Source organism: Copidosoma floridanum, unplaced genomic scaffold, assembly GCF_036245765.1.
Source record: "Copidosoma floridanum isolate Cflo_tuat_1 unplaced genomic scaffold, Cflo_Japanese_pri ptg000004l, whole genome shotgun sequence".
Taxonomy (NCBI): domain Eukaryota; kingdom Metazoa; phylum Arthropoda; class Insecta; order Hymenoptera; family Encyrtidae; genus Copidosoma; species Copidosoma floridanum.
Genome location: NW_028321881.1, coordinates 25,198,687 through 25,775,402, shown reverse-complemented (window position 1 = coordinate 25,775,402; position 576,716 = coordinate 25,198,687). Strand labels below are relative to the sequence as shown.

The 576,716-nt window shown below is 33.9% G+C and overlaps 1 protein-coding gene, 1 long non-coding RNA gene and 1 pseudogene across 2 annotated transcripts; 2 read left to right on the top strand and 1 right to left on the bottom strand.

Annotated features, from left to right (window-relative positions):
- Positions 1 to 99,942: 99,942 nt before the first annotated feature.
- LOC149375786 (protein unc-80 homolog) lies at positions 99,943 to 350,960 on the top strand. The gene is made up of 3 exons (XM_089596504.1): positions 99,943 to 100,070; positions 208,511 to 208,634; positions 350,769 to 350,960. Exons 1-3 carry the CDS (start codon positions 99,976 to 99,978, stop codon positions 350,958 to 350,960), a joined length of 411 nt encoding a protein of 136 aa, XP_089452630.1. The 5' UTR covers positions 99,943 to 99,975.
- Positions 242,361 to 243,632, bottom strand: LOC149375787 (uncharacterized; annotated as a pseudogene).
- A 311-nt stretch (positions 350,961 to 351,271) lies between the features above and the next one.
- Positions 351,272 to 465,353, top strand: LOC106642097 (uncharacterized). Its single transcript, XR_016293314.1, has 3 exons — positions 351,272 to 351,602; positions 351,722 to 352,169; positions 465,246 to 465,353. It is a non-coding gene; the product is annotated as an uncharacterized LOC106642097 (long non-coding RNA).
- Positions 465,354 to 576,716: the final 111,363 nt, after the last annotated feature.

The following is a 576,716-nucleotide window of genomic DNA, read 5'->3' as shown; positions in this document are numbered from 1 at the left end:
GGAACAGCTATAAAAGTAACAGATAGTCTTCGATACTTCTTCATCATACCATTGAAGCATCGTACACAAAAGCAGTGGCAAGCTGTTTTAATATTATAGATCAAAGTGTTTAATAAGTATTTTTTAAATTTATAGTAACTTATAAAGTGTTGTAAAAAGAGATTTATCCAGAAAATACTTATATTTATTTTTGGTGCTCATTGATATCTTCTTTGTTGTCACCATTACCATCGTCTTTGAATCAATTTCTATACATTGATTATTTCACCGTACCAGGCTACAAGGCAGCAACAGCAAGTTAGCTTATAACAACTTGCTTGGGCACTTCATAACAGAACCTGAACTTAGAAGAAGTAAAATCAGCTTGTCATCCAATTTCTAGTCTGAAAGAATTACAAGTCACATAAACACCCGCTTACTTTGCACGAATAAAAAAACTATTCTCAAACACTTCTCAATTATTTGATGTAATTACCTTTCAGTTGCATTATTTCAATTCACCTGCACACCTTGTATCTTCCCAAACTTTTTTTGGTTATTTTATGTAAAGATGCAGATGATGATGATGATGATGATGATGATGATGATGATGATGATGATGATGATGATGATGATGATGATGATGATGATGATGATGATGATGATGATGATGATGATGATGATGAAATAGAAATAGAAATAGAATATGTCGTCGTTTCAGGCTAAGGCAGCGATAATAAGCTACCTTATTATGAGCTTTCTGAAACATTTAATAAATATGTTTTCTGATACAAATTCAGTTCTGATAAAAATTGATTTTGGCATATTACTGAGCACTTTAATTAAACTCACAGATTGTAAACAAATACCCTTGTTGCTTTCACTTGGCATAGATCATTCTGACTTAGAAAGCTAGTTGATTGTCTGCACGCATGGTAACGTTTATTTTACCATTTGGACATCGAATTACTTACCATACTAGGCAATGTTGCCATTTTCGTCAAGTACGGGGAACGAATAAACGACCCTAGGGTGTACTAATGGTATTATTTAACGTTTTAATGTTTAAAACTTAGTTTTTCGGAGTAAATAATTCAATAAAGGAATTTTTTTTTTTTATTGAAGATGTATAAAAAAACAAAACCAGATACGTCAAAATAGCACTTTCGTATATTAATAATCTGTCCTTTTTTTTTTTTTTAATAAAAGTAAGGTAAAAGTACTAATTATGAAACAAATTATTTTTTTTTCTGTATTGTCTTAAAAAAAGTGGACATTCTTTTGTTCTGATGATTTTGGTTTCCCTTAAATCGCTTTAACTTTAGTAATTTATTATAATTTTTTAATATTATTTTTCTGCAAAATAGACTGTTTTTTTCTAATAAAATTAAAACATCTTATATGTCCCTATTATGAAAAAACACCAAAAGGCTTGTCCCATTGTTTCATAGTTCATGTCCCAATTATGGAACATCCTTTATTAAGTAATTTGTGGGTACTTATTTTAAGTTACTTGGAGTACGTTGCTCAAATGACACGATTTTCTTTTGAAACAATTTCATTTCATGCCAATTAGTTAGTTGTAATGATATTAAATTTCATTTTAAAAGTTCGTCAAATTTGTACGTAAAAGGGAAAGGAAAGGCATGAGCAAGTAAAGCTTCTTGCCTTTCTTTAGCGCAAAGAAGAAAGTGCACCGAATGTATGAAGTGCCCATTCCTGAGTGGCTAAACAAGAGTAGTTCTAGCCAATGGGATTTTCGTCTATTATCATTTTTGCAAGATTCCCTTCTGGCAAGCTCTCCTGCGTTGTTATCGAACCAGCGCGTGACCGAGATCCGCTATTCCTTATGAAACGGCCTGGAGGCCCCGCAAAAGGCAGTTAATTTTTTTTTTCACTCTTGAACGGTTGACTAAATAGTTAGAGTCCACCTTTACTATTACTCAGTTCACCACGAGCGCGTAAAATTTTAAAAACCTTACTCACCTTGGCTGGCACTGATTCGCCGTGTACTTCTGTTTTATTTTCAAATAAAAGTAAGTGTTATAGTTTACATGACAAATTTTTCGTACTTCCTCTTTTCCCGTTTTTGCTCTTTTTCGGCCGGGTCAATTACTAAGTTTGTTTAACGCGCAAACCATTATCCGATAGGGTATTGGTACCCATGAATCATTGGAAATTACTAAGTTTATTTTACGCGCACACCATTATTTGTCACAGTATTGGTACCCATGGATCATCCAGAATTATTAAGTTTGTTTTACACGCACACCATTGTCCAATACGGTATTGGTACCCATGGATCATCGGAAGTTATTATGTTTATTTTATGCAAACACCATTATCCGCAACAGTATTGGTACCCGTGGATCATCAGAAACTATTGAGTTTCTTTTACGCGCACACCATTATCCACCACGGTAGTGGTACCATCGGAGCAACAACTAATCGGATTAAAGCGAAAATCAGTACTCGCGACTGTATTAGTACATCTGAGTCAGGTCACGAGTCAAATTATCATTTACCCCATTTACCCCCACGCAATCTCTAGAAACGATACTTGTTTCCGTAATGGTGCCGGTATCTTCTAGATCGCGAACGGGATATCCTTTGGTACGCTGCTTCAGGTAAAGTCAACCAACCTTAGACGAGCTGCGAGCAAGTGCATCAGAATATTGCACAGCAGTCAGTTCTAGTCAGGTGAAACAGTCGTAGCCCCTTTGCAAATATCTTGTCGTTAGTTGAAACTACCCCTTTAGCCCTATGTCCCATTTACGTGCCCAGCGTGTGTCCCAAGTTATTAACCGAAACTCGAATAGAACGTAGCGCTCATGTAATACTACCTTCAAATAGTGTCAGAAGTTTTTTTCAAACAATGTGTTTTGTTTTCAAATTATTATCTCGTTCCATTGGAATTTAAATTTTATTCTTGTTTTTGCATCTTGATAACATGAGGTATAATTGACTATGCGAAAACAATGGTTTTCATTAATATAAAAAAATATTACCAAAACTTAAACCTTGAAATTCATTTATAGTCATGAAAAAATGCTTGTACTCATAAAACTGATTTTTGTATGAAATAAGAGGTAATGATGATGAATTAGAAAATGTTCTAAAACTTTTTGATGTTAAGCGTGTTAAGCGTACTCCATTATGTTAAATCAAGCTCAAATAAAAACATTCGTTGGCCGATAAATCCAGTGTAAAATTTGACGTAAATTGGCAGTAACCGTTAAGATAAGGTTCACAATCCATGTGTTTTCCTTCATTGAGAAAGTAAATACCGGTACCCGAAAACATGGTATGATGATTATCAATAATTGATTGATAAATAGTTGAGTAAAATCAAGAAAAAGACTTTTATGGAAACAAGGTTTGAGTATTATAACAAGGTGTGGATATAATCAGGTATTGTTTCTATTGATTTATTAAGTCAACCAGTGTTTCCTGTTCCAAACAAGTTATAGCCAATACATTAATAGCAGGATATGTTGCTACTGTAGTTTTGAGCTTGGGACTTCTGAAAAATTTTAATTTATTTCTATACTCTAAAAAATTTCCAGAAAACTCTCTTTAGAAAATATTTCTTAAGAAAACCCTTTTATTTTATTAATGAGGTGGTATGTGAATTACTTTTTTCTTTAGATTGTTATTTAATGAGGCAAAGGTAAGATTGAAAATAGAAAACTTATTTTATTTCAATATTATGGATAGAGAGTTTCTCACATATTGTATAACGAAAATTTTAGTTTACTATGATATGTGGGAAAGATTGACTTAACAATTATTTATATATTGTTCTATTGTGATCAAATACATCTGTTTCAATGATGTAGGATATGATTAGGAAGGCATTTAAATTTTATCTCTCTAAAAGTTGATCTATGCAATTGCTTATAGACCATTTGATGTTCCTTAAAATTTTCAAATGAAGGAAAAAAAATAAAAATCCCTCCATACTTTCATCTAAATCTATGGGACGTTTGGAAGGACGTAGAAAAAAGTTTTAACGATAAATATTCATCCCTTGTTTACAGCTTTTTTGCAAGTTATTTTAACTTAAGAGTGAAAAAAGGTGAAAATTGATAAGCTTTAAGTTCACGTCCATATTTTCGATTTAACAAGTTATTAACTAATAATTTGGTTTTATACCTGATTGGCTATTTTTATAGTTTTATGTTTTTTTTTTGTTCCTCCGTACTCTAACTTAAATTATTCTGCTTACCTAAATTTTTAATATAAAATTTTAGTATAGTCAGATTCTTTAAACATTTGTCAGTATCTAAGTTTACTCGTACTTTCATTTAAATTTGTATGTTGCACGCAGCTTTAAAATAAATCTTAGCTTCTGGTAGAGTTTAGATATAAAATTAGTGCTTTAACAGCCTGTATTTTTGGCCTCTACTTTCATAATAATTTTCTACAACCTGACAGAGTTCGGTAACACATCCTTACATATTAGATTTTTATGCAAAACAATGTTAATTCTTGTCTATTAATGTGGGTACTAACACAGTTAAGCCTTTTTCTATTAAAACTTTTAATGTCTTTTAAAGCGCAATCTTGAACAAATTCGTAATTATCAATAACATAACTTTAACTAACATAACGTCCATAAGGATCAATAATAACTTTTTTGGTACAGATGCTTTAAAAACACATGGTCTTAACTTAATAAATCTGGCTACTGTGCAATACTTTTGTCAACGAACTATTTTGTACATTAACTCAGTGACAAGAGCTTCAACTGCACATCATCTCTTTACTTGCTCAAGGTCCCGCTGTCTACCATGCTAGCTAATCTACTGAGACGCATAAAACTCTTTTAATTTGCGCACGCGCACACACACCCATACTCCCATACACTTACACACACACTTCAACATCTTACTGCATTGAACGATCAGCCTATCACTGACTGTCATAATTCACACAACGTTAGAACTACTATGTCCTACCCTCACAGACAGCTAGCCCTTACTGATTGACGAGACTCAAATAATACTACTCCTCAAACACACATACACACGACTACTGTGTCCTACTTCAACAGACAGCAAGCCCCCTATCAACTGCTGAGACTCAGACAACACTACTCTTACTACACTCATGATACCTCCAAACGTACAGTGTTACAGCTGCCAACCATTCCAAATCCATCTGCCCACCCGCAATCTCAGTGAGCACGTCTGCCAAGCTCTTACCTTTGAGACAAACGTCTTCCTTTTGGACACTTTGATCCGCGCTGTCATGTACGTTTCTCTCTCTCTTTCTCTTGATTCCACTTCATACATTCTTTCTCTCTCTTTCGACTACACTCCTTAGCATGAAGTAAGTAAATAAGGTGTGTGATAGCGCAAATTTCCGATGAGTCCAAGTCTCTCCAGTAGCGTGCCTCATCCGCACATCGTCCATATTGGGATTTGAGCCAATCCGAATGTAGCGGTATTTCAAAAATATGTGATTGTCAATGGTTTCAAAAAGTTTTAAGCTTACATTACAATGTTAAAAGTTATGCTTAGAAATTGTTGCTGAAAATGAGAAAACATCATTTAACAGTTATTTCGAATAGTGATGAGTCAATAAAAATTAATTATTGCCGGATTTAAGAAAGACATTCTTTGAAGTAAGTCATGTACGTATTTATGGTAAACAAATCATCAATAAGTCTATTACAATTTTTTTTAAATTATATTTATGAATGAATTTTGGTTAACTGTGATTGTTCTCATCTGGTTATAAAAATATAAACAGCTTACAATGCAATAACAAAAATAAATAAAAATTTTAAAATTGATAAAAAATTAACTCTACTATTAGATAATATTTTTAAAGGGATCTTTCCTTATGTTCAACAATAGTTAAGAAGTCACAGAGCTGTCAATGTAAGTTGCACATCTGAGATTACTACATGAGATTAAATTATTTCCTAGATAAATAAAGATCATGTAAAAAAATACAGTGTCTCCTGTGCGTATACGGAATCTAATTTTATTGTTGGAACAGCTGATTTGGATAAAACAACTATACTTGTATCACTACGGACGATTAAGTGTTCTGGCTTTTTCTCGTAGCTATTTTCTCATACCCTACTTACGATAGAAAAATGTTCGACTTTTTATTCATTTGTGTAAAAATATTTAAATATAAGTGACCACGATGGCATATTGTAAATATTTATTTATTTCAACACTCAAGTTCTCAAGTAAGTGTTATGAGTGCATGTATATATTAAAGTTAACAAAGCAGACTACAGGATTCCAACATGGCGAAATTACGAATGTGCGCAGGAACAGTCTCAATTTAAATTGGTTGGGTCACACACCTTATTTACTTACATCATGAGACTGTGAAGTTGGCACCCGTAAATATTAAATATTAATATTTTGCACTCATTCAGGGCTTAAACGATTTCTCCTTACTTGCGAATTTATCCTCCACTTGAATTTTTATTTGCGGATCAATAGTTTGCGAGATATTTGCAAAATAAAAAGTCTAAATTGGGCGTGGCACTGAAGTAAAAAAACTTTGTTTTGAGTGCTAAAGTGGGTTAAAATCCAATTTTAAATGTACGATTCGATTCCTCCTCATTTGCGGATTACGGAGGTATGTAAATTAATGTAATTAAATGTCACAAAGTTTGTCAATAATGAATTTACTTACTGAGTGAGAGAACCTAGTAACTTTCGTCGAGTGACTTTCGGTCCAGTGCTCCGTTCCTATTGTTCGGTACACGTCGTTTCCTCCATACAGCGGGTTCTACAAAATATTTATCAGAATAGAAAACTTTAGTAGGTGGTAATCTATTAATAATTAGTTATAAGTTATTCAGCTTTTGGGTCAATACACACACACATACATACATTACATACTTTAAGCTCAAGGAAAAATTTATTTGTCAATAGGTACCGATTTTTCATCTTAAGAATCTAATATCTTGAATCTATTGTGGCAAACACTGTTGACTGATATTTATTCATTACGCGCGAAATTTCAATATTTGTTGTTATTCAAGAAACAAATAACAACACAACTAAAAAGTAGCAGTACAGCTATAATCATTACAAGACACAGCTAAGCACACAAGTAATAATTTTGTTTGAACAAGTTTTAGAAAACAGCTCAAGCATTTAAATTTCGCGCGTTAACGATTAATCAGGCGAATTGAAGATCAAGTTACCGACCAGTGGAAACGGATAATAGTGACACAGGCTGTGTTTGCCTGAGGCTCTGTTTCTTATTAAGTCTGTTAAGGTCACGTGATCATTTATCATAAGTGCGAGGAAGACAGCATGATGTCACCATCTCAGTGTCTCACTCGCACTTTTGATAAATGATCACGTGAGCTTAACAGACTACAAACGGAGCCTATGCAAACAAAGCGCCAGTAATACATTGACAAGTACTTAATTTTAAAAAAATGTTTATTAAATGGGTTTACACTAGATTGCATAGTCATCGAAAAATATGTGTGTGTGTGTGTGTGTGTATTGACCCGAAGGCTGAATAACTTATAACTAATAATTAATAGAATAATAAAACAACATGTACCAAACAACAGGAACGGAGCACTGGACCAAAATTCACTAGATAAAAGTTACTAGATTCTCTTACTCAATAATTAAATTCATTATTTACAAACTTTGTAACATTTAATTATATTAATTTATATATCTCCGTAGTCCGCAAATGAGGAGGAATCGAATCATATAGGTAGAATTGGATTTTAACCCACTTTAGCACTTAAAACAAAGTTTTTTTTACTTTAGCGCCGCGCCCATTTTCGACATTTTATTTTGCAAATATCTCGCAAACTATAGATCCGCAAATGAAAATTCAAGAGGAGGATGAATCTGCAAGTAAGGAGAAATCGTTCAAGCCCTGAATCAGTGAAAAATATTAATATTTAATATTTACGGGCGCCAACTTCACAAGTCTAACATCATGCTTCTTAGTCTCTCTCTCTCTTTCTCTCTCTCTCTCTCTCTCTTTCTTGCACAAGAGTGATATAGTTTCAGAATTTTCACAGGCCTTTTACCTGAACGGTTACATATGAGCGGTTATTTACACTTAATGCATTTAAGTCTCAGAATAAACTTCCAGGAACTATTACAGATTCTGATATGACTGGATCATTTAAGACTACATTTTATATCCACTTGCATGCTACTGATAAAAAACTTATCTATGTGGCAGTATCTTTTGGTTTTATCTTTAATTATGGTTAGTTATATGTAGTCATAAAGTTTACATCCAGACATAGAAGTTAGTTTTTTTTCTCAAAATACTAAATTAATACTTCGTTTGATTGGCATTGTTATAATAGTTACAAATGGTGACATGAAATGTTTTATAAAATACGTTAGTTGGAAAAAATGTTACTATTACAAATATTATTATTACAAATTCATGACAAACTATGTTTTTATAACAAATTCTTATAAATAAGCTGTATTTATGTTATTATATAATTTTGTAATGCTGTCATAGAGGGTTGTATAGCTTGTGCCTAAAAGTTCGAGTTAGTAGTATGCTTTGTTTCTTTGGCATTGTTATTATAGTGCAATAGTTACATGAAATTTTTGGTAAAATTTGTTTGTTATCTGGAATGTTGTCACTATGTTTTTTGTTTTAAATTTTGAAAAATGCCATGTAATTATGTATCATTACCATACCATCTCAGAATAGTAGCATAAATAAAAAATTTTGAATTCCAATTTTTTTTCTTTGCTTCTTTCTTTGATCTCGTCATACATTCATGCTGATCAGTTTTTCTCAACATCAGAAAGCTTTATAGCATAGTACAATCACACATACATACACACACACGCACTGTCGTCTATACGTTTACTTTTAGCTCAAAGAAGTATATGTAGCTCCAAGTTCTGTCGTCAATTTTGTAAAGATATATAGGGGTCTTATAATCGAGTCTTAACTAGAGTTATAGTTGACACCAACCACTGCAAATTCTTTATTAAAAAAAAAAAAAAAAAAAGCATTCTTATCATGAAGTACTTAAATGTCTGCGATAAAATTACCTTTACCCATGGTTTATTGCTAGCATCCATGTCTACTCTTATAGATGGTACGTAGCGTACTGATCCTTTAACAAAAGACTGGAGACTACGGGATAAGGCAAAAAGGTGCCTCAAAATATTTCTCTATTCTGACGGAACCATTTGCTACTTAATTCTAATGACCTAAAAAATGCGCTGAAACTTTTAGTGTAAGATTGAATGCAAAAAGACAACACCATTTTGGGTAATCTTTTCTGTGAATAATGTTTCTCTTATTCATTGAATGATTTCCGAAGCCTATAAATAACGTATGATAGGCTTAAACGTACGTAGATCTTTTTTTTGTAAAAGTTGGTTATCCTGGTTTACTTGAAATTCGTACCCTACTAACATGTAATGACAAAAAGTTAAAAGAGTTGTTTTGGAAATTTAGGGGATTATGTTATTTATCTTTATTGAAACCATTTTTGTTGACAAATCCTATTATTATTTTTTGGTAGGTATCTTAACATCAAGTTTCCTAAGCAGTTGTCTGTAATACTGCTGTGCATAGTTAATTATTAAACTTCCACATTGATGATTGAATATTTTTTAGTCGTGCTTGGTAAAGTCTTTGCCTATTAAAGCAGTGGAACTTACTATTATTCGTCATAAGAGTAGTAATGCTTTGCCAACAATACCTGAATAGTTTTTTGTTGATGCATTAAAGCATTAGTTTAAGAGCTTATGACACACTCTATGACTGGACCTTTGTCGATTAGTGACGAAATAGGTTAATAATAAACATATTTTCTAATCTCAAATGCTGTTCTTGAAGGATAAGAAGAAAATTAATGTTACTATGTCTTGAGACAAAAACCAGCGTGGCTATATAAAGAAAAAACTAGTTATTTTACTTTAAAATGTAATTTACTGTAGATCTTTTAACCTGAATTTTTTTTCTTTCTGTAGGTAAAGCATTTACCTTTATCATATTTGAAACATGTACATTGGTAAATGTTTTGTAATCCAAATTTTAACTACTTTCTACTTTGTTCTCGTTGTATTTTTTTCTCGATAAGTGGATTTGTAATCTGTTTTTTAATTGATACACCTAGTGCAATAAATATTAGTAAAAAGAATTATATCAAATAATACATTGCTCCATGATTCTAATCATTGTACAAATTTTAACAATCTATGTAACTTAAGTATGTTTATTCATGAATTTCTTAATCCATACAAACGATGCTATACCACACTAGTACTTAAAGAGATTATTTAAACAGACAATAGTGCTGTCAATTTAGAGTCTAATTTGGAGTTAACTGACAGGGATAAGTCTGACCTTTTTTTTAAATTTCCAGTAAGATAGCGGCAAACCTAGGGAAAGTAAGAAAAAAGTCCTTACTGTTCTATTGTTGACTGTGCTTGTAGCATTTTTTTGCCATCCCAATGGCAGTAATGTTTGTTCTTGCTCTAGGTAGTCAAATGCTGTAGTATAATCCAGATATTTTTATCTAGATGTTCACACTCTAATTAAAATTTAATAAGAAATCATTTAAATATATTTACTAAAAAATTATATTACTTATCATTAAATCTTAGTTAAATGAGACATACTAGTAGGTGAAATGTCAAGATAGCTAGTGCACTCTCCTATTTTTTTCTCACCATTGCATTTTTCTTAAATCACTAAGGTAAAATGCTGACTCTGTGGGCATGTGAACTAGAGTGAATCTTTTAGGTAGGTAGTGAGTCAGTAGATTGGTTGATCTTTAGGGCAGTATAAGTTGAAGCTATCCCAAGACATCGAGAAATTGTCACGGCTAGAAGTATTAAAAGATAGTTAACTCGTTTGCTTATATTTACTTACACGTGTATTAAGAAAATAAAATATTTATCTCTAGTTTTACCCGAGACGTCATGTGCTACTTGTTAGGGGTAGTGCAAACTTGCCTGTGTACTTACAGACTCTTAATAAAGTATTTTGGGCTACAGGTGAAAAAAAATTGATAATCTACCTTCGTACCACCAAGCTTCTTTTTGACTCTTGATTCTTCAAAAGTTTTCTCTATACTAGAATTTTATGAGTATAAAATATCTTTTTTCTGAATTCTTAACAGAAATTAGGTAATAATTAATTCTCTGACCCTCACGATGTACCTTTTTTATTTTTGATAGCATAAGATCATCAACTAGTTTTGTCTTGTTTTCAATAATTTTACATCCATAAAGCTGCGTTTATAGAGTGCCACAACAGTTTCTGTATTCCTGCAATATCATCTTTCTTACTACGTTCTGTTCTGCTACTATTTAAAACATTTTACTACCACTTTCTAGTAGAGCTTGATAATACATTTTTCTAAGGTACATGAGGCAAAATTAAACACTTTCGTTTTCCTTAGAAAATTGATAAGTTATGGCTTTCAGTGATATTTTAATGTGCATACAGATGCTTTCTTTATTCTTGAGGAATAATAAACATGTTTTTTATGTCCTTATAAGCGTGACTATTTCAAAATTTCAAACAATTTGCTTCAGACATAGCACCGTGATGCATTATTCATCTACAGGCTTACTCATAATATTATTAAATACTCTGACCTGCTTGCCCTATTCTTTGTCAGAAATACTTAACATTACCCAAGGATTGCCCGATACATCACAGAACACACCTATACTACTAACTACCTTTTTCACTCTCCCATACTTCGCCTCAGACGTTTATCCAACACCATTATTCAAAATATTTTTGATACTGATACTATACATGTTTTTAAGCATGATCTTTGTAAAATCTTACTGTCAAATTCATAGCTTGTTTCGTCTTACACCGTGACTCTCCAGCCTTCTCAACTATTTTTTTGCTGGCACTGATATTATGATATTTTACTATATTTTTATTTATCATCTTCTTTATTAATATTTTTGTTATCTAGTTAGCTCACATAACTAAGGTTATACTACTTAATATTAAGAATCTTTTATTTAATATTATTTACAGGTACTTGATGTTAATACTGTGTGCAACTGTTCATTACTAATCATGTACACACATTGTATGGTTATTTAAGTGATTTCGTTACATACAATTCCTTACAACTAACAACTTAGTCATTTTTCAAACTCTTTTTATGTAACTACACTATTCCAAACTCATTGTGTGCTGCACTCGGCAACACACTTTGTTATTTGATCGTAATTGGATCCTCAGCCCGTATGTTTTATAAGTAAATATTACTAAAACATGTTTCCTTTACAAATAACCTATGAATCTATCCAGACCGCACTTTTTTTACACTGCATAATTTCATTCTAGCTTGCTTAGTCCATAATTGAGGTTGTATATCGATCTGTATTCACTTAGCTCGCACCTCTGAAAATCTACTTTATCGTGTGCATATTCTAACTGTGGTCCAAGAGTTCACAAGCTATGTAAGAGAAGGTCCCGATTACTGTATAAGAGATTAATGCAACAATTAAATCTAAGGCAATTTTTTAATATTTTCATGACGATAGCATATATATCTAGGGTAACACAGCAATGCAAAGCTCATTCGGCATAATTTTTAGAAATGGCTGTAAGATACGTAAAATAAAGAAATAAGAAGTTTTCCAATAAGAAGATTTGATATTAATACCATCTCCACAATAAAATCACTTGCATCCGTTTGCAGGATAAATAATCTGAAATAATATGGCCTCAATAAGACAAGTACTTCAGTCAGGGTTTGCTTAAAGCTCTTACAAGCAGACTGCTGTTAATGGTCCATTACCACTTCACATTTTAGGAAATTAGCTTCGTTAGGGGCTTTTTCTTTTCAGCAATATCAAGGATTAATCTGGGATGTATTCAAATTATTTCTATAAATCTTTTTAGTTGCTTAGGGTAGTGAGCGTGAGATATTCAGAAAATTGGCTTAATATTTTTTAAGATCTTGACCTACCCTGTAGGTCGTATACCCAACACTGCATTTAAAAAGCAGTGATAAGTTCACCTATGAAACACCAGTGGTATTTCTCTTGTTGGAACCAATAATTAATTTCTATGTCAAACCATGCGTTTAGTTGCTTTAAGAAATTCTCTGGGTCATCTTTGGCAAGTCCTCAAAATTTGACATTTCAGCCAGCCAAAAGATTTAGCGTGTGCTTTTCACACTAAATCTATAATTTGCGTTCGTGTGTTGACATTTTTGTACATGCTACTATTAATCCTTGTTATCTGTGCATAGCGTCAGAGTAGGAAATATTTCCATTAGCTCTTCATCCTCTTCCCAAATGGCTATTCAGGATAAAAGAGTCATGATGTTGAAGCTCTGGAATGAGCTGTTGTTTCTGTGCTGGAAAATTCTGTGAGCCATGGTTATATATCTTTACACAAGGTTGGCAAACTCTGTTGGTCGTCGGTAGCTACATAACTACTAAATTAATAAGTGAGTGCAAGTGTGCATTGTTCGCTTGGAATGTATATATTCCTTAAATCTGTCAGGATATGGTGCCTATCTTGTAAAAATAAATCATAGAGTGTGCTTGAAGTGTACTTAGGATATAATAGGTTGTCAGAGGCATTTAAGATTACCACAGAATTACTATTAATTTCTTTACATCACTGTAAATGACCATCCACCTGATGTATTGTTTCACGGTATCCTGGCTGTGTATTGTACTGGAGCATATCAGGTGCCAAGACTTTTTGGCAATGATCAGTGGGGTTTCTGTCTAACCTTGTTTGACAACGTCCATTTATAGCAGTAAGAGTTGTTAACTATCAAGAGTACTAAATAACCAAATACTAGATAATAACATAAGAGATTGTCTAATTAACTTAAAGTTAACATATTATTTTTATGTCAGTAAACATATTATTGATAACAAAAGTACTTTACAAAAAAAAAGTTTTTCAGTATTTTCTTCACAGTTTCTTTAAAATACTTGAACAAAAAAAGCACAAACAGGAATAATACTTTTCTAACTTTTTTTTCTAGTTTAATAAAAAAAATCCTTTTTAGTTATAATAATACAAAATTTTATAATTAAAACATATTTTCTTAGCGTCAAGAGTATAAAAGAATATATCTCCACGCTTACACTACCACGGCGTCGAAGCAATTCATTACCCTTCTCAGGAAAAGACGTCTTTGTACCTGAAAGTCCAGGAAGTAAAAAAACTAAAATCAACGTACAAAAAGAGGGTTTGTATAAAAAGATCATCAATGTGTTACGATAAACATTAGAATAATATGCTTTTTATATTTTATAAATGCCTATTCTATATCTTTTATAGATGCATCATTAGATCACATACTTTTACATAAGTCTTATCAAGCGAAAATAAGTAATGTAAAAGGTGACTACCGAAGATCTGAGGAAACAAGAATAACAAATATTGTTGACCTTAAAGCATTAAAAAAAGCAAAACTTCTTTCTAAATCTGAGAGAAGTTTAGAGAAAATATACCATGAAGATCTTGAATTTTTCTTTGAGCAGGTGAGTCAGAGATATAATATTATCGTCTTAGAATGATAATAGATTTAAAAAAAAATTATTTTAGAGATTAAACTATCCAACTCTAGTTGCTAATAAGATCTCAGTACCTTATCAATTTTGTATTTTATACTGTGGTTAGTATGAGAACATTAGAAAATTTGAACTATTATTGTATTTCTTAAAAGAAAAAAATATGGTTCAATATTAACAACTTTGAAGAAAAAAGTCCGTTAAAAAATGCTCTGTACGATGTTTGAAAGTGTTTTGAATCCTGTACAATACACTTATAACAATAACAAAAATTGTTTCTTTTCCTATATTATGTTTTCTACTTTTTTTTAAGTTAAATAACTTGCAACATCCTTCAACTTACTATTTACCTCAGCGTTAATAGTGCACTAGTATCAAAACATTTTTTTTTCGCTTGGTAAATATTATATAGTACGATATGTGGTAAGTATGCTGCACTCAATAAATAACTTCTCAGTTTGGTTTCTTAGAAAAAGACATTTTCTTAATAGATCTTGTTTCGAAGTGCTTTTGATTCCTACATTTATCTAGGCTTTTCTATATGAAGACTTATATTTTAATAGTAATTTAAGAATTTTAATTCAATACAGTTCAAACTTCAAAAACTCTTAAACTTAGTGCTGCACTTTGCTACCTCTTCTATAGCTACCTAGAAGCCCTGACGTACTGACAATTATTTTTTTTATTATTGATATTTATAAAACCTTATATTAAAAACATTTAACAGTTATTTTTTACGTTTTTTGAGATATTAATAACTAATCGTAACCAAGAAGCATTATAATACAGATATAGTCATTTGCAATGTACAAGACTTTATATAAATATAGTTTAACATTTGAAAATAATAGATTAACTAACTTTGGTTATAGATATGTAATAAATAATAATTTAACAAGTATTGCTTATAAAATGTGTGAGTTATAATTTTACACCATGCGTCCAGCTCAAAGTCTACATACAGAAAATTCACTCGCATGTTGATACTTTAGAAGAGCTTTACACATTAGATTACTGGATGGATTATTCGTTATTTGTCGTCAAACAGAGAATCATAAATTTTCTTTTAATGTGCTAAAACGAAGACTATTAAAGGTATCCTCAGGTTATTACAACAATTTTTATTTTCTGTAACTAATTTTAAGTAGCTATGAGCAGTGATTCAATGTTTGTGATTCTCTGAACTGTTAATTTGACAAAAAATATACGTAAAGGAAAAATTGAGCTTACTAAACTAATAATTATTTATTTATGTATGTTAAAGTCTAGTTCAAAATTCTATGTTAATACAAAAGTTTTTGAAACAGGGGCATGAGATGTCTCAAGCCCTTCTAACTGATTATCTGCCAATCCTAATTAACCAACTTTTGATAAAAGTCTTACATTCATATTAGGCTATCATTTTGCTCTCATAGTTTAATTAATCAGATGTATAGTAACATAGTTTATGCTTTTATGTTATTGAAAAAAGAGAACATTACTATGCTTTAACCTCAGTTCTTTATCATAACAATTCCAAATCTAAATGTAGGTATACGTTATTGCCTGTTTTTTTCAGGGATTAAGATTATGCATGTTTTGAATATTTTGAATGGTTAACAGGCAAACTATAAATTTTAGGTGAAGGGATATAGAACAACAATAAAAAGAATTACAAGAACTGATTGTATTTATTTGCACATGTACAGAAGACGATAAGTGGCTTTCCTCTTAAGTTGTTTAAAATCTGAGAAGCTCACATATAATACTTACATTTCTTAAAGATGTCTTGTAAAAAAAATTAGAAATACAATTTTTATTCATAGAGGTTTGTCATTTTCTTATAAAGGTATGGACCTTTCCATTATTTATCCCATAAGAAAACTTGTTACAATGGTGAGTTTTCAGGGGTAATTTTCTGAAAAAAAGGGTGATCCTAGTATTTTTTTTATCGCGAATTAGTTTGGCTTATTTTCTTTACGTAGTTTTTAAATTCTCGGGATTTTTATGATTTCATTAAGAACTGCCCAAGCCACCTTAAATACTTAAATTCTCTTACACTATCCTTGTCTCATTTTAAACTAAACACTTCTTCTTAAATAATAATAACACTTAATCATTGTCGTTCGAGTCTTATGTTTAAAATCATGACTTGCTTATACAAGAACTGATTTGCAAGGTTAATGCAATAGTAAATACCAATGATTGATTAATGCAAAATAATCCCAATGAATTTAAATAAAATATGATGGCCTAAGTTATATGGTTTTTTGAATTATTACATTTAGAAAGTTATGCAGGATTTTCTTTAAGTTCTAAACTTAAAGACTAAGTTAGCATATAGTAAATACTTTAAACACATGATTACTTATGATCTCGTATGACGTACAGAAGCATAGGCCAGACTCTGCGCCCCCTCTCTTTAAATCTCGTAAAAAATAGCCCCTGGGCCAAGCAAAGAGAGCCTATCGGAAGAGTACACGACGAGCCTGAAAGGGAAGACACATGAGACTTTGCTTTATAAATGTGGTATTTTTAATAAAGGTCCTTAAAGTAACAAGTGTTCATCATATTCACAACGCACCTTCATACCAATCTCTTACTTACAAAATAAAGTTACAGTGGGGTCATTTTACCCCCTACCGTTTCAAAGTGACATCTTAGAGGACCTAGCGTCAGCACGTCACATCGTGGTAGTATACCTTAAATCGGGATTTTTCAAGGTGGAAATACACAAAAATGATGCACATAAGACGGAATTTTCGTACCCCGATGGGCATTATCAATGCAAAAGGATGAAAATGGCGTGCAAACACTCGCCAAACACATTTCTAAAGGCAATTGCATTAGCACTCGCAGGGTAACAAGGCCATAAAATAGAAGTGTATCTTGACAACGTAATGGTCTTTGCCCCAGATCTTGAGAAAGACGTAAGATGATTCATGAAACAGATAGAACAGCTCGCAGCTGCTAATCTCGCAATAAAACACAAAAAATGTCAGTTTTTGAAGAAAAAAGGGAAAATGCTGAGTCACACTGTAGGCAATGAGTAAATTATGACCAACCAAAAAAAACTTGAAGTGGCCAGAAAGTACTCTTGACCAGCAAACATGACGATAATAAAATAGTTTCTAGGTTGCGTAGGATACTATAGTCGATTTATAAAAAATTATGCACAAATTGCCCAACCTCTATCAAGGCTCTGGAAAGCGGGCACTGCGTTTAAATGGGTTGACCAAGAAAAGCAGGCGTTCAAAACCCTCGTGCATACAATGTGCAGTGGATATGTGCTTATTGACTTAGATTTCGAAAAACCCTTTATCGTGATGACAGATGCATCAGACTATACGCTGGGAGCAATCCTTAGCCAGGGTGAAATGAGGAAAGACAGACCATGTCAATGCGTGTCACGTTGTTTAAAAGGAAACGAGCTTTGTTATCCTACGTATAATAAGAATCTTCTCGCAATTTTTTGCACTAAGGAGCCATTCAGACCTTATTCATACAAGCAGTTTTTACCATCAATCGCTGCATAGTTATTGCACCACGACTGTGCTATTGTCAATCTTAAGTAATCATATTAGGCTTTGATTAAACTTTTTATCCTCAACCTGACGTGCCCTTCTAATAAACAAAAACATGACAACCCCTTACACTTAACAACATTTGTTTTTTTTCATAATATGCCCTTAAGTAACTAAAAAAGATAGAAGAATAAGTTAGGTTACGTCTTTAAAGCAAATAAAAGACTCAGATTGGTGACAAAGCTATGTAAAAAAAACTTTAAGCAGACCAGTCTAATGTAGACTTGCCTAAAAACTAAATTAAAGCAGAACAAAAAAGGAACGTGCATCGCCTCAGATTTAAACGTTAATAGCAGCAGCCTAATCATCTACATTGCCACGAGTACTCTTACGTAGGATTAAAAGCATTGTTGCGGTCAACCATGTAAGATCTTGTGACTGCTCGTATTTAGTCTGTAGTTTATCAATTATCGTAGAACTAAGTTATATTCAGAAAAGCTATAAAATGTTATAATTTTGTAAATGCGAAGGCAAAAATTTATAATTCATACTTATTGAAAAAATTTATTACTTCCAGCTAAAGCAAATTCACTCAATCTTGTTTTTTATGTGCCTAATATTTTAAAATTCACAATTTCAATGGATAAAAACAAAAATTTTGGCTTTGAAAAATAAATTGAATACCAAGAAAATAAAAAAATAATACACGACACGTTCACTTTCAAGGACGTGAGATAAAGAGACGAATAAAGTACACTACGACTGCATTAGATTTGATAAAAATTCAAACAGTTGGTCAACGTCAGCTTGACAAACGACACAATAAAACAATTTTACACGTTTCTCTCTGTAAAATCTAATACTTCAACGGGAAGTCAATGGTTTTAGAAGAAATGTATACTGTTAACAAGACAAATAATTTTTTTGGGACAACAACTAACTTTTAATAAATGTAAATAAAATTTTTTCGTTTCAAAAATGAACTTATTCATTCCACTTTTCATTTATAAGTTAAGACGTAATAAACTGGCATCACTTATGAAAACCTAAGCCCTTTTTTTAGATTAGTATGCTCAAATTGAATCAGCATTTATATTGTTCCTTGGATTACTTTTTTTAATTTTTATTTTGTTTTTTTTTTTAACTTCCTTTCCTATTTTCATAAACTTTTTTTAAGAGATCATACATTTAAGGATATTAACAAGATAGCAAATAAAGCTAACAGCATGCAGTTACTGGAACATTACCACACAGCAAGTAAACCCCAAAAAATTATCACGATTTCTTCAATAATTACGTTAGATAGCCCTCAATAATCTAGCTCTACGTATCAATAAATTTGCCCCGCACATATTTATTTATAGTGCTCAAACTATACTATTTAAAGATTTCTTACAAGATATGAAAAAATGATAGGTGCCTTATGTGAAATATGGAAAAATCCATGTTCTTAATAACAGTAATTTCAATGCTTAAGGGTAAAGTAATAAGTTGTACAGATAAAATAACATTAAATGCATTAGGCGATCTTATAAACTATTTAAAAGCACACTTTGCTATCTTTGAGACTTACGTTTACACCATTTGAATTTGCATGTGTACCTTGCTCAGCAGTTACACCGCAAATCAAGACAAAATTTCTTAGTACACTGATAAGGAAGACAAGTCTATTATTTATATTTTCAGCTCAATGAAAACAGTACACAACATATTTAGTCACAATAGTATATCTTATAATTACAATTCTCGTGACGCAAAAGTTCTTCCTACGTCGTTTAATAAGGATGGAAAAATAGTATTACACTCGGTTCTTCAGTATTTAAGCAATGACTTCACTGATTTAACTGTCAAATTCTTATAAAAAATGAATAAAATGTGATATAATGAAGCTTTGAACGACTTGTGGGAAAATCATGCAAATTTAAGGTCTCACACAACCAATGTAACAACAATAAATTAGCCTTTTGAAATTGCTTTTTCATACAAACTTACTCCAGTGTGTATTTGGCAACTTAATTAACGTCTATCGACAAGCTACCTTGTATAATTATCCAAGTATCAGTTGCAAGAAACATTGGCAATGACCCAACAGTAAATCTGAAAATGTTTTGACTGAATAAAAGTGAAGACTGATTTATTATTGATACAGGAGCTGACATTAATGCCATAAGAATATTTTTATTACTATCAACTGTTATTTTTAATGTACGTGTAAATACAAACATTTTCATCGCTGGATAACCTCTTAAAAAATTACGAATTTTCTTATCTTTCACTCCTCTAACCTTAAAAAAAGAATCTCTTTTTGTGGTTGGGGTGATTTCAATGACTACGACTTCAGCTTTCTGAAATTTGACCTCATCTCATGAGGATCTCAGTAAAGATCTACCCTTTTTCAACCTTAAACATAATATTTTTCTAATTTATTTAGCATGATCTTATTTGCTGCCACTTTTACTGCCATTAGCAGTAATTTTAGAAATAAACTTCTGATTTTCTCTGGCATTTTTTCCTTTTTTAGGAATTCAGCTAGGGGCCCCCTTCACTGCTCTGAGATTTTCTCTTTTATACCTTTTTTTATTAGCATCGTACTTTTTTATCTGCTTAGCGATGGGCTACGTTGTTATCCTGCTGATAAATTCAAGATCTATCCTTGTGTTGTTGCTGAAGAAGCTAATAGCACTGATGTCACTCACTCTACTTAGAGTGCTAAGCAGCCTGTCACGTCTGTGGCTGGACAATAATGTGGAGCCCTTTCGTAAGTATTTGGATCACCACTACCTCAGTGCAGTTGTATGATAAAGTCACCTATTTTACCGCTTGCACATTCACTAAGACAGAAGGTTGTGATATCCCTTTCACGAAACTTCTGCATATGATTTCTCTATACATTCGATCTTTATAACCTTAAGTGTTTTGTGCAGCCAAGTAAACAACAGCACTGTTCTTTTTTTCTGACAAAAAACTGGATGGTGTGTAAACTAGTACAGCAGTCTCCCTGTTGCAAAGAAAGTTGCAGTTTACTTGGGCTGGCGCTCGCTTGCCACTCTTTCTTGAATCTACCTCAGAAGACTGCCCAGGCATTGTGTAAGAAAGTGTTTCCAAGATGGTACATATGTAGTTCATGTTCATAGTACTCAAAGGTTACCACCAGACATGCAATCATCCAGACGGCCTCTGACTCTAGCAGTCCCAGCTGGCGCACTACCCGGTTACTTCCCCAGTGGTAGTAGTTCAGTATTACTTAGCCTACTGCATCTCTTTATAAACGAGATGTGAAAACCTATTGAATGCAGTACCTGTTATTACCCAGTCCTTATTAATTAGTTTTGCCGTTTAATCAAAACCCTTGTGTCCCAAGGAGCGAGACAAATGGCTGAGACAAGAGGACCGCCCGTAAGTGAGCGTATATCAGTAAAGTAAACGAGTAGTAAGTGATCTGAAGCAAAGGTCGCAACTGTCACTAACCCTTACAGAACGGGATATGCCTCTGAGTTTAAAGCTCTATAAGTGATTCAAGCTGTAAGCCACGCCATCATTGTCAGTAAGTTTTGCTCTATAATGTAGTCTTATTGCTCTAAATGTCTAAAATTGTTTCACGATAACTAAAAAATCCTTTTGCACTAACTTTTTTAATGAACATTTTACAACAAAAAGCCTTACTTCACTGATAAAGAGCTTTCAAACGGATCACTGTGCAAGGCCTGTAAAAAACAGTTTAATCATGCCTAGCTTGGCCACTGAGAATACTGCTCACTTTGATTTAATTGAGTAATTCTGAAAAATTCTTTAAGAATATTTAATTTAAAAAAGCCACTCTTAATACTAGAATTGATCGTAGTGCACTTATTAAACAAAATTATTAGATAACTTATATTTACATGCACTTAAAATTTTTACTCATTTGGATTTGACAGAAATAAATAAAATGTGGTAGTATTTCAATAAGATGCATTCTATTGTGTTGATTTTAACTCTTTTAAAAGTGTTTCAAAGTTTTTTTTTAATTGATTTGTATTGAAATATTTAAGGAAACTGTGAATATTTAATTAATCAGACAGAGTTTTTTAAAATAAATATTTTTTGACGCTCTTATCGAATATGTGATACGACTTTTTCAAACTCTTTAACACAACAAGGAACTTTGAGTAACTACTTTTAACCCTAACATGAAAGTTCAAGTTACGTTTACATCTTTAGCCATCTAAGTAATGTTTTATCTTGAAACCTAGTTACGATCAATAACCTCCATAATAAATTTTGAGTTAAATAACAATTCAACTGAAGTTACGAATAAACATTATTTTGTACGTACAAATTTTTTTTTCCATTAAACAAGAAACGTTAAACACTTTCATAAGGTAATAGTTAAATTTTTCTTTATCATTCTCTATCATATCATCTTTTCTTTTTCATTATCTTCAGTAATAGTAACTCTGAATTACTTAAAACAAAAATGACTTAACTGAAAACGTTAATCTATTAAGTTTTGTAAGGGCCACTCTTTTTTAGTAATGTAAGGTGTAAAAATACAGTGTTTAGTATTTAATATGACATAATCTTGTTACGAAATAAATCTTACATAAATATTTGTAATGCTCTATTACATGAAAACAATTTAAAATATCAATATGGAATGCTTATTGATGACGTTTACTTTTCTAAAGTAGTTAAATATAGGTATAATTATTTAAAATATGTGTTGTAGCAATTTATTAAAACATAACTTCTTATTGTTTTTTCTTTGTAAGTGTATACCTAGACTTATTAGGGAGGACCAATGTGTTAAAGAGTCTAATATTTTTGCCATGGCAGAAAGTACAACCGTTCATAAATCATTTTTATTGATGTACAACAAATTTTAAGCTAAAGATGATTGAAGTAATCACTAGGTGTATTGTACAAATAAAAAAAAGATCATCATTATTATTTAGACAAGAATAATTTAGTATTAACATGGTATTATTATGCAATGATGGACACTATGTCATGTAAGATTAATAAATAGTTAATTATATATTAACACAACTACCAAAATTATATGGCTGAAATAAATTCTCCTATGCTATGTATTTAATAACAATTACTTTAAACATCCAGCTCCACACTGGAAATATTGAAATAAAGTACTCAGCAACTTCGAAATATCACATTATGTATTTGCTCTTGTAATCACGCTGTACATACCTTACTTTAATTCAAAAAGCTTGCTCTTTTTAAAAGTTAAACATGTAAGGAAATAAAGCTTTAAACGATCTTCTAAGACACTTATCCAATAACAATATCAATTCGCCCTTGTACACCTAATACTAGTATTCTACACAGATTGACATAAGCTTGTATCACAGTGTAAAATCTAAGTGATCGAGCACTCAAACCACTCTTTATTGTGAAATATATTTTACTGCGATTGTACTTGAGTCGATTGAAGATAAAAAGGTTAATTTTAAACTAGTCATCTAGATTCTTAACCTGACTGTCCTACTTTAAAGAAAGGCTATTAAAAGTTCTTGTCAATACGAACTAACGCTTTACATTACATTAGCGAATTACACTTTTATCAAAAGCTTTGAAGTGACTATAAAAAGTGGAAAGTAAGCTTATTGGTGTCATTAAAGCATATACAGGATTTGATTCAGTGATTTGAACTGCGTATAAAAGTCTGCATTCGAAGTTAATGTAATACTTAGCTGGGTGACTAAGCTGTGTGGAAAGAGCCTAAGCAACTGATATCTGAAAGACAGTTAACTTGTTATATCTTATAAAAGCCATACTGATACTATAGTAGTCCAACCAATTAAAAAAAATTTCTAACATTATGAGAGTAAGAAATAAATAGATGTCTTACATAAATAAGTTCTTCTCTTTACCCTATGGTGATTGTTATTTTTATTATTATTATTATTATAATTATGATTATTATTATTGTTGTAACTCTAAATTTTTTTATTATTATTATATTGATTGCCATACATAGAGTTGACGATTACTTTACTAAACGAACTTTTTTGAACTATTGGAGCTTTTCTACCTGCATATATATGAATAACCATAAAAAATATTGTCCGATTTAATAAGCAAAAGTATTAGGTATTGCTTTTTTAAGGTTATCATGAATTTTAAAATCATTATAATGAGAATTCTATTAATTGTATAGCGAATCAAAAAAATTTTTACTTATATGCCTAAAGATTTCTTAAGAATGAGTATTTTAATTAGAATATAATTTTAAAAGTCCTTGACATCCATTTATTATATTATCTTAACTAAAGGGGGTTGCTCGAAATACAAAGAGGATAAAGTCCAACTACTATATATTTAGACACCACTTTTTAACGGCGGTTTTTACATTGAACAGATGTTTTAATTGCAATTAAATTTTTGGAATGCAACAGTCTAAAGTTTGCGATTAAATCTTAATGAATTGTACACTAAAGCAATCAACTATGATTGCATCATATATTTTGACGATGAAATATGATTGCATAAAAAATATCTTACGTTTACATTAATCGCAAGTATAATAATTGATACTTGCATTTAGGAATTATTTTCTATGAAACTAATTTTATTTGTGATATGTTAATATTCATGTTAGAAAAAGAAGCAGGTCGTATCAATATCACTATAAATCATATAATTATAAAATACAGTTACACAAACATTGTTTTCAAAGCAAATAGTACAACGATTCCATGTGTTTTAGTTACCATGTTTCTCACGTTAGTTATTAGTACTTAACATAATAAAATATTTAAAACATAAGTTTTTCTTTACATAGTTAAGACTTTTTCTGTCAAAAACCGTAAGAAACTAGGCTAGAAAATTTGTCAGGCCTAGTAATTTAGCAGAATGTTGACATGTTTTGCTTTTACAATAAAATTAGAATATTAACCTTAACTAATTATTATTAAGGCCTATAATTTTTCGTGATAATCTATTTACCGTGATTAAGTATTAAAATAATTGTAATGATTACATTTTGACAATTTGTAATGAACCTCAGAATTTTTTAAACCTTTAATTTTATTTCACTAAATTTATAATGCACTGATACACTTAAGTAAGAGTATTTATCATACCAATAAATTATTATAACTTTTTTATGTATCGCCAAACTTGAGAATTTTGAATTAATCTTTTTTCTTAAAAAAAAAAAGAAATCTTCCGCTTTATCTTGCTCCAACTTTTAGCAAAAAAAAGATACATTTTTGTTGGGTTGAGTATCTTTAGTTGATTAATTTATGACGTGTAGCCATTCATTAGTGGCCTTTTTAGACATTTCGAAGAACCACCAAGTACACAAATTAAACAATAACTTGTAAAAAAAAGAGGAAAAAGCAACGCAATACAAAATTAACTAATTTTAGTAAAGACGCATTGCCTATTTAAGGCATAGTAAAAAAAAATTAAAACTTTTACACTGTAGGAGGTACAAGTATCTACTAAAAAAGCTAAGCCGTACTAACAGACTGTATGTAAATATTCTGATGTTTTTAGTACAAAAATCACTATTTATCAAAGTGATGATGTTTATTCAAAGGATCCAACCTACTTGCATAGATATCACAACACAAAAAGAAAAAAGTATATTGCATAAATTAAAATCATGCAGATCTTATAACGTAAGTTTGATTTAGCCATACCATAAGGCGCACATGGATGTACAGTTATTAAAAAATTAAGATATCATAATAAACTTGTGTTATAAGTTTAGATTATGTATGAATCCTTGGACATGGAAATATTCAATACAAACTTTAAAAAAAAACGTGAATCTAAGTTTAAATCAACCATTTAAAAACGATGGATGTTATTGATTAAAAAAAATGTAGACAGAATTTTAGGTACAGAAATAACTTTTCTTACATATTTTGTTATAAATTCAAAAAATGTTTTAAAATCCAAGAATTCTGTGCTAAAGTCATTCTCACCTCTTGCTTAAACAAAATCCTTATTGAATTTGTAGGAATGGAGACAATACATGGAATGTCTACCACAGAAAAAATTTTTTTTGTTTGTAACATCTCTTTCATGCTCATGTTTTTTTTTTTTAAAGACCGTAACGTTTGGCCCCCGTAAACCTTGCCACAAGGGTAAGAAGTCTTACTATGCCTCTATGCCTGATGTTTAACTTCCATGTAATTGATCTTTTTCTTATTTCAAAATTGATATTAGCTTATTACTATTAAAAAACAAGTATTGAAACCCAATATTAGAAAAAGTGAGTTTGAGGATTAAAAACATGCGAGTTTAGAAGATCGCAAGGAATAATCCTATTCTAACAAACTTAATAAATATGTATTATAAACTATAGAGTGTTAAAACATGAAGGCCGTCACTACTTGAGATTTTGTAATTTCAAGATCAATTAATGTTCTATGTAAACTTGACTGGTGTAAGAGAATTTTGGCTTCTTATAACTAAAATTCTGATAGGTCTAATAAATCTTTTAGGTTTCATATAGATAATTAGAACGAAGCTAAAGTGTATGTTTTAATAAAAGTATGCAAGTAGGGGTTTTTAGCTAGTTTAACTCTTCCTCTATAAAATCTTTCTTACAAATGTTTAATTAATAATTATAAATGATTACTTTTTTTTTTTTAAATGCAATTTCACCGTCTTAGTTCCCCCTCAGAATAGTTGTTTAGAACTTAAGGCTACATTAAAGGATTTAATGATCCATGAAAATTTTATACTTATATCTTTCAATGTAGTTTTTTTCAACTCATCTTCTATTAGATAATTAAAGGAATATCTGATAAATGCAAATATCTTGATGAATATATATTACCATCAGTAAAATAGATTCTTTTAATGCCATACACTTTGTGTTTAATTTAACCTTTTTTGAATTTAATGATTAATATAACCGTCAATGTATTGGTTACTTCATAGAGGTTCATTGTAGTGCTTTCTTTGGTAAAATGGTGCTCAAGCAGTTGGAGATTTAAATGCTCAACCCTTGGCCTCTGTGCTATACTATAAAAGATATGTGAAAGATTTTCTCTTGGTTTTGAGAGTTAAAATACAGAAGTTGTAATATCCTGTTCAAACAATTACAGTGAACATATTTTATTTGCTGTAAATTATTAAAACAATAATGCACTCTTCTTTTTGGATATTATGATTTACAAGTCAATGACTCATCCGTACAACTTTGATTAATTTAAGGAAAGTATGGCTTTTAAAAGAAAATTAACTTTTTTTTTCTGAAATTCAACATTAACAAAAGGACTATCTTTATTAACCCGATGGACAAATGTTTTTACCAAAGTGATTATAAGTTCCGTACAGAAAATCTCAATAATATCAGAAGATTTTTGTCTGGTAATAGATACCTTATTCTATTAGTCTCAAAATTTTTTTAGATCTATATTGCCATTCATTATTAGTAAAATAGAAACAAAAGGATTGCTTATACAACAGCAATTTGCTTAAACTTTCAGACCTTTAGTCGTTTTTCTTTATTATAAATAATGTTTTTTTTTTAACTAAACATACTTTTCCTATTGTCATTTTTTACTGCGTATTTTTTTTTTGTAATGAATTCATATTAATTATCTAATGGAAAAAAAGTAAATGACCAGAAAGTTTATTATAAGGTATAGTATATTAAATTTTCTGCCCTTGTGGCAAGGTATATGTAGGTCAGACGTCATGTTTGTTTGACTATTCTACGTTATTAAGTTTGTAATCGTAATTATTTGGGATGTATTCAAAATACAAGAAACTCTCCTATTCTTTTACTGTATATTAAAGTTGATCTTTTTAATAAGTATTTAAGTTGTTCTTTGTAAATTTTGTAAGAGTGTCAGAGAACCTTTTATGTAACAATGGAATATAAAAATTTAAGCAATAGTTAACTTTAATTTCTTTTTACCCTTTTTCTTATCAACGTATAGAAAAATGATTTGTTGTCTTATTGATTCAAAGCAACAAAAATAAGAAGAAGTATTATATTTTTGTAATGCCTTTGTTATGTTGTATAGTGGTGAAGCACTTTATTAATAACTTAAAATTTTTAACCTTTTATGTTTTGTTTACAAGACGGTATTACGTTTCTTCTTAAAATTTTTTATTTCTATAAAATCTGTTATAGCTTATTCTAAATAACATATATTGTCAACTAACTACAGTTGTAATCATTGGTAAATCAACTTTCTCCATTTTTTAAACAGTTCTTTCACAGTAAAATACATACTATATGACTAGACATACCACAATGGTGTTCTTTCTCGTCTCTTAATGTCACATTACAATTTATATACATTTGCGTATCATGAGCTTTAATATTTCCAGTTATGTTTATATCTCTTATGATCTGATAGTTCATTAAAAGTATTTCAATTCTGACGATATTCTGCACGCAGTCTATTGTTTATAAGAATAGCTTAAATACTCACAGTTGAAGCTGAGGTATCGAAATTAATTAGATGCAAACCTTGTAACTCAGTAACTCTTGTAGCTACAACGTAAGTTTGACTATTAGTAACTACGGTACTTCCCAATTTCACAATAGCATTTTAAAGGCCTAATCTGTAACTTTTTTCTTTCATCTGTTTATTACAATTCAAACCAATTAACAGTTCGTAACATTCGGCTTTGTCAACTCACTTTTTTAGAGTCTTACATCATTAATCTAAGCCATACAAGCACAAAATATACAATTCTTCTAATCTATTAGAACCAGGATTATATGTAAAGAAATCTTAACATGTATCTAGAGAATTTTTTTGTAAGCCCTTTATTTTATTAAATGGTCTAAGTTTTTTACCTCTTACAATATTAACTGTTATCCGTTCAATAATTGCTGTAAAATCTGTTCTATGCAAATAATGGCCTTATAAAATATCAGCTGCTGCTATCATTTCACATTCTCTACATCATAAGGCACGTACAGCTAAAGACTAAGCTGATTAAACAAAGATTTTTAAAGTGAAGCTTCTTTTGTTGGGCCGTGAACAGCCGCGTGAGGGGAAATGCGTTACGAAAAAACGTAGCCACCCACCCTGCGGCCCAAGCCCTGTCAATAATTTTCTCTCTTATACACTTCCTTCTATTGCTCCGTCTCTCTCTTTTGCAGCGTGCGCCACTCTACTACCTAAGGTGTGATATGATATACTACTGAGGTAAAGGTAGGGAGAAAAGACGAAAGAGAAAAATAACGGCTGTACCTATATACTAGAGGCAAAGTATTTGTATTTTGTATACACATATACGTGTTGCACATCCTGGTCATAACACACATGTTTATACGTATACATGTATGTAAGAAAACGCGCATAAATTTATATTTAAGTACTGAATGGGTATAATACGACAATCTTATCTTTGAAAACAAGAAAATAGCTACATGTCTATTGTTTTCCTTAATCTCAATTAGATAGAGTAAATTATTTTACTTTTATGATAGCCAAAATTGAAATAAATTTGTTGGATACAATAATTCCAACAACAATTAATTGTACACATATGGTATCATTTCAAATGCACGAATAACAAACTTTAAATAAAAAGAATTTTTGTCCCGTGTTACTGGACCAAAGTATTTTTCTTTGGGGTACTACGGAAAAAAAGTTTTTGTTTCGTTCTGCATTACATGACAAACAATTCGTACATATACTCATACGTAATATATCATAGCAAACATGAAAATTCTTCGAATTCACGGATAAAGTGTAACATAAGTATATGTATTTTATGCATGCGTGTACTCAAATACGTAATAATAATAGAGTATTCACTATTTTAATATGGGATTCTTAAAGATCTATTGAAATTAGGTATACTCTAATTTTTTCAGTTTTTATTATACCGAGTTTAATAACACTTGAATTAGAAGTTTTACTTCTGCCGGGGGTCCCGAGACCCACATCTGATTTTTTTTATTAAAGATCAGAATAATCAGCATTTCTCTTTTTAACTTTTATTCCATATTTTTCTAACATATTTTGTAAGTGAGTAGGACGGTCCTTTAATACATAAGGCATCGTTGTATCCTTTCCAAATAAGTGAAAAAACAGGCTCTGTAATCAGTAACATTAAGTTAATCTTTTGTCCAAAGTCAATTGTAAAATCAAGATGTGGTTTTTAATTTAAATCAATTTACCATGGCAACAAATAAGTCCCACAAAACTATTATATCAGCTACAGAACGTAAAAATTCAATATAGCAATGACTGTAAAATCCAGTTTTCACTTTTTTTTATGTATGCAATAATTATTCTGCTTGTGTTGTTAATACAATGGAATGTGGTGATAAAGTTATGTTAAAATATTTTTTTTTAGATATAATGACTAACGTGTTTAAAAATAAGCCGTTAAACTTGATCATTTTAATCTGTACCATAAATCAGAACATCTATTATCTAAAGACATCAATGGTAATAAGGCAATCCTTCACCTTAGTACTCGGAAACCCAGTAGTAATGTATTATTTTTTAAATGGAATGTGACGGTGGTATAATGTAAGCTATGGTGGCCTTAAATCGACTGTAGGAAAATCTCACTAACACCAGAGCATTCGCTAATAGTTAACTTATAGAATGATAATATTGGTCAAAGTATCATCTTTTTTAATGTATTACCCTCAGTTCAACCTCATTCACTATCCAGAACTTAAATAGACTATCTAGTTTATCTTCACGTGTCATGCAACCTAATTTATTGCGAACTTTTTTCCAGTATGATTCTGTACCACGTAAATAAGAAAAATATCTAGATTTTAATGCAGTTTCATATTATTTAACAGTTGCAAAGAATCTTTAACCATATCTTTGAATCTTGGATTTGTGATAATAAACATTTTAAATATCTCAGCGTCTCTTTTCTTTTATTTTGATATAAAATAAGAAATTAGTTAAAGCATTATTTTATCCAAGTTGTAAGTATTCAGGTCAAAGTTACAATCTCTTTAGTTTTAGAGTCTCTGTCCTTCTCTCTCTGTCTCTCTCTCTCTCTCTCTCTCTCTCTCTCTCTCTCTCTCTCCATTTCGCTCTCTCTATATTTCTCTTTCTCGCTCTTTCTACTTGTTACTTACATTTCCCTTAAAAAACTAAATCAGGGAAGCCCGTAAGATCTAAATTTTATCCCTCTGCTACGTAAAGCCGTAGATTATTTATCTTAGTGTCTTATGAAATAAGAAAGAAGAAAGATATTGCAAGTTTTATCTTATTTTTGAGTGCTGACGTCAATGTTCAAATCTTGTCACTTAGAACCTCTCTTTCTCTCTCTATCTCTTTATATCTCCCTCTTTATATATATGTATCTTTCTATACTATAGAGTCGTAAGAATTAGAGCAAGTTTTTGCTCCCCCCCGCTTCCCCCAAACATGGTAGTTTTTCTTTCATTTTCTTGCATTTTTTGAGTAATCCTACTTTTTTTTTAGCTCTTCCCCACTCCCCCATATATAGAATGTGAATAAATTTGTAAAGCCTTATATATTAACTGTTACAAATGTTCTAATTTTCACATATAGTTTTATTTAAACAAAACAGAAAATTTTATTACAATTAACTTACTTACAATATTTATTTTGATTACATACTCGAATATGTCTTTTTAGGTGCTCTGCTCTTACATAACCTCTCCCACAATTTGACAAATACTTTTTGGATTTTTTATTTCATGAGTTTTCAAATGTCTCTATAAGTGATTATATCTTTTGAAACATGTCCTGCACTCAATACAGTTGAAATTTTTCTCAATGTTTTGTCATTCCTTTGTGTGACGCAAATAGTTTTTCTTCTCTAATATTATAATGCTATGAAGATCACATACAAAAAATTTTTTTTTGTGAATTTTTTCGTGCGATGATATACACTCTTAATTTAATTTGAAAATTTAAAGTTACATTTGTAACACTGATAAAGTTCTAAATTAAATAAAAAAATATCAATGGGCCAAAATTTTAGTTATAGAAAATTAAAAAAAAAATAACAATCAACGATACTGTTAAAACAAAATCAATTTGTGACTCTAACAATATTATAATATTTTATTTTTTGACGAAATTTGATATCTTTTAATACGTTGTCAATTTTTTTTATATAATTTCAAATATATAAGAATTAGGCATTAGTCAGGGAAAATAAAAAATAATTGTTAAAAATTCATGTTATTAATTATGATCCATATACGTTTATTATATATATTAATTTTAAGTAACAATATAATACGTGTTTTTTTCCATACTTCACAAATCTATGTTTGCAACTACGGGGGTTGGTGCGTAGAGCGCGCAGGAGGCAGAGATAGTTATAAGAGTTAAGAACGAGGTCTTAGAAATATCTATTGACACATACTGGATAGACAGCTCATTTTAAAAAGAGGGCCACTAGAAGAAATAATTAAGCTCACCAAAAATAAAATTAAGGGCACATCTCTCTTTTTTATATAAACTTTACCACTTTTATTTAAAATTAGCAGCTTGTTCTTCATATTTCCTTAAAAGCAGCCCAGTAATCTATCCCCAGCGTATAACATGTATTCCCGAGTATTTTCGAAAAATGCCATAGTCTTCTGAATTCTGTCAAATATACTTTAACATTTTTTTTTTTTGTACCAACTATTATTTTTATTATTTTTTAAGGCTTAATAAGATAATAATGTAAAGCTTGTTTTGAAAAAATTAGACTTATAACACAACAAGAGTGAGGAGGTTGGCACGTGGAGCGCGCAGGGGGGCGGATATGTGTGTGTGTGTGTGTGTTGCCCACATTCTTTCTAAGAAGGCAAATCAGGGAAGCATTTAAGATTTAAGTTTTCCCCTCTATCTAAAACAGCAGCAGAAACTTGTAACATCTAATACAAAGCATTTACTGTTTCATTTTTTTATAAGAAGGCCAAACTGTATAATATTTCCAATTTGGATCAGATTATGATTTTTTTAGATAATAGAAGATGTGTCTGAAGTGCATTTTTTTATTCAGCTGACATAAGGAAGATCCTTATCTTATGCCTTATCATATTCTACTTTAGACTGTAACAGCATTTGTAGTTTATCTATTTTTATTTTGGGATTGGATGAAAGGTTAATTTGTTCATGCAATTTTTATTAATAATATAATATTTAAATTGATCTATGCTTATACTGGATGGCTCTGAATTAAAAAAAAAGTTTGTGATCTATATTTACAGAATTAGCTTTCAAATATTGTTTTTTCTAAAGACTCTTTCTAGTTATGAGGATAAATGAAACGATTTTTTTCTTAAATTTTTTCAACATGATGAATAAGGTATTTTGTTATGACGGAGCCCATTTTTAATCAAGTTTAAAAAGCCTTAGCTTTTTGATTTAAAATTTTTTTCACATTCTAAGGACTTCGGATTCACTCTGGAACTTCTTTGACTAAAAGCTTATTTAAAACGGATTATAAGATACCATAATATTTTTTTTCAAATTTGTTAAACGAAGTCAGCAAATAACACTTCCTGTTAGAATTACAGTAACATGTAATTGTTAAATGTTTCGCAAAAGACTGTATTGTATACTAAGTAATATCAAAGCAATAATACTATTACAACCCGCATCAAAACAAAAAGCGTCTCTCACAGAACATACTATTTATCACACGAAATGCAAGGCAATTTAAGTGGATATTCGACATGATTTGTACAATTTTTAATACCATTGGAACATTTGTATTTAAGTTCTGATTGAATGAGATTTTGATCGGTTTTAATTGATGTACCTTTTATTTTTAATTTTTTAATAACAACTTTTAGTTATTCTGTATTTACATTATTCAAAGCATTTTCCATTTTTAAAATAATTTTGAATGAGTATTATAGCTCAAAAATTAGTTTTTCTACTGTTTTTAAAATGGGATAGTAAAAAGACAACACTTGTGATTGTAAAAATTTTAGAGGACGCAATAGTACTTGATTGTAGCCAATACTCGTATGGCCTAGTTTATCAATATCGTGAAATTTAACTGAGTGTTTATCGGTAGATAAAAGAAACATGTCAGCACTTCAAAATTTTTCTTTAACAATATCTAAGAAGAACGTTTGTAGTTTTAACATATTAATACATCAATGTCAATCGTTCTACAAAATCCATTACTCTCTGATGACTTGATTTTGGATTTTTTTTTCTTTTTTTTATATGTTGTACAATCTTTAGAGACTGTCTCGTTATTTAGAATATCTTCAAACTCAATAAATAAACTATACTGAAAATCATGTATGGCATCTCAAAAATATGGTTCTAAAAAAGAGGTATGATTAGGTATACCACATAAGAAGCAACGCATAATATGTTTTTTTAATAACTTAAATATTACATAATTAACTTAAATGTAATTTAATTTTTTTTTTAACTTTGTAACGCCTTTCTTGCTTTAATCTTAGTTTCTGAATAGAAGTCGATACAATATTCTCACCTGCCATCCTCCGTTGCGAGGACGAAAGTAGATCCAACGTTACCATAATGTTCTGAACAAATGTGTTAATATTTTTTAATCAACTAAATAGCACTATCATGTACTAACAATTATTACGGTATATTTTTTTTAAATCTTGTATGTTACTAATACTTATGAATTTAAAGTATTAGAATTCGTAGAAAAAAAAGTTTTCAACGATTTTAACTTTTGTAGAATAATTTTCTATGATACTAGTACATTAACTATGTTACTAGTACTAGTACTAAGTAATATAGGATATTTTTAGTAGTATAAACATTTTCATTGTAATTTTTTGTAAAACAAATTTTTTGATGCCACTTTTTTGTGCTCCTGTAACATTTTCTTTGTTTTTTAATAATATTCTCTTTTCTTTACGCTTTCACTACTTACAAAAGATTTTTTTTTTATTGTCATTAAAAATTTCATTTGCCATGCAATAACTTCAGCGTTTCCAATTTTTTATAACGTTTTTTTTTTTTAATTTATCATTGTGGTTACTGTTTCACTTACGCGATGATAAAATTGGTAATAATTGATAGAAAACATTTATGGTAAGCATGGAAAACCTTTTAATGATCTTCTCTAGTACGTTATCAACAAATCTTGACGCATGATATTTTTATTATAATACGTAGATTTTGGCTTATGGCCTCATAAAAGTGTTACTGCAAGGGCTATAGATAACACACCACAATTTAGACGATTTTTATGATATTGAAGTTATGAAAATAAGTAATTTTTTGATTGTTACAATAATAACCGTAGTATATTCCTGAAATATTAATAAAACCATTATTTAATACTATTTTGTTAAGGGAATCATAAATCAATAAACTATTATATCGTTATATGTACAAATACAATGCCCTATTTGAAAATCACATTTAAACAAAATTTAGATATCCTTATTATGTTTATTAGTACATTAAATCATGTTAAATTATTATAATTGTCGTGTTAAATGAGGTTCAAATGTAAAAATTCTTAAAGTCTTTTGTAAAAATAATTAATGTGGACATCTTAAAAATGTTGATTCTTAGTAATAGTAATTTATCCAATAAATATTTGGATTGTATTGTTGTAGAAAAAGAATAAATCTAACGTAGAAACAATTCTGTAAACTGATGGACGAGCAATTTTAATAAGTGTGCACTCATAAGGCCACTAGTATACCAAAAAAGACAAGGTTTTGTTCCACACAATGCAGTTACCTCCCAACAGTTTATCTGTAACATGATTTCTTCCAGATTCAGAGAAATTTTATAAATTTTTTTTAAACATTCGACATAGTTTTAAAATTCTTAAAATACATTAAAAATACTTCTAAAAAAGCTAACTAATGTTGTTTGAATAATGAATCGAAAATATAAATAGCTATATAATTTGTATTCAGATGGTGCTTGGCTGATAACAATTGTGACTTGTGGCTAGAACTAAGGCTATAAAAAATTAAACTAAGTTATTTATTGCTGTGTGGCATAAACTTTATAGTTATTTGTAGGTAACGTTTGGCTATTTGCGATTTAAATCTTAACTGCAGGTAGTGTACAGAAATCAACTAAGCTGTTCATGACTTGGGCTTTGGATGTTAAGACTCTGGCTATAAGTGAATGCTATGGCTTTGGTTAGCTGTAGTTAACGTTGTGCTTGTTTGTGATAAATGCTTTGCAAGTGGTTAAGTTTACAGTTGTGTAAGGTAAAGACTTTGGCTGTTCATAGCTTATGCTTTAGCTTATGTAATGAAGGCTTTCACTATTCAAAATAAAGTATTATTTTCAATTTAAGTAAAAGATGAAAATTAAGGCTTTTATTTTTATTCTTAAAAAGTTTCTCGTTACAATAGCTTTCTCAATTAAAAAATTTTGCTACAGCGATAATTTTAAAATAAAAAAATCTAAAATTACAAATTCGCAAGCAAGCGTGAAGCTTTCTAAAAAATTTACATAACAGGAAACAAAATATAATTATTTATAGTATTCTACAGTGATTAAAAATTTCTTTGTTTTAATTTTTATGTTATTCAGGCAACGTGATTGACTGTATACTTCTCGGTGCTCCTCTCTGGCCTGCCGTTATAGCAGCATACTGATTGGAAAGAGAATGACAACATCTGAAGCATTAGAGCTAGTTGTAAAGTTGTTTCTCAGTGTCTCTTGGTGTTACTCCAGAGATATGGTATCTGAAGTACTATTTTTTTGCAGAGCTGAGTCATTTAAGTGATTTAAGGTGGGTAGATTGGTTTGTGATGCTTTCCTATTAGAGACTGCCCAGCTTTTTTAAGATTATTTCTTCTTAATATTTTCTCTGTTAAGTTTGACTAGCACAGACCTCAGAGACGATTAATAATTTCTCGATAAATGCTCAGAATTGAGAGGATAATACACAATTATTAATAGTCAGGGTTTCTATCCTTGCGGTGGTAAAACCCTGCTCATGACATTTTCCAGTGAATGACTGACTTGATGTTATAGTGGCTGGCTTTATATGAACTATTATTTGACGAATCGTTGCTGCAAATAATAGTAAAAATGTATTTTTAGTAAGGTAGCTAATCGCTAGATGTCTCTAAAAAAACCGATGAGATTGACGGTTTATAAGGAAACGTTAATACTTACAATAACCCTAAAAAAGGCCAGTGGTGATACTTCTAGCCATTTCTTATTATTGTCCTTGATAATAGAGAGCCAACTGAAGGTTGCTGAACTCCTACTCTTGGAGTCTCTGAAAACGAAGACAACGCTGAGGGGAGGTACACTGGTAGCCAAAGAATGTTTCGTCTTCGGTCACTCCCTGGAAAAGCAGCTGCTCATCATTAGTCAAGAAAGTAGGCCTAGAGATTACCTTCTCTGTGAGGATGTCATTGGGACGAGTCACTGTGGGGGAGGCCGTTATGGTTGCCCACACTCCTAAGGGGTTATTTTTCCTGGTTTGCTGTTATACCAAAATCTACTCTAGTCATAACAGGTTGGGTAAAAGAACTGATAGAAAAGAACAGTATCGTTGATAGCCGAGATACCCAGCTGCACGACTCTCAGCTTTATGCTTTATGCAATGCTGGTGAACGACTGTGATATCCGGTAATTTTCTCGGGGATGTTATATCCAGACTTACCTAACTCTATTGCAGGCCACTTTAACCTCACTTCTACGCTATCGAGCACATCCTAATAAAATCAGGTGAAAAGTAAGCATTTGTTTGCGAAACTTTAAGTTTATTTATTGCTGTTGTTATTTCTTTTTCAAGATAATAACTGTACCTAAGCCATCTAAGAAGTGCCAATAATCAGTATGTAAGATTTTAGGAAGATCGGCTGAGCAGTTTTTATAGTTAGCTGTTACAACGGTTTTTGTGGCTTTGCTTTTTAAATAAGTAAGAAATAAAGTTTCTTCTACATCATCTACGCTCAGAAACGATTAAAATTACATAAGATATAGAATTCCATGAGATGTGTTTTCACTTAACATTGACTATGTGCCAATGTGCATGTCACACGTTACTGAAGCCAACCACGAACTTTTATTTATCAAAGTAACTTCATAATATCGATTGTGAAAATGGCTCAGTCAATGTTGGATAGCATTAAAAACATAACTCCTCGCCCTCCAGAGGTCGAAAGTTAAGACTCTGTTTCAGAACTGTTTTGCAGTAAGTTTTTATAAGTAGTATATAATCATTTCTATTAAGGATACTGTTAATTTTAATAGCCTATGACCCATGAAAAGTTAAAATTAAACTTCTGTCAAAATTTGATATTAATTACTTTAGCAGTTTTTGAAAGTTTTGCGAACACACAAACAAACGCTGTCTCTTCATATAACAGTGAGATAATAGTGCTGCGTTACAAACAAATTCTTCTGAAGTTGAACACTACTGTGTATGAAATATATTTGATACGAACATACAATACGAACATATACGAACGAAATTATATGTTGCGAAAATTTTTCCTACCTAACACCGTACATTTTATCATGTGTAATCAAGAATAGCAGATATTGAAGCATGCAAGACTTTGTGGTTTCCTTTGGCAAAAGCAATTATGTTTTGTATCCATTTTGAACCATGGATCAATTAAAATAAGAAATAAAAAAGTTAATGCCATACAACAATTTATGTAAAAAATAGTGAAAAACTTTATTTTCACCAATTTCAACTTTCAAAAGCAGTCATATAATTCTGCATAGCATCTATTCTGTAAAATAAAAAAAAAAAAACTTATCAATTAAAAATCTCATGCCAAATAAAAATCATCGTGCAAAAAATGAGAAAATCTTTTATATTTTCGCCAATTACACCCTGCAAAAACGATTACCTATTTGTATACGGCACCCATTTTATATAAAAGAAAATCGAACTCATAAATCAAAAACCTGATACTAAATAAAAGTACTTTTGCAAAAAGTTATTTCAAAAATTTTTATTTTTACCAATTACACCCCCTTTTTACGGTCATGTGATTCTGCACGGTATTGTTTCCATATGACATGGTGATGAAAATAATTAATAATTAACCTAATGCCATGCAAAAATATTTGTGCATTGGTATATTATATATAATTTTCCAAATGTTGTGGCATGCTAAAATATTGTTTTATCTAACGTCAAATGATGGTGTATGGCAAAAGAGTTTTTAACATCATTTCATTAAATACTATTATCATACAATGTTTTCATACACTAAAAATACAATGAAACAATAATATGAACAAATTGAATATATCATTGCTATCTGATGCAGATAAATGCTGCCACAATACAACAAAGTACATGTCGTACGAAGATAATAAAACAGATAGTCAAGGAGATTGCTAAATTATACCAAATTATCGAACAAAAAGTAATCATCCAAAATTTTATGGCATACGTCTCAATAAGTGAATTGAATTATAAAAAAATCACAAAAATATCTCCGTACACATGAAATTATGCCATAACTCTGAAGAATTTTTTAGTTTCGGAAACCTACTGATATACAAGTATATCATTTTTCTGATAAAAAAATATTTAAAAGGCATCTGAAAATGTACTACTTGGGCTTGAACAAATAATGAAATATGTATAATACATTTTTAAAATATTGTCATATAAAAACAGTGTGCAGATATCTGAGGATAATTACTCATTTTCTAATATTCTCGCACTCGAAAATACTCATCTAATGCATAAAATAAGATTGATTCATGAATTATGTATGTATAAATAAGTAAGAAAATTAATAATAATGTAATTAGTAGTATTTTGCAAAAATAACAAAGCATTTTATCGAGTATGATATATTTAGATATTTAAAATTTTAAAGTCTTTGATAGAGGTAGTAACGTGTAATCTGTAAAGTTAAGGTTACTTTTTTTTTGGTTATAACTTTACCTTCTTTAAAAAAATATGAAAATAGTGGGACTTAAGGTTCTTACATTTATAATTAATCTGTCGTCAGAATCGCACTCCAAACTATGAATCTCTGCATGAGAGTCGAACTGAAATCTGGTGCAATCAGGTTCAGTGCTTTTATCTCGTGTTGTAGCTGGAAAATTTCTTTTACATTACTACATTATGATTCATGCATTGACAATGCGAGATAAAATCTGTTTTTATTTTTTTTTTAGCGCATTTTTCATCTGAGGCTTCTTTACATGTCTTCTCTATTTAGTCGTCTATCAGATAGCCCTACACTGTTCATTATGTCTATAAGCTTTTCTGGATACTTTTCTTTGTTGAACCAGTAAAATTCGAACTTGTTCTCGCTACTGACTTTCCAAACGTTATCAGCTGGATTTAGCTGTGTTACATCTCATAGATAAGAATTTGACTACATTGAAGAAACAAACATGGCCCTTTTTCATTGTTGGTTCAAGTCTCTGCAGCGTGGTGGAAAAATTAAGGCTTCCCATGTGGGTGTTACTTTTTTTAATTTTCTTCTCCTATTTTTGGCTTGTAAGTTCTGTCGAATAATACCAATCTTGCCAGATTGACAGTTTTTACAGATATTACGTTGCATGATATACAAACATATTACTTTAACTTATGAAATAGTTGTAGAAAATGTGTGGCTCCATAGCTTAACTTATTCCCGTTTTTGTGGAAGAGTTTTGAAAGTTTACTGATTTTTTAAGAATTTTAAAAAGATGAGTCTTACTGTTCCTAAAAAATAAAGAGTTTTAATCATAACCAGTGAATGCATGAACGCCCGCTTCAGACATACGAAGCCTTATGTCAATGTTATGAAATAAGGCGCATTTACCTATAATTTTTATATTTGTTCCGGTGCCAAGTGCCATCTGGATTTGTCTATCAATATAATGGTATTTTTGTCAGATTCTTTTAAAATATGTTTCATATTAGACAACATAATAATTGATATGTTATGTCCAAACATTGTATTAGTGCATTGCTAGCTTTACATAATATACGAACATGAAACACAATCTTCGTACCAGATTCTTTATGCTTAGCAGATGTGAAATCATCTTATATTTTACTGACAGTATGGCATATGTTGTAATTAAAAATAGTGTTCTACTTTGTCTTTATCAATGATGTACTGCTAAGCGTTGCCCAGTCATTATTGTCAATTTATTTTCTATTCTTAAAGCTTAATAATATTTAATAAAAACAACTCCGCTTCTTCGTCAACAGACTTTTTATTACAAATATGATATAATGATTTTGGTTTTAACTTACTTACAAATAAACTGTATCGGTTGTTTATACATAGTCTTAGTTGCACGATTTGTGCAGCACTTTTCTTCATACGGTTTTTTCGTAGATCATTAGTAACTTCATCACAAGGTTCCAACAAAGTCTCATACATAATATGAGAAATTATAACAGTTCATAAGGAATGCGTTTTGCTTACCTTGCATGACCAGACGCCAAATTTCTTGAACACCTTATGAACTTTGCAGCATTAAGATTCATACTTGTTTTTAAAGTGTAATCAACAGGCTGCTATGAAAAAGGTTTTTGGGTTCTTTTATCTCTAAAAGTTATTTCTAATCCTTAACATATAAGGTAAACATTTTGTAAATTAACCAAACATAGCACAAAATATTGTGCATAACAGTGGTGATAAGAGGCCCAATATAAGTTTGGTTATTTTTATAGAGTTAATACGAACAGTTGGCAATCAACTCTTCAGACACTCTTGTCTACTAATAGGTAGTTAAAGGATGTCATTTTTAAGGTTGATCGTATAAAAGAACAAAGTAAATTAATAAGTATCGTACTTGTATAAAATAAATTTGCAAAATAAATTTAAAATCAACGAAAATTAAAAAATATACATTTTTTGTACGACATTATCTTCAGTAAATTAAATCACTTTCTCTTTGGCGAATTGACGATACTCTTACCTTTTGTTCCAGTCTATATTTTATTTATGTTTTTTGATACAATTTAGAAAGTTTTGTCTGTTATATATATAGTATGGGTTTGGTAGAAATAATAGATCATCGTGATTAGTTCTATACAACAATGCTCCATCTTGTAGTTGAGTTGCTGTATTCAATGATATCTCAAAAGACTCGTAATCATTATTGATTCTCGCAAAAGCTGTTACTTTAATGGACTAAAAAAGATGTGTTGTTACTCGAGTGGTTGAATCATACTTATGTGTACCTTCTTTTGCAAGATTTTAATTAATGGTGCTTTCGTAGCTATTTTAAACAGTTTTTTTTTTTTTAATTAACGTAGGGCTAAGCGCATTTTTTGATAAAAAATTCATGGGCAGTTCGCTTGAAGCTTTAGTTGAAAATGTATAGTCTTTTTTTTCTTGTCTAAAATACACATGTCTGGCCTTTTTATTCTTGTTTAACAATACTTTCATACTTGGGCTCTTAATCCACTTTTACGTCATTTTCCTACGAGCTGTGTTTTTATCCACTGCTGTGAGTATTTTTTTTTTGCCATGGTTGAGCTAAAATTTGCTGACAATTGGATTTGTCGCTTCGACTGCAAGTTCACTTTGTTATTTTGGCAATTTGAAGCTAATGATAGAGTTTTTTAAGACTTCACTGCAAGTTTTTCTACTCTCAGAATATTTTAACTTTATTTATAAAACAAATATACTATTTTCTTGAGTAACATATTTTCCACATAGGTACGTATGTATGTGTACATATATGTTACCGTTTGGAATACTTTAAGTCTTATTAGTAAAAAACGATTTTTCTTTTACCAATCGAAGAAATTGTTAGTTGTCAATTACTATACCGTTTAATACTATGATCAGTTACGCGATTATAACTTTTTTCCGTGATTACCAGACAAACGATTCCTTAAGGTAAGCAATAATGCGTTTATTTTTGCCGTTGATTTTATTGGTAGGTAAGGAGTATAAAAATCTTCATAAAATAAGTAATTAATTAAACCTGAGTGACCAATTAATGAAAAACTCCAATTTTTAGTGTATGACCGTGATTATGTAGTGATGCATACAAGCAGCTGTTTGTCGTTGGCTGTTTAGTGTACTAATACGAGTATGTAAAACTGTAATGCTTCTTAATTAAACCCTATTGACTACTACAAGGTGTGTTTACTGATTTTCTACGATCCACAAAATTATCCTCAAACTAAAAAGTTGTAGCAGCTCAGTGGTTTAATGTGGTATAAGTGTAAATATTACACTAGAAAATAGAGATAAACTTCTTGTAAAACTGAACGGTTATTCTTCACGTGTTTTGTTAAAGTTATTAAATTTAAGATATTATGCGCAAGTGATGACGAATAAAAAAAATGGTTATTAAACACTAAGAAGTTTAACAGAAGTTTTTGTCAATGTTATGAAGCACATACTGGTGTTAGAGGACTATACTACTACAGGGAACAAATATACTGAGTAAGAAGGGACTATACTAGGATCTGAAAGAAGAATCAAAAAATCCAGAAGGTTCGGGAACTGATACAAGTGATATCAGGATGGTGGAAATTTTAATATCTGTATTTGATGGCTAAGACTATGCACACTGAAAAAAGGATGACTATGTTTTTGAAATTAAAGAAATTTACAATAGTGATAGAAAAAGAGAGAATATCGATGGACAAGAAAGATAAATGCACTGAAATGGATTTGAAAGCCATTAACCATAGACACAGTGCTATTTCAAATAAGCAGCTAAAATTTGTTGGTGATTTAGACACGGCACTTAAGATAATTGAAAAGTTTGATGAAATGTACATAAAGAAATCGACAGCACTTAAGATAATATAACGAAGAATATTGGAAGGAATCAGATTTAAAAACTATTAGGAGTCATCAGCATTTATAAGTAAATTTGAAAAAGCAGTGAACGAGTAAATAGCTGGTGGCACTACAGTATCAGAAGAAAAAGATAAATTATGTATTGAGAACATTCCTAAAATAGCACATTTATGTTGGTGATTTAATTGACACTTAAAAAAAAAAAATTAGATTGTTGGTTACATGATTGATAAAACATAAATGTTTGAAATTAAAAATATAAGTACAAGTGTAAAATAAAATGCTTTCGTGTCAAAATCAAAATGTTACGAGAGACAAGAAAAAGCCTGTTGCGGCTGTGGTTAAGTTAAACATTTTTAAAAGAACTGTCCAAACGTAAAGAATGCCAGCTACAGTGGTCAAGCACAAAGGGGCAAGTGCCAACAATATTGTGGAAACGGTGCGAGTCAAGATGCTTCGAGAAGCAAAGACAGAGGTTTGAGTGGATACCAAGGCACATGCCGTACGTTACAACAAGTTACTTTACAACAAGAAAACAGCTTGCTTACAGCGTTTTCAGTGAAGGTTGTGGAGCATACTGCAATGCATAGTGAAATTAAAGGTAAACATATAGATTGTCTCTTAGATAGCAGTTGTGCAAATCATGTAGTAAATCTTGAGAATACTTCTGTTAAATCTAGTGATTCGAAAGAACTAGTAAATGTAAACGTAAATGATAGTAGAAGCTTGAAACTGACACAAATAGAACAAGTTTCAAGTAATTTTAAAGTTTTTTAATAGATTAGTTAGAATAGATACGTCAAATGTATTTTACGTAAAAGATATGACTGCAAATTTAGTTAGTCTGGCTAATGTAACGGATAAAAATAAAATTGATGCGCAAAATAATACGGCAAAAGTTGGTAATATTGTTATAAAGGTGCACTCTTAGCAACATTGTATAAAAATAGATAAATTACATACAATGGAAAGTTGAATTTGATATGATGTTAAGACTACCGTTGAATTGACAAGTACCAAGAAAAGATTTTTTAACTTTAAAAGACAAATAGCACCGTATTTTGGAACAGATAAATTTTAAGTACTTAAATACGTTACGAAATAAAAAGTTTGCTGAAGCATTGCTTAAAAGAATTTGAAATAATTATTCCAAATTTGTCGTTTGTATTAAAAATAAGATGCATAATTTACCATTTGAGAAAAACAGACAAAGAACAAAAGATATTTTAGAAATGGTTTACATATATTTAAGTGTTCCTTATAATACAACTACGCTCAATATAGAAAATACTTTTAACCATCGTTAATGATTACAGTAAAGATGCACAAGTATCTTCGAATTAATCAAAAGATTAGATTTATATTTGTTACGTTCCATGTATGAATGAAGTTAAAAATTAAACGTGAAAAAGAACTTACAAATGATGATGTCACAATGAAAAATAGCATTGAAATAAAAGAATTTTTGATTTGGTGAAAGAAAAAGCAATGAGTCTAGATGCATCGCAACCGAGTGTGCATAAATCAAATGGTACTGCTAAGAGGTATGATAAAAGTTTAATAAAAATTGCTAGATGCTTATAAGGTGACACTAGAATAAATAGAAGATTCTTGCGGAAAGTTGCAAGTACGGGAGCCTATTTTAAAATTCGAAAAATGGCTCAATGTCATGAGATCGCTGCTTCCTTTGTTGTCCTCTGTCATTCCACCTGCCCCTTTGTCTACCCCGTTGTTAAAGATATATTTCTGCAGAAGGACTGATCATTTGGGAAGAGGAGCTTTGTACAATTATGATAGATTCTCACTTACAGGTGAGTTCGTTTAGTTTTCTTATTGTACTGCGCACCTCATCTCTAATGGTGATACGTTGTTATTTAAAGTAAATATTACGGAGTTTTTTGTGAGCAGTGTAAACGTAGTATGCAGAATAGGGCGTAATTATTATAAAATTTTTTTATTATAAACACTTATTCTTACACTAAAATATAGTTTTATAATTGCTCTTACAAATGCGTTCTTTTCCGATTTTAAATTTTAATTATAAAACTTTACAAAGGTGTTGGAGCTACTAGTCCAGCTCACTGTTTTTTTGCAAAGTATCTATATAGATGCACTTTTTTTCAGCGTCAGAGGTTGACGCATGTCATGTTGAATGGGCCGTATAAATATGTGTCTTTTTCACCTAGATGCATAGCATCCTTTACCCAACGTTATAATAATTGCATGGAAACAACTTTGAACGGTTTTTTGCATGTTATAAAAAATGTTTGAATGTATCCTCTAAACGATTCTTTGACATTTAACTAAGCTAACAGTGCTAAAGCTGCAAAGATTTTTGTATCTTTTTTATAAATTGGTAGTGTTAAAAAAATTGATTTTCATTACGCCCTGACGTTTTTTACTCTATCTGGTGTTTTTATTTTGATGTTGTCTCTTTCTATTGCTACATACTTCATTTTTATGAAAGGAAAGGCTCGCATGCGAGGTCCCTTGGTTAGAGTCAGCAGCGTTATTAGTTTTTGGGCTGGTTTCTGAACATTAATTTTTTTATTCATCTCTTTAGAACTAAGGGTCCTATGTCATGTCATATTTAGTCTTTGCCAGTCAGATATTGGATACTTCCTTAAAAAATCTTTTGATGCAATCGTCTTCAACAATTTTTGGACCAATTAGTAGGCTTATCGCTAATATGTAAACTCCTATCAAGCTTGATGGAGCTCCTCCTTTGAAAATTTTTGTTTATAAATTTAAAAACAATAGTTTGAGAAACAAAAAAAAAAACAAAATACGACCTTGAAATCCACACCGACACATTAATCTTAGGCTGGGGAGCTTACTGTGAGGGGAACAAAGCTTATAGACACTAGAGAAAAGAGAAAATAAGTTTTTCAATTAACCTATGAGAATTTATAGTGGTATTCTTCAGCTTGCAAACGTTTGCCAGTGAAAACGAGAATTTTGAAATCCTCTTACATGTCGATAAAACTACAGCTATTTTGTACATAATATGTGTCGGGGGGAGTCCAACACACAAAACTAAACAAGATTGCCAGAGACATTTAAAAATGATGCGAAAAAAAAAAATATGGATTTTCGCCAAATCAAATGACAATCAAGAGGTAGACGGGAAATCGTGTAGATTGAAGGACAACACTAAAATCAAATTAAGCAGAAAAGCATAAAAAATGATAAGGCATGCCTTTGGCTAAATAGAAACGGACTTATTTGCAAGTCGCAAGAACAGAAAATTTAACGAATGTGTCTTTTGAACAGCAGATCAAAAATCTCTTACAAAAGACGCATTAACAATCTTACAAGACAATTTGTTCTTTTATGCATTCCTCCCTTTTTCAATTATTTTAAAAACATGAGGAAAATAAAAAGCGATCATGCATGGGACATCGTAGTCGTACCAGATTGGCTGGCACAGCCAGTACCCTTTATTCTATTCAATCATAGACTTACAAAAATTATGAATCAGAACTATAAACAGTTTCATCCTTTCTAGCACTCAAGCAGCTTCAATATGGGAAATGACTACCCTGGCGGCCATAATCTCATTAGCACAGCATTCGAGTCGGAATAAGTGCTTCAAGAGTCATTAGAAATTTTTCTATCCTCCTTGTCAGAATTATCCTTAAAACAGTAGCACCGTTGCTTCAAGAAATAGTCATCTTTTTGCTGCGAGGAAAACATCGACCCATTCAGAGCATCGGTCCCATCAATTCTAAATTTTTTAACAAAAATTTTGAAAGGAGGAGCTCCATCAAGATTGATAGGAGTTTACATATCAGCGAGAAGCCTACTAATCGGTCTAGAAATTGTTGAAGACGATTGCATCAAGAGATTTTTTAAGGGGGTATCCAATATCTGACTGGCAAAGACTTAATATCACATCACATAGGACCCTTGTATTGCTTTAGATTTTCAGAATTCTAGAGAGATAAATAAGAAACTAAATATTCAGGAACCAGATCAAAAATTAATAACGCTGCTGACTCAAACCAAGGGACACCGCATGCAAACCTTTGCATCAATATTTTTGGTTTCTAATTTTAATCAGTACCATTTCTTTACACATGACTTTGATAATAAACGTCATTGTTACGAAAATTATAATTTTTATTATGATCACTGATATCCTTATCTTTATGATTAACATATAATTATCATTATCATCATTATCACAATTATCATCACTATACAAATCATGATGATCCATTTCATCATCGAAATTATTATTTTCATTTTTATCATTACCATTATTATGATTATCATTGTTATTTATGTCATTATTGTTGTGTATGTTATTATTGTAACAATAACTCTTACCATGATTATTATAGTCATAATCGACATTATTGTCAACAATAAAATTAAAATTATCATCGTCATTATTATCCTTGTTTAAGTTAAAGTGTAGCCATAACTTTTGTTATCAATTCTATTATCACCATCATCATCATTATCTGTATCATTATTATCATCATTATTATCATTATCATCATAATCATTATTATTATCATTATCATCATCATTATAACTTTTTTTTTTTTTTTGTTATTTTTAGTTCTATTTAAATAATGATTATAACCACTGCTTTCAAAACTCTGAGTTTTGTCGTAATTATTACAAATGTGATTACCGATACCTTTAGACATAAAACTGTTAAAGATAAAATTATTATCATCATCATTATTATTATTATTTTTGCTACTTTTATATTACCAGAACTATCATCATTACCATTAAAAAATTTTATACTATCTTTTAATATCATTTTAAGAATCAATAACGTTTATTATTTTAACTATCTCCATCAATACCATTATTATTACTATCAATATCACCATCATTATCATCTTTATCATTATCATAATAATCATCATCATTGTCACTACCATAAGAATCATCATAAGATTTATAATTATCACCTTTATTCTCATAATCATTGAGAACATTACCATCGTCATTATTTTTACCATCAACATTAATATTGTTATTATTATCAGCATCATTATCATTATCATTATCATTATGATTATTATAATGATTCTTATTATGATCGTTATAAACATTCTTGTCATTCTCATCGTCTTGCATATTATCACTTTTATTATAATTATCCTCATAATTATAATAATGGTGATTATTATCGTTATTATTATTAATATAAGGACTTCAATTCTTATCATCATCATTATCATTATTATTATTACTTTTATCATAATTAACATTTTCGCTATTATTAACATTATAATCATTATCGTTATTATCCTTATTTTAAATATCACAATTATTGTTACTGTCGTTATAATTATAATAATTACTACTAATAGTATAGGTAATTCCATTATTTTTGTTGTTATCATAATTATTTTTATTATTACTTTTTTTCTGCTTTTCAAAGGTCGTTTATACACGATATAAGGGTGTACGAACCCTTTCCTGTGTATAATTTATTATAATTATACCCACCAAACTGGCAAGACATTTTTCCTGGGATACCTGGCTTGAAATCTGCTCTCACATTTACACTTCAAGCCGGGGCGGCGAAGGCTTAGCCCCTACTTTAGGCTTCCTTCAGTGTTTCGTCAACAACGCGTGCTGTACCTTTTCGGTCCTCTAGGGTATTTTATCGTTTCCATCATGCATTCGAGCTGCTCTTTTCTGGTTACATGGAGGGAAAGAGCATAATAATAAAAAGATGCTCCCCAGCGTGAGCTTAAACCCAGCCACCCCCAACAAAGGTGCAAGGAGCTAACCCGCCGTAGAGCCCTACGGGCAGAAACCTAGGCCACTGAGGTAGAGCTACTCCCAGTGCCACCACTGCCCCCCCCCTAACATCCTAAGTGCAGCAGCAAAAACACCACCCCATGCCCCCATGATGGCACTGGATCCACGCTCGCACCACCTTCTCTCAGTCATCCAACAAACCGTCCTCCTTTTTAACTTGGAGAACTGTATGTATGTATTGGGCTACTGTAGTCCATCTTTCTTCGTTAAGTAACATTTTATCTATGACATTGTCGAGATTTAAAGTTCTGATCCTTTCTTGCAGCTTGTTCCGTTTGGCTTGCCACTTTGTGCAGTCAAAGAATGAATGTTCTGCGTCATCTTTGTCATAGCCGCAGTACTTGCAAGCAGCCATCTGTATTTTCCACATTTTGTCGAGGTACGAGCAAAAATTCTCGTTATTTAAAAAGAATTGAGTAAGGTAGTAATCTACTTCCTTGTGTTTTTATTCAGTCCATTCCTTGACATCTTTTATCAGGCCTGCCGTCCATCTACCTCTAGCTTTCTCTTGCCATCTATGTTGCTAGCGTTCCCAGGTGATTTCCCGGGCGATTTTCTTGGCTTTCATTCTCTTTAGATCCTGCTCCGCAAGGTGCTTTAATCTTCTTTCCCTCGCAATAAGGTCGATGGGGATTACGCCCACTATCACCATTATCGCAGACTGCAAGACTGTGCGATAGGCGTAGGCTATCCTCAAGGCTCCTATTCTTTAAACTTAAGTGATTTTTACTTTTTTTTTTCAACTTCCATCTCATCTCTCCGTATCTCAGCCCCATAAAAAATAATAGACTGGGCCGTACACATGAGGACTTCTTACTACTTCTTCTACTGCTCCTATGGTAGACCTTCCTTTCCTGAATCCGTACTGCCTGTTAGATAAGTCACCTGCGTTCTGTATGGCCTGTAGAAGACGGGCCTTAAGCAGCTTTTTGTATAACTTCCCGGAGATGTCCAGCATGCATAACGGCCTAATTGATAACGGAAATTTAGTATCCCCCTTGGTTTTATCGATCAGTACAAGCCGTGCATTTTTCCAGAAGATTGAAAACAAACCCTTCCGCAAACATGCATTGTATAGGTTTAAGAGCAGTTGTAGATGTTTTGCCACCACTGTCTCCATGACTTCTGCCAGTATGCCATCTGGTCCAGGAGCATTTTTGTTTTCCAGCGATCTGGCTGCTAGCTCCAGTTCCTTCTGGGTAAATGATGGTTCATCTTCTATGAGCTTTAGGTCTGCTTAATCCTCGAGTTCTGGATGCGTCAGAAATAGGGTATCCACGATATGCCTCATGGTATCCTCGTCTTTGTTTGCAGTTGGTGCTAGACTTTCCAGTTTTCCTATCACTATTTGGTATGCTTTTTCTCATGGGTCGTTATTTACTTCCCAGTACAGAGTCTGCCAGCACTGCTTTTTGCTGTTCTTAATAGCAGCTCGCATCGTCTTTCTTGTAAGCTGGTACTCAAAGTACCTTTGTCCATGCTCTGGTCTATTTCTAGTCCTTTGATAGAGGCGTCTGTGTTTGAGACATTGGTGCCTTAATTCCACAATTCCCTCATTTTATCAGTAAGTTGAGCGTTTGCCATCTTTTTTTTTCTTGGCATGGAAGCCTCGCATGCGGTTTTTAAGAGTCGCATGGTTTCCTTGGTGAGCTTCTGTACTTCTTTTACTGCATTAACACTTCGTTCATTGCTTTGAATAGAAGCGATGCCATTCTCAACTTTTTTCGCTAGTCGTTCTGTGTCCAGCTTCTTAACATTACATCCTGCTTTGCGTGCAATGCTTCTTCTGTCAATTGTATCAGTGATTTTGAAGACGATATATTGGTAATTACTACCATTTTTTTCCTTAATTACCTGTCATTCCTTCCGTCTCAGCGCAAAGCCAGTGTAATGTTTGGTATCGATCTGCCAAATCTCGGCCATCGGAAAGTCGTGGTCCTTTCTTCGTTTACAACGACCAGTCATAGCCTTGCCGCCATATCTAGGACTGCCTGGCCCTTAGAATTTGTTGTAGGCATTCTCGATTCTACTGCTCTTGCATTTAAGTCTCTAGCAACTATAAGATTGCCTTCCATGCCATCCCTGATGATTTCTTTGAGATAATGCTTTCTTCTTCTGTATTTCTCGATACTAGTGTTTGGTTAAAAGTAGCAGCTGACATACGTTATGCCTCAACTTTTTAACCAGACAAAATGTCTTTATAATCCACTTGCGGTCTTTGCGAATTTTGTCTGGTCTATCTATTATTATTCTGGTCAGATCTAGGCATATGATTCGTGCTTTCTCCTCCATCTGCAGATTTACTGCATAAGACACATCTTGGTTTGGCCTAGCAGTCCTTAGCTCTGTGCTTGTCCTTCCCGCATCTCCAGCAGAGGCCTGCACAGTCCGGGCCTCTAAGGTCGTATCTTGTGCGCCCATATCCCAGGCACCTGTAGCATCGCTGGACGATGATTCTGCCCCTTAGTTGGCACTTGATCCATCCTACTGCTATCGTCCCTTTACTCAAAAGGAATAAAGTGCCAGCCTCATCCATTTTGCCAGCGCTATTCTCTCCTGCCATCGATTTGGCAGTAGCATATCCACTTTGATTTCGTCTGGGTCTTCTGCGATTTTGGCAGCCTCTTGTATAGCTGCTATAACTTTCTCTTAATTAGTGACTGCCTCTAAGGGCCGTACCTTCAAGGTTACTCTAGATTTCCTTGATTGTATCTTTTTTGCGGCTCTGACTGCCAGTGAGATGGCTTGCGTCAACTTTTTCTTGTCTTTTGTGCTTTTAGTAAGCTCCATCAGAATAAAACCAGCCCTTGTGCTGCATATTCTGGTAACTTCCGCACCACAGTCTCTCGGATTGACAACGTTACGGACTGGTCCCAGTACTTCCGCGTATGATTTTCCTTTCTGTTGGTCTAACGAGGATGCCCTCGTTTCTTCTCTTTGACTTTTCCCGCTTTTTAATTTTTTTCCTAACTTATTTTTGTTTGGAGTTAGTGTGTTACCTACCGGCTTCTTTATGGCAGCCACTTGCTCCTTGCAGTTTGCAAGTTCCTGATTTCTTTAGTTTACGACTTCCCTCCACAGTTCGTCGTCATCGTCGTTCTTATTTTTTTTCGATGCACTCCAATTCTCGGTAGCACCCCCGTCTCTACCTCCCTTTTTCGGAAGCTGTCTAATCACATGTACTAGCAAAGATGTCCTCAATACTAACACATCTTCCACAGTCTTTTGGCAGTGTCCTTTAAGGTCCTTTGAGAGCCCACAGATTTCTTCCAGGTGAACTCTGGCTTCTTTGACTGTTTTGACTGTACTGCTGACGTTTAGCTGCCTGTCAATTGCTTTTTTAATACTTTATACAATGTCTGTCATCCTTCCTAGTACTTTTTCCTCCTCCTTTTCTGTGTCACTTAAGGTTTTCTGTAGGTGATTGTGTACCGTTGATTCAGCAAGTGCCAGCTAATGTTCATTCTGGCTATTCTGGTGTATATCTAGTGATATTTTGGTCCAATCGATTGACCAACCTCCAGTTGTCATTTTCTTTCGAATGTTAAAAATCAGAGCACTTTTATGCTGGACGCCTTTGTGGCCTCCCCCAGAATCCGTGAGGCCATTACCAGTCACTGGGGCTTTTATCAGGTTACAACTCGCAGCAGATTACCTCTGAGAAGTTACTGTCTGGAGTACGTTGTCTTCATTAGCCTTACGCACGTTTTGTTTTATTTGGGAACCAGCCCTAACTTTTTTTTACAAGGCTTTCTTCTGAGCGTTTTGGTCGATGGTAACTATTTTATTTCGTTCCAACCTTCCACGGGTACAAGCTCTGACCACCACAGCGCTCCAAAACCATACACCCGTGGAAAGCATGCCTCTATTTGCCACCCGAAGAGCATGCGCGTCATAAGCTGACTGCCTTAGCCCGGGGATCACTATAATTGTTACTATTTCTATTATTATTATCATCATCAAGACAATTATTAATGTAAGTATTATTTTTTTTTTGTATAATTATTATCATAACCATTCTTATCACTATAACTGATATGATTTTCACCATTATTACCAGTAGAATTATTTTCATAGTATAAATTATAATTACTTCATAATTATGATCAATATAGACATGATTATTATCACTTTATCTTCATTATCGTTATTTTCATTATTATCATCATTATCATTAAAATTATCATTTTTATTATTGTTATCCTTATCATTATCATTACTAGTATTATTATCAGTGTTATTATTACTATCATAATCAGTATGATTATTATCATCATCATTATTATCATCATCATCATCATTAGTGTCATTATCATCATTATTATTGTCATTATCATCGTTCGTTATTACTATCATCATTATGATTACTATCATCATCGTGATTATTATTTTTATCATTTTACTATTTACATTACTATTATCTTTACTGTATTATCACTCATATTATTGGTATTATTAGTTTTATTAGAAGTATCATTTTTATCAGAAGTAATTTTGCTGTTATAAGTATTTAATTTTTAATAACTGTCACTTACATTATTATCTTATTTTTATCATCGGTCTATTATCTTTATTTTATCATTATTATCATCGGTTTTATTATTATTAATATAATTATTATTATTAATTTTATTCTTATTTTCTTTAACAGTATTATAATCATTTTGCTTGTGATTTTTTTTAAAAGCGTCCACATGGTTATAAGACTTGTGACTATAATTCAAATAACTTGTATCTTATTATTATCTTTATGATTATAAGCATAATATTTTTAGTATGGCCATAGTAATCATAGCCATTATATGTAATTTGAATGTTATTTTTGTGATTTTTTAGTATTATAACTATCCCTTTTTTATTTCACATTTTTATTATAAATGTTGTAACAATTTTTTTTTAAAGCGCTCTGTACTACGTATTGTACTATACATTTCTAGTTCAACGCCAGCACTTTTTTGATTTTTTTCATCAAGATTCTATAATACATTTTTTTGTTACTTTAAAGGTTATTGTCACACTTATTCAACCTAAGACAACTTCGTTGCCAAAAGTTAACAATTATTTTCTCATTATTATCATTATCACTACTATTTTTATCAGTCCTTTTATCTTTATTATTTTCTATATCTTAAAAGTAATTTTTTTAAAATTATTATTCTTGTAATTAGTATAAGTATCATTTACATCATTATTATTATGAGAATGTCAACATTATCGACATTATTATCATTATTATTATTATCCTAATCATCATCTTTAATATAACAATTGTTACCATCATTATTATGATCATTGGTAGAATCATTTATATCATTATTATTATCATTATTTTTATCACTATTTGTATTACTCTCAATAACCTTATTATTATTTTGGACAGAATTGATTTTTTTTTTATTATTACTGTTATTTTTATTTCAATTGAAAGTTATATTTAACTATTATCTTCGTCATAAGACTTATCATAAATATTATTCTTAATGTTATTTTTCTTATTTTTTAGTATTGTAACTATCTATTTTTTTTATTATTTTTATTATAAAAGTTATTACAATAATTATTGCTTATTAAATGATAATATTATGACATTTATGATTTTATAGTCGTTGCCAGCATTATTATAATTTTTTTTTCTATCGTTACCATTATCTTTAGCATCAACCGTATTTTTATTATTATCATCTTTAACATTGTCATCATCTTGATTTGATTATTATTGATTTTATTATCTTTATCTTTTTTTTTTTGTATCAGTACTATATTTTTTCTATTGCAATGTTTGCATGCGTACGTACGTACGTTTATATGTGAGAGCATACTACGCTTCTATTGTTCGGCACCAGTCGGCAACTACTTCTTTTTTTACAACAAATAGCGTTGACGTCCTTACTTAGTGGAGCTGACCTGTGGTGCATACTCATTTTTTTCTACTTGTGGATTTTACGTACTGTCATTTATTTTAAAGCACATCGATTTGCTTGTTGCAATATTCATCTTTAGTTTCTCACAAGCGCTGCTTTGTGTTTTTTTATCCAGCTTATTTTGTATTTTTTTTTGTATATTAATTAATAATTGTCTTAGTTATTGCATTAAACTTTACTTTATTGACAAACCTCAACAGCTTACGGGCCCAACAGCTTACTGCTTAAGTGATAACACGTTGGTAGTTTAAAATCAAGAACAAGGAGAAATAGCAAAAAAAATTCAAACGAGGCTTTTTGACAAGTTCAATGGTGCAAACTTCTGCATGTGGAAGTTACAGCGAGAGAACATTTTTGTTAGTTTTAAAATTCAAATTATTTGATCTTCGGTAAAAGAACAAAACCAGATCACCCTACAACAGTGGAAGGCAAGGCATGTATCAAAGACGACACTAAGGCCAAGTTTCTTATGTCATTGACAATGGAGACTGACCAGATCAGCCATGCTTTGATTTGCACTTTATTAAAAAAAAATGTGGGACCGTCTCATTACCACACACGAACAAAGCTCGACAACACATAAGTTACTGCTGCCACACCAATTCCATGAGTATAGGATGAACTTAGCGGACTCGGTAGCTATACACATCGCAAAAATACTCAACATGGTCTGGCATCTTTTGGATTTTGGAGAAAATATCACTGATCTCGTGAGAGAAGCGAGAATCTTAGCTGGTTTATGGCAAAAATTAAAAAGTTTTCGTAGTACTTAGAATAGCATGGAGCCTCAAGGTGTGACAGTTGAGTAGCTGCAACAAATGCTTCTCAAGAAAAAGTCTTTCTTAGAAACTGACTGTGACCAAGAAAAGAATGAGCATTTTGCAACTATTAAGAAGAGTGGTAGAGGCAGCAATAAAAGTTAAAGAAAGTAGCAAAATAAGAGAAACATCGAATGCTACAAATACAAGAGCTGAAGGGTATTACGTACACGAGTATCCCGAAAAAAAAACAAGGTGTCGAGTGCAAATTCTCAGGATTCATAGCAAGAAAGCTTGAGCAACTTGGTGCTTATTGCTGTAAACGGAGGCAAGAACAAGTTCAGTCTGGGCAAGGTATCTTCAAAAGTAGACCAGGCACAGCGCCTGCTTTATGCCAGCTTAGTGGACGTTTGGCTAACTAACTGTGGATTCTCAGATCACGTGACGTTTTGACGTGAGTGGTTCACCAACTTTCACTTGAAGAAGAACAGAAGCACTCTCTCATTAGGTGGCGATGGTGTGTGCGAAGTCGTTAGTGAAGGAACTGTTCGCATCAAGAGGCTATTGAACGGCAAGTGGTGTGAGGGCCGGATTGAAAACGTTCCACACGTTTCCAGAATTATAAAAAATCTTTTTTTTGTTGAAGCTTTCTCGCTAAAAGTTCTTACTGTGCTGTTCGAGTAAAGAGCCTGGCGTACATACGCCTAAGACAAGATGTGTGCAGTCAGTGTAAAACAGGACAACAACATCTATAAAATGCTGGTCGAGATTATAAAGGAACCTGCAAGAGCCTAATGGAATGTAGCAGCAACAAATTTGGCGTGCTGGCATGAGCGACTTAGCCATCTCAATGCATGATCGCTTAAACAGCTGATGGAGGATGAATAGGTGTTTGGAGTTAAACATAGTGACACTACAAGTTTGTACTATGAGTTGTGCCAGATCAGAAAAGCACATAGACTGTCATTTGCAAAAGCAAGTACTGAGACGAAGAGAAGAACCAGCCTGGTGAACTCACATACATTGATGTATGTGGGTCTATGAGCCCAACGTCATTAGGTAGCACTTGCCGTTTTGTCACATATATTGATGACACTACTGGATATTGTCATGTTTTCTTTATTAGTCACAAAGGAGATGTATTCAAGAAATTGAAAGAATACATGAGAATAGTGGAAAATCAGCTCAGTCGTCTAATCAGTTTTTTTTGTTGTGATAAAGGTCATAAATTTATCGATGCTTACATGCTGAAACACATAAAAAAGCGAGAGATAAATTTTAAACTGTCCACTACTTATAATACGCTCAAGCAGGGTGGCAAGGCAGAAAGAAGCAATCGCATAGTCGTCAAGTGTTCAAAGACCATGCTACTCGCATCAGGCCTACCGCACTCTTTCTGGGCTGAAGCTATAAATACAGCTGTCTACTTGCTTAACCCTATGATGAAATTTAGTGACTTTTGTAGCGTAATGGTATACGAAGCGTGGACTAGCCTGAAGTCTAATTTCCAACACGTAAAGGTGCTTGAAGTTAAAGGATTTATAAATCTTTTTAAAGCTTAAACTACGAAATTTGACTTTAGTACTTAAAAAGTGGTGCTCGTTGGTTATAAAAATGACTTCAGGAACTTCAGAGCTTACGGCGATGCCACCAAAAAAATAACGGTGTCAAGAGACATCGCTTTCTCTCAAAAGTATTCAGCAAAACAATTATAGACATACGAGTGTGACGAGCTCTTAATTAGGAGTGAGGACCTCGCTAAGCTGTCTCCAGCAGACAGGAGCGAGCAAGCTTCTTTGGACAACGTACAGCTGGAAGTCAAGGACGAGAAGTACATGTAGCCACCTGGCTAGCATGAACACAATAAACAAGATGTAGTGTAGACTGTTCAGCAAACTCCTTCGCTAAAGCCTCAGTTGATGACTGCTCAACAATCAACCTCCCAAGAAGTACGAGGGTAGGTAGCTAAGATTTGCGTGCCTGGTACTTATGACGAAGCCGTAAATAAACAAAACGTAGATGACTCATCCAAGGAAATCAAGGAGGAACTAAATGCTTACGAACGTAGCCAGACGTGGATGCTAGTTCCAAAAATTTTAGGAAAAGTTCTCATCAAAAGCGAGTAGAGATTCCAAGTGATCAAAAATATTTATGACAATTTGTGTCAGTTTCAGGCTGGACTGTGTGCCAAGGTATTTCTCCAGAAAAAAGAGTAGACCACACTGAAACATTTTTCCTGGTTATGTGCTACAACTCTCTCCAAGCGCTGCTGGCAATAGCTACAGGAGGGGATTTTGGAGGGGGTCACAACTTTTGACATACGCCTTCCAGTATGGGGATTTTGCAGATGAGATTTAAATAGAGCTGCCCAAAGGCATTAAACCTAGCCCAACACTCACTAGAATCAATACTGAAGCAAGTTGTGTTAGTGAAAGTGTTAGTGGGTGTAATAAAATTAAGTGACACTTGAGTAAATCATTATATAGTTTAAAGCAAGCATCAAAGTGCTGGAACCGTCAATTTATAGAATTTGTTTCAAAGCTCAATACTGTTTGGGGTAACGCTGATAAATGTGTGCTCATACGTAGACTAAACGGCAAATTAATTAATCTAGTACTTTTTGTTGACAACGATTGTCTGACAAGTAAATCCATCACAACTATTAACATGTTGACTGATATTTTGTTGGACAAATTTGAAACTACTGCCGGTGGTGGTAGTCACTTTGTCGGCTTGCAGATATGTAGGGATAGGCTATCAAAAAGTTTGTATATTTCCAAAAGCATGTATGTAAAACAAATAGTTAAGAAGCTTAAAATAGAAGACGCAAGTACTAAGTGTGTGTCTACAGATCAGAATTGTACTCTTTGTCCTATTAAAAATTATGACGAGTGTTTGCATGATGTTTCATGTCGCAAAACAGTAAGACATCTAATGTATTTGGCCATTGTATCGAGTCCTGACGTAGCATTTGCCACGAGCAATATTTCAAGTTCTAAAATAAGCATTACTTAGCTTATTAGCAAGCAGTTAAAAGGATATTAGCATATGTTATTAATAAAATAGACTACTTTCTAAAATACAGTTACAACGGAATTGTTTAACGTTTTGCCGATTTTTCTGATGCAGACTACACAAATGACTGTATGACCAGGAATTTTTTCTCCAAATTTGTAGTTATTACGGCATAACAGAAGATCACATGATATTTTCACTGACAAAAACTAGTTACACTTAGCTCAACAGAGTCCAAGTATATCGCAGCCGCAATGGCTACACGAAAAGCTATTTAAATTAGACAACTGATCAGTTACATCAAGCATCCATGTCAATCTGTAACAAATTTGTTTGTTGATAATCAGAATACGATTAAACTAGCCAATAATGCCGATGATCATGAACAAACAAAACACACGGACATTCGTTATCACTTCTTACAACGAAAATATCAGAATGACAAGATTTTGATCAAATATGTGCCTCCCGAGTCATAACATGCTGACAACCTCACCAAATGTCTTTCCAAAGATCAATTTCATGGTATAAGTGATAGCATTAGTTTGAGAAAATGTAACATTAAACTTTTGTACATTTAATACAAAACAACGTTTGTACATTTAATACAACATGTTGTTGAAAAAAAAGGGAAAGCGTCACAATACGTTTTTACTTATGCTGCTATCTATATGTTTGTGTCAGTGCACGTATGTGTAAAAGCGCGCTTGGCTCTTTTGTTGGCGCAATTAGCAGATGCTTTTTCTGTCTCCCTCTATCTCTCTAAAAAAAGTGTCAATATCTTTGCTTAGAGAAGCTGACCAGTGATACAGACTTGATCTCTTGGTTCCAGAGAATAGAACGTACGGTTAATTTTTAAAAGCGCTCTGTACCACGTATTGTACTATACATTTCTAGTTCAACGCCAGCACTTTTTGATTTTTTTCATCAAGATTCTGTGATAAACTTTTTTGTTACTTTAAAGGTTATTGTATTACTTATTTAACCTAAGTCAATTTCGTTTCCAAACGTTAACAATTATTTCCACATCATTATTTTTATTGCTATTGCTTTTATCAGTACTTTTATCTTTATTATCTTCTCTATCTTAATAGTAGTTTTTTTTTATTATTATTGTTATAATTAGTATAAGTAACATTAACATCATTATTATTACGAAAATGTCATTATCTTCATCATTACTATCATTATCATCATTATCCTAATCATCATCTTTAATACAACAATTGTTATCATCATTATTATAAGCAGTGGTAGAATCATTTATATCATTATTATTTATCACTATTTTTATTACTTTCAATAACCTCATAATTATTTTTGACAGTATTGATGTCTTTTTTATTATTACTATTATTTTTATTTTTATTAGAAGTTATATTTTGTTACTATTTTCGTCACAACTCTTATCATAAATATAATTATTAGTCTCTTTATCTTTATGAATATAATTATTTTCAACAACATCATGATCATTAAACTAACAAGTTTTTGTAAACGCGTCTGCATAAGTATACAAATTTTAACCATTAATTGTATAATTAAATACCCATTATTCAAATTATATTTATTTTAATTATTGCTATGACAATTATTACCATTAAAATAATCTTTACTATTGTCGTCATTATTTTTAGCCTTGTAATTAACACGATTATCATTCCAATAAAAGTCGAATTGGTTGTGATTATAATTATTATTTATCATGTAATATCATTATTATGATCGTTATCCCTATGCTTTTTAAAGTATAATCATGGTCCTCTTTACTATTATTAGTATAATCATTTGCATAGACACAAATATTATTGTTATTACCAACATTGTCATCGTACTAGTGGCACTATTAATATTTTAAACATTATTATTATCATTGCCGTTGTCTGAATTTCTTTAAAAATATTATTGTCATGGTTGTTATTAACAGTATCAATATTAATATTCTTTTCATTATTTCTATCCTAATAATGATTTTTTTTAAATAATTTATTTTAAAATTGTTTGAATAATTATTAACATTATTATAATTTTCATTTATAGCTTTATCATTATCATCAACATTATTACTTAAACATTGTCATCGTTGTCACCACAAATATTATTGTTATTAATAAAATTATGATTGCTACCATTGTTACTATTATCAATAATATTATCATTATCAACAGTGTCATAAAAGAAGAACTCTTATATTAATTATTCTTATTACTATTACAACTACCTTATTATAATTATCATTTTTATGATTATCATAAATAATTATTATCATTACTGTTCTGAATAATATGACTGTTATACTTAACAAAACAAATGTTAAAATTAGTATAGTTTTTATCATCACCACTATTAGTGTTTTTAGTGCTATTATAATAATGACTTTCACTACGATTATTTTTATTATTTATATTATAATATATTATCATTTTCATCAGTATTTCTAGTAACGTCACTTGATATAGCGATGTTTATCTTACTAATATATAAAGCAAAGTCACTAAGACCGTTGTAATTGCTAACTGCGAAAACTACTGAACCAAATTTGCTGGAATTTTGCACATTGATTCATGACACTTCCTAGATGGTTTTAGTACAGTTTTTATGTTAAAAAATTCAATAACAATAGCAATAAATGAGCTCAAAGTTTTGCAAAAATAAGCCAGCTTTTGACTTTAGTTCAGTAGAATCCACTAGGTAGCGTCGACATAAAATCGAGGCCACCTGCAACAGAATTAAATAAGTATGGTTATAATATGCCGGAGCGTGTCGAAAACTAATGCAATCGTCTCTTGGCAGTTCAACCAGCTGCATAGAGAATGAAAATGATAGTCTTGCAGCTGGATATCCCGGTTACGGACGACAATTTTCTCTAAGAGGGAAGAGACCTAGATCTCCATTCACCCTGAATCTCGACGAGTGCGATCCAAAACCAAATCACTCAACACGACGACGTCTCTGGCATAATACCAGGAGACATAAGATCTAGCCAGAGCACAATCTGCTCCAACTTTTCCGAGTTGTGTGGCAGTCCCACCATCCCACCTGGTGCAGTGAGAGAATTTTTGGCTACAAATGTAAGCCAGGGAAAACCGCTGAGGGGCACGGGTAGCCACAACGGCTACCTTCTGAGTCATCGCATCCCTAACGCGCTAACCCACATGTTTCCGTCTAACAATTAGCGGTTGGTTATCCAGGGAACGACCTGAAGTCAATATTCTTTGGTCAGTGGCGTACCTCCCTTGATCACAGTCTCCGTACATAGAGACTTCCAGGGTAAGAATCAAGCTACCCGTAGCCAGCTCTTCACAATCAGGAATAATAATGAAGAATAGTTGGATGTTTCCCACTGGCACTTTTTAGGGCCATTATAAGTATTTACATTTCCTACTTAACCATCAGTCTCATTGGTTCTTTTTAAGGGCCACCTAAGTGTTAACTATATTACCAACAAATACATTTTTACTACCATTTCCGGAAGCGATTCATCAACTAAAAGACTATATTAACTAAAGACGAGCACTATTAAACCAAGTCAGCCATCCACTGGCAGACGTCATGAGTGGAGTCGTTCTTCGCAAGGCTGGAAAACCCAGTGACCGTCGACCCTGTATTACCCTCTCGACTCTAAGCATTCAACCAAGAATCACCGATCCTCTCCAAGGTCTGCGCTGGGCAAATCTATAACAGCTATGAAGAAAAAAAAACTTGAGCCAACGGGACAGTCTCCACTGGGCAAGAATCACTAACCAATCTCCCCATCCAAGATTCCCAAAACAACTGAATCTGCAAATAAAAAAGGTGCTGTAGACACTAACGTCTTTGACGTCATACCAGGAGACGTTGAGAAAGATCTTTACAACTAGCTCCAAAGCTTCGGACTTTGTGATTTTTCTCCCCATCAGTCTGGGGCTTTAACAGCAGGCCAGAGAAGATCATCCTGAGGTATCCAGGCAGTCACAATTGCTGTTAACTGAAGTCAAGAAAGAGTTTAATTTATAAGTTCACTGGTCTTTTTTAGGGCCATTGGACGTCGAACTACCTTGCCTACAAACATATTAGAACTTAACAAAGTTGACAGAAAACAGCTTTTAGGGGTCACAAAAATTTTAAGCATGCCAAAAGTCGCAAAAGGGTGAATTGGAAGAAAAACTTAAAGTCTATCTAATAAATCAAATTTGAGGTGTCATGAAACTGACGCATAAAATTTATTGAGATTGGAACAGCAGCGTCAAAATCGACCAATAAAGAATCCATTGCGTGAGAGATTAGCTTTTTATTGTACCCTTACAGTAATGTCTTAAATCTTTAAAGACCTAAGTTAAAGTTTTTAAATAAAAGGAAATATATTTGTATTTTTGTGTCAATAAAAAATGTAGACATTAAGCTCCAGGACTTCGTTGCTCTAGTAATAAAGTTGTGAGATAAGAGAAAAAAATTTTTTTTTAATATATGTTTATTGGGAGCTTAAAATCTAAACAGCTTTAAAAAAAAGCTCTTTCCGTGAATTATACGGGAGAAACTGCAAATCAACGGGTCCTCATGGCCACTGATTATTTTATGGCATAACGAACGCACGGTACGTTTTAGCATGATTATATTTTTTCAATTTTTACACCTTATTATTTGATCAAATAAACTATATGAATTCCAAAAAAATATGTTTTCTATAGGAAGATTTTTGTTCTGAGATATGTCAGGAATATGTGTTAAATTTCTTACTAAAAACGTTTTACATTACATGTCAACACACTACGGTGTTTTATTTAGTAAGTCTCGGGCGAAGCCGAGACGTGGGGTCGCAAGTAACTTATAAGGCTAATTTATTATACTGTCAATGTAGAAAAATTTCTTTAGATGTTATAATTAATCATCTCTTTAAAGCAAAATATTATTCAAGATTGTTCTCCTTACAATCAAGATAACGGTAAATAAGAGTGAGTTAAAGGCTGTTGCAAGTGCCTGTTGTATCCCGAGTTGACACGAATTATATTTCAACTAAAAGTTATCCATCTGTCAAGACTTACTATGAATATAAAGCAAGCTTATAAGACAAGAGGAGCTCAAACGTCATTTATATACATGTCTGTACTAGCTTTCAGGTAAATGTTTAATTAATATCATAGTAGGCATGAACAAACTTGAAGTTTTGCGGTAACAACTTGAGCCTAAGGCTTTAGTTCAGTAAGATCTCTATGGGATCTTCAGAGTAAAATTGAAGCTACTGAATAATAAATTCCAAAACTCTTGTTTTAGTGTTTCCAAACTAAAACTTAATGTCGATAGTCATTCACGGGCAGTTCGTGAGTAATACATATTCAAATTATACAACTTAGTGTTTCAGCTACCAACGACACTCTCATAGTTAGCAAGGGGCTGGTGAAATACACTGTTCTCTGACCTAGTTTGTGAAAATGACCAAGTACCATAAAAACAAAGGTGTTGTTAATATTGATGTTCCTGGCCTAACACTAGGAGATGTCTGGCTACAATATAACTTGCTATAATGCACAAGGGCGTCATGACCGTTTTTTAAAAGTTATTTGGTGTTGGCAAATGACTTTGGGCATTCACAACAGGCTAAGAAGGATAACCTTAAGATGTTTTGGTAGTCAAACTTGCTAAAAATATTAAATGCCATTGACTTAAAGTATCATCACTGGTCTTTTTCTGAACGGTCATGAATCTCAATATTTACCGTACCACGACCAATCTCATTGATTCTTTTTAAGGCTACCTAACGTTAATATATGCAGCCAAAGAATTTTTCTGACAAATTTTTCTGGAAAATATTTTAAAATACATTTGAACAACGACTCACTTGCTAGTAGATTATATTAGGTCAGCCATTTTTAAACTAAATTACCTATTTACTGGCATTTGTCAGGAGCGAAGTTTTCTGCTACTAGGCAGGGTAATCTGACCACAGTGACCCTGCATAACCTTTCGGCCTCTAAGTAATAATCTAGGTATTACTAACCTTTTTTGAAGTATGTAGTAGGCAAACCTAATAATAAAGCTAGAAAAGACTAATAAACTTAAGTAAACAAAACAGCATTCAACAGGCAAGTAAAACAAGCCAATCTGCAATTTTCAATGTAAGCAATTTTAGGCATCAAAAAACTGACTCAGGAGATTTATTGAGATTAGATAACCAGCTTTAAAATCGATAAAACAATATATTATTGAGTGAAAGATAAGATTTTTATAACAACCCTGGCATTTATTACATAAATCTTTTAACTATTTGAATGAGTGAGTAAAATATTTAAGTATTTGGTGTGGTTTTAATAAATAAAGAGATGAAGCTAGCACTTTGTTATTTGGGTACAAAAGTTTTAAAGTTATAATTTATTAGTATTGAATCCTTACAGCTCTAATAAATATCTTATTATGTACATTATATTGTATGAAAGTGCAACGGTTCTTTTTACGGCAAATAACTGTTTCAGGGTGTTAATTATACTTTATAATTTTCAGCTTATTATTTTTTCTCCTCTTTAAAGATTATTTATCTGTCAGGAAATAGATACGAAATGTGATACAAAGCTTTTTACAATCTATTATCGCAACTTACAAAGATTTTTGACAAGATTTTTGACAAGATTTTTACTTATCACGTGCACTGTGCATACTTTGACACGAGTAAGATTTTGCTACAAATATAAAATTTGTACTTAACGCTTATAAAAAAAGGTGAATATAAAGAAAAACTTAAAGAAGAAAAACAAACAAACTCATTCTGTTCTCAATCACTACTTTAAAGAGGCTGGGGAGAAAACTTAAAAATGGAGAAACTAGCCAAAAAATGTATTTTACATTTTAGCATAGTAGAGGTACACTTAAAGTTTTTTTAATTTTTTACCATGGGAGATTTTCGAGAGAAAAATTATGAAATATTGGTAGTTTAACACGGTCTCTTGTAAGATAGTAAGGTTAGGTTTGCCTTTTAATTAAAACTAAGATATTTTCTACATGTGTTGGAAAAAAAAAACAAAGTTTTCATAGATACCTTGGTACAGAAAAAAGATGCTCGACATAGAAAATCAAGCCTTCCTTGGCATTTTCCAAAAATATAAGGAGATTCAGTCGTACAATTTTAAGTTTGTGAAGTGCAAGAGGAGGTGCCTGGTGAAGGAGATCCAGCTGCGTAATCAGCGGGGACCCCCCGTTTCTCACTTATCTGAATGATACTTCCGAACCTCCTTAACTTTTCAGTACGGCAGGCTAGGGATCTTAGCCATAGATGAGCACGCCCTAGTGAAATATATCTTCGATTATAATTATAATTTTCTTTTAATTTTTATTATCTTTATCTATTATTGTACCCTGCTGAACCTCCCTCAAATTTTCAGGCTCTGTGGAACCCCAGTACTTTGTTACTGTAGAATATAGAAATTTATATGTGTGTGTTACTTTATTTATGAAAAATTCGTAAATCTTATTGTATTAAACTAATTGTACATTTAACAACATCAGGCAGTTATAAAGGCAGTATTTACCACAATTCTCGTTACTTCACGCTGCAACTATTACATTTTTCGTCAGCGTTTTATTTTATAGACTATCAACAAGAAATATGCACTAAATTGTAAAATTTAATAACAGAAGCCTTTTCTGGTATCATTTTATTCCCCACCTCTTACATATTTCGAGATACTATACTAATCTTTCCATCTCATAAGAGGAATAAAAATCAGCAAGTTCTTTGACCACGGTAACTGGTGTATACAGCAACATATCTGAAATATGAATCCTCAAAAAAATAATTGTTTTAACGATTAATTTTAAAATAATGCCCATTAAAAGATTGTTGGACTCAGGGCAGTTTAAAAGAATTCATAAGTAGCGTGTGCTGACACTAACTGTGATTTAAAGTGAATATGCAACTGCATAGCAATGAGCTATTTATCGGTAAGTGGTGCAGCAATACGTTTCTAGCGACCAAGAGTTGGTGCGCTAATGTTGTTGCAGAGCGTCAAACCTTAATTATGTAATAATGAAACACATAACCGTTTAACTAACATTATAATTACTTTGTTTTAAATAACAAGTGATTACTACTAATGAACACGATACAAAAACGCTAATGTTTGATGATAATGAAATCAGAGCTACTAAAGATTTTCGTCATTATTTACTTATAAAACAATTGGATACAACTTAAGTAAGCTTTATGCTTATAGTCAGTGGCGTGGATAAAAAAAGACTTAAAATTATATAAAAATACTTAATGGCTACTTAACAGGTACATTATGGGTACTTTGCGGGTACTTGAGGAACGATTGATGGATGAATGATGAGCACTTAGTGGTCACTTGGCTGGTACTTGAAGATCGATTGATAAGAACTTGATCGGTACTTTTTAGGTACTGCATGGATGCTTAGCAGGTACTTGACAGGCACTTGTCAGTTACTTGATGGGCACTTAGTGGATACATGGTAGGCACTTATTGGGTGATTGGTAGGTACCTGACTGGTACTTTACAAATATTTGGTGGGCACTTAGCAAGTACTTGATAAGTAATCGCCTGTTATATGACAAAAGTGTGGTGGATTCTTGACAGGCAGTTAGGGGATACTAAATAGGAACTTTAAACTTACTAGATAGGTACGTAGCAGGTACTTGATGAGTATTTGATAGTTAATTGACAGATACATGACAGAAACTTGACAGGTACTTGAGTGGCACTGGACAAAAATTTGACAGGTACTTGAAAGGTACTTGTTGGATACTTCAAAGATTTTTGACATGTACTTGGCAGGTACAAGGTAGAAGCTGAAGTCAAGGATGTACCACCCAGTGCCCACAAAGTGTTTGACAAGTCTTCATCAAGTTTTACCCAGCACTTGTCACGTGCCCGTAAGGTACCCATTAAAAACCTGCCTAATGGCTTTTAAGCGCCTGTCTTGTACCCATCAAGTTCTCGTTAAGTGTCTGACAAGTACCAGCCAAGTACCTGTTAAATCTTACCAAGTGCTTATGAGGTCCCAAAAGGTTACCACTGAGCCATTCAACAAAGCACCTACCAAAGCTAGTCAAGTTCTTCCAACTGCTCATCAAGTGCTATCCAAGTACCCGTCATGTGCTTATCAAGTATCCACTAAGTGCCCGTCAAGTTCCTGTCAAGTACGTATGAAATGCCCACCAAGCCCTTAAGTGCCTATGAGGTTCTAAAAAGTACCAGCCAAGTGCTTTTCAAGTCTCACCAACTTTTTGTCAGGTGACTGCTAAGTAGGAGACTAGTACCCATCAAATACTACTAAGTACCAATAAGGTTCCTGCCAAATACTTGTCTAGAACTAGCCTAGTACCCATCAAATCCCTCAAGAGCTAGTGAGGTCCTCACAAAGTACTAACTAGCTGCTTGTCCAGTGCCTGTTAAGGATGCATCAAGTACCTGCTAATAACCTACTAAGTGCCAGTCAAGTCCCATAAAGTACCTACCAAGTACCAGTTAAGTCCCACGAAGTACTATTGAGGTAGCAGCCAAATGCTTGTTGTGTACCAGCCCAGTTTCTGACACGTGGACATGAAGTGCCTGTGAAGTGCTTGCCAAGATTTTACTAATTAAAGGCCTGCTGAATACTTGTCATGATATAGTTTGGTATGTTACGGTATTTTATTTCTATGAATTTTTTTGCCTTTACTATATCAGAGACCTTTTTTCTTTCACTTTTTTTGCCCTTACCACATGGTCTGTGAGTGTTTAATGCAGACCCCTTGCAAAGTTTTCCTCAGATGGTTCAGTGATCCATCCTATACCGTGTACTATTTACAGAGTGTAGCAATTGTCTTAAGTACACTACAGCTGCTATTTAATTTGAAAAAAGGATCTTTTCCAACAAGCCATATAACTCGTTGTAGTAAATTTTTTCAAACCAACAGTAACTTTACCCAATGAACTGGTCAGGTGTTGACTCTTCTTAGAGAAAAAAGCCCCTAAGGATAAAGCATAACCAGAAAAAATCACTTGTTGAATTAATATTTAAATAAGTGATTTTCCTGCACCTCAGGTACTGAGACTTATCTTATTAAAAACGAGAAAACTCATGACCTTTTAAGTAGTTCCAGCTAGTAGATGAGCATGCTAATCAGTAAGCCATCAAAACTCTGAAAAATTGGTTTTGTGGTGGTTCTATAGTGTTGTGCTCTTTTTTATTAAGGCCCATATTAAACTTAAGTTAAGTTTTAGCAAAGTACAGATATAGATTGATTCTATTAAAGTTCATTCTATTATCTCCACCACTATTTAAAAGCATACAACTTATTAAAGTTGTGTCAAGTTGTGTTGTAAATTAGTAACTATGGGAATCTTTAGTAGTTCTATGTGCATAGTTTTAAAAAACGTTTTTTAACTTGTTGTCTATCGGTATTCGATACTTATTCAACAAAAAAATACTAAAATGTTAATTGTCTGGTATATTATATATAATACCTATAATAGAAGAAAGTAATAATGACCTAACGCTTTGCAACAACTGAAGTTAGACTGCTGAACTACTTACCAATAAACATCTTGTTTTGTATGCAGTTGCTCGCTTACACCATTATGCCTCGCACTCAGTCAGACAACGTAACTAAAAACTTGTTTTAAATGGACTAAAATTCAATAATTTTATAGCAGGCGTGAATAAAAACAAATAAAAAAAAAAATTTTCTGACTCATTTAGATTTTCGATACGTTGCTGTACAAGCCAGTTACTACTGTCAAAGTATTCATATATATCTCTGTCTATTATGCGATGGCTAGACTAATGCAGCGTACTAAGACAAATAACATGTTTTGAATAAAATGACATACAAGTTGCACCTTGTATTATAAAATTTATTGTTATTGTTGTCTGTTGATGGATGATAATCTATTAAGTGTAACATAGCTAGAAAGTACCATATTTGTAGGAAAAAACTATAAATTATGGAGAATCACACCTGAATTTTTATGGAATGTTGTAAGATGAATGATTATCAAACTTTAATAAGATACATAAATCCCTTTATAATTCATTCAAGCACATGTAAATTTTGATATTATATAGTAACAAGATGTGCAAGTCAAATTCTTCTAGTTGTAAAAAAGCTTAAATTTAAATTTTATCGTAAAAAAGTTTATTAGGTATCTAAGTATTTAAGAGGCAGAACATAGACTAAGCCAACAAATTGATAAGAATTTTTTATCAATACTGTTAAATTGTAAAAATATAAACTATGATCTTTTGAAGTACTGGAAAAATTAAAAACACAAATATTTTACAATTTTCGTTATTTTTAACGCTTCTACCATTAATAGTGTTATATGAAGGGTCCATAATCAATAACTATTTTTTTCAATATTTAAATTCTATAGAATATGACATGAAATGCTGTTATCTACCACATCATAGATTACGTAATTCACAAGGGAGTAGATAAAACGGATGACAACATTTACATTAACTTTCCAATTGAATCTTATAATAATGTAAAAGGATGTATTCTTATACACGAACTGCATTTAAAAATTAACTCTATCATTACGTTAACAAATCATTTAAGAAGAGATGATGATCTTTGCACTGGTGCATGCTTATAAATAACTAACATTTTTAAGTACAGTATCAAAGCAAAAGTTATAAATGATAAGAAATAAAGAAACAGACTTGATATCATCTGAGTCATATTGAATGTAGGCAACTCATATTATTACTTTGGATTCTTTACAGAAAACAATTTCTATCAAATGAAGCTTTCCGTATGACTATTTACTAACCTTAAGGTCGAAGTCTTAGTTCTGTAGAATAATACTTTTAAAAATTATTATAGTCTGATAAGCAAAAGCATATTGCTTTACCTTGACGTAAGAATCTCGAAATGTCGTTATTCTAATATGTAAAAATAGTTCAACACAAAAACTATTAAAATAAGAAAAAAAAAAAATTAACATAAATACTGGATTCATAAGAATTGTACTTTTTTTACTGTTTTTTCATATCCGCAGGTTTAAGTTTATTTTTATCATGATAATTGGATAAACTTTTAATAATATTGCAAAAGTAAGTAACAAAAGAGACTTTAAACTTCAAATTTTAATAACAATTGAAATTTCTTATGGCAATTAAAACATACATTTTTCAGCAATCCAGTACCTTTTTTCACTTACTCTCTATTGAAACTATACGTAAAAACTTACTTTCATAATAACATATTAACGTTGTCAAGTAAAAACTTAGTCCATTACATTTTGCAAAAGTTTTTACTATTAAAAAAATTATTTTACAAATTGTTAACAAATAAAATAATTACTACTTATGATTTCTGATTCTTTTTCATGAATTTAATTTTAAAATATTGCGCACAGTTCAAATTTAAATGTTCATGCCTGATAGTACGGCTTTCTGCTTACAAGGTGGCAATTACAAGTTTGTGAAAAACATCACAAGTATTAAACCAACTCTTTATATATCAGAGGGATTGCACCATGACTCAAAATAATCGACCTGGATCACCCGGTCCTAAGCCTATACTAGATCTTCGCTCGCTTGACAAAATCCACACCATAGCATTGGCAAAAGTGTTACATATAATATACGAATAACATTGTTGTCTAACACAACTCAAAGTCTTAGTGTGTTGACTCACACAACAAGTCATTGCAAAATCATCGACCAACCACCTACCATAGGTACCAGCTACAGTATTGTCATCGGAATTAAGCAGAACCACTGCTTTATCATGGCACAGGGTGCTAACCGTTGCTTAATCTTGACATCCCATTTAACACTCTCAACGGCAACTTATGCTGATCTCAGCTCTTCCTCACTGTTCAAAGCTGCCAATCCCAACTGGCAAGTTTTAACAATTATTTTTAACAACAAAGTTATATTCTGAATGTTAAACGATTTTTTTAGTGATATTGGAAATACAAGATAAATGAAAACTCAACGTGCAAAGCAGTATTTAATATGTAGTGTCAAAATCTGTCATCATAAAAAATGTTTTTTAAACAAGAAGCTCAATAACATAATTTTATTCATGACCATCAAAATTTTTAATACATCCTTTTCTTCGGAATAAAAAAAAATGATTTCTAGATCTATAGAACTATCTTACAACTTTACTGAAGGAGAATTAAAATTTACTGAGAAACCTTTGTTTTAGCATAGTTTAAACGTACACATGAAAAAGTTGTTGTTAGCTAAGACTTGTAACTTTTGAAAAACCTTATTAACACAAGCAAGAACATAAAAACTAGTTGTGTACATGTTATATTTTTAAAGTTATCGTTTTAAAATACTAAAATTTTTCCTAATTAGAAAAACATAGTTAGAGTTAAAGATCTACAATTACAAGTAAAATAAAATTTTAGTAGAAGTTTAACAACAGTTAAACATTATTTTGTGTATGCAAACATTTTTAAATATCATAATATATCATGAAGGTACACAGACAACACAGAATACAACGTAGTAAGAACATTCATGGTACTAATATTTTGTCTACATATTACATTTACTCAGCTTAGTTATAAAAACAGTCATATTCCTCAAATTCAGTTGTCTAATAATTAGAGCAGTTAAAAAAAATTTTTTCTCAAAAAGTTATACAAGGATGACACACATATGTAAGAAGTAAAAAGTGAGTTAAGATCGTTACACATACCAAATATACATCAGACGGGACAGTGATCATTGTAGAAAACCCTATACCTAGGATGTAGAAGATGAATTTTGAATTCTATTTAAACAGCTTTATATTAAATATAAGATTTTTTTAAAATAACGTCCAATGGTAGTACTGTCAAATTTTGTATTGATTAAAAAACAAAACGACGTTTCGTCCGTTTAGACAATGTCCTGACCCTCATCAGGTACAAAAATATATGAGTAATAAAAATTCTTTACGATACAAATTTTGATAAATACAATAAGCACAAATGAAGTTAAGTGTATAATATACCTCTGACTCTTACGAAGGGGATGTAACATCGTCATGTAGTCAGAGTTCTAAGTTTTATTGCTTTTATACCCTGCACATATACTAATGACACAATATACGCACACAATACAATCAAATAAGAATCGCAAGCAGTTCCTTGTAAGACATACGTAAACAGATCATATTTTCCTAATACTACAAATGAAAGGGGCCCTCAAATCATGTACATCGAGTTAGCCTATTTTTTTAATTAACTTAATAAGCGACTTGTAACAACTTTAAAATTTTTTTGTATTTTGTTGCCTATTAATATTATTATTGAAATGATGTGAATGGGGAAAACAGGCGCTTTTTATAATTTTGTTTATGTACTAAATGTATCAAAAATTTTTATTTCATCAAAATTGAAGTTATGTGTGAATTTAATCCTATGTTGTAATAGTACAAATGTACCCTTTTATTTCTCTTTGTCTACTTATATGTTCTGCCATTAATAATTTTTAAGTTCTCGATGTTTGACCAACATAACAGCAGTTGCAATTCGCACATGGTATGTGGTAAACGACATTATTTTTATCGAGTGGCTCAGTTACATCTTTTCCAAGTGAAAAGATCGAATTTAATTTATTATTTAACCTTTTACAAGATAGATACAGAAGGTTTGAGGGCCCCTTTCATTTGTGGTATTAAGAAAACATGATCTGCTTATATATGTCTTACAAGGAAGTGCTTGTGATTCTTATTTGATTGTATTGTGTGCGTATATTGTGTAATTTGTATATATGCAGGGTATAAAAGCAACAAAACTTTAATCTCTGACTACATTACGATGTAAGATCCCGTTCGTAAGAGTCAGAGGTATATTATACACTTAGTTAATTTGCGTTTAGTGTAATTATCAAAATTTGTACTGTAAAGAATTTTTATTAATCATAGATTTTTGTACCTGATGAGGGCCGGGGTATTGTCCAAACGGTCGAAATGTCGTTTTGTTTTTTAATAAATACAAAATTTGACAGTACCATCATTGGACTTTACTCTAATTAGTAATCAACTGTTATTGGACGTTCAATATTATAAGATTTTTTTGTTGTTTCAATTATAAGAAGGTACTACTGAAACTTCCAACTTGATTTTCATCTTATTTTTTACATGCAGATTCGCAAATTGTGTCTAAATATTTTACAACGTTACATAGTAAAAAATTATAGAACTCCCTATTTTGATAATACAATATGAATAATATGGATTACACTAAGAACTTTTTAAAAGACCACACTGAACTCTTAGTTACTAAGGCAGGCAAAGGAGGTGCCACTAATGTTTCGTAGAAAGAGAATAAAAAAACAGTGATAGCAAAGGAGTTCTTTGCCAATTGATTTAGCAGACAAGGGCATGTTCAACGGAGTACAGATTTCAGAGCCGAATATTTCCAATTTAAATCGAAGTCATTCGTCTAGGGCCTCATGCCTCATTAAGGCCCATAAAGATGGTATTACGGCAAGATTAAAGGTCTTTTTAATTAATTTCCCCATTGTTTAACTTCCAAGTTTTTAACCAATCTTAACATTTTGTAAGCAATTCTTTGGAAGTTAGAGAAAAAATTATAAAATTAGCAGTTCCAGATAGTTATTATCTTGCTTCTTTTGTCATAGTATCATTATATATAAATCTTTATTTCTCTTTAATCAAAAGATGTATATCACGAAAACATAACAACTTTATCAGCCTGTTAGGTACAGACAGAACTTAGTTTTTGAATGATACTGGCCTTTTCATTAATTCAAATAGCTTTTTTTTATGGTTAAGTATATAAGCAATCTTGCGGAACTCTAATGTGAGATTAATGTTAACCTTGGTTCATGAAAGTCACATTGAAATTTTAAGAGAGCTTAATACTGTATGGTTGCCATGATTCTACTTTGCTGTATTTAACATATGTTGATGATTGCCCATGAGTAATAAAGACTAGTTAAATGAACTATCTTTTAAACTTTGGTCTCGTTGATCTATGCCAGAAGACATGTAGTCTGTGGCCTTTTGCATTTATGTGTTCAACTCTTATAATTGTATTTTCGTACGTGCACTCATGTTTTATTGATATTATGCAATAGTTTATTTTCTTCATTGCTGTTCATTTATTGTTTAAGTTATGTAAATATTAAGTAGCGCTCTTTTTTCTATTTGACATCTTATTTTGTTAGCTGCACATGTAACCTTTTTTGTTTATTGTAATATTTAAACCATTCTTGTTTTAATTATACATTTTTTTATAGTGTCCTGAAGACGTGTTCAGAATAAAAACGAAATATTGACGATATGTACTAAATAAAGTCATGCTCTATATCACAAGTATATTACGTGTAATTTATTTTACAGATACAGAAAAGGTAGACAAAGTTGTCTTAACAAAGAGAGAAAAGATTTTTATAAATCTTGCCTGAAAAATCTTCAAGAATGCATTATTAATACTGGGAACGCGATACACGAGTTGTTTCTCATTCCTCGAATCTGTTAGTCTAAAGCAGAAATGTGTTCCTTGCCGTTTCATATCTCTGACCTATGGAGATAACTCTCCGTAAGGCCCTGTCTTAATACGCCAAACGTGTTGTTTACACAAGTTCTCTGACTTTAATTGATCTTTTCAAGTTGAGACAAGACTTAATAAATAAGTTAGGCATGAGTGGCATTGTCTTTAAGATCGCATATAGGCACGGTCTGTATGACATGAGCTAAAGTAAAAGACACTTATGCGTGTGTTTACAAAAAAAAAGTACAAATGCTCAACAAAAAACAGGGACTCAAGGTCAGTCCTGTATTCTCATTCTGCACACTGTCTGCAGGGCTTCGAATTCGAGAGGACAGTGATCGTAGATCGACAGCCTAATACACATGTGAATTTTTCTGAAATGATTTTTATAATTTTATTTGATGATAATATAAATTAATAATTTAATATTCAAAAACTTACAATTCTTACAAAAATTTTTCATATCTCATAAAAAATAAAATAAAAAATTAAACCATAGGTTTCAGTTGTACATTTTTAAACTTCAAAAAAATCAAAAAATCTTGGATTTAGCGAAAGCTGTTTATATACAACTCAAAATTTATCTTCTACATCCTTGGGATAGTCTCCCACAATTGTTACTATTTTTTATCATGTATATTGAGTATGTTCACCAATATTAACTTACTTTTCACTTCTTACATGTCTGTGTCATCCTTGTATGACTTTTTAAGGAAAGATTTTTTTTCCATTTTTCTGATTATTTTACAACTAAATTTTAAGAACACATGACTGTTATTGCAACTTAGTTAAGTAAGTGTTATATGTGGACGAGAATATAGGCACCATTAATGTCCTTATTATATGTTGTCTCGGCATGTGCATGGAGTACTATTATATTTAAGAATATTTGTGTATTCAAAATGATGTCTTCCTTTTGTTAGACTTTTACGGAAATTTTTATTCGATTATAATTGTAAATCTCTAATCCTGAGGAAGTATGTAATTGATTGTGCAAATAAATAGTCATACTTCTTAATATTAAGTTATGGTTTTGGATATTATTTATGATGGCAAAGGAGCAAGTGAAAGGAGTGCATAGATAATTTTTGTTTCGATTATAATTGTAAATCTCTAATCCTGAGGAAGTATGTAATTGATTGTGCAAATAAATAGTCATACTTCTTAATATTAAGTTATGGTTTTGAATATTATTTATGATGGCAAAGGAGCAAGTGAAAGGAGTGCATAGATAATTATAATATTGCACTCTATTAAGCTACCACGTATAGCCATGTATGCTTGGCTGCTTGGGTTCCAGATTCTATGCACTTAACTGTAGTTTGATGCTGTGCAGACTCAATTCACTCAATTTTGCTAAGTGCCTGTACTAATAGTTAATAGTAGACACCTCTCTCTCTCTCTTCCCCTCTCATTCATCTTGCCTTGTGAGTGCTACAACATGGCACTACTAATTACATGTATAGACTGCAGTATATATCTGACAAATGCTACACATACATAGACATTTGCGTTGAGTCAACTTACTGGTTACATGGTACGGACAAGTCAGATCTCAGACCCACTACTTGCTGTGTGTAAGCCTTTGAGTAAAAAAAGTGATCCAAGAGCCCATAGTGAAAGGAAAATGCAAAATTGCAGGACTTCTGAGGACTCATAACAGTGTTAGTTGCGCATAATAAGTTTTTCAACATTTCAAATCACTGAAGCTAAATATAATTATTAGAACGAAGTTCTTTATGTCGCGTACTCGGGGGGCTGGAATTTTAAAACCGACAGATTTTTTTTTTTAAACGGAAGTGGTTTACCCGAAGTCTCTTCCTCTTAAGTCTCCCCCTTACCCCGTCCCCCTCACCAACTGTTCTCTACACACTTCCTTTGAAAAAAAAAAAAAAAAAAAAAAAAAAAAAAAAAAAAAAAAAACACTTTCCAATAAAGAGATTTTAACCCTCGACCTCCAGCATATGTGTACAGTACCTTACTCACTCTGCTACGAGCGCTGCTGACTATAGAAACTCAGTTTCTTGTACTTATCGTGGGGTTCGTAACTATAATATTCCATTTTCATCTGCATTCAGTGATAATACATTCAATTTATGGTAAATTATGTATTTTTTTTCTAAATAATACATCAAAAAAAAAAATGTAGGAAATACAAAAGAATGAAAATAAATAGAAAAATAAAAAAAAAAGAACTAAAAGAAATACAAAAGAATGAAAAAAAAAGTAATTAAATTAAATGTAAAAAAAAAAAATGATATATTAAAAAAAAAGAAATAAAAAAAAGAAAATTAAATGAAATATAATTAAACAAGAAATGAAAACAAAAAATTAAATAAATTAATAAAATATAAAGGTAATTGAAACAATGAATCAGGGTGGATAAATAGGTCATGGGATCCACGGTAAGAACGAAGTTCTTTAAACATGACATGAGTATAAAAACACAATTTCTCAGGTAACAAGGGGGTCGCCAGACCCGTAGAAAGAACGAAGCTCTATCAACGTTAGTACTGCATTCATGTAGTTTACTAAACAAGAACGTAATGCATATATATATATATATATATATGTATACGTATATCTTCCTGCTTAACATAACTAAGTATGTTAAGGATTTTACGTTATTCACCCACTTCCTACAAGTATCCTCCTCTCGTAATAAGAAGAGGATTTGCCTTGCTTTCTCGTTATTTCAAACTAATGAATAAAAGGTGAAGCCTACTAATGCACCCAATTAACAATTTTCTTTAAAATTAACTATACATACTACCTTTTGTCATACTACTACTTTAGGAAGCATTCGTACATAGTTGTTAAAAAAAATTTGGAGAATAAGAACCACTACGTGTGCTACATAAGAGAGCATACTTGTGGTAAACTATATGATGTTTCATCTGTAACCTTAAACTTAGAAAAGCAATACACTTACGATAACATTTACAAATTCATAATTCAGAGTACAATGAAACTTGTAAACATTGTAGGAATAAATTTTACAAAAAAACAGCTGACCTGCCTAAAACTCAATGTATGAATTAATAATTTTGTGCGACGCTCTTTATTGTGTGATTTCTTTTTAACGCTAAAGACCTGTTTTAGCAATTTTTGCAATTTTTTTTTAGGGGCCTTGACTGAAACTCACGTATGTACAACTCCGCATACATTTTTTACCATGTATTTTAATACTACCATATTTTTTCAAACATTGTTCTATTGTAATTATCAGTATTACAAATATCATAAATACAACTCTGGTTTTAATGATTCCTTTAACTACTTCTAGAACTATTATTATTATTAGTATTATGGTAATTATGATTTATTTAGATGTATATGTTATTAACATTACATTTTAGTTATTAAATAAGCTCGGGTTCCATAACACTATTAAGAAATGAAAAAGAGGTCGTTAGTATGAGAAAATACAGAAATTGTATCACAAATTGTATTCCTCAGGATATTGCACACCAGAGCCTTAAAAAATTCATACAAGTCAATAGTACGGTATTAGTTTCTAAAAAAAAAGCTTCTTGTAAGATAAAGGTATTTAAAATTTAACGAGTAAAATCAAAAATACTTATATTTTTTCTTGAGAAATAAGTAAATACCAATGAAAGCTTAAGTTTCTTATCTTTAACGTAACTTTTTAAGCTATTGTTATAACCAGACTTATTTAAAGAACAGTCTTCACTGTTTTAATTAAGTATTATTCGTGGATCTCTGAGGGTTCAGCTAATGGCTTTAATTGTATTTTCAGTTGAATAAAAATTTCTATTAAAATTGTATGGATGATTTCATTTAATAAATCTTCTTACAAAAAACATTCCAAAAAATTTTATTTTTTTAAATTACAAATTACTTGCGTCACTTAAACAAGATTTGATATGAATCATATTACTACTAAATAACTAACATTCATAACTTATTGATGTAACTGTCACTTTGGAGCTCTTTAGTGCTTTCTGCAGTTATTTTCTGTGGTCCCTTAAACTACACAAATGAGTTCGTGGCTGGGAAGATGTTGTGGTTCCTGCTTTCTCCGTTATCAGCAAAGCCACTTTCTGTGGGCCTCCTTTGCTATACATCGCTTCTTTGCATAGTCTAATACTATTGATGTTTTTAAAATGCACCTAAGTTGTCTTATCTAACCTTATTTATTATTTATATACATATTTAAATGTATATTTCTATATTTTATAGTCGTTAGAGTTAGAGCAAGGTTTGACTCCCTTTCACTCTATGCTATAGGTGCTCTGCTCTTACGTAACTTTTCTCACAATTATGACAAATATTTTTTAATCGTTTTTTTCATGACCTTTCAAATGTCTGTGTAAAAAATAATATCTTTTAAATTATTTCCTACATTCAACACACTTGAAATTTTTCTCAATGTTTTGGCATTTCATTGTGTAACACAAATAGTTTTTCGTCTCTTATGTAATGCTAAATAGATCACATATAAAAATTTTTTTTTGTGAACTTTATGGTGCGATGATGAACACTCTTGATTTGAAAATTTTGAGTTACATTTGTCACACTGATTAAATTTTGCATGGTGTATCTCAAAACATATTACATAAAACGGATTGTTTATGATTTCATAAATGTGGGTACTAGACGGTAATAATATTTGCTTTTTTGATAAAAGAAAAAAATTTGCAAGAAAGTATGAAAATAGTGATGAACTATAGAATAGTTTTTTTGTTACTCTAAAATTTCATTTCAAACAACATTTTTAATTTCAAATTTGTTTTCTGATTTATTTTAGATAAAATTTTTTTTTGGGTTTCTGCATTTAGACAATGCAACATATAACTGCCCATGAAAAAATAATGGTTTTTTAAGGTAAAATCCTGAAGCATTAAAACTTTGACCTTAAGATTTATTGATAGTCATAGAAAAAGCTGAGGTGAATAAAAACTTTTTTTTTACAATGTAAATAGTACCAAAAAAAAATGTTTGTATTTAGTAATATTCTTGGAATACAAACTTTATTTTTTTTTACCTGTGATTATTTCAGCTTCAATTTTGTGTGTAAATATGTTTGTAATTCGTAATCTTGTACCATTGCAAAGACCTTCAGATATTTTTAAGTTTAGTATTAACATAACAATAGCATTATTTTTCAAATTCAATTCGTGTGGAGAAAAACCTTCTTGAATACTATTTAAATATTTTGTAGGCAAATAAATATAAATGTTATCGTCTGATTTATATACTCCTTTGTGAGTAGCTTTATCAGTACTATAATATGTTACTAATATTTCTACCATAGTATTTAAAGTTTTTTTGTTCAAGAAATGTGTGTTTTTCTTGTGAGATGATAATACACCTTTACTTATAAAAGAATCATTATTATTATTAAAAATGTTAGAACATATATTATTTGTTTTCCATGTCTACGGAATTCTACAAGTTTTGATTTGGCCTTCTCCTATATCTAGTAGCAATGAAAAAAATTTTTGATTAATTGAGCGTGTGATATTTTTTAAATAAAAAATAATTAACAAAGGCCAAAAATTGAAAATTTTTATGGTTTCTTGACAATAGTAATTTTTCTTCTGTTTCTAAATACTGGGAGAGTTTGACGAAAGTTTTCACCAAAACTGATTATTTTATTTCCAAAAGGTTTATTACTACTAGATAAATCTATCAAAGTCCTATCAACGATTTGTAATGCTTTTTTCGGTATCATAGAAGCTTTATTTTAAATAATTACTTATACATTACGTAATTTACGTTTATTTGGCTCAAAATAAAAGAGAGCACTTTCTTTAATGCTTAAGTCTAAAGGACGTCTGAAAGTTCTGTGAGTGGTAATTCCTTTTAGCAGCAGAATGAAAGCAATACCTGTCGAAGCCACTGTAAGAGTTTTTCTTTTAATTTATATGAAATAATAAATTAATGTTTTGTATAGAAATCATCCTTCAGGTCCACCACGAGCATTGATCAACAAAATTTTTTTTAAATTTTATTTTTTTTTTGAAAATAAGTAGTAATAGTAAAAATTTTTTTTTATAGATCCATCGCTCACTTTAAATTAAGACTTTAAGTTCTCTGCAGATGTAAAAGGACGAAATTTTTTTGTTCCAATTTGGGAGTCTAATTCACTGTCACATTTTCGTTCAGTTATTTTGTAACTTTTTAAAATAAATTTAACGAAGTAAAAGTAAACAAAGAAAGAAATACCAATTGGCCAAAATTTGAGTTATTAAAAATTAAAAGAAAAAAAAAACAATTAATTAACAATACTGTTAAAACAAAATTAACTTGTTGTTTTAACAATACCATAATTTTTTTATTTTTGACGATATTTGAAATCTTTTAATACGTTGTCGTTTTAAATATATAAAAATTAGGCATTAGTCAGGAAAAATTAAAAATGATTGTGAAAAATTTTTGTAATTAATTATGATCAAAATTCATTTATTATATGTATATCAGTTTTTAAGTAACAATCAATACAAGTAAAATTTTCTTCCATACTTCGTATTTGCAATTACGGATGTTGGTGCGCAAAGCTCGCCAACCCCCATAATATGTATATATATATTTATATACATATAATCGTGGGGCTCTACCCCCTGTGCACTCCGCGCGCCAACGCCTACTTGTTGTGCTATAAGTCTGGTTTTTTCAAAATAAGCTTTGCAGTAATATTTTATAACGCTTTAAAATGGGAATATATATATTAATTTTTTATTGTTGCTTTTCCTTTTGCACAGAGTGCTCTATGTTTGTACATAACATAGCGTTAAAGATTTATTTTTGAAAATCAAAGCTAATTGTATGGCCGTCAGCATTTACAAAAATTCGCACACAACATAGCATTTTGAAATAAATTTTACTGAAAAAAAGTTACTTTTTGATTTAAAATGCATGTAATATGTAAGAATGTATAATAAATATATCTTTAAAATTTGCTGACTTAAAAAAACTTTACAAAATAAATAATACTTAAGGAAAACCGCATTAATCACTTACTAAGTATAAGCATAATAGGAGAAAAAGATCTTTTTGGTACTTGTACTCTTTAATAGGTACATTTAAACTTGGAAAAAGGTTCTATACCCTTTATCATTATTCTTTAAAGTCTGCGAGTTCTTGTTAGTTGGTATTTATATCATTTTTTTCTTAAAAAAGTGCATTGGTAAATTGCTGCACGAAGCTAGTGGTCATTTTTGCAAAACACATTATAGTACTGAAATAAGAGAAACTGTCTTTTTTGATAGTTAAGGGAACGTTATCTCTGATTATTTATCTGTTTTGTTCCTAACTTTTCAAAAACGTAATGTTTTCTTATTGAAAAATATAAGTCAATTTGTATTGGCATTTCAAGTGTAACAAAATTGTAGTATGTAAAAAAACATGTTGACCTGTTGGTCAAAATACATTTTATTTTTCATAATTTTACGACAGAAAATTACTTTAAATCTTGAAACACACCTTTTACCAAAGTTCTTTGAAGTTGTACTTCTACAGGCACGTTATGCAAATTAACAAATCAACGATTAAAAATTTTTTGCTCTTGCAAATATTTTTTAATAATCTATTTTTTTCTTTAATTTTAATTTCAATGGTCAGCCAGTGCTCAGTTGATAAATTTGTTGCTAAAAAGATTTAGTTAAGCGCATTACTAAGCCATACATTGGACTAAAAAAAATTTTTTTTAATTTTTGTAATAGCGTTTTTTTGTTTTAAACATCTGAAAGTATACATAAATTCAAAGTAAATAAAAATTTTTTTTTTTTAATTGTATCGTTTTTTTCGGATTCAAAAAAAATTTCATAACGCTTTTATATTTCTTTCATTGCTAGTTTGCTTGTACGTAGTTTCATAAGAAAAAAAATTTAATTTCTAAAGCTCATTGACTTTCGAAAATTTTTCTACTTTTAAGTGATATGATTTTTTGGGTAAAGCTGCATTTACTGCCATACACTTTATTTAAAAAAATTTTAGATAAAGCTTAACTGCAAAATACTTCGTTTAGGGCTTACATAAACAATTAACCACCACTTGGTCTTTCTTGAGCAAAATTTTTTATTTATACACTTGTCAATGTTTCGTCTCATCATGGAGACCTTTTGAAGACTCTTACTTTTTTACGCAAAAACCTTTCGCACTATAGACCAACAGTTTTAAAACACTTTTTTAAATCAATCTTCGAGATATGAATATATCAATCGATTACTACGTATGCAACTAGAAACGGGTATATTAAGAGATCTTATTTCAATTTGCACTTACCTTTAAAAAATAAAAAATAAATTTGTTTTTATAAAGCATAAAATAAAGACACACCTTTAAAGTAAATTTCTTCTTGTTCTATGTACCCTCAAGAAGAATATTTAAATGGTTTACCATAACTGTAAGATTTGTGACACGGATTTTTATTGGACAGAAGATTATAAGATTTAATTGTTGAAAAATACGGGGTAAGCAAGGATTCGTTATGCCCTATCAAGCCAGCTTCGTGTTTTAATGCTGCCAATCATAAAATTGTTTTTGGTAGGTAATTCGTCCTGACAGTCATAAAAAAATCTATTACACAATAGGATCTTACTATCAGAAAGCTAATGCTTATAATATTTAACTGGATAATATGCAGATAACTGTAGTTTATTCAAGTTCTAATACAATCTTACGATCAAATTTTCTGTTAATAGCACCTTTCCTTACAGTAAATAATTTATAAAATTTATGAAAAGTATCCTAAATATTATAATTGATGAGTAAAGGTTACAAACTTTGCTTGAAGAAAATGTCACAGTTATTCTCTTACTGTCTCAACAAAAAGAAAGAAAGTAAGGTGATCAGGCTGAGATTAAAGAAAAAAAAAGTATTTGAAGTACTTCCATTTCTTCGTTTTACTGTGCAACGTTTTGCTGACCATTTATGTCAATCTTATCAGGTTGAAAAAAAATGTTAATACAGTAACATACGCACTGCACTACAATATTAAATACAATATAACAAAACGACACAATTACCTTAGGTACGCAAAAATACCTGAAAGTCACGACTTACTTCTCACAGGTTAAAGGGAAGGGTAAGCTACATGATTAAGTTTTGCAGTGCTTATGTAGCTAGCACGATAAAGGTAGATAGTCTAGGAAATTAAGCTTGAGCAGGATCTTTTAACTTTCGCAATAATTGTAGGTATGATGAAGTAAAGTATTGTATATCTTCTTTCTTGTTAACGTTATTGCTGTTCAGTTATATTAAAAGAATTCCGGAAATAGTCGGCTTGTTTTAGTTAACTTTTTTATCATCCATTTCTACATTATTTCAATTAAATTTATGAGATATTCTAACATAATTTTAGGAAATACGTGGTGTAATTATTTTACGTGTAGAATGGCCAATTGCAGTGGTTTTACTATGTCTGATGTATTTTTGTCTTTTAATCTCACTATAATGTTTTCATTAATAAGTTGCAAAGCAAATTTTGTTATTTATTAAAATGTTCTTCACTTCTGCAATATTAACAATGTGACATCTCTTGCAAGCGAGTAAAATTGCTCTATTACTTATGTTGATTACAAAATTTTTCTTATAACTAATTAGATGGTTTGAAAAATAATTTAAAATACGTTTTAAAGAAATAAGATTTTTGAAATATTCTCGGACACCTTTTTTTATCATTCTAGCTATGCAAGCACTACATAGCTTAATCATGTAGCATAATTTTTCGTTTAACCTGTGTGCATTGAGTTGTAATACTCTCGTATTTTTGTGTACTTAAGGTAATGATGTCACTTTGTTAAATTGTATTGTACTTTATAGCAAAGTGTGTATGTTACTATATTAAAATTTCTTTTAGCCTAATAGGCTGACACAAAAAGTGAGTAAATTGTGGCTGTATTAAACAAAAAAATGAAAAGACTCCAGGTGTTATTATTTTTCAAACTTTGCCCTCAACGTATTATCAATCACCTTACTTCTTAATTTATTGGAGGGCACTGATATCACTGCGAAAGTATCATTATTAGTCTTGGATCGGAGGGAGACTTAAACATCCTTCTGCAATTCTACCAAGGCATCTGAGAGGATTACATATCACCTACATAGTAAGACAGCTAAAAGATGTACCAATACTACCATTAACAAGCATATAACAGCAAAGATTTCTACTTATATGCAGGTACCCACGTGTATTTCCAAATCACATCAAACACTTTGATAGCAAGTGTGTAATTCTCGTGTTTCATAATAAATTGGTATAAGTCAAGTTTAACAAACAGGTATTGTACAATTGCAACAAAACTATTGACTTTTAAAATCATTGACATAAATCTAAACATTAGGTTGTAAAATCCTATAATGCGGTTAAATTTCAATATCACCTGTTTAAAACTTTTCCAGCACATCTTTTAAGGTTACAATAACTTCATTCAAAATAATCAAAACATTATCCACAAAAGATTAAATTCTATGTTACATGAGGAATTCAAAAAATGAATTCACCCCCTATGAACATTGTATCAATAAATAACAATTCAATATGTTATCTAACGAATCTAGTCATTCCTAAAAAAGTCTCAGAAATTGTGTCTCTCGGACCAAAATTTAATGTACCCGAAGGTTTTTAGAAATGTGATTTATTTTGTGTCGTAAGAAACCTCGAAGTTAGTCTTTCACATTTCATTACTGATAAACGGAAAAAAACGGTAATTCGTGAAAACATCTCCTATAATCATTTTAATTAAGTCGAGCATTAACTAGTTAGTTTTAGTAGAAACCATAAATATGAAAAGAAAAGAAAAAATACGAAACTTTTTTTACTTAAAGATCGAGGTATTTTTTTTCACTTCTGCTGATAACGGCAATGTAATTCTATTCCTTAATAAAAGTGTTTATTTCGCAACGATGTACCAATTTTTGCCTGTCACATCGATCTACACAATTATTTAAAAAATCACTTAGTTTTTTCACAAAAACAAAACTCATTGATTCTAAATAAGCTAAATAGTAATGGTTTTCTTCCTAGAACATACCATCCTAATATTTTGGGTCTCAGTGATACTACTCTAGCTGAGTGTTATGGTCTGCCAATGATTCATAAGGTCGATGCCCCTTTGCATTCTATCGTATCTTTTGCTATTCTGTTAAAACTGTATTATAACGTACTGGAAAATTCAAGCCATGAACCAAAGTCCCACATTCACAATAGTTTTAAATTTAAAATTCAAATTTAAAATATACAAACTCGCCCAAACCACACACTACCTTCCTTAGACGTAAGATCTCAGCTCACTCATATTCCTTTAGACTTACTATTAAGGAGCATCAACTGGCATCCATCGAGTATAATGAGTAAATACCAAGTTCTCATTTACAAAATTTGACAGTGCACAGAATTTTTATTTAATAACACTTATTTTACGTTTGACAATAAGATTATCCAACAAATTTTTGTTACGTCAATGAGATCTCCCATTTCACAACTTTTTACTAATCTTGCAATAAATAACCAAGACAACTATTCTCTGTCTAATTTTAATAATATTCTTAACATCAATCTAGTCTTGTACTTTCATCACGTTGATAATATTTTGCTTTTTAATAATAAAGACAATGTTAACTAAATTTACAATATTTTCTTATCATATCATTCTAACCTACAGTTCACACACAAAATCGAGATTAATCATAACCGTAATTTTTAGATCTGACGATAATAAGAATATCTTGATATTTTACGTTTAACTGGTTTTAAAAACCAACTTTCTTAAAACGTATTTAGAATTTTTTCCAGATCGTCTAGTTTCTTACATAAGGAGTATTGTATTGAACTTGATTAGTAGAGCGATTTTACGTGCTTTTCAAACATGTTTGAGTGTGGTTGTTGTGAAAGTGAAAAGCTTTTTATAAAACCATAATTATCCTTCTTAACTTCTTCATGAAAACATCAAAAAAAGATTGAAAGGACAAAAGAACATCAGATATAGCAAAACCACTTCAAATGGCCATCCTACAGGTAAAATCAGTATACCATAAACTGGTAGCAATTATTATATAATGTGTAACACATTAAAACCTCCTATTGCTTGCACATTGTCTTTTATTTATAATAAGCTCAATGGAATTTTTTTGTTAGTATAAGATAAAACTGTACAATCTCAAAGAAACTAACATTGTTGACAAAGGACCCCGCAGCAACCCAATAGACTTTTGGTTCCAAGTGAAATTGGCTGAAATTAATAAATATTGTAGATTATGATTTTCTAAGCAGATGTTTTTACAGGTGCAAGTCGTGAAAATGTATAGTTTTCAAGTAAATAATCTGTAAAGTCACTGATGCTGCAAAGGTTAGTTTGATACGTAACGCTGTACATAGATGTAGCCTGTACAATGTACAAAGATATGACTAAAAAGAGTTATGTCAAGTGCATCCGATGATATTTACTTTTATGAAGTGCTTTATAAAATTGTTCTTGTTAAATTAATAGAAGCATAGCTCATTTGCATGCTTCTATGGAAGATCGATGGCTTCCAGTACGAGAAAGTGCTTATCGTTTCATGAACCGATAAGAAACTAGTTTTATTATTTTCTTATTATAAACACCAGCCAAAAGAACTTAATAAGATTTATTATCTTTAGATGTCATAATCATTTTCATATAAATGGATAAGCTGATCCTATTTTTGACGAGACGCCACTGTAATTGTTTTTTGTGTCGATAATTAACAAAACATCAATAAAACTCGTTTAAAGTCCCCACCATATAAAAGAGTAGCTATTGAAAAAATCGATAAATAATTTGTTTCTTTTTCAAATCAAAAGTCAGAAAAGCCTGCACAATGTGGAAACTATGAGTTTTCCACCTGTTATAGTATACATTTTGAAAAATATGTAGATTTAATAATTTATAAAAAATTATATAATCAAAGACGATGCTGGAACTCAGACTTTAAATTTTGTCATTTGTTTTCTTCATAAACGAGTTATGGTTACAGTAAAACTGTACATTATGAAAGCAGTTATTTAACATCACTAAGAAAATTTTGCCCTGCTAATGAACAAAAGTTTTTAGGTACTATTAGTTGTGTATTGTGAATGTTAAATGAACTTTAAACATGTAACGTTAACTGTCAAAGTTAGTCTTTTTTTTCTCACCGGTTTACCACTTAAGCCTACTGACATCACCAGGGCCACCTAGTCATTATCTATGCGTACGGGTATATTGGCGCCCCCATTTGTAAACTTTCTATGAATAAATTACCTAATCATATCATGAGCACAGTGTGAGTATTTTCGTTGAAACATCTTGCCGGTTAAACTAATACTCTCTGCACTAATAATGCATCGGATCTACTTGCCACTGTGTAGCCTTTTCTCATAGAAGACGCCGTATTTCAGGACGTCCACTTCTCCTCAGTTAATACTGTGCTCTTTGCCAAAGCATTGCATCCAGGCTAATAAGCATCTTCAAAGAAGCCTCATGTTCCAGAGACCACACCTCAATGATAAGACCGACGATCCCTGCCTGGCATCGGATTTCAAAATCCCTACCTATAGCCCTAATACTATTTCACATTTATCCAGGCCCCAAGACCTATTGGGAAAGAAAAAAACTTTGAAATTACTCTGAAGGAAAATTGCACTTAAAAACTCACCCCTAAATAGTCAGGGTTGCAAAGGAACTCTTTTCATTGATAACAGTATCTTTAAAAAATCTGATCTTACCAGGAATCAAACGCACGACCTCTACAGCGCTGTTTATGGTTATATCGCTGACTCGTTTTGAGTGAACTATTAAGTGCTCAAGCATATGAAAAGAACGAAGTAACTCTTGCTGGTAATCATTCCACGTCCATTCAAGTGTAGCGTGTTGAATGTCCCAGCGTAATTAACATCACACTTGTCAAATGAAAGTGAGAGGGGATACTCTCACTGCGGGTAGTGGAGCCATCTCTTGGTTCAATTGGCGAGCATAAAATCTCTCGCAGATAACGTAGTATTTCAGATGTGAGTACACTAGAACGCGGCTATCGATGATCCAGGCACGCTGTATAGCGTACGCCTATGTGAGATCTTGCAGCTACATGCAGCACACCAAGTCATCGTGATAGGGCTGGGGATGACTAAGAGAGCTTGCTTGGTTGCCTGACTCGCCGGTTTTGACACACGAGATCTCAATGCCAATGTCTGTGGCCTGACAGAGTTACACGCATATGCAAAAAGCAAAGTTGTACTGAGCTGGGATTAGTAATTAAATAAATTTGCTTACATTATGTAAGTTTCTAAATTAAGAAACTACTTTTCTTACTCATTAAATATAAGGCAATCTGCATTCTCATTTCTTACCTTTGTTCATTAAAGGTTCAAATAATATCACCAAATGTATGCTTAGTTAATTATTGGAAATAAAAAAGAATAAGTAGCAGTGCTCGATTTTGTAATAAAAAAGCCATAATCCAGATTAACTAGCTGATTAACAAATATGTCATTGTTTGCGCAAGAGATTTTAACTATCTATAAATTACCCATAACAACTTGTTTATGCTTCATAAAAAAAGGCTTGCATCACATGGGACTCACCACAGAAGTAAGAACTTCGAAAATAATCAAAATTCGTATAAATTACCAGAGAGATTCACCAGTATTGTGCTAAGTGCATCAACATAATGCTTATTAGAAATAAAACTGCTTATTAGAGATGTTAATCAACTAGTAGCGCTGCCTGCTAAACGAGAAACGTCCTTGACATGGATGCAGAGGTAGCGTTCAAACATGTACTAAATACTCAAATTTCTTAACAAAGTCCTATTGTAAAAAGAATGTAGTGATTAGCATTAAATTAAACGTTTGGTTTTATAAAACTTAACCTAAGATTTTATTAAATATACTGAAGTAAGCCGTAAGATAAGTGTTAAGTATAGGGTACGGTGAGTCGGTTCTCCTGATCTGTGAGAACCCGTATTGTGACGACACCAACGATGCTGCAGTTGCAGCTAATGGCTTAAAAAGTGCATGTATTTAAAACTTTACTACTATGAGGGCTCTCTTTCGCCACTGTCGTGCTGATTCTAGTACTTTACAGGTGTGCGCCCGTTCGAGTTGCATCTCTAAATTTGTGTTTTTTCATTTTATATTGTTCTTTTACCAAGTGTAGTTTCTTCAGTTGTTTGATCTCAATTAAAATAAGAAGACTAAAAAGCTAGCAAGCTAAAAAATATCTGATTGTAAGTATTAATGTTCAATAGGTAAAATGAAAGGGCTAAAATAAAACAGAGAAAAGTTTTTTCTATTCATCCCCAAACCCTGCGCCTGACCTTGAAGCAAAAATGAATAAATTAAAATCTTTAATAGGTTATGGGGCCAGCACACTTTCACTGTACCCATACAAGTCGTTAGTGAGAGAATGTTGCGCGTCTTGAAATGTACGCTTGCCTCTGTGTATCTGGGAGTCAGCCTGATTTATGGTTTCTTTTACATGAGAAGTGAAAGTTGGAGACATACGAAGATTGGAAAAAAGCTCAACTGTGTGAGAGCTGGAAAAAGGGCCAAGTTTAAGAGCAATCAGGGGTTAAAGACTGAAAGAGAGAGATAGCTGAACGATAGGTGCTAATAATGGCAACCACCATTTTGTCCACAAAACTTGCGTACCAGCCAAGAACACGAGGTATATTATTTTAATGATATCATTAAAAAGGTGCGTGTTTTTGCAATGCAGAAAAGTGTAGAGTATGTGCATTATTGTTCCTTTTTCTCGTGTCAGCCCATGTTTTGTAACATAAGTTAGACCTGTGTATTGTAAAACTAATACGAGTGTTACACAAAGGCTAGAGCTTTCTGGGAAGCAACCACCATCACGACATAAACATTGAAGACGTGCACGCTCACATTAAAAAAATTGAATTATCAGTACTTTTCTCGTTCGAAACATTGGCCTTAATATACAAGTAAATAGGTATGCGCACTGTCTCTCTTATCTTTATGCGACGTAAGATAGTGATAATTGTTTTTTTAGGTAAATAAAAGGTAAATAAAAGGTAAATCATCCAAATGATAAATTAAACAGAACCTTTCTGAGTCAAATGATTCGTGGAGAACTATCAAAATGAAATTTGAGTAAAACTGAGTTGCAAAATAAAATTCGAATAGAAGACTCGTAACGCTACTTGTAGGCAAGGTTCAAAATTGACTCCAAAATTAGGTACAAGCTCGTTCATTGATTATTCAAATTTTAAATTGTTAGTTAGAAATTCACTACATATAATTAATACGCAATTTTAATCTAGTAAAAAGTTAGATTGAAAAATGCCAAAAAAATATAAGGTTAATGTAAGAGGTACAATAATAATGAGAATGGATTTGGACCATCATTTAGATGTAGCACCTATTCGTGGAGCAAAAGGACTAATTAATATTATCAAGGAATTTAAGAATAGTGAAGACCTACTGTCCTCCTCAGGTTTCGAAAAAAAATTGTATACTATTAAATATATACCTAATAAAAAGACAATGTTGGCGTTTTGAGATAAGTACAATAAAATAGTTAGAACATACAAAAATATACCCAGTATAACTAAATCTTCTGAGATCGAAGTTAGAGACACGTTCTTTCAAGCTATAGTTGCAAACTTATCGAGCATCAGAGATATTTAGTTTATAAATAAAAACTGAATGGGTGAAGATCTAGCACTCAATTAAAAAAGAACATACATTGTCTAGCAGGAGGTAGCAAGAAGCAAAACAGTCAAAAATATTGAAGCTCATGGTCAGCAGCCAGTGGCATTTAACGTAACAGCCAGAAACAATACAGTCCACCACAAGTGTAAAAACAAAAATCACCAGAAAGATCAATGCACCCAGACTGAACCAATATGTTACAGATGCAAAAGGTATGAAGGACTTATTAGTTCAAGTTGTCTCTGTATTGACAACTTTAGAGGTCGTGGTTAAGGTCAAGGTTCTTTTTAAAATCACGCTAAAAAATCCCGAAATATAAATCAGAAAGATAACATGAACAATGAGTGAGACACCTTTACTGTTAGTAAATGTTAGTTAAAGACGTTTTATCCAAGTGACAAACTTAAAAAAATGCCAAATGGCACCAATTATTAGTTAATAAGATTTCTGGCTGGTTCGGGCGCTACAGAGCACATGAATCATTCTCGATTAATTTTTAAAATGTTAGACAAAGGTGAACTCTTTAATGTAAACTGTACTAATAAAACTGAAGAGGCAACAATAAGATCGGAGGAAGTAGGACAGACTAGTGGAGTATCAAACAGTGATAAACTACTTAACCTAGGTAATGTAATTTATGCTTGTTTGCTATCCAAAATTTCTTGTCCTTATAGAAATTTCAAGAAAAAGATTTAAGTGTTTACTTGGATGGAAAAATGATAAATATTTTTGATCCTATCTCTAACGAAACCTTTATCTCAAGAATCTATAAATCTTTGTATTAGATTATTGAATGACAGTAAGATAATTTAAAAAAATAGGTATAATACTAAACTCAAACAGAGTAGTCACTTACATAGCCATCGAAGAGCATAAACATGTAACGAAAAGTGCAACTGCAAATAAGTTACTAAATGTAATTCATAGAGGAACAGTGTATAGTGACAAAGAAAGTAGTTCTAACCCTTAGACAAAGCCTGACAAGCCTGGCTCTACGGACATTGATCTTTGTAAAACATTATTTGATACAAAAATCCGTACCATAGATAATGTAGAGTGTAGAGACCTAGAACAAGAGACTGACACTATCAATTGAATTACCCTTAGCTATAATAAGAAATCTATGCTTTGGCATGTTAGATGAGCTTATGCATCATTAAATTACGTGAAAGAATTTCAGGAGAAATTTTCTACAGTCAAAGATATACAAGAGGCTTAGTTTGATTAATCAGTCATGGGCTGCGAACCTTGCATTGTTTCGAAGTTCGATGAATGACCATTCAAACAAGTAATCCATAGAGCAATTGGACCACTCCAAATAATACAGACACAATGGGGTCCACAAGTTCAGCAAGTCAGTAAAAGGGCTATAGATTTATTTCGGTCTTCATAGATGTCTACTCACTAGTTGTGATAACATACTTAATGAGAGATTAGTTAGAAACAGGATACTGTTTTATATCATTTATTGAGAGTATTAAAAAATTGATAGGTCAAGATAATAAGATATGCTATTCGATATGTGATCAGGGTACAGAGTCTATCAGGGGATACACATTAAAAGTTTTGAAAAAGCTAGAAGCTGCATAACAGCTAGAAAGTTCAGATACAACACAATGAGAGAGCTAAAAGATTGAACCAAACTATTCAGAAGAAATTCATTTAAATAAAACGTCCAATGACAGTTGGTAAATAATTAAAAACAACGTCCAATGGCGGTACTGTCATATTTTGAATTTATTAAAAAACAAAACGACAATTCGGCCGTTTAGACAACGTCCCGGCCCTCATCAGGTACAAAAATCTATGAGTAACGAAATTCTTTGCAGTACAAATTTAAGTCAAATATAATAAACGCAAATTAAGTTACACGTATAACATACCTCTGAATCTTACGAAAGGGATGTAAAATCGTAATGTAGTCAGAGTTTCAAGCTAAGTTGCTTGTATACCCTGCACATACACAAATGACATAGTACACGCACGTAATACAATCGAATAAGAATCGCAAGCAGTTCCTTGAGACGCACATAAACAGTTCATGTTTTTCTAATACTATGAATGGAAGGGGTCCTCGAATCATGTATATAAAGTTAGTCACCTTTCTTAATTGACACAACGAGAGACCCATAACAATCTTTCAATTTTTCTTTATCTTGTTATCTATTAATATTATTATTAAAGTTATGTATATTTAACATTTCGGAAAAAAGGCGGTTTTTGTAATTTTATTCTATGTCTAAAATTTTAATATTATCAAAATAAAAATTTTGTGTAAATTGAATGCTATGTTGTGATAGTACCGATGTATTCTTTTTTTTCTCGATGTCTCTTTTGTGTTCTGTCATTCTTAACTTTACAGCTCTTGATGTTTGACCAAGATAACAGCAGTTGCAATTCGCACATGGTATGTGGTTAACAACATTTTTTTTATCGAGTGGCTCAGTTACATCTTTTCCAAGTGAAAAGATCAATTTTAATTTATTGTTTAAACTGTATATAAGACCAATGTGAAGCTCCTTACAATAATATTAAATATGACTATGCAAGTGGGGAATATACGGTAATGATAAGATCAATTTATAATTATTTTTATTTCTGTTGCTTTTGTCGATCATTTTCATGTTTTTCAAGGTATTTAATCTTTTATTCACAAATTTGTTAATAAATCTTTGAGGATAGTTGTGAGCTAAAAAAAATTTATTAATCAATTTTAAATCATAATTATGAAATTCTGTGTCTGCTAATTTAATAGAAAAGTCTACTAGTGTGTAAATAATACCTATTTTATGTTGTATTGGATGGTGGGAAAGAAAATTCAAGTATCGGCCTGAGTGTGTGGGTTTTTGGTACCAATTAGTTAGTACTGTGTTATTTTTTTTAATAATAATCTCCAAATCTAAGAAACTGATGCTGTTGTTATTATTACATGTCTCTACAGTGAATTGTAATTCAGGACAATAGCTACTAAAAATGTTTTTGGTATAGTTGATATATTTAGTAGGCACGCATATAAGGATATCATCCACATACCGTACGTACAATGGAACATCAAAACATAACTTATCTAAACATGAAATTTCAAGTAATTGCATTACGAGATCATACATTACTGGACTACAGGGACTGCCCATTGGAGAGCCGAAAACTTGTTTGTAAAATTTTTTGTTAAATTAAAAAAAAGTTGAATTCAAAACCAATGACTTTCCTGCGCAAAAATCATTTAAAGAAACATTGATCTTATTATTCAAGAATTTCCAAAAATGTTTTATTGCATTTGTGATTAAGGTTTCACTAGTATAAGTGAATAAACTAACTACATCTAGACTAATAAGAGTGTAACCAGGTGGAATGATAACTTTTTTTAATTTATTTTTTAATTCATAGCTATTTTTTATGTGTGATTTTTCCAGTGGAATATTCTTAATCAAAAAATCAGAAAGAAATTTAGAAAATCTATACGTGGGTGAATTCAATGTTGAGACAATGATACGGATAGGAAAGACTTTTTTGTGTATTTTTATCAGTCCATATCATTTAGATAAGTCTTTTTTATAAATATCTTTATCAAATTTACTTAATTCTTTAAATTCATCAAAAACACCGTATTTATCCCACTTGCTTACAAAATTCTTAGTATCTTTTATTAATTGGTAGAAAGGATTTTTTTCTATTTGTAAATAATATTTATCATCACTTAACAATTCTTCTACTTTATAAATGTAAGTTTTTTTTTTAATGACAACAGTGGCATGACCTTTGTCTGCTTAAGTTAAGAATGACAGAACACAAAAGAGACATCGAGAAAAAAGAGAATACATCGGTACTCTCACAACATAGCATTAAATTTACACATTATTTTATTTTAATAATATTAAAATTTTAGACATAGAACAAAATTACAAAAAGCGCCTTTTTTCCGAAATGTTAAATATACATAACTTTAATAATAATATTAATAGACAACAAGATACAGAAAAATTGAAAGATTGTCATAGGTCTCTCGTTATGTCAATTAAGAAAGGTGACTTACTTTATATACATGATTCGAGGACCCCTTTCATTCATAGTATTAGAAAAACATGAACTGTTTATGTGCGTCTCAATGAACTGCTTGCGATTCTTATTCGATTGTATTACGTGCATGTACTATGTCATTAGGGTATGTGCAGGGTATAAAAGCAACTTAGCTTGAAACTCTGACTACATTACGATTTTACATCCCTTTCGTAAGAGTCAGAGGTATGTTGTACATGTAACTTAATTTGCGTTTATTATATTTCACTTAAATTTGTACTGCAAAGAATTTCATTACTCATAGATTTTTGTACCTGATGAGGGCCGGGACGTTGTCCAAACGGCCGAAACGTCGTTTTGTTTTTTAATAAATTCAAAATATGACAGTACCAGCATTGGACAATGTTTTTAATTATTTAGAAGAAAGTTTGATCACTTACGTATGATACCAAACTGCCTGAAACTATGTAGGATCTTGCATTAAGCACCGCATTGCACTGAATACCTTACAGTTTAAATGAGATGACACCTCCCTTTCTTAAGTTTAAACCAAATTTTGAACTCAATAGAGATAGAATAACACGTTTTGGCTGCTTAGCCTACATCAAAGTTCAGAGGAAGACAGGACCTTAATTAAACTCTCCAGTAAAAGACGTAATTTTAGTTGAATGTAGATTAACAGGCTACTTATTTTAAACCTAGAAAGTGGTAAACTTTCCGAAAGTAGAAACGAGAGATTCAATGAAAAACTAGTTAAGGAAGATAATAAAACAAAATTAGTACGAAAGACTGGGAAAACTTACTGACCAAAATTGTCAGACAACCGTATTTTCTTAATTCCAAAAAAAAAAAATAAACAGCCCATGTTAGAAACGACACGAGAAAAACAAAAAAGAGGAGGGCTCAGAAAGTTAGAGACAAATTCTCAAACGTTAAAAAAGATAGATTGAAGTAATAAAAGCCAGCTAGAAACACATAATCAAACAGCACTCTTGACAGATGTTCATACAAATCTACAAACTTTCCAAGAAGGTATGAAGTCAAAAAAAATGATTTGATGGAAGAAAGTCATACAAGACGAGTTAGACTTAAAAAAGAAAAACAAAGTGTGAATATGAGTCAACTGACCAAAAGCAGTTGGAAGAGATAGATCAAATATTATTAATTAAAAATGAGTGTTTAAAAAAAAATTTAAAAATGCTGGTGAAGTTAGATTCAAAGCTTGTCTCGTGATACGAGGATTTAAAGATAGAAGTGAATACTGACTCCGTGAAACCTACTCACCTGTCTGGCCTGAATATTAAGGAGTCTGTAAGTGTAATGTATGTGCAATTGTGAATATTATATAGTGGAACGCACATATTACGCATATGCCAATATGTACGTATGTATGTGTGTGTGTTAAGTAGTAGTAGTAGTAGTAGTAGTAGTAGTAGTAGTAGTAGTAGTAGTAGTAGTAGTAGTAGTAGTAGTAGTAGTAGTAGTAGGAGTAGTAGTAGTGGCTTAGATTCGGTATCTTATAGCTTGAGACTCGATCCTTACACACTTGACTCATACCTTTGAGAAACCAGTTGTTTCTTTGCACACTTCTCACTTTTGGAAATTATTTGAAAACCAGGTAAATTAAGGTTTACATTGCTGTGTAAGTAATTGATTGAAATCTGAGGTAGTTCCTTAATTCACCAATGACGATAGCATATACATGGAAAGTAACACAGTATGGCAAAGCAGTAAGAGCTGTAAGATATTGTATATATACATGTAGTGGAATCTAAACACACTACTTAGTTGCAGTATAATACTAAAGAAATTCTGATTTCAAAAGTCAGACACTTCCTACTGTTTATACTTGTTTACTATCTACGAAGATTATAGAACTGATTAAAGTAACTTTTACTATTAATAAATATAATAAATAATTATGTTATGTAATTTCTGGTATTCAATTGACTTATTTACAACCTCAAGCTTAATACTGACCTTAAGGTCTAACGCTTAAAACGCACGAAAAATAGGGTTATAAGAATAAATTAAATGAACTTAAGGTTTCATGTGGTAGAAGCTTCTTTGCATGTTTTTCGTGAGGGAATCATAAAAATTGGTTGTTGTTTGGAAACGTATCTATTTAGTCTGACTAGAACATACATTGATAAAATATGTAGTGTGGGAAGTACTGGAGGTACCTGCACTATCAGGGCTATAAAATAACTAGAGGAGGCCTCCTTGAATGAAAGAATGTTGACGATTTTAATCAAAATAAAAAAACTTTTTGTATAGCATTTCGATTTTTTTCTTGATTGTGTTTGACAAACTTGATTTTTATAAATATTTTAATTTGTCACTGAGCAGACATTTACTTTAGCAACGTTGCCAACAGTCTGCTCTAAGCAGTGTGAGCTAATAGAGAATACCTGTAGCCGATATCGTGGTATCGGTAGCATTGCTTAGTTTTGAGAAGATGAAAAGAAGTATGACAATTACGTATGAAAGGTAAAGTGACTACTAGAAGTATAACTGATGATAGCTCTTGTCTTAAAACAAGTAGTTGTAGGCTTGTACTATAAGGGTTTCAACTTAATAGTTCTGATAAGTGATTTTTTTCTCGAAAGATTTGTAAAGCACGCTTGTGGTGTTATATCTTTTAAGGTAATTGTTGCGTGGCTTAATTAAAGCATTAAAAGTAAAGATTTAAGAATAAGATCAATTTATGGTATTTCAGCATCGTGATTCATTTAAAAATGCGTCATAAATCTGCTCATTTCAGAATTCATGTATATTAATTTGAGTTTCAACGTCTTGTAAAAAATACTTTTTTCATGCTGTTACTAGGAATAATACATAAAGTTTCTAAATATATATAATAACAGTCATGAGTATCCGTAATAAAATGATTTTTCATATTACAAGTGGATTATGCTAATGACAACTATATTTAATGAATTTTATGCATTATTATGCCACTGTAGGGAATAATAGTTAGATCGTAGAAGTAAAAAGTTGTAACGTTATGGTATCAGAAGAGAGGCAAGAAGATGTTGTAAGAATCTGTATTATTACCAATTTGTTAGCATCTGCAGATTTTATTAGGAAAAATATCACATAGTGAGATACTTGGAAAAAAGTTAAAGTAAAATTATGTGTATTAATACATATTAATCAAAGAAGTGATGCAAATTTACTTTTGGCGATGTGTTGCGCACCTTCTAAGGGTCAGGTGTTTTTGACCTATATTCTGCGTGAGATATGTTGGACAAATATACCCAAACCTGTTAAAAATTTGGGCCTAAAATGGCAGAAAGTCTGCATCGTGATACATATACTACTTTTGAAGCAACACAAAGACTTTTTTATTTTGAAAACACGGCCTTAACCAACACAAATTTCATTAATGTAAATACTGCTTGGATCAGGCTATGCGTAAGCTATTTTTTTTAAACACGCAAGAACTAATAAATTAAAATTGTCTTAAAGCAGAGAACGTGGTCTCAGTTCTTTCTATACATGTGTACTTATCCATTATTATTTTTTTTTTCAAAAAAAGCATTACTGTTTAAAATATTGCTACGTGAATATTTATGTTATAACTAAGCATCCAAAATATACATGATTGCACTGAGAACTTTAAGCAATCTAATAAGAATTTATAAAAGTAACGAAGATGATTTATATGAATGTTTTGAAATTTTATTTAGCAACGGTTTGTAATTGTAACGTCAACATTCCTTTCAGAAAAATCGTAACAGTTCAAGAACTGACCAAAAATTATTATCAAGACAAATGTCCATGGATTTAAAGTCATTTGTGACAAATGGTTTTGATTGTCAACAATTGACTTCACATCTTGTAAAGGGAAAAAGTATGCCAAGTTTGAGGTATGTACAAGCATTTAAAAAAAAAATATGTTACTAAGTTACGTAAATTGTGCTTAATTCTTTCCTGCTCTTGATAACTGATTTTTTGTTTAGAATTAAATGCCAGCAAAAAAACTAAAGTTGATTAAATGTTTTTCAATAAGCAAGTTATAAGGGCTACACAAAATGTACGTGTCCATTTAAAAGTCATTAAGTAATATACAAAATTTGACCGTTAAAAAAAATAAGTTTAAGTTGAATCTCAAAAGTATAAGTTACAATCTGTAAGGTTCTTTATCAGCTTTAATGTATAAGAAGGTAGTGGCTCCTAATGTAGAAATTATGTTTTGACTAGTTTTTAATTTAATTTAATAAACAGATGTTTACTTTATCTAGCAGCCTAGTTCTATGCAATTCAACCACAAAAGTCTTAGAAGTTGATTGCAAAAAGAATTAGACTGATAATATTATTAAAAATAGGTATACTGGACATGTTTAGGCTTACCCTTCTTCTCCCCTCTGGAATAGTCCAGGTTTACAAAAAAATTTTTTTTATTAACGTATGATATTTTTACATCTTACGTTGCTTACATCATAACTATACATGTCCACGAAATGCGAAATCTTATTTGCTTAGTTGTTTTTAAATATTTCTTACGATTGTTTTCCTTAAAATAATAAATACACACTTATATTAAATAAAACCAACAATTCACTATAAGACCACCTTTTGTAGTAGGCGTTTGTATGCTACCTATAATTCAACTTTTAACACACTTATACTTATCAGACCGAGTAATTTTTTTCTCCTGTAATTAATTATTTTTTTCATAGAACATGCACAACATTTACAAGAGTTTTCTTGAAATCCTTGAAAGTCTTTATCTTCTTTATCTTCGTGCAGTGCGTAGGCATTTAAAAAATTTGTTTCACCCACTGAAATATAGCTATTTTCTTTATCTTGATTTTGTATTTTTCTGTAGGTATTATTTATACAAATGCATTTTTCTTTATTTATTGTTCTTTCCATACCAAGAGTAGACTTTCATTTCTAGTATCACAACTGTCATATCGCGATCTCAATCACTAGTAACAATCTCCCTATTGGAACTGCAATTGTTAGTTGTGCGCAGCTCGTCTTTCACACCCGTTTTCTCCTCGTCCTCCCTTTCATCATCAGATAAACAATAGCGGGTACCACCAACTGCGTGCTTGAACACGGATAACTGAGTTTCTCATTACATTAAAATTGTCTCAACAAGAAAAAAAGCTAGCAAGATAAAGTTACCAAACGTCATAATACCTGCTTGCATCTTATACTAACGATAATCACATTAATTATAATCAGTGTGCCTGTTCTTCAGTATTTTGTCTCTCGTGAGTGGTTTTAATTAACTATAAGCAGAGTCAACTAAATAAGTGGAATTCGAACATTAGTTTTTCGAGCCAAATCAAGGTTAGTCAACGGAGGTAGCTATTCCCAGACATGTTAGTAAAACATGATTCCCGAGATTCTCTGCATTTCAAACGCATTGAGACATTGGGCTTTTTTGTCTAAATGCATTACGTGTACTTTTCTGTCTAAATGCATCTGGTGCACGTGAATTTAGACAGAGTCATGCCATGGAAAATCAAGGTAACGTTAACCTCTGCATGATAAGGGGGGCAAGAAATGCTAAAAAATCCACTACAACTGCCGTATAGTCAGCGTCATGGAACTCGCGAGTGATTGCGATCACGCAGCTATTATGAAGTGAATGTTTTGTAAGTCATACGCTGCCTCACGCTAAGACTTTAGTCGGTCACCAGGTCCACGTCAGCCCAACGGATCGTGTTGACTGACTGGTTCGCGCCCTTTTTACGCCCTCTCTTCTCTCTTAGATTTCAAGCTCTTCATAGCGCGTATGAAATTTGAATGGATCGTGGGTGAAAAGACTTCGTTTGAAATGGCAAACGTTGAGCTAATTGTGTATTAAATTCGCAGGGTTCATTAAGGCTAGTCTGACCTGCTTACGATGCAGCATGCTCTCCTTGCAGTCTAAGATCAATTTACTCAATTAGCTAGGGGCATCAAAGTCTGGAACATGGGGCTTGTTGATGCGAGGGTAGAGTTGCTCAAAAGCTACTGGAACAATTTTCAAGCTAATCATCACAAGTTAATTTCGGGTGCACCTAATAATAAAGTTGCCTCTCTTAGAGTCCTGTACGCATATGGAGAGGGATACTATCATCTGCGCCAAAGCGTGCCTTTACAACGCCAAGAGTGAGCTGGTACCTCTTCTGGGATCTGGCACACCATCTCCATTCTTAGGCTACATGCTATTCCTCGTCTGACAAGCATTAACATCTCACTTTTCTCCAGTCATCGCGAATACTGATAGTTATTTTGCAACCTGTTTCAAGCGCTTATCCACTAAGATGCTGATTTTATCGATATCAAGAGACTTTATTATTCAAAGTCACATGTACAAGGTGAGGCAAAGGCTGTGTTGGATACATTGCAGCTCGTCGGCTCCAACTTTTCAACCACCTGGAGTCTCCTCACTTCATCGTTCGAGCATCACCATATCTTCGTGCCGGATCATACAATGGTGCTGAGAACGCTACAAATCTAATGCGAAGAGTCTTCTGTTGGTCTGCAGGGCCTGTTCAATATCTTGAAGAAACACCACGAATAGTTAAAAGCGCTGATATAGCCAGCGAAGCAGTGAGACGTATGGATAATCTCCTCCACCTTGACCGCAATGGACCCATCGATTCGGAGAGCCTGGGAAGACGAACGTGAGAAGATAGATGCCTGCTTCAATGCCTGGAGATGTAGCCATATTCGCCAATCACCAACCACAGTCGCAGCCTGCACTTAACAAGCGATTTATCCAACTCACGTTCAACGAATGACTGACCGCTGGGACAGCACCACTCAGCTGCAACCACAGAACTCTTACCACACAGGTAGTCGAAGCCGACTTCCCTGCTTACTGTGGGCCTTACTACTCTGGTCACTGCAATCACTTTCTCATGCTAGATGGGCCATAACGTTAGGCTCTTGTTGCTCAATCATAACTGTGCAGTGCAAGATGTCACATAATAAGTTCCAAGGAAGTCATAGACCTGGCAGTCATCTCACAGTTTTGACTAGACGTTCTTCCAACGACCAAGGTCAAGCTAAAGGTATCCCAAGAGTGGGTGGATACAATTAGGTTGCTGATCACCACCTGCTTGGAAATCACGATCACATCAACGGGACTTAATTGAAATCTTGGCACTAGACTCGATCTGGACTTGGAGGTGCCACGAACATCTGGGGCGGTGGAGTCAGGATCACACACTTACTAGTGACCGCACAATCACAGGTGCAAACCCAGAACTACGTATGGTCGTTGCAGCTGAGTGCACATAGCCTGCCTTGACTAGGACTCCACACTCCTTTGGCGCCGCTGCCTTCGGCTATCGTGAAGATATGTTATCATCTACCAGATCTCTCGGACCCAACCTTTAAAACCCTGGAAAATGTTAACACTACTCCTCAGCACCAACGTGTGATCTTACCTGCTGCGTCTAGGGCTCCTGCTAATGTCATCGAGCAGCTTACTGTCATAGGCTGGACTTTAACTGGTTGAAACTTATGCTAATCTGTCCTCCCCTGGCTGCCACTTGCTTTATGACGCAAAATACCAGTACCCTACCTTGGCATGATCAGTGGGTATCGTTGATGTAGCGGTTTTGGGACGTTAAAGATGTAGCACGAGTAGTCCACCAGTCCCCCAATGATGCCGAGTGCGAGGCCATATTCACTTATCATCACTGAGCAACTGCCAGACGCTACATGTTCCGCCTTCCACTGAAGTGCAGTGGGACCAAGCTACTCGGAGGAAGCTTGTCAAGCGTGAAGGCATCCCTCCAATCGCTACAGCGCAGACTACAACGTGACCGTGAAATGGCTGCCAAGTACATCTTCTTCATGGACGAGTATCCTTTCTGAAAGGACATATGGATGCTAGCCGACGCCAAGCTGCATGCGTCACTCGGGCCAGTGCACTACATCTTGCATCATGGCATCTGGCAAGTTGGCGAGTGACAAACAAGACTGCGCCTCGTCTTCAACGCATCATGACCATTTTCAACGGGCTACAGTCCCAATGACGTACTGTATGCCAGACTGAAGCTTCGAACCTGTCTGCCAAGCGTCTTATTGCAATAGAAAAGGCACTAAGTTGCTTTTTGCGATAATATCCTGATGATATTTCAGCAAATACTTGTCAATGAGCAAGACGTGGATATTTAACGGATTCTATAGAGCGTGGACGAGTCAAGCTAACCAAAGTAAATTCAGCTGCTCACCATGACCAACGGAGAGCCAAACGATCGTTATATACATCTCCCTCTTTCTCTCTCTCTCTCTCTCTCTCTCTCTCTCTCTGTGTGTACACGATTCTACAGCAGTGCAAAGACGAAGGTCACACGTGGCTCGATGTTGTGTCAATCGTCAAGAACGGTCGCTTTGTTGACGATATTCTTCCAGGTGCTGATGACGTCCAAATAGCGTGATTTAGCCGCAATCAGCTGATTGACCTGCTGCGAGCCAGCGGGTTTTCTCTCAAGAACTAGGTCACAACGAGCCAGAGCTCCTGCGTAATCTCTCCGTAGACTCCTACTTAAGGCTGACTTGGTGACCGCTTAGCGCAGACAACCCTTTTGGTCAGGGCAATTGCTTTCACCTCACACAACCTACCGTTCAGTCACAGCAGACCAAGCACACCATGCTGGCAGCCATTACCCGCCCTTCCGATCTCTGTGAATGGATCGCGCTTGTCATCCTCATTGCCAAGCTGATCATGCAAGACCACTGGCACGCATGACTGGATCGGGATGAGGCTATGCAAGCATCCAAAACTTAATGATTCCACACGCTTGTAGGCCAGCTGCGGAACGTCTTGAAACTTACCATTCCTCAGTGGATCAGCTGTTTCACTAATGCCAGTCGTCCGGCGATGGCAGCCATCATTTACTCGCATGTCAATGATCCGCCCAAATGCATCTGAGTGTGTTACATCCCGAGTTAATACAGATGAATCATACTATAACTAAAAAAGCTTTTTGTTCGTCAAGTTTGGACAAGATATGTTGTAAATATACAGCAGGCCTATATGACAAGAGGAAGTTATACGTTACTTATACGCGTGTGTGTAATAGCTTTAAGATAAATATTTCACAATATAGTGACATACAATACAGCCAGCCTCTTTGTTAGAATGCACGTATGTCTTAAAATTATACGTTATATGCATAAATACATAAATCGTAATGTATTTATTAATGAACAATTTACTTGCACACTGATTGTCTACTTCTAATAACGTATACCAATTTTCAAATTCGTAGTTAGCACATTATATTATTACACTCAAATTTAATTGTAAAATCCCCAAAAGAAATGATCACTAAATTTGTAAACTTATTTGTCACACTTAAACTTGTATTTGGCGTTCTTTTGTTGCTAATACAAGCTTTCATCATCAGTGATTCAAAAAACTTGATCGCACTTGTCAGAACATGCGATTGGTACAGTTGCATTGTTATTTCCTAATACATAAAGCATAATATGTAACATTATCGTGCAAGCCTACTGTTTTGCTGTCAACGCATTCTGTCAAAATTGATCATTGGTTGACCTAATTCAACCAAAGCCTTTTTACAGTTATACTTCTATAGGCACGTTATGCGCAGGGGTAAGTCAACGATTTCAGATTTTGACCCGAGAAAAAGTGTGACGAAAGTGGATTTTGCTTGATTTTCCTCCTTCGCCCCACCCCTTGTGACGAACTTCTGGCTTCCTCTACACTACATGATGCCACACCACATTACCATGCCAGACATTTTCAATTTCTTAAATTTTATTTCTTTTTCTTTTGATCAGTTCTTAAATAAAAAGTTAAAAATAAAAAAAAAACAGTTTCGAAAGAGATTTAAACCCTCAACCTCCTTCTTCCTGGCCACAAACCTTACCTTCTCTACTATGAGCAGGTCCAACATAGAGAAATCAATGACTTGATCTTATCTTACAGTTTGCAACTTATTTTTTCCAGAAAGTTTTATTAAATATACATTAATTTGTTTGGTTTGGTTATAAATTAAATAAATAAACAATTTTCTTAATAAAAAAATTTGGTTTTTAATGTTTTCTTAAAACCTAGACAATAAATACGTTTCAGCGAAGCATCCTTTTAATTAATAGTTTGACATTTATTCCTACGTACTTAATTTGTTACTTTTACAATAAATAATTAATATTTTATACAATTCTTTCGTATTTTTTCAAAATTTTTCAAAATCATAAACTGCTTGTTTGTATTGTTTGAATACAATACATAATTTCTTATTGTATTTTATTCATTAAAAATTTTTCATTCGATTTCCAAGTGGTTTTTTGATTTAAGGACGTTCTTCACAAAGTTTGCGGGATAAAATTTAGAGAATTACAGGAATGCTGATGTGTAGCGTAAAGCTAGCAATTCTTTTTCTTATGTGCATGTACTTATATACATGCTTTCACGCACACCTTATCCCTCTTTACAGAATTTATTTAAAATTCAATTTGTGGGTATATTTAAAAATTCGATAGGTTTTTCTAAAAGTAATCTGTTGCACCTAAAAAAGAAGAAGATTCCTACAAATCACATAAATGACATTTGATGTAACTTTTTTATATAGTTACATGTTAAATAGCCATTTTTTAAAAGTATTGTATATAAAACAATGGGACAGTAAAACGAGCTGCAATGTTTGTGGGTATTTCTTATGCTATTTCAATATACGTTTGACGTTTGAATAATAGCTGTCAAAAAATACTATGTGTAATGAACGTCTTAAAGGGACATCCACTGGCATGGAATACTATACAACGGGATGATTTTTCACAATTTTCTGTATACAATTTTATTTCGGGTACTATATATGGACGAGAAATAAGTGTGGGATCGTGCCTGATAGATGTGAGCGTGACGTTACAGATATAATCAGCGTAGGCAGTAAAATGTTGTTCTTGAATCACCGGAATATTCGATGAAAGTGCACAGTCTTGGACTGGCCAGCCTATATATTGTTTTTTTTTGTATTATGCCGTAATGTATTGTTTATAATCATGAAGTCATTACATATTAGTTAAAATCGATCGCAATCAACGTAGGTATAATCATTCCCACAATAGTTGCACCACCTTCGTACACAATATGGTTTCATAGACGGTATTATTATACTCAAAATTATATTGTTTGCCATAAAATTTAATTGAAGTATACCTCCACACTTGGGTATCTAAGCTCCCACTGTCCTCTGGTTTTACTCGCTCTGATGCTATAAAAACTCACCATCAAGAGGAAAAACCGATCTTTATACGTATGTCACCAGCCTTCTAAGGTTTTAGTCTTCTATTGAATCTCGTGACTCACGAGTATCTTATACGCATTAGGCATAACCTGTTGACTGAGGCACCTGCGGTGCAGTTCGAGAGTATTGATAATATTAGACTTCGCTAAGAAGCGAGGTTCAACGAAGGAGGCCCACTGAAAGTAGTTCCAGCGATAGCAGAGAAAGCAGAAACCGCAACATCTTTTAGGCCATGAACTTATCCGTGTGGTTTAATTAATCACTGGAATTTAACTGCACGAAGACTTAGTGAACACCAAAGCAACAGTAACAGCAATCAGTAATAGATGTAGGTTATTTATGAGTAATATAATCAACATCAAAATTTTGTTAAAGTGATCTGAATGGACTGTATGCATTAGAATAACTGTTTAAAATTGTTTTACTGAAAAATTAGGAAATTAAACATTAATTAAAATTTATCACGTTATCTAAACAATTATTGTTACTTAATTAAAAATACAACTAAAGCTTACGAGCTTAATCCTTAAGGACCCACAAGTAACACTAAAATAAAACGGTTAGGACCATACTTTGAACAACAACGGTCATAACAAATGGGCATCCCTTGCGTGTTCTTCAAATCTTAGTTTAATTAAAAATTTCATTTTCTTCTATGACGGATACTCAACTCCCTTAAACAACTTTTTACAAAATTTGAAAATTGGACGAACTCTAATGACAACCGTTCAAGAACCTATGTACCTTCACACAGTTATTTCTAGACTTAATGGCAAAGCTCGAGAGAGCTTAATTAATTATACTTTTTCATCAATTAATCAGTTAAAAAAACATCTAAGACAAAAATTTTCACCAACCAAATCGTATTATGAATACATAGCAGAACTTTTAAATACTACACTAAAAAACAACGAAACAGTTCCAAATTTTTTATCATAGAATAATGTCTCTTACAAAAACTACTTTAAACAGCTCTCTGGACTTAAATAAATAATGAGAAACTCAAGACAACACAAAAACCACAACTTAACAAACAAGCACTACAAACCTTGATTAATGGTTTGTCTGACTTGTAGCAATTAATTATAGCACTTTCAAAACCTAAAGATATCGACGGCATTTTGAAAGCAGCATTAATTACTGAATGCACTCGCCCACCAGTATACAACCAGGCCAAGTACGTTTACAAGGCAGCATCCATGACCTCTACTTCTATGACTTCTGAATCTTCGGAACCAAACGTTACTAAAATTCCTGTTTCTGTCGTTACTCAGTTCGACCACAAAAGAAAGTCAGTTTTAACGACCCATCAACCCTTAATACAAATTTTTTGCAATAGTGCACGGAAAATAGGTGTTTCCCGCACTGATATTAGTGTGAAAAATCATTTTTCTACACTTATATCAGTGCGGAAAACAAGTATTTTCCTCAAACTTATTGCGAAAAAACTTGTACGCAACTCGTGCGGGACGACTTCCCGCACTTGTTACGTGAATAACTATTTCCCGCATACTTACGATAAACATAATGGCAAGATGACTTCACCAAAATTTAATGAGTATAGTAAAAAATTATACATCCCACACTTAACCACGCACCTTAACGTCAATCAAGCAGTTCGCCATTAAACCGTATACCACCACCACCCTAAAATAATTAACCTAATCACTATTTTAACCCTCCAAATTTCCAAGGATTTTCATATTTTTAATCATCACCCTTTTATCCACATTACTACCCACAAAAGTATTATCCCCAGCTTAATACTTAAGACAATACATACGATTAACAAGCCCCATTTCAACTCTACAACCAAAGACAGTATCAAAAGTATAATCAAGAACGAAACTAAGACTGTTGCCCTAACTCTCCAAAAACGAGAACGAGACTCATAGTTTGCGCGCGACTGCGAGTTTAAATCTGATCGCGTGTTCAAAATCAATAATTAATAATGGCTATGAAATCTACGAAATCTTCCGAGCAAGAACACTAGAAAATTTACCAGCAGTTAAGTTACGTTGCGAAACATTTCTGAAAGATTCGGAAGTTTTTATATTAGATTCAGGTGCAGAAGTAAATAATATCAGTTATAGCACGTTTTATAACGGCACAAAAATTTATTGTGATAATACAATTGAATTGAACGGAAAAGCTTCACAGTCAATAAGCACTGTAGGTACCATAATGGTAAATTTATTCGATACAGATCACGAATTTCACGTTATCAGTCCAGAATCGCCAATAAATAATGTAAATACTTTAGAAGATCCGTTCTTCACACAATGAAACGCTAGAATCAATTATGCATTAAACGCATTGATTGTAGAAAGCAGACCAATTAAACCTATACCGAGATAATGAAATAAACTTAATAAAATTAATTGAAAAACAAAAAGCCCCTTGAGAATAAAAACTAAAGAAAATTTTGAATCAACGTTTAAAAAATTTGATTTTCCATTTATGACAAAGACAAAATACCCACACCCTTACGTGACACCATTTATTGTAACTATCAATAATTTGAAGTTAAAAAAAAAGTATGTTATAATTTACTAGCTTAAACAAAAAAAGTATCTATTAAATTACTGACTGGAAGCAAGATTACTGGTCATGCTTATCTTCGTAGAATTATAACTGTACCCAGAGTATATAAAGGCGAGGCGGTTATAGATTGCAAAGAAAGTCACTGTTATACAATAGCTATAAACACAAAAGATTAGCCAACTTGAACCTTTTGATATCATGGAATCTGAAGACGTTTTCGACACTGACCTCGAAAAAAATGATTCAAACGATATAAAACATTGCATTGAATTTATAATGGATAAGCTAAAAAGATCTCATCACTCAAAAGTTAGACTATCAAAAATAAAAAATATTGTAGAAAAACACACTTGCTTATTTTACATTCCGGGCAACCCAGCTCCTCATACTTGTATTATGACACATAAAATACCTACGACAGGTGATCCTCATATATATGTCAAACAATACCGCTCCCCCTTATCATTAAAACAAGACATTGAAACTCAAATAGAAAAATTAGTAGCAGACGGTATAATCATAAACTCAAACAGCCCTTACAGTAGTCCGCTCTGGATAGTACCTAAGAAACAAGGACCTGATGGAACAAAAAGATACGGATTAGTAATAGATTACTATAAACTAAAAGAAAAAACCATCCCTGATGCTTATCCGCTACCAAACATAACTGAAATATAAGAGCAAATCAGAGGCTCACATTATTTCTTCGTTTTCCTTCCAGCTAGTGGATTTTATAAAATAGAAGTTGATCCTGCAGATGGACACAAAACTGCTTTTAGCACACCTAGTGGTCATTATGAATATGAAGAAATGCCATTTGGACTATGCAATGCACCTGCAACATGTCAACTATTAATGGACGTAATTTCATCAAGTCTGCAAGGAATTAAGTTATTTCTATGTATTTATGACATAATTGTATGTTTACAAACTTTTAAAAGTTGCATTACTAAAATTACTTGTTTAATTAAAAAACTTTCAAAATTAAATTTAACATTAGAACTTGAAAAACATGGATTATTTATGCCCAAAGTAACTTATTAAGGACATTAAAAAGGAAGTTACAGAGTCAAACTAGATTTAAAAAAATTAGAAGCTGTTTAAAAATTTTTGAATTAAAAAACTCAAAGGAATGTCAGACAATTTTTAAGATAAGCGAACTATAACCATCATTTTATCAAAAAATTTTCTTGAATTGCAAAGCCTTAAACGTCCTTGTTAAGAAAATAAGGGAAGCTTAAGTGGACAGATACTCACCAAAAAACCTTTGAAGAGATAAGGAAAATATTATGCAAAGCACCTGTGCTAGCTTGCGTCAATTTGAATAAGACATTCAAATTAACAACAGACGCATCCAATATAGCTATTGGGACCGTGTAAGGCCGAGGAAAACCATGAAAATGCTGCCTAATTGGATATATGTCAAAAAAATTTAAAAAGCTGATTGAAATTATTTAACAACAGAAAAAGAGTGCTTAGCAGTAGTTGTAGCAGTCTTATCTTTTTGGCATTACTTATACGGCAGACAATTTATGGTTAACGGAGATCATGGACCAGTATCTTAGATTAAGTCTATCCAAGATCCTATAAGTAGTTTTAATAGTTAGAGAGCAAGACAACGAGGTTATTTCTATACTTATAAATACAAGCTTAGTAGACTACATGCAATTGCCGGCGCTTCAACAAGAAATCCTATAGAATGGAATGAAGACAAAAGTTATAAAGATGATTCTTCGGACGAAGAAGTATTATTTAAATCTTGTTTGCTACTTATAAAACCTAAATAACGTAGAACTTCAATAGTTCACCAAAATATGTCAAGAACCAATTAATCTCATTCTGATACAATTGAAAGCACACAATCAGCACTTAGAGTACAGAAAAATGAACTCTAAAATACACTATTAAAAGAATCTTAGGAAATGGAAGGCGAAGAAGATGAATTAAATGCACATACAATAGCGGAAAAATTGAAAGCCAGACAAAGAAAAAATGCACCAAGAGCTCTAAAAAAACACTTGTCATCCAAACCCAACACCGTGCATAATTCACAGTTTATTGATCCACAATCTGACACACTGATACTATTATAAGAACGACCATATATGCCACGCTCAATAAATGCACTTCTAGAAGAGACCCCTTAGAATATAATAGGAAACTCAAGTGATGGAAATTTGGAAATAACTAAAATTAAAGAAATGGTTGAAAAAAATGTATATTTTTCAGCAAGACGAACTAATATTTCAATCAAACCCAGTACATCCTAAGTCAATGACCTTGGTCAAAAATCTGGACCATTATAACAAAATAAAGACTCTCCTACTTCCGACAAAGAAACTTTAAATTTAACTACAGTTAAAACAAAATTATAATCTACTTTTAAACGCCTTGCATAAGATGAGGTGAACTATGAAAATAAAAATAAAGAGCAGTTATCGGATTGTAGAACTAATACCTACAGTAATTGAGATTGCGACAGAGTAAGAGTTTTTAAAAAATGGAATCAAAACTTATTACGGTGAGATGGTTACGATAAGAAAAATGAAATACTAAGTAACAGCAATCTTGAGAAAATACAGTTCTTACCTACATTTCCTACCGAACGTTATGACGGCAGTTACTAAAATCAACAACAAATGAATTCACTTTCATCGTAACCTCAAAACTAAATCTTTTTTACTGTAGTAAATGAGTGGATGGATAAAACAATGATCGAATGAAGTGCAAACGGTAATTCTATAAGAGCAAAATATCTGATTAAATCACACAGAAATAGTCCTACTGAAACAAATTACAAAACTCAATGATGAACTATGTATAGGAAAAACTTATCACCTATAAAATAAAATATTGATAAAGAAAAAGACCACAACTAATCTTATTTCAAAAACCACAACTAATCTTATTTCAAAGTATTTTACTGCAAGCAAGCCATACATCTGCGTTCGAACCCATACAGCAAAATTGGAACTTGGTGTGTAGCGAAAAAGTAACAAGAAATATCATTCCTTTTTAAAATCTATATAATACAACTTGAAAAACAAATAAAGTAACATTTTCATGTACTCGTGAAAGTATAAATTACATCAAGGATAGTTACATCCACTTTATTTCTGAAACTATGGATTTAAAATCAATAACTAATAAGCTACTATCAGATATGGAAGCTATATTAAAAGATGATCTATGACATGTTCAACTGAAATTGGGAGACGTTATTACTATGAAAAACCAAAGTTGCTACATATTTTCACTAGTCGTAAATAAAAATTTTACTGATAAAATAAAACCTAGCATTTTACGACTCTGCTTGAAAAATCTTGCGTATGCTATATCATTAAAGAAAGTTAACACCGCTTATATTTCTAGGGATGGTAACTCCTAGATAATCTTTCTGGAGGAGTAATGTCATCAATTTTATACGAAGAATTCCATCACCTTCCCCTTACAGTAAAAATTCGTTTTGGCACATATTCTTATTTAACCCTAGAAAATAGTAAGGAAAAGTTAGTTAAATGTCATACTTGTTTACTCGGAGGTCATAGAGAAAGAGAAAAAACTTATGAACGAATGATACAATAATGTTGTTCGAAAGAAATGTGCAATGACATTGCTGAATACTTACAAAAATCTAAAATTTGGCAGGAACAAAAATTAGTCCACAAAAAAACCAGAGAACCTATGGTCATTACAGATATACTTTCAGAAGTATTTTATAAAGTTGCACTAGATGCAGTAGGCCCTTTTTCAGAAAATACATCTGGAAATAAGCACATTTTGATAATGCAATGCTTACTTACAAAATTTGTTATCGCAGTTCCCGTTCCTAATTTACAGTCAATAGCTATGACTACTGTTCTGTCAAGATATTTTATTTTAACTTTCGACATTCTGAGAACTATTCTCAGTGACAGATCAAGAAGTTTTATTAATTAAGTATTGACAGAAGTATCCAAAATTGATGGATTCCGTTTAGCTCTGACTAGTGCAAATCACCCACAGTCAAATGATTCGTTAGAAAAAAGTCACGCTATGTATAGCGATTTTTTGAGAACTAACGCTAAAAACAAAAACGACTGGAATACAATGCTTCCTTTTACAATGCATAAGTGTTACACCTTTTGAATTTATCTTTGCTATAAAGTAGCGTTCCCCCAATCCACTTCCAGACGAATTCAAACTAGATTCATACAGCTCATATGCTAGTGACCTTGCCCACTGTTTACATACAATGTAAGAAATAGCTCGTGACAGACTTAAAATATCAAAACAAAAATACGTTATGACAATAAGTCAAAGCCACAGAACTTAGAAGTTGGAATGACAGCTTTTTTCCAAAACCCTAGAAAAAAAATTAGATAAATTTTATAACGGAATCTTAAGAGTTGAAAAAAAAAACATATAAATAATAACGTCATGATAGAATCAGGCAATAACAGAGTAATAAACAAACGTATTGACAAAGACAAACAAAGCTATAAATAAAAAAAATAAACAAATAAATAAGAAAAACTAACTATTTTGTTGTTGCAGATTGATCCGATCAAAATATTAAGTAAAAACATTACCTTTCTGCTCCTGCTAATGCTAAGATCTAATATTATGAGAAGAAAGGAAGAGATACTTGCAAGATTAACGACAGCATGCTTTTGGTAAATAATTCAGGTATATATTATAAATACACTAACGAAGTCAGAATAATTTATACCAAATGGCACGTTACTATAACATTAGATTTTCGCAGCATTAAAAACCAAACTTCAATATACTATGAACATCTAGATGCTGTATTTAAATAGTGTACTTGAGTACTTGAAAATCGAGAGTACAAGTATTTAATACCAAGGTACACGATAAATAGTATGATTTGTTTAACATAATCAACATGCGAAAATTTAAAACTATTTTTTGTGCCCTAAATACAAATACATGGTAAAAAAACAAACCCCAAAAATATAGTAAACGTTATTCATAGCCACATGAGAATGACACGAGCACCATTACTGTTCAGTTTTGTACCTGAATATTTGCCGACAAACCTTTTCTAAATTCAAATTGCGTCACGTTTGTTATTCTTAAATTAAAGTTGAAGTAATTTTCTGATCATACGCCTTTATCATCGCGTACATTTGCAATGCCCAAGAGACCGTTTTACCTTTACTCTTGTACCTTTATTTATCAATGTACCTGAATTTCTACTCTAACTTTTGTCTCTATAAATATTGCTCTGCGAGCATAGTATGTTAGTTAGCGCGCCGCGGCGGCAGAGAAAGCTTCGCTCCGCTTGCCTTTACTTTAGCACATTTTCATAATTTAAGCACTGTAAATATATTGTATATATTTTATTGCACATTTGCGTTACATTTATTTTCCGCCGTAAACCACTTCCACCTCTACACGACTGAACTGGATTGGGAGCAGCATAAAACCCCTTCCCTCGTGAACATTTTTGGTAGCAGAGCGTGGTTCCAGGGACCGACGGTCAGTGCAGGAGTGGATATGTGCTAGTGCTCAGTGAAGCCTTGAATTTTGCCTTGACCATTTGATGCCGTGTAGGTGAACACGCTCTCGCGAAGCTGCAGTAGTGAGTCATTCGAGGAATCAGAGTGTGTGCATGCTCTTCGTGCTTGAATTTGCCAAGGCGGGCGGTCGTTAGCTGCCAATACTCAGCCCTATTATCAAGCGCTTCATCGCGACATCGACTGCGTCATGGCAGACGTCAAGGAACTCAAAATTTTATTTAAGCGTCAACAGGAGTTGTACAAAAGCATTAGCAATGCTTACGAAAACCTCAAGAAGCGCGGCAAGGATAAGTTCGCTCGTGCAATCATCGAGAGCCGTATACAGCAACTACAAATAAATTGGGATGACTTCAAGGACACTCATCTCAGGATTCTCAACATTGCTCCAGACGATACTAAGGACATTGGCTATTTCAATGAAAACAGCTACGAAATCGCCGAAGAAGCTTACCTCGATTCGGCAGCTAATTTGGCTGAACAGCTCAGAAAACTTCCTGCATCGCCCGCATCAGACCCAGCTCCTGTTCCACCAGCTAACTCTCGCAACCTGCCGTCCATTGCTTTGCCCACATTTTCCGGACATTTCAACGACTGGCTCGAGTTTAAGGATCTGTTCTCTGCGATCATAGTCAACGATTCTCGACTTTCCAACGTCGAGAAGCTTCAGAACCTCAAGACGCATGTGCAAGGCGAGGCGGCTGAATTGTTGAGGACGATCCAGGTAATCGACGCCAACTTCGAGGCTGCATGGAAAAGGTTGGAGGATCATTGTGCAAACAAGCGGCGCTTGGTTGCCGCGCTAACTCGCGATTTGCTAGCCGCGCTGGCTGTAAGCAACGAATCGCCGCTCGAACTCAAGGCATTGCTCAGTGGCACTGTAAATGCCTTGGCTGCACTTAAACAGCTTAAGCGTACGACGGACCAGTGGGATGACTTGGTGGTCGCTGTTACAGCTCGGAAACTCGACGCTCGAACTTTCCGAGAATGGGAGTCATCGCTCAGCAGTACCCACGAGCCTCCTGCACTTGAAACGCTCGTGCGTTTCATTGAACAACGCATCTCGATGCTCGAGATCGTCACGTCTTCTACAGAGAAGGCAACACGGAAGAAGGACAAGACGGCGTCTTCTACTTCGCACGCATATGCCGCCTTTACGGAGAAATTCCGCTTTTGCCAAGGTGAGCATTTCATACTACGCTGTGCCGATTTCAAAGCAAAATCGCCACATGAACGCAAACAGTTTGTTGAGGCCAAGAACATGTGCTATAATTGCCTTGGTGCTCACAAACTCGCAAGCTGCAAATCAAGCAAACGATGCCTAACTTGCAACGGGCATCACCATACGCTGCTGCACGAGAATCCTGCCACTACAGTGCATCTTGCATCTTCTGCATGGCCTGCTACACTAACGAAAGGGAGTCACGTATCCTGTCATTAAATGGCATCGCCAGACTCTTCAAACACTACGCTGTTGCCTACTGCGCTCGTCCGAATTCAAGGCCCGGACGGACGCACACTCATCGCTCGTGCCATGCTCGACAACTGCTCTCAGCGATCCTTTGTTGCAAAGAGCCTGCTAAGTAAACTTCGCCAAAAATATGAAGAGGCCAGCATGGAGGTCAATGGTATCGGTGGCATCAAGACTCCGCGAGTTCATGGAAAAACTTACCTTACTCTCGCCTCCATGGTTAGCGACGGGAAGCTCACGTGCGAAGCTCTAGTGCTCTCGCTCATATCCAGCTACAGGTCAGGAAACTTCAAGCTTCCAGGCGACTGGAAGTATCTACAGGGTTTGGAGCTTGCAGACTACTTTCGAGCCGATCTGACAGAAGTCGAGTTGCTGCTAGGAGCTGATGTGCTTCCACGAGTTCTTCAAGAGGGCTTACGCATCGGACAATCTGGGACACCCATGGCCCAGCGCACCATATTCGGCTGGACGCGTTCCGGTCCATTACATTATTGACATTTCAAAATACAGACTCTAAGTTTGTTTTACATAAGTGCAGTGCTAATTGTTAATACTCCGTTTACCCCGAACCGTAGTATGGCGGGCGGTATGTTCAGTTTTGTACCTGAATATTTGCCGACAAACCTTTTCTAAATTCAAATTGCGTCACGTTTGTTATTCTTATATTAAAGTTGAAGTAATTTTCCGATCATACGCCTTTATCATCGCGTACATTTGCAATGCCCAAGAGACCGTTTTATCTTTACTCTTGTACCTTTATTTATCAATGTACTAGAATTTCTACTTTAACTTTTGTCTCTATAAATATTGCTCTGCGAGCATAGTATGTTAGTTAGCGCGCCACGGCGGCAGAGAAAGCTTCTCGCTTGCCTTTACTTGAGCACATTTTCATAATTTAAGCACTGTAAATATGTTGTATATATTTTATTGCACATTTGCGTTACACTTATTTTCCGCCGTAAACCACTTCCACCTCTACACGACTGAACTCAATTGGGAGCAGCATAAAACCCCTTCCCTCGTGAACATTTACAATTCGTGTGGTTGATTTAAAAAAAATTATTCAAATCTATGGATGCAGATGATCGCGATAAAATAAACACGGATATAAATAATCTTTCCAACTCTACACAAGCAATATCATATGTAGGAGCAAAACAAACTTATATTGTAAGCTCAAAATTCGAAAAAATACATATAGAATTAGAAAAAAATGGAAGACATAATTAAGAGAGTGAAAGAAAATTTATAAACTTGTACCAAAGAAGCATGCCAATTAGATAATGATAATAAAAAAATTAAGTATAAAATAGATTTACTTGAATGATTTAACTCTTTAAAAAAATCCCTATTTCTCATACTAAATTCCTACGAAACGCTTATCAGTGCAGTGGGAAGCACGTCACAAGGATACCTATATCCACTACGGATACAAAATGAACAACTATTATAAATTTGTAATGAAATTAATTCATACAAAAAAGAGCATATGCAACCATGAGACACTTCAATAGTAACACTTGAACGCCTACACGCACTACCCACAACAAACGCAGTAATCATAAAAGGTAGGTTAGGCTGTGTTCACAGTAGCGAAACTTACTATAAATTAAGGGGGTTAGCATCTAGCGTGTTTGCATGAACTAATTGTTTTTGTTGTGCATTATGGCAAATTAGAGGCTCTATACCTCTGTCAGAGTTAGCCCGTGGTGATTGCTCTGGAGGCTGATTGCATGTGTTAGTCTTAAAATTTTCACAGCTTTTCAAGCTAAAGTTCTAATAGCTCAGCTCGCATGAGACTCCTGCAGAGAGCGTCAGGGGGTACCAGCTGGAAGTTAGTTCTCTTCCCGGCCGCAGACTTTGGCTCGGATGACGATTACGATGATGCGGCGTCGCGCTAGCGCTACTCTCCTTTACCCCAGCTCTCACACCACATGAAAGAGCATGCATTATAACCTCGAGGTGCAAGTGCATTCATGAACGAGCTGTATACCCACGATATTTTTTTTCGGAACGCCTCTATAAGCTACCACTGTTACCGCAGCCACAAAGGCGTTCTTCGTGAGATCAAGATTATAGCAGATGCTGATACCCACAGTCCAGTTGCATGTGGTGCACTCTAGCTGTCGAAATTTTCATCTACGTTCAACAGCCTGTCCACAATCGTGATTGGTCCTTGGCCGTGATTATGGTGTAAGATATACAGGTGGTCCCATGTCCCAAGTAGAAATTGAAAGTGGGCGAAAACTAGGCCCAAGTTTGGCTGTCACGCCATCCACCTTGGCCGCAGCTTGGCACCTGACTTGGCCTCCAGTGGGTTTGTAATATGGCGCTGACTTGGGCGCAGCTTGGTCTAACTCTCGCCCAGTAATCACCAACTTTTGTCTGCAGATCAGTATAATACAGAAACGTCCATATATAAGTATACAAGTAGTATGACATACGCGTGCGCAGACACACGCATAAGTATGTATAAATACAAACTTGCATGCTTATACATAACTCATATCAGTGCACAAGAAAGTGGGCGTTACTGGGTTAAAGTCATGCCAAGTCAGGCCAAGCTGCGCCAAAGTCAGCGCCGTATTATAAACCCACCTGCGGCCATGCTTGGTGGCTTGATTTGGACCATGCGTATTAGCTGGGGGCTGCCCACTTTTAATTTCAACTCGGGGTAGGCATTATTTTTGTAAAGTATTTGTGATATTTAATTCAAAACCCAGCATATGGCGAATAAGAGTGGAATACCATGTATAGCTATACTACCAGTATTGGAGAACACTGCCATATATAGTTATACTACCAGTGTTAGCGATGATACTAGCGAAAGTAAAAGTGTGTCGTTTGCTTGAAAAAAAATTTATTTACGTCACAAGTCACTTAAACAACCTTGCTCCATGATATACACAGACTTTTGTCCTTTTTTGATGCACTAAATAATGTTGAGCCACGTTTATAGTCTTTTACACAAAACTTTTTGAATATTTTAATTAATTTATATTCAAATCAATCAGTACGAATTTAAATATAACTTAACAATTACATTTATTAATTCTTTCCCCTTCCAAAATTTTAACTGGCTCTTGAGTCAAGGTGCTAGTCTGCTCAGTGTTTTTTTCCTATGCAACATCTGGTGCGAGAAAGGGAAAATGACACAAAATGTTTACAAAAATTAACTATTGGTAATAAAGACAATAGGACCACACAAAATGTATATCTTACACCGTGGTCTGTATTGTTTTGTTAAGCACCTAGAAGGTGGCAAATTTTTTGCACGGTGGCTTAAATGGTGGCAGACTTGTGTAGGATGAGTTGTCAAGACTGGTGATAATGACAGGTATAAGCGTAGACGCAGGTCACGACGACAGCATTTAAGCATGTCCTCTAATGTACATCCCGACTATCCAAACATGTAGAGGCTCTCAAGATGTTAGCCGAGGCTCGAGACCAAGAAATACAGATATAAGAATAAAGTGCGCTTAACCCCCCACAACCCTGTACTAAGCTGTGTCCCGTGGTGTGAGAGAGAACGCTGTAAACATTTCTTGTGTGTCTCTTTCTAACTCCTGTGATTGGAAAGAGACACACCGACAATCTTAGTACCGGTCTCTCTCGCACTAATGAAAAACTTTGACAGACAGGGTTATGTGGGTTTAGCGCTCTTTGTCCTTAAATCTCTATGGACCAAGCCCAAGTTGAATGAACTATAATATTCGATCTTCTAATTGACCCTATACTATGTTTGCCTATAGGGCCTATAAGCAAACACCTCGCGCCCTCTCGCGCTGCTAAGTACTACCTCGCAATTCGCTGCGACTTGCGTGCTCATCCAAGTCATCCAGTCATCCCTCTCGCACTCGCGTATGTCTCGAGATACGCCGCAACTCGCGCGCTTAATTCGTGTGCACTCGCACATGCTAGGCAGTTCCCTCGTATCTGCTCGAGCACTCGCGCACACCTGGCGATTCCTTTGTGCATTCTAGGATTTAAGCGGACTTGGCAATATATCGTGCTGTACCTCGTACTGCCCCGTGCTACCTCACGTTGCCTCGTACGGCCTCATGCTTACTCGCGATACTCAGTGATACCGCAGCTTGTCTCACACTACTTTTTGCTGCCTTTTCTGTGCTAGAAACGTACATACGTGTACATTTGATTGAGCTTTCGAGAAGTTTTTATTGTCAGTTTTGGAAGGGTTAGCGTCTTTTGAAAAAACCATTTAAGTCACTTTGCCCTGCTGACCGTACGTCGCTGCTGTATTGCTGTTATCTGCGAACGCACTTTACCAGCTCTGCTTTTTTTGTCCGTCCTGTGGCTTTTGACGTTTGTCTGCTTGTATTAGATATGATGCTGTCGCTGGCTCTATTAGTTTTGTTGACGTTGTTGTCTGCGCTGCGTCACCAGCTCTGCTGACTTCAACCGTTGTTCTCCTCCTGCTCTACCATGTCGGGTATGGACGTTTCTTAAGAAATCGACTTAGTAAACATTTTTGTGATGCCTGTTTGCAGAACTAGTTTGCCAATCTGATTGATCCGAGCACTATTTTGCATTCTACAGGAGTGGGCTTTGGGCGAGCTTCGTTTGTCATAAGTGAGATAGATATTTAGCATAGACATTTTTTGTAATATTTGAAAATAATATCGTTTAATGGGTCACTTATTATTATTTGTCTAATATTCTATGTTAAACAGTTATATATTTTAAAAATCATACATGGATCTTCCAAATAATGCTTAATTATTGGCACTTCAGAAAGTTCATGAAATTAATCAAGGTAGAAGAGATTTCGGAGAGTACCATCACTTATTTCCTCTTTTAAAAAAGCATGGGGGTCGATTTTTTGATTATTTGCGAATGTCAAAAAGCTGTTTCAATTACATCCGATTAAGCATAGAAAAAGAATGCTCACGTAACTAGTGTAATTTTGACACTCAGCCTATTTTACCAGGAGAAAAACTTGTTGTAACATTACGGTAAAGCAATTAATTTACGTTCTATTGAGATAAACACGCAGATTAAATCCCAAAAATATACATGATTTTTAAAAAGTTTTTGATAACAGGAGCCTCTTACAAGTCACTGTCTTTAGCAGCTGCAATATTGTCCGAGAAACAATGGACAGCATTTGGAATGTCTTCTGTCCAATCCACATGCCAATACCAACAAAAACACAGTGTATTAAAATTGCCAAGACTTGTGAAGTTGGCGCCCGTAAATATTAAATATTAATATTTTGCACTCATTCAGGGCTTAAACAATTTCTCCTTACTTGCGGATTTGTCCTCCACTTGAATTTTTATTTGCAGATCAATAGTTTTTGAGATGTTTTCAATATAAAAAGTCAAAATTGGGCGCGGCGCTGAAGTAAAAAAACTTTGTTTTGAGTGCTAAATTGGGTTAAAATCCAATTCTAAATGTACAATTCAATTCCTCCTCATTTGCGGATAACGGAGGTATGTAAATTAATGTAATTAAATGTCACAAAGTTTGTAAATAATGAATTTACTTACTGAGTGAGAGAACCTAGTAACTTTTGTCTAGTGACTTTTGGTCCAGTGCTCCGTTCCTATTGTTCGGTACACGTCGTTTCCTGCATACAGCGGGTTCTACATAATATTTATCAGAATAGAAAACTTTAGTAGGTATTAATCTATTAATTATTAGTTATAAGTTATTCAGCTTTTGGGTCAATACACACACACACACATACATTACATACTTTAAGCTCAAGGAAAAATTTATTTGTCAATAGGTACTGATTTTTCATCTTAAGAATCTAATATCTCGAATCTATTGTGGCAAATACTGTTGACTGATATTTATTCATTACGTGCAAAATTTAAATATTTGTTGTTATTCAAGAAACAAATAACAACACAACTAAAAAGTAGCAGTACAGCTATAATCATTACAAGACACAGCTAAGCACACAAGTAATAATTTTGTTGAAACAAGTTTTAGAAAACAGCTCAAGCATTTAAATTTCGCGCGTAAACGATTAATCAGGTGAATTGAAGATCAAGTTACCGACCAGTGGAAACGGATAAAAGTGACACAGGCTGTGTTCGCCTGAGGCTCTGTTTGTTATTAAGTCTGTTAAGGTCACGTGATCATTTATCATAAGTGCGAGGAAGACAGCATGATGTCACCATCTCAGTGTCTCACTCGCACTTTTGATAAATGATCACGTGACCTTAACAGACTACAAACGGAGCCTTTGCAAACAAAGCGCCAGTAATACATTGACAAGTACTTAATTTAAAAAAATGTTTGTTAAATGGGTTTACACTAGATTCCATAGTCATCGAAAAATGTGTGTGTGTGTGTGTGTATTAATCTAAAGGCTGAATAACTTATAATTAATAATTAATAGAATAATGAAACGACATGTACCAAACAACAGGAACGGAGCACTGGACCAAAATTCACTAGACAAAAGTTACTAGATTCTCTCACTCAGTAAGTAAATTCATTATTTACAAACTTTGTAACATTTAATTACATTAATTTATATATCTCCGTAATCCAAAAATAAGGAGGAATCGAATCATATAGGTAGAATTAGATTTTAACCCACTTTAGCACTTGAAACAAAGTTTTTTATACTTTAGCGCCACGCCAATTTTTGACATTTTATTTTGCAAATATCTCGCAAACTATTGATCCGCAAATAAAAATTTTAGTGGAGGATAAATCCGCAAGTAAGGAGGAATCGTTCAAGCTCTGAATGGGTGCAAAAAATTGATATTTAATATTTACGGGCGTCAACTTTACAAGTCTAAATTGCTGAACAGTTTTATTAAGAACGAAGTTTTTCACACTGTTTCGGAGCACTGTACGCAAAGCACATCTAAATAAAATGTCCACCACATTCTGGTTCTGTATATTACAACTACAAGAAGTTTTACTCAGTCGTCCTGCAAGCCGTAGTTGACGTGGATTACAAATTCATAATTATAGATGTTGGAGGCTATAGACAGCAGCATGACAGTTCCACTTTTAGAGCATCTCGCCTGTACAAGGGATTGAAATCTAAAAAGTTAAAAATATCCAAAGATACAGAGCTACCTGGATCGACAGTTGTTTTGCCATTCATGTTCATCGCTGATGGTGCATACCCACTGATGAAACATATAATCAAGCTTTACCCTGGTCATAATTTACCAAGAGAAAAAATAATTTTTCATAAGAAACTATCTGCTGCAAGAATGGTTGTAGAGTGTGCCTTCGGTCAATTGCCCAAGAAATTCTCCATTTTCAACAAAACTATAGAGCAATCGCCTAAATTTGTAAATAATATCGTTAAATGCGCGTGTTTGTTGCATAATATAATCATAGAAAAATGTAATATAATCGAATCTGAAAGAGAAGAGCCTTCATCAGCATCCAAAACTGATAATATAAAAGAAAATAATGAGGCCATTGAAGCTCTAGGTAGTAATGTACGACAAGAATTTATGCAGTATTTTGTACATAAAATTTTTATATATGCAACTTTTTATAAGTAAAGTACGTATTTCAACAAACATTTGGTAGTTATAATGTTTGCTGATTTAACGATTTGCTCACAACTTGTGTTACTAAATATAGTCACCTTAACATTGAGTTTTATTCTATCAGAAAGATGTAATTAAAATTTATCGTTAAACACTTGGCAGTCAAGGTCAACTCAGACCACAAATTTGATACTTTGTAGATTTATAGTATACACGTAAATGATTGAGTCAAATATCATTTTGTAGTGATTCAACCGAGTATCACGTTTCTTTACATGTTAAATGAATAATATTTCTCCAACGATGGTAAGAATTGAGAAACTATTCGTCGAGAAACAGCAATTCACCATAGCATCAAGTTATTGATCATTCGAAGGCTCATATTCACCTTCCTGACATTTTTCATTTTAGGTAATTACGTTTATATAGGAATTTTGGTAATATTAAGTATAAACGAATATATTGCAATAAAAAACTATCTATTTATTATTAAACTGTGTATTTATAGTATGACTTATCTTTAAGTATTAAGCATAATTTTTAGATTGTGGCCACCCTCAGTAACTTAAGATAAATTAGGATTCCACGCGAGTTGATGAGACGAACCATTATAATATTCTTGTAAATGCAAATTCCCTTCTGTTTTATTTTAGTTAGGAAAATGATTTTTTTTTTTCAACGAGGCATCAATTTACCATTTCTGGTCAGATATTTAATAAATTAATAGTGACTTTGTATCAGCAAGTGATCATCTGTTGTTCTGTCAGGAATTGGTGGTGCTGTATTTTTCATATATTTAACAACTGAATACCTACACTGCTTTACGATAATAGAAGGAGTGTAAATCATTGATCAACAGATGATCACTTGCTGATACGAAGTCACTATTAATTTATTAAATATCTGACCAGAAATGGTAAATTAATGCCTCGTTGAAAAAAAAAAATTAATAAAAATATGTGAAACATATACCAGTATTATTAACCGAAAGACACTGACCGTGCCAACTGAGTGGGTTGCTTGAGTTTTCTAATCAAGTAACATTTTTTTTCTTCTCGGTGAAAAAACTACTGCTGGGACAAAAAGTGAGAGCTACGCAAAAGAAGCTTAATTCCAGACCCAGACGTATAAATATAAAATAACAATAATAAACTGGAACAGGTCTTTTTACATTTTTTTTACAAACTTTATTAAAAATCAATATTACATTCTAATAAACATGTTATGGATCCATTATCCTATACACGTAAATAAAATAATAAAAAAACTTTTTTTCCCTCCCGTATTAAAATTTTAAGTCGCCTGAGTGGAATTTAAAACGGCGATATCCGTTAGTATAAAAAGATCACAATCCATACTGTCCATCAGTATGAAAGACAGGACGGCTTAGAAAACAAATCTTAAGCTTACCAAAGAATTATATGTATATATATATATATATATCTTACTACACAAGCACCTCGCACCATTTTTAAAAATAAAATTAAAAGCAAAGTAACGACACTTCAACAAGCAAATAATTACTGTGGTACAAAAAATCCTTCCTAGTAGAAAAAGGAAAAAAAATTTTTTTAAATCAATAAAAATAAAAAAAATAAATAAAATGCTATAAAAACAATCGTTAAAAAAATATGAGACTTCAGTAATTAGCCTACAAGAATACTGAAGTAACGAAAACTTATCTTCGTTTGACTTAGGTGAGAAGAAATGATGTAGTGGAAAAATTCATATTTATAAAAAAAAAAAAAAAAATATGTCACTCACGAATTAATATAACTGTCTATTATTCATACTTTATTTAATTTTCAGAAATACTATAAGCGTTTGGTCTTAAACCAAGTAAGTCTACAAGAAAATCAGCAATGAAAAATTTAATCTCATCACTCCTCTTCTCTTCTTTTAGCTTCTCTTTGGTATTACATGAACCACAATCCTGCAGTATTAGCAATCCTTAGTATCGCTATGTTTACTGCACGTTACTCAAAAAGACTCTAACAACACCATTAGTTAAGAACTTTAATTATTAAACCAACAACTATATATACATATATACATATGAATATATATATATATATATATATATATATATATATATATATATATATATATATATATATATATACGTAAAACGTACGACGAAAATTAACGTACGTATCTTTAACAACTAAATACCTACACTGCTTTACGATGATAAAAGGAGTGTAAATAATTGGTCAATTATTTTCCTAACTAAAATAAAACAGAAGGGAATTTGCATTTACAAGAATATTGTAATAGTTCGTCTAATCAACTTGCGTGGAATCCTAATCAATCTTAAGTTACTGAGGGTGGCCACAATCTAAAAAGGGGGGTGTTACTTCTCGAGTTGGTACAGACGAATCATATTATAACTAAAAACGCTAGTTGTCTGCCAAATTTAGACAAGACGTGTTGTGAATATACAGCAAGCAACTACCATTGCCTAGTATTTAACGTACGAGCTTTTTAAAACATAATTTGTATTAAAAGTATTGTTAGAATGGATACTCGCTGGCAATGCCCGTGGACAAGAACTGTTTTGCGATCCAACTGGCTGTGGAAGAACGGTTTTTATTAAAAGACTTGTAAATAATATGGAACAAATGTTGAACATTACGTTCAACTATATTTTATTTTATCATGCAGATTGGCTGTATGGTTAAAAAAGTGAAAATTTTTAAAAAAATGTACAGCACATAGAATTTTATGAAGAGTCAACTAGACCATCGAATCATTTAAACAATCTTCATTTAAAAAAACTTTTTGTCAATGAAGATTGTATGCGTGAGTCCTTAAATCTGGTGATAGTAGATCTTTTAAAAAAAAGGTGTCACCATCAAAATATTAGAGTAATTTTAATTAGACAAACATTTTTAAAATCCCTGCGATCGCGCGCAAATATTACATTAAACGAGACAAATATTTAAAAAATCCAAAATTTGTGCGAAATGCCCATCAAGAAGCAAGGGCTAGGAGTCATGGTTATCTTATGATTGATAGCAACCAAGACACTTCGCATGAGTTGAGATTCCGTACAAGTATAGTTTTGGACGGCAAGTGTCAGTCCTTTTATTTGCTCAAATATGTTACAAAGTGCATTTGAGCATCTGGCTTGAATTTAAATATAAAATAGTTAGCAGTAACGCTCTGTTTTCAGTTTTCTTTTGACTATAAAGCCACCAACATCGAAAAAAGGACGTTTTAGACAAGCTGCTCATCACATAGACGAGTCTCGCGAAACTCCGTTCAAGAAAAGGTAAATAACAATTTCGGAAGGTCGCACTCATCTTAACAGAAACAGAGAATTGCATTGTTAAAAAAAGAAGACAAATAATTATTCGACTACTTGTACAAGTGTGTTTTGAATATTTTTAACGATGTTGCTTCTTTAAAGAACAGTGAAGAAAAGATTTTTCAAAGTTAAATAGTATATTACTCACCTAGGGAGAAAAAACAAAGAATGTCTCAGATTGCAGGCAATTGACGCCCGAGGTGAAGCCAAGGGCAATAAGCATGCGATCTGAGGGATTCTTCGTTTCTTCCCGTGGGTTGTATACGATTTTTCGTCAATCCTGCTCCGAGAGAAGGGATTTTCGTTCCTACTTCCTGCGCAGTATGATGAATAAGTATTTCAAGACAGTTAATTGCGAGAAGTAAAGGTAAAATTTTTTGGAAAGAACTGGAAAAATTGAAGTTCAATAAGGTACGATTGTTATCCATTAATATAACAACCTATTTTTACTGAAATATTATTAAGAAAATTGTCAGAAGTATAAAAATAAAAAGAGGCAAAAAAAAACGATTTTACTCTTTAAAGAGGAGCTTGAAGGAATAAAGCGAGAAAGTACTACTATGGGCACCAACCCCAGTCCTTGCGCCTCTACAGCCGTGAACAATATTTTTTCTTAACTTGTTCTGCAAATCATGCAGACAGTCAGAGGTAAGTTAAGTAGGTTTGACAACTTGCTAAAGAAAATTATAGATTAAAATTTGTATGGTACTGAATGCAATAAAGTAAGGGAATACTTAAGAGTTTCACACAGATTTTCATACTTTGTTAGTGAAAAGCGTAAACTAATACATATTGTAAGCAACAAGAGCAAAAAAATATCTACTATAGATGAATATGGAATGAGTAATAAAACGATTGCTAGTACTGTATCTGAACTGTTGTAACAAAAATCAACTTTGCTTTCAGAACACTTACAAAAATTCAAAAATAATTTTTTGTGGGATGGTAAAGGTACAGTAATTTATGACGGTAAAAAATCTAAAGCGTCAAATATTATTAACTTAATTACTGACAATGCGAGGTAAAGGATAGTTCACAAAATTTAATTATTGGACTCGTTACAATAATACCTCTCACTCTACAACTAAAATAGCACTAGGTGGTGTAGCAATATACAACGCACATGTAGCTAGAAAAATTTATTAAATTCAAGACAACCTCGAACAAAACAGCGTTACAATCAAAGTAAAGGTTTATATAAAGTAGGTGATTACATTCGCAGAACCCAGAATAATAAGGAGTTTAAAAAAGGTGCAATTAAAACATGGAGAAAAGAGATGTTTAAAATTACTCGAATTTTGAGAAAACAAGATTAAATGTGTTTGAAATCAATTATTAGGATATTGAAAAAATTGAGGATTTTTTTTACTTTTGAGAGCTTCACCCTATTTAGAAAGAGCATGTCAGTAAGTAAGAGCATAGAATTGACAAGATCTGAAGAACTAGAGATCAAAGAAAAAAACAAACAACTTTTTTTTAGTTGCGTAGGATACACTGAAAAATTAAGCTCGTTAGTAATTTCAAGAGATTTAGGAAACAATGCATCATAACGAGCTCATGGTAACTTTACTCCGCAGTAGTAATATAAAGTTTTTTCCAAACACACAACAACATATTTTTCTACTTCATTAATGAAGGAAATCAAGCCAAGCAGTAACTATAAGGTTCAAATCGCCGAGATTCACGTACCATGTACTATTTTGCGTGTTCGACGAGAAGAGGCAGTAATAAGTGAACCATGCAAAGAAAGAGAGTGTTGTATTCACTACGATACCTCTGACTCTGTATGTAGTTTATGATAGAAAAAAACTATAAAATGGTTAGGATATTGACATGAAGATAAGAAATTTTAACAGCTTATTTTTAATCAATAGAAAAAATTGGTATTTATTTGTTTTCCAACAACAGGACCAGGACATACAAAAACATGTGGAAAAACTTGAACTATATTAACTACAGAAAAGTGTATTATTGTGTTTGAGAAATAATTAACCAAGGGTAAGCATGGCTATGCCAAAATAAAAGAAGCTTACATTCTATTGTTTCACGTGAACAAACCAGTAAGCTGATCAGGAGTTGTACCCGGTCAGCTTTTTTATCTATTTAAATATATGTCAATTAAGTATATTTAGTGATACACTTACACTCTTGCTAAATATAATAAATTTAGATGCTTAGGAAATTTATTTCGGTAGCACAAATGTCAAGAGGTATACTTCGCTAGTCTACGTACCCTTCCTTCGTAATAGATTTCATACGACTAATTTAGATATAAGGGATCTGTTTCATACACTAATATTATTTAAGTTAGAGACACTGTCCGTGGTGTTACATTTTAAAAAGTTTTTTTCTTAATGAGCCGTTACAAAATGGTTTTTTACGACGGGTATCATACACAGCACAATGGAGGGAAAGGGATCAAGCATATGTTTGCAGGGTTGTATAGACAGAAAAGGCATGAATTGGGTTCATTTCTTACTAGACTTTAACGAAGTGTTATATCTTCTATAATCAGAGGGAAAATAAGCTTTACGAGTGAAAGTAAATATAACTGACAATGTTGGGTAGAGTAATATTACGTTTAAGGACGCATTCAAGAATCGAATAAATTTAGTGAAAATTTTAAACGTTAAACTACCGAAAAAATTGTGTATCTAATGGCAGGAACAGGATCCAATGTAAAAGAAGAGCACAATCTTGGCATAGAAGTAGTGGTGTAAACATCTTGTTAAAAAACGTAAAAAAAGGTGATTGTGATTAGCCAAGCAAGAAGTAGCTGCACATAAAAAAAAAATTTAAAATTACAAGAAGAAAAAACAAAACAGAAAAGTAAAAAAAAGTTGATTGTATAACAAATAAGATTTTTGGATAATCATATCTTCATACATAGTTATACGAACCCGTGCCTGAAGAGCAAGTTGGACTAATTTTTCCCGCCTTTCATGCAGACAACATTAAAAACTAACCAATGGGTGTATTACAAACCTGTTTTATCGTTAAGTGACGAGAGTCTCATATAATTCATTTTCAGCTTTCAAAATGAGGATTACATCGACTTGATACATACAATGCTCAGAGTGAATGTCAAATTGACGTTTCATGACAAAAATGGGGACGTGCTTGTAGCTACGGTGAACATTTTTTTACACTTGATATTCAACTAGGTTGACGAATATTTTAATTATAAACTGGTAACTTCTCTAAATAACGCTTACCTATACAGAGTATATGTTAACATTCCTTTAAATAATGGCCCTGCTGCAAGATCACCACATTTGTTTACAAAACTGTGGGGAACAAATGTAGCTGGTAAAATAGATGAATTACCTGGCCCGAAAAAAATTGAGTTCTTACTAAGCGTCAAGAATATTAAAAAGGACCGAAAGACCATAAATATAATGAGTTTCTTACAATATGACGTATTCAATCAGGATCAATTATTATTAAATGGCGTCGAAGTCATCTTGACGATCAAAGATGACATCTTGTACGCTCAAAAGAGTTTTCTTTTTCTGACACTAGAGGTCACAAACTTTTGTGAGTCTTTAATTATTACGTGAGAACCATAAGACTTGAATAAGTTCTAGACTTTTGTTGACTGTAATATAGATATGGGTACAAGGCATATATGTAACGAACCAAACTTTATTGAAAAGTTTCATCTTGGGGGTTCACAATCACATGAAAAATACCGTTACGATGACAACAAGTCCATTATTACCATAACGATCTGTCTTATTTTCTTAAAAACTGTATTTAAATTAACATAGATTTGCTATGAACGATATAAGAGTCATGCTTAAAAATTTCTATCTTGTTTTAACATTATATAACTTGGAAAGAAGTAATTACAAAATTACAAGCATTTAATTTAAAAAATTCTAACTAGGGAGTAAAAATATCGTAGTTTATGTGCAATAACCAATACGTGGATGTGTGTGGGTATAGTTTAAAAATGTTTAACTAATATACAATAGCTCTTAATCAGGTTTATCAGACTAGAGTAACGGAGTTGGTAAAAATCTGCGGGGCTACTAATATTGTCTGAGTTTTTTCTTTTAACGCAAAAAAAATGCTTTAGTTTTTTAATATGTGTCTTTAAAATTAAATATGTGTCTTCATAGGGCTCTGTAGGTAACATCCCTATTTTTGGTTTTTTATTTTTCTCCTTTCTTGTATTATATATTTGTACTTTTCCTTTCTCTTTCTTAGGTTACGGTTAATTATCGGAACTTTTCAGTTTTTTAACTTTGTATAACCGTTGCAACAGGTTGGGTAACCAGCCTAAGCTTCTTTCTTACTAGTGGCGTGGTATAGGTACCGTGGACGGGTTGATTCATGGATAATCCACTGTGTACCCGGCAGAATGTTAACTGTAATTTTTTAAGATGAGCTACGGTCAGATCACGTGAATGCCTCTGCACACGTACTGTTAAATTACTGCTCTATTCTAAAAGCAAAAGTGTCATACTTCATGGCACTCAGTTGTGCTTTTCACAGTGCATTCTTAGTTATTGTAATCAATTTCATGACGGATGGCTATGACAATTATCTCTTCGAGCATCGTTCTCAAATTTGGGTGGCAATTGTTTATGTATTAATTTTTTTTTTATTGTGTTCTATTCATTTACATTCACTGACAATATAACTTATTCATATCATCGTACGTTACTTATTTCGTACTTTTCTCTAATACTAACTTGCCCTGGCCTTGAAAGATCGTTAATGATAGTGTAATTGAAGTGCTTTGAACAGGCCGTCTTTTCTTCACGAGACGCAATAGCTCAAGATTTTCCCTATAACTTCTTTAGAGTTTTTTCCCGATGATTTTTGTTAGTAGCATTGTACTCTCTGGTAGCCTTAGGGTTGCGAAAAATTTTTATTTTTTTCAGCCTGCCAAGACTATTTAGGTGACAATCTTTTGTTAGATAAAGAGACAAAGATACTTTATAAAGAAAAAAAAGGGTAATCTAGTTTTAGAAAAAAAAGGAAAGCTATCAGATATCAGTATCAGTATTAACCACTATTAGTAATTGAAGTAAATTTGTAACTATCGTTCAATTCTAGTTTAGATTAATTAAATTGAAATAATTGAGCCCTTTTATATACGTATGTATGTAGTAAGGCTTTAACCTTAAAATACTCTATTTCAAAATAATAGTTGTGTAATTAAACATAACTACTTTATTTGCAGCCTTAACTTATAAGTGGTGTTATATAATACTTGAAAAGGGGACATATATTGTATCCAAAAATTTTTATGAAAAGAAGTAAAGTTCTTGAACGAGAAGTTAAGTTACAATATTTTGTGAAAATTTATTGAATGGTTGTAAAAACAAAATATAAAAATTTTAATTTTACTCAGATTGGAAATAATTCAAGTGATTCAAATTTTAAACTTTTGTTCTGGTAATCATGACAGTGGGCATTACGACTTATAACAACATAACTGTATAACATCAAAACGTTAAGTCTCCCGAGATACTGCTATTGAAATAATATTTTCATGTGTCAGAAAGCAATGTAAGCGACCAATAGCGTGTCTCTACGTTCCTGCGCGGTCACTACTCACTGCACCTAGCATATTATAGCGCTTGGCATGAACTGTGCATTACCATCGTTGTCAGTCCACACCGATTGCTCAAGCTGAAAAGAAGCTGATCTGCAACATGAGCTCTGTGCCTTTAAAAAAGATGGATAGTCGTTCTTCACGACACATTATATACTCTTTAATAGTAATTTCTGCACAACTCAAAACTAAGTTCAAGCAATTCTTTTACTTATGAAACATACCTCATTTATTCAAGCACCAAAATTATAGCGAATACCCTTTGTTTAACTAATTTTTCTTATTCTCATTTTGCGTGTGTTCAAATGAAAAGTCTGTCTTCGTTCTGTTAAAAGTAAAAGTGTTTCTTGTGTATTGATAAAGTCTTGGCTACGTTACAACTCCTACTTTACATATGGCAGAATCAAGATTCTGCAATCCATATTTTTTGTCAATCTCAAACAATAATAATCTTTAAGTTCAGAAAAATCTAAAGAAAGTTAGGAACAGCAAACATTATAATTTAGAAAAAAAAGTTGCATAGTAATTTAAAAAACACAATTTTAAATAATAACCTTATAACTGATAATTTTACAAGTAGTAAAATAAGTTTAAAAAAGGAGTTCCAGAAAAAAAATGCATCAACTAATGAAACAGATGCAAGTAAAAATGTTAAATACAAAAGACAAAAATCAATAAAAATAAGCAATTCAGGTAAATGTTTTTCTACATACGTAAAGTCATTATATACATAGATAATTGACCTTAAAAAAAAGTTATAACATTGTTTATAAGAGATTAGGATGTCATGAAACAAACTTCGCTTAAATTTTTGAATAACTAATAGCTTTTTTCTTCACTTACGACATTATCTCTAAGAAAACCAAAAAAAACATGATTGTGATAACTAATAAATTACCTTAAGGACGTTTATCACACATAGCGTTTTCTGAAGGATCTTCCTGATATTTTTATAGGATGCTCGTAACTATGATAGAAAGTCAGATGTAGAATCTGAGATCATTTTACAACACTGTTTTTTAGATATTAAATGTTGATAATACTTAAATTTAACACGTAACCTTATGGAGGAGTGACATAAAAATAGAATTTATAACGAAAACGGTCTAAAGAATTCGTCTAATTCTTTTTGCATGACACAATACCATAAAACTGACCCAATACTAAATTTTCAGTGGGATCGACAGGTTATTTTTGCCATAAAATGAAAAAAAAAACAGAATCAGACACCTAATTAAAGGTATACAAATGCGTTTACAACAATTGCTGGCGTTGCTGCATGCTTGCTCCCCCCTCACTGCTCTTGAGTTCTGCCTCGTTGACTGTGATGATCATCCTTAAATTATCATCGTTTTAAAAAGGCTCCATCGCCTATTGCAAGAGTCAAATCAGTGACGATCAATATGATGTCACTAGACGAAAACTTCCTTATATGCTAGTAGTATGTTGATAATGAAGTTTGTTTTATTTTCAACTAAATCCACCTGCTATTGTATATAGTATACTATTTGTTTCTACAGTCAGCTGTCAAATAATATAATTTTAACAATTGCTGTTATTAACTGCGTTATTACGCAAAAAAGAAATTGATTTGAAAAACCATTTGAAAAGTTTTCATGTTATTTTACAAATTCAAATTTTTTTCATTGTGCGCGCTCCCTAGACCAATATGGCCAGCAGTGTTTGTCACTGCCCTCCAGTGTTGGGATATAGTTCCAGCCGGACTTGGAAATTCTCAAGGTTCCAACTCTCTGATGTGGGAAATCACTAGATCAAAAAAAAGTGCCCAACGTGAGGTGCGAAATTCAAATGAGGTCCAATAACACAAGCACCGATCACCCAAAGACCCGGGGCGCTTACTGGCCACTCCAAATAAGAAATAACACAAGTGCCTATCACCCAAAGAGCTGGGGCGTTTACTGGCCACTGCAATAAATGAATAGTTATTGATAAATGACATAAGGGCCTATCACCCAATGATCTGAGGCACCTACTGGCCACTCTGTTACTTAATAAATTAATAATAGCACAAGCGCCTATCACCCGATGACCCAGGGTGCTTACTGGCCAATCTGTTAAATGATAATATATAGTAACACAAGCACCTATCACCCAATGACCTGGGGCGCTTACTGGACACTCTAATAAATAAATAATTATAAATCAATAACACAAGCACCTATCACCTGATCACCCAGGGCGCTTACTGGCCACTCTGTGAAATAAGTTATTACTGATAACACAAGCACTTATCACCAAAAGACCTGTGGCGCTCACTGTAAACTCCAATAAATATATAGTTAATAATAAATAACACAAGCGCCTATCACCCAATGCCCCCTGGAGCTCACTGGCCACTCTGTTAAATAAATGATAATTTATAAATAACATAAGCACCTATCACTTAATGACCCAGGCACTTACTGGCTACTAATAAATAATAAATTATCCATTAATAATAAGAGCACCAATTAAAAAGATCGTTGTCTGCTAGACAATCAATCAAAACTGTGAATTGTTCACATACATTATCAATAAATTTCTTTATTCAAAATTGTGGCCGATAAGTATCCTGGATCCTTAGAAAGTAGGTGCTTTACTTATTTATTGGTAATTACTTATTTACTAGATTAGCAATCAGCACTCAAGGTTATGAGGTGATAGGCAATTGTGTTTTTAATAATTATTTATTTAACAGAGTGGCCAGTAAGCACCCTGGGTCATCGAGTGATAGGTGCTTGTGTTATTTATTAATTATTATTTATTCAACAAAGTGGCCAGTAAGTGCCCCGGGTCATTAGGTGATAGGTGCTTATGTTGTTTACTAATAATCATATATTTATTGGAGTGTCTAGTAAGCACTCTATGTCAGTAGGTGATAGGCGCTTGTGTTACTAATTATTATTTATTTAACAGAGGGGCCAGTAAGCACCCCGAGTCATCAGGTGATAGATGCTTATGTTGTTTATCAATAATTATTTATTAGAGTGGCCAGTAAGTGCCCTAGGTCATTGGGTGATAGGCGCTTGTGTTATTAATTATTATTTATTTAACAGATTGGCCAGTTAGCACCCTGGGTAATCGGGTGATACGCACTTGTGCTATTAATAATTTATTGTTCAACAGAGTGTCCAGTAAGCACCCCCGGTCATCGGGTAATAGGTGCTTGTGTTGTTTATTAATAACTATATTTTTGTTGGAGTGGCCAGTAAGCGCCCTGGGTCATTGGATGAAAGTCACTTGTATTATTAATAATTTATTATTCAACAGAGTTGCCAATAAGCACCCCAGGTTAGAGAACGTAACTGCAAACCAAAATAGTATTTTAGCTATTTTATCAATGTTTTCATCGCCAACGCCTATAAAGTTACCCGATTCTTTAAAGATGAGAGTGTCAGGGTTACAGTATGATTTTTATCTTGTACATTTCTTCTTAGTCGTTTACTTGATCGCTAATTATCTCTGGATTTTGGTCGCCAACTCATAAAACTAAGGATACCATTAGATTAAGTGCAACCTGAGCTTTAATCATATATCATTTAAAGTTCTTGTATATTCTGTGCTGGAGCCTTCTTAACAGTTGCACTGATTTATTATAATACAGACATAAAGCCTGTAAGAATATTTTTTTACATTTCCAGCAACAAAATGTTAGTCTGTTACTTTGCAAGAATATTGCACAGAAAAATTCGTTATGTTTATTTTTTAGAATACTACCGTTTTAATTCAGTAACGAAAGCTAAGGTAAAAAAAAAGAAAATTAAAAATAATTTTACAGTAGGTTGACTTAACATAGTATCTCCTAAGGATTCTAAGAGTCTTTTCAATTAACTAATTTTGAATCGCAATAATGGAAAAAAATTTTTAGAAGAGTTAAGACCAGTTATTAGAATACTTCATAGTACATCTGAAGATGCAGCTATTGCCTTAGGTTTGGTAAAACACAATTTTCGAGTTCATAATATTTTTAAAGAAGATTATAATGCTATGATGCCGTGATAATTAAAAAAACATTTTGTGTGACTTTTAATGTCCAAATACATTCGAGGCAAAATCTCACAGAATTAATTTAAACAACCTTTTATTTTAGATTTAAAAAAAAAAAAAAAAAGAAAAAATGTAGTATTAGAAATATATTAAGCTCTGAAATTTCAAGACAACTGTAAAAAATTTTTTTTTAAACTTTAGTGATACTGGAAAGAACATAACGCGGTTATTACGATACAAATAACTTTTTTATGATAGATGGATTGTTTTGAAATAAGATTTTAGACAAATTCTTTCAGATTTAAAAATAAAAATAAAAGCATGGTTATACAAGAAAGTATTTAATAAGTGATAAATACTTACCCTTTTGTATTTTATTGCTCAACATCAATTTTAATTTAACTGACAATACATTTTGTATGTTATGATGACATATTAGAAAAATAACTAAATAACTACAAATGCCAAACAATTGCTATCTTGAAACTACTAGCACCGTCACAAGTAGAGACAAAAGGGGCTGATTGTATGTGAATTCACAACCCATTCAGAATCCACCAGTACCACCACAAGTATTGTGTTTATTTTACCAATGGTATTCATTCTAGTTTTTACGCACAATTTAAAGATTATTAAGTTTCCATAGGCCCTTATGTACCATTTCTGTTGCTAGTAAAAGTGAGCACGTTTGTTTACTTACATCTCGGCATTTCGTAGGTATCACTACTGTAGCGAGGAATGGTGTGCGCGTTAGAGTTTATGCCCATGCCAGAAGGAAGAAGGGGAAACAAGCTCAAAATTTTACAAATCGTAAACACTTACTTTTATTTAGAACCAAAACTCATAAACACGGTGAACCAGTGCAAGTGACATCTGTATTAAAGTATGAATCGTCCTTGTAAAAAACAAAGTGATAGCAGAGGCAGACTCTAGCTATCCAGTCAACCGTTTTAGGGTAAAAACAAAAACAAACTAATTTTTTCAGAGCATCCAGGCCTTTTTATAAGGGGAACAGACCTCTGTCACGCGCTGGTTTGATAACAAAGCAGGAAAACTTGCTGGGGGAAAATCTTGCAGAAATGACAATAGCCTGAAATCCAATTGGCTAGAACTGTTCTAGTTTAGCTACTCAGAGGTTGGTATTTCCCAGATCCAGCTCACCCTCCTCCTTGCGTTAAGAAAAGGGAAGGTCATTTACTTACTGATGGCTTTCCTTCCCCTTTTACATCCCAATTGTACAGAATTTTAATACAACTTAACATTAACATTAGGATAGAGTATTCTGAATTTTTACTTATGCTAAACACCGTTTAATTGTTTAACTTAAATTGTTGCAGAAAAAGCAGTGAAAATCGCTAAACAGTTTAATTAATTCTCCAGTAAATAAAGAATCAGTGTGTTACGATACATCAATCAACACTAATACGTAAACAGCGGTATCGGTGATCGTTGCCATAATGACTTATAATTATAATTTTAGTGGTAGTAGTATTGATAATAATAATATTATTAATAATGATAACAGCAATGATAGTAATGAATAATAATATCTGTACTGGTAAGGATGATGATAAAAATAATAGTACTTTGTCTGTCGTCAGTTAACATAACTATATTTACATTCGTTTTAGATGTGTTACAAAACTAATACAAAATTTTAGTAGACTTTAAGTCAACATGTATTTCGCTGCTGGCCATTGAAGAGGGAGTCAGCTCGTGGTGCCCTGAGAACTCAGAAATTGTGATACCTCTGTTGAAGGCAGAATTACAGACTCTCTCTCGATATCTCTGAGTCGGTAAAAGGGAAACGGTTGACTTTCCCGTTATTCCTTACATTTGGAAAAGTAATAGAACTTAACTTAATTACAGACTAGACTATGGCAGTATGCTTATAACGTTGTTGATGTAATACAAAAATGTTAATCACCAAACCATGAGCCTGCAAACATGAATGGTAAAGATCGGATAATTCCTCGAAAGTGAATAAGGTTACTACACGAAGCTTACCGTCAATAGTATGTCATGTTATTGCTCACTAACAGTGTACTGTGTACGGATTTTTTTAAACTGTATGTGAAAACTCTAGGATTCACTATTATTTTCGCTTAACTATATGTATTGACTCTAAAAAACTATATCGTTTAATCCTTATCTGAAATTATATTCGCATTTAATATTACACCTCAGTTTAACTGTTCCCACTTAAGATTTTTCATTAACGATTATTTTGTTCTTGTGCATCAAAACATATTTTATTTGTTTTTCATTTCCAGTCAGCATAGGCCAGTTTGGATGAATATGAATCATCGTTGTGCTACAGGTACGATCAACTTGCAGGTGATTCACCTTTTTAAAACGAAGTTTTTTCAAGTCGCGTGCTTGGGGGACTGGAATTTCAAAAACAATAGATTCACATGGAACGAAAGTGGCTTACTGAAAGTCTCTTCCTCCTTATTTATTTATTTTCCCCCTTACCCCGCCACTCTTACCACCAGTCCCCTACACACTTCCCCTTACACTGTCCCTTCCAACCATGTTGCACTAGTCTCCTGCACACCTCCTCTTATCACTCCCCGTTTTGTCTCGCCCCTCCATTCCTATTCACTCTACACCATTAAAGCACACAGACCAAGCAATTAATATTTCATTGAATAAGAATTTTTTTCTCCCATAATGATTTTTATTTAACTTTCAATTTTTTCTTCTGAAATTCTGAAAAAAAAAAAAAATTGTTTCCAAAGAAATTTGAACTCCCATTCTTCTGCACGCTGATCAAGGCCCTTACTTACTCTGCTGTGAAAGTGCCTGAGTGAAGAATCTTGTTTACTTTATAATGTCATACAACTTATTGCTTACTTTTAATGAAATTTTTTATTCACTGTGTGTTCATTTATTTAGTTTGATTAAACATTAAATTAATAGATAATTCATATTATGTAACTCACTTTTTAGGTACATGTTTTTAAAATTTTTAAATTAGTATATATAAGTAAAGCAGCTTTCATATTATGTAATTACCTTATAAAAACCCCTTGTTACCTGAGAAATTGTATTTTTTGATACTTTTCTCATGTTTAAAAAACCTCGATCTTACCGTAGATCTCATCACCCATTTATAACCCCTGGTTCGTTTCTTTCAATTCAATCTTGTTTTTTTTTACTCCCTTTTTAATTCATTTTTTTTAATTCTATTGTATTTTTTCATGTCTTGTTTGACTTCATTTTAATAATTTTTTTCATTTTTTATTTTATTACTTTTTTTGCTTTATTTTTTTTTTTCATTATTTTTGCGTTTTCTAATTTCGTTTATTATATTATTTTTTTAATTATATTTTTTTTTTTTTTTTTTGTTTATCATTTTGTTTCATTTTTTATTGTCTTTTCTGATTTCATTTCCTTTTTTTTAATTCATTTTTTAAGTATTTTTTATATTATTTTCCATTCTGTTTTTCGAATCATTTTATATTTATTATTTGTTTAACTTTAATTTAATTTTTTTATTATGATTGTATGCAATACTTTTTATTTTCAATTTTAATTGCTTATTATCAAGAAAAAAAGGGTCAAGTATTTGTAAAAGCGCATATATAGGTATATCCTTATGAAAACAAGTAAAAAGTTATACTTTTTTAAGATTATATGGCAGATTATATTATTATAAATGAAAACTTATCTTCTATGAAACGATATTGCGTACAAAAATGGTGCAATTACCGTTGAAAAAAGTATACCTACGGTAGTTAGGTGTGGTTTAAATAAATATTTTAATATTTAATGAGTTAACGACTACAAACTATGTACTATGGCACAATACAATAAAAATAATTTATCGGCTGGCCAGTAGAAGACTGTGCACTTTTTTCAAGTGTTCCAGTAATTTCAAAACAACTTTCTATTGCCTACGCTGATTACATCTGTAAAGTCACGGTCACATCTATCACATACGATCAGACACTTACTCCTCGTCTTCATTTATTACCCAAAAAATAATTGTCTACAAAAAATAAAGAAAAATTACCCTATAGAATAGCTTTCTTCGATAGAGTAGTAGAACATGGCAGTAAATGTCTTTTTAGGACTTTCATTACACATGGATTTTTTGACAGACATTATTTAAACGGCAAACGTATATTAAAATAGCATACAAAATACCCACAAAAATTGCAGTTCGTTTGACTGTGCCATTTTTTTATATATATTTTACATTAAAACAAATCGATATTCAATGTCACCTTGCAAAAAAATAATGTTAAATGGCATTTATATGATTTGTAGGAAGGTCCCAATTTTTAGGTACAAATAGTGCAACGTAAAAGTAACAATGATTCAAAAAGGAGTAATATAAAAAATAATACGTATTAAGTATGCAACAAAATAGACGCTATTACGTTTGACTGAAAATAGTCATATGATGCGAAGTTTTACATATTCTTTATTAATTTTCAAGGATATAAATTAGTTTCTGAGACTCATAGTATTTCTAACAATAAAAAAAAAATAACTTTTACCATGTCCATACAAATAAAAAGCCAGGGATGAAAATCTGCCAATTTCATTAAATTATTTAAATGCTCGAACGGCTTGTCCTATAGATATTTAAGTCAATGCCTTTAAAAATTAGATATAAAACGAAGAAATAATATAAAGTCATGACAATTTGAGGCATGCAGTAATTTGTTTGATGTTAATCTCAAAATTTAACTCTCTATGTACACAAAAGACACTTTAATAAATTATTGTAATACAAATAAGATAAAGTTTGTAGCAGACTAAGATGCTTAAGTATTTAACTGAATCTTAATTAAAAAGATTATAAAAGCTGAGTGCCGAGCCAGTCACTGAAAATTTACCATTGCTTCAGAAGATTGTTGACAGAAGCATGAGAGTAGACTGAGACAACACAAAGAGAGATAAATTTATTTTGCTGTTAAACAAAACGTTATTGTCCGATAACTATAAAAGTCTGGCGTATGGTATAGCTCTCTCTCTACAATCTTTGTTATAAAAACTCTTTATCTAATTATTTATTTTTTAGTTATGAACGTTTAAACGCAAGTACTTTTTCATGTATTGTCCTGTTAAATGAGCATTTTACTCGTGATTTTTCGAAATTGCTTGCACCCTACGAAATTAACCATTTTCAGAGCTTGTGTGTTATTATAAGAGTTTAAGTCATTCTCACTTTAATGGGTGAGTTAAGTTATCTTATTGGTTTTATGGTTATGTCAGGTCCTAAAACATTTTCTGCATTTACTGACTTGTATTATTATGACTTTCTGTAATCTAATACTGTTTAATACTATTACAAAGTGAAACGTTCCAAATAATACCTATATAAAACTGTGGTGAGCTGTTATTTTTTCCGAAATTTGTACCATTTTAGATTCATATTTTTTAAAGTAAAAACCTATAAAACAGCATTTTACAGATAACTTCATGATAACACTGGTATTTTTATCAATAAAAGGCTAAAGTAGTTTATACTTATATTAATTTAACTATATTTTTCTCTCTAGGTTTCAATGCCTTCCATATATGCCACCTCTTTTTTGACCCGTGTTCCTCTCATGTTTAACTATCCCACTTACATAAGGAGCAACCATGTTTTACGATACCAATTCATCGTCCCAGTAAACCCGAGAAAAATAAAAACAGTTTTTATGTTATCATACTCTCTTTATTGACAATTCCGATATTTAAGACTTCTTGGACGTAACTCCATATTGGGATAATTTTCTTTTAGAAATATATAATAAGCAACTAATAAAGATTAAGAAGGTCCTTCGTTGTATAAGACTATAGCTTTTAAGCTATTTTTACTGGAATCCATACAAGTTCTTTAATTATTACAACTATAAACTATCTCAAATTTCTTTCCATAGCATAACGTATTTCCTTCATGTTTTTGTGATTCCCAAAGCTTTTTTTCAATAAATCAAGGTTTAGCATGAGATTGTTAAAAGATATTTATTCTAATAAATAAATAAAACTACATTTTTCATGTATAATGTTTCTGACTCTAGTTAGTTATCAGAATCTACTTTTTTAACAGTTATATCTTCAGTATCTGGATACTCAAGTAAGTAAATAATTGGTAATGAATCTACTAGAATAGCTCGAATAACCGGATTGACACTATCAAGATGAAAATATTATATTTAATGCTTGTTATTTGCATTATAGCCTGAAACTTTGCATAAAAAAAATACTCTTCATGACTGAAAAGTTCTAACCAAAAAGATAAAGAAGTGTACCAAATCTGTATTAGTTTTTTCTTGCACCATAATCTTAGTAACTTTCGACGTGTTGTACATACTGCATTTAGAGCCCATAAACGCATTGGACTAGGAATAGAAATCTCAAGGTAACGTGAGATCACTGTTTTTACAGAATCGCTTACGTTTCGTATTTGCTTTGTTATAACAAACTGTCTACAAATGTAACAAAATAAATCTGGATCGTTTGTGTACCTTCCAAGAAACCTTGTTTTGTAATAACAACAGACATTGTAAACATATATTCGTAGCAATTATTTCCTAAAAATATCCTCAACGTATATGATTTCCAAAATTGAATTAGTTGTCTCACATATTTTCACTCCAAAACAAATGTACTCACGAATCCTAGAAAATAAGTTTAGAATATACGTGCCACGCATAACACGCTAATCACTGGACAATGCGGAGTGTAAGGCCAGCTTTGCCAATTATCGTCAAGCAGCTGACGGCCGCTACATCATTTACCTCGTTGTCATCATGAAAGTCCTCGTTGAATTCCAGAACTAGAGCAAGATGTTCATAATACAATTAATAACAAGAAATGCAAAAAAATTTTGGACTGTTCAAAGAAAGAAAATGCCACTGCAACAACACAAAGTAAGAGCCTACATGTATAACTTTAATTTCAGAAATAACATGTCAAATTAACCCGTGGATGCTGCAGTGTACGCCTAGAACCGTACACTATACCAGCCCAACAAAATCATAGCCCTTTTGTAAAGTTTGATTCTAATCTAATAATTTGTATAACTAAAAAAATTTAATGTTATAACAGTTGGTGAGGGGGACGGGGTAAGGAGGGAAACTTAAAAGAAAGAGATTTCGGGTAAAACCACTTTCGTTTACATTAAAAAAAAATTTGTCGGTTTTAAAATTCCAGCTCCCCAAGTAACGCGACATTAAGAACTTCGTTCTAAAAATACCAGAGAACAGAAAATTCAATGAAACTCGGGACGTAAGATATCACGAAACACTTGTTTATAGAAATGTATGGTAAAAAAAATAGATTGAAAGCTGGAATTATCATGAAGAACGTGGTAAACAAAATAAATGGCTTATTCTCTTTAATAAACAAAGTTATTAAAAGTTATAAGAAACAAAGAAAGGACAAAAGGAAAAAAGAGTGAAAACGAGCAAGGAAAAACAGAAAGCATATTTTATAAGACTTTAGAGATTCCGCTGCTTTTCATGACACGAGTATTACAACAGTCATTGACAAAAGCCAGTTCAATGGGCTGCTTTAGTCTTAATTTGATTTAAACTATTTAATCATAGAGTTTAAAGATTAAATGACGCAAGCCCTAATTTCTGGATTAAATAAGGATTTCATGAACTACAATGAAGCTGTTGCAGCTTCAGATCTATATCAATGGCTTAGAGACGAAGAACTAGAGCCAATGCAGAAGAATCAAGTATGAAGAATTGTGGATGGACTAGAACTAAATGGTAACAGACACATGTCAAACCTTTATGAGTTTAAAAAGATTTTTAAGAGAAATTAAAACAAAGATAAATAAAAATGGATACAAGAGTAAAAAGTACATCAGTCATTTGATACGCACATTTACATTCGTGTTGTTTAATTCTCAGCTTTAGTTTTGTTTCTTTCAGTTTTTTTTTTTCTCTTAAATGACTCCACATAGAAAAAATATACGTTTTTTACGTTGAATAGTTGACTGATACCATTTAACCTTTCATTTGCATATACATACAACTACAAAAAATATGCTTACTCTTATATAATAACTCATTATGACTGAAAATATAATAATTACTCTTATATAGTAACATAATAAGGCAAATAAATTCTAAAATATTTAAAATCCTTTATGTCATTAACCTTTTTAAATGTACGGTCAAAGATTTTCTTGCAATCGTCAAATGATACTAAAATTATTTGTCATATAGATACAATCTGTACTTGTTCACTTGGGACTAGGTCATACTAAAACAAAGTTCCCAATTTATTGATTCGTATGGCTTGTTAATATGGTCCATCTTTTTCTAGAGACTTTAAGTCTTGCTAAGTAAATGTTGTCTGGCCTAGACTCATACATAAAAAAGCGAGTGTTTGGGTTAATAATTAATAATGAAGTCAATTTAAAACTCATTTACCCATTCTGACTGCTATATTCTCCCCTAATTAAGTTAAGGCGTAGTTAGCTAATATACTAGCAACGTATGATTATATTAGAAAAGTTACCTATTATGACGGATCAAGAATACCAAAACAGCGGATGACCTTATCACCAGTGTTTGTTTTAGAAAGAAATACTACAATTCATCGTACATATTTAAACGAAGAAGGGCAAAAGTGCATTAAAGTACTTATATTTAATACTTAACACGCATCACGTTATGTACTAAATAAACATATTTCGCCAGAATTTAATGAACGTGTTTTAACATATCAACAACACGAGAATTCTTATTAATACTTAACCTGGATTGAAATCGTTATCTTTAGAGTCTAACTAGTGGTAAGGTCAATACTTTGACAGTGTCTACTGGGTCATAAATAAATCCATGTATACCCCAGTAGTTGAGTTTTTCTTTAATACATGAGTACACTGATATAGGGTGAATTAAATTTGATAGAGTCATCCTAGGCAGTACTTATGAACCCACAAGAATCTAAATAAGTAACATGTACCAAGAAATAACTTAAATTATTTTTACCTCCTGCTGTCCAGCTGTTTATTATCATCAAAGTCCTCTTTTATGATGTCACGGGAATTTAAATTTAAAATTTTAAAGTTCATTAATTTAAAAAACAACTGATATAAAATTATTTTAGAGTTTAGTATTGATTTAAGCGAATTACTTTAATTTCTACATTGTTGCCTCTTGCATAAATATAATAAATAGATTCAGATTTTAGGTGCGGTAACTTTAAAAAAACCTTACCCTTTTTAGCAGAGTGCGAGTTTTTGGAAGGATTTATAAGGATTTTAGATTATTTTAAAAAAAGTTGTTGATAAATTAATTAAGGTGTATTAACTAATGTGATTATGAGAAGATATTTGTTCTAGATAATGACTAATAATTTAAACTTAGTTAATATAACGGTTTTATCATACTTTTGCAGTGAATAACTTTTTTAACAAAACAATAATCTAAAGCACTCGCTGTTTAAATCACGCAGATTATAAGATTATTTATAAAAGTAAATGAATCAATCTTTCATTTTTATATTATCAGTTAGATCAGCAATTCAACTTAATTAACTTTTCACTGACTTAGGAAATTTACCCAACGATAGGTAGTTACCTTTAACCCCTGTGTTTTTGACCTTGATGTCCGGACTTTTACGAAAGTAAATTTTTGTGAGCCATCTTCTCTACTCCCCAATCATACCAAGAGCAAAGGTGATTACACGGTATAACTACACAGACCTCCAAGATTATAGTAACTACATGTGAACAGCTGTTTTCATGTAAATTTAGGGCGCTGACACTAAATCTGTTGTGAGAATTTGCCTATCACGTCAAAGTTTTGTGTTATGCTAACCTAAATGTTAAAAAATTGCTATTTTAACGTGTTTTTGAGGTTATGCCGTATCTCATATTTAACTAGTTTGGTACAAACCTCTGTATCAGGATATTTGCTCTGTAGTCATATTTCTTTTTTAGATAGATTAAAAAAGAATTTCAAATGTTACGAATCTTTTACATTTTGTTAGAGTTAGTATTGCAATTAATAAGTCTTCTTTTCGTCAGCTTTCCTTTCAAACTTTTCTTGATACAAATTATCCAATAAAAATATTTACTCTCTTAATTACTGTTTTTTCTATAGACTGGTTTTGTTGACGTTAATTCTCTTTTCAAATTCCATTATTTTTATTGACCTTTTTGAAATATTTAAAATATAATTTTAAACAAACATTTTAAGATCTTGAGCACTGTTCAGTGTTCTTTTTTCAAATGATACCTTTATCATAGACATGCAATCACTAGTTATGTTAACGTAATATATTTATACAATAACCCTTAGATATTTCACCGTGTTAAAGCAATCAATTAGTAAGTCGTTACTCTTTTTAATTAATGTTTACTTCACACATTGGTGTGGCATTATTTTAATGTTAGTTATTTCAACGAAACCTGTATTACTCTCTAGATCAAAAGTTAATTATCCACTTTCGATAGTATTACTAATCATTAAATATTTTTTCATAATTTTTTTAAATATTACTCCATTACTTTAGTTATATTTTATTTTCTTCTAGTTTTCCTTACTGTTATCTGTTATTCAGTTTAATTAAAAGCTTTAAAAATTTGGCAGCAGCAATGGAGTTGCAACATAATCAGATGTAGTATTAAGGTGTTATTCATCACTACGAGAATATTTAATAGTTACTTTCTGTCAGTCTTTGATATAAGTATTTCGTGTTATAATAAAATAAATTACATAGACTTAAAAAAAGTCAGTGGTGACTGGTTAAGAACTGATCGTGTATTGTTTATCAGAAAACACTCTTTAAGATCATATGTTAAAACCAGTACAGTCCATGTGTGTATGGAAATTCAGTTCAACAATTTTTGTTTTAGGATTTTAGAAAAGAAGTTTTTTAACAGATATAGAGTAGGGTGAGCTTTGTATACAATAATTATTATAATTATATTGATCGTAATGACAAAGCGAATAGTGATGATGATTATAGTAAAATAATGATAGTATGTTATTGTGGTAATTATTACGATGGTTATTTAAATTATTATAGCTATAATAAAGCTAATTATAATAATTATGGTGATAGTAATTACGGGCAAAGTAATAATAATTATAACGATGATATTAAAGAAATTAATTATATCAAAGTTATTTATTTTGAAATAATTTTTTATACTTGCAAATACAGTAACTATTATCCTTACAAGATACAATATATAATTTAAATTGTTTTTTTGATTTTTGTTGACATTGAATAAATAATAAAATACTTTAAACAAGTATTCCTTCTTATTTAATCTACTTTTTTTATCATTTTCGAACATTTGATGCTTAAAAAGTGCATATGGTACTGTGTTTTTCTATTTAATTGAAAAAAAAATTATCTCAAACTACTGACAATTATTTGTAAAAGACAATTTGGTCCAAGAATAAATCGTATTTTACTGTATGCTTTTGTATATTATAGAAAAATTTTGATGATTTAATATTAGTGAGCTTTTTTGTCATGTAAAGTATAGTTATATATTTTAAATTTTACGACACTTGATCTTTAAGTTATTTCACAGTATAAATAATGTAATAAAGCTGATGTCAACATGACTCTCGTTTGACAAATGAAGATTTACAGTATTTACTACAAAAATAATCAGATACTTATCAATTTTTTCTACTACTTGAACCAGCTGGAATTTCGGAAAAGTGCTAGAGTTATCAGTTAGTCATGAAAGTGCTAAAATAAAATTTCTTTATTTAAAAAAAGTCGTGTTTGGAATAACATCGCTCATTCGATGCATAATATAGGTAGATATGTATTGGTGACCCCTCCGTTAGTAGCATATTTTATGTCTATGGTATTTGCTACATCAAACTCAAACTGAATATTTTAATTAGGTAAGGTTTTGTAAAAAGTATTAAAGTATTGCAAATAAATTCTTAAACTTATAAGTCAATAAGTTAACATGATTTAAATAAGGAACATGGTCAAAGTGTAAATTCTCCACTGTATCCTAATTTTGAGTTCCGTATCTAAAAGCTCCTACCTTAAGAAAAAGATTTTTGGCTACATCCTTGCACATGTATTGTCAAGTAAGGACGTTATAGGTCACGTTTATGTTATAATAAAGTCAAATTTTACAGCTATAAACAAAAGTTCTTATCAAACACTTAAAGTTTCAAGATTAAAATATGTATTAGTCAAAGGGTTTAAGATTTTTAACCGCTTTATCACCATGATTTTTATTGTCATTACTATTAACATAATTATTCATTACTTTTACTATGCATGTGAAACGATTATGACTTTAATTTAACTCTACCTTTAATATAAAATTAAAGGTTGTGAAATGTAGTCTCATGCTTCTTCACAAGTCGTGGGACCAGCAAAAAGTCTAACTACATACCAGTTTACAGAAAAAAGACATTTTTACAGAGCCTTGGTAAAAAGTGCAACGAGGCGGGGGTTTTCTTGCTGTAAATTTTACACAAAGTAATGCAATTTATAAGTTAATTAAAAATTTACAGTAAAAAAACCCCTGCCTCGTTGCACTTTTTTCAAGGCTCTGTAAAAATTTATTAACAAATTATATGGATAATATAGTTGTTACAGTAGTCATAAAAAAAGGCTTCAGAGCGCAGGAACAAATACTAATGGGCTAAGGGAATACAAGGGAGTTACGGTGAGTTTTTTGAAAAGTGTAAGGATAGCTGAGAGGGAAAGATGCAAAAAGTTATTTAACAAAAAATGGAGTAATAATTTCCACAAAAAAAGTGACTCATAATAAAAAATACGACTCTTTACAATGATACTGTCACAAACTAAACATTTTTACACTAAATTCAACACCTTTAAACCATAAAAATGCTTGTCAATTACATTTAAACACCTGTTTGTTATATCACTTTACATGTAAGACATAAAACTCTCGTGGATTCCACACTAAAACATATGCTCAAATAATCTAAAAATCAACAAACTTGACAAATTTTAATTACGTACCTCATTCATTTGTAAGTCTCTAATTTTAATTAGTAAATCTGCTTTTTACTTAAAAATTGTAATAAGAATATCTTTTTGTTTTTAAATTATTTGTTAACAATACCAACTATTTAATTTTTCTATAACCGTGGCATTTTTTAAGTTATATTACTACTTTTGATAACCGACAATTGATTAAATGCCTTGGAATCTGTAGCATTATAAATGTTGTACATGTTAAAATTGAAGCACTTGATCTTATTGTAAGATCCACTATAGATTTATTTACTTAAGTACAAACCTCTGTATAAGGATATTTGTTGTGTAGTCATAATTCTTTCTTAGATGGATTGTAAAAGAATCTTCAATGTTATACTAAAAGAAGTATAATACTAAAGGGTTGTGCGGAGTAAAAGTGCTAAAATAATGAAAGTTCAATTCACATTTAGCCTAGAGTAACATGTCAATCAGTGACAGAAAAAACAAAGACCCAAGAGAACAAAATTACGATAAATATATTATAATATACCCACCTCACAAACGTCACATCTTCTCTCTCTTTTTTCGGTAAACTGGTATGTAGTTAGACTTTTTGCTGGTCCCACAACTTGTAAAGAAGCATGAGACTACATTTCACAACCTTTAATTTTATATTGAAGGTAGAGTTAAATTAAAGTCATAATCGTTTCACATGCATAGTAAAAGTAATGAATAATTATGTTAATAGTAATGACAATAAAAATCATGGTGATAAAGCTGTTAAAAATCTTGAACCCTTTGACGAATACATATTTTAATCTTGAAACTTTAAGTATTTGATAATAACTTTTGTTTATAGCTGTAAAATTTGACTTTATTATAACATGAACGTGACCTATAACGTCCTTACTTGACAATACATGTGCAAGGATGTAGCCAAAAATCTTTTTCTTAAGGTAGGAGCTTTTAGATATGGAACTCAAAATTAGGATACAGTGGAGAATTTACACTTTGACCATGTTTCTTATTTAAATCATGTTTACTTATTGACTTATTAGTTTAAGAATTTATTTGCGAAACTTTAATACTTTTTACAAAACCTTACCTGATTAAAATATTCAGTTTGAGTTTGATGTAGCAAATACCATAGACATAAAATATGCTACTTACGGCAGGGTCACCAATACATATCTACCTATATTATGCATCGAATGAGCGATGTTATTCCAAACACGACTTTTTTTAATAAAAAAATTTTATTTTAGCACTTTCATAACTAACTGATAACTCTAGCACTTTTCCAAAATTCCAGCTGGTTCAAGTAGTAGAAAAAATTAATAAGTATCTGATTATTTTTGTAGTAAATACTGTAAATCTTCATTTGTCAAACGAGAGTCATGTTGACATCAGCTTTATTACATAATTTATACTGTGAAATAACTTAAAGATCTAGTGTCGTAAAATTTAAAATATATAACTATACTTTACATGACAAAAATGCTCACTAATATTAAATCATCAAAATTTTTCTATAATATACAAAAGCATACAGTAAAATACGATTTATTCTTGGACCAAATTGTCTTTTACAAATAATTGTCAGTAGTTTGAGATAGATTTTTTTTCAATTAAATAGAAAAACACAGTACCATATGCACTTTTTAAGCATCAAATGTTCGAAAATGATAAAAAAAGTAGATTAAATGAGAAGGAATACTTGTTTAAAGTATTTTATTATTCATTCAATGTCAACAAAAATCAAAAAAACAATTTAAATTATATCTTGTATCTTGTAAGGATAATAGTTACTGTATTTGCAAGTATAAAAAATTATTTCAAAATAAATAACTTTGATATAATTATTTTCTTTAATATCATCGTTATAATTATTATTACTTTGCCCATAATTACTATCACCATAATTATTATAATTAGCTTTGTCATTACGATCAATATAATTATAATAATTATTGTATACAAAGCTCACCCTACTCTATATCTGTTAAAAAACTTCTTTTCTAAAATCCTAAAACAAAAATTGTTAAACTGAATTTCCATACACACATGGACTGTACTGGTTTTAACATATGATCTTAAAGAGTGTTTTCTGATAAACAATACACGATCAGTTCTTAACCAGTCACCACTGACTTTTTTTAAGTCTATGTAATTTATTTTATTATAACACGAAATACTTATATCAAAGACTGACAGAAAGTAACTATTAAATATTCTCGTAGTGATGAATAACACATTAATACTACATCTGATTATGTTGCAACTCCATTGCTGCTGCCAAATTTTTAAAGCTTTTAATTAAACTGAATAACAGATAACAGTAAGGATAACTAGAAGAAAATGAAATGTAACTAAAGTAATGGAGTAATATTTGAAAAAATTATGAGAAAATATTTAATGATTAGTAATACTATCGAAAGTAGATAATTAACTTTTGATCTAGAGAGTAATACAGGTTTCGTTAAAATAACTAACATTAAAATAATGCCACACCAATGTGTGAAGTAAACATCAATTGAAAAGAGTAACGACTTACTAATTAATTGCTTTAACACGGTAAAATATCTAAGGGTAATTGTATAAATATATTACGTTAACATAACTAGTGATTGCATGTCTATGATAAAGGTATCATTTAAAAAAAGAACACTGAAAAGTGCTTAAGATCTTAAAATGTTTGTTTAAAATTAAATTTTAAATATTTCAAAAAGGTCAATAAAAATAATGGAATTTGAAAAGAGCATTAACGTCAACAAAACCAGTCTATAGAAAAAACAGTAATTAAGAGAGTAAATATTTTTATTGGATAATTTGTATCAAGAAAAGTTTGAGAAGAAAGCTGACGAAAATAAGACTTATTAATTGCAATACTAACTCTAAAAAAATGTAAAAGATTCGTAACATTTGAAATTCTTTTTTAATCTATCTAAGAAAGAATCATGACTTCAGAACAAATATCCTGATACAGAGGTTTGTACCAAACTAGTTAAATGTGAGATACGGCATAACCTCAAAAACACGTTAAAATGGCAATTTTTAACATTTAGGTTAGCATAACACAAAACTTTAACGTGATAGGCAAATTCTGACAACAGATTTAGTGTCAGCGCCCTAAATTTACATGAAAACAGCTGTTCACATGTAGTTACTATAATCTTGGAGGTCTGTGTAGTTATACCGTGTAATCATCTTTTCCTCTTGGTATAATTGGGGAGTAGAGGCGATGGCTCACAAAAATTTACTTTCGTAAAAGTCCAGACATCAAGGTCAAAAACACAGGGGTTAAAGGTAACTACCTATCGTTGGGTAAATTTCCTAAGTCAGTGAAAAGTTAATTAAGTTGAATTGCTGATCTAACTAATAATAGAAAAATGAAAGATTGATTCATTTACTTTTATAAATAATCTTATAATCTGCGTGATTTATACAGCGAGTGCTTTAGATTATTGTTTGGTTAAAAAAGTTAATCACTGCGAAAGTATGATAAAACCGATATATTAACTTAGTTTAAATTATTAGTCATTATCTAGAACAAATATCTTCTCATAATCACATTAGTTAATACACCTTAATTCATTTATCAACAACTTTTTTTAAAATAATCTAAAATCCTTATAAATCCTTCCAAAAACTCGCACTCTGCTAAAGAGGGTAAGGTTTTTTTAAAGTTACCGCACCTAAAATCTGAATCTATTTATTATATTTATGCAAGAAGCAACAATGTAGGAATTAAAATAATTCGCTTGAATTAATACTAAACTCTTAAATAATTTTATATCAGTTGTTTTTTAAATTAATGAACTCTAAAATTTTAAATTTAAATTTCCGTGACATCATAAAAGAGGACTTTAATGATAATAAACAGCTGGACAGCAGGAGGTAAAAATAATTTAAGTTATTTCTTGGTACATGTTACTTATTTAGATTCTTGTGGGTTCATAAGTACTGCCTAGGATGACTCTATCAAATTTAATTCACCCTATATCAGTGTACTCATGTATTAAAGAAAAACTCAACTACTGGGGTATACATGTATTTATTTATGACCCAGTAGACACTGTCAAAGTAATGACCTTACCACTAGTTAGACTCTAAAGATAACGATTTCAATCCAGGTTAAGTATTAATAAGAATTCTCGTGTTGTTGATATGTTTAAACACGTTCATTAAATTCTGGCGAAATATATTTATTCAGTACATAACGTGATGCGTGTTAAGTATTAAATATAAGTACTTAAATGCACTTTTGCACTTCTTCGTTTAAATATGTACGATGAATTGTAGTATTTCTTTCTAAAACAAACACTGGTGATAAGGTCATCCGCTGTTTTAATATTCTTGATCCGTCATAATAGGTAACTTTTCTAATATAATCATACGATGCTAGTATATTAGCTAACTACGCCTTAACATAATTAGAAGAGAATATAGCAGTCAGCGTGGGTAAATGAGTTTTAAATTGACTTCATTATTAATTATTAACCCAAACACTCACTTTTTTATGTATGAGCCTAGGCCAGACAACATTTACTTAGCAAGACTTAAAGTCTCTAGAAAAAGATGGACCATATTAACAAGCCATACGAATCAATGAATTAGGAACTTTGCTTTAGTATGACCTAGTCCCAAGTGAACAAGTACAGATTGTATCTATATGACAAATAATTTTAGTATCATTTGACGATTGCAAGAAAATTTTTGACCGTACATTTAAAAAGGTTAATGACATAAAGGATTTCAAATATTTTAGAATTTATTTGCCTTATTATGTTACTATATAAGAGTAATTATTATATTTTCAGTCATAATGAGTTATTATATAAGAGTTAGCATATTTTTTGTAGTTGTGTGTATATGCAAATGAAAGGTCAAATGAGATCAGTCAACTATTCAATATAAAAAACGTATATTCTTTTTATGTGGAGTCTTTTAAGAAAAAAAAAAAAAAATTAAAAGAAGCAAAACTAAAGCTGAGATTTAAACAAAACGAATGTAAACGTGCGTATCAAATGACTGATGTATTTTTCACTCTTGTATCCATTTTTATTTATCTTTGTTTTTATTTCTCTTTAAAATATATTTAAACTCATAAAGGTTTAACATGTGTCTGTTACCATTTAGTTCTAGTCCATCCACAATTCTTCTTACTTGATTCTTCTGCATTGGCTCTAGTTCTTCGTCTCTAAGCCATTGATATAGATCTGAAGCTGCAACAGCTTTATTGTAGTTCATGAAATCCTTATTTTATCCAGAAATTAGGGCTTGCGTCATTTAATCTTTAAACTCTGTGAATAAATAGTTTAAATCAAGTTAAGACTAAAGCAGCTCATTGAACTGGCTTTTGTCAATGACTGTTGTAAGACTCGTTTCATGAAAAGCAGCGGAATCTCTAAAGTCTTATAAAATATGCTTTCTGTTTCTCCTTGCTCGTTTTTACTCTTTTTTCCTTTTGTCCTTTCTTTGTTTCTTATAAGTCTTAAGAACTTTGTTTATTAAAGAGAATAAGCCATTTATTTTGTTTACCACGTTCTTCATGATAATTCCAGCTTTTAATCTATTTTTTTTACCATACATTTCCGTAAACAAGTGTTTTGTGATATCTTACGTCTCGAATTTCATTGAATTTTCTGTTCTCTGATATTTTCAGAACGAAGTTCTTCATGTCACGTTACTCGGGGAGCTGGAATTTTAAAACCGACAAATTTTTTTTTATTGTAAACGAAAGTGGTTTTACCCGAAGTCTCTTTCTTTTAAGATTCCCTCCTTACCCCGTCCCCCTCACCAACTGTTATTACATTAAATTTTTTTAATTATACAAATTATTAGATTAGAATCAACTTTTACAAAAGGGCTATGATTTTGTTGGACTGGTATAAAGTACGGTTCTAGGCGTACACTGCAGCATCCACGGGTTAATTTGACATGTTATTTCTGAAATCAAAGTTATACATGTAGGCTCTTACTTTGTGTTGTTGCAGTGGCATTTTCTTTCTTTGAACAGTCCAAAATTTTTTTGCATTTCTTGTTATTAATTGCATTATGAACATCTTGCTCTAGTTTTAGAATTTAACGAGGACTTTTATGATGAAAACGAGGTGAATGATGTAGCGGCCGTCAGCTGCTTGACGATAATTGGCGAAGCTGGCCTTACACTCCGCATCGTCCAGTGATTAGCGTGTTATGCGTGGCACGTATATTCTAAACTTATTTTCTAGGATTTGTGAGTACATTTGTATTGGAGTGAAAATATGTGAGACAGCTAATTTAATTTTGGAAATCATATACGTTGAGGATATTTTTAGGAAATAATTGCTACGAATACATGTTTACAATGTCTGTCGTTATTAGAAAACAAGGTTTTTTGGAAGGTTTACAAACGATCCAGATTTATTTTGTTACATTTGTAGACAGTATGTTATAACAAAGCAAATATGAAACGTAAGCGATTTTGTAAAAACAGTGATCTCACGTTACCTTGAGATTTCTATTCCTAGTCCAATGCGTTTATGGGCTCTAATTGCAGTATGTACAACACGTCGAAAGTTACTAAGATTATGGTGCAAGAAAAAACTAATACAGATTTGGTACACTTCTTTAACTTTTTGGTTAGAACTTTTCAGTTATAAAGAGTAGTTTTTTTATGCAAAGTTTCAGGCTATAATGCAAATAACAAGCATTAAATATAATATTTTCATCTTGATAGTGTCAATCCGGTTATTCAAGCTATTCTAGTAAATTCATTACCAATTATTTACTGACTTGAGTATCCAGATACTGAAGATTTCATTGTTGATAAAGTAGATTCTGATAATGAACTAGAGCCAGAAACATTATACATAAAAAATGTAGTTTTATTTATTTATTAGAACAAATATCTTTTAACAATCTCGTGCTGAACCTTGATTCATTGAAAAAAAGCTTTGGGGATCACAAAAACATGAAGGAAATACGTTATGCTCTGGTAAGAAATTTGAGAAAGTTTATAGTTGTAATAATCAAAGAACTTGTATGGATTCCAGTAAAAATAGCTTAAAAGCTGTAGTTTTATACAACGAAGGACCTTATTAATCTTTATTAGTTGCTTATTATATTTCTAAAAGAAAATTATCCCAATATGAAGTTACGTCCAAGGAGTCTTAAATATCGGAATTGTCAATAATGAGACTGTGGAAACCTAAAAACTGTATTTATTTTACTCGGGTTAACTCGGACAATGCACTGGTATTGTAAAATACGGTTGCTTATTATGTGAGTGAAATAGTTAAACATAAGAGGAACACGGGTCAAAAAAAAAGTGGCCTATATGGAAGGCATTAAAACCTAGGGAGAAAGATATAGTAAAATCATCATAAGTATAAACTACTTTAGCTTTATATTGATAAAAATACCAGTGTTATCATGAAGTCATCTGTAAAATGCTGTTTTATAGGTTTTTACTTTAAAAAATATCAATCTAAAATAGTACAAAATTTAGAAAAAATAACAGCTTACCACAGTTTTATATAGGTATTATTGGGAAGGTTACACTTTGTTATAGTAATAAACAGTATTATATTACAGAAAGTCATAATAATACGAGTCAGTGAATGTAAAAAATGTTTTAGGACCTGACATAACCTCAAAACCAATAAGATAACTTAACTCACCCATTAAAGTGAGAATGACTCAAACTCTTATAATAACACAAGTTCTAGAAATGGTCAATTTCGTAGGGTGCAAGCAATCTCGAAAAATCACGAGTAAAATGCTCATTTAACAGGACAATACATAAAAAAGTACTTGCGTTTAAACGTTTATAACTAAAAAATAAATAATTAGATAGAGAGTTTTTATAACAAAGATTGTAAAGGGAGAGCCATACTAAACGCCAGACTTTTCTAGTTTTTGGACATTAAGGTCTTGTTTAACAGCAAATTAATTTTATCTATCTTTGTGTTGTCTTAGTCTACTTTCATGCTTGTGTCAACAATCTTCTGAAGCAATGGTAAATTTTCAGTGAGTGGCTCGGCACTCAACTTTTATAATCTTCACAATTGAGATTTAGTAAAATACTTTAGCATCTTAGTCTGCTACAAACTTTATCTTATTTTTGTTACAATAATTTTTTAGAGTGTCTTTTGTGTACATAAAAAGCTAAATTTTAGGATCAACATCAAACAAATTACTGCATGCCTCAAATTGTCATGACTTTATATTATTTCTGCGTTTAATATCTTATTCTCAAAGGCATTTACATAAATATTCATAGGACAAGCTGTTCTCGCATTTAAATAATTTATTAATATTGGCAGATTTTTATCCCTGGCTTTTCATTGGTATAGGCATGGTAAAAGCTATCTCTTTTTTATTTTCAGAAATACTATGAGTCTTAGAAACACATTTATATCTTCGAAAATTATTAGAGAATATGTAAAACTTCGCATCATATGACTATTTTCAGTCAAACGTAATAGCGTCTATTTTGTTGCATTCTCAATACGTATTACCTCTTATCCTACTTCTTATTACATCATTGTTACTTCTACGTTGCACTATTACTGTAGGATTGCTAATATGACATACTTTATTTAGGAATCTAGAGAAAATTTTTCAAGTATTTACAAATAAAGTGTACTCTCGATCTTTAGTTTAGGGGTCCTATTTAGAGTTATTAACGTGCGCTCAACGTAATATAGAATAACGCTTTTTAAAATCTATGAGAAATTTTAGCGCTTATGGTTTAAACCTTACATGCGAAACCCAAAAAAAATGTTACCTTTTCATTAAAAAATTGAAAGCATAATACAGAGATTAGGATTAAGTGTTATTATCTTACTTCTTCATTTATTTTTTAGTCATAAAATGTATATTATACTGAAAAAATAATGAAATAAAGCCAACTTAGTTATTTTATATTACATAACAGTTTTGCTATATTTTAACGAATCTAAATTAAGAGCTTCATTTTCAAAACATTTTAAACTTCTGTAACATTTTTCATATTTTAAATATTAAATAACAATAAAAAATAAGAATTAAATTATATCGACTAGTCAACAAAGCAATACTGTTAAGAAATATTCCTGTAACGGTAAAAAATTTTTTAACTATGGTTCCAATTACACGTACAATGTTTACAATAACATATAAATTTTTTTTTCTACTTGCGATTTGTCATCGAACTTTAATTATTAATAATAATTTTTTTTTCTTATGTTAAATCAGTTTAATAGCTACCATTTTCATGTTTTATTTACTTCCTACTGTAAAGCCAAAATGCCGTCCCATACCTTTATCAAAAATTTATTTTTTTCTTTTGATTCTTCAATATTCTTTTTCTAAGCTCATTTTGCTTTTGTAATAATTAATTAAGATTTATTATAAGGTCCATTACTTCAAGTGAATTAGTATCGGAAACATTAAATAAATAATTGTTAAGGCTTACTTTTGTTAAAAAATACAATAATTACATCATTTGAAAAAAACCACTTTTTTAACATTGAGGATTAACTACAGCCTAAAATTTAAATGTATATGATACTCTCATAAAATTTGTTCGTTATTTTTATATTATTTTTTTAAGCTTTACATAGTTTTTAAGAAAAATTATTTGATATTTTGAATCTCAATATATATAGGTGATTGTGATGTAATTTGCTTAGATCGTGTCCAGTACTTATACTCACGTGCTGAAATGAAATCCATAACCTTAAAAACATCAAATTGGGTTAATTATTGTCAATCATACTTGATGTATTATTTTATACCAATATATTGATCTGTTCATTGAGATAATCGATCGTTTAGAGTCAAATTTTCCATTCCGACCTACGTCCTTAACTTAATTACACTCATGGAAGCTCTCACTGGTGAACAATAATGGTTCACTTGGGTGTGTCAGCATTATGTACTCTTGCTATTGGTGATAAGATTTGTACCTTAGTCCCACCAGAATTGAAAATTGAAAATTGAGTCTAGTAAATAAATTATGAGTGGACAAGTCATTGTAATATGTCTATGAGTCGCACGAGCACTACAGGCTTTGGAAATTTCATTCTGAACTTATTCGTTCTGACCCATCCTCACCACAGAGTGCCGTTTTTTTACGTTTTAGCCCATTTACGATTTGGCCCATTTTCGCTACATAAATGCAAAACGGAGGTGCTGCATTCAACGTTGGTAACCAAGTGGTGCATTTTATTACAAGGCTTTATCTGAGACTAAATGAAAGCAAAAACAAAGTCTTAATAATTAAAATAAGAATCTTTGAATGTTGTGCCCAAAATAAAAAGTTGTAGTGATTTTATGAAGAATACTGAGCTTAAGTCAAAATCACCTTATTTGTAATGTTTACGGTCTTATTGAAACAGCTGTAACTTTTGAATGGAGGCAAAAAATCTAACAAAATTTTATTTTTTAATTAATATGTTTTGATCCCAGCTCTTATTTCAGCTACGTCAAAAGTGTCAAACTGTTAAAGAAGCTTAGCTACACATGCTAGAAAGTGATACAATTTTTCGAAAATCGCCGAAAACTGACTTTTATAAAATTTCGTATAACTTTTGACCAGAAAATGTTATAGTTTTATAACTTTAGATATTAGTTACTTATAAAGCGTTTAGTATAAGTACCATAAAAAAAATTTTCCGTAAACAAAATTTTTTTTTTAAACCTTTTAAGTTGATCTGAGCAAGTTACGGCAAAATCGCCCATACATCAGTTGTGATGTATATACATATATAAGTTTTTCTCGATTAAATAACTATTTAAATCTTGTTACTATTATTATAATTATAATTATTATTATGATTATTCATATTATTACTATAATTTTCATTAATGTTAGTATTATTGATAATGTTAAGAGGAAAAGACAAACAATTTCTCAATTCCTTTTTGAATTTTTTTGGCAGAAGAAGGGGCTATTTCTTTAATTTTTGATCCACTTTGTTTAATGAGCTTGCTTTTGAATGGTAGAATAGCTTGTGATTCCAATTTACGATTCAAATTAAAATAAGCATTCTTTAAAACATCTAAAATAAAAATTTTCAATCATTTTAATGTTTTATTTACGACAATTCTTTTTTTTTTTTTTTCAACAGACATACCTTTAAATTTTCTCTTTGTTATTTTTTTTATCAAGTTTAAAGCCACTGTCACTGTTAATTACGCTTGGAAGATCGATTACTCGAGTTACGTTGTTTGATGTGCTGGAACTTTCCTCGCAATTTAAGACAGGTACGTACTGTTCAAATGATGCCATGATACTTAAAAATAGCCCACTGACAGACTTTGTTTCAGTAAAAGATGGTTCTTTCCTTAGACTAAACCTTTTTTTTCTAAAGCTTTACTGGCTTTTGACGACATCAAAAAATCAGTCATCTCAATTATACGTAAGACCCGTTATGTTCCGTCATTCAGCGATTGAGTTTCAGGGTCACTTCGTAAGGCTTCTAGCTGTTGTTTTAATCTTCTTTTTAGTTTATTCCATGACTACAAAAAACATAGTAAATTTAACAACTTATGTCTTATTTTTGTTATGAATAATAATAATAATTACATGGTGAGTAATTTAAATTAATAATCATAAACTTAATTCTTTAAATTTTACGCACCGTTCCAACTCCCAACTTTTCTGACAACTTCACCCTTAATTTTAGCGTAGCTAACAGGTTTTTTCTCATCGTCGTCATCAAAGAAGCGTCGAGCTTTTCAGCAGCAAAGAAGTAATTATATTATCCTTTACATTTTGAAGCAAGTGCTCTTTTTGTTGAGTAGAGTTGTCGTTAACTACTACTGCAATTTTTTAATATTGCAAAATTATTCAACATTAAGTGTCATGATACTTTTTTAACGTTAATAACAAATTTCATTATATTTATTCTATTTCTACACTTATAATGTTTTAATACTAATTTTGAAAACTTATTTATAAATAATTACATTTTTTTATCTGTCAGCACGTCTTAGATACGCATGTTAGTAAAAGTTGCACAAATGGGAATTATCAAATAACTGACGATTGATTAGACATAGTTTACGTTAAGAGAGCACTAGCTTGGATAGTCATAGTACATAGAAACGTACAAAAAAAAGTAATTTAAATGAGTTTTTGCTCAAATTTCTTACAAAGCTTATATATTTTCTCGTGCACTGAATGTATTAAGGTATATACAATCAACAATAAAATAACGAGCTTCCATTAACGCATGCATTTACTCAAGTAACTTCAGCTCATGTGGCATTTCAATATCTTTTCTGAGAGTAATACCAGCTTCTGGTTTGATTTTTAATCGCAACCCAAAGTTTCCGTATATATTTAACACACGATTGTAAAGTTCATGCAAGCTAAATTTAATATTATTATTGCCAGTTTTTTGCTGAAAATTTAATTAATTTAAATTTTGCTTTAACGTTTTTTTTACGTATCTTGTTCCAAGATTATAAGATATTTAAAAATTGAAAAAAATAAAGAAAAAAGATGAAAGAATAAATTTTTATAGCTATTTTTAATGTCTGTAAAAATATTTAAATATTACTGTTAATATAAGAATATGTTAACATCAGTTCTTATGTAGAAGAAAATATTGAATTTTAATTTTCTGAAATAACAAAATTTCCTGTTACCAAACTTTGATGTGAGATTTTTTTGGCCTTCTTTTATTTAATCTACCTCTCAAATGCAACCCCAATTTCTCAGACACTTAATTCCCTCGTGGTTCTAAAAAAGAACGTTGTTCACGAGCAAATAAAGGATTGCTCTCAATGAAATCAACTAACACTTGCTCTTGACACTTATTTATGCTTTTTTTTTCTAAGATATTAAATTTTGCTTAACTATTACCTTTAAAAAAATTTAAAGCTCTTTTATTATGTTAGATATTCTTTTCACGGCACTTACCTAGTCATTTTGATTATTATTACAAAATTTTTTTCGATTTAACTTTTAGTACTTAGGCTGATAATGACTGAATATTAAAACTTACTTATAAGTCTTTGCGTGCTAATGAAGATACGTATTCCTGACAATTTTTTTTCTCCCTCTTTTTCTTACTCTCTTTTTCTCTCTCTTCTTTCTTTTTTCTCTTTCTCTCTTTTTACTTCTTTCTCTCTCTCTCTCTCTTTTTATTTTCTTCTCTCTTTCCCTTTTTTTCTTTTTTTTTTCTTCTTTCTCCCTCTCTCTCTCTATTGTTTTTCTTATTGCTTTTACCTTTTACCTACGTGGTTACATATTATGTTACCTGTTATAACCCATTATCTTTAAACGATATATGTTTATATACACCTTCTTCTGACAACTAACTTTATCTATGCCAACATAAGATAACATTATTTTACTAAATAATTTAAAATTTAATTGTACTTGTAAAGAAAACGTTAGTTTTCTCAATGTTAACTGTAGACAGTTTAAAATATTTCGTTTCTTATTGCGAATAACAGTATTTAGTGATGTTATATCAACTATTTATGATATTTTGTTGTTCTTTATTGCCTCCATTGTAATTTCCTTTGAAATGGTTATCATGATGAATATTAATCATTCTGATGTCCAGATCAGGACTTATTGTAAAGAAAATGTATCTCTTATTATAGTATGGCTATAAAAAAAATAATTTATCTATGATTAAATTCAAAGTTTATAAGCCTATTCATTAGGCGAAAATTATGTAATATGGAGCATGCAGTATTGAGTTTTGCTACTTTTACTGGGTCATTATTTAATTTTGGGGCTTAGTTTATACACAACGATGTGTTACCTAGAATTTTGATTTGTTTGCTCTACTTTCAAACAACACGATGTGTGTCTGTTTTTATATCTGACTTCTGGTGAGCGTTCAACCGCATTGATGATTATCGTCAATAATATTTGATAGGGTGTATAACGTTTGTCAGCTACAAATACTATTTGATTGGAAGTTGTATTCATTTTTAAGACGTCAATAAAGAAAAAACAATCACTTGAATGTGGTTCAGACGTGACTTCAAACTTTTAAAAATACTCTCGATAAGAACCAATATTACGATAGCGAATTAAAAAAGCTTTTTTATCGATTCTTTTTAAGGAGCTTATATTGTAAACAAGTTTTTAAGCAGTTCCTCAGAGTTTGTTGCTATGTGCAGTGATGAGTGAGAGACAACTGGCGTTGACACAGATTTCTCTTTTTTCATGTGAAATTTTTTGATTACTTGATTGGCGTAGTTCTTCTGGTAAATCAAAATTGAACCGTCATTGTTTTTTATGATGCTTATGCCAAGAAAGCAGTCAGGATCACCGACGGTTAGTTCGAAGTTCTCCTTCAGCTCGTTTTCAAGCTTGTTTACGGCGATTGCTGACCTGCCTATGATAAGCCCGTCGTCAACATACAGAGCTACGGTTCAATTTGAACTAAAAATAGTTCAACTGTAAACGCATTTGTCTGTGTAGCTGCTCAATTTCGAGTATGGTCATAATGCTATAAGACTTTTGGTTCCAGCTGCGAGGGGATTGTGGTATCTGCCTGGTGGTCAAGCGCTACGAAAATGAAGCACTGAGTCCCACACTAGCCACGCTGAGGGTCGGCAACATAGTCAGGACCTTTGAGCCCAGCCGGTACGACGAGTGCTTGGCGATGCACCTCCTAGCTGCCAGGTCTAGGCTCATGGTCATGCTGACCTTCATAAAGCGCGCCCTCACCAGTCGCAGCCCACCGACAATCAACTTGGTCATTTTCAACAGGGACGAGGATAATGTGTTTTAAGCGTGGGAGCTTGAGAGGATCACTGGGAGAGACACCATGTTTCCCCATGTTTTGTTTTTGTCTAGAGCACACAGTTCTTTCTGAATAGCCGCTTTCCATTTATAGGCGTCAGAGTCGCTGATTGCCTCAGTGTACTTACATGGGACGTCAAAGTTGACGACGTTCGCTTCAAACCTGACAGGTGGCTTGAGCTCGTTACGTGGTCGCAGGCGTCGCGGCAAGCCAGCAATGGCCTTTGCTGCGTTGGCACAGCACGAAGCCTGCTTCACCGATGCAAACGACGTCTGGATCATGGACAGTGGAGCGTCAATGCACATCACGCATCGACTTGATTTCTTGCAGGATTTCGTTGCAACAGTTGACAGTGATACTGTGTTTCTAGGCAATAACATAAAACTTGTTATTAAGGGAAAAGGTACGGTGGAGGTCAGGAGCTGCGTGAATGGCATTTAGGGAACGTGCATAATAAAAAATGTTTACTACATTCCATCGATGACCAAGAATCTGTCGTCGGAAGGTGAAGTCACTTGCAAAGGTCTAAAAGTCACCAAAGAAAGTGACCGTGCAGAAGTCACATCAGATGGTAAAGTAGTTGCAGCCGTTAAGTGACTGAGCAACAATCTATGTCGAATGAGTTTCGAAATCGTTATGCCGTATAGTGCCAATGTAACCACGAAGCAAGACGACCTAAAAGCGTGGCATGAAAGACTCGGGCATTTTAACCTGAAATACCTGCGCAATGCAGCTTTAAACAACACCATTAAAAATGTGCAACTAAACGACGAACCTGATTTATTTTCTGATGAAGCGATCGTGTACAAAAAGCAGCAAAAGATTCCGATACAGCTGAAGCACCGTGGAGAGGCTAAGCTTAGAGAATGTACACACAGCGACCTGTGCGACCCAGTGAAGGTACTGCGTGTGAACAACGGGCACAAGTACATCAACAAAACATTCAGAAACTATTTTGAGCAAAAGGGCATCAATTTGCAGACGACGGCACCACTTATGCTAGAGCAAAACGGCAAAAGCAAATAAACCAATCGCACAATCGTAGAAAGTGCAAGATCTATGCTATACGCAAACGATGCGCCTTTAAATCTGTGGGCTGAGGCTGTCAACATAGCTAACTATATTTTCAATCGTTTGCCCTCGAAGCAATCTCCTGACACCACACCTTACGAGCTTTGGACTGGAAAGAAGGTGAGACTGTCGCACGCAAGAAAGTTCGGATGTGCTGCTTACATGCTTATACCCGATTAGCTAAGAAAAAAACTCAATGCTAAAAGCAAAAAAATGGTATTTGTCGGCTACGAAAAGAACTAAAATAACTACAGGCTCTTTGACATAAATAGCAAGCAAGTAAAGGTGTCACGTAATGTAATTCTTGTTGAAAATAGTAATTCCTGTATAATACTACGCAATATACCAAAAATCAAGTAAGACCTGTTTGAACGCATCAAACAATGGTCGGAACGAGATGGAAAAGCAGCGGAAGCAGAAAATGGTGCAGCAGCAGTGAGAAATCAGCCGGACGACGATGAAAATTCAGCACCAGAAGATGATCCAGAAATGATCCAGATGATCTACAATAGCACGCATAGACTTATAAGTAAGTTTAAACATTTAGTCATTATCGGCCTAAGTACTAAAAGTTATATAAAAAAAAATTTTGTAATAGTAATCAAAATGACTGGGTTAGTCCCGTGAGAAAAATATCCAACATAAAAAAAGAACTCTAAACTTTGTAAAAGGTAATAGTAAAGCAAATTTTAATATCTTAGGGAAAAAAAGCACGAATAAGTGCCAAGAGCAAGTGTTAGTTGATTTCATTAAGAGCAATCCTTTATTTGCTCGCAAACAACGTACTTCTTTGGAACCACGAGGGAATTAAGTGTATGAGAAATTAATGATTTAAATCACCCAATGATCCAATCATCAATGAGTCGATGTATTGAGCAAGTTTTAGATGACATTTTTTTAGTACAAAGAGAATACATACATTTTCCAAGTAAAAGACAAGAAGAAGAAGAAGCATTAAATGAAAAAAAGTAGACAATTATCATATTTATAAAAAAAAATTTTCCGTAAACTTGTGTACAATATAATTAATATCATTTTTTTTTAGTTTCACAAGATTCGTTAAAATTCCATATATCTAAGGCCTCATTGATTGCTTCATTATAACGTGAATTTGACCTCAAGAGAACAAGAAAGCTTTTGTGAATTATCGTCACGGCTCATCTGTCATCGTACAGATAGTAATAATGGTCACAAGTTAACTATATACTACATTACTAACGAAAAAAATGCCAATAATGTCTTCGATCACAGTCATTCGATACCAAAAGTGAGGCCGAAGATTGTGATCTGAGGCTTCCTCCCTGTATTCCCGTTAATTTTATATAATTTTTCGCGAATACTGCACTGAGAGTAGAAAATTTCTTCTCACAAAGTAAGAGAAAAATTTCTACTTTCGATGCAGTATAAGATCACCATTGCACGTACTTACTTGAATAATGTTGAACTAATTTTAGAGTTACTATAAAGTTTAATTCATCTAGTTAAGCAGGGTTATTGACATAATTATACGTACATATAGTTATATTTCAAAATTGTATTTAAGAAACTTCATTTTTTCAAATTTTTTGTAGATTCTGGATTCTAAGTATGTCATGTGGAACATTCGAATTTGTCCTCGTCGAAATAATAATAAATTTGTTTAGAATTTCAGGGTCGTTAAAGAACACATTCAATATCAAAGAATTAATAATGATGTACTTGCTTAAGAGAGTCAAAACTATTTAGTAGGTGAAGTACAAGATATTTTTTTTAGAAGTTTGGTGTGGTTTCAACTAAAAGTTATTACAAGACAAACAAAACAAATAATTAATATACCCTTACGTAAAGCTTTCTCTGGCAGCTGAACTGCAGCAGTGGAACTGAAAAATATGTCATTCTACTTTACCTACTCTGAAAAAAAGTCAGTTACCACTTTATTTCCGAAAATTCCGAAGGTACTAAATTTATTTCTAAGGCTACATAAAAAAGAATTTTGTGTGTTGCTGTTTTACTGGGCAACTTCAAACCCCTGCACATTCCATTTGCTAACCCCGAAATTTTATCAAAATGAACTTGTTTGAAGTCAATTATGTGCTTTCAACTCTAACCAATCACATCATAAATACATGGCATTATTTAAAAAATAAAAAGTATTTTTTAAATAAATTAAGGTACATTTAACCGTCTCTTGAATTTCAATGTAAGCTCTTTGAAAAGAATCGATAAAAAAGCTTTTTTAATTTGCTATCGTAATATTGGTTCTTATCGAGAGTATTTTTAAAAGTTTGAAGTCACGTCTAAACCACATTAAAGTGATTATTTTTTCTTTATTGATGTCTTAAAAACAAATACAACTCCCAATAAAATAATATTTGTAGCTGACAAATGTTATACACCCTATCCAATATTATTGACGCCAATCATCAGTGAGGTTGAAGGCTCACCAGAAGCCGGATATAAAAACAAACACACATCGTGTTGTTAAAAAGTAAAGCAAACAATGAGAATTCTAGGTAACACATCGTTGTGTATAAACAAAGCCCCAAAATTATATAATGACCCAGTAAAAGTAGCAAAACTCAATACTGCATGCTCCATATTACATAATTTTCGCCTAATAAATAGGCTTATAAACTTTGAATTTAATCATAGATAAATTTTTTTTTTTATAACCATACTCTAATGAGAGATACATTTTCTTTACAAAAAGTCCTGATCTGGACATCAGAATGATTAATATTTATCATAATAAGCATTTCAAAAGAAATTTCAATGAAGGCAATAAAGAACAACGAAATATCATAAATAGTTAATATAATATCACTAAATACTGTTATTCGCAATAAGAAACGAAATATTTTAAACTGTTTACAGTTAACAATGAAAAAATTAACGTTTTCTTCACAAATACAATTAAATTTCAAATTATTTAGCAAAATAATGTAATCTTATGTTGGCAGAATGAAAGCTAGTAGTCAAAAGTAGGTGTATATATACATATATCGTTTAAAGATAATGGGTTATAACAGGTAACATAATATGTAACTACGTAGGAAAAAGGTAAAAGCAATAAAAAAAACAATAGAGAGAGAGAGGGAGAAAAAAGGAAAAAGAGGGAGAAAAAGAGGGTAAGAGAAAGAGGGAGGAAAAAAACTGTCAGGAATACCTATCTACATTAGCACGCATAGACTTATGAGTAAGTTTTAATATTCAGTCATTATCGGCATAAGTACTAAAAGTTATATCAAAAAAAATTTTGTAATAATAATTAAAATGACTAGGTAAGAGCCGTGAGAAGAATATCTAACAGAAAAAAAGAGCTCTAAATTTTTTTAAAGGTAATAGTTAAGCAAATTTTAATATTTTAAGAAAAAAAAGCATGAATAAGTGTCAAGAGCAAGTGTTAGTTGATTTCATTGAGAGCAATCCTTTATTTGCTCGCCAACAACGTTCTTTTTTGGAACCACGAGAAAATTAAGTGTCTGAGAAATTGGGGTTGCATTTGAGAGGTAGATTAAATAAAAGAAGGCCAAAAAAATCTTACATCAAAGTTTGGTAACAGGAAATTTTGTTATTTCAGAAAATTAAAATTCAATATCTTCTTCTACATAAGAACTGATGTTAACATATTCTTATATTAACAGTAAGATTTGAATATTCTTACAGACATTAAAATAAGCTATAAAAATTTGTACTTTCATCTTTTTTCTTTACTTTTCTAATTTTTCAATATCTCACAATCTTGAAACAAGATACGTAAAAAAAACGTTAAAGCAAAATTTAAATTAATTAAATTTTTAGCAAAAAACTGGCAATAATAATATTAAATTTAGCTTGCATGAACTTTACAATCGTGTGTTAAATATATACGGAAACTTTGGGTTGCGATTAAAAATCAAACCAGAAGCTGGTATTACTCTCAGAAAAGATATTGAAATGCCACATGAGCTGAAGTTACTTAAGTAAATGCATGCGTTAATGGAAGCTCGTTATTTTAATGTTAATTGTATATACCTTAATACATTTAGTGCACGAGAAAATTTTTAAGCTTTGTAAGAAATTTGAGCAAAGATTCATTTAAATTACTTTTTTTTGTACGTTTCTATGTACTATGACTATCCAAGCTAGTGCTCTCCCAACGTGAACTATGTCTAATCAATCGTCAGTTATCTGATAATTCTCATTTGTGCAACTTTAACTATCACGCGTATCTAAGACGTGCTGACAGATAAAAAAATGTAATCATTTATGAATAAGTTTTTAAAATTAGTGTTGAAACATTATAAGTGTAGAAATAGAATAAATATAATCAAATTTGTTATTAACGTTAAAAAAGTATCATGACACTTAATGTTGAATAATTTTGCAATATTAAAAAATTGCAGTAGTAGTTAACGACAACTCTACTCAACAAAAAGAGCACTTGCTTCAAAATGTAAAGGATAATATAATTACTTCTTTGCTGCTGAAAAGCTCGACGCTTCTTTGATGACGACGATGAGAAAAAACCTGTTAGCTACGCTAAAATTAAGGGTGAAGTTGTCAGAAAAGTTGGGAGTTGGAACGGTGCGTAAAATTTAAAGAATTAAGTTTATGATTATTAATTTAAATTACTCACCATGTAATTATTATTATTATTCATAACAAAAATAAGACATAAGTTGTTAAATTTACTATGTTTTTTGTAGTCATGGAATAAACTAAAAAGAAGATTAAAACAACAGCTAGAAGCCTTACGAAGTGACCCTGAAACTCAATCGCTGAATGACGGAACATAACGGGTCTTACGTATAATTGAGATGACTGATTTTTTGATGTCGTCAAAAGCCAGTAAAGCTTTAGAAAAAAAAGGTTTAGTCTAAGGAAAGAACCATCTTTTACTGAAACAAAGTCTGTCAGTGGGCTATTTTTAAGTATCATGGCATCATTTGAACAGTACGTACCTGTCTTAAATTGCGAGGAAAGTTCCAGCACATCAAACAACGTAACTCGAGTAATCGATCTTCCAAGCGTAATTAACAGTGACAGTGGCTTTAAACTTGATAAAAAAAATAACAAAGAGAAAATTTAAAGGTATATCTATTGAAAAAATATTTAGTTTATTAAGCTTATTAAACTTATTATGCTTATTTTGATTTCAACCGTAAATTGGAATCACAAGCTATTCTACCATCCAACAGCAAGCTTATTAAACTAAGTGAATTAAAAATTAAAGAAATAGCCCCTTCTTCTGCCAAAAAAATTTTAAAAGGAATTAAAAATTTTTTTGTATTTCCCTCTTAACATTATCAATAATTCTAACATTAATAAAAATTATAGTAATAATATAAATAATCATAATAATAGTCATAATTATAATAATAGTAACAACATTCAAATAGTTATATAACCGAGAAAAACTTATATATGTATTTACATCACAACTGATGTATGGGCGATTCTGCCATAACTTGCTCAGATTGACTTTAAAGTTTAAAGAAAAAAATTGGTTTAAGAAAAATTACAATGACTTGTCCACTCATAATTTATTTACTAGACTCAAATGCAATAAGAAACTGTAGTTTGTGTACCTGCACACGCACACCGAGTGGTTATTTCATGGGGGTAGAAAGGAAATCCAATGTTTGTCTGCGCGAAATACGCAAAAAAAGGAGCTTGGCTATTCTAGAGGTAACAACTTGAGGTACTTTTGTCATAAGAATTTGTTTATTTTAGTCCTATACTTTGAAAAGTGACCATGGGTTATCTTTTTTAATCAAAACAGTTACTAGTTTGAACTGATTTTCGTTAAAACAGCGATTTTGGTGCAAATATGCTGACAAAATGTATGCAGTCAAAACTCACTCGTCTTTGTCAATTTTGGTGGGACTAAGGTACAAATCTTATCACCAAAAGCTGGAGGACATAATTCTAATACACCCAAGTAAACCATTATTGTTTACCAGTGAGAGCTTCCATGAGTGTAATTAAGTTAAGGACGTAGGTTGGAATGGAAAATTTGACTCTAAACGATCGATTATCTCAATGAACAGATCAATTTATTGGTATAAAATAATACATCAAGTAAGATCGACAACATTGAACACAATTTGACGTTCTTAAAGTGATGGATTTCATTCCAGCACGTGAGTATGAGTACTGGACACGATATAAGCAAGTTACAGCACAATCACCTATATATATTGAAATTCAAAAAATTAAATAATTTTTCTCAAAAACTTAGTAAAGTATAAAAAAATAATATAAAAATAACGAAAAAATTTTATGGGAGTATCATATACTTTCAAATTTAAGGCTGCAGTAAATCCTCAATGTTAAAACAGTGGTTTTTTTCAAATGATTTAATTATACTATTTTTTAACAAAAATAAGCCTTAACAATAATTATTCATTTAATGTTTAAGATACTAATTAACGTGTAGTAATGGACCTTACGATAAAGCTCAATTAATTATTTTAAAAGCAAAATAAGCTTGAAAAAATATAGTGAAGAATCAAAAGAAAAAAATAAATTTTTTTTAAAGGTATGGGGCGGCATTTTGGCTTTACAGTAGAAAGTGAATGAAACATTAAAATGGGAGCTATTGAACTGATTTAACGTAAGAAAAAAAAAATTATTAATTATTAAAGTTTTATGACAAATCGCAAGTAAAAAAAAGATATATATGTTATTGATAACATTGTACGTGTATTTGAAACCATAGTTCAAAAATTTTTTACCGTTATAGAAATATTTTTTAACAGTATTGCTTTGTTAACGAGTTGATATAATTTAATTCTCATTTTTTACTGTTATTCAATATTTAAAATAAGAAAAATGTTACAGAAGTTTAAAATTTTTTGAAAATGTAGCTCTTAATTTAGATTCGTTAAAATATCGCAAAACTGTTATGTAATATAAAATAACTAAGTTAGCTTTATTTCATTATTTTTTCAGTATAATATACATTTTATGACTAAAAAATAAATGAAGAAGTAAGTTAATTACACTTATTAACAATCTCTGTATTATGCTTCCAATTTTTTGATGTAAAGGTAACATTTTTTTTGGGTTTCGCATGTAATGTTTAAATCATAAGCGCTAAAATTTTTCATCGATTTTAAGAAGCGTTATTCTACATTACATAAGCTCACGTTGTTAACTCTAAATAGGGCCCCTGAACTAAAGATCATGAGTACACTTTATTTGTAAATACTAGATAAATTTTTTCTAGATTCCTAAATAAAGTATGCCATATTAGCGATCCTACAAAAATAGTGCAACGTAAATGTAACCATGGTAAAATAAGAAGTAAAATAAGAGTTAATACGTATTAAGAATGCAACAAAATAGACGCTATAACGTTTGACTGAAAATAGTCATATGATGCGAAGTTTTACATATTCTTTAATAATTTTCAAGGATATAAATGAGTTTCTGAGACTCATAGTATTTCTTAAAATGAAAAAGAGATAGCTTTTACCATGTTCATACCAATGAAAAGCCAAGGATAAGAATCTGCCAATTTTAATAAATTATTTGATTGCGAGAACAGCTTGTCCTATGAATATTTATGTAAATGCCTTTGAGAATAAGATATTAAACGCAGAAATAATATAAAGTCATGACAATTTGAGGCATGCAGTAATTTGTTTGATGTTGATCCTAAAATTTAGCTCTTTATGTACACAAAAGACACTTTAAAAAATTATTGTAATAAAAATAAGATAAAGTTTGTAGCAGACTAAGATGCTAAAGTATTTTACTAAATCTAAATTATAAAGATTATAAAAGTTGAGTGCCTAGCCACTCACTGAAAATTTACCATTGCATCAGAAGATTGTTGACAAAAGCATTAGAGTAGACTAAGATAACACAAAGATAGATAAATTTAATTTGCTGTTAAACAAAACCTTAATGTCCAATAACTAGAAAAGTCTGGCGTATAGTATGGCTCTCCTTCTACAATCTTTTTTATAAAAACTCTCTATCTAATTATTTATTTTTTACTTATGAACGTTTAAACGCAAGCACTTTTTTATGTATTGTCCTGTAAAATGAGCATTTTAGTCGTCATTTTTTGAGATTGCTTGCACCCTACTAAATTTACCATACAAGATAATATTTTTTCAGGACTTGTGTGTAATTGTAAGAGTTTAAGTCATTCTCACTTTAATGGGTGAGTTAATTTATCTTATGGGTTTTGAGGTTATGTCATGTCCTAAAACATTTTTTGCATTTACTGACTTGTATTATTATGACTTTCTGTAATATAATACTGTTTATAACTATAACATAGTGTAACGTTCTCAACAATTTCTATATAAAACTGTGGGAAGCTGTTACTTTTTCTGAATTTCGTACCATTTTAGATTCATATTTTTTAAATAAAAAACCTATAAACTAGCATTTTACTGATGGTTTTATGATAACACTGGTATTTCCATCGATACGAGGCCATAGTAGTTTGTACTTATTCCGATTTAACTATATTTTTCTTTCTAGGTTTCAATGCCTTCCATATAGGCCAACCCTTGTTTGACCCGTGTTCCTCTTATGTTTAACTATCCCACTTTTATAAGAAGCAACCGTATTTTACGATACCAGTTCCTTGTCCGAGTAAGCCCGAGTAAAATTTATACGGTTTTTAGGTTTCCACAGTCTCTTCATTGACAATTCCGATATCTAAGACTCCTTGGACTTAACTCTATATTGGGATAATTTTCTTTTAGAAATATATAATGAGCAACTAATAAAGATTAATAAGGTACTCCGTTGTATAAGACTACAGCTTTTGAGCTATTTTTACTGGAATCCATACAAGTTCTTTAATCATTACAACTATAAACTATTTCACATTTCTTACCAGAGCATAACGTATTACTTGTGATTCACAAAGCTTTTTTTCGATGAATCAAGGCCTAGTGCGAGATTCTTAAATGATATTTGTTTAAGTAAATAAATAAAACTACATTTTTTATGTATAATATTTCTGGCTCTAGTTCATTATCAGAATCTACTTTATCAACAATGATATCTTCAGTATCTGGATACTCAAGTAAGTAAATAATTGGTAATGGATCTACTAGAATAGCTCGAATTACCGGATTGACACTATCAAAATGAAAATATTATATTTAATGCTTGTGGTTTGCATTATAGCCTGAAACTTGGCATAAAAAAAATACTCTTTATGACTGAAAAGTTCTAACCAAAAAGTTAAAGAAGTGTACCAAATCTGTATTAGTTTTTTCTTGCACCATAATCTTAGTAACTTTCGACGTGTTGTACATACTGCATTTAGAGCCCATAAACGCATTGGACTAGGAATAGAAATCTTAAGGTAACGTAAGATCACTGTTTTTACAAAATCGCTTACGTTTCGTATTTGCTTTGTTATATCATACTGTCTTCAAATGTAACAAAATAAATCTGGATCGTTGGTGTACCTTCCAAAAAACCTTGTTTTATAATAACGACAGACATTGTAAACATATATTCGTAGCAATTATTTTCTAAAAATATCCTCAACGTATATGATTCCCAAAATTAAATTAGCTGTCTCACATATTTTCACTCCAATACAAATGTACTCACGAATCCTAGAAAATAAGTTTAGAATATACGTGCCACGCATAACACGCTAATCACTGGACGATGCGGAGTGTAAGGCCAGCTTTGCCAATTATCGTCAAGCAGCTGACGGCCGCTACATCATTCACCTCGTTGTCATCATAAAAGTCCTCGTTGAATTCCAGAACTAGAGCAAGATGTTCATAATACAATTATTAACAAGAAATGCAAAACAATTTTGGACTGTTCAAAGAAAGAAAATGCTACTGCAACAATACAAAGTAAGAGCCAACATGTATAACTTTGATTTCAGAAATAACATGTCAAATTAAACCGTGGATGCTGCAGTGTACGCCTAGAACCGTACTCTATACCAGTCCAACAAAATCATAGCCCTTTAGTGAAGTTTGATTCTAATCTAATAATTTGTATAACTAAAAAAATTTAATGTAATAACAGTTGGTGAGGGGGACGGGGTAAGGAGGGAAACTTAAAAGAAAGAGACTTCAGGTAAAACCACTTTCGTTTACAATAAAAAAAAATTTGTCGGTTTTAAAATTCCAGCTCCCCGAGTAACGTGACATAAAGAACTTCGTTCTAAAAATATCAGAGAACAGAAAATTCAATGAAACTTGGGACGTAAGATATCACGAAACACTTGTTTACGGAAATGTATGGTAAAAAAAATAGATTGAAAGCTGGAATTATCATGAAGAACGTGGTAAACAAAATAAATGGCTTATTCTCTTTAATATACAAAGTTCTTAAGAGTTATAAGATACAAAGAAAGGACAAAAGGAAAAAAGAGTAAAAACGAGCAAGGAGAAACAGAAAGCATATTTTATAAGACTTTAGAGATTCCGCTGCTTTTCATGACACGAGTCTTACAACAGTCATTGACAAAAGCCAGTTCAATGAGCTGCTTTAGTCTTAATTTGATTTAAACTATTTAATCATAGAGTTTAAAGATTAAATGACGCAAGCCCTAATTTCTGGATTAAATAAGGATTTCATGAACTACAATGAAGCTGTTGCAGCTTCAGATCTATATCAATGGCTTAGAGACGAAGAACTAGAGCCAATGCAGAAGAATCAAGTATGAAGAATTGTGGATGGACTAGAACTAAATGGTAACAGACACATGTCAAACCTTTATGAGTTTAAATAGATTTTAAAGAGAAATTAAAACAAAGATAAATAAAAATGGATACAAGAGTAAAAAGTACATCAGTCATTTGATACGCACATTTACATTCGTGTTGTTTAATTCTCAGCTTTAGTTTTGTTTCTTTCAGTTTTTTTTTTTCTCTTAAATGACTCCACATAGAAAAAATATACGTTTTTTACGTTGAATAGTTGACTGATACCATTTAACCTTTCATTTGCATATACATACAACTACAAAAAATATGCTAACTCTTATATAATAACTCATCATGACTGAAAATATAATAATTACTCTTATATAATAACATAACAAGACAAATAAATGCCTAAATATTTGAAATCCCTTATGTCATTAACCTTTTCAAATGTACGGTCAAAGATTTTCTTGCAATTGTCAAATGATACTAAAATTATTTGTCATATACATACAATTTGTACTTGTTTACTTGGGACTAGGCGTAGAATACAGTGGCGGAGAATACATAAGGATGCAGGAGTTGATGAATCTCTCTATGCTCACTTCACTAGTCATGCTTCTACCTCAAAGGCTGGTGCCAAGGGGTTAGCATTGAGATTATAAAACAGACTGCTGGCTGGTCGGACAGTTTAAATACCAGTAATAGATTTTATAACAGACCTTAAGATTTAACAAGAGGAGTTTTTGCTACGTCGGTTTTATACAATCACACTAGAACTCGATCTACTTAAGAATGTATTCCTTTTTTTTTTACGTTTGCTTTTTAAGGCTTTATCTAGACTTTAAATACTTCAATATGAATTAAATTTCACCAAAGTCTAGAACTTAGAGATTCATAGTCGTTACATAACTATACTAAAGTTTGTTGTGAAAGATTGACCACAAAGTGGTTTCTGTTATTACTAAATAAAAATATATTTTTATAACTAAATATTGTGTTTTTTGGTTTACGTACTCTAAACATCTACACATTTTATATTCTAGAACAGGACAATGAAGTATAATGGATGATTAAACGAACTTCACTGTAGTTCGAGAATATATTCCCACCCTCAAGCTTCTTTTGCTTTCCTTCCTTTTCCCTTACCCACCCTCTTATACATCTTATCAAAACGAAATGAAGTGAATAGGGGCGGGGAGAGCGCCGAGGGCTGCCCAGGCAGTCCGCTCGATTTTTGCACTCTACTATTTCTGAACGGTGGCGTCATCGGGCGATGAGGAGGGGTACTACAATTTAATCACAGAGTCTTAAGATTAAATGACGCAAGCCCTTATTTGTGGTTTAAATGAGGATTTCCTGAACTACAATGGAGCTGCAAAAAAATTTTGGACTGTTCAATGAAAGAAAATGCCGACGGCCGCTACATCATTCACCTCCTGCTTAAGCGCAATGGGAACTTCTTTTAAGACCAATGGGACCAACATCCAGTAGTTACAGCCTCAACGATGCCTTGAACGCTGGACCAAAGCTCTAACTCTAGTATCCTACTTCGTTGGAGTAGACGTCGGATTCCGTTTTGTGCGGATATTGAAATAATGTTTCACCAGATCTAGATCGAAAAACATGACGTCAATTTGCAGAGGACTTTGTGGATCACTGCACAGTGTGGCGAAACAAACTTTTTTGTACATAAATAAAATAGCACCGGCTGCTGTACACCGATCGACATTATTATTTACGTAAATTGTAGGTGATTGCACAAGGAATACCAGAAAAATGGTCCCGACCCGAAAAAGGTCTGGAGGGGGTTAAAACTACCCTTGAAAATTAAAAAAAAAAATAGAAATAACACATAGTTTTGTCTATCTTATTTAATTAAGACGTAACAATAATCAAATACAGACATTTTTACATAAAATAGCAAGATTTTAACAAATTTCAATGAAATGGGTTATTATAGGTCTTATGGGGGTTGAAATAATACAAAACTACCCCTTAAATTTGAATTTTCATACTATTAAAAAAAATTAATAACAATTCTGCAATTGAGTCTAAAATTTATTTCATATTTTATGAACTTACAAGTTATGTTGTAAGCAAGTGTTGGAAAAAGTACCAGTAAGCGTTACAAGAGTAAAAAATTTTCAAACTTACCCCTAAATTAAAGTTTTTAGTGATATTTGTGTCAAATAAATAATACTTTCCCGACTTTGTAAGAAATCATTCTTGACTTTACAGAGAAGAAATAAGCCACAAATTCGGTACAATAAGAAATTATTGGGCAATATTATGGTGTAAAAGGTACAAGATGTAACAAAACAACCCCTACAAGAGTTAATTCACGTGTTTTTAAGGTCATGTAAGTTATGTTTCTTAAATTTTGCAATATATTACTTCTAAAAACTAATTGACCTATTCTTTGTAACGAAAAGTGCAATAACACCACTGCAAGGATACACAGAAGTTGAATTAACCAAAAACTTCCTCCACAATTGAAGAGCCGGATGCAATGACATGCTTAGCGCTTGAAACAGATTATAAATTCACGACCTAGAGGATGATCTTCCTAAGTCTATGAATCGGTGAAAAAAAATACGAGCCACTTAAAAATGCAATCCACATCTTTTTTGAATTTACAGTTTCCAATAACAAGTCATATTTTTTGAGATAAAAAATGAAAACCATTTTTTCAAACACCTAGATTCAATAGTTTTTTTAAACATTAATCGCCGTTTTTCAGTTATTTATGCTCGAAATCATTCGAAATTTAGCATGAATACGTAGAATACTCTAGCGCTTACTACTGAAATGATCAGAGTCTGGGAAACAAATCACAATCAATAAATGTTAAATAGAAAATAGGCAGTGCACTCTATACCTAACTTGCAAAATTCAACGAAAGAAAGTGTGTGGGAGAGTTTTAGCTTGGCAAAACATTTAGCGACAAAATTGTTTCTCTAGGTTAAAAGAAGTTTTGTACAAATTTTCAGATCAATCCGTTCAGAATTAGTCAAGATATGTATTAAACGTAGTAAGAATTTATCATTATTATTGCAATGGTGTAGATATAAACATATGTCGACAGTTTACTTGCAGCGTTTTTCAAGTTGGATGACAGAGTAGATTCCTTGAAAAATAAAATTGTTAACATTGCAGGATTACATGATACTCAAGGGAAACACGGAAATCAACTAGTAAAATTAAATAATGATGTAAAAATTTCGATACGAGAGCATTGTCATTGTATTCTATATTCTAAATTACATTATTTACGAGAAGATTCAAAATTGAATTACGTTGTTAATAAATCGTTGAATTTTGCACATTCTGTATAGTTTATTTTTCGACTACTACTTGTTTGTTACAGGCACTTCTACTGCCCCTATAAATAAGTTAACATATTCAAAATATATTAATCGTAATATAAATTTTATTTTTAATTTTCCGAGAACTAATGTTTGCGACCGGTGTTATAGTTATGAAACTAGTGGTAGTCTAAAAAAAAATATATATGACATACACAAATTTGATGTGAAAAATTATAAAATAATAAAAAATACAATGTTCTCTACTGAAAACGTGCTTCGTTGCAAATTTGATTTTGGCCAAAACCTGCCGTTACGCAAGCTTCCAGTAAATGCTCAACTTTTTCTTCATCTTTTGTGGTTGTATATATTTAACGTTCATGTTTATGGAAATAATCATAGTGAAGAGGTGTGAGTAAAGGGGGTACGCGAAATAATAGAACGATTATTACAAGTTAGACAAAAAGTTTATTTAATAAAACTGCCGACCGACGTAGAACACAACAGATACCATTTACAGACTTTACAGACTTACAACTGACTTATCAGACAAAGACAATAAAGCTAGAACCGACGAGAGGTGTAGAAGGCACGGTGGCTTACACTGTACTAACCACAGGGCCCGCAAGTATCACCTTGCCTGTGGCGCTGTCTTACACACTATATATACAGCCTATTAAAAAGTCGTACATGCCAAAACTTCCTCCCGACTCAAGATAGCTAAGTATATTAGACAAAAATTATAATTTAAAATAGATAAATAGATAAATAAATGTGTGTTCTTGACTCGGCTCCACGGCTCTGGGAATGCACCCAGGCAGTCCATGAGTCGGTCTATGGCTCCTTTATCGCCTATCTAAAACAGAGACAACTTATTAGTTACCAGTCAGAGTCGCAAAAGCTGTTTGCGATTCTGCTAGCAAATTATTTATGAAGCTCGATCGGTAGAGGTTTTGTGACTATATCGGCCATCTGTTCTTTAGTATTCAGACATCTGACGTTTACTCTACCATAATTTACACATTCTTTAACATAATGCTCATGGATTTCTGTCATATGTCTTAATTTACCACTGCCTATAATTTTAGCATTTTGCTCAGCTGCCTTATTGTCGCACCATAGATCTGCCGGACACAAAGTATTATTCAGTATGATTTTAATCGAATTATCAACTGCCATCAGTTCTCTACGTGCTTAACTCAGTGACACATACTCTGCCTGACATGTTGACAAAGACACATACGTTTGTTTGTGAGTTCTCTATGCCACTGAGTCTCCAAAGATTTTAATTACGTAACCACTTGTGGTCAGAGACCCTTTACAGTCGCCAAAACTGGCATCGGAGAATGCTTCCAGCCCTTGCTGCCTTCCACAATATCTTAGACCATAAGATTTGGTCCCTGCCAGATACCGAAACACTCTTTTAACCATATTCCAGTCTTCGTTAGTCGGACTTATTTGATGCCTGCTCAGCACATTCACTGCATAGCTTATATCTGGACGTACAGTATTGGCAGCATATAATAAGCTCCCAACAGACTTTCGGTAGGGAACGCTTTCAGTCAATCTGGAGTCATTCAAGTCAATCTGCCTTTTTCATTGCTCTCTTTGTTTTCTTTGTTGATTTAACACGTGACCTGTGACCATAAGAGTTTTCACTGGCTTAGAATCATCAAACCCAAACTTTTTAAGTATCTTATTTATGTAATTGGTCTGGGTTAAAGTTAGAACTTGGTTTTCTCTGTCTCGTCTGACTTCAATGCTTAAAAACGATTTAACTTCTCCTAGGTCAGTCATTTCAAACTCACTTTGCAGTCTTTCCTTCACAGACTTCTATTTGCCAAAATCGTTACTTGCTATAAGCATGTCATCAACATAGAGAACCAATATCATGATTTTATCTGCCTCATGCCAAGTAAACAGGCAAGGTTCCAAGATATGAGATCTCAGACCTATTTTCGTTGCTGCCTCAGAGAATCTTTCATGCCATTTTTTCGGACTGACTTTAAGGCCGTAGAGGGATCTCTGAAGCTTGCATACCTTGCTTTGTTTTTCCAGATCGGAACAGACCAAACCTTCTGGTAACTCCACATATATCTCGTCATCAAGAGTACCATTTAAAAATGCCGTTTTAACGTCAAGCTGACATGTATCTAAATTTAATTTATTGGTTACAGCCAAAGCAGTCCTTATTAAAGTCAGTCTTAACACCGGGGCGTAAGTCTCCGTAAGATCATCCTCACTTTTATTTTTAAAACCCCGTATTACAAGCCGTGCTTTGTGTTTCTCACATCCTTGAGCATCAACCTTTTTCTAAAGAACCCATCGGGAATCGATGATATTCGGACGTTTACCATTTACCAGTCCTGCAGGTCTGTTAACCAACTTCCAGACTTGATTCTTTGCCATTGAGTCAAGTTCTTCTTAGATGGCTTGATTCCAGCCTTCTTTATCCACATACTTCATTGCTTCTTTATATGAAGCTGGATCTTCATTTATTTCTGCCAGCAAAGAGTGGTAAACTAGATCTTCCGCATAAATGGCATTATTTCCTGACGTTTTGGTATCACCGTTTTTAAAAATTAGGTCTTTTGTTAATTCTTTCCCGAGAGCTAAGCCCGCAAAGCTGACGTCCTTCACACGACTTTCTTGGACCAAGTTGGCCTCCATTGTTTCTATCAGCCTTTTCGGCCTTCCTCTTTTCCGTTGTACCACTGGGGGTGCTTCCTCCGATGACACTGTCTTTTCTTTTTTCTTTTTAAATTTTAAAAACCACTCATCTAATTTAATATCTACAGTCACATTTTCCCAGTTTTTAATTGAATTTTTACCAAAAACGTCTCTATACACAAAATGCTCGTTAAATCTGACGTCCCGACTTTCATAAAACTTTCCTTCGTCCAGACAAAGCAGACGATACCCTGTCGGCGTGTATCCTACCATAACTGCTCGTTTGCCTTTTGCATGGAATTTAGTTTCAGTGTTTCTCTAAACTCTCAAATACGCGATGCAGCCGAATCTTTTCATCTGACTTAGGTCTGTCCTTTTATTCGGAGCCAGCTTCATTAAAGGGATTTCCATGTTATTTGAGCGATGCGGAGTACGATTGTACGCAAATACAGCTGCGTTTAGTGCCAAGTCCCACATGTTTTCCGGGAGTCCCGGATCACATATTAGAGCTCGGACTTTCATTTGAATTGTTTTGTTCAGCCTTTCTGACGTGCCATTATGTTCAGGGGTATCCGGACAACTTAGTTGGAGTTCAGCTCTAAGGTCATTTAATATTTTTCGCATGGAGCCTCCCGTGTACTCGGTACCCTGATCAGACCTCAGATAACACACTTTAGCTTCAAACCCAAGAAGATTTCTACAGCCTTTTACAAAATTATCTGAACATTTACCCGTATCACTTTTGTTTTTCATCAGGTAAGCGATTGCAAATTTGGAATAATCATCAATAAATACCGAAATAAATCTGTATCTTTTTTAGTAAGAGGGTGGACTAATAATTCCTATTGTATCTGAATGAATTATTTGCAGAGGTTGAGATGCTCGTTCGCGTACCAAAGGGAAAGGCAGTTTTTGGGATTTTGTTCTTAAACACACATCACAAGTCTTAATCACATCATCAAATACGGCTTCTTTCAGACTTTTTACTTCCAGTTAGTTTTTCTGCAGTTCCCTTAGATACCCCAACGAAGCATGGCCCAGTCTGACATGCCACAGCATGGCCCCGTTGTTATTTTTGAATTTTTTATAATTTTCGCTAAACGGACTTTGAATGTCTTTTATTTTTTTGGTCAGGAGTTTTCCGACTTCATGAAATTTTCTGTCATTTATTAAAAATACATCTTCAAAACTGTCATTATTTAACTTACCGACCGAGCTCTCTAAATTTTCCGACTTATTATTTAACTTTATATCTGTAGTTGAATTTTCAGGAATAGTGTGTGCTTTTGACTCAGCCGTCAAGACTTTAATTCTTTTGTAGTCCGACTTAACAAATTCAACCATCCAATAGGGTTTTTCATATATTCCCGATCAAGTCGCAAGCACACACCACTTTCTTCAACTTAACGTCGTTATTGCAATTTTTAAGCAGCAAATTTCCCACTCCCTCCGTTTTCAAGTCTGCGGATGAGTCTGAGTTTGCACATTTTATTTTACCAATTTTGTTTCTGTCAATATTTGTAAATAATTTTTCTGACTTTGCAAAATGATCAGTAGCTCCCGAATCAGCGACAAATTTAATTTTATCTTCTCCATCCGATTCTGAATTATTTACTTAACCTGCAGAGTTTGAAAACAGAGTATTGGGGGGCTCGATCAACGTCAGAGACTCACCTTTATTTGACACTGAAGCATCTCGTTTTCCCTTTGTCTCCCGGCCCTAGTCAGAGACTTTCTGCCTTTTGGGATTTTTTTCTTCCCTGACGTTGCTAGAGTCCCTTTTCTGCCCAAAGTTTCGGGAACTGGAGCGGCCTCGGCCACTGCCACGGCTACCGCCGCGGCCACCTTGATTCCCTCGACTTCCAGGGCCCTGCCTTTAAAAATCCCATGAATCAGACTTATTTTGCTCACCACATCTCGTAATGCATCTTTTGTCAGCTGGGATGTCATACACGAACGTGCCACACGTGAAACACTTCTTGAGCCCGGTACCTGCCTTTGGACACTTGTCAGCCATATGGTCCCAGTCATCACAGTTGAAGCAGCGGAGACGGTGCTGGGGCCAAGAGGCAGTTAAAGCTGCCCTCGTGGGGCGATCTCTAGTGGCTTGTGCTAGGCCTTCTGACTCGACCTTTAACATGTACGACATGAGGTTTTCATATGTCATACCCTTTCCATCTCTGCTTTGCATTTTAAGCGTGAAGTCTGTCACCTGCACGCTAGGTACTGCTCTGATTACGGCAGTATAAAAGGCATCTCGCTTTTCTTCTTCAGAAAAGGGACCAGACGTACTTATAGTCTTATAATTTCAGAACAGTTCCTTAAATTTTTCTATTAATTTGGCAACCGATTCTTTCCCTTTTGTAAAATTTAATTTCATGCAATCTTATTTTTTTTTTTTTTTTTTTTTTTACGAATCGCGGCCGTTGTAAGAGGCGTCTCCCTCTTCTTAATTTCTTTCAACCTCCTGCCTTTCTTCTTCTGCCTTTCTTGCCCATTCTTTCTCTGCCTTCCTTGCCTCCTCGTTTGCTTTCTCCTGCCTTTTGATCATCTGACTCATCGCGGCCATCATCGAGTCAAACCTAGCCAGGATGATGTTTTCTGAAAAATTTTCATTTTTCTGTTAATCTGCCATATGCAACTTCGTTTTGCTGACGTTTATCTATTTATATTTGTTTTCAATGGTTTGCACTTTCTTTACTTTAAGTTAGGTATTTTCCGGTGTGCGCGACGGGGAAGAGGGGGCTGCTTCGTGAACAGACTCATTTTCGCCTAATTTCTGCCAAAGATTTTAACTGTCTACATTTATCTCATCAAAGTTTCGGACTTCTGACATTTCGAACTTTTTCTCATCTGACTTTTAAACACTTTGACCGACTTTTCAAATAACCCCGGTTTATCACGAGCAGATTCCTCGCTTTCCTCGTCTTCCCTGAATAGATTTCCTAGCAACGTCACTTTGCCTTTCTTTTTACAAATAAATTTATTAATGTATTTGTAATCGTCACCGATCAGGTAATCTAAAACAAAAGACGGACATTGTTTTCAGGGAGTCAACTAGAAATCAACCGAACGCAAGCCGAATCTAGTCAACGTGGCCTGAAGCGTGTTCTCGTGCTCGAACACAAAGCACGATTGCACGCTGGGCACTCACACAGCCGCGCGCGACCGAACACAAGTCTAACGTGACTGTGCGAGTCACACAGAAAATAATTTCGTCTACACACTTTTGGCGGGAATATCCCTTTGCCCGACACATGCCATTATTCCCCTTTTATCCACCAACAAGATGGCATCTTGTTGTCACCCCTCTGACTTGTCTTGGGATCAAATTCCCTGACATATTCTCGACAGAGCATCGATAGTTTGCTAGTCTAAAAGAAAAAGTAAATATTTCAAAATATCAGCCTTTTCTGACTTAATCTGAAAACCACCTTGAATATTTATTGCCTAGAGTTCAATTGATTAAAAGCACCGGGAAAGGACATATATAATTTTTTGCCAACACACGTTCAAACTTTCCCAGTTCAGACATTTATATTGTGTTTCGTTCGACGATATACTGTCGGTCGGCCCCCCCTTCTGATCGTCTCGGCGCTTCATTACGCCGCTGCCGCTGGCATCGACGGCCTGTGCCGGGACCAGCGCAGTTCGTCTCCTGATACACAGGTTCACGCATCAGCTGGCCAGCTACAAGCCTCTACCAGCCAAGCCACACCAGCAGCAGCCAGCAAGCCGCTCGAGACAGCTAGTCCACCAAAAATATCAGTAGAGCATCGTACGTTGAAAGCACGCTATTCATTGTCGCCGGGTCCGCTTCCCTTGTACTCAACAAATAAAGAGTTTCTTAAACATTGGTCCTTCGAGCCGGATTCAGCAACAAGGAGAGAAAAGCTGGCACGATGTAAGTACGCATTAAGTCCTGCGTCTTGTGTTAATGCGCGTGTCTTGCACGTCCACGCGCGTTAATTAATGTAGCCGGAGGTTATGGCCGCCACGCTGCCCATGGTACGGATTGCGTGGCAGCCGTGGTTCTCGTTTGTCAGCCACCGCGGCCTTCATTTCGCAGGCATCGCCGACTGGCGCTCGCGAGTGCACGCGCGCTTGGGACCGCCATATTGGCTGCTCGCTGTGCGAGCGTTAGCCACTGCCGCCGCCATATTGCAGGCGTCGCCGACTGAAGCTCGCGCGCTCTGGACCACCACGGCCGCCATGATGCCCGTGTCGTGGATTTGAGGTTTGGCTGCTCGCCGTGCGAGCGTTAGCCCCCGCGACCACCATGTTGCCCGCATCGCATGACTGCTGCTCACAAGTGCACGCGCACTCGAGACCACCACGGTCGCCATGAGGCCCGTGTCGTGGATTTCATACAGCCAACTGAGCGTCTGGCGCCTTGCTGCCTCGCTCGCAGAGTAGTCATCCTTTCCGAGCGCCTGGCGCCGTGTCGCCTCGCTTACGAAACAGTTGGCTCAGCAGAGCGACTTATAGCTGATTAAGAAGCGTCCGCCTCAAGTTCCGTTGATGATTCAACGTCGAACTCATTATATTCATGATTTTCAGGGAAACCAGACAGGCGTCAGCCCTGTTTGCCACCCAACAACGGCTTGGCGACGTCATCGCTTGGTTCACGGCCGCTGTAAAGGCCACCGAGACAAGCCACTGGACCACAGGCTTCGTCACGGCTCGGCTTAAGCTCTTGGACGCCTACTGGAATGACTTCCAGGTCAACCACGTGGGTTTGTTGACCGCAGAAACCACCGAACATGGCGACGCCGCGGACAACATATACGCCGCCGCAGAGGCCTACTTCGTCGATGCCCGGTCACACCTGTATGACGCTCGGCTCGCACTAGCCCCACCCGGGGCCCACAAGGAAATCCGCCCAGCCGGAGAACCGGCACCACATCGTGGGCCCAAGTTGCCTACGATCACCATCCCGCCCTTCTCGGGACGACGAGAGGGCTGGGAATCCTTCAGGGACCTGTTCCGAGCCCTCATACACGACGAGAATCAGCTAACGGACGTTGAGAGACTCTATTATTTAAAGTCACTCACTCAAGGCGATGCCAAGGCCGTCTTGGACTCCATGCAGATCGTTAAGTCCAACTACCCGACAGCCTGGAGCCTACTCGAGGCCCGCTATGAGCATCGGCGGCTCCTCATGCAGGACCACGTTGCGGCGCTCCGCAGCATCAAGCCTCTGGGGGAAGAGTCAGCCGGAGGTCTCTAAGCGCTGTTCGACACGCTTGAATGTCATCGCGATCAGCTTAGTGCTCTCGGCCGCCCTGTCGCCTCCTGGGATGATTGGTTCATCGCGTTTGCAGCAACGGGCATGGACGCCACCACAAGACGTGCTTGGGAAGACGAGCTGGAGAAGCTGGAGATTTCCAGCGACGGGCCCGGTGATTCCTGGGCCACCTTTACCATGCTGGCTGCGTTTCTGCGGCGCAGATGCCACACTCTCAGCTCCGTAGAGGCTTCTCATCTAGCGCGCTCAGCTGGCTCCACCGGCTTACGAGGGCCCTCCTCGATACACGCAGGGCGCAATTTCCGCTCCCTCACGACCCAGGAGGCTCCAGCGAACTGTCCGGTTTGTCACGAACCCCACTATCTCGGGCATTGCGGTCAGTTCCGGGATCTGAATCCAGCCGCCAAGATGCACATCGTATTCCAGGAGAAGTTATGCTTCAACTGCCTGAAGCCAGGGCACTCCCTGCATGACTGCCCCTCCAAGTCGGTCTGCCAGCGCTGCCGGGCGGCGCACCACAGTTTGCTGCACGACAGCCACAAGCGCCAGTCCGAAGCTCCAGGATCTTTGGACCCACCCAAGCATGCGAAGCCAACCAGCTCCGATCTCCTCAAGACTCCTGATGAGTCCCGGCAATGACTCGCGGTGCTTCCGACCGCGCTCGTCCAACTCAGCGGCGGCCGGGGGCCCATCGTCACCATGAGAGCCCTCCTTGACCCGTGCTCTGAGATCTCGAACATCTCTCTCAAGCTCGCTCGCCGCCTGAAGGCCCCTTTGGAGGATTCTAGAACCAGCGTATCGGGCATCGGCGGTGAACACGCCGTAAGGTCGACACTCCGCGCCAGCCTGCGCCTGATGCCAGGAGATGGCACCCCCAGTTTGCATCTGAAGGCGCTGTGCATACCCCACCTCGGTCTTTCAACTCCTGCGGCCCCGCTTGACCCCAGCATCCTGCGAGTCTGGGCCAGCCTGCAGGACCTCGCCGACCCCGACTTCGGCCTTCCTCGTGCGGTCGATATTCTCATCGGCGCTGAGGTCTACAGCCGTCTGCTGCGCCCTGGGTAATATCAGCGTGGAGAGATTGTCGGTCAGCATACAGCACTCGGCTGGACTCTAGTCGGGTGTGCTCCTGGGCGCCCCTTGGACAGCGCCGTCACGTGTCCGACATTGCACGATGAGCTGGCTCCACCCTGGCATCGCGAGCTCGTCATGCTACTCCAGCGCTTTTGGGAACTTGAAGAGGTGCCCTCCGTCTGCCGCCGCGCGCCCGATGACATCGACTGTGAGCGGATTTTCGCCAACTACCAGCGCGACGCGGACGGCCGTTATATCGTGCGTTTGCCTATGAAGCCCAATGCTGCACCGCTCCTCGGCGATAGCCTGGCTAGCGCCCTGGCCTCACTGCGATCTCTACACCGTCGCCTCCAGCGGGACTCAAAGATGGCGACCGAGTATAACCGCTTCATGAGCGAGTACCTCGCCCTCGGTCATATGAAGCAGCTCTCCAGCCGAGAGCTCTCCGAACCGAGCAGCACGGTCTGCTACGTCCCGCACCACGGCATCTGGCAACACGGGAACCTTGGACCAAAGTTGCGCGTCGTGTTTAACGCCTCGCACCCAACCTCGAGTGGCTACAGCCTAAACGACATCTTGCACTCCGGGCCGAGACTCCAGACCGCACTACCGACAGTCCTGCTGCGATGGCGAAGACATCGCGTCGCCTTCTGCAGCGATGTCCAGATGATGTTCCGCCAAATCTGGGTCGACCCGCGAGACGCAGACCTTCAGCGCATCGTCTGGAGTCCCGATCCAAGTCAGCCGCCTGTACACTATCAACTGCGCACCGTTACTTATGGCGTGACTTGCTCGCCCTACTTGTCACTGCGTGTGATTCAACAACTCTGCCATGACGAAGGACACTTGTGGCCGGACGCCGTACCTGTCGTCATGAACGATCAGTACGTGGATGACATCCTCTCGGGTGCCGATGACCTCGAAACGGCCCGCCAGCTTCGGGATCAAGTAATTGGTCTGCTGCGCTCAGGCGGATTTCCACTCCGGAAATGGGTCGCCAATGACGCCGAACTTCTGGCTGACCTCACCCAGGAAGCTTGCCTGCGCCCTACGTGGCGTGAACTCAGCGACGCCGGCCTCGTCAGCGAGCTTGGCATCAGCTGGGACCCAGCCTCGGATACTTTTTGGCTCACACCCCCGGCAGCTCGAGAACAGGACACCAAGCGGAGCATCCTTGCTAAACTCGCGAGCCTCTTCGATCCTTGCGGTTGGCTCGCGCCGACCATACTCCAAGCCAAGCTCCTTGTGCAGGATCTCTGGCGCGCCCGGTTAGATTGGGATGAGGTCGTGCCTGCATCAATGGCTCTTCGATGGTCAGCTTTCACCACTGAGCTGAAATCAATCCAAGGCTTCTCTATTCCACGTTGGATTGGATCTTCGGCTCCGTCGAAGATTCACCTCCACGCCTTTTCAGACGCCAGCCGCCGCGCGATGGGCGCGGTGGTGTACTCCCAGCTGCAGGACTCCTCAGGGCAAGTCCGCTGCCACATTCTGCTGGCCAAGACGAAACTTGCGCCCATCCGAAGCCCCAAGCCGTCAGCCACGCCCCAGGCTTGCATGACGATCCCTCGCCTTGAGCTGCGGGCCGCGCTGCTTGCTGCGAAACTACTGCGCTTGGTCGTCAGCGAGTGGAATATCCCTATTAAGCAATGCTACGCTTGGTGCGACTCCCAAGTCATTCTACGCTGGCTCCGCTCTGTCGAGCCGACCAACCACGCTCTCGTCGACAACTACGTCACCCACATCCAGGAGGTACTGCCACCGCACATCTGGCGCTACGTGCCTACTCATGACAATCCTGCCGATGTGGCGTCTCGAGGCACCGATGCCCAGACTCTACACCGCCAGCAGACATGGTGGACTGGCCCTTCCTGGCTGTCCAAAGGCCCTGATCGTTGGCCCCAGGAGCCCTCCGAGCCGCCAAAGCCCTCACCTCCTTGCCTCTGCAACGTCACGCAAAAGGTCGAGTTCGACCCTCTCCGACTGTTCTACGATCTGGGCGTCCTCCTGCGCACCCTCACCCACCTGCGTCGGTGGGCGAGACTCCATCTCGGTCGAGCCCCTACACGACCGATGCTCTTAGCACCGACGGCTACCGAGTTGACCGATGCCTACCTCGCTTGCGTGCGCTTGAGCCAGCAGCGTGCCTTCTCTGATGAACTTGCACTGCTTCGCACGGGCCACGCCCTTCTCAAGCGGCACTCACTGACATCGCTCGCAGCCTTTGTCCATACAGACGGCGTTCTGCATGTGGGCGGTCGCCTCCAGCACGCCGAGATGTCCTTCGCAGAGCGACACCCACCCATCCTTGACGGCGCTTGCCCTCTCGCCACGCTTACGATCGCGTGGGCCCATCACCGAGCGCTCCACAGGGGCTTTCGCACCACCAGCGCGTACACCGTCAAGCGTGCTTGGATCATCGGTGGCTCCCGGAAAGTCAAGGCTTTCCTACGCAGTTGCGTTACTTGTGCTCGCCTCCAAGCCCGATCAGCTGTCTAATTGATGGCTCCTCTCCCACGGTCACAAGTTACTCCCTTCCGCACCTTCGGTCGCACTGGAATCGATTACGCTGGGCCGTTCCACGTCCTCGCAGCTAAGGGCCGAGGCGTTCGCACCACGAAGGGTAACATCGCTATATTTGTCTGTCTCACCACGAAGGCACTACATCTGGAGCTCGTAGGCGATCTATCAACCGTCTCCTTTCTTGCGGCTCTCACCCGCTTCTCTGGGCGCCGGGGAAAACCGTCTGAACTCTGGAGCGACAACGCGACATGCTTCCATCGAGCTGACACCGAGTTGCGCGACGCGCTCCGTCTTGCTGAGCACCGGTGGGGCCTCATCGCGGGTGCCCTAGCGGATCAAGGTATCGAGTGGCATTTTATTCCACCCGGGGCCCCTTACTTTGGAGGTCTCTGGGAGGCCGCGGTCAAGTCCGTCAAAGGTCATCTCCGACGAGTCATGGGCTCACGGCACCTGACATACGGGGAGTTCTCAACCGTTTTGGTCAGGATCGAAGCTGTCCTCAACAACCGACCCCTCACTCCACCGTCGGGCGACACAGACGACCTGGGCGTGCTGACCCCCGGTCACTTCCTCATTGGAGCACCCCTCAATTCAATCATCGAGGCCACGCCACCCGATCAGGATCTTGACCATCTGGCTCACTGGGAGCTTGTCCGGGGCATCAGAGCACAATTCTGGGCCCGATGGAGTCGGGAGTATCTTAATACTCTTCAACAGCGATCGAAGTGGATCACCCCTCATCGGAACCTGACCTTGTATGATATCGTCGCCATCCTTGACTCATCTCTACTCTCGACCAACGGCCGCTGGCCTCTCGGCCGTGTAACTGGTGTTCACCCTGGCCCAGACGGCCTCATACGCGCTGTGACCGTCCGAACGGTGACGGGAAAGTACACCAGGCCAATCACGAAAGTCACGCTGCTTCCTGTGATAACCCGGACGGCCTCTCAGCCTGCATCGCTTGGAGGCGAAACCGCTCTGGATACGGCGGGCGAGACTTGAAGTTTCGTTCCTGGAACGAGGCGGGCCGGATGTTTCGTTCGACGATATACTGTCGGTCGGCCCCCCCTCCTGATCGTCTCGGCGCTTCATTACGCCGCTGCCGCTGGCATCGACGGCCTGTGCCGGGACCAGCTCAGTTCGTCTCCTGATACACAGGTTCACGCATTAGCTGGCCAGCTACAAGTCTCTACCAGCCAAGCCACACCAGCAGCAGCCAGCAAGCCGCTCGAGACAGCTAGTCCACCAAAAATATCAGTAGAGCATCGTACGTTGAAAGCACGCTATTCATTGTCGCCGGGTCCGCTTCCCTTGTACTCAACAAATAAAGAGTTTCTTAAACATATTGTAACGCGCACGCAACAGTCGAGGCGACAAGAACAAAAGACGCGAGAATACATGAAAACAAAACATAAACAGCCTCGTAATATATTTTCAGTCAAAAAGCCTCGCGTCATCACGAGAGGGAGAGAGAGAGACCGAACTCTCTCCTCAGCCACAATCTGTTGTCCCCCTCTCGATCCACCCTGCTCTTGCATGTGCGTGTTACGCTACCGACGCCACATGTTTTTTGGAATCCCACGCATTTCTCAGAATGCACAAGAAATCCCCTTTTTACCTGACGTCGTAGCGTCCAACCTAGGCATCACTCGAAAAAAACAAAGTGTTGACCTACCGCTGATCTCGGTTCCGGCGTCCAAAGTTGCTCCCCTATCCTCGACCGGCGTCGACAACGCCTGGTCGACAACCGACTCGGCCTGGTCACCAGGGGTCACGCTCTCGGCCGCTTCCTCGATTGGACTCTCTTGTCCATCCTTTGCTGTTTCAGCCCTTTCCGCCATCCTCCCTTTTGTCACACTCACCCACACAAAAAATAAAGAAGAGATCACGCGCGGTGATGCGAGTCTGGGGCCCATAACCTGAAGAGGTGTGAGTAAAGGGGGTGCGCGAAATAATAAAACGAATATTACAAGTTAGACAAAAAGTTTTTTTAACAAAACTGCCGACCGACGTAGAACACAACAGATACAATTTACAGACCTTACAGACTTACAACCGACTTATCAGACAAAGACAATAAAGCTAGAACCGACGAGAGGTGTAGAAGGCACGGTGGCTTACACTGTACTAACCACAGGGCCCGCAAGTATCACCTTGCCTGTGGCGCTGTCTTACACACTATGTATACAGCCTATTAAAAAGTCGTACATGCCAACACATAGTAATATGTTTTATTTTGTGAAAGGCAGTGTGAAAAAAGAAGCTAAAATGTATTATTTAAAATTTAATAAATTACGCGTTAAAAAAAGAGCTAGAAGAAAATTACTACGATAGTATATTTTTATATTCAGATGCAGCTAGAGGTCAGAATCGTAATTATCTAACAATGCGATTCTTTTCATTTTATCTGTGCAATTACAATTATAAATTCAACATTTATTTCCTGTTAGAGGTCACTCTTATTGTCAGATTTTGGTATTTACGGTACTAAAAAAAAAATGGGTCGTGGGACCCACGATAGAAGTGAAACTTTAAGTATCAAATATTGAACTGATTTTATACAGAAAATTATATGAGAAGCAATCATATATGTTATTGCTACGAGTAAATTGAGTAAATTCCTTTCAATAACATTAATCAAGAAAAAAAATTTCGTATTTAAAATGGCTGGAAATCATGTTTTCATCAAACCAAATTGTACGCTTCGATTGTTTTTTCCCCTTGAGTAAATCCAGAAAAATTGGTGTTTTCGACTTATGTTGCTTCTCCTTTAAGATATGGTGTTTTTTCTAATTTTTTGAGGTTACGTTGTCATAAAAACACTTTAAATTTCTTCGCACACATCTGCATTTATGTTTAAAGTATACTGCAATTTTTTCGTAATTTATAACTCCATTTTCATAAAGATAGACCGCAAATACGAATTTGAGTTTATGTTATCATAACAAATAACACCTCAATTTTTTCGTCTCAATATTTTATTTCCCCTTTAGGATACCTGTAAGAAATTAGTATTTTCGGCCTATTTTGTTTCTCCGTAGAGATATGACGATTTTTCTTATTTTATGAGGTTATATCGATATAAAAACACTTTAAATTAATTTGTGGACATCTCTATCAATTTTCAAGGTATACTCTAATTTTTTTGCAATTTATAACTCATATGTCAGAAAAGTACTACTAAAATACGAATTTGTAGCTTATGAAATACCTCATTACACACACACCCACACACACATACACATACACAAACACACGCATATTTAAATATATATATGTACGTAAAAATTTGAGCATGTAGTAGCTAGGGGAGCGAGGCAGAGAGAAAGGCCTTCCCTTGTCCCACTCTACGCGTATATGCACTGCTCTGGTGGCAAGGGGAACGAGGCAGAGAGAGAGAGAGAAAGAGAGCGGCTGGAGTTGGAGTAGTAGGGATGCCTGTTAGTATAGCATGTGGTGGCAAGGGGAACGCGGCAGAGAGAGAGAGAGAGCGGCTGGAGTGGTAGGGATGCACTGCTAGTATAGCATGTGGTGGCAAGGGGGACGCGGAGAAAGAGAGAGAGTGGCTAGAGTGGTGGGGAGTTTAGAAATTTCGTGTCGCTCGAAAAAAATTCACAACGTGCCATAAGAAGTTTCACTTCAAAAAAATTTAGAAAAAGCATTGAGACAATAAGAGAATATATTGAACTAATTAAGTCATCACAAGATCTTCCATTTATGATGGTGGATGCTAAAACCTGTGAAGTAAAAAACTATGAGAGTTCTTTGGTGGCTGAAAAAGAATTAAGAAATGTAAAAATTAGTAAAGTCGTAAAAATTGATTATTTCCGTAACCGATATGTAAACATATACTATTCATGCACGGAAAATCCGACAAAAATTTAAATATATAAATCTTTTGAGTTTGAAATTTTTTCAAAAGTGACAATAGCAAAAGAAGTAAAAGTAACCAAAGAAAAGTTAATAGATTATCAAAATGTGTTGAAATATTATACTCCGAAAAAACAAGATCTTAAAAAAGAATTTTGAAACCCTACATCTGTTAAAAATAATATATATAAAAAAGAAAAATCAAGTATAAATTCAAATAACAAAGAATTACATCAACAATGTATAACAAGAAAAAAAATTTATCGAAAACCTTATAAATACGTATTAACTAACTCAAAGATAAATTGCAATTACACAAATTTATTGATCCTTTTCAGTTCTGGAGAAAATTTGTGATATTACGAAGCCTGTATAGCTTAATATAAATATTCCACAATGTATTAAACATTGACTTAACTGATTTATTGATCTTAAATAATCATAAGAACAATTATAAACGAACTTGCACGAATATCAAGTGCCACGTACTTTATGAGGAAATATTACTGACAGGAGTATTTTTTTATCATATTAACCCATGTGTAGCCTTATAAAAGCTTTCATAAGATTTTTTTCACGAAGAACGAGTTAAATTGTTTTTAATCGGAACATAAAAATGGTTAGAATAACAATATTTATGTTACCTGTGTAATAGGTGAAATAGCCTATTTATGGATTATTTTACGACATTTTTCCCTCGTACAGCAAAGAAGTACAATTTCGCTTTTCATTACACCTAATTCCTGGCTAATTTCTTATAAGTGTAATCTCTTAAAAACAAATACTGATCAAGAAAGAAAAACAAAAGTAATACGCTCAAATGCATCCCAACAATATTAAAGATAGAAAAAAATTTGTATTATTTTAACCAATTTACAGCTTAACAATTATCTTATGATTAACTGCACGAAAATTGAACAAATAAATTAGTTTTTAGTTACCTTACAACTAATTAATGATGATCTTAGCGGAAGTATAATCGTTCGAAAAAAAAAATTGCATGTATATCAATTGTAAGGCAAGTATTTGGTTAATTTAACCCCTTTGTATCTTTGCAGTGGTGTTATCGCACTTTTCGTTACAAAGAATAGGTCAATTAGTTATTAGAAGTAATATATTGCAATCTTTAAGAAACATACCTCACTTGACCTTTAAAACACGTGAATTAACTTTTGTTGGGGTTGTTTTGTTAAATTTTTTATCCTTTACACCCTAATATTACTTAATTATTTTTTATTGTTCCGAAATTGTGGTTTATTTTTTCATTCCAAAGTCTATAATAATTCCTAAAAAAGTTAGAAAAATACTATTTATTTGACACAAATATCACTAAAAATTGCAATTTTGGGATGAGTTTCAAAATTTTTCAACTCTTGACACGCTAAGCGGTACTTTTTTCAGTACTTGCTTACAGCATAATTTTCAAATTAATATGAAATATTACATTAATAAAAATTACAAATACATTACTTATTTATTTTTGACAGTACAAAAATTTTAATTTTAGTGGTAGTTTTGTACTAATTTAACCCCTATGAGACCTATAATAACCTATTTTAATGTAATTTTTTTAAATTTTTGCTATTTTATGTGAAAATGTTTATATTTTACTTTTGGTAAGTCTTAATTGAATGAGTAAGACAGAACTATGTGTCGTTTTCACCTTTTTTTTAATTTTTAAGGGTAGTTTTAACCCGTTTCCCACTTTTTTTCCGAGTCGGGACCATTTTTCTGGTATTACTTGTGCAATCACCTACAATTTAAAGAACAAATCATGTTAATCAGTTCACAGCAACTGGCGCTGTTTTATTTATGCACAAAAAAGTCTGTTTCGCCACACTGTGCGCCGTTGAATCTGTCCCACCACAGCACTTCCAGCTGCTGACTGTAACTTACGGCAAGGCTAGTGCTCCCTATCTCTGTCTGTAGATGATTTTGCAATTATGCGATGACGAAAGCGAATTGTGGCCTGAAGCTGTACCAATCGTTTGAGGAGATCTCTATTCTAACGACATCCTGTCTGGCACTGACGATGTAGAGACAGCCGACGTTGCCACAATCAACTGATTGGCTTGCTGTGGGTGGGAAGCTTCTCACTGAGAAAATAGGACCTCCATGAAAGAGTTACAGCTGGATGCTGCACATCTGGCACAAATGACCATTCCTTGGCTGGAGCTGTGAGCTGCTCTTCATACTGCAAAATGGCTGCGCATAGTTGCTGGGAAATATTCAGCCCTCCCTGAGGACTTTTATGCCTGGAGCGACTCTCAGATCGTGCTTTCTTGGCTCCAATCGTCAGAGCCCACCGACAACTCGCTCATCGACAATTACGTAGCTCATACGCAAGAGCTGCTGCCCTCTTGCTCGTGGAGACACCTCCTGACGGACTTGAATCCTGTGGACGTAGCGTCCTGGGAAACGGACCTGTCCATACTAAATCACATCCGCATCTGGTGGGACGGTCTACCATGGCTCTGGGGTCCTACAAACTCGTGGCTGGCTGAAGTTACCGGGCCTTCCAGCCTCTCCAGTTTGGACCGCTAGAAGGCTACCCACAGCTGTTGGGGGGAGGTCCCGAAATAGCGATAGTTTATTTCAATTTTGCAGTTAATCTATGAATGTTCAATTTAGTGGCATGTACTTCGACGACAACGATAGCTTAGTGCAGTAACTGTTTATTATTTCGACAGCCAATCACAAGGCAGTTTACTTTGACTTTCTTCTTATACTGCTTCGTAATTGGCTATCGAAATAATAAACAGTTGCTATACTACTTACTTTGTGTGCGTCCATCTCAGCCAACAGTGGTCCTTCTTTTCCAAGATCGAAACTTTGCAGCGGAGGGGCCATTTTCCTGCAAAACATCCACTGCAGACTCTTAATCCGTTCCTCTCTGGCGACGTTCTCCGAGTTGGCGATTAGCTCAGGCACTCGGACTTGAGCTTTGACGATCAACACCCTCCAATCCTCAACGGTCGATGTCATCTAGCTCGATTGGTTATTCGCTGGATCTACGCACGAGCACTACACGGGGGCCTCCGTCTCACCAGTGCCTACACTGTTTGCAAGACATGAATTATTGGTGGAAGGTGGCGTTCAAAGAGTTTTTTGAAAGGGTGCGTCGTCTGCGCGCGGCTCGAGGCATGGACCGCCATACAACACATGGCACCTTTGTTGGCTGCGTGAATCACACCCGCTCGGGCCTTCTCTCGTACTGGTGTTGATTAAGCGGGCCCGTTTTATATCTTGTTGGCAAAGGGCCGAGGTATCCACACGAGCAACGGATACATCACGGTTTTTGTGTGTTTGCCCATCAAGGCTGTGCACCTCGAGTTAGTTGGTGACTTGTTGACTGAGTCGTTCTTGGAGGCCCTCAAAAGACTGTGCACGAGACGAAGCCGACTGGCAGAGATTTGGAGCGACGACGCCACCTGCTTTTACGCGGCCGCCACTGATCGAGAACTTCGCAAAGCTCTACAGGACGCTGAGTTGCAGTAGGAGCGCGTTGCTAGCGCTTTCGCTGACCAAGGAATCAAGTGGCAGTTTTTCCTCCCCTGGTCCCCACATTTTGGCGGATTGTGGGAGGCTTGCGTGAAATCTACGAAACGTCATCTGCGTCGTGTCATCAGTCTATGGCACCTCACCTAAGAGGAGCTTTCCACAGTTCTGACCAGCATCAAGATGGTTCTCAACAGCCGCCCCCTCACTCCATTGACTGGCGGTGTTGATGACATCGACATCCTAACTCCTGGGCATTTCCTTGTCACCGGTCCACTAAGCTCCATCATCGATGCTGCTCCTCCACCTGAAGAGCTGGATCGATGAACTCACTGGAGTCTTGTTCGTGGCATTCGAGATCAGTTCTGGAACTGTTGGAGTTGTGAACACCTAAACACGCTCCAGCAATGATCAAAGTGGAGAACTTCACGCCAAAATTTTCAGGTTGATGACATCGTAGCTATGGTAGACGCCACTCTTCTCCAGTCGATCGGCTCCTGGCTGCTGGATCACATAGTTTCTGTCCATCCTTGTCCTGATGAGCTTGTTTGAACAGCCACCGTTCAGACGTCCACAGGGGAATATCTTCGTGCTGTCAGCAAGCTTTCCCTATTGCCAGCTCGTCATTCCAACCGCGATGACGCCAACCCCACGGACACCAGGGCTAAATCTCCGTCCAGTCCGGTGGGCGGAAGCGGAAATCTTTTACGAAACGAAGCGAATAGGTTGTTGATTTGTATTTCACGCCTGTTACCGTCCCACCCCTTGGTACACTTTCCAGAGGCACGGCATGCTGCCACGGCTGCTAATTAACAGTCAGGCTCAAGAGTGAAAAAAGAACCCCAAGTAAGTTAGACACAATTACTTTTATATCTTCGACTTGACAGCATTTAAGTCCTCGTGCATTTATTCTGTCTATTGTAAGCTTGGCTGAAATTAGCAACCACACATCAGCGTCCTGTATCAATCGTTCGTTCCTTTCAATAAGTAATCAGTAAATCAAACAACATGTTATTACTATTTTTAGAAATAAGTCATCAAGTTCTAAAACAGATCTGCTGCATAGTATAGCATTTCCTTGTGTATCAAGCATATGCTTACTTTGTGATTTGGCCTTTTATAAGGTTATACTAGCTTGACGGCAGTTTTGGTACGTGGTCGTTAGTAAAAGAAATTTGCCTCTTCTTTACTTTTTTTTATGCTTAATAATATCTCTTCATCAATAAAAATTTAAGTATTGATAAAAAAAAAATAAATATGACCTTATATTAAGCACAAAACAAAAGAAAAGAGAAAAGTACTATGTACTAACAACCAAGTATCTTAACTACCACCATGCTAATGAAATCATAACAGACACAGGATTTGAAAATCAGCAAATTTTTGTGACGCAAGTCTGTGCTATAATATTTAGTTCTTATTTATTACTTTAAAAAAAAACAACTAGCCACACTAAAAATCTACTAAAAATTCTAATTTTTTAAGGTTCAAAAAAAACAATCACAGAATACACCTAACTATTTTCTTTCAAAATTTTAGGATAGAAGAAATGAGTAATATTCTAATTGTAAAATAAGTATAGATTTTTAATCAGTGACCGGAAATCTGTAAGATCGGGCTTGCATTATAATTTTTAAAAGTCTAAAACTATTTTAAATCAAGTATAATAGTTACATTAAGGTGCTTTTAACTATCTGCAGCTACTTTATTGGTCCACCATTCTGAACTTGAGAAAAAAATCCGATGTCAATGGTAGCGTATTAACTAAGCTTTAGTTTGTACCTATAAAATATTTATTTTTAATCGTAAAATTTTGAACACAACTATTAATCAGTTAAGAGGTAAGTACATAAATAGGGACTTGCGTTGAAACTTTTATAACTTAGACGTAAGTAACCTTATCCAGAATGTTAAAGACGGAAAATGTGAAGAAAAAGCTATACTATGGGATGGTATTATTCGAGAAACGACAAGAAACATTCGAGGTGCGGCATAACCTTAAAAACACGTAAAAATGTATACTTTGGAACATTGAGGTTAAGATAACCCAAGATCTTGAAGTGATAGACTAACTCTGATGATGAATTTGGTTTCAACGCACCAAATTGCTTTGAATACAGGTATTTACATGCAATTATAAAAAAAAAGATTTTTTTGTAGGTCTGTGCTGTTTAATAAAGTCATGGGATGAGTCTGAATAATGTCATTGTTAAATCAGAATAAGCATATTTACTGATGTCCAAACTTCTGTTGCAGCTTTAAGAATAACTACGTTTCAAGGTTTGCGTCTTAATAACTGTGTTAATCTTTCTTGCACTACAAATTATGATGCTTTTCTTGGGTATAATACACTGCTAGCAAATCATCATCTGGATTTGAGAAGTTTTAATATCTCGTTAGATTGTAGGAAACATTAAGGTTTGAAATTGCATAAAACTCGATGGTGCATCAATTAAAATTTAGTATGAACTAACATACGAAGTGAGTAAAATTACATTCCTAGCCGTACCTGAGATATTCATTGCTTACTAAACGATGATTTACTTATATCTCATGCTTATTATTGTATACAAAGTTTCTCCTATTCTATGTCTATTAAAAAACTTTTTTTTAACATCCTAACACAAAAACTGTCAAATTAATTTTTCATCCATACATGGGTTACACTTTTTTTAACAAATGATTGTTACGAATATTTTCTAAAGAATATTACGCAATAAGTAATCAGCCAAGCACTGCTGATTTTTTCTTAATTCCATGTAATGAATTTACTATCATAAGAAAAGGTTTAAAAACTAACAAAGTGTAACTATCGGATGTCCTGGTTGTGAAAAACGACGCCATTATTTTACGTCTTTTTTTATTGGACCTCTTTCGTTGCAGCTTAATTTTTAAAGCTATAAGCTTAACTCAATTACAAATAACAATATTAAGAATAAGCAAAAAATAAGAAGTTATTAGAGAAACGAATTAGGATAGAATAAAATTGTTTAAAAAATCTAATGATCAGTAATACTGGAAAAAGTAAAGTTTTAACTTTTGATATAAAAGTTCTTACAGGTTTTATTAAAATTATTAACTTAAAAATAATGCTACATTAACGTGTAAGGTAAAAATAAATAAGAAAGAGTAATTTATAATAAGTAAAGATAAATGGTTAAAAGAGTGACATGTGATCTATTAACGGCCATGCCTAATAGTTGTATTATGTCCTATACTGACGATACTGTAATTATCTCTGTTGGAGACTCTTGGAGTAAAGTTGAAAGTAATAAGAAAGAATATTTGGCACTGACAGCCAATTTGCTGGCTCTAAATAAACTTTTACCTTATACAGATCAAACAGTATTTATGACATTTGAAGACTACTGTGGTATTGTACCACGGGCATTCAATATTACAATTAGGGATAAAAAAGGGTTAATTATTGTTAGTCTCTTCGGTTAATCTTAAGTTTCAATTTTAAATGGATCAAACACATGGGAAAGATTATCAAAAAACTAAGAACTTAGTATTTGTTTTTTATGAAATCTCTAAATGCATAAACTGTGAGCACTAAAAGAAATATACTATTCTTTCTTTGACAATATAACAATCTGTCGTGTAAGTGCTTAAGATGATGCATATAGTACCCATGATAATTTTCTATGGAAAATGTAAAACAGACTTGTAAAAATTGGAGATGAAAATAGGCATATAATGGACAAACCTTTATCTCCAAAACAACTCTTTGATTCTGAATTTATTCAGCCCTATTAAAATGAATTAAAAAAACAATATGAGACTTTAAGTAGTATAACAAAAAATAAACTAATACAATTACGAAAAATAACAAAAACAGTTATAAAAAATAGTAACATATGTGCTGAAAAACTATGGAATAAATTAACAAATGATCTTAAGCAATTTGGGATTACAAAGAAACAAAAACCTGGATGGAATAAAAAAATTCATTTGCACTAATGAGCTTTTCTAAGTATTCTAATTTTACCCTAAACAGTTATGTTATCACAAATAGAAATGTATGAAATTTTGTTAAACTCTTACAAAGAGCATTACATAATTTTGTGGCTTTGATGTTAGCCAAATCCGCACTTAAGTTTATAATTATGAGGTTATAAGATTTTTATTATTATTTTGTTTTTTTGTATACATTGTACTAAAAACTAAGGTAAACCAGCCTAAAAACTGATGTATGCATATACACCTGCAGGGTTGCAAGGAAACTGATATGTTTTAATTGCTCTGTATGTTTTGTATACTATGGTTATGAGTAAATAAAATGAATAAAATAAACAGTATCCAAATGGTGTGCTTTAACACGGTAGTATATCAAAAGGTCATCGTACCAATAAATGACATCAACAAAATCAGTAGTTGCATGTCAATGATCAAGGTATCTTTGAAAAAACTGCCAAAAATTGTGGATGATCTTTAAATGTTAGTTTTAAGGCAAATTTCAAGTATTTTTTTAAGGAGTTCAATGAAAATGAAAGAAATAAATTTGGGAAAAAAATCAACGTAAATTAAACTAGCCTATTAGAAGGAGTAGCATTCATAAATTAAATAAATTTTAGTACATAATTTTTAATCAAAAGAAGTGGATTTAAGCAATCTACAAAAAAAGACTTCCTAATAAAAATACTAACTCTGACGTAGAGTAAAAGTTTAATCATGTTTTAGGTTGTTCTTAAATGTATAAAAAAACAAATCATGACTAGAGAATAGATATTCTAATACAGGAGTTTAAACTAAAGTTGGTATTGTAAGAGCAAACTCTACAACAATTGTAAGTGCTTAAACTTAAATATGGATTATATTTGTAACGTCACATATGTCAAAGCATTCAACGAAATGACAGATTTTGAAAGGAGTAAGATTACAAAAAAAAAAACGTTTGTTGCAACATCAAATTGTTATTATCGTTTAAAAAAAGCTTATTAAATATGTAAATGACAATTTTTTTTTTTTATATAGTCAAAAAAGTGTTTAGTCTAATACAAAGTACAGTTACTAAGTGTCACATGCTTTATTTACAGTAAATTTTTTTTGTAATGAGATAATTTTCTAAAAAGGATTAATTTTATTAGTATAAGCTGTTTTTATTGGCTTTATTTTAGTGCTAAAATCCAGGAATGTATTGTAGTCAAGAGAATCACGTAAGAAAAAACATAGGGATAAGAAATAGATAACCCTAGAAAATGCTCCAACAAAAAGACAGTGAGAGGCTCAGCCACAGTTACAACAGAGCCGCTAATAGTGTAATTCTTGTTACTGGCTGCTACACGACCTCATGCACTAAACTGTGTTTCTGTATCCTTGCCTTTTTAAAACCTGCTAAGCAGCCGAGTGTTCATGCACGCCACAACCTAGCAGTCTCGATTCTCCTTAGCAGTAGTGTGTTTGCCCACGTTGTCTCTTGTCTTTCTGAATCTGCCAACTGACGGTACATTCGCATGTAGTGTAACATTTTCACCTTTGCCTTTTTAGGCTGCAGTATGTTCGCAGATACCGTCTCCTTAAGCTCCTGGACCTGACAAGTAGCAGTGCGTTTGATTACGCAATCTTCTTATCCCCTTTAGCCTACTGAGTGTCAGTGTATTTGCACACGCTGTAATCTTGTCATCTTGGTCTTTATAGATAGTACATTTTTATATGCCATAATTATGGCATCTTACACCCGCCAAGCGTCTTTATGTTTCTGGTTTTTTCAGCGATTTCGCATTTGTGCATGCTGCATTCTTCTGTTTCTATATAAAACACATCTGTGGCTGCTTTCATGTAGTACACCACATGTTATCTGTCCTTATTTCACAGAAGTAAAATGATGGAACAAGCATGCAAGTTACATTATTACTCGGCTATATGAAAAAGTAATGTTATGTTTTACATTTTCTACGTCCTCAAGTGACAAGCAGTAAGATATATACTTTCTACTTATGTATTTGTGCGTAAAATTCTGTTATACCTATTAACACCTCAAAAATTGATAATAGAATATAAGTTAGTGATGATAATGTTATCTTGAGAAAAAGCATAAAATTTTATTCTCAAACAAGTATCACCAAATAAATATAAACATGAAAACAAAAGTGTTGATTAAAATAAGTCACCAGTAAGCATTGAGCCTGAATAAAATTTTCTTTTGAACATGACAATCTCATCAGTCGTGTCACTGACTAAAGATTTATTACAAATGGTAATGACTTTGCTTTACATACTGTACACGATAAAATTAACATACATAATAAAAACAATGTCCATTTGTAATTTTTGCTACACATGACAAATTTGGTCTTTGTAAATCTATGTAAGAGTTTTGAGTTCTTCAAAGTTTCTAAGAGCAAAAGTAAATGCAAAAAACTAGAAAGTGAATTGAATTTTTCCTATTAATTGTTTACTTAATAGTAAAAGCAGATAATATAAGGACTTCAACGTTGTTATAAGGAGCATGACTGTTTATTGATAATTGATTTACGTCAATCAATATTTTGCTGCCATTCTGACAGCCTCTTCAAGATTAAAAATCAACAATTGCAACAAAATTTTAATAAAATAAAAGCATTCAATTTATGTACATAAATAATTATAAAAACAACAATACTATACCATAAAGGTGCTACAATATTACGCATCATAAACACCTATAGAACCTATAATTTTGTCCACATATTGCTAATCTCTACTTAGTTTTAATAAAACTCATGTTTTTCAGAATTTAATTATATCATAAATACACAAATTTTGTCTTCTAAGAAGTATTATTAGGATAGCACTGAAATGTAAAAAGAAGGAGCCAGTTAAGATAGGAACACATACTAAATATACGTCATAGAGAACAATGAGCATTGAAAGAGGCACTATTTTGAGAATCAAGAAAAGCTATGCGGAATCGTTCACAAACAGCTTGAACTAAATATAAGACTGTTACATGTTTTTATTATGAAAATTGACTTTTAAGAACTCTATTAATAATCATTGCTCTCTCGCATTCAAAGCCCTGTCGACAATTAACAGAGAGGCAGAACAGAAACGACCATTTGGCCCTGTTTTTTATGTAACGTTCGTGTTTTCACAACGGCACACGACGGTGTCTCTTACTTTGGCTAATATAACACATCTAACACCTATATTCTATTTCAAAGAGGATACCATTAATGTTTAACTTGTTGAGTCCTTTTCTAATTTAATGATATGAGTTAAATTCCCTGAAACTGCATAGACAACCAGTATGTTGTATTTAGACAGATCCTGACAGAGAATTGTCTCCATAGGTCAGAAATAAGGAATTTTAAGGAACACATTCCTGCTTCAACCAGATGGATTCGAGCACCAAGAACCCTCTTTTGTATTACATTCCTGAAGATTTTGAATACGAGTTCCCTGTAATCTTTTTCGTCTATTAGGAAAACTGATTGTAGCCTTTACGTATCTATTTATAAAAGTTGGAGAGTATGCATTATTAATAAGAGTTTTGCAAGCTACTGTAGTATTCTTGGATCGAAACGAAGAGTCAGCGAGCTTGAAGGCTTCTGCAATGATAGAGATTACTATGGTTAACTTTTGAGATTGTGGGTTGTGTGAAATTTGATGGGATTTATTATACGACTAACGTAAATATCTAGAAAAAAGATTGAATGGTTAACTTTGTATCTGACTGTGAACTTTATAGAAGTATAGAAATTGTAAAAAAGGCTTAGGACATAATTTATTAAATGAGTTTTTATTACTCATAAGAAATCATCAACATATTTGAAACATAGCACGATAGAATTATCACAACGATATAGTACTGAACTTTCTTAGGATTATCATATGATTTCTGTGAACCAAGGTGAGCAACAACCTTTTATGTAAGTTCTACAAGATTTTTTATTAACATCACCGTTGAATGAGAAACAATTAGAATTAATGAGAAAGTCAATGCGATCATAAAACTCAGTTTTGTCTATACCTAAAATGTTGTTGAAATTGCTAATTTTTCACAAAATACATCTTTTTAGTGGAAAAAATTGAGATTTGTATATAGTGACACTACGTCAAAGAAAACCAAAGAATAATAATCTGGACTTACTTATTCTTGAGTTTTTCAGTAATTTTTTAAAGCTTACAGGAATCTCGTATTCAAAATCTTCAGGAATGTAATACAATAGACAGTTCTTGGTACTTGAATCCGTCTTGTTTAAACAGGAATGTGTTCCTTACGGTTCCTCATTTCTGGCCTATGGAGACAATTCTCTGTCAGGATCTGTCTAAATACAACATACTGGTTGTCTATGCAGCTTCTGGGAATTTAACTTATATTATCAAATTAGGAAAGGACTCAATAAGTTAAACATAAGTGGTATCGTCTATAAGATAGCAGGTAGGTGTTAGATGTGTTATATTAGCCAAGGTAAGAGACACCGTCGTGTGCCATTGTAAAAGCACGAACGTTACATAAAAAACAGGGCCAAAAGGTCGGTCCTGTTCTGTATCTCTGTGAATTGTCTACAGGGCTTTAAATGCAAGAGAGCAATGATTATTGATAGAGAATCTCAAAGGTACAGATGCGAATTCTCTAAATGACTTTTATACAATTAGTTAATAACAAGATAAGTGGACGATTATATACAACAGTACTTGACAATTCTCATCTAAATGTTTTATTTTAAATAAAAAGTAGTATGAAAACTAAAGTATAGAATTCAAAACTAAATTTTAATAATGAAAGCATGTAACAGTTTTATACTTAGTTTAAACGATTTACAAACGATTCCGTATAGCTTTGCTTGATTCTCAGTATAGTCCCTCTTTCAATGCTCATTGTTCTCTATGATGTATATTTAGTATGTGTTTCGATCTCAACTGGCTTTTACTTTATACATTTCAGTGCCACTTTAATACGTCAGTTTGGAAAAAAAAATTTTTATATTTATGATAAAATTAAATTCTTAAAAACATAAGTTTGATAGGAACGAGGTAGAGTCTGCCAATATGTGGACAAAATTATAGGTGCCATAGGTTTTTACGATGCGTGTTATCTTTATACCTACATACTAAAATATTGCTGTATTTATAAATATTTATAAATAGAAATCGACTGTTTAAGTTTTATCAAACTTACTCTAAGTATTATTTTGTTATGATTGTTGATTTTCATTTTGAAAGAGGTTGTCAGCAAGAGAGTGAAATATTGATTAATGTAAATAAATTATATAAAGTTATCATGCCTTCCATTATCATGTTTAAGTCTCAACATTATTTGACGACAAAGGAGCAATTGGAAGGAGTCTAAAGATATCCATAAAAAAAGCAGATATCCAAGTAGTTTCAATTTATTTTTTTTAAATTCTTAGTGAAATCTGATCAAACTTAAATTTTTTCAAAATGTTTCCGATTTTTTAAGCTCAGTTATGACTCAGATATCGAAGTATATCGCATTAAGTTTAAAGTAATAAACACTTTAGGGTTAAATTTCTATCTAGCTTATTAAAAGAATTATAAAAATATAAAATAGAGAACTTAGTTAACAGCGTAGTTAACAGTAAACTTCCAAATTAAACTGGTCACAGCTGTAAAAATATTTTAAATTATTATTTACACTTTTTCTATTTATATTGATATTGTACATAAAATCATTTTCTTATACAACTGTGTGTGTTTCAGATATGTTGCTGATACAACAACGAATCAAGTCTATCAGTACAGTCAGTCATTTAGCCCTCCCAACCCCATTATAACAATAACAGAGCATACACCCAATCCCTCACCAGATTTTTTTAAATGCCAGGTAAGTAAAAATTTGGGATATGCATGTAAAAATACAATCTTACTTTAGATTTATTATATCTAAATACTAACTTTATTATGACTTTTAATTGCAACGTACAAGTGTCTTGCACAATTTCTTAAACTATTGAATTAATGGCAAGCGGGTTCTTGGGTACACAAGCATAAAGTAATACTTTTGTGAAAATGTATAGCAGACAAGTATAATTATTAGCGTAAATAAACGTTGTACAAAGTGGTATAGCGTACGAAGCTGGTACAATTATCATTCGAAAGAGAATACCTACCTTATTTGGGTTTAATTCAAATTAAAATTCTGATACTTAGAAAATGAGCGATAATAAATAATATATTATGACATAACACAACCTAAGAAACATGTAGGCTGGACAGTACATGATTGTGCACTTTTAGCCAATCTTCCTATGATTTCGAAAAAACTTCCTACCACCCACGCTTATTACATCTCTAAAGTTACGCTCATATCTGTCACATACGTTTACACACTTATTTCTTGTTTATATTTAATAGTAAAAATTTATTTTTATTTCAAAGGTTAAAAAAACCATCCTGTTGTACCCTTTTCTTTAATAGGGTAGTATTACATGCCAGTGAATATCTCTTCAGGGCGTTCATCCTACACAGGTGTTCTTTAGAAATATCATTTATGCATTAAATGTACATTTAAAAAAGCAAAAAAAATATGTACAAAGAACTGCAGCTCAATTTACTGTACCATTTTAAAAAATCTTAAATTTAAACGAATCATTATGAAAAAGTCACGCCAACACTGCATCTATATAATATGTAGAAAGGGAGTTAAATTTTAATACAATCTTATAAATTTACCTTACACTTATTACGTTACACTTAATTATAAATCTGCGTTAGATTTAGTTTCAGATAACTTTCTCATCGAAATTAGCTTATGGATATATCGAATTAAAATATTTTTTCGAGTTTTCATCTTTACAACTTGATCAAGAGACTATATATGTTTTTAAGCTTTTATTACTGTGCCTAGTGGCCAGTAACAGGGTAAAGTTAGCTTATTTGCAATAAGTAAGTGTAGTAAGTACTGCAGTAAGACTATTTTTATCTAGTCTATTGCCCGAAGACAGAAAATACGATTTAATCTTATATTTTCCGGTAAAGAAGAAGTTGGCCACTCCTTGACAGAATTTTGCCAGGAATAAGGAAAAAATAGTTTTCTCCAAACTCATAGTCGATTTTATTTATTTATCTAACAATTCATGGGAAAATACTAATTTTTTATTTAGAACCAGAATTTGCTTAAACATTTAAATAATATCTGGTATACAGATAAACTTAGAAAATTGGCACTAAGTGAATACTTAATGCATGGCAGCTTAAGGTTAGGATCCCAGCAGCAGCTTATTTTTCAAGAAAAAAACCCTTGGAACCTCGCTGTAACGTGTTGAATACAATACTTACTCTACTGAAATTCTGAGGCCAAATTACAGCATGATGCTAGAGGTAACAACTTAAATGATTATGTTGTTCTGTAGAAACTAGATATATGTGTTGCGTGTCCTTGAATTCCCGTCTAGAATTGTAGTTAGGTTGTACAAGCTGTGGATTTCTAGACAAAGGCTTTTCTAAATGCAATGAAAAACAGCTATCTCTCGAGTAGTTACAAAGTTAGGATCGCTACTCAGTCACTCGTAAGACTGTATGACCTATACGAGCCCTGTTAGCATTCACCCCTCCTTTTTTTAAGAGATTTATGTGATGTTATTGCCAGAATTCGCAGTTAATAATGATTTTAAGTAGGATTGATCTTATTGATCAGATTTTTTGTGATTTAAATCATAATGCAACTCAAAATGATGCTTGCTCTGACAGTAAAATCATCGATTAGGTGAATGGCGTTTATCAGCAAAATGAGAAAAAACTAAAACAAAGTTCTTTTTCTTGCAAAAATCAATCCATTGGTTTAGTGACGTTCCTCAGAATGTCATACAGTAACTCGATGGTTTCTCACTGTAATCTACAGACTAAGTAGAGTAAGCGGAAACGTGTTTCACTTCATTTTGCAGAGCTTAAGCAGTAACTAGCTTACCTCGCAAACTTATTGATCTACACTTAGTGTCAGCTTGCTTCCACACGTAAACATGATGTTTTATTAAATGCGTAAGATCAGTATGCGTAAAAAACCTTTTAGTCGTCCCATAAGAAATTTCCTAGGATTCTCGTGAGTTTAAATAAAGGTTTTTAATCATACAACTAATTACAAAACAGTAAGGTTGATGGATTAGATATCCCAGGTTTTGAAAAGCGCAAGCTGCCTCCTCAAAACAATCTATTATATCACTTAAATCATTCATGTAACGAACTTTTACAGTCAATCATTAAAGAAGATTTTCAATACTGTAGACGACTTATATCTCTAAATTATCATCCCGAGGAATTAACATGCTCAAGGCAATTTCAAAATTCACATCGGTAATCTTGTTAGCTTTTTAATAATAAGTGGCTTGACCTTGCAAAGCGCTTATTAGGTGCTAAAACTTCACATCATTTAAAATATTTGCCTTATCGTTAGTAAAAAAGAAAAAATGTTGCTTGAAGCTTTTCCACTCCTCTTGCTTGACAAAATAAGTAAGAAGCTGTAATGAAGGAGGCGCTGCTTAAACTTTAACTGATGGATTCTCAGCAGTTAAAGGAGTGGGGGGCAGCTGTCCCTTAAATGCCACGATTCTATTCACTTACTATTACATATATAACTTTCAAACATAATATTTTATCTTTAGCATAAGCGTCTTCTTTAAAGTATATTTTTTCGATAAAATCATCCTCACACTCAAGAAAATCATGGTGGCGATTAGTAAAGAGTTTTGAATAGACATTTGATATCTGTAATCATGTTAAAAAATAACTAATTGCCTTACATTTTACTTTGAATTTTTTAGTTCAATTTGCGTTAATTAAGTTACGCTAGATTAAAGTTTAAACTTAACTTTAAGCATATTTTCCATTTTGAAAGTATTAAGACCGAAAATAGGCCTAAAATACATTTTAATTCTGAAGAAATTATACACAGTAATAAACAGTCTGAAAATTAACAAATTAAAAAAGCATAAGTTCATTAGTGGTAGCTAAAAGTTTGAGGCAGATAATGATAAGTATAGATTTATTGATACCAACGTTTAATAAATTGTGTAACAACACAAAAACAAAACATGAAATCAAGAGGTTCTTACTTTAAAATAACAAAACATACGCAGTAACAAATTTATGATAATATCTTAGAAAATTAGTTTGACAACTCCCAATAAGACGATTTCAAATTATCATAAGTAAGATTTTTCAATCAGACTTCATTGAAAAATCAATCATGCTCAATTAAAAATCAAACAGCACAGCATTTAAATATTTAAAAGTGTTCTATAATCTCATAGATCCAGGGATCTTCTTTCGTAATTTTAATGCTTTCAAAACAAAAAACCGGATAAAAAGACCAGCCATGACAGCTCTTGTAGATCTCCCTAATCCCTTAGTCTCCAAAAAAGTGATGCTAAATACTTTGGTTCTTTAAATGTAAGCAACCCTCTCCCCCCCTCTAAAGAGACCTTACAACAGCATTGAAGAGTCTGTGTAACTTGAGTTAAAGGTACTTTGAAAAATCGAGGTAGGCCAGCGATGCGTAATCTAAATGGGGAAGTATGAGCGCAGCCAAGAGCATCTTCTTTCTTGGCCACGACGATGAGCTCCCCTAAACCGAATCTTATGTAATGTTTTGTAGACGGATAAAAAAATTCTGAAAAACTGAGCGTTCCAGCTGACATTGTCAGTGAAAATAAGATCCAAGTCCTTAACCAAAGTAACAAAAGGCACCTTTGCCACAATATCATAAGCAATTATTAGTGGTACAGTTTAGTGCCCAAGCGTTCAATGCAATAAAAGCCTTGACAAAATATATGCTTGATCTTGAAAAAATCAAAACAAAGTCCATGATATTTAGTCTAATAATCTACAGCACTAATATTTGTATTAAATTAAAAGTAGATAGAGGCAAGCAAGAACCTAACATAGGCTTAAATCGCATGATTCAGGAGAATGATTTAAAGAAGTCGGGCAGCCCTTTTCATATACTATAAACTTTTTTCTTACTTGCAATGTTTAACATAAACTAGTAGTTGCCATCTAGTAAGAGGTAGGTGGTGCTATCAAGCGCCCAGTTTGAAATTGGAGCTGCGCGCGACATTAAAAAATTAAATTTATGTTAAACGATTGAGTTAAATAAATAGTAGTAATTTGAATAAAAAATTATTATTAAAATAATACCCTAAACAGTAACTTGTAATGTATGTGTCTTGGTGCAGACTAAGGCTCGTGATGCTCGCAGCAGAAAAAGAGTGTATCTTCTGTACAAGGTGCTTGGACAATACCCACGCAGACACACGTGTAGAGGATAACTGTTAGTGGTATATAGTCCCTTGTTTGCTGCACGCAAACAAGCAGTAATTTGAGCATGTACATGTCCCCCTGCTCCTGGTGTCCGTCTAAGACACAAGCTTAGGCTCCTCTCCAGAGCACTATGGGTCAAGCTGGTTTTTTTTGTTTAAAACCTAATATCTTGAGAAGAAAGAGAGATAAATTGAAAATTCTTTTTGGTGCTTCAAGGTAAGATAATAAGCAATAGAGAAAAACTATAGGAACAGTAACGTCATTGAGACCTAACCTCAAAATTAATAAGAAAACTGGAAAAAACAGTATATTTAGCCAACATATTAGTCAAATTACTGTATAACAACATTGACACTCTTATTCGCTAAAAAACTTTAACTCTTATCACTAAAATTTGAGTCTTATACCTCCAAGGTAACCTCAAAATTTAAGATTACAGGTAACAGTGTAAGAAACCTAATATTATTATAAAAACAAAGAAAAACTTTGATAATCTTAGTTAGAGCTTAAAAATTGAGTAATAAAGAATAGAGAAATAGTATGAAAAATATCATATTGCTGAATTCTAACCTCTGAATTCATTGAAAAACAAAAAAAAAAGTTGAGCCAAAAAATCTTTAAAATGACTTAATCTTAACTTCATAAGATTATTATTTTGAATAATCGTAACTACTATCACTAGAATTTATTTCTTGTTCTCTTAACATATCTTTCATATTGGAAAGTACAGGCTTGTCGTATCAGAACTCTGATTTTATAGGAAGAAGAAGGATTTTTAAGCTCCAAGATTTTTGTTTTTGCTAAAAAATTTATTAAATGACTCGATCAATTTTTTATGGTTTGTTTGTCAAAGATTAATAGCTATTACAATATAATATTTTACTAAATTCTTCTAGCATTGAGCTTCAGAAACCTTATATCTTAAGAAGAAAAATAAATAATTCCAAAATACATAATATGCTTTAAGCTAAGATGATGAAGAATGGAGGAAAACTGTGTCGAAAATTCAATTGGGATATCTAACTTTCAGACTGTATGTAAAACGTAGAAAGAAGTTGCTGTTATTATTATGTTAACAAGATATTGACTTGAGGCTGATGAAAAGAGGAAAAAAAATAATATTGAAAAAAATAAACTGTCTAAATTTCTTCAAATACTAGTAACGAATCAATCAAGCTTTTTTGATAGTCTATGGTCCAACTTAGTTTGTTTCACTTATGTTGAACAAGAAATAGATACTTAGCAAACTGCAAAGTGATTAACTATGGCTTTATTGTGCAATAAATAATAAGTGTAAGTGAATATATTCATATTTACATAATGTTTATAACAAGTAACTGATTTCTCTGAAATTTTGTAATTAAAATATGTTACAGCAAGTGTGTTTAGCTCAAAAACTTAATGAAAATGTTTGAAAAGCAACATACAAATTCTATGGGAACATGAACGTAAACACAGATGACTCTTGTTCGACAAATTAATGGAAAAGGGTTTGTCTAAAAGAGTAAAGACTTTCTCTCAAAAACTATTTTGTCACTATTGCTCATCACTACCACTAATCTCAGTTTCTGTCAACTCTTTGAAAATAAATAAAATCATTTTAATCGTTAAATAACACATGAATTCAAGAAAGTAACATTTTTTTACCACCCGGGCTGTAAAAAGCGTTTAATTTCTGAAGTAGTTTTTCTTTTTCTGTGAATCGCCATTCTTATATCTAAATAGACGAGTAATAGTACTGGATCAGACATATATACCGCTCTATTGTAAGTATTTAAGATAGTGTTTTCACGATTGTTTCTCCTTGAATGCTCTCAATTAGTTTCTCTGTAAATTTTGTGGAAGCTTTCTAGAGCATTTTCAGCATAGTAAGCGATAGGATTGGGTAATTGTCGTACTATAGCAGGACCGTGCTTTAAAAGTTTGTGCATTAAAGAATTTATACGTTCTTATGTTCCAATTGCATTGAACTGTTTAACTGTGATTGTTAAAACCATGATAAGTTTATCAATTTAAGACAATCAAAGGCATATGCATGGATACTTTATTTGAAGGGAGATCACTGTATAAGATTAAAGTTTATATACTAAGGGCACATGAGCATTAAGGTAAGCTCATGAAAAATAGCTTGTGTAAAGAAATAAAACTTTATTTTAATGCCTCTACCAGGGATGGCAATGCACGTAGCAACGGTGTACTACATTATCACCCTATAGAAAAGTGTACTCCATAGGCACCTTGCCCTAAAGATGTATTGCAGTGAATACTTATGATTATCACTCAAGTAGCTCAACAACATGACCCTATACTCTTACTTTAGTAGAAAAAATTCATTATTATGATAACAGTATTATTAATAAGACAAACAAATTAAACGAGTTGTGGCCTTAGACAAGAGCATACATGAAAAAAAATTGTTAAACATTGATGATTTTAATCTGTTGTATCCAGTCTGGGAGTTAGATACTCAAATTGACCTTACAACACAGCTTTCCTCCATTCTCCATCATCCTAGCTTAAAGCAATTTATTTATTTTGGAATTATTTATTTTTCTTCTGAAGATATAAAGTTTCTAGAACTTGAGACCCAAAATCTTATACTAATGTTTGCGAAAGAAACCAAAAAAAGTTGATCAATAAATTAAAAAATTTCTTAGCAAAAACGTTATTTCAACTTTTTGGGAGGTTAGTACATAACGATCTTAAATTTTAAATAATTTTCCTTTATTCTCTATCATCTTGTCTTAGAGCTCAGAAATCCTTCTCCTTCTCATTACATCAGAGTTCTGATATTACAAGCCTGTACTTTTCAAGATGAAAGATATGTTAAAAGAACAAGAATTAAATTCTAGTGATAGTAGTTACGATCATTCAAAATAATGATCTCATAAAGTTAAAATTAAGTCATTTTTAAGATTTTTTGGCTCAGAACTTTTTTTTTTGTTTTTCAATGAATTCAGAGGTTAAAATTCAGCAATTTAATATTTTTTATACTATTTCTCTATTCTCAATTACCTAATTTTAAAGCTTTAAATAAGATTTTTAATTTTTTCTTATTCTTATTATAATATTAGGTTTCTGACACTGTAACCTGTAATCTTGAATTTTAAGGTTACGTTGAAGGTATAGGACTCCAATTTAAGTGATAAGAGTTAAAATTCTCAAGAGAATAAGAGTGTCAGTAATGTTATAAAGAAATTTGACTGATATTTCAGCTAAAATACTGTTTTTATTAAGTTTTCTTATTAATTTTGAGGTTAAGTCCCAACGACGTAAAAATTCCTATAGTTTTTCTATACTACCTATTATCTCAGCTTGAAGCTCCAAAAAAAAATTTTTGACTTATTTATTTAAGGCACTGAGTGACTTCTTGAAATCAATCTCCTGAATCACCCGATTTAAGCCTATGCCAGGTTCTTGCTCAACGGTACCTGCAATTTGTTAGTTTCTAGAGCGACAGTTAATTGTAATAAACACCAATGCTCAATAACACGTAGGAGTCAGTGTGTTGACTCTTGTCCAACCCACTCATGCCATTATTGTCTGCATAACGTGGCATTGGTATCCAACCACTGCGGGGACTAGACAAATGCACTGGCAACGAAATCTCTTTGACTGCTGTAAATCACTGCCAAACCAACCACCATCGGCACCAGCTCTAGCGGTGGCTTCGTAATTTAGCAGAATCTCCGCCTCACCATGCCTAGAGTCTGCATTCCATTGTTCTTACCATTGATTCATCTTTATGGCCAACTTAACATCCTCAGAGAGGACTCTCGACCTCCACGACTTCCTTTCGCTGTTCAAAGCCGCCTACCCCAATAAGCTGCTCATAACTGTTTGGCGCTTGATGTAGAACCATCTTTAAAGAAATCTCCGCTGCTGCAGAGAGGTATCCACGAGCCTTAGAGTCAATCATCACCACCGACTGACGTACGCCTAATTAGCAACTACCAAAACTTCTTCTAGGTGGGGAAAAACACCTAGTGGCACTCGACACACCGAACCTACAAAACTTTACAACAAGCACAAAAAGGATTTGGATCTATAGAACCAACCTCCAAAACTCGTGATAAATAAGCTCACCCACTTAAAGGAGACTGATCGCCAACCTTAGTCAAATATCCTCTTCGATACAATGGCATCGATACATTGCATCACACTAATGCTCCTCATCCGAAATTATGCTCCAACTTCACGTTAGATGCCCGAACAAAGAAGACTGATGGCCATCTACGCTGAAACACCCGCTTCGACACTCTAGTATTAGTGCTTTACATTAGGCTGATGCTCCTCTTCGGGACTCACACTCTAACTTCACGTTGTACGTTATACTACCGAAGTTTGACTGCCCAGAGGAGACTGGTCATCGTCAATGCTCGAATGCCAGCTTTAAAACACCGGCATTAGTACTTTGCATTACGCCGATGATCCTCTTCAGGACTCACGCCCCAACTCTTCGTTGGACGATGTATTAATTCAAACTTGTAAGAAGGTCACCCTTCAGAACCGCTAGAGAGACAGAAGATCTTAAAAGGTGGTTATTTATAGTCAGAACCTACCTCTAAAATACTGAAATCTGTTTTTTTAATGGAAAATGATTTCTCGTCCGTAGAATCTGTTGACAGAGTCAGCTGTGCAAGGTAGGCAGAGAAGAATTCCTTGGTTCGGCTGTTGGGTGAATCCTCGAAGAAGATGTCATGTCCCGCTTTGTCCGATAGTTAGTACTCGTTGGTCATAGATGGATCCAGCTTGCTGGAAAGTGACTGGACGGTACTATCCTTCCTCCTTAACAACGGGCAAGATAAGTTTGATGAACTTAACGGTGATGGGATTGTGATATCAAAGATAATTCGGTGCTCCAGAGGAAGTTTGGCCAGTCTCATAGGTTTTCAAATTGTAGGCTCGTCACGGAGAAGAGCCTGGAAAACTCGTTGGATATCAGCAAATTTTTGTCTATCGAATTTTTGCACGGTCTTTTCCAAACCTTGAAAGCCTCTGATGTTGGTCTGGCTGCTTACCTTAGCACGTGTAACTGTACTGGTATTCGTCTGGATTCCTCGATCTCCCCACCAAGATGGTGGTTTAAGTCCTGTTTAATTTTCCATTGAACTCTTGGAGGACTATTAAAGGTAAGTGGGAGTGATAATGGCAGCATATACCTTAGTGAGAAGCAGCCCAATGTCATCGCTGATGAACAGCCCTAGGCCTCCCCCATCTTCCTCGATGTCACTGGTAAAGTCCATGACAAAGGTTGTTCCAGTACCTTGGAAGGGAGACTAGCTGCTTGGCATGATTGTCCCTGACGATGGTTGTTTGTCAAGGTGATTGCTTGTTTAAGAATATTGGTTATTTAGATGGCTTATTAGGATTTATGATGCTTCTGACCGCTTACTACCCACTATCAAGTGCATAGTTTGAAATTAGAGCTGTGGGCAACATTTAAAAATCAAATTCTTGTAAAATGATTCGATTGAATGAATAGTAGTTATTTTAATAATTAATATTTAATAAAATAATACGTGAAATGGTAATAATTTTAAAATAACTGATTTATTGATGTGGAAAAATGCATTCTTTCTTGTTAAAACTAGTATTCCTTTTAGATAGATATATACATTTTTTTAAATGTCGATTAAATATCTCTATTTCAGGGCTTTGAAAATATGATATCAAAATATTATCATATAGTTCAATATAATTAACAATTATTCAGTTCTTTAAAAGGTGAGATGTACTTTTTTTTTTCAGAATGGTCTTGTACCGGCTTATTGCAAAATATTTCTACACTACTCTCGTTTTCAGAACTTCGTGTTTGTTGGAGTCACTCTTAAAAAGTAAAAAATGTTAATTTATCCTTTTAATGTTCGTCACAGTGTAAAGAGCTAAGCATCACCTCACTTGCATAATTGGTAAGGCTAAGCTGACATTCAAAATATGATCTTTGCTGTACGCCAGAGTCAAGGTCTCTCTCAATTCCAGGCTCCTGTGCTTCTTGAGCAAAGAGGTGAAGATAGACTTTACATTTTCTTTCGTGAACTCTCTTGTTAGATCTGCTTTGCTGTACTATTCCAAGCCATGTGATGAGATCTAGCAACCAACTTGACTGACCAGTTGCTAGAAATTTCTTACTTATCTGTACAACTCTTTTTAGGCTGGTTAGTAGAAGGAGTTACTCCAGTAGCATTTGAGGCCCAGCAAGTGGCTTAGTCCTCTGCCTAACATCGTTTAGAGGAATTTCGTAATACCAAAGAAAAAGCTTACTCAACTTGCTAAGTAATTAAGGTTATGCACTCACACTTACCAAGGCGATATCAAGCTTGTGCAAATAAAAATAAAATTGGCAACACATCCTTTCATCGTTCTGTTACCCAATTGATCAAAAATTACTTGATAAGCAAAAACTTGATAGGTGCGTATAATCTAAGAGTAATTTTTTAGCTTATAAACGCATTTTTAAACTTGTTAATGTTATTGATTAGTAACAATTAATGTAAGTATTGCCATTAAAAAAAAAATTTAGCTTTTATGAGTAAACAAGCTGACTTCGCTAACTTCGCGTTGCTCTCTGCTTATATTGATAGAATTGTCTTATTATTTTATATTATGAAATACTACTTGTGCAAGAACAGCATCTTTGCACGGCTGCCTTAGAGAAAAAGTCAGTTTTTTATTTATAGCCTCATACTGCATTATCTTCTTAAATTGGCGTAGCCATCTTATCTTACCTTTTCCCAGTATTTCTAGAGTTTCTTACGTCACTCATAGCACTTTCTCAATCAGTTATGAGTATCATCTCAATAAATTTCATTTATCGGATCACAAGCCTATCCATTAAGTCAAGTGGTATTATTATGTCTGTAAAAATTCGCTTACTTTATTTTCGTTACAGATTGCTTCATTATTCTGCTTTCAGTCAATTAAATTTTTGTTCAATCAATGTTTTTTCTCATAACTGTGGCTTAATTGATTCTTTAATCGACTTATTAAATATATTTCTTTGTTTCATTGTTTCAAATTATATTTGAGATGCTTTATTTTGTACTTATTTCTCTCAATCAGTTTTTGAGAATTAAATTTTATTTTAATTTTTTGAGACGTTGAGTTACAACAAATGATATTTTGTGTTCAATTTCCGCATGTTATTTAAGGCTCAGTTTGTTCTTCATCCATTTTAATCGAGGTAATCACAGCAAAGAACATAGATGTACTATTTTTCTTATGATTTATAGCGTATCAAGTTCTTAGCTGTCGAGGATTTTTTTGTTGTTTCGACATTTAATTGGATGCCTTATATAATGCACTTACCCTAGTGTCTTATTCTTTTAAAAGCCTTACTCATGAACTACTAAAATAGCTAACCAAAGAAGAAATGGAAGTAACAAAAAAATTAAGAAAGAAAACACAGAAACTTCAATGAACTGTATCGATGGTACTTATTTCAAAGTTGATCGTCCAGCATTAAATCAACGAAGTTATTGCAGGTTTTGTCTCAATACAAATTCATCTGTTTTTACATTAGTAAATTTATCCTGTCACTTAATTTTTCCCTTGTGTCTTCTGTGCTGATCTTTTTCTGTAGAACTTAAAAAAAAGAAAGTTTTCTTATTAGTAAATTTTTTGGATCTTTTTTAACCGGTTACAATCGATGGCAACTGTTACGTAGAGAAGTATTTGAAACGCTATAACGTACTTTCTTTATGTCATCGTTACTATGAGCTATATTTTCTGATAGATTTTCTTCAGTGTTTAAATCAAATTTTATAGTTATTTAATTCAAGTTATTGGTTTTCGTAAGGTAATTGTGTCCTAGACCAATCAAGTAGCTAGAATTCAGAATATGTTTGATTGAATGGATTTGACACAGCTCTCTGTAATGTATTACACAAAAACATACATTGTTACATGCATTTATATAAATACGTGTAATGAACTGAAAAAACCTTCGTAAAAGTTTAAAGCGTCCAATTTTTCTCTCAGACTTAGTTACTACCAAATTTTTGTTTTTTTTTCAAGAATGTCTTAGAGCTTTCATATGAGCAGCAATTTGATATGATGATACTGTTAGTCTATGAATAAACATACTATCAGTTATATTTTTGTAGACTTGTTATATTTTTTTAGACTTGTTTTTGGATTAGTGATAAGTTTTTAACTTAAACTTAATGTTTCCTGTTTGGACTTATAAAAAGTGAAGAAATTTGTTTTTGTTTTTTAAAGCTTGATTCAAATATGATATTTTGGCTCTTGATGAGTTAAGAGCCTTTAAAAAAGGATGAAAGGATTATGAATCTTATGGATAGTGTCTCGAAAGACCTCTTTTACTTACTGCATAAGTAGATACACCATAATAATACTTTAAAAAAGATGAGGCTGCACCTTCTATATTCTGATTTAGAGGTGTCACAGCACTTTTAAATAAAGATGATGTATAAGTTGTACGTTGTTTTTTATAGTTTGAAACGAAGTATTGTGTTATCTTACTTTTCCGTAGTATAAGATATTTTAAACTGTAACTACGAACAAGCTACTAACTACTTAAAGGCTTATATACGTAGTTATTATCTATTTTAGCTCTATTTGAGTTGGCAAAGCAAGAGGATACCAAAGAAATTGTTTGCTACTTGATTTTTGCACTCGACAAATTTTGAATGCAAATTTTTGAGATTCATGATCTGTTAAAAGAAAAATTACACAGTATCACTTATAACTGCCTTATTTACAAGACAAACTTTTTTGCAACTAAATACCTTTCATTTTTTTCGTTAAAGATAAAGTTTTTTAGTGCAAGCGTAATCTTACTTTTTTAATTGTTATTGGATTTTACAATTTAAAAAAAAAAGTATCAACGTCTACTGTGTGTCAAAAGAAAAGTTTTTCACTTTTGTGTATACACAGTTATATGTAGTGAATATAGTATGGGCTACAGACAGATTAGAGGCCTTTAAAGACCCCGACAAGGAACGCGTGTTTAGTTGTAAGTCCCTTGAAGGCTTTCGAGCTCTCGGCGCACCCTAAGGTTAATAAATGAGCAAACCCAATAGCAGTAGACGATCAAGCAGCCCCTGAAAAGAGGCCAGCAGCCAAGAGTGGTGTTATTGTCTGCAATAACTAAAGCAGGTAAGTGAGCAGCTCTTGGAAAGTGGTGTGCAGCAGCAGGGAGCAGCGTCAATGTCAGCGCAAATGGCCATGGGAAAGTGAGCAGCGCATGTAAAGACGTCTACAGCAACAGGCAGCATTGTCGGCGTTAGCAACAACGGTCATAGAAAAGTAAGTGGTCCATGGATAGAGGCCTGCAGCAGCAGGCACCGTTAACACCATCGGTAAAAATGGCCGCAGAAAAGGGAAAAAATAGTCTCCTAAGGTTAGGTAGTGGCTTAAAGAGTTCAATGTTACGTATACGTGGCATACCCAAGCGCACACATAGATACAAAACTCTGACCTAATCTCTAGTTTTAAAAGTAAGACTTGGTTTTGTGCCACGCAGGCTTTGGGGGTACTGATTACAAATCTAGTGTGAAAAAAAATTTTCAAACTAATGGGCATGAAAAGTTAGAATTTTTATATATATCTCAAAAAAATACGTGTAAAGGTAACAAGGATTGCTAATCACTTATCTGGTGTGAAAATGTTAAAATTAAAAATGACGTATTTAAATTGGGAACATTTGAAATGAGAAATATTTATTTGTTTTGTCAATCAAAATAAAAATTATCAACCCAAACACTTTTTGTTCATATAATTTTTAAAAACAGTATCTACATTTTATGTGATGATCTTTTTATTTGCTGCTTTGAATTTTCAATGTAAAAAAAGTCTTAGTCACAAAGATGTTAATGTACTTTCAGGTCTCATCACGTCTCCTCTTAAGATTGGTAAGTTGGGTCAATACTGTGGGGGTGGGTCAAACGAAGCTTGTGTGTGTGCAAAAGTTGTTGTGATTAAGTCTGCTATACAACCTCATCTAAAAACGTCTACTCTCTTGATTATGAAAGTTTTATTTATGTTTAACTTTACAGTACTCAAGAGGGTATAAATAATTAAGTTCAAACAAATTACAAAATGGTCTTTAATATTGCTAGAATATAAGTGTGGCATAAGCACTATGAGTACAAAAAGATGTATAAAAATTTTGTAACGGAATTCAGTAACAAAAAGGTGGAATACGGCCATCGCTTTCTACACACGCTCTCATAGAGTCACTTTCAGCATCAAGAGGAGGGATTTTGAAATCTCAAGCTATTCTTATTTCAGTTATTAAATATATTTTTGGGAGTGCTAATAAGGGTTGCATTACTCTTTGAGTACCTCGTAGTTAGTATATTTAATAGAGTATCATAGCGTGTTTTATTAGTTTTCAATTTTCACGTGTTCCTCTGGAGGGGATGAACTTTGTTATAAAGCACGCGCATGGAATAAGTAAAAAATTAGAAAGTTAAATTCAAACAGTAACAATACAAAGAAAAATTTTGAAGGAAGTTATAATTATTATTTTTTTATTGGAAAGATCTACTTTGAAAGACAAAGAAAAGCTCATTTGAGTAGCAAAAATTGGAGATGACGTAAAAATTCTGGTGTTGATGGAAAATTTTTTGAGTATTGGGAAATGAGAATTGTGATGAGTCTTTAAATGAAGAAGGGTAACGTAATAGTAAGTTGAGCCAGGATCACCGTAAAAAGAGAATAGTTAATTAAAAAAAACCTTTAGGTAATCAATGTTATACACAGTAAGATTTTAAAAATTCATTTATATTTCGTAAAGGATAAAGAAGCAGCAGATTTATTGTTTTGACATCGTTTGAATTATTTAGTTGAAATAATTGTAAACAAGGTTCATTTATACTATCTTATTTTCAATTTGTATAGTCAAATTAAAATTTATACATACATCTCTAGTTTGTTAATTTGATAGTTTGGATTAAATTGAATAGAGAATAACTCATATGAACCAGTGCTAAAATTATTGATGAAAATTTTATTATTAAGATCAATAGTTAAATTTTATAACATTATTTATACATTTAGATAAATAGTGGCTCAATCAACAATAGTTTATAATTATTTTTTTTGTAGATAGTAAGCCCAGTTTTGGTTAGTCTGTCTAGGCATACTAGTTGTGTGCAGTTTTGTTTAGTATTTGATTTTATAATTATTGCTCGCTCCTTAAATCATAGTAGTATGTTGTCTATAAGTGATAGACAATTATAGTACCTTAAGTTTGATATTTATTTGCTCATTGGAGTATGGATTTACTCTAGGGTCTTTGACATTTAAATTAATTGTGACTCATTGGTATAATAGTTAGATCAGATCTATTAGTTTGGAAGAGTTCGTATTATAGTGATAGATTGTTACCCTCAAAATGGATGACTTGGTACATGTACAAAAGGTCAATTATAATAAGATAAAAAATTCATTTTTCAATTTTAAAAAATTAGGTCTGCAGAGAATGACCATAGGGGAAGCTGAGGCTAGGCTTATGCAATTGACCAATACATTTGAGAATTTAAAGACTACTCATCAAGACATTTTAGACTTGACTAAAAGGGATTTTCAGCAATTTTACTGTACATCAAGTCTCTTCGAGCTTTGCGAGAATGACTATACTACTAATTTAGGAGATTTTAAAGACTTTATAGCTAGACTTACTCCTGCTGGACCAACTCCTAATCCCCCTTCTGATCCTGCTAGCAACCCAGTGCTAGCTTCGTCTAGTATTATCTCATCACCACATGTTGAGATACCTATATTTTCTGGAAATTATGAAGAGTGGGAAAATTTTAGGGACATATATAGAGCATTTGTCCATCAAAAGGCAGAGTTACCGCCTGTGCTTAAACATCATTGCTTAAGATCCCATTTCAAAGGTGATGCTGCTGATTTGATTAAAAACGTTAATTTAACGGGTGAACAGTATAATCAAGCTTAGGACACATTGTTAAATTATATTAACAATAATCGTCGTTTGGTCTATAGCCATGTCAATTGTGTATCAAATTCGAAACCAATGAGCAATAGTTCTGCAGCAGAACTTGAAAGGTTAAATAAAGAAACAATAGGTCAGTTAGATTCTATGACAGCTCTAGGTAGAGAGTTAGGTCAAAATGATTTATTCATAGCAACTGTGGTTAACAAGTTTAATTTTTACACCAGTAAAGACTGGCATAAACATCTTGGTAGTAGTTCAGACCCACCCACCCTACAACAGCTAAGAGACTTTATCAACGCCCAGCTCTTGACACTAGAAGCGTATACTCAAAAGGCACCACCTAAGCCTAATCCAGTCAGTAAGGTAGCTAGTAAGTTTCTGGCTCATCGAGAGAAGCAAAGTTCCTTTGTACATCAGACTTCCCCCACTACATCAACACCTATTTGCTTCTGCTGTCAAGGCGAGCACAGTCTTAGGAGATGTGATCAGTTTAAAGTAAAATCTTGGGATGATAAGAGGGATTTAGTTTACAAGAATAAGCTGTGCCTAAGCTGTTTAGGTAAATATTTTGTAAAGAAATGCACGTTAAAATTTAAGTGTTCTGTATGTAGTCAAAAACACCATACTCTTTTCCATCAAGAAGGTAAATCGATAGGGTTGCAGGTAAAAAGGAAGGTCAGTAGTTCAAATGTTATAACTTCGGTCAATGCCAACTGTCAAGAAGCAGGGAAAAGTTCAGTTCAGACTACTCAGATTAGTTCTAATTCGCAGGCTGTTCTTCTAGCTATGGCAAGAGTTTATGTTACTTCGCTTAGTGTCTGACAAATATTAGTTAGGGCGTTAATCGATCCTTGCTCGCAATCTTCTCTGTTTTCAAAATCATTGGTCGATTTATTGAAGCTACAAATGAGTAAAGTTAATGTCTCTCTGACAGGTGTAGGAGAAGAGGTAATCACTGTGGCCAAACGAGCTACGGAATGAAAAGTCCAGCCTCATTTCGAATCAGGTTTCTCTTATTCAGTGCAGGCTCTCGTAGTTCCAAAAGTGTCATCTTACACTCCCCCTGTTGTTACTAACTTTTCCGAAATCAAGGTCTGGTAAAACGATGGCCTTTCGTTCTTTACTAGGTTGGTTAATATCAGGTCTAGTTCTTTCGCCCAGTTTCGCCTCACAAAACAACGATAGATTGGTTAGCTTGCATTGCATTAAAGAACTTTCAATTTCGGAACTTTTTCAAAAATTCTGGGAAGTTGAAGAAATTCCAAACCGAGAAAATCACTTTTCTGCTGATGAAAAGATTTGCGAGGAATTGTTTGTTAAGACACATTGTAGGAACCCACAAGCTAGATTTATAGTTAGGTTGCCGTTTAGACGTTCGCCTTAAGTTTTGTTAGATTATAAGAATGAGTCCTTTTGTAAAGCAAAAGGTGTATTTCTCAGATCTGAAAGTCGTTTTAGTTCTCATGAGAAGATGCATAAGAAACACAAGGACTTTTTAGCCGATTATGTGAATTTAGGTCATATGAGTTTGGTTCCCTGTCCAGGTACTTCCGGTGCTTGGACTTTGCCATATCATGGCATTCTCAAGGAATCCAAATCCACTTCAAAGTTTAGGATAGTTTTTGATGGTTCCTCATCGGTTAGAAGTGGATTGTCTCGTAATTCATGTCTCTACACGGGCCCAAACTTGTTGACGAATCTTTTTGACCTCATTATACGTTGGAAAAAATATAAATATGTGTTTTCTTCTGATGCTGAGAAAATGTTTCGACAAATTGTAGTAGCAGAGGCTGACCGACCCTTTCAGACTATTTTATGGCGTGAAGATAAATCACAGCCTATCCAGACGTATCACCTCAATACGGTAACTTATGGTTTAGCTTGCTCACGTTATCTGGCATCAAGAGTGCTTAAACAATTAGCGGAGACTTATCAGGAAGACTATTCGCTGGGTTGTGAGGTCTTAAGAAAAGAGGTCTACATGGACGACTTCTTATCAGGTGGTCATACATTAACTGAAATTATATTGAAAATTGAGCAACTGAATAAAGTAACGAGCCTAGGTTGTATTCCTCAGCGCAAATGGTGTAGTAATAATGATGATCTTCTCTTTTTGCTGCCTGAATCCATTAGATCGAACAAAACGGTAAACTTAGTAGAAAGTGAAGATATAGTTTCAATATTACGATTGTCATGGAGTCCTAGTTTAGACAAATTTAGATTCACGATAGATATTTCTTATTCTTTATCTCATTAGACTAAACGCAAAATATTATCAAAGTAGTCCAAATTCTATGATCCATTGGATTGGTTGTCTCCTACACTAATAAAAGCAAAAATAATAATGCAAGAACTATGGCTGCTAAATTCTTCTTGGGATGACCCTCTTCCATCACATATAAATAAAGAATGGTTGAAATGGCTGAATGAGATACATTGTTTAAATCAGGTTAGAATTCCTCGCTGGAATATATTTACCCCTCATGTCGTTCAACTTGAGGTCCACGGGTTCGCAGATGCTTCCAAGTTAGCATATGCAGCTGTAGCTTACGTGAGAATTAAGAGGGGAGAAAATATGTATGTTTCATCACAGAGGGCCAAAACGAAGGTAGCCCCAATAAAGACTATTAGTATACCACGACTAGAGTTATGTACGGCTCAACTACTTTCTAGGTTAGTAGAACATTATTTGAAAACAGCCAAATTCCCTAGTCCCAAGGTGCATTTGTAGACAGACTCTAAAAACGTTCTTTACTGGCTTTAGTCTTTACTGTCTAAATGGCCTACTTTTATTGCTAATAGATGCGCTAGTATTAAAGCTTTAACTCGTTCAGCTCAGTGTCATCATGTTAGGTCTAAAGACAACCCTGCAGATTTAGCCTCCAGAGGGATATGCCCATCCCAACTTTCTGACCGGAATATTTGGTTTGAGGGACCTGGGTTTCTGCACGAAGTAGATCCTGTGTACTCAAAATTAAAAGTGACTGTTGCTGAGGAAGTTGCATTTAAAGATGGTCCAAAACCGTTAGTCCCAGTTTTAGTTAATACTTTGCTCTTACCATGGGAATTATATAATTAATATTCAAATTGGAGTAAATTACTTTGTGTCAGGGCCTATGTCATGAGATTCATTTATCGTTGCCTCAATAAATGTGCAGTTGGTTTAACCAAGATAATTTGACAAGTTAAAAATAATGAAGTAAAAACTTAGAGTTGTCTAACCTCCAATAATTTTCCCTTTCTGGATCTAGCTATAGTAATAAACGTCACCTCGAAACATTTGCATTTGTCTGAGTTAGCAAATTCGCAGTTATACTGGGTTAATACTCATCAGAGAATTCATTTTCCGTCTGAATTATCAATACTTACGCGTAACGAAGAATTAGTAGATAACAAAAACAATGTAAATAGTTCAAGTAGTTTGATTAAATTAAACCCGTTTCTTTAATGTAGACTTATTAGAGTAGAAGGTCGCATTAGTGCAGCTTGGGTCGACCATGATCAGAAACACCCTTTGATTTTACACCCAGAGGATCACATTGCCAGATTGATAATGGATCATTATCACATCGATACTCTTCACGGAGGCCCACAGTTAGTTCTCACAGTGATCAGAAAGACATTCGGGTTATTACGTGGACGACAAGTGGTTAGGGGACAGATTTCAAGGTGCATCACATGCAGGAGGTATTCTGGTGAGGCTCAAGGGCAGATAATGGGCAAATTGCCTCATTTTAGGCCAAAACCTGCTCCTCCATTTCTCAAGACAGGCGTAGATTTTGCAGGGCCATTCCTTGTTAGATTGTCTAAAGTAAGAGAACGACGCACCCAGAAGGGTTACGTAGTAGTTCTCACCTGCATGATTACAAGAGCTGTGCACTTGGCGATAGTCAAGGACTATTTAACCACGGCCTTTCTTGCCACATTTCATCGATTTACCGCTCGTCGTGGTTGCTGCGCAGAATCGTATAGTGATCAAGGCACAAATTTTATAGGTGCAGCCAAGGAATTGAAGAAAATGTTCAAAGATTTTGAGGAATCTAGACAGCTGAACGCTAAACTCTTAGAGAAGTCGGTACCAATTAGAATTTCAATCCTCCGTCAGCGCCTCATTTTGGTGGCTTGTGGGTAGCAGCTGTTAAATCTGTAAAGTTCCATCTCAGAAGAGTTATAGGCGAGCAGGTTTTAACGTTTAAAGAGTATGCTACACTACTCTCTTATATTAAGGCTTGTCTCGATTCCCGTCCATTGATGCCATTAAATGACGACCCACAAGATTTACAACCTTTCACTCCAGCGCACTTTCTGATGGCAAACACGTCGTTTATAGTTCCAGAATCGAAAACTGAATTCAGCGAAGTGACTGCCTTACAGCGTTGGAAGTTATTGTCATGTAGTTTGCAGCATTTTTGGCATAGATGGTCTTCAGAGTATCTCAACTCTTTACAGTCCAGACAAAAATGGCTCACTATACAACGGTCAATTAAGATGGATGACCTAGTTTTCGTTATGAATGCAAATTATCCTCCAGGAAAATGGCCTTTAGGCAGAGTGATGGAGGTTTTCTCAGGGCAGGATGCTTTAGATAGGGTAGCTAGGGTACTTACAGCTGTTAATGTCCTGGACAGACCCATACATAAACTGGTGATTTTAATTTAGTCAGATGTGAAAAAATACTCATATGCTTAATTTTGTTGGGCTATTTTAATATGGTATGATTTAATACATTATTGTGAAAGGAGCAGCGGCTTCTTCATTTTCATATCTCGTTTATTAACTGTTTGTTTACAGATTATTTTATTATTAATGTAACAAATGAGATTAATATTTAGCTTGATCTTCATGCGTAAACAGCTAACATTGTTGATACAGTATTTACAATTGAATATCAGAGTCAGCTTGATTCTTAGTTAAATCGCGATTGGGTTCATACAATATTTGTGCTTATTTTTTAATGATACTCGCTTTCCGCTCGTTACATCAACCCGAGGGGAAAGCTTTCTTTGAATCTTATTATTCCGAATTGGTTGAACTAACATTTTATTTTGTTTGATGCCTTTTTTGTTTAATGATCTTACTTGTTTGATGCTACTTAGTCCCTCGTTGCATCCACCCAGGAGTATGTATAGTATTCATATTATAATTTAAAATTGCCGCGTATCGTGTCCACTGCCGCGCCATAGTAGTTAGCTACATGTGTTAGCAAGCTCGTTGACTGGCTGCATGACTGTAGCAGTCTGTCTGCGCTGAGCTCTAGTAGGTATAGGCGGAGTGAGCAGCTCCCGTGCTCTGCAATGCGTTCGTTATCCATTGCGTGCAAGTATTAATATTACGATTTCTTGCTTCTCATTCAAGTTTGAAATGTATCATTTGTGCATTTATTATTTTCCATTCAACATGATAATCAATTTATAAGTTATTGTGCCTTTATTTCTAGTGATTAACACAATGTGCGTTAGTTTGTCAATGTGCATCTCGATATATAATTCCCTGTGTGTGCCTGCCTGCCATCCTGTCCTCCATCCCGACTATCCGGCTGTCTCAAAATCATACAGACCACAGATTCTGCACAATTATTGTTATTATTGTTGTAGTATTAAATCATTTTTCTTACTATGTTAACTCAGTTAAAAGGAATGAGAACGAAAGGTGATAAAAATGAGATGTTAATATGGTAATAAATATATAAATAAAGACATAAGTAATTTTGCTAGCAAGAGAGGTCTCCATTTAACTTATCAAACTGTATCTACCTAATGTGTTTGAAATACAACGAGTGTCAGAGTAGTATGGCAGGGATATTATGATTATGTCTAATTAATTACTAAAAAAAGTGAGGGTACATAATACATGTTGGCCAGAACAAGTTAAAATGGCAGCTAATTTAAAAAACAGGATTATTACCATTACTATTCACAGAAGTAAGACACCCTTTCGTTTTATTATGATGACTTTTTTAAGACTCTAACCTTTTTACGCAAAAACTTCTATTGCCTGTTTGTTCGTCAGTGTGAACAGTCTACCTACAGTTTATAGTTAAAAAATTGTCTCCTTTAATCATAAGATACTTTGTGTGTAAAACTAAACTGTTGGTCTATAGTGCATGAGGTTTTTGCGTAAAAAACTGAAAGTCTTGAAAAGGTCTTCTTATGATGAGACAAAATATTGACAAATATATAAATAAAAGGTTGTTGCTAAAGAAAAATGAAGTGGTGTTTTATTGTTCATGTAAGCCCTAAACAATATTTAAGTTATCAAAAAACGAGCAAGTGGAAGTTCCGACGGAGTTACTATTTCTAAAAAATTATATTGGTTTGATAAGAATAAAAATTGAATTGCTGCAAATAAATAAAAGAAAAGAAAGCTTTATATTTGAAATGGACTTCTACAAAAAAAGGCTAATGATGCTTTACAAGCAAGGTTTGTGCTAAAAGTGTACCAGCAATAAGATATAACTGATATTATCAGTTCATAAGTACCTAAAATGAGAATTTTGAAAATCTAACACTTCTTTTGTAGCTAAAAAAATTCGATCGTAGAGCAAATAGATTTTGAGACAGCCTTTTTAAATGGTAAAATTAAATCTAAAGTTTATGTTTGAAAGACAGAAGGCTATTGAGAGCAGTTTCAACAAGAATTTTAAATCAGATAAAGCGTTGTATGGATTAAAAAAAGACCTAAAAGCGTGGTATAAATGTTTTGATACATTTCTTTAAGAACTAGAATTCGTAAAAGGTAAAAATGATATTTGCCTTTTTATATTATCCCATGTAAGTTAAACTGCATGTTTAACTTTTTTTTTGTAAATTTCTGATTCATTTACTGTAAGAAAAAAAGAAAATTGAATTTTGTTAAAAGATTAATGTCCAAAAGGTTATGAGTAAAAGATTAAGGTTTAATCAGCACTTTTTTAGAAAATCTACATTGAAACATTACCAAGAAAGTTCTATGAAACAAAATTTAAAATTAGAACTTGTGGAATCAGTGTGTAATGAGATTAAGTTAGAAAGCTTAGTAAGAGCACTTCTGCATGTAAATTTGGGTACTAGACCTGACATTAGGTTCAGTGTTAATTATAAAAGTAAATTTTAAAATATAGTTCTGGTGAAGTACATTAATAATTTACTGCGAGAAATTAAAAATGTTTATTTTAAGAAGAGATTTACAACTGCTGAATAAAAAAAAAGTTAAACATGTTATAGATTGCTTTTTTCATGCTGACTGAGCTGATGACATAGTTATGAGGCAATCAACAATAGGCTATGCCGTAAAAATGTACGGATATGTTATTTATCGAAAATCTGGAATACAAAACAGTGTTACAAAGTTATCAACAGAAGCTAAGTTTGTAGTATTATCAAAGTTTGTAACTAAATTAAAAGTCATGGAAAAATTGTTGCTTCATTTTAATATTAAAGTTTTTTAACCAATTAAATGTATAACTCTGTTGCGAAAAATATAGCAAGGCTTAAAAATTTTACTAAATAGCGATAATACGTTGAAACTGATCAACACTTTATAAATGAAAGGTTTGCAAAATATAAAGTTGATATTGTAGAAGTTAACTAAGAAAAAAAATAGTGGACATTTTTGTTAAGCCCTTAGGACAAATAAAATTCAAATATTTTAACAGTGTGATAAGCCCCATGAAAATAACTTCGAATAAAACTTTATTTTCTGTTAGTTATGTTGACTTTTGACTAGTACTTCATGCAAATCTTATATAAAATACAATACTGTCATACAATAATGCCATGCTCTGCCAAAGATATAAAAATGATAGGGCAAAAGTCAATACTACATAGTTTCATTTTGATAAAATGCAAGTACTAAACGGTATTATAATACAAGTGTCATACAAAAGATATAATACGCTAAAAAATCAGTGGACAGTGGATGCTTAAGTACCCAAGTAAAAAGTTATACTTATCAAAAGTGTACTAAAAATACAATGAGAAATATTCAAAAAAAATTGCAGATTATTCAACTGCACCCCCTTTCACATGTTTAATTTAAAAAATTTTGAATTCAACATGTAACCTTATGAAAAAATTACTTAAAATTGTATTTTTGAGATCTGTATAAGCCCCCCCATTGTTGTTTGCGTGAAAGATTTCTTTTAAATGAACCTGCTTCATATTCAAATAGAATTATACATTTTTTTTTTTTTTCTAACAACACAAGAAAGAAGGGGTCAAGTATGCATAAAAACGTATATATAAGATTTTAAAATAAGTTCATGATTATATTTACAATAATATACTTATTTTAAAAGCAACAAATTGATGACAAGAAAATAAATGTTTAGTAATAGATATAGTAGTAGTTTAGTAATATATACTTATTTTCAAATTTAAAAAAAAACACTTACCAAAAAATATATTTTATTAGGTGAATTACTCATTTTTAGTATAATTGAACCGTATGTGAATAAAAATTTACGTAAAAAATAGGTTGCAAACTGTAAGATAATATGAATTAAACAGTTTTTCTTTTTCAGGCCTGCACATAGCAAAGTGGGTAAGGGGCTCGCGCAGTATGCAAGAAGTTGGGGGCTCAAATCGGTTTAGAAATTGTTTTTTTTTCGGAAGTAGCTCAAGTGGGGTAGAGCAAAGGGGGAGAATTAAGAAAAATCCACTCTTGTTACATTTTTTGTTGATCTACTTGAAATGTTTGTTATATAAATATACTCCGTAGGGCAGAACGGGCCTATATAACTTTAAAAACTTTACCGTTTTTAATTCTTATTTCTGAACTTTCAAAGGTTATAGATTTATCAGGACGAATCCTATTCATTGCCACAGTATAAAAGCTTCAGAAATTTTTTAAGAAAATATGAACTGAACACATCAAACTCACCTTACATTTAAGTTTCATTATACGCAATTTTTATAGGGCTTATCACAACTTTTCAAGAAAATACTATTTTTGAAAAATTATTTTCAAAAACTTGATACCGTTTGTAATCACTCATATTAGAAAGTAGTGGGTAAGATCAAAGTCTGTACAACATAGCTATGATAATAAAAAATGGGCCCACTAAATTTCTACTAAAATTGCTCCTATAAAAGTGTTTTGAGAATACAAATGTGTGAATAGGTTAATTTATAAAAATGTTTCAGAAATTAATCAAATGAACTAAGTTTTCTATAAAAGATTAGTTTCAGGAGTTTTGTATATAATGCTTTCTTATTAATTTTTTTTTAAAGAAACTACTTGATTGTATTATTTTTAGCAATTTTTTCTAAAGCTTATTACATGAATTAGATTACTTTTTCTCACAAAATTCTTAAAAAAAATATTTAGTTATTATACGCATAAGAAATCTTACATTTGTCATTTATTTAAATAGCTCCTATTATTCTGTTTTTTGATGAACTTATGAAATTCAAACATTTAAAATGACAATTATTTGATAAAAAGAGTTCACACGATAATTAAGTAAACATTACGAAATTATGTGCAGAAATCGTAAAAGCGATGAACGAGTGACTTGAACAAATGCTTTTATTAGATAGTTTCTTATTTACTTCTTCTTAAAAAATTTATGAATAGTGCATGACTTTTTACCTCTCTAATCCCTGAGTTACATAAGACTTAAGTTTCCAGTTTGTTATTCAGGGCACTCCGAAAAATAATAAGAGTTTTTTATCTTATCTATAAGATTATGTTGATACTATTACAGCTGTGTCACACAGTTCATTATTAATAGCTTAAGCACTAAAAAAATAATACAACATATTGCTGGTTATTAATTTTTTTATTAGAAATTATAATCAGAATACTAATTTTAAGGTGATGACGTTTGAGGCACACAAAATTTAGAGTTGTGATAGAAGGACATTAACGCATTCTGGGTGTTTAAGTTTCCATTTATTTCTAAAATTGGCCACCAAGTAGGTATCCTAGCAAGATGACGTCTTGTCTCTTGTTGTTAAAATGCGTGGTATATAGATACATACATTTCAAAAATATAGAAGTGTGAGACCTCAATCCTTGTGTCAGTAAATACACTCCATGAGATCCAAGTGTACTATAACGTTTGACAACATCTCAATCAATATTAAAAATGCAGTAGTTCAATAATTCTAGCAGAGCTTTGCTTCCAAGTTAGAAGTTAGGTATGACCAGCTTGGATTGCTCAGTGAAGCTTTGCTTAGGATTGCTCCCACCATAGAGCTTAAAGAGATCTACTACTTTGCACGAAGTGTACCTCAGTATTTAAAGAATTGTAAGAATTTTGTACTTGTTTGTTTAATAAATCACTTCAACACTACGTTGTATTATTATTTTTTTACATTAAAGTAAAACAACTTTGGCATGCAATCCACTAAAAAAGATAAATTTTAGGCTTTTGATATTATATATGTACTAGTAGGGCTAACTCTCCTGCACGCTCAGCACACTAACCCTTAATTTTAAGTTAACTATATAAAAGGATTTAAACGTAACATATTTTAATGTACCATTGACACGTTTCACCTCATCAACTACCTTTGTTTAAAAAGTTCTTATTTATAATAGAATTTATCTTTATTTATACAGAAACTTATTAAAGAGAAGAAGTACAAATTATGGTTATTGTGCCGTGGGGGTGAGACGTCAGGAAATTCAAAAATAACAGGTCACTAAAAAAAGTCTTATTTTATTACGAATGTGGTTGGTAAATAAGCTCCCCTTGTTTCTATCATAAATTAATCTCAGAAAAAATTATAAGTTAACTTAGGAGGAATGAAAGGGCTGTGGCAGTAATTATTTTATAATAACTCTAAAATAAAGTATCCTTATAATACAATTAGAGTTTTTGTAGGAAAATGTGGAGGAGGGCTGTGGGTTGTGTACGCTGTACGATATGTACTCATTTAAAAAAAATTTTTTTAAACAGCATTATCATAACATTTTTTCAAAATATTCTAGTAAACTGTGTAGAGGCAGTAGGTGGGAGTAGGGGGGCTACTAAATTTATGTGGAATGGCTGTAGAGGATCATTGGGGGTAAGGGGGTTTACTTCAATTTTTTGGGTTAAATTCACAGAGAAATAAAAATAATTTTTTCTTGTATTGTGGGAAGTTAACAGAGGCTTCAGTATTCGAACGCTCTAAGCTCGATGTTAGGAGCTGAGAGCTCCAAACATTCATTTGCTCCACTCCCACTGTGGAACTGATAGGGTTTATTATTGTTAGATCACTTGACGCTCCAAGTTAATCATATCCAACTCTTAACTTGGAAGCGAAGCATTGCCCAAAATCATTAAATTACTATGTTTTTAATATTAACCGAGGTAAAGTCAAATGTAGTAGTCAGAGAGTTCAATAGTTATCGTAATATGAGAGAACCACAAGTTTGGAGTCTCAAACTTTTAATTTTTTTTAGTGTACACACAAATACGAGTTTGATTCGTTACATATATGTATTTTATTATACTTTTATTAATTATTTATACCATTTTACAACAAAAAAATCCTTTACCCACCCCTTTCTTCAAAGATATATCATTTTTCTTTATTATTATCTGCAAATCTGCTTACCTTGGTAAAAGGTATAATACTAGTTTCCTACTTTAATAATATTGAAATAGTAAGATTATGTAGAAAATACCACAGTATTACTTGGGACGAAGTGATGGAACCAAGTCTTAAATCGAAGCCATCTGGATGGAAAGAAAGCACCCTACCATCTTAGCCACTGAAAATGTCTAACACCACGTGCTTTTGACTGTAAAATTAGAAAGTACTTGTAGCTGACCTTAGACTGTTCGCAGCTTTGCTTGATCTTTGAAACACGCCTATCCCAATAATACACAGGAAAAATAAAGCTTGCAGCTAATTTAACGATAACATCGTTTCTCAAACATTCAGCCATAAAAAAATCTTGTTTGAAGCATTTTCAGATACACATTCCTTGTTTTTATTGTTATAATGACTTTCTGACCTATATTTTTTGGTAAAGCTGTAGACTAGATTAAAAAAGGCTAAATTTAACAGAAATACATAAGGCATACCAGCAAAAATACTTTTCTTCGATATTAAAAAATTTTACCATGCAAATCTAAAGTAAACAGTATCGCAGTCACCAAAGCTTCGTCTATTTTCTAAAAATGACCATATTATGCTCCCGTGCAACTTAATGTTATATAAATTTGAGGAGACATGTTACATAATGAGTAAATTGATATAAGTTGTTTTACTAACGATATCTACTCTGCAGCGTTAAGAATACAAGTATAGGAGGGCAGATGTATGTACTTTGTACAGTGATTCACTTATAGAGAGATAGAGTATGTCCGTTCCCAAGTACGTACGCTCTCATAAAGTCTCTCTCAACATTAGGAAAAAAAATTTTGTAAGCTCAGGTTATTTTTATTTTAGTCATTAAATATATTGATAAAAGTAATCATTGTTGCCTTTTTTAATTAACTACCAAATAATCAGTATATTCAACAAAATATTCATGTTTTTTAAGTATAATTTGAATAGTATAAGTACTTTTTATTTATAAGATACAAAATAAGGTGTAAGCGTCATAGTTAATTAGAGTATAATTGAGATTCTTATAATATAAGATTACAATTATATAGCATTAAATTAAAATGTCCCAGAAAAAACCTTGTTTTAGATTATGTTTCTGGTATAACAGCTTTTAGAAGTGGTTTTGGAAAAAGTTACGGTCCACATAAAAAGTCGAGCTGATGAAAAATAGTTTACTCTATGTGTCCAAATGGAATGGATAAAGGTATATATAACACGAGACAGAGAAAAATTTTCTTACGTTTGGGCAAACGCACATGAAATTACAGACACGATTTTGTGAAAACTTTGCTCGTGTATCAATCAAGTTATTATTTATACCATATTTCTTTCTCAAAACTCTCATTGCTACGTAATGCATAATAAATATTTCCTTAAACAATTTTGTTAACTTTTATTTAAAACAACATTAAACACAACAAAAATGACAGCTTCATAAATTTTCTTCTTGAAATCTGTAACGCAATTTTGACCAAATTCATGTACATAATTGACGTAGCGATTTTTTAAAATAAAAATGTTTTAAAAACTTTTTTATAAATTTTATAGAAAATACCCTTAAAAATTACCGTGCAGAACGGTAAACGAGGGACTTGGTCGTCACTGTGAACTTTTTACCTAACCTTAATAATTTTTGCCGTTACGCCCAGTAAAAATCATCGGGCACTAAACTAAAATTTCCCTCACGTCTCACGAGCAAATGTTTACGGTAAGTAAAACAGAGACCGTCGTTGAATCGCATTGTATAGAAAGCAATATAATTATTATAGTGTTATACATTATTTATTATAGTATATACATTCTTTTAAAATATTATGTATATCGGACAGTCCGCTCGCAATGTCAAATCAGCTTAGTTTACAAATCTTTAAATAAATGTAACTGATACATTTAAATTATTGTAAGAAAATGGTACAACGGCCAACTTATTACATTAATAAAAAAAAAAAAAAAAAAAAAAAAAAATGAGTACAGTAATAGCGTACTATAGTCGAGTAGTTACAAAAACATATTTTTTGTTGCATCTTGTCCTGACAAAAAATATGTTAACTGTGGTCTCTATTTTTTCTTCAGTGAACTTAGGCTATTGAGTCGGGAGGAGAATTTTTGTTAGGCACCCGATGATTTTTACTGGGCGTAATGGTAAAAATTGTTAAGGTCAGGTAAAAAGTCCGGATTGACGGCCTAGTCCCACGTTTACCGTTTCACACAGTAATTTGTATGGGCGTTTAAGATAAAATTTACAAAAAATTTTTCTAAATGCAAGATTATCAAAAAATTTTAAGGTGTTTAAAGACTAAGTAACAGCATCAATATTTAAATTTTTAGTGATCTCCTACTACCTAAAACTAATTTTATTTAGAAGAGTTAAATTATGTACTAATTGTACAAAGCAAATAATTTTAAGTCGTTTAGTACCAGAGAGGAATAGATTCCTTAAATCTTACATTTATGCATTGAGAAGTAAAGTAATAGGCATAACTGTTAGTTAATGGTCATAATCAAATTTTCTGTCAATGCATTTTAACACATTGCTCCTATTATATTGTGATAGCTTTCTCCAAGATTCAATATGATCCCAATCTTGTGTAAAATCGAGCAATGGGAATAAAAATTGAAATACATACTGGGATGTGACAGTTTTTTGTAATAATCATTCCTCAAATCGTTATTATTTTTTTGCAAAGGCATTGAGGTGTAAAAAAAAGTTATAGTGTATTTGTCGGTAATTTAATCTTAGAACTAAGTCCACTAGAAACCACCACCTTTAACTTGAGAACCAAGTCCACCAAAATTGGGCTTATACGGTTCATCACTTTTTTTTTTCTATAAGTATAATAAATGCTGTATTATTTTACTTTTTTTTTGCCCTAGCATATAATGTCACACAGGATAGTGTAAAATAATACCTGCTTGAGACCCCGTTTTGAAAACTCACAGATACTTCAGGAAAAAAAATATTTCTATGTAGATTAAATCCAGACTTTTAAATATCCGTCTTGAGGAAAAGCTAAATTTTTCTGAAACGTTGTTTGAAAAATTCGTTAAGTAAAAAATATTGTTTTTTTTTTTAAGTGTCATAAAAAGTATATACTGTACGAAAAATTGATCTGCATGTAAAACATAGCTCTTTAAAAGATATACAGAACAAAAAAAATTGATTGCAGTAGGCTTCGTTTTTACGCAAAGTCAAAAAAACCACTGAAACTAGCATATTATGTGATTGTTGATAACAAATAACCCCTTTAATAAGACACTTTCAAAACATATAAAAGTTGTGTGTCGTAATAGCATTAATCAACGCTTATAACTCCAAATCAATGTAATTATTAGTTATTGTGAAAAGTCATGTGTTTATAACAAAGATGTTTTCGAAAAATCGGTGTTATTTTTTATTTTTACATGTTACACTAATAGCTTTAGTTGCATTCTCTTTCTAAAAAGTTACTTAATTAAGTACGATTCTTTTTTTGTTAATTATTGGAAATAAAATTATCTAAAACAGTCTTCAAAAAACAGGTAGATTTCAACGTTATGAATGAATAAAATAACGTTTATGTTTTTAGTCTTACAGCGTTAAGAGTAGATGCATATTGTAGGTAATATTTTTCTACAAATTTGAAAAAAAAGTAGCTCTAACTTACTTAGGAGCTAAGATAATTTTTTTTTTTTTAGTTTGATTGTATCTCTTTCATAAATAAATATTTTTCTTTGAGATTTTTACTGTGTTTACATCGATTGCTTATCTTCCTAATAAATAAATTTTATATAAAAGTTGCTGGCCGTTATTGCATAATGGCATGAGGAATAGTGAAGATTTTCCCATTTATAATGGAGGACTTGCAAGTGAAGACGTCACTGCTGCTCTACAGTTGCGCGCAGATATCTTTCAGTCCGCATCAGAAACGAATCAGCCGTGAAAAAAAAATATCATTTCGGGAACCATAGGTCGTTCGGTGACACTTTTCTTTTTAATTTGGGGTAGCTAGTAAAAATAATGCCACTTACCACAATTCTAACTGTCAAAAAATAAGTGCAAAATCTTTATCTAACAATTAATATTTTTAAATAAATACAGACATTTCTTTTCTCGCTTGAATCTGATCTAACTATAACAATTATTTTAAAAAAAACGCTTTTTGCTTTGTATAATATCATTAATTATCATTCTAATAAGGAGCATTTAAAATTTAGTGTACTGTGAAACTTATTTTTATTAAATGTTATGTAGGGCGTGCAAAATATATATATATATATATATATATATATATATATATATGCAACTTAAGTAAGTGATAAATACATTGCTGTTATTTATTGTAAGAAAGTGTTGTCTTATAAATAATAAATTATCTCTTCTTTCTTACTCTTCCTCAATATTCATAGCTATTTTCAATTGATCTTCTGATTCTTTCATTTCAGCTACACTACTTGCAATGACTTTCGGCTTCGGAGTAGAAGTAAAAGTAAACACTTAATCGTTCGATGCTTGTTTATTCAAGTGTGTGGAGCTGTGAAAAAAGTGTACTGAAATGCACTTTCCTGTGTTCGGGCTGTCATGGAGAATCATGCACAAACGAGGAAAAAGCTACAGCAGAGGTTGAAAATGATTTCATGTATTACGATGAAACCATCGACGAAATACTCGCAAAATGTAGAGCTACAATGAAAGAATCAGAAGACCAACTGGAAATAGCTAAAGATACCGAGAGAAAGTGAGAAATAGATGATCAAGTATTTTTAAAACAACACTTTTTTACAATTAATAACAGCAATGTATACATTAGCCTGGGACTTAATTATTATTATTCTTTTTTTTTTCGATAGTGCTAGGTAAAAATTACTTCTATATACTTTAAAAATGATGCACATACAACTTCAAAAAGCTTAAAATATATTCTTCACGTGCCTCAAAGCTACTTAAGTTTTTAATGGGTTATACATGTATAAAATACGTTAAAATTCTTTTTTTTCATAAAATCAATGAAAATCATGGGATTTTTTATCAAAAAACACGTATTATATTGTATTTTGGGTCGCTAAATTGACTGGAATAATCGGTTCTTACCAAATCGGTCGAAAAAAAAAGTTATGGACGAAAATTGTCGTATAATCCGAAAAATCACGAAAATAAAGAAAAATAAATGGCCCATGATGAGAAAAATTATGAATTTTTTTCTGCAAACCACATAATTTGATGTATTTTGAGCCACTTAATTGATAAAAATTATTTAATTCCGTCAATTCATCCAAATAAAAAAAGTTACCGGCATAGATTGGAAAATAATCAAAGGAATCACGGAAAAAACGATAAGCCTATTGCTTGATACCTTCATTTGGATAAAAATCTGAATGATTTTCCAGTTGATTTGTAAACGTCAATAGATCTTGATTCCCCCAAATTATCTAAAATTATTATTATTCAATTTAAAAAACCATGAAAAATAATATTGAAGTGATAATAATAAAAAATAAAATTAAAAAAAAGTGCTTAAAAATCAAAAAAGAAACATTAAAACTACAACGTTTAGAATTTTTCAAGTGAAAATAATATTGAGTGTTATATGTTTCTATGTGATTGAAACTGTAGGATGAAATTTTTTTTTTTTTTAGTAAAAAATATAAGAAGTGGAATTATTTCGATGGTTTGGAATGCTGTTGAAAAAGTGTCAGCGTTAATTATATTTTCAAGGTTCAAAATGTTATCAATCAATTTTTAGTTTTATAATATGTTTTCTCATCTTTTTTGGTAGTTTGATAAAAACGGTATCAGAAATTATATTTGAAATGTAGAGGGCAATTAAATAAAATTTACATATAAGTTTTTAGTATAAACAATTTATTTATAGGATTTTGTCAAAATTTCTTTGTTGCTATTTGGAAAGCAACTTCATTATTCTTTCACTACTGATAGTATATACTGTGTTTGTTAATCATCTTTCTCACGAAGGTTGTTGAACTCAGTAATTAATTTCACTTTTTTTCAGCTGCGTCGTTCACAATTTTAAGATTTTCGACAACTTTTAAGCCGTCAAGGTAACTTTTATCTTTTCCCCATTGCGATGGATCCTTTGATAAAAAGTACAGTCGATTTTGAAATGTTTGAAGAAATTATGAGATTCCTTGCAAATGGAATCACTCAAACTTGATTGGATGATTAGAGATGGACTTTTTTTGTTAGCAATAATCCGTTTCTTATAAGCAAAAGTGCTACAATCTAATTTTAAAGCATCACACATAATTTGTTTGTCTTCATTTGATACCATATGATCGAAAAATGCCAAAGCTGCCAATTCTAGGATTAAATACCATAAATGGTTCATGAATTTGATTACTGTCATTTCAGATAAATCTTCATCGTTACTTTTGTAATCGTATAATTGCTTGAGAAACTTTAAATCTTGGTTCGGTGCTTGGGCAGCAGACGTTGCACAAAAACAAGCTTGAACGTAAACTTTAATAATAAATATACAAACGTCTCTGTACTTTATTTCATCTACTTTGTTATCCTTTAAAAATTGATTTCTGAAAAGGAAAATTTTCAAGCAATAAATGGTTTTTGCCATCCATCTGGCATGATGCACAGGACCAGGTGGTCGAAAAAGAACATTTTAAGGTATTTTTCCCCCAAGAAAAATAACTACTAATTCTAAAAATTCTTTATAATCTTTTCTAATTTGATTTTTTCTCAAGTTTTTCAAGCAAAAATCTAAAATTGAATCTTTTACATTTTGTAAAGATTCATTCACGTAGCTATCGTTAATACCTATTTCACAGCATTTTTGATCGGCAGTTTTCCAGAAATCTTCAAATTTTTTGAATAATAGTACCTCAGGTCCGGTAGTTTTGCCAAATTTTACTTAAAAACACACCTTAAAACCAATTGATACATTTGGTGTCTGCACATTAAATACAAAAGATATTTACCAATCAATTGCTCAAGTTTCACACAAGCACCATTCATCGAACCAGTATTGCTTGAAGTTGAATCACAACAAAGAGCTTCAAAATTTTCAAACAAAGACCAATCTATCAACGTCTCGTATACAGCTTTAGCTTGATTTCTTCCTGTACTTGAATCTATTATTGGTACAACCAAAAGTTGTTCCATTCCTTCACTCGTAATGGTTATAGCTAATCTTTCATTCTTTTGGCCTCGAGATAATCCGGGAAGTAACTTTCCATCCTAATGAATCGTAGTTGATAAATAAGTAAAAGGAGATGGAGCAAGTTTTTTGATGGCTTCAAATCTTTCTTAGCGAAAAATTTTACGAGCTACGTGAATGGATTTAGTGTTTAATATCAAGTTGCAAGTGTCAACTTGAAACGCTTGGGCAGCTGCCATCAACAAATGCATCGCATCATTTTTGCTAATTTGACATTTATCCAATACAGAAGCCAGTTTCAGAGTAATGACTCCTTCGGTAGCCCTTCTTTTTTTAGGAGGCGTTTGTTGAGATGGTTGAGATTAGCTTTCTGGTCCAAGCAGCAAAATTAGTTCTTCTGAAAGTAAAGAGTAAATATAAGAGGAAAGGAAAGAAAAAAATATAGAGTAAAACCAAATGGAGTATAATTAATTGATAAAAAAAGTTGATGTCAAAATATTAATTTTTAGTTTAACTTTTTTTAAACCAACCCGTGTAAAAAAATAGAACTTAAGTCACGGCATGTCGAAAAGAATATTTTCGTTTAAGGATATGAAGCAAATATATTTATCAAAAAACATTAAATTCAAATTTTTCTGTTCGGTTTGAATACAAAAACATCACTTGATGAATCGTTTGAATGAATTTAGTGAAAAATAATAAGTTTATAAATTTTACAATACCTACAATATTTACATTAAGCTTTCTATAGCTTTGTTCATTGTGATTTGAATTCGAATACGGACTTTTTCTTGCTACTTCAGGAGGATCACCTGTATGCAGTCTTTTTGAATTGCTTGGAGTAAAAAGGTCTCTTTCTTCATTATTGAAATTTTCACTATCTACTTCCATTGGTTGTGGTTTTTCTAATAATGAATGAGATACAGAGGTAGTACAACCAAGAACTTGATTTTTTGACAAATCTAAAAAAATGTTTTTTTGTTTATAAATTTTACTTGTTTGTAATTTTACTTGTTTGTCAGTTGTGGCTCTGTTACATCTTTTCGAATTAAAGGGATCGAATTCAATTTATTGTTTTAACCATGTACAAGACCAATGTGAAGCTTCTTAAAAAAATTTTGAATAGGACCGTGCAAGTGGGAAATATTCGGTAATGATAAGATGACTTAGTAATAATTATTGTTTCTATTGCAAATATCAATCATGATTATGTTTTTAAGGTTTTTATTCTTTTGCTTATTTATTTATAAATTTATTGATAAATTTTTAATGATAGTTGTTAGCTTATAAAAATTTATTGATTAATTTTAAATTATCGTTATGAAATTGAGTGTCTGCTTACTTAATGAAAAAGTCAACTAATGTGTAAATAAAACCTATTTCATGTTGTATTGGATGGTGGGAAAGAAAATTCAAGTATCGGCCTGAATGTGTGGGTTTTTGGTACCAATTAGTTAGCACTGTGCGATTTCGTTGAATCATAATCATCAAATCTAAGAAACTAATACTGTTGTTGTTGCATGTCTCAACACTGAATTCTAATTCCGGACAATAGCTATTAAAAATGTTTTTAGTATAGTTAATATATTTAGTAGGCACACATATGAGAATACCATTCACATACCGCACATACAGTGGAACATCAAAATAAAACTTCTCTAAGCATGAAATTTCAAGTAAACGCATTACAAGATCACACAGTACTGGACTACAGAGACTGCTCATTGGAAAAGCAAAAACTTGTTTATAAAATTTCTTGTTGAAATGGAAAAAAGTTGAATTCAAAATCAAAGATACACCTGTGCAAAATTCTTGAGAGAAACATTGATCTTACCATTCAAGAATTTCAAAAAATATCTCATTGTATTTATGATTAAGGTTTAACTAGTATAAGTAAAAAAATTGACAACATCTAGACTAATAAGATTGTAACCAGGTAAAATGATAATATCTTGTCTTTTTTGTGTATTTTTATTAGTCCATACCATTTAGATAAGTATTTTTTATGAATATCTTTATTAAACTTACTTAATTCATCAAAAATACCGTGTTAATCCCACTTGCTTCCGAAATTTTTGTATCTTGAATTAATTGCTCTCAAGGATTATTTTCTAACTGTCTATAATATTATAGATATTGATGTTATTAATTGATGGGTAAGTATGATGTCAAATTATTATACATTGACCTCTTTCCATCCAAATTGCGCTATGTAAGCGTCGCGCTTATTTTTAGAGTGAAACTCGCTGGAGTGCGAAAAAACTTTGTCAATTAAAAATTAAAAAGCAATGAAAAAAGTTATCCGCTTCGGCCAGGAGTCGAACCTGGACCTCCTTCTTGCCGGGAAGGTTAGTTAACCAACTTCGCCACCGAAGCCCCGGCGGACACCCCTCTCCACTGCTCTGCTTATGCGTATATTTAGGTCGAACGCCGATTTTATAGACATTGATGTTATTAATTAATAGGTAAGTATTATGTCAAATTATGATACATTGACCTCTTTCCATGCAAATTGCACTCCACCGAGTTTCACTCTAAAAATAAGTGCGACGTTTACATAGCGCAGTTCTGCTTTAGTAATTAAAATGTGTTTATTATTTTTAAGAAATAATCGCGCTCACTTTGAATTGTCTTGGAAAGTTCCATCATTTAAAGAAAGACGAGTAGATACATTATGTCTATTATTACCAATAATGTTAAATAGGCTTTTTCTGACAGTCTCAAATTCTCTCAAATATTTTGATAAATGTTTGACATTCTTTAAAAGTTGAAAATAATCACAATCATTTTTATTAGAACCAAAATTATATTTATCGCCCAGTTCTAATTTGCTTGAGACACAATCCTGTAGCTTTGTGTTAGAAAGGTTGCATAGCCAGTTTTATTTTATTTCACTTATGCAACTGCTGTTATGTCAGTCAAATCAAGAGCTTTAAAATTAAGAATGGCAGAATGTAAAAGAGACGTAGAGAAAAAAAAGAATACATCTGTACTATCACAACATAGCATTGAATTTACACACAACTTCAATTTTGATAAAAAAAAAATTTTAGACACAGAACAAAATTATATAAGTCTCTTCTTAAATCAATTAAGAACGGAGGCTAACTCGATGTACATGATTTAAGGGCCCCTTTCATTTATGGTATTAGAAAAACATGATCTGTTTACGTATGTCTTACAAAGAACCGTTTGCGATTCTTATTTAATTGTATTGTGTGCGTATATTATGTCATTTGTATATGTGTAGGATATAAAAGCAACAAAACTTGAAACTCTGACAACATTATGATTTTCATCCCCTCATAAGAGTCAGTGGTATTTTTTACACTTTACTTAATTTGCATTTACTGTATTTATGAAAATTTGTATTGTAAAGAATTCTTATTACTCATAGATTTTTGTACCTGATGAGGGCCGGGACATTGTCCGAACTAACTGATTTTTATTTCGTTTTCTTCTTTCACATTTCTTCCTTAATGATTAAGGCAATTTTTTGACTGCGAATTTTTTGAGTGCTGATTCTAGCTGTACCTGATTTTTTCTATGCCATGTTAAGATAGTTGCGAGAAGCCATGACGATGTTGCAGCCGTGATACTCAGCCTTGGTGATGACTCGACGAACAAGACCCACATTTTCGATTATTGGAGGTGTTGCCAAGGCTTTCTGAAGGCCCGGTCGAAGTGGAGAGATTTTGCCTGGTTTATCCGCATTATACGTGCACCCCATAATTGGCCATAGTAGTTGTAGTTCGCTAGTTTTGTAATGCTGCTCAGATGTGTAAAAATTATTGGTGTTAAATTATTGTTATAGCCTAGACCTCTTTGAATGTAATCTTATTATTTTGTCTTATGCACGCGTAACTAATTGTTGTGGTTACTTTGTTAAGGCCATTAATTAAGAGTTAAAACATTGTTTTTTTAATATTATTAAAAATTAACTAACAGCAAAGCTATTGTAAATAATAAAACAACATTAATAGTCTCTAGATTATTTATTGTCCTCATATACAGCATAGTTTATACTTTAATAAGTGATGACTCTTTCTTCAATCAATTTTTAAGTCTTATTATTTAACAAAAATATATATATTTATTAAATATTGTTAAAAATACGCTATTTAATTTTAAATTGGTTGTCTACATAATATTGTAATACATAAATTATTTAGTATTATTTGTTAAACATTATCTTGAAACCATAAATAACAAACAAATTATATTTCCTACCTTTAGTAATAATTCTCAAAATGTTGAGTCGTAAGAATGAAAGTTTTAACATTATCTCCATATTTTCACTACTTATCAAGCATGGAAAGGTCGACTTCATACGATAGATATCAAGCTCTAAGGAACTTTGGTTGTCATATAATTCTTCTAATGTTGTTTCTATAAAAATATTTCCGTCTGTTTCTTATAATTGGTTGGTTAAAAACTTTATAACTTCTACGTTTTCTTCAAAAATTTTGATTTCTCCATGCACCATCTATGAAACCTGACTATCTGCCATAAATGTACTTGTAATTTCATGATAAATATCTTAGCTTATATTCTCTTCTTGTACTTTACAGTCATCTCTATCTCTTTCTTAACCAGTACAATTAAAAATGTATTTTGAATTATGCCTGGATGAAAAGCAGTTCATATAATTATGTACGATAATATACGATTTGTTAAGTTATTAAATACTATTTTATAAGTCATGCTACGAGGGTTAGCATAGGAGATGCATAGGACTGTGATGTTAGGTGGAAAAGGTCAAGAAATCAATAGAAAGACAGAGAAAAATTTTAATAATGCCAAAAAGTATGCATGAAGTATTTTGCACATGCATCAAGTTATGTAATAAGAGCCATAAATAATCAAGGGAGGGCGTCCTTACGACTCACGTTGCCAATAACAACATATAAACATACCCTTGTAGGGCTAAATCCTCTGCACGTATTACGCGTCAACCCCAAATTTTCAAATATTAGTTTAATACTTAATTCTTGTAGTCTGCTTTTTCAAGTTAAAAAAATACAAAGAACAGAGGTACTGTAAATTTAATCAATACTTTTTTATAAATTTATAAGACAGTTTTTGATGTAGTTTCTTGCCTCAGAGATAATCCAAGCATTTTTTTAAAATCCAATGAAATTAAAAAAAAATCTTTAATCAATGCATGAATTCTAAACTGTTTCTTAAATAAAGGCTTAAAATAATTTTTTTTCTATAATCTATCGTCTGAGTGTGAGCTTCTAATTAGCTTTAATTTAAAATACAGATGAAAATATTGAAACCAGTCATTGAAATCATGAAAATGTAGTTGCTCTGTCAAACTATTAAGTACGTGAGATAGCAAATGCACAAACGTCGTCAAAATTGAAACCAGCTGTAAATCTTGCCAGAATTTAGGAACCTTATAATTTGCAAAAGTACAAAATATTTCTTTTACATTATATTCTTGTAAAAATATATGTATTGTTATAGTACTATTTAATTAATTTTACGTACCAGCCACAACTTAATATATCAGATGAGAAATGAAAATTAAAGAGTAGATTAAAATTTGCACCAATATTAAAATTAATCCTCAACTCAAAAATAACTTTTAATTAAATGTATCCATACAAAACAGCAGTAGTATTGTGCCATGGGATTCCATGGCTTTGGGGTGTGCACGAGGTAAAAAGTCAAGGAACTAGTATTAACTTCTTTATTCGTCCAAAAATGAGAGAAGACCACGTCACGTGTGTAAGACCTTCGTCCTTACCGGTTTTAACAAGAAAGTGCTCCCTTCAGCATCCTATCAATTTCTCTCTCTACTCTTTCCCACTACAATCATCTCAAACAGGCCCAAAGAAGAGGGCTTATGTACATGTAGCAATGATACCGTATGTGACACGTCCGAGGACATGCAGCTATCGTCCTCGATGGCATTACGGTTATATTACTATTAAGTTTGTTTTTGTTAAAGTATCGTGATTATATTATGTTATTTGTGTTATCTGTGAGAAGATAAGATCTGATGTAACCCGGGACCCTGACATAGAACTAAAAAGGTGGAGAGAAAGAAAGTTCTACCCTTGATCCTCCTTTTTATAAATTTGCTGAATAGTTTTATTTTGTGTGTAAACATTTATTGTTCTTTTTGATGCATTTCTCTCTTTACAATGAAGTGCAGTATTGCAAAATTCTTATTTAAAAAGTTTTTAGAGGCTTATAATCATAAAATAATTTCGAATAGTTATGTAGCATTATTCAACATAAAACACATGGTCGTAATCAATTATTGTATTCATTCTTTCAATCTTGTTTATCGTATTGTTGCATATAACAAAATCCTCTTAAGGACGTTCGGTAGTGTTAGCGGGGGGAAACATTTGCGCGGTGAGGGGAAACCAGCGATGAATGAAGATTTGGCAACGTCGTACGGGTCTTAAATGTGTGAGTGTTCATGTACACGCATCAGGTGTCTCTGCACACTCTACACTGTCTGCTCGTCTGCTGCGTGCTGCGTCGGTTACGACAGCGTTCGTGTATCAATGTTTTTGTGATAAAGCTGTAAGTATTTGTTACTGATTTATTATAAAAGTGTAGTGAAAATGAATAAATGAGTAATTAGAAAGACTTGTAACAATTGTATTTCTATTTGTAGATTTCATTCGTAAGAATGCCCAAAGCCTAAGATGAGTGATTCAAACTATGAGCATGTGATTTTATAATGTGCAAAAAAATTGTATCTTAAGAAGAAATAATAAATTTGAAATTAAAAAAAAAAAATAAATAGCGTGTTATTAACATTTATTGTTTTTTATGGGAAGGGGTGGGCGTTCTGTACATACACTCACGCACACACGTAAGCTTGTATTTTATGCGTGAATGCATAAATATCTACAATAATATTGAGATATTTACTGATCAACATCCTGGAACATTTTGAATTTCCCGCCACTTGCGACGTTGCCGTTGCGTTTCGGTCGAGCTTTTATTTAATTTTTTATTTATAAACGAATCAGACGATCGTCGCAAAACTTGGTATACATCAAATTAATAACATTATCTGTAACATATAAAAAAATTGGCCAAATTCACTGGCCCAATTTGCTTAAAACTGTGATTTAGTCAGTTCTCCCATAAGCGACAGTGTTAAAATGACTTAACTTTGAAATTCAATATCTCGAAAACGAAACAGAGGAACCTCTTTAAATTTTGACTGGTTTATTGTAACAACAATAAAAACGTCTGGTCAAAATTTCAGAAAAATTCGTTGGAAAATTCAATCACTACTGAACGTCCTTAACTGAACAGTTAAGAGTTATTACTTAGTCCTAATGTTTATTACAACTACTTAATTCTACTCAAGTTAGTTAAAAGTCTTTTTTGTATAATATGTTGTTACAGTATGCTATAATGTGTTGCATGATTTTGCTTATTCTCTTACTGTTAATCCAATCAATATTTTAATGCTTTTTATTAGTGTTGTATTGGCCTTACAATTGGCTGCGCTACAAGTCTCTTAGATGTTGTGCTACATAATGTGCCTTTTTTAATCGTTGATATAGTAATTAACTTATAATAAGCAAACGTAACAGAGATTTATATATATCTTCCTATATTATATAGTCGTAAGAGTAAGAGCGAGGTTTTTCTCCCCCACTCCTCCCTATCTCCCCTCACTCCACCACTGTTCTCCCCAAGTAAGGTAATTTTTCTTTCATTTTCTTGCATCTTTCGAGTAACCCTACTTTTGTGCTAGCTCCTCCCCACTATACCCCATCACCCTTCTTCTACCCTCCAGCTCTCCCCCGTACTCTCCTCCAGCTCCCCCCAGCTTCCCCATGTATAATGTAAATAAATTTGTAAAGCCTTGTATAACAAATGGTCTAATTTTCACATGCAATTTTTTTTTACCATAACAAAAAATTTTGTTACAATTAATTTCCTTTCGATGTTTATTTTGATTACATACTCTAAAATGTATTTTTAGGTGCTCTGCTTTTAGATAACCTTTCCAACAATTTTGACAAATACTTTTTTTGAACGTTTTTTTTTAAGACTTCTTAAATGTCTTTGTAAGTGATTATTTCTTTTGAGACATTTCCCGCATTTAATACACTTAAAATTATTCTCAATGTTTTGGCATTCCCTTGTGTAACGCAAATAGTTTTTCTTCTCTAATGTTATAATGCTACGTAGATCACATACAAAAAATTTTTTTTCTATATTGTTTAGTCGTAAGAGTTAGAGCAAGGTTTTGCCCCCCCCCTCACTCTTCCCCACCTCCCTTTCCTGCTCCCCCGCCGCTCCAACCCAACTTCCCTCTAAAATAAGGCAGTTTTTCTTTCATTGTCTTGCATTTTTCGAGTAATCCTACTTTTTCAATAGCTCCCCCTCACTCCCCCGACCGCATCTCTGCTTTCCTCCAGCTCTCTCTGATATTCCCCCAGCTCCCCAAGCTCGTTTTTTGTACAATATAAACGGTAGCAAAGAAAAATTTTTTGTATTTAGTGGTGTTCTTGGAATAAAGACTCTATTCTCTTTTTTTTCCCTGTGATTATTTCAGCTTCGATGTTGTACTTAAATAATTTCGTAATTCGTTATCTTGCACCATTGCAAAGTCCTTCAGATATGTGTAAGTTTTGTATTAACATAACAATAGCGTTAATTTTAAAACTCAATTTATGTGGAGAAAGGCCTTCTTTAATACTATTTTAATATTATGTAGGAAAATTAATATAAATATCATCGTCTGAAATATCTACTCCTTTGTGAGTTGCTTTATTAATACTATAATACGTTACTCATGTTCCTACCATATTATTTAAAATATTTTTGTTACAAAAATGTGTGTATTTATTGTGAGATGTTAATATAGCCTTAATTATAAAAGAATCATTATTATTATTAAAAATTTTAGAACATGTATTATTTGTCTTATCATGTCTGAGGAATTCTGAAAGTTTTAATTGTGCCTTCTTCTAAATCTAGTAGCAACGAAGAAAAGTTTTTATCCATCAAACGTATATTATTTTTTAAATGAAAAATATGAAACAAAGGCTAAAAAATGGAAAATTTTATGGTTCCTTGAACAATAGTAATTTTGCTTCCATTTCTTACTACTCGGAGAATTTTACGGAAGTCTCCACCTAAAATTATTATTTTATTTCCAAAATGTTTATTTCTACGAGATAAATCTTTTAAAGTCATATCAACGATTTCTAATGCTTTTTTCGGTATTTTAAAAGACTAATTTCAAATAATTACTTCTACATTACGTGATTTTTGTTTATTTGGCTCAAACTGGAAGAACGCACTTTCTATAGTGCTTAAGTCTAAAAGAAATCCGAAAGTTCTGTGAGCGGTCATTCCTTTTGGAAACAAAATATAAGCAATACTTGTACAAGCCATTGTCAGAAAGTTCTCTGTAGATGTAAAAGAAAGAATTTTTTTTTGTTGCAATTTGGGAGTCTAATTCACTGTTTTATTTTTGTTAAGACATTTTGTAACTTTTTTAAACGAATTAAACGAAGTAAAAGTAAACAAAGAAAAAACACAAATGAGCCAAAATTTCTGTTATGAAAAATTAAAAGAAAAAACCAATCAACAAACGATACTGTTAAAACAAAATCAATTTGTAATTCTGACAATATCGTAATTTTTTGATTTTTGACGATATTCAATATCTTTCAATACATTGTCGTTTTAAATATATAAAAATAAGGCATTAGTCAGAGAAAATAAAAGATAACTGTTGAAAATTCGTGTTATTAGTTATGATCAATATACATTTATTACATATATTAATCTTAAGTAACAATCAATATAATCCGTGCTTTTTTCCATATTTCGTAAATCTATATTTGCAATTACAGGGGTTGGTGCGCAGAGTGCGCAGGGGGCAGATATAGTTATTAGAGCTTAAAGCGAGGTTTTAAAAATATTTATTGACAGATACAGGCTAGACAACTTGTTTAGAAAAGGGGGCCACTAGAAAGAATAATAAAGCCCACCAAAAAAAACAGTCAAGGGCACTTTTTTTTTTATACAAACTTTACTACTTTTACTCAAAATAAGCAGCTTGTTCTTCATATTTTCTTAAAAGCAGCCCAGTAACCATTCCCCAGCGTAGAACATGTATTCCCGAGTATTTTAAGAAAATGCCATAGTCTTCAGAATTCTGTCAAATATACTTTAAAATATTTTGTTTCATACTAACAATTAATTTTATTATTTTTCAAGGCTTTATAAGATCTTAATGCAAAGTTTTTTTAAAAAAAATTATACTTATAATACACTCAAGGGGGAGGGGGGGTTGGCGTGCAGAGTGCGCAGGAAGTAGGATCCCCACTAGTATATATATATTTGAACACTATTTTTTTCATTGATATGGTGATTGCTTTTTTATATTCTTCTGTTATGCATGACGCATATTGTGAGTTGCCGATGGTACGCTTCTGATCGCTACGGGCATTTGGTTTCGCGATGTGACTGATCTACCTGGTCTTTGTATGCTCTGTAAAATTATTGGTTGCATTGCCACTGCACTTGATGCTGTACCTTTGCTTCTAGAACTGTTTCTTCTTTCTGCAAGCACTATGGTCACATTTAGTGGTGAGGGGCCCCCCCAGCTTTAAAATCCGCATGAGCTTGCCACCACGCTTACAGCTATGTCTGTTGCAATTTATTCGTTCTCTTCCAAGTTGACAGCTTTTCTTTTATCTGCGCTACCTCGTGTTCGTATGTTTAATAGTTTTCCTCTATTTCCTTGAATATATTTTTGTTTTCGACACCTTGTGAAAAGCGCAGTAGAGAGTGAAGGGCGAGAAAAAGAAGCAGCCGGCCATGTGACTATGCTTTGTTCTTATTAAAATTTTATCTACGTTTTTGATTTTCTATATTTACTATAATACCCATGGATGTACCTGGGAGGTAGTTTACTCAAATATGATGTGACCAAATGCATTATACCATTTAAAAACTGTGTGTTTATTTTTAGCTGTGAGTGTGACACTTTTTTTACAGATGTTTATTTCCACCTTATGTCGCAGCATACGATATGTAATGTAATTGCTTTAGGGAATAACAGTGTCTAGTGATACTGACAATAACTTTCAGTTACCTATAATGTGATCGATTTTTTTGTAGACATTCCTTTGCCTCTCAATGTATTTTTTTTTTCGTTTGTTTTACCTGCATGTTCCATGCTTACACCCTAACTCTTGTCATGTTTATATGTGTTTTATAATTTCTTATTGATTGTAGTGCCCCGATTTTATTTTGGTAACGCTACCTGAATATTATAGAATTGTTAGTGTTATTTTATTACTGTTACATAATTTTAACAATTATCATTTTCATTATAAATTTACTTTGTTACATTTTTTATAAAAGAATGCCACATGTGCATCTTGTATGCTTTATGTTTTGTTTCCATATCGTTCGTATGTTCTTGTTATAATTTCTCACATTTACCAGTGTACAAAAATGTACTTCTGGTTTTCTTTGGTTCGAAAGTTATTGTTTAACTACCTGCTTCTGTCAAAGTATATTTTCTCTCGTTGCACGTCCAAGAGCCGTGACAGTAAGAGAAAAAAAATTTTTGTACGTATTTTATCAATACTTTTTCTTCGTAATGAGGTGAGTTAATTGTCTGAATGTCTGTTGGTTATGCTGTTATCAGTTATCTTATTTTTTCTCATTATATAATTCGTTTTTTACTTGGCTCGTCCGAATGCCGCTGATAAATGAAAAATAACGAGTCTCCTTGTATATTTATATACATATGTTTCTGTGTATCCTGTCGTTCTGTAGAATACTATATTGGTGTATCAGCTTTATTATTCTTATATTCTGTACTGCTTCTGTCATTACCATTATTTATATTATTATCATTATATTTATTACTATAATAATAATAATAATAATAATAAAAAAATAATAATTATAGTTACTATTAATATTAATATTAATATTATTTCTGTACTTATAAGTATAACTATAACTATTTTCATCGTATTGTTATTAGTTAAGGGCTTGCAGTCACTTTAAGGTTCTGGTGGTGGTGGTGCTTTAGATGAGGGGCCTTTTGCACTTTCCATTAGCCTTTTCCCGCTTACGTTGGTCTATTCTTTTGTCTAGCTGTGGGTCACTCGTGCGTTCTCTACACCTTACACTGCAACTGCTGTCATCGTTACGTAAATCACTTTTCGATTTGGTGTTAGAATATTGTATTAGTGGCATGTAATGGGCATTTATGCCGCTACTTTCTAGATGTAAATGGCTGACTTTTTTTTGTCTCTTGCAATCTAGTGCGCATCAATGTGATTCCCCCGTTTCAATTTAAGGTCTACACATACTTTTTTTCTCATTCTTGCAAAAATATGTGTATACATTTTCCATTTCCATATTCTGTAAGCGTCTTTAGTGTATTTTCTGTTTCTCCTGGCTTTTTACAATTTTAAAGGTATACTAAATTTTTTTCTATCATATTCAGCTCGTTAGTCGAGAGGATAAGATTAAATAAAAATATTACACTATGAAATATGCTGTTATTTGCCAAGTTGTATCGTAATCCTGGCACTTTAGAAAGTATCTTTTAAGGTTGAACAAATTCATTCCTTTTTCTTCGTGTATTATCGTCAAAATACTCTAGCCACTTGTTTGTCGGCTCATTTGTATCTAATGCTATGTTGGGCTCCTTTACTGTTTGATTTCCCAGTGGTTAAAACTGGACTCTCTTATTTATTGTATGCCACGTTAAGTCTACGTTTTTCCTTTTCTTCTGTGACGCTTTTCCTTCTGGTATACTTTCGTTGGGCTCCAACATGTTAATCCTCATTCCAGGCGTTTCCTCTATATCTCCCTTCTTACGACGATTATGACTTCAGCTTATATATTATAGTTCATCTTATCTTACCTCCAACAAATTGTGTACATCCAGTTCCTTGTCCACCTTTGTTGTTGGAGCAAAGTTTGTGTATGTGTTCCCCGAGAGCTTTGCTGACCTACGTTCTTTTTCTTCTACTTTTCGTACCGTTGCATTATTTGACGTTTGTGGCATTTCACAGTTAGCTATTTCTATTAACTTCAGAGGGCTTGTTATTTTCAGCGTAATTAAAAGATTCAGCTTTTATCTGTTCAATGTTTCCAACTATCTGTTGCGTAACTTTCGCTTTCTTTTTTAACCAGTATTGCTGCTAGCGTACTCATTATTTTTACTCTTCTATGACATCTTGGTTATTTCATAATATAATCTCATTTTTTTTTTCCATCATTTCTTAGAAAATAGAATCATCCCCAGCAACAGTAATCGGTCTTGCAATTTTTTTTCGCCATTTTTTTGCTTCATCGTCTGATGTATCTGAACCTGTGCATCCTACGTTCATGTCACCCTTATTTTCATTCTGTAACTCAAATAATTATGTAACTCGTTGCACTCTTTTATTTTATTCATAAGTGCCATCAGTGAGTGGCTTGTTCGCTGTATGCTCTTACAATGGTGGATCTCCTTTACTCTCTCTTTTATTCGATATCTCTCGTGCTTGATCGGCTCTCTCCCTAAATATGCTGTTTACGGGTTGCTCGTTCTTTGAAAATGCGCTCTGGAGGCCCATCGCTATTGGCTAGTCCTTCTTTCTTCTGTTCATCTACCAGCTGATACAGTTCTTGGTGTGGTGGATCAGTGTTTATTTCACCCTATTCTATTGATGGATTTCAAGAGAGTGCGTTAGGTACTTTGTTCAAAATGCTTGACCAATATACCACGTCAAACTTGTAGCCTCGTAGTTCCACTCCTAGCCTATTAAATCTTATGTTGGGCTTCTTTGACGTATGATGATGTGTCAGTGATTTATGATCTGTGATCACTGTACATTTTCGCCCAACTAGGTACGGCTGAAACTGTTCTTTTGCAAACACCATGGCCAACAGTTCCTTATCATACGTCGGGTAGTGTAATTCACTCCCTTGAAGGCATTGTGGGTCATATTCACACGGTCTTTTTTTTCCCAGTTCACCTTGGCTTACTACCTCCCCTATTGCGTAATTTGATGCGTCCGTTGTCACTTAAAAGGGTATATCCAGATAAGGTGCAATGAGTACCAGCTTACTACAGAATGCTTTGACAAGTGTCTCAAAGGCTTGGTCCTGCTGCTCTTCCCATTGAAACTGTTGTTTTTTGTAAGAGTGGACTTGGAGAGTGGCTAAGTAAATTTTGCATAATTCAGAATGAATCATCTGTAGTAGCTGACAAATTCAATAAACTGCTTAATTCTATTAGTAGATCTTGGATATTTACTTGCTGCCTAGATTTTCTTTGGGTTTGTTTTTATTTGTCAACTCCTGGCAATATGCTCTAACACTTTCATTTTCCGTTTCACAAATTAGCACTTTCTAGGTTCGATGGTCAAGTTAGCCTCTACAAAGCGATTTAAAAGTCTAATAAAATGTTTTCTGTGTTTTTAAAGGTTCTCGACAAACACCATTATATTATCTAGGTACACCTTTATTTCGTGCCCATATAGACCGGCCAAAGCGAGTGACATTGATCTTAGAAATGTATTGTGCGAGTCCATACATCCCATTCATTCTATTGACGTGCACGCTTGTACTCAGTGGTCCCCGTACATAATACAAGGCTCACTTACAAGTTCTCTTGTGGGCTGTGTTTAACTTGATGTACTGTTATTGAGCTCCTATGTCTCTACTTGCCATGTATATGCACCTTCATACGTCTCATTGTCTTTACGTGAGCCTGCTGCTTCTCTACCACTGAACGCGTTTATCACCATTTTTCCTATTGCTGAACGTTCAACGTTTGGGGAGCGCATTAAGTATCGTTAAAGCTTAAATTCCCTGCCCAAAGTTGACTTATCCATACGTCTTGTGACTCCTTTTTGAGATGCGTGGCCTCATTTTCTCGTTGTGGGCCCTGGTTATTATAATCCGTTCAGTATTAATACTGCCTCCCATAAAAATTACCCCCATTTGTTCTATCATTTCTGTTTCTATCATCAAACATTTCATTGGTTCCGTTTGGTCTATTTTAATTATCTGCATTACCTTTCTGTGGCTGCTAGCTGATGTGGGGACGGTTACTATTGTTGTTATTATAGTTATTATTAAAATTGTCATTAATGTTATAGAAGTTATTATGAAGGTATCTATTACTACCATGCCCTTATTTTTTTTAATTTTAAAATAATTATTATTACCATTAAAGATGGGATCATTTTTCCATGTAACATAGAATATGTTATTATACGCAGAACTATTTTTGTTCTTCTCTTCATCAAATACTTAATATGGTTTGTCAGATAGTTTGTCGGGGTTTTGTTATTTTTTAGTAAGTGCATCTTTATACAGCTTTTTGCATTACCTGGTATATTGCTGATTGTGTCCTTTACAATATAAATACCATATATCGTCTTTGCTAAACCCACCCCTTTTGTACTCTGTGTCTCTGTATTTTATTGATGCATAATTGGTTTTTAATGCACCTATTTTTGAATACCTGTTGTCTCTGTGGTAACTTTCCTGTATTTCATAGTAAACGTATGGTCCTTGTCCCGTGTTACGCAAGCCCATCTCGTTGACTACGCTTGTGGTGGCTTCTATAGTATTGTACATGAACTGTTTCGAAGCTTTTCTATCTGAATTGCTTATGAGTACTATCTTCTCAATTTATCCTAGGTGTCGATTTTAACCATGGGTCATCATGATTTTATTACATAATCTTTGCGATTGACTGCAGTATTTTGCAATCAATTTACTTGGGTATTGCATTAACATTTTCAACTCTGCTCACAGAGTCTCTACTTCCCCCATGCTTCTCAACTGTTATGAGAGTACAAGTTAAAATGTATCAACCGTATTAACTGGTGAAAGCCACATACGAAACTGGTCTGCAGCTATATTCTTAATTTCACCCCTTAATCTTCCAATAAAATATTTTTCGTGTGGCCACGGAGTTCTTGTCTTTGCTATCTGTACCATCTCTTTGAAAAGCAGGAGGTAATTTGGGTCTTCATTAAATATTGGAATGTTTTCTAATGCGCTATTGACCTGAGCTCGTATAACGTGTTCTAAGGGCTGCATGTATTTGGCTTGCTAGTGTACTATGGGGCTGGTGTGTACCACGCCTAGTTGGACCAGATGTTGTTTATGTAGAAGACTCCCCATTTATGTTATTTCTCCACAGAGAAAACTTAAATAACAGTGCCCTTTTTGTATCCTACACTTTAGTTTTGTACCCTGTCAGTTCGTTGACACGTCCTTAAATACCTTATTGCTCGGTACGTGCAAATCCCCTGTATCCTTGTGCCATAAACTCTTCGGAAACTTCCGGAGTATTTTGTTGTGTTTTTTGTTGTATGTTAAAATTTCTAAGTATGTTTTTTATGCGTACTGTCCTGTCCCTTGTCTAAACGTTCATTACCTTTCTGACCTCATATTCTGCGTCTTTCAAAAATGACTCACCTCCTTTAGTGTCACCCATACAAGAATTCACAGAACTCGGCCCTGCTGCTTGTACAGAAGTTAGGGCAACTTTTTCCTTCCTAATACTTGGCTTAATCTTTTTGTTTAATTTCAGCATTAAAAGGTGCTATTTTTTGTTTATCGTTTTTGGAATTTCAGGCTATGTTCCAAAAATAAGGTTAGTGTTTCTGACTCTGCCTCATTTTCCAGATACGAGAGAATTTCGGGCTCCTTAACACTCATTGCGTCTTTTTGGGCTTCGTCAAAACTTTCTATTGTAGGTACGAATGATTTTCTATAACTCTCTTCTATTTTTCTTCATTTCCTGCCTGTATAGAAGAGCTGAAACACTCATGAATTTCTGTACGATTCTTTACATTTCTATTTCACGATAGTAAACCCGTTCTATTTTAACTGTTACCGCTTGTCTAATCTTATTATTATTATTATTATTAATTCATTTATTACTTCCTCGCTTTGAACCTGATCAGTTTTCTTAACGATTCAAAATCTTTTTGACGCACGATGTATTGCCTAAGTTACGTGCCAACGATTTTATGAGGAGAATATTGAGCGCCCAATAAATATAAGAACGAAAATAAAATTGTATCACACTAAAAGTTTCAACAGAACCCCTTGGACAGTAAAAATATATTCATTTATTTTTAATCATAAGTACTTACCATATACTTCCAGCTAGAATAATGGTGACCAAAATCTTTAACATTTTTGTTTACTCGACCTCCTATTGTAGTCCAGGATATTATTTCACCTTAGTCCTTAATTTAGAGTTCCTTTCCTTTGTACTTGCGCAACTCTTTGTTTTGCCGATCTCTCTTGTAGCAGTTCCTTATACGCTTCGGGGCACAACACTATGCTTGCTTCCCAAAAATCGCGAGAGTCGATACTTTACCGTTGACAAAGATGAAAAAAAATTTACTTTTATTTATTTAATCTCGATGACCATTCTACTTTTGACACCAGAACTGTTACGTGGAATTCTAAGGCTTTGGGATGCGCACGAAGTAAATAGTCGAGGAACTAGTATCAACTTTTTTACTCATCCAAAACGAGAGAAGAGCGCTTCGCATGGATCAGATTTTCGTCCTCGTCGGTTCTAACCAGAGAGCTCTATTAAGCATGCTATATACTTATTGCTCTGCTTTCTTTCCACTACAATGATCTTTAGTATGTACAATTATCTTTAGTATATAGAATGGATGGGCATAGAATCAATTTTACGGTCAAAAAGAATTACCAGTCATAGAACATTTTTTTAACCGTTCAAATAGAATATGATAAGAAGTTATTTCTAGAATTTGAATGTTAAAAAAAATAAAGAGAAGTAAATTTGATTATGTAGACCGAGGCTTTTATGATCTTAAATGCCTTAGTAATAGCAATAATAACGTTACATAATTTAAGTGATTTAAATATTTGTTTAAGAAATAAGTTAATTGTTTTAGAAGTTAGTGTTAGACAGATCTTTCCAGTTTTAAGGAAATATTAATAAAAGTACGATTATACAAAAAATTATTAATTTATTAAATCTTCTGTTATTGTACTGTATTCTAAAACTTAATATCAATATTCGTTAAGTTTCTAATGCATTTGAAAAATGGTAATAGATTGCAAGGGGGCACTTCTATTACCTAGAATTTATAATACACGCTTTGAATTTATATTTATATTCTTTTATTTATTATATTTTCTTGTAATAAAAAATCCGTCTAATATACAATTCAATAGTACACATTTTTTCTATATACACATATATTTCATTTTATAAAAAATTCCTATTTGAAAATTCAAATTTGAACGCCGCGCGCGGGGAATGTGCGTCTAGTACGTTAAGAAAACGCTAGAGCGCGTTCACCCAAAGAAGGGAAAACCTGCTACTCAAAAGGAAATAACGTTAGCATAAAAGGCACCATTGCGCAATGAAAAGAGTTCATCTTCCAGCGAGCCTGGGACGCGGTATATCCGTTGCTCACCCAGACCTGGAACTTTCCCGTGCACCGGTACAATACCGCGACGAGCACGAAGGGAGAAAAAGAGACGAAATACGAAGGCTGATAGCTGAAAAGTGTGTACACTACCAGCAAGGTAACACTTTCACTAACCGGTACCTACTTGGAATTTCGGTGCTCGACCGCTTTAAGCGTGGAGACGACGCATCCCCAAGTAGTCGAGGCACTAGGGTTAGCGACCACGTTCTTAGGCGAAGTTCCTGGGTTGACGACTTGAGCAGTGCTCAAGACACCCAAGGGCCCTGAGAACGACCTAACCTTACGTGACTTGGTCGGATAGGTACCTAACACTAACTTTCCGCGGTTGTAATAAAATTTCGCATTAGTCTAACCTAACGTGTTCAAGCAGAGATACTAAAGAGGGAAAATTTAAATTGTCATTTTTGTAAAATTTTCTATTAAAAAGGCAGATAAATTTTAAGTGAATTGTCAAGTATATTATTTATTGTTTTTTATTAACGTAAAAAATTGCGATCACTCAACTACAATTAATACATGTAAAAATTTAAGATATAATTTCCTTAAAATCATATGATTGAATAAATATAAGATAATTAAAAATAAATTGATTTTACTTATTTAAGCAAACCTTCCCCTCCACATAAGATTGCGAGTTCCTTTTTATAGTTCAAGATAAAAACTAGAAAAATAGCTGTTAAGATTTGAAATCGTTTAATAAACTGAGAATATTATCTGGACCCCAAAAAGGGACAGGAATAAAATAAAAAAAGATATTAGATTAGAAAAATATTGAATAAGTTGAAAAAGATATTAAATTATTAAATTAATTAAATTAAGGAAATATTCAGGAGAACTCAATAAAGTAATAATCAATAAACAATTGCTGTTATGGTGCAGGAATTAATTGATTATTCAACAGATAAATTTTGAAACTTGATAATAAATATTTTTAAGTATTGTATATAATCGGCAATTTGAGCAATTTCGCTCTTTTACACAGGGCCACGAACCCGCCCTCCGACATATAAACACAATCATTGTTTGTATGTTGGTTCCTAATCTTAGAGTTTCCTCGGTACAGATAATATTTTTAGCCGATTGTTACCACCACAAATTAACCGGGGTTATACTCGAAAAAAGAGAAGTCGTAAGATAGAAGAGAAAGAGAAGTTACCCGAACAGAAATTATACGTAGGCGATCAGTAGGGCTTACTTAGGCTGCCTCTCTAGCCAACTAAGGTCCTATGTTGGCAGCGTTAGGGGGTGTTTGGTAAGCTCTAAGTAGGTTGCCTCCATTGACGTAACATAACCACCTTTTAATCGATAAGTATATATATGTACATATGAGAATACACATTTTATTATAACCAAACTAAAGTCATGTTTCATTTTAAACGAATCACATTTAATTTCTTGATGAAAATTTTTTTATCGTGACATTGTTGATCACGTATAGTTACAGAAATATATTTCTAAGGTAAATTAAATTTTTATACAACTGAAGATATAAATGGAACCTTAAAAGTTGCTTTATTTAACAATTGATATCAAGGTAAAAATATAAACATATGATTTATATATTAACTCTGAGGCACTATTATTAAATAATAACCCTGTTATAAATACAAAAAATTACTCACACTGCAGTTTAATTTTTTTCAGACAAAAACATATTGAGTCATTTGAATAACAGATGAACTTAACTTGATGGCAAACATCTAAATGACAGTGTACAAACTTTTGGTCGTTAAAATTTTATAATCTAAGTCTGATTTTCAAATAGTTTTTATTGAAATTCTTTGAAGCAACAACTGTTGTTTCTAATTCAGTACTATGAAAAACTTTGTTTAGTTGACAACGAATTTAATGTCGATTGATTTTGACTGTCTCATAGTATAAAAATACTTATTGATTATTGAAACAGGACTCAATGGAAAACACTTGTCACTTGTGTATCTATGTATAATTTAACGCTACAGTTTTTACTGCAACTGTAGATAATACATCTGTGTATGCGATTCGAGAGGTGAGACGAAGGTTGGTTGTGTAGGCTGCCTAATGAGTACCTCACGCACGCCTCCTGATGCGCCTACGTGCAGAAGGCTGCCTAAGTTGGGCCTCACGAACTAGAGAGGTAACCAACTTTTATTTCTGTTCCGGTAAGTTATTTCAAGTGTCAAATGTGAAGAATACTTATATTTTTTCAATATTTATGGTATGAATATCAACTTTTTAACTAATTACGTTAAATTTTCTTCTTATAAGAAATATACTTACCATTCAAAGAACAAAGTTTTTAATTTTGTCAAAACAAAGATAGAAAGGTATGACAGCTTTAAATATGCTACTTCTATGAGGAATAGAAAACTAAATAGTGATGATAACATTAATTGTTTATCTAAATTTCTAAAAAATATTTGTAAAGGCTCTCTTCCATGTGAGCCTTATTTAAACGAAAAAAGCAATTGTTATTTTTATATAAAATTAAAGAATAGTGAATGGCTTATGTAATGGTAAAAATTTACGAAATACACATTTACTCCAATACAATACTAAAAAAAATATTATTACTAGCGAAAAAATTAGAAAAACAGTTTGTATACCAAAAATAACTCTTAATACAAAAAATCTGTCATCATTGACTTTTATGTCCTCCAAAAGACCATTTTCATCAGTCTTTCCCATTTTATATGATTTTAGATGAATCTCAATCTCAAAGTTTTAATAACATAGGTTTATGTTTGAAAAATCAGTTTTTTTGCATGGTAAAGTAGAAACCACGTTATCAAGATACGAAAATGAAAACGAAATTTATCTTTAATGAGAGCTTGACAAAAAAAAAAAACGTTGACTAAACAGGAATTTTTAATGTTTATTTATCGAAAGTAGACAAAAATCAAGATTTCACTATATTGTTATACAAACAAATTTTTTTGTGATAATTTTAAAGTTATTTAAAATATTTTTATAAAAAAAATAAATTTTTTAAATACTCATTAATTAAAAAAAGTTTAATTTTCGATATTAAAACAATGAATCAGATCTAAAAAACATATGCATTGAAATAGTCCGTACAAGTTAAAGAATTATATTTAGTTTCTTATTGCACATAAATTTATTTTCTATTTTGCGTTTCACATTATGTAGATTGCAAACAAAAGGTAAACCTTATTGAAATATTCGACATACTGTCATAAAAAGGGGGGAAAAACTTTGGTCTTTTCATGGTAAATAGGGCTATGATTAAGGACAGCAGTTTATTCTTCCTCCTTCAACGTTGTATTTCAGATTTGGTAATTCCTAATACATCACCGTTACATAAACCATACAATATACTTAAATTTATATTTAGCATTTCTTCTGTACCTATTAAGTTATATTGTGTTAAGCCCTGACGCTAACTATTAACCATTTTCATTAAACAATTGATATTACTACTGTGGTCTGACTCATTAACCTCTTTATACGTTGCATCATTTATGCTGTACTACAGCTTAGTTTCTCTATTTAACTTTCAACGAATTTTTGTTATGTGAGAAAACGGTAAACTTAGAATATTACATAAATATAACAATTTTAACTCAACACTTTTAATACAAACGAATACTGGTTTGGAAATCGAAAGTTCTTAATACCCGTTCAAGTGACATCTCTGTAGTTTCTCAAATAATTATTATGAAATCACTTTTTTTATGAATAGAAATATTTAGCTAATAACTTTATTTTAAGACAACGAATGTACTTTTAAGAATTCATTGCCATATTACAAAAATCTCCTAAACTTCTTGTAACTATTTCTGTTACTTTTTTTAGAATCATTAAAGCTTTATCCTGAGAAATCAAGTCATCTTCACGTAACTTTTTGTTACACGCTTTAAACATTTTCTTACTAAAAAATGTTATTTTTACCTTAAGATTTTTAATATCTTTCATTTGTTTTGGTATACGTAGAATAAAACATTCATATAATTTATCTGCTTATTATAAAATCTAGTTCATATATATCATATATATAATGAAGCGTGATTATCTCTATTATAAACGTAATCTTCCATCGTATTTTTTTAGTAATTATTTTGTACTTCATTACCTTTTTTTTTAGAATTAACAATCAGGCAAAAAAGTATCCTCATTAGTTAGGATACCTTAGAATAATTGCTTCTTTGAAAGTACTCTCAATTTGAGAATCATAATCAATTATACCCATTGTGGTTGCAACATCTCTAAGCGCTTGGTGTTTAATTTCTTGAAATCTTTTTGTGCCTTCGAAAGATGTTGCACCGTTTATTATATTTTAATAAGTTTGAGCTTATTTTTTTGAAATACTAAGATTACTTAACTTTTTTCAATGACTTTCATTACATATTTTTTTGTTTTCCCACTTAATTGTCAGTTTTTTACTAAAAATATAATATTCAGAAATGTTTTCATACTTCTATAATTTTACAAAATAACTATTTGATTTAATTTTTTTGTTTCTTTGTTTTTTTATTAGATTAAGCATTTTAAATAACGTTGAGAAATCTGACTTAAACTTTTTTTCCTGGGACCTCTAGTACGCTTTGTCACAACCTCTTTAAATTTAGTCACAAATCAATTTTTTACTACAAACTAATGCACAACATTTAATGGAAAATAATATTTACACATTATGAACACGAATTTATTATAAGGAACAACCATTCAATTATTTATTAAAATTACAAGTTTCATGAATATGTTTATCACGTATGTGATTTGTTTGGTAATATAGCAGGTAACCGTTTGTTTAGAATGTTTTTTGAAATGTAATACATATGCACGCAGTGCCAAAAAAAAATTAATGTTAAAATACATGTATTAGTTTGTTTGGGCGTAATACTTGTAAAACAGTATTTTGAGTTAGTGAGCTGTGTGCAGACGGTAGACCAAGTTCCAGACATTTAATTGTATGGACACATGGCAACACATTTCTTGAAATATTATTTTTAATGTCATCTGAAATCAGTAGTTATTTAAAATAAAACATTTTAAGTGTTATATTTAGAATATCGTTTGGTGTCGCGTTTTTAGAAACAAAGATAAAATTTACTTGAATTCTCTTCTATTTATAATAACATGTTTTTATTATAAATATTTGTGGTTCACTTTACTTTCTCATTTAAACTATGTTATCCTGATATTACTACTGTTTTTATTATGAATATCTGATAAATTTAGATAACAGTGTAAAAAAATTTTAATTTTGTTTCTTTATATTATTATTTTTTGATATGTTAGATGCTCTCAAAGTAATTGCATCTAAGAACCCTAAATAAGATAAAGTTTTTAGATTTTTTCGTTCGTAGTCAAAACGTGATAAGTGTTCAATTTTTCGTTTAAGTTATTTTCAATATCAACAGTACTCTTTTAATTTCCTTCACTTAACCAGTAGTACAACTTTTAAACTTGATTTTCATAAAAAAAATTACAGCAGTTCAAGTATAAAGGGCCGTATCTAAGTATTAAGGTTAAGACATAGACTTGACTTGCCATAATGGCTGATCGTCGGGTTTGGGCCAAAGCGTTGATGCAGGGTGCTACTATTGGACTGCTGCCAAGGCACCAAGCTCTCGCTTATGCGCTGATCAAGGTTCTCCCAGCTTGACGGAGGCACTCAGTGAGGAGCAGAAGAAGAACAGGCACCTAATGCAATTACTGGAGGAAGATCAAGAAATGACGATCAAACATTTTGCCACTTCGTTTCTGGAATAATTTTGTAGGCCCACCCGCCCTGTGGCGATTTCCTGAGACTGGTACAGAAGGTGAAGTAAGAGGCTTGTCTGAGAACTCAATCAGCATGAGTGCTAGCTTTGTGATAGGCTGGGTGTACATCCTAGTAGTGGTCTTTACATCGACAGTCTGTACAAAGCCATCTGTACCGAGATACACTTGAATTATCTTGCCAAGTGGCCAACATCCATGGGTTAAGAGCAAGGTAAAGTCGACGATTGCAACAATATCACCAAGCACGAAGCGGCACACGGCATCGAAGCTCAGTCCAGTTTGGGTGACGCTGTTGGGTATTAAGGTACTTGCGTTCTTAGTGAGTTAAGATTAGGCGCGAATAGCTTTTACAAGGCCGTAATGCGAGAGACAATCCAGGTTCTTGTCGGGACAGGGAGCTTCGACGATCGCGTTAAAAGGTCCACTGATGAGAAAGTGGCCAGGCATGTGAACTTCATTGTCGTTAATCCCGCTTGTTAGCGGTTTTAAGGTCCTGCTGTTGAGGACCATCTCAATTGCTGGTGAGGACTGTAGAGAACTCTTCATAGGTGAGACAACGAAAGCCCATGACGCACTGGGGATGGCTCTTCACAGATTTTAGACTGGCTTCCCAAAGACCATCTGAATGAGAAGTGGCTGGAAGAGGGAGGAGTAAACCACCACAAAATGTCTAGTTCAAAAAGAGCTCTTGGTATGATATCCCTTTGAAGCTTGACGTGCTGCAGAGTTTTTCGCAGCTCTACATTGGCTTGACTAAAGCAGGTTAAGTGATTGCTCCACAGCTCAGTTAACCATGTTGGCAACTAAATCGTATAAGCGCTGCCAGGAATAATGCTACCAAAAGGTCGCCAACCCATTTTAGATGCATGTCCCTGGTAGGCAGACAAATGAAGAGGGCTACATAGCGCTTAGAAATCCATATTTCTCGTCTCTTGAAAGCCAAGACATTAAAAGGGTCCGCATATTTAACGCCAGTGGGGCTAAAATAACAGAAAGGTGTAACCCATGCTCGTGAAATGAGTACCATCAGCTAAGTTGCCGCTCGCACTTACAGAAGTGTACAGAAAAGGCACTTGCAGAAGAAAACTTTGGTTTTGCGCTGACCACCAACGATTCAGGCACGCTAAACTACGTACGTGCTGGTGACCTAAGACTTTTTATGAATGGCTCCAAAGAAAGCGTATGAGATAATTAGCTGAGGAAGGGCACAGCTGCCGTTGTTGATATTGCTTACTGTAGAATAAAGCAGAGAGACAGAGATACCCGCCTTTTTTCTTTTAATTTTTTCTTTTTATTACAACTTAACCAGGTCACTTTATTGAGGTTTATTGTTTATTTTAATACTGATAAGCAACTTATATCTATAACTACTTGTTCTTACTGCTTCTTCACAGTTCCCTAACGCTTCGTGCGGTAAGCTTCAGTAATTCCTTAAACTACACGAATGAGTTCGTGGCCAGTAGTATGTTGCGATTTTTGCTTTCTCTGCTATCGCCAGAACCATATTCGGCAGGCCTTCTTTGCTGTACCTCGCTCCTTACCATAGTCCAATACTATTAATGTTTTCAACACACACTTAAGTTGCCTCAACCAACACGTTATGCCTTACGTGTATACGGTACTCACGAGTCATGAGAGGCAAGATTTGACTGAAACTTTAAAAGACAGTTGACAGACGTAAAGAGAGAAATTTTTCCTCTTAATGGTGAGTTTTTATTGCGTCCGAGCAAGTAAAAGAGGCCTTTGGTTGAATTAGATCAATCAACGAGTAATACTTTTGCAGATTGCATTGAAAACAGTAAGCTTGCACGATGATGTTATATGTTATGATTTTATATATTGAGAATTAACAATACAACAGTACCAATCGCATTTTTCTGACAAGTGCGATTGAGTTTTTTAGGTCAGTGATAATGAAAACTTGCATCAGCAATATTAAAACGCCAAATACAAACTCAACTGTGACAATAAGGTTACAACATTTAAAATTAATCCATCTGCAAATTTTAAATTAGTATACATTATTAGAATTGAACAGTTAATAAGCAAGTAATTATTTATTAATACGTACAATACGATTTATTCATTTATACATACGTGCATTCTTATATGAGGCTGGCCGTATTCTATGTCAGCATATTATGAAGCATTCATCTTAAAGCTAATACACACGTGCGCACACATAAGTTATGTACGAGCTTCTTCTGTCTTATTAGCTTGCTTTATATCCACAATATGTCTTATCTGAATTTTATGGATAGCTTTAAGTTATAATATAATTCGTATCAATTTGGGATGTTATAGTATATCTCTTACGTTAGTGCCTTGAGATACTACATTAGCGAGATTTAGGAGAATTAGCACATACCGCAAGATGCGATGTACTTCCTGGATAAGGGCCTACTGTATTTATTGCAACTTTCTAAAATACTTCTAATAGTGTGTCTGTAATTATCATAGGTTCTGTAGTTTTTGTGTGGACTAATTTTTGTTCCTGGCAAATATAACATTTTTGTATGCATTTAGCAATGTCGTAGCGCATTTTTTTTTTAAACCATTTTCCTTTCATTTGTCTATAAGTTTTTACTACTCGTCTATGACCTCCAAATAAGCTAGTATGACATTACACTAATTTTTTCTTTCTATCATCTAGAGTTGGATAAGAACATGTCCTAAAACAAATTTTCACTGTAAGGGAAAGGTGACATCATTCTTTGTATAAAATTGATGACATTTCTCCTCTAGAAAAATTATCAGTGAGTTCACCTTTCCTAGAAATACAAGCAGTGTTAACTTCCTTTACTGATATTGCATATGCAAGATTTTTTAAGCAGGTTCGTTAAATGCTAGGTTTTGTTTCATTAGTAAAGGTTTTGTTCACGACTAGTAAAAATATGTAGCGATTTTGGTTTTTCGTAGTAATAAATCGTATATCTTACAGTAGTTCATTGTTTATTGATTTTAAATCAACAGTTTCAGAAATGTAATGGATGTAGTTATTTATTGGGTAAGTTAGATTTCTACGAGTACTTGAAAATGTTAATTTATTCGTTAGATAAGTTATATTAGAGGATTTTAAACGGTACTAATATTTCTTGTTACTTTTTTGCTATGAGCTGAGTTACAATTTTGCTGTATGGATTCTAACGCTGCTGTATGGCTTGCCCGCAGTCGATTATTTTGATAAGAAGTATTCTTGGTATCGTGATCAGTTTTATTTTCAACAATTTCCGATGAAGAATGGTTGTCACCTCTCTCTTTATTACTATTTTGTTCTACAGGGGATAAGCTTCTTCTGTACAGTTCATCATTAGAGTTTTGTAATTTATTTTTGGTAGGACTATTTCTGTGAGATTTATTTAGAGATTTGGCTTTTATGAGATTTCAGTTTGCAATAAGCTCGTTCATTGTTTTTTCGATCCATTCATTTACTTTAGTTGGAGAAATTGAATTTTGATGTGACTATTGAAGTGAAATTATTTGTTTTTGATTAAAGTAACTGCCATCATGACGTTCGGTAGGGATTGTAGATAAAGATTGTATTTCTCTAAAAATGCTATTGCTTGATATTTTATTCTTCTTATCGTAACTATTACACCATAATGAGTTTTGATTCCATTCTTCAATATATCTTTTTCTGTCGCAATCTTTATTACTGTACGTGTTATTTCTTGAATAAAATAACTGCTTTTTATTTTTATTTGTATTGTTTACTTGGTCTTGTACAGAGCATCAAAAAGGAGATTGAAATTTGGGTTTTATTGTAGTTAAATTTGAAGTTTCTTTATCAGAAGAAGTAGAGTCGTTATCTTGTTGAAAAATTACAGATTTTGAATTAATGTCATTGGCTTGGGACGTACTGGGTTTGATTAAAATATTGGTTCGTCTTGGTAAAAAACCGACATTTTGTTCGATTATTTCTCCAATTTCACTGATTTCCGAATTTTGGTCAGTTAAGTTTCTGATTTTAATCTGAGGGATCTCTTCTTTAAGTGCATTTATTAAGCTTGGCATAAATGATTGGTTTTGTAATGTTATTGGTGCATCGAATTGTGGTCACTAAACTGTAAAATAGATGCAGTGTCGGGTTTGGATGACGAGTCTTGTATTTGAGATCTTGGTGTTTCTTTTCTTCGTTTCGCTTCTCGGTTTTAATCTTTTCGCTATTGTAGATATATTTCATTTATTCTGTCCGCTTTTCATACCCCAAGGTATTTTTGATAGTGTATCTCTAGGTTTATTATTTCTTACCTTAGGTGCTGATTCTATGCTTTCAATATTATTGGAATGAAATTGATTGGTTTTTGACATATTTTGGCAAGCTATCGAAGTTTTAGTTTATTTAGCCTTTATAAGTAGCAAACAAGCTTTTAATGAGACTTCTTCGTCCGAAGAATTAACTTCATCACTTTCATCTTCATTCAATTTTATTGAATTTCTTGATAAGGCGTCCGCGTTCCTATTTAGTCTATCAGGTTTGTACTCGTTAGTATAGCTATAACCTCTTAGTCTTGCTCTCCATGTATTTAGCTTACTCATAGGATCTTTAATAGACTTAATCCAGGATAGTGGTTTATGATCTTTGTAAGCCGTCAATTTTCTGCTGTGTAAGTAATGTCAAAAATATTGGACTGCTACAACTACTGCTAGGCCTTCTATTCCCGTTGTAGAGTAATTTTTTTTCAGCCTAATGTAGAGTTTTTGACATATACTTAGTTGGGCGGTCTTTTTCTGGTTCTTCTTTTCTTAATACGCTCCAATAGCTATATTAAATGCATCTGTTGTTAATATAAATGGCGTATTTGAATCGATACAAGCTAACACAGGTGCTTTGGATAATATTTTTCTTAACTTTCCAAAGCTTTTTTGCTGAGTATCTGTTCAACAAATTTTTTTTCCTTTTTTTAAAAGGGACGTTAAAGACTCTGCAATTTCTGCAAAATTTTTGACAAAATGACAGTAATATTTTGCTGATTCTAAAAATTGTTTAACATTCGTTTGATTTTTTTTTGTTTTGGATACTTCTCAACAGCTTGTAGTATATTTTTAAATCTGGTTTGACTCCGTAGCTTCTTATGTTATGTCCTAAATAAGTGACTTTGGGCATTAATAATTTACATTTGTAAGGTTGTAATTTTGATTTCGATTTTAAAAGTTTCTTAGATAAATGAGTAATTTTTGTCACATGATCTTTTAAAGTTTTTGAACATACAATTATGTCATCAAAAATATAAATAACTCAATGCCTTTTAGTCCTATTAAAATTACGTCCATTAGTCAATGAAATGTTGCAGGTGCATCGCATAGTCCAAATGGCATTTCTACATATTCACAATGACCTTAAGGTGTGCTAAAAGCAGTTTTATGTATCTGCAGGGTCAACTTCTATTTAATAGAATCCATTGACTAGATCAAAAACGGAGAAATAATTTGAGCCTCCAAATTGCTCTTATATTTCAGTCATGTTTGGTAGTGGATAAGCATCAGGGATGGTTTTTTCATTTAGTTTACGGTAATCCATTACTAATCTGTATCTTTCTGTTTCATCAGGTCCTTGTTTCTCGAAAACTATCTAGAAAAGACTGCTCAAAGGGTTGTTTGATTTCATGATTGTACCGTCTGCAAATAATTTTTCTATTTGAGTTTTGATTTCTTGGTGTAATGATAAGGGGTAGCGGTATTGTTTGACATATACAGGATGGTAATCTGTCATATTTATTTTATGTGTTTTAATAGAAGTACAAGGCCAGGTCACCTAAAATGTAAAATAAGTTAGCGTATTTTTCTAAAATTTTTTTATTTCTGATAGACTAGCTTTTAAGTGATAAGGTCTTTTTAGCTCATTCATTATAAGTTGAATGCAATATTTTATATCGTTTGAATCGTTTTCCTTAAGGTCAGTTTTGAAAACGTCTTCAGATTCCATGACATCAAAATGCTTAAGTTTTTGTGCAGGTATTTCTATTTTTGTCGGCTCAAAACTTGTGTTTATAGCTATTGTATAACAGTTACTTTCTTTGCAATCTATAACCGCCTCGCCTATATACACTCTGGGTAAGGTAGTAATTCTACGAAGATAAGCATCACCAGTAATCTTTTTTCAAGTTCGTAATTTAATAGCTACTCTTGGTCTGGCTGGTAAAGTATAACTTGTGTTTTTATTTACTTTAAATTTTTAATAACTACGATGAATAGTATCACGTGGGGGTGTGTGTACTTTATTTTTATTTTGAAATAGAAGAATAAATTTTTTAAAAGTTAATTTGAAATTTTGTTTAGTTTTCATTTGTCAAGAGTTTATCCTGTTTTTTAAAATAATTTTATTTAGTTGATTCAATTATCTTGATACAGAAAAGATATAGGTTCAGTTAATCTGCTTTCAACTATTAATGCATTTAATCCGTGATTAATTCTAGCACTTCCTTGCGTGAAGAGCAGATCTTCTAAAATACAAACACTATTTATTGGCAATTCTGGACTCATAACGTGAAATTCGTGATCTGTATCGAATAAATTTACAGTTACCGTACCTAGAGTGTATACTTGCTGTGAAGCTATTCCTTCTAATTCAATTATACTATTACAATTGATTTCTGTATTCTTCCTTAATGCGTTATAACTGATGTTATTTACTTCTGCACCTGAATCTTAAATAAAAATTTTCGAATCTTTTCAAAATGTTTCGCAACGTAACTCAACTGCTGGTGAATTTTCTATTGTTCTTGTTCAGAAGGCTCTGTAAATTTGATTGCCATTATTGATTCCGGATGCGTCATTAGATTTAAACTTGCACTTGCATCTGAAATTCAGCTTGTTTATGGTAACCATAGCCTTGAGTAAGGGGACAGGGAGTATATATTTGTGGGTAGTAAGGTGGACAAAAGGGTGATTGTTAAAAATATGAATATTCTTGGAAATTCAGAGGGTAATAATAGTGATTAGGTTTATCATTTCAGGGTGGTGGTGGAGTATGGCTTGGTAGCAGAGTACTTAATCGTCGTTAAGGTACGTAGCTAAGTGCGGGGTGTACAATTTTGCGACTATGCTCGTCGAATTTGGTTGAGTCATCTTGACATCATTTTTATTGTAGGTATGCGGAAAAAAATATCTATTGTGGTTCAATGGGCCATTAAAACTGACATATTTTTTTTTGTAATCGAACTGAGTAGAAACAGGAACAGGAATTTTGGTAACATGCGGTACCGAAGATTCAGGAGTCACAGAAGTAGAGATCGTGGGTACGGCCTTGTTAACTTACTTGGCCTGATTGTATACTGGTGGGCAAGTGCGCTCAGTAAGTAAAGCGGCTTCTAAAGCTTTATGGATATCTCTTAGTGTTTCGAAAGTGTTATACTTAATTTTTATGAGTCAGGTAAACTATTAATTAACGTTCTTAGCGCTAATTTTTTAAGTTGTGGTTTTTGTATTGTCTTGAGTTTCTCATTATTCAATTCGGTCAAAAGGGCTGTTAAGGTAGTTTTTGTAAGAAAAATAATTCTATGATAAAAATTTTCAACTGTTTCGTTTTGTTTCATTGTGGAAGTGAAAAGTTCTGCCATGTATTCATGATACGATTTGGTTGGTAAAGATCCTTGTTTTTTTTCACTGATCAATTAATGCAAAAGTAGAACCTACGAAACACATTCAAGCTTTGACTTTGAGTCTAGAAATAACTGTGGAAAAGTACATAGGTTTTTAGTGGCTGTCATTAGAGTTCGTCCATTTTCTACATCTTGTAAAAAGTTTTTCTAGGGAGTTGAGTAACCGTCTTAAAAAGATATGTAATAAGAAGCTTGATTCATGCCCATTAATGAATTAGTTGTACATAATCCTTTTGAATTATTTGGAAACTATTGTATGAAAAAGTCATCCACTGACAAGTTTTCTCGACTACGTTCGGGCATTTAAATTTATATACTTATTTGTTTTGCTTATTTATTGACGTATAATTCACTTCATTAAAAATAGTTGAATTTTTTTTTTTTTTTTCAACAAAACAAAGGTTTCAAAAATACACAAGGAATGTCAATTTGTTATGACCAGACTTGTTTAGAGTATAGTCTCAACTGTTTTATTCAAGTGCCATTCAAGGGTCTTTTAGATTTCAGCTCATAAGATTTATTTGTTTTTCTTAACTGAATGAAAATCTTTATTTAAGTAATATGGGTAATTTTAATTAATGTTTTTCTCTATCAAAGCAACTAAATGACAACTTTTTCTTTTAATTTCAATTTAATCAGGTCACTTTATTGAGGTTTATTGTTCATTTTATTACTGATAAGTAACTTACATCTATAACTAATTGTTCTTACTGCTTCTTCACAGTTCCCTAACGCTTCATGCAGTCACCTTCAGTAATTTCTTTAATTACATGAATGAGTTCATGGCCAGTAGGATGTTGCGATTTTTGTTTTCTTTGCTATCGCCAGAACCACTTTTGGCAGGCCTCCTTTGCTGTACCTCGCTCATTAGCGTAGTCCAATACTATTGATGTTTTCGATACACACTTAAGTTGCCTTAGCCAATATGTTATGTCTTACGTGTATACGGTACTTAAGAGTCACGAGAGTCAAGAGTTGACTCAAACCTTAGAGGACAGGTAACAGACGTAAAGAGAGCTAGTTTTCCTCTCGATGGTGCATTTTTATAGCATTAGAGTAAGTAAAAAAGGCCTTTGGTTAAATTAGTCCAACCAATGAACGATGATATCAATACAGCAGTACCAATCGCATTTTTCTGACAAGTGCGATTGAGTTTCTTTTGGGTCTATAATATAATGAAGTAATGTGTGAATTAAAAATTTCAAATTAGTATACATCATCAGATTTGAACAAATAGTAAGCAAGTAACTATTTATTAAAACGTACAATACGATGTTTTCATTTATACATACATGCATGTTTACAATGAGGCTGGCCGTAATCTATGTCAGCATATTATGAAGTATTCATCTCAAAGCTAATTCACACGCGCACACACATAAGAGATGTACGAACTCCTCTTGTCATATTGGCCTGCTTTATATCTACAATACGTCTTATCTGAATTTGAGAGACGGATAGGTTTTAGTTATAATATAATTCGTATCAAATTGGGATGTTATAATAGATCTTTTACGTTAGTGCCTTGAGATACTACATCAGCTAGATTTAAGAGCATCGGCACATACCGCAAGATGCTAGATGGCATTAGCTCCTGGATGTGGGTGATGTCGTTGTTAATAAGGAAATTTTTCGTGGGAGTTTTTAAGCGGAAGCACTGCACAACGATTTGACAACTGCTCCAAACATAGCAGATTTTCGCAGGGATGCGTTACTTAGCCGAAGTCCAGTTTAAAAGCTTTACAGCGATCGATTTGGCTCTGAGCTCCAGACGAGGTGTTATCATACGTGTCTGTAGTGCTGTGGTTGACTTGAAGCTGTGGGTTGGCACGATTTTTGTTTTGGTTATCAGGATGTGGCAATGAGTTTTACCCTGGGAATTCGGAAGCCAGAAGTAAAAAATGGCAGCCATGACACGGTAGCTGGCATCAGAGAATCCGTGGAGGTGCAAATCTAATTTTAAAGATGAGCCAATCTAGCATGGGATTGATACTTCACCGAGCGCTTAAAATTCAGTGATAAAATATGTCTTTAGGCGAGCCACGGAGATAAGTACGATTTCATCTTATTCCAGACCAGCATTTTAGAGATCTTGTAGCAGAAGCTTGGCATTTAGGATTATGGATAAAACACTCCATAGAGATCGAATTGGTGAGCAATTGCTGAGATTATGGTCTGTTTAGTATCCAGGACTTCAGAAGGGAAGGGGAGGTACGCTAAAAACTATCCGAGCCAGATTTCAGCTAACTTCGAGTTGGCTCACGAGCCTGTCTGCATTAAGTTGGTGCCAGGGTGGGTGAAGGCAAGCCTATGGAGGAGGATCTGTCAAAAACTTAGTAGAGTTGGTCACCTACTTTTAAAGCAGAAACTCACCAGTCTGCATGAAGGAGATGAGCTGGTCGTGAAACTGACGTTCTAAGTGAAGGTCGTGTGGAGTCAGTGATGAGTTGGTTGTAAATAGGTGGTATATTTGGATCGGAGCCCCAAATAATGTGCTTTATAATAGAGCTCGCAACTATTATATTCAAGCCACCTAATCAAAACCACCAACGCTGCTTCTCTGGAGGGTATAAAAAGCCCATGCCAGCCCATGTTAATTACTTTTGCCATCAGCAACGAGTTTGGTGCTTTGACTAGGGAGCTCTGCTCTTCAAAGTGCTATTGTCATTTCACATGTCGCAATAAAAAGCGAAATTATATTTATATATTCGATTACTATCTTTTATGATATCTATTTAAATTATACACAACTCTGGCTAAACGGGGGAAAAGAGGCTAACACAGTCTTCTAGTTTTCCCCGTCCACCAGAGACACCCCTCTTGTGTTTCTCGAGTAAAGAGATGATCTTTAGAGCAGTACGAACTGGAGATATTCTCTAGATAAGAAAGCTAGTGAGCTAGACAATTTCCAGGGCAGTACAAACTGGAGTGATCCTAGGGCATTGGTGACTCACTGCTCCCAACAGAAGCACAAGAGAGTTGATAAATACATATTCATTAATATCATAATACCTTGGGATGTTGTGTATCACAAGTTAGGGGCATTGAGAATCTGACTACGTTCCTATCTAAGTCCCACTGAAGTCTCTCCTAACACGGGTTGGGGGCAGTACGAACTAAACTTCGTACCTATGAGTCTCCATTATCTTATATCCCTCTTAAACGTGAATCCATAAATACTAACTATACATGAATATATGACGTCACGCAGAAGAACTCAATTGTAATAGTATACCTTAATATATAATAAATATATCTACATGTGATAATGACCCTCACAAACTAATAACAGCATATGCACAGTATGCATGCAGCCAGCTCAGCGACAATTAAAATTTCCTTAAATTTATCGAGGCAGATCGCAAGACGGTCGTTCTTGATGTCAACATAGTCACAGTATGCACGGCAGCCAGCTCAGTGATAATAGCAGTCGCTTTGTGTTCGCCAATGGGTGACATGGTGACATGGTGGACGTGATGCCTTCCTACACAACTCGGTACACAGATCACATGTGTCATGGTAGTGTTACGTCGGCGCGACGTATTATTCGAGTCTAAGCTTGTGCTTAATAACTCGGGATGTGCACTAGGCACGTACGTTGGACGTGAGGTTAAGAGGTAGCTGAATTCCTTGACCAGGCGTTTAGAAGGGGGGGGGGGCGACTGTTCTGATCGAATTGAAGTGGTTGCCAAGCAGTAGTGCGAAGCACTTATTCGCAACACACCTCTGATTTGTCAAGAATACCCGGCACGACGTGTCAAAATAGTATCCCATTCGTGATCTAGAGGTTACCAATACCGTAACGAGTAAAGGTAGTTACGTTTCAAAGGTTACGCAAAGGGCAAAATAGTCTAAATTCGCGACTGGTCTAGGGCCCACCAACACCATCCCGGGTAAAGGTAATTGCCCTAGAGCTTACGTTAAACACAACTTGACTATTTATTTCCGTTGCCTAAGGTTTATCAAATACCGTTTTAAGTAAATGATGTTAGCTCTAGGAGCACGTTCGCGGTGGAAAGAAGAGAAAAGAAAAAAAACAAAATTAACCCCTTGGTTACTTTTGTGTAACTGACTTAAATTGTTAAACACTTTACTTTTACTTTTAACGAAATTTTACACGCAAGGACCCAGCGCGAGGTGTTTGATGTAGAAGGTTAAAACCCCACTCGTGGAGGACCGTATGGTAGCAGAGGTGGACTATAACTAACCAGTCAACCGTTCAAGGGTACAATTTTAACTGTACTGCACTTTGCAGGAGACTGGGTTGTAGCAGAGGTGGACTCTTACTACTCAGTTTACCTTGAAGGGCTGTCATGGAGTGTTTCTTGGGGCCTCCGGTTTTTTTTATAAGGAGTACGGGACCTCTACGACGCACTGGTTTGAGACGACGCAGGAAAATTAACTGGAAAAATTTTGAAGTAGATGAGCGATAACCAAAGATCTAATTGCCTAGAGATGCTCTATTTCAGCCATTCCAAAAATTGGTACATCCCACATCTAGCTCATTCTCCTCTGTGCAATTGACTTACTAGTGCCCTTACTTTCTCTTTAACATCAAAATTTTACGAAACTCTTATTTGACTTATAAATGATGTTAAGACAGAATATCGTTAATATTTACTGATGCTGGACACTGTTCCCTTATTCAACTAAACTTGTTGCAGAAAAAACAGAGATAATTGCTTAGTATTTAAATTAATGCTTGGATAGATGAACGATCGGTGTGCTACGGTACATTAACTAATACTTCAACATAATTAACATTAGCCATTGTTATAACAACTTATAATAATAACATTCGCGTAATAGCATTATAAAAATAACAATAATGATAATAATAATAGTAGTTATACTAATAGTTATAATTATAAAAGTAAGGGTAGTGGTAACAATTTGAGTACCTTGCCTTTCGCAAGTTAATATAATTAAACTTACGGGTAGTTTTGACTGATTATAATATTGCAAAGATAATTCAGAATTTTGGTAGAGTTTTAGTTTATGTATTTTTTGCTTCTAGTCATTAGAGAGACAGAGTTGGTGCGTGGTGCTTTGGGGACTGAAGACTCTGTTACTTATATTAGAGTAGCCGCACGGACTTTTTCCCGATATATATGAGTCAAGGAAAGGGAAAAGAGCTATTGTTAATGATGAGCTCGGTTTTCTCGTTTTCTCTTACATGGTAAAGGAGTTAAAAAATTTAGGCTCTTGCCGATAGTATATAAGAAAATTCGAGAATGAAATAGAGAAAAGAGTAGCTCGACGAGTTATGCATCTATAAAAACTAAATAAAAAGTTGATGATGTTTTAGTATGTATTATTATTTTTCTGTACGTATTAACTCTACGTTATTCTTATTTCAAACATCGTATCAAGTTGTGCCAGCATTTAGTATTGCACCCCTTTTTAGCTGTTACCAGTTGTACTTTTTCCTCCATTAGTTTTTCAAGTGATTTCATTTCTCTGTATTAAAATTTTATTGTCTTATGTGCTTTTTGTTTGTGGTCAGCATGGACCAACGTGCGTTTGCATGAATCATAGTTGGTTGATGTGCAGCAGCTTCGAATAGAGTTTGCAATTGATTTATCTCTTTTCAGATGCACGTTGGTCCCTGCGCGAAAGTACTTTTAAATCAACATGGAACATTCTGAAGAAACAATAAGGGAAAAATATTATTAGTAATTTTAGTTTACCGACCTTACAGCAGCAACAAACTCTTATTTGTTACAAGTATCATACGGAAAATGCTACTCAGCTTCACGATAGTATGAGTTTTAGATCTGTCTGCAACAAATAAAGTGTCTGCCTAGACACACAATTTTTACTTACATAATTTCTCCTGATGTTAAAACCGTAAAAAACTGACTTTGGATGCACTATCCAGCTCAAAGGAGCAAACGTTTTAACTTGCTTTACCAAACTAACCGTTCAACTTTTAAACTCACTTTTAACTAACTAAATAACAGCAGTCTAAGTAAAAAGGATTAGATCTTTGTATTTCGGTAAAGATACAAGCACGACTAAACGTGATGGGTAATTAAAAGCTTAGTGCCAAAGTGTAGCTGCAGACTGCTAATGTCAGGATTCCACAGAGGTCTTACTCATGTATCAACGGAGGCCCTTTCAGCTTGACAGAAGCTCTGTGTAGAGTGGGAAAAGAACGGGTGCCTGATTCGGTTATCGGTGGAGGATCGTGGCGTGATAATTGAACAAGTAGTTGATTTAAAGTCGTCTATAGAAAAAAAGTAATTTAATTACCATAATATAATTAAAATAAAATAAGTTTCTTGAAAATATCTCCTGAGGGCAGTTATTTAATAACTTTTAGGGTAAGAACATAAATTACAATTTTTAGAAAGTCCCGAGTTTAAAACTATATAAGCATTGCATCCCAGTGTTAATGGTTTATTATATGTTTGTTCTTGTGACCATGTTTTTGAAAAAAAAAAATTTCTTATGACTCAATACTTTTGTTGAGTTACGTTATTTAATGCAAATATTGGTACTTTTTAGCTTTTCAATTTTTTTTTAAATTTTCGATACTCTTTTCAACAACAAAATTTTTTTTTTTAAATCAAACTGCCCAATGTATCTTATATTGGGGCTGTGTTGTCTGTTGCGAAATTTGAATGGTATGCCTTATAAAAAAAACCATTAATTAAAGGTTTATACACATACAAATATTCATACAAGCCTATTTCATATTTGTAGGTCTTCGCCCCCCTGCATGCTTCACGCTTCAACCCCTTAATGCTGTATCCTTAAAAAAAAAGTTGTGTGTTAAGTCTAAAATAATAAGTCATACAATTTTATACTCTAGAACTGACGTGTTCTGCATATTAGTATTTTGTATAACAATATACTATAGAAAGCATTAGATTTACTGTTCAAATATTGGCAAAACAAAAGACAAAAAATTGATTTTTGTGAACATGGAAAATATTTTTAAGTGCATTAGGTGTGTATGATAACAATTTAATGCTATTATTGCTAAAAGGTAATAATTTTACATAGTTATTTTAATAATCTTATATTTTTTCTCATTTGCATCCTTAAGCGCAAATCTCATATGTAAAACTAAAGCTTTTAACGGTTTAACTAGTCAAAGTCAAGTTCTTCACGAGACACCTAAATCTATTGTCAACAATTCTGATGATCATTCTTACAGTCAAATAAAATTTTAATGATGACTTTACTTTCGTAGAAGAACTTTTAAGGTCAAACCCAGTGTCATCCAAGTAACGTATTAAAATACTTATGCAAATAATAAAATAAAATCCATAGACATAAAATACAAACATTTTAATCGAATTTAAAATAACAAACGTCTTCAAAGCTATAAAATTGACTTTTTTAAAAACATAACAAGGGAAACTATCAGTACAATAAACTTATAATACAAGAATGTGGAGCTACAATTGTTTTAAAATCAAAAAATTTTAAAATCATTATTCATAAGTATATCTTAATAATATACTAAATACTGTACTAAGTCACTCATCTATTGTATAAACTACTGCAGGACACCGATCAAATGGTTATTCCTTCATTTTTTTTATCGGAAGACGTAGAATTTAGCACTGGCTATTGGCAAAAAATTCTATAGAAGCAAAATTTCTCACGTTTTTAACATATTTGTATAGAACTCCTTATCGACTGAGCACTAAGATTTCTAGCTGTATACCTTATGCTAACAGATTAACGCAACAAAATTTTTGCATGCGTATACTATTATAGAAAAAAGAAAGGATTTACTTTTTTTATAATGATTAAAAAATACTGAGGATTAAATGTTGCCAGGGTCTTATAGATTATATAATGCATTGTCAATGAAGTAATATGAAAATTAAAAAAAAATTTGGTAGGAAACATTTTCAATTACCTTTTGTTATTCTTTAATGGTGTAAGGTATATGCAGAAACGTTACCAGGATGCACTAGCAATAATACAAAAATTTGGAAAGCCAGATTTGCTTATTACTGTTACTTATTAACCAAAATAAAAGGAAAAAGAAAAAAATTTTTTTTAATTTTCCTAAGCATACCACTCCTAATGATGTACTAAATATAACTCTTAGATTACAGACTAAGAAATTAAAACAAATATTAGATAATATAACCAAACAAAATGTTTAAGGAAAAGTTATTTAAGAAGCAAGCACAATTAAATTTTAGAAAGGAACAGGCTCATATTATTATTTCTTGCATGCTAACAATAAACTTTACTGTGTACTGTCTTGGTATTTTCATAATGTACTCATGAATTATGATAAAGAATTCTGATTTAACAAGTACCATAAAGGATATTAGAGGGTATCTAGAGAGAAAGGGCTAGAGTGAGGGACTTTAAATGTTAGGGGTGCCTGAGGTGGGCCAGAGGGATGAGGTGGGGTCTTTACTAAAGTAGAATAATTATTATTGAGCTAATTTTGGTGAAAAATTCTGCTTCTATTGCTTATTTCAGAAAGGGCTCAAGAAAACATCTCAAATTTTGAGAAGGGTCAAGGGTGGTGAGGAACGGCAAAGTAAGTTGATGACTGAATTAGGTCTCACAACTATACAATATAAGAAATATGTACATACATATTTCTATATTAAAAGGTTGCTTGTATTAGACGTTTCACATGATAACACTATAGCCCCAACAAAGTTTATTCTGTCGTCCTTTTTACATTCCCCACAAAATTCTTACATAATGAAACTTGTACAGACTTTATGCATGTAAAGATACATTTATCAACATTGGAGAATGAAACTGACTGTTAGCACACGTGAACTATTGTTCTTAGAATACTACTTACTATTTTTATTTATCTGCGTTAGTTATCGGTTCCGTGCATACATATGTATATAAGGTATGTTAAAAACGTATCGGAAACTTAAAATATCTATGGACTACAAGTATTTGGCTTTCGATACCTTTATAATGTTATGTTTTTAGTAATATCTGTTTGCTATCTATAAGCTATTAAAAAAAGAACAACTTCTATTGGTTGTATGAAACGTTTTTAAACAGCCGAGAATATGTCAACTACAAAGATTTTTCAGGACGCATGAGCATATCAAGAATCTGAGAAAAAATTGATAGAGTAGAGAGAATAGTCTTACGCGATTCCTGAGAACCTTATAATATTTATTTATTTGTTTCATTCAATTGAAACTTATTTTTCGAGCATTGGAAAGAGAAGGTAAACAATGGCGGTTCTGGCACCCCTCCCAGCTCCCCCCCTAAGGTAGTGGTGGGAAAAGGGGCTCTAGCTAAAGCTGTGGGTGAAGAAGAGGCGGTGAAGGAGAGGCGGTGGTGGGGGGAGAGGCTGATCGGGCGGTAGAGGAGAGGCGGTGGTGGGGGAGAGGCTAATCCGGCGGTGGGAGGAGGGGCACGGGTGGTATAGGTAGTAGGGGTGGTGGGTGGTGCGGACTACTCATATGGTAACTTCAGGGGAAGGGGGCCTCTCCCGGATGCTGTGACGTCAGATGTTACTGACGGCTCCCTTCCTTTCCGACCGCGAATCAAGCTCCGTCGTCATCAGGATGGGTCCAAAAGGTGTCGGTGACAAGCCCAACGTACAGCATGAGAGGAAGATGATCAACATGAACGTGTATTTCTTATCAGTGGATGTAGTGAATCGCTTATCCCGTTTAGCTGCAACCAACGTTGGCTTACTCGACGCAATACCTTGCCAAGGAATTCAGCCAGTTTATGAATTAAAGTTCGAGATTTTTAGGATTGTACGCAAATGAGTTTCAATAATAACAAAACTTTAAATTTAATACACATATATTTTTGGTAGCTTCAAAAAAAAAAGAACACAAGAATTTCATGGTTATTGATTTTTTTTTTTCAATACATCATATCCATCTTAATTTGGATAAGAGCGAATATTTTCGGAATAATAATTTCCCTTCACTTTTAGTTGAGATGTCTCAACGTGCTTTTCTAAAAAAGGTTTTCGGCTATTTTTATCTTCCTCCTCCTCCTCCTTACTGAGGCTCTTGTATTTTGGTTTGCTAAAGATCAGACCCATGTTGTTGATGTTGCCTAATCAATCATCACAGGATAACTGAAGCAATATACAACTTCTTATCAGCTTATAAAATGGCGCTAATTTCTTTTTACTACCACACGGCAAGATGTACTTTAATTTTTTGATCTCTAATTTTATGCTTACTTTACTCTTTTTTTTTTTTTTTGCCTACACACAGTCATCGTTTTTGACACCAACATTAGTATCAGTTTCAGAGTCACTATCAGTATTAGTATCAGTATCATTAGTATTAATTCCATTAACAGTATCTTAACTGGGAAGCGTTTTAGAAAATTTCTTCTTATAACTGTTAAACGCGTCTAAAAAACATTCTGAGTCGGGTTCAATGCTACTTTCCACCAAAGAGCAAAGCCACAATTTTATTTGATGAGCTTTACTAAGTGCGCAATATTGCTTTCTACGTATGTTTTTTCATACATCATGAAAACCACACATTAACGCCTTTGTTTAATATCCCATATGAAGAATGTGACACGATGGCACCATGTACTGTTGAATGTTAATCACAGTACACCCTATGGTCGATTCCAAATAAGTGGCTGTATTATCTTCATGAACGTAAATTTAATATGCACTTTTTGCTACAGTGTACAAATGTTGCTGTAACTTTCTAATGGAACAATCACCCTTGAACCAGCGAAGTTCATGCACTCGCTTCGACTGAAAGTCATTGTTTTGGCGCACATCCATAGGTAAGGTGAAAAATTGCATGGGGGCCGCACAATCCAATGACTGATCGCTGGTCTCATAAGCGACACGACAACCACTTCTTTTGGTAAAAACTGTCGAGAAGCGGCCAGAAAACCTTTAATCTCAATAACATAATCCTCGTAAGACTCCATTTTTATTCATCAGCTCAAGAGCGTCGTACTAACTGCGATATAAACGCGTATCTGTCGCATTTGATGCTGCATGATGAACTAAGCAGCACTCTGCACTGAAATTAGTTTAAAAACACGTCAGTGTAGGCACTGCGCAAGTATGTGTTTCATTAGAATCAATCATCGGTCCTTAATATTTTAATCTTATGCTAGTTTTAAGGGAAAGGCTACATAAATATAAACAACAATATAAATTAATACATTTATTTATGACGTAATTTCAAAAAAAATACAGTTTCAGGGAGTTTTTTTACTATACATCTTATTTAAAATCAGTAACATCTTCCCATTCCATATGAAAGTAGAATTTTTTAATTTGTTTGCCATTGTGGGTGGTACACATAGATCTATACGCACCATTATGGTGAGGATATGCAGTAGCTAATGTTGGAAGCTCAAACTCTGGATAATCAACCATATCATTAACTTGAAAATTAAACCTTTCAAGCCACCTTTTCTTTACTTCTCCAATCAAAAAAGTCTTTTTAGCATCTTTGAGATTCTCTCAAAAAACATTACTAATTTCTGTGTATTTGATAACACCTGATTGCCAATCTAATCCACGATAGGATAGCTCAAGCTATAAATTTTCACGTTTGTATTCATGATTTAGTTGGCGCCAAGGAAATGGCGGCTTGAAGAGAAAAACTTGAGGCTCTTCATCTCTATGGAGTGAAAGAATCGCCAACTCTTTAAGCACATAATCGTTGCCTTCTTAAAGCCCTGCATATCCACCATGTACTCCATCGTGATAAAAACTGACTTTACTGCTAGTATTATTTTTTTTTAATTTTATGTACGTGCTTAAACAAGTTTTCTAACGTCATCACTAATGGGATTGTACTCTACTATGCGATCGTGTATAATGAGACAGTAAGCAGATAAATTTTCCGGGAAATTCTCTCGTGCTTCAAACTCCAAGCGCACGTCTATTGGCGCGCTTTTTAAAGCTTTATTCAACTTAGAGCAGTTAATTACAATAAGAGGCATGTGTGTGATAAAATCTTTTTACTCAGCATAGGTTCTGGTTCTTTTCCGTAGTCGGCGGTTTGAAAATTCTTATACATATCATATAATGTTAAAAAATGATTTTTAATAATATCAAGATAAAGATTTCCATAAGGATAGTACTGTGAGTTTGAGAAAAGTTTTACATTGCTGATATTACAGTGATCAAAGAGACTGGCATTAAAAGCAGGATTATTTTTCCGCTTATTCTGAAAGCCCAAAATAACAAAACGAGGCTTTTCTAAATGATTGGAAGTTTTAACAGTCCACACATGCCTAGAAGTTTTTGGCAAAAGAGGATACTCATACAACTCCCAATTGCGGAAACTCAAAGAAGTAGGCTTGTCTTTTGCAATAACATCAAGCAAACGAATTTTTCGTCTGTCTGATGCAGTAATGTCAGGCACAAGCCACTCAATCTAAGTCAATTTAAGCTTATACTTTTCGAAAATTTGATTTTCAGGTACTTGTATAACGACACTACCATCATCTCTTGATCTTGTGAGAACTAATTCATGTTTCGCATTAACTACAAATTTGCGATAGTCCTCAGCGAAACCAAATATCATACTTAAAGGTATTGACACTTTAAAATAAGAATAATCATTGATATTAGATTTTTTCTCTTCAATATCTATCCAACCAGCATTTTCAAGCACTAAACTCTGACTGGGAGAGAAAGATATCCCCCCTTTCATTAAAGTTGTCAATCCAACATTCTTACACCTATGAATTTCTATACCATTTAGTTCATATCGTATTTCTCCAAACAGATGGCAGATGGCGTTATTAACTAGTTTTGTTTTCTCAAGATATTTATCATCTCCAGTTGTTATACGTCCAGAAATACGTAGGGGAACTTTGAGAAGGTAAAAGACATAAATCTTGATGTTGAATTAAGATGCAAATTTCATCACTGCCATTGAATGCTGATGCAATGTGGGGTCAATGTGCATAAATTTCGTAGTGTGCAACCAACTCATCAAACACGACACCTGACTAAATCCCAACAATCTCTTCCATCACAACTTTTTCTCGTTCGCAGGCAGCAAAAAAAAGCACAAGTTATTTGCCATCAAGAGCTCTTACTTTTAGGCCTAGGTTTTAAAGAACTGCACGTTGAGATGTGTTAATGCTTTGAGCGTTCGTCAACGACTGATCCGTCTCATCCATTTTGGTTTATTCTTACAGCTTCGTCCAATTTTGTTGTCTCGTGGATGGCTTTTCGTCCTCATCCTCGTTTATTTGTTTTCATAGCCTCATCCAACTTTACTAATATTGTACACTATGCCCATTTCAGTTGAGTTGTTTCAAGTGTAGTCTTATATTTATAAATTCTCCACAAAAATTAATCAAGTTACCTGAAGATGATCTATAATTTTAACGGCAACGGGTAAATAAATGATTTGCGATGAAACTTCAACAATCTTGTTTCCTGGTGGTACAGCAGGGAAAAACTCGTGGATGGTATGAACTTTTTTTCCGTTTATATAGACTCCACTAGTGATATTACACTCAACTCTCAATGTGTTAACCTTGATAATAGCAACAGGTAAATATGAGATGTGAGTACTGGTATGTCTAAGAATTCGTTTAGTAAAGCCTAAAAGACGGCCTATAGAATCTTTTGGCCTGAAGTCAATAGCATGACTACACGTTATCACACTGCTAAGAGTATTATTATTTGGTTTGATGCTGATAGCTATATCGTCGGGTTGTAACACGTCGATCAGAAATGACTCAATATCTTGAATTTTGTAGCTGCCAGTTGGAAAAACAACCACTTGATTGCCTACGTTAAATTTATTATTACCTTCGTCAATATTTAGAACTAAATTGAAAGTTAGGAGTTCTACTAGACTAATAACGTAGTTATGTGCTGGTGACAACTTGATAGGTGAAAAATATTGTGCTTCAAGAATAGATAATGTTCCTGATAAACTTAATGTCAATGATTCTTCCATGACGGTTTGTCAATGACTAATGTTACTTGAGTATTAGGATACATTTATATTCGCTGATAATGGAGTTTTTTACAAAGAAAGCTTAAGCAAAGATGGCCGCAGTTGTATGTACCAAAATCTTGGAACCTTTCATAATTATATTCGACACATCTAACACTAAGATATAGCAGTAGATCAATCAGTGGCTGTAGGTCACTAAAACTGTCGAAATACGTCACGTTATTGCCTCGCTTTCTATAGGTAACCCAGTGAATACCAGGACCATCCTTATCATCGAGATTGACTGTTGCTGATTCGGAAAAACGTGGACCATCAGCTGGCAAAGCATTTCTCATGAAAACTTCACGGAAATGCGGTATTTTCAAAATTTTTGCATACTTGACGAGGTTATAGTCTGTAAGAGATCGGTAAGGCAATTTTACGTAGAAAATTTTTTTTTCCATCTTTTAAGCCTTTTCCAAGCCTTGAATGTAAACCTGAGCCATTCTTATGTGGTTTTAAAAACAGCCCTTTTCCAAGTGAGAGTGCTTCCATTTCTTCATTATGCCTCTCACTCTCCTCTAGCTGTTTTCGAGCAACATTAGCATCATTAATAGCCTTAACAACTCCAGTTACACTATTAGTGATAGGGCCTTAGGACACTATTAGTGATATAGCACTTAGGCCAGCAAATGCAGGATTAAGGAATGGTAGTAACCCTACAGTTTTCTGTGGGATAGGCAACACTCGAGGTATTACAATATTTTTCCTACCACCAGCTTTTTTCACAGCATCCTTCGAATCAAGCTTTTCAAAGTAGTTTTCTTCAGCTTCATTTTGTTTTTACTCACTTTACTGGAATTCGTACTGAGTAATGCTTCTATGTCAAGTTTGGATTTTAATTTCATGGCAGTAGTAATAGTAAAAGCAGCAGCTTTTTCCCCTAAACTAGTGTCTGTGGCTTTAAATCTTTGCCACGCCTTTTTAGCGAGAATTTTGTCAGCGGTGTTTCTTGCTGTAACATTTTTTCGATCCTGAGTATAGGCTATATCGTGTTGCTTGCACGCCTGATCCAATGGATTGATACCCGGATCTCCGCGAGCTAATCTCTTGGGTAGTTTAGTGCCTGGTCCACAATATTAATATCCTGGTACGTGCAACTCCATAGGCCGTTTATTGATAAGTGTGTTAACAATTCCACAGCCTTTGTGATGATGAATAATCATTACTTTTCAAGTGCTCAACGATGAATAAGCTCGAAAATATATGTAAAGCACTATTTATAGTTTTATATTTCAGCATGCAGTCACCACGAGCTCCGGGGAACAGAATATTTAACTTCCTGTCATAAATTTCAACAAACTGATTAGCAAGGTTAGGAAATTCGATGATAGATCAGTTTCAAAATATATAGGCAAACCATTTACAGTATCATGTTTCAGTCTCAGTTGAGTCAGCATACAGTAAACATGAGCTTTGTAGATCATGATATAAAACTTCCTGTCGTGAATTTTGACGAAATCGTTAAGCAAGATAAGAAAATTCAACGCCATGGTGGTTTGCTACCCGATACGATAAAAGCTTTTCTTTGTGATCCGTTAAACTGTCGAAAAACAAACAGCTTGCTGGCCTTAATTACTCACCCCAACGAATTAAGATTTAAAAATGTTTATCTATACTCGAAGTCGCTGAATCAGCCAAAGTATAAGTTTCTAGAACAACTGTTGAAGCCCATAGATATACAGCGATTATGAATCAGTCATATCTCTGGATAAGGCACTACCCAACTCCATAATGATATTTGATGACATTGCCTGTGAAAAATAAGATAATGTGAAAGCCTTTTTCTGCATGGGACATCACAAAAGTGTTGATTGCTTTGATCTATGACAATTCGATGCTAAAGTTCCAAAGCACTTAGTCAGAGATAATTTAAACCTTTTAGTAGTATTTCGACAAGATGACATAAATTTGAAGCATATCTATACTAATCATGTTAATACTAATATGACGTACAATAAATTCAAAAAATTATGTGTAAACTGTTGGAGAGTTGGAAAACATGGATTTGTCGTAATAGACAAGGAAAGAGATGTTGATAATGGTAGATATGGGAGAGGATTTGATTTTTTTGCTATAAATATTACTCATACTTATTGAGTGCGTATTAGTGTCTTGTTAACCATCAAGCGATCACCACGGACACTTTTCATGAGGAAAAAGACGTTCTTCGGCAAGTTGAAAAAGCTAGAGAAGCTGTTCGACGTAAGCATTGATTGTTAAAGTCAGGAAGAGAAAATTTTAAAAAGCAGATTGGAGAGACTTTCAAGCCTATTACTGATCTACTTCTTAAAGTTATCGATGACACAAAGAAAGACGAAAAAGTACCACTTAGCTCTGAATCTTTACTTAAAAAACGCTTCAAGCCTTTTAAGTCAAAAATTAATAATACCGACGCATCAATGTTCCATTCAGCTAATAGTAACAGTGATGATGGAGAAGATACTTTTTCGTCGAATGATACTATCAAAGACTATGATACCGTTGTTAAAAAAAGTGACGATAATGATTCAGCGCATGACATCGATAAAAATGAACCTATGAATTTATACTTACAAAAACTTGACACAATGGAGTCAAAACTAGATTGAATTTATGGGATAAGAAACAAAAAAACGGACAACATATACTTGGTGATTCGCCTGTATATTTTAAAAATAATCAAATTCAAATAAAAGATCTAAGATATCCAATGACTGATGAATTAATGGAGTTACTTATAAAAATGCATTCTGATAAAAAGCACATGACACCAAATAATTTAGTTAAATACAAACAAATCTCAGAAACGTCAAGTGAGCATAAAAGAAAATTTGACAAAAATGAGACGATTTGTGCATCCAATAGTAATGAATTCAATCAATTTATTGCCCCATTACTTAATCTCACTCAAATTAAGAAGACAGACGGGTATATACCTTTATTTAAAATTGCTAGGCTGAACATGCAAATGGACTACGTTTACTGGGACGATCCTAACGAGCTGGTCAATCGGCTACGATTACTAGTGGCAGAAAAATCAGCCGGTAATCCTAGTCACACAAATAAAATGAATCTAATCGTTGAGGAGCATCGTAAAGCTAATATTATATATTGAGCATCGTTATTAATTCTACTTCAGTGTAAAAATAAGCATCGACGTGTTCGGACGTGAATCAGCTAAGTTGAAAGGTGGAAGTTGAGGTCCTCGAGGAATTGGATATAATCTTACCACGGGTGGTCAATTTGACTTGGAAAATAAAAGGTTGTGCAATGTTGCACCAGCTATTCAACCTCACGATGCTGTAAATCTCACTACTTTACAGAAAGGAAAAAGTTTTATTTTGGATGAACAAGAGAAAATAAATCTACCATTGAGCAATTTAAGTAATGTTTTCTCAAAAACAATACTAAATTTGCAGCATGAAATAAATACACTTAAGGAGATTGTAGCACATATATCTAGTATAACTCCAGAAGACAGTTGAGAGAGATGGAAGCAGTAGTGGAAGAGCTTCATAAACCTGCGAGACGCAACTACCTTCGCCGAAAGTTTGAGATTCGAGGCTTGGATGAAACATGGCAAGCTGATTTTGTGGAGATGATTTTTTATACTCATGAAAATAAAGGTTATAGGTATTTGCTTACAGTTATAGATGTATTCTCCAAGTATGCATGGGCTGTGCCCGTAAAAAATAAAACTGGTAAGGATGTGACTGCAGCTATGAAGTCGATATTATCAGAGGAAAGAGCTCCAACTAATTTGCAAACAGATCATGGCAAAGAGTTTCATAATGTGAATTTTTAAAGTCTGATCCAAAAGAACAAAATTAACTTGTACTCGACTCATAGTAACCTGGAAGCGTCTATATGTGAGCGATTAAATCATACACTAAAGTATGACATGTGGAAAAATTTCAGCTTGCATGGCAGATATAAGTAGATTGACATCTTACCTAAGTTCCTGACGGCCTACAATAATCAAAAACATCGGACAATAGCTATGAAACTGAAGGATGTGTCAGCTGCTACTGAAAATGAAATTTTGAAAAAAATTCCATCAAGAACAATAAGGATGAGAAAACAACCAAAATTTAAAGTGGGAGATAAAGTGCGAATAAGTAATGCTTAGCAAGTATTTGAAAAAGGATACACACCTAACTGGTCGACTGAGGTATTTACTATAACACGAGTAGCTCCAACCAATTCACCAACTTACCATTTGGAAGATTATCAAAATCAGCTAATTTCTGGAGGCTTCTACGAGCAGAAACTGCAGAAAACCAAGTATCCTGATACTTATCTTGTTGAAAAAATTCTTCGTCGACGAGGAAATCAAATATTCGTCAAGTGGTTGGGCTTTGACAATACCCATAACAGTTGGATTGATAATAATAAAGAACAAAAGTGATCTGTACATTAAAAAATCATTTAAATTCAGAAGTTGTAAAAAAATTTGTATAAAACTTGTTGTGGTCTTTTAATGTTATCAATTATGTGTGCAAATAAAATTTGTTTACCATACATGCTAATGTTATATCTTATATAAGATTCATTAAGATAAATAAAAACTCTAAGCATGTCATAGACTGTATCATTTATTTTTTCTCACGTCAAACTAGTTTCACAACAATAACTTTCTTTTTCTTGTATTTGTGTGATTAAACATTTATTGGTTAAAAAGTTTAACACTATCACCATTATAGCGAACTGACAGCTTCTTTCTATCAATAGATTCCAACAAACTATTAAAAGATAGTTCGTTACTTACAGGATACTCAGATACTTAATTAGGTAAAAATATTTGGAAGTGATCGTCTAGTTCAGCGATAGCTTTCGTGCCGAATTTACTGTTAGCTTTTCTCAGCTTCGACACTACATGACTTTGCCCCTTGACTATTTTGGTGATTTATTTTGTTGTAAGGAATCTTCCACAGGCCAGCCGATTAAGTGCTGCTAAATCAGCCATCTGAAACACAAGAAAATTATATGAGTTTTATAAATAGTAAGAAAAAAAAAATATGAATAAGAAAACACGTGACAAACCTTTATTTCTGAGCTTTGCTGTTCCAAACAGATCTGCTTATCTCTGTAGAAATTTTTTAACTCCAAACCTGTTCTTTTGAAAGCTTGTTGTTGACCTGAGCTGCTTGCGTTGGATGATAAAGCAGTCGATACTTTTATCTGCTCACTACAGCTCTGACTGAGCTCTGCTGGTTGATGCTGCCGATGATATAGGGACTCTCCCACTACTGGAGGAGTCTCCCCCTCTACGTTGGCTGCTTTTTTATTGGCTGCTGGTCTGCTATAATTTTCTACACACCCTCCAGCTCTTTGTTCTTCTATTATTTTAATCCTATACTGGCCCCAAGGCAGCGTATCTGTAGTGTTTGATAAAATATATCGTTTATCATCTCGGAAACTAAGAGCAATTTAATTTTGCCTCTCAGTGTAGAGCTTATGATGAAGTGATCTTATATTAAATTGCTCTCAATTAATGTTCATAATTTGGTCACGCAGGCACTCAGTATAGTCATTGAAATCGATAGTTGCTTTTGTGACGTTACTCTTAACACCCTTTGCTTTTTAAATCACATTTTCATTTTCAAGAAGAATACTATACATCTTATTTCTGAGCCCAACAAATTTCAATATAATATTTCCATTGCACTCATCTGTTATGAGTCCAACAATTTTTTTTTTTTTTTAACGGCATCATAAATTTATTATTTTCTGGAAAATCTGATGTGTCAAATTCATTATCATACAATTTCATGATTTTATAAGCATCATGGTTTGTTACCTCATATATCAGACTGTCTGTATCAGTGTATAAGAGCTTACAATCATTTTTGAGTTTGGAGAGCATATAATCGTAGTGAAAACGATACACAAGTGTCTTTGATAAATCAAAGACACTAAGCCCAATGTAAATTGGCTTTTTCATCATCATTTCTGCACGTTGTAGCTGTATAACTACAAAATTCTCATCAAAAATATCACAGCCGGAAAAAATTTTGCTTTGCAATGTACGATGCTGCACCATAGCGTCCATTCCAATGGTTAAGAAGTTTGACATCAATACGCTTTTCCTCATTTTTTATTGTTTTTCCACAAATAGTATTATTGAATAGTTTGAAAAGCACATTTTCAATCTTTTTCTTTTTTCTTTAGCCTTTAAGCCTTTTTCTCTCAATGCCATTAAGATCAATATATTCTTAAAGCTATGCACTTTGCCAGAGTTTTAAGGCTTGATATATTTTTGTCAGTCGTAATCCATGATTTGTGGCTTGCTTGATGACTTCATAATAAAAAACATATTTATGCTTGTTACTTAATGTTGTCATTAATTTAGGCTGCTCCGAACCTGGTGCTGAAATATGTTTAGAACAAAATGGCAAATCTTTATAAGAATCGTGGAGCTCCTCTGGATACTCCAAATCCACTTCTAAAATATATTCATAAGCACTTTTAATTCCAATATTATAAAAATCATGAGGCTGTTGCTCAACATTTTTGACCCCCTGAAATCCACCATAAGAAAGTTTTTTAGTCATTGCCCAACTATACAAATTATTTACGTCAAAATATGCTATATATCTTCCAGTTTTTTTTTTTTTTATAATTTTCCATAAAGTGGTTATTAGCTTCTGCATATCTGTTACAGCACTGGCTTATTTCACCTCGTATGCCTTTTTCAATGAACATAAACATACCTATATCAGTAATGAGTTATAGTGAAATCTGAAAAAAATCCTTAATTAATAACTTAAGTACAATTGACATTATAAAATTATACATAATACTTACTGTATTTTTTAACATAGCATCCCAAGTGAAGCCTAGAGTATTAAAATAGTGAGCAGGATCTAATTGATAAACCTTGAGGCAATTATTTCTAAAGTTTTCAAATACTTCTGTTAACAGAAGTACATTAGTTTTGAGGTAAAGATCTGAATACTGTCCAAGAGTTTTAATATCAAAAGTTTTCCACACTGTTTCAGCATGCATATAATCTTCACTACTTATATGTGCATTATACAGTTAACTATAAAAATCATCTTTAGATGGGAGCCCGATTTCTTCAAGTTTTTCGAATGATGCTACATAATCGTATGGAAATACACCCTTCTTCTTCAGCATATTGATTTGCTCGAAAGAGTATTTATCATTTTGACTTAAAACGTTTTCTAGAGTATCATACTGCTCTAAGTAAGATCCCAACTTATCAAGCGACGACGGCAAAAACCTATACAAGTCAACGAAGTGTAAGTTTATGCGTGTCCCTTTAACGTACTTCGTAAAAGAAATGTATTTTTCTTTAGTTTAAAGGATAACTTGTACTCTTACGGGAAAGCAAGTTACAAGTTCTTGTATAAATAAGTGGGCATCATAATTGCTGAGATTATGGAAAACTATTGGTACTGCTCGTGAGTCCTGATACGTGAGATTACATACATTGTGAGCTGGGCCTCAATATCTGAGTAAAAAAAAGCGAATTTTAGTTTAAGAGAAAAATTTTTTCAACTACAAACTCATAAATATAATACTTACTCTCTAGTAAAATGGCAATGATCGTAAAATTTTTCATCAATTTTAATAGACTTCCTACATATGTGACATATATCAGCATTGAAAAAAGCAAAGTCCTCTTCTTCAGTTAATGATCTCATTGGAACTAGATTGTTGTACATTCTATGTTAATCTAAGTCAAGATCTTGCATTCCTTTTATAAACCAGGTTGCTGGATTCTCACTGCTTTCAGTTTTTTTTCTGTAGAAAATGTATCGTGATTTCGCGTTATCAAAACTGCACTTTACATAATGTCCAACACTTAATACTTTATGATGTTGTACTGCTCGCTCCTGAAACTCTTCTATATCTGTAGAAATAGGCTTTTGAACATTTGTTTTAAACCATTCATGTAGGTCTGTCGTATAAAAAATGGAACCAGATTGAGTATTAAAATATTTAACTTCAACAGTCTCTGTACCATTTTTTACTGTCAAAAACTCTGCTACTAATACTGTATTAATTTTTAAAGCATTTTGCTCGTCGAGAATTTCTCGCACTTTTAAAATGAATATTTTTTCTGCAGACTTAAGAAATTTTATTATAAATGCCTACTATTTGTTGTTAAAACAGCCGTTCTTATGCGATTTTTGGAAGCACTATTAAGATCTTTCCATATTACAAAATTATAATCATCTTGATTGTCTAATTTTTCATCGAGCCCTGACTCTTGCACTTCTAGAATTTTATAAAATGCTGCTAAAAACGTTGATAAAAGATACTTAATATTCAACAACTTATCTTCCACTGGCGATGATAATTTTACAGACAGCTTATAGTCGGAAATACTTTTAAGCACTATTTCACTATTATCAATAAAATCTTGTATCTCGGTCATATTATCACTATGCAGCAAGCGTTGATATTCAAATTGCCTATTTTACAGAAAATCACGTAACGCTCCACGGCATTAACGTTAGCAAAATTTCCGCGGAGTTGCTCCATTATACTTACAGCTCGCGTTAACGTACTCAAATAAATGACAAGCTGCTTGAACTTTTCTTTTATACTGATTTGCCTCTGCAAAAGCGATACGAGTGATAACTAGCGGTGACTAGCAGTTGTATATAAAAAGATGACACATCGATAGAGGGGTTATTTAACTAATAATCGTCACAACGTTAAGATGACGAAGTACTTGGTTGATGTTCAAGGCTTTAAAACCATGCACAACGAATTTATTTTTAAAAAGGTCGCTATTGTACCTCTACAAGAAAATGCTGCACCGTCAGTTTTTGTCTTTAAGCCCTGATATTCTTGGGCACAGCTCTTACCTAAGAACAAATGTGAAAATTAATGGTTGGAGTTTAATTACCACGGTCTTCGTTGGAGCTCAGAAGAAGTTCCCTACGAGGATCTTGCTACAACCTTTCGAGCCATTATTAAAGAAGATGATGTTATTCTCGTAAAAGGTCTTGAAAAAATCAAATGGTTTCGCTGTGTGCTATTTAATAGGTACATTACTCATAGCATGATTATACGCTTTACTAAATATTTGCATAATATAATTATTTTAATAGGTACACTTATGATATTAAGCAATGTCCAGCTTTAAAAAAAATTAGTATGGATGGTATCGAATGCATGAATCACGAATTTAATTCAGCTTATTGTGCTGTAAAGAATGCTACAGCTTTGAAAGAATGGATTTTAAAAGAGTAGCAACGACAAAACAATATTTTTTAATCAATGTACACCTGATACACAATACTTATGCAATAAATTAGTTTTTCATGAATCTATGTTGATTTTTTTCATTCACGCCTCCTTATCTGCACCGATAAACTGACTCTATTCGTTGGCGAGGTACTGCGATGAAGAGGAGTAAGCCAAGCAATGTTGGGTTACGCTTTCGGTTATGAAATGGTATACATGTTCTCTGGCAACACGCATCACTCGATACGCCCGCTTTTGAGAAAAAAATATGATGCTGGTACATTATACGCCTAAATAAGAAGCGAAGAGTTATCGGCCACGGCTTACACATACGTGTATCCTAGCATGACTCGTTGCACCCACTCTTGCTAAGAAAAAAATATTACACTGGTACATAATACGCCTAAATAAGAAGCAAAAAGTCATCGGCCACGGCTAACACATCCGTATGGATAAGAAATAATAGCTTCATTACTTGGCAAGGTACTGCGTCGAGTAAGCCAACGTTGGTCGCAGCTAAGTGAGGTATGCGATCTGCTACATCCACTGATAAGAAATACACGTTCACGCTTGATCATCTTTCCCCCACGCTGTACGTTGGGCTTGTCACCTTCACCTTTCGGACGCATCCTGATGACGTTGGAGCTCGATTCGCGGTTGGAAAGGAAGGGAGCTGTCAGTACCATCCAACGTCACAGCATCCGGGAGAGGCCCCTTTCCCATGACGTTACCATCCGAGTAGTCCGCACCACTCACTGCCCCTACTACCTATACCGCCCGTGCCTCTCCTCCAACCGCCCGATCAGCCTCTCCCCCACCACCGCCTTTCCTCTACCGCCCGATCAGCCTCACCCCCCACCACCGCCTCTCCTCCACCGCCTCTTCTTCACCCACAGCTTTAGCTAGAGCCCCTTTCCCCACCACTACCTTAAGGGGGGAGCTGGGAGGGGTGCCAGAACCACCATGGTTTACCTACTGGAAAGGTTTCTGTGAAAATAGTACTAAAATTTATTCCTGTTGCTTAATACTAGGAAACCTACTTATATTGTTTATATGATGTTGAACTTGATCAACGATGACCAAGCTTTTCTACAAAGTGTCATAACTTGTGGTTAATCATCAGTTTATAATTGTATAGCTCAAACCAAAGCTCAATAATCCTAGCTTATGCTGCCAAATAAGTTACTACTTAACAAGTGCGCCAAATTTATTGAACTAAAAAGGTCTCAGAACACAGCTTTTCTATTGGAGGAGTGCGATGAATTATAAGTTTTAGTCACAGAGTAGTATGGTCAGTAAGAAATACTACCTGCTACTTATTTATTATTTGCGCATAGTGATCCACAGGAAAGGCCTGGATTTGTGAAAAAACAAAAACTGGTTCTTGCACCTCGATAACGTGCCTACTTCCACACTGTTGCTCGTGCTCGAGTTATCAATCTAAAATAATGTAGTAATGCTGTTACAGTACTGTTTTTCAGGGATCTTCACCATTGTAACTTTTTACTTTTTTTTTTTTGACATCAGAGGTCCATGAAAAATGCTACGCGATGATAAATAAAATCAAGATGTCCTTGGACGAGTTGCTAAACAAAACTGCTCAAATAGACTTTTCAATTTTTATAAATCGGAAAAGAATTTTGGTATAAGTAAATTGTACTCAGAAAAAAATACTTCTGAAAAAGTATTTTGAATATTCGTAAGCAAACAAATAATTTTTTAAGAGATACTAAATTCAAAATACATTTTCGATAAGCCCTGTATATAAATCAACGGCTTGTATGCAATGGTGGCATTTTCAGAGAACAGCGTGTAGAGCATTTTATTCTGAAGCAAACCCCATTGGAACTTTATTTAAAGGGCTAAAAGCTTTAAAATAGAAGGACTGAAAATACGTTTTAAACTACCCCTAGAGTTGGAATACTATGGTGCGGCTAAACGAACGCGCAAGGTTATCACATTGTCATTGTGCTGAGTCAGTGAGCAGTGAGGTACTGTCAGTATAACTGTGTACAAGTGTCCGTCAAGTGCCCTAGAAGTACCTGCCAAGTGCCCGACAAGTACCCCCTAAGTGCCCGTCAAGTACCCGGCAAGTACCCACCAAGAGCCCAGCAACTACCAGCCAAGTGCCTGTCACAAGCCTGGCAAGTACCTGGCATGAGCCTGGCAAGTGCCTGTCAAGTGCCCGACAAGTGACCAGCAAGTACATGCCAAGTGCCTGGCGAGTACCCGCTAAGTACCCGTCAAGGGCTAAGCAAGTACCTGCCAAGTGCCCGGCAGCTACCTGCCAAGTGCCCATCAAGTGCCCGCCAAGTGCCCGTCAAGAGTCCGACAAGTGCCTCTCAAGTACCCTCCAAGTTCCCACCAAGTGCCCGTCAAGTACTCGTGATAAAGAAAATATGAAGAAATTGTATGGATCTTATCAAATTTAGATAGTTTTAAATTCTGTAAGATTTGCGGCAGTAATTTTATTTTTAAACACACTTCGGTTTGAGCTCTTCGTCCAACGTACTCTCTTTCAGCCTATCAGTAACTGTAAGATCTCCTAGCTTCAGATTCTATGAGGATAAGTATTAATGATGATATTTTAATATAAGCTTGAGTTCTCAACTTTATTAATATTTTTTGAAACCTGTAGGTCCAAGATTTCATTGAAAATAAAATGAATCAAAAAAACTTTCTATTCAACAATGGCTCTTGTGTACATTTTTTTATAAGATCTTATTACTTGTTAATTATTATTTACACTAGATCTTGCAAAGTATTTATAAATTCTATGTTAACTGCATGCAAAATGTGTCCCTAACATAAAATACATCCTTAGTCATTGAAATATTTATAAAGCCCAGTATACACAATCAAACTTTACATACTAACCATTGAAGGTATCGTCTACCAAGGACAGTAGAGATAAAATCACTTTAGAGCAATGACAAAAGAAGTTCTAACCACGCTATTTATTTCACAAGTCCTTATGACTTTATACTTTACTATTATGTTAAAATTTGTCAACTTTCATATTTTAATAATATTACAATAATTAATAGATCCGTTGAACTTGAACACTGATATTAAAAGAATCATTTTTAATGCTACCTATAATATATTATATATAATATATATATAATCTAACTCATAGGTTGCAAGAAAAGCAGTTGAAAAACCGAAAGCTTGAACACCGACAAAATAGGGCATAAAACTTGTTTCGCTAATATCTTGTATACGGTAAGAGGCCAGATGAAATTAAAAACACCATCGTATAGAGTGGAAAGTTTCCACCTGATTTGATATTTTACTTTCATTTGCAGTAAAAATACATTTTTAGATAAAAATGTAATGAAGGAGATTGGCCAGATGTGTGAGTAAACGAGACAAAGAGTGCATCGAAAAACTGTTGTGTATGCCAGTATAAGTATGCTACTAACGGTGTTGTCATCTGGGAATATGTACAGGTATAGATCTACTTGATGAAATGAGTAGTACCGTTATTGATTTACATCTTAAAAATATGTGCTAGTCTCAATAAGATATGCTCATAAAACTTGATGCTGTAGATAAAAAATGTATAAACGAGTTGTGATTCTACTCATCTAAGGAAGGGTACCACTTTCCAATTAACTACTACATATAAAGACTACTATTAATGTTGTAATTATTTTTTTGTAGGTATAAGCCTTTTCTAATAACACTCTTGCTGTTGCATAATTTAGTAGCTATTTGCTATATAATATTCATGAAAATACTTCGGAATCCAATGATCAGATGGCTTTGAAATATGACAGCATAAGAAGCAGAGAATATTAACCTAATAGCATTAATATTTAACCTCTACATTACAGACAGCTGCCACAGCAGTACAATAGCAGACGCTCTTGGATATACCCACGTATACAGCTATAATAACGGTACGTCACTACTTACCAACTCAGGACAGTGACAGTGTGGCAATGCTGTGCGTCTATACAGCCGCGCCACAGCATTCCAACCTCATTTAGGGGTAGTTTGAAACGTATTTGTAATTGCTTACCATTTGAAAGCTATTAGCCCTAAAAACATAATTCCAACGGAGTTCACTTCATGAAAAATTGATTTACACGCTGTTCTGGAAGAACGCCACCGTTGCATATCATCCTGTATGTTACATACCAAGCCAGAAATCATACAAATTGCGATGTGTATAGCAATTTTCACACTAAGCCTGGTCTAAATAGCCAATTTAATAGTGAACTGTATATTTTGAGCTTGGTACATACTTTTTTTGTACTAAGCCAGGTCATTAAAGTAACTCTTGTAATAAGCTGACTGAAACTAAGAATTATGAATCTGTGAGTTCAAGAATCTAGATTTTAGTATTTTATTTGTCGTTTTATTTTCTTAAATGTACGGAATAGCTTGAAGATACAAAACAAAATTTTCTCACTATAAGCTATTTATCACTGCAATCAAGCGAGTTGTGACATTCACTACTAAGGGTAAACGGTACACTTGTTGACTCCCCGATAGTGATTGACCGCCACATGCATTATTAAATGGAGCCTTTATATATAGATATACAAATTATACAGGGGTCAATCACTACCTTAAGGTGTCAATAACTGTACCGTTTACCCCTACATAACATATTCTTTCGCCCACACGTACTTTTTTTGTTGCACACTTAGCAGTATCCTGGATGAGTTTTTTTCATTAATTGAATGACACCATACTGTTTGCTGATTGTACAAATATTATGAGTGTGTATATGTCATGGACTTTTAAAAAGACTATTTAAGTGCAATTTGATGTCTGCTAAGCCGATGTTCTATGATGTAATTTTTTTCCAACTTAATAATAACTTTTTTTTTAAATCTGTTTATAATAACTCTTGTAAGAAAGGGGGCAAAATTAAGAACTGGAAACTGATTTGAATATAGAAGTGATGTCATTTAAAAAAAACAGGCACTGACTAGAGTACTGATTAAAGAAAGCATTTTATGAGAATTAAAATATTTTATCGTTGTCCACAAAACATTTTTTTTCACGAGTTTCACTAGACAGAGCAACCAATTCTTTTTTCTTAACAACTGTTAATATATCAAGAGAAAAAAAAGTTTGTTTTAATGATGTTATTAATATACTTTTGGCCATACTTCAAAATTTCTATACTTTTTCAAAAAATAACATTAATACAAATTTTTTCTTACTTATGTGGTGGTAGAAATAAAAAAAAATTATCCTATGGAGGCTGTTTATTGTAGTAGATCAACGAAAAGATTTTCATAAAATAAAAAAATGAGCTTCTTCATTTATGTCTTGAATTATATAGACAATATTAGACGAATATACAAATTAAGTTTCATTGCGGAAGTCAGCCTGTATTTCACGTAACCTTTCAACGCATACGTATGGAATGAAGCCGTTTGAATTTTTTTTTCATAATAAATATAGTATTTTTACATTAATTTCTAAACATAAAATAAACTTCATAAGTAAAAATTACAAGAGAAGTCATTGTCAAACTGTATACATTCACTTGAAGAAGAAATCTTTGGTAATACGTGTAAAACAATTGCATAATGTCTGTTAAAGGTTTACATGACTATTTATTTTATGAAACAAATGAAAAGTTTTGGATTAAAATATTATTTATTATTATTTTAATACATTTCTAGACTAGGCCAATCCAAACAAACTATACCCAAAAAAATGTAACTTATCAAAACATTATTATTTTTAAGATGCTTGCTTCAAAAGTGCCGTATTGAGCACGGGAACGTTTAGAACTTTCTTGCCATTAAAGATTTATAATAGAAATTATAATTACTATGCAGTAGATGCTTAGTATCATTTTCTGTTCATTTTTCCTAAGCAAAGGTACGTGCAAAAAAAAGTACATAAGAAAAATTTGCTTCCCTTTCATTTACCTATCAATTAAAATAAATATACGAATCAATTGAACAAATGTTGTATTTTTTTGCCAATCACCCCTTAACTTTCTGGATTTTGTTATAATGTAAGTACTTTTAATTTTTCTCTTAAGTTTTTTTACATTTGGTAAGGAAATAATCATAAAAAAGGTACAGTCTCTGGAACAAAATTAAAAAAGCCTGAAAAGCCCTATGTTAACAATTCTTGTTCAAAATATATTTATATTTATCACGGGAAACAAAGTGTCGTTGTATTATAACTGTAGATTAAGTAAGTATTATTTTTCTTTGTACTTAAGCCCTAAAGTAATGGGTTGAATAGATTTAAAAGTAGTAATTACCCTTCTTAGAAGGCCAGATTATTATGAATAACGAAATATAACAAAGCATAATTTTTGAACGTCTGTTAAGGTTGTATGTATAATCTTTTTAACTTTTTTTAATTAAATCAAACTTCTAAAGTTCTTACTCAAAAAAACAGCATACCTAGCAATAAGATTGAAATACTTACTTTTTGTATTAATATGCAAAAAAGCTCCTCTTTCGTTTGAGTAAGCTGAGTGCTTTCATTTATTACATTTTTTTTTTTTAAACAAATCGTTATTTTGTTTACGAGTTTTTTTTTTGGGCATTACAAAATGAAAGTTTGCAATTATTTAAGTATTTAGAAAAACTTGTTACAGAGTCAGTAATAATAACGTGAAAGAAATTTGAAGTTCATCTCAAACCATTGAAATTTGCTCATAAATCAACGTTTTATTTTTATATTGTCATCTGGGGGTTGGTGGGCAAAGAACGTATGGGTTAGGGCCTCAAGTGTGTGTGTCTGCATGTGTGTTTTTATGTGTAAAAATACCTAAAGCAGACTCTACGTTATTTTGAGATACAAACTTTAAATGTTAAGAACTAATGTAGATAGTGCACAAAAGATAGAACAAGTCTGAATAAATAAGCTTTTCGTTTGAAAAGTGTTAGCATATGTCAAAACTACCGTATATGCATGTATATCTTTTTATACGATATAGGTTTGGAGACAAAAGTAAGTCTCAACCTCCTTCCACTGTCCTTCATTTTCTTCGTATTTGAGCAAGCTTTTTTAATATTTTCTCAGAGCCCAACGCTCTCTGACAGCTTGCCGTTTACCTCCTTCTCTACCTTCCATCATTAAGAAAATTAATTTCTTATCTATCTCTAGTATCGCTAAAAATAAAATTTTTTAATTATTGAGAACTAAACAAAATATTAGAAATTAACTTTATCAGTTGACCAAAACAATAAAGCTGTAGGAATAACAAATGTATGTATATACATTTATATTAACATTTAATATATTGTGAATAAGGGGGGGGGGTCATTTTAAACATTTTTATTTGTTGTTGTTGTTTTTCAAGAGCAGGAAAAATTTTTTAGTGCGTTATAAACTAATTTGTAGATTTGGTATATTTGTAAGATTGTAGCTAAAATTTGTTTGGGGAATAAAGTGAATTAATAAATATTTTTCAATGTAAGTATGAAATATTCCGATCTTCGTTTGTCAAACGGGACTTATATTTAAATGAGCTCTATCTCAATATTTCAATGGCTCATCAATCAAAAGATAAGGGGAAGTGAAATAAACTATGTTTAAAAGCATTTAGGATTAAAAAAAAAAGTAAATACTTGAAAAAAAAAAAATTTTACAGCACACAAAAAATGTGTTAATCAACTTAATTTTTTAAGACAATGATCCATTGATTCCAGCAAGTTGTTCATTCAAAACAAACGTTGATAATCCACGACAATTTTTTGAATAGTCTCTCTATTTATTAGTTTTAAAATGTTTGATGATAAATAAGAGTAATTATTTGTTAAAAATTTACATTAAAATACAATGTCACAAATGCATGTCCATGACTGATAAAAAATAAAAAGAAAACTAAACAATATTTCCATGAAGAGCGATATTATTCGTTAACTATAACAAAATAGCAAAACACATTTGAATTATTATTATGCATCCCATAGCAATGATAGTTACTGTATTTATTAGAACAGAAGATGTTTTAATAACAAATTATCTTAACACTACTATCGTTATCAATAGTATAACAGTTATGATTGCTAATAAATTCGTAATAATTATTACTATCAAAATTTTGGCTTAAACAAATTTAACTTTCTAATGCCATGATGGAGAGAAGCATGCTTCTTGGAGATACGAAGCCGAAACACTTGAACAACTAACTCATTATTATATAAAATATAGAGTGTTAAAAACTCACTGCTTAAAACACTTTGAATACTTTACATTATTTTTATATCAATATTTTCTAGCTGATTCAATAAGAACTAAGGCTAATAATTGAAATAAACTGTAATAATTGAAATGCTTAAATAGGATACGATCAAGTTGACATGCAGCCTGAGGAGAAATAAACAAGTAGTAAGGAGACACCGTTTGGCCACTTTTCTGTTCTTTCTCCAGCTTATTGGTTGCTGAATATGCTGCTGCTACCATAGAGCACTGGTAGTGCAGGCGAACTCAGCGATACTCAACAGCTTCTTTCTTAGAAGTCTGCTCAATGTTATATTACATTTAATGTTAGGTAATATAAAGTCTATATTACCGTTTACAAATGCCACTTTTAGATCTAGCAGGCAAACTTTCAAATCGAACATGTTTGTGCTGGTCAGTGCAAATCTTATGATTTGTATGCATAAAACAGATGAGTACCTTTTACTAAGCTTATATTTATTTTTCTAGCTCTCATAAGATTTACCTTTCTCTTGCTTCAAGAATTCGCAGCCTGATAGTCCATATCCAATTTGTATTAAGAGTTTTGTTAATAGATTGAATTTGGGTCTTGCTTTTCGCTTAACTTTGATGTTTACTAAATAGTGACTTTAATCCATCCATGTGAAGTTTAAACTCTGGTTCCGGTTTGGAAAGTAAGTTGTTACGTTAATAAAATTGTGTAGTGTTCTGTTATACACATAGATAGCTGCTATAAATGCAAAATTGTACATGGTTTCTGGCCGATGAGTAACATATACAAGGGCTCTCCCTTTTTTCTAAATAATTTAGTTCCATGTATTGGCTTGACAATTGTATTTTCGTGTGTCAGGACCACTTATTTTTAGTTCAGCTTTAAAGTTTTTTAAAACTACTAGCATGCATCCTCTGGTAAACTCTGTACCCTAATTATATCTTAGTCAACGTTATTTCTTATTACTTTCTAGGCTTTTTGAAAATCACTCTCAACGATAGCCTGTTGCCATCTCATTTTATGGAAATACGCCGTAACAACTTGTACATAATAAAATAAAATTACTGATATTTATACCTTACCAGTAGGATGGCTTGCTGAACTCATAATTTCCATTGGATCTGCACGTATAATTTAAAATGATATAATTGCTCTTTGTCTAACATAATTAAATAGTAATTTATTTAATTTCAAGACTATCGAAACCTTACAGTGCATTACTAGTCTATTGAATTGAGTGTCTCGTAAATCTTAAATTAGTAAAAATCTTTCATAAAACATATTAAAATTATTTAATGGCGCATGAATTAACCTTCTATGCTAAAACATTGATTTATCGTTATGATGAAGTTAATTGAGAATAACTCAATCAAATTTTTCATCTGTATTCTTATAACAAACGTACTTTATATCATAAATTTTTGCATTTTGCAATACTTAACAAAATTCAGTGTATCAAGAGCTGAGCTCTTTGACTCTAATTAAAAGTTTGCGTTACTCTTATCTTTTGTTAACATCGGCTTTTCTTTCTTTGATACACTTAATGGGGTTTCTGTTATTACCTCTTACCATATACTTTTTTTATTTTTTATTTAAACTGCAACGGCTTTTCTAGTTCTATAAATATGTCCTGTTGTAATTGCACACATTAACTTTATCTGATTTACATTGTTTTTCTAACTTTTTACGAAATGTTTTGTTTTTTATCTTGACAATTTTATTTAAAGACTAATATAAATCTGGTAGTAAAATTTTACTGGAGACAAGGTCCACTATATTAAAGTATATTCCATGTAAATGAAAACCTAGACCATCTACACCAAATTTATGAAAAGATAATAAGTTACCTACCAGTTATCTAGCTATCACATTATTTTATTAAAGATGTTTATTATTTGCTGTGGATCCATTAGTTTTTCCCACTACCTTTGATCCTAATATTACCTTATGATTATCATTCGCACAATTTATAAAAAAGGTTATCTTATTTAACGTTTTTAAAATAAGTCTAACATTATTTATGTGGTCTGTAGCAACTGAGTCAACTCTTAATTTTATTTAGTCACTTTTTTCATCATAAGTAAGTAATTCTAGCTTGTGATTTTTTTGAAGAATTATTGACTTACATTTGATCGTCTGGCTAATCATTCTGCTTCTCTTCAGTCAACTTATCCTAATTCTGGTTGTAAGGGTTCTTACTTTGAGCACAACCTTGATTATTCTCTATACATCTTCTTTCACCATTTTTTAACTATGTTATTGTCTAGTTTTGGTCTGCTTGATTTGGATGAGACCTAGAAGTTTCGATTGGTTCTGATAATACCTCCTTTACGTCTTCCCCTTTTAAAATTGTAATGAGACTTACTTGTATTACAATTTTTTACAACATTCATTTTTCTTAGTTGAGTATCTAAGTTTAAGCAGTTTGAGCAATGTGCCTGTCATATCTTCTGCATTGGTAGCACAAAAGAATATTCCTATGGGGACTTTGATCCCATTTGTCAACGACTCGACCAGCAAAAGCTGAGGATGCTTAGGGAGAACTTGAAGCGTTTTTAATTCTTCGTCTGGTTGTCTTCTATCGTTACATATATGTTGGAAGTTGGCCTTGAGTCAAATTTATTTCAATGAGGTGTTTGTTTAAAAAATTTACATCTGTTCTTTTCGGTAAATTCATAACATCAATTTTGAAAAAGGTATCTTTAATGTTAATCTCAAAAAGATTGGTACTTTTTTGCATATTGATACGTATTTTGACTATTTTGACTACAACGTAACAGCTTTATCTTTATAAGGGCAGTATAACAATATTGTGCAGTTTCGTTCTAAGTCCAGCTGATGATTGCCTTCTTTAACTTTCTTTATGTTTTTTAATCTTACTATTTTTTTTTTCATCACGAGTACAAGTTCCTTTTCAATAATGCATGGAATTTATTTTATTATTAGTTAAATCCCTTAATCCAATTTTAGCTTTCTTTAATTTTTATTCATCTAACTATTTAAATATCACCTTGATCGTTTGACCAAGCATCTCTGTGTACACGGTACTGTTATAACAAGATTACGCTCTCACTGTCATTTTTTTATCATAAGAACTGCTTCCTTTTACTTTGTTTCGGATCTGTTCTTTTACCTGCCTTTTGTACACGTTACATTTATGCTTACTCTCAAGAAACCTTTCCTTTATTGCGTTGGTATTTGTTATTTAGGTATCTACACATATTTGTAACTTTTTCCAACTTTCATTATTTTTATGTTGCATGTCATCTTTGGAGGAGCATTGTTTTAACTTCTTATTGTGTTTATTTACACTTTCTTTTAATTTTTTAGTTGAATTCATTTTTAAATCTATAAATATCAATTTTTTCCATTTTCTCCTTTGTCATCATAAATCGTATTAAGAATTAAGTTGTGATTCTTAATATGATTAGTTTTTGATGGTGTGTTATTGATCGATTAAAAATTTCTCAAATCCTATTTTACTTTTTTTATTTTAGTCTTGAATAAACTACCACGTTTTGTTCTAATTGGATTTCTGTTTAGCTTTTTTCGAAGAGTTTTTTTCTCTACCAAAAGACTTATTAAAACGTTTTCTTCATTGTTTTTTTGCCACAGGATCTCTCAATAATTATGCTGTTTCTTCTGTCAATGATTGTATATTTTCAATATGTTAGGTCAATTCAGTGTATAGTGCAAGATGCAATTCTGGGCGAACAACAACTGTAATTTAAATGTTCTTAAGTCTTATTAAGTATTTTTTTTCAGTAGATTACAATCAAGGAGGTATTGCCTGATAAATTTTATTTGCTATTTATTTTAAATAACAACTAATATGTACTTTTTTACCAAGGAGATCTATGAATATTTGAAATTTAAAATATCTTATGAACTACAACAAAAATTTCATTAATATCTACTACGTATTTAAAGCTACCAGTCATCACAAAAATAATTCTCTTCCCTCAGACTAGAAAAAAATGAGTTCTTTCAAATATCTTTTAGTTATAACAAATACTTCATTCTGTGTTAGTAGAAAAATCTGTAGCATTTTTCCATCTACCCAAAGAAAAAATTCTGACCACAATTATCTAGTAAAAATTAATCAAAAAACTACTAATGCTTAACTATTTATTTGTGGCAATGCGTACTTGTTTACTATACTTAACTTTTTTTTTTAATTAATGCCGGATCAAACTAAGGACATAAAGTAGACAGTCTTAAAATATGGCTAACATCACCACGCATCTAACTGTCTCGTTTACGTATGTACGTGAAGAAGAGAGAGACAAAAGACCACAGTCATTTAAGATGGCCAATCTTACCACTAGCCAAAATTTTTAGCTTACTTAGGCACGTGATGTGTTTCCTGCAGTACCAAATTCACTTTCAAAATGCACCTCTAACCTTACTTTCTAAATGCTGCTATATATACGCTTATTTACATCTACATGTTGCATGTTGGCACCTTTAATACTATTTTTCAGTGAAGTGGGTCATGGTGTTAAGAAGTTTTATTGTCATTGGTGTTATTTTCATTCTCCGTTACAATATTGGTATGAGTGTAGCCCGTATCTTCTATGACCAAGTTTATTGGCTGCTGAGTTATATAATACTATTGTGCATCGTGTAGGTTCCACCCACTCAGTATTTTGATATATTATGTAACATGTTTCTGCTTCTTTTTATTTGGTTGAGAAATAGATATACGTCATCGAGTATTTGTGTTTATAAAACTAAACAATATAATTGACACTATAAGATATTTTTATAAGAATGTTTGTCTTAGTTTTTGTATGGTTTACTGTCTCAAATCGTAATATCGGAACTGTCCCATCGTCTTTGCTATCTTCAGGTGTTTTTTGCATAACATGCATTGCAAATCTTGTTAGTGTTGCTTAATTGATCACGTTATCAAGTGTTTGAATTCGTAAGTCAATTAGTACCTGTTAGAATGGTGCTAATTTCGAGCTGTTAGCCACAGTTTCGGCCTCCATCGGTAAACTGAACAACACCTTATAACTCAATTAACCCATAGCATAGGACTTCTTTCCTATAGACTAGACTGCTTCAAAGGTTCTTAAAATTTCTTTCAGCATAGTTGGCTGTAACTTTCTTGCAATATTATGCAAAAAAAAGCGTTTATCAGTTATTGTTTCAATGGTTTTTTGGTCTTGACTGTCCGTAAAAAATGTGTTTCTGTAAGTTAAATGGATAACTATTTGATGTATTCACCATGTAAGTGTGTATGTGTTACATCCCGAGTTGATACAGACAAATTATATTACAACTAAAAGCTATCCGTCCGTCAAATTCAGATAAAACCTATTGGTAGTGTATAGGAAGCTCATATGACACGAGGAGCTTATACCTCACTTATATGGGTGTTTGGTATAGCTTTAAGGTGAATGTTCCATAATATTCTGACATATAGTACAGCTAGCCTCTGTGTACAAACGCACGTATGGATTAAAATTGTCATATACGTATGAATAAATAAATTGTATTGTATGCATAAATAAATAATTAACTTGCACATTGATTGTCCGCTTTTTATAACACCAAATTTCAAATTTGTAATTAACGGACTATTTCATTACATTCAAAATTAATTGTAAAATCCCTGAAAGGTACAATTTCGAAATTTGTAAGCTTACTGTCACGTAATATCTTGTATTTGGCGCTCTTTTATTGGTAATGCGAGCTTCCATTATCACTGACCCAAAAAACTCAATCGCACTTGTCGGAAAAGTGCGATTGGTACTATTGTATTGTTATTTCCTAATATATGAAATTGTTACATGTAACATCATCGTGCAAGCCTACCATTTTGCTGTCAACGCAATCTGCAAAAACATCGCTCATTAATAGACTAAATTGAACCAAACGCCTTTGTCACTTGCTCGGATTCTATAAGAACTCATTATCAAGAAGAAAAATCGTTGTTTTTACGTTTGTCATCTGTCTTCTACGGTTTCAGTCAACTCTTGAGTCTCGTGACTCGTGAGTACCTTATACACGTAAGGCATAACGTATTGGCTCAGGTAACTTGACTGCGTATCGAGAACATCAATAGTATTGGACTAAACTAATAAGTGAGGTACAGCAAAGGAGACCCACCAAAAGTGGTTCTGGCGATAGCAGAGAAAGCGGAAACCGCAACATCTTACAGACCACGAACTCATTTGTGTGGTTTAAGTAGTCACTAGAAATTCACTGCACAAAGAATTAGGGAACTCTGAAGCAACGGTAACAGCAATCAGTGGTAGATGTAAGTGATTTATCAGTAATATAACTAACATTAAAATCTTGTTCAAGCAATCTGAATGGACTGTATCTGAGAGAATAACTGCTTAGAAATGTTTTCATAAAAGAATTAAGAATTTAACATTGATTAAAATCATCCATATCATTTAAATAATAATCTTTACTTGACTAAAAAGAACAAATAATGCTCACGAACTTAATCCTAAGAGACCCACAAATAACTATAAAAAAAAAGGTCAAGACCACACTTTAAACAAGTCTGGTCATAACATATGTACAAGTATGAAGTGCAAGGTCATGCCATTAAAGTTTTTTCTATAGATTTTTGTTACAAAGTAGAAGCCATGCTTGGGCTCGAATGTAGAGGTATGTATCTTTCTTTCTATAAATAATTTTCCTTTAATCTTCTATGTACATTACGTAAGCTTTGTTTATCCAGGCAAGTATTACAATTTATTGCAATAAGATTAATGCTTCAAGATACCATTGATCTAGATATGTCATATTAGATAACCCTCCTTTTTTTAAAATTTTGTTATGCTAATAACTGTACTGAATATTAATTTACTTATCAATTTCTTCTAAAGTTAAAGATTTAGTCTTCAACCTCAGTAATGTACTCTTTTAACGTAGGATGTAGCTTGTTAACTATTTTGTTACAAATTTAATCATTTGGTTTTATTTTCTCCTGCGGCTAATATTTTGTCATTAATCCATGATTTTGTCCAAAGTCTACCCTGATTTCACAATTTATATACATCGTTGTCTTCTGAATGTACTGAGATGTCCTTGATATTTTAATAATTCAGATTTTTGTTGATGAAAAAAGTGAGCTTATTTCGTGTCTATTCTATGTTTTGCGTTTCTTCTAATAGTTTTAGCATACTCAATGCAATATTCTAATTTATGGCGCAGCAATGCTCAAACAGCACTTTCAGCATTTATACGTTTTACATATCCATAGAATACTTTTCTTTATTGGTTCCTAACAGTATAACAATACTCTTTGATTTCAAATTGTGAAAAATGGTAAAAATAGTCGTTACCTTTTTTCTTTTCTACTATACTTTATCGTAAAAGACACATAAGTAAGTCTTATTGGATCAATTTTGGGTACATTATTTTTTTTAGTACTTAGTTATGTCAAAAAATGAGTCTTCTTTGTTTGACCAATGGTAAATGTCCTCTTAAAAGAAGGAGGTGTCTAAATTTATTTCCCTTTATTTAGTGTTTTGTTACACTTCTGAAGAAACGAGTTGTTAGCGTAATTAATGGTAATAGTTCATTACTGTATGTATAACTGTATGGATTTGGAAGAATGCACATATCTTTGTTGTTTTTCTCATTTTTTAATTGTTCAATATCCTTATGTTAACGATAATCTACGTTGACTTAAGTCTTCATTTTTAGTGGAATGTCAGACTCTGTCATAAAGCCTGAGATGCAAAAAGTATCAAGTTACTTTTAATCTATAAGTATTTTTTCTACTTTTATAGTATATGGTATAGGAGAATCAAACTTCGTTAACTCGTTATGGGTGGAGTCTTGTATGATTTGGACTTCTTAGGTTTTTCTTCAATTTCGACATAAAGTTTCATTAGTTTGTACTCTTTTGGTTGCATTTTATAAACTATTTCAAGACAGTACATTTAATAGTCTTCTTAAAATAATTTCTTGCTTTGTTTGTAACTATTGTTTTTATATTAACACTAAAAATAGCTTTAATGGCGTTAAAATAATTTTAATTATTACATTCATTCTGTTCAGTCTCTTATCTGCTTATGCTCGTCCACTAAAATAAGGTTCTTGAATTAACTGAGTAGTGTTATAAAAGGCATTAGTACCCTTTCAGAGTTCATGTTATAGAATAAAGTTTAAGTTGATTTCTACTGGATAAGTTTGTTGTATCTGAGTAATGATCTCTTGTTTACTGTTCAAGGTTAATTTAATGATCTCATAGCTAAGCATATACGACAATAAACTGTTTTATTCCAATAATTGAACCTCACTACGTTTAATCATAAATTTAAGTTATGGTTTGCTAGTACTGCTAAATAAGGGTACGATGGTTCCATGTAGACAGGTCTATTTTATCTATATTGAGGTATTATGAATGCATATAGTTTTTAACAACCATAAAGGGTTCGATTTACTAGTAAAAAATGTATTATAACTCTAATTGTGTTATCTTGATGCACAACATCTCGTTTGCTTAAAGTTCTTATTTTGTCAGTATAGAGATGCTCTATTTGGGCAACAAATTCTAGGTTCTCTGCTAGATTTTTTACATTCAGAGCTATGGTTCTTGATATTTTTAAAGAAAATTATTTTGTATACGATTGACCTATTTGTAGATTATGCAAAATGTCGATCAAATATTTATGAAATCAAGTGACATGATGTCAGATAGCCTCAGTACTTCTAAGATAAGTAAATACATACATTAGGTATCTGTAGAGAGTAAGATCTTGTCCTGAAGTCCATATGTTAGTAAATTCTTGGAAAATATACTCATGATGTTTCTTAGTGTTGTATTGTTATTTAAACGCAGTTGTGAAAACTTGCCTAGTTTTTTTAAAGAATTTGATGAGTTTATTTGATCACTATGAAAACTGTTAATATTAGTGCTCACACCATTAGTTTCATCTTCTGTCACTGAGCTGGAAATTCCTTAAACAATACTTGTAATTATTTTTAAAAAAGTTAATCTTTTTGCTTTTATTCTAAGAGGTACAATAACGTTATTCCTTGCATAAATTTCCATAGTATTTATTATTTTTTATACTGTTGTTTGAATTTTTTAATCGTATTATCTTCGAATTCAAGAGATCCATTTGTGCGCAACTCATACCATTCGGATAACTAAATTCCATAGTATCATATTAAAAATCTTTTATTTTATCAGTTAATAGATATGTGTTTCAATATAAAAACATATTAATTTTAAGCCACAGTGCTATCTTTCAATCAGCTGTTTTAATTCTTGTAAAACCAACTCACTTAAAGTATACTCTAAGTTCTTTTTCTAGTAGTTGTGTACTATAGTTGCCATGGTTAGCATAGTTAACATCTACGCAATCAGGCAATGTTGTAATTGAAATGACTTATATTATCTTTACACTGTTTTTGGCTCTGGAAGACATATAGAATATGATTTTTACGAAAATGCTACTGTTGGAAAACTAGTTTGAATGTATATGTGTGCTCACATATAGTTCAACCATTGTCTTGTTAAAGTGAGATATTTTTTTTTTTTGAAACTGTTCTTACTTTTAAGGGTTCCTGAAAGTAACTATAAAGTATACGAGAACGCTGTTATTTCTTAACCCACATGCAGTCTCCTGTTTTAGCATTTAAAGGCTTTATTTTTTATCACGTTTTTTTTGTGTTTTCATTTTTATTTGATTGATTTCTGCTGCAATTTGTGTTTCTTGAAGTCATTGAGTAGGATCTTGCAAACATAATAGATATCTTTGAAAACTTTTATCTTGAGGTATCTTTAAAGGAAATATTGCTACTTTTCCAAAGTAGTTCACAGGGCGTAAAATTTGTTCCTGCATGTATATTTGTAGTGTAAGTAAAAGCTGCAAATTTTTTTTAAATTATGTCAGTCATCATAAGTTTCAGAGAAAGGTCTTATAAAGTCAGCTAAGGCAGCATGACTTTGCTTAAGTGCTCCATTTGATTCAGAATGATGTGCTAATGTAGTTAGGTGATCAGCTTCTTAGGGTTCTTATGAGTTATTCCAGTAAATAAGACATAAATAAAGCATGTCTGTATAATAGATTTTGCATGAGTGAATTAGAAAGCGTGCTTGGTCGTTAATCTGGTGCAAGGACAATTTTAATTTATTCAGTCAAATGACACTTGCTCGAAAGTAGATTACCATTTGGTGTTATTCTCAGTTAACTGACAGTATCAACGGAAACCTCATCAAAAGCTTTCATAGGAGTATCCGTAAGTCGTTTAGCTTTTTTTCTTTTGGTATCTGGCTCAATTTTTTACTGACTAACAATATGCCAGAGGAATACTACTTTACTTCAAAAAATATACTTCATTAGGTTGGAAAACTATATTTGCTTATCTTACTCAGTCAAAAAGTATCCTAACTTTATGGTTGTCATCTACTAGATATTTTGTGTTGATAACTATATTATCTAAATTGGTTAACATTTACACCTTTTTATGTAACCACTTAATTTAAGAACCATTTGTTGGAACGTAGCATATTTGCCAAATTAAAAACTAAAAAACGTACGGATCCTTCTAACTAGCCCATAATATCTGCCATGTGAGGCAATAGATAAGTACGACCAATGTCTTATTTATTTAGTTCTTACTTATCAACTAGTACCCTTTATCTTCAATTTTCGTGACTATCAGATTTCTTTACAACAGTTCAGAGAGGTTAATTACACAGCAGGGACGTAGGCTCATATGCTCCGTCTTTAAGTTTCTTGCTACGTGTTCTTCTGAAAGTTTTCTATGAACTGGTGGGTGACGATACTCTTGAGTATTGATATTTTTGGTGTGTTTGCCACTTTTATCAGTTGTTATGTCAGTGGATAACATAAAATTGTCATCTCTCTTTAATAATATCAATTTGTTATATTTAACTGGGAAATGCATGTTAGCTAATATGTCTCTGAATTATTTACATTTTTGTCTATCTGACTTCTGGGGTCAGCCTACGATGTATTTATCATAAAATTTTTATTGATCATTTTTATTATTCCAACATTCTTTTTCTTTGCTAGTGTGGAGGGTCGTAGCTTAAGTTAAATTTTCCTGCCCATGTTTTTAAGTTTTATTGCTATCCATGTTTCTCAATTTCTTAGCACCTGCTGTATTACTGAACGTGGTTTTAAAAAGCAAGTGGTAGTCATTACGTCATTATCAAATACTATAGCGTCATGATAATACTATAATGTGACTCGCTGTATATTACAAAAGTTTTGACCTAACAAACTGCTACCTTTATAAAAATGTCATAAAAGCATAATATTTTGAATACATTAAACGCAACTATCAGCTTTGATTAAATAAAGCAAACATGATTATTTTTTATAATAAATAAAGTATATAAGCACTGTATGGTACATTAAATCATCAATAACAAACTAGTAACTTGGGGAAACAAAGCGTGTGGGACTCGGAGTCCCAGGGTAAAAATGAGGTTATTGCACGTATGTAGAAATCTCATGTATTCTATAAAATACAAGGTTCGCTAATACATGTGAGCTTAATCTGTAATTTTTAGTGGGTTACGGCGGTATATGTCATCTCTGTACATTCGTTATGTACCAAAGGTTAGAGAACCCGTCAGCCAGAAAGCATTTATTTTTATTTTCTTAACCAAATTATAAATACAACTCGACATCTATTAAGTATATTGTTTACCAAGATCAGTTCCTTGGTAATACTTGCTTCTCTACCAGTGAGTGTGCAGATATTTTTGTGCATTGCGTAATGATATTAACGCATTAAAGTGAGGGTGCTAACATACATACACACATTTAGTCTTCTTAAACAACTTTTTGTAGGTTACTTGGTATGCGCATACACGCGTATTCAATAATCGCTCTCCATTAATTTTTTTAACTTCAAAATAAAAATTGGTCACCAATTTCCTATCGGTTTTGTGATTGTGGCATCTGAGCTTAGATGTGTATGACAGGCGTGTGTATGCCTATCGAACAAAAAAGTGCTCCTATTTATTCAAAGAAGATCGTTTTGCAAAAATTTCTATTGCATTTGATTTATTATCTAATTCTCTTCAATTGAATATTTTTTTATTTTTTGGCCAGTGAAAATAGGACGGCAAGCTTTTTTCTTACGCTTTTTACAGATCTCTGAGCTGGATGGCTCTCTCTTTCTCTCTATGTCGCCACTACTAAAGTTAATGTCCCAATTTGTGGAATATGCCCGTATTTATGGAGTACGAAAATTCATATATTTGTCATACAACTGACTTGATAAAAAAATTCTGGTAGTCGTATATTTTATGTATCTTTATGAATTTACAAGTAATGATTCATTTTACATACAATAAACGACCAATTTTTGAAATAATTCCACAAATAGGGACAAAGTAGTACATAACCTATCTTTGAAACTGTACGTATTAGGGCACCAGACTTCAACAAGGAATTTTCACACTTCTAGTAAACAAATAAGCGATATTATTATTTTTATTAAACAAGATAGTGTTATAAAAGTAAAAAAAACTTTGAATTTCTTAAAATATTATACTGAATCTGCGTTCTTAAAAAAGTTTCAGAAATAGGGACATAATATGGAACAATAGGTACAACGTTTCATAATTATGTTCATGTTGATCTTATAATCTTTTTATAAAATAAAGTATTTTAACAATCAAGAGCAATACTCAACAATTAAAATAATAATGGTAAATTTTTAGGGCACCAGCTAATACAAAAATTTCTGTTGTTAAGGCTCACAGTTAAGAAAACGAAATCAAAGAAGCAAGTATGATGAAATTTATGGTTATAATAGGGACATTTACCTTACTCTGTGCTCCTCCTTCTTTCAGATGTACGCTTTCCTTACACTTTTTGGCTGATATATCCCTGCGCTAACTGGCTCTCTCTTTCCTTCTCTGTGTCGATACTGCTACTTTGTGCTCTCCCCTACCATCTAGTGCACGCTTTTTTTCTTTTAATTTCTGGCTGAAGGGTCTCCATTCTTAACCCTCCCTGTACACAGGAAATACACGAAAAACATATATTTTATCGTAACCCACAATAAAGAACTTCATTTTAAGGAAGAAACCACTGTGGGAATTATTGCAAGTAGTGGATTAAACAAAGTATGTCCAAGAAATTATAAACGAATTTTCAAATTTCTTTAAAACAGAACTAATGGTGCAACATCATTCAAAGAAATAAAAATATTCTAAGAAATAAAATACCAGACGTTTAAAAATACTGCAAGCACAATGGGTTTAGTGGATCATTATTCTTCAATCAATAATACTTTTTAAAAAGTAATAACTTTTAGGTTACCTAATCAATTAAGTTAGGTAGTTGCGTGGTTTTTAATTCAAAAAAATATTGAAGGTTACACGGTACAGAACAAATGTAAGAAAATACTTTAAAAAACTTTGTTTACAATTAAAACTATGTTGCTCTTTTATATATTTACTAAATTTTTGAATTAAATCAGTAATCATGTAAATGTTTCTATCTACATATACAAAATAAGTTAAACATACACAAAGTTTCATAAATAGAGAAACATTTTTTAGTAAAAAAACGTTTTTCTCATTTATAAGAGATTGAAGTAAAAGTGTTTCAATAAAATATTACACGCAATTTGCGAAAAAAGTGATAAAATTATGAGATAGATTGTTCTGAAAATGAGAAAAAAAATCATTCATGTAAAGGATTCGGTAATTTTTTTTCTTAAGATAAAAGAAATTTGTCAGTGGATTGGACTGGTGAGGCATCAGTATTACTTTTAAAAGATCTGACAACTCTAGACTTTGGTAAGACTGAAACAATACAGAAAGCGTATTCTTAGAATTTAAAAAAGATAACAAGAAATCACGAGTACAGTACATAGTTATGTAGGATGAAGCTCTAATGATTTAAGAAGTGCCTTATAAATAGTTGATAGAAATTGTAAGTATACATGTATAACGTAAAAATATTTTGGAAATAAATTAATTATTTGACGAAAGTACCGTTCTCCAATTCTTTTATTTATGAAAAACGGTTGTAGAAATTTTATCATCAAAGAAACTGTAAGAGTGTTATTTTTATAGATATGTTAAATTTAAAGATTTAGTATTAGTTCTTATAATCAACAATAGATATCGAATAATGTATTCTCTGAAATATTTAATAACTAAAATAGTTATTTGGTTATTGTGGTTTTACTAACATGACGTCATAAATGTACTAGTTTCGTAAGTAAAAGAAAACTTTAAAGTTAACTGGAGAAACTAAAATTTAATACAGTAAAGGTAATACAGAAAGAGGTCTATAAGTCACACAATTATATTTATGTCAATTTTTCAATGAATATTTTAAATAAAATTTATAAAGATTAATTATTAAAGGACTTGAGTTGAAAATAAGTAAAACAGTGATGCTAATTAGGAGTTTGAGTAAGGGAGACGATTAATGGACACGTACTTGATTAGGAATAACTTTATTATTAAAATAGAATTCGGAAAAATCAATATGAATTTGAGAAAAAATTAAACATTAAGTTCGTAAAACAAGAATATTTTTAAACATGTAAATTACCTCTACACTATTTTTTATTTCATATTATAAGCCATTCATAGCAGCTGCAGCATTTGCTATGGCTATTGAGAAATCTTACGGTCAAAGTAAATAATTTTGCATTATATTTAAAAAACAAGTTTTTTCTTATGGTTAACTAACCGTAGCTTTATCAAGTTATTAAAATAAAAATGATATTCTTCTCAAGGGGAAACAAATTGTTTGTAATTAAAGAATATTGTTAAAAAAAAATTTAAGAATGAACTTTCTCTAAGAATTCTAATACATACTAACAGATGTAAGCTCTTACGCTTACTTTAGAGTTTACGTCGTAATTATCATTCTATTATTTTATTAAAATAAAAAACATAATGTACTTTTATTCTGTAAGGTAACTTTTTGTCAACAAAATTTTATTTTTAATTATTGTAAAACATTTTTAACTACTTCAATTTTTCGAACGATATTAAGTGCTTACATATTTCTGGGAATATAATATAAAATAGTTTTTAAGAAACTTTAATAAAACAATCTTTTAATGCTGTTCTATTGTTAAAAAAATCCTAATATTAAAAATAAAAAAAGGTAAGAAGCTGAATTGGATTTTACTGTTAATTTTTTAAATGTAATTAGTTTGTCGAACCAACATGTTAAAGGATCCGATAACGTAAGAATCATTTACTTCATAGATTCTTAAAAGAACAATTTCTTTCTATAAAATAAAAATGTTAATTTTTTTAATAATTTGTGAGTTGGCTTAATACATAACGAACTGTTCCATAAATATGCATTCAAACTGAAGAGAGGGTATGAACCACACTAGAGCAAGAGAAAAGTATTATTTTATAGTAGGAGTCACTTGTAGCAGAGTAAATAGGGTTCTCAGATAGTAGACAGATAATTACTTATTGGATTTTTGAGAAAAGAATTTTTATTTCGTTCTTAAGAAGTAGGTGTAAGATAAAAATAAAATTTAATTTTGATTTTTTGGCATATGCACTTTGGTGGTGTGGCATAGCGATGTTAAGTCACTGAGATTAAACAAAAAATTCTCTCCAGTTACACATTTTCCTGAAGTTATTATTCTAAAATTTTCAGTTTCAAAAAAGTTAGGATTCTGATTGTATATATGTATCCATTTTATTTATTTAATACAAAAACACTTTATTTAAGTCAGGGTACTAGGGGCTTTGTGTGCGCAGTGCACAAGGAGCAGAGCCCCGTTACTTGATATGCGTCTCTATTGTAAATCTTTTTTTCAAACATCCGTGTGCAATGAGTTTACAATATATTTTGTAGAAGTACGCCTGCTGATAAAACGACAAGTGTACTATGTATTGTGTCCAGAAACTAAAGTGACAGAGCGCAATCAAAAGTATATATATGGTACTCTCTGCTTCAAGCTAAGGAGAATGTATATTGTGCGGCGATTTCTTTTATAGTATGTGCAGTTATATAGTTAAATGGCTAGATGAACATCATCTAGAGTGATGCGTATGACTGAAGGCTCTTTCTGCACAGAGAGAGAGAGAGAGAGAGATTAGCTGGAGTATATTTTAACACTTTTTTCTCCTAAGAATAGGGGGAATCATTATAGTCTACACTCTCGTACTGCAATATTAATAAATGTTTATATGTTTATGTATATGTGTGATCTTCTGCTTGTGTGTTTATACATTGTTGACAGCCTTTAAGAAATCCTTTTTCCAATAAAGCAACTAATTAATTTAATCATGCATTTAGTGAGATTTTTTAATCATTGCGTTTCAGATAAACATCGATTTCTAAAGTGTAAGAATTATTTTTTTGAAGTGCTCATTCTGTTTCTGTTTAAAATTCATCATTTTTTAATAAATTAATACTTGGTTTATAGAAGTAACAGTACTGTTGAGATAGTTTATTAATAGCAATTAATTTTTTTTCCAGCAATTATCTCTGAGCCAATAGTTTCCATTTGTGAAGTTTTCTACTACTTCTATTGTTTTTTTGTACCCTATCCACGTTGGAGAATTTATGTGCTAGTGAAACTTGTATTTAAATTTTTTATAAACATTTTTTAAACTTATTTACTGTATTAGTCTGTTTTTATAAATAAAAAAAAAATCGGTATGTCAAGTAGATCTTGGATTCTAAATGTCAGCTTTTGAAGCAACACTAAGAAAAGAAACAGCTTTAATAAGCAGATTTAAGGTAGAAGTCGATAGATTACCTTTGTTAGGAGATCTGAAGTTGAGGTGTATGTTAAGTGTAAGAAATTATTATTTCTTATTTTTCTACTATTATTTAATTCATAATGTTATTTAATTTTTTTCTTCTATTCTTATGATAGTAAGTTTTTCTTGCTAATTTAGTTTTGCTCTCTATAAGGGTACAACATACATACATCTGAGCACAATGCACTACATGGGGATTTACGTCAGTTATTTACGTGCTTCTCTAAATTGTGTTTATTGTTTCTTAAAAAATAATTATAAGAAAATGTAAAATAAACGAACAAATAAATATAAACTAGAATCACGCTTTTTGACCATTTTTTGTAAGACAATTGTAAATAACATTTGACAATCTCTTCAATTCAGAATTGTAGATGATGGAATTTAGCCTCACACTTCTTTACATGGTGCGTGAGCAGCATATAGCCAAAATATTTATTTGTTGTATGAAAGAAAAGAGGGAAAGCTTTATAAAATATGTGAGTGAACGAATTTTTTCTTTCTAGCAGCTTTCTAGCAAATTACTTATACAGAAAGATAAAGAAACAAAAGAACAGCAAGTTACTATTTAGCAAATTTCTTGCGTATTTAGGTACTACACTTAATAAGTGACAGTGGGCTACTGATTAAAACCCTTCGCGAAAAAAAATGCACCTTGCATGAAAATTGATTCATCTTGACTTGACTTCGATTGACTTAGTCTAAATTGATTTATCTTATAAACTGCAGGGCTGGTACTTGCGAAGATTATGGGTTATGCTTATTGTCAGCATAAGTTCTTGACAATACAAGTTTATATACAGAAAGCACGTTTATCAAAGTCAGTTTTTAACAGCTCCCTATTCTTTTTTGTAGCCCTCATTACCTGACCATCACCCCCTCTGCCTTTCTTACGAATTCAAGAATGATTTCGTATTTTCCTGCCTTAATTCTACAAGACTATTAAATAAAAATTCGTAGTTCCCAGAGTGATAATGCATGGAACAAGCAGGTTTCTTATTATTTTTATAAACAAACTTAATCTGTTTACGTAAAAAGTCAGAGAACCGATGTCTACTCTGATCAACATAGCCAATACTTAAATCTTTGCAATTAATTTTGTAAACAGCATGAGACTCAACTTTCTCTTTTTTCATAATATTTTTCTCTAGTGTAATCAAATAAGTGAGCTTGTTTGAGGGTCTAAAAACAACTTTAAGTCTGAATCTCCAATAGATTTACCTAACCTGTGATTCCAGTTTAAAAAAATAAGGAAGCATAATCATTAGTGTGAAAAAAGAATTGAAACCAAGTCTACCCTGATTTTTGAATGATTTTTTTTGTTATTATTTAAATTACTAACTAGTTCTGGCTTTAGAATATTTTTTAGTAAAAATAAAAAATACAAAAAAATGAAGCAACATAAATAATAAATAATTTTAAAAAGGTTTAAGCGAATCTTACTTACTTTTGCCTTAAAAGTATGCTGAGTATTTCTGTTGTTACTATTGCAAATCTTAATTATTTGGTTAATGAGGCCTTTTTTATTATTAAAAAGAATCTTTCACATACTGACAAAATTAAAGAAAAGCACCGTCGCATGTAAAAAATACATAATCCTTAGGAACTTCTAGCATTATTTCGGCTAACTAACGTTAACAACATCCATCTACCAAAGAACCATAACACTGTCTATATATAATGAAATTGAAAACATTAACATTCGAATAAAAGAGAGATCTTAGGCCATTAATATGCTCATTTTCTTAAAGCCAAAAGTTTAAAGAACACTTTTTAATTTTTCTTTTTTTTCTCAAGAATTAAATTACGTGGTAAATTTATGTGTGATGAAGTAACATTAAAGGATATAGAAGAATGGTTTGTGGGCATAAGTATTTAAGACATACTTCTATTAAGTTTAAGCGAATTTTGGAAGGATAATTTTAATTTAATTAACAACCTATTCAAAATTAAGCAGAAAACGCTAAGTTAAACAAACAAGTAAGAAAAAAGATAAATTTAAGTCAATTTGATAATGTGTGTGCTATGAAACTAGATTTAGCATAACTAAACTATTTGAATATAACATTGAAGCACAAGTAGTTAGGGAAGAAGAATCAGGCAATAAAGTTTCTGTACCAAAAATCATATACAATACTCGCAAGAATTTATCTCTACCATTTTTATCATACAAATGACAATTTCCTTCCATTCTAGCTTTTTCTATGACAACATCATATAACAGTGCCAAGGTTTCCAAAAGTTAGGATTTTATCGTAAAAGACTTTTGTTTTTTTACGGTTAACATCATGTTGTACTTTCAAGATGTCACAATCCTAAAGATATGTTCATACCCAACGACTCTGAATATAAATCAATTATTAAGAATATACTACAGAAAAAAGTTTTTTATACTTAAAAATTAAAAAATGTTTTTTTTTTTGAACAGCCACACATAACTCTCATACTAACGAAATTGCTTTTCATTCATAGTTAACTAAAACATTTTCCTTTTCTTTTTGTTACATCACTCTTTCTAGAATATTTTGTATAGCAAGTATATCAATTACAAATTGTACTTTTGTATGAAATATGTCATTATTCACAAAAATAGTAAGATCACTATTCACAATAATGTAGATTTTTAAAATAATAATAAATGTATTACGTTAAGAATGTAACAACTTAAACAGTAATTTGACAGTGAACGGTAGGTATTTTCATTACGTTATCAGAAGTTATGATTAGTTATTTAACGTAAATAATGACCATGCAGGATATTTGAGGACAGCTGAAAAAAAGCCACATAAATTGTGAACAAGGCCTAAAAATATAGCAAGGGGATCCGTATTGTCGTAGGATATTTTTTATTTGGTTAGTATAACAGAAAAATAATACGTTTTTTCTCCTTATTTTAAAAATGGTCTTAAGAAAAAACTCGGAATCTTAAAGGCAAGGGAAAAAGATAGATGATTAAATTCGGGTTTGAGAACTTATTATACGAAACATACATTGACTAGAGTGGATTCACCCCTTGTGAGCTTCCCGTATTAATACTTTAACACTATGTCTCAAAATGAGGGTTGTATGACCTTATATAACTACTTTATTTGTAGTCTCATATTGTAAGTTATGTGATTTCATAGTTTAAAAAGTAACGTCTACTGCTAATAAATATTTTAATGAAAAAGGAAAAGCATTTTCATAACAGAAGTTACGTTAATAAGTTTTCTTAAAATTTATGATAATCTTCTTACGACTTAATATAAAATTTGATCTCTACTTGTAGTATAAACAACAATTAGAGTAATTAAATCCTCACACACTTTCTACTTATAATGACAGCAGGAATCATGACTTATTACAACGCAATAATGTCAGAACTAAGGAAAAACTATAGGAAATTATAAACGAAAGTTATAATAGCTTTAAAGAGGAAGAGTCTTAAGATAACGAAAGCGTTTTAGTTTCTATTAGAAAAAAAAAACTTGTAGTGTCACGAATAGTAAAAAAGAGTCAAAAAATAGTTTGGGAGAATACTAAGTCAACAAAAAGAACTGATACCAACAAAAATGTAATACAAAAAAAAAAAAATTTCTTAAAACACCGGCGTACAGTTGTTAACAGAAATAACGTCATCATATACAAATAATTTACAGTAAAACAAAATACTCAGAATTGCTTACATAAGCTTTCAGTGTTATGTAACAAACTTGACCTTAAATTTTTTAACTATAAACCCTTTTTTTTCCTCACTATACTGGCACTTAATACTGCAAAAGAGGTAAAATTATTGTAATATCAAATAAAATATCTAAAATCATCATCATTTCAAGGGTTTCTATAATTTATAATCATGCAGACTTATAGAAGGTAGTTCTTAAAAATTGTGATGAAGGCTCATTGGGTTATCTAGTTATAGAATTATATAACTGTGAGGGTTGCTGGGCTAACGAAGGGGGCAAAAAAAAATTGACCCTGATGAAAATAAGGTATAAACTGATAGAATTCTATTTTTTTTAGGATGACTGAGAGGGGTAGCAGGGGAGTTGTTTAGAATGACTTTTCATAATCGGTATATGTTGGAAATAAGAGCAACCGACAGTAGGCCCGGCTTTTGTGTACATTGTGTACACTTGTAGTCTCTGTCGGCTCAACGCTCTGTGCGTGTGCGCTTGGTCGACTTGGCGCGCTGCAGGTGTGTGTGTGTGCTCATTCACGCGGCAAGCTTTGTATACTGTAAGCGCCAGATTATACTCAGCTCTCGTCGAAGAAAGACTCTCTTAATTTATGTTGCCAAACTCTAACATTCAAAGGTGCATACATCACCTTAAATGCTAGTGTAAATCTTCTGATTAACTCTCGTAATACAGTGGACAAAACTCAGTTGTGCAGTGCAGTGCACTTAGTGCTTTGTTTAAGTTGCTCATTGCATAATTTGCAGACCAGCTCAAATAGTTAATCTCATTGAACTGCCAGTGATTATCAACAGCAAGACTCAGTGAAACTCGTGTGTATTTCCACAGACAGTAATTGTGCATTTTTTAACAGACAGTGGTTTACAGTTAATCAATATTTAAATCAGTTATACTCTATCAGTGCTTCCATTTTCACATTTATTACGTGCAACTTTCAAACTCTCTTGCAAGCTCAAGGCCAGTGCGTGTTTACATATTGTGTTATTCAACCTGACTCTTTTCTTTCTACATTCTTCACCTTTATATATTTCAATAATTCGTTGCTTTAAAACTATAGACAGTATTTATTTTCTCCGGTATAAGTTTGACCTTCACAATTTTTGTGAATATTAACTCTGTTTTCTTGGCCTGTGAGTGACATTAAAAGTTGTTTTTTTTATGCTGTTTAATTTTGTTGTGTTTTATTGTGTCTTCCCAATCACCCTATCCGAGCCTAGTGTGTGCTAACGCATACGCCTCGTACAGTATACAATATAGGAAGATCTAAATATACATATATATATATATATATATATATATATATATATATATATATATATATATATATATATATATATATATATATATATATATATATATAAAGGGCATTCTCTGTCAACTTGTCCACCCCCTCTGTCCCAAAGTCGGAGTAACGCAGAAAATATTATTTGGACTTTCTCCAAAGCTTTTAAATTCTAGATTCTTTGAAGTACTGGTCTTTTCAAAAGAATTATGCTAGTGGATAAATATGGCCGTCAACAATGAGCTGCCTTACTATTAGAAAATGCTTTTTGGGATACTGTATGTAAGAAACTGAATAATTAATCAAATACAAATTATTTTGCTACATATCTGTACTAAATAAAAACAAATAAATATTAACTTTTCACATAAAAGTGTTTTTATCGTTACTAATCTCAAAAGAAATTTAAAAATAAAGATTTTTGAGCCCAAAAATCACTGATAAAATCTAAAATTATTTAAAGAATGATATTTCGATCTATTTTTACTCGCTTAAAACTAATATAGATTAACTTCTTACGAAAATTAATTTTTGTTTCTCCTTACTTCAGAAAATTTCTGAAAATGTGACTTTCGAGTGTTTTGATTACTCAAATTATCGTAAATTTATGCCAAAATACTAATTTTGATGCAGTTTCACTTGCCTCATATCAACATCAGCCCAATTTTTCTGAAACTTTTCTTGTGTTCTCCCTAACAAAAAAAATTGTATTAAATAACGGATTCTAAGGTATAATTTCCTCCCAAGTTACCTAAAAATAATGAGGATTCTTTAATTTCACTCGCTCTTTTTGCCTCGAAACAAATACTACTATTATATTTACCACAGACTTTATATATCAACTCTTTTTATCAGAAACTTTATTGGTGCTTTTTGTGAAATTCTGTAATGATGGTGCCTGGATTCATTTTAACCTATTTTGTACCAAACGAAGATAACTTTTCGTTAAAGACTCTACCAGTTCTTCCGTACTTAAGAAATCCTCCTAATAATAATGATTTAAAATTTATGAATAACTTCGCTGCTTGTGAAATAATGTACAAATAAACATCGACATATTTTTAAATTATATTCAAAGCCCTGATTTATATTTCAAAATATTTTTAAAAAATTTTTTTAAGATTGTTTTTTATTTCTAAAGATTTTTATTAAAAAATTTTCAAATGGCATATCAAACAACTTGAAATTACTGATTTTCAGTGTAATCGATGATGTACGATATTTTGAAGTTTTGAAGACTGGAGAAGCATATTATGGTCGTTTGCAGTGATTAGCATCATGTCGAACATAAGTATAAGTACTGATTTTCAGCTTCATTAATTACAGAAGGTTCTCAGAAATACATTTAAGTAATTTATTGTAATACGCATCTTCATTTTTTTATATTTACTAGTAATAATGTGTTTTTATTTTCAATTCTAGTTTTTTGATTGTAAGCTCCTTATATAAATTTAAATGTTATTTGTTGGTCAAAACTCTTTGCATAAGATTTTTTTAGTAAAAAAAAGGTTTTTATTTTACCACTAAGCGTGTACCTAAACTGATATCACACTACTTAGAAAATTCTTTTTGTAATAATAATTATACACAATTTAACCTTAGCAGGTTGTTGCGTGGCTACAATATCAACTGTCCGACTACGTAAATTGGTAATTTTTGTTTTGCTAACATAATGGCTTACAACAATTTTCATTATTGATTGCTTACAATAGGTAACAGTAACCTTATTTATTTGTTGTTTAGTTATGCGTTGAATTTATATCGTTTCATAATGGAGATTAAAAAGAACTTAATGTAGTTCATCTGATCGTACTTAGTTATTTACTGTAACTTTTCCGCTTATACTTACAAACTATTATAATTATGTTTTTTATAATTATTCCATTGTAAATTATTTTCACACAAGTTTCCCACAGAAGTAACCAATAGTAATGGAATAAGAAAGTTATCTTTATTTTAGAGAAAGACAAATGTACATCTTCGTATAGGAATTTTGTGTCAATGCAGTATCTTGTATGGCACGTATTAATTTTATGAAAACTTTCTGATTATGTCTCACAAACTTTACAATAATAGGTGCATAAATTCTTATGCAGGAAGTGGTATGCCAAATCACGAAGGATCAAGTCTTAGAAAAGTATCAAAGTTAATCCTACAAGAACCAGACTCATCTGAAAAACAGTGAAAAACAGTAACAATATTTAAAACTGATGGATATACACAATTCCTGTAACAACAATGACTCAAACTATTGACTGTACAAAAAAGGGAGCTCCATTCGAGTGATTGGTGGAGTGAGAGAAACTATGGGCAGTTTTAAAAAATAAAGTCAAGGAGTTGCAAAGTAATTATCCTATGAGAATTTTAACTTTAACTGTAACTCATGGTGTATAAAAAAAGTATCAGAAGAGTTTGACGTGTGGAGACATGCAGCAAAAAGATCAAAAGATTCATGATTATATAAATGAATGTTGGCTGATGTCACGGCAAAAAATAGTAAAATTTTACCCGAAGACCTTAGAACGAGAAAAATTGTTTTCTATAACCATTACACGAGCAGCAGGCTTGCGCCAGGGATAAAAAATTTACTTTCAATCATAGTTGATGGTAAACCATTACGTGTACAAAAAAGGGTCTTATTATTTGATCTCAGTGAATTGCATCCTACTGGAAAAATTCACGTGATTTCTCACGTAGTTGTCTCCCGGGATTTGTCACATGATATTTCACGTTAAATTCTCACGTAATTTATCGAATTAATTTTGTTTTGGTAATGTCATACAGATGGTAACAACGATTATTATCAACAAATTTGGGTTGAATTATATTTCAGACAATTATTTTTCAAAATAAAATTTTTTCGATGAATCATGTAAAAATTAGACATGAGATCTGATGTAAAGAGTTGCGTAAGACAATCACGTGAGAAATCACGTTTTTTTTTTAAGTAGGGTACATACTATTTACAAAGATGTATACAGATATGAGTATTGGATTTAGTAGTTCTTGTAAGCTACGTCAGCTGAATTGTACATTAGCTGGAGCAAGAGAAGCATAAACAGTTCTTCTTTGTACTATACATTAGAACTGTAAACTTATGCTGAATGCTGTAATACAAAAATGTATTTAATGATTGTCATAACTGTTTGAAGTTACTCACGAGCAAAATACCATTATGAGATTATTACTTTTATCTGTGTTCCAAGTGTTCTGGTATCTCGGCTCTTTAAAATTAATTATAAAAATTCTGGATAGCAAGTATATTAATAAAGTGTAGAACAGCATTGGTACTAGAACTGGTTGATCTACGTCAAAAACTGTAACAGTTAAAACATCAGACTTCATATATATGTTTTGAGAGAAAGTTCAAGTTTTAAAACAACATTCCCTTACAGAAAAATAAGAATCAGAATTTATATTGACAGAAGAACTGGAATTAAAAAATCGAGAAATTTTTGTAAAAATTGATTTTTTCTTTTCTTATCATTCTAATGTATTTTAAAACGCTTCATAAGATTTTATTTTAATTCTCAACACTAAACAGTCTTTCCACTTATTTGTTACTGCAAAGCCAAATTAGAACTAAAATATAACAGCTGTATTTTTTAATGTGACAGTTTAAAGCAAAATAGGTCTGCAGTATATACTATTCAGAAGTAAGTTATCCACTATGACGATTGTTTTAAAAAGGTAACTACTTGAAAAAATCTTCAATTAAGTAGCTTTGATGAGCCTAAATAGAATTATCTATGTTTCTCTAAATTTTAGCCAAAGAGGTTTGCCAAGTTGACAGTGAATGCTAAATATATAAATACACACACACACACATATATATATATATATATTTACATCATACACATGGGGAAAAACTCATGCATATTTCTCATGGTACATGTGCAAGCAATCCATGATAAGAGGACACTGGCCTTGAAGATATCAAGCTGTATTCTTTCATGTTAATGTAATCTATGCTCCGTTCTAATGGACTGTAACCCTAGATTGCGGTCATAAAACTGTTGGTACGTTCTTACGTTAGCTATAGCCCATATTTATAGTGTACCGTGTCCTGAACACACAGACTGTAGCTGAGGATAAAGCGCACAAACTGACATGGTACACGCACTTATAATAGACAGCTTTAGTACATAGAAAATTATACTCTCAACGAATGAGCTACAGCCACGGAGGTTGAGGCATTGGTTCTTTTTTCCATAACGCTCTTGCATTTTGTCGCTGCTCTTCCTTTGGCTGTATATATACACATATATATATATCCCTATATTATATAGTTGTATTGACGAAAGTTAGTCTCAGCCCCCCGCTCCCCCAGCACCCCCTCAGCTCCCCCTCGATTACCGTAGTTATTTGCTTGTTTTAACGTCATTTTTAATCAAATTATATTTGAGTGAGCTCCCCCTTTACCCCCCTTCCCTTAGCTCCCCCTCGCTCTCCCTCCACCTCCCCCCCAAAAACTACTTATTTATAGAATGTTTTACCATCATAAATGTTAAAAAATATAAGTGATTTAATACCCAAGTCATACCTCGTTTTTAGGGATTTTTAAGTCACTGATCATAGAATCTCCCTCTGTCAATTCGTTTCCTTTTACTCACTATATGTCTCTGAAGTACCATTATCTGTTTAATTTGATTGAACTTTTCCATTTCAAATCTCTTTCTAGTCCATGTTTACTTTACCCAAATATGAAATTCTTGAATACCTGAGGACTTTAATAACAAAAAGACAGAATTCAGGAGGAGGTATAATTAAATAATAAAATAGACAAACACAATTAAACATTTAAAACAATAATTTATTCTGTTAGCTTAATGTTGTGACGTTTCATGAGTCATTTTAACCCATATGTTCTTTTAAAACCCTTTCCACATTTGTCACATATTTGTATTTCATGGTTTTTGTGAATTAACACACGTCTGCTTAAATGTGACGATCTTTAAAGTTACATATTTCTGAATTACTGAAAAATTTCTTGCTGAGCAATAATTTTTATTTTGGATTTATTCTTGAATTCAATTTGAATAAAAATTCTTTTCGGAATCTAACATCTTAATAAAGCAACGTATAATTGTCCGTAAGAGAATAAAGGTTTTTCAATATACAACCCTAAGGAATCAGAACTCTGTTTTTCTGATTTATTGATAAACGTAGAACATGCTAATACAAAATAAAACTGTTTTCTATAGGAGACAAAAGGTAATGCTGATGAGCTGCCAGTCTTCAATGTTATCCTAGGAATATAAACATGGCTTTCTTTTTTTTCTCCTGTTATTATTTCTGCTTTTATATTACACTTAAATGATCTTGTTATTTTTAAGCTTGTGCCTCTACAGAGACCGTCTGATATACTTAAAGTTCTTTTTAACACTACTATAGCATTCACTTTTAATCCCAATTCATGTGGTGGAAGACTCTCTTTAATATTATTTAAAAATTCTACTGGAAAATTAATATTTATGTTATCATATGTTTTATCAACGCCCTTGTGAGTCACGTATTCTGCTGTTGTTAACTAATTATTAGCGTCTATGGATGAATACAGGAGTAATGTCGTTATTTTGTCTACTCAATCTGTTAGTGGGGGGTATGCGTGCGGAGCGCACAGAGAGCGTTAGTCCCACTAGTATATACATGTGTATATATATATATATATATATATATATATATGTACGACCGATAATGCCACAATTTATGGCTCAAACGACGTTCCCAACCCTGATGTACGTACTGAGCTTAAATGTAATAATGTAAATGTCATTATTTATGTAACAAGTTACGTTCTTTTTGTTTAAATCGTTGAAAAAAATATTCATCGTTGTTTTGGTAGTTGAATTCGCAAAAAAATGTTAAAAATAGTCTTTGCATGTGCAGTCATTTTTTGATTTTTTCAGTTTGATCGATAACAAAATTCGTACTAAACGTCAAAGTAATTATAACCTGACCTTACAATACGATTGTTAGTTTTAACCTTCAAGTCAGTACTTATTCTCGGATAACCATTCTCTGTTAAAAGTACTTTTGTACTTGAAATACCACATAATTGCCCCAAATTTGGCATGATTGAAGAAATTTCCATTTGTGTAGAAGATATATTTAATTTTTAGCTAGAAAGCTACAATACTGTTATTAATTATGTACATACATTTAATAATTAACAGCTTTTTTTCTTATTTTCCTAAGCTAAGTATGGGCGAAAACACTTCTTATGCATGTACTGTAGGTGCAAAACGTTTATTTAGCACTTTGAATATCTGAAAATTTTTTATATCACTATACTTACTTTTTGCATGCATGTCAAAAAATCAAAAAGTGTCTAAGCATTTCCAACTCTTTTTTGCAAATTTGACTACCAAAACGACTATAAACGTTGTTTTTATGATTTTAACACAAGAAATGTAAATAGTTACGTAAATAATGACCTATACATTAATACAATTAACCTTAGTACGGGCATCAGGGCTGGGAACGTCATTTGGATCATAAGTTGCAGTATTATTAGTCATATATATATATATATATATATATATATATATATATATATATATATATATATATATATATATATATATGTATATATACACATACAGACGCAATTACAAAAGGCAAGAAGGCGATGGAAGGAAACCAATGCCTTCATAGGATTTCTCCACGGCTGCAGTTCATGCATTAAGAGCACCGACTGCTACGTACAAAGGCTGTAAGTATATTTTATGTGACTGCACCATGCCAGCTCGTGACTTTCATCCTTGGCTACAGTCCATATGTTCGTGACACGGCATACTATGGACATGGGCTGTAGGTAACTTGAGAATATACCATCAGTTTCATGACCATAATCGACGGTTACAGTCCATGCAAACGGAGCCTACATTGCATTGACATAAAAGCTCGATGCTTTCAACGCTAGTATCCTCTTACCGTGGATTATTAACACATGCGTTATGAGCAATATACATGACTTTTCCCTCCGTGTAGACTTTTTTACTCTACCCTAAGATTTGCTTCCCCACCCTGCTCCTGGCTGCCCCACTCTTCTCAACGCTTCCTTACACCTTTTTTACCCCTTTCCCATACTGCTTAATACTTTCTCTCTTGCCCAATAATAAACAATGTCATTAGGAAATAAAATAGTAAATAAACCAATGAGTTTGTAAGGAATATGTGTATATTCACATTTTTAACCAGTTTAATGTTTTTTTTTTGAAGGAACTCATTTAGTTGACTAAGTCTATTGCTTGAAAATCACTAATTAGATTTCTCTTAAATTCAACTGTCTTTACAGAGAATCTTTTCTGAAAAATCCTCTTTCATACTGTTGACGAATATTTTTGTTGATGACTTTTCCGTGCATTAAGTGGTACCATTTTGTGTGATATACTCTTTTGTAACTGTTATTACTGATGTCACATATACAGATTTTTTTAAATTCGTACTCTTTTTAGTGCTTCGATAAATTCTTTTTGTGTTTTATTATTTTTCTGAAAAAGCGACATTTATAATTTTTTTTGTATGAATTTTTATATGCTCTGTAACTACAGAGTAATCTCCAAATCTTAACATGCAATACTAACATTTAAAATTCAAATAACTTAAAAAAATAGCTTTGAAAATCTTAAGGCTGTAATACATCATATAATACATATTTTTATGTTGATAATACTTTTTTAAATGCGTTGACGTTTGATAAAATATCATGACGACGTTAATTTAATCATCAATGTTGTTAGATCTTAAAAATTTCCTACCAGACAATAGTTCTTATTTTTTGTTTATCTTTAGAACTATTTAGAATAGAAGCACTATTTAAATTTTTGCATCAGGATGGGGTTACATATAATTAGCAATGGCAAAATTAAATTTTTCTTAAATACACTCCTACAAAATCAGAACATTAACTCTGCGATCAAGTTATTGTCACATACAAAGCCGAAATCAATGGAAATTATTTTTCATGCAGAACAAGTGGTAAACAAAAATAATTCTTGGTATTTAAAGTGATTCTTTGAGGAATACAATTTGTCTTTGATTCTTATCTGTATTAGCTTGAATGTTATACCCAAATAGTTTTGTTATGCGTTAACGGGTTCAATTACATAATTTATCTATTATACTTGAATTCCTTATCATTGTTACTACTTAATTTATTTTTAATTTCATTTTATAAGATGGTGAGCCTCTATTGTTTGCATTTTTAACTATTATTTAAAGTACCGACTTTATATTTTCATCAAATTTATCTGTTTCTTGTATTGTTGCAGAATCAACACTGTAATTGGATGGAACAGTTCCTTTCATACTGTTTAATATTTTATCATTTAATAATAAAGTGTGTTTGTTATGTAATGAGAAAATAACTTATCTTATTAAAATAATATTTATTAATGTATTTACATATATATGTCTTCCTTAATAGATAGTAATTTTAGAGAGTCATTTCACACAACCTCTCTCCTCTCCCTCCACCACTACTCGGTCCCCCCTTTGCCCCCTCAGCCTCTCATCTGAGTAAGGTAATATTCTTATAGTTTTTCCGTAATTCTTATCGAGTTAAATAATTAGTTAAGCACCCCTAAACCTCTTCTCTTAATAAGGTGAAACTCTCTTAGCTTTAACAATATTTTTGTTAAGTTGCATTCTTGTTTCGACTAAAAAAATTGTTTTCTGTATAAAACAAACGGTAATAATAAATAGCTCACTGTATTGTAAGTTATTTTTGGTTTAGAAATTTTATTTTTATTTTTTCTCCAGTTATTATTAATGCTTCAATATTGTATTTAAGTACTTTTGTGATTTGTAATCTTTTACTGTTACATAAGTCATCAGCTTTACTTCAGCTATATATCATCATATGAATTGCTCGAAATTTTTAAATCAAGCTCATGCGGTAGTCAGCCTACACAAACATTAGTATAAAATTTTTTGAAAAATTTATATAAATATCATAATCATATTCATCAACACTCATAAGTAGCATAATCTAGGCTGTAAAATGTATTTACTTTTCCTTTTACATGATTTAGAATTTTATGTATAAGAATATTAGTAAATTTGTGATGGACGAGTAGTTATATTTATTAAGAAATAAATATCTTTACCAAAAATATTTGAACAAACATCAGTTGTTTTTTATTTATTTAGTACTTTCAATAATGTAACTTTTTCTTTATTAATGTCTAATAATAGTTTTGAAAATGTTTTGTCAATCGAATGAACATCAATGATATTAAGTCTTAAAATACAAAACAATGACCAAAGATATGATAATTTAATAATTTGTTGTGTGATTATGCTTCTATTGCTACTTTTTAGAACAAGAAAAATCTGTCTGAAATTGCCTTCTAAAACACTTAATTTATTACCAAAATGGATATATTCATCTTATGAGTCACGTAATGTTCTTTCAACTATTTTTAAGGCTTTTCTGGTTTTATAGAAGCCTCGTCTCATATAATTCAATCTACTATTTTCAATTTTATTTTTTTAGATTTAAATTCCAAGAAAGAACTTCCTACATTGTTATAGTCCAATGGTACAAGAAATGTTCTGAGACTGGTCATTCCTTTTCAAAGTAATCTTCATGCTATACCAATCCATACCGTGGATAACAATTTTTTTAGATGATCAAAAAAAGTCAACGTTTTATAAGGAAATGTTTTTTCTGAACCTCCTGGATCTTGAATAAAAAAAGTTATATCCGTTCGTTCACATATAATGCTGAAAGTCTCGATTTACGATCAGGGAAATTCATTACAGCCAGAGAGTATAACCACCTTTTTTTATTTTTATTACTTCTTTAAATATTTATAACGATACTCAATATAAGGCCTAGTTAAAATCTTATATTAGGATGTTACAGTAAAGTTAAAATAACCTATAAGAGCTTTTGTTCTAAGAACTCTATAGAATTAATTAAATACTTAAAACTTTTTTTTTTTAATTTTCTCCCCTTGGATATTTTCTGTGATTAGAAACGACGGAAAAAGTTGTCTTAGAAACTGATAAAAAGGTATTTATAAAATTTACACTACCTTTCTTTAGACTCATAAAGTGCCTGACAAAGATTTTCGAAATTCTCTTAACTTGAAAAGTAAACTGCAAAACGAAGTATTTGACTGATTATAAAATTAAGGGGTTGACGCATGGACTGCGCAAAAGGGCAGAATCCCATATATATATATGTATATCTGCTCAGGATTTTCAGACTGATACAAATACGTTAAATTGACCAAAAGAAAACAAACGTATTTTGTAGTAAAATCTTGTTTCATCTAAATTTTAACCTTGCGATTTATGGATTATCATGGAAAAAGCTAGAACTATAAAAACTGTTTGATGTGTATAATAAACGGTAAAGATAAACTATTGCTGGTATTCAAGGTAATTTTTGAGATAAGAACTTCATAATTGGACTGTAACCATTATTATTTCTGCTTCTAAAATATGTTTGAATGATTTTGTAATACGTTGTCTAGAGCCATTTCACAACCCATCAAATATAGTCAAGTTTCTTATTAACATAACAATAGCATCTACTTTTAGATTTATAACATGGGGCGGTAATCTGTTGTGTATATTTTGAGAGTTTCTATAGAAAAACTTATGCTTACATTCTTATAAGTGCGATTACTGCCTGTGTATTTTAATAACCTATGCTGTAATAAGTATGTTTCTTTGCTTTATTATCATTTTAAATTCTATTATCATATAAAATTAACGAAAATTTGTTATGAGTTCTTAAAATTACTTTGTTTAGGTAGCTATGTATACCATCCCCATAAATTTGTTAAGAAACATTATCAGTTTTCCATCCACGTGAAATTTTGAACGACTTTATTCTTTTATTTCAATGTCCATTAACAATCATAAAAATTTAAAATCTGTACACTGCATATAACTTTTAAATTTCATGATTTTAGAGTTTTTCTGTAAAAAATGAGTACTTCGTAGTTCCACTAATTATAGAACTTTTACATTGATTCTTTATTACTAGAAAAATTTGTTTAAAGTTGGCTTTTAAAATGCATAATTCCCCACCAACTGAAATATTATTTTAACATAAATCTTTTAAAGTTTTATGTATTTTTCTTAAGCTTTTTTGAGAGTTTATTAAAGCTTTTTCTCAAATAGTTGCATTAACTTCTCGTAATTATTCTTTATTATCCTCATATTCTAAAAAACAAATTTTCGATGTTATTTAAATCTAATGATTATCAAAATGTTCTAGGACTTGTTATTTCCTTAGGTAATAGAATTAAAGCAATTCGTGTCTAAGCTATAGATAGAACCTTTATCTTTTCAAACAAAAAATTAAGAATTAATGTTTTGTATGTAAATGTTTCTACAGTATCTTCTAGACCATTATTAATGTATAGTTTTGTATCACTGTTGATAATTTCATTAAAAATTTTTTTTCGATTGCAATTTAGGTTAACAGATTGAATTGATTTTAAATGAAGGACTGTATATGAGCCCGAAAGATCTGGAAATAATTATTTTTGGGACACTCTACCTTGAGGAAGGAATGAAACTGAAAAGGGTGAATCACTTAGCCCTTTGGAAATGATACGGGCTTTCTGAAAAGACTTGATTTCACACAGCACTTTTAATTATTAATCAACAAAAAATAAAGATTTATTTCCTTCGTAAAGATACACTTGATACTATCGAAAAATCGAGAAATATAGATATAGTCTTAAATACTTAAGTTAATTGACGATAAATCGCTCGTTAATGAGACTAAATCGTTAATGGTTACAACGTCGTTTAATTAGCTGAACAAATTGATTGAACTTAAGTTTAACAATTCGTAATATTACGACAAAAGAAAAGTTCAATAGTAAAAGAAGGCAACGAGACTGGTAAGTAGAGTACGACCAGCTCGTTGCGAGAGTTGAAAGAGAACTAGCTATAGCAGCTCACTACACACGAGACACGCATGTATAGTCGCGCGCCAGCGACTCCTATAACACAAAAAGCTAACTGCACAAGCATACATACATACCATCTCTTTTTCTCCTGCATTCGCCTACTTATGTATAACGTCAAATACATAAGGATGCATACTGATACGTAAGCTATAGTATACTACTTGTTCAGAATACATATATTTTAAGTACATTAAAAATAAATACATTTTAGTATTCAGTAAACTCAAAACTGAACACAGATGAATCCTCAAAATTTAAAGATTTTATTCAAATGTATCAAAGTATCGTTCTGTTTATAGTCTTTTAAATCTTCAATAAAAGATTTGTTGCAGTGATTTCCAAATAGACTTACCACAAACGTCTTTAAATATTAAAAAGCATACACAAATTTTCTCAGTTGGTATGGCACCATAACGTTACAGACTTCTTTAAATATAATATACATTCGAAAGTCATGTTCAACTGGACCAAAAGCAAAAGCAGTATCTCTAAACGTACTAAAATGTATGTTATAAGCTGTTTTCAAACTTTCAAAAGACTCAGCTCCACTTGCCCGATTTAAAATTAATTTCAGAATCCTTTGGTGGCACTATCCTTAGTCACCCTATTGTTAAATTACGTCTAATTCTTTCTTTTTTAACCCAAGTTCTCACCGTCAAATTGAAAGAGTTATATTGTAAAATATTCACGTATCGATTTTTTTTGCGAAACCATCCATTTTGTTCCATTTAAACCAAGCCGTTAATGCTGTTTCGAATTTTTCGATAGCTTTAAGCATATAATTTTTTAAAAAAACTTAATTTTGTTTCTTTTAATAATACTGGTAAATTAAGAACAAAATGACTACGTCCACACAAAGCAAACTCTTGTAATCCTCATGCTGCTTTCATGGGGCCATAGCGACCATCTACAAAGTCTGATATTTTATAAGAAATTTCTACATCGTCTTTTTTTTCACTCGTATCTGTTCTTGTTATTTTTATTGATGCTTTATTTTCTACTTTATGAATATAATTAGAAATATTCTTTATACTTTGAATAGATGCACAATACTTAACATTAATGTGGCAATTATGTTTGGTTAACAAAAAATAGATTGTATAAAACTACTGTGAAATTATCAATTACAACTTTTTTATTACTTTTTATAATTCTATACATGTGATTATCATATCTATTGTTACTTATTTTGTAATTAGGGTATCCATTTTCGTAGAAACAGTATGATTACTGAATTTTTTAAGAAACTTCTTTGTACAAATTTTTTCATGGCGGTTAATACATGGACAATCTTTACCATAAGGTCCACGAAGCATGTGTTTGATAATGAATTTTTGTACTTGTACATCAAGTTAAATTTCTGCTAGAATGTATCGATCTATGTTTATAGTAGTCAAATACACATTGTTTGTATGCAATTAAAAACATACGTGCTCAGAGAAAAAGATGTATTGTTACGCATTTGAGACAACTTTTTCCAGCCTTAATGAGTACACTTTTTCTGAAAAATTTTTAATTTCTTACTTTCACGACAATTTTGATAACCAGCCAAAAAAAAAAGTTTGTTCTTAGCTCAACCTACACAAGGTGTACTACTTAATGTTTATTGCGCAATAAGATGTTATTCGAATAGTAAAGAATTTTGCCTATCAAATAATCTATAAACTTACTGCCCTGGGCTTTTTAAGCTTCTTAGTTGGAGAAGATCATGTTCTTTTATAGGACTTATATGAAAGAACGACCTGTTACGTGGTAGAATGGAGTATAGAAATTTAAAAAATAATGTAAGCCCTTACTGTCTGAAAGCAACATTTGGTTAGGGCATCCACTTTTATTACCAGGGAAAAATAGTGGCAGTCAAAACTTAATGGGAGTTTCAAAGGGGATGAGATTAAGGTAGTCCAAAAAACTATTTGATACTTACTAAATAAACTTAAGTGAAGTTTTCTCGTTGCAAGATGCACTTTTTAAAAAAATTAGCAGTCACCACTTACTGGCCGTACAACGGTAACTTAAAATCAAGCGTAAATGAGCTCCTGAAAGCTGCTGTTAAATTGCACCAAATAAGTAAGAGCTAAGAAAATCTTTGACGCTTAGAAAATTCATATCATAACGGCTGAAACAACTTTGGTACTAGTCTGGTCCTAAGGTCACTAAATAACTTACCGGGCAGAAATACATTTCATTTTATATGCATCGTAATATGACAAATTAGTCTGTAAGTTGCCTCTACTGCGAACAGTCTAATGTGTTATTGTACATAGTGAATAGTCCAGGTTGATTAATTTCTCCTGATGACAGATTCTGCCACATGTAATTTTTTAACCTCGTTAATCTTGTAAGGAATCTTCTTATCTTCTCACTATCATCGATTTTTTTTGCGGGGGAGGGAAAAGGTGGCAGAAACTGTTCTTTTCAGAGACATCCTAACTTCTACTGCTCTTTGGGCTTGTCAGGAAACTTGGATTGCTTACTTTGGTATTCCAAGGTTCATTACTTTTGCACAAGGTGCACAGTTTAAATCTGCCTTCTCATTGGCGTAGTTACGTCCAAACTTTTATAAGTAAAGGGTGGAGCTAGTAAATTTGTTTTACAAACAAATAAATTTAATTTCCGTTCAATAGTAACCAGCTACCGGCCGAAAGGCCTTATTTTCTCTTACTTACAATATTCTTTTCTTTTAAACCGTTGACTCGGCGTTTTGGTGTTAGGTTTCACAGAGCGATATATGTGTAGTAGTGTTAGTGTATCATACGCAATCTGGCACTGACGTACTGTTTAAATTTATATCTTATGTAATGCAATAATAGCGTATCTTATTCGTCTTTCCATCTCATGCCCTTGTAAAAATTTCTGTCATACGTTGTCTGTTTAAATTTTTCTTAATTTTTAATTAATTTATCAAAGTAAGGATTGTAGGTCTATAATTAGAAATTTTTATCGTAGACTATTTCATACATTTAAGTCATTGAAATGTATTTAAATTTAGAAAGTGAATTTAATAGACATCCAACTTATGTCTTATCTAACAATTTAATCAATTTAAAAAAGCCCGAAATAGTTGACTTTTCAACTAATATAAATTATAAAATTTCTGATTCGCATTTACAATGTTTATGCAATTGATAGTTTTTTAAACTTAACTTACTTTTATGATTGTTGGTGAGCCACTTCTCAAATGGATGCACTCGCAACATCTTACAAGGTCGACCACAACGATGATTCTAATCTTACATAAGAGTACTTGTGGAGATGACAATAATTAGGCTACTGCATTTATCGTTGGTACCCAAGACGACGGTCCCTTCTTTCTTCTTTCTTCGTAATTCTCTTTTTAGGCAAATTTACAGTGGTCTGATTTGCTTGAGCTTTTCTCACAGATTCGTCACCACAATAAGTCTTTCATCGGCTTGAAACGCGTTGTTCAAGTTTTTTGACGGTAGCTTGTTTCAAAAGAAGTAAGTTACATGCCACGTGATTGCAGAAACAGGTGTACGGCTCGATCGTTTGAGATCACTGAGCTTTTGCTATTTACAATTAAAAAACGAAACTCTGTGATTCCAAATTATAAATATTGAGTATATGACTTGAAATATCACACGCCCCTCCTTACCTGATTGCTGCTGGCAATCAGTAGGGCAAAAACAATCAAACTCATGTCGAATACTTAAAATACAAGTATTCTCATAGTATATGTACATTCAACTAATGTGGAAAACATTTCAGTTTTGGAAACCAATTATAGTAAATGTATCTATACACACTTTAACTACTGAAGTTCTTCCCTTACAAAATTGCTATCAAGGTTGTAATTGTTTGATCTTATCATCGATTTTTTTTTCAATCAGCCATATGCTACAAACTTACGAACAATTATAAATTTTTAACGAAGATGACATTGTGGTAACAAATATTAGTTAATTGTATTGGTGAAACTTGGCTAGTAAAAGATCACATGAAAATAACTCTTTATACAGTAAATTTTAACGGTAAAAGGGGAAAAATTTTCATTCTTTTTTTATGTTTTATGCGCACTCAAATTGGGGTAAGTCTGGTTAGGGCAGTCTTATTTGCAACAGCGCTTGACATTGTCCTTACGTTTGATAAATAATTATTCAATTATAACTCTCTGCTTTCAGGGTTATTTTATTATTCTATTCGTTAATATTGGTAATTTTAATAATTTCGTTGTAACATTTATTTAATTTTCCCATCTGATGTTATTTTACTGTTATTTCTACATTCTTGTTTTCCATTGCTTTTGCTAAATCTGCTAAATATAAGTGAAAATCTTAAAAAAATATTTTACTGTTTGTTCTTTTCATAACAACCAAACAGAATACTTACTAATTTTTACAAGGGTTTGTTTTTACATCACCTACTTGTAGTTGTACTTTACTTTATTTGTATTTCGAAATATAATTTGAATGTAATAATAATTTTGCTGTTAGCAGAATTAAGAGTCAAGTCAGCCGAAATAAACGTTGCAATATTATGTTTTCTATATGTTAAAGACTTTCGTGTGCTTTATATTTCAAAGTAATCAATTTCTGTTCTCATCAAAGGTCTATTTATAGTGCTTTGTTCTAACGTTTTAAACGTGGCTATAGGACAAAAAGACAGTGTCAAGTTACTTTGCGTTGGGGCGTAATGCTGTTTTATAACTATGTCTCACTGTTTAGCCCTTGAATAAAAAGGTGTATTGGGTAAACTTCTTTGCATTTTTTTTCCTCTCTGGCTTTTTTATCATCTTCTTGTTCAATAGCAGAAGCATTAGGATCTTGCTATACAAAATCGATATCGTCTCCTATTACCGTAGATGCAGAATGATCTTATTTGTGCCCTAAATATATCTCTTTAGGAGTTAAAAATTCTCATTTACCTAGACGTAATTTTTAATCAGCATTTGATGGTCTACTAAATGAGCTTATTACTTATATTTCATATTCTTCTAAGGTTTTGGGACATATCATAGTATCATCTAATAATATAAATCGTTCTGTGCTTTGTAATCCCAATAATACAAAATCCATAAGCCTTTTAAATGTAGCTGGTGCATTTTAGTATTAAAATAGCGTACCTGTGTATTCGTAATTTTAATATGGGGTTCTAAAAGCTGTTTTGTAGCGATCTTCTGGAGTCACTTTAATTCAATAAAATCTGATAGCTAGATTAAGTACAAAAAAAACTTTGACCCACCAATTCGCTTTATTATCTTTGTAATACGAGGCAACGGATAAGCATCAGGAATAATTCAAGTGTTTAATTTTCTTTAACCTATAACGAAACAGTGTACTTTTTCTCCGTTGGGTCCTGGCTTTTTAAGGACAATTTACAGCGGACAATTGTATTGGCTAACAGAATAGCTAGTTATTCCTTTTTGTAACAATTTATTAATCTGATTTCTATTTTTCTCGTGTAGAGCAGGAGAATTTCTGTATTCTTTAGTCAAAACAGACTTATCAACAGTTGTAGGTATATTATGTTAAACATCCTATGTGCGTAGATAGTGAGATCGAATTAAGTTTTCGGCAATGAAAATTTAGACTAGTTTGAAAAAATACGTTATAGTAAGTTAAACAACGCCAATCGATTGTAATAAAATGAAACAAAAAATATTTGCCTTTAAGGATTAAAAAAACGAAATGGCAAAAATGGTAAAACACGGTTTTTAGCATAGGAAATCTACAATAAGCATTAAAAAAAAAAAAAAAAAAAAAAAAAACAGTTAAGGCGTATGCACAGCTAAACGACAAATAAAATAAGCTCTGGTCGATACCAATTGGTTAAGTAGTTTCCCCGCTAAATGCAAGAAACCTTGTTTTTTGAACCAATACTATAAAATTGATAACTTTTTTTCACATTAACATTAGGAGCTAATATTTAAAAAAGTTGTAGCTTTAATAGTCTTCAACAACCACAAAAAATTTTAGCAAGATCAGATCAATAGTTTTCGCAAAGTGCAGCTAAATGAAAAAGAAAGTACTTTGGCAAAAAAAGTCCCAAAAAAAGTTGAGTACAACGTTGAATGCAATTTTTTTACGTGACCGTATTATTTAATACTGAATCTATAAATTACCAAAGTATCAAATTTTTATTCTATGTGAACTTGTTTAAAAAAATAATGAATCTAGTGGGTATTTTTTGCGTATGGCAGTACGGCGCTTGAGGAGCAATGAGCTGCGTAGCTGCCGATGCAGAAACAACGCTCGCTTTCTGAAGCTCGACTGCAGTGTTATCGACTGAGTACGGTCAAACTTAAAGTGCTCATAAAAATAATGATATTTTTAGAACGAATTACCAACTTTCACACTGTAAAAAAATTTGATACTTTAACAAGTTGTAGAGTAAGTATTAAAGAATATGATCCTGCAAAAAAGTTGTATCTTACGTTGTACACAACTTTTTTTAAGCCGTTTTGCCAAAGCACCTTTTTTTGTATTAAGCTGTGGTTTGTAAAAAATATTGATTTGATCCTGCTGAAACTTGGTGTTGTTCTTAAGGAATACTAAAGCTACAACTTTCTCAAATCTCTGTTCTTAATGTTTATGTGAAAGAGTATTATGAATTTCTTTATATTGATTCAAAAAACAAGGTTTTTGCATTTAGTGGGAAGATCACTTGACCAATTGCGATTGAGCAGAGCTGATTTTGTTTGTCGTTTTGCCACGCATACGCTTTCATTTTTTTAATTTTTTATTTTAAGGCTAACTGTTTGTTTCTGACGCTAAAATCCGTGTTTTGCCATTTTTGCTACTTTTTTTTAAGCCTTAGCTAAAGATATTTTTTGTTTGATTTTATTACAATCGATTAGCATTGTCTCATTTTCTGAAAAATATTGTTTTGTGTGCTAGTCTGGATTTCGTGGAAAATTACAGACATTTCAGCTAATTTGATCCCAGAAAGAGTAGCATCACCTTTCATATAAAAAAGATAACAATACTCTGTCACTATTTGGCAAAGTTGCTTATAACTTGTCTTATCATGATGACACCAGCAAAATCTTTATGTAAGATATTTAATTATTTCTCTGTTGTTATGTTGGGAACATCATCACTTTCATCTGAGTCGAAAAAGTGTTCTAAATCACCTAAATCGAAAAATAGGAGATTTTTTTGAGGGATCCTGATATTTACTGGCTAATCTCTAAGACTTACAGACATCGTAAGAAAGCAAGCTTTACCTTATGTTACTGCTGCTTCGCCTACAAATATACCAGTAGTTTTAATGTAGTGCAGGTATGCTTGCCCATGGCCGTTAGCTTCTGTTACAAGAATTTCTATGGAAACTTTCTTTCTAGCTGGTATTTTATATACACGGCTTTGACAAAAGGTTTCTGCTGCAGGTTTAAAATGTTGAGAAGTTGGCCGAAATTTCGTGTTTTTTCTAGTTATGCTAAAATTATCTATAATTTGGTGAAAATTATTGTGTTTACTTATACATTCTGTCTCTGTATCAAGCCGTTTAAGCTCACGTTCCGTTGCTTGCAATAACAATTCGTCCTATGAATAAACGAGACTTATGGGTCTTTTTTTAGTATCAAGGCTCTGATGTCGTTACAAAGCCAAGCTTGTTCTTGAGCTACAAGTAAATCTTCTGATATTCCTGCCTCACTGAAAGATGTTTCTTGTGATAAGACGTGGAAAACGTGACTTTTCAAAATACATTTAACGTTAGTATTTCTTATGAAATGATATTTTGAGAAGTTAATCCAATAAAAGAAATATTTGTATTAGTATTTATTATTACGTTTGGTAATAATAAAGACATTTTAATAGCATTGACTCCAACTCCTGTGTCTATAATAAAAGTCTCTTAACTTTCATTTGATTGATGATTTGAATGATTTAATAAATTTAGAAAAGCCAGAAATAGTTGATCTTACAAATAATATAGATTATAAAATTTGAGATTTGCATTTACAATGTTTATAGATTTCATAGATTTCTTAGCTTAATTTACTTTAATGATTATTAGTTAACCACTGCTTGCGCTTACGCAGCGAGCAAAATCTTATATTGTTGACCACAACAATGATCCTAATCCTACATGAGAGTACTCATAACGATATCAATAAATAGGCTACTGCTTTTAATGTTGGACCCCAAGTCGACAGTCCTTTCCTTCTTGTCTTTCCTTGATTCAATTTTTAGGTGAGTTTACAGTGGCCTGGTTTGCTTGAGCTTTTCTCACACAGCTTAGTCACTAAAGTCTTACATTTGCTTGAAATTCACGCTTCTAACACGTAGTTTAATTACCAAGCTGAGTCTTACATCTACTTAAAAGACGCAATAGAACTCACTCTACAACCTTTATAGTTATTTTGAAGCACTTGATAAAAGAGAAAAGGCAAGTATTGTTGTGTGCAAGAAGTATTTAGACTCTTGCACTTAGAAAGGACGCGTCAGGTTTGGAATCTGAACAACTAATCAGAGATCAACCTAACTACTCTTGGTTAACATGAGCACAGTTGTGGTGCAATGATTACAGCGTCTTATCTTTTATAAGCTGCCATAGAAAAAAACCGGCAACTCTTTATTTAGCAGCTGATGTATTCATTGAGTATTGTGAGGACATGAGAAAAACATATCTTAAGTATAAAAATAATTGTTGTTAAATGTAATTCTTAAAAACAGCTCTCTTAGATCTCTTCACTGCCGTTTATAGCAGCACTAGAGCTTTTGTTAACTAATGTTATGGATTAAATTATCTAGCACGTTTCCGGTAAGATCTTTATTTTTAAAATTTCTCTGCTTCAATTTTAAATAAAGACCCCCGTCTACACACAAAAAAACTTAAGTGGAATAATACTGATCTAAACATCATATTTTTTCCTTTAAAGTTTTTGCATATAAACAGACGTACTTCATCACGCTTTTTTAACAAAGTCTCTTGAAAGACTTACTGTTTCTCGAAGGTGTTAAAGCAAATTTTTGATCCTTACTATATGGTCTACATTTATAGTGCCTCAAAATTATAACAACTAAACAGATAAAGCCACCTTATTTCGTACTAGAGAATTTTGTAACTTTAATCCATTATCTAAATGCTTCATGCATTTAATCTTTTTAGCCTACTTTGATTGTCATGACTTATTAAGGTTACAACTAAGATATTAGAAAACTTATGACCATTACACATAAACATGAGTTTCTTTAATTTAAAAGTTTCCTTACTTAACGTTACCCGTTTGTAATCTATTAAGCTGAATCATCATTTTATGGCTAATATTCATGATTAACCGTAAACGATCGTTAAACTACTTGTAAACCACAAACATTTTTTGCTAACAATGATCACAAAATAACTGTAAAAACAAGCGTTTTGTTGCAAGACTGTAGAATCTTTTTTCTTACTCTTTATAAAAACTATCTAACATTATTTCATCAGAAAACCATTGTCTTAGTATTATTGTTTTGTATGTCTACTCTCCGTACTTGTCTACTACAATTTTTGTGAGCTTTCAGGTTTTTATGTTTCAAATTAGGCTGCGAAAAATGTTAATTTATATTTTTATACCTTATTTATTTTTATTTACTTTTAGCCATAAAATAACTCATCTACCTTAAACCTTTAGCTTCGTAAAGCTTGTACAATCTTTGTCATAATAGTAAAGGTTAAAAGAATTTTCACTGTATCTTACCTCTAAAAACTACCTCTTTGTTTTGGACGAGAATTTGTATGCATCTTTTACGTATCCTTGCTTGCATTAGCAAGCTGCACAGCTAAGATTTTTTGTCCATTGATTGCGACTTTACTAAAAGCTATAAATTTAGAGTGTGTCAGATGTCATATTGTTATTTTGAATATAAAATCTGTTTACAGAAAAAGAATTTTCTGAAATCCTGTCTTCAATCAGTGCCAGTCTTTTCTGATTGAACATAGCATATGTGGGACTGCAAAGCACCCTGATGGCTAGCTGTCACCTTTTAATATTACCATAAGCTTATTCTTTTTTAAAGATAACAAGAAGATAACACTAAATTCTTAATAGAATCAGGCGATCATCAAAATCAGAGGCTCGATAACTCGTTTCCCTGTTGTTTAATACATTGTCTTATTCTCATAATGTTATTGACTTTTGATATAGTTTTTCAACAACAAGTAATTGCTTGGAATGAGACAAAAATATGTGACACTTGCCAGTAGAAGTAAAAAACGTTCTTATTTTTAAAGGAATAACCAATGATCTTTTTTTTTTTTTTTCATTAGAATGAATTACAATCAATGTAACCAGGTAAATAATAATTAGATCTTTTATCACCAATAGAGACCTTAAGACTTCTAGTAAATAAAGAAACTGTTTAAATTTAATGAACAAAATTATACTGTCTACTTTTAATATGACATAATCTCATTATTCTTTTCTTAGGGTGTGCGTATAATAATATTTCTTGTTTGATTTTATGGCATTAAGGATCCGATAAATAATGACTTAATAAATGATGGTCAGAAACATCAACCAATTAAAAGATATCCAACACTCTTAAGATCTGCGACGGACTCAAATATTACATACTCAGATCATAAAATATACGAAGCTCCTGGATCTGGATGCTATATAACAAAGAATGGTGAAATTAATTATTCAGTAATTATAAAGGTATAATGATCGATACAAACGAGTGTATATTATTTAATAACGCATAACAATAATAATTAATATTCGTTTTGCAATAGGCCATTCATTCTGTAACATTGAAAGATAGTGTCAACTGTACCTTACGAGTATGTGAATTAATTCTAAAATTTATAGGACTTTTACTTGAAATTGGTATTTTGAAACAATGCAAGTACGGAGAAAAAGGCAAAAAAACAGGTACGTATTAAAAAAAATTTTAAACTTAAAAATAAATGACTACATTTTAAACGATGTGCTTATTTCTCATAGAACCAAGTGACTCACGTGATAGGATAAATCAGAAGTTTGACTCAACTAGTAAATATCTGCAAAATGAAAATTATAAGATAAGTTTATATACTCTTCTTATGGATTGTGTTGTTAAAATAACGTCTCACTTGGGATGTTCTTACTGTTCTGGTTGCTTAGAAAGTATTCGAGGACCACAAGCTGATTTTTGCCGATCTCAAATCCAAATAATTTTAAGTAAACTTCAAAAAGTAAGCTCTAAACAATTTTCGAATTTCTTTCGTCAGATGGTCAGAGAGGGATCTGTAACGAGTTGGGTTGACTTTTTTCATTGTTATGTTGGATTTTGTAGAGATTCATGTTATCTACTATCACCTTTAAGTAAGTATACAACGCATATTAGTATCTAAATTAAGAGAATGTTGAGTGAGTGTTGTTAACTTTTATTTTTTTTAATTGTTTCATCGATCTTGTATGATAATTTGTTTCCAACTGTATAGACCAAAAGCGAGGTTCAAGTAAATTCTCTGATGCAACAACCCAAAGCTATTACGCTACTAACTTTGGACTTGGACTTATTGGAAGTATAGCTCATACAAATAATCCAGCAATAGGAAGAACAAGTCACTGTAGTACTAACTCAGCCTGTCAGGAAACAAATACAGTAATCAGTCATGTCACTACCACAAATGAAAGACATAATAACGTTGAATCACAAATAATTGAATGTATATTTAAGACGATAGTCACTCGTTGTGCAGAAATGTCTACGAATTTAAAGTCTCAAAATACTGTATCTGTATATTGCGATTTAAGACAGTTTATAAACTATGTAAAAGAGGCTCATGGTAGTATCTTTCGAAGAGTAGCACTTAGTTGTTTGCTGGACTCTGCAACTAAGCCTAACTCTAAATCAGCCTATGAAATTCGATCAACTAGAATAATAAGGTATTTGCTATCGTAAATAATAAAAAGTATTAAAAATTGAATTAGTTGGTAAGAAGCTTTATAATTTATTGGCCATTTTGTGTTTTTTTTTTTTTTTTTTTGTCTTAAAATCTATGCAGTCTTTTGAAACAATTATTAACAAATAAAAGGGCCAATCATCCTTATCATTAAAATAATTTCATACATAACAGTTGTTTCTATCAGCAAATTGAAAAGAGGCGTATTTTCTACTTATATTCTTAGTGACCTCATACAACATTAACTTTTTTAGTTATGTACCCTGTCTTACCCTAAAAAGTTTTAAAAACGAGGTTCATTTAATTTACGATTGCTTATGATGTTAGGCAATGAAACTGTTTACAACATGAGTTATATTTAAGACTACTAAAGTTAATTATAAGAAATCTGTAAATTTACCTTACAATAAGTGATCTTTTGAGAAGCTTGGACAAAGCTTTTTTAGAGACAAAACTATAAAAATCTCAAGGAATTACATAATTAAGCATGGACTCCTAATTTTTTTCATATGCTGAATCTAAATGCAGTGTCTAAAATACTCGCATTATGGCCAAATTTGCACTTTACTTTAGAAGCATTGATAAACGAACTTGAAAGGCATCTAGTACTAACATTGAGCAAACAAACATAATGACAGTTATTTTTTTAATATATATATATAATTGATAGTAAAAGAAAATTCAGGTGTTTTAACACCATGAGCAGTAAGTATACGAACTTTTCTAAATGAGGCCACATTCTGGTATTTTTGTGGTCAAGAGGTTGGTAACGTTATTCTTTCTGAGGGCAATTTTTTTGCCCACTAACCGTTTCGCACTCTAGGGTGAAAAAGTACTTTGGGCTTTACAGGACCCAAAATGTACTTTTTAACCCGTTTGCACAAAGTTATGTACACTGGAGAGAAAAATGTAGTAAGGTCTACGTTAATGTTCGGTTGTTGCTACTACGTAACTCTAGTAAGGGGGTTGGAGTAACGTTGGCTAACTCTGTGTAGTAGTTTCTCCTACGAAGTGAAGAGTAGTTTTTAGTTAAAAACCAATTAATGGTACCAATTATATACATAAAATGAGAAATATAAAGGAGATCTTTTGTTGGGACCAAAATGTAAACAAAATTTTTTTACACTTCATACCGGAAAAAGCGAAAACAAGTTGAAAAAATTTATAACCTTAAAAGTATTTTTTTTTTGCATAAAACGTTGCATTGATAATACTGTGTGAATTTAGAAAAAATGGCGATTTTTATAGGGGTTAAAGCAAATTAATTGTGACAGTTAACAAATAAGAAATTTTTTGCGTGGTTGTCGATACAGCTCATGCAGAAGCCTTTCCTTGGTTCGTATACATATCCATACAAATGTTTGTTTCTTATTGGACATTGCGTGCTTCTAAGTATAGCGTGTAGTTAAATTTGCTACACACCGTTAGTAAACCGCCTTTAAAGTCGTGTAGTAGCTGTTATGAAATAATAATAGTTACGCTCACTGCTTTTTTTCTCAGTGTAAGGGTGCAAAATGCAATCGTCTTAAGAACCAATCAAAGAAAAAAGTGGAAAAAGAGTAAAATTATGACTCAGCATTGCTAATTGTAAAATAATTTTTTTTGTCACAGAACCACTTTTGCAATCACCATTAGGGCTGTTGCATGGCTAAGAAAACCGATAAAGTAGGGTCTCAGAATTTATAGAATAGCTGGGGTTCGGTAGCACCAATGTATCGAACACTATTTTTTATATAAAGGGTGCAGTTAACGTCAAAATGTAAAAAAAAATGGTCTGAAGAAGAAAAATGAGATTTTAGATTGTAAAATGCCTATTGCGTTTTCAAAATATTATTTATTCTATAATTCATTATTTCAGTTAAAAATTAACTTAAAAGGCAAATGTAATATATTTGTACAAAGCATCAAAACACACTTTTTCTAAAATATTATTTGTACAATATCTTATTTGATCAGGTTTTACCTGAGGTCTTAGGCTTCTTCTTAGCTTATAACTTTTTTTAGGGCTTGGACTTTTAAATCTCAGTCATAAAAAAATGACTAAAAAAACCTTTTTTTTTTTTATTTTTACAAATATATTGCTGTTGAGATATTTTAATTTAAACGATATACACTTAAATGTACTTATAAAAATACATTGTACTAGTGATCTTTACTTTATATCTATAATTTTCCATCAAGAAGTTAAGAGGTAAGTAGTCAATGTTGATCAAAAGCTAAGGACCAAGGTTATCAAACGCAACTCTCACAGAACTTCAAAAACCTTATGAGTTGTGGAGATCCGAAGTGTTTTTTCCTCTTTGTTACATTTATTTTAGTTTGGGGTTTTATGGGTTTAAGGAAGAACCGTATAATTATTATCATATACCAGCCATACCCTTAACAAAAAAATAGAAAATAAAGTTCGTTACCGTTTGTATTAAAATTTAAACTTATTCACTACTCAAGAATTGAGCTCAAAAAAGTAAGCACCCACCATAAAAACAATACCTAGCTCAACTTGGCCACTAATCTAACGATACAGATAAGGCATTAACAGAGATACAGTTATCGTTAAATAAACCTTTATTTTTAAAAAACAGTCGGCAAAATTGCGGCAGGTCAGATTGTGGCGTAAAGACGTTCATTTTTTTGGCGATCTATTTTTGGAGAAACAAATAAATTAGCTATGAATATTAAAAGTGCTTAATTTTCTTTAAAAAGTGACATATTCAGATACATAAACAAGACAAATATTCATGAATAAAAGACATGATTTGATTACGTATTGCTTCGAAGTTAATTCAAATTGTCATAGTACTGTCAATATTAAAAACACACTTTCACTTACTTGGAAACATACTTTTACTATGTCCGTTCATTTATAATTGGAACAGAAAAACAATAGATGTCAGTATAAAAAAAGCACTCTATACTTTATCTGGTTGCAAATAAGAAAAACCAAAAAATCCTTTTAACCACGGCCCTCGTCAGTATTCTCTCAATAAAAAGATGCGAGTCTACATGTCATGATTCGCGGATACCAACTTTGTCAAAGATGGAATTTACATCCTTCTCAGACTACAGAATTCTTAAAAAAACTATTCTATAACTCTGTACGGAAATATGATGTCTATTCCATATATCTATATACGTCTATCAATATCCAGAAATACATCGTCTGGCTGTAATTCTCGTCCGAGGTTCTGCAATTTGCGATTTTTCAATTAAATAAGTGTCATGTAACTTAAGCTACGTTCATTACTCTTATTAAATTTCATCACGTGCTCACAGTTTAGTGCACTTCCACTTTTAAATTAATGCTAAGATACACGTTGTATACATGTGTTCGTCTTGTATTCTATTTAGCGCTTTTAAAAAATTTGATACGGTGGTATCGCTAGATTTTATTTGGCGCTTATGACATGCTGAAAGCTTCGCTGTTTGGCACCTTTGATATGCACTCAATTGAAAAGGAGAAATGGTTAGAATAGATATTGATTTAGTCGTAACAGCAAATGCTGGAATGGATAGGGCAGCGGAGATTTTGAAATTTTTTATGATTGTATCCAGCAGTTTCGTGGTTTACAAGAAAAATTAAAAAATTCTATTTGCAACAGCTTATGCTTTTTTAAACAAAAAATGGCACAAACGCTTAATGTACACAGTTTTAGGGAAAATAATTATAAAGTAAACAATTTATCAAGGTTGGTTTTACAGGTGACTCAGTACAGTCATAGATGTAGCTTGTTTGAAGTAAAAACCTGTGAGTGATATAAAATGAAAAGAAGTTATCTTGAAATCATCTTCTATTTTTAACTTTTGCAAAACGTGAAATGAGATTATTTAAGTGCTAATAAGGGTAGCATACCTCACTCATGGTAGTCTTAAATTGTAAATCAAAAACTCCTAAAATAAAAAATCACTTATCGTAACTATCCAATAAAAAAAAGGCTCAATTGTTTTTCTACTACAAATATCCTCCAAGAAGTACCTCATAAAATTTATTTAAGTGGATAGTCACTAGTATTTTTTCATAAACTAATAAGCACACCCAACTTTTAAATACACGCATTCTTCAACAAATGTTTTAAACATTAAAGTCAAAATTAATTTTCCAGTAAATTATAATTGAATTATTAATTATCTCACTTCTTAATGTTTCCTTACTGCATGTCCATATTGCTTCATTCACACTATAATTTAAAGGTACAGTAGGAATTCTAAAGAAGAACTTGGATATTGAATCAACTTTATTAAAAACTTTATAGTGAATTCCAAAGCCTAATAAACATTTCTCATAGTATTATGATACTTTTTATTTTAGAACTAGCTTTATTTTTCCTGGGAGCCAAAGAAAAAAATCGTTAATTTAGAAGCTTGAGGTAATAGATGTTATATTGTACGTTATAAACAGTAAAAGCAAATCTAATTGTTGCAAAAAGGTTTGAGTTTATTACTGATATTAGCACAAAAGATACAAAAATCTATCAAAGATAAAAAATATTGATGCTAACTTTGAAGTCTAATCATAATAAATACTTAAAGCCAAACATTGAGCAAAACACTTCGCTTAATCTTTAGCCAGACATAAGGCCACTTTTAAGGTCAGACTTTTAGCCTGTCAATAAGCTTGACGTTTAGCTAGACATTGAGCCAGACATTACGCTAGACTTTGAGCACATTGGACCGTAACACAAAGGTTTTCTGCCACCCTAATCGCTTTGTCCACTTGACAAAGCCAACTGATTATTGAAAATATTGATTATCGTAAAAATTGCGATGAGAATTTGAATAGGCACGAGACAACTAACATAATGATACTTGAAAAAAACTTCTAAATTTAAATGCTATTATATTACGCGAGATCCAAGCAATAACCTCAGTTCAATTAATTGTATATAGAGTAATAATTCATTCCATTATCAGTTAATTAGAAATCTAATAAGATTATTACAAAACATTTTGAAAAACATTCCACTTCGACCAGTGTTAATACTATTATGTTGGTATTATCACTAGTAGTACCTGAAAATTAGTGATACCAATCGTTAAGAAATAGATGTTTTAAAGAGTAGGGTCAGATCATTGTTCATGAAAGGGCCGTTACTGTCGTGAGCTAAAGCTCAGACCACGTCAAAGACAGATACAGGGAATAGGATTAACGCGAGACTTGTAATTGGAAATTAACAGCAACATTCATTTTCAATCAATTGGTATACTATGTACAGGTGCGAAATGAGTGAAGTGTTCAACTCAGCCGCAGCGCTTGCTTGGACTGACTGTGCTACGCAGAGCACGGTGTACTTATATGCTTGTATGTGAATGTCCGCGAATATTTTATTTTGCAGATAACAACTATTAAATATATTATAACGTAGAAAAGTATAAATGTAGCACAGTCTCTAGAGTATTGTTTTAATCCAAGTAGTAACGTATGAAACATAAGATATTCAATTCTAGGAAGCTCGCGAAGAAGTAACAGACATTTAAATATTACAGCAATTTCACATAGCAATAAAATGTACAGTACATTTAAACACAAGTTCACTTTAAAACTGAACATGCCGCCCGCCTATTGTGATTGAGCAAGGCGAAATCAGAATACATAGTATGAGTCACAATAATAAACTTGCTTGTTAGACACTTTCACAACACTAACAATTATTCTTCCGATGATGGCACTACTATTTAAATATGCAATGGACCAGACAGCGTCCAGCCAAAAATGGTACACTGCGCCACAGGTGTCCCTGGCTACCGATGCGTAGACCTTCTTGTTATATTCGAGGAAGTATGTCGGCACCCTGCAGTATTTCGATTTCCGACGGGCTTTCCTGAAAGTTGTCAGCCAAACGGCACTTTTCCGTAATTATAGTGTGCGTGAAGGTTGAGCTGCTAGCTCCCTTGTCCTTCTTCATGTTATGCTTGTCTATTGAAGATGCGACAATTTCGAGCATCGAGATACGTTGCTCAATAAAGAGCTTGAGCGTAACAAATGTTGGTGGCTCGGTAGTGTTGCTAAGTGTAGATTCCCACTCTCTAAAAGTTCGAGCATCGAGCTTCCGGACAGTGAGAGCAGCCACCAGGTCGTTCATTGAGCTGTGGGTCGTTTAAGTTGCTTGAGCGCGGCTAAGGCATTCACAGTGCCACTGAGCAACGCCTTAAGGTCGTGCGCTGATTCCGCAGTTACAGCTGGCACTGAGAGATGATTACGAATTATTGCTGCTACCAGGCATCTTGTGTTATTGTAATGATCCTCAAGCATCCTCCATGCAACCTCAAAATTGGCATTGATTACTTGCACGTTTCGCAACATTTCGACAGCCTCACCCTGTACGTGAGTTTTCAGCTGTTGCAATTTCTCAACATTGCTTATGTGAGACTCACGTAACACAATGTCTGAAAACAAGACTTTGAATTTGAGACAGTCACAGAAGTTGCCCGAAAATGTAGGCACTAGAACGGCAGGCAAACTTTTCGGTACTACAGGAACAGAGATTGGAGAAGGTTGCAGCACTGGATCTAGAGGTAGCTTTTATAGCTCTATAGACATACCTGACGCTGATTTCAAGTAACCCTCCTCCGCAAGGCCATAGCAACCTGACTTGAAGTAATCAGTCGCTGCTGTATCACCCATGCACAGTGCCAGAATCCGGAAGTGATTCTGCAGGAACTCATTCCAGTTAGCGCGTAACTGATCGAGGCGATTTTTTATTGCTTGTTGCGTAATGTTGTTCTGTCCAAGCTTGAGTAGATTATCGTACGCTCGAGATACTCTACCGTATAACTCTTGCTGGCGGATACCCAATTGATCTAGCGTTAGCGACATGCCTAAACTCTGTGCAGTAGTGTGTATAAATTCCAGGTGACAAACAAACCCGCCCGCCTTGGCCAAATCCTAGACATGGGTAAACTGCTTGTACTCGCAGCCGCAGAACACTTGACAAAAACTCAAGACTCTTAAGCTTGATCGACACTCACCCACACAGCACTACTTTTGGCAATACAGAAATTTTCGCGCCTCCAATTTCAAACTGCCTCGACTTTTTGTTCCAAGGAACCACGCTCTGCTACCAAAAATGACCAAAAATGTTCGTGGAAGGGCCATTACCGTCGCGAGCTAAAGCCCAGACCACGTCGAAGACAGATACAGGGAATAGGATTAACGCGAGACTTGTAATTGGAAATTAACAGCAACATTCATTTTCAATCAATTGGTATACTATGTACAGGTGCGAAATGAGTGAAGTGTTCAACTCAGCCGCAGCGCTTGCTTGGACTGACTGTGCTACGCAGAGCACGGTGTACTTATATGCTTGTATGTGAATGTCCGCGAATATTTTATTTTGCAGATAACAACTATTAAATATATTATAACGTAGAAAAGTATAAATGTAGCACAGTCTCTAGAGTATTGTTTTAATCCAAGTAGTAACGTATGAAACAAGATATTTAATTCCAGGAAGCTCGCGAAGAAGTAACAGACATTTAAATATTACAGCAATTTCGCATAGCAATAAAATGTACAAGTACATTTAAGCACAAGTTTACTTTAAAACTGAACAATTTTTTATTTGTATAAAAATGACTGTAATTTATTAGACTGAAGTATACGCTGGTTCATGAGCGAAAAGTGGATCAGTCGATAAATCAGTTGAATTTTTGAAGCCTAAATCCCATTCAGATAAAAGCCTCATTTTTAATCGAAATTTTTGTTCAAAGTGGGATTTTAACTTCTGCTGTCAAGATCTTAAGGCACGCATGCTACTTACAGTGCCATTATGTCACTTTCATAAGCTTTTAATTTACCAAACAAGAAAATAACGGATGTTAGCTAGGCTTACATGTATTAAACCAGAATAATATCACACTGCAATTAATAGTCAAGAATGGTAGATGCACTTAACATTTTGATCTTTAATTATGCATGACATCCGCCTGGCCATTAAATACACTACATTTGTTAACTGTACCATGTGCCTTGACAAACTTACATTTACACAATTAGTGACTTAAACGATTAATTTCTCTGAAACTGTCGATTTTTGGCACGTCTGCCAATAAAAACTTTTGTTCAGAAAAGCATGAACTACAAAATTTCAAAATTTTCAAATGTTTTATTGGTAATAATAGTTCCATTGTTTGGGTGCAGGGTATCTCACATTATACTGCAGAATAAAAAGTAAATTAACAGAAATCCGCGTGCTTGTATGCAATACAAGTAAAAATGAGATCCCCTTCACCCTTCAACGCTTCCTCATAACATGTCTCAAGAAAAACCTTTTTTTTTCTTGTCAACCTCTTTACAGCCTCATTACCATGCCTCATATTTTAGAAAAGCTCTCTAACAGCAACATCATTTACAAATAATACATTAATTTTCTTAAGAAATGGTTCTTGTCTCACTTAGTTAACATGTGGCTTTTGATGCATTTTAATTATGACATAACTAAAAATTAGTCTAAAATTTTCACGTATTAATTTGAATGGTTAGAAATCGTAACAGCATTTCTCTATGAATAATATATTGTAATATCTAACTGGTCACTTGCAAGTGACCTTTATCATGTGCGTGATTGAATCAGAGAGACGAAGGAGCGAAAATAACGCATGTACATGTAGTTAGTATGGAGAGGGGAGTAGAGAGCGTCAGATATTCTACCAAGTAAGTCGTGTATACTCGTATGCATTGAGTATGTATACGTATACATATGTACTGCGCATCTCTTTTCTTTCTCTTCTCAGGCGCTCGGGCACGTTCAAGAACCCGAGTGCTGTTCACTTCGGTTGGAGAAGTCACAGCAGCTGATCTATTCTCCCTGCCCTACAGGTTCTAAATAGAACGCTAAAGAGAAACTCTGTTCTCTCTGCTGGTACGCCACTCTACTCCTGCCGATCTCGGCTTCGATAGCAAGTTGACATTTTGTTCTGCTTCAAGCCTCTTCGTCGCCCTACGAAGTCCCGGAAAGCTGTTCTTCCAAGGGTTCATTAGTTGGTCTCTCTATCTCTTTATTCGATTAAGAACTTAGGTAAGCCACTGCTGTTTAATAATTTTACTTTCGTAATTTTCAAAGAGTTAAGATGTATAGTTTAAAATACGATCGTAGACTATTTGTTATCATGCCACGCAGTTGCCTCGGCATTATTTCTTTGGTTTCTTATCAAACAAATACAGTTGATTTCGTTTAATTAAATTGCGCATCAATCATTATTTCATAATAAAAGAATTGATTAAAGTTGCTCTGAAAAGTAGCTCAGTGAGAGAGTCTTATACACGGCTCTAATGTATTGCTGTGCGAGATATGTCGTAAAGTGTTCACTAAGGTCTCAAAAATTTTTGAGCTGACACTCTTAAGCAGCACATATCCAACTCAAACCTCACAGCTTTTACTGCCTATTGCTTACTTCCAGCGATTACCAGTACTCGGCATTGACGACATTACCACTTATTTTACGTATTTAACATGAATATTTTCAGTATTCTAGATGACGGATAATGTAAAAAAGTACTGAAAGGTTTATTATATCATTTGTGTACAGTTTACAAATGTATAATTGTTACTTGTAGTGTTACAGATATTATAAAATTCTTGTAAAAATGTGTAAAAAAAACGCAACACAGTTTATCATAATGATACAACAGAGACAAAATTATTTAAGTAAGATATTTTTTTACTTAGAAATATTACTAAGTCATTAACCATTCCTAAACAGTATTATAAGAAATCTTATTTCATATAAAATTTTTAGTTCTTGAAGAATCAGCAATATCTTTTCGCAAACAAAAAAGTATTTGGAATTATTACACCTTCACACTGCAATATAACGCATTATAGGCTATGCAAAAGTTATGGTATTTTAAAGTACGAAATACATTGGTTAGGATTTTGACCCTATGACTTATAAATAGTCATGAAAACAGCTACAATTACAAAAAAATTGTTATCTTTATAACATGAAAAGTAGAATAAAAGTAAAAAAAAATGTTCTAATTGCTTTAGCGATTCTTGCGAGGAAACTTAGTTTTTAATCTCTTATGTTATGATTACTTATTTAAGCCTTGATGTTATGCTTTATTTACTAGGTCTCCCTGAGTCTCGTTCTAATTTATGTTTCTTCTAAAATACATAAATTTTTTATCCTTATTGCTATGGTGTATTAGATTTCAACTATAGCTCGTGTGATAGAAAACTAACAAGAATTTAATTCAAATACATAATTGAAAAATTTATATAAGCCTATTAACTCACTCGATACTGAAAGGTATACAAAATTACAGTTTGCTGATAAAAAATACATAGAGGTGAGTTCTAAGTAAATAGAAAAAAAAAGATTCATTATCATTCATTGTGAGCTCTTTCATTTTTCATATTATTTTTAATGGATTTTTTTTCATTCAGAAAACTTTCAATAAGAATTCATGATTATATTCACTTAAAAGAAATTTTAAAGTATTTTTAAAGAATTCTATAATTTTTACAGCATTACTAAATTGCACAAAGCAACTTATCTTTATCTTCAAGACCAAATATTTAACGTACAAACTTGAAAATAAAAGTTTCTAGCTAAAACCATAGCGAATATGTAGGCCAAGATACGTACCATTTTACTAAAGCAGTATAATAAATAATGGAAAAGGAATACAAGATAGTCCCTAACGTATTAAATTTCTTTACTATTAGTATAAAGTATTAAACATGCTTATAGTAATCATCAAAGTTATGAGGTTTAAAGATAGCAGTTAAAGAATAAGTTGCAGGAACAATTTTGTTAAATTATACTTAGCGTAGTAGATGTTTTGGATATTTAATTCAACAAAACTAAAACTTGTTCTCTTACTGCCTTGTAAGATCTTATATCGTTTTATTTATGATAAACTTTTGGGGCTTGTCTGTTTTAAATTTGTTTGCTAAGAAAACAAAATTTCCAACTCAAATTTTTATAACTTAGTTTTTAAAGATATATAAAAACCTTATAAGAGTTTAACTACTGAAGACTCAAGTATAATCATCTTCTAGTCCTGTAGAAGTATAAAGGTCCTCATCACAGATTTCAAAAATGAGTTTCCTCAAAACCTTTTTTTTAATAAAGTTTAAGAAATTTAAATTGTTGCTAACTGCAAAATAAATAACCAAAAAAATAAAATATAAGTAGGGATAAGCATATGGAGTCTCATGTTCAAGTAACCTCGAAGTTTCTAGAGCTTGGTAGTAAGGTAGATGATTTTGGTCCAGAGATCGAGCATACAAATTCTAATGTATACTTCTTTTTCGTTATTATGGTACTTTCCATCGTCACCACCAATATAACGAACTACCTAACTTGGAGTCGTTATTTTTTACGACTGTATTTTCTAAGACTTCTAACTGCTGCAATAATTTTAATGTAAGCCGCGTGCCTTTTTACTGCATTTAACTTAAAGTAAAATAAATAAATATATTAATTTTCAGAATGATCGAGTGTATCTTTCTTTATCACTAGCAACCCCCCTTTGCCGAAGACTCACTAAATGGAATACCGTAGTGTGTTGACATGTAGTGTGAAACATTTTTAATTAAAAATTTTATGTCTATTCTTTAGACTTTCTAGAACAAAAATCTATTTATGAAAAATAAATTTGATTTTTACAGTTTATTTCTTCAAGTAATAAGCTGTAAAAAGTAAAAAAAGTATAACTATGCTGAAAAATACCGAGCGTTTCTTATGCCATAAAATAATCTTTAGCCCTTGTTTATATGCCGTTTCTCTTGCAGAATATACAAAAAGGGCTTTTTTATTTAGCTGTAAGAATTTAAAACTTACAAAAGTTAGCTATTTCTATTAAAATTTTTTCTCTTATCTAACAACTTTATAATGAAAGCAACAAAGTCCTGGAGCTAAATCTCTACATTTTTTATTGCCAAAAAAATACACATACATTTTAAAAAACCTAGCAGATTTTGAAGAATATTGTGAGAGTCGTAATAAACTGGTCACTCACCTGATACATTTTTTATTAGTTCACTTTTATGCTCCTGCTTAAATCTTGATAAATGGTCTGCGACAGTTCCTTGAAGCCTCGACTTGTATACATTACATGCATTAAAGGAGGTTTGGGAGTATCATTCAGAGAGGTAAGGAACGGGGAATCTCCCCTGCCACCGCATCTGGACCCCTTTTACCGTGCACTTCCTCTTGCACTCCACAAACTTCAAACTGTACGAATGTAACTGCTTATATTTTTGAAAAATGTCTGGCAGGGCTTTTTTTTTTTTTGTCGAGCATCTTCTTTTTGCACCAAGTTATCTATGAAAACACTTTTTTTATTCCAACACATTCAGAATATACCTTAATTTCAATTAAAAGTCAAACCTAACCTTGCTCTATCATAGACCGTGTTAAACTGTCAATATTTTATAATTTTTTCTCGAAAATTTCCCCTGGTAAAAAATCTGAAAAAACTTATGAGCACTCTTATCATGCTAAAATATACATTTTTTTATCCTTAAAGTTTTTTTTTCAATCAACCCTCTGGTGATTTTAAGCGTGGTTAAAACTTTTGTAAGCCCTGAGGGCTATTTTTTGTAAGCTTTGTAAGTTCTAACATATTTGTTGGCAAGGTAGTTCAACATCCGATGGCCCTCTAAAAAGGCCCAGTGAGCTTTTCAAGTAAACTTTTTTTTGACTAAGATTTCCAGAAAACGTGACTGCTTTTATAACTTAGGGTAATCTTCTGTTGCCTGTTATGGTAGTACCAGAGTGATCAGGAGGAAAACTATAACGTCTGAAGCATTGGAACTAGTTATTGAGCTCTTTTTCAACGTCTCCTGGTATTACGGCGAAAACGTTGGTGTCTAAAGCACCTTTTTTTTGCAGACTCAGTGATTTTGATAATTTGAGGTGAAGATATTGGTTTTTAATGGGCCATTAGAGACTGTCGCATTTGCTAAAGTTTATTTTTTCTTCATAGCTTCAGTTGTAGGTTCACCCAGAGTAGACTTCAAAAGGATTGGTGATTTCCGATTAAATGCTTAGAGTCAAGAAGGAAGTATACAAGATCATGGGTCACTGGGTTTCCAGCCTTACAACAAACAACTCCGCTTGTGACGTCTGCCAGTAAGTGGCTGACTTGATTTTATAGTATCCGGCTGTACTTAGTCTTCCAGTAGACAAATAGTTGCCAAAAATAGTCGTGAAAATTTGTTTGTTGGCAAGGTAGTTTAACCTTATGTGGCCCTTAAAAGAACAGATGAGATTGATAGTTAAGTAGGGAACGTAAATACTCATAATGGTCCTGAAAAGGACCAGTGGTAAAGCGTCCAGCTATTCTTTATCATTATTCTTGATGATGAAGAGCTAACTGCAGGTAGCAGCTTGACTTACTCTCGAAGTTTTCATATATGAAGACCGTTCTGGAGGAAGGTACGCCGTTCGCCAAAGAATATTTCATCTTTGGGTCGTTCTCTGAAGAACCAACCACTTACTGTTAGTCAGGAAAGTGGGTCTCAAGAATACCTTCTCTGTGGGTATGCCATTGGGACGACCACTGAGAAGAGAGCCGTTGTGGCTTAACTCCTCAGGATTGCTCTCTCTAGCTTGCTGTTTCAGCCAAAGCTGGTTTGGTAGCCCCAGGACAGTTGGTTTGATAGCCCCAGGACAGTTAGAAAAAAGACTACAAAATCCTAAAATGCTAGAGCAAACTGTGCTTTGGCTAAACACGTCTTCTGGTGTTTTACCCGGGACGAAAGCATATAGCTCTTGTCAATCTTAGTGGTTCGTGATGAAAGTCGACGTAAATCGCTTGTCCAATAGAGAACAGTGTTGTCGGTAGCCGGGATACCTAGCTGCACGACTACCAGCAGAATGCTTAATGCGCTACAGATAATTAAATATCGTTCTTGGTACTTTAATCAGGGATATAATAACCAGACTTACTTCATTCATTTGCAGATGGCTTTAATTTAGTTGAGAACTATTCGTGGTTGGCAATTTCAACAGTTTTAGTGTCTTTGCTTCCTACATTAGTAAGATAACGTTTAAATATTACATGCATGTATTAAGCATATACCAATATTGCCTTAGTAAAAAATTTGTTCTACAGTCAATTTATTATAGTCAATTACTTGGTTTACAGTCACATTAACTTTTTGCATAATGGATTCTGCAATGAAGTAGTTTGAGTATTATTATTATTTGAAATTTTTGTTTCAAGAAACTAATTTTTTCAACAATTATCGTAAGGTCTTATTTTATTGGCTAAGCTGTCAAATTTTAAAATGTATACCGATAAAATACTTTTGATTGGTGTTTAAATAATTAAATTTCAAATTAAAGAAGCATGGATTCCAAAAACTTTTGACACAAAAATTTCTTTATCGGAAAAACAATGTCGTAAAAACAAAAATTTGCTTGGGAAAATAAAAGGTAAAGTTAGGTTGTTTATAAAACCATGTTGCTGAAAATCATGCATAGTATACTCCAGAAAATACTGCAGGAACCCTCTAGGTGATCCTGCAGTTATTCCTGCAAAGTTATGGCTCCCATTTTCTGAAGGATTACCTGCAGCCTTATCTGCAGGAACTCCTGCAGAGTAAGCTGTCTTAAATTTTGAAAAATAAAATTGTCTCCAAATTTAATTTGTTAAAGATATATCTGCCATCAAAATTCTTATCATCCAGATAAGAATACGACAACTAGGAAGTTAAAGTGTTTTAGAACAATTTTTAAGAAAGCTTAAGGTAAAAAAATCTTATTGAAAAAAAAATTTTTTAAAAGTAGCTTATCTCCATAGTTTTTGTATTGTCATTTGGATGATAATGACTAGTATGGCTGATATACTTAAAAAAAATAAAATTTGGTCTCACCTTTTCAAAAATTCAAGACAGTCCTGTTTTAAATCTTTTTTTTGCAGATAAAGATGCAAAAAATTCTGAAGAAAAAGGGCGCAATGATTCTGCAGCAATTACTTGTAGTTTGCCTGCAGGATTTCTGCAGGATGTTGTGTAGCATTTTCTGCAGAGTTCTTTGCAGGATCGTTTCGTACACTCCAGGGGGATTACACTTTAATACCAAGCAATATTGAATATGACTATCAGCCTACCTTTGTACTTAAAACACTATTTTTCTGACCTTAAAATAACTAATACAGTTTTTTATTTTAGCTACTGATTATGAGGGCTACAAGGCTGCTTCTTTTATTATTTATAAGAAATTATGTACATAATTGGCAACTATTAGTTGAAACCACTTTGAATGTCTGAAACATATTATGTATACGCAGCACTCTCGTATGACGTTATTGACTCTTGGAGATCGTTTAATTTTTATTGTGACCGCTATCAACTACATATGTAACTACACAAATTATAAATTGTGACATTTGAACCACAAAGCTTACCTATTCAATTTTTATACCACTGTTTTTTATGACAACAAAACTTATTCAAATAATAAAAAAACTTATTCAAATAATAATAACTATGATAATAATAAGTATAATAATAAAAATAACAACAATAATAATTAAAAAAAAATGATAATATTAATAATTGTAATTGGACAGTTAGGTAACAGAACGTCTTATCTTGGAAATAACCCGGAAAATATCCCATCTTAAGCATAAATTTTTACAGTGTCTGATCTCTAAAAGGTATAAAAACGTCTTATCGAAAAATAATACCAAATAGCATCAGATCTTAAATAATGCTAAAGAAGTGATCATGTTTCAAGAATATTAAACTATGTCTTGAAATTCAGTAATTGGAAAAAATATTCATAAGACATCAATCAATTAAAGAATCCTTCATGAAAATAATTTTTTATACTTAAATCGTTAATTTCTGTTCTTAAAGTCTAAAATAACTCAGGATTCATCACCTAAATTTAATATAAATAGTAAAGTTGTATTTTTAACAGACTTTTAAAAAAAAAAATTCCGTTTTTTATATAAATAATATCAATATAAATAAAAATCGTTCATCGGGCAGGGCCTTTTTTTGCTGAAATTTTAACCTCTTGTAATGTATCGATGAAACAACTTGAAAAAAAAAAAAAAAAAAAAAAAAAAAACATTTCTCTTTAACTGCAGAAACCACCAAGTACACTGAAACAAGCTATTAAAAAAATAAGTAGTAGCAGAAGTTGTTCAATGATGTAAGTCTTAAAATAGTTAATTTAATTAGGTAGATGTAAATATATACATAAAGCTAGTACTACAACTGTAGGTGAAAAAGTGCTAGCATTGCGTAGCTTGACAATTTTTTATTTTGTACGATAATCGAATAAGTTTTCAATCCAGAAAAAAGGTATTGATGATTAATCTTATTTTTTTTTTTTTATTGGTATGCTGAGAGAATCAATTCTCAAGCAAGAAAGTAAAAATGACAATTATCTCAACTGATTTTTACTTTTGCATAAAGGTCAAATCGATTCTCAGGCAAGTTCTAGTGCAAGAAATAAGTAGAACAACTGTGCTTTGTATCGTAATAAAATAAACTTTTAGCAACGGAATGTCAAGGTTGAGTAAACTAACTGCTCTGTACTTTTGTATCATAGTTAAATTACTTTTTAGGCAAATAAATACCTAGTATAAGTATTCCAACTATTTTTCAATTTCCTACAATGGTTTTCTCAATTCTCAGGTAAGCAAGCGATAGTGATAAATACTAGACTATTTTTTTTTGTTTTGTTTAAAAGTTAGAATCAATCTTGAACGTGGAAGTGCTTGTGATAAGGAACTTAACAGATTGCTTAGTTTTGTATGATAGTGAAATAAATTCATAGGCAAGCAATCGCCAGCATTAACCAGCCTAACTATTACTTATATTTAAAGAATTATCAAATTAAATGTTGGCATAATGTAAGTAGATAAGGTGTGTGACCCACATAATTCAAATTAAGACTGTTCCTGCGCACTTCCATAATTCCACCTTGTTGAAATTGTGCAGTCTGCTTTGTGTACTTTAGAATACACATGTACTCATGAAATTTACATGGGCACTTAAGTGGTGCACTAAAGAAATATTTACAGTATGGCATCGTGTTTAACGACTATTTGCGAGAACAAGGAAATATTACCACAGCCTTTGATATGATAAGTTATATCTGGGTCAACGTAGCTGTTAAACGTTACAAAACCTTAATCTAATTACTTTTGCTATAAAGTATATTATGTTAAAACAATTTTTTTTTTATTACTCATTGACTTATGGACATTAACTTAATGAAATTATTGTTTTTTTTTGTATTATGAAAAATGTTTATTTTTTTAACTATTGTACATAGGTTATAATCCCCAATAACCTAATAAATCTTGAAAGTATTACCTATTAGATGCAGTGCATTTATAATAAATTCTTATTTTTATTTTTTTGTTGATGCATTAAAGGTTATTTATATTTTTATAATTGGATGACAGTTATTACAATTAAACAAAGTTCATTTATTAATTCAAATACAAAAAAAATATGATTATTAATGGTTTTTGTTACCATAAATACGTCCACGACTTAATTCAGTTTATTTTTTTTTTTGATATGTTACAAATTTTTTTCCTTATTGTCTCGTCACTATTTAAAGTAACTGTTTAATGATGTTTTCTTGTTTTCAGTAGCAATTTTTAAGAATAATTTTTAACATTGTAATGTAAACTAAATGACCTTCTTTAAATTATTGATAATCTCATATTTTTGAAATACCACTACACTCTGATTGGCTGAAACCCCAATGTGGACGATTTGTGGATGAGGCATGCTATTTGAGAAACTCGGACTCATCGGAAATTTGCGCTGTCACACACCTTATCTACTTACATCATGATTGTGAGGCAAGTGACCATTTGTGAAAATTATTGCAACTGTCTTTCACTTACGTATTGCAATTAATTTGATTTTTAGGCGAGTAACCGCAAAAATAAGTAGCCCAGCTGTTTTTGACTTTTGTATGGTAATTAAATTGATTCTTGGGTAAGCAGGGGTTAGCGATATGTAGCCTAACTGTTTTTTAAAATTTAAATTATCATTCAATGAATACTTAAACAAGACAGTAAGATGGATAAGAAAATAAACGATTTTTTAAATTTTGTATTATAAATTAATAAGTCCATAAGCAAGTAGGTGCCGGCAATAGCGGCCCAACTATTTTTTTGATCTAAGGAATACTTTAATAAATTCGAAGGCAATGAGACGCTAATGATAGGTATATCAACTGCTTTTCAATTTTACATGATTAACGATACATTTTTTAGGTGAGCAAGTATCAAAAATTATTTACCTCGCCATGTATAAAAGTACTTGACAGAAAAAACATGAAATTAGTGATGAAATTTAGATAGAGTTTAGCTATATTCATCAGCATCACTTGCTAGGTATAAAATAGAGTTGGTTACCATGCAAAGATAAAAAACAGTTGAGCGACCTATCTCTGGTGCTGACATCCTAAGTAATTTATTTAATTATTACTTAATTGATAAAAACAAGCAGTCTTTTTAAAAATTCAAAGTGATCAGTGATCCGTTGGGGGCGAAATGTATGAAAATAAATAAATTCAAGTTAAGTGTATTTAAATTTTCGTGCGTTGATTTATTAATGCACAACGTTGCGCTGACAATATGCGTCAGCCTCATCAGGCTACAAAATTAAAATTAAAAACACACAATGAGTGATCTGGAAGGCTCAAACACAAAAAACAATAAATTTTGATGTAAATTGTTACCGCAGGTACGCGAGAATTTGTAAGTTTGGTTGACTTACTCGTCACCTGTCGTGCTATCGACTGGCAATAAATTACAACAACAAGCCAGCGCTTAAATAGGCGGAGCCGCAAAGGTAGATGGTAAAGGGCGATGAACTTGATCGGGACATTTAAACTTTCGTAGCAAAGGAAGGTATGCTCTATTAAAGGAAAGCACATCCTCCTTTCTATTGATGTTGTGTTTGTCGAATTTTATACAAAGCATTTTGAAAATAATTCTTTTTTGGTAATTGGATTCTTTGTCAAGGATAATAAAGTTATCCCAATCGAATTCATGGTCAAAATTGATTTGGTGTGCACAAACAACGGAATCAGAGTTTTTAATTTTCATATGTTCACTAATGCGGACCTCCGCCGCTCGCTTTGTTTCACCCACATATGACGCAGGACAATTTTTATAATAAAACTTATATACTACATTTGTCTGTTTATGTTTATTCGTTGTATCTTTTTCTAAGTGGACGATATGCTGCAGTTTATTGTTAATAAGAGGGTAAGTGTGAATATTGTAGGGTTTTAACATGGTTGAAATTTTTTCAAAATCATTGTCAATGTACGGTATGCCAATTTTGCAGAGAAGGTAGGTGTTTGTAGTGCTTCTGTTATGATTACAATATTTGTGTTTTTTTTAATCTGACCTTTATGTTTTTATTGATAAAGTTAAAAGGGTAATTGTTTTTTATCAACAGGTTTTTCACCCTAGCAATATTCACACCGTGAAAACGTGTAATGGCAAGTAAGATCGCCCTTTCAACTAAATTAAAAACAATATTTCTCTTATAGCTAACTGGTGTTGTTGTTGTTGTTGTAATTTATTGTCAGTCGATAGCACGACAGGTGACGAGTACGTCAACCAAACTTACGAATTCTCGCGTACGTGCGGTAACAATTTATATTAAAATTTATTGTATTTTGTGTTTGAGCCTTCCAGATAACTCATTGTGTGTTTTTAATTTTAATTTTATAGCCTAATGAGGCTGACGCATACTGTCAGCGAAACGTTGTGCATTAATAAATCAACGCAAGAAAATTCAAATACACTTTACTTGTATTTGTTTATTTTCTCACATTTCGCCCCCAACGGATCACTGATGACTTTGAATTTCCAAATTCAGCGGAGGGCACTGATGCATCCAAACAAAGCCGTCTTTTTGTTGCCAGAGCTTGCTCATCTATGCATGAATATAACTTTTATACAAAAGTAAGAAATAATTGGGCTACTAATCTTTACTGTATCTAACTTATTACTTAGAAATTTAGTAAATTATTGTTTTAATTTAAGAAACGGTGTATTTAATGATCGCATCAAGCTGAGTGGCCCCTCGATAATTTTATTTATCATACAAAAAAACTAACCGCTTAGTTACTTATCTCTAGCACTCACTTACTCAACAATTAGTTTCACTGTTTCTTTCATGAAATATAATGGTCAGACTTTTTCTTGCCCGTGCTAACTTACAAAAAAATTTTCTCATTTATCATAAAAAAGTAAAAAAAAGTAAAGCCTGTCTCTCTCACCTCTATCACTCACTTGCCTTAAAAACTAGTTTTACTCTAGCAAATATTTCAAAAACTGATGGGCTACTTATAAATACTGCTTACTTTTCTTAAACCTTATTTAATTATTGTAGAAATCTTAAGAACTGTAAGGTTAATTATCACTGTCACTTGCTATCCTTTAACTATCGTATTTATTCCAAAAACAGTTGGTTGACGTATTGCAGATGACAGCTTACCCAAGAACTAGTTTATTTTTTAAACATAAATATAGAAAATTAAAGGTTTTCAAACCCAATTTATTTTTTTTAAAGTATTGTTTACATTATCATACGAAAAACTTTAAATGAGTTTAATTGTAGGTTCTTTTAACTGGCAACTGCTTGTCCAAAAATAAGAGCAATCAGAATGCAAAACTGAGAAATAGTTAGGCAAGTCATTTGGAATCTATCACAAACTAATAATAAATTGATTTATTATGAAAAAAAGTTGTGCTAGTAATCAATGGCACTCCCTTGCCGTGAAATTAATTTCATTTCTATAAAAAACTGACAAACAGTTGGGCTATTTTTCACCATAAGTTGCTCACCCACGAATAAATGTAATTATCGTACAACTGTGAGAACCGTTTAGATACTTTTTTTTTGGATGATTGTTCTTCCTTGAGACATTTTTTGGAGTAAACCAAACACTTGGTGAGATGTTTGTTCTAGGGAAAAATAATATGACGGAGTCATCTTTCTCTGACCTTATAGCATTAAGCGCCGAAACCCGTCATCAAGGTGGAATCTATTTTTATTTACAACGAGCTAATAAAGGTCTAGGTCTGTGTGTTTTATGTACTACGTAAAAATAATCAGATACAAGAGTAGCACGAAGGAGAGAAAAAAAAGACAAGAGAATTGCGGGAACACTGGCATCAAGAGTTACAGCGTACGAAAACACACACACAAATACTTAGTAAATAAGGATTTGTAGTACCTCGACACATATGTATACATACTTGTAATCGTCACGCCGCGTATATGTTCCAAAGGTATTGTCGTCTATTGTTATAAACAGCGCCGCGTCCGAGAGTATGTGTATAAGCGAAAGTACATATGTAGGAGTAGGAGTAGCTAGTATGACTGTCGATATCTTTGTACAGAGATATAGGGTGGTAATGCCCGAGGCTGCACTAATTGGTGAGTCTAACGCGTCACTCTTGTAGTAGCATTCAAGCGAACCAGAGCTTCCAAGTTTTTCGCGTTTTCGGTAGTTATTGAGAGAGAAAATCGAGAAAGAAGGAGAGATGGACAAGGAGAGCCAGCGACTACGAGCAGCCAACCTAACCCAACCTTGCGCCTGACGACCCAGGAATGACCACCACCATCATCTGTGCACTGCAAGATCAAGGTCACCAGCTGAAAAGCCGCAGAAACAGAGAGTACCATGGTAAACCCTGTGGTGAAGTAGCGTGTAGTGTCGTCGTGAGAAGTAGTACGAGGGAGCGAGTGAGTGCGTTTATTGGCCACGCGTAGCCAGGGCGAGCCGCGGGAGCCATTCTTCTTGACGAGCTACCCCAGGCGGGATTTTCTCTAGGTAAGAGCCTCCAGGAGCCTAGCTGAGTTGGCCTAGCCGCGAGCGTCGTTAAGCGGTAGTATTTTTGCGTTTCAGGTGCAATGCCATTTGCGTCATTTTTAGTGCCAAATCGGTCATAATTCAAGTGTCTTTGAGCGTCGCTTTGGGACCGCCCTGGCCGGGACACCATACGTGTCGTGGGACAAGAAAACGCAACGTTACAAAGTGGCGCTTGACGTGGGGCAATTTATCTGGAGAACGAGAATCAGTGTACAAGTGCGTGAATAGTGTTTCTCTGTTTACGAAATTTTTTTTTTTCTTCAGAATCACCGTGAGCCGTGAGTAAATGTGTCGTGCGTAAGATAGTCGTTTTCGTGTGCTATTAGTGTTGTCACGTATTTTACTTCATATTAGTGAAGTGACGTCGCGTTCGTAGTGCATGCGGGGGTATTTCCTGTGTTGACATCACTTTGCCGCGTTGATCGGAATTTTTTTTTTAAACCACCTAAAGTTTACCGGTTTTTAGGAGTGTTTGGGTTAGATGGCATCAAGTACGAGCGTGAGTCGGGAGGAAAGGGAAAAGAGACGTATAGTCGAAGAGTGAGAGAGAGAGAGATGCAGTTAAGCTTGGGGAAGTTAAGCGTGTGCGTGAATTGGACGGGCTTTTCGATAGCGCCAAATTTTCAGGTGAACGAGTTAGCAGTTCTTTTTGTTGCGTTTTGTTTTTCTTGCGCATGCGACTTTTGCTTTACGAGTAGCAGCCATCTTGGAGGCCGTTTGCGTTTGATTGCATGCGTGACTTGTTTATAGAAGGAAAACAAGGCCTAACGTGCCTTGTCTTACACATATATATTTTTATTGTCTTCTATATTACCATATAAATAATATTTTATTTCTGCTTATTTTTTTTCGTCTCTTCTTTCTAGGCATTGCCTTTCTTTTTATTCTTTCGTGTTTTCGTCCGAGTGTTAAGAAGTGTGCACCGCGTTGTAATAGTGCTGTTGCTATGATATATATTTTGGGACAACTGCGTGGTATCGTATAGATTTAAATTCGAGGAAGGGAATTGCACGGATCCTTATTGTTTTTGTTCTGCGTGTCAGTGAGTTGGAGATATAGATTTATAGATCGATCGGGAGAGAAATTATTTTTTTTTTTGTTAGGTAGCAACAAGTCGAACGGAGTTAGCGTGAAGCTCACGCGTCAACCGTAGCAAAGATAAATTGTCCACGTGAGACAGGCCAGTGGAACCGCAGTTGCATGCTGAGATCATGCGCGACGTGGTGCACACCCGTGAGCAGAGAGCTTTCCGGCGGGAGATATTTACGCTTCCACTAGAAGTGGTGTAACCCCAGCTGGACGAGTGGGGACTGAGTTTAGAGGGGGACAAGTTTGTGCTGCAAGACCGATGGTTGCGGTATCAAATGCTAGAGCTCGAACCGGACAATGAGCTGATTTGGCAGTACAAGTGCGATTTTGCGCAAGCCGGATCCAAAGATGGCGACGAGTCAATCGCGGGGGCATAGCTAGTGATCATTCGTGGGTGTTTAGGCCAAGCTAGGAGCCACGAGGGAGCAGCGCCATGAGCAACACTAGACGATAGGGGGCAGAGAAAACGGTAGTGACCAGTAGGGGCGAATGGGGCCATTACGTTCACCGAGAAGACATCACTCCAAGATTGGAAGTACGGGAACTCCGATGAAAATGATCGCGGGGAGCTGGGAGCCTTGAGAGTAAATTTATCACTTAATCGTAACGAGCGAGATCTTAGCACCTGGGATCTAAGTTTTGCACGCTTCGTGACAGCGCAGACCTCAGAGTTCGTTCCACCAATGTGCCCCGTGACAGTTCACGCTATCATGACGACCACGACAGTGTACATGTCCCCAACCAGGGCGGTGTCCGCCACGCCTCATTAACGGATTTTTGCACTTCAGGGTCAAGGTAACATGTGCATCGGAAGCTCGTTGCCTCCCAGTGATACCAGGAAAATCGACCTCCGAGTTTTTGATGTGTTCGATCGAATCAGGAATAAACCAGGGGAGGTCTCCACTAGTAAACTTTGATGCACTGGCATAAGCGTTCCTTCCGTTGCCACAGACCCGTGTACCGGGGCTTGATGCTCCGCTCGACCATAAGTAAGGCACGCTTGAGCTGCGTCTAGCAACCAGCGAGAAGAGTCGTCAATTCTATTAAACTGCGACAGAATGGGTTAACAAATCCCTAAATCTGGGGGACGCTGCGATGAAGGAAGATGTGCTTAGTGACCAGCACCTCGATGAAACGTATGTGCAAGCGACAGCCGAGTTTGATTTTTCAAATTCACCATAATTATGTATATATTTGTACATACACCTTATTTGCATGTACTGAACAGATTGTTTTAAACCTGAGAGTTTGATCTTTGTAGTCTATTATCTTAGGAACAAAATAAGCGCAAAATTAGGTGGATGGAGCAAGAATTCGTAAAAAATAGGTATTTTAGCTGTTTTTGGGCTTTCTGAATTAAAGTCAATTAAATCTTACTGCAATTCGTACAAATTGATTGATTTTTTATGATATTCACCGCCGTTTTGGATCCAACGTTTCGAACTTGACTAATTGGACCACGGATTCGTAATCATCAATCCATAATCACTTGATAACGATCACGTGATCGCCAGAGTCGTCAACCACAATATTAGATTGGCTGCTGACATTGAGCAATAGTAAGCAACCTGTGCTAGTGATTGAAGGCGTACTCAGATAGTGCTTTAGCTAAATTTTGATGTTACCATTAGAGTTAGTGCCACTGGTAGATAAGTGAGTGGTGATTTGCAGCAGATAAGAGAAATCCATAGCTAGTTACTTATCTTATTTTTTTAGCCGTTGAATAACAGAGCCAAGAAGTGTAGGTTAGCGAGCGGTAGGTTATACTATCAATATTAAAGTTCAAATTTAAAACTGCGTGTGACGTTAAAATCAAATTAATATTTAATAATTAGGATTTTTTTTAAATTAATAGAAAAATAATGAATTAATAAGGTAATTGTGGATAGTAACAGCTACAATTATTAAGGAAACCAAATGACTTACTTGTTAGCAAAATTTATAATGCTAAGTGTTTTTAAGGTTGGGTTTGGTTGGCTGCTCGTAGTCACTGGCTCTCCTTGTCCGTCTCTCCTGCTTTCTCGATCTTCTCTCTTAATAACTACAAAAAACGCGAGAAACTTGGAAGCTTTGGTTCACTTGAATGCTACTACAAGAGTGACGCGTTAGGCCCACCAATTAGTGCAGCCTTGGGCATTACCGCCCTATATCCCTGTACAAAGATATCAACAGTCATACTAGCTACCCCTACTCCTACACATTTACTCTCGCTCATACACATACTCTCGAACGTGGCACTGTTTATAACAATAGATGACGATACCTTTAGTACATATACGTGGCGCCGCGATTACAAGTATGTATACAAATGTGTCAAGGTACTAAAAATTCCTATTTACTAAGTACATATGTGTGTGTTTTTGAACGCCATAACTATTGATGCCGGTGTTCCCACAACTCTCTTGTCTTCTTTTTCTCTCCTTGGCGATACTCTTGTATCTGATTTTTCCCACAAAGTACATAAAACACAGACCTGGACCTTTATTAGCTCGTTGTAAATAAAAATAGATTCCACCTTGATGACGGGTTTCGGCGCTTAATGCTATAAGGTCAGAGAAAAATGACTCCATCATATTATTTTCCCCTAGAACAAACATCTCACCAAGTGTTCGGTTTACTCCAAAAAATGTCTCAAGGAAAAACAATCATCCAAAAAAAAGTACTTAACCAGGCTTCCTAACCCAGCCAGCTGATGACCCCGTGTTTGTTTATCTTCTTTCCTGGGCTGCGTGGCCTTCGTTGTTTCGGTGTCCACGGCTTATCCTGGTGAGAGAGACGGCGGAGATGGGAAGGCATATGGTTTGGTGGGTCATGATGTCCAGGTCTACCCCCTCCCTTCTCTGGGTAGGGAAATACGATACGGAAGCAAAAACAAAAAAACGTGCATTTAGCTATCATCCCTCCCAATTTATGCAAACAAACGAACTTTACTCGGCGCTCCGCTTAGGTCAGGGGCTCTTCCTAAAGAGTTTTTTTTTTTTTTTGCTTTTTTTTTTTACGGTCATCTATACATGACTCCTTATTGTTTACTCTTCTCTAATATTTACTGGAGCCCCTAACTCTCAAATGGTCCGGGAACGACCACATGTTCTCCACCGTCCGCAAAAAGTCGCATCGCTCCAGGCGGTTCGTTCCTCGGACCTCACGTTCTCTCTTCTGTTCATGAGCTTGAGGGTTGGGAGGGAAAATTATCGCGGGCTCTGGGCGTCAGAATCTAGCCTGATCTTCAGCGGGTCTCTCGAGCGCTGGATCTCTATGCCAATACCTGAGCGGATCAGATTGGGGTTGGACTGAACAGCTTTAGTACTCTCATTGGTAGTCGGCTGCTGGAGGTCCTTGTGGACTCCTTTGGATCCCGGAGAACCTGAAACGCTCGTTCCAGCACGAGTCCGGGGAGACGTATTCCCGTTGGGGTTTGGGCTATTTAGTGAAACCAAAAGGAAGTGAGTTTTTCATTGTACTCTTGCTAAGTGCCTAACCTGATGTCTCCGCGTGACGCTGAATGGTAACGCCGCGAGTCCCAACAGTGAAGGGACTTGCAATGGCGGCGAAATCAGCATTAGCTTTACCTCGTTGGAAGTGATGTTGCAAAAATCGAGTGACTAAGGGTGAACTGAAGTGGTTATCCCTGTACGAGCTGGCTTGGGACTAAGCCTCCTCGTTTCAGAATCCTCAGGGGGCAGTCATCAAAAATGACAGCATGGGTGTGGCAAGCCCGAGTGACCCTGAGCCAGGGAAAATGAGCGCCGTTTTCTCTTAAGAACGGTAACCAAATTTCATGCTTTAACGACTTTAGCTAAGGCGTAAGCGGGAGAACGTTGCATGAAAGGAGATCCGGGACTTGACTTAACCGTCTAGTCAAGAGGTGAAGGCTCCATTAACTTCTCAGAAATCCAAGCTGCTCGAATGGTGAGAGATTGAATGATCCACTGGGAGCCCAGGTCGTTAGTTCGAGAAAACAATTCTTATATAAATATGTACAAATCTAAGTATTCATCTATGGATGCCAAGGTATCCAGATGGAGTAAGAAATGAATGAACATGAAAAGAAAAAGAATAGAAAGAGCCAAAGAAAAGCAAAGTGGAGAGAAAGAAGGAGGAAAGGAGAAAAGGAGGAGATCTGTTGAAAGCCCTGAGCCCCAAGGAAAAGCTGTCCCTTCCAAGGGGCGGAATGATGAAAACAAAAAGGAGCTGGTAAACAACCCCTGGATGCCTCGTGGAACTTTTCGAACGATATGCGTCACTCGAAACAGGTCAAGTAAGGAAGAGAAAGGTAATGGACGATTGAAAACGCAAATTTTGAACTAATTGAAAGAACTTTGAATATGCCTGAGCAGATGTGACATGACAAATCTGTCCGAAGCATTTACTCAAACCTTGCAAGCTTGATGCCTGTTGAAAGCGATCGGTTATCGTTCCGGACCATGGACGCGCTCCAGATTACCCGTCCCTGGGAGGTCAAGTTTCTACAACTAAATGTTGATAGATCGAACTAGGCGACTGAAAAAGTGTACCAGCTGATCTCTAATAAGAGCTTGGACATACTCCTTCTCCAAGCACCAGCCAAAAGGAAGGTGGGCAACTCCTGGAAGTGTACGGGCCTGGGCACAAACACGATCATGTCAACCTTCTCCGATGAGCCCTGGGCAGCAATCGTTGTCACCAACCCAAATTTCAGCGCTCTATTTATCCCGCAGCTAAGTAACCAATGTTGCTTGGTTGCGAAGATCACAGCTCCTGGGTTCTCGTTTCATGTCATCAGTTGCTATTTTAAATACAGCGATGACAGAGAGTCACACCTTCCCCAATTGGACATAATGCTTCAAAAACTAAAGGGAAAATGCATGATAATGGGGGCTGACACAAACACTGAATCATCTCTCTGGAGTCTAAGAGAAACCAACGAGGATGGTGAAGCCTTTGAAAACCTGGTAGCAAGCCACGACCTGGTGATCCTAAACAAGATTACTGATACACCAACGTACGAGTCAAGGGGACGGATATCCTGGATTTATGTCACCTTGTTAAGCTCAGCGTTGAATCCAAGGATCTTCGACTGGAGAACGTAGGCTTCGTGGACAACTGGTGAACATAAATCAATATCGTTCAGCTTTAGACCCCAGAGCAACGAGAATGAAAATCTGTCTGCTGGATCAAGGTTTAACCTATGTAAAGCAGACTGGGAAAAATTTGAAAGCGAATTGACCAGAATGTCAGTCGAGAAGCTTGAAGGTCTGGAGACGAACGATGCTGATGAAATAGACAAATATGCTCAGGAATTGGGAAAAGTCATAACCAATGCATGTATACATGCCATGCCGAGAAAGGGCCGTCAGAGAGGTCGAAATCCGTGGTGGAGTGAAGAGCTGGCCAAAGCCAAGAGCAAGCTAAATAAAACGCATAGAATGCTCAAACGATACCAGGACGATGCCCTGGTAGATGAGTACAGAGCTCTACTAAAAAATTATAAAAAGATGATCCGAAATGCGAAAAATAAAAGCTGGAGAAACTTTGTAGAAACAGTGGGAAACGAAGACATATTTGGCCGCATCTATAAATATATGGCAAATAAGAAAATCCCCCGCACCACTTTCAGTGCCCTCCAAACTGATGACAACTATACAGTGTCAATAAAGGAAACTGCTCAAACTTTGCTCGACACCCATATACCAGAGGACGACAAAACTGACGACTCCCCAGAGCTCAGCCGCATGAGAGGAGAGGCGGAAATTCTTCCAGAAACGGAAGACGCCCCGCCTTTCACTGCTCAAGAGTTAAAATTTGTTACGAAGAGTTTAGAGAATGGTAAGAGACACCAGAAGTGGACCTAATGGAGGTGCAAATTGTCAAACGAGCAACCAAGCTCCTTCCGGACCAGTTCTTGAAACTAATGAACGCCTGTTTGGAGAAAGGTCACTTTGCCCAAGAATGGAAAAAGGGACTGCTGACGGTCCTGCTGAAAAGTTTTGACAAAGACCTCACAGACCCAAGTTCATACCGCCTAATAAATCTTCTTCCAGTGAACGGCAAACTCGTAGAGATACTTGTTGTCAATAGACTAAGCGACGAAATACTGAGCTCTGGAGGCATCTCGAATCACCAGTACGGCTTCAGGTCAAAAATGTCAACAGAAGATGTCATTGAGGAACTGAGACATGTAGTAAATAATTCCTCACGTCGTTACACTTTTGGCGTCCTGTTTGACATAAAAGGCGCATTTGATAACGTGCAACACCTTACGGTCCTGGCGGCCTTGAAAAAAAGGGGATGCCATAAGAATAATTACCAGCTGTTGAAAAGCTACTTTGAAAACCGACGAGTCTCTCTCGAGTGGTCATGTCGATCTGCCTCCAAGGTTGCACCGAAAGGTTGCCCCCAAGGTTCTGTGCTTGGTCCCAGCTGCTGGAATCTTGCAGTTAATCCTTTACTTGAAAGACTAGGGTGAAAATCAGACGTAGAATTTCTCGCCTATGCTGATGATCTCATCGCAATTGTAGGTGGAAAGTCTCAGAAAGAAATTGAGAAGAAAGGCCAGGAAGTTGTTGACGAGGTCATTAAGTGAAGCGAAAGTGTGAAAGTAGAGATCTCAGGGAAAAAGACCGAAGGCATGTATCTTAAGGTAAATTAATTTGAAAGAACCGGCCGAAGACCGAAGCCCAGGCCTGATAGTCCCAAGAAATCGAGGAGAAGAAAGGCCGCTCCGATGTTACGAACGCCGATCATCAAGATCAAAGGCAAAAATCTGAAAGTAAAGAAAACTGTCAGGTACTTGGGCATCATGATAGATCAAGGTATGAGCTTTCAAAGCCATTGCAAGTACCTCAGAGATAAGGTGACCCCTCTCTTTTACAATCTAAGGAGACTTGCGAACAGCATATGGGGTCTCAAGTACCCTACGTGCATGAGAATCCACCAGGCAGTTTTCGCCCCAAAGGTCGCCTATGCGGCCGTGGCATGAGCAGATAAATGCACGATGCAGGATATTCGAGCGTTGTCCAGCATGCAGCATACGACTTTGGTGTCAGCCACCCATGCTTATAAAACAGCGTCAAACTAACGGGCACACTTCTGGTTGATCTTTTCCTTGAAATCAGAACTGCCCTGTACAACTGGAGGAAAGGAAAGATAATCTCTTTCGGAACCCTTAAGGAATTCAGGGCAGAAGAAGTTAGTGAAAAGCAAATAAAGAAAGAAGCCCTGAATGCATGGCAAAAAAGATGGGAAAGCTCGACAAAAGGACGAGTAACTTACTCGTCCTTCAAAAATATCAAAGACAGACTCGACACGAAGTGGCTCAAACTAAATCACGCAAGCGTCCAGATACTCACCAGACATGAAAACTTTGGGGCAAACCCACACAGGTTCAACCTGAAGGACATGGATGTTTGTGAGTGTGGAGCGACGGATACTTCTAAGCATAAACTTGCGAGATGCCCTAGGATGCATAAAAGTCGAAAGAAATTCATGCAGAAATTGGGACTCGATAAGTGGCCACAGAGTAACACGTACTTCGTGTCGAATCAAGAAACCTTCATTGCTTTCTCGCAGTTCTGCAAAACCGTTATGGCAGATGCAGATGCGAACTGAAGGTGAGCGAAAAGAAGGAAAAGGTAGCAAATACAGTGGTTGAAAGATGAGTACGAAGGGCCTTACAAGAAGACCTTAGGGATTTGAGCCCCTACTCATTCATAGCAGACGACGCGGCTCCGGGTGGGAGCCAATGGACACGCCACCTTGAGGTTTCCCCGTGGATGCGGTCATCGTCAAAGCTGTCTGCAAACGGTAAAATCTGGAATGACTAATCAAAAGTCAGGGCAGCTAATGAGCGTAACGAAAGTGTCTGTTCCGGACTCCAGCTGTATCGATCATAGAGACTGGATAAGATTTACCTTTGGATCTCCTTGGAGATGCAGCTGGTACGAACCAACAGGCGTCTAGATTTTTCCGAAGTCAGACCCAAGGCCGGTCTTGTGAGATTGTGGATGGATTATTTTCAAGTTCCCCTAAAACCTCTCAAGAGACTGCAAACCCCTTACGGTGGTGATCAGTTGGAAACAGGGAGCAGTGTCAGCCGATCGATCAAAGAATATCACTGTGCACTACTACGTGCATCGCTACCCTTCTGGGATCAAGGCTGCGGTTGAAGCCCCCTATCAGGATCCTGTGATGGCCAGTCTTCGTTCGCCGACACCAAGCAGCGAGGGCTATCCCAGGGGTTGAGGCCTGAGGCTGGGTAGTTCTATCGGGGTAGTGAACGTACTCGGTAAGGTTTGGGATAAGCACTGGCGCTACGTTGATTCAAAGTAGCACGTCCCTATTCAAGTTGGCGGAGTGTGTCGGAGGTGGGTATCCCGGTGTCGGACTCTAGTGCGGGCGTGGGTCAGCGGGGAGCCTACCATCTCACGCTGTAAAGATTTTGGGTGACTGTTGGAGCAGCGAGGGTACGTATTCAGGTCTGTCTCTCAGCGCCCGCAGTTTTGACAGAAACTTCGGACGATCGGCGCTTGGCAGTCTCCTGGATTGTGCCCTCTTCCCCAGCAAGCAAAACACGCTCGTGGCGGCGGGTCAATGCGTGGATCCGTTGGGATCCTCCAAACGTTGGAGAACATCACGCCCCCGGTCTTGACAGGTAGTTAGAGAGCCTGGGTAGAGAGCCTGGGGGGAGAAAACTCTGGGGGGTGCGCCAATTGTTTCCCATGTATCGATAGGAGGTGGGGTGAGAGCGGGCCGGGGTTAAGTTAGTTTACTGGGGTTAAGCCTCTTCAACCGGATCCCATGGGGGGGGGGGTGAGTTTGGGGACTCGTAGTCATCGAGTTGTAATTATCTAGACATGCGAACTCGTCACTTACCAAACTCCCCACCCATATTTTCGGCCTGATGAGTAACATTCCCATAAATTCAAGCGTCCAGCCGGCTTCGGGCTCCCGGCTCATGGGTCAGATAATCTATGGAGAGTCGCACGAGATCCCTTACCTCCAACTTTTTACCGGGGTCCATATTGCACACGGATCGTCGTTGGAGACGCTCTCTAGGGCTTGCGCGCGTAATGTTTCAAGCTCGTTCTTCTCAAGCTCTGGCACCTGTGGGAGGGTGAGGGTTTACATCAGCTCAAGCCTTTGCCTGCGGGCGGTCGGTGGGCAGTACCCCGCTGCTAATGAGCCTATCGAGGTTGCTATCAGCCCATTCAAGGTGATCCTTGACGTCCGGGAACTCCAGTACGTGACCCAGCGTTTAGGACACGGTGCCCGCTGGCCACTTCTCGTGGGCTAGAAACTCGATGGCCTCTTGTTCCGTTCCTCCTTCCCCAACAACTTAATCATCACCACAGCCTAGGTTTCTTCGTGCAAGGGCTCTCTCGCTTGATCTATCGCCAGGGCCTCCTCGGACTTGCGTGGAAGCAGACCTGCGGCCTCTCGGGGGGCCCATGTGGTTGGGGTTCGCGGGCCACTCCCTTCGGGGTTGAGGGAACCAAAGGCACTAACAGGGGTCAGAATACTAGGGTCGGTAGGGAGAGTGGAGGTGGGCAGCTCTGGCAATGGACTAGGTCCATGGTTGACATCAGGCGCAACCTCCGGCGTGGCGTAAGTCGCGGCCTCCACGGACGCTGACTCCTCCAACTCCTCCACTGGCACCTGTTGAAAGACGCCACACACATGTATAGAAATTCGACATTGGAAAATAAAGATAGGACAGACAGAGAGAATAGCCAGAAGGTAACGTGCCAGCCTTGAAATTTCCACTAAGCCCTATGCTTCCCTTGCGGGGGTAGGTACCGCTTAACGTCTGATACGTGTGCAACGCGCTTCTTATTTTCATCGTGAAGGACAAACACTACTGGCAATTTCACCGCGAAGATCTGGTATGGTCCCTCGAACTTTAGCGCTAGTTTTGCTGAGAATTTCTTCGTGGCGTCAGACTGATGATGAGTATGCTTCATCACTTGAATACCCACGCCATAACGTACATCGCGACGTCCGCAATTATTATGCCTCTCCTGTTTTGGTCTTGCGTCTTCGATGTGTTTAGCTACTAAGTCTCGCAGTGCAACCAGTCGCTTGACTCGCAAGTGTTCGTCAAAATCGTCTGTCGCTACGGTTATATCGTCTAGATATACGAAAATGTTGGGCTGTAAGTCTAGCCCAAATACTTAATTCACATTTTGTCTTTATTGATAAAATTTTAATTTGATGGGAGATCCTGGAGTACTTTTTGATAGATAATGGCCGCGAATTTAGTTATAAGTTAATCGCCGAGTCAGTGAAGGAGTACGGGGTCCAGCATGTTTTTACGCCTTCCTACCATGCCTAAGCCGATCCCGTGGAGCGAGCTAATCAGACTTTTAAGCAAATGATAGTTATATTTGTAGGCGCCAATCATCACAACTGGGATCTGCATGTGCATTAGTTTCACCACGTAATTAACACTGCAACTCAAGCGACGTTGCAAGTTTTGCCGACGTTCTTGAACTACGGTAAAAATCTGAATCCAGTGAAAAGTCTGTGTAGAGAGGTCGAATTTAAGGGGAAAATCGAGCAGATTTCACCGGATACATCGGGAAATCGAGTCAAGCGACTGGTTGCACTGCGAGACTTAGTAGCTAAACACATCGAAGACGCAAGACCAAAACAGGAGAGGCATAATAATTGCGGACGTCGCGATGTACGTTATGGCGTGGGTATTCAAGTGATGAAGCATACTCATCATCAGTCTGACGCCACGAAGAAATTCTCAGCAAAACTAGCGCTAAAGTTCGAGGGACCATACCAGATCTTCGCGGTGAAATTGCCAGTAGTGTTTGTCCTTCACGATGAAAATAAGAAGCGCGTTGCACACGTATCAGACGTTAAGCGGTACCTACCCCCGCAAGGGAAGCATAGGGCTTAGTGGAAATTTCAAGGCTGGCACGTTACCTTCTGGCTATTCTCTCTGTCTGTCCTATCTTTATTTTCCAATGTCGAAGTTCTATACATGTGTGTGGCGTCTTTCAACAGGTGCCAGTGGAGGAGTTGGAGGAGTCAGCGTCCGTGGAGGCCGCGACTTACGCCACGCCGGAGGTTGCGCCTGATGTCAACCATGGACCTAGTCCATTGCCAGAGCTGCCCACCTCCACTCTCCCTACCGACCCTAGTATTCTGACCCCTGTTAGTGCCTTTGGTTCCCTCAACCCCGAAGGGAGTGGCCCGCGAACCCCAACCACATGGGCCCCCCGAGAGGCCGCAGGTCTGCTTCCACGCAAGTCCGAGGAGGCCCTGGCGATAGATCAAGCGAGAGAGCCCTTGCACGAAGAAACCTAGGCTGTGGTGATGATTAAGTTGTTGGGGAAGGAGGAACGGAACAAGAGGCCATCGAGTTTCTAGCCCACGAGAAGTGGCCAGCGGGCACCGTGTCCTAAACGCTGGGTCACGTACTGGAGTTCCCGGACGTCAAGGATCACCTTGAATGGGCTGATAGCAACCTCGATAGGCTCATTAGCAGCGGGGTACTGCCCACCGACCGCCCGCAGGCAAAGGCTTGAGCTGATGTAAACCCTCACCCTCCCACAGGTGCCAGAGCTTGAGAAGAACGAGCTTGAAACATTACGCGCGCAAGCCCTAGAGAGCGTCTCCAACGACGATCCGTGTGCAATATGGACCCCGGTAAAAAGTTGGAGGTAAGGGATCTCGTGCGACTCTCCATAGATTATCTGACCCATGAGCCGGGAGCCCGAAGCCGGCTGGACGCTTGAATTTATGGGAATGTTACTCATCAGGCCGAAAATATGGGTGGGGAGTTTGGTAAGTGACGAGTTCGCATGTCTAGATAATTACAACTCGATGACTACGAGTCCCCAAACTCACCCCCCCCCCCATGGGATCCGGTTGAAGAGGCTTAACCCCAGTAAACTAACTTAACCCCGGCCCGCTCTCACCCCACCTCCTATCGATACATGGGAAACAATTGGCGCACCCCCCAGAGTTTTCTCCCCCCAGGCTCTCTACCCAGGCTCTCTAACTACCTGTCAAGACCGGGGGCGTGATGTTCTCCAACGTTTGGAGGATCCCAACGGATCCACGCATTGACCCGCCGCCACGAGCGTGTTTTGCTTGCTGGGGAAGAGGGCACAATCCAGGAGACTGCCAAGCGCCGATCGTCCGAAGTTTCTGTCAAAACTGCGGGCGCTGAGAGACAGACCTGAATACGTACCCTCGCTGCTCCAACAGTCACCCAAAATCTTTACAGCGTGAGATGGTAGGCTCCCCGCTGACCCACGCCCGCACTAGAGTCCGACACCGGGATACCCACCTCCGACACACTCCGCCAACTTGAATAGGGACGTGCTACTTTGAATCAACGTAGCGCCAGTGCTTATCCCAAACCTTACCGAGTACGTTCACTACCCCGATAGAACTACCCAGCCTCAGGCCTCAACCCCTGGGATAGCCCTCGCTGCTTGGTGTCGGCGAACGAAGACTGGCCATCACAGGATCCTGATAGGGGGCTTCAACCGCAGCCTTGATCCCAGAAGGGTAGCGATGCACGTAGTAGTGCACAGTGATATTCTTCGATCGATCGGCTGACACTGCTCCCTGTTTCCAACTGATCACCACCGTAAGGGGTTTGCAGTCTCTTGAGAGGTTTTAGGGGAACTTGAAAATAATCCATCCACAATCTCACAAGACCGGCCTTGGGTCTGACTTCGGAAAAATCTAGACGCCTGTTGGTTCGTACCAGCTGCATCTCCAAGGAGATCCAAAGGTAAATCTTATCCAGTCTCTATGATCGATACAGCTGGAGTCCGGAACAGACACTTTCGTTACGCTCATTAGCTGCCCTGACTTTTGATTAGTCATTCCAGATTTTACCGTTTGCAGACAGCTTTGACGATGACCGCATCCACGGGGAAACCTCAAGGTGGCGTGTCCATTGGCTCCCACCCGGAGCCGCGTCGTCTGCTATGAATGAGTAGGGGCTCAAATCCCTAAGGTCTTCTTGTAAGGCCCTTCGTACTCATCTTTCAACCACTGTATTTGCTACCTTTTCCTTCTTTTCGCTCACCTTCAGTTCGCATCTGCATCTGCCATAACGGTTTTGCAGAACTGCGAGAAAGCAATGAAGGTTTCTTGATTCGACACGAAGTACGTGTTACTCTGTGGCCACTTATCGAGTCCCAATTTCTGCATGAATTTCTTTCGACTTTTATGCATCCTAGGGCATCTCGCAAGTTTATGCTTAGAAGTATCCGTCGCTCCACACTCACAAACATCCATGTCCTTCAGGTTGAACCTGTGTGGGTTTGCCCCAAAGTTTTCATGTCTGGTGAGTATCTGGACGCTTGCGTGATTTAGTTTGAGCCACTTCGTGTCGAGTCTGTCTTTGATATTTTTGAAGGACGAGTAAGTTACTCGTCCTTTTGTCGAGCTTTCCCATCTTTTTTGCCATGCATTCAGGGCTTCTTTCTTTATTTGCTTTTCACTAACTTCTTCTGCCCTGAATTCCTTAAGGGTTCCGAAAGAGATTATCTTTCCTTTCCTCCAGTTGTACAGGGCAGTTCTGATTTCAAGGAAAAGATCAACCAGAAGTGTGCCCGTTAGTTTGACGCTGTTTTATAAGCATGGGTGGCTGACACCAAAGTCGTATGCTGCATGCTGGACAACGCTCGAATATCCTGCATCGTGCATTTATCTGCTCATGCCACGGCCGCATAGGCGACCTTTGGGGCGAAAACTGCCTGGTGGATTCTCATGCACGTAGGGTACTTGAGACCCCATATGCTGTTCGCAAGTCTCCTTAGATTGTAAAAGAGAGGGGTCACCTTATCTCTGAGGTACTTGCAATGGCTTTGAAAGCTCATACCTTGATCTATCATGATGCCCAAGTACCTGACAGTTTTCTTTACTTTCAGATTTTTGCCTTTGATCTTGATGATCGGCGTTCGTAACATCGGAGCGGCCTTTCTTCTCCTCGATTTCTTGGGACTATCAGGCCTGGGCTTCGGTCTTCGGCCGGTTCTTTCAAATTAATTTACCTTAAGATACATGCCTTCGGTCTTTTTCCCTGAGATCTCTACTTTCACACTTTCGCTTCACTTAATGACCTCGTCAACAACTTCCTGGCCTTTCTTCTCAATTTCTTTCTGAGACTTTCCACCTACAATTGCGATGAGATCATCAGCATAGGCGAGAAATTCTACGTCTGATTTTCACCCTAGTCTTTCAAGTAAAGGATTAACTGCAAGATTCCAGCAGCTGGGACCAAGCACAGAACCTTGGGGGCAACCTTTCGGTGCAACCTTGGAGGCAGATCGACATGACCACTCGAGAGAGACTCGTCGGTTTTCAAAGTAGCTTTTCAACAGCTGGTAATTATTCTTATGGCATCCCCTTTTTTTCAAGGCCGCCAGGACCGTAAGGTGTTGCACGTTATCAAATGCGCCTTTTATGTCAAACAGGACGCCAAAAGTGTAACGACGTGAGGAATTATTTACTACATGTCTCAGTTCCTCAATGACATCTTCTGTTGACATTTTTGACCTGAAGCCGTACTGGTGATTCGAGATGCCTCCAGAGCTCAGTATTTCGTCGCTTAGTCTATTGACAACAAGTATCTCTAAGAGTTTGCCGTTCACTGGAAGAAGATTTATTAGGCGGTATGAACTTGGGTCTGTGAGGTCTTTGTCAAAACTTTTCAGCAGGACCGTCAGCAGTCCCTTTTTCCATTCTTGGGCAAAGTGACCTTTCTCAAAACAGGCGTTCATTAGTTTCAAGAACTGGTCCGGAAGGAGCTTGGTTGCTCGTTTGACAATTTGCACCTCCATTAGGTCCACTTCTGGTGTCTCTTACCATTCTCTAAACTCCTCGTAACAAATTTTAACTCTTGAGCAGTGAAAGGCGGGGCGTCTTCCGTTTCTGGAAGAATTTCCGCCTCTCCTCTCATGCGGTCTGAGCTCTGGGGAGTCGTCTAGTTTTGTCGTCCTCTGGTATATGGGTGTCGAGAAGTTTGAGCAGTTTCCTTTATTGACACTGTATAGTAGTCATCAGTTTGGAGGGCACTGAAAGTGGTGCGGGGGATTTTCTTATTTGCCATATATTTATAGATGCGGCCAAATATGTCTTCGTTTCCCACTGTTTCTACAAAGTTTCTCCAGCTTTTATTTTTCGCATTTCGGATCATCTTTTTATAATTTTTTAGTAGAGCTCTGTACTCATCTACCAGGGCATCGTCCTGGTATCGTTTGAGCATTCTATGCGTTTTATTTAGCTTGCTCTTGGCTTTGGCCAGCTCTTCACTCCACCACGGATTTCGACCTCTCTGACGGCCCTTTCTCGGCATGGCATGTATACATGCATTGGTTATGACTTTTCCCAATTCCTGAGCATATTTGTCTATTTCATCAGCATCGTTCGTCTCCAGACCTTCAAGCTTCTCGACTGACATTCTGGTCAATTCGCTTTCAAATTTTTCCCAGTCTGCTTTACATAGGTTAAACCTTGATCCAGCAGACAGATTTTCATTCTCGTTGCTCTGGGGTCTAAAGCTGAACGATATTGATTTATGTTCACCAGTTGTCCACGAAGCCTACGTTCTCCAGTCGAAGATCCTTGGATTCAACGCTGAGCTTAACAAGGTGACATAAATCCAGGATATCCGTCCCCTTGACTCGTACGTTGGTGTATCAGTAATCTTGTTTAGGATCACCAGGTCGTGGCTTGCTACCAGGTTTTCAAAGGCTTCACCATCCTCGTTGGTTTCTCTTAGACTCCAGAGAGATGATTCAGTGTTTGTGTCAGCCCCCATTATCATGCATTTTCCCTTTAGTTTTTGAAGCATTATGTCCAATTGGGGAAGGTGTGACTCTCTGTCATCGCTGTATTTAAAATAGCAACTGATGACATGAAACGAGAACCCAGGAGCTGTGATCTTCGCAACCAAGCAACATTGGTTACTTAGCTGCGGGATAAATAGAGCGCTGAAATTTGGGTTGGTGACAACGATTGCTGCCCAGGGCTCATCGGAGAAGGTTGACATGATCGTGTTTGTGCCCAGGCCCGTACACTTCCAGGAGTTGCCCACCTTCCTTTTGGCTGGTGCTTGGAGAAGGAGTATGTCCAAGCTCTTATTAGAGATCAGCTGGTACACTTTTTCAGTCGCCTAGTTCGATCTATCAACATTTAGTTGTAGAAACTTGACCTCCCAGGGACGGGTAATCTGGAGCGCGTCCATGGTCCGGAACGATAACCGATCGCTTTCAACAGGCATCAAGCTTGCAAGGTTTGAGTAAATGCTTCGGACAGATTTGTCATGTCACATCTGCTCAGGCATATTCAAAGTTCTTTCAATTAGTTCAAAATTTGCGTTTTCAATCGTCCATTACCTTTCTCTTCCTTACTTGACCTGTTTCGAGTGACGCATATCGTTCGAAAAGTTCCACGAGGCATCCAGGGGTTGTTTACCAGCTCCTTTTTGTTTTCATCATTCCGCCCCTTGGAAGGGACAGCTTTTCCTTGGGGCTCAGGGCTTTCAACAGATCTCCTCCTTTTCTCCTTTCCTCCTTCTTTCTCTCCACTTTGCCTTTCTTTGGCTCTTTCTATTCTTTTTCTTTTCATGTTCATTCATTTCTTACTCCATCTGGATACCTTGGCATCCATAGATGAATACTTAGATTTGTACATATTTATATAAGAATTGTTTTCTCGAACTAACGACCTGGGCTCCCAGTGGATCATTCAATCTCTCACCATTCGAGCAGCTTGGATTTCTGAGAAGTTAATGGAGCCTTCACCTCTTGACTAGACGGTTAAGTCAAGTCCCGGATCTCCTTTCATGCAACGTTCTCCCGCTTACGCCTTAGCTAAAGTCGTTAAAGCATGAAATTTGGTTACCGTTCTTAAGAGAAAACGGCGCTCATTTTCCCTGGCTCAGGGTCACTCGGGCTTGCCACACCCATGCTGTCATTTTTGATGACTGCCCCCTGAGGATTCTGAAACGAGGAGGCTTAGTCCCAAGCCAGCTCGTACAGGGATAACCACTTCAGTTCACCCTTAGTCACTCGATTTTTGCAACATCACTTCCAACGAGGTAAAGCTAATGCTGATTTCGCCGCCATTGCAAGTCCCTTCACTGTTGGGACTCGCGGCGTTACCATTCAGCGTCACGCGGAGACATCAGGTTAGGCACTTAGCAAGAGTACAATGAAAAACTCACTTCCTTTTGGTTTCACTAAATAGCCCAAACCCCAACGGGAATACGTCTCCCCGGACTCGTGCTGGAACGAGCGTTTCAGGTTCTCTGGGATCCAAAGGAGTCCACAAGGACCTCCAGCAGCCGACTACCAATGAGAGTACTAAAGCTGTTCAGTCCAACCCCAATCTGATCCGCTCAGGTATTGGCATAGAGATCCAGCGCTCGAGAGACCCGCTGAAGATCAGGCTAGATTCTGACGCCCAGAGCCCGCGATAATTTTCCCTCCCAACCCTCAAGCTCATGAACAGAAGAGAGAACGTGAGGTCCGAGGAACGAACCGCCTGGAGCGATGCGACTTTTTGCGGACGGTGGAGAACATGTGGTCGTTCCCGGACCATTTGAGAGTTAGGGGCTCCAGTAAATATTAGAGAAGAGTAAACAATAAGGAGTCATGTATAGATGACCGTAAAAAAAAAAAGCAAAAAAAAAAAAAACTCTTTAGGGAGAGCCCCTGACCTAAGCGGAGCGCCGAGTAAAGTTCGTTTGTTTGCATAAATTGGGAGGGATGATAGCTAAATGCACGTTTTTTTGTTTTTGCTTCCGTATCGTATTTCCCTACCCAGAGAAGGGAGGGGGTAGACCTGGACATCATGACCCACCAAACCATATGCCTTCCCATCTCCGGCGTCTCTCTCACCAGGATAAGCCGTGGACACCGAAACAACGAAGGCCACGCAGCCCAGGAAAGAAGATAAACAAACACGGGGTCATCAGCTGGCTGGGTTAGGAAGCCTGGTTAAGTACTTTTTTTTGGATGATTGTTTTTCCTTGAGACATTTTTTGGAGTAAACCGAACACTTGGTGAGATGTTTGTTCTAGGGGAAAATAATATGATGGAGTCATTTTTCTCTGACCTTATAGCATTAAGCGCCGAAACCCGTCATCAAGGTGGAATCTATTTTTATTTACAACGAGCTAATAAAGGTCCAGGTCTGTGTTTTATGTACTTTGTGGGAAAAATCAGATACAAGAGTATCGCCAAGGAGAGAAAAAGAAGACAAGAGAGTTGTGGGAACACCGGCATCAATAGTTATGGCGTTCAAAAACACACACATATGTACTTAGTAAATAGGAATTTTTAGTACCTTGACACATTTGTATACATACTTGTAATCGCGGCGCCACGTATATGTACTAAAGGTATCGTCATCTATTGTTATAAACAGTGCCACGTTCGAGAGTATGTGTATGAGCGAGAGTAAATGTGTAGGAGTAGGGGTAGCTAGTATGACTGTTGATATCTTTGTACAGGGATATAGGGCGGTAATGCCCAAGGCTGCACTAATTGGTGGGCCTAACGCGTCACTCTTGTAGTAGCATTCAAGTGAACCAAAGCTTCCAAGTTTCTCGCGTTTTTTGTAGTTATTAAGAGAGAAGATCGAGAAAGCAGGAGAGACGGACAAGGAGAGCCAGTGACTACGAGCAGCCAACCAAACCCAACCTTAAAAACACTTAGCATTATAAATTTTGCTAACAAGTAAGTCATTTGGTTTCCTTAATAATTGTAGCTGTTACTATCCACAATTACCTTATTAATTCATTATTTTTCTATTAATTTAAAAAAAATCCTAATTATTAAATATTAATTTGATTTTAACGTCACACGCAGTTTTAAATTTGAACTTTAATATTGATAGTATAACCTACCGCTCGCTAACCTACACTTCTTGGCTCTGTTATCCAACGGCTAAAAAAATAAGATAAGTAACTAGCTATGGATTTCTCTTATCTGCTGCAAATCACCACTCACTTATCTACCAGTGGCACTAACTCTAATGGTAACATCAAAATTTAGCTAAAGCACTATCTGAGTACGCCTTCAATCACTAGCACAGGTTGCTTACTATTGCTCAATGTCAGCAGCCAATCTAATATTGTGGTTGACGACTCTGGCGATCACCAACACCTTCTCTTTTTTTAGAGTCGCCCTAGCCAACAGACCAATTTTAACGTAGTAGTCTTATTACTTGATGCAGGGCCCAGTAATGTTGCCTGGAAATCTGAAAAAGCAGGATGGTCTTATACTCGGATTATCGTGTTATAATAAGGAGCCAGACATCTACGTCTTATAAGCCATTAACAAAGAAGAAAAAATACTTAGAGAGTCAACATTGGCAGGGTTAGATTTTCTAGGGACGTGGTGCCAGCTAGAAAATGGTAGTAAAATGTGCATATTACCACACCTATTTGCTTTAAATGTTGTCCTGTTAGATGCCTGGGCACTAAGCCAATGAATAAAATTATTTAAGCTGGCCTGTAAGTGTACCAAATTATTTAATCATTTAAAAGACGTCAAGAAAGTGTCTCACCTGTTTAGTTAGTAGATAAATATCAAGCAACTCGAGCCAAAGAACACTCATGTTTTCTACGGGGGTAACCTTCGTTCTTGGTAATTGTAGGGTAACAGATATTTATCCTACCTTGAGTTCTTTTAAGTAAAGGGCACTAGCGTTGGCCACCTTAAAAGCATCAGAGTAGTGATGTCATTTGATTCTACAATCTTGAAGTCAATAAACATTTCAACCAGGCAAACTCGTAAAATTATACAAGTTAATATCTCCTAACCATCAAATAATATTTGGTTTAATATTGATAAGAAGTCGAACGTTTGAACTAAGTTTGAGAAACCATAAAGACTGCATAATTACGTTAGCATGTATCACAACAGATGAGAGCCAGCCTGTGGAATCATAAATTTTGGCCATACAAGACAAACATTGGGCTTGGTTCAAACTTTATCCAGTTTACGAAGATATATCTTGAGTTAGAAGCAGTTTACACAAAAATGTCATACATAACCCAAAACAGGAACTACAATTTTATCTTTTGTAAACCGGAGAGCTGTCAAAGAAAAAGTTGAGGTCGGTAAATTATTTAATACCTAAGTTATTTAAGTATTACCGTTAAAACGCTTAACACATACTATAAAAATCAATTAATAATCTAGCAAACAACGTTTTTTTATTGAGATGATATTGAAAGGTATTTAAAATTCAAAATGTTTCATTTGATGACTAGACGCAAAGTCAATTTTACATACTATTATTACTTACTTAACATTAAAGTGGTAGGAGCTGTGACTGTTTTTACAATGGTGGAACGTAACTCGCCTCCGGCTGAGTTAACGGCCTTCAACAACCTGAACGTGCCTGAAGCTCTCAATGCAGTCATATAGATCGTACTGGCTGTAGATCAGGTAAAAATAGTGCTATATAATGATCTTAGCCGTACTTTCTCAGCCTAAATTACTGATGACTACGCAAACACCTATCTAATGTCAGACTTGTGTTCTGGCCTGCCCACTATAATAACATTAAGTGAGAGAGAACGAGAAAGAGAAAGCTTCGGCTCGGCCACCCGTCTCGAGAATGATACCAATTTTACTACTATTACTATGGATACAGTATAGCTAACGACCATCACTAACTACGTGCTCGCACGCACACGCAGCTCTTCAATGACCAGGACTTAAGCATTTTTTACGTAGCGCACAACGACAAAGTCAAAAATGACTTAATCGCAGCTATTGTTTCCAACATCCTCCAAATAATATGGCTTGAAGGACCTTGTTTAGTTTTTAAAGACCTTAAGTTAGGATTAGGCATGGCCTTTAAGTAAATGAACTATATTGAAATATTTATTAAACAATAAGATTTTGGATTAAACTTATTTAATATCAGATGTACATTTTAAGTGCGAGTTACGAAGGATTATTTTATTACCCACTCCAATGCCCACAAATTACTGGTTGTCCCGCTGGTTCATTATAAAACTAAATCTGCTCGCTTGTAGTTATTTTTATTGGGCTCGTATAACTAGACAGAAAGGCAGGCGAAAACTGGTACTCTCGTACTATCTCGCATGACTTGTTGCCGAATTTTACGATAACTGCCTTGAAGGGTTGGAAGAGTGTATTTCCTTTCTATAGTGGTCAAGTTTAGCGATTGCACAATATAATTATAATGGCACATTAGGTAAACACACACTGGACACATGCCAAGAACAATGCGTTGAAAAAGAATTAAACTGTGATGAAGCAGTTTTTGTACTATATAAAAGCTCCGTACGGATCAAACGTTAAGGGTTTTCTGGCAGAGACATTTAAGAGGCTATTGAAACAACTATTACTGTAAACGACAAATTATGTTCCTACCTATAAATGATAGCACAGAAGAGAAGATTCAGGACAGATAATGCCAAGAGCCAGTATAATGCCATGGTGGGTCTTTCTGATCGGAAAGTTAGGAGAACTTCCAAACTAATTAGCTGGAGCCTATATGACTTAAGTAGGTAGTACCAAGCTAGGATTGTAAAAGGGCTCAGTGTAGATGCTAACTGTGGCAAAGAAAGTTATTATCTACCTAGCTCATCTTTGTACGCATTGTCAAGAGATTCGAGAATGAAAAGGTATATATATGTACACATTTTGAAGCAGATGTGTAACTGTATATAATGCAGATTCCATGAGTGTGTTAAAAAATTAGAACAGTCATTACTGATATAAGTTAATAAATACAAAGTATGACTTAAGTTAAATTATTTTAATAAATTGTTATAGGTAACAATTCAGAGCGTTTGTTGTTGAATTAAAAAACAATTCAAAAGCGTAGAATTTTAAAGTGGGGAAGAATCAATAAAGTAGAAATGTTTGTAAATAAGCGTGACTTGCAAATAAATAATGCTTGTTGATATAATCACGAATTAAACTTACATGCGTAACCTGCATCAGCAATAAAGTGTTATTTTTAAATAAGTCTTTATTGTTCTAAAACTGACCTTTACACGTTAATTGAGATGCCAATGTTGGCCCCACAAAATCCCCCACTACACTTCGTCATCTACCTCTATGTATTTGCCCTAGTTGGACCTACGTAAGTAACTGAGGAACCAATGAAGGCCCAATATAAAGCTCTCTTAAGCATTCTGATCAGATTGTGAGGAGTGATGCACCTATCTTGAAGTTGAATACAGACGAGTAGAATGGTATGGGTCATAGGAACTGGTGCTTATACTTCCGAGAGCATGGCTTACATTCTAGTAACAGGTAAAAAAAAGGTAGTAGAATGCAAAAAATGTAATAATACAAATTCTAATATGGATGAGGAACAAAAATAAAAGATAGTAGAAGAAAAAAAATATCATGAAAAAGTAGTATATAACGATTATCACCGTCCGTATGAAAATAGTGAAAATTTTAGTAAACAGCCAGAAAGGCATATAAGTATCCCTTATTATTAAGGCAGTGGCCACTAAAAAAGAAATAATCACGATAGTAATCATAATTATAATAACGAAAATTGTGAGAAAAGAAGAAATTATATTCGGAAAGAAGAAGGTCATATTTTTAATAGATATGACGATAGGCAGAATAATTATCATGACGGGTCAAAAAATCAATACTCTTACTATGATAGAAATGAAAATTATTACAACAAACCAAACGTAGAAGTAAGCAGTTTTCAAACCAAGCGTTTTATCTTGCAAGATATTCAACACAATCTTCAATCGTTAAAAATGAACCAACAATAAATAATAAATTACTGGGGCTCAAAATTAGAATGGGTGAAAAACAGCATAAAATATTTGATAATATAAGACGTCCAATGATAGTAAGTTAGTAATAAAAATAACGTCTAATGGTGGTACTGTCAAATTTTTTATTCATTAAAAAAAAAACAACGCTTCGGCCGTTTAGACAATGTCCCAGCCCTCACCAGGTACAAAAATCTATATTATCAAAATCTTATTTTATCAAAATTAAAGTTGTGCGTAAATTCAATGCTATGTCGTAATAGTACAGATGTAACCTGTTTTTTCCTCTATGCCTCTTTTATGTTCTTCCATTCTTAATTTGAAAGCTCTCGGTGTTGGACCAACATAACAGAAGTTGCGTATCGCACATAGTATGTGGTAAATGACATTATTTTTATTGAGTGGCTTTATTACATCTTTTCCAAGTGAAAAGGTCGAATTCAATTTATTGCTTGAACTGTAAACAAGACCAATGTAAAGCTTTTTGCGAAATTATTTAATAGGGCCGTGCCAGTGGGAAATAAAGAGTAATGACAAGATTACTTTATATTCATTATTGTTTCTATTGTGAATGTCAACTATGTTCATGTTATTTAAGGTATTTATTCTTATGATTGAAAACTTATCAAAAAATTTTTTGAGATAGTTGTGAACTAGTCAAAATCCATTGATTAACTTACATCATCGTTATGAAATTAAGTGTTTGCTAACTTAATAAAAAAGTGTACTAATGTGTAAATCATACTCATTTTATGTTGTATTGGATGGTGGAAAAAGAAATTTAAGTATTGGACTAAATGTGTGGGTTTTTGCTACCAATTAGTTGGCACTGTGTTAATTTATTGAATAATAATTTTTTAATCCAAGAAACTAATGGTGTTGTTGTTGCATGTCTTAATAGTAAATAGTAATTTCGGAGAAAAGCTATTAAAAGTAATTTTAGTATAGTTAATATAGTTAGTAGGCACATATATAAGAATATCATCCACATATCGCAAATACAGTGAACCATTAAAAAATAACATCTCTGAGCATGTAGTTTCAAGTAAACGCATTTAAAGATCACACAGCACTGGACTACAGGGACTGCTTATTGCAGAGTCAGAAACTTGTTTATAAAATTTCTTGTTGAAATAAAAAAAGGTTTAATTCAAAATGAAAGATACAACTGTGCAAAATTTATTAAGAGAAACACTGATTTTACTATTCAAGAATTTCCAAAAATGTCTTATTGCATTCATGATTAAGGTTTTACTAGTATTACTGAATAAACTGACAACATCTAGACTAATAAGAGGTTAACCAGGTAAGCTGATAATATCTTTTAATTTATTTTTTAACTTATAACAATTAGTTACGTGTAATTTTACGAGTGAAATATTCTTTATTAAAAAATTAGAAAGAAATTTGGAAAAAATGTAAGTAGATAAATTAAGTGTTGAGACAATGATATGAATAGGAAAGTCTTTCTTGTGTCTTTTTATTTTTCCGTACCATTAAGATCAGTTTTTTTTAGGAATATCTTTATCAAATTTTTAAAATTCATCAAAATACCGTGTTGATCCCACTTGCTTACAAGAATTTTTGTATCTTTAATTAATTGCTCTAACGGATTATTTGCTAGCTGTAAATAATATTTATTTTCACTCACTAATTCTTCTACTATATTGATGTTAGTTTTTTTTCCAATAACAACAGTGATTTAACTTTTGTCTGCTTGAGTAATAAAAATTTGTTTATTATTTTCAAGAAATACTCATGTTCACTTTAAATTGTCTTGGAAAATTTTATCATTTAACGAAAGACGACTAGATAAATTGTGTCTTTGGCTACCAATAATGTTGAGTAGTCTTTTTCTGACAGTCTCAAATTCCCCCGAATATTTTAATAAATGATCAACATTCTTGAAAGGTTAAAAATAATCAAATTTATTAACATTAGAAACAAAAAAAAATTTATCGTTCAACTCTAATATGCTTGAGACACAATCTGGTAGCAGAGAGTTAGAAGGGTTACATAGCCAGTTTTACTTCTGCCTTTATTGTTGACAAATGCAGTTCACCGAACCGGGTCAGGGTCACTGAGAGTTTAAGTTGGAAGTGTATCGTACACACCTTTACGCTCAGATTTTTCATGTCATTAAAGGGCATTAAACTTTTTTCCAATTTATAACGATATTCGCGAAAAACGCTATTTAATTTTAATTCGTAATAATCAGTAAATAAATAAATCATATAAAATTTACAGCCTTGACTTAATTTTTTTCTTTAATTAATTCTATTTAATTAAAAAAAAAAATTAGTTTTTGTGTACAAGTCCGAAATTTTATTATTTAAAATTGATTTATGTAGTTTAGAGATAGCTTTTTTATGTTATGTTTTATATTTGATAGGAAAATAAAAAAAGTAACATAATTAAGCTTATGGGTACATTGTGTGATTTGTTTTGGAAAAACGTCACAAGTCCTTCATTTAATTAAAAATTTTTGCTTTAATTCACCACTTTTCGTTTCTTTTTAAATACAACTAAGCTTATAAAAACTAAAAATTATATTTCTACCAAAGCATGCACGTTAGAAGTCAAGCATCCTTGAAAGCGATTCAAACTTTCTACTGGTCAAGATAGTTAGTAGTTGTTGCAATCCGGTGTTCTGCATAGCAGCTAAGTGTAGATGATAAATGAATAAAGGACGTACAGCTTTCACCAGCGTTTCCAATTAATGATGTAAGACGTCCAATGACAGTTGGTTAATAATTTAAATAACGTTCAATGGTTATACCGTCAAATTTTGTATTTATTAAAAAACAAAACGATGTTTCGGCCGTTTGGACAATGTCCCGGCCCTGATTAGGTACAACAATCTATGAGTAATAAGAAATTCTTTACAAAACAAATTTTGATGAATACAATAAAGACAAAATAAGTGAAGTATATAATACACCTCTGACTCTTAACATAGCCACTCAATAAAAATAATGTCGCTTACCACATACCATGTATACATACTAATTGATAATGGTAGAACATAAAAGTGACATAGAGAAAAGAAAAGGATACATCTGTACTATTACGACATTCAATTTAATTTTCACACAACTTTAATTTTGATAAAATAAAAATTTTAGACAAGGAACACAATTATAAAAAATGCCTGTTACCCAAAAGGTTCAATATGCATTATTTTAATAATAATATTAATAAACAACAAGATACAGAAAAATTTAAAGATTGTTACAAGTCTCTCGTTAAAACAACTTTGAAAGTAGGCTAACTCTAAGTTAATTATTTGAGGGCCCCTTTTATTTATAGTATTAGAAAAACACGATCTTTTTACGTATGTCTCACAAGGAACTGCTTGCGATTCGTATTTAACTGTATTGTGTGAGTATATTGTATCATTTGTATATGTGCCGAATATAAAATGAACAAAACATGAAACTCTAAATACATTACGATTTCACATTGCCTTCGTAAGAGTCAGAGGTATATTATACACTTTACTTCATTTGCATATATTGTATTGATCAAAATTTGTATTGTAAAGAATTTTTTATTACTCACAGACTTTTGTACCTGATGAGGGCTGGGACATTGTCCAAACGGCTGAAGCGTCGTTTTTTTTTTTCAATAAGTACAAAATTTGACAGTACCACCATTGGACATTATTTTAATTAAATAATAAATAAAATATTTAAGAAATACGACGTGCATACATGAAGCTGTTACAGGCAATAAGGAGTCAATTGGAAATCAACTGAAAAGTAGAAGAAGTTATAAACTTGACAAGCTAGCATACACAGGTCGCTGAAAGACAGAGCCCAAAAATTCTAAGGAAAATGCTTAAATAACTTTACAGTGACCCGTCAAGGTGAAAACAAACCTATTGCTTGAAAGTAAGTAGATACACAATTACTTTGCAAGGTTAAATTAAATGTATCTTATGGAGGACCTACACCACTGTTAGGAGTTTTAGACAACTCCCATGTAAGTAAGTTCTACATTTTTTACTGACACGGGTGGGGAAATCTCAATCATAAAAGAGAATTGTTTCGATTCTAGAGTAGTAATTAATAGTCGAGTAGGAGTAATCATGAAAGTTGTGACATACATAGCTGGCCAAATTACCGTGAGAATAAGGGCAGTAACATATATATATATATATTAAAAAGTTTACAGGAAAACAAAAGTGGACTAGGTGCTTTTACAAAAATTGAAAGAGAAAATCTTACTTAAAAATTTTGTCTTATTAAATTATGACGGTAAGGTGCTTGCAAGGTGTCTGAATACAACAGACTAAACATTGAATAAATCCGTCTTAGAAGTAGACTTAATAAAATGCAAAGCCATTGAAACAGCGAACATTACTGACATCAATGGAGACGCCAGAATATTATGAGGTAAACACTTTATACGCATGTTTGGAAAAAACAAGCAATTCGAAAAATCGATAAAGTCGTTGAGAGAGTAAAACTCAAATTAGTTTTATAAACGAAAGTATAAAAATCATGACAAAAAAGGGTGAAGGTAGGCGTAGCAACGACTATGATAACAATATAAAAAAGGCCCACGAAAAAGGCTAAAACTAAAAAAAATTAATTAGAAGAAATGCAAAAGTAGACGAGATAATAGAAAGAGTCAATGTATCCAGTTTCAACGAGGAAAACAAAGACATGTGCGAAAACTTATGAAATCCGATCAATACTTGCTTTCACTTAAGGGAGAGCCTCTGAAAGCAACAAACTTATTGTAACATATGATAAGAACATCTACGAAAAAACTAATAACAATTAGGAGATGCACGTATTTATCATCCACTTGGATAAATATTACAATACAGATAAACTAGCTGCTTGAAAAAGGCGTAGCAGAGTTATCTGAGACCCTTATTTGGTCCGTGCAATTAAAAAATACGTCACCAGCAGGAAAAAAGGTATTAATATTTACTTATTAGAATGCACAGCCTCTTGTAAACAATAATTTAACAAATAAGTTTACTTTAGCAACTACGTATCTTCAACAAAAAAAATAAAATTTTTTACTGTACCAAAAAAAAAACTTAGCAGAAAATAGTTTTTGGTATAGTCTTTTAAAAAAACACTTCGTATTTAATACGTATTATGTATAAGTTATTATAATAAATACTTTTTTTTAATCTGCTGACTCAAAAATCCTCCATAAAATAGATTGGTAGTTTAAAAAAATCAGTGCACTAATCAAATTGCTTCAACATATGGATCGTGTCAGAACACACTGGCCCAAATGGTGAGAAATGCTTGTGCGTAATCATAAGTGTTTGGCAGTTAAGCAAGACGATAGTAAGAAGCTGCCACCCAATTTCATTTCAAAGTAATATACTCGACAATTTGGCATCAGGACGCTAGATAACAGTTGTTGACTTGAAACATTAGTTTTTTTTTAATAAAAATACACAAGGATGGTGCCCATAAAACAGCATCTTCTAGACCCGATAGGCATCAAGAGTATAAAAAAGTTCCTTGGGTTGTACTAACTCTCTAAATACTTTGTAAAGAGCCATGACTTTGGCATTAGCAGGTCTGCAGTAATACAAGATGAAGGCTTATTCTGACAGCATAATGGTGTTTTCTTCTAACCTTAATTATACCAGAAACAACTGTTAATGCTCTTACAACGGTTATCAAGAGAAAACCTTACGATTAAAGCAAGAAAATGCCAATTTCTAAGAACTAAGATTAAGTTCTAGGGCTTATTTTGGGAAACAGCCAAATGAAAACCGATCCAAAACAGATAGAAACCATCAAAAAAATGAAATTCCTATAAGATGAAACAAAATCGAACAATTTTTTAATCTTTTGGATATTTAAAAAATTTTACTTTGATTAATTGTACGATTAAATAAGAGTAATGCAAAATTGCACAGAGTTTAAATGCAAAGAGCAGCATCAATGAACAGTCAAAATCCTCATGGATGCACTTTACATCCAGTATGTCCTTGAAGTACTCAGCAGAAGGAACTTGTGGTTATAACTGATGCATTAGACTATCCTGTTGGACCAATAGTGAGCCAGGGAAAATAGAAAAAGACAACCCAGACAAGTATGCCTTTAGATGCTTGAAGGGCAGTTAGCTTTGGTACCTTGCTGATAATAAACGATTACTGTCAATAGTATATAAAAAAAAAAAGTTTTTGCCTTATTAAATTGGCCAAGAATGTTGCAATGGTGACAGACCATAAGCTACTTAAACATTCTTACATATTATAAAAACCAGTTATTAGATTAAACAGACTTTACGATAAATTAGGAGGGTATGAGTTTGATCAGGTATGGCCAATTAGGCACTAGGCACCTTGTTTTGAAATTGGACTATATATGATAGAAAGAAAAACCCGGAACTGCTATTATAACCGGACTTGTTTTAAGAATGGTCTTAACTATTTTGTTTCAGTGTCTACCATGGATCTTTTAGAGTTTAGCTTGTAAGGTATATTTACTCCTTTCAATAGAGTAAAAATTTTTGCTTAAATAATATGGATGATTTTAATTAAATAATTTTTTTAATAAAACAAAAAAAAACCCACTTATTCTTTTAAATACAATTTACTCAAGTTATTTTAAAAAATATTAGTAATAATTATATGACTGATAATTAACTTACATCTACCACTGATTAATGTAACTACTGCTTTGAAGTTCCCTAATGCTTCGTGCAGCGATCTTCGGTGGTCCCTTAAACTACTTGAATGAGTTCGTGGCTGAAAAAATGTTGTGGTGTCTGCTTTCTCTGCTGTCGCCGGAACCACTTTTGGTTGGCCTCCTACACTATACCTCGCTTCTAAGCGTAGTCCAAATTATTGATGTTCTCAAAATGCACTTGAATTGCCTTAGCCAGCACGTTGTGTTGACGTAAAAATAACAACTCTTTCTTTTGGTGGTGCATTTCTATAACATTACAGCAAGTAAAAAAGGCCTTTGGTTGAATAAGGTTAACCAGTAAGCGATGTTTTTGTAGACTACATTGACAATAAAGCAGTAGATTATACAATGATGTTCTATGTTGTTATTTAATGTACTAAGAAATTAAAACAACAGTACTAATCGTATTTGACTTACAAGTGTGATAAAAATTTTTGGATCAGTGATGATGCAAGCTCGCATCAGCAATAGAAGAGACATTAAATACTAGTTAAAATGTGACAGATAAATTCACAATTTTTGCAATTAATATAAATGGGGACTTTGTTATTAGTTTAAAATGAGAAAAAATAATTTGCTCTACCTAATTTTTAAATTGGTATACATTCTTAGAAATAGGCAATCAATGTTTAAGTAAGTAATTTATGTATACGTACAATATAACTAATGTATTTTTACATGCAACGTACAATTTTAATACATACGTCCATTCTTACAACGAAGCTGGTTGTATTTTTTAGTAATTTATGAAATATTCATCTTAAAGGTAATACAAAAACATGCATACAAGTTACGTATATGTTCCTCTTATCGTATTAGCTGATGTATGCACATAACACGTCTTGTATACATTTGACGGATGAATTGCATTTTTACTTATAATATCATTACTCTATACTACCTCGGGATGTAACACGATCCTCCTTTGATTGTTGCCTCTCTGATAACTATAGATTGATTGAGAATTCACGCGAGTTAATAAGACAAGTTACTACAATATTGTTGTAGACGTGAATTTTTTTTATTTCTTTGTTTTTTTAATGATTGATTAATTATTTAGAACTCCTGCTTTTATCTTGTAAGAACGTGCAAATATAAAGTTGTTAAATAAAAATGGGTGCGTAAGGTAACAGTAACATTTTATATTCTCTTTCTCTTTCTCTCTCTCTCTCTATCGTTAGCCTATGTATGCGTTAATATATATTTATATAGTGTCAAAATTTTGCCTTTTATTTGTCTAACTTATTAACAAAAAGCAGTTTAATTAAAGATCAGATATTGGTACATGCATACATATGGCTGCAACTAGTAGTGTTTTATTAAAAAAAATTTTTGTTACTCAATCTGGAGTCTTAAGTGATCGATTTACTTGGTACAATAATATTTCGATATAATATTATGGTCAAATAAGATATTATACGCATACATAGACATTTCCTGTCATTATAAACTGTACAAACAAGTGTTTGTTTTTTGTTACCAGTTAGTGTTAACTTAATGACCTTCAAAAATGTCAAGAAGTTTTTATTTAAGACTTTTTTGTAGTTCATAATTAAGTAACGTAAGCAGCGTAAAAAGAGTCAAAGCAAAAAAATTTTAGTAAACTCTTTAACTCTTATAACGTTTTATATATTTCGTATTAACTAAAATACATTCATGGTTTCAACGATACATGATCTGCTTCACTATAGATTGTTGGATACGTTTTGGTATGCAATTATGACAAATTATAGTGAATCATAAGGTCAGTTATATAACGAAGCTACAAGTTTAAATATTTATAATAAAAGACAAAATAAATAAATAGTAGCATTTAAGTTTTGTAATTTCTACGTGGCTTTTATAAGACTGAAATATAACTTAAATCATTATATCTTTTAATACGTTTATTTAAACGTTCAACTACCGAAAGGGTTTCATACGTTTTTTTTTTGAGTTAAAGAATTTTGTAACGTAGGGTTCTATGGCCTTAAGACGCTCACAAAATAACTCCAAAGAGTTTGGATGAAGTGCTTTAATAATATCAAAAATGAGAGAGAAGGGGAGTTTAGCTTCACCATTCGAAGCCAAGGACTTACCCTTACTGTTGATCGACTCTCTTGTTAGATCTTCTCTGATAGCCCATAACTCTTAGCTTCTATGTACTTGTCTCTCTGCTTTTTTTCCTAAGGATCCAAACTAGCAGGAGCGCATGGATGCTTAGCTGTACGCTACAGTACCCACCACATCCATGGTTGTGACGATGCCATCCTTGATGGCTATCATTTTTCTTTACTAAAATTGTTGTGTCCGTATGGTGTTGTTTGTGTCACGTGTCTGAAGTTCATTAGAGAGAATAGCAGTAGCCTTTACTGTCTAATCCCTGGTTCTTCTACTGATGCTTTGTGCTGTGTTGTCAGTGTATATATACATGTTCAAGTGTGAGCTCTTCTCTCATATAATTCCTTAAATTATAAAACTTTTTTTTATGCTGTATTCATTTTATATTCTTTTTTTAAATATTTTTCCTTCTAATATTTCTTTAACATAAATAAAGACGTTACATAATTGATTTTGTCTCAAACAAAGTTATTTTACTTTTATTTTTCTTGTCTGATGTTTTCAGTACAGATTTTTTTCACATATTAGTTTTTTTTTATGCATGCATCTTATTTTACATATATATATATATGCGTTGTTTAACTGATGTTTGTTAAGGATTTTTTTATCTATAAATTCTCTTTTTTTTTTTTTTCTTTTTATTATACAATAACGAAACTATACATAGATTTTTGGAGTAAATACTTAAAAAATCTGTTCTCTTTCACTAAATGCTTATTTTATCTGTTTCTTACATCTGTATATATATTTTGTTAAATGAGGCACGTAGTATTTCTTTTATCGTTCAAAATTTATGTTATCCGATTATGACTAATGATAAAGTGTTAGGTATTAGTACTTAGTTTGACAACCATGATCTTATTTATTACGCTGTTCTCGATTTTTATCTGCCGTAGCGTGACTGATTTTGTCGTGGCTTATTACTTCGCATCGAGATAGGAATTTGGTGCAGCCTCGAAGAATCCATTGCACTTCTATATCTTGCGATATTGTCTTTGCTCTTTTTACCTGTAAACATTTCAGCCAAGTTAAGTATAAAGAATCACCCTCCCCTTTAACACAGTGGCATGATAAAAAGCGTTGTAGATAAGAAGGATAAGATGCGTAGCGTAAATGTACTGAATTTTAACACCAAATGTACTGGGGTAAGAATAATATTTGTATAGTTACAAATTATGTTGAATGATTCCTTTCATAAGTCAATTATATTTTGCACCCCATTTGCACATATTGGTGCCTGACTTAAATTTAATTTTTATCTTCCTAGAGCTGCATACGTCACTAATTACGTTACTTTAGTAGACTATAAAGGATGTGTTGTTGCTAGAGTGATTAAATTACATTTAAGTGAATTTTTTTTGCTAGATTAATTCATGGGTTTCTCAACACTTTTTCAAACAGCTTTCTTTTAATCACGTGGGGTTAAGTATATTATATGATGGAAAATTTTAAAACTGTTCTTTAAAATTTTTAAATAAAAAGTTGTATAGGTTCTTATTTCTGGCATTAAAGATATATGTTTGGTATTTTCTTTTTCTTGTTCAACAATACTTTGATACTTAGGCTATTGATTGTTTTTCACGCCATTATTTAACGAGCTGTAATCTTTTCACTGTTCTGTATGTTTCGCTTTTTGTCACGGTAGGGTTAACGTTAACCTGCAATGGAGTTTGTTGTTTAGATGGCAGGCTTACTTTATTATTTCAGTAATTTATAGCTTTTAATTGTTACTTTTTTTACAAAACTTCAATACAGATGTCTGAGCTCTTAGATTATTCTGATGTCGTTTATGGGATAGACGTACAGTTCTTGAGTACCATTTTTTTATGTATATACACATATGCTTGTGGACGTACATGTTTAGGTTTTGTAGTTATTCATGTCTTATTGTATAAAACGAATACCTTTTCAGAAATCTGAGAAGTTATTGATAAAGATAAAGTTTAATATCATGATCAAATACGCAATCATAACTTTTTTTCTAAGATTACAAGGCAGAGTATTCTTTTAGTTAAGGAACAATAATCCATGTATTTTTGTTGTTAATTTTACTAGTAGGTAAGCAGTATATAAATTTTTATAAAGTAATGAATGGATCATAGCTGAGTAACCAATCATTTAGAATTAAAAATTGTAACTATATTTCTCATGCTAAATTAACTTTCAAGTCTTTTTTTCTTAACAATTCACATATTTTACATCATTTAAAATCCACTTACATCGCAGATCAATAAAAGGCTTCATTTACTCGTAAGTGTTTTTATGAAGATATTGTGTAATTTCCTTTTTTTTTTCTTTTATAGTTACTTACGTTTTTCTTTTATTTTTGTTGCTTTTTTTCTCCTGAAAACACAGTAGCTTTTTTGTCGATATTCTTTGTGGTCAACGTATAATTTCTTAAGTATAAACAATATTTTTAACTCCTTCTATCAATTTGTCTTTAAGGGTTAGGAAACATACAGGACTAGTTACCTATACCATGACTTATCTTCCCAAAAGTTAGTTGTACGGCAACTGGCCATAAAAAAATTTCGACTACAGTATTTTTTTTCTTCTCATTTTACTTATCAAACCATTTTATCTTATTTTTTTGTATTACAACTTATATATATTATTATCACATTTTCTGTATGGATTGTAATTTTTCTTGAATAACGTTTTTTTTTCTATTTTATGAGACGTGTCTCGGGTCCACGGAGCATAAAGAAAGACAACACTTTTTTGTATATTCTTACACACATACATGGTAGTATGTATCTTGTAATCTGTTATTCTGTACAGTAATGTATTGATCTTTAAATAAGGTATTACTCTTATAATTACTGTTACTTTTTTTGTTATAATTTTTATTATTTTTAGTACTGTTATCGTATTGTTATTAGTTGGTGGCTTGGAGCCACTTTGAGGATCTGGACGTGGTGGTGGTTCAAGTGAAAATATATTTCTATATTCAAGAATACGTTCTTGTACGGAACTTCTCTCATCAAATTCACTTTTTTTCTTCCTTTTACTTTTATTCTTGCTGGATATAGCTGCAGCTGCATTTGTAATCCCTACCATATTTATTGTCTTAAAGGTTTTTTTTTTAACGCCTCTGTACCCAAACTGGCCTCTGCTTACTGTAAATCCCAGTACAGTCTTTTTTCACAATATATTTTTCGTTTCTCATGCTGGCTTTTACTAGTTGAAACCTTGAATGATGGGATGGCTAGGATTTCTTGGATAAAGTCACCAGTGTGTTTCAGTTTGCTATGATAACTTTCTTTGATACAAGCTCTTCCTTAAGTTCCAGCACGTATCAGTTGAATTCTATGAGTTCTCACTTGTGTTTCTTCTTTTATCGTTTAAACTTGACACATTGACAACTTTTATGATTTTGTCTACTCTTGTTTTCCTAAAAGTTATTACTTTTCGGTTATTACCCTTTTCATAAGCCCAAATGCTCTCATCATTATTATCGACGTCACTGCCATGCTTACTTTTTCTTTGATTTCTTGTATTTTTCTTATTTTCATTTACATGACTTACTTATTTTACCTTTTCTAAATCACTTTATCCCTTTTTGCAATGTCTTATTTCTCCTAAATATTTGTTTAGAAATTCTATTTTCTATTTATTTGTCGTCTGCATAAACGTCAGCTATTTGAGCTTTTCTGGCACAACCTCGCACTCTTTTAAGTTCACTAATAGGACAAATGTATTTATTGTTTTGTTCGTCGTACTTTAACCTTTTGCATGAACCTTACTGTCATTATTTAATTTAACAAAACTGTTAAATTGAATTTCTACTTTTGATTTCTGCAGAGGCACCAAGCCAATTCCTGCACCTTCCACCGGTGCGTCATAAGTTTCTACTATAACTGTTCTTGAACCCCCGTTGTCCAAACAATTCTCTTTTATAGTGAATACCCTGTATGTTTACTGTACAACATAGCATAAGCTTAGCTTATTATCCATGTCTAAAGCTATCCCAATGACATCTTTCAATGTTGTAGCTTAGAAACTCGCAATAGTCTAGCTACATGGCACCTAAAGTCCAAATCAAAATTGCTTTTCCGTTTTTCCACTGGCAGCTTCTTTTTACCTCATTTGTTTCCCTTGATATAAGTAGGTTAAGGATCATATAACATTATCATTTTATTATGCAAATGTTGCACCCAACTGCAGAACTAAATGATAGTCTTGTCACTTTGCTGAGTTAGCAGTGCATGCTGAGCGAGCAGTGTATCTGTGCCTCTCCTACTTCTTAAATTCCGTGATAGTGCAAGCAAAAACTTGTCTACTGTGTTAAAGGAAGAAAGAAAGAGAGAGAGAGAAAGAAGCACGCAAAATTGATCAGCAAATACACCCCTCCATTTATCAGCCAACGTACCTACATAATGTTTTTCATATTGTGGAGATATTGTTACTTGCCATTCTTATTATTTGACTGAATAGTAGGAATAGCAGCAATTGCATTGGGTCCTAATTCAATAATGCCATACTGATCACTGAGCTATTTAGATAGTTGAGCACGTTCAAATTAGACCCCTAGATTATTTGTGGCTCATACATCCGTTGGTTTGACCACGAATGAAAATGTATGCCTGGCTATTTACCAATATTATACAAATTGTCACCCATGCCCTGGGGTGGGTTTGTTTGCTTGTTTTTCTGCTCGTCTAAGGGCTTATTAAATGGAGCCAAAGAACTTTTATAATTTATATTTGGTCCTTTTGAGTTTGACTATTGTTTGTCGCATCTGGATTGTGTTGAATATCTTGATTGTAGTACGAGAGTTCTGGAGACCCGTCTCGTATCAAGTTTCAGATCATTTGTGTCAATGGGCAAGTGCGCGTGTCCCTTCCAGCCCAGCTTTCTGTCTTCCCATGCCAAAGTTAAAGAGCGCATACCACGAACGATGACAGTCTTTTTTAATGATATTTATTGTGAAGTAAACATGTCTAACACTTTGACCACTTCGGCTTGAAAAAAAAAAATTAGTAAGATAGGAGAGCCTAGTATTAAGTCAAAGTTATTATCAAGGCTATTTTAACCAAAAGTAGCAATGCAAACTAAAGTGATCATTTTTTTTACAGACAATAAAGAATCAATATTTAACAAAACTTTTTTAATGAAAAGTTTGTTAAAAGTTAAGTTAAGTTTTGAAAATAAAGTTGATACATAAATGTGAGTAAGCAGTAATAGACTAAAATTATTAGACTTGAATCATAATGATAAGAAAAATTAAAAAACTTTAAAAAGATCAAACTGCGCTTAAAATTTAAGGTTACGAAAAAAATTTATAGACAATATGTAGAGTATCTAGCCTATCACGAAAGCTACCAAATTTCTTGGTCTTAGGACAATTAAAAAATCGCCCACCGTAGATCACAAATTCGTTTGAATTCGATGGTGGAGCGTTAAAAGTTCTGGCTCCATTGGCAATTTCATAAATTCCACCTACAGTCATTTAAAAAAACAGTTGGCATTTCTGACAGTAACCATTCTCACTATCTTGTGTGTGCCTATATGTGTTTCGCTGATCAGTCCATTACACCACTTGGTGGAAGGAGTGAGCTCATCTGACAAAACCACTACGTCACCATTCCTCTACTTGGAGTTAACATTTAGCCATTTGTTGTGACGTTGAACTTGATGTAGTACCTCTTTTTTTCCATCGGAGCCAGAAGGAATCGCACAGATCAGTCAACAATCTGTAGTAGTTTTTAAAGAATACAGGCTAACTTCCTTTATTATAAGGTTTGGAATGGTCCAACAGAGAAGTGCCTACCAAATAGTGAGCTATTGTAACAACCATGGCGTCAGCAGCGTTGATGCTGAGTAGGCAAAAAGGCCCAGAGTTGAGGCAGACCTCGATCTGGGCACCCGGTGAAAACAGCTCTTTGAACGTAAGGGTAACTTCACCGACAGCTTGGTGAAAGGGGTGCGTGAAATTGTACACCTTGGCTTCTAAGAGCCGTCTGAAATACAGAGCCTATGGTGAAATAAATGATGACTCCGAACCTCAGGCTGCTAGAGTTGGCGTTATGATGTCTATGCATGGCAAGGCTTTGGCAAATAGCAGTTTCAGCAATTTGGCAGTGCTCATACATTTGACGGCGTTATTAGAATACAGCTTTTTACAAACTTTTTGACGTAAACAAAATCGATCGAACGCTGCCATGAAACAACTCGTCAAAAGATCAGAGACTACTTTAATATGAATTGCTTTTCTAACAAAACAAATAGAGATGGCCTTAGAGCCTATAACAGACTTAGTACCTCTGCCACGGAAAAAAAACACTAGAATGTGGTCAGTGTAGTCTACGGCAGTAATGTTAAAAGATCAAGTTGGAGTAGTTAGTATGGCAGGCAGAAAATCTATTAGCTGAATTTAACTTTGTTCACTACAGCAGGCTCATTGCATGCATCGTCTTAAGATTCCTGTGGCGACTGCATACCTACAAGTGATCTCAAAGGATCTGTAGATGTTAAATAACATTATTACACACCTTCAAGCAAAGTGGTGTGATGCAATGAGCCGCTTGACAATGGTATGACCTACAGCCAGTACGATTATCAATAATGTCGAGCCAAAGGCCCTGCATAATAACTTTGGTTACTACGATCGTGGGTGCCAACCACCCTTGATGTTAAAAAAATTGAGCAATTTCAGATAGGATTAACCTGTGATAGTGTAAGTCCCTTGAGTGACTGTTGCCGTGAACGTAAATACATCAACATTTGGAAGTTATTTTATATCAAGGGAGGATTTTAACGTGTTTTGGTTAAATACAATTTCTCTTGCAGAAGTAGAATTTAAATCTGCTAGCAGCTCTGAAGAATTTGCCACCCACTTGTCCAGGGCTATGCCAGTGGACCCGAGGAGATTGATCAGTTACTTGCGGTGGCGTATCGTTTTCCTGGTGGTGTCTATTCTACTGAAGATATAGCCAACGTAAAGTGCGTGACAAAGTTTTAAAGCACCTTTTTGATAGTTGAGTGACCCGCTGATTGTAAGCTGTTTCATGACTTGGAGAACCAGAAAGAAGGCAGACAAAGTACCGTAAGTAGTGGACAAAGATGTGAATTAGCTAAATATCCCATTACAACGCAGTCAGATAAAAATCACGATTTCAATAAGCAACTGACGCCTTATATATTAAAATATTAACATAAATATTTTACGTATTCTGTGTCCAAGAATACAGGTCACTTACTTGATATGTCTGCTTCCGTCAAAAAATACCATTTCACGCGTTTAACATTCACGAGAACTGTGAAAAATGGTGTAGTATTTTAAGGACAAAAAAAACTATAATCATGCATCTATTTTTCATGGCCTGTGTAATGAAATTCTCTTCAAGAAAATAAAAGTTTAAATAATATTATTACCAAAAAAGCTCCCAAGGCCTTATTATACGGAGCTTCTGAGTCATACGACTATCGTGTAGCTTGTGTTATCGTTCAAAAAATGAGAGTGAACTCTAAGTACAAAGAACTTTTGATAAATGTAATTTAAGTCCCAGATAACACTTATCAAAACACGTAAAGTGAACTATGAAATCAGCAAAAACTCGAGCTTAAAAAGCGAAAACTCCTGCATTCAAGCTACATCGAGAAGGTTTACAAAATAAAAGAGCCCAACCAAAAAATAAACGAGAAGTCCAAGAAGGCTTCACCTATGAATTAAATATTGCATTGCCGGATATACCAGCAATTTCAAAAGTGATATTTGATATCGAAACAGGTGGTTTTTCTATGACTGACGATATTCTTCAAATTGCAGCTAAATGCAAACAAAATATTTTAAATAAATATATTAGTCCGTCAGAAACCGTAAGTGATAAGGCCTTGGCTGTTAACAGATTAAGAGAGCTAAGTAGATAACTGTACTGCCACGGTGTCTAGGTATTATCCTCTAACATACAGATAGTCTTAGGTAATTTCATCACGTATTTTAAAAGTCTTAGGAAACCGTGCATACTTATTGCTTATAGTTGTACTTTCGATGCTTTACGTCTTCTAGTCAAATAAAAACAGACTAGTTTAATAGACCAATTTTATAAAGTCGTAAAGGGCTTCACTGATACTTTACATTTATTTCGTGTAAAATTTCCTGACAGAAAAGGTAAAAATCAATACAAATTAATGAAATTAGCCGAGGATCTACTGAGCGTCTCTGTTACAAATGCTCATGATGCTCTTACAGACGTTGTAACATTAGAAAAATTAGTTTAAAAGTAATGTCTTCATAACGACTTAGAGTCTTATTGTACAGGCCAGCTATTTTTATTACTTGCATAAAAGAGAAAAAAAAAGTGAAAAAAAGTTTATGCTACATGACTGACCTTGTAGGTACAGTGTCAAATAAAAAGCTTGAAAGATTGGCAAAAGCTATCATTACTTACGATCTCATCATTAAAGCTCATTAAAAAGGGGATGATCACCTCACAGTGTTATTGGAACGAAGAGAGAGTGGTTAGCCACAAGTCATTAAAACAAAGAATGTTATTAATAGTATGAGGAAGTATTCAAAGAAAAATTTGATTACAATACCAAGGGACAGTCATGTACATATTACTATAAAACAATGTATGTATGATGAATAAGAATTTTATTTTGTTACTGTAGTACACTTTTGTTATTTTTTTTTCAACATCTTAACCATTTTCACACACGCAAGGAAAGTCCTACACTGATTCATTGATTTTTTTATCTATTCTATTATGAAATTTCATTAGAAAACCAGAATAACTAAAGTTGTTGTCAACAACAGTAAACGAAATAATTCAGATACCCACTAGGTTACCTTTTAAATAAGGGCAGTACAAGTAACATGCAACGTTTCCACTCTTTTAGTGTGTTCTGATATTGGCGACAAAAATGAGTTAGTTTTGTTTTCTTTTAGATCAATTATCTGGAAATAAGTGTTGTATAATTTTTTGTTTTCGGTGTCAGTAGTTTCGTTATTTGACAAGCTTTTATTTTGTATTTTTCTAATCGATATCTTATAGCTAGAAAAATTAATACAGTACTTTTACTGGGAAATTTTTTGCCTCTCTCATAAGAGCCCATGTGGGAAAAAAGAACTTTGGATTTAATTTTCTCAAAAACTGTGTTAAGAATTGGTCTGAAATTTTTACAAAACATTTCTAACAACCAAATAAATAGATTCGTATAGTTTTTCTCACAATCTTATGGTTTTGACTTTACAGTTGAACCTCCTTAAATCTTGAGACTATAACACTTTTACTAGGAGTAACTAGATTCATTTATTTTACGGCTACCCCTCGGTAATACAACCGTTTGATTACTGTCATTAGATTTACTATAACTGTTATCAATACTAAGAATTAAATTAAACATTTGAAGCTCCACTAGGCCAAAGCCATAGTGGTCTTTTGGAGATAACTCGATAGGTAGAAAATAATACATTTTAAACATTTAAGAAGTATCAGACAGAAAAAATGTCAATTCTTCTTCTATGACTAGTAAAGAGTAAATAAGTTGTTAGTTCCTATAACAAGATATGCATATATGATTTTTAACAATCTTCGTTCCTAATAGGAACTTCAAACTCAAATAACCACAGCTGTGAGAACTGAAATGTTAATATCTTCCATGGTCTTACCTTATATTATCAATTTCTAAGTACAACATCAAATAAGTAGGTTTCTGTAGACTGTTAAAGCTGTCAAAAATAATATGGTTATTACTACATTTTTAATTTGCTTCTCAATTCTAGAGCCATCGTTATTTCCCAGAATTTACTATCGCAGTTTCATAATATCGCAGCCCATTGATAGGTTATTTATTCCTTATAAATTCTCTTCGACAAAAAATATTTTTTTACAGTTCTAGCATCTTCTCTTTTAGCAGAGAAGCTAAATTCACAAAACATTTCAGTTAATATTTTTTTACCTGCTTTTTTAACTGCACTGTAAGTGAGTGGCGTTGGCTCACTGGTAAGCGTGCTTGTTTCTGATACAACGCAGTTCTAGGGGTCGTGGATTCGATTCCCGGTGAATGCAGATTTTTTTCAAAAACTGTTTCCATCAGGTAAAGTTCCTATGTAATCCTGGCTGTTTTAGGGCGAGTTTTTCCGTGGAATTTTCTTTCAGAGTGATTCGAGGATTTTTTCCGTGCCCCACAGGTTTTTAAGCATGGTTAAATGCAAAACAGTGTTAGGGCTATAGGTAGAGATTAGCGGACCCGATGCCAGGCGTCGAGCGGGGATTGCCAGCTTTACTGGCAAGGAGTGGTCCCTCAAACACATGGGGCTTCTTCGGGGATGCTAATTAGCCTGGATCCGATGCTTCGGCTGAGAGCGCCGGCCTAACCGACGAGGAGTGGACGTTCTGGAACAATGGAGTCTCCTTCGCGGAAAGGTTACACAGTGGTGAGTAGACCTGATGCACCATTGGTGCAGAGAGCGGCAGCTTGACTGGCAAGGTGTTCCACTGGAGATCTTCACACTATGCGCATGGATTTAGGTAGGTAAGATATGAGGAAAAAATATTGTTAATGAGTGTGGCTATTCACCCCTAAACATAGGTGGTGACTGGGTAGCCCCTGCGACTAAGCTGTCGTGGTAACCCGGTAAAAAAAAAAAAAACTGCACTGTGAATAATTTCTTAAACAAAATAATAACTATAAGTGTGTCTTTGCTTCAAGTATTGATTCATCGTAAGACAGCTTTTATAACTTTTTTTGAGGCAGTGTTTTCTCAAACCCATACCTTACAACTTCAAGCTCCATAGCACCCGTTCTAGCTAAAGCAGCGGCTTTCTTACCAAGGATTTTATCAGATGCCCTAATTTTATGTCAAACTCTTCTAGCTAAAACTTTACATGATAAATTTGTTGGTTTATTGTTTTTTCAATACTGGACATAAGATATACATTAATCTTAGCAGGCTGCGGCTAACAAATTTATATTCACATAACCATTTGAGAGATGTTTTATAAGTTTAGTACATAGACTACAATACTGCTATTCTGGTACGCAAAAATCTATGGGTTAAAAATTTAAAACTTTGTTTAAGACGACTTATCCTTTCTTGGAATAAGTAATAACAACTTTTCATAAAATCGTTGCATTTATAATCTATGAGTCATCCAATACTATACCCAAGTTATGATAGCAATATAATAAATTAAGAGAGATTATTCTGTTTATAATCTACAGATTAGTCACAATTTAACCATTATATAAAACAGATATTAAACTTAAACATGAAGTGGTTAAACTACGTGTTTCAGACTTCAACGCTTTTGGAAAACAGAAAAATAATTTTACTGGACATGAAGAATTATTTTTTTATTGTATTTGAGCAGTATTTTCTGGACAATCCTACTATGCTACAATGAACATGTTTGTATTACTAATATTAGGTACTATTAAAATGAGACTCATAAATGCATATATATGTATATATATATATACATACATTTCACATGACTCAACGTCATAAAATATAGGTTTTTAAAAAAGCTATTACAGCCTCAAAGTGGCATGCAATACCTTTTTTTCTGTGGACATAAGGCAGCAGTGCCTGCATATGACGCTCTATATAATTCTTATATGATTTTAGATGATGTGACATGTAAAAACGTAATTATTCTAGAGCTTTTTAATGTAAAGGAAGACATAAAAATGTTAACTGTCTCTATCTCTGTCAGTTTTAGGCAGAAGTACGGAAACATCTTGAGAGAGATAACGTTAATTTTTTAGCTTTACCTCGCCAATATAAAGTTAATCTTAAACATGTACCCGAAGATCACGTGAAAATATATATTTGTCTCAAATTTCAACTTTCTTTTTCAAGCTTTCTTAAGTAAGCCTTGGGTTATTGCAGTTTGCACTTAAGGGTTCTTTATTACCTGCTTTTTTTGATCTAGTACTTGTAAGCGTGTTTTAAGATTCTTTTTTGTGAGTCCTCTGTTGCATTCCTTATTCTGAAAGTGTTTATTCCCCCACATTTTCCTAAAGCATACATTGCTGGTTGCCTTATACGTACCCAGTATTTTCCATTGGCTTCTTCTCACAGAGCATAAGACTATGAGTCATGGTCAAGTATTATCGCCACGGTTTCCAACTCCTCTTGGGTAAGTATTAAATTTTTAATAATACGCTTAAGATTTCTTACTCTTTTTTTTTGCTCAACTTTTAATCACAGCCACGGTTGTTTTGAAAATTTGTTAAATATAACGCTTATTCTCCGCTATCTCCTGTTTAAGTTTACTATGCTTGGATCTCACCCAGTTTTATTCTTTTTAAGAATGTTCTTATGACTTCCGCAAGTCCCAAGATTATGTTACAAGTGACAATTTGGCTATCAGCCTGCGTGCAAAATAATTTAGAAATCTAACACAACGCAAAAATGAAAACTTTCTAACACGACAAACTAATAATGTTGACTTTGAAATATGCTAAACCTCAGGGACAATATCAATATATTCAATAATAACTGAAAGGTACTTACCTAGTGATTCCTGCTAGTACGATAACCATAAGTTTAATCCCCACATCCTAGTTGTCCACCGCTGCTTCTCAATGTGGGCCGTCCTTTACAGATGACATCAGTTCCCTGGTGACCACCCTTGTCCTTTGGTTCGAATATGGTGAAGGTAATTTTTCTTCTTTGGTGGTTAAGTGGCAACGGTAATGATGGTTGATTTCTCTTTGTTTGAGCCATTTCTCTGCATGGAATGACATGTATGTTTCCCGAAAATTTTATACACGTTTGCCTGATAGAGAAGAGGACAAAAAAAATTATGTATTTATTACGCTAAAACCATCCCACTTCTGACACCAAAACTGTTACGTGCAGTCGTATGGTCTCGTAGTGCTCTTAAAATAACTACAAGTAGGTTAGATCAAGAACTTCCGTAATATTAAAAATTAGATAAGAGGCACGTTCAGCTTAACCCTTCAAAGCCAAGAACCTATGGTTAATATTAATCGATTCTCTTGCTGGGTATTTTCTGACAGCCCACAACTCTTAGCTACGATCTCCTTATTGTCTCTACTCTTTTATCCTTAAGGTCCTTAACTAGAAGAAGCACGTGGACGCATCGCACGTATTACTTTGCTTTGAATAATGCTTTTATTTCTTAATTACTTAAAGATTATTTTAAACGTTAATTATTCTGTTAATTCTAAATCTTTGTCACTGACAATATTTAAAGAAAAAATCATGCAAAAAACTATTGTAACTGAAAAGTTTCACAACAGTAACAACCTCTAGAAATATCTTATTACTTTAAAAATTGTGCTTAATTGCATCCATGCCAACAGCAGTTTCCTTGAAGTATATTTGCAAAATGTCTAAGAATTGTGCAATAGGAGTGTTCACATTGTAACTCTATTTTTATAATAAAAACAACATTTTCTTATATTAACATAATCTTTCAATTGTTTAATATATCAAGTGATATTTATATACTAGTGAGGCTCTGCTTCCTGCCCACTTCGCGTGCCATTCTTTTTAGTGCATTATAATCCTTCACATAGGCTTTAAAGTAGGAGGCAAAAGTTTTTGAATAAAAAAGTTTTTTATAATTGGTAAATATTAATTGTATCAGTAATAATGATAAAAACAAAAATATAATAAATACCTCTCATATACGTTAAGTATAATTGTTATAAAAAATTAGCTTGAGTTGATCGGTCGTTAACAATGAAGAACGGCTCAGAATAAAAGTAAATGAAATATAATTGTTTGGCCTAATAAGAAGAAGTTTCTAGTCTAGAACTTAAGAGATTTTTACAGTAAACGTTAAGATTTATTAGTCTTATTTTTGATCTTTTTTCATTTTAGTTTATATACATTATTAAATACATTACTGGATACATACTAACATTAATTTATTTGTCCAAAACAGTTTAACCTGTATTTTAAAAGATGTAAAAAAATTATGTATCTAACACAACTACAAAGGGTAATTATTTAAAAGTTAAGGTCATCAGTGATCCATTTCGGCAAGATGTGAGAAATAAACGAATACATGTAAAGTTTACTTAAATTTTTATGCGTTGGTTTATTAATGCGCAACGTTTTGCTGCCAATGTATGCCAGCCTTATCAGACACAAGTATGCGAGAATTTGTGAGTGTATTGAATTACTCGTGATCTGTCAGACTATCGATGGAATAAGGTTGACTATTACTTACATGCTATCAAAATTCCTTATTACCTTTTTCTCAAACTCTACTGTAACGATTTTTTCATGCCTCTTCTCTTAAACAATTTTTTTTGCAATAATTACAAATTTTATTGTTCTTCAGTTCTTGAGGTGATGTACGGGTAAACGATGCCATAAATTTATTGCTCCTTAAAATTTTTGGTCTGTTTAAAATTCAAGGTCCTTATCGGGTTTTGTTAGGCGCATTAAACGAAACATAGACCGCCTTAGCTAACTGCATTGTATTTAGGAGTTTCTAGTGTGTGACTATAGGACTAGATGTATGCGTATTTGTATGCATGGGTGAGAGTGTAGCTCTGCGCAACGTGTGCACTGATACACGCGATATGCGGAACAGTCTCCTTCGTACATGGCTAGCATTTCATCGTTTCACCGTACATTTCATCGTCTTTGCTCCTTCAGCTCCATTTTACGTGTAGCGCTGCCCACGCATATACCAGCATAACTCTGCCATCTTTTTTTTTCGGTTATTTAAACACCACTGTGAATTCAGTTTTATAACTTACCTCTTTGTTAATAACTAGTTTAATAGTTCTCATCTACTGCGATTGTTTTCTAATTCTATTTTCAAGTGATTCGATCCAATATGCTCAATAGTGATTTCTAGGTCATATAATACCTTTTATCATTTGCTTGAATAAACTAATTTGGTTATGTTTATTGTTGTTTAAAATAGGTGCAGTGTTGTGTGTCATTTTATTTTAACACCTACTCCGGCGCCCCTTCATTATCCAACGTCCTTTGCCTAACCTGGTGTGCTCCCAGTCCCAGCAAAAAATCAACCAAAGACCAGGAGCTTTACTGGCCTTTGACATTTTCATACATTTTTTGGTCCTTTGAGCCGGATTTGGGGTGACAAGGTTTACGGAATAGGGGGTCACATGGCATACCTCGCTATCTTCTCTTTGTTGAATCTTGGCTAACCGTATGTATCGGTGGCTATCTTGGCGTCGCCTCGTGCTTTCGATAGAAGGAGAATTGGGAGAGGGAGAGTAGTGTACTTGCGCACGCGTTTTCTTCCTCTCTTTCTCTATATTGCAGTGTGGCTGCTGTGTTGTGCCCTATACACACACACACGCACTTGTTGCGCTTGCTTTCGACCACGCAGTCTCTCTTGCAGTGCGGCTGCTGTATTATGCCCTATACACACACACACGCACTCTCTACGCTTGTTTTCGAGCACGCAGTCTATCTTGCAGTGTGGTTGCTGTGTTGTGCCCTATGCACACACACACACGCACTCTCTACGCTTGCTTTCGAGCACTCAGTCTCTGTTGCAGTGCAGGTGTTGTACCCTATACACACACAAATGCATTCTCTGCACTTATATTTTCTCTTACATCTCTCTGTAAGCATTAATTTAAATGCTTAAGTCTTATGCAACATGAGCACTTTTGTTTTGTTTTGTGTGCTTGTTGACGGTAACCGAGTTAAAATTTTACTTACTCCACTCTTCCCGTTCAAGATACACACACATACATCTACGATCGAGCATACACCTGGAGCGTCACTTCCGTTGCTGCAACCTCCTGGTGCAGACCTCCGCCTCTGTGAGCCCACCTACGGCATCTACACCATTGCTGCAACCTGCTGGTGCAGACCTCCGCCTTCGTCGAGCAGCTGCCACTGACCTCAGTGCCGCTACCTGCTTCTACGGTACCACTGCGGGTTCGCCCTCGTCGTGCTGCCATCGCTGACATCAGTGCAGCTTACATACTGTCAGTGCTACTGCTTCTATATGCTGGTACAGGTCCTGTCCATGTCATTACTGCTGTTTGCTAGCTGCTGATTTACGTAGGGCACCGTTCGTATTTAATAAGTACAATTATATCAGCGTTGTTCTTAAGAACCTTTTCTTTTTATGTAAAAGTTCGGTTTGTCAATTATACTTTATTTTATTTTAGAGATCAGCGCAACACGTCAATAAAGTAAGACCGTCTGTGCTTTAAAAAGTGAAAGAAGGTTTTGGGTTATAAATAGTGGCAAGGCTGCTGGTTGAGTGAGGATAAAGGTAAATCGGAAAAGAAAGGAAAAAGGAAAATAGTCCCCACCTTCAGATTAGGTTTTTGTTTCCACACCTTGATATTTGTTTCTCGTTCTCTTTTTTCTTTCCATCAATTCTTTTTATTTTCCTCGCACTCATGTAAACAAACTCAAAATGGAAGCTCTTACTTCAGCTCAGTATGCAATATAAAATAAGATTAGGAATTCTTACGCGAACTTTAAAAAGTTAGGCCAAGCCAAGATGACTTGCGGGCAGGCGACCACTCAGCTTAAACAATTGGACAATGCCTTTTCTGAATTCCAGTCTACTAATAGTCTAATCTGGAGCCATGACCCCCCTATCGCAAAGGATCACCCTTATCTAGAGAAGGACGTGTATGCTAGAGGTGAGGAGCAATATGACTCAATTTTAGGGGATTTCACCGATTTCATTGATAGTATCAGAGTTTATATTGGTTTTCATGACCCTCCTAGGGGTAGCGATCCAGTTTTTTCGTATTCGAGCCTTTCTCGGGTCGATCTTCCACAATTTTCGGGAAGTAGAGAGGATTGGCCTTATTTTCGTGATGTTTTTAAAGCTTTGGTCCATAACAAAGCTGAAATTTTTCTGGCAATTAAACATCATTTCCTGTGGACCCCAGGCAAGGATGAAGCTGTATGTTTGATAAAAAATATTCTACTCACGTCAGAAAATTATAATCAGGCTTGGACAACTCTAGTAGACTACTACGATAATAAAAGGAGGTTAGTTTCCAGCTATGTAAACTCGATACTCAACGCTCCGTCTATGAAGAATAGCTCCTCTGTTGAGCTCAAACAGCTAATTAACTCTTAGGCCTCTTGCAGCTTTAAATAACCTTGAGCGCGCTGAACATGGTTTAGAAGATTTGTTCATTGAAATTGTGTCCAATAAATTGGATTATGCCACCGCCAAGGATTGCGAAAGGCATTTAGGTAGTTTTACAGACCCTCCTTTCACTGGCTTGGCTTAGAGGTTTCCTAAATAACCATTTGATTTCGTTGGAATCTTATATTTTTAAGCAGAAACCCTCTGTTGCGCATCCATCACCCAAGCAGGGAAAACAGAAAGATGCCACCTTTGTTTCTTCGTCTCATCAGACAACGTCCACAAACCTTGTATGCCCTTGCTGTAATGGTGAACACCATGTTCGATTATGTGAGATTTTTAAGTCCAAGCCATGGCCAATTAAAAAATCTACTCAATCCAAGGCGAAACTTTGCCTCAACTGCCTTGGTCCACACAAGTTTGGGGATTGTCGTTCTATCACTCTTTGCGTCTTCTGCCAACAAAAGCATCATACTCTGATGCATAGAGATTCCAGTTCTCCTCAATCTCAAGAAAAAGGTGTTGACCGAAAAAACACTACCAAAGCTGACAAGGCTCCTGATGCCAGAGTCATTTTAGATACTAGTTCTGCTTGATGCACCAATACTGTGTTATTGGCAACTGCGAGAATCTAAATCGTCTCTCCGTCGGGTAAAGTTCTAACAGTCCAAGCACTCGTTGACCCGTGCTCTCAAGCATCGCTTATATGTAGGTCACTTGTCCAGATGTTAGGTTTAAAGCCTCAAAAAACACGTGCTGTTTTGACGGGATTAGGAGGAGTAGTCAAAGCAAATGCTACCCAATTGGTTACGTTCAAAGTTAAGCCGCAATTTGAGTCCAAATTCTCTTTGGAAACTAGCGCTCTTGTCATAAACAGAGTGTCCTCTTACCTTCCACCTGCCATTAGTCAAAAAGTGCAATTGGATTGTTTTAAAGGCATTCAACTAGCTGATCCGTACTTCTTGAACAAAGATCCCGTTGATCTCCTTCATAATACTGTGACTAACGCGACTATTATCGAGGGACCTATAATAAAGAAATGTCCAAACTACCCCACTGATGTATAATCATCAATCGGTAGGCTTCTATCAGGTGCTATAAGTTCTCTCAGTACGGTCCAAAATCGAGTCGTATCTCTCAATGTTTGTCAGGAAGATAATGTTAGCGATTTGTTGCAGAAGTTCTGGCAGGTAGAAAAGCCTCTGAGCTGTAAGATCATCCGTACTAAAGACGAGCAGATATGCGAAAAAATGTTCATCGAAAACTACACTCAAGATGAAGCAGGGCGCTACACAGTGTCCCTGCCCTTCAAGGATTCTACAGACGTTTTGGTAGCTTCGCGGTAAGAGTCATTCCAGTTAACTCGTGACATGCTTCTTCGACTTGAATTTAAGTTCAAACTGAACCCAAAATTGTTTAAATTGTACAGGGAGTTCATACAAGAGTACATCGATTTGAACCATATGTGTTTAGCTGACCAAAACTCGATAACTTCGTACCTCCCGCATCATGGAGTTCTAAGCCTTTCAGGATCGTCACCTAAATTGCGTGTAGTTTTCAATGGTTCAGCATTCACAAAATCGGGTGTTTCGTTGAACTCTATTCAATATCAGGGACAAAACCTATTAGCTACGTTATTTGATCTTATAATGAAATGGAGATTCTATCTGTTCGTCTTTTCCACTGACGCAGAGAAAATGTTTTGTCAGGTGAATGTTCAATCGGCAGATCAACCCTTTCAGGCTATCCTTTGGAGAGAAGATCCTTTGCAACCTCTGTGTACTTACCAGCTTAATACCGCTACTTATGGCTTAGTTTCTTCACCCTTTCTTGCCTGTCGGGTATTGAAAGAATAAGCTGTCCTTTACCATGATACTCTTCCTCTTGGAGCAGAGATTTTAAATACTGAAGTATACATGAAAGATTTCATATCGGGCGCTGATACACTCACAGAAGCTAAGCAAAAGGTAGAACAGCTGGATGTTCTGACCAAACTAGGCAGTTTCAAGTTACCAAAATGGTCAAGTAACTCCAAAGAGATATTAGCTGAGATCCCTGGAAAATTTCGCTCTTCCAATCCGCTTGAACTGCAAGATGACCATGAGGTCACATCAGTTTTGGATCTTAACTGGAACTCTGATCTCGATAGTTTCAGTTTTGAGGTCAACATACCATCTTGATAAGAAACTTTCTTCCAATCTTTTGAAGGAATGGAGTGAGTGGATTAATAAAGCCCAAATCTTGAATCAGATTAGAATTCCGCGTCGAAATCATTTCCAACCCGTTGACCCGATAAAAGAAATCCACGGCTTTGCTGATGCTTCTAAACGAGCTTATGCTGCGGTTCTCTATCTTTGTACACTTACAACAGACATGGTTTTTACTTCATTAGAAATATCTAAAGCCAAGGTGGCACCACTAAAGACGCTCAGCATTCCTCGTCTCAAGCTGTGTGGTGCTCACTTACTTTCGAACCTAGTGAATCATCATGTCTCAACTACAAAGGTTCAGGCTTCAGCTATTCACCTATACACCGACTCTATGGATACTTTGCGTTGGATAAAGTCGATTCCATCTAAGTGGCCTACCTTTGTTGCTAACAGGTGTTCTGGAATTCAAACCTCGACACCTACAGCCTATTGGCATCATGTCAAAACTAAAGAGAATCCGGCAGATCTCGCCTCTCGCGGGGTTCTGCCCAAGCAACTTATTGGTCAGAAACTTTGGTTTCAAGGGCCCGATTTTTTGAGGGGTCGTGAAATCGTTTTTTCCGACATTTCACTTAAAAATTGTCCTGAAGATGAAGACACTGTTCTGAATAAAATGCTTTTTGTAAATGCATTAGAATGCCAAGATAAGTTACCAGACACTTACTCCGCTTACAGTAGTTGGCATAAATTACTCAAGGTTACAAGTTACTGCCTAAGGTTTATATTTAGGTTAATTTTCAAATGCCAACGTACTTCAAATCAAATAAAGTCTGCTAAACGTAATGACGTTGAAATTTTGACGTCACAAGAGTTGTCTTTTCTTGATCCATCCGATACTTCAAGGTCAGATAGCCATTGTTTGACATTATCAGAACTGGACCATGCTCGATTAGTTTGGATTCGTGTTCATCAGATGTTCCGCTTTCCGCACGAATACCGTATACTTTAAAAAAACTTGTCTTTATCTGCATCTGAGCAGGTTCCATGAAACAGAAACAGCAGTATCGCAAAGCTGAATCCTATTCTTGTCGATGGAGTGATTAGAGTAGGGGGGAGACTTGGAAAGGCTTCGATCCCTAGCCAAACTAAGAACCCTTTAATTCTTGCTCCCAAAGATTATCCCACTGACTTGATAATTAATTATCATCATAACTTAGTTTTACATGGTGGCACTCTTCTTACTTTGACATCTATTTGCCAAGCCTACTGGATTGTGCGAGGGCGTCAAGTAGTTCGTAATAAAATCTTCAAATGTATCCCTTATATTCGGTATAATGCCAAACCGCATGTACAAATTCCAAAAATGAGAGATTTACCATCATCCAGAATACTGGAGTGTCCAGCGTTTACTAAAACAGGTGTGCACTACGCGGGTCCCTACGCTATCTGATTGACCAAATCAAGCGGAAAGGAAACTCAGAAAAGGGACATTTGTGTTCTTATTTGTATAGTCACTCAAACAGTACACTTGGAAGTGGCGGAAGACTACTTTTCTGAGGCCTTTCTTGCTGCTTTCAGTCGGTTTACATCCAGGCGAGGGTACTGCTCGCACTTATACAGTGATAAGGGTACCAATTTTGTAGGTAAATCTTCCGAATTAAAGGAGACGCTCTGCCAGTTTTTAAGGTCATACAACCTTAGCAATAAATTGCTGAAAGCTGGAACCAATTGGCATTTCAACCAACCTTCTGCACCCCACTTCGGTGGTTTGTGGGAAGCCACTGTTAATTTAGCTAAACAGTTGTTAAAACAAGTTATCGGCGACCAGGTGCTTACCTTCGTAAAATTTTCCTCTCTCTTATGTAAAATAGAGGCGTGTTTGAATTCTCGCCCCCTAGTTCCACAATCAGATGACCCTTTCGATTTAGAGGTATTCACGCCTGCCCACTTCTTGAGCTACAAACCTGCCTTCCTAACCCTCGAACCTCAGTTAAAAAGTGAAGAATTTAGCCCGTTACGACGATGAAAATTCATTTCATCCTGTCTCCAACATTTTTGGAAGAGATGGGCTAACGAGTATCTTGTATCATTACAAGTTCGACAAAAGTGAATTTTGAAACAAACAGCAGTTCAAGTCAAGGATCTAGAACTAATTCTCCAAGAGAATACTCCACCTTTTCATTGGCCTTTAGGCTGGGTGACTCAGGTATTCACTGGATCAAATGAATCTGTTAGAGTTGTCGAAGTCCGTACCGTTACCTCTACTCTCACTCGACCAGTGGTCAAGCTTGCGCTAGTTTTACCAGCCAAGGAATTTGATGTTAATAGTTAGCAAGCTTCGTTATTTGTAAAAGGAGAGCAGTCTTTAAATCTTTCAAGTTCACATATTCTCATAAGTTTATTAAAAGGTAATAAAAACATGGGCTTTCTTGATTACATTTTACAATAATTTTTTTTTTATTATGTAGTTAGATATAATAATAAAAACAAATCACATACATGGTGTGCTGCCTGTTAAAGAAAATGCCCTCGCCTCTACCCGGGGGATTTGTAGTATTGAAGTGACTAACATAATTATTATTTTTGTTTGTAACTGTTCATAAGTTTAATTTTTCGTTACCTTCTACTTGGTCTGTCTTTCTGTCATTAAACTCAGACATACCATCCGGGGAAATGTTTAAAATTCAAGGTCTTTATCGGATTTGTTAGGCGCATTAAACGAAATATAGACCGCCTTAGCTAACTGCATTCTATTTAGGAGTCTCTAGCGTGTGACTATAGGACTCGATGTATGCGTGTGTGTATGCATGGGTGAGAGTGTAGCTCTGCGCAACGTGTGCACTGATACACGCGATATGCGGAACAGTCTCCTTCGTACAAGGCTAGCGGATAGACGTGTCTCATCGTCTTTGCTCCTGCAGCTCCTTTTCACGTGTAGCGCTGCCCACGCATATACCGGTATAACTCTGCCATCTTTTTTTTCGGTTATTTAAACACCACTGTAAATTTAGTTTTATTACTTACCTCTTTGTTTACAACTAGTTTAATAGTTCTCATCTACTGCGATTGTTTTCTAATTCTATTTTTAAGTGATTCGATCCAATATGCTCAATAGTGATTTCTAGGTCATATAATACCTTTTATTATTTGCTTGAATAAAGTAATTTGGTTATGTTTATTGTTGTTTAAAATAGGTGCAGTGTTGTGTGTCATTTTATTTTAACACCTACTCCGGCGCCCCTTCATTATCCAACGTCCTTTGCCTAACCTGATGTGCTCCCAGTCCCGGCAAAAAATCAACCAAAGACCAGGAGCTTTACTGGCCTTTGACCTTTTTATACATGGTCACAGATAAGCTAACATATAACTTTACCTTACGTTTGTTTTTTCACCTGGCACACTTCATTTCTTTTTTTTTTTTTGCATAACTATATTGCATACACAACATTGAAAAAATTTATTGTTATAATTCTTTTCATGAATTTTTAATTTTTCCGTAGTTTCAAAACACCTAGGAAATATTGACAGTGAAGCAAGCTCAACAATTTGAAATTATTAAATAAATAATTTGAATTTTCAATTTTTTTCTTCTTAATATTTAACATTATAACAGAAAATTTTGACTAATTAATCTTACTACAGAGAGAGCCAACGTATTTTTACTGTAACTATCTGAAGAATATATGTTTAGACCAGGCTTAATTTATCATCCATTTCTTTTATTCATTCTACGTCAACAATAAAACTGCATTAAATTAGTAGAAAAATCATTTGGAGAGCAGTGGAAAGTGGTGGGGGGAAAGAAAAACAGCGTGGAAAATTAATGAAAGAGGTATAAGATGGCAGCAAAGGGATTTTGAGCAGCATTGGGGGCTCGATCCAATATTTACTGAGTTCAAATAACGTAGAAGTAAGATAAACTTTACTTTCGACTGTGGGGGCTAGTTGGAGGAAGTTGAAGGGCAGTGGGGGATTGAGTTAAATCCTCCACACATTTAACTATTTGATACAAAAGGATATATGTTTAAAACTTATATTTTCATGTTTAATCCACTTTTTTCTAAATGGGTTGTTTGATTCCTTTCAAACAAAAAATGTCATTATTTAATTTAAAACAGTAAACATTTATTATTTATAGATCATTTTGTGACCTGCAGCCTAAATTACAAACCCGACAACATCCTTTAATGGCTAAAAAATATAAATTTGTCTATCATGTTTGAAATTTGTATCTCAAGTATCTAGCTCTGCTCGATTATATTTATACTGTTAACACTTTCCTAGTAATATTAATCTTAAACTTCTTGTATTATTTTTAAGTTCTTAAGCCCTACACACTTTTCTTACTTTTGAAAAAAAGGCTCTTTGTTTTTAAGAAAATGAACTCTAGTTTATTTATACTTAAATTTTTTTTTGACATTATTGTCTATTTATATGACATTATTTTGTAACCAAAAACTTTGTATTGTAGAATACTTTAATACCATAAGAAACAATTTTTTTTTTGTTTTAAATAATTTTTTTTTATATCAATATTTAGCTAAAAAAAGTAGTAAGAGCCATTATATCATTCAGCTGCATTTGAATTATCAATTATCAGTCCTTACTAATGGATGGAAACAAATTTCGTTATGTATTTAAAAACAATAAAATATAAGTGTAATAAGTAATTTAAAAAAATGTTTAAGTTTATTGAAATTGATTGTTACAATTTAGAGTAGAATCAATAGTAAGCTTATGTTGTTAAAAAACCTAATAAATACAATCAGGTACTTGTTATATTCATACTAGTTATCACAGTTCTTATATAATTGACCTAACTGCTGGCTTATGTCAACATATTATTATCTCAACATATTTTGTTTGAACGTTTATTCACATGTAGTGTATATTTTTAATGCTACCATTTGGGCTATCATTAATTAATCAATAATTATGATGATAACACTGCTCCACAAGAAAAAAGAAAAAATTACCCATGAGACCAGACCTATAAAACTATATGAAGTTGACCACGCTAAAACCAAATCTGACATCTAAATTGACCCGTCACGTCCAGTTTGTTTGCTAACCTCAAAAAACGATTCAAAAATGACAAAATTAAAAAATAAAAAATAAGGAAATTACTAATGAGACCTGACCTATGTAACTAAACGTAATCGACCACACTGAAACCTAATCTAGCATCTTAATTGACTGTTAACGTCCAGTTTTTTTTTCTAACCTCTAAAAACAAGCTAAGACTGACAAAGTAAAAAAAAAAACAAACAAAAAAAATCAGCTTTTAGACCTGTCCTATAAAAATACTTCTACTCGATCACACTAAAAACGAATCTGATATCTTAATTTACTTATCATTTTTAGTTACTTTTTGTACATTGTTCAACGTCAAAAAATGGGCAAAAAATAACGATAGTTACGGAAAAAACTTAAGTCCAGCTTTCAGACCATAGTACATAAAACTAAAGTGAAATTGACCGCACTAAAACTAAATATCACATTCAAACTAACTAATAACGTTATTTTTCTGCATAATTTGAATTAAGAGGCCAAAAATAAGGAGACGCTGCAAAAAAATTTGTACAAGGTTTACCTGCATCCAGGGCACCTCCTCGTAGTGATGGCAAGCAATCAAGTTGTCCCGCTATTTGGCGAAGTCCCTGGATAATGGCTTAGATACCGTCATGGCAAGCCAAAAAAAGAATTTGACGATTCAGGGGGTCAGATTCCCAGTAGCAGCGGCTGGTCAGGGTGTGAAAGCGGGCCAATAGGCGTCACACAGTGGGGAAAAAGGTGTTTTTTTTTTTAATCAATAAAATAGCGGCTGCTGTATTGAACCGATCAAGATGATTTTTTTTGGAGCATCAAGGTAAGATTGCGTAAAATAACAGAAAATTAGTCCGAATAAAAAAAAAATACTTACGGGGGTGGAAACCACCCCTAAGGTCACCCTCCAGCACTGGTAATCGACTAAATTATTGTCTAGCATGCCAGCAGATTATTATTTTTTTCTAAAAATTGGTATACTTATGTTTTCCTAGCCATTGACTTGGAATTTGACATGAAAATTTTAAAATTCAAAATGGCGGATCCAATTTAGCGGCCGAAAAAATGAAAAATTGGTAAAAGTCCATGAAAATACGTACATCGGGGTTTGTTGGGGTGCTGATTACGAATCTTCTAACAAAAATGTAGAATTCAAAATGGCGGATCCAATATGGTGGCCGAAAAAATGAAAAATTGCTGAAAGTCCATGAGTATACGTAGATGGGGGTTTTTTGGGGTCGTTTATAATTTAAAAAAATCTACCACTACCTTGGTATACAAAGTGTGACTCTTTTCAAAAATACACATGGTGTAGTACTACGTATTAGTTTATGAGGTAACTCCTCGGTGAATCGTTTATTTCTAAGAACAAACACAAGCCAATAAAGGTTTTTATGTTATAATAACTTTGAGATGAAATATCTTACAATTTTCGACGGTTGGAGAGGTAAACAATAATATCTTTGAAATCAGCAAGTCCTCAACAATTTTTAAAACATCACAAGCAGCCATTATGCTGTTCTCGCTGAAGCCCCGTTTTACATACTTGTCAAGATTTCTTCAGTATATTTTATGCATATTGTATTCGACAGTATCTTAATACGCAATATGTAAAATTGGAAAAAAACCTTGTGAATAAATACCCTAATTACCAATTTCTTGTTTTGTATTTACTGTTTAGATGTAATTTTAATAAAAAACATAAACATATTATTCTTAATAAATGTCACACTTTCGTACTCAAAAGATCCTGTGAGTTTTCCTGCAAGATCTTTTTGTTTGAGTACTGTAGTGTAAAGTTTGTTTGAATAAAAAATCCTTACGATGTTTGTTTTAACTTGTAGTAAATAATGCTCAATTTATGTGAAAGTATAGTTTTGCAATAAGATTATACTGCCTTTAAAATCAAAGTACTATTTATTAATTTAATTCGAAGTGCTAGTTTCCTCTTATTGGATTCTACAATATTTATACAATATGTTTTTAATTAATAAATAATCAAAACGAATATTTATTGAAAATCAGTAGGACTTGATCTGCAATCCATTCATGATAATCATTTTTTACTGTTGACTTTATCATACTTCCCAAATAAGAAAAAAAAATTTAGTATTTAGTAACCATACACCTAAACTGACACCATGCTAGTAGTAATTAATCCAGCTAAACGATCTTATACCTGAGACTGTATAGTTTACTTAGTCTACAGTATTGGTCGGGTGAAGGTTGTAGTGCGTGCCTGTTGTTAAGGGTTTTTTGTGAAATAATATTCATCATTATTGCTTTCTGCTACGTTTAACAAATCAATGGCAGTAATAACAATAAAATAATAGTTTGATATCAGCAAAAAATAATACTGCCTGTGTGCTTGTTATAATTATCACACATGCATACTTTTTGATCATTCCTTAAGAAATAAAATATGTTGTAAAGGAGGTTTATTTAAAAACATGCCTAGGAATCCACGATGTGAAAGAAAGAGCACTGAGGTGTCACCTCAAGCTGCTGATAACAATGTGGCACTATTGGAGCTAGCTCTGACATTATGTTAAAAAAAAAATTAATCAACAAAATTCAGATGACGTTATTAATAAAGCGCAAGTCAAAATCAAACATACCAACGAGTCTGGCTTCGCATATTACTTGGAATCTGATTTTAGTAAAAGAACATACGTAGCTCATGTGAAAGACGCGCTATCGAGAAATGTTAACATTTACCCATCCTACACTTCCCTTCAAAAAGCTATGGCTGATTGCAAACCTAGTAATGATTCTGTGTCTGAAGTGGAAGCTGTAGTATCTCTGCAATGTTTACTAAACAAATCTGCAGAGCGACTTTGTGAGACCGTATGTATACAATGGAACCGAGATCATCTACGCATTCTGAAACTTACTGTTACTGGTGGGTTCGACAGTTCTGCTGGTCATGTTAATTCGCATCAAAAATGTGAGCAGTCTGAAAACAAAATACAAAATAGTGAGCTGTCATTGATGGTGACAAATATTCTGATTATCGAATTGTGCTGCAGATCAAATGGTAAAACATTCAAAGTATATTTTGTTATAAAATTAAACTTTGTTTTACCGTCATTATTTTGTTTTTTCCGCCGTTATCTTGCTTAAAGGTTGTATAGCACATCTTTTTTACGCTAATGTGCATGTTTGAAACAAAATTTTTTATCAAGTCTTCTAACTACTTGACTATAACAGTATTAATAAATCATAAAGGTATAGTTTTGTTAAACCCAGACTAAATTTTGTTTAAACAAAACTCTCAAATATTTACAACAATATAGCCATTTAAAGAAAATCTACTTTGCCCTTGTTAACTTTTTGAATGTTATCCGATTTTGATCCAAAACCTCTTATTCTGTTGAAAAATCAATTATCTACAATCGTACCTTTTTTTGATTGTGAAGTATTAATTTTTTATGCGAAAAAATAATTGTTTATGATTATTTTTGTAACAAAAGATTTTTTTTAAATAAATAATCATTCTTTGGTTTTGTGATAGTTTTCATGAAAATTGTAGAGTTTAACGTAATTTTTTCAAAAAAATGTTACTTCGATAAGCATAAGTAAAAACTCTTGGGGTTGTATAAGTGCCCAAACGTTTAATCTGCCATATCTTAAGATTTACTGTGAGAAATTCCTGGAAAGTTATATTATTGATTTATTAAAAAAAGGATTCAGTAGAAAAGTAGTGATGCAACTTAAAAGTTAATATTTAAATGAAACCTATGGAGGGTTTGTGTTGGTAAATAATTACATTATTTTCCTGTCAATTAACGTTATTATACCAAAAATTTCAGTGAAGTGCTCATTTATTTAATTTAACTTTTAAAATAAATTTTGTTTTTAGAATTATTGAGTTCAAATGCTTTTGTGTATGTTATTGTACTATTTGTTTGAGTGTTAAAAAAAGTGTTTAAAGTTATTTTAATTATTAAAATACCTTTCTAGAAAATTTGATCTGGCTTAATTCCACTAGTCAAAGTGTTAGATTTTGTCGACCACTTCGAATACTCGTGGGAAAAGAGACGAAAGAAACAATACTGCAAGAATATAAAAGATTGAATAACAAAGTTCGCTGTCTGAAAGCACACACATTTACAATGTCGAAAAATAAAGTAGTCACCGTTGACTTTTGTGTGACAATAACAATGCTAGACGGCAAGTGCGTCAATGCAATAGTTGGAAACAAAACTACCTGCTGATGTCCGATGTGCCTATGCACTACTCACGAATTTAGTAAAATAGAAATCGATTTCACACCAATAGACTCGTCCTTATTTTGTGGACTTGGCTTACTACATTGTGAAATCAAGGCTTTCGAGCTGCTACTTCATACGTCTTACAAAAAAAAGATGAAACCACCAGAATGGGAGATAACAAAAAATAACAAAGGTAATACAATTACGTGTATTATTTTATTAAAATTTGTTGAGAGAGTATTTAGGAGTCAATAGTTTTCTCAGCCAAACAATAATACGATTCCATTTTCTGCGTTATAAAATACAATTTTATTTTCTGAAAAAAAACTTAAAACTGAGTGGCTTTGCAACGCATACTTAATACTTTATATATATTAATGAATACAGTAAATAGTAGACATTAATTAATAAAAACAAAAAAAAAGTAAAAATTGTTATTAAAAAATTCGGAAAATTTGCAGTAACTTCGTGATAACGTTGAATTTTGTAATTTCAGGTGTTTATGAACAACATAAGAAAATTGTTCAACAGAAGATTTTTAAAGCATTTTCTGTACGGGTGGATCAGGTACTCTAGGATCACGGGACCACAAACACGGGCAATCTTGCTCGTAAATGCTTCAGTGATCCCGAGATGTTTGCAAATACTTTAGATATAAACCTTGAACTCGTAGTTGGAATATCAACTGTTCTGACATTATTCAAGTCGAAAAAAAACCTTAATTTGGAAGATCTGGAGAAGTACTGCAGACACATGTACAAAATATATTAGCGAGAATTTCCATGGGCCAGGATGATTCCAACCGTGCACAAACTGCTGGAACACGGTTGCCAGATCACTGCAAAATTTCCTCTACCTATGTCCTTCTACGCAGAAGATGCTCAAGAATCATGGCATTGATATTATCAAAGAAATCTGATTATGCATTCTCGACAAGTTAGCAGAAAAGCTTGGCTGCAGGATACATTCGATAGAGCAATCTGCATGAGTGATCCGATGATATCGATGATAAGTCTTCAGAAGCGCATAGAAGCAAAGGAAAGACTTGAATTGACAACGGAGGCTAAAAAACACATAATGCAAACGTAAGTTTATTATACGATCATATATTTTTTTAGCTTGGATTCAAAAATATTGTAGTTTGAGTGATTTAAAGAATGTAGAACTTATGCAAAATTTTATATAGTCCAATACTACAATGTGCATATACGTGTGAACAATTGAGCATTCTAAGTGTATGAATTTTGTGACAGAACATGTATACTTTTTAAATATTGTTAAAAATTATTTTTAATTAATTGCAATAAAAGTAAACTGAAATAATTTCGGAAATCCCCTTAATTCTCACTTAAGCCCTGATCTTATGAATTACAAATGTTTGTTTAGTCAGTTATGATTAACATTAGCCAATAATTTATTACGAAATATTAATGTGCCAATCTTATTCGTTTTCAATGTTAGTCTTAATAATTTTATAGTTTTCTATAAGTAAGCCATATGTGTAATTTTTGAACTAGTGGACTATGTAGTATTTGAATATATGTTTAGAACATACGATAATTAATAATTTCAAGAAACCTATGAATGGACACATAAAAGTACGAAAAACTCTTATATAGAATACTGTTGGTAAATCTGCATGCAATAATTAGAGTAACTTTTCTTTTAGTATGTTTTTTTCAACTGTACTCAATTTTACATGTGTAGTATATTTCTTATTTACTTAAAACTCTATCATGTTATTAAATATTACAATAAGAAATATCTTAAGGTCTTACTCTGCCAAGATTTATTTTAAATAGCAGAAGATTAACAATAAAATTTATTTAATCAACTTTATTTTACACATAATATTAAAACATATTATTATTATAATGTTATAGAGAAAATAAGAACTACTATGAGATGGGCGATGAGTTAGATTTTGAAGATGAAAGTGAAAAGGAATAAGTACGTACGTAAGCAGATGAGACCAGATGAAATCATCATACGTAATAAATAAAAAAAACTTATAGACTCATTTATAATGCGAATTCATGTTGTGATTTATAGACCGACTTCTGTAATTTAAGGTTGACACACTCGTACTTGAAACAAAAAGCTTCATTTGAGAATTGTAAATTAATAACGTGTACTCTTTTTTGATATTGTTGCTCACTAGTATGCTGAGTATTAATTAGAAAATTTATTTAATTACAACTAGCATAAACAGTATCCTTTCTACAGTGAACAAATTCTTATTGTTTCAATCTGAAAGATCTTGGATCCGTCATTTTGAATGATTCATATTCAGCACCCCAAAAAACCCCAATGTACGTATACTCATGGATTTTGAGTAATTTTTCATTTTTTTGGCTGCCATATTGGATCCGCCATTTTGAATTCTACATTTTTGTTAAAATATTCGTAATCAGCACCCCAACAAACCCCCATGTACGTATTTTAATGGACTTTTACCAATTTTTCATTTTTTCTGCTGCCATGTTGGATCCGCCATTTTGAATTTTTAAATTTTAATGTCAAATTCCAATTCAGCGACTAGAAAAACATAAGTATAACAATTTTTTAAAAAAAAAATAATCTGCTTGCATGCTAGACAATAATTTAGTCGATTATCAGTGCTAGAGGGTGACTTTAGGGGTGGTTTCCACCCCCGTCAGTATTTTTTTTTTATTCGGACCAATCTTCTGTTATTCTACGCAATCTTACCTTGATGCTCCAAAAAAAATAATTTTGATCCGCTTAAAACAGCAGCCGATATTTTATTGATTAAAAAGAAAACACGTTTTTGCCCACTGTTGCGTCGTCATCATACGACCGCAGCTTTGTAGAGGTGGGTACCTTGGCCTCTGTGAAGTCTCAGACGATGAAACGTAAAATAACAGAAAGATGTTCGAGCTCACACATCCATTATGATCCATCTAAACCTGATATATTCTGCTACATTTGTGATAAATATCAACTAACAAAAAATTGCATAAAATAAATCAACAAGTAATTAATTCATACAGATACTGTTAAACTTCAGAAATAAAAAATCAGACAGCGAATTAGGTACCACATACTATCTGCGGAGCATGTCATAAAATGTTGGTAGTATGTCACAGTAAAAAAGATCGATTGCACTTAAAGTACACAGCACCAGTTAGATGGAGTGAGCTGATTTCACAGGAGAATTGTTATGTTTGCATGACAAACACTCTTAGTTTTAATTCCAAAACTTAAAAATATTCCGATACTTCTATCATTGTGCATGCAATTATGGTTTTAAGCAAACCTGGCCGTCCAAAGAGATACTATCAGTGCAATCGTAGTAATGTGGAAGGTGCCAAATCGGTGAAGGCTACTTAAGTAGTAGAAATGCAGGAAAGCAAAGAGGACAAAAGAATAGGTGGAAGTGAAAGTGGAAGTGAGAGTGAAAGTGAGAGTGAAAGTGAGAGTGAAAGTGATATTTGGAGTTATAGTAAGCATGAAAAAAAGCAGAGTCCCACGACCATTTAATCAAGCTGGTTGAAGTGATTTCGGCAGAGAATTGGGCTTATTAAAAAAGACCCATGAACTTATGGCATCAAGGTTAAAGCAGAGGGACGTATTAGAAACAGGGATGAAAATAACAATGTATAGAAATAGGGAGCAAGAATTTCGATCGTTTTTCACTGAGGATGTGGCAAATAAGCTGGTTTTCTGCAACGATATTCCAAGGCTTATTATTAGTTCGAAGCATTCCAAAGCAAATAAAAAACTACTTTGTCTACGTCGTTGTTCCTAGATATAAACAGAATGTAGGCAGCTGCATACCTAAGTCATATAAGAACGTAAAGTAATACGTTAATGAAATAAAATCAATATTTTTTTGTGTAATAAATTTTCTATTTAACAATGTACAAAAATAGAAAGTCTTAGTGCGAATAAAATTTAAGAGTGAACACAACTATTAGAATACTTACAATAATGATTCAACTTGTTGAACCTGTTTCATAAGTTTTAAAGGAAATCTATAGGGAGTAAGGCTAAACAACCCTTCGATTTAAATTTAGCGTTGTCAAAAATATATAGCATGGGTAGTAAACGTAAATGGGTCATTTATTTACTCTTTTTTGTAGAGTGACAATAAATGAGGCACGTTTTTTAAGGTTTCGTGCAAACAATAACATTATAAGTAAATTTAAATTTGGAAGTCGGTTATATCCATCATTGTCTATCACATACAGTAAAACAGGTCATGTTCGATCTCTTTCTAAATTTAATTTTCATCAATTTTATCATTTTTTGTTAAATTTGTAGGTTAGCCGAGTTACTGATGGTAATGGATCAATTTGGATGTAAGATTTGGTCTTAGCATGATAAAGTATGAATATTTTAACAGGTCAGGTCTTCAAGCTGATTTTTTTATTTATTTTTTTTTATTTTGTCATTTTTGGCTCGTTTTATGAAGTTAGAAAACAAACTAGACGTAACGGGTCAATTTGTATGTCAAATTTGGTTTCAGCGTGGTCAATTACGTACAGTTACGTAGGTCAGGTATCATGGGAAATCTTTTCCATTTTTTGTAAGTTTTGTCTTTTTTCGCTTATTTTTTAAGGTTAGAAGATAAACTTGACGTGATAGGTTAATTTGAAAGTCAGATTTAGTTTCAGCGTGGTTTATTACATATATTTACATAGGTCAGGTCTTATGGGTAATCTTTTATTTTTTAAGTTTTGTCATTTTTGGCTCGTTTTTTGGATTAAAAACAAACTGGACGTAATGTCTCAATTTGGATGTCAGATTCAGTTTTAGTATGATCGATTACGTATAGCTACATAGGTCAGGTCTCATGGGTAATCTTTTAGTTCTTAAGTTTTGTTATTTTTGGCTTGTTTTTTGAGGTTAGAAGACAAACTGGACGTGATGGGTCAATTTAGATGTCGAATTTGGTTATAGCGTGATCGATTACATATAGTGACATAGGTCAGGTCTCATGGGTAATTTTTTTTTTTTGTGGAGCTGTGTGAATACTAATTGTAATTTCGATTAATATACATCAATTTTACTTTCAAGAATTTGATCGAAACCATCTATTAGACTATGCTCAGAGCCTTTAGCACGGTGTTTTCCTAGTAGTTTTACACTTATAATAATGACTCGAGCCACCTCTAACCTTCCCATTACCATCTCAGTGGTCCACTCCAAAAGGTTCTATTAAAGAGTATATTTTTTGTTATTTTAAATCACTTTTATATTTTTGCAATTGAATTTAAAGAAGACTATTTATTTATAACACATGTAGATTTGCAAATATTGCAGAGCTCATTTTGAATGTATTTAAAAAATTTATAGAGCACATGACTATTAAGTAATTGATATCATATTCTATTATAACTATTAAGAGGCTTGTACAGAATAAAATAATATCATTGTAATTATTTGAACAATAAAATACAACTTTCTGTGTATTTATAGAGATATATTTAACGTTAAAATTAACTATAACACTAACACACTCTAAGAATTTTAAGCTTTTTTACTTTTAAAACTGGAAAATAGGTCAGGCAGTTATGCTATCCGCTGTTCATAGTTGACTAACAAATCAATGAATTATCTAGTTACATAAAAATATTTTGTGCATTATAAATTAAAAAAAATTAATGTTAGTATTGTTTAATACAAAAGTTAGTTAATTTACATAAAACAAACGATTTATTTCATAATTCATTTCGTAACAATGGAAAAATGTCCTCCATGTCCTAAAATGCTTTCCCTGACACAACGTTTGTATACAGAGCATACATTTGAAGCTTCTCCGAATGTGCTTCTTTTTGGGAGCTGTATATATGCTAACAAAAGGAGGAGAGAACACTAATAAAAGGCAGCTGGGTCAGTGAAACATAGCACTGCTAGCGAAAAATACGAGAAAATGCGTACACGACTATCGGAATACACAGTGGCTGCTAGGTTAAGACTACTGCACGGAAATATACGTAGCAGCATCAGCGATGCCGGATGTGGCCTAAGTCAGAGCTCTGGAGTAAGTCTTTAGCTCGCCACCTCAGTGTAAACAGTAAGAGTGTCAGTGATTTTTGCAGATTATGTTGCGGCACGTGCTAGAGAAAGCAGAAAAAGAGAGCATCGAGAGAGTGCGCACAGCTTAGGGAGAGTGAGAGAGTGTTGAGATGGCTAGAGAAGTGTATGTGCACTAGACTAGCAGCTAATGTACCCTCACAAGGCGATGAGGTCTCTGGGTCAAAGACGATTTAAGTGGCTTGAATAAGGAGAAAAAAAATAGAGAGAATGAGTTAGAAATATTGAAGCCGTGGGATAAACGGTCAGCTCGAGGACACCAGAGGTCATCGAGCTGGGTTGGACTTGCGGATGTTCAACCAGAAGGTAAGGGTAGACAGAGAGAGAAAAGTGGTGTGTGGTAGAGAGTTGAATCAAGCACGGAGTATGTAGAAGAGAAAAAGAGAAGCTTCTTTTAGTAGAGCAGCGAAAGAGAGAAAAAGAGATATAAAGCAAGTGAGAGAAGGGAGATCTAGAAAGAGCAGGGCTGAGAAGAGAGAGAGACAGGATCTGTAGAGAAGTGTAGCTTGGGATGGTAAACAGAGTGAGGGTGTGTATTTTTAGTGTGGGATGCGGACAGACTTGTGTTAGAGAAAAAATCCCTCCTGCTCTTAGATGAATAGGACGTAATGGACGAGCACTCGTGGCTCTTGGTATGCTAAGTGAAGCTGCTGCGGTGCAGTCCAAGTGATGACGTGAAGCATAGCGTAGAGCGAGCGTACAGAGATACTGTGTATTAATTTTTGTGTAATCAATATATTCAATGTAAAAGAAATTGGCTGGTGTTGAATCAAAAGTTGTCTTTAGAAATCAAAAGAACTTCAGTGTAAATTTTTTTTCTGTAGGAGAAGAAACCCAAGAGGTACGAGGGACAAAGATGACGTACGGGACCAAGAGTTAGCAACACTACTTTGGCAAGTCTTTGTTTTTTCAGATGCCAAAGTAATGGAATTTAAAAATTTTTTTCTGACGATTAATAAATTTTTTTTTCTGATGAGTTAAATAAACTTCAATAATTTCTTGAATTTGATTGCTTTACACTGTTAAAGATTATTCATATTTATATTCATTTATTAACCACATAATAAACATAATATAATTATAATGTAATATGTTAACAATTTACAATTTTTCATTGATTTAGATTAATCAAATTTTTTATTGATTTTTCATTAAATAAGAGGTACTGAATTCTCATGTACTGAGAATCAAAACCATAACTGTCGACTAAATACATTCCAGCAAGAAGGCACTAAATGTGTCTCTACACTGGGGTGGGGCATTGAAAGTTAGAAATCTTAGAACTTAAAACAATGTAAGAAAAAACAAATAAAAGCTACTTAGATATGCGAATGTAATAAGTTTGCAATGTTTTAACATAATTTTAAGAGAAAATTTAATAACATGTGTGACTGGAGTTTAAGTCTAATTTAATAAATTTTATAAATCTTTTACTCTAGTTTTTCAAAATTTTTTGATGAGAAACATCTTATGGTGGGCAGTGAACAGCTCCGTGAGGGGAATATGCAACCAAAACTCTGGTCCACTCCTTAGTTGCTGTTCACCCCACTACTGGAACTTGCTCTCTCTCTCTCTATACATAGATACACGCAGTGGAACTTGTACATGTATATATATTATATACGTGCATAGGTAGCATTGTCATATATGTACAGCTTTTAATTGTCAAGTACGTGCACTGGTGTATTATCCATCTCATTGCTTTATAGAATCGCATGTGTACATGTATAAGAAAACATCATTTAAGTATCTTATACAGCATATACATTACGCATGTATGCACACATTTTATATAATGTATATAGTATAATTATATATAAGATATGTGTATATTATACATGATATGTGTGAATATATTATATTATTCAAATTTCACTGACTTAGAGAATCTCTTTGGAATTTTTCGGATTGATAGTTGGGGACCTTATCGATTGTAATGGACCCAACATATTTTGATATGCTGATCCCCACGCTAGGATTCCATAAGTCACGACACTGTGAGACAGAGCATAGTATACAGTAAGTAATTGGCTAGCTTTTAAAATATGTTTAAACCTGTTAAAGACAAAGAGCAAGTATTTTTTTGCTTTATAACACTATAAATATGGCTTCCCCATTGAAACTTAGCATTCAGAATTAGACCAAGATATTTGGCCTAACTTCTTTTATTTATTTCTCGACCATTAACTATAACAATAAAACTACTAGGTTCTGAGTCTTTGTAGTTTTCAAAGGTAACTATTAGGGTTTTGTCAATGTTAATGGCTAATTTATTTTCATAGAACCAATAAAATAATCTACTTAGTTTGTATGTTAATAATTCTTTTAATTCATTCTAAGTCTTTAAGCTACAGAATTGGGCTGCGTCATCAGGAAGAGAAATTATTAGTGACATAAAAATTTCCTTAATTTAAAACAAGCAATTCCTCAAAAATGTTTGGCAATTTAAACATTCTTATGATAGTTAAGAACTCAAAACTTTTCTTAAGATGTTATGTTTATGTGAGATTTGACAACAAATTCAATGTTTCTGATACTTTTTGCTTGAATATAAGAATGTTAATGTTTTTAGCAAAATTTTATCTGTCGTTTTTTTTCGACATTGTCATTATCAACTGAGAATTATCAATTACCCTGACATAATTTTTAAGAATAATTTTTCTAAATAACTGGTATACCGTGGTAAAACGTATTAATAAATCATGCATACTATGTTATTTATTTTTATTTCAATTAAAATAACTTTTTTATTCTTAATCGTACCCAATTAAGCAAAGAAAAGTTTTTCTAATTGTAGTAGAAGCATAGTAATACTTTGTTCAATATCAAATTGTTTAACTGTAGTGTGCTTACAACTACTATTATTTGTTTTAAATTTCAATTATTTTGAATCGTTGGGAAAAGCATTTGAAACCTTAGAAAAAGACTTTATATGTAGATTTTTTTTTATACATTGACATTATTTGATGAGTGCATAAGATTATAGGAAGGGCTAGCTTTACTAGTCACTTTAATAGTGTCTCTTTTTTACTGTAAAGTTTGATCCGTCATAAATGAACACCTAAACTACTGTACTTTTTTAAGATTTAGCATAGGCTACGGAGGTAGTAGAAGGACAGCATCAGCCTGTACTTAGCCTATACGTTCAGCTCTATCCTGCAGATACAACTCAGGGCACTCAGAATTTTAGAGAGAAAAGCAAGAGGGATGAATATTGGTAGAGTTTGAGTAACTTGCCGACGTAATCAGTGTATTGATTAAGTCCTGACTAGATGCCTACGTAAGGATAAGTACAAGAAGTAACCCCAGCACGATTACCAATAAAGTTAATGAAACGTAAAAGGAACAGTTAATTAACTTTTAAAAATTAACAACAAAGGCGCAATGCCAGGATGCAAAGGCCACCCATCCAAGTTTTTATCATAACAAATGCAGATTAACTCTGATGATTGATAAAACTAGATATTTGTCACTGTTCCAGAGTGCCTTTGAGTCTCTTTCTTGTACATCGATAAATAGCGTAACAATTCTAATTGGGCATAAAAAAGCACTAGAAATATTAAAAAGTTCAAACAATAAAATTTATTATATGGACCTTAGAGCCTTTTTCTTTTGCAATGTGTTAAGCTTTGCTTTGAACCCTTGGAAATTAGTTTAGATTTATTTATATTACAACTAGCCTAATGCCAAGTTTAGCTAGTGTGGTTTATTTACAATACTATTCTTAAATGCACAGTATTTTTGCAGAATGCATAATTAAAATTTTAAATTTCTGAAAATGTTACTTAAAAAAAAGATGTGACACGAAATAAGTCGTACATACTGGCATGGTACTATGCAACATCTGCTACTTAAACTTGCATGTTCTGTAACCACACCCCTGAATGCAATTTATAGTTTTTAATTGTATGTTGATCTTTTGCTACAAAAATTTGTTTTAATGAATGATGAGAAAGGTATCTTATTTATTTATTCTCGATCTTATTTATAATCTAAAGTCATAGAGACAGTTAATGTAGTGCAAGAAGACTAAAAATGACGTAGTTATCAAAACATAGCTCTAAGGCAATCGTATTATATTTTAAAAAATTAAGAATAAAGGAAACGTCTTTTATAAATTTTAATCTAAAAAAGATAACATTCTTACTTTTTTTATTTATCAATTTTTTACTTCTTTAATGTAAGTTTTGCAGGAACAAATAAACTTATCTTGTTTTTTTTTAGATTATAAAATCCAAGCATTTACATTTGGTTAGAGTTGGAAAAAAACTTGTAAGTAAAAAATGTAATGAAAAAAAAAATCTTACGAACTTGATTTTTTGTACTTAAAAAAATTATTATGAGGTTAATTTATATCAACAATAAAAAAAGTGTTAATTCGTGTTAACAAAATGGAAGGTCTAAGAACATCATAATTTTTTGTCAAAACTATACGAAGCTTAACCTTTTTACACAGGTTCATACTAATTTATTATGTATATTATATGAGAAAAAGTTTGAAATTAATTTTTAATACTATTTAATGTATAAAATTGCACCACTCTTATTTAAAATAAAAATAGTAGGGAGTTAGAGAATCCAGCTTACATGGGGCGAAGACAGACAAATATACATTACTAATTTTTCATGATAAGTAAAAAATATTGTTTCAAATTTAATAATTGTCAGTACCAAAGGTTATACTTATATATTTAGGCATCGTATTTGTTGCTAAGAACTAAACAAAAATTAGTTTTTTTGAAGATTACTGTTATAGAAACAAAAAGTCTTTCTTCGTGTGTTCTTAAAAAACGTAAAAAATTCCAACCCGATAATTTTTAATTATTAATGGAAAAAAATTTGAAAACTCTTATGCATCATAATATATTGAAGTTAGTTATAACTTTATCAAAAAAATACTAATACTGCTTACAAAAAGTAACTGTTCGTAGCTGTACAATGTCAGTTCACCTCTTAATTGATATATTAATTAGGTATGAGGCAGACCCACTTTTCCTTGGACTTTAAAAATTTTCCTTGAGTGTTGGAATGAACTTTGAGGAATTGCTTATCTTACTATGAAATAAAAAGATTTAATCCATTTGTATGATTACATAAAATTATATGTATAACTGATCTAGTTTCTTCCAAATTTAGAAGAAAATTTAATACAAGATATCAACATTTTCGTGGACTATGTATTATTATTTGTAGCAATAATATAACTATCACCAGATGCATAAAAGTGTCCTAAGAAATTAAACCTATTACAAACTCTTTTGATAAGCAAAATTGGTGACTTAGTTACTCTGGCAGTTAACCAACTAACGCAAGTACTTGTTAAATAGAATTTTTTAACTGACTTTCTACTTCAAAGTTAAATTTTAATTACTGCTTGGTTTGACTATATCTTCTACTTTTGGGATACCACTACTCATATATGAACGCTTATACACTTACCACTTAAGAAATAGTTTAACACACGCTCCTTTAACAACGCATGAGATTCTTAAAACATTTTAGATGTACTGCTTATCATCATAGATTGTAATCTTATCCTGTCCTCTGATAGTCTTATAGCCATTTTAATTTTTTGATAAGCACTAACAAGAGTATTACAAAAAAAATGTCTCATTTTAATCCAAATGAAATTAAGTATTCTAAGCATTAATGAATTAAAAGTGGGTTAAGTGATATCAGTCACTATGCAGCAAAATGTTGAAAGTTTGAGAAAAATTTATTTTACATAAGCCCCTGTATTTGCAACAGCTCATGATTGAGTACATTAAGTTAAATGAATAAGACCGTACATTAATAGAAAAAGAGCATCGCTTTAGTCGTTCCAAAATTGTGAATATACAGAAAACAACTGATGAAATTATTTTGTTAGGTGGAAAGGTAGGTGCGAGGACAGTGAAACAAGAATTCTCTCAGGCACTTTACTTTCAATTAAAACTGTTATTAAACAAATCTTAAGTAGTCACAATCCTAACTTTCTTGATGCTCGAATGTAACACAATCAAATTCAAAGCAGTATAAAGTAATTGATTCAAAGACGTATCTTATTTGAAAAGGTAAACAGATGAGAGCGAGTACGTCGACAGACTGACTGCGTGAAAAGAGAAGGGGCTATAGGTTTTTGATATTGCAGTGCAGTGTCACAGTGTCATGACTTTTTAATACTACGAATGTGCTGAAACTAAGTTACTTATGCCAAATATATATCTCACACTTCACTTCGTTCGTATCTTGATTTATCAAAATAATATGTTTTGTAAAAAATCTGCTAGTTGTTTCTTCAATAGAATTTATTGAACAGTGATTCTTACTCTGGGTACACATATCCTAACGTAGTGAGCTTTGATATCGGTAATGTGTCCTCATTTTCTGCCACCATCTATCTTAGCACTTGCTCAGGCAGCTTTGTTATTACACCAAAAGTCCACAGGCAACAGAATATGCGACAGTATTATGCCTGTTGAGTGTTCAGTCCTATCAACTTCTGACGTGCATCATACATCGCTACGTATTTTGCCTCGCAAGTTGAGATTGCAACGTAATTCTGTTTTCTCGTCTTCCAAGCAACTGTATCGCCAAACAACCTTATGAGGTATCCACCTGTCGTAAGTAAGCCCTTAAAGTCTGCCAAACTCGTATCTGAATAGGCTTCCAGTCCATCTTCGCGGTTTCTGTAGGTTAATCCTAAGATTCTGATATGTTACAGATATCGAAAGACTCGTTTGACCATTTTCAAATCGTCTTTAGTTAATCAGATTTAGTGTCTGCTTCGTACATTTATAGAGTACGAGAAATCCGTTCTGATTATATCGGTCAGGTACAGCAAACTTCTAACTGCTTCTCTGTAAGGTACATTTTCCTAAGTTTTAGTTTTGCTTAGCTCACCAGTATCTTCTGATTCTTTTTTATCTTTTCTTTGCCGATTAAGAACTTGATTTGTCATTGTTGGTGTTCTTTGTGATTTTAAATTGTTAAATCCAAACCTTTCTCAGATTTTGTCGATTTATGGTATTTTGAGTAAGTAAAATTGTATTATAATTCTTATCTCTTTTTACTTCGATACCCAGAAATGTAACAACCTCGCCAGAGTCTGACATTTTAAACTCAGATCACAGGTTAGTCTTAATTTCATTTAGTTTACTTGCACAATCTCTAGCTATCATTATATCATCCACGTATGGGACCAGGACTAGAAATTTATCTGCTTTTTTTATGTATAGAAGCAAAGGTCTTTGGTATGTGATTTAAGTTTTAATTTGGATACAATCTCGCGAAATTGCTTATTCAATCTTTTTAGCCTTATTTTGAGTCCACAGAGGGCTTCCTCCAGTTTTCAAACCTTATCTTTCTTAAAGCTGTCATCATCAAGCAGACCTTCAGGAACCTCCATGTCTATCTCTTCTTTGATAAAACTATTTAGAAAAGCTGTCTTGACATCAAGTTGGCAGGTCCTCAGATTAAATTTGTAAATAATTGGTATTACTAATTGTACATAAGCTAACTCAGATACTGGAGCGCAGGTTTCTTGCAGATCGTATTTGTTTTTATTTTTAAAACTACGAGTTACCAATCTTGCTTTTAACCTTGTATTTTCATCTTTATCTATTTTTCTCTTTAAGATCCATCTAGAATTGGTGATGTTTAGCTTGCCTTTATCAGCATTCATGATTGGTCTATCTACAGTTTTTTATACTTGGTTTCTCCGCATTGATTCCAGTTCTTCGTCAATTGCTCTAAGCCATCTATGTAGATCTGGAGCTGCGACAGCTTTTTTGTACTTTGCAGAATCCTTTTTCAATCCAGCAATCAGATTGTGTGTTATTTCATCTTTGACTTTAGCGATGAAACAATTGACATCACCCTTTGATCTAAGCAATTTATCTAACTTGTTTGTGTCGATAACTCCTGCAAAATTTGTATCACTAATGTAAGCAGGTTGTTAAGGGTTTTCTTAAGCAAGCTCTGTAATTTTCTGGGGCAGATCATGCTTTCTCTTATATCCTTATTCTCCTTTCGTTTCTAATAACTCTTTAGGACTAGTCTTATCAAACTTAATGAACCATTAATCATGTTTGATGTCTGTCTTGTGGTTATCCCAGTTTGAGATCTTGTCTTTTTCTCAGATACCTCTGAATACAAGTTATTCATAGAATCTTACGTCTTGAATCTCATAAAATTTTTCATCTTTAGGTGGGCCAAATTTTGTTTCAGGGTTCCCTTGTATCATGATAAACGCTACACAGCTAAATCCTCTGATTTAAGTTATATATATATATATATATATATATATATATATATATATATATCTTCTAACAGGGTGCAAACTTTTCTAAAGGGATTATCATTTTATTAGACTAGTGTGGTGTCCGATTGTAGGTATATACTGCACTACCCAGGGCTAAACCTCGCACCTGTTCTCCTTAAGCTTAGAGTTATACATGTAGGCTCGCACCTTGTTTTGCAAAGTTTGATTAAGCCATTCTAAATTACCATTGTACTGAGGAGTGTCTGTACGAGCCAGCTCAAGCTCTGCCTTAAACCTCTAGAAAACTTCTACCATTTTGCCTCTTGTAATCTCTGTGCCTTGATTGGTTTAAGGATAGCACGTATTTGTATCAAAACCCAGCAGGTTTCGTGCACTCGTCACGAAATTATCCAGATAATGTCCTGCTTCACTTTTTGCTTTCACTGGGTGTGTCATTGTCAATATTGAGTATTCATCCATGTAAATAATTATAAATTTCTATGCTCTGGCCATCTTCCCGTAGCTCTACGATCTTGTAAGGACTCTTGTAGACACCAGAAATTAAAGTCTCGTTACAACGTAGATCAAATGTATCTAGCCTTGTAATATCTAGGTATAAAATCATGCCTCTCTCAGCAAAACGGTGAAGCAACAGCAAGTTTTTCGCAAGCGCCTTATAGGACTATCTTATTTTAATTATTCTAACTCAAAACTCCCCCTTCTCTCACTACTTTCAAGTTCACAGAGAGATCTTTGTTCACGAGCTCAATCAGTTCTGTTTTACAGTCATTGAAGTTTTTGAAATAAAGTTTAAAATGAGCAACATGTTTCATAGCGCCTGAGTGTAGTACAAACTCAATTTCGTTATTATTGCAACCGTCAACTAGTATTTACTCCGTGTGCGTAGAGAGCAGAGTTTCCGGGTTAACAGCAAACAAACCACGTTATGCATTAGAGCTGGGTAATTTGACATTATCTTACCTTCTTAACCTTGTTTCTTACTATCGATTTTGGCTTTCTTGTTGTTATGATTTGAATGCTGTTTTTTATCTTTGCGTTCATAACTATGTTTGTTATTGCTATTATTTTTATTATTATCACCACTATTCTTGCTCTTAGAATTCCAACTGTTACTTTGGTTTGAGTTACCTTTGCACCTCCCAATATGTTCTCGTAGGTTCTGAACAAACCATTGGCAGGTATAACAGTACTTGAGATTCTGCCCTCTTCTCAGGCAGTCTCTTAAAAAATGCCCGTTATCGTTGCACTCATAATACAGGATGCTGGTGGTGGCTGCATTTGCAGCAGTTACGGTGACAGCTGGTTTAGAGCCTGCCCCATCTGGGCTTGGTCTAGCGCCACTAGTTCCACCTCGACTCGATCCTGTGTTTTCCCCAATTTGACTTCCTCCAGCAGCCATTATTTATTGTGAAAGTGAACCTTTAGCCTCCTGTTTCAGAATATACTGTCTTAGTATCTTATAAGGTAAGCCATCCTCACTTTCAGACAGCCTATTAAATTCTGCTACTTTCACGTCTGGTACTCTATCGATAATTGCATGATAAAAACTATCCATTTTCTCATCTTTTGGGAAACTGTTTGGTTTACTAACGAGATTCAAATCTTTTATAAATCCATCAAAACATTTACAAAACTTGGTAGCACTTTGCTTTTTAGGTTCAAATCTAACGGAACGAGTTTTGTTACGTATTTACTACGTGTTCTTATTAATGCGACTTTTTTTCACATCATTTATTTTTTGTCTCGTTATTGAGGGGTCACTAATGTGATGTACTCTGTTTTAATAATCTGGGATAAATCTATCTCTTATAACGTTTAGGGTCTGTTCTTTATCTTCTTCTATTTTTTCTTGAGTGATTGTCATTGTATCTTTTAATTTTTAATAAATTGCATCAAATAGTTCTTTACTTTTTAGTTCTGACAACAATTGTTTCAAAAATGATTGTAGTTTAGTTGTATTAGTACAGGAATAATTACAGCAATCTAGACTGTCCTCATTGATGACTTCTATCCTTAGACTATCATTAGGTGTACCGTGTTTAAACAATAGCAAACTGTCGATTAAGTCAGATTTTTAGTAAATCAATTACTTACATAAGTTAAGTCCCGAGGAAGATGTAGTAACTTTGTTGATCTCTTGTTTTCGACTTCTGGCCAATTTTCGCTCAAGATCCTTTATCTTTCTTTGTTCAGCGACTAAACGCTGCTCAAACTTAGTTTAAAGTGCCTCTTGGATCCTCCTGTTGTCTTCTCTCTATTTCTCCAAGGCTTCTTTAAGTTGGGAGACAACTGCCTTAAATGTCATGAATATCTAGGAGCTCTGCTGGTACTTTTTCTGGTCTATCGGCTTCCTAATTTCCTTGATATCTTCTTTTAAGGTTTCTGAAGTTTCATTTTATGAAATCAAAAGGTATATAAAATATAAAACCATAAATCATGTATCTTTTTTTTCTGCTATCTTTTCTGTCTTATAAGTCTTTGAGTTTGCTATCAAACTAATCTAAGTTCCTACTTTTCTTATCTTTAACCTCACCATAAAGTAAGGTACCAGTAAAATTTATCTTTCCATTATTGAAACTCTTATTTGGAATATGCTGTTGTTTAGGAACAAATCGAATTTTTTTGGCACTTTTTTCTATTAAACTCAATAAGTCTAATATTTTCTGGCTTTTATGTGCAGGTCCTTTCATATGTGCAATGGTCTTTTGAATGTTATTGTGTACTATATTTACTTGGTCCCAAGTCATAACGCGAGAGGACGCACCAAACGCAAGCCGTAGCTGCAGCACACGTCTTCTCTCCCCACTTTGAAGCGTCCCTCTCAGTAGTAACAAATTGTGTTGGCACTAGCATATTTTCTCCGTCATTATTTCAACCAACCCACGCGAAAACAAGCATGAGCAGGCTCTTGAGTTCCAAGAACTCTTAAACAATAACAAAGAGACAATCAATGAAAAGAACTTAATTTTTGTAAACTAAAGTAGGCTTTCTTAACTATACGATTCTTAAATCAGCTCGTAAGTTTTTTGAGATAAAAAAAACAATGACCAAACATTAGGGAAAAAAAGAAAATAACTTCCAGTGTAAACGTGGAGATTCAATTTGTTGCAGTACTTGCTGCTGCTAATATTCTTTTTAATATCCCGCTTATTGATAGCTCCACCCTAAGCTCCTAGCGTTGCACTCGCTGCTTGGCTCTGTCCCAGCCTGGACGCAAGGCCCCTACGATCCTCGATCAGCTCTGGCACCTTTTAGAACGAGGCTTCGATCCCCTTAGAGAAATTCAGACCACCCTGCTTGCTCCCCTCCCCTCGAACACATCGCTTCTCATCTTGCACACCACCAGTGGCCTCAGCCATCACAACTATTTGCAAGGGAGAAAAGCATTAAAAAAATTGGAGAGCAATAAGAGAGGCAAAAAAAGATTTAAGATTGCACTGGGAAGAGAGACAAAAAGAAAGCAGCCCATAATAGTTCTAGCACCTGCACACACTACACTGAAATATGGCCCATAGCCTGTTAGGTGAAAAGGTGAATATGAAGACGATAGGACAAGAGTTAACTGAGTCTTTCTACTTTTCGTTAAAACTGTTTATTAAACAAATCTTAAGTAGTCACAGTTCTTACTATCTCAAGGTTTAAACGTAATGAAATAAAAAAGAAAGCAATACAAAGTAAGTAATACAAAGACATCTCTTTTAGCAAAAGGAAAACGGGTGGGAGCGTGTTCGTCGACAGGCTGACTGCGTGAAAAAAGAAAAAGCTATTGGTTTTCAATGTTGCATTGCATCGTCGCAGTGTCTCGACTCCTTGCTATTACGCATGTGATAAAATTCAGCGTGGAATACATACCTCACATCTTTATACGATCTTAAGTTACAGAAGAATTAAAATGCGTTGGATAATTGAGCCCACAGGGTTCTCGATAGGTACTATTATTTTGATGTATTATGATCAATAAGGTATAAAAAAAACAATTGCTTAATAAGTGTCACATAAGCTCTTATCTAAAAACAAATTTAACCACCCGGTCTTTCTCAGAACGCAAGTCTACGAAGGCTTTACAATAATCCTGACTATTAATAAGTTGAAGTGAGTGTGGACATGCTTTGTGCCTTAACTTTTACTCCTGCATATTAAGTGGCAGAGCACTTTTAATTCTTTCATCCAACTTTACCCAACGTATTGACATCAATTTCTAACGACTTGAAAAAACGCTGATGGATATTGCTCGACAACGTAAAGATCCAGAAAAAAAGTATTTTATTCGAAAACTGGCACAACAAATTTCAAACGGTAGTTGTCAAACGTCATGTCAGTTTGTCTACATTTCATAGAGATGACAGATGGAAGGGCAGATACACTTAGTTATATTACAGTATCATGAACAACGATATTTGGTTTAAATAACCACGTAAAACGTTAAGGTTTATTATATGTGCCCAGCTATATGTTCAAACAAAATTATTTAACTAGTAAAACTAGTGTTGGAAATTATTTATTTTAAGAAAATAGTTTTTAAAAGTCTTAAGTTTGAGGGTTCATATTTTTTTTATTTAAAAGCAGATAAAAAAGAAAATTTTTGGACTAATGTCTTACAATTAATACATCTGTACACCAATCTCCCACGACCAGGTCTAAATATTTTTAAAAGAGTCGTTGAAAATGTCTTACTTTGATCGTCAGCTTGAATAAGGTTCTAAGAATTAGATCGAAAGTCGGTAGCCAAATGATTTGATGTGATGCATAAGCTTTTCTAGCGCTTCGGGTCTTTTTAAAAGGAGCGTTATAGACTTATGTATACGTCGAAAAGTTAATGTTGTAATGCATCCAATGAAAATTAAATACTGTCACTGCACCTAGATTGTGCACAAAACAGCTACATCTTATGGTAAATTTATTTAAAACAAAATATAGTAGTATGAAAAGATCAAAGGCCAGTAAAGCTCCTGGTCTTTGGTTCATTTTTTGCCGGGACTGGGAGCACACCAGGTTGGGAAAAGGACGTTGGGCAATGAAGGAGCACCGTAGTAGGTGTTAGAATAAAATAACCCACAACATTGCACTTATTTTACACAACAATAAACACAACCAAATTACTTTTTCAAGCAAATAATAAAAGGTATCGTATGACCTAGAAATTACTATTGAGCGTATTGGATCGAATCACTTAAAAATAGAATTAGAAAACAATCGCAGTAGATGAAAACTATTAAACTAGTTGTGAACAGAGAGGTAAGTAATAAAACTAAATTTACAGTGGTGTTCAAATAACCAAAAAAAAAAAGATGGTAGAGTTATGCTCAGTATACGCGTAGGCAGCGCAACACGTGAAAAGGAGCTACAGGAGCAAAGACGATGAAACACGTCTGTCCGCTAGCCATGTGCGAAAGAGACTGTTCCGCACATCGCGTATATCAGTGCACACGTAACGCAGAGCTACACTCTCACCCATGAATACACACACGCATACATCTAGTCCCATAGTCACACGCTAAAGACTTCTAAATACAATGCAGTTAGCTAAGGCGGTCTATATTTCATTTAATGCGCCCAACAAAACCCGATGGAGACGTTGAATTTTAAACAATAGTATTAGAACTTATAAAATATATCAATATTCCTCTATGAACAGTAGTTTATTTTGTTTACAACGTTTCTTATCGTATTTTTTACGTTTTTTATGCTAGTTCCTATTCTTTTACTCACTGAGGGCTCTGAGTGTAGTTTTGGGCATGTGCAAACACTTAATAACCACTTGTTACTTGGTGCTATGGTGTAGTAAATAATTTTTATACAAGGGCCGTGAATAACTATACACTTGTTATTATTAGAATGAATATTTACTACAGAAATAATACTCTTCTAAGGTCATTTGAGCCATATTATATTACTCTTAGCTACTCTGTTTATTTTATAAAAGTTATTATGACCGTGGGTACAAAGCACGGCAAAATAATTAGCTATCATAATGCGTACCCGTTGGTCCTAAACGTTACTCAATAACATAAAAATAAAAAATAGTCACCACTGAGGTACAAACGTGCAATAAACACACCAGTATGTTACATTAATTATACTTCATGCTCTTAAGAATAATAGTAAATTGCTTACTATGGATAGAAGTATAAAAAGACAAAAATTATTTTTTCATACTCAGCATTCTTAAGTTAAAATACAATTTGAGCATAGAACTTCACACAGTTTGTTCCTACCGATAGGCACAAACATATAACTTTACGGGAATGTGGGCCATTCTTAACCATTTACATGATCTTGAAAACCTTGTTTTGTTTTTATTAAAACACTGTATTGACAAAAACTGTTAATAAAAATAGTTAATATAAGCTCTTTACTATTGTGTTCTTTTTATTGATGTAATCTTCGAAAAAATAAGATTCTAAGTGTTTTATTTCGAAGTGCTTTGTAAATAGTTGCAAAAAAAATTAAATAGGTGTGTATGCAGACTAATAAGTCTGACTTTATTAAATAATAAAAATTAAAGTTCTGATAAAAATTTCTTATTAAACAGTACATCACTTAATATATTTAATTTACAAGGGATACACTATGACTCCTTTTGGGATATAAAATGACTCCTTTTCGCGCAAGCACAGAGTGCGAACACTACAGGGATGGTATGTACCCCCTCTTTTGCATTACCTGTCTCTCAAAAACATAGTGGCTTTTAACAGAAGAGAAGGAATTATTAGGTTATTGGGTTTAATAATAAGAGAACTAATTCAAGATAAACTCTTATACATCAGAAGTGTGTTTAGTAAAATATTTAATGAATGGTAAAAAGAAAAAAAAAGTCTGTTTAGTTCATAAAAAAAAACGCGGTGGTAATTGAACCTGTTTGTTAATAACAAGCCCCATCTTCTGTAAAAAACGGATCACATCTATAGTAAACAAGTATCTATTGTCACTAATTTACTTTTACTTAAAAAATGTTTGTCAGGTTGAGTTATGAACCTCAAAGCCTATATAATTGTTTTTTTTTTACATTGGACAGTAATTTACCATTATAAATTATGTTTTTGTTGCCATAAATCATTGTTCAAGTAAGTTTTTGCTGTTATTATGCCAAAAACTGCCCGCAATCCCTAACTGGTATGCAAGAGACGCACATGGCAGATATGGGACGTTCTTTTACAAATCGAACACCTTTCTGACAATCACATTGTCGATTTGGTTATAATTTTTTTCACATGTTCTATATTAAAAGAAAAGGGATACGTATTTTTTTTTTTTAAACCAATTTTGTGAAAAATAGAAGTGATCGAAAATTTCAAAATTTGATGATTTTTGCCTCAGAGACTTAATTTCGAAAATTCATAACCTTAGTTCTATTTGAGCTACAATCAATTTTTTTTTTCATTTCAAAGGTAACAAAATGAGCTTTAAGAAAAAAATTGTTACATAAATAACTATGAACACATTTATATTGTTATAAACAATTGAAATGCTTAAACCAATGTTACCATCTTATTATACAACAAATTTTCTGTCGAAAACGTATACTTGTTTACTGGGAAAATTATAATAAGTATTGGAAATAAATTAATTTATGTAGTGCGGTACGTCTTATCGAAGGGCGCATTCTATCGCACGCGTTATTTTCTTGCACGATCTTAACATGATTGTTTGGATCAGATGGTGTGTGATGTGTCATCAGCTAACTGTGTTTTGGGATCGTGTGCTAAGTGTCCTGGTTTAAGTAATGTTATGGAGCAGTTAGAACAGAATTTTGAAGAGAAATTAATCGACAGTATTTAATACAAACAATGGGTTACACCTGAAAAAAACTTCATTGCAAACCTTATTATGCAGTGTTGATGAATTCTTAGAGTTTTTAAACAACGGGTTAAGTAAATTACTGCTACATTCTGTCTTAGTCAATAAACAAAGAGAAGTTTTAAATAAACCGAAAACAAAGTTAATAAAAAATGAGTGCATTGTGATTTGTGGTTTTTCTGAAAATTATGCCTTTATAATTAAAAATACTGTTAAGGTATCTATTGGAATAATGATCAGGTAACAATACATCCGTTTTTAATATATTATAAAGATGACAAAGATGAGTTAAAAATCAAAAGTTTCATTTCTATTTCTGAATGTTTACGTCACAATACTATTGCTGTTCATCTCTTTTGAAAACAAAGCGTAGAGTTTATTAAAAGAAATTTAAAAGTCATAAATAAGATAATATATTTTTCTGATGGTGCAAGTGGACAATATGAAAACAAAAAAAATTCTATCAATCTTACTCATCATAAGGCTGATTTTGGAATAGCAGCTGAGTGGCACTTTTTTCCAACTTCACATGGTAAAGGACCATGTGATGGAGTAGGTGAAACGTTAAAACGACTTGCTGCTAGAGCTAGTCTTCAGAGAGTAAATAATCCTATCCACATACTGATAGAGTTGTTTAACTGGGCGTCTGAAGCTCTACCAAATATAGCGTGTCGATATTTCACTAATAATAATTATGAAGAAGAAGAAAAAAGATTATCAACGCGTTTTCAAGAAGCAAAAACAATAAAAGGCACTTTAATGTATCATTCTATTGTTCCAATTTCTACCCAAGAATAAGAAGCAAAGCAATTCTCATTGCATGAAAAAAAAACTGTTGTAAAAATTTTTAAATGAACAAAACGTATACACAAATTATACAAGTATATAATTATATTCGTATATAAGATAGTATCTATAGTATAAGAGTGACTGTAAATATTGGACAATGTAACTTAGAACGAAGAACCTATTGATTTATAGTATTGTATTGAAATCTTACTAAATAAAAGTATTTATTTGTTACAATAATGTTATTTATTTATTGATTTTTTCCATTTATTTATGCATTAATTTTATTCGCTATTTAATATTATTTATTTGAAAATAGCAAATAATAATTTATATGAGAAAAAACAATAATATAAAGCAAGAAAATGAGGCGTGCGATAGAATGCGCCCTTCGATAAGACGTACCGCACTACATAAATAAATTTATTTCCAATACCTATTATAATTTCCTCAGTAAAAAAATATACGTTTTCGACAGGGAATTTGTCGTAGAATACGATGGTTATATTAAAAAATAGTTACGAAGGTGGAGCAATTGTTAAAAATTGGTTAAAACATTTCAATTGCATATAACAATATAAATTTGTCTATAATTATTTGTGTAACAATTTTTTTCTTAAAGCTCATTTTGTTACCTTAAAAATGAAAAAAAAATATTGATTGTAGCTCAACTAGAACTGAAGTTATGAATTTTTTAAATTGAGTCTCTGAGGAAAAAATCATCAAATTCTCAAATTTTTGATCACTTCTATTTTTCATAAAGTTGGAAAAAAAAAAAAAAAAAAAAATACGTATTCCTTTTTTTTCGATATAAAAAATGTGAAAAAAATTCCAACCAAATTGACGATGTGAATGTTAATTTTTGTCAAAATCTGTCCGGTTTGTAAAAGAACGTCCCATATACGGTAAGCGCAGATTGGATCATATCATGACAGTACATCAATTAACACAGCAAATGTAGACAAGTGCGCTTGAACTATTTTGATTACAAAGCAGAGTCACTATAGTATTTGAATCACATACGCTTGCATGCAGTTTACGTCTATGTTGAGCCAAATACAAAAATTCTTATAAAATTTAAAAAAACGATAAAACTAAACCTTAAGAAAAGTATTGTACCTTCTTCTGTGCACATAATGATGAGAAATACGAAAAGACATTAGTCAGTATAGTAATAATCAACGAGCTATAAAAGAAATTGATTTCAAAGCTCAGTCTTTCGTATGAGCTTTTGTATGTTATAAGGTTCAGATGCTTGTATGGGTCACTTGACAGCTGCCAAGGTAAGACTGCCGATCGCAATGCGTACTGTATGCTTTAAATTCGGTAAGCAGCCCTTTTTTGCAGTACTACGTAGGACTTTGATGATTAGTCAACAGCAGTATTTTCGTCTAATGCTACATTTTCGTCGAACAGCTTTATTGAAAGAGCTGTGAATTTGCTGAGCTTGATTTTTTTTTCTTTCCACGATTCTGCTAGAATTTTTCTAATTTACTGTTTTTCTTTATTCTGTTTAATAAATATTTTAATTTATGTAAAATTAATGGTACTTATAGTTGAGCTAATATTAACTCACCAAACTTGTAGCACTACAACTGAAAACGCCACTTGCTAAATAAGCAGCAGTGAGATAAAGTACTGCTGCTGACTGCTCACTAAGGACCCAATTTTTCAGTAGTGAAAGAACGTGCTGCTAACTAAATATGAAGCACAATATGTTTGTTACGATAAGCAGCGCTAGCGTGCCAGTAATCAAGTGACCTAGTTACAAACTTCCATATTGTGGTGCTTCTGTGCTTAATAAAAAATGCAGACTTTTATCTGCAGCTAATTTTATTTGCACAGTGAGTTTAATGATGCATTAGCACATCAGGGCTCAGAAATTACTAATATACAGAAAAATCAAGTTAAACAAGACATATTTTGCAATTCCTAGAACACTTGCTTCTTATCAGCGTTTCCTTTATCTAACTTAAGTCTCCAGTCCATCAACTTTTTCATCCTTCAGTATAATTATACTTGTATTCTTGACTTTCTACATAACGAAAGAAAGTATGTTTTCAGATGTTTATTTAGTACTTTATTTAAACTTTGGTTCTTATATGTATATAACAAAAACTAACAACTATTTGCTTCATACATAAGCAAAGAGAGTTGACAACAAAATAAAAACGAGACTTTTCATACAATAATTGTACTTAAAAGTTTGTGGATAATGATTAGGCCTCGCATAATGATCGCTTTAGAATTACTACTATTACAACTTTTCTTGAAAAATATATTAATAAGTCTGTAAAACAATCAGCATTATACTGGAAAACTTGTTAAAAACTTTTCAAGTCCTATATCTCGTAAACAGTAAAAGACACATCGAAAAAAAATACATGAAAATATGTATGTATCCTACTGTATTTATTAAATATCTAAGTTGTAACTTTAAATTACTGTAACCAAGCAGAATAAAAAAGCTTTTGAATGCTTAACATTTTCTTATTAAGTGAGACATAGATGACTATCATGATAAGAAAAACCTTGATTCTCATTTCAAACTCTAGAGTAAGTATATCTGCAACACTTTTAGTTATTTTTTAGACGATCCTGAGCCCATGTGCCACAAAAAATCGAAGGATACTACTTCTCATTGGTCAGTGTGAAGTGGTCAAGCCATTTACTGACCTGAAGAACTGCATAAGTAAGAACAAACGCCTTGAGATACATCCAGAAATAATGCTTTGGCAGTGACTGCCACGCTAAGGCAGAGAGAGTTACTTCGTCAAGAGACGTTCCTGGCTCAAATTAACGCATATAAGGAATGTCCTACTTAGCTCCAGTACTATCACGTACGAGGTATTAAAGATGACACACAGCTTTGATGACTGATCTCTGCGTTGCCAACTGCCGGGGTGCGTGATGTAGTATACTGGAACTGTCAAGGCAGAGGCCAGCACGTCGGGCAACGGCCTCACATACTCTTGTGTGACGTTTTCGTTCATGAAGCAAAAGTACTTGATGGCCATATCTAGGTTCTGACTAAGGCAAGTTTTTAGAAATTTTAAGGAGGCCTGGGTACTCTAAAAACTGTCACCAAGGAAATAGAGAGAGTCCTGCTTTAAAAGGAGCCACACAACGTCTTATCTGCCCTGATCAAGCCTGGTCTCATTCAGTTAAGCAGACAAGGATAGTGCTTGATGAGTGACGAGTATCCGGCGGATCGGTGAAAGATTCACCCTGACAAGACAGTGACCTTAAATAATGTACTGAAAAGTGCTCTGAAGAGCACTGTGCAACCCTGGCTATTGCTAAGGTGTGCAAGTGTGATTAGAAGCAGGAATAACTATTGTTAGTGTTTACGGATTTTGACATCAACTTCACAGTGAGATTTTGTTCTTATTCTTGGCCCATTTCTTTGAAATATTGTTTTTCTGACCTTCCACGTAACACTTTTATGTGTCGTGCAGAAGGCTACGGTGGCAGACAGACCTTAAAAAAACGTTGCTGAGGGACTACCCACTTAAATTAGTTAAAGCAAAGCTTTTCACGGTACACAATGTACTTCTTGGCAGTCATGATCCAATCCTGATGTATAGTCCAGTGAATACTATAATCAGCGCCATGAGAGATGGGGCAGGTTAGAAAGCTTTTATAAGTTGTTACGATGCAAAAGTTCCAGGCAACTGTTAAGATTGCAGTTTTACGTAAATAGCACAACAGTAGTAATAAAGAGACGCCACCAGGATGGCAAAGGTTGCTAAATTAATCTCTCGCTTCAGGTTAGCTTCCTCCAACCCGTTCTTTCAGGCTTGTATAGTTGACAGATCCAAGTTGGTCTTGATGGTGCTCGAGATATGGAGCAAAGCGTGAAGATCTTCTGTGGACTGTTTGAACATGGACCTAATAATACCCAGCGTCAAGAGATGGTTACGTTCTAGATGCCAGAAGTGGTAAGCCAAGTATCGAAGAAGCTCTATGCAGTGTAGCAGTTAATGCTAACAATCTAAACAGTGCTTTTGTTTGCTTGCACCTTATCTAAGCCACTCCTAGAAGTTGTGAGATACAGGAGATTTTCAATGTTCAAAGTTTTACATCAAAAATCGTTCGTAAGAAGTTTTGGATTTATTGATTCCAATTAAACCCATGGATAAAAATTATAACAGGGTGGTTGCATCTTAGGAAAACAAATCCTCAAAATGACAAAAATATAACAAACTTTCAAGGTCAAAATCTTACCTTTAAAATTATCTTTCTGGTGTCTTAGGAGTTGCTGGTCAATAATCTTATTTACATTTAACATTCACATGTTAGAATAAGAATTCTCAATCATCTTAATAAAAATTAATATTGAAGACTACATATTTTTTTCAAACATTTTACTTATAGTTGTTAGTGTAGTTAGTTGTTGGTGATATTTTGATTTAATTCATGAAAGCTAAAGTACGGTAAAAAGAAGGTGTAATAGACAGTGTCCTATTAAGTCATGCTTTACTAAAGCAATCATTGATGTGGTGTGGTTTAAAGACGCTTCAATACCTCTGTTTGTAAACATATCATTGTACTGATATTTTTTAGAAAAAAAACATCTACTAAGGATGTTGGTTTCAATGTTTATACGAACAATTATTTTTTAAACATAAAAAAAAGATAATAATATCTTATTCTGTCAAAGCGATAGAAAAATAAGAATTAAAATAAAAGCTCCAATAAAAAAATTATTACGATAGTAATCATGCGTTGGTTAAAATAAACGTCATTGAAGATCAGAATGTATTAAAACAAAATAATATCTAAAAATTAATGTTAAAGTACGATTTCTATCAGATACGCGACTAACTGTAGTTTTAATAAGGCTCATAGAATTTATAACAAACAAACGTAATTTCAGTCGGTTATTTCCTCTAACAGTTAGTTATTGTAGTAGACAACTATTTATATCGTGTACCCTTATTCAGTGACGTTAGTTTAAAAAAATGCATAAGTTATTCAAGTGGGGAAAAAAGCGTCCTAGTTCGCAAATTAAAATGAGCTTATTCATTACATTGTCAGTATACTTGAGCATTTTAATATGTGTAATGAGTTATTTAATGTTGTGTTTGTTGGACTATTATGCAACTCTTTATATGGTCACGTTATCCAATATAAGAGCGGCATAACACTTTTATATTTCGCATAATTTGTATTGTCATGTTGTATTCTTCAAAAAGTTATTGATTACACATTTAATACTCTGCTTTTTACATTAAGGTGAATATTCACAAGTAGCTTTAAACTTTTTTTAAAATTTTTTTTAACGCTTAGTAATAGTCAACAATGCCTTTTGGAATATATATTATTGCATATTCTAAATTTGTTATTAACTTTTTTTTAAAAATATTTTTGATATGTTCTTTAAAATACAGAATAAACTTAAAATTTTTAGTAATTTCTAATTTCATTGAAGCATTAATTTCTTTTAGCTTATCGGTCAACTCATCGTACTTCTTTGTTGACACCGTCACATCGCCAAATGTATTGCACAGCACATCGTAAGCCTTTTCTCCTACGTAATAAAACAAGTAGGTAGCTTATAACTTATCGTCCGTAACTTTCATGATGGCAAAAGCTCCTTTAAATCTTTGTAGCTATCTCTTCCATTTGGACTCACCTGGCATAAAAACTAGTATTAAAATGATGCTCCAAAGGTAGACATTTTACTTGTAACTTTATCGGCTTTTTTGCCGATGTTTCTCAACTGCTCTTCCGTTATCGATGCTTTTTGTACTTCACATCAATATTATTATCTGTAAAGTTGGAGAAAAATTTCTCGAGATACTTCATTTTATAAGCATAACTTGCACTCTCCCACCAAAAAAAGTGACTGCACCTAACCGTCGACGAGAATTCAAACGAAACTATTCACTTGTTCCTACTGGCCTCGTCGCCAACTGTTGTGAATTTGTGTTCAATGAATAAGTTCATCGTCGATTTGGTTCGTTGAACTGGCTTCGATGCCAGTTGATTCAATACTCCCTTTCATATGAATGATAGTGCTACGTGTAGGTCAATGCGCTATTACAGGTAACTTCTTACTCGTGTGCTTGCTCGCTATATACTACTCTCACGCACGCTCTCGTTTGCCTGCCTGTACACTCAGTCACGTTGTCGTTACACACATAGCCCGCCCATATACAATGTTTCTAATAGCACAGACAGAACCATTTATTAGGTAGAAAATTAGTGTTAAATGATAAACATATAAATACTTAAACAGTGAAAAAAAGTGTTTCTGAAGGCTACCATCTAAGTACTCACAAACTCACTTTTTCAGAAATAAGACTATTCTTGTTCTGGACCATTTCAAGTTAATATTCTTTCAATGTTGTATTATATTATTATAAAAAGGTTCTTATCATAATTTTTACTGTACAGTGTATACTCTCTAGGACAACCAAGGTCATTTGTGCTTCAGTTTTGCATTTTTTATGATACAATAAAAAGCTCAGTGCCCTTGTTCTAAAAACTAGACGTGTGGCACTCGAGGACTGCTGCGGTAAAGCTATTGCACAGAATTTCTTATTAACTTACGCAATTATAATTGTTCATTTTTTTTTTTATTATAATGCATAATTTTGAATGAGAAATAAATAAAAATCAATTGATAAATATATTATCAGCGTGAATATAATTATTCCGACTGATCGAGTTACTGGATTACCAAATAAATCAGATTTTAATTTTTTTTTATGCGGCTTCTATTTTCAAATCAGGCGCCACCCAACTTTAGCCCACCACCTACTAGGCAACCCCTGACGTTAGTTTCAGTGACGGTAAGCTGATACGGTTACATTAAGTTTTCTTCCGCAGTCAAAAACACTGATACTTTCTCTGTGAAATATTAATGTATATTATCTATACACAAAAATCATAGGTTCTAAATAGTACACGTACTTGGTTAAATGGTTTCTATTTTATACATAATAGAGAATAAATATGCGTGTCTGTGTGTGGGTGTGTTCATTTGATTTTGGAGCCACTTGTCTCGATCCGTACGAGCTAATGGCTTAAAAAAAAAAAATAAATAAAGTAGAATAATGATTTATCACATGCACTTTTAAATTACTTTTTTTTTAACAAACAATTAAATGAACGTTTGTCACTAAATTTTAAAGTATAAGATATTACTAGATATCTTGTTAAAGTATAAAAACTAGAAATTTTTTTACGATTAATGATTCATTAAAATTTTAATTTTGATAAATCTAATAGACATCGTTTTTATAGGCATCTGTATCCACTTGATGTAATAAAAGAAGGTAATCAAAGAATAGATAGGCAAGATAGAATTGATGATACAGAGGTCCAAAAATGTGGGTTCAAAAAAAGAAGCACTTCGTCTACATGTGCGGTAAGTAAAAGTCTTAGGTTTTTAGGCTCAAAAAAAAGCCACATGCTACAAAACTAGATGCAAGTTATTTGAATATTTTTTTTTTACGGTAATTCCAAGGGTGTTAAGCAAAAAAAAGAATATATTACGTGTTGGAAGCCTGTAACTAGAAGCTAAGCTCAGCACGTATATAAACACATTTGTATTTATAGGTGTACATATTTAGCGTGCTACTTAATGTTTTCAGGTATAATAGTCTTATGTCAGAAAAACGGATAGTACGAGAGTGATAAGCCACATCAAATAGATTTAAGTTCTTTAAATTATGAACTATATTGTCTCAGCTGATTAGAATCATTGTAACAATAATAATGCATTAGTTTCTTAGATGTTAAAATTCGTATTAAAAAAAAATAACAGTATTAACTAGTATGTATTCAAAATCCACACATTTTAGCTGATGCTTGAATTTTCTCTCCCACTATCAAATCCAACATAAAATAGGTATTATTAATATAATAGTAGACTTTTTTTTATACAAGCAAATAGTTAACTGAATAATAATAATTAAAGATTGATTAATACGTTTTCACGAGCTAACAACAGTGCTTAAGAATTTGTTACTAATTTGTGAATAAAAGAATAAGTCCCTTACAAACCATGAGTATACTTGACAATCGGAGTAGAAAAAATAATAATCATGAGCTTATCTTATCGTTACTATTTATTACCCACTTGCACATTCATACTAAATATGTTTGATAAAAATTTATCATTTGTCATGTGTTTAGTTTAATTATTGTACTGAATTCAATTTTTTTTTTCGATACGCATGTAACTGACTTACTTGATAAAAGATGTCTTAATACATGCCAGATATTAATTTCAACTGCTGTTATAGTAGTTTAATATAGAGAGCTCTCAATTAGAAATGTCAACACAAATCAAAAACATAAAGAAGAGAAAGGATAGATCTGTACTTTTGCAACACAGTTTTGAATTTACACATAACTTGAATTTTGATAAAACAAACCTTTCAGTCAAAGAAAACCATTACAAAAACGCGTTTTTCCGAAATGTCAAACATACTTAACTTAAGTAATAATATCCATAGAGAACAAAATAAAAATAAATAAAAAAATTGTTATACATCTTTTTTTAAGTAAATGAGGAAAAAGGATTAACTTCACGTACAAAGATTAGGGGGCCTGTGCTTTTTAAAGTATCATTTTTTAAATTTTATCAAGATTTGTATTGTAAAAAATATTTTCATTACTTATAGACTTTTGTACCTAACAAGGGCCAGGACGTTGTCCCAACTACTGGAATATTTATTTTGGTTTTTGCATGAATACAAAAATGTGACAGTACCACCCGGGGATGTCGTTTGTAATTATTCACTAACTGCCATTAGACGTCTTATTCTATAAAATTATTAATATTGAAAACGACTTAAATAAGTTTTTGCTAAAGCAAACTTGTGTACAAGAGTAATGGTCAGCTAATTGTTAAGAAAAATGACGAGACCGCATCTCTATCTACACCTTAAAGTGCAATAATGATTCTATATAGGACTGGATATGTCAGAAAGAAGAGCAAATTTCAAAGATCATATTTCTCGAAAAGGTGGTGCTTGCAAACCTGAATGTGGTTCTTATAAGGCATTAATATTGATAGATCAGTGAGGCTGCTGCCTTATAAATTTTGTATCGTAGCTGTTACTGATAGTGGACTAATGCCACTTAATATGACATCGGTATTAAGAGACGTTGCATAGAATGAGAACTGTGGTAACAGAAAAACTTTGTTTAATTCTCATGCCTTAGCTCATTATTATTTTCATAAGCTCAAAACACACAAAAATATAAAAATAATTACTAAACTCAGTTTGATCTATTTAATAGTTTGACTTAGATCTAAGATCCAATAATCAGTCAGCTACAACTTTCTTTTAGAGCTTTAATGTGTCTTCTTAAAAAATGATATTACAGTATTGATCTGTATTTCAGATTATACCTATTAAGTACAACAAATACCAGAAGGTAAATGAACGTACATTTGAACAAGGATTATTTTAACTAGTGCTAGTGGCTTTGACGAATGAACAATTGCAGCATTGCTTGAGAGGTAAAAGCAGCGAAAATGTGCACAATAGTATAGTCAAGAGCAGCAACACAGTTGAAATAAGCGGTGAAGTGGCAGAGACAAAAAAAAACAGATATAATAACATTATTTTTATTACGAAACTGTTGCAGCAGAATAAAAAACTCAGCGGTGGCATTCTCAGCAACTAATAAAGTAAACTTTTTTACAGTACGTATAGCAGCAGTGTTAAGTAACACCGACAACTTAATGTCTAGTAAAGTACCCTTTAGTAATAAAATAATAAACGTTATGTGTACATAACTTTAATAAACATATACAATGCTCAAATAACCATATAGTAACATAAGTTTACTTATTTTTGTTGCATAAATGTGCATTACTTCTATCATTTCATTATTCATAATAAAAAAAAGTGTCGAACACACACACTTCAGAATAATGAGCAAGAGCAGCAACATTTCAAAAAAGTACTTATTGACACAACGGTGACAAAAGTATGTACACCACAGCAGCAGTGCTAACACCAACACACACGCATTTTAACATTATATACACTATACTATACAGGACTTTATCAAGTATGTAGGACTGTAGCTAGTGCTACGTACGGATACAACTTGATCATTCACGGAAGCATACACAGTAGAGAAGCAATTGACAAGCTTTTGCAGATAATGCTGCATGCTAACAGATAGAAAAAGCATTTACATACAAACTTCTTGCAAACTTTAAAGAGCTTACCACAGCCTTTAGGATATGCTAAAAAGATATTAAACCATGTCCGTTTGCTTGATAATACTTTATGTATTGCAGCTGAGGTAGGTAATGGAGGCCACTCATAATGCCAAAATATCAGGGATCATCTTATAGCAGGCCTCTCTCGACTTCCGTACCTCAGGGTTCTTCTAAACATGCTATGTAGATTCCATATTATAAAACATAAGTGATAAGACTTATTTCGGATTACCTGAAATACTAAGACTTTAAAAACCAATACAAAAAATGTAACTCTTCTTCTTAAGTTTGTTGTCTGTTTTAATTGGTAAGCAATAATTAGTATTGCTACAGTTATGATTTTTAAAACTATTTGTAATATAAATACTGTTATTTTATTATTTATATCATTATAAAATATACTTTTTATATAAAAAAAAAGTGATTTTATTACTATTGACTGTTATCATAATTATTTTCACCATAGTCTATAAGCTACTATAACCGTTTTTATAATCTTTTAAGTTAGGTTAAACTGTTGTACCTTATAATAAGATCGTTTAACAAACTTAAGTCCTTAAAAAATACTTAGTTTTATTGTATGTTAATTGTAAATATTTTTGTTTTTTTGTTTGTGCTTAGGATTTAATTAAAATACAGTCAAATTTTTTAAGTTAGATTAACATTTTTTGATATCCATTGCTGATAGCTACATTCTTAGCTTTGTATCTTCATGTAAGTCACATGTTCTGTAAACACTACTCAGTAAGTAAAGACTTTTAAAAGAACATTAAAAAAAGTACTATGTAAGTAAAGACTTTGTCTTACAGTTAAAGCAATAATTATCTTTCCTTAACTATTTTTATAGTCCTTACACATATATCTAATTTAATTTATAAAAAGTATTTTATACATCGATACTTTTTAACTTTCTTATCTTAAAAAAAATCTGTGCCTTTTGTTAATGCTTCGAGAACTTTTATGTACTTTTCAAATGACAGTCTTAAGCTGTCCAAGCTTAACAATTCCACTCCTTCAACACTATCTTCTAAAGTCAGTGATAAACCACTTGAAATACTAAAAATGTAAAGTGTAAAGAGAAAAAAAAAATCAAAGGTAATAAGATCTGTGTTTCTGGATCTGATCTACACACAAAAAATCAGCAAAGTGCAAGAAGGAAGAATCAGTGAGTGGCCAGTCTAGGGCACCTTTAAGTAACTAGGTCACTAGCTGTATTGCCAACCACGCACTCAGTATAGCTTGTGGCTCAGTATAAGTAAAAATTTGTGTCTTCGTCACTGAGCTGTAGAACTTAGTTGACTCACTTACTTTCTAACTAATTTGCTTGTATTGCATCTAAGCTTTTGAATAAAAGTTGGTTACTACGTTCTTCTTTTTTTAAGTAAATACTTCTCTCATGCACCAGATAGCCAAAGTACCAGTCAAGTAAATAAACAATAATCATGACGTGTACGTTACTTAAGGGCTTGCATTGTCACTTGAAACGGCAGTAGTAGCCTTTAGATGCATTGCACGTTTAATAATACAAATTTCTAATTTTTTCCACACAAAGCTATAGTATGCACCGTTGCTTAAGATAGCGGTAATAGACTAAAGACAACTTTAAAATAGCTAAAAATCTTGCACTATCTACTTTAAAGAGCTCGTATACTCTTGTTTAGAACAGTGAGAGCAGCAATTTACCACGTCAAAATACCAGGAGATTCTTTCTTATAAGTCCCACACGGTTTTCTTGCCCTGTTACTCATTTGTACGACCCATAAAAATCCCAGATTATCAAGCGTAAGCTGATACCAAAAGAGTACATCCTCGTGATGTATCACCACTGCTCAAAAATGTAAAGGGCTTTATTTCTCTTTTTATAATGATTACAAACAACGAGGCAAATTGTTCACTTATTTGGGGAAGTCACAAGTGAGCCTGTCCCCGGTGCGCAAGGATGCTGGAGGTAGAATGCCAGGTTGTGGAAGAAAGAACTCATAACGTATTAAGACTTACAATTGATTAACACAAAACAAATCATTATTTAGAGCAGGAGTACAATAACATTGGAGACGTCTTGAAGCGTTGACCGTATAAGTAAGGCACGTGCCTACGTTGTCGCTGGTCGAAATGTGGGGCGAGAGTGAGAGCAAACTGCGCTCTCTTCATCGCCAACTAAAGGTAGGTGCTGCCCAGGAGAGTGGGGGCTCGAGCTGTTGACGGCAATCTCTGCTTGAGCGCGCTGCCACAGCACTCGCGGGATGAGCTGTTGCTTGCGGCGCGAAACTGGTTTTTGGCTTCGGCTGGCTGGTGCCACCACAGGGACTCCCCCTTAAGTGTTGTTTGCCAGAAGCAAAGAAAACGATACTCTTCTGGTCTTGGCAGTTGTCAGAGCTGGCTCTGTCAAACGCTGGGTGGGCTGTGGGGCTTCAGAAGGCGTTGGTGGTGGGCCAGGCAGAGGCATTGAATGTGGAGAGTGCTCTCCGGAGCGGTTGGCATCTGCGTGTGGTGCCTTAGGGGTTGGTACAGTAGACGGTGGTCCTGTAGGTCGTGATTGAGTAGCGCTGTCAGGTTCTGTGACTGCAAGATCGGCTGCTTCAAGGTAGGCCGGCTTCAGCGTGTCCGTGGAGACTGTGCGTGGCTGGCCGTTCACCTTAATAGTGTAATTGCGTTCGTTGATGCGACGGATGACCTTGTGTGGCCCAGAGTATGGAGGATCCAGGGCCTTCTGGATTGCGTCAATGCGTCGGAAAACGTGAGAGCACCTCTGAAGGTTGCTGTATACGGACGGCTTTTGTGGTGGTAAGTGTCTGGAGGCCTGTACAGGTTTTATGGCCTGTGTAAGGCGTTGTAGGCCTTGGACGAAAGAGGGCGGGTTAGTGGCTGGCTTGCTCTGCACAGTGAAGAACTCGCCCGACATCCTCAGCGTTTTATCATATAGCATCTTGGCTGGTGATACTTGAAGGTCTTCCTTGAAGGTGGTGTGCAAACCAAGAAGGACTGAAAGCAGTACATCTGGCCAAGGGACGTCTGGGTTGCACATCAGTCTGGCCTTGAAAGTTTGGTGATAGCGCTCTATCATCCCGTTAGATTGTGGGTGGTAGGGCATCGTCCTCATACGGCGCAAATCAATCATCTTGGCAAGTTTGGTAAGAAGAACTGACTTGAACTAAGCGCCTTGGTCAGAGGTGATAGTGAGTGGCGTCCCAAAACAAGCGATCAACTTGCTGTAGAGAGCCTTGGCAACAGTCGGGGCCTGTTGATCCAGTATGGGTACGGCAACTGGCCATCTGGAGAACCTGTCTATGATAATCAGGCAGTATTAGAATCCTCTGGTATGAGGAAGCTTCACCAGGTTGACGTGGATATGGTCGAAGCGGCTATCTGGCGTGTTAAAATCGCCTAGAGCTGGATTATGTCGGTTGACCTTGGCATGCTCACAGGGCTCACACTGCCGAGCCCAGCGTGTAGCGTCTTTACGCATTTTGGGCCACATGAACTTTTCTGAGATGAGGCGGACCATTGGTCTGATGCTGGGATGCGCCAGATTGTGGAGAATCTTGAACGCTGTCTTGCAGTGACTCTCAGGTACACATAGCCTCAGGTTTCCCATGGACAGATCGGAAAAAATGCAATGACCATCTATGGTGAGTGCCTGCAGATCGAGATGAGGGTCTTTCAGCAGATGATAGAGTTCGTCATCCTCGGCTTGGGCGTTGGCTACAACCTGGGGCTCCAGGATTAAGGGCATGAATACAGCGTTGATGCGCGAAAGGGCACCAGCCACTACGTTGTCCTCTCCCTTGACATGAGCAAGAGTAACCTGGTGTTGCAGGATAGCAGGACCCCTGAGGCGTTTGAAGACCTTTATTGAGGCGTAGATGGCAAGGAGCTCCTTGTCGTAAGCTACTTATCTCTTCTCGGTCTCGGAAAGCTTCATTGAAAAAAAACCGAATGGCCACCAGGTGCCACGCGGGTACTCCTTCTCTAGAGCTGCTCCGATGGCAGCGTCAGATGCTTCGATCCTCAAGGCGACCAAAGCATTTGGCCTGAGGAACGTTGTCATAGTAGCTCTTGCCAGTGCCTCCTTCCACTGTTGGAAGGGGGCATTGGCTTTGGGCGTCCAGGCGAGCGAAGCCTTCTTACTCCTAGGTGGCAGGTCCTTTAATAAGTTCTTGAGGGGACCCATGGCACGAGCAGCTTTGGGTATACAACGCCTGTAAAAGTTAATCATGCCTGGTCTTGGAAAGTCCTCGATATCCTGGACTTTGCGTGCTGGAGGGCGGACGCCATTGGCAGACACCGTATGGCCCAGGTAGTCGACCTGGTCCTGCCCAAGGACGTTTTTCTGCGGGTTTACGTGAAGCTTTGCCTTAAGTTAGACTTCAAAGAGCTGGCGCAGGTGCTGGAGATGCTGCTCGTGGTTCTCAGAGGCCACGAAGATGTTGTCCAGATAGTACCTGGTGAAGGGAAGCTCGCGCAGGACGTAGCCCATCGTCCGCTGCAGTGACTGCGCTGCATTGTGTAGTCCCATGGAGGACCTCGTGAGCTCAAAGAGGCCAAACGGAGTCATGATGGCTGTCTTCGTAATGTCCTCTTGAGTAATAGCGATCTGGGTGAAAGGCCTTTCGCAAGTCTATGACGGAGAAGAGCTTTCCCAGATACCTTCTGCAGCAGATCATCAATGATTGGCAGGGGGTAATAGTCCGGAGTTGTACGAGCATTCAGATGCTGGTAGTCTCCAGTGAGTCTCCAGCCTCTGCTGGACTTCTCAACGAGGTGGAGAGGACCCACCCACTGGCTGGACGAGGAGCAAACAATGCCTTGCTCCAAGAGATGTCCTATCTCCGCCTTGGCTGCCTGCAGACGCGTTCTGAGTAGACGTCGAGGACGTCTAACGATCAGCGAGCTTGTTGTATGGATGGTGTGGTGCACTGGCAGGTCAGGAAACGCTGCCATGGTAGTCTCTGGGGAGCAAACCTCAGCATACTCCATGAGGAGATCCGAGTATCGGCGTCCCAGGTCTCCAGGAGGAGCTTGCGCTAAAGTCGTCACCACTGACACGCTGTACACTAGTGCAGGAGCCAGAGAGTCAAGCGAGAAAAGCTTGGTTGTTGGGTTGATAAGACGCTTAAACTTGACGTCAACTAGGTACCCAAAACATGTCAAGAAGTCGGCTCCGATGATGGCAACCTGGGTATCGGTGACGGTGAAGCTCCACGTCGTTGCTCGTCGGAGACCCAGCTCTATTGATGGGGTGTGGGTGCCATATGTGGCTATCAGTGAAGCGTTGGCAGCCATGAGCGTCAATGGCTGACGTTGTAGTTCCGGTCCATGATGAGGTGCCTGAGAAGAAGCGAGATGACAGACCCGGAGTCAACAAGGAAATTTACCTGGGACTCTCGGTCAAAGATATGGAAGCGGTTCTCCGAGGGTTCAGATTGGCCAGCCTTCACCACTTGGGATAAAGGCGGCTGCACAGGTTTCCCAAACAAGCTGAACGGAAGGTGCACAGTGGACAGCACTTATTCGCGGCTGCCCCGAACCACTGGTGGAATCAGCACCAGTCTGAGTTTGCGGTGTTGTTGGCTGCCTGATTGACTTTTCCTCTAGAGAGCGACCTAGATTGGTTCTGGCTGCGAGGCTGTTTCTTGTCCAAAAGCAGTTGGTTGAGCATCTGGTGTAGCTCAGTGACCTCTTGAGCTAGACCAGAGTTGGCTGGCTGTAGAGGCGCTGTCGTAGGAGCTAGTGGAGTAGCCATGGCGTTGATGTTAGGCAGAGAGGCTATGAACTCGTCTGCCATGCTGCTAAGGTTATCAAGGAAAGCTGTCTTCATAATACAAGGGACACCATTGACCTGTAAAGGAAAAAGATCAAGCCATCTAACCTTTGAAATATCGTTCGTAACCTTGCCGGAACACAGTGGTCCGGAAAGCCCTAAAAGCGGTCAAAATTCTTGCTTCCCCTGGATTTTCACTCTATCCTCCTGATTTTAGTCTGATTTTGTTCGTAAAATGATAGGCTTCAAAGATCTGTTTTCCTCAGAGGTTAAAAAAATCGATATATATAAATAGAAATGGTATACATATAATAAATATTGGTAGTCCAATTACACAGAGTACATAAAAACGTGGTAAAAATAAATAAATTTGCACCTATTTGCATCGCTTATCACGAATTCGGGGTCAAGTTAGCCAAATTCAGGATGCCAGATCCAAGATGGTGGCCAAAATTATCAAACATCAACCGATTTGTATCAAATTCAGTATCCAGGAGTTCTTTGAGTCGCTAGTCACAAATTTGCGGTCAAGTTAGCCATATTCGAAATGGCGGATCCAAAATGTCAGCCAAAATTATCAAGAATCAACTGATTTGTACCAAATTTAGTATTCAAGGGTTTTTCTGGTCGCTAATTATAAATACGGCGTTAAATTAGCCAAATTTAAAATGGCGAATCCAAAATGTTGGCGAAAATTATCAAGAATCAACCGATTTGTACCAAATTTAATATTCAAGGGTATTTGGAATCGCTGATCACGAATTTAGGGTCAAATGACCTAAATTTAAGATGGCGGATCCAAGATGGCGGCCAAAATAATTAAAAATCAACCGATTTGTGTCAAGTTTGGTTTACAAGATGATAATATATTGCTGATTACAAATCTGGGGTCCAATTAGCCAAGTTTAAAACGTTAGATCTAAGATGGCGATAAATATCATAAATAATCGACCAATTTGTACAAATTGCAGTAAAATTTAATTTACTTTATTTCAGAAAGCCCAAAAACCGCCAAATTTTCTACACTATATGGATTTTCACTCCGAACACCTAATGTTAGGCTCATTTTGTTCCTTAGATAATAGGCTACAAGGATCCAACTCTTAGGGTTTAAAGAATCTGTTTAGTACATGCAAATGAGGTGTATGTACATATATACGCATAATTATGGTGAAGTTGGAAATCTACTGGCTTTCTATCGATTAAGACAGAATGTTATTTGAGTTCATCCGTATCTTGTCTTTTTTCTGTTGAATTTTACTTTTAAAAGCACTTTTTTTTCGGCTGTCATAATCCTGAAAAAACATTGTACTTCGGTATTAAAGAATTCCTCTCCATTTATTAGACAGCAAATAAAATTTGTTAAAATCCATAGTCTATTGAATTATAAGAAAAACGTATCAGACTAAAGTTTATATCTTATATTTGCTTTCGTTAAATTGATGAATAATCTTTGTTTGGTATCTTACAGATCGCCCCTCCTCTCTCTTTAGAACACTTACATCGTTTTTTGAACGGATAAATTTAAAAAACTTTTTAGATATTTTTTCTATAGCCTTTAACATTGAAAGCACGATACATTTTATTGAATGACAAATTTATACTTTTCCATATATTGACGCAAACCTTTATATGCGCATACATCCGACATAAGACAGTAACTGTAATGGGAAACAAGTTATTTTTAACTGTATGGAAATAGCTATTGAGATAAGGTTCATTAATGTAATACAATGTGATACTCATTTCTGATAAAAGTTTCGATCTTAATAACATGCACACATTTATACGTATACACACAAAATTATACACACACTTATAGTAAATACCCTATACTGCATGGACTATAGGTATTAATTATCTTTTTCCTAGCACCTTTGTATTTTCGTACAGTGATTGTTTTAACTTTCAAAAATCCCATAAATATTTCTGGTTTATTTTCTTGCATCAGATTATGCATTTTGTAACATAACTTTAATGGTTTTGTTTAAGAAATAAAATAAGCATAGATGCGTTTTATTTTTTATAGTTATTTACACGTGCTGTAATTCTTCCAATAATGATTTACCTAAATTTAAACGAGAAACATCAAAAAAATTTAACATTGAGGAAACGGTTTTACATTAAACAAAAGTTCTTTTTTTATTGCACCAACGTTTTGTTTAATATGAATTTTCTTAGATTCAGAGGTTATATGCACACATGACCATGGAACACCTGTCCTGTTTCATTTGTAATCTTCACCGAACGAAGCGTATTTTTTAATGAAATTTATACCGTAAATTACATGAAAATACATCTTGAATACTTAAATATAAGGTTATGTTCTTACGCTACTAAAATGCTTCATTTTTCCGACACGAAGTTTTTGTGTATGTATAGGTGCATGTTCTTATTCTTAGTGCATTCATCTATGTAGAGGAAGAATTAATTAACAATTTAAATGAAATGTGCAAACATTTTTTCACGTCTTTCTCTTATTAAATCATTGATGTAAACGAGATATGCAAGAAACGTTTAATTATTAAATATTTCTTTTGTATTTCACTAATTACAATAACACGATTGATGTAATGTACATTTGTTAAACATAAAAATAATTTGACATTAGGACTGCGATGAATACAGACATATTTCAAAGGCTGATGATGCATTCCGATTCATTATTTTCTATGTCTTGATCTAAATCTCGAGAAACAAAACAGATTCTGACAGAAGAAATGCTATCATTATCAAAATCTAAAAACACAACTGGAGGAAACCTGTCTCTGGTCGAAGAAATGGATAGTTCGTCGATGAATGATGAATGTAGAGATGACACGACGATGGATTATGCATCGGGTTGAGATGAAATGTATACTGATAATTATTACACTTAAAATAACGATAATTGTGATGATAAGAGTGATGATAGTGATAAATAAAGTTTGTTATGTTAGATTTTAGAATATGTAAATATAAATTTACAACTGAAATGCACGAGAATCGTTTTTTTTTTAAATTAATAAATGAGCTGATAAGAATATTAATAAAAACGTTAAATCTTTTACCGTATATATATGAACTGAATTAAATAAATGTATATTTATACAAACGTATAGACAATTCAGATTGGCGTTTGCAAGTCAGTACTGCTTAATGCTGAATGAAGAATTAAAACTCCAATCCGATTGTATATTATTTATCTTGAACCAAATAGAATGAAAAGAAGAGCACAGAAATATGGAGTCCAAACACTAATATCGAACGCCAGAATTCGTTAAATAACCCGTCTTTATTCTCAAATCTCTAATGTGAATGATAAAAACCTGTTTTTTTTTTTATCACGGATAAGTAAGTGGTTGCATGTAGAATAGTACACAAAAGTATAGTTTTGGTTTTTTTTTAGTTGTCTATAAATTATAACTTTAAAAAAATTAGCATCAAATCAGACACTAACATTGTGTTGTTGCTATTAGAATAAGATAAGTTAATTTTGAAATTGAATTTTGAAGAAAAATCCAGCCTCATAACACCTCATCAAAGTAGCCATTCTGGTGGAGTTTAAAAATGAATTGTTTCCTACAACAGTTACTGTGTAATGCCAAATTCATGTGCATATGAAGTTTCGCATTAATATATGGAAAAGTATAAATCTGTCATTTCATTCGATGTATCGTGCTTTCAATGTTAAAGGCTATAGAAAAGGGATCTTAAAAGTTTTTTTAATTTATCCGTTCAAAAAACGATTAAAACGTTCTAAAGAGAGAGGAGAGGAAATTTGTTAGATACCAAACAAAAATTATTCATCGATTTAACAAAAGGAAATATAAGATATTTACTTTAGTCTAATACGTTTTTCTTATAATTAAATAGGTTATGGATTTAAAAAAATTTTTTTTTCTGTCCGATAAAAAGAGAAGAATGCTTCAAATACCGAGGTACAATGTTTTTTCAGGTTTATGACAGCCGAAAAAAAAAAGTGCTTTTAAAAGTAAAATTCAACAAAAAAAAGCTAAGATATGGATGTAAACAAATTATATTCTGTCTTTATTAATAGAAAGCCAGTAGATTTCCAAATTCACCATAATTATGTATATATATATGTACATACACCTCATTTGCATGTACAGAACAGATTTTTTTAACCCTTAGAGTTGGATCCTTGTAGCCTATTATCTAAGAAACAAAATGAGCCCAAAATTAGGTGGATGGAGTGATAATTCGTAAAAAGTAGGAATTTTAGCCGTTTTTGGGCTTTCTCAAATAAGGTGAATTGAATCTTAGTGCAATTTGTACGAATTGGTTGATTTTTTATTCACCATCATCTTAGATCCAATGTTCTAAACTTGGCTAATTGGACCCTAGGTTCGTAATCAGCGACCTATAATCACCTTGTAAACCATACTTAAGACAAATTGGTTGATTTTCAATAATTTTGGCCGCCATTTTGGATCCACCATCTTGAATTTGGCTCACTTGACCCTGAATTCGTGATCAGCGATTCCAAATACCCTTGAATATCAAATTTGGTACCAATCGGTTGATTCTTGATAATTTTGGCTGACATTTTGGATCCGCCATTTCGAATTTGGCTAATTGAATGCCTTATTCATGATTAGCGACCCGAAAAACCCCTGAATACTAAATTCGATGCAAATTTATTTATTTTTACCACGTTTTAATGTACCCTGAATAATCGGACTACCAAAATTAAATATATATATATATATATATATATATATATATATATATATATATATATATATATATATATATATATAGAATTTTTTAACCTTTAAGGAAAACGGCTCCTTGAAGCCTATCATCTTACAAACAGAATGAGACGAAAATCAGGAGGATAGAGTTAAAGTTCAGGGAAAGCAAGAATTTTGACCACTTTTATGGCTTTTTAGACCACTGTGCAGCAGCAAGACTTTTCATTTGGCGGAGGAGCTGCGAAGGTTTGGAGTCTGCTAGTTAAAGCTGCTCAAGGAGTTTACGCAGTTGGGCGTCAGCTGAGTCCTGGAAATGGGACAGAATCGCGTCCTTGATCGCCTTGAACCAGCCCATCGCTGAAGGGTTAGCGATAATGTCGGACAACTTAAACACCGCTTGACACGAGAGCGCACTGACGAGAGCGATGTACCGTTGCAAATCGTCCGTGGTACCGTTGGTCTCAAGGATGATTTTCGCTTGTGTGATCCAGGCTGCAGGCATCTTGGCCCAGAAGCGAGGAATCTTGGAGTCAGCCATGATCATGGTCGTATGTGGCTGTTGTTGGTTCCCCGCACTAGCAGAGGTTGAACTCCGTTGCTGCGTTTCCTCGGCGAACCCGTCGGCACACACGCATTGGCCTATCGCCGTCGAAGAAGTTAGTGCACCTTTAGCTCCTGTCACAGCAGGGCGGTCACGCTGTAATTGTTCCTCCTCTTGTCTCTACTGTCTGCATTGGTAATCCTTCTCGCGCACCGTCATCATCTCCTCGTCCAAATCCTCCAGTGTAGAGAGAGAGGAGGCTGCGATGTGGAGAGGATAGACACGTTGGTCCTGCGGTAAGCAAGAGCGAGAGAGGGAGAGTGCACTAGACTCAGCCCTAACACATGTGCGTGCGTTGCATTTAGGGGGGGGGGAGAAATACCGTCTTCGAGTAACCCAAACAGAAAATGGTGGGCCCAAGCCCAAGCTTGCCTTTGTACCACCTGCTTAGTACAACATGGCTGGACTGGTAGAAAGAAACATTGTTTATGCAGAGCTCAAATTTTTGTACAGCAACGTACTGATATACATGAGAAGAGAGAGAGAGAGCAAGTGACGTGCGCGTTACCTGCTGCAGCCAAGGCACTCGGGGAAAAATTGCTGGCCAAAACGGCAGCGTCCTCGAGCGCGAACTTGGCGGCCAGATTGCACGACCTGATTGGCAGATCTTTGGAAACGCGAGAAAGCGCACAAGGCGTGTCAAGGAAGGTGGCCAGGTGAGCCGTGCTCGAACCGTGGCTTTCTATCCATGCACTTTTCTCTCTCGAAGTCTTTGATTTTTTTTTTGATTTTTTGCACTGCATTTCCACTTGATACTGCACTGGCACTGCTTACCTCGTGTAATGTCATCGATGCATCCTGGCAGGATTGCCACTTTGGGGAAGTCACGAGTGAGCCTGTCCCCGGTGCTTAAGGATACTGGAGGTAGAAAACCAGGTCGTGGAAAAAAGAACTCATCACGTATTGAGACTTACAATGTATTAATACAAAACAAATCATCGTATCGAGAAAGAGTACAATAACATTGAGAACGTCTCGAAGCGTTGACCGTATAAGCGAGGCACTTGCCTACGTTGTCGCTAGTTGAAACGCGGGGTGAGAATGAAAGCAAACTTTTTTTTTTTTTAAATTTTAAGTTTTTTCATAAGAATAAGCATAACGTACTATTTTCAATTTTAAATGTTTAACAGACCTGCTAGATCGCTGAAAGTGTTTTTTTCTGAAATTATCATTTAAAGTCAACAATTGACTATCAAATGGCAAAATAGTATTTTTTAAATCTTTTAACATTTTCTTGATAGTCTTAATAAACTTTGTAAGAAATCATTAAGGCTTCATTTTAAATAATGTCATACACTTACCAATTTTTTTATTTACTAGTTTCATATCATTAAAGAAACTTCTATTGTAAGCAATGTCTAAACGCTATCAGAATGTTCTATGACCAGTGTTTTCTTTAAGTATTAAAATTAAAGAAATTTAATCCAGGCCTTAAAAATAATAATTTGGTTTCTTCAACGTTACGCAGTATATAAATTTTTCGTACAAAATTTTTTTTCTAGATCTTCCTAAACAAATATGAAAATACCATTTTATTTTCCTTTTTATTTTTTCATAAAAAAATTTCTTTTAATCACATTTGAGCTTAACAGAAAGATCTTAAAAATGTTTTTTCGCAACAGGGTAAGGAGAATAGGTATTTTCCGCACTGATATGAGGGTGGAAAATCGATTATCCCACATAGAGTGCGGAAAAAATCTTCTGCACAAAGTGTGGAAAAGGGGTGCGGCAAAGGTTTTTCCGCACAGTATGCAGAGAAGGTGTGCGACAAAAGCCTTTGCCACACACTATGTGAAAAAATTGATTTTCCACTCTAATATCAGTGCGAAAAACACCTATTTTCCGCACACTTATTCGACCCATGATCTTCGGATCCAAAACAAACTGCACATCCAACTGAGCTTAATCTCAATATGATCTATCTACTTTAAAACTCACATATGTTTGTGGTAAGTACCAGAGCTCAACCTTTACTTGTTAAGGCTTTTGTTGATTCCATTTAAATTTTTGTTTTGTATTAATTGTGTTTACTAGGATATTTCAGTTTTCTTTAATTTTTGAAGAAAAGCTTTCTAGCGTGGGCCTGTAAGCGTGGCAGAACTCTAGAAATTAGCTTGTTGAGTTTTCGTTTATGTTTAAATTCATAATAAATCCAGGTATACGATTGCATTGGATAACTAAGGATGAGCTGCTTGGGATTTTGTTTAATAAGGTAATAAACAAAAGCATGGACAAGCGAGCACGTTGAGTTGTTAAGGAGGAGTGGTGTGGAAGTTTGTTGGTTTTCCAAGCAAATAAAACTTCAGAGTAGCGAGCGTAGTAAATACTAAGATTACGCTGCTTGGAATTTAAGCTATTAGAGGTAAAATGTTATGTAAATACCAGTTATTTTATTTGGTTGGTTAAGATTGCTTACTTGAGATTAGATAAAACTTATATTTTACACCAAAAAGCATAAAAAACTTTTAACGCAGTAGGTTATGGGAGATTAGGTATTTGGATTTTATATTTTCGGTCTTTGCGCGCTGTGTCTTCAAGTTTTAGACGTTCGAACGACGCGCAAACGCTTGGCATATCAGAACCTGGCTGCACACAAGTGTGCGAGAGTTCTCAGCACGATCTCGGCACACTGTACGCAACTCGTGCGGGACTATTTCCAGCACTCGTGTGATAGACTCGCACTCGTGGCCGGTGACGGTAACTCATGCCATGCAATCACACTTGTGCTGCGCACTCGTGTGCTCAACTGACACTCGTTGCTGGCCACTCATGCGAGTCAATCACGACTCATGCAGGAAATCGCCTTTTTCGAACTCGTAACGTCAATAACAATTGTTATTTTATGATCGTATTGTCTTATTTGTTATCTTAAGCATATATAAGTAAGGTCAGTTCTGATATTCCATTAAGTTGACATTATTTGTAGAGTTATACTTCTGTAGGCGCGTTTTGCATTACAAAGTAAATAAGCGATTTCAGATTAGTAACCTTGAGAAAGTGTGCAACTAAAGTAAATTTTTTATTTTATCTCACCCCTTACCTCGTCACACTAGTCCCGTGTAACTTATTTCTTATGTGAACTCATATTAACTGTTTAATAAAAAATTTGGCTTGGTAAGAAATGGCAGTATTAAATACATAATTTGTTGACTAAAGTAAATTCCTTGGTTAAACATTTTCTTCCAAAACTTAAAAATAAATATATTTTATCAGAGCAGCTTCCCGATGTACTAATAAATATTCATTAACTTATCACAAATTTTTGGCTTTTAAGAGAAATGAGAAACTGTTCATACAATTTTTTTACATTTTTTCAAAGTTTTTAAAATAAAGAAAAATAACTGTTTGTGTTGTACAGATACAATAATTTATTTTCATTGCATTTTTTTCTGTTTCAAGTTTTTCTTTGTGATTGCAGTCATTTAAACTTGAAATCGTTTATCAAGTAGTAAAAAGGAGAGACCTTCAGCTTGAACTTTAAAGAGGTTTGAGGAGTGCAAATACATATTGCAGCTATAAAAATAATATTTCTTATATGGATGTACTTACACACCCGCTTTTACACACACTTGACCCCCTTGTTCTGGTGTCCATTAAAAAATTAAATAAGTTCTTCTAAAAGTAATCTTTCTTACAAACGGACATCGAGGAATTTTCACAAGTACTATTACTGCAATTTGAAGTGATATCTCTATAATATTGCGTGTTCAGTAGCAATTTTTTCTACTAAACGTGTAAAAAAAAGGTACGCTAAAGAGATTTAGAAATTCTTTGGATATTTTTTATGCTGTTTCAACTTTACTTTTGATGTTTGAGTAACGTCTGTTGAAAAAACCTATATGCGATGAGCATACCAGAGGAAAATTCACTAGCATATAACATTGCTATTGAAGAAAGTGGTACTACAGGACGGTTTCTCCCAATTTTTATGTACAATCTAATTTAAGGTATGGAGTATAGAGTAGGAATAAGTAGATGAGCGCATGTGACAGATATGAGCGCGATGTAAGAGATGTAATTAGCGTATTCCGTAGAAGGTTCTTTCAAAATCTTAGGAAAATTTAAAGAAACTGCATAGTCTTAGACTAGCTAGCCTATAGATTGTTTATTTTGTATTGTGCCATAATACGTGGTTTATCATTGTTTAGTTATTAAATATTAAAATATTAATTGAAACTACACCTTTCAAACGTATTTATACTTATTCAAACGATAATTGCACCACCTTTTTACACAACATCCTTTTATAGAAGGAATATTTATATTTATAATTATATTACCTGACACACAACTAAATTTAATTTAAGCATTTTGTAAGATCAACAATTTTATGTGATTCAAACACAGCTATAACGATTAGTAAAAATTGTTCATGATGGTGTGAAGCTTATGTTTTTTTTATACGAACTTTAGCTTATTAATAAGATTTTTCGCAAAATTAACGACTTTAAGACTTAAAGTCAGCCTCAAACGCCGCCCTTTTCGGTAATTCGCTTTGCGCTCGTGTTTATAATTTTTACGTGTATCGTTTTTATGTAAGATTTCTGTAACGAAAACGATTAACATTTTCGATTGACACGTAATTTCTCCGTCTGACTCAAAAATTAGTTCTTCCTTTTTTTATCTTGCATGTAAGCAACTATTATGACTTGTTAAAGTAAAATTAAATAGAGAGATTATTTTTTTATAATAAACGGCTAAAGCGTTTAAAAGTGTGTTGTGCATTTATTATTGTGTCCTTTTATTTACATCCTTTTTTACGCTCCCCCAAATTTGGCGTGCGATATAAATTATACAGTCCACTATCTTACTGAGTTTAATTTCAAACATGGTTCGAACTCCATTGATATTATTTCGAACTTATCTTCCATCTTGAGCTCCAATGTCATCGTGTACTGTATAGTTACTTCTTACCTGACCATCCAGCCTCCCTGTGCCCAAACTTAGCCAATAACTTGGCTTGTGATAGCCAACGGATTTTGCTGTATTAGGTAAGACCAAGCTACTGCTGCTGTGTGGGTCAACTATTGTAGACTATGTTGTTGTGAATTATGTTGCGTGTACTATGTGCGGTAAAGGTGTCCAAGTGATAGATAAAAAAACAATTGTTGAACTTAAATATTCGCTTATTAACGCTTATTGATACAGTGTGTTGCTCTAAGGTTATAAAAAATAGTAATAAAAAACCAAGCAAAAACTAAAGAAACTTTACTCAAGAAAGACATTTTTAATTAAGGGGGACTAAAAAACTAATTTTGACACTAGTATTTTTAAAGAAAAAAATCATTAGGGGGGCAAAAGAAAAGAATGGAGAAATGGAAAAAGAGAGAGAAAAAAAAGGAAAGCTATTGGGGTGGCAGGGAACAAAGAAGACAAAAAAAAACTCATTTATTGGGGGCAGTAGAGGTGACAATTCGCCTGTTCGGCCAGAAACTTCCGCCTTCCCTCCGGCCAAGTGTCGTGACAGCTCAGGCACTATGATAAGGTGACGTTCTTGAGGCCACATCAATGGGAACACCTCCACGTCTGGGGACAGCGATAGCGTGCAAATCAGTGCCCTGCTCGTCCGCATCCTCAGCAGACTGAATTCGAAGCTCCCACCTCCCCCATTGCCTGCTTCTGACTTTGTCCACGTCCAAAAACAGCGTCGCCTCTCAAGGCAGTGGAACCCAGCCTCTCCTAGGTGCAAAGTGGTGTTGTTCTGCCTCAACGTCCTTCTCTGGCTCAGTGTATGGGGCTTAAACCTTTGGATCCTGGAGTTGGCTGAGCAGCCACGATCACCTTGATCTTACGTTCCTCGGGGGAATTTTCTGTAGGAGGTAAGGTTGTCGTTAAGGGTAAGGTGTTTTTTTTTTAATCTGATCTGTGTGCCTTAATATTTTTAATGGTATCAACGTCCCTAACTTCTACCACTACATCCGACAATGCCTGAATGATCGCAGATGGACCCATGTACTTAGGGGCTACTTTCACTGAAAATTTTTGCCTGGCTGAAGACAGAACATGATTTCTTTGTAACAAAAGATCTCCGAAAAGGAACTGTTTAGACCTATGTGTTGATCACAAAAGCAAACTCTTGAAGGTGCCCATCCCAAAGTTAGTTGTCTTCTTCCAGGAATGAGCTGATCATTGGGTTAAGGGTTCCCATTACTCTTTTAATCGTATTTGCTTGTGCAAGGTATAGTGGTATCATGGTAAGTTCAACGCCTTTTTGCGCATATGTCGTTTATTTCCTCATTTACGATGTCAGATCCGTTATCCGTGAGTATGTATGTATAGAAGTTCCCCATCGATTGAAAATTAGATCTTCAAATGCCTTCTTTATATTCTTGCCATCCACTTTGCAAAGGGGTAGCAATTCCACATACTTGGTGAAAAGATCTTTAAAAATTAGCACATATCAGTTTTTGGTCTTAGTCAGCGGTTTTGGATCAAGTATATCGGCAGCTACTACCATCCAAGGCTGTTCGATATTCCGTTCACTTATTAAACCTGTTGGAGCCTGTTGCAGAACCTTATTTCTCTAGCATTCTTGGCATGCCTTTACATACCCGGTGATGTCGTGGTAGCATCCTGGCTAATAGTGGTATATGATTAAACGCGAATAGGTCTTATCAACCCCTAAATGGGTGGTCTGTGGTTCTGCACGTGCTTTCTGTAGTGCTTTTACTGTTATTTCTTTTGGAAGGACAATTTTTCATACATCTGAGTCTGGCATTATGGGGTCTACTACGATATTTGGTTTGTAATACTACAACTTGCCTTCAGAGATCTTCCAATTAGGGAATTCATTAGAACTCTATTTCACGGACTTTATACGCCTATTGTACTAAACATCTTCTGTAGGGGTAGCCGAGATTACATCTCCTACTGCTGCTACTTGGGCTACGTATGCCCTAGACAAAGCATCCGGAACTTGATATTTTACATCGTATGCCTGTAAGGCCGTATTTCAACGAGCTAACCTACCTACTGTATCTCTTAACTTTTTAAACTATAACAAAATACTATGAGCAGTTATCACTGTAAAGCTGTATTCTTGCAAATATCCTCTGAGGCGATCTATCGATCACAGTACTGCTTGGACGTTTTTTTTGTAACCGTATGATTTTGCTCAGCTATACTTAAGGTCCTGCTAACATAGCAAATACGATTTTCTTCCTTGTCAATTTTCTGAGTTAGAACACCAGCAACGGCATAGTCACTATCATCAGTTTGTAGTACGAACGGCTTTGAGAAGTCCGGCATTGCAAAAACTAGGGCCTCAGTTAAAGCCTGCTTTAATTTTTCAAATGCCTACTCTTGTTCATTGGTCTTTTTCCGTTTGACATCCTTAGATAAAGGTTTTGTTGGGGGTGTTTAAAGATCTGCTAGCCCTTTAATGAAGCAGTGTATCAGATAATCATACCACTCAGCCACTTGAGTTGTTTTAGATGCGTTGGTGCTAGGTACTCAATAATTGGTTTAAGCTTATGTTGGTCCATCCTTAATCCATACCGATCTACCTTATACCATAGATACTTCACCTCAGCACACCCAAATTTCAATTTAAGCGAGCCATTTCTTGTGTTTCTGGAAGTTTTCTGTTACGATTATAATATCGTCCATGTAAGTATAGACGTATACTTCTTACTCTGGTTAGACAACTTTGTCCATGATCGCTTGAAAGGGGGCAGGCGCATTTGTAATGCCATAGGACATCCATGTATACTGATAGAGACCTTGACCAGGTACTGCAAAAGCTGTTAGCTCCTTGCTGTCATTTTTCAATAGTATCTGATGATAGGCTTTGCTAACTTCTATCTTTGAAATGAATTTTGCTTTGTGAAGCTTGTCAAAAATGTAGTCTATCAGGCACATCAGATATGCATTCGTTTTGGTGACCTCATTTAACTTTCTGTAGTCGATGCAAAACCAAAATTTTCCGTTGGCCTTCAAGCCTAGTAGCAAACAGGTGGACCGAGCACTTTCTGACTCTTTGATAATGTCCTTCTTTTTAAGCCTTTCTATCTCGTCGTATGCTATTTGCAACACTTGAGGTGCATATCTATGGAGTCACTGTTTAATGGGTGCCTGACCTTGTACGTTTATTTAATGTTTTGCAACGGTAGTGCCACCTAGCTCTTCGGGATGTAGTAGTATGAATTAATCTAAAAGTTGGGTCAACTTATCTTATTTTTTAGGGGACAGGGCAGGTACTCCTTTAACCACTGCTGTGGCTGAATAACCAGTGGAATTTTCCACTATTGCATAAAACTTTCTGTATGTCAAATTATCTTGGCTTCATGAATTCGTGTTGTAATCTATTTGAATTTTAAATTCAAAATGGCGTAAGAAGTTAATACCTTAGATTTCTCCATGTTTACGGCCATATGCCAATCAGAACTGGATTGAGTCCTTTACACAAGCTATTTCAAGGTTGACTTTAATGGTTCCTTGCAACGAAATGGGCATGACATTTGCTACCAAGACTGTGGACTGGCATGGATCGTATCTTTTTAATCTTTTCGAAAAATTGTTACCTTACTAATTGTGGGCAACTCCACTATCAGTTAACGCAGATACACTTGTCCCGTTAATATACAAGTTAAGGGAGTGCTTTGATTCGCTGTATAGTGTTAATACTTTCAATATTACGTCAATATCTGTAAGTTCACATGGGCTTATTTTGTTACCGTTTAACCTACCCTCATCTATTGTGCGTGTGCCGGTGAATTGTGCCATTAGTCCTTGATAACTGCCACCCCAAACGCCCACTTTGCAATATGGGGGACATTCCACCCCCACATATTCGTAAGCCTCTCGAATGCATTTTTTTTACCGACGTGCTAACACTTTTTCCCAAATTAACAATACCCACATAGTTTTGGCCAATTTTCGCCATCTTTGAGAGACTGCACTATGTGATTTCTTTAAGAATTTTGTTAACGTTGCGTTGCCTAGCGTATACTCCCAAAGTATTGATACATTGACCTACCATTATTTCTCTATTGCAGATATACACCTAGAGCATACTAACGTCAACTCATGAATTATACTATAAACATTTTCCTTATCGTAAATCGATAACTTAATTGTAGGTTGTGTTCAAGCCTCAAGTCGGTTCGAAGAGGTAGCACTGACTCCCAATGCGTCCCCTCCTACAAGTTTTGCATCCTCGGAGTATCGAAATTACTGAATTTTAATTACTTGTTACCGATGTTTCCGCACTTTCAGCAGTAGATGACTTCTGAGCCATCCCTCCACCAGTATCCACCTTGCTTGTGAATAAAACCAACACTCGATTTTGCACCCTTTCAACTTTCTCTGTTAGATGTGTTTTGAATAAGACCCTGCTTTGCCGTTGATTTTGCCTGCGCGCTGGCTTGGTTTGACTGATCGTTAGTACTTACTTTAGCCACTGATTTCATGCTTTTTATAGTACTTAGCATATAACTGGTGTTTACTACTGATTCTACCGCTACTAGTTCACTAGTTGTTCTTTGTTGGTGGGGCTGATAGGCTATAAAGGAAAAGAGGAATTCGTCGGGTCCAGGAGAGTGTCAATAGTCCTTATCTTGATTTTTAGTTAACTCAACTTCTCTTTCTAGCACTAAAAAATATGTGAAATTTTGAATGTAGGTCTGGTTCATTTGGCCTCGAGAACAAGGGTGCAAATTTCAATACGCTCTACTGATCTGCTGTTTCAGCGTAAAAAGAGAACTTATCTCATCTATAAGGGTTCGGATTTTTGATAGGTAGGCTGCCAAATCCTCGTTTGGCCCTTGCGTGCGCCTATCAATCTCTCTCAAGAGCCGCTCCTACAACTCTACAATCCCAAATTGTAATCTGAAGGCATCTGCCATCTTCCACATTAACCGCCACAAAATTTTTCCGTATTGAACCAGTGGTTAGCCTCAAAGTCTAGTACTGCGAGTAAAACACATTCTACATGTTCTATCTTCAACTCATACATGAGCGTACACTCACACAGCTTTGCTATAAATTCTTTCAGATCGTCTCTACTTGTGTTATGAAATTCTATTCTCCATTTGTGAAATACATCTACTGTTTGCAATCCCCGCCTGCAATCTTCCCTGCCCGATTGTTTGTAAAATTAGTTATATAGAGTATCCACTTGGTACAGATTTGGTTGCCTATATATCTGGTGGTTTCGCTTGTAATCTGAGGTGTTCTTTTTTTAGAGTGTCATGTACATGTTCAAGAGGGCGTTGTCGCATTTTTTCCAAAGCATTATTACTCTCTTAATAATTCATTGGTATTTTTAAGGTGTATTGACGATAATAAAAGACTTGGATTTCGTCTGTATTCTCTTCTAAAAACGAAAAACATGTTGGAAATCCTATTGAAATTTATTTGGCTGAAACAACTGTTGTTGGATTCTTCGTAGTTAGTGAATCGTCTATTAAGCTTTTCAACCTAACTCTCTTCTTATTCGATTTACTCGTTCAGTTTCTTATATGTACATGTCCTCTTTTCGTCCCCCTGAACTGTTTTTCCCCCTTAATCCGTAACTACTATGATCATAATTTTTCTTATTCTCCCCTTCCCAAACAACTGACTTAACAACCCCTGGTGACTTCATTTCCTCTATGTTTTTGTATACAGCATATTTTCAGTGATCAAATTCTGCGTGTCCATGCTGCGTACTGTAATTGCTTGTACCATGTGCTGTTTGCTCATCTAGTGGCATATCGGATAATCTTAACAGTGAAATCTGGTAGTGTTCTTTAAACTTATCTGATAAGCTCCTGTTAACGTATCGCCTGACCATGTCTCCAGTGATATTTCTGTCCCTATTAAAATTTTTCCCATCTTCACGTTCGCTAGTTGTGTTCAATTGGAACATGGTACGCCATCTATCCCTGTCAGGTATTTAACGTAAAGGTTGGCGATGTAATTATAGCCTACCTGTCAGGAACGATTGATCCTTCAAATGAGACCATCAATTTGTTGGACTGTCGTTATATCACCTTAAATAATATCTCACCAGCTTGTCTCTATCATCTGTAGGTGATCCAAGGTACACAAGATTAAGACTCTTTCAATACTCTCTTACATGTTCTTTGGATGGTGCCTTGGTTGTAAGCTCAATTACTTGTCTTCCTGTTATTTGGTCTAACGATGCTAACTCGTCTCCTAACTTAAGACTTGCATTAATACTAAAGTCAAAATCACTACTGTTTAATTTCATTGCTATATACCTAGTACAATGTTGGAAAAGAGTAGAAGAGAAAAAGGTAAACAGAGAAAAGAGAAAAAAAAAAGACGAAAAAAAATTTAATTTAATATACAGTTAAGAAAAGAAAAAGAAGACAAAACTAAGTCACGGTACGAAAAGAACCAGTGGACAGTAGGTGCTTGGGTACCCACGTAGAAAGATATACTTTTTTTAAATTATATGGCAAACAATTTAATTTTGAGTATAAAAATAACTTATACAAAACAATATTGTGTACGAAGGTGGTACAATTATCGTGAAAACGAGTGTACCTACGCTTATTTGGGGTGATTTAAAGTAATATTTGATGAGTTAACGATTAAAAACAACATTTTACGGCACAATGAAATAAAAATAATATATAAGCTGGCCAGTCCAAGACTGTACACTTTCATTAAATCATCTGGTGATTCTAAAACAACATTTTACTACTTACCCTAAATACATCTCTTACATCATGCTCACATCTATCAGGTACGATCCAACACTTAGTTCTCGTATATATATTAAATAATTCCAAGAAATAGTTGTACGTAGAAAGTTAAAAAAAACCATTCTGTAGTATGGTTTTCTTTAACAGGGTAGTATTACATGCCAGTGAATGTTCCTTCAGGACGTTTATCACACATAGGTTTTTTTGACAGATATCATTCAAACGTTAAACGTATCTTGTAATATCACGAAAAATACCCTTAAATATTGCAGCTCGTTTAACTGTAATATTATTTTCTACATGATCATTAAAAAATTGATATTTAACATGTAACCATATAAAAAAATGACATCAAATTGCAATTATTTGATTTGTAGGAATCACAAATTTTTTTGGGTACAAAAGATTTCTTTAAGAAAAAACCTATCAAATTTCAAATAAGCCCACAGATCAAATTTCAAAGAAATTCAAAAAGAGGGGATAAGGTGTGCGTAAAAGCATGTATACAAGTACATATATAGAAAAAATGTACAGACATACTTCCGCATAAAAAAAAGAATTGCTTGCTTTACTGTACACATTAGCATTCCTGTCATTTATCTTAACTTTCTCCCACAAAATATGCGAAGAACGTCCTTAAGTGAAAAGATCACTTTAATCACAAATAAAAAAATTTTAAAAGAATAAAGTACAATAAAAAGGAACAATTGTCTTTGTACAGTACAAAATAATTTTCTGTCATTTTACAATTTCAAAAAAAATATAAAAGAATTTGATAAAAAGAATTTATTTATTGTAAAAGTAACAACTTCAATAGGTAGAAATAAATATTAATTAATGAATTGGAGCAGCGCTCTCTTAAAATAAACTAATTTCCTAGTTTTTTTAAAGTATCAAAACCAAAAATTATTTTTTATAAGTGAATTGTTTATTTACTTATTTTACAACTAAACCAAGTAAATTAATGTACATAAAATAAAAGATTTCTATGAAAAACAAGTTACAAACTGTACGATAAAATAAAGTTATTGAGTATCCTATGTTGGGCCTGCTCATAGCAGAGTAGGTAAGTGTTGTGGCTAGAAAGTAAGGGTTCGGGGTTCGAATCTCTCCGAAAACTGTTTTTTTTTTCGGAAATTTAAAGTGATCAGTGATCCGTTGGGGGCAAAATGTGAGAAAATAAATAAATACAAGTAAAGTGTATTTAAATTTTCTTGTGTTGATTTATTAATGCGCAACGTTTCGCTGACAATATGCGTCAGCCTCATCAGGCTACAAAATTAAAATTAAAAACACACAGTGAGTGATCTGGAAGGCTCAAACACAAAAATACAATAAATTTTGATGTAAATTGTTACCGCAGGTACGCGAGAATTCGTAAGTTTGGTTGACTTACTCGTCACCTGTCGTGCTATCGACTGACAATAAGTTACAACAACAAGCCAGCGCTTATATAGGCGGAGCCGCAAAAGGTAGACGGTAAAGGGCGATGAACTCAATTGGGACATTTAAACTTTCGTAGTAAAAAAAGGTATGCTCTATTAAAGGAAAGCACATCCTCCTTTCTATTGATGTCGTGTTTGTCGAATTTTATACAAAGCATTTTGGAAATAATTCTTTTTTGGTAATTGGATTCTTTGTCAAGGATTATAAAGTTATCCCAATCGAATTCATGGTCAAAATTGATTTGGTGTGCACAAACAACGGAATCAGAGTTTTTACTTTCTATATGTTCACTAATGCGGACCGCCATCGCTCGCTTTGTTTCACCCACATATGACGCAGGACAATTTTTACAATAAAACTTATATACTACATTTGTCTGTCTATGTTTATTCGTTGTATCTTCTCCTAAGCGGACGATATGCTGCAGCTTATTGTTAATAAAAGGGTAAGTGTGAATGTTGTAGGGTCTTAACATGGTTTAAATTTTTTCAAAATTATTGTCAATGTATGGTATGCCAATTTTGCAGAAAGGGTAGGTGTTTCTGTTTCTGTTTTGTTTTCTTTTTTTTTTTTTTTGTTAAAGAGTTGAGTCAAGGTTTTTTGTTAAAGAATAAAGTCATGAGGGGTTAGGCAAAGGGAGAGAATCCACTTCCATCACATTTTTCTCAAGGTCAAAATCTGAAATCGTTGATTTACCCTTATGCATAACGGGTCTATAGAAGTATAACTTCAGAAAAAAAAAGATGTGAAAGAAAGAAAGATAAAAAAAACCTTTGAAAAAATATATGAATGCTTAAAAAAAGAAAGAAAGAGAAAAAGACAAGGCAAAAGAAGTTTTCTTTTCATTTACTAATGGGAAAGAAAGAGAAAAAAATGTATTTTCTAACAGGTGTAGTGGTACGGACTTTTGGTGATTGTAATGGCTTACATCTTTATGAATGTATAATAATAAATTTATAATGTAAAGCAACATGCACATAATAGCTACGAAAATGATATGAAAACAATTAGCAGGCCATTTATTGTTATTGAAAAAAACTTTGTTACGAGTTCAGATCTCGTATATCTAATTCGCTCCGTCACGATATATATTTATATTTATTAGTAAAACTATTATGCATAAAAAACTAAAACTAAAATCTTGTAAATTTAGTCTTGTTATTTTTATAATGTATTATTTATGTTTCTTCTTAAGAAAACCCTGGAGGAGTAATAAATTGAATGCTTCAGAATTTAGACAAAAAAACTCTTGAAATATTTTCAAACCCTAGGGTGATAGTTATTTCTGAAAAAGTGGCATACATAGTTCACAGGAAGTAAAACGTCGCTGATGTATTAATGACGCATTTTTTCTGAAAAGTGGACCTTTTTCTGTTACAAATTGATTTTTTTTTATCGGAAAGAAATAAGTGTTTGTAAGAAAAGTCAAGGTCTCTTATTTTTAGTGTTAAGTGGCGTATATAGCGAATCAACATTTAAGATCTAACATAGCTGTCTAAGCCTTATGACCTACCCCCCTTTTTTTGCTGAGGTGATTATAAAACTCGCTACATAATCGTTATGGGGGCTTACATGGGCCTATATATATATATATATAATTGTAAGACCTTTTCTCGAAAGTTATATGAGAAAGAGGTTTATTTTTATCATCAAATAAAAAATAAGATCGAAAAGCACATGACACCTGCTTTTTTTCTCAAAAATTATAGCAAAAATGATTTTTTGAATCACTTAAAAAACTAAACACAAGCTAAATCAATGATCTTTAAATAAATAATATAAATATTACAACAGTCCACTTTTTTGAGGGTGGCACGAGGGTTATAGTGAGTCGTGTAATTAAACACAATTGCGGCGGACAGAGAAGTTGAGGATAGGTGCAACTAAATAATACTCAGAAATAAAATGAATTTTCATTAAACTTCGATATTTATTTAAATTGTAAAAGAACAAAAATAAGACAGGAAAAAAAAAAAATATATAAATTGTGTTTTCGAATTCAGAGACAAACTATAGATACTGCAATTGATGATTCCAGTGACTAAAAAATATGTTTAGTATTGAAAGAAGTAAATGAACACAATAATTGAGAGAAGTTTTGCGTTTTTAAATAATTAAAGAAAAAGTATAATTTTGATGTTCTCATAACTGCATAAAATGAAATTTTATGCGAAAAATAAATTAAAAAAGACCTAGTATTTAGGTTGAACCACGTGACGTAAAGTAAAAAAATTAACAGAAAAAGAATGTTAAGAAAGTAATGCTTAACTCATAACAAATTTTACAGAATTCTCCCTTAAATTCTCAACTCTAATTTGTAACTTTCACTGGACAAAGTTGTTTTCCCTACTACTAAACTTATAAACTACTTCGAAAAAGAAATCAACAATAAAACGCTATTCATATTAGAATACGTGACATTTCATGGTTTACAATTAGAAATAGTAAAATATGATCGTCAGTATAAGATTTCTACACGAAAAAATATACAGACTTACAATTGACTTTTGTCTGATTTTCTATTTTTTTCTTTATAAACCGAAATTCCAAAAATTAGAAGGAAAAATAAAAAAAATACAGACGATTCAAACACGTTTATGTAATACTCTTAAGCAGCCAGAAATACAAGAACGTTGTCCACACAATCAAAGATCCCACAAATATAATTTATTTCCAACAAGAAAAAGAAAAGACCTCTAGGAATAACCGAGAAAGGGGTCAGTAGGTCACCTCTCGGTTGACTTCGCAGCCGGGGATTTCTACCTGTCATCTCAATGATCTCACGAAGTGAGAGCGACGCTTGTTATTTATCTTTTAAAAAAAAAAACATACTTAGCTCTCACCCACGAATTAAATAAAAATTCCAGGAGAAATGCGACACCAGAAAAAAAAAAGTAAACACCAGAAAACCTCCTCCAAGCAAAACCACTATGCACCGCAAAACTAAGCACAGAAAAAATAGTTTTTCTTCGTTACAAGTCGCCAACTCAGGACCACCACTTGGCTTAATCAATTAAGTAACCAGGGATAGTTTCTGTCCTTTGTCTGAACTCATTAACAAATGTTGATAAGAAGACGATACCAGAATATGAAGGGAACACTTTCTGTTTTTTTTAAGCATTGTATGCATTGCATCTACTTTTAAAAACGTAACAAACATTGAGCTATTCACATATATTTTTATAGATTTGTAAAGCATGTAGTAAAATAAAAACGTAAATGTCACATAAGTTCCTATTTTATGGATGAAATCAACAGATACCTATCTCAAGTTAGATCAGGGGGTTAGCTCATCAAGTATATTAAGGTATAGATATACAAGTTAAATCATAAGACAATAATTGTACAATTAAAAATTATAAATAGCTGTCAAACTCACATAACCTGTACTATGTTTCAATTCGTAGTAATGTTCAAGACTACAGAATTTTTGTAAATAGTACCTTTAAAATGATTTTAAGTATCTCAGAATTAGTCTAAATTACCTTAAGTCATCAGCTGGTATTCCTTGGCCTGAAAATACATAAAGCAGAGTATAGCCGATGTATAAAAAATGATAAATGGGAGCGACGATTAGTTAAATAAAATAATGGATAAATATAACACTCATTGGTCACTTGCGTTGGTTATTTCTTAATCTTTAGCTCCTTGGTTAGAAACATAAATGTATTTCTAAGATCATTTGAAATAAGAACAAATATACTTGTACAGGCGAATGTGGCAAAACTGACACGTGCGCCTTTGCACGAATCAAAGACTACATCATTCAATACTATTCAAGCGTGGAAATATTAGTTCCATAACTAGCACTAAGGAAAAATTTTGTTGTCAATATTAAGTTTAGAACTGAAGATGGGTCCTTGGACTTCTTATTGATTTTAGATCCTTATTTAAAAAACCACATCCTTATATCATACAAAGTATCTACTTTTTATGGCAATACCATCTTGTAAACTATGTGTATGCACTACAACAACTTGATGTAAGATTTATCTAATCAAGTTGTGTAGAAGTAATGTTTATGTATAAATAACTATTATTACATGTTTTAAGACATTTATCATATTTCTCGGTGTATAAAAATGAGCTACCAAATAGTAATTTGATACGTACAAAAATATTTCAACGATCAAAGGTTACAAAATTTTTTCTGTCACATGAATTGAGATCACCAGAAAGAAGAACTTCTACTAGAATATTTAGTGTGTGATATGAAATTTTTCTTTATTATTATTGTCGACTATTAAAAAAAAAGTCTGAAAATATAAATTATGTTAAGCTTTGGAACGTTACTCTTATTAACTATATTTGTAGGCTTAGTCAAAATTTATTCCATTCACATAAATTTGTATTACCTTGCAAACACATTGCGATTCTTTTTTACTTTTATTACATCTCATATCCCTTAATGGATGCCCTTTTCCTTTTCAGACTTCAAATAACTTTATCAGCAGAATGAACTAGAACTTCTCCCTCTCTTCTTGTTTCCCTCTCTCTATTATAGCTGTCGATTGTGCAAGTAACTTTTGAAGGGCATCTTATTTGAGAGGATCTACTGTTGATTGTAACTATTATAACATGAGTACTCGTATACCTTTAACAAGAATTACCGAAAGATACGGTTGATTTTCACCATCTGCACTTAAAAGATAATCATACAATCCTTTTTTTACTATATGCCCTTTTCTATTTGTTACCTTATCTCCTTAGTTTCGTACGCCTTTCGTTTCAAATAAACTATAAGCTTCCAATTCAAAGCTGCCTGGCACTTCTTATATTTTTTAAGGAGTCATATTAAGATTCCATTTTTAAGGACATTTTTCTACCCTTATCTTTAAAAGTTTCATAAAAGAAATTTGGAAGGTCCTCTATGTCAATCAACTCTGGTTCACCCTCATTTCTAGGAGTAAGGACACGCTCTTTCTTTACTTTTCACCTAATTCTTTAATCTGTGATCGTCCTGATGTTCTCAGTGTTTGGCTTACAGACTTATTGATTATGATAAGTTTTATGCATTTTGAAGTTATGTTCCCACTTGAAATAACTTACTAAGACTTCAAAGTCTTTATAGGAACCTGACACTTTTTTGATATACCAAACTGACTTATTTTTCTTGCTGACATCTCACTTTCACTCTCTTTTCTATGACTGCCAGAAGAGATCATTATACTTTCATGTCCTAAAGTTCCCTCTATTTTACAGTATGACTATCTCTTTCTAAAAATCACACCTCTGACTTTTTAGTCGTTTTCAACTACTTACATGTTGACTTTTTTTACGTAGCAGCTTCGTTCAACTTTAACGCTTATTCAACACTTTTTTCCCTTAGCCTGTCAAAGCTCTTCTGAGAGGATTTGACGAAGTCTTCAACATTGTTATTTGCTTACAATCGCTTATCTTTTGATAGTGCTTCTTACCATTTGTCCTTACCCTTACTCTGTGGCTCTTAGAGAGTTATGCTAGAGACAAAAACCCATTGGCAATCTACTCCGAGAGCTCACATTTTCCCGTTATCAAGTATCAGTCCTTTACTTTGCCCCCATACCTCTAAATCTTCTAAATTATCATAAACCTCTCTTTTTAGTCTTGGAATAATACTTTTTTTCTTAAGATTTAGTCTTAAACATAACCTGGGGATTGTAAAAGTAAGCTCGTCTGATTCTGGCTCCTAGATGCCTTGTTTTTTATAGTTTTTCACTAAACTGCACATATGAGATATGACAAGAGACCAATCTTCTGGGTAATACAAATCTGACGCAGAACTTTAGGCTTAGGTTTGGGATTAACAGAAATTCTCCTCAACTGGCAATGTCATACAATGTGATTTCTCTGAACAATACCCTATGCCTCAGCAGATGGAGTACGCTATATATAGAGTCCACTTTCTCCTCTCGCTTTATCTTGGCTGGCCATCCAATTAGGAATTTTTTCCTGCTGGGCTGGGTTAGAAATTGTAATGACTAGTAAACGTCTTTTTTTGACGTTTTTCAGAAGTTTAAAGGAACTGTAATTGTTCAAAGGCATCAGCCTTAAGTACTAGGACCATGGTGAGTGGTTTGGCGTTTGGACGAACGTCACAGTAAACTCCAGAACTAGATTAAAACAGAGATATCTATTTTTTTTTTGCTCGCTGTCTCCTAGTAAGCCCTACTTTTTTTACAACTCTGTTTATTTACCCCTCTTTCCCTGTTCCTTTTTTAATTTTTTTCTCTCTTGTTGACCATATTTCCTTTCTTTGTTTCACTCCCATCACTTGCGTTAGCCATCCTCATAATATTAGCCTTGACAAGTGAAGCTCTAGGAAATCCTGCACCAGGCTCGTGCATCTTGTTTTTTAATAATGGTAAAACATAACTACTGTCCCACTATTATTGCCATTTCCACAACAAACCATTTGTCTCAATATCGTTAAAACTCATGACTAGCTTGTCAGACATCGCCCAATGATACTCCAGCAGCATTTTCCATTATGCCAGTTTCACCACATATCTTATAGAAAGCAGCAACGTGAATTACGATAAAATGTATTTACACTTCGATAACTATATGGCAATTTTATTTGTCTTGGCTTACATACACTGGTGACTGTTATCCTGGAGATCCTCTTCATTGTAATGCCCTGTTAACTTTCTTATGAATAATACCTTTAATGTCTTTCAATCTCTTAGTTCTCCTTTAATTGTTTAGTACTAGTGTCTTACTTCTTTAGTTAATACGTGCGGTAGTGTGCTCAGAAATTAGTAGTCGCTAAATTCCGCACTTCCTTGGCAATTCTCTAACGGTTCAAGAAATTTTTCTGCATTCCTATTCTTGTCTCCTTCCAAAAACTTCATTCTCTAGCTCTTATAATGTTTTACCACCTGAGACTGTAGACCATTTGTTCTATATACCCAGGAAGACTTCACATGCTCTGATTTTTGTCGTCCCTAAGATGTGGTTGGCATTGCCGATCGTCCTTTGCTCCCTACTAATGACCTCTAAATTCTCAAATATCTTAAAGCTATTTTTAATTCTCATTTTTCTTTACCGGTGTACCTACTTTTTTTTAGATAAGGCTGCGGATCTGGCTGAGATCCATCTTTTAGTCTTAGTGCCTTAGCTCTTTGTTACTATTTGGCTGCTTCTTTCTGTCCAGAGGTAGTGAAGATGGCTTTCTTTAACTACGCCAATCCTTCTCTGAGTTACTCTAATCTAAGTCTGTAACTAAATTTCGTGCAGTCTTTACGTTAATGACTCCTTTCTTAGATCTTCTAGGCTTTAGCTTTTTTTTCATAAGAGGTAATTTCATGAACCAAGCTGGCTTATTTGAAAAATCTCTTTTCCCTTTTCCCAAGTCTCTGAATCTGTGTTCCTCCTCCAACTCTCTTCTAACCCTCGCGCATTTTAACTTATACGCTTCCTCATCTGGTTCTATTTGCTAGCTTCCTTTTCGTTATAGTAACTGTCCTCTTCAAATTTAGATTAATCACATTCACTTGAAATTCCGGGGTGAAGTTTTCACTACGGTCAATTTTATTTGGTAAAGAGAAGCCCTGTTCTAATTTCTTTTAGATTAAATGCTAGGCAATTAATCTGACATGTAAGGTTCTCCTACGTTTTTGAAGGGGCTCCCAACTATTTATTAAAGCCGACAGATTGATTTTTCAGACACCCATATTCCTATCCACTTATCCCTAAATACTTCTTGATGGTACTCAATAGGCTAATCCATTTTTCACAGAGACCTCTTCAAGTACCGTGAGGTACTCTAAGATCTCTTGAGATACTCGTAATGTAGTGGAGAGACACTCTCTAAAAGTGTATGTCATCACGCTAAGTGTCCGCTTACTCTGAGGACTAGGTATTAGCAACGTATGAAGGTTAGCATGAACCGTGATATAGCGCGTCTGCTTTGTTTCAGACTCTGATATGTCTTCCTTCTCTCTAATGTTGTAATATGCGTTGTATACGTTGTTATGTACGTCGGCATTGTCCTGGTCTGTACCCTAGAATTCACTATTGGCCTAAACGTATAAGTGTTCATTTTAACCAAACTTGTTGACTATTCTGTACATCAGTCACGCCCACATTTGCTCATTTGCTTCTCTGTCTACGTGGTGCTAGCACCAGAATCTCTCTTATGCAGCCTGTAGCCCGTAGCCTAGACAGTGACACTAGAATCCCTATTTTCTCCAAATTTGACATATTTCTGCATGATAAATACCTGTGTATTAATTTATTTGTCGTACGTAATTATCTTACCCATGGAGTACTGCACCCTTATTGTCTCTTGTCTAAGTTTAAAAGCATATCATCCTTCTACCAGGATACCATCTTGTTGTCAAGCTCCATCTCTTAGATGCAGACCTGAAGAAACATTTCTCTTAGTCTTTGCTCTCTTGGGACTAGATCTCCTCAAAAGTAGTTCACTTATTATCTCCTCTAACAGCAATGTTGTGGTGCTGTATCTAGATGCTTATAGCTTCAGCGTATTACGAACTGTCAATAATAATGCTTCACGTGACGCCATGAGACTCATACGCTGATACACAAAAAAATGATGAAATGATACCTAACGAAGATACACTCTTTAAGTATCATTAATTTCCTATTTTTGTTGCCAACAATCAATTTTTAATATACAAAATATATTGTTGGATATGTGCAAAGTAGAGTTAATAGCTTTTCTACATGTGCGCTTAAACTAGTAACAGTGCATGTATCAAGATAGTACATAAGAGAGTTGCTATCGAACCTTTACTTCATTGGCGAGTATGACATAATCAATCTGTTGTATGTAGACGCTCTCTCTGGCTGTCTGGCAGCTGTAAAATACGAGACTTGCCATTACGCACTTTCTAGACTTACGTGTCTACGAATTGACAGTTCTGTAATCAATAAATAATCTACTAATTAATAAATAGTGATAAGTAAATTGTTCTCTATTTTTAAAAATAAGAACCACACTTTTTAATTTCACAATATACAGAATTATTTCATTTAATTCATACACATGTACACATACCAGTAGGGCTTCATCTTCCTCCACACTTTGCGGGCTGACTCCATACAAAAAGATGGGAACTTTAAGGTTAAGACTTACATAAAAAGTTTTTTGTTGCTTTTAATTATCCTATTTACTAATGTTAAATTACTAAAATCAAAATCATTTTAAACTATACAGAACAAAAATTTTATTACAACAGTATTTTTCGTGATCTGATTTTATTCCATGATGTAAGACTTTATTACTGGATGTACATTTAATTTTTCTAAAAATATTATTTAAGTTTCGATAATTATTTAAGTTTTACCTTTCATTTTTCTTTTGTAATGGTGTTTTGGAAATGAAACAAATAATAATCAGTTACTAAATTTTTTTTTTTTAATGCATTCTTATAAATATTAAGATAATAGTAGATCTGTAATATTCTCACTTTCCTATGTATAGTACCTTCATCTCTTTTGAACGAATTATATCGCTCAAACTTACTTCTACGTTTTTAACATATTTTATATTTTCTTTTGTGTTTAAATATATAATGACATAAATGTGATAGTCTCTTAATCATTTTTGAATATAAATAATTTTTTAATTATTTGTCATTCTTATGCCATTTCTTATGATTTGGGTAATGTTTCTTTGTTTTGACTTCCACACTATATACTTTACATTTGCGGATCAGTACTCAATTAGTGTAGAAATGAGTTTAAAAATCTTTCTAAGCCTTCCACTTATTAAGGATAAGTTAAGAGTAAATGTTGACCACGATTTATCAGAAAAATGATACTTTGGATGGTTATCATCTTAAAAGTTAAAAAAAAGACAATATTCCGGTTTAAAATTTAATGCTCATACCATTAAATAAATTTTTTTTAATGTCAAATAAGTGTCACATAAATATCTTATTTCGTGCATCAATACAAAGCATTGAATCATAATTTAAACATACTAGACCAAATTCTAATAGGCAGAAATAAAACGTTTATGAAAGACAAAGAGTAAATAATTCTGAAAAGAAAGTTCTAGACTAAATTAAAAACCATGTTGATGGTATATTTTTGAGTCTAGTTAAAGCAGCATGGAAATTGCGAGATTTAAATTTATGGTAGAAGTCACGAAGACGTAAATTTACCAATTTGTTTTTTAAATAACTAAAAACTAATAATAGAAAAAAAAAAATCAAAAACACACAGAAAAATTGGCAGATACCCTTATTAACTTTGTAAAAGATAAATAAAACTAATGGTTTTGAAAATTTATTAAGGTAAGTAAAAATTTTTAAAAACTGTTTCTCTATTAATGATCTTAAGGCTTAGGTAAAGAGAAAGAATGCAAAAAAAATTATTCTATACCTTTTAAAAAAAGCATAAACGATTTTTGAAAAGTTATATTTAAAAGAAAGCAGAAAGCATAATCATTTAAAGATAAAAAAGCACACAACAACAGACGATACAAAATTTTTAGAGTACTGCAATTACTATGAGTTTAATTTACCATGATACTTATAGTACTAAAATTTTTGCAGAAACTAACATAGTTATGCTTTCTTTTTAGTTACGACAATTTTTACGTTTTGAGTTTAAAAATAAATTAAGGTGATACTTAATTACTAATTTACCAGCTCCGAACAAAATTGTCTTCACCCAAACAATAACACTTAAAAAGTTGCATTCTGTAAGCACATGGCAATTCCTTGTATCTTTAGTTAAATAGTTATTATAAATCATTCTCAAATCTTATGTGAGTGAAATAATAGGGCCTTTTTTATTGATAATTCTAGATGATCAAAAAAAACTTTTTCATCAAAACATTAAGTTATTATCTTATTTTTCAACGTAAAAGATTCTAATCCATGGTTTAGACTGGCATCTTATTGTCATTGCCTTCAGAAGGAATGACCAGTTACTAAACCTTTTGTTAACCGTTGGACTGAAAAAATATGGATAGTGTACTGTTAGCGATGAAAAAAATAAAAAATTCCGAAAAGTTCATTTGATAATTCGTAATACGGTATTCTTAATCTTTAAAAAAAATTAAAAGTAGTAGAGAGGACTTGGCGTGATCTGCGTTATATAAACTTACATTTGAGATACAATATAGCTGTTTTATAAGGAGATTTTTGCTAAATTTTTTCTGTTATAAGTAACCATGATAGAAGTATGGTAACGGCTTACACTGTTTAATCAATTAGTAATGTCATACTGACTTCATTTAATAAATATCCTTACTTTAATTGACTTAACATTATCTAAATATAATATTTAAGCAGATATTGTAACTAAGAAAAAATTATAACATACATATTTTATACGAAGAATAACATTGAACACAGGTAATTCTCCATGGTTAACGTTTATACTACACAAAAAGTCATGACCATTAGTTTAAGTATTTATAGTGACGATTAATCAATCACAAGTACAAAAGTTCAATAGATTTGGTTTAAATTTAAAGAAACATTCATATGACTGTTGAGAATTGTATGTGGTGTTATCACTCTACACAACTATGATTGGTATATATATACAAGTTGAGGGTAACACTAATTATAAAATAAACCATCTTACTGAAAAAAAGTTTTAAATAAGAACTCTAATAAAAAATGCTAGATAATTATTAATATTCATTACAAAAAAGGTAAAAAAAGCTAGAATTTGGGTACCAAGAAGTCAAACATCTTTGTTAATTATAAAGTTAGTGGTGATTACTACATCAACTATTATTATATAAGTAAATTTAGAAAATTTTACATCATACAAAGTTATAGTGTTCATCGTATCATACATTTTTTAATTAATCCTTACACGTCTATGTTTAAAAATAATAATAAACCAACACATAGGAGACTTCTTAGTTAATAATAGCGTAAATACTTATTTCCAATATAATGGTCATAGTAAGTAACCTCTGTATATTTATTTGGAAAAAAGATTTTTAATATTATTTACAATTATAAAGTTAATTGATCTGCTTCATGAGCAGTGTAATAGTGAAAGATTGTATAATTGTAATAATTAACAAAAAAGTAACACACTTATATTTTGGTATCAAAAAAAAGCGTCAAAAAATATTTAACAAGAGGACTATGTATGTGGCAAATCGGTAGTGGTAACCATAGGGCCATTAAAATTAAGTGTAGTTGGAGGACAGTAAGAAGGAGCTGTAGTTATTCATAAAAAACTATAACTTCTTAAGTAGAAGAGAAAATAAAAAAAAACTTTTTTTTTTCTGGGGGAAAAAGTAAAGTGAGAGGGGATTATTTTGGGCTGTAGAAGGCTGAGAGAGAGGTTGTTGTAACCCTACTTGAATAAATATGTGATATAGTAAGGTAAATGTATATGAATGTATACATAGAGAAAACAAAGTAAAAATTAAAAACAACGTCTAATAGTCATACCATCATATTTTTGTAATTATTCAAAAATAAAAACAATGCTTTGGCTGTTCAGACAAGCTTTTGGGTTCTCTTCAGGTAAAAAAATCTGTAATTAATAAAAAATTTTCCTTACAATACAAATTTTAATCATATACGGGAAACGCAAATCAAAACGAGTGCATAACATACCTCTTACTCTTGCAAAAGAAATGTAAAATTGTAATGTAGTCAGAGTTTTAAGTTTAGCTGCCTTTATACTCTGCACGTACAAAAATGACATAAAACAGTACGCAATACAATTAAATAAAATCGAAAGCAGTTTTTAATAAGCAGCGTATAAACAGAACATATGTTCCTTATACTTTAAATAAAAAAAGCCCTTCATATCATGTACATAAAATTAGTCCTTTTTCCTAATGGACTAAATAAGATAATTATTAAAATTTTCTAATTTCTCTGTATCCTATTGTCTATAAATATTGTAATTAATATGATGTATGTTTAACATTTCGTAAGAAAAGCGTTTCTTGTTATTATGTTTTAGGTCCTAAATTTCTATTTCATTAAAATTTGAGTTATGCGCAAATTAAATGCTATGTTGTGATAGGATGGATCTATCTTTTTTTTTCTTTATGTCGCTTTTGTGTTTTAGTGTTTACAGTTTTAGAGCTGTCGATATATAAGTGACATAAAAGCAGTTTAAGTTTGCACATCTGGTGAATGTTTTCTTTTTCTTATCAAATTTTAACTTCAAAAAAAACCATTGTCATGCATTCAACCACAATGTTTAATATAACTGTGCAAGCGGAAAACATACGGTGACAATAAAACTAGTTTATTATTGTTATTATTTCTACTGCGATTGTCAATGATACTCATGTTTTGCGTAGTATGCATTCTTTTATTTACAAATTTATTAATTAGTTTTTAAAAATAGTTGCTTGCTAGTTACAATTTATTACATACTTATTTTATAATGTCGTGGATGGTGAAAGAGAAAATTTAAGTATTAATCAGAGTGTGTAGGTCTTTGTACTAATGAGAAAGTACTGAGTCATTTTGTTAAATGATGACTTCCAATTCTTAGAAACTATAGCCATTGTTATCACTTGTTTCAACGATAATTGTAACTCTGAACGATAGCTATGCAGTACTGAACTACAAAAACTGCCTATTGGTAAGCCAAAAACTTGTTTACAATACTTGTTGTTACATTGGTAAAACAAAAAATTAAAAAAAAAAAATCTGTCTAAAATTTATTTAAAAAATTATTGCTTTTATGATTTCTGAATTTTTTAGAATTTTGAGTTATCCAAATAGGAGTAAAACATTTTTGAAAATTCTTAAGTTGTACAATTTATGTTTCTCTCAATAAATTTTGTACAAAAGATCTTTTGATTTTAAGTTTGACTTTTTTCATTTTCAACAAGAAAGATTTAAAATAAGTTTTGGACTCACTAATGGGCCGTGATTGATGTCCAGTACAGTATGATCTTGTTCAGCGTTTTTTTTTAAATTTCATGCTTTTTAAATATAATGTTTTCATGTTAAACTGTATGTGCGCTATGTTGATGATATTCTTATATGTGTAGCTACAGTAGTATTGAATTATATTTAACTGTTGAGACAAAAAGTAACAACAGCATTAGTTAATTTGATTTCAAATTTATCATCCAATCAAATAATACATTACTAACTCATTGGTACACAAAACTCATACTCCTTGATAAATACTCAAATGTCCTCTCCCACTATCCAATACAACGTAAAATTAATACCATTTACAAGCTCCCGGACTTTTTTATTAAATCAGCAGATACCCAATTCCATGATGATAATTTAAAATTGGCTCAAAAGTCTTGACTAGCTCATGACTATCCTGAACAACTGATTATTAAATGTGAATATACAAAAGTCAATACTTTACAAAACATAAATATGATTGGCAATCGCAGTAGAAATAATAATGATCACAAACTATTGTTAGTATCACAATTTATTTTACACTTACACAGTCATATTAAATATCGTTTATTACCTACACATTAGTTTCATGATAATATTGACGGACAACAGGATACAAAGCAACTTAAAAAATTGTCGTAAGTCTCTCGTTAAGTCAGTTATAAAAGAGGACTAACTTCATTTACATGATGTAAAAGACATCTTTCATTTAGAGTATTAGGAACATACGTACTTTTTATATGCTTTTCACAATGAAGTGCTTGCGATTTTTATTTGATTGTACTGCATACATGTACTAAATTATTTGGGTATGTGCAGAGTATAAAAGCAGCTAAACTTGGAACTCTGACTACATAATAATTTTACATATCTTTCACAACCGTCAAAGGTTTGTTATACACTTAATTTCACTCGCATTTATTGTATACTATAGAAATTTGTATTGTGAAGAATATTTTCCATTTCTTATAGCTTTTTGTACCTCATAAAGGCCAGAACCCTGTTCAAACTGCCAAAACGTTGTTTTTGTTTTTGAATAAATACAGAAATATGACAGTTCCACCATTGGTCATTGTTTTTAATTATTTTTTAACTGTCATTAAACGTCTTATTCGTTGGATTTACTTGAACTTTTTTGTGCTCTTAAAAATTATACATTGTAGAAGACTTATGATACAATAAATTATAAATCACAAAAAGAAAACACAATGGTCACTATTTAAGAATAAGAGAAATGGACTCTCTGCGTAGCATGGAGAACTAGACAAGGCAAATTACAGAACAATAATAAAGGGTCACATTACAATGAGAACAAGCAGTAATTTAAGCAGTGACTTTTCAGAATGGGCTAGAATATAAGGATGAAGAAAAGGTGAAAAAAATACTATAGTATAAAGTGGCTGAACAAAAAACTAAAAACTTTCCGAGTATCTATGACTATTATTTTACTAGTCTTTTTCTGAATACGTTCTCTCTCTGCTGCCCAATGCAATTTTTTACTGCGCTATCTAGAATGCCTGCATGGATGCATGCTCTTTCTTTTACTTCTAAAATTTTTAATGCTTTTAAAAACTGGCCAATAATTGAAGGTTTTAAAAAATACGTTGTTCCTGTAATGATCCAACTCTCAATCCTTTTAAACGTGTCATGAGCTTTTTTCCCTTCTCTTTCATGGACGTACATACCTTAATGTGTTAAGCAAATGAATTAGGATTCTGGTGAGCAAGCATCCGTAATAAGTTAATTATCTTTTTATAAGTTTTAAAAATAAATAAATCAGCTTAGGCAATTAAGAAACAACATTAAAAGCATAGCTGTAAATTAAGTTTTTGTAATAATAAATCTTTTATTTTGAATAAGAAACTGAAGGTGATAAGTAGCTTAACTATTTCTTAGTTTAATGTAATCAATGAGTTAATTTTAAGTATCTATGTATTATTTTAATGTAATGAATCAATACGTGCTTGAAAAAACAAGTAGCAGCTATCAGTAGCTCATAAATTTTTTTTTGTTATGCAAGCAGTGCCATAAGAAGCTAAGTTCTTTATTAGTTTTACTAACAATTAAATTATTATTTAGGCAAGCAAAAGATGGTAATAAGTATCTCAGCTTTTTAATGGTTTTTTCAACTAATAAGCTGATTGGTGGGCAATATAGTTCCAGCAGAAAAATATCAAGCTATTAATTGGTATTCCATTGCGGGTATTCCATTCAGTGGTATTCGAAAGCTGTGAAAAATTCTTATTACAGCATAAGCTCTCAAAAACAGCAAAACAATCGTATCTTAGAAAGGAAGCCTGGTAGGCCGAAAATAGTGGATGCATCAAGCGAGCCCATCGATGGTGGGCGAAGCTCGATCGTAATTATACGTCGCGTCTCGTTCGAAGATGATTAGATAATTAATTACTTGTAGTACTGTCAAGCACGAGTCAACTACACAACTTTTAGCGTTTAAATTCAAAAACTTTTCACATGTGCCAGTTCCACTACGCAATTTAAAATGCGACGTTTAAATAAACTCATTAAGTTTTTTAAGATTAATTATGAACCTATCTGATCCATCTAGATTAGGGACTTATAAGTAAGTTAAGTCAAAACAAATTGACCTTTATCTTTCGGGCAAATTTCTATAGCTGGCTTTGAAACTAACTTTTGTATTGTAGCTAAAAACTTAGCCTGTTTTTTTGGAGACCAAGTAGGTTTCAAAGGCTTGGAAGCTTGAAAAGCAACATTCTTATAGAAAATGTTACAACCTTCAATGCAGTTCAGAATAAACCTATCCTTAGAAACCTTTTTTCACTATCCAGCAAAATATTTTAGTCAACCTACTATTTTGTTCATCTTACTAGAATTTTCATTACCTCTGGTATCTACTTCTTCCTCGACATCTTGGTTCTCTGCGTTGATCTGGATGGTATTGCTAGAACTCAGTATCAGCAATTCACGCTCATGAATTTCCTCGAGAAGTGGGAGCCCACCTGCCTGGATCTCGCAGGTGGGCCTCCCCCGCTTTCCTGAGCAAGAACTTTACTAGCTGGTTTCTTATCGACTGGCTTATCAGTTTTCTTTAGTGTAGAGGCAGCTTTTACAATAGCTTTGGCTTCTTTAACTGGTTCGGTTAACTTTTGACCATACAACTACTCATCTAATACATTAGCATCATGAGTCGCTTCAGGTTCTTGTCTAATTTTGGCGTAATAAAAGATTTTCTAGCCTCCAACTGCTGGTAAAAAGTGTCTCATAGGATTCTTCCCAAATCCCAGAGATGTTGTAACAGAAGTGTGTGATTGATTGGTTCTGTTAAGACTTCTATTGGCATGAAAACTGCTGAGCTCAGGGCTGACAGCACTGTTGCTATGCAGCTCTGTGTCTGCTTAGAGTGCTCATTTCGTTTTTTAGAAATCTCAGTGAGGTGACGCTGTGCCTTAAGATTGACTTTTGGTGCCTTAGTAACAAATTGACCATCCCTGAGATATTTCTTGAGAAGTTCTTTTCTAACTTCTTCCGAAATACCTTTTTCCATCCAGCCCCTTCGTCATTTCTTAAGTTTTTTGCTAACTTTTACCTGACAGCCTAAGTCTGTGACTCCTTCGCCTAGTATTTCCAGAAATTTATTATCTTGTTCCAGGTAGTCATATTTAATTGTAACTTTACCATCCTCTATATCACCCTCTCCTTTTTTTATCTTTAAATTTTTGTCACTAGACTCACCTACTACTGATTTTTTGGAATTTTTATTGGCATTATCGACAGGGTCTGTAAATAAAAGATTTGTCATCAGTCTCACGATAAAAACATAATATCTTGTATAATACATATTATTTGTATGAAATAAGTCTATCAGAAAGTAAATATAGAAATGTATACATAGATACACAACTATTGCTCGTATGGAACTAGGTTAAGCTCCTGCGGAGCCACCTTGTACGACCTTCGTATAGAAGGTACATACAGTTAACCTTTTTGAAATTGAATTTCCGTATTCAGTGCCTTATTAACGGCTTTTTGGACCTCAATGAGTTTAGCAATGAGCTTTGCCATTGCAGTTATTTGTAGTTGTAAGTCTCGCTTTAAGAGTTTTGGTGATCTACTGCGCTCTTTTAAAGTCAAGTGAGATCTTCTCGGTGAACAAGATTTTTTCCTTGATTTTTCCATGATCAAAAATTACTTAATTTATTTAAAATAAAATGAATAACCGTGGTCGTTATTTTACGCATCTGTTATCGTTGACACAACAAAACAATATGATGCCATGAGGGTTGAGCGCTGTGCAGCAGAGCTAGCAGGCATGAAAAGTTTTTAAATTCAAACGCTAAAAGTTGTGTAGTTGACTCATACTTTACAGTACTATGAGTAATCAATTATATAATTATCGAGAACGAGATGCAAGTATAATTCCACGTATAGAAATTAACTGTTGAGGTCTAAAAATATGTAACACGGATTCATACAAATAATTGTAATAATTCTGAAAATAATATCATATGTTAAAGGCAAAGCTACATTTTTTATTTCCTACGCATGAATTCATCTATTTTCTGTTCTTTAGGATGTATTATAAGAAAAATTGTCATGTGACCAAAACCTATGTTTTTTTTCATAATTTTGAGATCAGTTGAAATCAGTTAAGCACGGGTGAGTTTTAGTATTAAACTAAAAGTTATTGCAGAAAACGAATGAAATGAAAAATCACAACTGTACAATGGAAAATAGCTATATGTCTATTGTTTTTCTTTATCATAATAAGATATAGAGTATTATCTATTTTTTATTATAGCCAAAGTAAATACAAAATATTATTTTCTGGATACAAAGATTCTAACAAGAGTTTATTTTATACATATGATGTCATTTTAAATACACGAATATTAATTTTTAATAAAAAGAAATTTTATTCTGCGTTATGGGATAAAAGCACTTTTTTCTGGCACAGTTTAGTAAAAGTTTTTGTTTCAGTCTGCATTACATGACCAACATTTTGTACATATATTGCATATATTATAGCAAACATAGAGGTTCTAAGAATTCATGAATCATAACAAAAGTAGTATATCAGGGTTTATGTATTCTACACACGCGTGCTTGAATACGTAATAATATTTAAATTTTCACTATTTTAATATGATATTCTTGAAGATCTGTTAAAATTAGGTGTATTTTAATTTTCTCAGTTTTTGTTACTCTGACTTCAATAACATTTAAGTTGGAAGTTTTAATTTTGCCGGGGGTCCCGATATCCACACCTGTTTTTTTCTTAGAAAAACGAGTGGCAATGATTTAAAATTTAGCTGTAATTGTGTTTCCTAAGTTAAATGAGAAATTTGTTAAAAGAGCGGGTGACGGTCTCAAGTCGCTCTGCTATTTATTAGTTTTGATTAATAAATAAGTTCAATTTTGTGTAGCCAATAAATTTATACTTCGGCTGGAAAACGTAATGGCGATAAGTAGCTTAATTATTGTTTATTGTTACGTAATCAAATACAGTTCTATTTATGTCAAGCAAGCGATGACAATAAGTAGCCCAACTTTTTTTTTTTATTATAAGGTAATTTTCTTTTAAGCAAGTCAGCAATGGCAATGAGAAGCTGTTTTTTATAAGTGAGCTGTAACAAATAAATTATGTCTTAATGTAGAATAAATATACTAGGAGGTAGTAGATCAGTAAAATTTTACCTTATAACACTTTAATTACTATTTTTGACTACTGGAATAACGGATAATCAGGACTACGAAATTATCTCTCTTAATACCGAGGATCATGAAATTATCTCTCTTAATACCGAGAGACTCTTCGAGAGCTTGCGTGCAAGACAACGATCATGTTCTGTCAGTCCTAACTGTATCACTGTATCAGGTACATGTACATATCATCTTGCACTAATAGTGCTTATGCCACATAATAGATGTCACTATTTATACATCTTCTATTAATTTACGCAAATTCTAACAATTGGGTAAGCTGATGATGGTGATAAGTAGCTTAGCAATAATTTGTTTTTAGTACGGTTAAAACTTCTTTTATGGGGATATGAGTGACGGCAAATGGCAACTTAGCATTTTATGAATTTTTTAATAAACAAAATTGTATTTGTTTGAGCAATAAATGGCAAAAAGTAGCTTATTTTTCTATTAGTTTGTTTGACACGAGAATAAATTTTTAGTCAAGTGAGTAAAAACAATAAAAAGCCTTGCTTTCGTTTTTTTCTCATGATACTTTAATTATTATTGGACAAGGCATGCAGTGGCAATAAAAAGTTTGGCTTGGGTGAATAATGTAACGTAATAGCTAAACCTTTCACACCACTATGTAAGTGTTTTTATGTTTAAGTCAACGGTGGCTATTAAGTTCAATAATATAATATCTACTGTGGCTTAAGTATTCTCAGAAGGCAGCTACACACGTGAAAAATTTCTAGTTCTGCCAGCAGCAAAAGATTAAACAAAAATAGTGGGGATATTATATTATAACTAGCTTAGTAGAGGGGAGATTTTTCTTGCATGAGGTGAGTGTACTTGTAGGTAAGTGGTATAGTCAGTCCACGGCTAGCCGCCTAGCAGACAGAGTGGTCACATCTGTATAGTTACTTAATAAAAGTTATATTTTACTAAAGTCCTGTCGTTCTCATTGTAGATACTCTACATCTTGGAGCAGTACAGGTGATCTGATGAAAGCACTGGACAAAGCCAGGACCAGCTCTCTACATTGGTGACCCCGGCGTGATGTCAACCTCTGCTCACTGCTACCCAGTGGAGACCATTAGACGACTGTTTGTGAGAGCTGATCTTACGCCTTTTTGGTTGGCTTCTTGTTGATGCCCTAGCTCCTACCCACTTTTCCTCGCTCAGCAGCAAGAACGTGTTTTTTCTTCTGCTAGCGGCTTTCGTTAATGTACGAGTGTTATGCGTTGTGGTTAACAATGACAGTGTGCATCTTCCAAGAAGTGTAAATCTTTTGTAAGCTCTTGAACAAGCATTGAATGTGCGTCTCTTTATTGTGGTCATTTATTAAGTAAATTTTAATTCCTTTGCGTAATTTTATATAGCGCGACGCTTAGGATACTTCATAGAGCTATTGGCTTTTCGCCGAATCGTTTACCTGGACTATGTTTTTCGTGTGGCCACCATGTGCTCATTTATTCTTTTCATTAAAGTTATAGTATCACAATTCATGAACTATCATGTTCTTTTCTTGAACACCTTTATTTGAGCAAAAACCCTATAATAAAAGTGTAAGCTCTAGCGGATGTTTTTAATAGTGATTTTGAGTGTTTTAAAATTATTCATATTTAACAAGAAATCTTAATGTTTTTTATTTTAAAGTAAAAAAAGATTTTTATCCTACATATAGTGTGAGATTCGATTTCAATAGTTTTGTACTGCTGCTGCGGATGCAAACTATTTGAAATCTTGTAAGTTTCACACTACTTATTATGGCTACGGAGGCAGAAAAAGTTAGTCACGTTGAAGCCGAAGGACAGGTTGCTACTGTCTAAATCAGCCAAATTTAAAAAGCTCGAACCGGTCAAAATAATGCTAAATCAGTATTGGCAATATATAAATAGCTTATGCTTCCGGCCTTTTGTCGCAATAATCTAATAACGTGGTTGCTTTTAGCTGAAATTGCAATTCGTAACAATAGTATTACTGTCTCAGCTACCAAAGCTCATCGCGTTGCAGCTTAACTTGATCTTAAAACAAATTAAGATAATTAAAAATACCATTGTGAGCATTTTTAACCGCGTAGCAAGCCTACGCCTCATTCAAGCTCTTTGAAAAGTAATTCCTAACTTTGTCATCTTTACAAGGATTTGGTCTCAAGATTCTTTGTTGTTATAAGCCTTGTTCTTGGTCTCCTCCCTCAGAAAACGAATAGCTCCTCGCCATGTTGGAGCAGTGGTAGAAGCTACCAAGTCCAAGCGTTTCCACATTAAGGATCAACAGACAAACTTTGTTTTTCTGATTGACACAGGATCTGAACTTCCATTATTGCCTAAAGAATCGGCTAAGTCTTTTTTCCCAAATCCACCAAATTAGTAGCAACTCATAAAGCTCCTATTAGAGAGTTATGAGAGACTGATTTGGTCTTAAATCTTTGCTTTCATAATCGAATAACCTGGAGACTTTTTGTAGCTGCGGTTCCATATCCAACTATCAGTGTGGATCTGCTTGATAGCTTTGGGCTATTAGTTGACATTCGTAGATGTAGATGGATCTGTAGTAACTAAAGTAACCCTAGGGCTAGTCCTTTACATTTAACTTGTAAGAAGGACGAATCTTGGTGTATCTGCGGCATCTTCTGCAGATTAAATAGTGTAACCGAGCCTGATAGATGTCTAATTTCTCATCTACATAATTTTTCAGTCACCCTGCATGGTTAATCGATTCTTTTCTCTTTAGATCTTTTCCAGGCGTACTATCAAATTCCTGTTGCCCCAGAAAACGTCTCCAAAATAGTGGTGATAACTCCCTTTGGGCTATTTGAATATTTAGTGGTCCCCTTTGGGTTGAAAACTGCTTGTCTAAAATTTTCGGGCTTTATAAATCGTGCCCTTAGTGGCTTAGAATTTGTCTTTGTTTATCTTGAGGATATTTTGATATTTTCTTCAAGCTCCAAGGAATATGCTAAGCATCTTAACATAGTCTTTGAGCATACGAAGAATTCCAGCTGGCAATTGAACTTAAGTAAGTAAAATTTTTTTAAACCAGAAATTGCCTGATTAGGTCACGTTATTAACAAGGACGGTTCTAAGCCTTTGGATGACAATGTCCAAGCGGTCAGCGAGATTCCTAAGCCCAAGACCGTTATCAAATTACGCCGTTTTTTTGGGCCTTGTTTATACCTATCGACTTTGTATCGCTTACGTGGCTGAATCTCCTGCCCCGCTGAACCAGCATCATCAAAAAATGATAAGCGTGAGGTTATTTGGACCTCTAAAGCTGAGCTAGCATTTGAAAGAATGAAGCAGGATTTGGCTCATGTCACTCTCTTATGTCACCAATTTTCTTCTGCAAAAACTCGTCTAATTATTAATGCTTAAAACCTAGTGGTACGTAGTATGCTTGAGCAACTATAGGATAATGTCTGGAAACCCTTGAAATTTTTTTTTTAATGAAATTCCCACCACCTCAGTTACATAATAGGGTGTATGAAAAAGAGCTGACTGCTATCTTCAAATCAATCAAGTATTTCTGATACTTTCTTGAGGGCAGAAAATTTCACATCTTGACGAAGCAAATGCCTCTCATCTACAATTTTCAATGGTGGGCTGAGAAAGCTTCTCTTTGTTAATGTAGGCAGTTGAGATTTATTTCTTAATTCACAACTTCTATTAAGCACCTTGTAGGTGCGGAAAATTAAGTTGCTAATGCCCTATCTCGTGTGAACCTTATTCGTCTTTCAGTTGAGTTTCAAATTCTTGAGCTTACCCAGCACCAAAAAGTTTATACTTAATTAGTAGAGCTGCTTAAAGATCCAGTAAAGCACTCGCTTTAGTTTAAGGCTATTAAATGGGGCCAGAAACCTCATAAAATTTACTGTAATATTTCTGGTAATATTTTACATCCATATGTGCCTGACTATCATCAGACAGAGATAAGTCAAGCCCTTAATACATTGCGATATTAAGGCCAGGTGCAAGTCCTGTATAGACTGTTCGATTTTTAAGGTCTTCTGGCACGCTAAAAAAAACCTGGCTTAGTTTATTGCTCCTAATGGTAGGTTTTTTTAAAATCCATATGGATATCGTAGATCCCTTATCTGACTGTAATAGTTATTGTTATCTTTCAACTATAATAGATCAATTTTTGCATTGGCCTGAGGTGGCTTCATTAAAAAATACTACTGCACTGTCACTCAGCCGAGCTTTTAATCACACTTGGATAGCTCGTTTTAAAGCTCCTCAGGCCATAATTTTAGATCAGGAAGCCTAGCTTTAATCTTAGGTGTTCAAAGCTTTGTTAAGTCTGACTGATACTCAGCGGATCTGGACGGTTTCACATAACTCTGCCTCTAACGGCCGTATTGAGCGTTGGCATCATGATCTTAAAAAGGCGCTGATGTGCTATAGTAATCGTGATTGGCAGCGCCAACTCTCTACTGTGCTTTTGGGCTTAAGGACTACGGTGCGTTTAGATACGGATAGATCCCTTGCAGAATTTTTGTATGGAACAAATTTCTGTGTGCTTGGTGAATTCTATTTGCTTGATTATTTTACTCCAGATCCTCAGACCTTCTTTAAGGAATACCGTGTACATATACGAAATGCCATACCTTTTTCGGTGGTCCATAGACACCAGCCCGGTACCTTTTTCTTCAAAGAATTAAAAACGTCTTCTTAGGATTTTTTCAAAGCTCTGCTGGTTGAAAAATCTCTCTGAAGACTTTACTCTGGTCTGCATAAAGTCTTGGACGAATTTCTGATTTAGACTATAGATAGATGTTAATGGTAAACCTTGAGTAATGTTCACTGAGCAGCTTAAACCTACTCACTTTGTACCTAATTATTTGAAACCTCTAGTTCTTCTTGGATCATTTTTTATTCCTCGTCAGTAAACAAAACTTACTATGTATTAAAAACTCATGGCCAAAAACAAGTTACCCTTAGTCCTAAGACTAATTTGACTTTATTCTAAGTCTCAGAGTTTCGCCTAGAAATTTTTCCTTTTCCGCGTATTTTTAATCAGTACTTATTAACTGGTATTTCTGACTTTGAACTTCTTATCATAAGCCATGTACGTGGACCTCTTTAAACCATAATTTTAAATAGTGCCAATTATTTTTCGTATTTTCTATCGATTAACTTGCCTGTGATAACTCCGATAACAGTTTGTACAAATTATCCACTGTTTGTAAGCTCCTCTAAGGCTTAAGTAAGCCATAATATAACTTAGTTAATTTATATTTAACTAAGTTATGGTCATAACTTGGGGGGGGGAGTATTGTCAGCATATTTTATTATATTAAGCTAAATAGTGGGGAGATTTTCCCCGTGCGAGATAAGTATACTCGTACGTAAACGATATAGCCAGCCTACAGCTAGCCGTCTAGCAGAGCAGTCCCATTTGTATATTTACCAAATCAATTTTATATTATACCATAGTCCTTTCGTCCTTACTATAGATATCCAACATCCTTAAGTAGTACAGGTAATCTGAAGAAAACACTGGACAAAGCTAGGGTCAAATCTCTACTCTTATGTAAATTGATGCGTATTCTAACATTTGGGTGAGCCGAAGCAGCTTAGCAATAGTTAGTTTTTTGTATAGTTAGATTTTTTTTCTAGGAGTACTAGTTACGGCAAACAGTAAATTAGCGTTTCCTTAGTTTTTTAAATAAATAAGATTGTATTTGTCCATGCAAGAAACGGCAATGACTAGTTCATTTTTTTATAATTGTTTTGACATAAAAATCATTTATTGGTCGAGAAAGAAAAAACAATAAAAAGCCTTGCTGTTGCTTTGTTTCAAAAAATATTTAATTTATTATCAAAGCAAGCATGCGATGGCAACAAAAGTTTGGCTTAGGTGAATAATGTAACGTAAGAGCTAAAGCTTTCACACGACTGTATAAGTGTTTTCATGTTTAAGTCAACGAAGGCTATCAAGTTCAATAATATATTATCTACTGTGACTTAAGTATTATCAGGAGACAGCTAAACACCAAAAAAATTTCCAGTCTTACCGGCAGCAAAAGATTAAACAAAAGCTGACAGCCAGGATAGTATGCTCAAATTTTTGAGTCATAGCAAGTCATCAAAGCCAATCTCATATGCCTTTGACTACTTAGTCAATCTTAGTGCGACTACATACTAATTTTGAGATGCTTTTACAAAGGAGGTTAAAATGAAAGCAAGTACGAAGTACACCACAGCTCTTATGTTCTGCCAGCGTCAGGGATCAAATTGCGTAACTTCTTCTAACATAGGAATCCAGCAAAATCATATCTTCAAAGCATCTTAAGACACAAATTCGATAATTTGAAGGTGTAGGGAATGTTATGTACTACGGTTACAGCTCTAAATTGATAAATATCGAGGCTCTTATTCAGAGTTGAGTTGGTATAATAGCACGCTTCTTTATCCTTATTTTGTGGCTATGGGCCGGTTTAGTGTCACTAGACTTGCAGCATTGAGAATTTTGCGCCGTTGCTGGCTTACGCTTAGCACTGCTGGCTCAGCTGGCTTCGTTTGGATTTCTTGGCTCAGCTGGCGTTGGTTTAGACTTCTAGGCGCTGCTAGTTTTGTTTGAATTTCTCGGCGCTGCTGGCTTCACTTGGATTTTTTGGCACTGGTAACTTAATTCGCTTGGCTTTTTTCGGAATTACGGTATTTTCAGGTACTGTGCTCGGATTGTTTAAGTGCCACTGGCCATGCTCAGTTGATTCAGTCTGTTATGTTTTGCCTGCAAATCTTTATCATCTCTCACACCTCCAGTACGTTTGAGAAAATTTAAACATGTATCTAAAAGTAAAAGAAGGTAACAGCATGAGTGTATTTTGTTTTAAAATTTGGCAACGAGTTTCTTAGTTAGTAGTATGTTGACAAAATCTTATTTATCGACAAAAATACAGAGGAAATTTTAATTTCAGAAGCTTAATCACAGGAAGTATTATAGAAAAAAAAGACGCGAATTACACAAATCCATACCTCACAGGAAAGGCATGGGATATTTTGGCTGCTAAAATTTTTTCTTTTAATTAGAGTATAAGGTAATCTTAATATTTAATAAAAGACGAGTATAGACTAAGAGTTTTTATTTGATCAAGCTAAAGCTTGAATTATTGTTTATTGGGGTCGTGATTTTCAAAAAAGTGTTTAGCAGCAAAGCAGTGCAGTATATCGAAGATAAGTCTGTGTTTTTGGCTGCCAGCTTATTTAAGTAACACTACTGTGTGCAAGTAAATTTAGGATCCTGGAAGCTGGTGGCAAAGCCAATGCTTTGGTCTAAGCTTTTGGTTATCTTACCATAGAGATTTTTGCGATAAGTGGAAATGCTTAACTACAGCTGTGGGCAAGCACGGAAAATACACTAATAAAGGTTATAATTTTTTTATTCAACAAAAAATTAATGCTAGTTTATGGAATAAATAGAAATACAAAAGGGTTCCTGGATCAAGAACATAGGTGTAGGGTTGTGGGTATATGTCTCAACCGTGACAAGCTCTCTCGAATAAACTGTATACCCACAATTGGTTGGGTGAAGAACTGAGGGCCACTGCATTAAGTACAGACGACAAAAAGCTCTCAACTATGCCCTTAGAGAGAAATTTTACAAGACCACAGCCATAGGGCTAAATACTTCCGCACGTTATGCTCACCTGCCTTACAGTAGTCTTTACCTTAATAATGATAGTGTCACAACAACTTAGCAATTATTGGGCTTAAAATTAGTCGCTGAAAGTTACCACCTGGTTTGTGGCTATACGATCTAGATATCTCGCAGTCTCAACTTGGCAGCAGATTGCTTTACTAGCGTGATTTGGTGACACAAATAGGTACATATTTATATTTACGCCTGACGAGCGGGTTATTGGGTGATCCATTGGATGACCAAGATTCAAATCAAGTAGTATACTGAAGAGTATTGTTGTACTTGATGAAAAATTTTCCAATCCTGAGGATAGCATTGAAAAAGCGGTTTCGCCCCTATCACTGATGGAGATGAAGAGATTGGCAAAACGCGACCTATGGTACTTTCAATCAAACTAATGAATAGTCTAGCTAGCCTATAAGAGATATTCGGACAATTCCTGCAATATATCCCCCGTAAGTGACAGAGATGGTGCACCGTAAAGAATTTCAGAGCACTGTGTGGCTTTAGCATCTACAGCCCTGGCCAAGTCCAAATAGTGATGTCTGAGAAAAAACACTACACTCATCTTATTATTCTAGCATTATATAGCATCTTGATTTTATTTCTTATAAACCTTTTAATTAATTTTTGCCTTGTTTTTTTTTGTCTACGCATGGATTGAGTGAGTTTTCTTCTATGTATAAATAGTTTCAGGGTAAGGCAGTGGCAGCGACAGGTCCTAATCTTTTTTATTTCAGACCAAGCTACTAGAGCTATGGTTGACATTTTCTTTTTGACTAAGGCAGCCTTAACCGCAGACACTAACTCTGGAGGGTATGTGAACCTGCTGGAAGCTTCTGAAATCATTACACAACATTCTGCTACCTCTCTAACAAGCAGGGACTTAGAAGACTCCAAGTGGCCAAGTCCTTCTTTGCCATTAGCCCTGTTACTATTCCCTCAACAGCGCAACTTGATTTAACTTAACGAGTAAAAAGCTAGGACCCGACGTGCTTAATGCATGGTCAGACACAAGATAAGCCAGTATTTTAGTGATGTTCACCCAACCTCTTGAAGCTGGACACTCATACAGACATTGTTTTAATTGTTCTATACCGCTGAACTAAAATATTTCAAATTTTCCATCATGAAGGGGACTTTCTCTTATACTCTGTTTGCGTACGTTTTTTTGTTCCAACTGACATTCAATACTCTTGGACTTCTTTTTTCTTAGTTCTTTGTAATTACTCAATTTGACTGTTAAAAGCTTTCCTTAGAGATATTAATGATTTTGAAAGAGCCATGGACGTGTTATGTTAATATTACAGATTCGTAATCCAAGAGTCGTTGCTTGAGCTTGCGTCAGACTATCATTCTAGAAAAAATAAATGTGATCGCTTCTTATATCATAAGATATTTTTGCAATCCCTTCCCTTCAACATTATCCTGGGAGAGTTCTGGTAAGGTAGTCCTTTATGTTGTCTTACTTACTATTTTATGAATCAGCACTAAATTTTAAATCTTTATATTTAATAATTAACCAGTGCACAAACGTTGTGTCCATACCACTTTGAAAAACTTTAAAGCTATCTAGTGTAATCCTTAATGTCTGTTAACAAATGTTTGTCTCTCTTTTATTTTCAATTAACTCTTTTTTTCTAAGTACTTAATAGATTTTTTCTCTCTTGATCCTTTTTTCTTAATCATGTAGTCGCACAGAAGCGTGAAGAGGTTAATTCGAGAAAGCAGACGAAACCTTGGCAACTGTGCTACAATTCACTTCTGATTAGCATACTCAAATTTTAAAATATTAAGAAATGAGTATTTAAGCCTGTTTGCCCGATAAATTTTGGTTTTATTTACTCTTCATAATCCTATTTCACTGCTTTACCGGGAAATATGGTTTAAAAAACCAGTATAGCAACGAAAACGAGGCATGTGCATCTCAGGATTCTCATATGAAGGTTGAGATTTTTTAAGTTTCAGTTTCAGCATATAAATGTTTTTACCATCAGGTTGGCTATAAGCTAAATTTTTTTTGTTAATTGGGTAAGGCGTGTTTCTTAAATTAAGCAGAACGACCAACAGTGTGATATTGATTACAGGTATTTCCTACTTTCATAGTAGATATCACTGATCATTGGAAGTTCTCCGTGGTTCATACGGTAGAGCACTTGCTATCCACCTAAAGAGCTGAGGCTCAAGAATTTAATCCATTACTTTTTTTAGGTAATTCTAAGGTAGTTTTTGTATGACCTCATCACTAGGATATCGTATAAAAAGGCAGCTGGTATAATGACTCTAACCATTGTAAGCAGATTTGTAGGTGAAAGTAAGAAATAACGATGCCTTATAGGAAGAAGGGAGGATGGTAGATGACATTTACTAGGTCGATTAGTTTTGGCAAATAATTAGCACCAATAATGGAGTATACGATAAAATTTAGTGGGGCAAGTTGAAGTCATATAAGTATGCACCTACATCATTTTAAAGAAAGACAGACAAGAAGTTACGTTGCTAGGGTATAACACTTATTCGGTGGCAATTTTTAAATATAAATCAAATTTATAGATCTGGAATAGATAAATGTCCTATTATCCTCACTTTACACTTCATGCACCTAAAACGTGAACATCGAAATTTCAGTATGAAAATTAGGATTTCAAATGAGTACATTTATTATCAGCAGTTATTTGTTCTGTTTTTTTAGTAAGAGTGGTAAATCACCATTCATACCATTTTTTTGGTCCCCGTAGACAAATGAGCTGTAAAAATAGTTTGATTTTTATAATAAAATAAAAATTTCTCACTTTTAAAATAAGATCCTCCTAAGGATCAAGTCAATTAATTAAATTTAGAAAAAAAAGCTCTATTATTAGAACAAGAAGTACTACCATTTAACTGTATCGTTTCTCACAATCAATTAAGCCTAAATTTGGTTGCATAATTTAGAGTCCTAGAAAACTAATAAGATGATGGACGATTAAAACATAACTATATTTTCCATTATCTTAACAGTGTGTCATGAGTCAAAGGCGTAATAAAGAGGTTTACTGTTTTACCTATTGCTTAATAAAACTGCTACTAACAAGAAAGTGTTTAAAACCGATCAAGTTTCTTTTTGGAGCAATATACATTTGGTATGACACTCGCAGTAAAATACTGTCTAGTACTTGTACTTTAACACAGTTCAACGAAGTCATATTGACTGTTGACTGGTACTTTTTGCAAACCTCACATTTAATATTTTAATGCTTGGGTATGTTGGGAATGTATGAAAATATTAGGGCAAAAGTCAATATGACTTAGTTTGATTATGTTAAATGACGAGTACTAGATAGTTTTATACTACAAGTGTCATACAAAATGTATGCTGTGCCAAAAAAAAACTCGACTGTCTTTATATTTTGATTTAGTGATTCTTCAAGACCCCAGATTTATTAGAATAAGTACTATTTATTAATAATAAATAAAAGCTTAAGGAATTTGATACAAAACATCAACCCAACTTATAAAACTTACCTAAGTTTTTGCTTTGTTAAAAGGTATCTTTATAGGGACTTTTATTAACTTCCGGTTAAATTTAAAGTCATATTCATGGAGTCATAATAATTTTGAATTAAATTAAAATAATTCTAAAAAGGATTTTTCAGACATCATTTCTTCAGAAACTGCTGCCAAAACTTGTATACGCCAGTTTTGAGTAAACGGTGGACGTTGAAAAGTTTACAAAGAACGAGTGTTACATTTTAAACTTAATTAAATTGTAAAGTTGGCTACATACGTGTTAATATTTTAAATATTCTTTATTTCAAAGTCATAAGTGGCCAACCTCTACATTTTAAACCTCTTTGAACATTAACACGCCACAATTTATAGTGAATGATACAAGCAGCTTGATACAGATAGCTTGCAATTATTACTGTTTTCGTGATAAACAAAAAAAGTACTTATTTTATTAAATCAAATCCAGCTCGTCAAGTGGAAAACAAAATGGCTAAGGCATTACATTGTTTGGAGACACTCTGAAAAAAGTTTGGGAGTATCATTCAGAGAGGCAAAGAATGGGGAGTCCACTCTGCCCACGCATTTGGGCCCTCTTTACCGCGCACCTCCTCTTGCACTTTACAAACTTGAAACTGTACGACTGTAATTGCTTATATTTTTGAAAAATGCCTGGCAAGGCTTGATTTTTTTTGTTGAGCATCTTCCATTTATACCAAGTTATCTATAAAAACGTTTTTTTTTATTCCAACAGATTTAGAATATACTTTAGTTTTAATTAAACGGCAAACGTTACCTTGCTTTCTTATAAGGGACGATGTTAAACTGTCAATATTTGATAAATTTTTCTCAAAAATTTACCCTGGTGAAGAATCTGAAGAAATTCATGTAAACTCTTAACATACTTAAATATAACATTCACATTTTTGGCACGTTTCTGCATTTTGATCTTTCCTCCCAAACCTCCTTAAGATGAACCCCAATATCTTAGAGTAGCTCTTGTAATGTAATTACGCGTGTCTTAAACAACTTGAATTAAATTTAGTTTAGTCAGCTTATCGTTTTTCATGTATAACTAATAGGTTGAAGAAATGTGTTGGTATGTGTTAATGTTTAATCTATACGTTTAATAAAAATGTTGGTTGAAAAAAGCTTTTCCTCTTTTTTTTTTTTTTTCTAGTCAGCTGCAATAAAATGGTAAATCGTTAATTTCAATGAATTATCCTCTTTGTCTAAGAAAAGGTTATGGAATACATACAAGGAGAAAAAACAAATTGGCTTACTCTGCTGAAATTTGGTTAAACTGCTTGAAGCTTGGAGTCAGTGAAAAGCAGTTTATATAGTTTATCCCCATTGATAGGTGGAGTGAAGATCTTTATTTAAATGTCAATTAGTACAAGCTTGGTGATCAGATCGTAGAGCCACGAATCTGTAAGTTAAGGATAGGTAAACAATCTTCAGCTTATTCCTTGTCCTTTTCATACGAAGCCTGCTTCACCAGAGATGAGCGTGTTGCTCGCTCAATGCATCCAGCCTCGCCGTCGTAGAGTTCCCATCCGAAAAACGAAGCGATGTGAGGCGCATTTCACTAGTGAGCCCGGGCTGAAGCAACATTCCGCCTACCATGTTTTTAGAACAAGATTCATATAACGCCCACCAAACTGGAGTCTGGGCCACGTTCTGATGGCTCAATAGCGGTTGAGCCAGAAGCAGCGGAGGGCACAATCGGTAAGAGAGCCAACTTTGCGATGGAACGATCGTACTAGCCAATGGCGGTATTGACCGTCGCTGCACAGCCCAGTCCATCAGGTCCTAAATGGGACCCACATTCTGCGGGTGAGAGGCCAGCGTTCAGCCAACTGGATCAGTGTGGTGTCCAGGAGAACGACGACGTCTTTAACGGCAAAGTTTCGCTGCAGTATCGTTCACTTAGAGCGCTGCTGCAGTGTATTCAAGTACTCTTGGCTCTAACGTCCCCAGAAAAGGTCAAGCGTTTCTCGTACAAGAGACTCATAGCTCAGCTTGTCGAGGTTCTCGTGCAGTCAAGCGGTTTGGATGGTGGAATCGAGCAGCGCGCTGATGAGGAAGTGACCAGAAGTGAGGACGTCCAGGTCACTGGGATCTCCAGACAGTGGCATGAAAGGCCGACTATTAAATACCATTTTGATGCTGACAAGAACGGTACTGAGCTCTTTGTAAGTCAGATTCCGGGCACCAAAAATCTGGTGCAGTTAAAGCTTTACGGAACCAACGCTGGTATTCCACAGGCCGCCAAAGTGAAGAGCACCCGGGACGATGAAGTTCTAGCTAACTCCTTGATCAGCGAGAGTTTCGGTGACAAGGTACCACTGAAATTCGAACTCTCGCCACGATTCTCACAGCTTGGTATCTGCTATACGGAAGCAAGTGGCATTGTCCCTCCAAAAATGGGCTGGTTTGCCGCCCTGACCGCAGAACCAGGACAGTGCGCTGAGGAAGGACGTGGTGGTCAGGTCACTGACGAGTTCGAGGTGCAAGGCTTTTGTACACATGCACACGAAGACAATGATGTACGTTTTTGTGATACCGATGCCATGGCCCCTTGAGGTGAGCACCTTGAATGGCCCAGTGAAGTCGATGCCCGTTCGACTGAAAGCGCGAGCTGATGTGACGCAGGACGAGGGGAGCGGAGCCATCAGCTGCGCGGTGGGCTCGTCATGCAGTCACATACAGGTGATGCATCGTCGCAAGAAGGTCTTGATCATTGAAGTGCCTCAAACGATCCACACTCACTAAGCAGCGTAAGTGCTCGTTAGGCAGAACTGACCATGTAGAGCGCGAAGATGCACCCAGGTGACGACAAGCCGGGCGAAAGGGCAGACTGCATGTAGGATTAGTGGATGTTTCTCATTGTTTGTCAGCAGGAAGTGCTGGAGCCGCCTACGAACACTCCGGACTCGAGTATCCTTGCATTGAAAGGCAGCCAGGTGGGTGTTTTTTGCTTAAACTTTTGCCGTCCCAAAGGCAGTCAATCTCCTGTTTAAATGTCTGCAGCTGACTTAAGCAAACGCAGGCAAGGAAGGCATTTCGAAGCTCACTACAGGACAGCATTAAGAGCACCGGTTTGGTGGGGAGTCGTAATGTTCAGAGGCGTGCTCATCTCTGCAGTCGCACAAGGAATCGCAACAGCACGTTGAGGTCAGAGAACTTCGCGAGCATGTCGCGGTCGACGCTCTGTACAGTATAGTAAGGTATCTTCAGGTGTGACTCTGGCATGGGGCTCGAAAACGCCACAGGATGCGAGGGACCATGGTTGGAGTTTGGTGGGGTGAAGGGCTTTGCCAGCCAGGAATCTGGATAATCGGCGAGCCAAGTGGGCCTCTCTCACAATAAGGCGTGGCGACTAAGCGAGTTGGTGTAGATTTCTCGGGAGGCTCCGTCAGCTTGGTTTACACTTGTCGGGACGTAGCGCCAGATGCGGAATGGCAGGTTCTGAATGTGCATGACATAGTTATTGACGAGCGCGTTGCTGTTCGGCTTCGTACAACCAGCGCAACACAATCTGCGAGTTGCTCAACCCGTGACAGCGGTTCACAGGCACCTTAAGGTCCTCGGCAATGGCTTTGAGCAGCTCCGTGGCAAGCAAGGCTGCCCGCAGCTCTAACTTTGGTATAGTACTCCGTGAGACCACTGATGGTAAGGGGTGAAGACTCCATACAGGAAGAGCTTCGTCCTGGCAGTGATCAGACTGATTCGTGTTTGCCCGTCAGGATCGGAATACCGCGCGTACACGACCGCTGCCATCGCTCGAAGTCTTCCGTCTGAGAATGCGTGAAGCTCGAAAGGCACCGAGCCACAGAATCTAATTCAGCAGGGCAATGAGAGATCGCCAATACCCATGATTTCCTCGGTCAAGTTGAACCACTGACGTGACGGTGTATCGATTTAGGGACGGCCTTATCCCACTCCAGATGAGCGCGCCAGATGTCTTGCAGCAGCAGTTTGGCATTCAAGACCACTGGAGCTAGCCAGTCACATGGGTTGAATAGCCGTGCGATGGAAGACAGGATGGACCGCGTTGTTGACATCGCTTCTGACGTGATCGTTGGTGGCCTGAGCTAGATCCGATCCGAGATCGGGTCCCAGCCAACGCTAATCTCTGATACGGGCCCATCCGTGCTGAAACTGCCGGCAGGTTGATCGCAGCCGCACCTTTTTGGAAAGATCGTCCAGGAGCTCCAGCGTATTAGCCACCTATTTACCTGAGGGGAACTCACCATCCTACAAAAAACCAATCAGCTGATTGCAACACACACGTGCAGTCCTAATGTCTTCGGTACTGAAAAGAATATCGTCAGCACAGCGATCATTCATTTCGGTGTGGCCTCGGGCCAGGCATGGCCCTTGTCTTCGAACAGCTAATTAAGGGTGCGCAGATCAAGGTTCAGAGAGCACGTGGCGTCATACGTGATGGTGAGCAGCTGGTAGTGGATGGAAGGTGAGTTGGGATCCAAGCTCCAAACAATCCTCTGCAAGTTTACGTCTTGTGCGTTGATTCAAACTTGCCAGAACATCATGCGGATGTCGATGCAGAAGGTGACTTGGTGTCATCTTTATCATATAAGCATACTGGAGAGGGCAGCTTGCAGTTTCGATGCGGCGTAAAAGGTGTCATTCAGGTTAAATCAGCTGAAAGTCGGTTTGGAACGTTAAGAATGATGCGAAGGTTTTTCCCGTGATCTCTGCTTTGGTATGTACCATAAATGGGTATATAATCGACCGTTTCAACGGTCTTCAGCTCCTCCTCAGTGGGCGCTCTCATATGGCCAAGTGCCTGGTACTCGTCCATAAACTGGCGATACTCAGCTGCCATCTCTGGGTTGTGACGCAGGTGGCGATGCAGAGACCGCAGGAAGCCTAATGCACTCGTAAAGCTGTCTCCAAACATGCTGAGACCGTTCTCCTTCAGCGGTAGTCTCACGACATATTTGTCATTGGCCGTTCGCTAATGGCTTGCAAAGCTGGCTTTGCATGCGATGTTGTTCGATGACTTCTGGTAAGCCTGGGAAACCTCTCCAAAGGCCCAAGAATGCTGCAAAAGATCAACAAGCTCCTAGTGCGAGAGTGGTGCGCCGTCATTCTGCACCGATGGGCATGTGGTAACTTTGCTGGCGTGTGCGTTTCTTGCCACACGGCCGGTGAGGATCCAGCCAACTGCTGTTGATTGCGTGACTATTTCGCCTCTTTCAAAAATGCCTGGGCAGAGTAGTTTTGGGTGAATGTCCGCACGGAGCAGAGCCTTAACTTTCAATGATGTCCCAAATAGCGGGTCTGCCAAGATCACCAAGCTTGACCATTCTTGGATGATGTCCAGCTGTAGCGATGTCGCTGAAGTGACGTACACAAGTCTGCGTAGACAGAGCACCTTTACTGAAAGTTCAGCGATTTTATCGCTTAGTTTGAGGGAGACATGTGCTTGGTACTGTGATTGCGTGCCATAGTTGCCTCTGACGCTGACGATGCTCATATAATCCGGCATGAGTGGTGCTCCCAGGCATTGGGCGATTCTAGTTGAAATAACTGACACCCCCAAACACGCATTGATAAGGGCTTGGGCTGTCACGAGCTGGTTACAACTGCCTCGCAGCTGGATCGACGCTGTTGGTAGGATGGCTAGTCATAATGACGGATCGCCGCTCTTTAAAGGGGTGGCGTCAAAATTGGACTTCTTCTGTTTTGGCCCAACGATGCTATTGAGCGGCTCCTGAGCACGCTTGCGGCTGTCTTTCTGGATCAGGCTGTTGTGAGTCAATCTGCAGTGTTGGCAGGCCGAGTATGATGGACAAAATCGGACTGGGTGGCCTGATCTGAGGCAGTTGAAGCAAAGACCTTCTTTGCTGGCGAGAACCTTTCTTGCTGACGGCTCCAAGCCTTGGGAGGCATCGTAGTGGCCAACGTAGTGGGGGTCGTGGCAAGCTGGGCAAGGAGGATTTTTTTCGCGAGTCACAAGCAACTTGTAGCTGCGTGAAGACTGTAGCTAGGATGTTGGGCGCGCGTTAGCCCCTCGCGTCAACCACAAAGCTTCGATGGAGTCAAGAGCTCGGCATCTTCGTTGAAGGAGATTCGTCAGCGTTTTGAAAGTGGCAACGTTGCTGTTTAGGCTCACGCTTGCCTCCTCGAGCCGCTGTAGCTCGTCCTCCCAAGTGCGACGGGTCCCCAGGTCCATGCACGACGAGGCAATGGACACGAGCCAGTCATCCCAGGCTGACACGGAGCGGCCAAGGGCTCAGAGCTGATCTCGATGCCGCTCTAGCATATCAAAAAATCTTTGCAAATCTCCTGAAGAGTCGTCTCGGAGAGGTTTAAAGTTGCGGAGCTCCATGATCTTATCCTGAATCAGCAGTTGATGGTGCTTGAATCGAGCTTTGAGTAGCCCCCATGCCATGGCGTACTTAGTCCTGGTCATTTGCAGCGTATCGAAAATGGCCTTTGCCAGGCCTTGGACGTGGGTTCTTGGATAATAGAGCCATTCGACGTCAGGAAGCTGCTAATCACTGCAGACGAGCACCTTAAATGAGTCATGGAACGACTCCTATTTCTCCCGTTGGCCTGAGAACGTTGGAATGTTGATTTGAAGTAAGTAGGTGTGGGCTACGCTCAAGGCTCGTTCTCAGCTGAGGATGTGTAGGGGTTGGCACCAGGGCCAAGCATTCTCTGACTTTATAAATATGTGATCGAATGCTGATATAGCCCTTTTCTCCAATGACGTATAAGCAACTCTTGATGTTAACCACTTCGTCATCGGTCGCCGTTGCCAGCAGACTCAGGTAGTTGGCCTGAAAGTCAAACCAGTAGCTGTCCAGCATCTTAAATCGGGCCTTGACTTGCTTCTGAGTCCACTGATCTGCCTTGACTACCTAGATCGATAGCGAGAAGCGAGTGATTGCGTCAGCCAGAGTGCGCTGGATTGCCAGAAGGTTTTTAATAAATAGTTATAATCATAATGAATATTTAACTACAGCTAGGGCCATATACAGAAAATACACTTATGAAGGCAACAATTTTATTTTTTAACAAAGAATTAATGCTAGCTTATGGAAATAATAGGAATACAAAAGGGTTGTTAAATCAGAACGTATGAGTAGGGTTGTGGATGTACGTGTCAACCGTAAACGTTCTCTAGATTAAACTGTCTAGTCACAATTAGTGGCTTGCAGAATGAGGGCTTCTGCTTTTTAATGCAGACGACAAAGGGCTCTTGACTAGGTACTAAGAGAGAAATTTTGGGAAACTACAGCTATAGGGCTTATTACGTTCGCACGTTATGCTCACCTGGCTAACAGTAGTCTTAACCTTGATATTAATAGTGTCACAAGCGCTTTGCAATCATTAGGCTTAAAACTGGTCGCTGAAAGTCACCACTTGGTCTGCAGTTATGAGATCTTGACATCTCACCGTTTCGGTTTCGCAGCAGGTTGCTTTACTAGTGTGACTTGATGACACACATTGACATTTATTTACATTTTTGGCTGGCGAGTGACACAAATATGTTTTCGTGTTGGGTACAAAAACACCTTTAGACCGTATCTCTGAATCACGTGCGCTTTTGCTGATAGTGCTTAATTACAGGTACTTTCTTTTTCTCTCTCGATCTCTCTAACTCTTACATCTGTCTATATCTTGTCATTATATGCACTTTCTTTGAAACTACCTTAAGTATAATAAGTGTTGGTAGATAACAGCTTAATGCCCGTTATACCATGGCCCAAGATGGTTCATACTCTTGTACGAATGTTCTGAAGCAAGCGCTTTACTCTGGGTGAAAGAAAAAGTTTCCTAGTTTTTAGTTCTTAGGGCTTGTAGCTACTACCTCCTCACCCTACTTGATATGGCTTATGCCTTTATAAAGCTTTCATATTTAGCACCCTGAATAGTAATAATAACATCAAAGACTATTTGACAATAACATCAGCCTAAGCTTACGCTAAAGCTCCGTTAATATACTTTTTCTTGCAAAAAGTGTGTTGACGGACTGCTATGGTGTGGCTTCGGCCCAGGCTCACGAATGGTGCTTGCCACGCCTTGCTCCATTTTTCAAGTGGGAACGCCACGATGGTGAGGCTAGCTGTATCGAGCGGGCAGCGCTCTTGTCACTGGTAAAACAGGGCTCGTTCAAAAAGGCCACGGAAGCAGCTGAGGGCTGTTTACCGATCCCTGACTTCCAGATTCGTGGCTCCCAGACCTGATCACCGAGCTTGTATTGATCGAAAGTTAAATAAAGATATTAACTCCACCTATCATTTGGTCCTTCAAGCCAGATACAACATTAAGAGTGCCAACAACCAACAGGTCATCCCACTAGAGAAGCATTGACACCAAAACGATGTGAGTAGGGAGAGCAAGCGAGGAAGCCAAGTACGTTGGTTCTCTCGTAATTACATGGTGACCTGTCACGGTCTCCTCACAGCCCGCGTCGCAGGCCAGCTTTATTACTTACTCGCGATACATAACCTCCAAAAGGCACCGCTGGTGACCCAAGCCCGCACCACAATGTGTTGCACATTTGTTATTTGATATCAACGTTCGTAATTCTAAGAAATAGGATAACCTTTTTAATATCTCTCCGTAAAAATAACCTTGAATAGAAGTGAAAAACGAGCCAAGTTTGACATGTTACAGTCAACGTTAGTAATACGCAAACTGTTCATACTTCTCAACAGTAATCAATAAAAAATTTGTTGGGATTATATTGATCAGGTTGAAAAGGGATATTTAATAATGTTTAATCTTTAAATTGTGTATTTTCCCTTCCTTGACTTACGTCATCTTTAAATAAAAATCATAACTATATCGTCAGCATTATATTATTATTAGTCATATGAAAAAATTAATCAATAAATAATTTGATAAAAGCTTACACATCTAAAACTAAAGTTAATGACGTCTTTTTTATAATATTTTATACAATAGCTTTTTGTATTGACTGTTACTACATTATACAACTAGCAGCCCCCTCGTCTTGGCTTTGCCTGAGACCAACTGAATAGAACACCGTAGTATAATGAGCCATCATTTAAAATGTTTCCAGTTTGAAATTTTACATCTATTTCTGACACTTCTAAAAACAATAATCTTTTCATTAATAACATATTTATTTGGAATCCACGCCGTTTTTTACATCAAGTAATAAGCTGTAAGAAGTTAAAAAAATATAAACATGCTACGAAGTAATATGCGTTACTTACACTATAAAATAATTGCTGGTTCTAAGGTGCCATTAATTTGCACTTTTATAATTAAGGATACATAAAAAAAGCTGTTAATTAAAACTATATGTTTAGATGGGGGCTTAGTTAGAGAACGTGAGGGGAGGGTCAATCCATAAAATTGCTGCTACTGCCAAAAGTTGCAGGATGAGTACAAGCTAAAAAAAACGCTAGCTAAGTCAGTTGCCGTTTGCACATCAAACTAATTAAACGTTTGTGTGGCTTTGTGTCAGATGTGGCCAGAACGCCACAACTAAGGGACTGAGTATGATGCTCGATTTTTTTTAAGATTAAAATTGTTTTTTCTTCTCTCGTACTCTTTACCACAGACTCTGTCTCTCTTTCTCCTTCTCGTGTGCTACAAACAGAGAGCAGAATGTAAAAGTTTTAATTTTGACTGTTTAAGATTAAGTGACTAATCGATAAGTTATACAAACGTAAAACTACTTGAGAAGTATTAATTGAAGTTAATTTTCTTGTAGAACGCGATAACTTATTTGCATAGTGAGAATGATTGAGCAAAATCTAAAGACATGATTTTTTTTTCCTGTTATTCTAGTGCTAAACTAAATCATACAGTTTATTACATCACTGTTTTTAAGATCATAATCAGTTCACTCGCAATCCAAATAAAGTCCTTTAATAAATATCAATAAGAGGACTCCAAGAACAATGAAAATGATACGAAGAATTAATAAACTCCAAGGGCTTACAGTTCAGTCTTTTATTAACTTGATAACCTTTCGACTGCACGTAAGGCAGTCCTTTGTACGTCTCTGAGTTAAAATAATTATATTGAAAATAAATATTACAACTGCTACCATAAACTACTAGTATAAACAATTAAATAGAATAAATTAACTCACAAATTATGTAGAGCAACGTCCGCTTCATATTAAATAATATCTACTTCTGCTCTAATATGACTGACTGACTTTTAAGCTGTCTAAATATAATCTAATGTAGGGCTAGGAACATGTAAGTAACGACACACATGAATATCGAAAGATTGTGTACATGTATAAAACGGCGCGAATTGAAACACACGATAAAACTCTAATTTGTATTTTTAATTATTTTAAACAATGTTTGATATAATATTTAAGTACTGTTCTTAAACTATTAGTGTCAGTAATCTTATTAACAGTATATAACTTAGTGATATATACCATTTTTGATATTAAACGTCTGTAACAACAAAATTCTTGGTCGAGTACTTGTACTGAATCGAAGTCAAAAGTGTGGCCATAATCTCTCATATATGTATACACTACAGATGAATCTTTCTTGTTTTTACAATCGCGTTCATGTTCTTTCGTTCGAGTATCAACGGTTCTACTAGTTTGTCCCACATAATGTTTATCACAATTTTTACACTTGAAACCATAAACGGAACACACTTTGTCAGTGGTGTCAACGTTATCTTTTCCTAAATTATTGAAAAAGTTAAATTTACAAACAGATCTGAAAATTACTTTTATATTAAACTTATTAAAACCTTTTCTAAAAATTTTATCACAGTCTTTTATGTATGGTAACACTACAGAATCTTTAGGTAAGAAATTCACATTATCACATATGGTCTCAACCGTAGATTGGAGTTTAATTTTTTTCAAACGAACATTTGTGTATTTAGTAATAAATTTTATCGGATAGTTGTTAGCCTGTAAGATAATAGAAACTTTTTTTAAATTTTGTTTGTGAAAAGATTCATCAGATAATTTAATGGCACGGTCAACCAAGGACAAGACAACACCTATTTTTTGAGATACAGATGAATGTGAAAAATAATTTAAATATGAGTTTGCGTGTGTATCTTTTTGAAACCAATTTGTTTTATTGTTACCTGAGTTATCCTAATGTAAAGTTCTATCTAGAAAGTTAATAGAATTATTCTTGGGTTCTTTTATTGTAAAATTAATGTGACCATTAAATGAGTTTAGAAGTTGTTAAATATCCTTGGTATTGTTTTTTAGAACACAAGCTATAATATCATTGACGTGAAATGTAAAATATGCAATTGGAATGGGGCTTGTAAAAAGTAAATCATTAATTAAATCGTGCATAACTAGTTCTGCCAATATAGGACTGCAAGGCGATCCCATGGCAGAACCAAAAATCTGTCTTTAATATTTATTGTTAAAGACAAAAAAATTATTATTTAGTATTAATTCAATGATCTCCAAGAATACAGTCAATAATAAATTAGTTTTAAGAGTAAAAATATGCCAACGTTTTTTTATTGCTTGTTTAACTGATTTAAAATGTATATTGTTAAAAAGGGCTAGTACATTAAAGCTAACTAGGCAAAAATCGTTTGGAACTTGAAACTAAGAAATTTCTTTTGGAAATTTAAAACTACTTTTCATATTAAATTTTGATTGTGGTAAATTTGTCTTTAAGAAATTTGATACCCATTTTTAAATAAAATAAGTTGGTGAGTCAATCGCAAATACAATTAGTCTAATCAGCTTATTTTCTTTATGTATTTTAACTAATCCATAACATCTGGCTAGATTGCACTTATCCTTAGTAGTAGGAAAAACCTTTCTTCCATTCCCAAGCAAATCACATGAATTTAATCTATTATATGAATTAACCAACATACGAGCAAGACTTTTCAAAGGATTAGATCGTACAGTCTCATAAACATTTTTATTGGTTAGACTATCTTCATTTTGTGTGATATAATCATTTTTATGTAGTAGAACAAAGGTACCTTCCTTGTCAGCTCTAGTGATAATCAAACTATCATTATTTTTCGAAAAGTTGGTGCACTTTTTTGACATGTTCATTATATAAATATCTATTGGATCCACAACTCTACCATTTAGCTTATTTTTTACAAAATTCAAAATATATACTTTTAATTTATTATTATCTTCTGACTCTTTGATAAAGGGTTTATTTAGACTCTTAAAAAACTCCAAAAATTTTTTGTTATTATTGAAACTATTGTTATTAAGAAAAAAATGAAATTTACGGCCAAGGTTTAAAATAAAAACAACTTCTGGTGGGATCTGTGAATTTGTGAGATTATGGATCCAACTAGATTTAATACCAATAATCTCATTTTTTTCTTTTCTAGCATTGTATAAAAAAAGGTTAACACTATCAATATTATCTCTAGATGTAAAATAATGTACTCTGTATTGGTGTACCTTGGTTGACCGTGCCATTAAATTATCTGATAAATCTTTTCACTAACAAATTTAAAAAAAGTTTCTATCATTCTATAGGCTAACAACTATCCGATAGAATTCATTACTCAATACACAAATGTTCGTTTAAAAAAAATTAAATTCCAATCTACGGGTGAGACCATATGTAATAATGTGAATTTCTTACCTAAAGATTTTGTAGTATTACCATACATAAAAAACTGTGATAAAATTTTTAGAAAAGATATTAATAAGTTTAATATAAAAGTAATTTTCAGATCTGTTTGTAAATTTAATTTTTTTAATAATTTAGGAAAAGATAGCGTTGACACCACTGACAAAGTGTGTTCCGTTTATGGTTTTAAGTGTAAAAATTGTGATAAACATTATGTGGGACAAACCAGTAGAACCGTTGATACTCGAACAAAAGAACATGAACGCGATTGTAAACACTACAAAGATTCGTCTCTAGTGTATACACATATGAGAGATTATGGCCACACTTTCGACTTCGATTTAGTACAAGTACTCGACCAAGAATTTTGTTATTACAGACGTTTAATATCAGAAATGGTATATATCACTAAGTTAAAAACTGTAAATAAGATGACTGACACTAATAGTTTAAGTACAGTACTTAAATATTATATCAAACATTGTTTAAAATAATTAAAAATACAAATTAGAGTTTGATCGTGTGTTTGAATTCGCGCCGTTTTATACATGTATACAATCTTTCGATATTCATGTGTGTCATTACTTACATGAACCTAGTCCTACATTAGATTATATTCAGACAGCTTAAAAGTCAGTCAGTCATATGAGAGCAGACATAAATATTATTTAATATTAAGTGGACGTTGCTCTACATAATTTGTAAGTTCATTTATTCTATGTAATTGTTTACACTCGTAGTTTATGGTAGCTGCTGTAATTTTTATTTTCATTATAATTATTTTAACTCAGAGACTTGAAAAGAACTGCCTTATGTGCAGTTGAAACGTTGTCAACTTAATAAAAGACTAAACAGTAAGTACTTGGAGTTTATTAATTTTTCGTAAAGTCCTTTAAGTTGAATAGACATAAGAAAAAGAAAGGGTGCCATGAGAAAGAGCTGAAGCTTTTAGCCGACCATTTTGAAGGTAAGCTGGTGCGCACCCGCACCAAGGACAAAGAAAGTGCCACGTGACTCATTAAGTAGCAGCTTGTCAGCCATTATATAATTCTTCGAGAGCACGTGTGCATTTAAATTTTTCTCTATCATATGCTGCAAGAAGAGAGCAGAAGGTGCACGTTTTAATATTTTGATTTTTTCTCTATCACATGCTATAATAAAAGAGCCAAAGTTGTGTGTATACGAAATAGCTAGTTAGCTAATCAGCTCTAACAGTGTAAATCAACATCTATAAGAATTCCAACCATCTTTATCATTGCTGATCGGATAAACTACAGGATCAACCCTGTCTTCTCCTCTTGACTGTCAAGAGAATCTACAAACAACAAGAATATAACAACTAGCTGATATTCGTGAGTAACACCAGTGTTGCGAAGTTCTATCGCAAGGTATTGGGTATTAAAATTAATTACAGACATTTTTAACAGTTACATAAATTTTAACATCTTAGAGAATAGGATTTTCTTTTTTTTAAAAGATGTTTGGACTCTAGAATTTTTTAGGTTTGTAATTTATAATCCATGCAAATTTTCCTCATCTTATAATTCATTTTTAATGCTATGTATTTACAGCTTTGCTACATTCACGAGAATTAAACTTGTAATAACTCATTAATTAATGCAAATGTAAACAAATCAAAATTTCGTTGTAATAGTAAAAAAAGATGTGCACCAATAAAATTCTACAAAGAAGAAACTGAAGCTTTGGATAATTTTGTAAGAGCTAATAGTAACAGTTTTTTTATTAGAAAGTTTCCAAATAATGTATTTCCTAATTTAGCTGTTCTTTCTCTAAAAAAAGTAGGTTAATTTAATTTTCCACTTTTTCTAGATTCTCAATTAATTATAAAATTTTTGAAACCCTTAAGCTGTACTCTCACTTTAATAGATTGGACAAATATCTGTATACAAATATCAATAAATAGTGCTTTAATATTTTAAAAAACCAGATAGTAAGAAATTACAAAACTTTTCATTTTGATAATACAATTTGTAATAATATGAAATTATCTAAAATCTTTTTAAAAGATCACACTGAACTATAAGCTATTAGGACAGCCAAAGAAGGCACCACTGTCGTATTGTATAAGGAGGATTTTTCGTGTAAAGTCAATGCCATTTTGTCCAATGTCTTGAATTATAAAAAGACAATGATAGCAAAGGAGTCCTTTCCTATTTGATTTTTTCTGTGAGGAATCTAGTTAAAAATGGGAAAATAAAGGCATTTTGAAAGCAGTCGAAATTCCTGAGCCGAATATTTTCAACCTAAATGGAAGCCAAAGGTCTAAAGATTATGGCTTAATTAAGGCATGTAAGGATGGTCTTTTGGATAGGTTCATCGTGTCTTCAATTGGTTCTTCCATCTATCAACTTGAGAAATAGTTTTTAATGCTTTTCGATGAATTTTTTAACAAATCTAAATATAATTTCAAAAACTATTGCGAAGTTAAAAAAAAAATTGAGAAATACAAAAGTCATTATCTGGAGTTTCCTTTGACGTAGTAATAATATTCTTCCTAAATTTTCTCCCAATATACTAATCTCTCTTTTTCTGTGATGAAAATATGTATGTTGAAAAAAATAATTAATATCGGCAACCTTTTAGGTAAAAACAGAATTAAGGTTTGAAATGGGATTGACTCTCTTATTAATTCTAATTATTTCTCTTTTTATAGCAATGTATATAAAGAATCTTATAAAACTCCTATGGAAGGTTGTTGTTCACCTTGGTTTATGAAAATCATACTGGAATCTCGGAAAGTTCAGTACTAAATCGTTGCCATGATTCTGTCTTGCTATATTTGAAATATGTTGATGATTGTAATTTTCAAACTTCTATGCAGTTCAAAGTTGGATACAAAGTTTACAGTTCGATCCTTTTTTTATATATTTATATTACTTGTATAATAAATTCTATTAATACAATGAATTTGTACAAAAAACCTTCAGCTTCTCAAAGAATACTTAACTTTTGCTTACACAGCCCACAATGTCAAAAAATTACCATTGTATTCTCCATGATTAACAAAGCCTTTAAACTTGTGAGCTCCTCGGTTAGATCCAAGAGTATTATAACAGTTCGTAAGACTCTTATCGATAATGCGTATCCTCCATTTTTTACAAGCAGATACGTAAAGGCTGAAATCAGTTTTTTTTAAAGACAGAAAAAATTAACAGGAAGTTCGTAGTCAAAATCTTCAGAAATGTAGAACAATAGTGGATTCTAGGTTCTCAAATTCGTCTGATTTGAACAGGAATGTGTTCTTTGCCACTTCTGGCTTCCGACCTATGGAGGCAACTCTTCGTAAGGCCCTGTCCCAATACAACATACGGATTGTCTTCACGGGTTCAGGGAAGTTAACTCATATTATTTAATTGGGAAAGGACTTTTATAAGTTAGACATAAGTTGCATCGTGTATAATATATCATGTGGCTGTGGGATGTGTTACATTGGACAAAGTAAAAGACACCTTCGTGCGCGGTTGCAAGATTGCAATCGTTACATGAAAACCAGGGATGAAAGGTCGGCCCTGTACTGTCACTTTGTAGAGTATCTGCAGGGCTATGAATTCGAAAGAGCAGTGATTCTTGATCGAAAGCCTAATAGTTAGAAATGCGAATTTTCGGAAATGATTTTCATAACATTATTCAAAACTATTATAAATAGAAAATTAGATACAATAAAACTTAGAAAGTCTCACAAGAAAATTTTATTTTAATCAAGAAATAAAATAAAAGTTAACTTATGGTTTCAAATAGTTAATTTCTATAATAGGAACATGTGAAATTCTTATATTTATTACAAGCGGTTCATATATAATCCCGCATAGCTTTTCGACATGTCCGCTATTGTGCATCTTTCTATGGTCATTGTTCTCTATGACTTATATTTAGTATGTAATCCAATATTCACTGGTTTTTACTTTCTACATGTCAGTGCCACTTTTATATGACTTTTAAGAAGAAAAAATGTTTATACTTATGATATAATTGAATTCGTAAGAACATGATTTTTATTGGAACTAAGTAGAGTTTGGCAATATGTGGACTAAATTATAGGCGCCATAGATTTCTATAATGCATGTTATTTTGGCACCTATATGGTATAATATTATCGTATTTATAAATATTTATATACAGAAATTAAATGTTTCACTTTCATCAAATTTTTACATAGTTTTATTTTGTTATAATTGTAGACTTTTATTTCTAAAGAGGCTGTCAGCAAGAGAGTGAAATATTAATTGATGTTAATAAGTTATTAATAAATAGTCATGCTTCAAACTCTTACGTTTGAGTCATAATACTATCAAATAATTGCTTAAGTTATGAAATTTTAGATCGTGCAGCAGCTGTTACTTCCACAGACTAATAATTTTATCAGTTGATTAATTAAATCAAAAATTCTTATAATTTTAGAAAATGAAAGTTCCTAAATCTTTTTTGATAACACAATTGACTATGTTTATAGACTTGTGAATTTTCTCAAGTAAGATAGTAAGCATACTTCAACAAAGAGAAAAAGAATGAAAGAATGATAAATTTTAATGAAGAACTATTACGTTAAAGTTTCATTTCAAAATTGTAATGCTTTTTCCTTCAGTTTAATTTAAAAATAGTTCATTTTAATTATATTGTTGATTGTTTTCGTGGTTATTAAATTTTATATATTAATAAAGGATTGGTTTAAATTAGCCTAACCCTTGCCATTTTCAAGGGGAACGTGATAATTAAAAGATTTAAATATATTTTTGAGAACAAGACTCTTCAATGTTAGTTACTGACCAACTTTTACCCTAACCTTTAATTTCCGTCTCTGATATTAATTAACGTAACACCATGAAAGTTTATGTCCATGCTTAACATGCCCTTTATGGTACTTTAAAAAATGCCTTTGCTATCTTTTTAAAAAAATAAGGGCGAGATTACATTGCTTAAGGCCAAGCAAAGGCAAACTTAAAGCGCTGAAAAGAGAGATACGAAAGGTTGAAAAGTAACGATCAGCACATAATCCTAGCAACAGATTATTATCTGAAACATCAATATATCACTTATGAGGTCTTTGAAAAAATTAGTGATGATTATTTTAACTCATGTGGCAACTTTCTGGATTTTCTTGAACAATTCAGTGGCCACGTTACGCTGGACAAGTACTTTTTTAATCGTTTTACAAATTGAGATGTTTCGGTTAATACTTTTCAACAGCTCACTTGAGTTTACATATTTGTTTCCTCTAGTAACTTGCAGGCTTAGGAACCTTTTCAAGATTTTTTTCGCTCCCTTATCTACCAACGAAATGATTATACAACACTAGTAAAATTTCATCACTTAAGATCGCATCTGTCCAGTAAAGCAGCTGAATCTGATTTTCTGAGTGAGCTTAAAAGAAAACAAATCGAGGTGCTGACTCTATTAGATTCTCCAGCTACAATTAAACGCAAGATCAGTGATCCAGATCTCTTTATAGAGTTGTTCGTTTGCAAATTTTAAGTACGGGATTGGCAGCACACTCTTGGCAACGCCTTAGGCCCCCGATTGTTAGAAAAATTGGATAAATTTTTCTTAACCAATTCTTACTTTTAGAAGGTACAGGCGATTGTGGTAGTTCTAATTGACAGGTTCGCTCTAAGGGCACCCCTTCATATACCGTTAGTTGTACTAAACTTCGTTGTTTCCTTTGCGAAACATCTTATTCACTGAGATCTTGTCCACTCTTAAAAAAAAAAAAAAAAAGTATTGAATCGAAAAAAGTCATTTTTCAGAAAAAACGAAGTTTCAATTGTTTTGGCACTCACTTTCTTAAGAAACATCCTTTTTTATAGCAAGTGTTTATCAAATCATTATTTCCTCTGACATTAGGATAAGCCAAAAAAATGACTTCATCTTACCAAACTAATGCTGCAGAAGATGGAAGCGATGAAACAAGTGTTCTTGAATCTGAAAGAGAGGACTCAGCTTGAGTCAACTAGATTAACAAGGTTATTCTTCTTTGTACGGCCTACGTTTATGTTAAGAGTAACAATAAAAAATAATTTTTAGTACGTGCTTTGATAGATAAAGGCTTTCAATGTTTACTGATTTTCTCATCTTTTTGTAACTAACTTCTTTTAAAGCAGCGAAAGGCTAACATTTTACTCATTGGCCTAGGAGAGGTAGTGATGGGAGAACGCAACGATTTTGTTTTCATCGAGTTAAGCCCTGACTTTTAGTCCAAGAAAGTTTTAAAAACCAAAACTGTAGTACTCCCACACGCTTCTTCTAACCAACCGCCTTATAATGCACAGTTTACATTGCCATTTGCAATTGGCTTACATTGAGGGATTACAGTTGGCTGACCTTTAGTTTATGGTTGACGACTTAATCGATCTTATCATTAATGCCATAGTCTACTCAGAAATAGTAAAGACAGATATTAGAAAAGGCCAGCTCGATGGGTCAGTTGCTACAGCCACATGGTTGGGCTGGTTATTTTCTGGTCCAACGGGTTCTATTTCTTTAATAGTTGCTTCTTAAATAATTTTTTTAACTCTGTTGCACTAAAAGATGTCTCTAAAATTTTTCGTTAGTTATAAAGCTTGAAAGAGCCTTCGGCACTAAAAAGCTTAGTCCCAAAGATAAGGATTGTAAGGAGTATCTTAATTTGAAGCAGAAGACCAAGCTCATGTCAGGTGTAAACAAGCCTCATTGGCTACTCCCTCACCACACGGTGTTTCGAGAATTGAATTTATTAACCAAACTCCGAGCAGTTGTTAATGGTTCTGATAGAGTAAAAGGTTCTATTTCTTTGATCAATATCCTACACTCTGGCTGGAATCTTTTATTTTGTCTCTTTGAGCAGCTTTTATGATGGCGCAATTATAACATCACTTTTACCACTGCCTTTAAAAGAAAATTAGTGAAAAAAGAGAAGATCGAGTTTAGTAGGTTCCCGTTCCTTAAGTTAGCAACTTATGAACAAGCTCGTAGCTTATTTTTTAATCCTAAAAAAATCTAGCAAGAAGAACTTTACTGGGTCTTACTACCTTAAAAGCACTTTTTTATTGTTAAACTCAAGATGTTAAAATCAAACGTCAATCTCCCCATTGATTAACAAAAATCCTTGCCTTTAGAAAGGAAGCTTAACAAGTTATCTCCTTTCCTTGATCATAGTTTAATTCACATTAGTGGACGATTACAACGATTCGAACGTAGCTTTGGACCTAAACAACTGTATGTCCTGTTGTCAGATAAGCCTTTGACTACTTTTGTGACTCATTCCTATAACCAGCGATGTTCACATGAAGACCCTCAAATAACGCTGGTAAATGTGCAAAAGGTATTGTGGATTATCGGTGGTCTTTAAACTATAAGTCCAGTTCTTTCGAGTTGCGTCATGTGCAGAAGATACTAGGGTCGTACTCAATTGCAAATGATGAGCTTCTTCCCTACTTCTTGAGTTTCACCGATGTCCACCTTCACAAGGATAAAAATTAAATATGCAGGACCTGTTAAATTCCATCTGTCTCAATCTACATAGCCATTTTTATTGGACTGAGTACTCGAGTTATTTACCTTAAAACCGTAGAAAATTACAAGGTGAACTCATTTATAGCAGCTTTTGTTAGATTTACAGCTAGACTAAGTAATTATGTTAAATTATGCAGCAAACGAGGCACAAATTTTCTGAGAGCTAAGAGACAAATAGCATAGATGTTGCAGGACTCTAGTCAATATTATCCCTGAGCATATCTGGATCGCATGAATACTGTATGAAAATACAACCCTGCTGATGCTTCTCACTTTAATGGTCTTCAGAAGGCTGTGGTAAAATTGACCAAGTTTCACCGAAAAACAATTATGGGTGATCAGACCCTTATTTTCGTTGGCTATCTAATTTTAGTATGTGGGATTAAAGCTGTCTAAAACTTTCGCACGCTGTTTCCTTTGAATAATGATATCAACAGTCTAAAGGTCCTCACACCTGCCTTCCTTTTGATCTTGGAGAAGCCTTCTGTCGTACTTGAGGCAAACTTGCAAACGGAAAGAATAAATCATTTTCAACGCTGGCAGTTTATTGCACAGCTTTCTCAGCAATTTTAGACGGCTTGATCAACTGAATACCTTACATCTTGACAGACGCAAGTAAAATGGCAAAAACCATCTTGTTGAATTTGCCCGAGTGACTTAGTTCTAATTAAATCAGAGAATATCAGAAATACTCCTTCCCGTGGATAGCCTCTTGGTCTAATTCTTAAAGTTTTTTTCGGTAAGGGTTCATTGGGTGCTGTTGTCTTTATAAAAACTAGTTCCTCAACTCTCACTCGTCCTATTCATTGTCGTATTTTGTTGGTGAAAAAAAACTAAGAGTTAATTTAGCTCGCTTTTATTTGATGTGTTCCGAGACAAAGGTAAAGTTTGTTCAGATGGAAGCTGGGTGAAAGAAAGTTAGAAGGGGAGTCAATCCATAAAGTTAGCTTTACTACCAGAGGGTGCAAGATGAGTGCAAGTGAAAACAAAGTGTTTAACACGCAATCAGAGCACCACAAGTGAAGGAACAAGTGTGCTGCTTGGTTTTTTTACAATTAAAATTATTTCATTTTCTCTCGTACTCTTCACCGCAAACTCTGTCTCTCTATTTCTCTCATGCTGTGGGAAGAAAGTAGAAGATAAAGGTGTTAATTCTTACTATTCAGGTTCAAGTGACTAATCAATGAGTTGTACAAATGTAAAACTACTCAAGAAGTCTTAAATAAAGTTAATTTTGTTGTATAACGTGTGAACTCATTTGTATAGCAAGAATAAAAGAGAAGAACTTAGTGATCGCAAAAATCAAAAAAAGGCAAAGACATAAGTTTTCCTTTATTTCTCTTGTCAATTCAGTGCTTAACTTAATCATACAGTTGATGACATCAACGTTTCGAATGTGATACGCTAGAAACTCGCCATCAAAAAGTATAAATGTTCATAACTAACGAATAATGTACAGTTAAAAAATTTTTTTTTTGTAATCTTACAACTTTGTTACCAGGGAAACAAAATCCTACAGCTTAATCTTATTTTTTATGGCCACAAATAGTACTGATAAACATTATTCTACCTATTCAAAAACTTTGAAAATTTAAGTAATTATGGTCAGAATTATAATAGAAATCTGATCTTTCACGTATTGGATTACTTATAAGTCAATTTTAAAACTGCTATTTAAATCTCAATAAATTTTCTACGTCAGATTCTTGACACCCAAAATTTTAAGCAATTCAAGTATCTGAAGTTGTCCTTTCAATTCGCTCTATTGTAAATTTAAGTATGGTTAAACTGTATGTGAGTCTTGAAGGCTGTTTTTTGTCAACATTGTTAAGTTCTTGTGTATTTAATTGTAAGGTAGTTTAACGTTAAACGGCCCTGAAAAACGCTGGTAAGCTTAATTATTTTTTAGGTAAAGTTTCCAGCAAACGTCACTGCCTGAATACCTCAGGTTGATCTTCTCTGGTCTGCTGTTAAAGCCTGACAATAATCAGGAGGAAAATTACAACGTTTGAAGTGTTAACACTAGTTGCAGAGCACTTTACCAGTATTGTCTGGTATTACACTAAAGACTTTGGTTTTTCAAATACCTTCTTAATTGTAGAGCTCAGTCGTTAGGATAATTGTAGGTAGAGAGATGGGTTTGTAATGCTTGCCCACTTAAGACTGTCACGTTTGCTCCAGTTTATTTTCTTTTCATAGCTGTTGGGTTTGCCCAGAAAAGACCTTAAAGAATATTAGGGGTTCCTGGTTAAATGCTTGAGGTCAAGAGAGTAATGTAAAGTAGGATCGTCAGTCGTCAAGGCTCCCAGCCTTGCGATAAACAACTCTGCTCGTGACATCTGTTAGTGAATCACTGACTTGGTTTAAAAGTGGCTGGCCTTATAAAGTTTTTTAGTGGACGAATTGTTGCTGGAAGTTGTTGTCAAAATATATTTGTTGGCAAAGAAGTTTAACGTTAGGCGGCTTTAAAAAGATCCAATGAGATTAATGGTTAAGTACGGAATATAAGTCTTTATAGTGGCCCTTTTCAGGGCTAGTGATAATACTTCGAGCCATTCCTTATTATCATTTTTAATGATTGACAGCTAGCTGTGGGTAGCTTGACTTTTACTCCTGGATTGTACTCTGGCTTGATATTCCCTGGTATTTCGCTGAAGATGCTAGCAGTAAGAATGCCTTTGCATTAGTGGCACTCGTCATTTATGGTGTCTTATGATAGAGTTCATCGTAAATCACTTGTCCATTAGAGAACAGTGTTGTCAGTAGCTAGGATATCTAGCTGTATGGCTCCCAGCTCTATGTTTCTATGCTTCAGTACTTCATTGGTAAAAAACGATATTTGCCATCAATTTAAAGAAATCAGGTATGAGATAAATGTTATAAAGATAGATTAACGTAAGAAGGTGGGTTGAATGACTCTCATGTAAAATTGGCTCATTTTTAGTTCTGATCAGAATTTAATAACTTAAGATACTGATAAGTTATTTACAAAAATATTGGTTTCATGAGCTTCAAAGCGTAGAAGCTCTATAAATATCTAATCTTGCTGACATTATCAAAACATATACATACAGTCAAAACGTTCAATAGTTTGAGAAAACCACGTTAAGTAATTTTAGCTTTACATACAAAATGTAAGAACTAAGGAAGAGCTAATAATAGCATGTTTGATCATTGCAACTTAAGAAATGAACAACTTTATTAAAATTTGCAATATTATCTTTATAGTGATGTCCAACTCAATTTAGTAAGAAATCGGTTGGTATCAAAATATGATATGTATGCTCAGTTTCAGAATTTATATGATAGTCAAGATCATGTCCCACTACTAAGAAGAGTCACATTCCTATCTCATGTACCTTATATCGTCATTAACTGCTTCAAGCAAAACGAGACACGAAAAAATGCTTCAGTTGATGTATGCTTGGGACTTTAATTTTGTGGTAGTTCTTTTACCAACACATCTGCTTACTGCTTGATTCAGCATGATTGTATTATTTAATACAGTCTTATAAGGGGGGACGCATACAGATTTATGTAAAGGTGTAGTATGGAAGATGGTTTAATAAGGATAAGACTATAAAGGACTTTTGCCTAGATCTTTAAACGTTATTTGTCTTTCAACCATAGTAGATTAATGTTAGAGCAGCAGCAGCCGCAGCAACACCTGAAGAATAGAAGGTGAACATAAAAATAGGGATCTATTAGGGAAAAAAAATTCAAGCTAAAAAAAGTATTATTGTGAGAAGGAGTCATCTGAAGGTTATAAGGATTGTGAATAATGTATGACGTTGGTTATATAAAAGGACTTAAGAAGCTTGTGGACTTCTTAGTTCTGAAAGAAAAAGCTATTTTTCTACTTCATTCGAATGTTTAATCTACAGTATTTCTCTTTAAAGAGCCGTTTACATAGCAGTGATTCTCAGACAAACACAAAAGAAAAAACTTATGGTTAAAATGTTGTTGCCATCGTGTACCATTGGGAGTATAGGAATTAAAAAAATTTTCGCACAATACTGTAAGAATAATTTTTTTACAAAATCAACATAATGTTATCACGATGCTGGTAATTATATAGTTTAAATAATTTACTTCTGTTTTTTTTAATATTATGCTCATGCATAAGAAATAATTTTAGTAACAGTTTTAAATTCCTTATTCATTCTATTTTAAAAAAACTAGTTTACATGAAAAAACACGCTATTTTTTTAACCTTGGATAAGCAGAGTATATGGAAAGGGAAAAAAGTAATAAGCTGATAGCTTTGCTGATAATAACAGCAGTGGTACATTAGTACTGGATCATAGACACTGCCACGGAATCATTGAGACAGCACATTTATATAACAACTACACACTAATGTGCACAGTAAAAATTAATGGTAAATGGGTAATAGGTAAAAAGAACCACCTAAACCCTATGAAACTTTGAATTCAGTATTTATTAAGTGCACAAAGTTTTTCATTAAAAAAATGTCCAAACAAACAAAACTTTTTGATTCAGACAAAATTTTTTTTTTTATCGAGAAAATTTGTGTCAAATATTCTAATTAAATTTTTCTTGCGACTTAAAATTCTCACTTTTAATTTATAACTATTTTTTTGAATACTGATATTTGTGCTCTCATTCTATCATAATTATTGTTTTTAAGTTAAAGTACCTTACCACTTTATTTTTAACATCCAGTCACTTTAACTTTTAAGCTACAACTGAATTTAACATTTCTATTATTTTTTTAAGAAAAAGATCTGTAACTTATGTAATTAAAAAGTTAAATTCCCAAAACAGTTATAACTGTCGTTAAAATTGCATTGCATAAATTGGCAGCAAAAAAGTGCTATGATTTATATAAAAAAAAAATTCTCATAAGATTCAAATTATTTCGAAATATGTTTTATGTGAGAAATAAAAATGACCCACTACATGACTGACTAAGAGGCCTTCTTTAAGGACCAATAATAAATTTACGTTTTTTAGAATCAGATTTTTTGTTTCTTACTTGTTTCCTTACGCATGCTATTTTTGAGTACGGCTGTGTTAATTTGATTATTGTGAAAATACTTTTAACGACAAAACTTACTCTATTTAATTAACCTATGAAAGCGAATATCTCAATACTTGTATTGTAAATATTGCACTTAATTCTAGAACCCTTATTGCTACTGAGAATAGTTTTTTTTTATTCTGAAAGTGGTATTTTCATATTTATTAAATAAAATTTGGTTACTAAGCTTTTTGCGTCCTCTTTTGACCCATGGTCACAGGTAAGGTATTAACTGGTGCGTTCATCTACCCAAACCAGACTGACCCCACTCCTGTTGCCACGTCGCTAAAATTTTTTTCTACCTATCGCTATCACTTTCGTTGGTATAGCTCAGAAACTTTCTTAACTGCTCAAGCACAAGCAACACAATGAGAGTTGTTCGTGCTATCACCCTATTGGCAGCGAAGGAGACTGTGTAATAGGCGCACGTGATCCTCAGGGATCCAATACACTGCACCAAAGTGAAACGCTTCTGGATATTCTTCCTCACAAGTGCGTCTGCCCATATCTCCACGCCATACAGCAGGATCAAGTAAAAAATAACGCAAAAAGTCGTTTTTGGCTTCCCATGAACCTCCAACGTTTAGCATAAACTATAAAAGCAAACCAGAGACAATCCACACTCCTAGGTACCGCACCACCGAACTCACGTAGATTATCTTACTCACAACTTTAAGGTAAAAGAGCTCCCTGAACCATCTGTGCCTAGTGAGAACGACCATCTCCATCTTTTCAATTGCCAGTTCAAACCGTGACCTCGAAACCACTTTGATACTATCGCAACCGCCCACCATATTTTGTGCTCAGCTTTATACCAAGATCTTGCTGCTACGTGCACTGTCATTGATAGAGTCTATTAGTTTGACCTCTGGAGGCACTTTAGGGCGCAGAAATTGCTGATAGACTAGGTTTCAGAAGTCGCAGCCAAGGTCAGATTCCCTGTGTGACCTGCAACGTTAAATGCCTTTCTTTTGGTCCGTCTATTGTATCGTACCGAAGTAATCAGTCCTGGACATAACTGTCCAGGATTTTTCTCAGATAGCTTAGGATATAACATACATAATATAACACACGGTGCTTCAAGGCCCTTATTTTGTTGGACCATTTAGTCGAGAAAAACCAGGACATTGATGCTTTTCCTCTTATGAGAGGATTTCCATGCCTTCTTAACTGACTTAAAAACTTAAGCTACAGCCATGACCGTTGAACTTCACTTTTAGAATTCGTACTGACTGTCTGATAGGCTGATTTCTCCTTTTATGCGAGTTCTTATTAGCCTTTCGAGCATTTTTCTATAATTGTCCCACATACCTAAGGGTCGAAATGACTACAAAGCCAGAAAAAGTGGTTTTTCCTTGTCCAAAAAAACAAACACTTGGATCTTTCAACACTCACTGAACAGTCAAACGCGCAGGACTAGGGGTTTCTTACCCCAGTGTCTCTGATACCATTAACCTTAATTCATCAAAAGTAAAGGAAGGCCTAATCTTATGTCCTCGCACCTCCTATTAGCATGCTCTAGAAAGCAGCAAGACACCACCCTCTTCAAAAAGGAAGGTTCCATTAGTAGCATCAGGTCCAAGCTACTCAGTCTTTTTAATGCGATCCATTGGCCAAGGTCCCACTTATTCTTCTCCAGCTCAGTAATAAAATTGCCCCAGTAGTGGTTCTTGCTTACCTTAGTCGCCCTCACCAAGGTCTTTTTTGCTTTCTTATACACGGCAACACCTACTTTGGCATCTTTGCAAGTTCTGTTGTACTATGCAAAACACTGTAGGTGCTGTTTTTCTGCGAGCATGTTAGTGATCTCTTCGCTTTACCAGTAGCAGACACGTTGACTCCTTCCAGTGGACCTTTCCGGCATACATAAATTGAACCATTTCTTAACACATCTCGTAGTACCATTTACAAGCACCTAGACCTCTACTAAATTTGTAAACTTTATTAATTAAACAGAAAATGGTTTACTTGCCGTGGTTTTCTGCGGAAAATCTTAATTAAGTTAAGCTACATTTCACCCAGCCGTACACCTTCGGATAACTTCTCGCAAGCGTTCACCACGGTCTTTGTTTAACTTTCTCAGTCCTAGCTGCGGAGACCGACCTGGTCCTGGGTACAGAGTGTGACAATAGTAATTTCAGAGCTGGCATAAACATTGCACTAAAACTGCCACCATGTAGCCTCCTCAGTGGTAGTTAGCCGAGATTAGTCAGCCCAACACTTTTTTTTTGTTTACGAGGTGTGATACCATATTAGATGTGTATACATAGCATTGTCCAAGCCTTAGCGTTGGGCATCATCCACTGCTAGACCTTTCACGTCAGCCAAAGAGAGAGAGAGAGAGAGAAAGAGAGAGAGAGAGAGAGAGAGAGATTCTGCTACCTGTAACCCGAAACGAGTTGTGACTATACCTGTAATAGTGTCGTAAGAGTGTTATGCCAGTATCTAAGGATAATGTTATAACCACTGCTTATTTTTATGGATTACGGGATGGGGTGCCATCAGTTGAAAGCCCTCTTACCTGACGAAGGCTGCAACCAGTATGGTCTTCGATAAGATTACATATACCGTGGGGGCAGAATATAAGTAGTAGTAGTCAAAATAGTAGGAGTAGTAGTAGTCTTACTAGTTTTTTTTTTTTTTTTTTTTTTTTTTTTTTTTTTTTTTTTTTTTTTTTTTTTTTTTTAAGGGATGGAAAATGCATTGAGGCACACCGCAGGGACAGGCGTAGTGTAGAACTGTGTAGATTTTTTTATTAGACCACCTATACCCACTAAAATCCCCCCACGCCGGATGGCTTTAGTTCCACCCCGGAACCACGTTAACATTACTTCAGGGTGAAGCCACCAAGGAGACCATCGCGTTGGACTCATGGTTGAACTTTGTGAGTACGTCATACATAAATTTAGTACTCACAAATTTAAGCCATTGTGAGTACTGAACTTTATTTTTTTTATTTTTTCTTATTCATTTTTCAAATTCTTGTTTTAGTGAGTTACATAAATGCAGTTCTAATTTTTATAGAGCTTAGTTCTTCCTATGGGTCTCGCAACCTCCTTGTTACCTGATAAATTGTGTGTTCTTATACTCATCTTATGTTTAAAGAACTTCGTTCTTACTGTGGATCTCATGACCCATTTATACCCTCTGGTTTGTTAATTTTATTTTTTTTTTTTTCATTTCTTGTTTTATTTTGTTTCATATTTTATATTATTAGTGTTTCATATTTTATTTCATAATTTCTTCCTTCATTTTTCGTCTTTCCTTGATTTTGTTCCTTTTTTTCTATTTATTATTTTTTTTTTATTCCTTTTCTTATTTAATTTTTTTTTTCATTCCATGATCTTTTTTTATGTCTTTTAAATTTAATTTTCTTTTTTTCTTACATTTCATTTTATTATTGTTTTTTCTTCAACTTTTTTTTTATGTGGAGTGTAAAGGGGAATGGTGAGTCAAGGTGTCGAGAAGGAGGCTAGTGCATCACGGTTGGAAGACGTAGGGTGAGGGAAAGTGTGTAGGGGACTGATGGTGAGGGAAAGTGTGTAGGGGACTGATGGTGAGGGTGACGAGGTAAGGGGGAAACTTAGGAGGAAGAGACTTCCAGTAAGCGACTTCCATTTTATCCAATCTATCGTTTTAAAAATTCCAGCCTCCCTAGTACGCGACATAAGGAACTTCATTCTAAAAAATTTTACAGATTCAAATTGTTTTGATAAGATGTTTTTAACAATTATCTGTTTCAAAATAAATTATGAAAAAAAAAATTTGCGTATGGAACTAGGACTTTAGCAAGCTTCTGATAAATAATTTTGTTCAATATTAGACCATTTATGCTCAAAATACGTATGTACATATATGGCTTCATGCATACCTATTTTATACAGTTTTTACGTGTGGAATTCCATTTAAGCTCTTATGAACCCCCAGTGACACCTAACAACTATCTATAGACCTTTATTGACTTTGTCTTTTTTTGCTTACACTCGCATACCCTCACTTTCGCTTACTGAGCCAGCTGTCATCTTCCTACTCAAACACTACAATATGAGCTATCCTTCACTGTACACGTCTCTTACTTGTCTTTTTCTGCTCAATGATTGCTGCTGTTTAAGAAACTAACCCGCTGACAGACAACGTGCCTTAGAAAAAGACTTTTGACAGGATCTAAGAATCAAAGTCGGGGGCATCAAAAACTAACAGTACATGGTGTACATATATATATCCTTATATTATATAGTTGTATTGACGAAAGTGAGTCTCAGCCCCCCCACTCCCCCTTAGTTCTTCCTCGATTAACATAGTTATTTGCTTGTTTTTACGTCATTTTTAATCGAATTATATTTACGGTACCTTAAATCCTCCCAGCTACTACCTATACTTTAATTTTTTATCAACATTACTATAGCATTTATTTTTTAATTTAATTCGTGCGGTGAAAGACTTTCTCTGATATTAAAAAATTCTATCAAGAAATTACTTCACAAGTTATAAGTAATAATATTTATACAGTATATCGCTACAATATTATTTTTAAGCTCATTGCTCTAAAAAAACAAACAAAAGAAAGTGGGGAAACCAGCTTCCTAATATCCTTTCATATTAGTATGAGTAAGTTTTTCGTAGTAATAATTTTTTCTAAGAAGTGTAAATTTCGCTGTATTACAAGAAATGTGTATTGAACTGTACACTGTAATTTAAAATTTCAACTTTTAACTAATCTGATTGTATATTATAACTTTTCAGCGAGTAGTCTATAATAATTTTATTCATCTCTAAAGAAAGACATAAACTTCAGAAACCGTTGATTAGGATTGTAAAAAAACTACAGGCATTTATTTAGTTTCTACAATTATTTTCTGTATGGTAACTCTCTTACTGTTGTGTTTATCAAGTTCAGACAGTAACGATAAATTTTTTCTAAACTGTTTTTTTAGGCCTTAATAGTTCTAAAACTGTCTAATAGTTCTAACAGTATGCTGATTAGTGTTTTTTTTAGGCCAAGCAAGCCTTCTACTGTATGAAATAATGTATGAAGTAATAAAGGTGAAGTGAGTATTAAGTTACAATAACATTTGAATTCATGATAGACTACAATGACAAAAAAAAAAAGTCACAATATTGAGTCTTTTTCAGTGCAACCTGTTCAAGTTTGTTTCGTTGAAATATAAAAATAAAATCTTAATACTTTGTGAAGTATAGTAATGATCCCAAGATATTTATTGTATTATCTTTAAAATAAACTTTTTTTTTCATTTTCGTTAAAAACAAAAGTATGACATCTGATTTTTTTTAACGATGCGTTAGCTATTTAAAGTTGGGATCCTAAAGCTACTTTCAAATTAGTTAAGTTATTAAGACAAAATGTAATCGCTCTATCATTATTGAAAAATTGTTTGGATTCATTAAATTCTTTGCCTACACATAAATGGGTGATTTCGCTGTCACTTGCTCAGATCGTGTCCAGTACTTATACTCACGTGCTATGATGAAATCCAAAACTTGAAAAATTGCAAATTGTGTTTAATGTTGTCGACTTTACTTGACATATTATCTTATACCAATATACTGATCCCTTTATTAATATAACCGACCATTTGAAATCAAATTTTCCATTTCGACTCATGTCCACAACTCAATTTTACTCATGAAAGCTTTAAACAGTGAACAATAAGGCTAATATGCCACTTTTATGTGTAAGCATTATATACTGTAGCTATTAATGATAAGATTTGTACCCAAGTCACACCAAAAGTCGACAAAGACAAATAAGTTTTCACTGCATACATTTTGTCCAGACATTTGCACCATAATCGAGGTTTTAACAAAAATCAGTTCAAACTAGTAACTTTTTGGATTTAAAATACTAACCAATCATTACTCTTTTAAGTGCAGGACTAAAATGAATAAATCTTTATGACAGTAGTACCTGACGTTGTTACCTCTTGAATAGCCAAGCTCTTTTTTTTGTGTATTTCGCTTGTGCAAACATTTCATTCCGTTCTGACACACATGGAATAACCACTCGGTGTCCGTGTGCAGGTACGCAAACTACAGTTTTTTTATTGCATTTAAGGGTGGTAAATAAACTATGGGTGGATAAGTTATTGTAATACGTCTATGAGTAGTACTAGCACCACAAACTTTGAATATTCCATTCCAAACTCTTCCATTTCGACCCTACATCACCTCAACGTGCTGTTTTTTTTTGTTTTAGAGCAGTCACTTCCAGCAAAGCCTATTTCTATCACTGTTGGGCTGATAGAGGAGACACATGTCTTGAGATTTCGTCCAGTTAGTCCTCTTTCGCAACATAACTGCAAAAACGGTAGTGCTGCTTCTGACGTTGGTAGCCAAGTGGTGCACTCCATTAGATGGCTTTATCTGGGCTTCAGTGAAAACAAAAAAATAGTTTCAATGATGAAAATAAAAATCTATGAATCTTATGCCCCGAATAAAAAATTGTAGTGATTTTATAAAAAAAATGAGCTTTAGCTAAAATCACTTTATCAGGGATATTTATGCTCTAATTTAAACAGCTGTAACTTTTAAATGGAGGCACAAAATTGAACAAAACGTTTTTTAATTAGTAAGTCTTGATCCCAGCTATCATTTAAGTCCAGTCAGAACACTTAAACCGTCAAAAAAGCTTAGCTATACGTGTAAGAAAGTGACACAATTTTTCGAAAATCGATGAAAACTGACTTTTATGTAATTTCGTATAACTTTTGACCAGCAAATTCTATAGTTGCATCACTTCAGATATATGTTACTGATGTTGTCTTCTGTAAAAATACCATTGAAAAAACGTTTTTCAACCATCTTCTTTTTAAAGAATTTTTCAAGTCAATCTGAGGAAGTAACGGCAGAATCGCCCATATACACACATTTATATATATATATATATATAATATTTGCTAATCGTATCTGTAATCATCTATAACATTTTCAAGCCTATCTATCTAAAAAGTGGTCATAACTGGTCTATCACACATATATATATATATATAATTGTACGTATACATATATATACATAAATTACGAATATTTAAGCTATTGCAACCTTTTTTTCAACTTAAATTTTCTACTAAGTATTGAATATTATTAACAGTTTTATGTTTGCGAGCTTATGGCTCTAATACTTCTGTATGATTTTTAGAGTCTTCTTGAAACAGAACCAAGCGAAGAAAATGTTAAAGTTACGCACAGTCCTTTGGGTAATTTAAAAAAAAAATATTTATTGACACCCAGGCAGAGTGAAAGAAATTTGGACCTAAGTGATCCCTTATCCACACTAAGGAAAACAAAAAAATCTGCTCGACTAAGACTTCATGGTATAGGTAAGTATTGAATAAAATGATTTCACTTTTTCAAGCGCTCTGTTAACTTATATTGAATATTATTATTGTATTATAACATTTACATTAGAAATAAAAATCATAAGAATCTGGCACGAGTTTTTTTCTTCTGAAAAAGGCTGTTTTTTTTTTAGTTAATTGGTGTCGACAAGAATACACAAGAAAAAAATCAAATGATACATATGCAAGTTGTGAGTCACCAGCAGAATGTTATTTTTTACGACAACCAAGTACTCACCTCACACATCAACGAGGAGTTTCTCGACCATCAAAAGGGTGATCTCACTTTCTAAAGTTCTATTATCACTGTTTAATAAGTACTTATCTATAACTTTTTATAATTGAAAAGTAAATAATAAGATTGTGTCCAAGAATTTCTACTGATTCACAATGATAATTAAGTCAATATGCATTTTTACCCTACAAACAAAACTATTTACGGTAATAAATAATCAGTGAACTCAAATGATGATACTGCCAACTTCTGTTTATTATTGAACGACGCTTCAGCCCACACAGCGCTAGATTGAACGCATTGCCTGACGTGACCCGTTTGAGTGGTCAATTATTTTATTTGAACCCGATGAGGGCCTTAAAACTTGTTTCTCTGCAGGCTGAAGCGTCGTTTACTAATAAACAGAAGTTGGCAGTATAATCATTTGAATTTACTGATTATTGATCAATCTATCCACTTTTATTAGAGTACTCCTAATGCTCTATTTACGGTAATGTTATACTTAGCAAATTGAAGATATATGTTCAACAGGCATCCTTTTTACTAACATAATAAATCTTTTAATACCGAGTATGAGGGTCGTCTTAAAATCAAGCATACAAATCAAATTAAAGACCTTACTTATTGACCCTATTACCTGCTGCCTTGATTCTAAGTTTCCAAGAAGATTCAGTACAGGCAGCTTTATTGAAAATAAATTAACGTGTTATAGGTTACGAAATTAAGGTTAGTTTTCTAATACTAATTACAATAGATAAATCTTGTTTTTGTCTCATCATAATAGACAGGCAGTGATTGAAACAAATTTGGTTTCTAAAAATCCAAAGAATACGGATCTTAAGTGAAGTCGCTTACGTCAACTACAGAACAGGTTCATATCCACTGCAAAATGAATTAAGCTTCGTCGTTGATTTAATAAATGAGATATTTTCTTGTAAAAAAGAAAAATTTATTTATTTGTTGCATAACATTAGCAATTACGATAGACTATTTCTTTCTTGAACATACCTTCCATGACTTAGTGGTTAGCATGCTAGCCTCCTAGCCAAAGATATTCGAAGAATCACAAAGTTAACACCCATTGAAAATCATTAAGAATTTTATTTTCAGCTTTTTCGATAAAATAAATACCTAGGATACCGAAACATCACTTATCAGAATTTTAAAACAAATAGTTAAATTTTCTGATGATGTCTGTACTTCTGTAGGCTTTTATTTGAAAAAAAAGGCCATCACCTAGCCAGCTCAATAAGTACTGTCACTATTGGTTCTATAACTTCTCAGTACAGCAATTTGATTGCTTTAGTGAGAAATTGTTTTCTACGAAACATAATAATAGCTTGGGTGTGCTTACGACAATTACTGTGTCCTGTATGTAGTACCCAGTAAGATGTATAACTAAGTCATCTGAGAGTTACTTTGCAAGGAGACCGCATACTCGCATACTCGGGAAAAAAAGCTTATTAAAGAAAGCCAACAATATAGATAATAATAAGGGACATATTAAGCGTAAGAACTCTTAAATAGGTACAAGTATAAGCCTAATACTGCAACTAGAATTACTTCTACTACTACTACTACTACTAATACTACAACTGCTTCCGTGGGTGGCACTCCATTGCTTGATGCGGGCCAACAAAAACTAGCACCCGTCGTGTATAGAAGTAAGCGGCGGTTAAAACATTCTTCTCAGATACATGCATCACACACTCTTACTAAACAAACACAGGGACCCTTACGGATTGTTCTGGGTTGCGTGTGGCGGGTCCTTTTCCGGGCTTGCGTTGGGGGCCCGGCCACGGGTGAAGCCGGATGATGAGGCCCGGGTAAGTCTGGGTAACCACATCTGATATGGCTGTGCGCCTCATGAACAAAAAAGACGTGGTGGGCCGACTAATCTAGGCTTACTACCACTGAGGAGGCTATATGGCGGCACCTTAGTGCCTTACGCCAGCCCGTTTTGTTGGGTTGTCTGCGTGGTCTTGGGACTGTACGCCTGCCGCTCGTCTCGCTGGGATGACCGTTGTGTACCAACAAATACATACATTACACACGAACACCCTTCTTACACTTGTTACTCAACGCCAGGGCAGTCTTCGCGGGTGGGACTGAGGGAGAGTGGCGACTCCCGGCCGGCCCGAGCAAGTAGCGGCTCTCTCTGGTAACAGAGAGGGCTGCTGCCCTGGTTTTAACCCTTTCCAAATGCTTATTTCTAGAAAAAAAAGGGTAGTGCTGGTCTTCGCGGGTCAGTACGAAACTAAAAAGATGCCAAAATGAAAAACGTCGATGTAAAACAGGTACCCCAGGTGGTAACCTCTCTGAGGGAATCCGCCGTCAGTTCCGATCCGGTGAAAGCCCGGGTGACTGACGCAGGCCCCACGGATTCTGGGGGGGGGGCCACAAAGACGTGTCTCATGGCCAACAGGGACTGCTAAATGTTCCATGGCCTTTCTTTTCAGACAAAAGACGACGAGGAAGCCTGTCGAGTATAGGCACTAACGACACCGAGGTTAGCAAGGTGTCGGTATTTAGCAACCAGACCCAGGAAGAGCTTGCCTCTTTAGAAGAAAGTGCCACTAGGCTCGGAGTAAAGCGACAGCAAGTTGCTGATAAAGTCCAATCAGCAACGAATGACATTACAGAGACGCTAAAACTGATTAATGATAAGTACGGCAACACAGCGAACGCTGTTAAAAATGGGCTCAAAGCGGCGCTTAAGCATCTTCAAGAGGCAGAGGTGCTAAGAGAACGCTGTCTTACTGAAGAAGATTTGTACATGAACGCTTGGAAGTCGTCATTTGAATCCCTGCAGTGGAGGAAAAAAAGGCGAGATAATTTCCGTCGGCATGTACAGAAACGAACCCTGAACACTGCCTTAAAGGAAATAGAACGAAGTAAGAGAAACAGGAGCCCATCGGACAGCCCTGAAAAACGCCAGCATGCTATGTCTTTACAGAAAAAGAAGACAGGTAGTGGCAAACAAGAGGAAATTCCCCTGAATGACAAAACAAGCCAGAAGAAAAAAGTGGACCCCATAACAACAGTAGTAGTAAAAATGGCTGAAGGGCAGACCTTTGCAACGGTGCTGAAGACTATGAAGGTGTACTTTGACCCCGATAAGGCTAAAGTGGCAGTCCAAAGTGTTGTCACTAGAAAAAAAGGAGACATACTTATTAAAGCCAAAGGTGTAGAGAATGCTACTGCATTCTCACAGCAAATTAAAAAGTCGGTAGCTGGACAGGGTACCGTGAAAATGAGCGACAGAAAAGTGACACTAGAGGTCCGAGACCTGGATGCCATTGTAGAGGAAGATGAGGTCAAAGAGGCTTTTGCTAGGACTTTTGGACATCAGAGCCAGGAGCTAGAAGTTGCTTTCTTAAAGCCAAATGCCAGAGGACAGAGGCTGGCTTTAATCAAGGTGGACGAAACAACTGCCAGACAAGTAGAAAAGGAAGGCAGGTTACGAGTTGGCTTTGTAAGCTGCCGAATTCAAAGAAGAATCGAAGTAACAAGATGTTTTAAATGCCTGGGATATGGACACGTCTCGGGCAATTGTAAGGGAGAAAACAGATCCAAGCTTTGCTTCCAGTGTGGAAGCTCAAACCACCGGAAGAAAGAGTGCCTAGGTCCAGCACGGTGCTTCCTTTGCCCAACAACGGACAACAAGCACGAAGCAGGCAGCGGAAGCTGCCCTTTATTCAGAAGAGCCCTGAAAGAGGCCAGGGATAAGGCCCAAGCAGGGTCAAAATAAGGCAGAAAGGCCTTCAGTGGAAAGACAGACTTATGTGGACCCACGCTGCGCTGGGTACTTTTTACCTATCAGCAAGGGAAAGCATTAAGCTTATAGTGGTGCTGGCTGAGTAGGCGGCCTACTATGAAGCGCTAGACAAGGTGCTGGTCCTCAGGGACCCCAAGTCCTTTTCAGGACTCGAGAGCATCAGCACCTCTAGCAAATGGTGGCGAGTTAGCTCGTTAATGCTGTGAGACGCGATGGTCTCCCTGGTGGCTCCACCCCGAAGTAATGCTAACGCGGTTCCGGGGTGGATTAAAATCCACGCGGCATGGGGGGGGGGTTTTAGTGGGTATGGGTGGTCTAATAAAAAAAATCCACCGAGTCCCACACTACCGCTGTCCCTGCGGTGTGCCTCAATGCATTTCCCCTCCCTCCACAAAAAAAAAAAAAAAAAAAAAAAAAAAAAAAAAAAAAAACAAAAATACTACAACTACTTATACTTCTACTACTACTACTACTACTTCTACTACTACTACTACTACTACTACTACTACTACTACTACTACTACTACTACTACTACTACTACTACTACTACTACTACTACTACTACTACTACTACTACTACTACTACTACCACTCCTGGGTGAGGTTTTTGCTAGTTTCTCCATATCAAGCGCTTAAAATATGAGGTGACGATGGGCAGCTGGGGTGGCTCTCTGTGGTGGTGGTCAGGGGCGTGAATCAGGGGAGGTATGTGACGTTGGCGTGTGTATCTGCGGCGGTGTGGACGGGGGACTAGTGCCCCATGTCTCCATCGGTGTGAATGCATGGGCCAGCTCTGCTTGTGCTCCTTGTTCTTCGCTTTTTGCTGCTGCCGTGGGTGGCACTCCATTGCTCGATGTGGGCCAACAAAAACGAGCACCCGTCGTGTATAGACGTAAGCGACGGTTAGAACACTCTTCTTATATACATGAATCACACAGTCTCACTAAAAAATACAGGGACACTTACGGATTGTTCTGGGTTGCGTGTGGCGGGTCCTTTTCCGGGCTTGCGTTAGAGACCTGGCGGTGGGTAAAGCCAGATGATGAGGCCCAGGTAAGTCTAAGTAACCACATCTGATATAGCTGTACACCTAATAAACGAAAAAGACGTGGTGGGCTGACTAATCTAGGCTTACTATCACTGAGAAGAATATATGGCGGCACCTTAGTGCCTTACGCCAGCCCATTTTGTTGGGTTGTCTGCGCAGTCGTGAGACTGTACACCTGCTGGTCGTCCCGCTAGAATGACCGTTGTGTACCAACATATACATACATTACACACGAACACCATTCTTAGACTTGTTACTCAAAGCCAGGGCAGTTTTCGCGGAAGGGACTGAGGGTGAGTGACGACTCTCAGCCGGCCTGAGCAAGTAGCGGTCCTCTCTGGTAACGCTGCCCTGGTTTAAACCTTTTCCAAATACTTATTTTTAAACTAAAGGGTAGTGCTGACTCTCGTGGGTCAGTACGACAGTAAAAAAGATGCCAATATAAAAAACGTCGATGCAAAATTTGTACCCCAGGCAGTCACCTCTCTGAGGAAATCCGCCGGCAGTTCCAATCCGGTGAAATCGTGGGTGCTTGTCGCAGGCCCCACAGATTCTGGAGGGGGGGGGGCACAAAGACGTGTCTCATGGCCATTAGGAACTGCCTAATGTTCCATGGCCCTTCCTAATGGACAAAGGACGAAGAGAAAGTCTGTCGAGCATAGGCACCAACGGCATCAAGAACAGCAACGTCTGAGTATTTAGCCACAAGACCCAGGAGAAGCTTGCTTAGAAGAAAGTGGTGCTATGCTTAGAGTCAAGCGACAGCAAGTGGCTAATAAAGTCCAATCAGCAACAAAAGATAATAACAGAGACGCTACAATTATTCAACGATAAGTACGGCAACAAAGCGAACGCTGTTAAGAATGGGCTCTAAGCCGCGCTTAAACACCTTAAAAAGGCAGAGGTGGTAATAAAAGGCTTTTTTAATAAATAAGAAGTGTGTGCAAACGCTTAAAAGTTGTCTTTTAAATTTCTGCAGAGGAGAAAGCAAAGGCGAGATAATTCCCAACGGCATGTACAGAAAAAAAACCCTAAACACTGCCCTTAAGAAAATAGAACAAAGTAAAAGAAATAGGAGCCCATCGAACAGCCCTGAGAAACGCCAGCAAACCGTTGCCCCCCAAAAAAAAAGAAAACAGGCAGTGGCAAACAAAAAGAAATTCTTCTGAATAAAAAAAAAAGGCAGAAAAAAAATAGATGCGAAAACAACAGTAGTAGTGAAGATGGCCGAAGGGCAGACCTTTGCAAAGGTGCTGAGGACGATGAAGGCGAACTTTGACTCTAATAAGGCTAATGTGGCAGTCCAAAGTGTTGTCACTACAGACAGAGGAGACATACTTATTAAGGCGAAAGGTGTAGGGAATGCTACTGCATTTTTACAGCAAATTAAAAAGTTGGTAGCTGGACAGGGTACTGTCAAAAAAAGGAAAAAAAAGTGACATTAGAGGTCCGAGACCTGGATGCCATTGTAAAGGAAGATAAAGTCGAAGAGACCTTTACTAGGACTTTTGGACATCAGAGCCAGGAGCCAGAAGTTGCTCTCTTAAAGCTCAATGCTAGAGGACAGGGGCTAGCTTTAATAAAAGTAGACGAAGCATCTGCCAGACAAGTAGAAAAGGAAGGCAGGTTACAAGTTGGCTTCGTAAGCTGCCGAATTCGAAGAAGAATCGAAGTAACAAGATGTTATAAATGCCGGGGATATGGACACGTCTCGGGCAACTGTGAAAACGAAAACAGATCCAAGCTGTGCTTCCGGTGAAAAAGCTTAAACCACCAGAAGACAGAGTGTCCAGACCCAGCACGGTGCTTTCTTTGCCTAACAACGGAAAACAAGCACAAAGCAGGCAGTGAAAGCCGCCCTCTATTTAGAAGAACCCTTAAAGAGGCCAGGGATAAGGCCCAAGCAGGATTAATATAAGGCAAAAAGGCCTTGAGTTGAGAGACAGGCTCAGGTGGACCCACGCCGCGCTGGGTACTTTTTACCTATCAGCAAGGGAAAGCATTAAGCTTATAGTGGTGCTGGCTAGGTAGGCGGCCTACTATGAAGTGCTAGACAAGGTGCTGGTCCTCAGGGACCCAGAGTCCTCTGTAGTACTTGAGAGCATCAGCACCTCTATCAAACGGTGGTGAGTTAGCTTGTTAATGCTGTAAGATGCGATGGTCTCCTTGGTGGTTCCACCCTAAAGTAATGCTAACGCAGTTCCGGGGTGGATCAAAATCCACGCCGCATGGGGGGGGGGTTTAGTCAGTATGGGTGATCACATAAAAAAAATTCACCAAGTCTCACACTACCGCTGTCCCTTTGGTGTGCCTTAATGCGTTTTCCCTCTCTCAGAAAAAAAAAAAACAAAACAAAAACAAAAAAAAAAAAAAAAAAACTACATCTACTACTACCACTGCTACTACTACTTATTAGCAAACCATGTCAAAAAAAAAAGAAAACAGGCAGTGGCAAACAAGAAGAGATTTTCCTGAAAGACAAAACAAACCAGAAGATAAAGTGGACGTAACAACAACAGTAGTAGTGAAGATGGTCTAAGGGAACACCTGTGCAAAGGTTTTAAAGACGATGAAGGTGAACTTTGACCCTGATAAGGGTAATGTGGCAATCCAGAGTGTCGTCACTACGAAAAAAGATGACATCCTTTTTAAGGCTGAAGGAGTAAAGAATGCTCTTGCATTATCAGCAAATTAAAAAGTTGGTAGCCGGACAAGGTACTGCCAAAATGAGCAACAAAAAAGAAACATTAGAGGTCCGAGATCTGAATGCTGTTGTAGAGAAAGATAAGGTCGAAGAGGCTTTCGCTAGGACTTTTGAACTTAGGTGCCAGGAGCCAGATGTAGCGCTCTTAAAACTGAGTGGTAGAGGTTAGAGGCTGGCGTTGATCAAGGTAGACGAAACAATTGCAAAACAAGCAGAAGAGGAAGGCAAGTTACGAGTTGGCTTTATTAGCTGCCGGATTCAAAGAAGACTTGAAGTAATAAGATGTTACAAATGAGTAGGATATGTACACATCTCAGGCAACTGTTAGGATGAAAACAGATCTAAGCTTTGCTTTCGGTGTGGAAGCACAAACCACCGGAAGAAAGAGTGTCCAGACCCAGCATGGTGCTTCCTTTGACCAACAATGGACAACAAGTACGAAGCAGGCAGTGGGAGTTGCTCTTTATTTAGAAGATGCCAAACGGATGGCCCAAGCGGTCAGCTATGTCAGTGGCCTACTATGAAGCACTAGACAGGATGCTGGTCCTTAGAGAGCCTGAGTTTTTCTCAGGACTCAAAAGAATTAGCACCTGTAGCAAATGGTGGTGAGTTAGCTCGTTCATGCTGTAAGACGCAATGGTCTTCCTGGTGGCTCCACCCTGAAGTAATGCTAATACGGTTCTGGGGTGGATAAAATGCCACGTGTTATGGGGGGAGGTTTTAGTGGGTATGGGTGGTCTAATAAAAAAAATTCACCGAGTTTCACACTACTACTGTCCTTGCGGTATGCCTTAATGCATTTCTCCTCCCTTCTAAAAAAAAAAAAAAACTCCTCTCGATGGAAGTTTTTACTCATTTCTCCATATTGGGGGCTTTCCCGGGTGGCGAATAGGGGCATCATCTGAAAATCTGAGGTGAAGACAGGCAGTAAGAGGGGGTATTCTTGGTGGTGTAAAGAGGCGTAGATTGGGAGGGGAATGGGGGTTGGTGTGTGCGTCTGTATCTCTGAGAACGTGAGCCTTGTGCTTTCTGCCTTTATTAGTGTGAATGCGTTGACCATCGCTGCTCGTGCTCTTTGCCTGAATACTTGATGCAGGCCAATAAAAACTAGCATCTCATCGTGTATAGAAGTAAGCGGTTAACATTTTTTTACATACATGTATCACACTCTTGCTAAACTAACACAGGTATGCTCACGAGTTGTTTCAGTTTGCATGCAGTGGAGTCTCTCTTTGACTGGCGTGGGGGCCCTATCGGTGGGTGAAGACGGATAATAAGGCCCAGGTAAGTCGGGGTAACCACACCTAATATGACTACATGGTTTGTGAACAAAAAAGACGTGGTGAGCTGACTTATCTAGGCTTCTTACCACTAAAGAGGCTACATAGTGGCACTTTTAGTGCATTGTATACGTCAGCTTGTATTGGTAGGTTGTCTGCGCTGGTCGTGGAATTCTCTTCCTGCCACTTGTCTCGCTGGGGTGGCTGTAGTGTACTAACATGTACCTACACCACACACAATCACTACTTTTTCACTTTTCACACAACCTTAAGGCAGTCTCTGTGGGTGAGACTGAGGGAGATTGGCGTTTCTTGGCTTGCTTGAGCAAGTAGCGCCTATATCTGGCATCGGAGTTGGCTGCTGTGCTGGTTTTCACCCTTTTCAGATACTTATTTTTAGAAAAAGAGGAGTGTTGGCTTTCACCAATCAACACGATCCGTAGAAAAATTAAGAATGAAGAACTTTAATATCAATTTAGTCCCCCAGGCAGTAGCCTCTTTGAGGAAATCAGCTGGCAGTTCCAATCTGGTGCAAGCCTGGGTGACTGCCACTGGCCTCACGGATTCTGGGGTAGGAGGGCAGAGAGACATGTCTTATGTCTAACAGGGACTGTTAAATGTTTCATGGCCTCTTCTTACAGATGCATGACGAAAAAAAAGTCCTTAGAGCATAGGCAGTAACGTCAGCGAGGGTAGTAACATGACTGTCATAACCAGACGCAAGATGAGCTTGAATCTATGGAAAATAATGGTGCAGAGCTGAGAGTAAGACGAAATAAGGAGATTGAGCAGGTTCATCTTGTAACAAGTGAGCTTGAATTAACGCTTACAGCTATCAACGAAAAATTTCTAAATACTGCTAGTTTAATCAAAAATGGCATTAAAGCTGCGCTGAACTACCTGAAAGCAGCTGAGGATACAAAAAGAGATGTTCTTGCTAAAGAAAAGAACTATACTAAGTAATAGAAGAAATGTTTTGAAATCCTGCAATGAAGGGACAAAAAAGAGGGATAATTTTTATCAGCATGTGCAGAAAAGAGCTCTGAACACTGCCTTGAAGTAAAAAGAACGAGTTTTAAGAAACAGGACTGAAAATTGCTAAGAAGCCATGTAGTCTGAGAAAAAAAGAGCAGGCAGAAGCTATTAAGAAGAGGTTCTCCAGAGTGACAGAAAAGACCAGGAGGATAGAGTAAATGTGTTGACAAATAAATTAGTGAAGGTGGCTGGTGAGCAGACCTTTGCTAATATGCTCTAGTCAATAAAGGCGTACTTTGACCTAGACAGTTTGATGTTGTGGTCCAAAGTATTGTCACTACCAAAAAAGGAGACATACTCATAAAAGCTGAAGATGTTAAGGAATGGTATGCATTTTCGCAGCAAGTTAAACATTCGGTAGGTAGATGAGGAATGGTTATAATAGGCAATAAAAAAGGGATACTCAAAATTCGAGACCTGGATGCTATTATTGAGGAAAACATGGTTGAGAAGATTTTTCTGGAGGCTTTCGGACAGCAAAGTATGGAGTTTGAAGTGACGCTTCTAAAACCTAGTACTAAAGATCAGAAATTGACGCTAATGACAGTAGATATATCTGCAAAAAAAACAGAAAATGAAGGCAAATTAAGAGTCGGCTTCGTAAGCTGCCAAATCCGAAAAAGAATCGCAGTAACAAGATATCACAAATGCCTTGAGTATGGACATGTCTCAGGTGACTGTAAAAAGAGGAAGGTCTAAGCTTTGTTTCCAGTGTGGAAGCTCCAACCACCGGAAAATATCATGTCCCAGCGCAGCACGGTGTTTCCTATGTCCAACGTCAGCTAACAAGTATAAAGCCAGCAATGGAAGCTACTCCATATTCAGGAGAGCGCTAGAAGAGACCAGAAAAAAGGCCCAAGCAGGATGCAAATAAAGTGGAAAGGTTTTGAGTAAAAAAGTACGCTTACGTACACCCACCCTGCTCTTAGTACTTTTACTTATCAGCTCGGGAAAGCCTAAAGCTTATAGCAGTGCTTGCTAAGTTAGCAGTCTACTGAAGCAATGAACAGGGTGCTAGTTCTGAGGATCCCCGAGTCTTTTTCAGGACTCGAGAAGATTGGAACCTCAAGCAAATGATGATGATCTTACTTGGAAATGCTGTGAGACGCGATGGTCTTTCTGGTGGCTCCACCCTGATGTAATGCTAACGCGGTTCCAGGGTGGATCAAAATCTACGTGACATGGGGGGGTTTAACGGGTATGGGTTGTCTTATGAAAAAAATTCACCAAGTCACCTACTACCACTGTCTTTGTTGCGTGATTTAATGCGTTTCCCCTCCCTTTACAAAGAAAAACTGCTACTATTTCTCCTCTTTTCACTACTGATCTGTTCAAAATTTTTCAATGCCTATACTTAAATATACAATATAAATGAATGTTCATGCCTTTAAAATTTGAGTTATGTATCGCCTAACATAATCTTATAAGTATACAAGTTGAATAAACCTGAAAAGTATTTTTTTTAAACTGATTCGTAAACATTCTAAACAATTAGCAAAGATTTTGTCAAATAAGTATAAAGAACTTACAGTTATCTTTAAAAGGAAAGATAAATTTGAAATTAGCACAATATTAGGTAAGCAACTGGGACTCAAGGATAATGGGGATTCTAAAATAGTAGGGATTCTTGAACAATGGAAATTTTTAGGACACTGTCTGTTCTAGAAATTCTACTGTCTTAGAATCCCCAGTGCCCTAGAATCCTCACTGTTCTAGATTCTTCGGCAGCTGGCAGCTGCAATGCTACTATATTGAGTCCTGTTACACTACTATCTCTCTCTCCACATCGCACCTTACTGTGCTGTAAGGGTCCCTACCACCTCGCACTTTGTCACCTCTACTCTTTTTTGTGCACATGACTGTGCAGTAACAGCAAACAGCACGTAGGTGCTGTTGTCGAACAGCAGTTCAGCTGCTAAACTTGTTGCTGTTGGGCGTCGAAGTTAAAAGACATAAAATTATGCATATAATGGAATGGAAAAAGATAATAATAAGAAAATTAAAACTACATTAATAATTGTTTAGTAAAAATCGTACTTTAATTATAAAGTTAATTACTTTAGTTTTATTAACATCATTTTTATCCATTCCATGGACTCAGACAAATCTAGGGGAACCTTTTTGTACAGTATAACGTTATGATGCACACAGTTGGCATATTTCGCTCCATTGTAATACGGGCGTACAGTGGGTAGTTCCATTTTTTTAGTCGGCAGATAACTCAAATCAGTAATATCATGAAAAACAAATTTGAGTCTTTCCAACCATTAATTCCTTAATGAGCCGAATACATGCTCTTTTCTAGCATTGTATAGGTGTTTTTTGAAAATTGTTTCTATAGTATTGTATTAATAGTTCTCTGACTTCCATGGTATACTATGGAAACAGCGTTCCAACCATAATTTTTCTCTTCTTTATTTGTCGGACAGTCGTTGCCATGGATACTATGGGCTTACTGTCACAATAAAATGGTAGTATAGCTAACTCCTTTAGTAGTAAATCGTCGACAGGCTGCTTAAGACCTTTAACATTAACAACGAAATTCATTAATCTTAAGTGCTTAAAAATTTTTTAAGATACTTGATGTTCTTCTTTATAATGGATCACTATTTTTTATAACTTTTTTCTGATTCTTTTTTTTCTTCTGCTTAGTCTACTTTACATACCTGTCAATAAACTTTTCTCACTATTTGTATCTTCTGTTATACTTTTTTTTAAGCACTTCATTCTTGTCTCATGATGGTCAGCTTCTGTTATATATAAAAAGCTTTTTAAAAAATACCACAAATTTTTTTTATAAATTTAAATTTGTCCTCAGATTTTTCTGAGCTCATTTCCTCTCCCAGCGTCTCTTCTCAAATTTTTCTCACTCTTTTTGTCTTCGCTTTTTCTCTTTTTCTTCTATGCTCCAGCTGCTGCTGCTGCTGTGACGATTCCCCATGACAGTCAAAAGACAAATGATGTTAATAGAGCTAGGCACAAGCCTTTATAGTTTTACCTCTAGTACCACCGTCTACTCCCACCACTACTTAACATGAGTTTCTTGACATCTCCGCTTATCGGATTGTATTGAACGTTGCAATCATGCAGAATCCAGCAATAGGCTGATGTGTTGGCAGAAAAATTATCATAAAATGTAAATTCCAAACGTACATCAACTGAAGCATTATTAGGTGATGCATTTTTCTCGGCACAATTAATGACGATGAGAGGTAAATGCGATACGAATTGAACTTTGGTCAACAGCGGGGTATGATCTTTGCTATATAAAGATTAAGATTACCACAGCGATAATATTGCGAATTACGAATCAAAATAGAATTTTACATTTCTTATGTTGCAACGATTAAACATACAAGCATTAACTTGTCTTAGATTCTTATGGTTCATTTGAAAAACTAAGATTACATAGCATGGTTTTTCCAACTGAATTGACGTTTTGACTGTCCGAATATGTTTTTATGTTGTGGACAAAAGTGGATATTCATAGAACTCTCAAGATCAGAAGCTCATTCATATTAACTAATCCTTTTGTATATAATAAAGCAGTTAAATTTTACAAGAATCTGACATTACTATAGAGCATATGGAATTTGATTCTCAATATTTCTATCTTGAACTCTTCTCAGACTCGTACTACGTTAGCTTTACCATTAGGTATTATCAGTGACTGCAGGACTGCATTTAAATCCGTTCTCGACCTGGTAAGTATGAGCTCATATTTCACGTTAACAACAATATTGCGATAGTCTTCAGCGAAACCTTATATTATTTTCAGAGGAATCTAGATAGCAAAGTAGTCATTAATATAAAGAAGAGTTGTTTTATCTAAAATTTAAAACCAATCGGTATTTTTAGTCATTAGATCCTAACCAGGACTAAGATTGAGCCAATTTTTCATAAGCGTCACACAGTGAGACGAAGCGGGTTTTATTCCGGAAATAAAATATCTCCAAGACAAATAAATCAATGTTGACTATCTTTTTTTTATGTAACAGCTTATTAAGCACAAAATATAGATAAAGTGGTCCAGATTCTAAACATCCCCTTCAAGAGGGTGAAAACAACCCTTAAAGTTGACAAAATACCAAAAAAATTATTTAAAATAAACATTTTTTACTATAATTGTTATAGATTGCCAAAAATTCATTAAAAAAACAGTTAATGTTATACAAAATACACAATGGGTAGTGTTAGTATGATGCTCTGCGTTAAAACAGACTCTAAAATTAATAAAATTAAAAAAAATTATTCAAAATTGACATTTTTTACTATAATTGTTATAAATCTCCAGAAGCTTATTAAAGAGAAAAAATGTGTGGTACAGGACACACAATGAATAGTGGTTTTATGTCTTAGATGATTGAAACGACCCTTTGAGTTGAAAATGTTTGAAATATTTCATTTAAAATTAACGTTTCTAACTATAATCGTTAAAAATCTATATAAGCTCTCTAAAGTGACAAAAAGTGTGTAATGGTACACGAAATGGATAGTGTCGGTATATTTTAGAGGTAAAATAACCCTTACACTTAATAAAATTTAGAATATTTCATTTGAAATTCATATTTCAGAGCAAAATTCGGAATTTAATCCAGCAAATTCCGCACTTCAAGTCAGAATTTGGACTTGAGATCTTACTAATTTCAAATCAGGCCAATCTGAGATGCACTGGTCATACATATAAGATTGTTAAATGAGAAATGCTATTGTAAGCCCTTTGTTTCGGTGATATAGAATTTTTGATATGTTCATATCTACACTTTAGGATTAGTAGCTTAATAAGATGCTTTTACTGCTATTTCATTTTTAAAATGCACGTCCTAGCTAAAAAATAAAACAAATTATGTCCTATAAATTTTAATTTATTTCAATCTTTTTTTGTGTGTAAAGCTCTACTAACTATTCACAAACTTCAAAGTTCATTTTATGTATATTCTTCAAAGACACAGTATTAATTATACGTTAAGTATAAAATAATTAGTTAAATGAGACTATTATAGATTATACATCAATGTTAATGTGAATTGCCCATGCAGCTTATGTCTTTTAGAGGTCACGCATCAGTTGATAACAACGGCTTCTGTTAATGAGTAAACTATAATGTTGTAGATTGCGGATAAGGCTCAATAGCACAGTGTACGTCTAACATACTTGGAAATCGTGTGTATGTATTTATATAAAGCGCGTGGTGGCTCAGTTGGCTACATCGTGGATTGGCACGTGGGAGACCGTGGTTCGATTCCCGGCCAGTACGACTTTTCAGGAAAGTACCTCTGTGAATTTTCACACGTGCTTTTTCACCACGCACTACTCCTCGTGGAGGGCTTAGGCGACCTCCTCGCAGCATAATTGTCTAATTTATCCCTACCCCCCTTCCAGTAATGGAAGGCCTCCCATCCCTTTCCTTGTCCCTTTCCCAAGTGCTAAGTGCCCATAGTAGTGCCCTTATTAAAGGAGCCGTACGTAGAGCACTATAATATAAAAGAAAAAAATGTATATATATATATATATATATATATATATATATATATACACACATATATATATGCTTGTTCAGGGTTTGTATTATGTGTAAACACAGATCTAGCAAGTACACGTTGATTGAAAGCGTATGTACTTTGGTAAGTACACCATTAGGTATAAGTGTTGTTATAGTATATTTTTCCAAAGTGCATTGACATCCCTATGTACAGGCCATAGCAGTATGCAGACTAAAGAGGCGTGCAATGGCCTTTATGCTTACAAGGCCAGGAATGAGAGTGGGGTTGTCGTTTTTTACCTCCAAAGCACCTTCATCCTAACGGTGATCTCAAGATTCGTCTATCAACTCTGATTGGACGTACAAGAAGTCAATTTCAAGTTAATTTTAATTATATGTTAGTAAATTTTTAACTTCGTGCATGTAAGTCTGCGTGACAAAAGGCAAAATAAGGAGAGCTAGTTTTTTAGTTAAGCACGAACATAGACACATTAGAATTACTCGGATTGTGCTGATTCTTCGACAAGGTTAAAAAAAAAGTTCTCAAATTAGTCGGCTACCAAGTACACCCCTTGACACTTTTATGGTGTATATAATATACACTTGTTTGTAGAGCTTCTTAATGTGAATAACATTTTTGCACAGGTATAATATATTCCTGATACGACGTGATCTGGTGATATCGTTACCGTTGCTAAATTATGATAGCCTACTACTCACCACTAGCTTCAACGTAGTCTTCAGAAACCTTCTCTTCGATCCTTCGAAGCACTAAGTATGAGTGACCTCAAGTTATCTTTGTACTGCATAAGCAACCATATCAAACAGCGTAAGACCAAGTAATTGAGCGATGCTGAAAATTACTTGAAAAATGAGTAAGTATGGCTGCAAGGTACCCTACTTCATTATCATTATGACATCAACAAATTTATGTTCAATGACATTTTTTCATAAGTTACTTTAATAATTTATTTTTCTATTAAAATTTATTGAACAATATATGATTACCTACAAAAGAATTTTTATGAGTATCTGGAACCGTATTTATAATTTGAATAAACTTTATCATGCCCAAATGCAACTACATCCTTTTTTTATATTGCCTTACTACAAATGATGGTTAGACGTACATTGTCAAAGAATTATAAAGTAAATACTGTAAATTTTTATAATACGCAATCTAACATTAACATAACATCAAGTGTTTACCTAATAAGGAAGGTATGAAGTTTGATGATAAGGCAGCTTTAGCCAACAGACATTAAGGTTAATCTGTCACCATATTTACTTAGATAGATCTTGCAATTTGCTATAAAAGACATTAGTGATCAAAATAATAAATACGATTTAAAAAACATGCTTTAAATAGAAAAAAACGAACAAAATGTGTATATTTTAGTAAATTTTTCTTGCAGATATGTAATGAATAATAAGTTTGTGAATATCGCTGAAGAAGAGAGAAAGGGTGAGGACGTTTCTGACAAAATCGAGGATGAAGATAGAAGTTGGTTTAAGTGAGAAGTTGATTCTGTTAGCAATGAGAAAGAATGATTCAAAAAACATGTTTTACAATTTTTTACGAACAAATAAGGAATAATACATAAAGCTGTGTACGTTAAAACTCAACTTATAAAAAATGTAAGCATCTCTTTGCTACACATATTTTATCTTATAATTTTAAAACTTAAAAAGCTAACTTTTTATTTATATTACTTATTTGGCTGATATATTTATAAAGAAAAATTCATACCAAGAAAATTTGTATCATGAAAACTTTCTAATAAAATAATTTATTTTTCTGACTTCTATCAGACTTATAACCTTAAAAACACGGAAGCTGTTTAGAAAAATGAGACCTAATTTACTTTTTGTCAAATAATAAGAAAAAACTACTTGAATCTTTAATTTTCAGACCATTTTCTAGTGTGATGAATTTTAAATAAAATGTTTTAACTTTTTTTAACTCTAAGGGTTGTTTTTACCCCATAAAACATACTTGCACTATACATTGCGTGGCCCGTATAACATTTTTTTTCTCTTTCATACATTTCTGGAGATTTATAACAATTATAGTAAAAAATGTGAATTTCAAATAACTTTATTTTATTTTATTAATTTTAAGGGTTGTTTTAAAACACTTTATCATACTTACACTACCAGTCGTGTATCTCGTATGACATTTATTGTTTTTCTAATAAGTTTCTGGCAATCTATTACAATTATAATAAAAAATGACAATGTTAAATAATTTTTTAAAGTATTTTGTCAAATTTGAGGGTTGTTTTTACCCTCTTGAAGGAAATGTTTGGGATTTAGATCACTTTCCCTATATTTTGTATTAAATCAGCTGTAAGATAAAAAAAGACCATCAAGATTAGTCAATTTGTCTTGGATATATTTTATTTCCAGAGAAAAAGACCCGTTTCGTCACACTGTGCGTCGTCAGACCCACATTCTTACATTTCGCTGTCTCTGTAGCATTCATCTCATATCCGATTTTTCTAAATAAATAGAAGATGATATAATTTACCAATTAAGTACTTGCTGTTGCCGTATTATCATCTTATTTTACTACCCTTTTATAAAAATAAAGGGAATTGTGTGATAGTATTAGACACAGGTTATTATTATAAGTTGCAGATGCGTACCCTTGATGAGCGTGGATCTTATAGTGATCAATGGACTCGTCCAAGGTGATAGGTGACTAAATGCTTTAAATTCCTTTAATTTTTCATGTAACAAACTAAGAATATACTAGCTAGTTTCTATCAGGGCCTTTTCTATTAAATCCTGTGCTTCTCAGGAACTGAATGTTTCAATGCGTTAGCTTGTGACGTTCCAGCTGTCTTCTCCGTTGACGTGTTAATAGTGCGGATGCTTGTTGTGAGCTGAGCACACTGGTGCATCTAGAGCTGCTCATATACCTTTTATGATTGTTGACGATTTCCATTATTGTGAAGATTTTATGTGCAACCTTATAGTTTTGGATTTTTCACGAAAATTGATTAATTTTCCGTCTTGGTACACCATATGTAATTGTATATGATCAATAGTACTCCCAATTATCAGTAAATCATATATTTGTAAAGTAACTTCAATAATTTTGTACCCTGTTGGGGCAGCTGGGAAAAACGGGTGAAATGTACAACCCTTGTTAACGTTGATAGGCTCCAGTAGTGATGTTGTACTCAACTCGTAATGAGTTTACTTTGAGAATAGCCACAGGTAAGTCTGCGTTATGTGTAACGTTATCTCCTAAGACTCGTTTAGTGAAACACAAGAGGCAGCTTATAAAGTCTTTCAGTTTGAAATTAGTTGTATGGCTATAGATAATTACACTACAAAGTGTGTTTTGTCTTATTTGATATCAATAGTTATATCGTTAGGCTGTAATACATCTAATTAAAAAAATGACTCGATATCTCCAATTTCGTAGCTGCCTGTTGGAAAAACAACTACTAGATCACCTACGTGAAAATTATTATTACCTTCGTCATTATCTGAAATAAAATTATATGTAAGGAGTTATACTAAGCCAAGAACGTAGTAATATTTTGGGAATGATTCGACGGATAAAAAATACTGCACTTTTAATGCAGAAAAAGTACCAGACAGACAAAGTGTCAATGTTTCTTCCATGACTGTTAAAGAACGAACTGATAATTACTAATGATTAAACTCCCTTGTATACTTTTTAACAATCGTCTTGATAAGAATAGCAAGCACCAATGACCACAGTTAAAAAAATCAAAGTCTTAATATTTTTAATAGTTATATTTAACCTTGTCAACTCCCAAGTACAGCATTCAATCTAAAAATGGCTGCAGATCAACAAAGCTGTCAAAGTGTATAACGTAATCACCACGTTTTTGATATGCAATCCAATAAGTTTCAGATCCATCCTTATCTTTAAGATTAACAATAGCAGTTTTACAACATCGTGGCTCATTTGAAGATCAGTGGCTACGCATAAATACCCCCAAAAGTAGGGAATTTTTAGTTTTTTAGCATATTTACGTAAATTAATGTTGGTTAGAGCATGATAAGAAGTTTTTATTGCATCGATTTTTTTTTTCTTCAACCACTTCAAGTCTATGGCTTCAAGAAGAAATCGATACCAGTTTTATATAACCAAAGTTTAAGATCTTTACCAAGCGCAATAGCCTCCATAGTTTAATCGTGTGTTTAACTTTCTTGTAGCTGCTGTAGCTGCTATTTGGTAGCCTTACTAGCATTTATACTTTTAATATTTCAGCTACATTATAAACTAGTGCACTGGTTGCACTCGATCCAGCAAATACGGGTATTAGAGGAAGAACACTGTCAGTTTGAGTAAGGTGAAGTGAGGTACGTGGTATTTTTACACTTTTCTTAACACCTGCGCTCTAAAATGCACTACGTGCCCCCGTTAAAGCCGGAAAAATAATCTTTGTGTATCCTTGGTTTTGGTATTTATTTTCTGCGATGCAGATTTAATGACTGTACGCAAGGCAGTGCACGGTCTCTTTTTTCTTTTTTCACCCGTACCCAATTTACTTTTTGATTTTATGGATCTCGCAAACAGCTAGAGCTACTGCTTTTTCCCCAATACTTAAATCTACGGGTTTGACTTTTTTCCAAGCTTTCTCAGCTAAGACTCAATCTGCTGAGTTTCTACCTTTGATATTTTCTCGATTCTGAGAATAAGCTATATCGTGCTTCTTGCATGATTCGTCTAGTGGGCTTATACCTGGACTATCTTCGGCAAGACATTTCACAAGCATAAAACCTGGTCTGCAGTATTGATAACCTGGTATGTGAATTTGCGAGGGTAAAGTGTTTATAATCTTATTTAGAGTTCACATCAGCAATGAAACACCACTAATTGTTTATCACATTATTTAGGAGATCACATCCTTTCTGATGTACGATCATTAATCTAGGAAGGTTGAATCACAACTGCTCTCTAGAGAAGGAAATCATCGAGTTTATAGTCTGCAAGTCTAAAATTGTGCAACTACGTGAATATATAAGCAGTGTTTTCATGGCCTTGCCGTCAGTTACAGTCCACCTGTTGTACAGTACAGACATACAATCTAAAGAGCAATCCGTAACATTGCACGTTCCTAACTTTAGTGTTGTTGTAAGACAGGAAAACGCTTTATTTGACAAGGTGACTTACTACCTGACAGCTTTCAAGTTGTTTTCTGCAGTCTATGGCGTTAAATACTTTTTTTTTAAGTGAACATGAAGCAGTAGTGTCTCCAGGCAATGCTCTACAAATTTCTATCATAATTTCTTATGATATTATATGCAGAAAACAGAAAACTGTTAAAGCTTTTTACTGCATGGCAATACATAAAAGTATTAATTGCTTTTATGTCTATCGGTTACATACATAAGTACTGCAGTACCTTGTGAGAGATAACATAATTCTTCTAGTTTTATTTTATTAAGCTGAACTTTATTTAAAACATGTTAACAGTGATTACGTCGATTTTAATGTGCCCTGTAGTCAGTTTAAAGATCTATGCTTAAGATGTTGAAATAGTAATAGATATGGTTTCATTGGTATTGAGGAGAATAGGCAAATAAACAATGGCTAATATCGTGAAGATCTCGACCGTTTCGCTACAAATGTAGGAAGTACATAGCGCCAACTAACAAGTGTACTCTGAGACTTCAAAGCGTTAACATGTTAAAGAAAAAAATGCATCCTTTAT

Bases quoted from the DNA above. Each gene is read 5' to 3' on its own strand.
- LOC149375786 (XM_089596504.1), top strand. From the start codon at position 99,976: ATGTCCATGGATTTAAAGTCATTTGTGACAAATGGTTTTGATTGTCAA. The intron at 100,071-208,510 runs GTATGTACAAGC...TGTGTGTTTCAG, and splicing joins AAAAGTATGCCAAGTTTGAG to ATATGTTGCTGATACAACAA. The intron at 208,635-350,768 runs GTAAGTAAAAAT...TATGGCATTAAG, and splicing joins CAGATTTTTTTAAATGCCAG to GATCCGATAAATAATGACTT.